A 576,716-nucleotide genomic window follows, 5' to 3' on the forward strand; every position below is an offset into this window, starting at 1 on the left:
GAGAATTATCTCAGGAAAAAAAATCACTAGAGAATACCCAAATACAAAAGAATACAAAATTGAATGCAAAATGGAAATAAAATATTCAGCAAGCATTAATGCCTTTAAGACAATGGTATCTGCAGCTTGGTGCTTTGTGTCCACCTAGAGGGGTGGGACAGGGAGGGTGGGAGGGAGATGCAAGAGGGAGGAGATATGGGGATATATGTATATGTATAGCTGATTCACTTTGTTATACAGCAGAAACTAACACACCATTGTAAAGCAATTATACTCCGATAAAGATGTTTAAAAAAAAAAAAGACAATGGTATCTGGAATTCCATGGGACTATAAACATAAGAAAATAGTTATGGTTTAATAACTCATCCAGATGCATCACTTCCAGACATGCACTCTCCACCTCATGTATGCATACAATGTAGCAGTTTGAGCAATTTATTCTTTAGGCCAACTTTCAAATAGGAATTCAATTTGTACTGTGAGTCTATGATTTCAAATAGGAGTCCTCTTAATCCCCAAAGGAAAGAATCATATGAAGGCACAAAGTAGCCTAAGAAACTTGATTGTACTTTCATATTTACTATGTCCTATAAAAATCATTAAGAGTATGACAAAATAAAATCATTATGGAGAAAATTTGGTAACAAACAGAAAAAATGCATATGTATATGAAATTTGACCCAGCAATTCCACTATTTCCATATTTTTGCATTGGAAAAAATATGGATGTATCCATGACCAGGCTCTTCATCTTAGCAGTATTTGTAAACATTTCTTTAAAAACAAGAAAGAAAAAAGAAACCCAAAGGTAGCTGCTAATATAAACTATGGAACATTCACACTATAGACTCTATTATGCTATAAACAATGAAGAAGATCTCTCTATGTCGCCATGGAGTGATCTCCAAAACATACTGTTCAGTGAAAATAGCAAAGTAGAGAAAAGTATATATACTTTTCCACTGCTTATCAAAGAAAGGGCCGGGGGGGGGGGTTGATTTGAATATATATATACATACATGCACACACATACACACACACGCACATATACACACATACACAATGAATATATCTATGAACATATTTTCTTATACGTAAAAGTGGAAGAAAAATATACATTTTAAAATATTTACCTACAGGAGAGAGAGGAAACCAGGTGTAGCGTGTTGGAATTGTTAGATTCCAATTAGATTATTAGGTTTCTCTGACTAGACCTTGTTTTATAACTATGATTTTAGAACCATGTAAATATTTTGCATGTTAAAAAATAAAATTTAATTTAGAAAAGGCAATTCTTAAAAACATTGGAAAGGAAAGGCCAATGTGAAATTTTACCTTCCTCTCTCGACCAGGCACCACAGTTAGAAATCGGGAAGAAATGACTTTGGTGAGAATTCTCACCTTTTGCCAACTTCTGCTACTTTTCTCAGGATCCAGTTTACAGGCGCTGGAGCGAGTGGGGTGTGCTAGCAGTTCTCATCCTGGTCACTAGAAACCAGAGAAGAGGAAAAATAGTTTTACCTTCACCCTTTATAGTGAGTGCTTGACTGAGACCCTTTTTGCTATAGGGCACCTCATAAATGGATAAGTTTATCTAGGTTAGAAGTTCTCCACCGTGGCCACTGTAGTCAAGATTATCTTTAGCAAGGTTAACCTACATGTTCAGCCTTAAAACAAAATGTTACACTTGAGGCCTCACCCTGGACCCAGTCCAGTTTAAGCTGAACCCAGTCAGATCCCAGACCAGCTCCGACTTCTGAGTCGGAAACGGTCCTTCCCTAGACCTGGTCCGGCTTCTGAGTCGGAACCGGTCCTTCCCCAGACCTGGTCCGGCTTCTGAGTCGGAAGCAGTCCATCCCCAGGCCCGGCCTGGCTTCCGGGTCAAAACCGATCCATCCCTGGACCCAGGCTGGGTTCTGAGTCTGTCCTAGTTCAACTCTGGCCAGTTTCTCAACCCATCCCGGAAAAAGAAGCGCTCGAAGAAAGTCTGAAGGCTCATAACACAAACGCTGCAGAGCTAAGATCCAGGGACTCGCCCACCACCTCCGGAGGCAGCGAGAAAGCAGCGAGCTCGCCGGACTCAGCAGGTACCTCTGTCTGGTTACTCAGTGCTCCTAGGGGCTGGGGCGTCAGTGGGCCGGGCGGCGGCGAGGGGTGGGGGAGGGGGGGCGTCTCCTGCTGTTCCCTCTTCTGACACCAGGGCTGTTCAAAGATAAACTGAGGCGTTTTAAGAGTTTCTATGTGTAAAACTGGATTCCAATTGGGCAATATCTAATCTAGCAGAAAGAAGGGAGTTCTGAGGACCTGTACAAAATGAAAAACTTTTACAGGCAGAAGGGAGAGGGAGCAAGAAAGTTCTATTAGGCAAAAAAAAGCAGTTGGTTATTGCAAGTTGACTTTCCGTTAGGGAACTGCGTGGATCTGTCAGGCAGATTGCTTAATTAGTGCTGATCAGGTGATTCCTGGTTGACTGGTTTAAGATTCATTTCGGGGGAAGATGAAACTAATTAAGTGTCAGTTTTGTGATGTGGCACTTAGCATAAGTGACTTCATTTGGGGCCTGCTGTCTTGTTTTTAACAGGAGATATTAATTGTATTCTGACTCAAACAAACTGAAAAGTAATGAGACATTCAGGAAAACCTTTTGGATATTTGGTGATATTGAAGAAATATTGATATTCTTATTTTGGGTCTGGTAACAGTACTGTGATTTTATCTTGGGAAAGAGTCTGTCTTTTCAGATATTAATTGAAATTCAAATAAATGATATTATGTCTGGAATTTGTGTTAATATAATGAACAGGGAGGAATAGGTAGGGATACATTTGAAATGATCTTGGTCATGAGTCGATAATTGAGTGATAAAATGTGTGATGGGTAAATGAGAGTTCATTATACTGTCTTCTCTAGTTTAACCTGCTTTTGAAATTTTCTATAATGAATAGTTTAAAATTTTTAAATTTAAAATAGTTTTTGAATTGTTGAATGGAATTTCAACATTGAATGAACTTCAGTGGAATGTAACTTACCCAAATTAGAATCAATTGATACATAAATAAACATTACAGAAATAAGTTGGAAGAAACATTCAACTCCCTGACAGCAGTTAGGAGAAAAAAATACAAAGGAAATCTTACTTTTTTATACTTAGCCTGAACTAATTTATCTCTAACTCAAATTTTTTATTCCCAAATAAATGTAAGAGATTTAATTCAAACAACAGGTGTTTTTTTTTTTTTATTAATTAATTAATTTATTTTGGCTGCGTTGGGTCTTCGTTGCTGCGCATGGGCTTTCTTTGGTTGTGGCGAGCAGGGGCTACTCTTCCTTGCGGTGCGCGGGCTTCTCGTTGTGGTGGCTTCTTTTGTTGTGGAGCACGGGCTCTAGGCGCACGGGCTTCAGTAGTTGCAGCACGTGGGCTCAGTAGTTGTGGCGCACGGGCGTAGTTGCTCCGCGGCATGTGGGATCTTCCGGGACCAGGGCTTGAACCCGTGTACCCTGTGTTGGCAGGCGGATTCTTAACCACTGCGCCACCAGGGAAGCCCAAACAACAGGTTTTTGATTGAATGTTTCTAAACTTTCCCTCAACTTAGCAAAAACAGTTCTTATTTAGATATGGTTTTAGTAATCTCAATCCAGCAATGGGGTAGAATGTGTCATTTTTTCAATTAATAAGGGAGTGTTATAATCCATGTGATTACTTTCAGTTAGTTTAAATTTTTTAAAAGTATATATTAAATGGGAAAATTTACATGTTGAGAAAAACAATACATCTTCTATGTTCCAAAATTTATGGTGTGTTTTGTGTATGTGTGTATTTCGAAGATTATAACTTAATTATAAATGATATTTATATTATGTGGAGGTTTTATATCTCAGTCTCTAGAATGGTAAAAACATTAATTTTTGCCAAATACAATATATGTAATTAAAAACGTATTTATGTATTTTATCATATAAGTTTTCAAAATAGTTACAGAAGACAGATGTTGCTTCAGGCTAACTAGAAAGCATAATATTGTCGTGATTACAAATAATGTTCTATATGAGTCTGTTTCTATAGCTAAACATAAGAGGTTTTGTTTTAATTATTAAAGTTATGGTTTTCTTTTTTTGGTAAAAAGTGGAGCAGTTCACTGCTTTCAGTTAGTAGGTAGAAAGCTGGTTAAAAAAACAAATATGACTGATACTTGCCTTTCTGAAAAATTACCTTACATTGCAGTTGAAGGGCTGAAAGTAACCAAACAGTGCCTTAAGAGAACCCAGAGTTACTGTCTTTGAAAAATGATGCCATACTCCTAGGAAATGTGTCACTCAAGATGGGATTTCCAAGTAGGGGAAACCAGTAATTTCTCTTACATTGAGACATAGAATCCCCCAACTTTTCTTTAAAAGGATGTAGAAGGCATTTAAGTAAATAAAGAAATAAAAAGTGGACACATTATTTAGTACCACTTTGAAACAAGTATGTTCCTGTAAACATTGGTCTCTACTAATATGGCTCAGTATAAGCTTCCCATTTATACACATGTATTCTATATCTTTCTACATCTACTGACAGATTTTCTAATCATTTCACATAAAGGTCTTGTCTTAACTAAATTTTTTTTAAATAAGCAAGTATTTCATATTAGATACTAATTTTCTAAACATTAATATTTAGCTGGGTATTGTACAAATGAATTCGCTGTTATCTATGAGCTTAAAAAAAATTATCTTGAGGAATTTGTTTGCAGTTACCAAAAGAGTGAATTTTCACTGCCTTACTTATTGTATTTTATTTAAATCACTGGTAGTTCTTATTTGCATTCCAAAGGCTACTGAACATTTCCCTAAAAATAGTATCTATCACTTGTTTGCATATAGTCTTCTATATGTAAACTATTAAAAACAAGAACTAAGAAATATGTCCCTCTCCCTTTGGGTTGCCGCTTCAAAAATAAAGGCTTAGAGTTCACACATAAGAAAGAAGTGTTTATTGATTACTTATGTGCCAGACATAGTTAAGGTTTTGTTATAAAAAGACGATGAAACAGAGTGTTCTCAAGGAGCATACTCTGGTTAGCAAGTAACAGACAAGTAAATATATCACTAAAATAGGCTATAATTAATGCCAAGAAAGCAGGAATCAAAGTCATAGGAGTATAGTTCAGGTGGGGCTTCATGGAAGAATAAATAACCAGCTTGAGGCTTAGATAATTAGCAGTAATTAACCCATCAAATGTGTGTGGGCTAAAGGGAGGCCTGGGGAAGTTGGTTTAGTTGGAACAGAGAGGTGGAGATGAGCCGAAAGAAAAGGCTGAGTGATAAGGACATAGACAAGAGGGGCTCTGGGTTCAGGGAAGCACAGATTGTACCTAAGGGTTTGAAATGTGAAGTTCAAGAGGGAAAGTGTAGCTTGCCTACACGGAGGGGAAGAAAGCTTCTACAACATGGTCTTGACTTTAGGTCTCTTCAAGACAATGAAGAATTACTGAGTGGTTTTTAAAGGAATGAAGTCATTTAGCTTGCATTGTTTATTTGTTAAAACCCGATCCAACTCTGTGAGGTTTTTCTTTAAAAAAAGAATGCACTATAATTTTAAGAGTAAAAATTGGGCTGCAGTATAACAGGAAGTTCAAGGGTTTCGAGTCCTATTAACCCATCCACACTCAGCTTAAAATCCTGTGATGTTTTTAGCACTTTAACTCTACAAAATAGAATGAGATATGGGAAACTTGGGGGCAAATAATCCTATATGCTAGAAACTTTATGAATACAATACCTGGGAAAGGAATAAATTACAAAAACAATCATTTAACTCACAAATCAATAAGGGTCTTTGAAGGGACCCTGTCTCTTTTTACTAGAAGTCTGTCTGAACTAGACATTCTCTACCTCATTTTCCAGCATGAGGTTCCCACCTATGTTCATGGTTGATTTCATCTTCATTCCTAATTTAACCTGTTCACAGTGTAGTATTTTCATACCTTTTTCTTATGCCATCCCATCAACAAACATTTCCCCATAAGTTACAAATAACAAAATGCATGTGCTCACATACATGCATACACACACACACACGTATGCAAATAAATAAAATCCCAAAACACTTACTTTTCACTTAGTGCCGAATTTCTCATAGTTATGCTTTATACTTCTTAATCTCTCACAGTCTGACTTTCACTGCCATTATTCATTACAGAAGACATAGAGAAAAATGATTTTGTAAGTGTATTCCTCCTTTACCTTTCTGTCACATGTGCTGCTCGTATTTGCACGCTTGAAATCATCTGTAACTTTTTCATTGACCTCTCATTTAATCAATCACATATGGAATATACCTTCAGAGCTAGTATGATAGAATCTCATAGCTTTTGTCAGGAACTCGTCAAGGTCACCCCTATAATTTGCTAGGATGTCAAAGAGGAATAGTTGGTTGAGAATAGTTGGTTCCAGAAGAAAGGAATTTTCTAAGTGATTACCTAAGGAAGAGATCAGTGAGGGCTACTTCTGGGCATTTTGGTCAGAACATTCAGTGATAGAATTACTTGCTGGATAGATGATCATTGAAATTACTTTCTGAAGAAATAATTGAATGTGATTGTATGGCACTTCCCCCTGGACCATAAAAGTATGTGCGTGCGTGTGTGTGTGTGTGTGTGTGTGTGTGTAGTTTCTGTTCACATTAAACATCTTTTCTCCCTCTTTTGTCTGCTCCTCATCACTCTTATGATACAGCCTCTGAATTCTCTGGAGGATCTTTGCCTTTGTAGTCAATCAATTCCCTTATATCATTATGTTTTCTTATTGATTAAATAAGATTTTCTTAGAGACTAGGGTAAAGATTTTGTAGCCATGATGATAAGATTTTATCCAGCTCCCCAAACTTCCTGAATCTTGCCCTGCAAATCATCCAAACTTCCCAAGGGAATAAACCATATGAATGCAGAGAACATTTGTAATCAAGGCACTTCTTCATTAATATAAGAGTCAGCATCTCCCACTCTGCAATGCAGTGTTCTCTGATAACAGACGAATTGCTGGTGCATTTCTTTTGGTTTAAGGCTTAGGTGGAAACTCCAACACTATCCCCTTCCCCCTCCAACCATCACCTACCCAAATCTCATATCAAGAGATTAACTGAAAAGATTAATTTTGCTTTTGTAACAAAACTCAAGATGTTCTTAGCCCTGTGCTACTGCTAATGTTGACCTTTCCCAAGTCTGTGTCTTCAGAAGATTCAGTAAGAACACACGACGTCTGCCATGTAGCTTCCTTCCTAAGTGTTGCTGATTATAATTTCTGATAAAACACCCTCCATTGTGGTTGTTTTATCAGAAATTATACCGAAGTCTCTGGGTGAAAACCAGGAACAGGCATGTGTGAAGAGGGAAGATCCTGTCCTAAATTATCCTTCCCAGCCGCGGCTTGGAAGAGACCGTAAATATGGGCAGAGGCCTTGGTTCTAAGTCCTGCTTTGCTTGCTTACTATAGACAGCGGGCAGTATACAGGTGTTAGCTTTGAGGCACAGTAAGATTGCTCATTAGAGAAGAGTCATCACTGTAATCAACAAATTCACCAACTCCTATTTGACTGAAGAATGATAGGGAAAAGTATAGAAGCATGGAGAGATGAGGAATGAGGTCTACTACCTCTAGATGTTTCACATGCTGTGTGTTACATGAGAAGGTGTATATAATCAGGTGGATAATGAAACTGGTATGTTTGAGATCAAATAATATTGAATACTGACATTTTCATGGGATTCAATCGCAAGTGATCACAAGTGGATTCTATTTATAGGAATGATTAATGCAATGTGAGAATTAGTAGGAAGCTCTCCGGAGAGACTCCAGCTGGTTGGGAGATGTAACCACCTAGTTTGCCTGGAAACCAGGAATTGGTCCTGTAATCTTGATAGGGACCAGAGAGTGATGTACTGGCTATGTGTCTTATAAAATTTGAAGATTGTTTTGTTGGAAGGACACAATACAGTGACACACAGAAGGCAGAACTCTTTGTTACTTGCAGCTCTGAAAGGCAGAACTCTTTGTTACTTGCAGCTCTGAAAGAGAGAAGGCTACAGTTGTGGATTCACAAAGGGGGTTGCACCCAGGACAGGAGAGCAGCAAGCTGGAGCTGTAGGGGCAGTTTATGTATGGCAAGTAAGGTGGGGTTAACTAGGTTTTGCGGGTTCTCTGTGGATTAGCTAACTTGAATAATTTTGCACATTCAAGGGGGTTGTCTGTAGTTTCTGCTACCTGTTCCTGAGATGATTAGGGCAGATGCATAGTGGCCCAAAGTGTGAGAGCCAGAAGGGGAAGGGTCTGGTGTGGACTTAATTGCTCAAGAAGGGAAACGGGCCTCTAGTCAGGGCCTTAAAACTGGATCAAGACAGCATTAAAACAAACAAACAAACTGTATTGCACTATGAAAGTAGGCAAACACTTAGGGACAGATAAGTCTAATACACAAGGTTAAATTATGCCAAAATATAACATGCTATTGGAAAGTAAAGGTGCAGCACCAATCAAAACAAGTTATGGGTAGAGATAAGTGAAGCCTTTTTGGAGAAGTTAATTCTATTCTTGAGTCTTGAAACATGAGAAATTGTTTGGACAGGAAAGAAAGGAGTGAGTGGGGAAACAGCACTCCTGTCAAAGGGAACAATACGAATTTAGACAGAAAGCTGGAAAGAACAATTTGGTATTTGGGAATTTTTATTACAAAATGTCCAATTCCAGTGGGATACATTTGAAACTCAACAACAACCTGTACCTTCGTTTCTGTCCTCCACCTTCCACAGTTCTTCCACAGAGGCCTGACTGGCTAATCTCTGTAACTTTAGACAGAACAGCAAGGTTTACTTTGGCATTTTCTAATGGGCTACATGCACCTATTGAGTTCACACAGGGCAGTGGCTAGAGCATCAGAAAATTCCATAAAGATGGTGAAAATAAGGGAAATGCCTTTTCTGATAGATTTTTAAGACTTAGAAGCCAGTTTGATTGAAGCTTAGCAGTTGGTCAACCATCATTTGTTCATCCTATGGATAGTTATGGTATTTTCCCACTTATCTCCATTATTCAGGTAAAACACCAACATAATAATAACAACAATAATAATAATAGCAATAGCATGTACACCTATGAAGTGTTTACTCTGAGCCAAGCCCTACGCTGTTTAATAATCCTTATCTCTTGTCCTCGTAAAGCGACCACTGCCCCCCACCACCACATCTAAGTTGACATAATTTTCAAATATGTCACTTAAAATTGGCATAACTCATACTAGATACGTATACATGCATGTTTCTAAGTTAGAGGACAGTGAGGCTGGGCCCCATATTCCCTTAAATTTTAGCACTCAAAGTCCATTTTTTCTTCAAAACTTCATTTAATGTTAGATTGCATTGTGGTCTGAAATCCCCAATAAAGTTTAGTAATGTAGTCAGGTTCAGACTTAAAGGTAAATCTTTTTGTAAAAAGCTTCAGTGTAGTTGGTCTGCCTCAATCTCAGACCCACTGCTGCCGATTATCCAGAAGAATAAAGTATATCTCTCCGACTTCTTTTTTTTTCCCATTTTTTTAATTTATTGAAGTATAGTTGATTTACAGTGTTATGCCAATCTCTGCTGTACAGCCAAGTGACTCAGTTATACACATATAGACATTCTTTTTTATATTCTTTTCCATTATGATGTATGACAGGATATTGAATATAGTTGAATATAGTTCCCTGTGCTATACATTAGGACCTTGTTTATCCATTCTAAATGTAATAGTTTGCATCTACCAACCCCAAACTCCCAGTCCATCCCTCTCCCTTTCTCTCTCCCGCATGGCAACCACAAGTCTGTTCTCTCTGTCTATGAGTCTGTTTCTATTTTGTAGATAGGTTCATATTTGTGGCATAGGTTTGTGCCATATTTCAGATTCCACATCTAAGTGATATCATATGGTATTTGTCTTTCTCTTTCTGACTTCACTTAGTATGATAATCTCTAGTTGCATCCATATTGCTACAAATGGCATTATTTCCTTCTTTTTATGGCTGAGTAGTATTCCACTGTATATATGTACCACATCTTCTTTATCCATTCATATGTCTATGGACATGTAGGTTGTTTCCATGTTTTGGCTATTGCGAATAGTGCTGCTATGAACATAGGGGTGCATGTATCTTTTTGAATTATAGTTTTGTCCAGGTATATTCCCAGGAGTGGGATTGCTGGATCATATGGTAATTCCATTTTTAGTTTTCTGAGGAACCTCCATATTGTTTTCCATAGTGGCTGTACCCTCTCTGACTTCTTTTACAGCCTTCCTTGAATGCCAGGGCTTCCCTCACAATTCTAGCTAAAATTGCACCTTCCCTCTCTCCCCAGCCATCTTTCACTCTTTACCATCTTGTCCTGCTCTATTTTTTCTTCAGAATGCCTATTGTTACTTGATATATTTTATAATTACTTGTTTATTATCTAACTCCCCTCTCAAAAATATCCCCAGTGCTTAGAACAGTGGTGTTATACAGTAGGTGCTCAGTAAATGTGTGTTGAATATATTAATCAAAATAATATATTGGCTATTTGTAAAATACACTGTTTTTAAATATACACAAAACACTGCTAATAAATGTACAAAACTTGAAGAAAATAAATTAGTTTTAGAACATTCCCTGTATTTACTTAGAAAAAAAGTTTATAAGCAAATTATTATAACGTGGTTTCTCCTTTAATTACTAACTAGCTTAGTAAAACTATTTCTGGTCATCTGATCTTCTTAAATGCAGAAATTATGGCAAGAGCTTTAAAGCCCTTCAGTAAATTGCCTGAATGCTCTCCCCATGCAGTAGATGGCATAAATGAAAAATACTGATAAGTAGAAATCTCTTTCTGAACTCAGCAATTATTGTCTGTATATTAATTTTTTTTCCATACCATTTGATACAAAATTCTAGAATGATAATAACTAACTAGACTGCAACTCCCCACCTGCCCTTAATTGATTTTATCTCAGCTGAGATACTCTGAAGGAAATTATTGATACGTAGTTTAGACTTTTAGGTTCCATTTTGCTTTGACAATATCAGATCTCCCAAACCAAAAAGTTAGTTATATGTCAACCAAGCATGCTTTTGTCAAAGGTATTGACCTTTTGAAATAGACTCACAGATAGAGAGAATAAACTAATGGTTACCAGTGGGGAGAGGGAAGGGAGGAGGGGCAAGATAGAGGTAAGGAGTTAACAGATACAAACTACTATGTATAAGATACTTTGTTTAATCTTTGATTAAATGTAAAAAAAAAGTTATTTTAAATCAACCCCTTAACTGCTACACAGAGTCACCTTATGTATCTGAGTATTTTTGTTAGATATGTAGTAACAGTTTAAATGTTATGTAAACCTCAAATAATCTAAAGATTTTTCCACATCTCCAAATAAATGACATTATTTGAAACAGATACTGGGAATATTTTTTTATCTCACTAATCATCATTGTTCTACAGAATTATGGTAGTAAAAATACAGTTTACAATAATATAAATGTGCAAAATGATTTTAATGAGAAGAGAGTATTGTGTGGTTCTGTAAATCTAGTTTTTTGCTCATTTTAGTCAGTGCATAGTAGGGCAAGAAAGCCCACCAAGAAGTAGGAAATAAGAGACAAAGGATTTCATTTGGAAAGTTAAACTCTAAATTCAACACATTATATGTAAGGCCAAGGATGACATTGTATGAAGACAGAATCACTTGCAAGAAAAACCTGACATCAAATGGATTAAAAAACTAACTTTGCTGGAAAAAAAAAATGTGCCAACTGAATTTTGTCAGAAATGTATACAGAAAAAAAAAAGGAGAGTTTTGGCAGCAGCCATCTATCATTATGCAAGAAAGAGATTGCCCTGAACCAAAAACTTAAACCCTCTTATAGAATGAGAAAGTGGAATCTACTGAGAAAATGGATACATCTGTCTATTTTAGCCTGTGGGCATTAAATATTCAAATCATATAACTATCCCTCCACCCTGTTCCCACCACTCAGACACCAGTTCTGATCCTATTGTCAACCAGCAATCTTCTGATAATGGTCTCCTCATGTAGCTTGCGTGAAGGAAATGTGCTATGACAGTTATATTTCTATCGTAAAAAAATAAATTGGCATTGTAGCTTATATATGTCCCTTTTGATTTTAATCAACATGAGTCAGCCTTTTCAGGTTTGATCAACTTGATACAATGAAGTGTACCAAGAATTTGTCCTTATAATGCAGAAGACCAGGTCACCATGTCACCATGTCCTACACTATTATTAACTAAGTATTGTAAATGTCCCTTAGCAAGCAATGTCTCTCTTTAACAAACTAGGGATCTCTTTTTCACATCATTAAGATCAAGTGTACAAATCCTACAGTACCATACTACAAATAATTGTAAACTTCCAAGGAAGTATGTTTTCTAACTTTGAAAAATCTTGATAAATTTCTAGGTCATTGCATTATAGACTATATTATGGACTCAAAATGTTTCTGTAGTATATCTTTTTTCCCTTACTAGAGAGTAAGCTTTTGCTTTCCCTTATTTAAAAATTGAATATTATACATAAAGGAGAAATTTTCAAGTCTGTATAGATGTAAAGAAATTTACACATTTTTCTAATTCCTTCTTTATAGAACTCTATTATGATTGTAAGGTATCTTTTGGGAATTCTATTTCTATTATTTCTTTCAAGATTTCGCTTCAAGCACCTGCATCCCAGGAGGACATACACATGAGAAATCTCAGGGCCTTAACATAATTGTCTCTGAATAACCCTTAAATTAGTTCTTAATCAAAAGCAGGAATCTTTCCATGTAAAAGGTCAACCCTGTTAAATAAAGACTGAATTTTGTAGTATCTTGATTCTAGTCATAGTGCTCATGGTAATGCCTAGTTCTGCTCTTCACTAGTAGTTTAAAATCCTTCAATCAACACATAGCAAGACAAATGTTTAAATAAGCCTTTAATGCATTTAGGCTTGTATCTATGCATTCATGTTTCCTACTCCTACTCTACCTCCAGCTAATCCAGTAATTAAATATGGAATGAGAAAAAAACAATTTAGTAATAAAATCAACACCTTACACATTTGGAGCATTATAAGTCACGTGTTTATATATATTTATTCTATAAGCACTATGTCTAACTGCTGGACACTGATAAATCAGATTGCAAACTGGTAACAGGTAGAATATATACACATAGAACAACAAGACACATAGAAATAGGTATTCGCCTACAGGGAATAGTTTGATTTAAATTCACTTGAAACAATATTTAATTGAATATTTCTTTCACACTAAAAATATGCTAGATTAAAAACTGCAGAGTACTAGGATAAAAAATTGAGGGTTATACAATTCAGTAGAGAACTGACCCATGCTACTACGAAAACATAACGGCGTTCTGATCACAATTCCAATTTGTGGGGGAGGGAGGTTTCCCCCACACCACCAAGCAATACTCTAATATCAGCTGAGTGTCCAAGAATTCAACTCACTTCTGACACTATCTACCCTGATATAGCATCCGATCCCACAGATAAGGGTTCAGTCATACAAGACTGTCCCCACCCCGCCCCCAATTCAGACACCATTAGAAAGCCCAGGTTGTCACTTGTACTTTTGATCAACTATTAGCTGTAAATCAGAGGTTCCCAAGACCCCCTCCCTAGGTTCAATTAGTTTGCTAGAGTGGCTCACAGAACTCAGAAAATGTTTTACTTACTAGATTGACCAGTTTCTTATGAAAAGATATCTCGGGAACAGCCAAATGGAAGAGGTGCATAGGACAAAGTATGGGGAAAGGATGAGGAGCTTCCATACCCTTCCAGGTGCCCCAGTCTCTCCAAATCCCCACAGGTTCACATCGTTCATTACATAGGCATGATTTTTTTATGTATGTATTTATTTTTAATCATTCACCATGTAAAATATATGGAAACTAGTTTGAACTGATAGGGAAAGAATTCGCTTTGAGTCATGATGATAAATTAATTAATCAATAATTACATTACATAGGCATGATTGCTTCAGCCTCTAGCTTCCCTGGAAATCAGATGTGGGACTGACAGTTCCAACCCTCTATTTATGATTGTTTCTCCTGACAACCAGCTCCCATCCTTAGGTGCTTTCCAAAAGTCACCTCATTAACATAAACCCATTCGTGGTGGGAAGGGACTTGTTATGAATAACAAGACACCCAGTTTACCTTTATGTCTCTGAAGCTATTTCTAGAACTGAGGACAAGAGGCTAAATATTATAACAAAAGGTACTCCCATTGCTCTTTTTGCTCAGGAAATTCCAAAAGTTTGGGGAACCATGGAGGAAGACCAAATATGGATAAGAAGTATATACTGGTTATATATCAAATGTATATTATAAATCACAGTATCATAAAATATAGCCCAACTTTGGTGATGGAACAAATTGGAAATAATAAGTCTATCTCCCCAGCAAGGATGGAAAAGGTGGTAGTGAAAGGAGATAGAATTTGGGAAAAACTTCCCAGAAATGAGTTGGATCTTCAATCATTAGATTGTCAACAAACAGTGCCATTCCAAGCCAAGGCAACAACATATACGAAGGCATTTGAAGTATACAAAGTGCAACCTTTGTATCCTGGGAAAACCATCCTGCTTAATGTCTTTGTGATGCTGTTTTAATCAAAGGTTGACTTTGAAGATATGAAAGTAAACATGGTTTAAGTAGGATCAAGAAAACTATTATTCTATTCAATTCAGAAATTATCAATTCACTATCACATGATGGTCACTCAGGCACGGGAAATACATTGTCCATTTATTAAAGTCAGAGATAGAGCATTAGTAACTGTCACTAGGTCTGACATATAGAGGATGCTTAAAGAATATATGTTTGATAAGTCATGGTCCCTGACTTCTAGAGTTTTATGGTCAGGCAGGGTAAATAGACATACAAAAGAACCACAGTGTTGTATCTCACACATAAAAATGAAATAAGTACAGGGTACATAAGAAAGTCAAATGTTTGTATGTCCTGCTAAGATACTTGGATTTTGTGCTGTGGGCATTGGGGTGCCTTGACAGGTTTTTAAAGCAGAGTATCAAGGTGATCATATTTGTGTCTTAAAAAGAAAAGCTTTGTTGGGGGACTTCCCTTGTGGTCCAGCGGTTAAGACTCCACACTCCCAATGCAGGGGGCCCGGGTTCAATCCCTGGTCAGGGAACTAGATCCCGCATGCTGCAACTAAGAGCCTATATGCCGCAACTAAAGATCCTGCACACAGCAACGAAGATCCCGCATGCTGCAACTAAGACCTGGCACAGCCAAATAAATAAATGAATATTAAAAAAAAAAAAAGAAAGAAAGTAAAGAAAAGCATTGTTGGTTATGAAGGATGGATTGTATATATGGGAATGAGAACCTGGAATGGGAAATTTATCAGATGGCTTTGGTAATAGTCTGGATCACCATTACTAAGGGCCTGATACAAGAGGGTGGCGGTCAAGACTAATGTGAAAAAACTGATAAGGAAACACATAGGAGAGATAATTGGTAAAATGGCCTTTAGTACAATGGTAAAGGGGAAATAAGGAGTTAGGGATGAATACTGGGCTTCCAATTTGGTGACTAGGCAGATGCCAACATCATAATATGGAAAAAAGCAACAGAAAAATGTTGAGTTCATTTTTCAGAAATCTGACCAATAAGGCAACTGGAAAATAGCACAGTGTTGAAAAACAGAGACTCTGGTTTGGCTTCTTACTAGCTTTGTGACTTAAGCAACCTTTATGTGTTAGTCAAGGTCTCCAGAAAAGGAGAACCACTAAGAAGAATGTCGAAGTCACAGAGCCAGTAAGAAGTAGAACTAGGATTTAAAGCCAAGCAGCCTAACCTCATAGGAGATTTATTATGAGGAAATGGCTCACAAAGTTATGGAAGCTGAGAAGTCCTGTGATCTGCTGTCTGTGAGCTGGAGACCCAGGAAAGCCAGTGGTATAATTCAGTCTGAGTTCAAACGCCTGAGAACCAGGAGAGCCAATGGTATAAATTCCTGTCCAGGGGCAGGAAAGACCCATGTCCCAGCTCAAGCAGGCAGGAAGGAGATGAATCTACTCTTTCTCCTCTTTTTGTTCTATTCAGGCTCCAGTGGATTGGATAATGCCCACTGACACTGGAAAGGACAGTCTGCATGATGCCCACCACACTGGGGAGGACAGTCTACCTTACTGAGTCCACCAATTCAAATGCTAATCTTGTCCAAAAACACACTCAGACACATCCAGAAAAAATGTGTGATCTGGGCACCTTGTGGTTCAGTCAAGTTAACATAAAAAATTAACCATCACACCTTCTGTACCTCAAATTCATCATCTATAAAACGGTGATAATAATCGTACCTACCTCAAAAGATCGCTGTGGGAATTTAGTGATTTAATATTCTTAGAGCACTTAGTTCAGTGTTTGGTCCATAATGGAAGCACTATGTAATCGTTAGCTTACCGTGAAACTCAAAAGTAAAGCTGAGGCTCAAAAATACAGATTTTTGAAGTCACCTGCATATGTATTGTGGTTAAAGCCATGGCAGTATGGAAGGGATGGCTCAAGATGAATGTCCAGCATGGGAATGCAAGCTGTCCACAGGTAATACCCTAAATGCAAAGAAAAGGAAGTAAAGAAGGTTGATTTGAAGAAGTATTCAAATGAATCAGAGTGAAAAAGGAGAGGCTGGAGTCTCATAGGCCACCGAAGACAGACAAGAGTTTCAAGAAGGAAGGTTTGACGACCCTTATTAAATACTCGAAGAGTATTTGGCAGATAACTGAACTGAAAAGAGGTCAATAAGGCTTTGGTTTCCAAAGATGAAAAACCATTTCAAAAAACAGGTGGGTGCTCTGGTTCCACCTCTCTCTTTGTCTAATGGTCCCACCTTCCTTCTCTTGGCTTCATTATCAGGCAAGTAACAAAGAAGCCAAGTCAGTGCTAAGAGTTCCATAAAGACACAGCAACATCCAGAGATAAGAAAGGGTGTTTTCTCTTTTTGAAATAAATAACTCCTTGCCCAGAAATGTTCCCTCCAGCAGATTTTCCTCCTGACTTGTTGCAAAATGATTTGCAAAGAGAATCAGGCACCCCAAGCTTAGATAAATGTGGCTTCTCGCCTGATGTCGAAGATGCTACTAGTTTTCCCTGAATCAAATGGCTGTGAGGCAAAGACTGCATGATTACAACTAGGGTTATTTAGCAAAAAATATGTAGAAAGGATGCACATTCAATAGACAAGTCTTCTGGATCACTGAATCTCACAAATTTAATACGCAAAAAAGCCACCTGGAGATCTTGATAAAGTGAAAATTTGGAATCAGTAAGGTCTGTAGGAGATCTTTGAACATAGACAGTTCTAACAGTCTCCTAGGTGGTGCCAATAATGCTGGCCCAGGGACAACAATTTGAGTAGGAAGGTGTGAGAGTGGTCATTATGCACTTACTTTGAATTTGGCCTTCATTGGTATCTGAAATACAAAGTATAATTAATCACAGTCTCTGTCCTCAATGGGATCAAGACTAATGAAGGATTTATAGTCTAATGATAGTCTAGATTTCTAGCATTAAAAAAACAAAAACATATAAAGATACCAAAACAATCCTGAAATTAGAAATATAATTATACATAAAAACCTCAATGTAAAGTAAGTTAATATTTTAACCTTATGGATTACATGCTAATTCCAATCGTTTTGCAAAGATCTTTTAAGGCGTTAACTCATTTATTCCTATCATTAATATATGTGATATGGAGGTGAGCAATATATTTTATCTCTATATCTTTAGGTATGGAAGTAGAGAAAGCACTTCTTTTTCGTTTATAATTTATATCCTGTCTATTCGCCAATCTATTGGAATTTACTTATGAAATTATTTCTGAATTCCTTGGATATTTTGTGGCAAGCATGGACCTCATTATAATAACAAAATAGTAGGTCTACATATTCACTTCTTTAAGACTTCACAATGTAAGAATAAGTTTTGTGTTAGTCCCGGTCCTCTGAGAAGCAGATGCCAAAACAGGATTAAATGAGAAAGAAGTCTCGTAAGCCTGTGAAAGAAAATGGGAGAAAGCTAAGGGAGATGTACAGTCATTAGACCATGATACAAATCTGACTGCAAGGAAAAGAAAGCAGAAAAAGAAGGAAAGGAGGCAGGTCATAGGTAGTGAATGAGTGAGTGCAGAGACATCTCAGACTGCCATGCAATCAATTCTAAGAAAAGTTAGGCAAGGCACCTAGTGAGTCCATAAGGCAAAATCTCTCATCAGAGGAGTTCTGGATCTCTGAGGAACATGCCTGCCTTGGTATCCCTGCCATGCTCAGTCATTGGCAAGGAAGAGCCTGAGGGCAGCCCATTGGCACAAGCAGCTGTATGAATTTCAAAGCTCATTCTGGGCCATCAGACTCTTAAACTCCCTGCAGCTGGAGATCTGAGAGGCAAGTGGGAGAATGCTAACAGCCATCCTAGTTATGTCAACTATACAGTGTCATTTGCAGATCTAGTCCAGCCAAGCCAAATTTTGTACCTTTAAATTTGTTCCATTCAACGATAAGCACAAAATGACAATTGATCTCCAGGTGCTGTCAGCATATGCTTCCTGTCATCTTAAAAGCAGTTCCAATTTGTCTTATTGCATAAGCTAAACAATTAGAATTAAGATCCCAGCATGTGTGAGCCTTCTGGAGGCCTTGCAGAATTCTTACAGTCCTGTGGATAGTAAGACTGGACATACGAAAGGACACATTTCAGCACATTCCAGGAAAGCCGTAACATGCAAACTTGTCACTACAGCTACTTACCACTGAATTCTGTTACTTAATGCAGCACATTAAGAAAAACATAGGAAAAAACTAAATGTTGAACATCACATCTAGAAGACTCTCAAGGTGTTGCATGGTGCACAGACCAAGTACTGGGGACAATATGAAAATTATAATATTCAATCTTCTTTTATAGATGAAATCTTGAAATTTAAACATACCACAGATATAGTCTATGATTTCATTGTCACTTTCTTTAGCAATACTTACTACTTTCCTTTTATAGGAATTTTTATATTAAAAAGCCAATACAGGATCACCAAAAATTTTGTAGTCTCTTGAATTTCAGTTCCTATTGTGATTTCAGTGGTGTGCTCATCCAACAAAAGCGAGAGCAAAATGCTTAAAAGTTATGAAACATCAATCTGTACATGGAAGAAGAGAATAATTTAGCAAAGCATCAAGACTTGGCTTTAAAGTACTGCAACTGTCAAGTGCTGAGGAAAAGATAATAGTGCCTGGTGCCCTACATTCAGGAATGGGGGTGTTCTGCAATCAAGACTTCTGGCCAACCACAAGTCAGAAACAATTTTTCAAATAATGATTAGTTTTGAAAATGTATTCTGCAGTAGCAAATCAAAGAATAAATCTTATTTGTGCATTAATGCAGAACAAACTTTTGGTTTGTCATCATGCAAGTTGTATTACAAAACTAATCATTTCCACAAAAAATGGGGTACACACTGATTTCGGTCAATTTCTTTCACAGCTGCATAGTATTTCTAGAAATGTAAAGTATGATGAATCTGGATAAATAAATAAAATTTCAATATTTTTTCTTGAAATAAATGCTTGTAATTCTATAAGAAAAGAATTACAAGCATTTTAACTGCTTGTAAAATGTTTACATAGTGCTTCCTGATGATTAATAGATTTAATAAAGAGCTTCTAGTTTCATAGCATAGTTGAATAAAGCCAACTAAAAAAGTTAATGGAAAAGATCCCCAGTCTTAATTAAATTGTTTTAAAAGCCTAGTTTAAAAATTGAATTTAGTTTGTTAAAATTTCACAAGCAAAACATTTTACAAATCTTTGCAAAAAGAAAAATATAGTTTAGAATTTAAAACAGTAAATTTATGCTTCAGAAATTGCAAGGTGCTGTAGAAATGTAAGTTACTATTAAAAACTACTGTATTCCCCAAATTATTAACACAAATATAGTATACCAGAACATTGGGGTATATTCAAAGATTGCTCTTAGGAACTTGAAAACCTCTCATAATTGTTATTAAAAGGAAAATTGACGTGCTATAGAACATAATACTTTAGAAAATTGCTTATAAATATTAAAAGAAGCCTGTGCAGTCAATTTCTTTGTCATAAATTGGAAGAGGCAGTCTCAGATGCTTTTGAGTTTACCTTATTGCTCCTTAAATTCAGAGCAATTTTTAGAAAAAAATTTAAAAGGAATGCTTAATGGTTGAAAACTATCTATGACAAACACAATTGAATTTTAGACTATTTCAGATAAAAGTGGCGGAAGGAATTATCTCTACTCTTTTAAATTAAAAACCTTTTGTTTAAGGTCTCTTAGACAAGAACTAACTTGAACCCTTTTTTTTTAACGTCTTTAAAAAGTTGGTAAGCAGAAGCAGTGCTAGTACAGAAGTATGAATGAGTGCTTATCCTTTCCCCCTCCCTTCTAAGGAAAATGTGAAACAGGTTTGCAGAAGAAAATAGTACACTGCTCCCTTGAAGGCAAATTTTCATTCCAGTTTTACTAGCTCTTAGCTACAGTCTGCAAAATCTACTGCTGATGTTTTATGCTAAGCACATCTTTTGTTAGTAGCTAGAAGACAAGCATGCTCATGTTTTTAGAAGTTATATAAATGGAAAAGAGTGGCATTATGCAAAGGCTTTTAGAAGTATCACTCAATAAAATCAGTGCTATTTAGTCCATGTAAGCATATTCAAGAAGAGTTTTTCTCTGATCCACAAAACAGATTTCTACAAATTATTTCACACTAAGGGATGTGAATCTCTCTTACAGATTAAAAACAGAACACAGAAGTTCAGTTTCCAAAAATCAGGTAGTTACACATTATAAAAAATATGTAAATTAGATCAACCAAAATAAAGAAAATTCCTGCTCCTAAATTTCATTATTTGTGATTGTGTTTAACAAAGAGAGATAATGAAATGTAATTCCAAAAAAGTGACATTACTTGCTCTAAATATTACATAGAACCAACTCAGAAAAGTTGGTTCTATGTAATAGAGTTGGCTAACTTTTCTTTGATAGTAAATTCAAATAAAATTAAGGTAGGGGTGTGTGTGCGTGTGTGTGTGTATTACCATTCAATGTATTTGTCGGCTCCAGAGCATTGAGGAGGGCTGGACAGGCCCTCCATACCCAACAGATGCCACTATTGTAAGCCTCTTTAGAAAGTGCCATTTAAATTTAGAACCAAAAGATAACAAATAGGTAGATACATGAGAGGAATAAGGTGTTGTGGAGAGAATTATTCTAGGCAGAGGAGAGAGAACTAGCAAAAGGCCCAGAAGCAGGAAAATCATTGCACTTTCAAGTTTGAGGAAATGAATGAATGGCAATGTGGCTAAGCAGTCACCTTCAAAATTCTTGACTCTGACCTACAGCAAAGTTAACTTTATATTGCCACTTAATACACACGCAAACACACACATCCATAAATATAACTTGAAAGAGTTTTATGAAACATTTTTTCTTACTACATGTTATAATACACTTTGATCTTTGCTTCAATTATTTCCTTTTTCTTCTCACTCTCTCAAATACAGATGAAGGCCGTAAGTTGACTTCACTCTCTACTAATTGGTCACCTTGCAGTTTGTAAAACAGGGTAGAAGAGAGTATGGTAGAGACTGGTTAGGATGGTAATGGCAGCCAAGGTAAGCAGGTCCCAGAAAGGGTGAGGTGTGTAGGCCACTAAAAAGGATTTGCTTTATGAGCTAGAGTGACAGATTTAGCAAATAAATAAGTACATTGGAATTTCAGATAAACAATGAATAGCTTTTATTATAAAACGTCTCATCAATATTTGTACTACAGTAATACAATACTTATACTTAACATGTAACACTTACCCTGCATTTTGTCTGGCAACTCTAATCTAAGGGTGATGGAAAACCATTAAAAGATAGTAATCCAGAGTGATAAATGGAGAGATAAATGATCTGACTTCCTTTAATATCCCTCCAGTTGCCACAGGAAGAGAGGCAGAGAGAGGACCCTAGGAATCATGAACCCTAGAATATTGGTTTAATGTAATTTAAGACAGGGAATTTCAGCCATATTCCAAGTCTCGGAGCAAAAAAAGGGTTAACTGAACTAAGTTAGCCTATCCTATGCTAACATTATACATGCTTTAAATTTTAGTTTTATTTCTCAAAATAACATCAGTTAAAATGTTATCCAGATAATAAGTGCAAACTTTTACAATTCTTCTACTGAAAGAACACTGTATTTTTTTTCTTTTTAAGAAAAATTTTTATCATGCTCCACTGATGGGAGCCTCAGCATGCTTCCAGGTCCCTGGGAACTGAGAGTTTAGAGGTTTGGATACGGTTTCAATTCCAAAGAGAGGAAAATGGACCCAGGCTGCTAATCCCCACAGGCCTCCATAGCACAGCCTGTGCTCTTGCCTCAGTGCATAGCCCTTGAGTTTTGGGGGGAAATTTTAGAATAGAATTTTTCATGCAGTGACATGTTTCCACAGATAAATCATATAGTGGTGTCCTGATTTAAGTGCCTTTCCTTAAATTTTGTTATAAAATATTCACAGAAACTTATTTAGTGTCATGGCTCCTTAGAAAATAGTCAGTCTAATATAGTTGTCTCTACCCCAGTAAGTCAAACAGTCACTTAAAAATTTGTTTCACTTTTTAATTTTCCATAATTATTTTAAAAATAATTTCTTAGAATCATATTCCTAGAGCAGTGATAGCCCATGTCTTTAATGACTTAACATTTTAGTTTAAAAATGTCATATTGTTTGAATACCCCTTCAACTAGATTCTGGAAATCTAACTCTCTAATTTAGAGAGACTTAGTTTCCCTGCATAATTGTCCATGAAATTACTAGGATTCCTCAGCATCCCTTAAAAGGAACAGGCTAAAGCACTTAAGCCCTATGAAATAAGTTAAGCAGAGAAAATCTTTTGTTCTTTAAAAGTTAACAAGCATCAGCGGAAATAGCACAGGACAATCTTTGGGGCCAGCAAAGAAGTATGTGGAGGACAGCTTATTCAAATATCAAACTTAATTCTAATATTAGCCACTCCGATTAAGTTGTAATTTGAAAAGATAATGCCCATTTGCATTGAATATAACAAAGGAGTCCCAAGTAACACAGTAAATGATAGATTTCTCCTCCTGTAACTATATTAGTCCATGGATTAGCCAATATCAAGTCTGCTTTTGATCTTGGCATTTTACAGGAACACAATAAATGCATTATATATAGAAGTTCATTTTCGTCACAAGCTATTTCCATATGTCTATTATGCTTTAACAGACAGTTACAATAGGATTTTTCCACATTAAATTGAAGCCACCTTTCATTTCACTAAGCATTTAGAAGAATTTAGATTTCTTTAGAATTAGAGCATTATAATCTACATGCCTACCCTCTCTCAGCAATTTTCTATTTAAAGTGAATCCAGTTATACCTTTTTCTTTTCCAAATATTAATAAAACCTCATGTTAAGCAATAAGAAGAGTTTTCATCATTATTTATAGCTGTAGGAAGTTGCCATAGCTTGTAGTGAAGATTATATTTCCAATTATTTAAACCAGTTCCTGGTTTTAAGTCAGTTCAGGGGTCTCTAAAATCATGTCAAATTAGATAACCTAAACTAAAAATACACAGGTCACACTCATCAAATATCATTAAGAATCCCATGCAGTATGATATAATTCAGTTTGCTCCAATATAAATGGTCATATTTTCAAAATCTGAAGGTACCAGAATTCTTTCTTTATTCAAGTATTGAGGTACTTTAAATTTGTTTTTAGATCTGAATCTTTTTAATCCAATCCATAATCAGCATATGATTTTAGTTTTTGATGTATAAAATAGCTATAATTACAACACTTAGGCCAACAGGAATACTTTAGTAATTCATGAAGGTCAAAAAAGTTTAAAAGATCTACTTTCAGTGGATCATGGATTAACACAACTATTTACCCACTCATTTACTAGGTTTTAATCCCTGTAGTCCATTTTGGAAAGATGTTTATTGTTAACGTACTACTTTTAAAAATCTAGCAACCTTGGTAATGTGGTGGAAAACTGACTTGTTCTTATATCCTTTCCATTTTGTTTTCTACAATATAAGAGAGAATATTTAGAGATCAGTAATTTCCCTCAAATTTTCTTCATATGCATATGAAAATTATGGCAAGTCTTCTTAGTTTTGTTGAGTAAAGTGCACTTCATGTAAACCTTCCGAATTATTTTTCATGTCAAATCATCTATGTGATACTTCCCCCACATATATGCCATCATGCATTACATGATATAATTCAATATGTGATGGCTTCCATTGATAGATTACATTTAGTAGATGAATACATTAATGGATTAATAGACTATCCAAACCTCCTAGTTAAGTATGCCAGATACTACCTCTTTGGAATACAAAGCTTTACCTCTTGGAATCTACCACCCATAGCAATACTATAAACCCTGTAGATATATTAGCAACCTTGGCAACTAAAATTACAACACAGTTGAGAGCGTTCATGTCAGTACTTATAATGTGAAACAATGGAATGGAAATCTAAATGGTCCACAATTAGAAGTCATGGCACAAATGAAGTATGACATGGAAAGAAGTTAAAAAGCAAGCTACAAAACAGTATTTGTAAAATGAAACTTTGTTGTGGGGAAGCCTATATGTCTTTGTCTAAAAATATAAACACAAAACTGTTTAAAACTGATGATCTCTAAGTAAATTATGAACCCCTTAATGTTTTTTTTATATTTCCTAGTTATATTTCTATGATGGTTATATATTATCTTAGTAAAGTTTTTAAAAAGTCAATACAAGGCACTTTTATAGAAAATTATTTTGTAGCTATAAAATGCTGTCTGTGCCAGTAAAATTTTACCAAGGAATATTAAATATCATGTCTTCATAATCCTAGCACCTTAACGTGTGTGTTCCTTTCTCTCCCTAAGGATAATATAAATTAATGCTCCTATACATATATTGCATCTTCTGCTTAGAACATCATATTCATTAATGAGTCCCAGCCATTCAGTGTTGTCAATTTGTCTACCTCATTTAATACAATGTGATGAATTTGTAAGGCAGCCCTTCCTCAAGTCCCAATTTCAAGAAAAAGAAAATTTATAACAATACTATATTAATCATGGTTGGCTTAAATAAAGACATTAAGCTTCTTTTAAAGGTACTAAATATGGTTTTTCCCATTAAAAACTATTATATAAGTAGTTACTTGTGCACAAATTCTCTCATGATATTTAGCACTATTAATATGCAACATATTTAAATCAGAAAGTGTGTTTTAGTAACAAATACTTTAGACTAATTTTCAGAAAACTTGAATTACAATTCTTACCTTGAAATAAGGAGATGGATTTTCTGAGTAAGTGGCCTTCACCTTTCCAAGAATTAGTTCTATACTTGGAAAGTGAGAAGTCTCACATATTTATAAAATTTTTGTTATAAGAGTATAGTTTTTCTTCATCCACTAATTACTTTAAATTTTTCATATTAGTTTTAATGTACTCTGCCATAATTGGTGGCCCAACTTTTGTAGTTGTTCTCAGGTAAGCCATATATTTTTTTCTGTTTTTTGGCAACTAGGTTATTTCACTATTTCACTTATAATCCTTTTTATTAATGAATATATTTTATTATTTTTCATTTGGCATTGGTTTATTTTTATTTTTTTTAACCAATCCTTTTAGAATAGCTTATTTTTACAGGACTCAGAAATATTATATCATATACATTGTTACAAAGAACTAGGAAATGTAGATAATTCATGAATTATATTAACTGTAAAGATAGGAGCACTGCCTCTGTCTACAGTTTGTTTCTGAACAATATTTTTCTTACATCACCTAAGAGGGATCAACAAATTAAAGTTAATTTTAATATTTGTACTTGTTTTCCTAAAAGCCATATAATAGAATTTAAATTTTACTAATATGCCCAGGAAAAGGTCAAACTTCAAAATTCAAAGCATTGTTCCTATTGAATATGTATTGTTTTCTCACCATTGTAAAGTCAAAAAAATCATTATTCGAGCCATCATAAGTAGGGGACCATCTGTAGTCTAATTCCTGCCACATAGATATGCTCAATAAATATTTTTATAAGTAAACAAAATTTAAAAATAATAAATTTTACTAATATGACCATATTTTTACTTTATAATACATTTGTTAATTTTTAGCAGTAGTACCGGATTCTCCAGTAACAACAGACAAAATAGGTGAGCATAGTTTACTTTCCACAACATATGTATTAACTTTTTAAAAGTACTATATGTAGGCTTAATAATATGTGGACATTTTTGTTTCAGAATAAAATCCATTCATACCTTTTTTAAGATACTAAATTCTCAAGTTAACCTGTGTCTTAAGAACACCAAAATGGAGTTTATATGACTTAAAACATGGCTCAGCCTCATTTTAAAATAAAGACATCTTTCAAAAAAAAAAAAGAAGAAACAAAGAGGGGAGGCAGCATAGGTAATGCTGAAAGGTCTCCCTTCAAACATACAATGAATTTAAAGCAAATGGCAATAATATGTTAGGACAAAAACATACATGAAAAAGAAAGGAAACAGCAGGAAATGAAGAATTTAAGACATTTCATAAAGTTATGCTAGCCCATCAGAAAGAGGAGGAAGTATTGTCAGGTTATATATATGTACATGCTTTCCACATTATAGGTTTGGGAGTAATAAAACATAAACATACATTAGTCCTTTTGAAAGGAATGGTTCTTGTATGAAGCAAACTTTAACACACTCCTGAAGGGCCCAAAAATAGACTTGGATATGAAGATTTGTCATGCCATTCAACTGGAAAAACCAAAATCATACAGATGTCAATTTTCTTTGATAATTTATGAATTCAAAATAGACTCCTACGAAATACAAACAGGTATTTTTATGGAAGTAGACAAATAGATTCTGATGCTCTTATACGAAAAACATACAAGCCAGAACAGCAGGGAGAAATCTGAAAAGAAATAAGATAGGACTAGTCTTACCAGATATTATAGTATATCATAAAGCCTAAAAAATTAGTAGTATTGGGATGTGAAAAGACAGACAGGAAATGAAACAAAAAAAGGCAGAAATACTACCATGCACATTTGGTAACTGAGTATATGTTAAAGGCAGCCCTTCAATTTACTGAGCTAACGATGGACATTTTAATAAATGGCGTTGGGTCAAATGAGTACAATTCGTAAAAAAAAAAAAAAAAAATCAGGTTAGACTCATGCCTCACACCATACACTAGCATAAACTACAAAAGGACTAGAGATCTAAATGCTTAAAAAATAACCTGTAAAGTCTCTATTAATTTTGAAGTAGGAGAGGCCTCTGTAAAACCAAAAACATCCAAGACAGAAAACAATATCATCAAGGTCAAAAGACAAATGACAGTTTAAAAACCATTAGGTGGACAGTAGATGAGCAACTGGACATTTATGTAGCACCAAAGTATCATTGCACATGTTACTTTCATGTTGTACAGGGAAGCACAAAACAGTGCTGTGGATCATTAGTCATTACTGCAACTTAGTGGTCAAACTCAGCATTCATAATGGTGGTTCACACATACATTATGAGCCTCCTGGGCTGATAAAATACGAAGTCCACAACGTCATCTTGAATGCATTCTGGAAAGAAAAAAATAACAAATCCAAGCTTTCAGATCCACATGCACATTTACAGAATGTATAGGGGATAGAGAAATAAGTTATAAGATACCTCAAAGAAACAATCAGACAAATCAAGACATCATTCATCAGGAAAGCCAGCCTAGTCTCTTTAAGGAGTCTTTGAAATGAAAACTAAACCAAACAATAACAACAACAAAAAAATCTGTTCTGGATTAAAAGAGACGTAAGGGACATAACAGGTAAATTCAGTAAATGAGTCTGGATTGAATCCTGGCTTAGCCAAACCAGCTACTAAGGATAGTTTAGGTAAATTTGGAGAAATCCACATCTACTGATAAGATGAATGTATATTAACATGAAAAAAGCAATTGTTAATGAAAATTAACACCTGGCAGTTTGATCTCATTTCATGCACATGTAGTATGTATGCACATAGGTAGAAGATCTAAATATGTTTAAAATTCTTTGAGGTTATCAGTAAGGTTTTAAAAGTCGAAATATCAGTGTGGTCATAATAACAGTTTACTTTTTTACTTTTGCTTGTTTTTTTCTATTTTTCTACAATAAATAAAGCTTTTATAATAATAAAAGGTTGTTTTTAATCTCTAAAAAATGATTGGTTCTGTAGCATTAATAACACTCCTTTTAAACACAGTGTTATCTTCCTTGGTCATCCACCTAAAGAAATATATGGGTATCTTCAACATGTGATTCTCCAAATTCTCCTTATTTCACAAGATATACTTATGTATTTTTTAAATTTAATTTTTATTTTATATTGGAGTATATTTGATTTACAATGTTGTGTTAGTTTCAGGTGTACAGCTAAGTAATTCAGTTATACATATATCCATTTTTATTCAGATTCTTTTCACATATAGGTTATTGCAGAATATTGAGTAGAGTTCCCTGTGCTATACAGTAGGTTCTTATTGATTATCTATTTTATATATAGTAGTGTGTATATGTTAATTCCAAACTCTTAGTTTATCCCTCCCCCCATGTTTCTCCTTTGGTAACCGTAAGTTTGTTTTTGTAGTCTGAGTCTGTTTTATAAATAAGTTAATTTGTATCATTTGTTTTAAGATTCCACATATAAGTAATATCATATGACATTTGTCTTTGTCTGACTTACTTTACTTAGTATGATAATCTCTAGGTCCATCCATGTTGCTGCAAATGGCATTATTTCATTCTTTTTTATGGCTGAATAATATTTCATTACACACACACACACACACACACACACACACACACACACACACACACACACACACACACACACACACACACACACACACACACACACACACACACACACCACCCCCCCCCCCCCCCATCTTCTTTATCCATTGCTCTGTCAATGGACATTTAGGTTGCTTTCATGTCTTGGCTATTGTAAATAGTGCTGCAATGAACATTGGGGTGTGTGTATTTTTTGAATTATGGTTTTCTCTGTATATATGCCCAGGTGTATGTTTTTTATAAGTTCTTGAAATCAGAAGAAGAGCAAATATAAAAGTAGATTCAAAACACTAAGCACATTTTATGGGAGAGTTGACTTTCCATCTGTGTAATGACAATTTCAGCAGAGCTGCTCAAGCTTTTTTGATTCTATTCTCCTATTGATTATTCTTCTTCTGGGTTGTCTCTCAGACTTTAATATTTTAGGGTGAAGAAATGATTATTTTAGACTCCTTTGAAGTACTTTGTCCTGCTTTCCTGGACTTCGTGATTTTGTGAGCAGTTTTATTTTCTTCCAGGACTTGGGTCATATAGTTTGCCCTCATAAATATTTAAATAGGCATTATCAGTATTATTCACATATATTTAATAACGGCCCTTCAGGAAAGTGGAGCTGCTGCCACCTATAAAAGCTAATTGACACCTTTTGATGGATACGGTTTGGAGAGGAGCTGTGAAGAGCAGAGTAGGAGGCTGACAGCTGCAGTAAAGCGAACATAACTCCATCCCAGGGAAGACCAGTGATTGCAACTGGAGTGACAGTCTCCAGGTGGTTTCATTTATCTCTCTGATACCTTTCAAATACTTCTCTAGCAAAATGCGTTGAGCAAAACACACACGTTTCCAGGTGTAGTGTTATCAAAAGAATACTGTAGAGGTGTGTAGAACTCTTTTCAGGAAACAGCTCCAAAAATTCATATTTGTAAGAAAGTAGTTTAATCATTTCCCTTCTAAAAGTTTACTTCCGACAACTTCAGCTAATCTTGTGTGGTCTTGACCACTCACTATCTGTCAAACATTCAGGATCAAAAGGAAATTCTCTTTAATCATGACTTCTGCTCCAAACTAAGAATAAACAGATTACAAGACTCAATTTTAAGCTTCGATCCTATTGGAAATAAAATTGATAGAACAGAATTACCAGGATTATTTTCATTTGTTAAATGTAATCTTATTGAAACAGAAATCTCCCTGTGAAAACATTGACGGGGCATAGTGGGTGTTTCCTCATGCCTCCTCAAAATGTACTCCAGTAGTAGCCAAGAATAAAAAATAAACTCACCAGAAAAAAAAAGAAAAGAAAGAAAAAATGCACTTTCTCTCTACTGAAATAAAAGGATTCACAATCAGATCACATGATAATTGTCCACAGATATTACAAAGAACAAACACTACAGACCACTCACTAAACCAAAGTCCCCTCTAACTTCTCTCTCCATTTTCCTATGGTTGTGCTCTATTCAGTGTGTGTTTTGCAGCTGTAGCTGCAACAATCTGGGGAAAGCTGGAAGGAGATATTAAAGAACCCAAAGAAGAAAAAAAGAAGGTGGATAGAGAAGGATTGTTTCTGTTTTGAATTAATAGAAAAACTAGCAGAGGACCATTTCCCCCACCTGTATCTATGTCAGTGCCACTTATTCCAATATGGAAATAATTTGAACCGATGTACACAGAGGGAAAGAAGGAGAAGAAAATAAACTAAGACCAGGCTATTAAAATAATCTATCCAAGTTTACTCACTTAAAAATGTGCAAAACAAAACCATGTAACTAGAGCATCACTGCCACCCTTTTCCCCCTTATCTCATACTTCATTTGCCATCTGTGCTATGTGTTTTGCCTCCTTTCCCCCCTCTTAATTCATTATCTTATCTTCTTTTTTCCGGTTCCCTGACCCTATGAATGGGTGGTCTGTTTCATGTTCCTAGACACAATATTCCTGCTCAAATTTGATGGGCAACATAAGGTTTCTGTATTCAAATACCATTTTATGCTCTGTTCCACACTTCTCATCCTTAGGATCATTAGTCACAGTATGTGTTCCATGCTGTGCCCAGAATGTCTCAGCTGATAATGACATACTCAAAGAGAATTTTGAATCTCTGTTTTACTAACAAAGTATCAGTATCCCACACAGTTTGTCCCTTGTGATTCTCCTCATTCTGAAACTTAAGTCTTAACATACAGACAACATTTACCTCTTTAGAATTCCCAAAATGTATTTTGGTCAACTGACAGTTTTGCAGCGTTAACAAATAGAAAAGGCCAGTTTTTTAAAGCTTGACGTTAACAATGAAACATCTTTAAATAAGCTAGAATTTTTTAATATATTATTTCAAGCTGATTCAGTTTTAATCATGAATGTCATCCATGGACTGACATAATATAAAAATTTGAAGAGAGAAGGAAATTATCATAATTAAGTCTTGGGATTGAATGAAAATTCTTTTAGTGGTACAAGTCATTAATTTTTGTAACAGCAATCAGAAAAGATTGTAAGACAGCCTCAGAAGGAAAAAAATCTAGCATTATCTGAGCTTGATATCTACTGAAGTGTATATAAGATTGCCATAGATTTTTATGAAGGCTTTACAAAAATCCCAATAGAATGAATGTTGGTATGTTGAAATCTGAAGGAAGGAATATGAAAATTACCAATAGTGGAAGTAAATTAAGATTCATAAATTCTACCACAATTTTAAATTCTAGCTTACCAGAAATGCTCTTTTCTTAACATTTTTATTTTATATTAGCTTACAGTTGATTTACAATGTTGTGTTAGTTTCAGATGTATTGCAAAGTGATTCAGTTATACATGTACATATATCTATTCTTTTTCAGATCCCTTTCCCATTTAGGTTATTACAGAATATTGAGTAGAGTTCCCTGTGCTATACAGTAAGTCCTTGTTGATTATCTATTTTATATATATAGTAGCGTGTATATGTTAGTCCCAAATTCCTAATTTATCCCTCCTCTCTGAGTTTGTTTTTGTAGTCTGTGAGTCTGTTTCTGTTTGGTAAATAAGTTCATTTATATCAATTTTTTAGATTCCACTTATAAGTGATATATGATATTTGTCTTTGTCCGACTTACTTCACTTAGTATGATAGTCTCTAGGACTGCTCTTTTAATTTTCTGTGCTCTGCTTGGCCTCCAGCCATTTCTTGTATGTAGACAATAGGCAATGTGTTAATTAAGTCTACAAAATATCCCCCTAATGAATCGTGCCTCCTGATATTCATACCGTTGGGTAGGCCCCTCCTACACTGAATCTGCTCTGACCCTATGTAACCAAAAGATTGTGGCATAAATAATGATGCATGAGTTCAAGACTAGCTTTCAAGCCCTGAAACTCTTAAATACCGGACTCTAGGAATACTCACTTATCACAATAGCTGTGTATAAAGTCTAACAAACTAAGACCACCGTGCTATGAGAATACTCAGGTTAGCCAGGTAAAGAGGCCATATGGAGATGGCCATAGCCACGTCAGCCCAGCTGTCAGACATGTGCGTAAAGGAATCATCTTGCATATCCCAGCTCTAGCAGGTCTCAAAGGGAAAAACAGCAACTAAAGCTGCAAATGTATGGCCCTACTTAAGCTGTCCCAGCCATCTCCAGCCATTTGACCTATCCTAGGTAGGGCCCCACGGATGAGCCACCCCTGCTATGGCGTACCTGAATTCCTAACCCACAGAATTTCAATCAAATTTAATGGTTGTCATTGTATACCATGAATTATTGGGGTAATTCATTATGCAGCAGTAAATAACTGGGATAGAGTTTGGTTCCTAGATTCAGGATAAATGCATGAAAAAAAAATAAAATATATGACATTAGCTTTCACACCAGGCAGTGGGAAGAAGCTAAAGGACATTAAGGAAATGGTTATTATAAGCTGGAAAGGACTCAAGGAGTGTGCTGACGTGAGCTTGAAGGACAGTGAAGAAAAGGCACCAATTATATGCTGACAGAAGAGTTGCAGAAATTGTTATCTGTGGTAATGTGAAAAATAGAAAGGGATTATAATGATCTTGTGGATAATTAAGGAGATTTCAACAGCAAATATTGAAAGTTCTACATTGCTTCTTTTAGTTGTATATCATATGGAAGAGAAAGATGCCTTAAAGAAAAAGTAGTTCTGTTTTTTAACATAATTTAGAGGACATATATAGGAACCAGGAATTGCTGGATTCAAAAATAAAAATCTTTCTTCTCCCCAGCAAAATATTCTCAAAGTAAGAAATGGGCAAAGATAAAATCCAAACTAAGGAGGTTAAGTTCTTTATTAAGATCAAAAATGATGCCCCGTAGAAAATTTCTGCTCTTCAAAAGACTTAAGGGTCTTAAAGACATACCTTATTGAATCTTTTGTTACATAACAGGGCTCCTAAGAATTTTAAGGGAGTTGTTCCTCAACAGGCTGACATAGGGCCCAAGATAGAGAATAACCTTTCTGAAGGACATTTGAGGCTGTGGCTTTTGTTTTTGTAGTAAATTATAATATTATTAATAGGAAGCTCAGAGTTTTTAATAGAATGATATTCAAACAGGCTATGCCTGTTTGACTAAAAGCCACAAAGCCAATACAAAATAAAAAGGTACTTCCTGGAGAGAGAGATGACCAACAAAGACCCCAGGAATTTCAGTCATCCCAGCCCAGGTACCACACAGGTGAGTGGAAAAAGTTTTCAGAAGTCACCAGCCGCAGTCTCCATCTAGCTGTAACCTAATTGTATGAGCGATTCAAAGTAGGAATCACCCAGCCTGTCATCACCAGAAATTATCTGCCTGACTCATACCTCTTGATGGCACTACGTGTGCTTTTCTAACTTGGCGGATATTGTGCAGTAGCATTTAAGATTATCTTGTCTTCCCTGTTTTTGATTCTCTGTTTAAAAAAAAAAAGTTACTTTATAACATAGCTGTAAGTAATTTACATCATTCCAAAAGATCATAGCTACTCATATCAAATGAGCTAATCCAAAATAATATCAGCCATATGATCTCTAAAGTTGGAGAGCATCAAAATCTCTCATTTTAGCACATATATTTCAAATTTTTCTTTTCATATAATCTATTTGAATTTCACCGTGAATTGAAGTTTTTGGAATTTGAGTTGAGAATTTTAGCTTGTATATTTTCTTGATCTAGTTATTAAATTTACCTTAAAAACTTGAGAAAAGAATAGGTAAAGGCAAAACTGCCAGTCTGTATACAAGTAGACGTTATGTGCTAACAGAATTAAAGTCATGTTAGCTTGATTATACATGAAATTTTAAGTGCAAAGACAATTGAATATTTTGGTAAATTTTTATACAGTAAATTTATTTTTCAAATGGAACCAATCTTAGAGCACAGTGTATTCTAACACAGATTAAAGGTATCCCTGGTATACATTATAAGATTTTATTTTCCTAGTCTTTAAAGTCCAGGCTCTTTCTTTTCTTCAAATCATGCTTATTTTGAAGATACTCATAAACAACTCTGAGAGTTTGTAAATACCTGAAATACATTTGATAGTTCAGTTTGCAAGCCAAGACTGTTGGTTTTATGAATAGAAAAACTTTATTATATGGCATTAGCTAGTTCTCCTTAAATATTTGTTGAGCATTTGGGGTTATAGACTTCATGATGAAAACCTTTGAGCTCTTTCTTGAAGTGGAAAAAGATTTGCATTATATAAAATGCAAAACGAATCAAGTTTCTCTTTAATACTGACCTATATCAGAACTAGTGACTTCCAATATCACTTTCCTGTGATCCAAGATTGAATTAGGAAGAGTAACAGTGTACTGATCATAGGTATGTTTGTTATAAAATGCTCAATTTAATTTATGTATGCTTTGAGTCCAAGTAAATGTTTTATATTCATTTTTCAGTTTTCTGTCCATTCCAGTACAAAGACTTTCATTGGAAATTACTAAATTGTCACAAAATCTGAGAGTTGGAAGAGGCAATACTGTTATATAAGCTTACACTCAGTGCAGGCTTGTAATTGCAATGCACCTGCATCCCATCATTCAGGGGTATCTTGCAAGCCCTGGCCGTCAGCATCAGCATCTCCTCCCTGTTCTACTCAAAGACTTCAAGCTAAATAGTTTCATACATGATGAGCAATAATCTACTTCATATAAATGATCTTCAAAAGGATCAAGTTTCCCTGATTTAAGATTATTTACCCTTCCCATTTTAAAACCAGAATGTTTGAGAGATTTGATAAAATTCACATTGTCTTCGTGTAGTGCCTAAAATTAGGAAGGTGGATTAGAAGTTGCTTTAAAGGTATAAAAATGTTATAATACTAAAATTGTAATTTAGAAATTCAAGCTGCTGTATGAATAATGAATGGAGGAAAAAGATAACTGACTCATCATATGTCTTCCCTTCTCTTTTATTCACTCTATTTTTCCCATAATTATGTTTTTATTCATTTCTCATTTTTTAATTCACCTCTTCCTTCTGCTACCTAACTTAATCTATTCTCATTCTATATCTCCTATACATATCAGACACCCGACTGTATCAGACACATGATGAAACAACTCAAGTCCAAGTTAATGAACTCTCAGAGAAGTTCCTGATCAATAAAGGATTGAAAGTAGCTAGGTAGTAATTGCATTTTCTACCCTCTCATTTATTTCAGAACACAACTTAAAAAGACAAAGGACAGAAGAATGTTCAAATATCACTTTGTTCTCCTAAGGAACTGTTTTTAATGACTGTAATATTATAATGCTTTTGGGACAATTGTCAGTGAATGTTCTACGGTAATTACATTTATTCTAACATAGAGAAAAGCAAGTGTGTCCAAAATATTAATTATTTCACAAAGTCAAGTCACAATCACAAAGTGACAATGATTCTGAATATTGTTTACACATTACCCTCCCCTTAAGAAAACTTCCACTTGAAGGTGAAATTAATCAACAGAAATTAAATAGTATCAGTCAGGATTAGTATTCTAATAATGTGTCCGCAAGAAAAGATATATTCAGAAAAATACTTATATATTTGAAGGGTTAAGAAAAATAACCCAAGCACATGTATTTAATTTTAAATCACCCACATTGCTTCTTTCTAATTGATTATGGCATCTTTCTGTAGCTCCAGAAACATCAAGTGTTAGTGTGATCATTTTCAAAATACCTTCAACAAGGAACTAGGGGTTTAGAATGAGCTCATATTTATCACTTCAAACTCTATCACACGTCAGTAGACATAGCAAATGCACAATATTAATTTCAATCTAACAGTTTACATAAAAATTAAGACAAAAATGCATCATCTGACCATAATTAGTTTATTATTTCTAACAATTTGCTCTTAGGCTAGCCAAGTAAATTCACTTCTTTACCAGTATTATGTCATTGATATTTGCATAGGCAGTTACATTGTTTACTTAATCTCTCCAAATTACATTGTGATATTTTATCATGAATTGAATCATCGGCCTCTTAATCATTTCCATGGCTCCTGTACATGTCCTTCACGATTTGTCAACACCAATAAGAATAGAACTCAGTAGTTTACACATGGCCTTACCCTGCTTTCATAAGTAGATTGTCACCCACCTCCCATGAATTCATAGACTGAATAAAAATGTCATCATATATGCGGAACTGATTTTTCTCTTCATATATAATCTACTAGCTATCATTGTCTTTTCACAATCAGACTTTGATCATCATCACATTTTTTCAGCATATAGTATTCAAACTATATGTGTTTTAGAAGCTCATTATATTATTTTTTTCCTGTTACTCCATATTTGTCAGTTTGATTCTCCTGATAATGTAAAAGAAAAAAAGTTGGTTTTTAGAAACTAGAAATGTTAATGTTAAATGAAATTCTGAAAGGCTCATAATAAAGATCAAATATAGTACAAAAAATGCTAACTCTTGCTTGTTAATATAATATTCACTAAATGTTGAGCATTCAAACTTTTCCAATATCATTTTTTAAAACAAAGAGTAAAACATTGCTACTCAAATAATAAAAGATAATGCATGACATTTATTTTAAACTAAAACTATCTTAATTTTCCCACTAGATCATTACTTTGTTGAAAAGGTAAACTAGTAAAATTTTACTTTTTGCTCCATAAAGATAAATTGTGACATATACCACAAGAAAAATATTACAGCAAAGCTCTGCTATAATATCAAATTCATACACATGGCAGGTTCACACTGATAAACCTCGTGGACTTTTCTTGCATTCTTTCCTTTTCTCAGAATGTTTTCCACCATTCGCCACCTACCATCATCTGTCAAACTCTATTGATTCTCCAAGGTTAGTTCAAATGTCACTTTCTCCGTGAAGTTTTCTCCAATTCTCATCAGAATGAATTACACTTATGACTTGATGGCACTTTGATATAATTACTTAGAAACATATTATTCTCCTCTATTAGAATATGAATTCTGTCAATATAGAGACTGTATCTTACTTGTTCTGTTGGCCCATAACAGTGAGCACAAATGTTTAGTCATCTGGTTTCTCCATACATTGCTCATATATTGCTGGAACAACAGCTTTGGGCAGAGTAATATGGATTTAAGTAACCAGCCTAAGAATCAAAAAGGTAAGAGTCCATTTAGAGGGCCAGTAGCTTTGGGGACTAAATGACCCCAAATCTCTCCTAAACCAATAGCTATGTTAGAATAAGAATTTGAAATATTAATATGCAATAATTAATGGATTTTTTTTGTTTGTCCCCAATAACTATTTCCATTTAAGCCATGAGATTTGGTATCACCTTTTCCCCTAAAGTAACATTTGGACCTGAATAAGTGGTTGGTGTTGGGAAAATGCCATTTTGTGGCCAAAGTAGAAAAAAGACAAATTATTGACTTTCTGTTTCAGAAACATTGCCCACAGGTACAATTGGTATACCAAAAAATATGTGTAGTTGTCCTTTTCGGCAAAAATAATATTCGTATGTAACAAAATTGTAGTGTTTAAATTTAGCATACAGTGGGTTTCTTTTTTTAAAAAAAAGAATCAAAATGATAATCTGCTTCAGATAAATGAAGGCTTTATATTTCACCAATTAATCTTTGCGTACATTAGACAGAATAGCCAAAAAATATCTTTTTTGAGCTGCCATGTCTTTCACAAAGTGACCATTGAACTGAATATAGTTACAGTAATTTCTTATATTTTATTTGAACACTACCCAAGGAATAGTATATTATTTAGTAATTACAGGTATTATTAGATAAAGAAAGAGACTCCCGAGAGTGTTAACACCAGATTTAGAGATATTATTTCAAATAATTACAGTTGAGTCTGTGTGATCAAGCTCACTGTACGGTCACATCATATTTAAAGGGATGCTACTCTCTACCCCAGTTATCTCTTTGCTTTTCTGGAAACTGAACATACATAGCCTCCTTAGTTTCTATGGAAAGTGTGTTTATTTGAACTATTTATTATGAATTTTTAGAAAATATGACCTTAAAAATATCTATAAGATGTATAAATATGTAAACCATACTTGACTTACATTATCTTCCTAATAGATTATCACAAAATTGTCAGGAAAAGAGAGAGTAACATAAATAAATTTTTGGCTTTTTTAAACTGTGATCAGATAAAATTCTAATCCCCAAATTATTTTACTATAATTTTTTCATTTAAAAATGATTATCAATACTAGTAAAGCAAATACAAATAATAAATTTTCTTAACTGTAACCCCTACTCATTTGGTACAAGACAATTCAAACAATTCAAAAATTGTGTGAAACGTTCACAATTTTTCAATAATAGTCTAATGGTATGGTTTCATAATAAATTCAGGGACTGTGCAGCAGGACTCATATCTAAATCTTGGAGGCCAGTAATATACTGCTTTGTGTATAAAATGTATTTATTCCATTTTAATTGGGGAAAGAGCAGCCCAATTTTATGAGGGTTATATCTGAATCAATGAGATGTTCAGTCATGTTAAGAAGTTAAAAAAAATAAAAGTTCTACTGTTTCTGAATTTGAAACCTACCATAACACTGTACTTTAGCTCTTAAATGTGTGGTAGCGTGAAAGTGTGATTTTTTTTTTTTCAATCCATGAGAAATTACCAGAATGTCAAAGGATTTGTTACAAAGAGATTTTTCCTTTTACTTTTTTTATCATCTTGTCACCTAAATAGCAACAACATGAACATACTGGATACAAGAAAAACTGACATTGTGTTTCTCAAAGGGCATGCAAATGATAGATAGGAAACCATAAGTGTGTTTAGAAATGTTTGGAAAGGGCAGAGAGGGATGGACTGGAAGTGATTTAATGATTTATAAGATTAAAGTGATCTGAAGAGTTTAATAATATGATTCAGGAGTGGAATTCAATAATAATATGCCTGATCTTGCTCAGATGTCCTGTCTTGCATTTCTTGACATTAAACAATCTTTAGCTTCTCCACTGTAAAATCATAAATGTTTGGTTACCCAAACGATTTTTCCAAATTCCCCAGGCTCTCTACTATCCAATTATTTTACAGTGCAGTGTCTTGAATATCTTAATGGCATAACTGGCACAGATTCTTTTCTACATTAACACTGAATCTTCAAACACCTTCATCACAACAGCAAGCCCAGGGAGAAAATTAAAGTAAATATTTTTCAAAAATGTTTGAAGTAGAATAACTTTGTGTTATTCTTTATTTATATAAACTGATCTATTTATGGCGTCCCAGTGAATAGAAGGAATGTGCATTGAATGTAGCAAAGCAAGCTACTGTCAAGAACAGAAATGTGCTTGTACAAGTGTTGTATTTTCAGCAAAAAACTTTAGATAAAAATGATGTATTTCTTCTTATTTAAATACATTAGGATCCCCTCTCCCCACGCATAAGTTCGTGCCTGCACGTGCACACACACACACACACACACACACTCACACTCAAACACTAATCAAAAGCAAACATTATCTGTCACTATAGAACACTGCAATGGTGACTGTTCATTTTGACTACCCACCCCTGGTGTCTTAGGTTGCCATTTACATGGACTCTACTCTTATATTTTGGCTAGAAACCACATTTTTGACTTCCACTAATCTTCTGGTTATCTTCAGCTTGTCAACTGCTTTATATTGTGCCTGATAAAGCTTGATGCCGTATCAGGCAAAGCTGTGATTACTGTAATAGATTCAGGCTTCAAAATTGCTTTACCATGGCAAATCATATTCAAGAAAAGGTTTTCTATATGTTCTGTGAAAGTAGATGACTATGTATCCCACTGTATTTATAAAAACCTAGTCTTTTTCACAATTGACAGTTAAAGAATAATCTGCTCACTTTGTAAAATTGTCTATGATTAAAAATTAAATGAGAAACATACTTCTGGCCTTACATTTCTATAGAATAGTGATGCTTCAGGTATAAAAGCAACTAATTATATTATAGTTTCCTGTTTACCTTATTTTTTTCTTCTTTGCTTCTATAAGTCACAAATTCTAAAGGGTATATTCGTTTCTGCTTTTGTTTGTTTTGTTTTATTTTGCTTTTATGGCATGAATGGTCATCTTCCTTACAGACTCATTAAATAATATATCCAAGATTTCCCATTAAGTTTTTTGGATGTATATTTATTCAGGTTCTCTCCTATGACTAAATTTCAGAATCCATAATTGATAAATCATGATTGATGAATCCAATTAAATATATATCAAACAATTAATAAATTCAACTATATGTAAATCAAACACACACCCAAGCAAACATATATGATAAACTAAGTGAAAAAGTTACTTGCAACACATCATAAACAAAGAGGTAATTTCTACTCTATATACAGAATCCCTAAAAATAAATAAATAAGGCCAAAAGAAAAATGGAAGATGATTATGAACCCCTAGTTACTATCACAGTGCCCAGCATATAGCAAGATCATTAAATGTTTTATGAAGAGATAGGTGAATAAATGACTATTCATGCAGTTGTCCAAAGATTTCAATTAAAAGCTTCACTTTTTCTGTAAATTACCAGTAAAGAGATTGCATAAAGATTATATATTTACATATGCTTATATATAATACGTAAAATCTGTATTTTTAAAGTTATTGAGTATAGTTCCTTGTGCTATACAGTAGGTCTTTGTTGTTTACCTACTTTACGTATAGTAGTATGTATATGTTAATTCCAAACTCCTAATTTATGTCTTCTCTCCCCCTCCCGCACTGTCCCTTTGGTAACCGTAAGTTTGTTTTCTATGTCTGTGAGTCTAATTTCTATTGGGTAAATAAGTTCATTTGTATAATTTTTAGATTCCATATATAAGTGATATCATATATTTGTCTTTCTCTGCCTGACTTACTTCACTTAGTATGATAATTTCTAGGTCCATCCATGTTGCTGCAAATGACATTATTTCATTCTTTTTTTATGGCTGAGTAATATTCCATAGTAAATACGTATACCACATCTTCTTTATACATTCATCTGTTGATGGACATTTAAGTTGCTTCCATGTCTTTGCTATTGTAAATAGTGCTGCTATGAATATTGGGGTGCATGTATCTTTTTGATTTGGTGCTTTCTCTGGATATATGCCCAGGAGTGGCATATGATGACTCTATTTGTAGTTTTTAAGTAACCTCCATACTGTTCTCCATAGTGGCTGTACTGATTTACATTCCCACTAACAGTGTAGGAGGGTTCCTTTTTCTTCACACACTCTCCAGCATTTATTATTTGTAGACTAGAGCTCATCAATGAATTCAGTAAAGTAGCTGGATACAAAATTAATACACAGAAGTCTGTTGCATTTCTATACACTAACAACGAAATAGCAGAGAAATTAAGAAAACAATACCAATTACCATCACATCAAAAAGAATAAAATACCTGGGAAAAAACCTATGTAGGGAGGCAAAAGACCTATACCCTGAAAACTATAAGATACTGATGCAAGAAATTGAAGACAACACAAACAGATGGAAAGGTATACCGTGTTCTTGGATCAGAAGAATCAGTCCTGTTAAGATGACCATACTACCCAAGGCAATCTACAGATTCAGTGCAATCCCTATCAAAATGCCAATAGCATTTTTCACAGAACTAGAACAAAACAATGTAAAATTTGTATGGAAACACAAAAGACCCAGAATAGCCAAAGCAATCTTGATAAAGAAGAATGGAGCTGGAGAAGTCAAGCTCCCTGACTTCAGACTATATTATAACTACAGTAATCAAAACAGTATGATACTGGCACAAAAACAGACACATAGATCAATGGAACAGAATAGAGAGCCCACAAGTAAACCCACACACTTATGGTCAATTAATCTACAACAAAGGAGACAAGAATATACAATGGAGAAAAGACAGTCACTTCAATAAGTGGTGCCAGGAAAACTGGACAGCTACATGTAAAAGAATGAAATTAGAACACTCCCTAACACCATACACAAAAATAAACTCAAAATGGATTAGAGACCTAAATGTAAGGCCAGATACTATAAATCTTTTAGAGGAAAACATAGGCAGAACACTCTTTGACATAAATTGCAGCAATGTTTTTTTGGATTCATCTCCTAGAGTAATGGAAATAAAAACAAAAATAAACAAATGGGACCTAATTAAACTTAAAACCTTTTGCAGAGCAAAGGGAACCATAAACAAAATGAAAAGACAACCTACGGACTGGAAGAAAATATTTGCAAACAATGCTACTGACAAGGGACTAGTTTCTAAAATATACAGACAGTTCATATAACTTAATATCAAGAAAACAAACAACCCAATCAAAAAATGGGCAGGAGACCTAAATAGACACTTCTCCAAAGAAGATATACATATGACCAACAGGCACGTGAAAAGGTGCTCAAGACTGCTAATTATTAGAGAAATGAAAATTAAATCCACAATAAGGTATCACCTCACACCAGTCAGAATGGCCATCATTAAAAAGTCTACAAATAAAATATGTATTTTATTTATATATAGAACAGGTATATATTTGTTATATATAAAATATATATTAAATTATAGATTAAAATAGATATTATATACTATATATAAAATATATGTGTTCATTTATATATATACATATATGTATGTATATATAGATATACATCTTTTCCCTTTATATTGTCATGTAAAGAGGAGGATAGAAGTTTACTAAAAAAGACGGATAGGGGCTTCCCTGGTGGCGCAGTGGTTGAGAATCTGCCTGCCAATGCAGGGGACACGGGTTCAAGCCCTGGTCTGGGAAGATCCCACATGCCACAGAGCAACTAGCCCCGTGAGCCACAACTACTGAGCCTGTGCGTCTGGAGCCTGTGCTCCGCAACAAGAGAGGCCGCAACAGTGAGAGGCCCGCACACCGCGACGAAGAGTGGCCCCCACTCGCCACAACTAGAGAAAGCCCTCGCGCAGAAACGAAGACCCAACACAGCCATAAATAAATAAATTTATTAAAAAAAAAAAAAAAGACCGATAGATTGGTGTTTAAGTTATAGATTACATTATCTCACTTTAGGTTAAGTTATAGTTCTACTTCTGCTTTTTACATAGGAAAAAAGATAAAAACATGATAGGTGGTAATAGATGATAGATATACAGATGTAGATTGAATTCTTTTTCTTCAGTCTTCACCTGCCTCATTCAGCCAGATGTCTTTGCAGTGCACTAAAATGAGTGGAGTATAATTTTCCATTTCATTGATGTTGGGCTTTGCCCATGGGACTTAATTTGATAAACAGAATATTAAGGGGCATGACTTAAACAGAGGTCTTAAACAAGCTTGAATGGTTTGGCTCAAGTGGCTTAGCCTGAGTAGCTGCTTGTCCAAAAATATGTAGAAACACATGAAGCATGCCTGAACCCAACCTGCAGCCTCAAGCTGGAACCTAGCCTGTAGCTGATCTGCAGAACCATGAGCAAAAATTAAAAGCTTGTTATTATAAGCCATCAAATTTTGGAGGGTTTTGCTGTGAAACATTATTTCTGTGTTAGCTGACCAATAAAAAATGGTATCAGAAGTAGAATGGTGCCATCAACAAAACCCCAAAATATGTGCCAATAGCAAACTTCACAATTGGGTAGTAAGTGTTGAAGAAACTGTTATAGGGGACTGAGAACATGATAACACACCTTTTATCATAGCAAAATATTTGGTAAATCTGTCATCTGTGATAACCTGATAACCTGGAAGTCAGAAAATGTACCCAAAGAACTTCTGGTACTGGGCAAGTTGTGAGGCAGAATGTTGATATCATGAGTGGGTTTTGCTAGCTGCATGTATATGATATGTTACCACAAAAGAGATGAGCTCAGAAAAAAACTGGCCAGTTTGCAAGCAGAATTTAAAGGTACTATGGGAATCCCCCTTTCCAAGGAGCCTACTTTTCCAGATAGCTATAGAGTAGACAGCATTAAGCTGAGAGAGTCATGGAAGAGAGGAAGCAAAGAAAGAGCTTATTCGTGAGAACTAGTTCTAAGGAAGAACTTCTGGAGTGGTTACTCATGAGAAACAGAACAGAAGCCTAAGGAATTTTTGAATAAAGGGTATTCCAAAGAAACCACAAGCTTGGATTTCAAAGTCGTTTGATTATTTGAAATTTAAAACAAACATTGGGTGCCCAAATTTAAGGAATCAGGATTCCTGCTGTGAAATTTTACAGTACCCAAGAAGGAATACTTTCCAAACCCACTTCAGGTGGTCCCATGAAGAACAGTAAGAAAGGAAGAATCTCCTAGAAAATGAACAGCAGTCATGGAAAACAATGGACAAATGGAATTAATCCCTGAGAGCAAAATCTGTATTTTATCCAAGTCCTTTTCCCCACTACCAACAAGAGCAAAATCACAGTGTAACTGATTATTTTCTATATTCTTCAACATCTGAGTAATAGTCACTTATATATGCCCTATCTTCAAAACTAATACTGTAAACTGTGGGTAAGATAAGGAGATAGGGACTTTCAAATGCTACAAAAAAAAATTTTTATTCATGTCAAGCTCTCTATGTTTAATTACATTTCTCACATATCTATAATTTTCAGTCTAATTTAAAGTAAGCATGTAAAGGAAAACAATGTTATTTACTAAGTAGAAAGTCTAAGTAAACCTTTATTACTGAGGAAGACACAAGATTTCTTTATCTAATAGCCTTCTAGAATCTACAGGTATTATCATTTGAACAGATTTTGTTATTGGAATAAATATATAAAATATTTATATTTCCTAGTTTCAGAATTAACTTGGGTTTGCTAGTAAGAAAGACTGACTCAAATATTCATAGATGGCTTTGAAATAAAAAGTTAATAGACTTCATTTATAATTCTTTTAAAAAAGTAGTTTAATTTATTGATTATTATACAGAGACTTAAAGACAAGGTATTCAACAGAATGTTAATTGTCTTTTTTTGATGTTTTCTTACATACTAATTTGTATCTCAATAGCTTTTTTCTTTTAGAATTTCTATGGCTTTTTTTGTTACACTAAATAGATTCAAATGATATTGTTTTTGTATCTACTTATGTCAAAAATAGTCTCACGACAGATATAAAAGTCAAAGAATTTTGCATAATAGTCCATAAGAGAAAAGGGTGTTTTCATGTTAGCCTGGAGAAAATTGATTTGAATGAAGTCCAGTTTTTTTCAAACTGTATTCAACTACATTGATTCCCTCTACCTTAAATAAAATCTTACCCTTTCTTTCTCAGTGTCCTAGACATTTACATAGACTGTTTTATAATGCTGATTAAATTCAGTGCTCGCTAAATACTGTGGGAATTAAAAGTCCATGAAAATCTCATTTTAACTTTTATTTGTTTTGTGTGGGGGGAGGAGTGGGGGTCTAAGTGTCCTATTCTGTGCCCATACACACGACTGGGTGACTGACATTTAAAAAAAAAGGAAAGTCATTTCTTTGGATAACTTTGAGATTCCTTCCTCTAATGTTTTCATATCAGGCAAAGGGGATGTGAATTGCTATGCTGATAATAAAGTGCTAAGTGTAAAGTACCTTTTGCTCCATAGAAGGACACTACATTTGGGTCTTACTTCACTAAGTAGAGAATACATATCAGTAATTAACAAAATGAGAATACTTCTATAAATATTGTTAATACTGAGTAGCTAGTGACATATTATTTTATCATTCTCTCCTTGTAATAAATATATTTGAACCTCAGGCAAGTAAGCTTCAATAAAGGTTGTTGAAATTTTGTGCTTAAAAGCTAAGTTACAGTAAAAAGAAATGGAAATCTTTTAAATGATTAGAGAGGAAATGGTATCAACAGAAGGGAAAAATATATATGGTCTTATAATTTCTTATTTTCAATGTAATCTTTTCTGATAAGTCATATGCTTTAAAAATTTTTTTAATAATGCTTTGAAATGTGTTGCAAGATGAAAAAAAATCTGCCATCTGTATTATTTCATTCAAATTCATACAGTTTTTTTCATTGGAATATGTAGAGAAATGTGCATCCCCTGTTAAACTATTTTATTGGTCCTGGGGTTGAAAACACACCATCTGCAATATCTTCCTTAAAAATGATTAGAGAGATGTTTTAGTCTCAATTTGGGAATGTTTAATGTTTACCCAACTATTGATGTGATTTATCTCCAATGGTTATCAATAGAGCCTGGACCAATTGACACTGCGTACATGCCAGTGAAAGAATAATTGACAACTATGATAACCCTTGAAAAGAACTATCTTCTCTGGTTGTGTGGTCCTGCATTTGTCATTTGGACTTGCTAACAATGTTTATAGTCTATAATTATGAATCTTCCACTGGTTTGAATTTTCAAATAGAAAATAGATGGGAAAACACCCCCTCCCCTTTTAAAGAAGTTACTTTTGTTTTCTTTCTGATTCGAATGTAATTCATATTCTCTGTTTATGTGAGTATATATAGAAAGAAATAATTTGTTGGTAAGACTTAATGTAATCACTTGCTCATTTACTGCATTTAATTGTCTATAAATTTAGAATTAAGCACGTTGAGTTATAAAATTTACTTTTCAAATTGTTTAGAATATCAAAGGAGACTGAATGGTCTGAAAAACTGTATTTCTATATGGCAATAATACACAACACTGACAAGTAATATTCTTAAATTTCAGAATTTGTACTTAAGTAAGATCTTTTAGTTTACAGTTTTTTCATTATGGTATAAAATGGCAAAGACAGTGCTATAAGGCAAAAATATAGCTGTTCGTCTGTAATACACCAGAATGAAGTAAGAATACTCCTGCACTAATGTGCTTGGGATTGTGGAGGAATACCAGCAATAATTCAACAACTGTACTAGAAAGAGTTACAAATCATCTTCCTATAGAGTAACACTGATATAATTTGAAGAAAAATAGCAAAATATTCCATTAGATAATTTTTTATGCATGAAAACCTTCTCATAGAAGGAGGTTTGTGTTAGTCAGCTCAAGCCATCATAACAAAATACCATAGATTGGGTGACTTAACAGAAATTTATTTCTCACCATTCTGGAGGCTGGGAAGTCCAAGATCAAGGTGCCTGCTAATTTGGTTCCTGGTGACAGCTTTGTCCCTGGCTTGCAGGCAGCTGTCTTCTCACTAAGTCCTCACATGAAAGAGAGCAACAGCTCTAGTCTCTCTTCCTCTTCTTTTTTTCTTTTTTCCAGATTTATTGAGATGTAATTGATATAAAACATTGTTTAAGTTTAACACATGTGTACAACATATTGCAAAATGATTACCACCATAGCTCTAGCTAATACCTACATCACATCACATAATTACCATTTCTTTTCTGGTAAAAAAAAATTTAAGACTTACTCTCTTAGCAACTTTCAAATATATAATATAGCATTATCAACTATAATTACTATGCTGTATATTAAACCCCTAAAACTTATTCATCTTATACTGGGAGTTTGTGTTCTTTGACCAACATATCCTCTACCCTCCTCCTCCCTATCTCCAGTCCCTGGTAACTACCATACTAGTCTCTCTTTCTCCGAGTTTGGCTTTTTTAGATTCCACATGTAAATAATATCATAGAGTACTTGTCTTTCTCTGTCTAAACTTATTTTACTTAGCATAATGCCCTCTAGGTCTATCCATGTTGTCACAAATGGCAGGATTTCCTTCTTTTGTAAGACTGATTAATATCCCATGATATATAATATTATTGACTTTATGTAGTCATATAATTATATGTATTAATCTCACACTTTTTAATCTGTTCATTCATTGACAGATGCCTTGGTTGTTTCCATATTTTGGCTATTATGAATACTGCTGCATTGAACATGGGAATATATCCTGTTTTCATTTCCTTTGGATATATAACCAGAATTGGGACTGCTGGAGCATATAATATTTCTAGTTTTAATTTCTTGAGGAACCTCTATACTGTTTTCCTTAGTGGCTATACCAGTTTACAGTCCCATCTCTTCCTCTTCTTATAAGGACGCTAATCTCATCATGGGGGCCTTACCCTCATAAGCAAATCTAAACTTAATTACCTCCAAAATGTTGTACCTACAAATACCATCACATTGGGAGTTAGGGCTTTAACATAAGAATTTTGGAGGACACAAATATTCAGTGCATAACAGAGTCAAAAGATATTACTTGATTTTAAATGTTCTCTTTTTCTAAATTATTTGTTATTGGAATATTGAAAAGTACCAACATAACAAGCTGATAAAAGTTAAAACATTTTGGAGATTTTGGGTTTGGGACAAAACAGCATGAATCCCAAGCTTGAAGATGCCATAGAGAGATTAGGAAGGTTAGTGGATCTCAGTGCCATGCTTAACAACACCCTTCAGCACTGGGGAAAACCATTAGGGTGACCAAAGGTACTTTGGATGTGGTATGGGAGGACCTTCAGCCAACAGTAAAGGGGAACAGGGTTTCAGACACAAGTGCTTTTTTATTTCCTTTTATCTATTCCTAATTTGCCCTGGGAAGAGTAGAAACATACTTTAAATCCAATATGAAAGAAAAAAGGAAAAGTGATATAAATTCAAAAGTAATCATATATGTGTAAGTTAAAATAACAAAGATATTACTGTAAACTCAGAGTAGAAAAATTTGCCAGGGCAGAAGCAAAAAGAACTACAATCCTGCAGCCTGTGGAACGAAAACCACATTCACAGAAATATAGACAAAATGAAAAGGCAGAGGACTATGTACCAGATGAAGGAACAAGATAAAACACCAGAACAACAACTAAATGAAGTGGAGATAGGCAACCTTCCAGAAAATGAATTCAGAATAATGATAGTGAAGATGATCCAGGACCTCGGAAAGAGAATGGAGGCAAAGATCGAGAAGATGCAAGAAATGTTTAACAAAGACTTAGAAGAATTAAAGAAGAAACAAACAGAGATGAACAATACAATAACTGAAATAAAAAATACACTAGAAGGAATCAATAGCAGAATAACTGAGGCAGAAGAATGGATAAGTGACCGGGAAGACAGAATGGTGGAAATCACTGCCGCAGAACAGAATAAAGAAAAAAGAATGGAAAGAAATGAAAACAGCCTAAGAGACCTCTGGGACCACATTAACGCATCAACATTTGCATTATAGGGGTTCCAGAAGGAGAAGAGAGAGAGAGAAAGGACCCGAGAAAATATTTGAAGAGATTATAGTCGAAAACTTCCCTAACATGGGAAAGGAAATAGCCATCCAAGTCCAGGAAGTGCAGAGAGTCCCATACAGGATAAACCCAAGGAGAAACACGTCGAGACACATAGTAATCATATTGACAACAATTAAAGATAAATTATTAAAAGCAACAAGGGGAAAACAACAAATAACATACAAGGGAAGTCCCATAAGGTTAACAGCTGATTTCTCAGCAGAAACTCTACAAGCCAGAAGGGAGTGGCATGATATATTTAAAGTGATGAAAGGAGAGAACCTACAACCAAGATTACTCTATCCAGCAAGGATCACATTCAGATTTGATGGAGAAATCAAAAGCTTTAGAGACAAGCAAAAGCTAAGAGAATTCAGCACCACCAAACCAGCTCTACAACAAATGCTAAAGGAACTTCTGTAAGTGGGAAACACAAGAGAAGAAAAGGACCTAAAAGACAAACTCAAAACAATTAAGAAAATGGTAATAGGGACATACATACTGATAATTACCTTAAATGTGAATGGATTAAATGCTCCAACCAAAAGAAACAGGCTCGCTGAATGGATACAAAAACAGGACCCATATATATGCTATCTACAAGAGACCCACTTCAGACCTAGGGACACATATAGACTAAAAGTGAGGGGATGGAAAAAGATATTCCATGCAAATGGAAATCAAAAGAAAGCTGGAGTAGCAATGCTCATATCAGATAAAATAGACTTTAAAATAAAGACTGTTGTAAGAGACAAGGAAGGACACTACATAATGATCAGGGGATCAATCCAAGAAGAAGATATAACAGTTATAAATATATATGCACCCAACATAGGAGCACCTCAATACATAAGGCAAATGCTAACAGCTATAAAAGAGGAAATCAACAGTAGCACAATAATAGTAGGGGACGTTAACACCACACTTACACCAATGGACAGATCATTCAGACAGAAAATTAATAAGGAAACAGAAGCTTTAAATGACACAATAGACCAGATAGATTTAATTGATATTTATAGGATATTCCATCCCAAAACAGCAGATTACACTTTCTTCTCAAGTGCGCATGGAACATTCTCCAGGATAGATCACATCTTGGGTCACAAACCAAGCCTCTGTAAATTTAAGAAAATTGAAATCATATCAAGCATCTTTTCTGACCACAACGCTATGAGGTTAGAAATAAGTTACAGGGAAAAAACGTAAAAAACACAAACACATGGGGGCTAAACAATACATTACTAAATAACCAAGAGATCCCTGAAAAAATCAAAGAGGAAATCAAAAAATACCTAGAGACAAATGACAACAAAAATACGACGATCCAAAATCTATGGGACGCAGCAAAAGCAGTTCTAAGAGGGACGTTTATAGCAATACAATGCTACCTCAAGAAACAAGAAAAATCTCAAATAAACAATCTAACCTTACACGTAAAGGAACTAGAGAAAGAAGAACAAACAAAACCCAAAGTTAGCAGAAGGAAAGAAATCATAAAGAACAGAGCAGAAATAAATAGAAACAAAGAAAATAGTAGCAAAGAGCAATAAAACTATAAGCTGGTTCTTTGAGAAGATAAACAAAATTGATAAACCTTTAGCCAGACCCATCAAGAAAAAGAGGGAGAGGACTCAAATCAATAAAATTAGAAATGAAAAAGGAGAAGTTACAACAGACACCGCAGAAATACAAAGTGTCCTAAGAGACTACTGAAAGCAACTCTATGCCAATAGATTGGACAACCTGGAAGAAATGGACAAATTCTTAGAAAGGGATAACCTTCCAAGACTGAACCAGGAAGAAATAGAAAATATGAACAGACCAATCACAAGTAATGAAATTGAAACTGTGATTAAAAATCTTCCAACAACCAAAAGTCCAGGAACAGATGCCTACACAGGTGAATTCTATCAAACATTTAGAGAAGAGCTAACACACATCCTTCTCAAACTCTTCCAAAAAATTGCAGAGGAAGGAACACTCCCAAACTCATTCTACGAGGCCACCATCACCCTGATACCAAAACCTGACAAAGATACTACAGAAAAAGAAAATTACAGACCAATATCACTGGTGAATATAGATGCAAAAATCCTCAATAAAATACTAGCAAACAGAATCCAACAACACGTTAAGGGGATCATACACCATGATCAAGTGGGATTTATCCCAGGGATGCAAGGATTCTTCAATATATGCAAATCAATCAATGTGATACACCATTTTAACAAATTGAAGAATAAAAACCATATGATAATCTCAATAGATGCAGAAAAAGCTTTTGACAAAATTCAATACCCATTTATGACAAAATCTCTCCAGAAAGTGGGCATAGAGGGAATCTACCTCAACATAATAAAGGCCATATACAACAAACCCACAGCAAACATCATTCTCAATGATGACTGAAAAAACAGAAAGCATTTCCTCTAAGATCAGGAAAAGGACAAAGATGTCCACTGTCACCACTGTTATTCAACATAGTTTTGGAAGTCCTAGCCACGGCAATCAGAGAAGAAAAAGAAATAAAAGGAATACAAATTGGAAAAGAAGAAGTAAAACAGTCACTGTTTGCAGATGACATGATGCTATACATAGAGAATCCTAAAGATGCCACCAAAAAACTACTAGAGCTAATTAATGAATTTGGTAAAGTTGCAGGATACAAAACTCATGCACAGAAATCTCTTGCATTCTTATACACTAACAATGAAAGATCAGAAAGAGAAATTAAGGAAACAATCCCATTCACCATTGCAACAAAAAGAATAAAATACCTAGGAATAAACCTACCTAAGGAGGTAAAAGAGCTGTACTCAGAAAACTATAACGTGCGCTGATGAAAGAAGTCAAAGATGACACAAACAGATGGAGAGATAGACCATGTTCTTGGATTGGAAGAATCAATATTGTAAAAATGACGATACTACCCAAAGCAATCTACAGATTCAATGCAATCCCTATCTAATTACCAATGGCATTTTTTACAGAACTAGAACAAAAAATCTTAAAATTTGTATGGAGACACAAAAGACCCCGAATAGCCAAAGCAATCTTGAAGGAAGAAAACAGAGCTGGAGGAATCAGACTCCCTGACTTCAGACAATACTAAAAAGCTACAGTAATGAAGACAATATGGTACTGGCACAAAAACAGAAATATAGATCAATGGAACAGGATAGAAAGCCCAGAGATATACCGATGCACTTATAGTCAACTAATCTATGACAAAGGAGGCAAGGATATACAATGGAGAAAAGACAGTCTCTTCAATAAGTGGTGCTGGGAAAACTAGACAGCTACATGTAAAAGAATGAAATGCGAACACTCCCCAACACCATACACACAAAAAAACTCAAAATGGGTTAAAGACCTAAGTGTAAGACCAGACACTATAAAACTCTTAGAGGAAAACATAAGAAGAACACTGTTTGACATAAAGCACAGCAAGATCTTTTTTGACCCACCTCCTAGAGTAATGGAAATAAAAGAAAAATAAACAAATGGACCTAATGAAACTTAAAAGCTTTTTCACAGCAAAGGAAACTATAAACAAGATGAAAAGACAACCCTCAGGATGGGAGAAAATATTTGCAAATGAATAAACAGACAAAGGATTAATCTCCAAAGTATATAAACAGCTCATGCAGCTCAATAGCAAAAAAACAAACGACCCAATCAAAAAATGGGCAGAAGACCTACAGAGACATTTCTCCAAAGAAGACATACAGATTGCCAAGAGGCACATGAAAAGCTGCTCAACATCACTAATTATTAGAGGAATGCAAATCAAAACTACAGTGAGGTATCACTTCACACTAGTTAGAATGGTCATCATCAGAAAATCTACAAACAACAAATGCTGGAGAGGGTGTGGAGAAAAGGGAATCCTCCTGCACTATTGGTGGGAATGTAAATTGATACAGCCACTATGGAGAACAGCATGGAGGTTCCTTAAAAAACTAAAAATAGAATTACCATATGACCCAGCAATCCCACTACTGGGCATATACCCAGAGAAAACCATAATTCAAAAAGACACATGCACCCCAGTGTTCATTGCAGCACTATTTACAATAGCCAGGTCATGGAAGACACCTAAATGCCCATTGACAGACGAATGGATAAAGAAGAGGTGGTACATATATACAATGGAATATTACTCAGCCATAAAAAGGAACGAGTAATTTGCAGAGATGTGGATGGACCTAGAGACTGTCATACAGAGTGAAGTAAGTCAGAAAGAGAAAAACAGATATCATATATTAACGCATATCTGCGGGATCTAGAAAAATGGTACACATGAACTGGTTTGCAGGGCAGAAATAGAGACACAGACGTAGAGAACGAACGTATGGACACCAAGGCGGGAAAACGGGTGGGCGGGGTGGTGGTGGTGGTGGGGGTGGGATGAATTGGGAGATTGTGATTGACATATATGTACCAATATGTATAAAATAGATAACTAATAAAAAAAAATGTAGTAGAAAAAAAAAAAAGAAAAATTTGCCAGAATTCAGAGTATCCAAGCATGTTCACCTTTAGATGTAACATAGAGAAACTTTCACGCAGGTCTGTACAGAAACATAGACAAGGATGCTTATCCTACTGGTGTTTGTAGAAGAAAAGGACCATCTGGGTTGCTATGACCAGGGGAATAGGAGAATCAAGATTGTTATATACATATGCCTGAATACCACTGCGAAATTCAGAGTCAAGGAATGTGACTTGTGTACATCAACATTGCAGATGTCAAAATATAATATTTTCCATGAAAAAAGTAAGAAACACATGTATAATTTATGCAAAGTAAACATACAATACAATACAGTTTATACGTTACAAAACTCTAAATAAACATGTAGAGAGCAGATCGCAAGAATGTTCATTTAATACATTAAAATAGGTGTCTGAAATGGGTGGAGAAGTGGAAAATTGTTTTTTAAGAAGAATATAACCAAGATACCAAAAGCAGTACAGTTAGATTGTCCTCAGTGATTTGCTCTTCATTATTAGTAATTTTGAGAGGAAATTGAAAAGGAGAAATCCCTTGCAGATTAGAAATTTATTTTAATTACCCCTTTATTAGTCAAGTGTCACCACAATAAGGATGTGAAACAAACCTCTGCAAAATCTCAGTAGCTTGCAGGAAGAGCATTTATTTTTCCCACTCACAGGTTTGCAATTTGAATAGGGTGGCCCTGCATCAAGTAATGTATCAGCTCAGGTTGAGTCCAGGCTTCACGCTAGTTTTCTTTCAGCCCACAGGTCTCTAGATGCTCCTTCCATGCAGTTCTCCAGGGCATGTTCATATCATGATATATCAATGGAAAACAAGAGGCAAAGCCATGCCACGCAAACACTTTAAAGATCCTTGCTTGCATCACATTCTAGTAAAATTTCTTTAGCCAAAGCTGGTTATGTGGCCATGTTCAATATTAGTGGTATGAGAACATATATCCCTTTATTCTAAAGACATGAAAGATCCTATGGCAGAAGGGGAGTGGAGAACTGGGGGGAGAATCCAATCTACCACTGCAAAATTCACTCTCCCTGTCCCAACTCCCAGATTCTCATCCAGTCAAAACATTGGGCTTGAAGTCCAGGATCTAATGATTTACCTCAGATCCAGATGAGGATCCTCTTGATCAGGAGACCTATGAACTAAAAAGACAACTAAACTGTCCTCTACACACCACTGGCACAAGAAAGTACTGTAATAAACGCTCCCATGTAAAAGGTGGGGGTGGGGGGCGGGTGTGGAATGAGAGCCATGTAGTAACTATCATTCCACAGCAGTTCTGAAATTCTGGAGGCCAAATGTTGCAAGGTTCACGTAACTTGTGGGTAGGGTATATCCCTTCATCAGGCCCTTATCTACCTCCTGTGGTAGTTCCTCAGTCCAGTTTTCGCCAGGATTGTTGCTTTACCACATGGCATGTCCTTTGATGTCATTCCCCTTGGTCATATCTGAAAAGGGCATTGAAGAACAAAATCTTGGTGGCTGAGTAGCTTCCTGAGTTCACTTCGTGCTTACATAAAGTTACGGTTCTAAAGGTATTCTTATATCTTGAATTTTAAAGTATTTTGTTGCCAATGGAGCTCACAAATTCTATAGGTATTCCGTATTTATGATTCATAACCAGTAAGTCTTTTTGATCAGTACGTTTTCCTCTAGACTTATTTACTAAGGCTTTGGACATATCTGGCTTCTGCACACCATGTGCTCAATCTTTTTAGGATTGATTGCTTTGTTCTAACTCATAGCATCTACAGGGTACTACCTTAATCCTTTCATAGTGCTAACAGAGGTTGTACCAGCCACATCCTTGAGTAGATCATGCCCTGGGGCTTTGTCTTAATGGTTACACACTTGATTTGGTCTTTGTTTTGAAGCTGTGTTTTAACAGCATTGGTTTCTTTTTTCAAAGAAAACAGTTTGAAAACAGAGGGTTATTCTCAGTGGGCTCAAAATCTGCTAGTTTCCTCGAGCTCTATGGAAAACTTTTTCCTTGCAAATGGTAGATCTTCAGTTTTCCAACCTAGGATAGGTTTCTTTTTTTGGTTTTTTTTTGACATTTGCAACTTGACCACTGAGCCCATTAGTTTTTGTTTAATTTGAGACCTTCTTCAAGGTACCAATTTCAGTATAAGTTAGGCATGAGGTACCTGAAAAGATTCCCTTAATTTGTTAGAAATGAATTTCAATTTAAGAACCAGGAACTTATCTTGGCCTTCAGTCCAGTGGCTAAATCTACTGCTTTCTTTACACGCTCTAACATAAGACAATTCTAAATTTAAATGTGGTAGAATGACCTTAAAATATCAGAAAGCCAAATAAGCACATGAAAAAAATGCTTATCACTAATCACTAGAGAAATGCAAATCAAAACCACAATGAGATGCCACTTCATACCTATTATCAAAAACCAGAAAATAACAGGAGTTGGTGAGGATGTGGATAAACTAGAACACTTGTTCTTTTATAGTGGGAATGTAACATGATACAGCCACTATGGAAAAGAGTATGGCAATTCCTCAAAAAGTTAAACTTTTTGCATGATCCAGCAATTCCACTACTGGGTATATACCCAGAAGAATAGAAAGTAGGGTCTTGAACAGATATTTGTGTACCAGTGTTCATAACAACAGAGTTATTCACAATAGCTGAAAGGTGGAAACAACCCAAATGTCCATTGACAGATGAATAAACCAAAGGTGGCATACACATACAATGGAATATTATTCACTGTTAAAAAGATATATGTAACAACATGGATGAACCTTGAAGACGTTATGCTAAGTGAAATAGCCAGACACACTAGGACAAATATTGTACGATTCTACTTTTATAAGATACCTAGAGTAGTCAGATTCCTAGAGACAGAAAGTAGAAGGGTGTTTTTCAGGGGCTGGGAGGCAGAGAGAATGGGGAGTTATGGTTTAATGGGTACAGAGTTGCACTTTGGGATGTTGAAAAAATTCTAAAAATGGATTGTAGTGATGACTGCACAACAATGTGAATGTAGTTAATACCATTGAACTGTACACTTAAAAATGGTTTAAATGGTAGGTTTTATGTACATTTTACCACAATAAAAAATATTTTTAAATATCAGGAGGCCTGCAATAGCAAATCTAAAGGGCCAGTAATGTGAACCAGCATATGTGGAACTGAGGGACTTTGAAAGAAGAACACCTTCCTGAGGAGGGAGAGAGAAAACATCTGTAAAGTGTGGAAGTGAGAGAGAAATATTAGCTCCTGAATACTGTGTCACTAAAATGATTCCTAAATTCAGCTCCCATTGACTTGTATCTGAGTCTTGGCAGAAGAGGAAGTGTAACTATACATTTTATAGAATCCAAGACAGTTATTCTTGGGAGCGTTATGAGACCCCCTTCCTAACAGGAAGTTGGGTAGGATCTGAAGGAATCTGTAATTCTCACAGTTCTGCAGTTGGTTGGGCTTGAACTTTTTTCATTATGATTGTGACACTGCTGAGTACTTAGCCTCGTGTGGTCTAAAGAAATACCAGTTACACAAGCTGTTCACATTCTAACTTGTATGAGAGTTGTCATCAGTCGTACAATACCTTCAAATTTCAAATGGAGGGGTAAACGAGAATGGAAATGAACCTTACTGAAACTGTTGGTAAGTGCAGAATTACCGGTTCCATTCTCTCATGACACCAGTAATTTCCACCTGGGATCCGTAAATTGATTCTTCTCTCCATCTGTAAATCTGGCAGAAAGTTATAATTGTAATGTTTTAACAGAGAGAACATAAAATGTTCCTCTCTGAATTACAAGTGCTTTTAGGCCGACTGCTGGAGGCAAATGCACTCCTTGCATCAACAAGTCAGTGAAAGTTGATTGAAAGATGAATAAAGCTGAGAGATTCTCTCAGTGATAACTGCAACACCTGTCTTAAAAGGCTAGCCGGTAAGAATTATGAGAAGTAATGAAGCAGTAGCAAATCTTATGTTTGGTGTTGAGTCCTTGACAACATAATTGTATCTTACTTGCTGATATTTTAATCACAGTACTGGAGAACACCCAGTGAAACCAAAAAGAAAGAATCATGAAGACATCTGTGTCTGTATGTGTCCATGTTTTTCACCTGTAATGGTATATATAATAATCTTTTTAGAGAAAGGTGTAGTAGCCAATGAAAATGTACAGTAGCTAATATATCTTTTGCCTCCATCTTCTTTTAAAACCATTTACTGTGTTACTATTTTCACTAGTATCATTATAAAAACAGTGAAATAAAATTTAAGCTGCCAAAGACTTAGGACATACAATGCAATAGAAATCATCTATTCTTTAGGTAACTTAGCCACAAATCTTATGTTATTTTTACTGTAAATACACACAATATGATGAATGTTAAATTGCTCATGACCAATAGATTTCACATGTATCCAACTTCTTCTCTTGAATTCATGGACAAATAGTTAGACCACAAAAGCCACTGTAAATTAAAAATATTAAAAATTGCCTATAATGTGTTCATTGAACAAATATTTTGCTGGTAACTGCAGCTATACTCAAAATCTGCTCAGATTCTGCAGGCACTTAATGATGGAGTCAGCTCCTAATAACGAATCTACTTTAGCAGATTTTTCTAATGGAATCCTTCCTCCAGGATGGAAAAAAAAAAAAAAAAAAAGAGGAATTGGAAAGGGCTCTCTATTTGCATAGGAATAACTAACAATGCATTTTCAAACCAAATTTCTATCATTTATTATTCAGGATAGCATGAAACTCCTGTAACTAAAATCAATGGTATTTTATGAAAACTTTTATTTTTCTAATTTCTAAACTTCAGGCCTACAAATAAAACTCCCCTAAGAATAACCTATTAAGATTTCAGCAAAAGAACATATTATAGTAGCAATGGACAGTGCTACTCCTATTTATATTTTTCTTTCCCTTATTCAAATTGAATCCCCAGTGTCTTTTTCTGTACCTCTTATAAGGTTGCCAAAACGTTAACAAAGGCTATCTGGACTACATTTTTCCCAAATGCAACACAATCTTAAGCTTAGCATATAGCTGTTTGGCCATATTTTCTTTAAGTAAAACCCAGTTCAGCTTCATGGTGTAATTTTTAATACTGTTTCTCTCCATTATATAATAATATGGTCTCATCAATTATATGATTAATATTATATTCTTGTTTACTACTGTTTCTAAATCCAGTAGCTTGCCATAGTAAAAAAAAAATAATTAATCTTAACTATAGCTTTATTTCTTATTTCCATGTACCATTTGATAGACATACTGAATTTTTCCAGTTAAGAGTGAACTTCTGTTACCTCTGCTGTCTTTAATTCAACCCAGACTTATTAATTATTGAGTGCATTCCTTATTTTTTAACATACATTAAAATCTGTTGGAGTATTTGAGGAAAAAACTAGAAAATTTTAATGAAAAAATACTTAAATGATAGAATATACAGCTTGTACTAATTAATCAACTTCTTTTAGATAAGACTGAAATAAATGGGACAAAATCAAGGTATTTTTAAATGCTTTAATATTGCTTTGAAAATCTTGAGATTCCTATAATATCATCTGGACCCAGAAAATTTCATTCAAATTCAATTTCCCATTGGGTACAACAATTTTTTAATGAATTTTTATTATATGGTCCCATGGTTGATTTGTACCCTCCTCCTGTTAAATGATGCAACATGCTTTGAACCTGAGACTTTATTCTTATTCCTGAGCTGTAGAACCAACTAGCCACAGGTGTCAACCATGTGAGTTGCTGAAAGCAAGGCCATGAGGATTGTGGCGCATAGAAAATATGTTCATCTTAAAGTGAAGCTGGGCACTATTTGTATGCTCAAGGTATTTTTACTAGTAGCCTTTGAACTACTTAGGCAGGTGCCTACGTAAAACTTTGGTCTGTGGAACAGATGTATATCTATCTATGCCTAACAGATCATAAAAACCTAAAGGTTTATAAAGGGATAAGAGGTGTGACCAAGAGTAAGGCTTGGTGTGAGTTCATAGGATAATTTAGCTATGAAGTTGACACATATAGAGAGGCACACTAAAGATAGCATTTCCTTCCCTCTAAAGAGATACTTAAATGTTTCCATCTCCTTTGGGCTTGGTGAGATGTATGTAGCCCTGTGCTAGATTGTTTTCAGGTGTTATGGAGTTTTTGTGAAATGAGTGGTGTGTAAGTGGAATTTAGAAGTCAACTGTTCTCTTGTTAGAAAAATAAAAATAAATAAAAATTAAAATCTGATAACACAGAGGATTCATTCCACATCATTCCACAGAATATAGTGTTTCAAATGAAATTCAGTATGAGGGACATTTAAGTTTGCTCTTGAAAATTATAGTTTCTTTTAAAAATAAAATTACTTCTATGAGATGAAATCCAATTTTAGAAGGCTATAGTTTTTGTACTAACATTATTGGCATGTGAAATGCATAATTATGAATTTGAATTGCTTCAGAATCATACTAAGTTACTAAAAATAATTTATGGAATGCAGTTTATTGAGTACATACTGTAAAAGAAGGTATATATATTAGAACACAGGAATTATTTGAAATTCTTTAAAGGGGAATAAACAGATGTTGTTGAAGCAAATATGATCTAAATACACAAAAAAGAGCCAATACAAGAAATAGTTTTTACTAAACTAATTGGTAATTAGCATAGGATAATGGGATCAATTCTAAAATTATAGGTTGAGGACAGGAAGTTAAAATGATAAATGTAATGTTCATGTACATAAGAGCACTTCTTTTCAAACCTGTGTGGAATAATTGAGATAAACTTACTAATATCCAGCACAAAAATATGAAGCACTCAGAGATTCATGAACATGTTACATGTGTGAAGATATTACACATTTTGATATTTTAGGAATTATTTATATTCAACAAAATATAAAGCAGGATTCTAGAAGTGTAACACTAGTTTGAATCTAGTTTGAGCCCACATAGTTTGTTGGTTTGCTTCTCTTATAAACATAAGATGTTTGAATTATGTGTAGAATTTGTATGAGCGTCTCTGTGTGCCAAGTGTAATATTGGACAATCTGCTAAATGATATAAGGATTTTTCAAAAGGTGAACTTAAGCTCACACTCAGTCTCAACAGTCAGTGAGGAAAATGCTTTCCACATGGCTTTCAACATGCCACAATCTAGTTCTCTGCTTTGAAGATCATTCTCAGTGGCAGAGAGGGAAGACACCAAGGGCAGAGTGATTTTAGGTCCACATCTGCCGGCAGCACTGTGGCTGCAGGAAAGGATATTCATACTCTGCACTTGTAGTCAACAAGATTCTGGATCCACAATTCAGTCTTTCTGATGCCTTAGGTACTGAATATTGTTTCTATTTTAGTCAATTTCAATCAAGTTTTAAAACATAGTTTTGCTAACATGCAATGTTTACCAAGAAACAGTTGGGGAAATTGTAATGCTAATTGATACAGCAAGGTTTATCTGGATATTTAATTCTCAGTCTCATATTGAAGGCAAGTGTTTAGTGCGCTAGCTATCTTTCACACAGGGTCAAACCTATAGAAAACTTACAAAGACAACCTCACCAAACTTCAGTTTCCCCAAATCTGAGAAATGGGATTGAGGTAAAGATTAAATCAGGTGATGCATGTAAAATACCTGGCACATGTGTGTGGTTAACAAATGTAAGGTTTTAAATATTTTTGTCATCATCATTTTTTTAAATTTGGAGCTCTACCTTCACTTCATAATTCAAAATTATAGTAGGCAACACATTTAAATGGTTTTAAAATGAAATTAACAAAGAATATACATTGGAGACTCTTCATTCCTCCCTCTTTCCAATCAATTGGTTCCCTGTCAGGAGAAACTCATATGATCATTTCCTTCTGTATCCTTCCAGAGGTGTTTTGCATATATGCAGGTAAATATAAAAGTATTATTTACTTTTATAGATGGTGCTGCATAGTATGCCTAACACATTTCTGCACCCACTTATTATTAGAATTATTATTCAGTATGTTTTCTCTCTCTTTATTCAACCTCCTTGGAACTGACCACTTGTTCATAGGATAGTTAGCCTTACGGGCTATCTCTGGGTCAGGCAAGCTCCTACCTTGCCTCCTCTTCTGATGTGCACATTAGGAGTTTTTCATTCCTATCCTAATATTTCCCACGATCTTCTTTCCCCTTCCCTGGAATAAAAAATCTATTCTAAGGAAAACTTTGGTAAATAAATCATTCCATCATATTTTTATACTCAACTAATAGTGAATATTCATTTCAACAAAATGAGTCTACTTTGGTTTTCTCTCTTCCCTGATATGTAAGGACTTAACAGATGATCAGAAAAGAAAAGCCCAATAAACAAACTTCTTCAGTCTAAGAATTAGGACTTCGTAAATATGTGAAAAGTACGTTAATGGGGGACTGGAACACAGTGGCTGTGAGTCCTAGTTTTTCTAAGTGTCTGCCAATTCAGTCAACTCATTTTCCTCCTTTGTGTGTCCACAATATTATCTCTAAAATAAGGGGGTTGAGCCAAGCGGTTTCTGAGTTCCTCAGCATTAACATGATGGGTCTAGTTTATATCTGCAAAGACCTTTTTGCTATCATCACACAATACAAATGTCAACAGAAACATGGAGAAATAATGAGAATTTTAATAAATCTAGCACATTTTGAAGCCAACTGGTATCAGTTACTCCCAATTTTCTGAAGAATGAGGCCTTTATGCGTTGGCTTGAATGGTTGGCATCCCCAGTTTTTACTGTAGGAATATGTTAAATAGGTGCTTTAAAACCATTGCTTTATTAACTTCTTAAGGGAAACTTCAAAAGTAGAATTTAATTTCTTTGAATTGTTTACAATTGGTATAAAATATCCTATGGAAATAAAATTCAAACACGAAAAGGAATGATAAGAGAATTTAAAGGGAATGCAATGAAAATAAAATGTAAGTGAAAATTTAAAATGTCAGGGTCTGTTCCCATACCCCTCATCCCAGAAGTATGTGCAGTGGTAGATGTTCTTGGTGTCCCTTGCAAATCCCCTTCACTGGCCAGAACACCCATCCCCCACCAGCCGTGAGTGTTGGCTGCTGAAGTCTGCCAACTTTCATCTAGTCCATGGGTCAAGGAACACATGTGAGGATTCTGCCAGTTGCTAAGTGTATTTATTCCAACAAAGAATTCCAGAACTGAATTAAAAAAAAAAAAAAAACCACCTGTGGTGGGTTTATGGACCCACTGGACCCACTCTGAGATGGACCTGAGGCAAACCTCCATTTATCATCTAAATTCCATAAAAGCCCTACTCACACCACTGGGCCAGAGTTGGTGTTTGGTGTCTCCAGGAATTAGGGTCAGTTCAGAGTCAGTGCTCAGTAATCCGTGAATAGTTTGTGTAGTCCCCCTTCCCAAATTCAGAGTCACTCTGAAAAGTGGCCACAAGTTCTTTGAAGAAGGAGGAAGATGTATGGTATATTTTTGGCAGTGTAGCAGGGTCCTTCCTCGGGGGGTCTTGCCCTCCCACATGCTCTAGGAGCTCTGAGTCTGTGAACTGGGTCAAGTATAGGAACTGGTGGAGGGATTAAAACTCTCTATTTTGGTAATTCGAGTCAGACCTCTATTAACATTAACCAGATTTAGAACTCTTTTAAATAGGTAAATCAAATAAGATTTTTGTAGAATGCCATCTATTTCAGTTTGAGGGAAACCAGGGCCAATTAGCCAAAGGCAAAAACCTTAGCTGGTAAAAGCATTTTAATGACTGCCTTGACTGTGATGCCCATTACAGGAACCACAGTCACCTTTTCTTGGTGATTAAGCACCACTAGTTGGCTTCTGCTATCCCAGGTACACATCGTCCGCATTGAATTCAAGGGGTCCAGTTCAATGGCATTCTGAATGTATTCCCAGCCAGTGGAGAACAACCTCCACAGAACTCTTCTAGTATGCCAGGACTCTCCTCAACAATGCATTCCTAAAAAGCTTTGTAGAGAGAGTGTCCTCTAGACTCTCCCAGGGGGTATATTAAGAGGATGGTTGAGCAGACCTTAAATGATAAATCTACTCTAGGATTCCAGTCTCTGTGAGCTTTTACATGCCTTCCTCTACAGTATACCAAGGTTGGTTGGTTGAGGAGCACATTTGACTTTCCCTGGGTGATCATGACTTGGAAGCAGGGGCATAAACTGGGAAGCTGGCAGTCATTGACCAAGTCCTGTCTGTTTGCCTTTCCTGCTGATCACTCAGATTATGAGAAAGGGTTCTGTTGTTATTTACGATCTGGCCACTATCCATTTGTATATCCACTTTCTCGATATAAAAATAGTTACAGGTTTGTTCAGTAACAATTTGGCCAAAATATTACTTTCCTCCATATCGTATACCACTAAGCAGGTGAATTATGCACACAAAACATTGCACATTGCAGAGGGATTACCACCTCCCACCTTTCCATAATGCAGTCTTATTAGAAAGTGGCTTCGTAAACTAAAATGCAAGGCTAATAACAATTCAAAAAATTTTTAAATCTTTTGTTGTATATTGGAGTATAGCAGATTAACAAATTTGTGATAGTTTCAGGTGCACAGCAAAGCGACTCAGCCATACACAATTCAAATATTATTGATTGTTAAAGCAAAGTTCCCAGTAAGTTACTGCATTAAGTGAAACATCCTTAGGGTTTTAAGTTGATAATTGATGGATGGTTTGATTTTGGAAATGTTTGATTGATAGAAGATTACTCCAACCCTTCAGGCCTGTGCAGGAGTTCAAATCACTGGCTTTCAAATTTTGTTGTGCTTTTTTTCATTATTCCTTGTCATTCCACCTGGCAAAAACCTGCATCATGCCTCTTCATTTTCTGCAGACTACATCAATAATGTGTTTATCATCAATGCAGAGATGCATAGGCTTATTACTTTGTCACTGAGGACGTTTTATTTTTTAATTGTTGATTTTTTGAAGTCAGGATAACTGTCAATGAATGTCGTACTTGGCATTGTGCCAAGATATATAATGAGAAATAAAATACTGTCAGTTTATGATAATCTCCTAAGTATGCTGAGTATATTAAATTAAATATAAATTAGTTTAACAGTTTGTCCTTAATCTAGCAAGAAGATTCATACACACTTTCAATAGTATAATGTGCAGAAAGAAATTTTTTAAATGACAGCTTTCTGATGGTTTATTGATTCTATTTATTAATTAATTAATTTATTTATTTTTGGCTGTGTTGGGTCTTCATTTCTGTGCGAGGGCTTTCTCTAGCTGCGGCAAGTGGGGGCCACTCTTCATCGTGGTGCGCGGGCCTCTCTTGTTGCGGAGCACAGGCTCCAGATGCACAGGCTCAGTAGTTGTGGCTCACGGGGCTAGTTGCTCTGTGGCATGTGGGATCTTCCCAGACCAGGGCTCGAACCCGTGTCCCCTGCATTGGCAGGCAGATTCTCAACCACTGCGCCACCAAGGAAGCCCTATTGATTCTATTTTTGGAGGGCTTTTTGTGACATAACAAACTAGTTGTGTGCTTTTGTGACTTATAAAAAACATTTAGTGAATGGTGATGACATTTTGCATGTATCTTTTATTAACTCAACAATTGCCTTTAGTTGGAGGAAAGACTACCAAATAAATATAGTAAAATTAAGATATCAAGAAAGAAGGCATATGAGAGGTAGCAATCGTCTTCTCATTACCCCCACCCCACGTATGCTATAACACATGCCCCATCTTGATCATAGATCTTTAGCCATAGCCTCTATTGAACGGGCAATGATCTACATGGACCTAACCTGTCTCCTCCCCTGGGTTATAATTGGCTGGACCCACATTCACTCCTGGCACTGGACCAATCAGATGCTCTCTCATGAGAATTTGGGGTCAGAAATTAGAATTTATAGTCAGTGTCTGATGTAGAATAAAAGAAAAAATTGTTTGCTCATTTAGTAGATGTAGAAAAAATTTACTTGACAATACTCAATTCTCCATTCCTGACAAAAGCTTTCAGTAAACCAGGAATTTAAGGGAGCTTTCTCACTCTGATAAAAAGGTATCAACAAAAAACTTAAAGATCACACTTAGTGGTAAAACACTGAAAGCAATAAGATAAGAACAAGGCAAGGATGAATACTGTCTTTTACTTATAGTCTCTTTTGTCGGGTATCTTAAGTAGGGAAATATGAGGGGGGTGTGTGTCACGGGGAGCCAAAAGAACAAAATGGGTTGAAAAAGACTAAAATTTATACCAGGGTTACAGAGGGGCTTATGTTATAGTCGAGTGTTCTATTTCTTAAATTGGTTGGTAAGTACATGAGGTTGCTTTTCTTATTACAGTTTAACATGTAGATGTAACTGTATAAACTCTTGTTCAAATCAGTGCATACTTTTGAGATAAAGTTTAATCCAGGAAAAACAACATAACAGTATTTAATTTGGGTAAAGATAAGGAAATAACCTTAGGTTATTTAAACCAATTACTTTTTTAGGCAGGTGATAATTAAGTCTCATTAAAATGACCACATGTGAAGCTACAACACCATACAGAATGTGAGGTTTCACTTCTCCTATATTGTCCTCAGACCGTAAAGTAGCTGGAAGAGCCCACACTCCCTTCTATTTAGTGAATTCCCAAATAAAAGATTTAATTCCAAATTTCTGTATTTTATGTCCCCTTCTACTCAACAGTTTCAGAGGAGGCAATTGTGAAAAGTCTTGGAGAGTTGCAAATATAAAGCGAAAACTGTTGAAGGAACTGGCGCCCCCATCACTATATCATTTAACGGTATACAAATGATTTAGCAGTAATACCACCAGGCTTCTCAGAGTTCACAGTCTCCATTCTCACGTCTGAAAATAGATCATAGCTCTGCTAACGGTTCATGCCATTTTTCTAAATAGGCCAGCAGAGCCTTTAATATCCAGTGTTTAAAAAGGCATTACCACAAATGCTGTTCCTACATACACTTAGGTAAAATGGTGCGATTTGTGGGTCACAAAGGAAATCCCCCCAAACAACATAATCACTTAAAAATAAACTTGGATTGCTCACTGGTCTTACAAGATGCTTAAAAACATCATCGTCCTATTTAATTGCAAGGAAAATAAGTCTAGAGAAATGCAAATTTAAGGAGAGATGGAGAGGAGGAAGCAGAGACAAAGGGAGAATTAGAGGGAGAAAGAGAGAGAAAATGAGAGAGAGAAAGGAAAAGAGTGCAAATGAAAAGGACAGAAAGCTAAAGACACAGAGGGAAAAAAAAGAGAAAGAGAGAGAGATTCAGAGACCAAGAGAGTTAGAGAAAGAGGAGGAGGGAGGAAGACCAAGAAAGTGCAATAGAACACTAGAAAAAGAGAATGATATGCAGCAGATAAGGGAAAAACTCTCCCTCTCCTCACCCCCACCCCCGCAAACACACACACAGTATGTATCAAATGATTAATTCAAATTCACATAATCACTGACATATGAATGATGATCCAGAACTGAGTAATGTGCTAGAATTTATAGCAGTGTTTTGGGGGTGGTTGCACAAGGGGCAAGATCTGCATGGTGAGAGTAAGAGGAGTAGGAAGAAGAACTGAGTTGACCAGACAAGATAACAGGAATGGAGGATGGTGAATAGTGAAATTTATGTTGGAACACATAGGTCAAGCATCCTAATTTTTCCAGAAGTGACTGCCAATTCAGATAAGTGTTTGTCTACTGCAAGCCCCTCCAGTTGTACATAGGAGAAAAGAAGACAATAAATATTTAGCATTCGGGGAAGGGAATCTGTCTCTTAACCTCCACTTTCTATGAAGCTGCCTCCGGGCCCCTGCTGACCCTTCCTGGACAGCTCAGTTACAATCACCCTTCTCCACATTGGAAAGCATCAAGACTCTGTTTATGGTTCTGACATGAAACTGAGCCCCTGCACTGACATGATTAACATGCAGCACAGTAGAAATTACTGGAACCATGCTCTGAAGTCATGCCAAACACATGCTCTGTAGACATGATAACCTTCAATAAAAATCACAAATAAGTGTTTTCATTTTCAAGTGAGAGGATTAACTACAGGATTACCACCCAGAGAGCTCTATTCACATAGCTGGGGCATGATTAATTTTGAATTATGAAAACAAAACTCCTTTCAGTCATGTCTGAAATTCCATTCAACCTGGTATGAAAGCAACTATAATACACAGAAATACTACGAAGGGTGCAAATTAAACCCACACAAAGAGGGATTTGGGCCAGATTTCTGGAAGGATATTCAACCTTAGCTCATGTCACTGTTGTGCAAACATAAATTAAAAAAGAGCAAGTGCCAATATCCTGACCGAGTAACAGCATGAATCTAGCCTCAGGCCTAAAGTCTAAATTATCCATTAATAATATTTTCAGTCTTATTCAAACCGGGCATGATCCTTGGAGCAATTCAGAAGAGTCTAATGCATGGTGAGCATTACTAGCCCACATAAGTGAGGGAATATCAATCTCTCGTGGTAGAAAGGAACAGAGGTAATTTACCAAATGGTACCCTACTGACCTGAAAAAACTGATTTACCTCATATGGAAGTTTCATTTTAGAGGAGATTTTGTTTACCAGGCCTCATTGTAAGACCGACATATTGTATGCTGATTAAGAGTGTGTTGGAATATTTTTCTTCCCTATGGTCCTTTTTTGAAGTAGGAAGTTTCATATTTAGTTGCAGATTACAAGGTGCTGAGTTAATATTCTAGAACTGGAAATCAGAGGTATGCTGAAGCATATTGGGCTGTGTTTTCATCTGCACTGAATCAGAATGATACCTATTACTGAATTATTAAAATGCAGACTGTTTAAAACCCTGAATCACAAAGGAAATTCTTTTCTCCTTGACATATTCAACATATGTTATTATTTCAAATTCTGAGTTTCTCTGTATTGTATATCCTATAGAAAATAAATGCAATTAAATGTGATATATTAAGGGCTTCCCAGTCTGTAGTTTAGGATCAAGTTACTAAAAATTAGACTGTTTCTTTTACTAAAGGAAAAGAGAAAGATCTTGGATAAGGATTTCAAATGAAGCATTAATGTTCCTGGATCTGTAGAAAGAAAGGTTATCACCTTGTAGTGCATTGTGTCACTATAATTTCTGTTTACAAGAATCATTTTCAGGATAATGTTGGGACTTCTCAAAATTTCCACCATCATAAAAAACAAATTGCTGGTCAAGCCCACAAAGTAGAAAACTCAATTGCCTTGGAGGAGTAAGAGGGAGAAATAATTATTGAAACACAATTCCAAACGCTCTGAGAACTGCATATCATATTTTGTCCTGTGGGTCTCTGAAGGACTCAACTGACAATAACACTGTTGCTGGCCCCTGTGATACTCCCATGGCACCGTTTAGAGCTCTCTCATCATTAAATAACAGAAATTTTGTGGAATTGATAAATATAGTCTTCAACATTAACTAAATAATCCTCCCAATAGTCTGGTAAAGCAGATGGAGAGAATAAAACAGAGAAGTTGTTAAGGGGCTTAACTCAGCCCATAGAGACAAGCCTGTGATTTAGTTAGTACTGGACCTCCCTGGTTTAACTTCATGACACCTTCTCTTCCATTCTTTACTTATAAATAGGAACCAAGTCTTCAAACCACAGCTACCCCAGCCCCCAATCCCTCATGCCTGTCTTTAATTCTTTCCATTTAATCAAGAACAGGACATAGTCCTGCTGCAAAGGGAATTACAACTTTTTCATGTATACATTCCTTATGTATACATTTAAGAGCATTAAAATTGCTTTTAATAAGATTTTTTCAAATGGATGAATATCTTTTATGTTTTCCTTTTTTTTAAAGGAGCAAATCAGTTTGAAGCACATTGTTTCTATCAACCTCTAAATTATTTCTATTCCTTGTTCTTTGACATAATCAACTCCTCTTTAATTAAGTGGAATAAGCTGATTATTTCATTTCTTCCTGGTGACAAGCACTTTGTTGGCCACTTGAGGGGCATAAATGAGTACGATATGGCTGCCATCTTGAAGGAAACTGGGATGGGGAAGGAAATTGATGACTAAACAAATAATAATGGTCATAGTAATGATAATAATTCCTGGGAGTTTATTACATTCCAGAGCCTTTGCTGAGCGTGCCTTACTTCATTTGATCCTTTCATGTAAGAACTATTTCTATTCTCATTTTTCACAGACCGTGCAACTGAAGCTTGCCAGGTTAATGCCTTTACACGTTGAACCTTTGTAAAAAACCAAATACCCCATTCTCCCATTCAGAGCTTATCAAGCAATGTTTTAATATTTCAATTTTTCATATAACTTTTCCATACAGAGCTTGTCTGACAGTTTTAGTTCTCAATATAATTAATACTTTTCATTCTGGTTTATATTTTTATGATTTTTCTTGGCTTGAATTCTATCCCCAAGTCTAATCAATTCTGGGTCAGTGACAAATAGCATTTCAGAAACTGCAAAGTTGAAAACTATTTTGACAATTATTTTTAGGTCATACTACCATGTCACTTTTTGTGGTTAGTGGTTTTTCTCTCAAATACCAGCTAATCTTTGGAAACTTTCCTGAGTTTCAGAGGGATGTGAATACTACTTTTCTACTGCCCTTTTAAAATATCCCTATATTGCTATATTTATTTTTATACCGCATTCACATGAAATCCTTCACTTTCAAGTGATAAATATCTTAAGACAGAAACTAAATGTGCTAGCTAAATTTGGATTCTTCAGGGTCCAATTTCAGTGTCTGATATATAGTAAGCCTCAGTGCCTGTTGAGTTGAATTTTACTTTCTTGAGAAGAGGGCTTTATCTATAAGGTCTTTAAATTTTCTTTGTATTACCTATTCAATATCTCTATCTCTTTACCTCTCTTTTATTTGTTCTTATTGTTTCAGAGGTGTAGAGGTCTCCCCTCCTTTTCAAATGTGGTCCCACCAGTTTTACACTGTGGTTATTATTGATCTATTTTTCCCCATGAGCAGTAGTCACTCAGTGTCTACTCCTCCCTATCAGAAGCTCTCATGGCTATCTCTTCCTTCCCGTTTGACTATAAGTTTTATTTGATTTGTCAAGATCCCTTCCAAAGAGTACAATATGGAAAAAAAGAGTAACTTAATAGTGGAGAAATACTACCTGAACCAGATGATCAAGGTCAACATCAATGGTGATAAATCATGTTGATAGTATGTGCATTTGATTCAATGTGTACTTTATCTCTGTGGTTTTCCTCCCAAGAATGCATATCCCCATTCTAACCATGGGAAAAACATCAGCCAAATTCCAATAGGGGGCATGTGAGAAAAATACCTGACCAGTACTGTCAACACTGTCAAAGTCATTGTTTTAATTTCTCAATGAGTTGGCAACACTGTGCCCACCCCTCCAACCAGAGGTTCTAGGAGAGATTCAGTCCCTTGACTCTTTCAGCTTCTGCATTCCTGTGCTGGTGGTTGAATCACTCTAATCTCTGCTTCTGTGATCACATTGCTTCTTCCTCTTCTCTCTCTATGTCTCTCCTTTGTTTGCCTCATATAAGGACACTCATAATTGGATTGAAGGCCCACTCAGATAATTCAGGAAGATCTCATCTGGAGACCTTTAACTTAATTACATACAAAAGATTACTTTTCCAGATAAAGTCACATTCACAGTTTTCAGGGATGAAAACATGGAAATATCTTTTTGAGGGCCACCATTCAACCCACTACAGTCATTTTAATGACAAAGAATGTCTGAAAAACTGTGACAGCCAAGAAGAGCCTAAGCAGACATGATGACTAAATGTAATATGGTATCCTGAATGGGATCCTGGAATAGACAAAGGACACTAGGCAATAACTAAGGAAATCTGAATAAAGAACGACTTTAGTTAATAATAATATATCAATATTGGTTTATCCATTGTAACAGATGAACCATACTGATGCAAGATGTTAATAATAGTGGAAATTGGCTGTGGGGCATATGGGATCTAAACTGTTCTAAAGCTCAAAGTCTACTTTAAAACAACTCTGTTTAATCCTTTATAACAGTTCTGTCAGATAGAAATATAATGCAAACTACATATGTGATTTTAAGTTTTCTAGAAGTCACATTTCAAAAAGTAAAAAGAAATAGGTGAAATTAATATTAATACATTTCACCTTATGTAGCCTGATATATCCAAAATAATATCATTTCAATAAGTAATTGATATAAAAATTATTAGCAACATATATCACAGTCTTTTCTTGGTAGTGTGTTATGTGTAATTCTAGAAATGGCACAGGTCCTGACAGAACTACAATCCAGTAACAACACTGCAAGTAATCAAAGAGTGAAACGTCATCCTAACAAAACAAAGTTGTGTTTAACGAAAAAAAAAATAAGTTTACGTTGCTTCAGCTTTTAAGTTCAAATTAATTAGATTACATAAAATTCAAAATTCAGTTTCTCAGGCATGGTAGCCACATTTCAAGTGCTCAGCCTCACTGAACTGCATAGCCCCAAATGTTTTCCTTGTTGCTGGTTTCCATTATCTACCCTATAACCAACTACCCTCTCCCCCCAAATTAGTGCCTTAAAATAACAATAATTTATTATATCTCATAATGCTTTGAGTTGACCTTGTAATTGTTTTCTGGTCTTGCTTTATGTCTCTCATGCTGATGGTGTTAGAGAATCACTGGGGCTGGAACTTCCAGAATGACCTTATCACAAGCCTGGCTCCTTGGCTAGGAGAGCTGGAAGGCTGGGCTGAGCTGGGCCTCTCTCTCCTGCCCTGTAGCCTCAGGGCCTCTCCCTTGACACATGCCCTCTCCTTGTGGTCTCTCCAGCTGGGTGGTCAGACTTAATCCATCTGTGGTTCAGGGCTCCCAAAGCTCAAAAGTAGAAACTTCCAGGACTTCTTAAGGATTAGATCTAAGACTCGGCACAGTGTCACTTCTGTGCTGTTTAAATATTGTTGTTTAAAGATTGCTATTGTTTAAAGTGAGTCATGGAGCCAGCGGATCCAAGATGGAAGGGAAATACACAAGGGCATAAATACAAAGAGACATGGAGATTAGTGTTCTTGAGTGTTGGTTCAGTTTTCAACAAGTATTTATTTCACGAGGATTGTCACTGTTAATTCTCATAATTGTGTACTGTTACTTCAAAGTAACAGAGATACAAAAGTTAAGAAACATGCTGAAGCAAGGATGCCTCAGTAAGTGGGGAACCTGGGATTCAAACCCAGGCAGTTCTGATTCCTGAGCCCCTGTCCTTTTTGTTAATTTTTTCCATGTTAAATTTGTTGATGTAAACAACTTCTAAGGACAAAAATTAAAAGAAGGAAACAGTCCTACTAAGCAATATTTTAAATCCCTGATGTTATGCTTGTTATGCTTAAAGAAGTTCTCATTTATTGAAACTTACAGTGAGCATTAATTACATTTGCTGTGAAAAGATCTGACACTTTCTCTTTCTCTCTCCTCTATCTCATACTTTCTCTCATTCTCTCTTTTTATGGATAAATGTGATGGTCGTGTGGAAATTTCTGCCAGCTTTATACAACCTTTTCACTTAAAAGTTTCAGTAAAATGCATTTTTATCTAATCATCCAGGGCTCTTTCTGCTGACCTTAACTGTTTCTTATCCTTTGTATTCACTGAAGACTCATCAGTGACATTAGTAGTTCCATGTAATATAATATGTTTGCATTCCATATTTTTCTTAGGCAAAGAAATCAACTCTGACAAAGTAATGACCTCAACATAATTGTCGTTAACAAAAAGGTTACAGTGTTCTCACCAGAATAATAGAGCCAGGAATCATTCTCTTTTGTGATTCTACGTCTTACTTTGCTCTGAGCTCTTTAAACATAACAAATAATCATGCCTTATTAAGCACCTGCTCAATGAAGTTGGGAAATCAGACTATGGCGACATTAAGTCCTGACCTTTGACTTCTTCTGTCAGATGTCAGAATGATTATTTCTACTGGATCTTGGTTTGACATTAGGGAGCAATTGGCTAATCCTCAGATTCTCCAAACATGCTCTCTGGTCTCTTGCTAATGCTCATCTTGTTCTGAGTCTTAGATTTATTACGATTTATTCACCATGTGGGGTAACAGTATCTTCTTTTATCTTAAAGGGAACAGTATCTATATGGTTTTAAGCTGTAGTTCTCAAGGGAACTTGGGGGAAAAGTTTAAAAGATTAGAAATGGGCTTTTTACCTCTTCCCTTTGTCTTCTTTCCTAATATAGAATTTGGACAAGTGGATAAGGGAAGAGACGTGTAAGAGGAAAACACTCTGGGTCTAATTAGTTGGCACATCTCCCATGAGGGGTGAATATTAGAGTAACATCATACCCAGAAAAAGAACTATGGATTTGATAGCTTTTCCAAACAATGGGCCTAACATATTTGTTTTGAAATGTAATCACTGGCCCTTAGTATTTTAAAAGCATAGTTGGAGTTTGGCATTGCTGTTAAATTACAAATATGATAAAGTCCAGAATTGTGAACAGTGTCAGCCCAGATTATATACAGAATGAAGTGTGAGAAACAGTATGGGAAAATTTTTGGTAGACTAGGTAGGAGAGAGAAACCTTGGGGAAAAGAGATGTACTCAAGCAGAAAATTTAAGAAAAGTGAAACTCACCTTAATTTATCATCTATTATGTGTCAAACACTGTGCTGGGCATATCATAAATGAACAGGAAAACTGAACAATAGCAGTAGCACCCCATGAAAAGGAGCTAGAACAGAAAGGAGAGAGCAGCATTGAAATAATGAATTTATATCTAGGATTTGCTAAAAACATCCGAACATAACTCTTATTTCAGAAAATCCCTAAATAGGGCACAGTAGAGCTCTACATCCAACTATAAAAATTTAAGTGGAGACAAACAGCCCTTTTCCTACTTCAAGGCAATTTACTAAGCTTTATCAATCCAAATGTGCTTACAATTCACTCACTCCCTTTTTGCTGAAGTTATCCACAGTGTTTCTCTTCTTTGCTGCCATGAGCTGATGCTGGTTTGCCAGTAACAATTTTAGAAATTTTGTGGGTTGTTGATCCATGTGTCTTAATACAGTCCTTTTAAGTATTCAAAGTGAAGGCTGCTAAATAAAGAGTCCAGGTTCAGTACCTAACAAGAGTCCTTAAGAGGAGGGAGAAAAAGATAAAAGACAAGAGTTGTATGGTAGTAGGAGAGACAGTAAAATTAGAAGGACATTGCAAAAGATACGGTAATGTAGAGAAATGTAGGAAGCTTGCAGAGTCCTTAGCACTTTGTTCAGATGTCCTCCAGAACTAAGCACACCTTGGTAAATACTGGTTGACTGGGTAAGTGAATTGTTCAAGGCCAATGCTTCCACATCTTTTTCATGTCGCAGCAGGCTTAGAAAATGTATGGTAAATAGGGGGTAAACAGGAGTGTTTTCTTGCAGCTGGAGAGGATTGACTTCCAGGGTTCCTGCCTACTCCAGGTCTTATGGGATGCCCCGAGGATGAGCAATTGAGTTTCTGAGCACCTGCATGTGTTGTGGTCCAATGCATGAGAAGCACTAACCTAGACTATGAAATATACTTGAAATATACGTTTCTTCAGGTCTGTTATTAGCATACTCTAACCTTTGTGTGTATTCTAGACAGATGGTGCTTTTGTGGGGTAAAAATGCTTCCTTTCCTTTAGGTGGATTCAGCTTCATAAAACCTACTGCTTGGCACAAGTTACATGGGCTGGATTCAACCCCTGCTCACTCATCCACTGTGTGTTTTATATCATTATGTCCACTCAACATTCTACTGTCCTCTTTCACTCAGCTAATTTTATGCAATCTCTAATCTAGTGGTCACTGACCACCTTATACTTTTAAATTTATCAGTTCTGCTTCTTGCCTTCGTGAAATCTTCCTTTCGCTCAAATTTCTCTTAACCTATCTGCTCAAGTTTCACAGTTCTATATTCTCTTGAATCTACTTGAAAAGGAGAAGAAAACAGAAATCTAAAATTTTCTCTCCCCATTATCTTTTGTGTTGTCGTTTTTATTTTGATTTGTTTTTTGCCAAACTAATTTATACTGAATCACAGCCTCTGATGATTCAAGCTGAGGTCGAGGCCCACCAGCCATGACTTCCAAAAGCACACTTGTTGGTTTATGTGCCTTGCTGTCAACATGTGGGTTTTCTGGAGAAGTTTTTGGGGGGTGTTTATTGAAGTATTTGGGTTTGGACTATGTGATTCCACAAAGGGATGGAGAAAATGAAGGTCCATTTTGGATTGAGTGCTGTCAGGAAGCAGGGGCAGTTCAGTGACTGGTTGTCTCAGTTATTTTTATCTGGAAAGAGAAAGGATTAAAGTCAAGCTAAAGTTGTCATTGATAAAGAAGCAGTTGTCCCTTGTGGTAATCAACAGAAGGGCTGTTATTTTTGTAGTTGTAGAGTATCTTTGTCTCTGTCTTGTTTCAGGCATAATCACAGTGTGGACTCATCTGTTTTGTCCACCGTCGTCACCAGATGGCCAGGTTTGGGTATTGCTTATACAGACATACCTGGGAGAGATATTTCAGGTTCCTTTCCAGACCACTGCAACAAAGGGAATACCGCAATAAAATGAGTCACATGCCTTTTTAAATTTCCCAGTGAATATAAAAGCTGTTTGCACAATACTGTAGTCTATGAAGTGTGCAATAACATTATGTCTAAAAAAACGATGTATGTACCTTAATTAAAAAATACTTTATTGCTAACCATCATCCAAGCCTTTAGCAAGTCACACTAGTAATGTCAAAGATCACTGATCACAGATCACCATAACAAATATAATAACATTGAAAAAGTCTGAAATATGGTGAAGATTACCAAAATGTGACACAGAGACACAAAGTGAGCAAATGTTGTTAGAAACGTGGCGCCAGTAGACTTGCTTCATTGTCACAAAACTTCAATTTGTAAAAAAACGCAATATCTGCTAAATGCAATAACGTGAAGCATGATAAAACGAGGTATGCCAGTATTCTGCAAGCATTTTTTATGTTCAGTTGGAAACATTAGGCCTAGCTACTAGCTCTGGACTGCCAGACCTCCAACTTTTTCAATGCAGAATCTTTTTATTCACGTAGTTATTGTTCTTTATTTGCTTGCACCCTCCCTTTAAATCTTTTCTACTTAGACTAAGGATTCACAATCAAGCTGGAAGATGGGAAAATCCTGTCAGATACTGATATGGGTCTCTTCCTGAAATCTTCAGGTCTATAAAAAGAGAGAAGGAAAACAGAGCTACTGTGAATTTACTTTGTAGTATCAAAGCTCTCAGCTGGAGAATAAAGACAGAGTCAAGAGTCAGAGAAGTCACAGCATGAAGTTTCACTCCTGTGAAGGCGTCCTGTGGCATACATGAGCCTTGTAGGTGTCTGCACTCTGCCTGGCCTGGCCACACAAGTCAAGGATATTCCCCAAGTATCTTATTTTTGGATTGATGATCCTACACACTTTAACTTGTCTTTGTCGTTTCCATTTTGTGTGTGGGATATTAGTGGGGTTTCGTCAGAATTACGTCCAAGATGCGGTAATATAGGGAAAATCCCAAGTGTTTTTTCCATGCTCTCCCTTAAACTTATGCCATCTGTCTAGATATAACAAACCTTCTGAAATTTCTGGGAGGTCTTCAGTAATAGATTTCTTTAGTTTTCTGTACTGATGTAGCTTTTCCTTATTTTTATATTCTGTTGGTAATTTCCATGGGAGCTAGTGGGAAGAGAGAAGAGTAATTGCTTTGTGAGGTAGTCATTTCGCTCTCCTATCTGGAGAAATGTATGTGATTTCTAAAGACTGAAAGCGAAAAGGTATGTTTTCCATGAATAATTTTTTTTTACTTGCAAATGGTTGTAGTTGCTGCAAAATTTCATCACCCAGACTTCTCAGGCAAAATGTCCCTTTCCACATGAGAGAGAAACCAATTGTAGTAAATAGACTTAAGGCTGCTCTCAGTTCCCTTAGGGAAGCCTCAGGTGTCCTTCTGCCATGTAGCCCAGCATTTCAGACATACACATAGCTAAGAGATGACCATTTAGCCGACTGACAAACCTGATGACCTGTTCTTAAGGAAGAATTTTATCAATAGAAATTAATCTAATGTTATACTTCAAACTGCCTCCCTCCTCTCACCCAGAAAATTCTAATCACTGATCCTTGATCCCAGTGGATGCATAGTACAGGAATGTAGGCATTTTGGTAATGTGCTCAGAAAAATATGGTTTACAAGTAAAATAGGGAGTCTGCAATTTCTGCATCCATCAGTGCCTGATAAAAGCAATATACCTTAAAATCATTTTTATTTCTGTCATTGCTCACGGATTTGGATACCATTGATAAAGATTGATTTCTTTTTAACTGGCATGTTATTTAAATGCTTTCAGAAATATAATCATGGACTTTGAAAACTGAGAAAAACTTTGGAAGTCATCTGGCTTATAAATGGGTCTAAAAATAGCATAAAAAATGTGTTCCATTTTCAACTAACCTCGTTAAACACATGTCCCCGTGAAAGTTAAATTGCAGCCTTTATTTAGAGTCTCATTTATAAATATACACTGTGAATTTTCAAGACAGGATATAAAATACAGTATTTCCCAAACTTACGTGATCAATCACCCTCTTTCAGTTTCATACCAGTTAATATTTTCTGGAAGAATATTTCAAAAAGCACTGTTTGGAAAGCTCACATTTATCCAAGCTTTCTCATTTTTATGAAAGAAACCTGGCAGAGTTCATCTATTAGTGTCAATTCCCAGAATAGCACCCAGGATCATGATTTCCAGACTCATTTCCCACTACATCACACACTTCAAAGATGTATGCATATCAACGCGGGATAATCATTGTTGAACACACTTATCTGTATACAATTATATTGTATCTTTGCTATTTTAGAATACATTAAAGAGTTGTTTCATTGTCTAATGAACTTCTAATCAAGTAAATAATCCAAAACTGCCAAAGCTGCTGTGTTTTATTCTTTGTTTGTATTTGACTCTCTTGCCAAATACATATACTTTTAGTATAAACCAAATGATACAGAGTGATAGGAATCAATATAAGTTGGATGATTTTGTTTAAATCTTTGACTACAGTCAGCAAAATAAAATAGCTCAAGTTAGCCTATAATATGTTTCTCTTCATTGCTGCAATTGCAAATTTAATCTGAATCCAATGTTTATATATCTACTGCATAGTCAGAATAAAGCATTGATTGAAGCCCCTTTTATAAATAAGCAGTTATGCTATTAATCAAGTTAAACATTTCAATAATATACAAAATATATTATTATCTTGGAGAAAAGTATTGGTGGTAAAACTATTATGGGAGCACTTAGCTCAGTAAACAAAACTAGGTGGAATTGTAACTGTTAAAGATTGAGTCAGGGGAAAAAATAATAGAGTTTTTATGCAAAGGTCTTTTGGAACTTTCCTCTGAGGTCTTTTAAACTATGTGGTACATTGAATCATAAGTACAATTTTACCAAACTCGAGATAACTCAGAAAGTAAAATATACCAGAAAAATCTGATTATTGCCATTAGTAAGAATTATTATTTTTAAACCAAGATAAAATTTGGATTAATTTAACCATCTAGTGCAATTGCATTGTTATAGTGCTTTCACAAGGAATGCATTCATGACTATTTATTACAAAAAAAAAAGAATTTTTGACTTTAGTATCACAAACACTTATTCTAGAAAAAAATGATCAAATTCTAGTGAATAGTTAGCTGTACATAAAAGAAACCTATTTACTTTTCTTGCTTGTGATTCACAAGCATGGATTTCTGGGTCCTCAAAAAACCTGATAACATTCAGTATAAAGAAACAGAAGCTTTCTTCCATCTTTCCCTATGTATGTTACTCTTTAGCATGTTTCTCCTTTTTATATTGTCAAGATCTTTCTTTCTTCAAGTTCCCACCTAAGTCCCACCTAAGTACAACATAAAACTAGCTCTAGCCTTTACATATTCCTCTTCTCTGGAATCAGTCTTTGGTTATTCAGCCCTGTGAAGAACCCAACAATGAGGTCACTACACACTGATTAGAATGGCCAAAATGTGGAACACAGACACCAAATGCTGCTAAAGATGTGAAGCAGCAGGAAATCTCATTCATTGCTGGTGGGAATACAAAATGGTGCAGACACTTTGGAAGACAGTTTGGCAATTTCTTACAAAACTAAACATACTTTTACTGTATGATCCAGCAATTACACTCCTTGGTATTCATGCAAAGGAGTTTAAAACTTAGGTCCACACAAAAACCTGCACACAGATATTTATAGCAGCTTTATTCATGATTGCTAAAATGTAGAAGCAACCAGGATGCCCTTCAGTAGGTGAATGGGTAAATAAACTAGAGAATAATACATCCAGGCAGTGGAATATTATTCAACACTAAAAGAAATGAGTTATGAAGCCATGAGAAAACATGGAGGAACCTTAAATGCATATTACTAAGTGAAAGAAAACCAGTCTGAGAAGGCTAAATACCGTATGATTCCAACTATATGACATTCTGGAAACAGCAAAACTCTGACGCCAATAAAATGGTCAACAGTTGCCAGTTGTGGGGAGGAGAAAAGAATAGGCAGAACACAGAACGTTTGGGCAGTGAAAATATTCTGTATAATACAGTAATATCTATGTCATTATATATTTGCCCAAACTCATAGAATGTGCAGCACCAAGAGTAAACCCTAAGGTACACTATGGACTTTGGGTGATTATAATGTGTTGATGTATTAAATAGCTTCATCCTTGGTGGAAAATGTGCCATTCCGGTGAGTGATGTTAATAACGGGGGAGGCTATGCATGTGTGGGGGCAGGAGGTATATGCGAAATCTCTATACCTTCCTTTCAATCTTACTATAAACCTAAATCTTCTCTAAAAAAATAAGAGACTTATGCAATAGAATTCAAAGATGAAATTAATTCGAGAGGAATTCACTGTTAATCATCAGCGTCAGAGTTGGTAGAGAGATCAAATAAGAAAAAAGAATAATAAGTGCATGTTGGAATTGTCACCTCCTAGATCACTGGTTATCTTAGCAAAACTCAGTGATTTGAGGATATGAGGAAAGAGAAGAAATATATGCAGTAATGGTAGCAACATCATCTTGAACCATGACTTAAAAGAAAGGAGAGTTGGGGCTTCCCTGGTGGCGCAGTGGTTGAGAATCTGCCTGCCAATACAGGGGACACGGGTTCGAGCCCTGGTCTGGGAAGATCCCACATGCCGCGGAGCAACTAGGCCCGTGAGCCACGACTACTGAGCCTGCGCGTCTGGAGCTTGTGCTCCGCAACAAGAGAGGCCGCGACAGTGAAAGGCCCGCGCACCGCGATGAAGAGTGGCCCCCACTTGCCGCAACTAGAGAAAGCCCTCGCACAGAAACGAAGACCCAACACAGCCAAAAATACATAAATAAATAAATAACTCTATCTAAAAGAAAAAAAAAAAAAAGAAAGGAGAGTAGAAGAGATGTAACCAGAGAGTATAGCCAAGGAAGAAGTAATGTTGAAAATAGAAAAAAATAATTGATGCAATAAATTCTTGGTGAAGACAGAAGTAGATGAGGTCAAGCGCATAAGTGGACAGGTGAGCTTCAAATTCTAAGATACAGTTTTAAGTGGCTAAGAATATGTACAGGTGTAATATAGATAAGGGGAAGTTGAAGAAATTTGCAACTGATGGAGTCTCTTTGCTTTGAGAAGTAAAAAATAAAATATATTTATTTAACAACTCCATATCACACTGTCAAGGAGACTGTCAACTGCACCTGGAAATGAGTAGAAACTTGACTACAGCTTAAGTTCTTTTGCAGAAAAAAAAAAAAAAAAATCTGTGGTAGGGAAGTTTCTAGGGTTGTTTCAATTGGTTTTCCTAGAAAAGCTGAGTCTTAATCTAACAGTGATGAAGGAGAGGAATGAGGGTCTCCGTCACCTACGTGGCTGTAGCCCCGTCCTTCCTTCCTTCTTGCCTTCAACACAATCACCCCAGCCCTGTTCCCTGGATGTAAGAAATACCATCATTTAATTTACATATTGTCTTTCATCCCTGGGATCCTTCCAGCTGAGGATTATTTTTTTCCCCCTGGAGTAGAAGGCTTTGCTCACTATAACTCCACTATAGTTCATGTAATTCTCCCTATTTTGCATCTAAAACCCCAGATTCTGATGTTTATATCACTTCCAAATCAATCTCAGAACTTGAGGGCCACCTTATGAGCCTCTTTTAGGCCTTACACTTGGCTTCTCATCCAGGTTTTATTCCCTGTTAATTTTCTACTACTATTTGTCTCACCATTTCCATCTTCCTTTTTTATCTTATCCCAATGCCCTTCTTCTGGTCACTAGCCTTCACTTCACTTCGTTTAATTCTTGTTGTATCAGAATCTCATAACATCTGTTAGATGTGGGCGTGTTGTATGTGTATATAAATGGGTGTAACGTGCAACTAAACATATACTGGATACCTCCTACTCAGTACATGTCTTTATGTCTACTTAAGAAGGGCGTGTATTAAGTCAAAGAAGTATGTGGTTGAACATGTGTGACTGGCTAAACTGTGGACAAATAGCCAGGAAGGATATTGTAGAGTTTTACTTGGCTAGAAAAGACTATGGAAATCATATGGGAGATGATTTCAGGAAGGGGAAGAGATAAGCCTCTGTAAACCTCCTAGCACACTAAGATCCTCTTAGAAAAACATTGACTTTTTCACGCACTTTTTGCTTTCTATTCCCTGGCCAGATTCATTTCTTACCTCACGTATCTTCAGAGCAAAAGAAGTCAGAATGATGAGCAAAGATTTCCTACACACACACACACACACACACACACACACACACTCACACACACATACACACACACCCCCCAAATCTGAAGAGCTTAGATTCTGCTTCTGAAGAGATTATTGTTCTGATGAAATATGCCTAATCCCATTGCTTTAGGGATATCTCCAGTTCAAAATGAGGTCCAAGGGGGAAGTAAAGATACAGTTTAATAAACCTGTGTTGCTTCACTCTCTCTGTAATATTGGATGATTATGTAGTACATATTAATTCACAGTGTGTTCACATAATAAACCCTCCTTAAATTAAAAAAAAATTGACAGGGGACAATTTGAAATAAAAAATAAAATATTGGTGGAAAATTGCCAGGCCTCCACCCACCAGAATCTTACAGTTTAGAACATTATTAATCACCTCTCCCTTATCTTTTATTTTTTTCTGTATTTTGTTCCTAGTCACTCAAAGTCTTAGGACAAGGTGTTCTCTCTAGCTCATTGTTTTTATAAATACCCATTATGGTAATTGCCTGCAACTTTCTTTTGGAATCCACTCCACTCTTCTGTGTGCAATCATTTGGGTGTAACCAGTCCTGCACCTTGGTTAGCACAGAATATATACAAATGCTGTTCTGCAGAAAAGCACAGCTTGCTCCTACTGATAGTATTACCTGACATATGTCCCGATTACAAACTTGGCTCCCTGGAGAAAAAGCAATCTGTGCCAAAAGGAAAAATGGAATTAAGTCCTCTGAGCTTCCAGAGGAGGTTTTCTGTCTAATATGCCTCCTAAAATGGAGCCATAATTCACTTAAGTTCTACAGACACTATCACCCTACTTCTAAGCAGAAGAGCAGTAACTTTTGACCAACAGACCCTCGCAGAGGTAACAAAGAGCCTTATTTGATACTCACCCTAGAAACCACAGTTGATCTTAGCTGAAAGGGTAATGTTAAAATACAAAGTAACTAAATGTTTATAAAAAGTCTTGAATTTTGCAAGTACGAATAAATAACTATAATGCTACTAACTGAATTTATGAGCATATATTTTAACCTCAACTACTACCCATTTAATTCAGTGCCATTTCCTAACTCTTTGATGGCATTTTCCAAATCTATGGGAATATATTAATTCAGAGAATGAGAAGGATGGACATCATCTCAGAAGAAAAAGAACAAATTCAGTTAATAAGAATTCTTATGTTGCAACATGGAAAATTAGTATGACTATACAATTTTTGTCACCTAAATTATCCTACATATAATTTCTTCACTCTAATAATGTAATATAGATGTTCATAGAGCAGAGTTTAAGGGTTGGGCTTGAGTGTCATTGCTTGCTTGCTTTTATCAATTTGCAGATGTAAGGCAACACAGAATGATTCAGACCCAACCCCTTTAGCTTTAAACCCTATCTCTGCCCCTCATGTGGCCTTGGGCAAGTTATTTCACCTCTCTGTGCCTTAAATTTCCTCATCTGTAAAATCTAGATGAAAATAGTCCTAGTTCACTCGAGGTTGTGGGAAACAAATCAGTATTTCTAAAGACCTTAGAACTGGCACCAACTATGTCTATATTAGTATGTATAAAATAAATATCATTGGAACATGTATTTAATCTCTGGAATATTGAGTTTTTTTGTTAATAAATATAAATTAAAATAGTATTTACTTTATTAGATTAAGATAATTTAATGCAGATTTCATTACATAAATATTAGTTTTTATAATTATTAGCTATTAATAAATAGAAACAAAATTAAATCTCCATATAGCAGTAATGAGAATACTTATTATAGACACTTTCAATTTAGAAATGGGCTGAGAGACAACACCGTTACTGTTAACACCTTGGAATTTAGGATCAGACAGACTGGATATAAATTTTTGTTCTTCCACTTAGCAGCTTTGTAATACCTGTAATGACATCAGGTCACAATTTTATTCTCTGCCAGTCTCAGCTTCTTCTTTTGAAAAACGTGGATAATAATCCCTACGTCTAAGTGTTGTTGTGAGCATTAATTGGGACCATGTCTGTAAAGTAGCTGGCACCTAGTATGCATTCAATAATTGGTGGGTGTTAGCAACTTTTGTGTTTGTTGGGTTCCACGGTTTGAAACTCAAATCACATTTTCCCCGAGAACCTATATTTCAGATTGTGGCCAGTATCTTGGAAAAGTCTAGGTAAAAATATTTCACTCAAAGATTAACTAAAATGAAAGCAATATTCCAATGAGACCATAGCAATCTTAAGTACCCACTGAGGAAATCTGGACCATGGCTACCTTCACAGGAGGGAGCCCTCTTCTTGCAGTCACATTCATGGTGGGATGTTTTTGTCCATGAAGTGGTAGATGTTCCATGGACCAGTAGTTAAGTAACCGTCCTCTCCTGTTGGTCTGCCCAAATTCAACACTCTTTCTCTCCCCTGGTAACCTCAGCGACAGAGGTTTGAGTAGATTATAGTCCACAGTTCATCACACATTGTTATCATCGGATCATGCAAATCCTTTTTCTTTGCTTATTTGCTTGTTTATTTTATCCCCATATCTAGGCTAGCCCATTATATTTGCAGGGCTGGGGCAAGAGTATAAACGGAGGCCTCAGGCCCATGACTCTCTCTGTTTCCTGAACTTCAAGGGGCCTCAAGCAGATGCATGTAAATACCCCAGGCTACACATGTGTATTCCAGCTTCCTCCACTACCACCCCCATCCTGGGCTTGGGGATGCCACACTGACAAAGACTCTTTCCTTGACCAAACCTTAGGCTTCTTTAAGGCCTCTTCTCAACTAATTTGATCTTGGACCTCAGTGTCCATCTTTGTTGGGCCTGCATCACCCAGTTTTAGCAAGAATCCTGTCAAGTCAGTTTAGGCAGAGACTCTCCTTACCACTGATGTTTTTGTCTTAGTATTTTCCATCCACTGACCTCAACTCTGTTTCTTAGCTATAAATCCCCACTTGTTTATGTTGACTTGGAATGGAGCCCCGTTCTTTTTTTTTTTTTTTTTTTTTAATATTTATGGAGGTTGTCCTTAAGCCATATACTCCAATTAATTCACTGTTACTGACTCCTTATATTTATCAAAATCTTTATTTCCTAGCAGTAATACAAGAATTGAGCACACTTTTATTTCCCTTTGGTCCCCATCATCCCTCACACCATAATATTGACATTGAGAAGCATGAATCGAACCTTATCCAATTTGCCATCTTTTCATGAGATGCAGCAAAACACTTCATATTAGTCACTCCCTTGGTGAGATAAAGTGGAAAACAAAGGAGAGTTTCTAAATGTGTTTGGTTTGGAGTTCCTACTGAGAGTCCCCAGATATACATCTGCATCATATAAATTTCAGACAACTCTCCATATACTCAAAAAGAATTATCATTTTTTGTTAATTAAATTTGTTCACTAGAAATGTAAAACACTGCTATATAAATGCATTTATGACTAGCTTTAATGAATATTAAGTGTCCAAAAGAAAGGATTGTTGTTTGTTATATAATAACAAAGAAAGCAGGTAGTTCTAAGCTTTGCCAATGGCTAGGAATGCTTGTTTTTCAGGAGCAGGACCTTGAAAAGCTGATTTCTGCTCTAGTTACATATATCATCCTGAGTTTAAGTAAAAATGGAAACTCTCATATGTCAATATTTCCCTTTTTAAAATATATGATGCATCTTAAGTAATACATCTTAATAGTTCTAAGTCAGTGAGAGAAATTAACTTTTGCTATTTGATTGATAAAATGTGTAAATGTAACCAATATGCCTAATTCAACTGCATTTTTGAGACAACATAAACAGGGTTGAAAATGGATAAACAGGGTTATAACTTTGGTTTACTCTCATTTAGCACTGGACTTTAAAGCTCTAGTAGAATGTTTTTCCAAGAAGATGCCATTTAAGAGTTATGTGCTCTTTAATGTAAATTGAACAGGGAAATGCTATGGCACAAATAAAATAATTTAAAATATTATTAACCAAAGAATATCTATTAGAGAAATCTATATTCTTGACTGTGCTATGAATTTAAATGTTTAAAGTTTTCTTCAAAGACCTCTTCAAAGTCCTTGTGTTTCAACAAACCATCCAGTACAAATGACATGGACCTTCTTTCTACCAGTTTAAACCTTGTAGATTACGGCACTGAGACCACCTGAATCAAAGGAAAAAAAAAAACAACACCAGTTTGTAATTGTTTTGTTTAAAACAGATGAACATTCAAAATGAAAATAGACCTTCATCAATTTACCAATTTGATTTAAAAAGCAGAACATGGGGTAGGAATTTTAGAAAATGCTTCCATTTCGGGGAATTTTTTCTTACTAGTTCCATAAGTAATGAATCATAACAGTTTCGAGGAAAACTTGTCATTTTACAACACAGGTTTAACTAACTGGTTTCTAGTTGCACTAGATATTAAGAATAGAGATTTTTTTTCCAGAAATTTAGTTTCTGGTGGAAGATATAAGAAAAATTCATAAATTTTTAAGTTGTTTGGTACCTTAGAGACATCTCATTGAGGTACAGAGAAATGAATGATAACCCACATCAGGAGACACACTAATTTAGGCTAAAATGACCACCCAACTTGCTTGTATTCACTGCATCCCCTACTACGTTACTTCTGTCATTTATACCAGTGACCACAAAATAATTCCAGCTTTCATTTCTCCTGCGCATCACACCCGTATATCAAACTGTCTACCAGACTCTCCTCAAATCATCCCAAAGAAACTATGATCTTCCCACCCTAACCTCCTTTTTTCCCCACTGTAATTCCTGTTTTTTTTTTTTTTAACTGTTATCCATCCAGTTGCAAAACATAGAAATTAAGGGGTCATTTTTTACTTTATGTTTATTTCTCAAATGCAAATTTGATGAAAATCTCATTATATCATGTCTCTGCTTAAAAATACCAAAATGTCTCCCCCTGTCTGCAGGATTAAATCTCTATCTAGTCTGAATCATAAAGTTCCTAACAATCAGACCCTTGCCTTCTTGGCCAGCTTTCTATGATTTCCACACCTGAGTAAGATATGGTTATTCTCACACTTAACTTTGCCTGTGCGTACTGAAACCTAAGACTACTTCCAAATGTCTATAAACACTAACTGTAACAACACAAATTACCACAGGAGATTTTAAGGTTTTATTTGTTTTTCAATAGTAAAAATGGCCTGTAGGAAAGGGCTGCAACTATAACACAATTCGATAATTGGAGATAATTACCTGATAGTAATTTGTTTCAATATATTAAAAGCTTAGAGGGCTATGGCCCATTAAACAACCCCTTTCCTGACTCTAAATGATAACTTCCTATCTGGTAAGTTGGTTTCATTTTCTTCTTATCCAAGTTTATGTACTTTAAGTTAATACTCTCTGAATATGCCCCCTTCTACTCATACAATGTGTATTTAAATGTACTAGCCCCTCATTAACAGGACCCAATAAAATTGAGAATTTGCAAAATGCAAAAATGTTGGGCTAAATTTTGACCCATCTCTACACATGAGCAAAACATCCACAGTAAATGAAAAATGTGAATTATATTTATATAAAATCTTTCCAATAGAAAATAATGATTCATGGGATCATTTAAAGACATTTTGCAAGATATAAATATTTCTCTTCCCTCTTCAGCTTACCTAAAGAGCATAAGTTGGCTTATCAATTTGATATGTAAGCCAGAAAGAAGAAACTCTCTATTTGAAATATCAATCTTGAACACTGCTCAATCCAAGAAAGGTCAACTCAGCTATTTGGAGCCCTTTGGCATGTTAAGCACATAGTTCCATATCCTAGATGCCTTAGGCATTTCCATAACAATAAGGCGTTGCTTTGAAAAATAGGCATCATTCCAGGGTCCCTGAGGCCAAACAAGGTCCTAGCTGTCACGTTTTTAAAATAATCAGGGTGTCCAAGAAAGTCCATAATGTAAGAGTCAGGGGAACTGGAAGGTTGCATCTGTTATGATGGCTGCATATCTAATATTTCTATATGTTATTCTTTTCTCTCTTTCCCTCTCTTTTTCTTTCTCTTTTTAGATTTTACTGCTAACTTGTTCTTTTATTGAAATTTAGAGCTTTCGTCTGCTTTTTTATTATGAAATATTTTAAGCACACAGAATTATGTTGAGAGTAATATATTTAAATTATAATCCAATGCCCAACTTTGTGAAATATTAACACTTAAATATACTAGTTCCTACAAATATATGTAATATAAATATAATACTGAGTTTAGATTAAAAAAAAAATTACTGAAACAGTCATAGCTCCCTGTGTCCTCATTCTCTTATTTCTTAGAGAAAAACATATTCTGAATATGGTGCTTAACTTTTCCAGAAATTTTTTTATATGTTTACTGCTTACATATGAATGTATGTATCCATAAGCAGTATCGTTTGCTTCTTTCAACTTGATATACCTAGTATAATTCCTTTTGCTTTCTTGTACTCCTTGGTTCTATTCCTTTAACATTGTTTCTGAGATTTTTCTATGTTGATACATGTAGCTCTTGTTTTTTCCCATTTAAACTTCTGTATCCATTTAGTGACTATACTTCAATTTATCCGTTCTCCTTTTGTAGAACATATAGATTGTTCTCTTTTTTCTATTATAATTAATCTTACAATAAATGTTTTTTAAAATGTCTATTACTGCACACGTGAAGAGGGTTCTCAAGGGTATATACTTAATTGCGAAAAGCTGGTTCTTGGAGTATGTGCATTTTATACTTCATTGGATATTGCCAAATCCCTCTCCAAGATGTGTTTGTACCAGTATATACACAAATGAAAAGTATATGAGCTTCTGAAACAAACAATAAAGTTATTCGCAGCTTCATCTTCCTAGGCAAGAGTTTCCTGGACTAGCAAATCATGTTAAAGCAGATAAGCTGTGTGGTTATAGATGCTTTTGATTCTCAAATGCTAAAATTTGTTTCTTTTGTCTTGAGAATCACTCACGTGTCTTTCTATATTCAAACAAATACAACTGGAATTTTTTCAATTATTAATCTTCTGTTGTATTTTATTTATAGTAACAGCTTGGACATGATCCACCTAAGAGTGCCCTATATACATTTTTTTCTTTTAAAAATGTTATGTATATACACTACTATAAATTCTCATGTTTGAAGCTTGTCACTCAGAAACCTTGACATTTCTCTATACAACATCCCTACAATTTATTTCATTACCAGGTTGGAGGGGATATCATAATATCTATTTGTAAACATAAAATATCCTTTATGTGTGTACCAAATTAACAAATATAATTTTCTCTAAAAGAAATTCAAGAAAGGTCTTTATAAAGCAAAAACAAAAACCTCAGCTTATGCCTTTAAAAAATTATGCTCATACAGTACTAAACATATAGACGAGTATTTTTAAATTTCACTTATAGAATGGTAATTGGAAATCTTAAAAGTAGTTACTTGGAGTAGTAATATTAATTCAGTCTACCAAAGTCTAAATTTAAATCACAGTAAAGCTTAACTGTAATACTTGTATTAACTGGGGAGAGAAACTTATTCTTTTCTTTCATAAGGGAAATTACTGCATACTTACAGTGCAAACGATATCTACTAAAAATTGTCAGGAAATATTTCCCTTGGTATTTGATTTAGTGCGATTCTATGTATAAAATCTGGTTACCATGTTTAGGGTTTGAAAACAAAATTGCACACAAACCAACATTCTGTTTAGAACCATAGAACACTAATGTTTGTATTTTATTATAATACAACCAAAATATACATTTAACAACTTTCCATTATTTTAGATTACAAGACTACATTTCTTTTAAAATAGCAAAACTACAAATTCAAAATAGATTGCTAACCACTTACAATTATTAAGAATTAAATTACACAATTAACTGACAGATTTTTGCCCTTCACCCCTAAATCACCTATATCAAACTTACCATAAATACTTTATAGGACTAAATATTTAAATGAGAGGTATAAGTCATGTGCATGTTCCTGTCTTTGCACTGTCAATGTGTACAATGTTGGAATTTTAGATCTCATTTTTTAATCTCACATGCAAATTAAATTATTTAAATATTGTGGTCATTTACTGTGAGAAAAAAATATTTCTTTCTATAAAAACATTTCAAATATCTCTTTTTTCTAAACTATCCATTCCCAATAAGGCTAATGAGTTCCAACATGTTGTCCAAGACAAATTCTACAGGGAAGCTATTTCAGTTTTGATTTCCACCTTCATTTATGATATATATGAAATATCATATTTAAATTTAAAATATCAGTGTTTAATTAATGCTCTTGTTCAATTTAGTATTTCGTAGACATGTGGATGCTACCAAACTGTCCTTGAAAATTTAATTTTCAATGTAATGTGGAAAAACAGGCACCGACAACTGTAAACTTATTTTTTAGTTGAGTCTACACAATTCAGCAGAAACAAAGATTAATAGCATATAAAGAACCGAAACATAGACCAAAGGAGAAATTCAAGAGTAAGACCATTTTGCAGGCAGCATGTTGTAAATAAGCGTTATTTAGTCAACGGATGGATGAGGTATTGTGTGAATTATAATTTTTTCACTACTGTTGTGGCTTTTGCAAATTTCTAAATTTCTCTGTGGCAGTTTTCCATTTCTTAAATAATTTGGTTGGTTTTCAAAAATGTTTATTCAATAATGTGAATGTACTGTTTTGAGCTCTTTGGGGAAGAAACAGTTTATATATAAATTAATTATTTAGACTATCTATTTCTAAACAAACTCTTAAAATTCCCAATACATCGAATGTAAATGAATGCAGACAGTCAGGATTCCATTTAGCAGCATAAATAGCTGGAATGAAATGCAGATGAGAATATGCAAGTCAGAGCCATATGTATTCAAAACAGGGGAAAAAATATAAAACCAAGAATAAACATAGACATTTTAAGACCTCTCCACAAAGAGCTGATTTCTTAGCAAATGTATTTGAAACTATTAACTATAATTTCATTTTTCATTATTTCAAAGAAAATTTGGTAAAAACTTTCAGTGGTGAGGAAGTATATATTGTATCTCATCTCTAGATTTAATATATTCACACTGTTCTTCTAAGCGTTCTAGGCAACTAAAAGATTCAAAAATTAAACATAGTAGCTTAGATGTCTTCTGTCTTTATAAATACACATAAATCTTTGCCCATATGGTTTATTTATTATATGACTTTTTATTTTACTAACAATATTTCAAATATATTTTAATTATCATAAATTAATAGTTTTAGATCCAAAGCAGCCAGAATATTAGCTGTAAATTAAAATGTCCCCCCCCAATTTTTTCTGAATAACTAAGATTAGACAGAATTAATTAAAAAATGGCTTGGACATTCATATTTTGATGAAAACCAAATTTATTTTCACAAGTCAATCCTAACATTTGAGCTTCATGGAATTTTCCCAAAGCCATCCATAATTTGATCATTACTGTCTGATATACAAATATTTGGAAATCTTTTAAAAAACATGCTCCTACTTATATGCTTTGAGCTTACTATGAGTTCCTGGAACATTTTGAGCCAGCAAATCAAGTTACAAACACTCTTGTTAGCAGTCTGATCTTGCTACAACTATTCTTATGAATTACTTTTTAATAGAGTGATTTGTTCTGGTTCACTTAAAAAAAAAAAAAAACAAACTATCTTCCTTAAGTTTTCCTTACAGTAAAACATCTACAAATATTTGAGTATCATATCAAAAGGCGACTTAACCTCATAGATCAGTGTGACTACTTTGAGTAGGTAAGCAATGCAAATACAATGAATGTAAGACAGAACGTTTTGAGCATAAAGCCAGTCACAGACATGATACTGAACTCTGTAATAAGTTGCCCTATAATCACAGGGTTCTCACAGGCTTTTATTTTCAAGACACATAGAATGCATGAGAAACGAGCTATGTCTGCTATTTAGTTTTCTGAAAAGCTGCCTTCCATATGAGGAAGTGACTAATTTTTCATTTCACACTAAAAACGGCGTGAAAAGGCAAAACAGAAGAAGGCTGAGGGTTTTGTGTTATACGAAGGAAAGGTGAGTCCTTCTTAAACAGGCAGGAAACATACCATACATATTCAGAGGAAAGAACAAATTGGAAACATTTGAAAGTGCTAACAAAATGTGAAAAAATGTTTATGTTAATGTTGTGAGTTTGTTTTCTTTACATGCAGTAGGCTTATTATTAAATTACTAAAACAATGCTACTTGAATTACAGCATATAATCTCAGAAATGCAAAAAGATTGTGTGAAGAAAAGATGTCAAAGAGTTAATTTAACCCTTTCCGTTGTCAAAATTTTTGCATTTGTTCTGTTATTCAACAAATATATAGTATTCCCGCTCCCCACCACTGTTGTCTACCTAATTCTCTCTATATATGTATATATTGCTTTTTCCTATTCACTCAAATAAAATCTAATAATTCAATATTTGGGAGAGCATAAAGGCAGTAAATAGAAATAATTTATAGAGCATGATGCATTTCTAGAAAAAAGAGAGGAAGTACATACTGAAATCCCATTGGTTGTAAATAAATTTGTATTCATTTTTCCCATGATTCTTTAGAAAATTTACTTTTCCTCAGACTTTTGCTAGCAGTTTGTTATAATCTAGAGTTTTTTTTTAACAGATGGATTACAAATTGGCAGCTACTTATATTCCAGTGAGTAAAGCTACAGTACATTTCACGCACTGTATTTGTGATTGTTCTTCCTTTTTATGGGGATGTGAGTTTTCCCCAAAGCCAGAATTTATGGCTGTCTTTCTTTCTTTCTCTTAACAAATCCCAGCTGCGTGCTTTCCCATTAGGATGCAGTATACATCATGATGTTTCCCTTATTTTATTAAAATGCTTTCCCATATCCTATTAAAATATTTATTAAGCATTCTGTCCCTGTAAAGCTCAGCATATATTCTAAAGACACATAACTGAGCACCAACTTCTCTCTGTGAACCTGTTATCCTGACAAGTCATAAGGAATCCTGGGAGGAACATTTATGCCCTTCAGTAAATCAATGCTCCAGGACACTAAATGTAACCCCTGGAGTCTGAAAGGAGTAATGCACCTCTCCAGATTCCTAAACCATGCACCAAGAGTGAATGGCTCACTGGGAAAGTTCCTGTTGATAATGTGAGCTGTATCTTATGTCTTCCCTCCAATCCTACCACCAGGTAGCCAGTTCTAGAGTGGAATGATGTATCTGTTCATAAGAACATATAGCACAACTGCATGGTAAACTCCATGCTTAAAGACCATGCAAGGGAAATAAAGCACCTTATTACAATGTCAAATTTGACGCTTTCTTAGCTCAGTTATTTACGTAACATAACAAATTAAAAAACTCAGAGTGTAAAACATTTACAAATGTAAAGCCCCTCTTTTGAGATAATTCTGATACTTTGCAGGTGTAAGTTTAGTTCTTGGAAAATTGGTTCAGATGAATGATTTGCCCTTACTAATGCCATATCCACCAGATACAGTCTTATTCAGATTACTGTTCTTGTGCTTTAGCAAAACTCCATGGAAAGCTCTTATGAGTTAATATAAGGATGGATAAAAAGAGAAGACAGTATTTTTGCAGGTGAAGAATTTTTTCTTTAAATTAAATAGAAAACTATGTAGCCACAGCTCTAGGAAGCTCTTCTAGGTCTCTGTGATGTCTTCGATTTCGTTTCTTCTTCATTTCCTGCATGTGCTTCCACTTTGGGCCGCCCTTGTTTCGCTGTCTCCGCTTCTCCCTGTGCCACATCTGTTCGCAGTACTGGTCGAGGCTGAAGTTTGGGCTGCTAAGGATTTGGATATAGTCTTTGTATCTCAACCGTGACTCAGCCAACAGATCCTTGACCCGCCCCTCTTCGTGCTCTGCCCTCTGGGTATTTTCCATCTGTTCATTCTCAATGACATTCAAAGTCAGCTTCACTATGGTGTGGATAAAAGTGTGCTCCTGTGCTTTGCAGTAATACATCCCAGAGTCCTTCTTCTGCAGACTTCGAATCAGTAGCCCGTATTCTGTTTTGATGATCCTTTCATCGGGTTTCAACTGCAGAATTGGAAAAATGTAGGCAATAAATGAGAAACAGAGAGGGCTATGAGCAAATGCAAAGAGGCTACATAGTTTTACTTAGATGAACCTAAGAGATACTATCCCTGTCTCTCTGTCATTAAGCATAGTATTGTCAGCCATAGTCGAAGAGAGTGACTAAACTCTCTTTCAACTAAAGTAACAGCCCCCAAAGATGTATGGTTGCATCTTATTACATCTAACTGAGCCTTTGGAATATAGTTAGTTTTTCTCCCAGTCTACAGATAGGAATAAAAAGCTGTGAAAATTAATGAAGTAAACCTGGAAACTATCAATTGACCATCTTTACAAAGATTTAGACACTAATTGCCGTACTAAGAACACCAATTTGTTTCTGAATTTCAGAGCTAGAATGTGACTCTGACAGTCATTGTGTAGAAAAAGAGCTTTAGTGCACACTACTACCAGTAATGTAGAAGAGAGCAATTATTCCAAAAGGAATTTAATGTTTGCTAGATATTGCCAAATAAATGATCTGAGTAGCTTATGGAAACTGTAAGTGGTGACTTGTTAAAAGTCAAGTGGAAAGGCATGGAAGATACAGCCTTTTGGATGTTAGAGCTGTACTGAATAGGACCATAGAGTCAGAAGTTTAGCAACATTTAAAGCTGAATTTCTCTTTTTACTATGGATTGAATTTTGATACTTTATGTCTATATGATACTTTAGACTATGTCATTTGTGGAGATATTTGCCATACCTCAGTATACTATAACATGGTAATGTGATTTCAAGTGTGAGAAAGCTCAATGAACAAAAAGAACCTCCACTGAAATGTGACGCTCTTTGCCCTTTGAAGCAATAGTACTGAAAGACAATTCAAACATTTAAGCTTGCCTGGCCTCCAATCTGGTGTGAATAGAGAACCTATCTTCAATAAACTACAGGCATGTTTACCGACACAAGAGCCCTGTTTAATGTGGAGTATTGTTGAGCGGCTCAGCATTAAGTAGAACAACAACAAAGAAGTCTGGAAGATTTCCCAGTTTACACATCTGCCCCTGTATTGTAGACTTAGAGTTGATGGAAATCAAGGAGGCATAAAGACGGCTAAATTAAATTTATTCACAGTGGGTGGACTATACTTTGCATCTTTATGTGAAAAATATGTAGGAAAAATCCCTCCAATTCTGGAAATATGAGAAAAGGCAAAGAAACATCTCTGGCTACCAGCCCAGTTAACTAACAGATATATGGCCCAACCACCTTCTATGCCAGAGAAGTGCAGCTGGCGGGGTACCACACAAGGCCAAAGGCAGGTCACAGCTCAGATCCCTGGTTAATGAGGCTGAAATGTCTCCAGCCCTGCCTTTGCTCTGCAATGAATCCACACCATCAGGGGTCTGTTTGTTTCCCTTACTTTGCCCATTTGGTGAATTGGTGTGTAGTAGGTTTTTTTTTTTTTTTCTAATGGATTTATCTAAAGGCCCAGATATTTTTAAATGCTACTGTAATACAAACTAATGTTGAAGTAACTTACATTCTCAGAAACTATAGGAATCTGCTGCCAAAAATAAAAGGGAATTTGAATTGGTAGAGCTCTAAAGGATCAGTCTTAAAAAATAATATCAATCTCAAATTTAACACATACTATATATCTTCCTTTAAATAATTTTATTGTAGGAATTATTGTTTTTTCATTTCAATATATCTTAGAACATGAAATTGAAACTCTGACTCCACAGCCTAGGTTCTGGTCCCTATCTGCTCTGCTTTCTATGACTACTCATTTATCTTCCCCGATTGGTATCCCATTTATCAAGTTGGTGACACAGCATACGGTGTATGTGGGGTGTTAAAAGTAAAGCTCTTTGAAGGTTAAGTGTGAAGTATTATTAGCAACATCATAGACTACTGCCTTATTGCTGGAGAGGTGATGTTCTGAAGCCTTTACTTCTGTAATTCTTTAATGGAAAATGGCCTGTGGTTACTAGCATGACGACCAAAGTGCGTGACTTCAGTTCCAGTTCATCTCTGGATATTCTTTCCCAGCTGGTATTCTTGCTAATGTTTAAACTGCATTTAATGTGGCTTTCAGAGACTGTCACAGCTCTGAGTCACTATTTTTTATTGTTCTTTTTAAGCTTCTGACAGGAAGGAATGATGACTTTGTGATTTCACACATATTATGCAACACTTCATCATTATTTTTGGTATTCTCTTTTTGTGTCCCATTTACGTTATTTTACTCTGAAGTCTGGCCCCCTTCCCTCCTTTCCAGCCTACTTCTGTCCCTACAGGACTCAGGGTTTCATAAACACCTGACATTTCATTACTCCATCGTGGTCCTTCACCTTTCCTTTCTTTGATGGAATGCTTACTTTTTCTTTTGGTTTTTGACCTACAGATAAAAAGTTTGCTTTAATGAATTTCTTTCTGGATTTATCTAATGTCTATTAGATCATTTAAGTGATTTTTTTTCTCTTCCTAAAATTTCAAAAATATGCCTTTCATGACATGGTATCTCTAATAAAATACATTTTGAATTGATGTATTTTCATAGGATTTTTGCCATCTAGAGATAGAAATCTGTGACCCAGAAATTAAGTGGTTGATTAACATTTGCCTACTTTACATTCCCATTCTCTGTAGTGCTTTCATTCCATGCTGGAATAGGATGCATTATGCAGACTGCATCTCGACAGTGAAATGTCAGCAGAGTCAGTCAATTTAGAAAATTCAGCTCCTCTACAGAGAGATAATGTAATCTCTGGCCAGTGATTTAAACTCATGGAATTTTCTTCACTTTAGAAGTGATAAGTAAAAACTGCTCAGCCTTACATATCAAAACCATGCTTGAACCACGGTCAACTATCCATTTGCTTCATGTGAACAAGGATAATATATTTGGCATTATTCAATGTAGATCTTCAGTGAAGGGCAATTCATTTAAAATGAAAAGAGAAACATGGTAAGTGACAAAGGACAGTTAGGTACTAAGCAGCAGGTAAAGGTCAGTGACTTCCTTCTCTGATAATAGCAGCCTAATGGTAATTCCTTTGCAGATAATTCACCTGTCAGGTCTTTCATAGCTAAAGCACTGCACGTGTCTTGGAAGTGACTAGGGATTCAAGAATATCTCCCTTCTTCAACAAACATAGGAGACGACTTATTTAAAAATAGTGCCGAGGGCTTCCCTGGTGGCGCAGTGGTTAAGAATCTGCCTGCCAATGCAGGGGACACGGGTTCGAGCCCTGGTCTGGGAAGATCCCACATGCCGCGGAGCAACTAAGCCCGTGAGCCACAACTACTGAGCCTGCGCGTCTGGAGCCTGTGCTCCGCAACGGGAGAGGCCGCGATAGTGAGAGGCCCGCGCACCGCAATGAAGAGTGGCCCCCGCTTGCCGCAACTAGAGAAAGCCCTCGCACAGAAACAGAGCCCCAACACAGCCAAAAATAAATAAATAAATTTATTAAAAAAAAAAAAATAGTGCCGAGGCAACTGGCTCATTATTTAAAAGAAAAAAAAAAAAATCGAATGAATACATAACTCACTCCTAGATTAATTTAATATCTTTAAGTAAGTGTAAATATAAAATGTAAACTGTAATTGTAAAAATAAAATCATAAAATGACTAGAATATATATATTTGCTGTTTCATTGGGGAAGGAACTTCTAAGCACAAGTGAGAAATCATATAGCTATAAATCAATAGATTTGTCTATATAAAACATAAAGCGTGTGTTTTAGGGACACACAAAATTTTTAGAGATAGAAAACAATAAAAAGTTACATATAATATGCATAACATTAAAATGTTAATATCTATAATATAAAAGGGTTTGTTAAAATAATTTTTAAATGAATATACCAACATAAACCAAGCAAATGATAGGTAAGGCAATTTACCAGTATGGTGATTTTGATGAGAAATTAGCAATATGCAGTTGTTTATCCAAAGCTGTAAGATAATTAAAGTCTTTAACTCACTTATTTTACATTTAAGAATTTGTCCTAAGAAAATAGACAAGTAGAGAAAGATTTAGCTAAAGGAAAGTTGATTACTTTTTTAAGAGGTTACGTGAACTTAATAAAACATGGAACATCTGTGGATGACTGTGTCATCAGGATGGCAGGGATGTGGGACAGGAAACATGGTATTAAAATTGAATGGCAGGGGAAAATGCTTATAGTGTAATGGGAAGTAGGAAAAAAAAAAGCTGGAATAGACATCAGAATAGTATTTGTGCTTATCTACACTTAGTGATCTCATAGTTGTTTATTTTCAAAACCATTTATATTGCTTTTATAATAAGAGCAACAAAAATAAAACGAAGGCCTACAGATAGAAAAATACAAATATTTGAAGATGTTTTAAAAATATTTTAAAAAGCCACAGAAAAATTACTATCACAAATGGTATAAGGTACTGCCTCTTTTATTTATTCAGATCTCAAAAGTTCAACAGAAGCTTGGGGACTGACGATTAACTTGCTAGTTACAGCACCGACATCATCAATTTCAAGAACAGCTTTATAAGAAAGTCAGTGAATAACTGACTCATGACCTCCCCAACAGCACCCAACTGTGAAACAACTCAGTAAGGAAATGTTCTCCTCCTGGCAGAGAATAACCTGGTGACAGGCTCTGTGCCACAGGAGATCCTGGGCCTTCCCTCAGGCTTTTTTTTTTTTTTCTTTTTTTGAGTGGAGGAAAGATTTCAAACTGTGACCTTCTTGGTAAAGAGCAGAGGGTATCCTGCTGGGAAAAATGCTTCAAATCTAGTCTGGATTTTGCCCCTTTCCTCAGTTCAGGAAGCAGTACTGCATATCCTGGACAATGTATAACTATTTACAAAGATAGAGGAAAATACCAGTTGAAACATTACAGCTAAAATATTTTAAAGTATAAATCAATAAATACACTGTTTCTGCTCCATTGAAATTTATGGAGCATGCTACCACCATGACTGTCTGATATACTTAAAACGTACATTAAAGTAATGCATAGCATTTTCAGGAAACATGAAAGATGTGAATGCAAACATGCATAGGCAAACGTACGTATCTGTAACTGGGAGAGTACCCCAAGCAGAGTTCCACATTTTTTGAAAGTCAGATTAAATTTGTCATGGAGAAAAAAAATCGTTAAAAAATGATATTTAAATGAAAAGAAATTATCAAACTTTATTAACTATAAAATTAAAAATAGTCATGTGGGGTATTCAAAAGTAAAATACTGCAATATATCTAAAAGAAATTCTGCATGTTACAAAAATTCAGATAATGTCCTTGCAGTATTTCATGGATAAATAATAAATGCTTTATATCTTGAAATTAAATCACCTCTATGTCAGATAAAACTTCAATATGTATTGGTAAACAGTGAGACTCTTAAACATTTAGTATAAATATGGATATGCCCTATTCTTAGAACTTACGGATGTCAGGAACAATGAAGAATCAAGTTTTACCAGAGAAATCTGACATAAAGGAGGAAGTTATTCCCTTAGTATTAAGTATGTGAAGGGTCAATATTTTGCTAAGAGAAATTATTCTCAGACGAAGAGAATGATAATTTCTTAATGTAACAGTGGAACATATCTTGACATTAATCACTTATTATAAAATTTGGTTCTTTGACTCCAAGGCTTCTCAGCCTTAGCACAACTGGCATTCGGGTGAGATGGATGGTTGTTTACTGTGAGGTACTGTGCACTGCAGGATGGTGAGCATCAGCCTTGACCTCGACCCACTGGATGCCAGGAGCATCCTCCATCCACCCAGTCGTGACAACCAAAAATGTCTCCAGGTATTGCTAAATGTGAAGACCTTGGGAGCAAAACTACCTGAAGTTGAGAACCACTATTACACTATTACAGTAATGTTTGACCGATTACATATACTATTTAAATGTTTATAGACTTCACAAGGAGGCTGATATTTTAGAGAACATCTGGTCCACCTGCTTATGTGGCAGAGAAACTGAGTGCTAGAGAAGTCACCACCTGCTCACGAACCCTCAGCAGTCAGGGTGAACACACATCATCAGTGCTGTTTCGTATTTCACACGTCCTCCCAGTAGAGTGTGTCTGCAATTTTATATGCATACTTTACACTTGTGAGTAATCCTCTGCTTTGAAATTCACATTCTCGTATGTGTTTTCTCATTTAATTTTGACAGTAACTTTTGCATTGATTTTATTTACCTTAGAAAATTCCAGCCCACAGTCCTCAGTAATATTACCAAAGAATCATTACTCAATGCATCTAATTCTGAGCCTGTGTTCACTCCATTACCATTACAGTGTCCTTAGTTTAATATTGGGACTTTTAGAACTCTAGATTGAGTATCACTGGTTTCTCATAGGCATTTTAGAATAGAAATATAAAAATTCTGTCATTTAACCTTTGTTACATGACATTTGAATAATAATAATACAGGATTTCTCAGACTACCCAAACTCATCTCATTAAATTCAGTAACATATATAACGTACATATCTCACAAAATCTTTGTGATATGTTTTAATCACATGTATGTGTTAGAAAAAAACTGAAACAGAAAAAAGTCAAAAGATGAGTAGAGCATCCATATTACTTATCCCTCTGTTGATTTAATTTTAATGCACTAGAGTGAAAAGGTACAGATGTCCAGATACTTATCCAACTTGCTCCTATGATATGATAAGATAGATATTTCCATTTCTGTACAAACTTGACATGTTTTATTTTATGATCTAAACTGAACCCAATGAGAGTTAGAATTTAGTCATTGTGCTATTGTGGGGGGAAAGTCTTGTTCTTGATCAGGGAATTATTCTAAAATATAGACCATCAATTAAAAATAAAAAGTAGAAGAAGAATCCTGTAAATTTTTTTAATTCAATATGCTTTTAAATGTATTTATTAACACATTTGCATAAAATTGGCCTATTCATATCTCAAAGGCATTGTTACCTTGGGTGCTAGAGATTATAAAATTTTATTTTCCTTGTTATCAAGTCGTGATAAGAGGTCCACTTGGCACTAAAAGTTGAACATCTCCTCTCACAACCTAAACTTGATTTAAGTTTTACACTGTTTCCCTCAAGGTGAGCATTCTTTGATGACTATAACTTACCTCCTCTCGATATTCATCTCCTGACCGCTGGATATACCACTTAATAGATGCTTGTTGGGATTTAGGTATACATTCCAGAAAGGTTGAATTAAATTCAATGCCAAAAATCACCTTTTCATCAGCAGCTTCATGACTAATGCCTGGAAAGCAAACATGGAATAGGAGATTAACCTTGACACGATTTTAAAAGCAATGGGAAAATAGACTGATTTAGAACAGATGCCATGGAGGAAAGATTCATACACATTATTACAGAGAAAGGAAATTCATGTTATAATGTTGTAACCTGAGAGTAAAATACTATCTAATAGATTGATTTTTAAAACTCTATCCCTGCACTGCAATTTTTACTGTTTCATCAATATAGTAACTTTTTGCAATTTATTTTTTTAAATAAGAATTCACAAGATCCAACTTTAAACACTGAGCCTCTCTGAGCTGAACTGAATAAACTTCAACATCTTTTAATGCTTTAACGCCTTTTAATTTATATAAAATATAACTAATTCTACAGATATTTCTGAAGAGAAATTTATCTTACCACTAAAGAGAAATTCTATTATGATTTGGTCCACAGAGCTGACCATATAACATATAACCATATGTTATGACCATATGACATTTTGATGTCAGAAAAGTAAGTGCAGTGCTCTATACTTAATGAAACTCTATGATGATGCTAATAAGTTAGATGCTCTAATACTCAGAAGCAGGACCTTATCTGTATTATCTACCAAAAAATGTTCTCTTTTATTCAAAGAGGGATATTTTAGCCCAACATGCATTTGCTATAAGATAGTTAATGGGAGGCTAAAGTATCAGTGTCTCAGACACCTTATTCTCATAAATCAACTGCACCATCTGAAATACATTCCTTCCAGAGTAGCCAAAGGCTGTGTCCCATGTGTGATCTAAGATCTGTAGCTCAGATTTGATCAAATAAAAAATGACGGCTTCTCAGCCTGGCCCAAACATGCACTTTTTCATCGTATATTCAGATGTCTCAATTCTGCAGATGGGCCTACTTAGCATTTTAGGCATAAACCAGAGTGAGGCTTAAGGGGCCTAAGTGAATCCTAAACCTAAGCACGGAGAATTATCAGCAAATGGCATGAATGCACGTGCATCCAATAGTTAGGCTTCTTTTCAAGAAACTTCTTTTGAACTTATTTGTGTCTTACCAGCAGTGATTAAGTCAAACATGCTGACCGCATTATGAATTAACCTTACCTAACCTTCAAAATGTGTGGATTCCACTTGAAATCTGTAATCTATCCACTCTCTTCTGGCAATTTAACAGATTATAGCCACGATTTTCACAGCTAATAAATTCCTAATGCACAGGAAGATCACCAGTGCCGATCACGGAAGAGAAAGACACACGTCACTTCGTAGTAACAGATACCATTTTCCTGAGCAAAGGGAGTTCATGCAGGGAGGATGCAGGCTGATTGTTTAGGTGATGGGGCAAGGGCTCGGGAGAAACTCAATTAGACGGATTCAACCAAAGAATTAGTCAATTCAGTGAAAGATAAATTAGTGAAATCAACTGGAAAAGTGAAATAGTGAGCTGATTATAAGAAATCCATCTTCAACTCAGTAGAAACAGTGACCCTTTGAAACAAAGTCATCCCTACATCAGTTTGACTGGAAATTAATTTATTGTTTCTTCCAATAATGTTTGTTTTATCTCTGAGTTTAAAATTTTCTATTTTTAAATTTAAACCTATATGTATGTATGTATATATATACACATACACACATATATACATACATACTATATATAATGTTCTGTTACTATCCATTTTTAAAAGTGCAAAAGCTGTATACAATAATGTTTTTAAATAGCAGAATATCTTCTCATTAAGTATAAAATAATTTTAAAGATAATATTTTAATCTTCCAGATTGCAGGCAAAAATTTTTTTTCATAGAGAAATATCTGGAATATTTCTTTAGAATACACATATGACATGTCACTGAAGTCACTGCAGCAAGACTATATGTGTTTAACATTGTTAAACACAGTTCATCTACATGAATTACTGACTTTATATCATTAATAATCATGCAGGATCACAGTATATAACAATTAATGAACAAAGGAAGGAAGGAAAAAACGAAACAGCTATTTGCCAGTTATTCAAGACTTGACCAAGTCAGTGCAACACATATTTATGGTGGGTTATAAGCAAGTCATCTCCTTTCTTCTTTACCAGAGACAGGTGTTCAGATGTGACCCTTTCTCTCCCCTAAGATCGAAAATGCTTAGTTTGTAAATACCCTCATAATCTCTACTTTAATTCTCACAATTGATTCTCTGTCTCTGGCTTCTCCTATTCCAGTCAGTCACCAAACAGGTATAAATTACTTTTATTTTTAAAAACAACTTTTCTTAGTAATATGAAATAGCTCCTTAGCACCTATAGAGTAAACTCTAGACAATAACAGAGGGATCATCACAAACTTAACAAAACCTATGTGAATTCTTTCTGATTTTAATAATTGTTACTTCGTCTACTTAGTAAAATTTGATTGTTTCCTTAAGGCACAGCTCAAGTGCTCTCCATCTGGGTATCCTTCCTTTTACCTATGCATTATGCAAACATTCTTGCATGACTACCATACTGGCATTGCTTTCAGTGCAGGAAATATACTGATGACTATGACAGGCAAATTCACCACCTTTATATTCCAGTGACAGAAACAAAATTATCAAGTGAATGAATAAATAAAGAATATAGTATCTGGCTGTGTTACGCATTACAAGTAAAAATAAAGCAGATTAGGGAATAATTAGGGTTAGAAGGAAAGAAAGGTATTTCAGGTAGGTTAGTCAGGAAGGGTGTCTCTGAGAAATTAACATTTCAATCATGGGATTAAATGATGTGAAGATGGAGCCACGTGGACACCTGAAGTGAAGAGTTCTTCAGGTACAGAGGAAACAAATGCCAACAGGGCTGAGGTAGGAACCAGACTGGTGCTTTTGAAAAAGAGAAAGCCTGTGAGCAAGCTATGCCACAGTGATGTGAGGATCAGACAAGGTGTTAGGAACCAGATCAGGTAGAATCTTGCAGGCCATGGTAAAGGCTGTGGAGTTTTTACTAATTGCTCTAAGATGCTAGTGAAAGATTCTGAGTAAGGGAGTGACAAGATCTGATTAAAGTGTGTTTTTTTTTTGACTGCGTTGGGTCTTCATTGCTGCGCACGGGCTTTCTCTAGTTGTGGCGAGCAGGGGCTACTCTGAGCTGTGGTGCGCGGGCTTCTCATTGCAGTGGCTTCTCTTGTTGCGGAGCACGGGCTCTAGGCACGCGGGCTTCAGTAGTTGTGGCACGTGGGCTCAAGAGTGCAGGCTCAGTAGTTGTGGTGCACGGGCTCAGTTGCTCCGTGGCATGTGGGATCTTCCTGGACCAGGGATCAAACCCGTGTCCCCTGCACTGGCAGGCAGATTCTTAAGCACTGCGCCACCAGGGAAGCCCCCTGACTGAAGTTTATAAAGAGGTTACTCTGGCTACTGAGTGCGATCTAGACTGAAGGGAGGCAAGCATGGAAGCAGGGAGACCAGTTTAGCAGCTACTGAAGAGTTCTGGTGGGTCTGGTTAGGATGGCATCTGTGGAGGTGATGAGAAGTAGCAGTTGTGACCACTGAGCCAAAGGGCTGTACTGAGAGGCTGGTGATAAGATGTAAAAGAAAGAGAAGCATAAAAAGATGACTCCTAGCTGCGTTTTGACAAAGCAGTTGGGTGAGTGGTGGTGCTATTTATTAATATGGGGAAGTCTGCAGAACAAATAAGTTTTAGAGAAAATGACAAGAATTCTTTCTCAGGTATAATTTGAGATTCTTATTAGGCATATGAGAGGGGTTCTTGAGCAGGCACAGAGCATACAAGTCTTGCACACAGGCGAGAGTTCAGAACTGGACAATGAATCTGGGAGTCAAATTGCCTCTGATAGAGAATACTGTGAACAATTATACGCCAACAAACTGGACAACCCAGAAGAAATGGACATGTTTCTAGAAACATACAGCCTACCAAAACTGAATCAAAAGGAAACAGGCAATTTGAACAGACCGATCACTAGAAGTGAAATAGAATCTGAAATAATATAACTCCCTGCAAACAGAAGTCCAGGACCAGAAGGCTTCACTGGGGAATTCTACCAAACAATAAGAGAAGAAACTATACCAATCCTTCTCAAACTCTTCCAAAAGATTGAGGAGGAGGGAACACTCCCAAAGTCATTCTATGAAGCCACCATTACCCTGACACCAAAACGAGACAAAGACACTACCAAAAGAGAAAATTACAGGCCAGTATCTTTGATGAATATAGATGCAAAAATTCCCAACAAAATATTAGCAAAGCAAATCCAACAACACGTGAAAAAGATCATACACCATGACCAAACTGGATTCATCCCAGGGTCACAAGGATGGTTCAACATATGCAAATCAATGTGACACACCCAATCCACAAAAGCAAGACAAAAACCACATGATCATCTCAGCAGATGCAGAAAAAGCATTTGATAAAATTCAACATCCATTCATGATAAAAACTCTTATCAAAGTGAGTTTAGAGGGAACATACCTCAACATAACAAAAGCTATTTATGACAAACCAACAGCCAACACAACACTCAACAGTGAAAAGCTGAAAGCCTTCCTGCTGAAATCCAGACCAGACAAGGATGCCCACTCTCACCACTGCCGTTCAACATAGCACTGGAAGTCCTAGCCACAGCAATCAGACAAGAAAAAGAAAGAAAAGGTATCCAAGTTGGAAGAGAAGAGGTACAATTGTCATTGTATGCAGATGACATGATACTATATATAGAAAACCCTAAAGACTTCACACAAAAACTACTAGAATTGATAAACACATTCAGCCAGGTAGCAGTATACAAGATCAACATACAGAAATTGGTTGCATCAGAAAGAGAAAGTTAAAAAAAAAAAAAGAAAAAGAAAAAAAAATCCCTTTTAAAATCTCATCAAAAAAAATAAAATACTTAGGAATAAACCTGACCGAGGAGGTGAAAGACATATACACTGAGAACTATAAAACACTGATAAAGGAAACTGAAGACGATTTAAAGAAATGGAAAAACATTCCATGCTCTTGGATTGGAAGAATTAATATTGTTAAAATGGCCATATTACACAAAGCAATCTACAGATTTAATGAGATCCCTTTTAAGTTACCCCTGACATTTTTCACAGAACTAGAACCAATAATCCTAAAATTTATATGGAACCTTAAAAGACCCAGAATTGCCAAAGCAATCCTGAGGAAAAAGAACAAAGCAGGAGGCATAACCCTCCCAGACTTCAGACAATACTGCAAAGCTACAGTAATCAAAACCTCATGGTATTGTCATAAAAGCAGACATATGGATCAATGGAACAGAATAGAGAGCCTAGAAATAAACCCACACAGGTATGGTCAATTAATCTTTGACAAAGGAGGCAAGAATATACACTGGAGAAAAGACAGTCTCTTCAGCAAGTGTTGTTGGGAATGTTGGACAGCCACTTGTAAATCAATGAAGTTAGAACACACCCTCACACCATACACAAAAATAAGCTCAAAATGGCTTAAAGACTTAAGTATAAGACATGAAACCATAAAACTCCTAGAAGAGAATGTAGGCAAAATATTTCTCTGATATAAATTGTACCAATATTTTCTTAGGTCAGTCTACCAAGCCAATAGGAATAAAAGCAAAAATAAACAAATGGGACCTAATCAAACTTACAAGCTTTTACACAGCAAAGAAAACCATAAACAAAACAAAAAGACAACCTACGGACTGGGAGAAGATATTTGCAAATGATGCGACCAACAAGAGCTTAATTTCCAAAATATACAAACAGCCCATACAACTCAATAACAAAAACAAACAAACCAAAAAAAAAAACCCAATCAAAAAATGTGCAGAAGATCTAAATAGACATTTCTCCAAAGAAGACGTACAGATGGCCAATAGGCACATGAAATGATGCTCAACATTGCTAATTGTTAGAGAAATTCAAATTGAAACTACAATGAGGTACCACCTAACAGTAACAGCTGTCATGATGGCCATCATTAAAAAGTCTACAAATAACAAATGAGGGAGAGGCTGTAGAAAAAGGGCACCCTCCTGCACTGTTGGTGGGAATGTAAATTGGTACAGCCTCTATGGAGAACAGAATGGAGGTTCCTCAAAAAACTAAAAATAGAGTTGGCATATGATCCTACAGTCCCACTCCTGGGCATATATCTGGATGAAACTATAATTTGAAAAGATACACGCACCCCAATGTTCACAGCAGCACTATTTACAATAGCCAAGACATGGAAGCAACCTAAATGTCCATCGACAGATGAATGGATAAAGAAGATGTGGTGTATATATATAATGGAATAGTACTCAGCCATAAAAAGGAATGAAATAATGCCATTGGCAGCTACATGGATGGACCTAGAGATTATCATACTAAGTGAAGTCAGACAGAGAAAGACAAATATCATATGATATCACTTATATGTAGAATTTAAAATATGACAGAAATGAACTTATCTATGAAACAGAAACAGACAGACACAGAGAACAGACTTGGGGTTGCTAAGGGGGAGGGGGACGGCAAAGGGATGGATCGAGAGTTTGGGATTAGCAGATGCAAATGATGATATATAGAATGGATAAACAGCAAGGTCCTATTGTATAGCACAGGGAACTATATTCAATATCCTGTAATAAACCATAATGGAAAAGAATATGAAAAAGAATAAATATGTATGTATAACTGAATCACTTTGCTGTACACCAGAAAGTAACACAACATTGTAAATCAACATTGTACTTCAATTAAAAAAAAAAACTAAAAAAGAAAAAATTGCCTCTGATAGTATTGAAATGGATGGCGTTAAGGAGTGAATATACAGAGACTGGATGTTTAGATGGTAGGATGAAAAGGAAAGTTAAGAACACTCAGAAGGGGCTTCCCTGGTGGTGCAGTGGTTGAGAATCTGCCTGCCAATGCAGGGGACACGGGTTCAAGCCCTGGTCTGGGAAGATCCCACATGCCACGGAGCAGCTGGGCCCGTGAGCCACAACTACTGAGCCTGCGCGTCTGGAGCCTGTGCTCCACAACAAGAGAGGCCGCGATAGAGGCCCGCGCACCGCAATGAAGAGTGGCCCCCGCTCGCTGCAACTAGAGAAAGCCCTCGCACAGAAACGAAGACCCAACACAGCCAAAATAAATAAATAAATACATAAATACATTTATAAAAAAAAAAAAAAAAAGAACACTCAGAAGGAGAAACCTGTAAGGTAAGAGAAAAACCAGAAGTTTTCCCTGTGGTGCCATGAAGCAGAGGGGTGCTGGGGAGACCATCTCTGAAAACAAAAAGCCCTTATTTGTAGTGCTTGCCGATTTTCCTGGTGTAAACACTCCTGCCATGGCTGATTCAAGCTACCAATGGTTTAAAACCCAGCTCACAAAATTCCTACGTAATACACAGTCAGCTCTCATGGGGCCATAAGAGCTGGCTCCAGCACATCACTGCATGGAGCCAAGGGAAGAAAGTGTTCCACGGAGGAGGGCGCTAGAGAGTAAGTAAAAATGGGAACGGAAAAGTGGCCATTGGATTTGGCAAGGAGGAAACTGCTGGTGATCTTGACAAAAAATATATTGGGTTAGAGTGGTGATGATGAAAAGGAGATGTGCAATGGGCTATAACAAGAATGGGCTGTGATGAAGTGGACACAGTAATTGTGAGTGCCTTAGTAAACAATGGTGTTTTATAAGTCCTTATAACATTTATCATTATATGACATGGCATATATTTTACTTGTTTTCATGTTTGTTGCCTGCTCCCTCCCCTAACACACATTTAAATGTAAGATCCATGAATGCACAGATTGTTTTCTTTTATGTTCATTAGTATATCCTCAATACCTAAAATAGTCCCTCCTAATCTCATGTGCACATGTGAAAAACTCTGTGCATAGCATACAGTAATGATTGCTAAATAAAACACCGTACATAACAGTGAGTCATCTACACATTAGAACAAGAAGACAAACGTACTATTCTGGACTAGAGCTTATTTTTCAGAAGAATGATATTATAAATTAGAAATAATTGTTTTGTTTTTAAAAAAGAAAACTCTGCCAGACCACCAGTTATAGACTATGAAATCTGGGTTGTTTATTCAATGGTAGGTGGTTACTAACAATATGATGATGGAAAGGCAGTTCATTTCTTCTTCTAGTTTGTGTGTGTGTGTGTGTGTGTGTGTGTGTGTGTGTATTTTCTATCCGAAGGCAGAGCTTGAGAGTGGAAAGTAACTAAAGCTCTGGAATATATACTTCTACAGATTTTTTTCTCTGTTATCAGAGTCACTCAACAGACTTCCTCTCAATTCTCCACTCTGCCCTTCTCACACTCAGACTTTCAAGATCTTCCATTCTATGACATTTTCTCTGAACAATACAGCCTCTGGTGACCTCTTTTTTTGCTAAACTCCCACATCACTAATTGTGCCTTATGACATTTCCCCAAAGAATTGTAAGTTCTCTAAGGAGCTCTTTCTCTCAAAGTAGACCCGGGACAATTACATGCACATGGAAGTCACTTAATAAATATTTACTGATTGAATGGATACACAAATTAATAAGTGAATACAAATAATGCACAGGCTACCTAAAATTTCTTTCTATTAAGTCCAACACTTTTATCAAACTTTTCTGGGAGGGTCTCTTTGAGTTTACTCTAAATATCCATATGGTTTGGACTATAGTCTGCTTTATCTCTAATAGCAGCTTCAGACTTTACAAGGATGGATAAGGCATTAAAAAAGGAAAAAAAAAAAGGTATAGGAATTTTAAAAGCCATATGAAGCAAATAACAATATAACAAAGAATTACCACTTAGGCACGTGAACAGGGGGTTGATTTATAAAACCTCCTATTGCTTTTCCAGAACACAAGCATTACACGAAATGAGTAGGTGTTTTAACTCGTATAATAAAAAAGACACACAAAGACCAGGCTTAAAATTTTCAGTGAGAGGAAAGCATATTAAACCTATACTTACTGTCTTCTATGTCCCAGCACTGGGTGATTGGGTCCCCATACTTCACATCTTGGCGTCTAGCTCGCCTGTGCAAAAGGGATTAAATAGAACTTCAAGCATGATATCTGAGATATACAAAGTCTACATCTAACACTCATAACAGTAGCAGAAGCAGAATTATGCTTTACTGCTCAACTTAAATGCAGGTCAATATTCCAATCACTCTAACATCAATTCAAATAATACTAGTGGTAGAGTCCTAACAGAATAAATCCTGTTTTGGTAATAAGATGATCTGAATTTTATTCTAGAATAAATCCTGTTTTGGTAATAAGATGATCTGAATTTTATTTAACTACCACAGTTTTCTTTTTCTCTGACTTTTGACAAATTATTCAACAGAATAGGTTGAATATAAATACAATCCAGTTATTATATACTTCCTATGGGGGTAACTATTTGTATCTTCTTTTTTTCAGTCAGCCAACGGAAAAGTAAGATATAAAAGAGCTTTAGCTAGTGGGTAAGAAAGTACACACGAATACAAAATGCCTTATCATATGAAGATTCATTATTATATTGATGTGATTAAACAACGAGATAAATATCATTTGAAACAGAAGTACAAGTTTGATATGGTTCTCTGAGAGTAGTGATAATGATAATAATAATAAAATAATGGCCTTGTACATTATTGTCACATATTTTCCTTAAGAGGAAATAGTAACTACTGCATAAAAAAAGAAAAAATCTGCCACATCTAAGTTAAATAAGTCTTACACTTGGAGTACAGTTTCATTTGCTTTGGCTATTTTATGTTGCCAATCAGAGATCCTAGATGTCACAGTAAACATTCTGTGATATGTAGGGTGTTCCTTGAGGGGAATGCTGACCAGATGACAGCCCTGTGGAAGATTCATTTATCATACACATTTTTTGGCTCCCATGGACAGTGTTAGATAAGGGAGAACATCACAGTGGCTTGTCTGCAAGATCAGAGATACAGTCTTGAGAAATACAAGAAGAAAAAGTTATGATGGTATAAGGTACATAAGGTCAAGCATGTTTTTAAATCTTGGCTTCTTAAGGAACAGGATCAATTCATCAAACTGAAGGTTCATTACCAACTAATGAGCATTCTTGTTTTTTAGGTTCTTGAAAAGAAAAGCACTCCCCAAAGACTAACTAGGATGAGTATATTCTTTGTCAAAAACTATAACAAAAATGTTGTGACTTTTTACTTTAAACTTGAAATAATGGTATCTCCCCACTTACATTTAATTCAGAGATTTCAGGGAATACAAAAAGGTCTAGGAATTGTATCTGTTTTTGTACTATACATTCACTCTGTGATCACTAGAATTTGCAATTTGACAAATCAGTAAACTTTCAAAAAAATAAAAGTGCGTTATGTAGTAGCGGGACTAACATATGCACACCTGTTATCTTATTTTGTTAAGACCTAAAGATGAAAAAAAAATACCATATACAATTTGCTGACATTTTACCTAGAATAAAATATACTTTGGGCAATACTTTAGAAAATAGTGTTACTATAAACCACACTTTAAAATAATAATATTTTAATATACTCAGCCACCATCAGTCATATTAATGAGCATTCAGGGTGTTTCCAATAATTATGCTATTGAAAACTGTGCTGAAATGAACATCAAACATATAATTTGTGGTACTTTTTTGCCCGTGTGTGTAAAATAAATTCCTAGCTGGGTACTGTTGGCCCAGAATAGCATTATTTTTAAGAGCACATAAAGCAATAAACTACAAACAGCAGGATGTAGTTGGATATTTAAGCATATCTGGGTGGCAGAAATTGGTCAAGTTGGAGTAAAAGCAAAATTATACAGAATCACTGGGATGTGCTGTGGGCTGTATATAATCTACACTGTTACAAAAACATGTATTTATACATTATTTGTAAAACAGTAATTACGAGTATATACATATTTATAAATAAGGGAAGAAGGGAAGAATGTACAAAGGGTAGAGTAGTTAAGAAAGCAAACTTTTCATGCTTTTTGACAAAGATGAAGAGAAAGGATATAAACAATTTATCAGAATTTTTTAAAGCTCTGAAACCGAGGGTTATCATCAGTTAAATCCATGAAACCTGTAACCTGCCTTCATTAATCAAGCTTGCTTTAATTGTTGCTATAAAAACGTGTGTGTCCTCCAAGCCTCCGGTAACCTAAACAGGATGTTTGCCCAAGTTGTTTAGGAACTTGGAGTCAGCTGTGTTCAGTTTGAGCTCTAGCCGGTTAAGACTGGTTAGGACCACTGACCCTCCCTCTGGGCATGTGGGAGTGTCCAGTGACCTTTTGACATCAGAGGCCAAAAACTCCACCCTCAGGGCAGGCATCCCAGGAAGAAGCTTGTAGCTTAGTTGCATCTGCGCAGAACGATGATTACCTCACCTTTTTCTTATCTCCAATTAACCTTCCCCAGGCTCCCCACGCCTCAGCTTTCTCCCATAAGTATCCTCAGTCCCTCGCCTGTGGGGAGGGGAATTTGAGACTTGTTTTCCCCATCTCCCCACTTGACTGCTTTGTGAATAAACCCATTCCCTGCTGCACATCTTGGCATCTCCACGTTTGGCTTGCTGTGCATCAAACAAAACTAGTTTGGTAAGACTCCACATTTCCGGATTTCATAACATTCTGTTTTATCCTCCTTCAAAATTTAGCTGTATGAAAAACTCTAAAACATTTAGATTGTAATATTCCTACCACAGACCATGTTCTCTATATGTTTTCTCTTTAAACTACAAGAGAAGGTATTCGTGTGAGATATTCATTGTGTGAAAAGCAAGGCTTCATCTTAATTTGATGTGCCTCTCACCTTTTTGAAGTGGGTGCATAGCGAGAGCATGCATTTCCATCCCAGGCACAGTAGGGGTCTCTGGCAAGACAACAGTCTGCACAAGCTTTCCCATAAGTGTCACATCTGTGCAAGGAGAGCTGAGCCAGTCCATCTCGGGAACCAATGTACAACTGTTGCTGCAAATCAGGCAAAACAAATGCATTAGAAGCATCTTTCAGACGAGTCTTAAGAACTTCCCTTTCTTGAATACCACACCACAGACCTAAATCTGTCTCCTCAGGTGCCCTGCCCGTTATAAACACTTGCACAGAAACATAAGGAAGAGTAAGATAAGTCAGTCTTGTGTCCCTGGTTGGATGGTGGTTTGAAGATGATGACACAGAATTGGACAGCATTCTAGAGAGCTAGAGTAACCTTGGCAGTAATTTAAGAAGGTCAAAAACCAGCTTCTAGACTGAGGAATTAAGATGTCAGATTCTTTGTTAGTAGTTGAAAATACACTCTGGTAGATTATATCAAGCACAGATGCTATAGGCAACACTGATGGTCTTCTCCTGCCATGGCTTCTTATATAAGAGTTGACTGAAAAGAGGTGTATAAAAAACTTTCCTGTGGTTTTAACTAACCATTTCATTTGTTAATGAAGTACGGATCCCTGAAGGAAGTTGAGTGATAAGTGAGAGAGAAAGTATTTGGTATCACTGTGAAGAAAGTATTTAGGAGGTTTGTGGGATGCTGTATCACACGTGGAAGCCTGCAGGATACTGACAAAGTCAGCAAATACAATCACATTTTGAAAGTAATGCCCTGCTCCCTACATGTATTCACTTGAGGGTATGTGGTGGAGGCAGAGGGAGCGATGATAACAAGTGAATAAGCCATAGTCTGTGCCTTCAAGTAACTTATGGTCAAGTCTAGTGGACATGCCAAACTTTAAATGGAGGAAAAAAAATCTGAGAAATAGATATTGGCACAAATAACATACATGAACTCCACCTATAGAAATCTGTCTTATACCCCTACCACCCACTTAAGACCTCCTGGAGGCTAAATGTGGACTTTGTTTACTATTTTACTATATAATTCTCCATAGCATTTGATACCAGTAAGACTAAAGCCTCCTTGGAAGTCTCTTCCCTTTCTCCTGTTCTCCCTCTTTATTTCTGCCTAAGACTTCTGTTTCCTTGGATGATTCCTTTCTTTGCATTGAACATTGGGTTTCCCTCTTTGCGATTCTCATCTTTACTCTTCTTCCTGTACAAAGACTCAGAGTGATTTTGAAAACAACATAAACACGCACACACTGATTCCCCTAAATCTAGTCTTCCTACCCTACCTTGACCAAGAGACACCATCCCAGTCACCCACATCACGAATCTGGGAGTTGTCTTTGAATCTTCTTTCACCCTCACTTGGTCTGCCACCTTATCTCTCCGTTCTCTTACACAGCACTCTCAAATCCATTTCCTCCTCCCTCTCCACTGCCCCTGCCTTTGTCTCAGTCCTTATCATCTCCTTCCTGGATGACCTGTAAGTGTCCTTACTGTTTCAGCTGGCTTCACCCTTGTTTTCCGGCAACCCTCACCTCCACCCCAGGACTCAATCCCTCTTCCACACTGCCACACCAGGCTGCTCTCTCTAAGAGGCAAATCTTATCATGACACCCTCCTGCTTAAAATCTTTAACGGTTTTCATTGTCTTGGATAAACTTGTTAAACTCCTCAGGAGGGCATCCATGCAAGGATGTGTCTACTCTTCTTCTGTCTTACCTCCCCAGATTCCTTTCTAGCCTCCTTGCCCCTTGAGTGCAGGTATGCTCTCTGCTCCAGTTGTACACAAACTTACTAGAGTAAGTTCTAGTCTTTCACTCTTCACGCCTTTTCAAATGGTCCCCTCTTCTACTCGGCATATGCTTCCCCATCCCACCCTTCTTTTTATTTATCTGGTTGCCTGCAGCATCCTTCATGGCTCGAGCTGCCTGTCTCTCCCTGCTCCCCTGGCTCCCTTTTACACCAGCTCCTCTCCTGTCCGTCTCCCTAGAACATGGCTCCATTATTGCTCTACTTTGTTAGCATGCTCCTTTGCCTTCCAGCTCCAGGTGACTGTTGGGCTGTTTGCCACTGCAGTCCATAGTCTAACTCCTAGACTCGCTGATTAAAAACCATCTTTAATGTTTAGGGCTAGGATTCTACATGAATTACTTTATAGCCTTGACAGAATGACATTCTCATGAGACTAGGAAAGTGAGCTCAATTTTCAAGAGCCAAAGGAAGGGGAGAATGTATTATTCAAATAATGAAATTGGGTCCCCTGTCTCCTAAGGCAAGGCTGAAACAATGCCCTATAATCAGTTATAAAAGAAACAAATAATCTAAAGCTTTTTACGCTATTTATAATTTAACTTCCAGTTCCAATGGATTTTCCCTAAAATAAACTTTGATTCAAATAATCTTTCTTTTGTGGCTAATTTTTTACACAAAAATTAGAAAGTACCTGCTTCAGAGACAACTCCATGTTCAAGATGATTGATGAATGCTGAAAATAGAATTTAACTATTAATAAAGATAATCATGAACAATCTTTTAGAGTAGCCAATATTTTGTTTTATCTTTTACCAAGGATAATTGGAGTAAACTTCAAGGCTCTGTTACATAGAAGAGAAAAAGATCTTAAGTTTGCTATTTCCTTCCCATGTGTAGTGATTCAACCTTAATAAAAATTATCAAAATAGTTATTTTTAAATCCTATTAAAGAAAAATTACCTAAATGTATGAGGAGACACTCTGCATTGAAAATTGGTCCCGGTTACCCACAAGGTTTCTCCCTCTTCTGACTCTGCTTATCTTAACTGCTTCCATATAATTCAAACTAGTGTTGACAAGAACATCTCCATAATTATTTATTGCCTCTTTCTGCTCTTACTTAGATCAGTAGTTCAAAAACTTGTTCAAGTAGTAAAATTCTAAAAAGTTATAGTGCTTCTTGTGGATGAGCATATTCTTTATAAAACACTGCAAGATACGATGCACATGGTTTCACGACATGAAAGTTTTATTTGTAGAAAACATGCCTCTATGCGTAAAATACAAAATTTAAAACATGAACACAAAAGCTACCAAACTAAAAAGGATGGAATGTTTAAACATTTTTTTATCTATCGTTTATGTCTCTCTCTATATATATGACTATTCTTTTCTCACCAGCCAATATTTACTAAGCAATAAACACAAGCAGATATTAAAACTTTAAGAAAATATATGAAAAAAATGAAAAGAAACGTTAAATGAGAAAGTTCTATCCAATAACTTTTTCTGTGAATTAAGCGAACAGGGTCATTATTTAATCTTAACAGTGGAATCCAAACAATTCCTCTTGGTCAGTAATAACCGCTGAGTAGACTTAGTCTAATGTGCCTCTGTGTATTATGGGGGCTTTATTTTTGCCCTCTGGGTTCACACTTATATTTGACATTGGCTTTTCCCTCAGGAACTACCCACGACTTTGTTTCTGGTAGATTCCAGAGAGCAGGTCTTGTTCTCCTTAACTCCTGGACCACTATTATCATCACAATGTAAACAGGATCCTGCGGAACCCAGCCTGTTAATTAACTTGAGCCCCTCAAAGCAGAGAGCTCTACTCTCTTTTAAGGCAATAGAAGTTTACATGGAAACAGTCTATTTTAATAAACTGTCTCAACAAAAATGGTATAAAAGACAGCATATTTTTTAAAAGCTCTTCTAAGAAATGCAATTTTATTTCTAATTTCATTTTAGAAAATAACTCTAAATTGAATTTCATTGAAGATCTACAAAGAATTCCACAATTCAAATTTACTACTGTTAAAAGTCTAAGGACATTCCCCAAATCCGGAGAACTCTTATTTTAGATCTACTAACTCTTTTGGTGGTTAAGGGGAATTTAGCACACATAAAGACTTACTATCAAGCAACTTTAAAAAAAAAATCCCTTACAGAAATGCAGGAACACATGATTTATACACTCTTCCAGTTTCCTTAAATTCAACTGAAGAAAAATTGAAAAGTAAAATTTATAAAGTAGAAAAGCATCTGGATAGTAAAAGAGACCCTAGGCTTTCATCTACCATGGCGATTTGTCTGAACATATGCTTAGAGAACTCAGTCATGAGGGGCAACCCAGGAGCCCCAAGTTCAGTGATATTTCTGCAGGGGAAAATGAGTCCCATTCTTAGTTGCTTTTAAAACTTTTTCCTTCACTTAAGGAAAAGAAAAATAAAGAAGCTAATTGCAAAGACTTCTTCAGAAAGAGTGGTGACGTACTGATACGAACATGTCCTATATAAGAACTGCTCAAGTTCGCCATCGCTTCTCCCGGAACTCTGGCCTAGGTCTTACCTTGAATATGTGTAACTCCTCCAGTACTACCTCTTCCATTTTCCACTTCTCCTTTGAAATGCTGACAACTTTTAGGACTGTTCCAATGTCTGAAAAAATACATTACCCATGATCCTGTTGTTTCTACTTCAATGTTTAGTTAAGCATTTTCCTAGCAACCTTCACATGGCTCCCCTCATTTTTTTTCAATGCCTTTCAAGCAATCAGGTTAAACAAACGATGCGAGAAGTGAAGCTTAATGTATATGATTCCCCCCTTTTGAAATACTATAGCTTTCGGCTCATAAAACACATTTATAAAGAAAATATTAAAAGACACACATTCAGAGTGTATTCCTAACACAAGGAATAGAGATGTCTCCTTTAAAAATTAGTTGAAAGGGTAACAAAAGAGGAACAACGTTTTTGGAACTTAATTTAAAAGGTTAAAATATATTAACAAATTTTCTCTCTCAATGTAAGAAATATTTATTCAGTACTTATCCAGTTCACCATGAAAGATAAATATATATATTTTTAATAATCTTAACAAATGGAAGAGAAATCATTGAATCTATCTACATGGGGGAAGTAGTAGCTCACTCATAAAATGTATTTTACTTACAGAAATATAATTAATGGGCTAGAAAATAAAATTTTGTCTAAAATTATTTGAGTTCAATTTAAAAGAACTAAACTATTATCACAAGATTAATCATATATTGCAGTCCACAAGGTGGCATGTTATTACAGAAAGATGATCAAAAGAACATTTTAGAAAAAAATCCCATTTGGAAATTAATGGAGAGACTGACTTACACATAAAAATAAATTTAAAATAGTTGGTTTTAAACTTCTGAGCACAGAGGTTGAAGTAGGTTAACATGTATGGTAATATCCTATTTGTACAAAATAGTCTGGATTATTTGTTTTTAAATGACTCTAGGATCTTTGAAAAATATTAAGTATATATTTTCTGAATGTCATAATTGAAAATCAGTCTATCTTAGTAGCCTCATAATTTTCTAAGTAAAAGTTAGGTAGTACCACCTAGTGGCTAAATGGCTTTTCTGACCCTGAAATGTTGAAGAACTAGAAATGAGCTTTGGGTGGGCAGTGCAATTAAGGGGCAAGCTCATTAGAATTAATGACAAACTAATTATTTCATGTTTTGACGCTTCAGTAGTAATCTCTGTAGTCTTGAAAGTATTACTTTTTTTCCCTGGGCCTTGGTACTGCCATCTGCAACATAATCAGGTTTGACAACTGGTGTTCGTGAAAGTCCTCTGAGTCTGTCACACAGACGCTTCCTAATAAACCTAACTTTTGTAAAACCAATATATTTTAAAAAATAAAATTATTCTAAAATTGTTTTATAGTCCTAAAAACATTTCAATAAAAATGTCCATTTCTTAATAACTCATCAAATTTCTGTTTCTTTATGCAATGCGTGATCCATCAAATTACATAACATTATCTAGGATGTAGTGCTTTTGTTTTAATGATACATGTTATCTTTACTGCCAATACAATTCACAGGACATTATTAGATATTACTTTTTTTTTTTTGAGATGCACCAAATAAGCAATATTTCTTTCCCTTGATAAAAAAGGTAATCATTTTATAATTACTGAGTTGGCAGTCAAAAAAATAAATAAAATGGGCTCTAATAATGAAAAGTGACACTTAATCCACAAAATTCAAGGACAGGAAAAATAATCACCAAGTAGTTTCTACTTTAAGTTCTTTACAAAGTAATGATTAACTTTTTTGAAACCACCATAAGCCAACTAAGTCAGTGATTCTCAAAACTGGGTGAAGGGATCCTTTGGGGTAAGATTATCAAATATCTCTGTAGAGAAAGGGAAATGAAGTTTGAAAATAGAGAAGCTTTGCTTTACCTACTTGTTTTAGTCCATAGTCATTCAACAAATATGTATTGAGCATCTCATCTGTAGCAGGCACATTGCAGTCGTAATATAGTAGTATATTTTGAAATCTCACATAACACTAATGGAGGCTGGGAGATATGTATGATCGTCGATCAAAAGCACATGTTATGCAAGTTAAAAAAAACACTGACTGGGTATTAGCTAGTAGTTACTCATTTTGATTTTGGCCGGTAAACTTTGCTGAAGTTTTTGTTTTGTTTGTCTAATAATGAAAAATTCATTTGAAAGAAGGCATAACCTGGCTCTAGCATACCTGTTCCAAGAAACATCACATCGTACTGGCCATCTTCTGCGACAACGTGATCCACCACAATCTGTGTCAGTCTGTAATCCACATTGATGCGCTTGAATGTTGGTCCTCCCACAACTGGATATACTGATTTATACATCACAGGGTGCCGCTTTATGAAACTGATGACATCGTCTGGAAAATCTCGGGTGGATTTAATCAGTGGGTCATAGGTTTTGCTTGGACACTGTAAAGAAATGAGGAGGGGAGTAAAGGCATTGTTCACACATCTGAGAAATTTTCACATCTAATAAAGTTTTTAAGGCTTATCATTGATAATATTAAAGGAGTGGTCAACAGGATCAATATGAAATCACATGTATTGACAGATGTAAATAAATGTGGCTTACCTGGAGTGTATATAAATCCAGTTTTTGCTTTCAAAAATATTCTTAATTATTACAATGAAATATTATTCAGCCACACAAAAAATGAAACCTTGCTATTTGCAACATGGATGGACCTTGAGGGCATTATGCTAAGTGAAGTAAGTCAGACAGAGAAAGACAAATACTGTATGATCTCACTTATGTGTGGAATCAAACAAAAGAGCTCAAAGATACAGAGAACAGATTGGTGGTTGCCAGATGTAGAGGGTGCAGGATGGGCAAAATGGGTCAGAGGGTACAAACTTCCAGTTATAAATCCTGAGGATGTAATGTACAGTATGGTGGCTATAGTTACTAACACTGTATTGCGTATTTGAAAGTTGCTAAGAGTAGATCTTAAAAGTTCTCATCACAAGAAAAAAAAATTGTAACTATGTATGGTGACTGATGTTAACTGGACTTAATGTGGTGGTCATTTTTCAATATATACAAATATCGAATTATGTTGTACACCTGAAACTAATGTTATATATCATTGATACCTCAATAAAACATTAATTGTGCACATATTTTAAATCTTTTATCAATGTCCAGTTGGGCTCTTGCTTTTGAAATACTTTTCAGTTGCATAAGTACAAGTAAAAATTGTTAATTCCAATCCATATCTTTTCTTCCAAGAAGTATGACTTCAGAAAACCAAATACAAAACCCCCATGCTAGATATTTCTATTGTCTTTTGAACTATTCTCTTCTTGAATTAGCCTCAGATCTCAAAAGACAACTGCCTTTGCTTGTTGGCAGATGGAATGGCTAATGATCATCAAAGAGAACCTTATGAAACAAATTATCATGCTTATTAAAGCTTCTCAATGTTTCTCCAAAAAGATTTCTAAATTATATCCATTTACCTGTATTTTCTAAAGTTTCCAAAGTGAGCTCTTTTCTTACAAAGGTACATGAAATTTGAGTTGAAATAATTAAGAAAGTGATCTATAAACATTATTATTTTCAATTTCCTTTAATTAATGTAAAATTTCAGTTTTAAATTAAAACCATGATTGTTAATAAAATGGAACAAATCAACATGTCATAAAGTTACTTGTAAAAGAGCTTTAATAGTTTGATATCATAATTATCTAGTTTTTCATAACTGGCGTGAAAATTTACTGTGAGCAAGTCAACAACTCTTCCCCTAAAGGATCTGTGGGGAAACCCTCAGGGAATTTTTCACTTCTGTCTTAAAATCGTTTCTTGTGCGCCTTTTGACATCCACTAATTCAATAGTTAGCATACCCTGCCCCCTGGTGGTAAAAGTAAAAAATTCACACTGGTATGAATTCAATGTGCCTCTATCCAAAAACATGAAAAAGGAATTACTTCATAAATCCCTTCAAAATATTACTTCAAATTTCTCCCCTCCCACATACTAAATCTATTTTATGATTTTATTATATTGTAATTTAGTAAGTTATCTCAGAGAGAACAATGCTGTTACCACATTTGAATTCTTAACTGGCTAATACATTCTTTTGGAATGGAAAAGTTTAGCTGTATGATGCAGGCATAGAAAAGAAAATGAGTAATATTAAGGAAAGTTTATAAGAAAGTGCTGCTTTCCCCCTGTTTTAGTTTTTAGACAAGTTGAAACATAATCTCCACTGAACTGAGCCACTTATACCCAACACTAATTAGAATCTTGTCAAGGCTCGAAATTGTACTTCTCAAAGCATTCACGAGTGTCATTCTTAAGGAACTAAAGATACTGGAGTTAGTCACAATAAATGACCCTGACCTCAAATTTACAGCAATAAAATCATAATAGCTCACTAAATTATAAGAAATAGCAAAGAAGTTATACTTTTAAAAAGAATCTGTTAATAATTTTCTATAAATAGCTTGAGAATATATTTATCTTTCATAAGAATCTTGCATGTGAAAAGAAACTGATCTTTTCTTGATCAGTTTTATTGACTTGTCCCAGGTCTGCACCAAAAAGGTTAGAAATGTCCTAGAATGTTAGCCGTTTGGTAGTTACTGATCATATTCCTAGCTGGATGTTGGTCTAAAGATCTAAGTCTGTATCTTCAGTCATTGTTTCTAGCACTTTGCTTTCAGCCAAGTGAAATCTGTCAACTCAGTAATGCAAGGAACCCTATATTAAGTAGATTAAGCTGTAACTCAAAATGGATACGGAGCTCAAATGATACAAAGCTCTTGCCCAATTATAGGCTGCGTGTTTGAGACTCAGTCAAAGGCCATTCATAGTGGGCTTATAGCTTATAATGCCTGTGGTACTATCTGGTGGGCCTATTATTAAAATCAAAGCAAATGCAAGATTTCTGCCTGCATTACATTTTTGAAACAGCCCTCGAACTTAAGAAAAACATCTCTTTTGACTTTGTAGCTATAATCATGCAGTAGCCAATATTTCAAAGGAAATAACATCGTGCCATTCAAGTCAGTTTTTTATATCAAATTTTCAAACCATAAGAAATTTTAATGTGAGAAAGGATAGATGAATGAAGCTAGGAACATTCATCAAAGAAACAAACATGATAATTTTCCTCATTGTTCACCTCTGACAAAGAAGTTTAAGTGTAATAAAATCTAACAAAAAAAGAAGAGAAGGGAAACCTGGCTTCCATTGACTATTATAAAATGATCTTTGAAAATGTTTTTTTTTTCATATGGCAGCTTTTCCTCATGGCATGCTGCCAGTGTTTGGATAAGATCTTTATCCTCTAGGTTGCTGTGTGTGATCTCTCTGGTCTGCGTCTCCACTCTGCTTTCACAAATGAAAGTGATTTGGTAGAGATACTCCCTGAGGTTTAAGATAGTACAGTTTGAACCAAATATTAAAAACTAGTGGAATTTTTCCTTTGATATCATAGCTGCATCTCACACAGATCTAAAAATAATTTGGGATGCCAAGTATCTTATGCAGGTAAATGGAAAGTAGGAGAGAAAAATTACATAAAGGAAAAAGAGAAAGCGTGGGGAAATGCTACATCTAAATAACCATATTCAATTATTTTCCTTACACAAATCCTAGAAAACTTTCCTATTGCAGCTATACATCACAGGTATTAAAAATCTAATGAATTTTTCTCTGTATGTATGTACTTTAAGTTCTACCTGCTGAGTCAGTCCATCTGAATATACTGTAGAGGGCAATTTATTTCTGCTTCCAGCTTTCTAACATTTGTCTGACTTCCATCACTTTAGCTCCTGTGACTGTAAGAAATAAATCAGGGAACTTACCTGTGTCTCCACCTACTGTTTCAAAAAACTCTAAGACAGTTTAAAATATGAAGGAGAAAAAAAAAAGAGCAAGCTATTACCAAAACTCTAAAATGTCCGTATCTTGCTGGAAACAATACCAGCACAAGAGCAGAAGAGAAAAGGACCTGCCTAGGCAGCTCTGAGATGAAACGGTAAACCCAGCGGCAATAAGCCCTGGTTGCATGCCTATCTCCCAGGGCTGGCTGCCACCCTGACTAGGTGTGATCATGTTATGCTTGGCACGTCTGCGTGTTTGCAGAGGGCCTTCAGTCGTGCAGTGGGAAGCAATGGATAAGAGGAGAAAAATGGGTTTTATCCAATGAGAGAACTTTGCCCCTTGGCAAGGTCCCAGACAGCTGTTACAAGTTTTCTCCCCCTGCTGCTTCGGGCTATTCTCTACAGGTTGCAGTTTCACTTTAAACAAATCAGAGGGATGATCAGTGCGAGGGAAGACATGGCATGAGGAACAACTGAACCGGGCTTTCATTTTTAGCAAAATGGGAAAAATAAGCTAAATGTGTAAAGTCTCATTTTTATTTATAAAGTAAAACATGCAAATTTAATAGGTGCCATCCTATCCCCCTACTTATTCCTCTAAGAGTCAGTTTATAACATATATGGGCAAAGAAAGGTGCTATATTCAATATGAGATAGAAGGGCCGGAGATATAATATACAGGTAAATCTATCTTTTTTTGAAGCTTCTCTTTTTTTTAGAAGAACTTCTATACCAGAAAAATGAAAACATGATTGAATTGGAGTACGTAGCCTGGGATTTGGAGAACCTCATTTTAAAAGCGAATGTTGGCCCTATGGAAAAGAAAGCTGAAAGCCAGTTGAAGAGATTGATTTGTTATTTGAATCAGCTGCCTTTCACCATTTCGGAGAAACACAGCCTATATACAGTTAAAGGAAAATGGTAGAGATGTTTTGTCATACACCCTTAGGAACTTGGAGTCAGGAGGCCCAGATTCTAGTCTTGCCTCTGCTTCTCCTTTCTAGAATGAAAAAGAAAAACCTAGAAGGGTTAGAATTAAAGATATCCTATCCAATAAGTGGAAAGCCATGCAGTGAACAAATGTTGGGGGAAAAAAAAACCCCGTGAATTTAATATGATAGAGAGGCATCTATGAGCTAGTAATATGTAAAATGAGATTTTCCCAAAGATTTCCATATCCTTTAAATTAATTAGGAACTTTAGTTGAAACAAAAGAAACACCAATGAAATTTTAGACATATTCTTCAGATGCATAAATAAGAAGACAGTGTGACACTGTGAGGGAATTCTTCCATTATTTTTTTCCATCCCATTTGGATCTCTCACAGTCTAACACTATACAAATCAAAAGGAAGTTTAGGATACGACTTTTGGACTCTCTTTCTTTTTGCACCCTTATCTTTGAATCAATCTTAAAACGTCTTTTTTTCTAGAAATATAATCAAGAAAATCCTTACTTAATGGGGCCAGTCTAGGTTACAACTCAGATCTAATTTAGGGGATTCATGAAGACATACAATTCTAAGAATCATCAGCTCTATAAAAAGTGTGTTACAGGAATATGTCATTGCTCAAGCCAAATATTTTACGTAGATCAGGAAGAGAAAACAGGGTGTCCGAAGAGTTTTGGAACTCATGAATTTCATGTTTTATTTCAAACCCCTGCTGTTGAGGACCTGGGCCAAGGTAAAAGTTGGAATTTCTCAGCAGTCATTCTAGTTTGAAGTGAAGTACCATTGCATATATCCAGTCTGCTATAAGAATTGAGTTATTGTCATTATGTATTATTATCCTATGATATGATACAATATCTCCAGGATTTGCTCTTTTTTTGTAGCAAAATCATAAGTCAATCGCAATGAAGGCTGTGATGCTTAGATATGTCAGAGGAAAAAACGCTTTTCTGGAACAGGTGGATATGCCAGGACCCACAGCTGGTCCATGACAGAATTTCTGGTAGGATGAAGTTTCCAGTGGCCCTGGAAAAGAATTTTGTCATTATTTTTAACTGTCTTTTACGTGTTAGAAAGTTTAATAATTTGGTGGGAAATAAATAAGGACTGTTAGACATAACCTCATCCACATCACAGTTTGGGAGATTTTATCTCAGAGCAGAGAAGGGACCGTAAAGCCTCTATTGCAAAGAGGGGAATCTATTTACCTTTATTTTTCATTTACTCTAGAGGAAAAACCCATGTGAGGAATTGTACATGGTGGGGCTTCTTGTTTAGACGAAGACTTGAAATGTTATAGAAAGGACGAGATTTCATTACTTTACATATAATGGTAGCTGAAAAATCACTTAACATTGTCTTTGTAGTGGGTCAGTTAAATCAAGGATCTGATTAATATATGAATGTGACTTCAGAAAAAGGATTTTAATTTTTTTCTAAAGATCTGAATTCCTAAAATAGAATTGGAGAGAGGAGATGTTTTTTCGGGGATTACTTGAGATTAAACAACTCTTAGTTTTCACAGGACATTTCAGTATTTTTCTCTTTTTCTCACTAAAAGGACAAGAGCATATTATCTATACTCAGATATACATCATAGAAGGTCAATAAACATGAAGAAGGAGGCTAGCTTAGTGGTTTTGGTAGTTTATGTGACTTAACAGGAAACAAAAGAAAAGCAACAACAACAAAAACAATTAGGAAGTTCTAGCTGAAAATGAGCATATATATTCAATGTGTCCAGTGTCAGACAGTGTAAGAGGCAGAGCTGGCGTAAGAGATCACGTCTTTAGTATACAGTCAAGGATGCTTTTCACCATATCATGGTGTTCCTTGTACTATTTGCTTTGGTTCAAATGTTTGAACCAAGGAATTCTCAGAGTCACCATTCTCAGGTATTCTCAGAGTCACCATTTGCATCACCTCTTTCTAAAACCTATACACACAAAAAGAATGTGTTTTGCTGTTGTTTAAGCTATTAATGGGAATTTTAATGTATTTATCATTCACCAGTATATACATAGTAAAAACAAGTTATGATATTAAAAAGCGGTACCGATAACTACCTCTTTTTGCTCCCTACCAAAAAATGAAGGCTTAGTTGAGAAATTCATGTGTAAGTTTGGATCTTTAAAAGTAAAGGTGACACATTTAACAGTAAAAGCAGTAACTATTTGGGAGGAAATGGAATTTAAAAATGAATTGTTATTTTTACAAAATTAGAGGTTTAGAAATTGTTTAAAAACTATGGGAAAATGATTCAGGAGCAGTGAAACATACATTTCTTTAATGTTTTAACTTCAAAAACTGCACATTTTGGCCATTGTGAATAGTGCTGCAAATGAACATGGGAGTGCTAATCTCTCTTCAAGATCCCAATTTCAGTCCATTTGGACGGATATCCAGAAGTAGGATTGCTGGATCATATGGTAATTCTACTTTTTAATTTTTTGACAACCCTTCATACCATATGTGGAAACAACCTAAATGTTCACTGACTGATGAATGGATTCTAAAAAGTGTCTATACATATAGTGGAATATTATTCAGTCTTGAAAGAAAGGAAACCCTACCACTTGTGACAACATAGTTAAACCCAGAGGACAATACACTAAGTAAAATAAGTCAGCCATGAAGGACAAAAACTGCTTAATTCCACTTATGTATATATATAAAACATAGTCAAACTCATAGAAGCAGAAAATAGAACTGTGGTTGCCAGGGGCTTGGGGGAGTGGAAAATGGGAAGTCATCAATCAGTGGGTATAAAATTTCAGTTACACTGGGTAAGTTCTAGAGAGCTGCTATACAACATTATAGCCTGTAGATAATAAGGGATAGACAGTAAATCTCACGATTAGTGTCCTTACCACAATAAATTTTTTTCAAAAAGTCCTTTCTTCTCACCTTTCTGATAAGAGAATAGTTTAAAAACTGAAGCTCACTTTCAAGTAAACATGTATTAATATTTACATTTATGCATAAATCATAAAAACTCCTTATCAACACAGAATGAAACTACAGAGTAAATTTTTAATAATAAATCAAATGTCAAAAATAAAATCTTCTGCCTTTACAAATCTTCCCTAGACTTTTTTGCCTGATCTCAGTTTGGTTTCTCTATCTGACCTGTTATCACTCATTGTATGGTAGATTCTTCCATACTGCATTTCACTTGGAACTTATTACCAAGACCCAGCAGTTCAGTAAGGCCCATCTGAACGAAATATAATTTGTTCAGAGACTCTGTTTGGACACCAGAGGGCAGAAGAATCACTTGAAGTGAAGGAATTCTGTAAGTGAATCTTGTGCATTCTTGAATTTCCAGGCTTATTAACATTGTAGAGTAGTGATATCATTGTAAGGCTACGAGTTTAGGTTTGACTTTTTATCACAGGAAGTACAGAAGTCTGTCAAACTAAAAAAATTAAGTAGCTATGGCACACAGAAAGTTCTAACGTTTATTTACTGGAGTGATAATGTCAACAGAAGGCACTGCTGGGAGAACAACTTAGAATTCAACCTTAATAGCAACATGGATGAGAAAATGTAAGTGCAAAGGTGGTTTTTAAAATAATCTATTTAAAATTTTTAACATAAGTGGAAAGTGACTTTTAGAGTAAAGATTCTGACATTTCATAGAAAGCAAATTATTCAGCAATGCTTTGATTAAAGTAAGATGTGTTCCCCTGAATTACAATAAAAGAAATGGCAAGTGCAATAAGGCTTCAACACTTCACTATTATTTTTGTAGAGAACAGACTGATCTCTGGAGAAACAATGTAAGGTTCTGTTTGGTTGTTTGATTTTATCACTTTGAAGGCAGAATAGCATGGGGGTTAATGGCATTTGATTTGGAGTTACATGGCTCTAAATTTAATCCTAGTCTCACCACTTTAAAAACTATGAGACCATGAGCATGTGCTTACCCTCATTGGCTTTTTCTATTTATTTTTTTAAATTGAAGAATAGTTAATTTACAATGTTGTGTTTGTTTCCAGTGTAGAGCAAAGAGATTCATTTATATTAATATATATATATATATATATATATATTCTTTTTTCAGAATCCATTATAGGTTATTACAAGATATTGAATATAGTTCCGTATGCTATATAATAGCACCTTATTGTTTATCTATTTTATATATAGTAGTGTGTTAAACCAAACTCCTAATTTATCCCTCTCCCCTCTTTCCCTTTTGGTAACTATAAATTTGTTTTCTATGCCTGTGAGTCTATTTCTGTTTTGTAAATAAGTTCATTTGTATCATTTTTTTAGATTCTACATGCAAGTGTTATCATATGATATTTGTCTTTCTCTGATTTACTTCACTTAGGATTATAATCTCTAGGTCCATCCATGTTGCTGCAAATTGGCATTATTTCATTTTTTATGGCTAAGTAATATTCCACTATACATATAACATAAATCCCACATCTTCTATATCCATTCATCTGTTGATGGACATTTAGGTTCATTGGGCTTTTTCTTATCCATAAAATTGGGATAATAATATCTACACCATTAAGTTGTCTGTAAGAATGTACGGATAACATGAGCCCTTATTACTGTGTCTGGATCATAAGATGGGTTCAATAATGGTTTTTGACTAAAATTTCTGAGCTGGAGGTTTGTAGAAAATAAGACTCATAGCTTCACTTAAACAAAAATTACTACAATTAGGCTGCTTAAAAAAAAAAAAAAACAAATGCGCAAGTATGTCAGGAGAATGTATAAAAATAAATGCAGTTAATTTTAGGTAGAGCATTCAGTAGCATATTAATCAGGTGAATTTAGGGGATAGGTGAGTATTAGAGAATATCAAAGAATAAAGGAAAAAAGACTGGTCAGAAAACTTCAACATCCCTATTCACTCTGCCGTGTTTGGTGATATGATATTGAGAAAATTATTATTCTGGGCATAAGTTTCCTCCTCTGTAAAGTGAGAGTGAATTATGCAGTGTCTCTCATCCATTCCGGTTCTTAGATTCTCAAACTTAACAAGAGTCGTTACGTGATACACTATGAAATATAATTTCAATGATTAAATGACAGAGTTATTTAAATGGTAACCTTAGTTTATGAAAAGCTTATTTGTGTAGCAGATTTTCATATCAGATAGATGATATTCCTAACTTCAGCACCAGCCCTCCAAATATAAAATATAAGGTGGAAAATCTGACTAATCATTGTATGCAACTAAAAGGTAAGATATCACTGAAAACATAAATAAAGAATTAAGGAAGCAAAAGGTTACAAATTTACATACGATTTTAGACATTTTCAAACGTGGTCACAGATTTCAAAGAGAGTACAAAAGTAGCTAGTTACTTCGAAATAACTGATACCCTTTAGTTACGGTAGCTTTCTTGATACTCTTGCAAACCTTTCAGGGGGAGTGGTTATCACTATTCTTACAGAGAATCAATTGGAAAAAGATGGTAAATAAAAAAAAATTTTTAATATCTCAGTAATATTATTTTACATAAATAAATTTTTTTAAACTGGCTTATCTGGTTGCTCCCCATCTAAAACCAGTGTAGACACAATCTGAGTTTAGTTCAGAACAAGAAAGAATGCCACTTTTAACTGAAACTATAAAGCAAGATAAATAATCCCTGACAGGGCTTCCCTGGTGGCGCAGTGGTTGAGAATCTGCCTGCCAATGCAGGGCACACGGGTTCGAGCCCTGGTCTGGGAAGATCCCACGTGCCGCGGAGCAACTGGGCCCGTGAGCCACAACTACTGAGCCTGCGCGTCTGGAGCCTGTGCTCCGCAACAAGAGAGTACGCGATAGTGAGAGGCCCGCGCACCGCGACGAAGAGTGGCCCCCGCTTGCCACAACTAGAGAAAGCCCTCGCACAGAAACGAAGACGCAACACAGCCATAAATAAATAAATAAACCCAAAGTTTAAAAAAAAAAAAATAATAATAATCCCTGACAGTAACTAGGATATATTTTTCTTTCCCTAAATTCTATAAAAGAACATAATGTACCTGATCAAAGAGAGTGTTCTAACAGAGTCCCCCTAAGGGAGACTTTGTCTTTCTGTCTCAGTTACCAACAGTGGCCCAAGTATGGGCTATGGATTAAAGATTAGTTACGAGGCATAATTCTCAAAGCTTAGCTTCAGATGCGAATGTGTTTACACATTTACAAAAGCATAGGAAAATAATGATGTTTAGAAGGGATAAAAGAATAATTTTGTTAAACAGCACTTCCTTATGCCTGATGATATTTTTCCTTTTATCTAAATTATTAAAAAGAAAAAAAGTATTTTTGGTAGTTTGGATACAACTTATTCCCTAGATAATTCTGAACTCTTCAAGAAAATATCTACAGTGTAAACACTTTGTATTTTGAGTACTCCAACAGCAAAGGCTGTTCTGTTTAACATAAGGAGGTGCTTCTTTCCTCAATGATGAAAACCCTCCTCACTGACATGTATGTTTTACTATTCGGGGGTCACATATCAGAGAAGTACCCGTGTGCTTCTGAGCAGAGTCATGTAAGGTGCGAGTTGCCTTTAGGCTCCCATGACATTCACAGGTCTCTCAGGGAGGAGCAGGGAAGTGGTGACAGCTGCCACCTCTGCAGCACCTCCAGCCTACACTGTCAGATGTGATCTGGATGTATCGGCAGGTGGTCATTTTGATAATCAACTTCCTAGTATTATAAGAATCAACTGCTGTATATAGGTAGGGAAATAATTTTCTGTAATGAATGTGGGTGATTTCAGTCCCAAATTCTTTCTCCTGTAACATCCAGATAATTAAAGATTTGTTTTTAATGGCCTGAATGGTCACAGTCTTTATTTTTGAGAATAAACATATGTAGAAACAACTCAGAGTATGACAGTCTCTGACATTTAACCCCAGAATCCTAGTATGGTAAAATTTCCCCAGCTAGAGAGCCCTCTGAAATTTTACCATCCTCCTCAAACAAAAAACAAACAAAAGAAAACTCAAACAACCTTCACATATATAATCATTATATATACTATGTATATTCAGTAAAAGATCTTCCATGGAAGGGAAAAATAGATATAATTCAACATAAAAAGTTTTTAATGTAGTGTCAAAGTACAAGGACTCAGAGCTTGGACTCTACCAACAAGATACCTGGGTTTAAAACTCAGTTGCATTACTCACTAGCTTTGTGACCATGGGCAAGTTACTGCACTTACCTGTGCCTGAGATAGCTCATCTGTAAAATGGCATTAATAATAATAGCATTTGCTTTATAGAGTCATTATAAAGATTACGTTAAGATTTATAAAGCCTTTAGAAGAGTACCTACACCCTATGTTACTGTTTAAAAAAATAACAGAACAAGCAAGTACAGCTTTGATGTTCAAAGAAAATTAAAAAGTGAATATTGAAAATCATAATATTACTTGCAGAAAGTTTTTTCCACCAAAGTTGAGATTATCCCATAATCAGTTCAGAAACATCCCTGAAACATATTGAGGAATTACAAAAGGGAAAATAGACATGGTTGTAAAGTGTGGTTCCCAAATTTAATTAGGTTACGTAACAGGAAGATGAAAAGAGAATTCAGAAAGCCTGGCTACCAGCTGTTTTCTCTTCAAGAACAAACATAAGATAAAACTCAGTAGAATTAGATGGGTTACATCAGTGATTTTTCTGGGATTTTGATGACTGTTTTGAGCTCTTGGTAGAAATATTCATAATGAATCCTAATTTTTTAAAAGAGGCATTTTACCTTTATATTAGGCCAATTAACTAATTCTAAAATATTTAAATAACAAACTGTTTTAATCACATCAACAGAACAAAAGCCTTCCATTTATAATGCACATACAGATTTTAAATTGCAAAGTTTTTTTCAAAACAGATGCAGAAACTCTAAAACACATTTCTTACCTGTTTCATTTCTGCTCTAAACATGATTTATGCTATCTGAATAGAATTTTGGACTCAGAGCTTTCTATGTCTTTCCCACATCTAAAATATGCATATAATTCCAAGGTGCAACATAATAAAGAAAAGATAAATGCAGAACAAGAGAACAGATCATTTAAATGAACAACTGATGTCGTCTTTTTAAGGTAGAAGTGGGGACTAGATGACTCTTAACTACATGCAGAGCTGTATGTGATGAATAAATACTTACTAGCATTTCCTTCTAACTTGGAATATTTGTCATTCTAGATACTAACTCATTTTGACGATTCTATAGACACGTTGAGGATAAACACTATATTCTCAGAATAGTCTGTCTGCTCCTTACGATATAGCCCATCGTTTCCTGTAGTATTTAAAATTCTTACTCAAACGGAAAATGTTAAGTTCCAGTGAAGGTCAGACATACTAACACATCACTGTAAATAAACAGTTATTTTAAAACCACAGTGCATGTTGCTGTGGTGAATAGCATAGTTTATTATACTAGGATTAGGAAGAGAATATGGACTTAAAATACTTGGATTATTAAGCATGGATACATACTGTACCAGGTCGGGGATAAGGAATTCTTCCATCATACTGCACCCAACGATGATCTGCACTTTCCTTATGCGCATATGGACCATTAAAAACTGCTCTGATGTCGGCCATGCTATACACACACACAGCAGAGCCTTTGAAGATGGAGCTGAAAGAAAGCAACATGATTCAGTCATTCACTGGTCCATTCAGTGGACATTCTCTGAGCACATGCTATAACCAGGTGCTGTGGACACATTTATTCGGGACATTCTATCTGACAGGTGCGGCAGACAAAATGTGTGTATGTCCTCAAGGAGCTTACAGCCAAGTAATCCTGAATAAGTTTTGATAACACTTATATGACAGGTAATTATAGTAAACTAAGCAAGCACACAGATGGGTACCCAATACAAGGCTGTCTGGTAAGTTTTCAGGGAGTAGGTAGCATCTAAATTGACACCTGATGGACAAATAGGAATTACCTGGAAAAACTGGAGGATAGACAGGAATATGCAGGAAAGAGTATTATATTTATTCACATGCTCTTGAATTTTATTTGAAGTTATTATAGCATAATGCCTTCTAAAGAACTTACAAAATCAGAAGTTACATTACCTACTTTTTAAAAAAAGGAATATTTAGATATGTAAATAATAAATATTTATCTGTTTTCTTAAAGTGAATGAATGTCCATAAATACTGGCTATTAATGATTTCCTCATATAATTTTTATTAATTTTAAAAACACTGAAATAATCTTTTTGCTCCTTTTTGAATTTCTGAGTTTATGTATATAACTTATCTGATGCTTAAAATTAATCATGATTACACAGGAAGGGGGCACATCCAATTAAGAGGCAGCAAAGCTCCATGGGAATTCAACAAATTTTTGCAAACTAATGATGAAAATTGTTAGCAGCAGCATCAGATATTTCATCTTGTTTTTTTTTTTTTTAATTTTATTTATTTATTTTTGGCTGTGTTGGGTCTTCGTTTCTGTGCGAGGGCTTTCTCTAGTTGCGGCAAGCGGGGGCCACTCTTCATCGCGGTGCGTGGGCCTCTCACTATCGCGGCCTCTCTTGTGGCGGAGCACAGGCTCCGGTCGCGCAGGCTCTGTAGTTGTGGCTCACGGGCCCAGTTGCTCCGCGGCATGTGGGATCTTCCCAGACCGGGGCTCGAACCCGTGTCCCCTGCATTGGCAGGCAGATTCTCAACCACTGTGCCACCAGGGAAGCCCTCATCTTGGTTTTATTTCCAGAAATTAAAAGGCATTTTCTCTGAATCTAAAATTTTCAGTGATTCCTGTTCTTAAAAACAAGATCACACTTTACACTCTAAGAGACTTAGCACTACACAAATGAGTTTAGGATTCACTAACATAAGTAACTCAATCATTAATCATTCTTGGAATGACATTAATGCGAAGCATCAGGAGCTGATGTTAAATAGGCAGCCGGGAGAAAACTGGCTGCTAGGTAGGGAAATGATGGCCCCATAAAAATCATATGACCTGCCTATGATACTTTAAAGGAACGATGCATCATGGTGTTATTGCAGATTAATTACATCTTCTCATTGGACCAAGGATGTGACTTGCATCCTGACATTACCACAGTCTTCAGGGCAGCATTAAAAATAAAATAACAAAGTGCACCAAGAACAAAGAGCTGACTTGTAACTTCACACTCTGGGTGGGCAAAAACTCAATAAGAGAAAAAGAGAACTATCTTGGGGCTACATTTCTCTGGCACACATCTATGTCTTGTGTGTGAAACACACAGTGACTTTAAAGAAAATTCTGTGAATGGAAAGATGCCAAGAGAACCAGGGCTGAGATACTTGACTTGAGTAACTACAGGCACGTGCTCTTCCTGCACCTTTTTAGTTCAGATATAAATTAGCAGAAACGTGGAGTTCAAAATAGCAGCTTCTTAGGATATTTTCTCTAGTCTCATATTTAAATATTTCCACTCTAATTTTATAATTAACCAAATAGTATTTTGTTTTTGATATATTCTGAACCAATAGTACATTTGACTTTATCCATAAGGTACTATGAACTAAATGACAGTAATATCTCAGAAAATAAATTATAATTTTCCCACAAAATATTTTAATAATTTATTCAAAAGGAGGCAGTAAGACCATTTGTCTAATACTAATGCCAATACTGCCAATTCCTCCAATACTGATAGCAGTATACATTGATAACGACCGACAGCAGTGCTATGGAAAAAGTGCAAAGTATTTCAAAGAATGTAACACAGGCAGTCGTAGGTAACAAGAATAAAAGTGCACTTGGAACAGAGTCAAATGTAAGTTAATGAATTCAGTAAAATTAATATTAAATAAGATTAAGTGGGGGTCCAAATATTCTTTGAGAAAGCTTCATGGCTGCTAGGACAACTTTTAAGGAAGTCACAGAGCCTCAGTGACAAGTACAGGACAGTATTACGCAGAAAGAAGACAAGAATACAGGCGTAGAAATTAGGAAGATACTTTTAGTCCTAATCCCAGTATTACCACTAATTGGCTACTCTTCTTTGGACAAGTACATGTAATGCAAACTTCCTTTGCCTAAGTCAGTAGAGCAGTGATGATATGGTGATAATAACAGTCACACTCCTATCTTTGCAGGGTAATGGGGAAGTGCAAATAAGAGCATGTGAAGACATTTTAAAAGTCAAGAGTGTCATCTCATGATTACAGCCTAGACAAAGACTAAGACATGTATTTTGTTGGTATTACTTCTCTGTCATGCAGCTCAACCTATTTATTATGATTAACATATGTATGTGCCCTTGTATCCAGTAATTGTAGTCTAGGAATTTAGCTCACAGATATACTTGCTCCTACAGGCAATAGTGTATGTACAAGGTTAGTCATTGAAGCATTATGTGTACTAGCAAAGGACTGGAAACGACGCAAATGCCTAGGTAGAGAGGACTAGTTAAATAAATTGTGTTAATCCATATAGGGGATACTTTGCTGGTGTAAAGAGAACAGAGACATTTTTATGTACTGATATTAAAAGATTTCTAGGAAACAATAAATGAAAAAGTAAAATGTTTTAAATGTGTGTTTCTTCACACAAAAGGAAGGGACAAAAAGAACATATAAGTATTTTCTTACATAGATACAACAATTCTCTAGAAGGATTACAGGCATTTTTTTTTTTAACTTACCTGGTTGTGGTAAAGACTCCATATACTACAGGATTTCTTTCATCTCTTGTGGGGAGTAAGTAAATGTCTTCTATTAATGGGAAAAAAATAATGATTCTACATTTGTATTTTTCAGTATCACGTTTGCTTTTTCTTTAGTAATGAAATATTCCTGAGACTCTAAACAGTATACAAAATTAAGATAACAGTGAAAGTCATTACACTATGACATAAGAAATTAAGGGGAAAAGACAAGTTCTCACTAGCTGTGTGACACTGAATTGAACATTCACTCTCAAAGGTGTTTACTTCAATCACCTATGAATGGGATGGTTCACTTGATAATCTCCATGACTGTTTCCAATTAGGAGTATGTGATTTCATATAGAACAGAAACTAAAAACAGGTTATTTTTACCCTCCAGTGTTAAAAAAGTGTTGTCCTGTAATTGTGTCAACTTGTTAATAATTCAATTACCTATTTGGTAATAATATGAATATAGCTAGACTACTTCATTCCTTGTGTGGTATTGTGTAATTACTTGTGCAACACTGATACTAAAGTATATGTAAATAATATTCTTTAAAATATCATTTAACAGGTGAGCATGCTTATATACAGCATGAGAAATCATCCATGAATACTGAATATATAATTTAATACTGTAAATACTGACACAAATCATTCAATGATATCATCATTTTTACACTGCATGGCAAAACCAAAAAAAAGTTCAAAAAGTAAAAGCTAATGATACTAACTTTATTTACAGCTGAAAAATTCCTTCTAGAATTAGCTTTGAGAGGAGTAAAAAGGGGAAACAAAAGAGAAGAATCTAACGCTTCTCAGAGTATCCTTTTTATTAACAAGTCAAAGCGACAGAGTTCACCAGATCTCCAGGGCTCTCCAGCAGAGGGCATCTACAGAATAAGGAACCCAAGTTCTTGCTACCTATAGCCAGTGGCTCCTTCCAAATAAAAGACCACATGAAGAATGGATGGGCTTTGTAGTCCCAGAGCTAGTATCTTTCTGTCTCTTGCTGCAGTTTTGTTCCCCTCGTAACTTTGAGGACACTCACAAAAGGGGAACTTCTTCGTTACGATGAACACCCAGACCTAGAGCACCTCCAAGTTCTTTGCCTGTGGGAACTTAGTAAGCACCACTCCTGCAAGCTGTCCTGGGCTTTATAATCAGGCATTTGGGGCTAAAATAAATTAAATGCTGAATTACTTAATTAGTAAGACTTTTTTAAGAAAAAAGAAACGTGACTTACGAAGCTCATCAAAATGAGTATCTGCCCCATCACTTCCAGGAATTGAGCAAATCAGTCTGGCCTTGAGAAAAGTGGTCCATTTGTTTATCAGGCTGCGTTGTCCTCCTACATCATTCTGGGAAAAAAAAAAGAAAACAAAATAAAGATACAGATTTACCAACATGATTCTATCACCAACTAAAACTGGTGGTTATCATAGGCAGTGTCTTATTAATGTCATTGCTTTTACAAAGACAGAGAGCTTGCATATTTAAGTCCTTGAATTTTCGAAGGAGGGAAAAGGCAGTTTTGTCCTTCAAAATTAAATGCTTTTCTCACAGTTAAATGTGCAATGTAAACACCATAGCTCTGCTGAATGAGCAGATGCGTGCAAGCCAACAGTAAATAAGGCAGGCCTGGAATCGACTCCCATTTCTGCCAAGTTTTGCTCTATGACTTACAAAAGATTATTTAATTCTTCAAGTCTCTGTTTTCTCATTGACAAAATATGATTAATGCCTTGAAATATGGCTATTTTGATTATTAAATGGAAAATTTTTGTCAAGTGCTTAGCAAAAGCCAGGCAACTTGTGTTAAAAAAATGTTACCACTGATTTGTACATTATGCATATGATTTAGATGAATTATTTGCATACTTTAGAAACATGCCTTGGTATAGACCTAAAAACAGTCTTTTCCAAATTTAGTACCCTACTAATTAAACACAAGGCAACATAAACATACACATAATAGCATACATATAAAAATAATCTTGTTTTAAATACTAATTGATGTTTTTCCACACTATTTTATTCTGAAATATTTCCTTAAACATGTTCTTTAGTGGGAGGTTAGTGAAATGGGGGAAGGGGGTCAAAAGGTACAAACTTCCAGTTATAAAGTAAATAAGTCATGCACATGCACGCCAGTGTTCATTGCAGCACTATTTACAATAGCCAGGTCATGGAAGCAACCTAAATGCCCATCGACAGACGAATGGATAAAGAAGGTGTGGTACGTATATACAATGGAATATTACTCAGCCATAAAAAGGAACGAAATTGGGTCATTTTTAGGGACATGGATGGATCTAGAGACTGTCATACAGAGTGAAGTAAGTCAGAAAGAGAAAAACAAATATCGTATATTAACGCATATATGTGGAACCTAGAAATATGGTACAGAGGAACCAGTTTGCAGGGCAGAAATAGAGACACAGATGTAGAGAAACAAACGTATGGACACCAGGGGGGGAAAGCGGCATGGGGTGGTGGTGGTATGAATTGGGAGATTGGGATTGACATGTATACACTGATGTGTATAAAATGGATGACTAATAAGAACCTGCTGTATAAAAAATAAATAAAATAAAATTCAAAAAAAAAAAAAATACATAAAATAAATAGTCATGGAGATGTAACATACAGCATGGTGACTATAGTAAATAATAGTGTATTGCATATTTGAAAGTTGCTAAGAGAGTAAAAAAATAAATTTGCAGCTATGTATGGTAATGGACATTAACTAGACTTATTGTGGTGACCCTTTTGCAATATATACAAATATAAAATCATTATGGTCTACACCTGTAACTAATGTTGTATGCCCATTATACCTCAATAAAAAAATGAAAAAAAGATATTCTTTAGACATTTAGCAAAACATAAGCATTTATACCAATTAGGTAGAATAAACAGGGTTATGCTGTTCAACAATTCACCATAAAGAGATATTTTTCTTATTTTTAATTTAATATGTCCCTGTGAACACTAAATTAATATGATTTTCTGTTTGACTCAACTAGATCTGCTATGCTTATGATAAATAAATAAGGATGTTTCATGGTATAAATACATTAAGTACTTAATTTTGACTTTCAAAAATTACTTATGAAGCCACTATTTCCATTAATATATTTCCATTTAAATCTAAATTCTATAAAAAGTTTTGTCTTTCATGCAGTCTGTGTTCCATAAAGTTAATAAACAGTTTGCTGTCAAATTTCAGGTCTGAATATCTAGGGACTAGCTTCCCTGTGATTCTTTTATCTCTGAAAATTAAATTAAAGAAAAGCATCTACCTGACCATTCTAGACAGGAGAATTCAAAGTCATATAAATAGTGGCTCTTCTTGAAGAAAGAAATGGGGAGGAGGAGAGAGAAGGGAGGGCAAGCAAGGTCATTGAGAATGGAGACCATAGCTGTCTTCATAGCCTTAACACCTCACACCAAGGGGGTACGGTGACACCCAGAGTGAACGGTGTTTAACATCCCTCTCTGCTAAACAACAGAAGTATTTTAAGTAATAGCTCTGTATAAATGAGTAATAATTATTGTTTGCTTGAGTTGTTCTTTAGGTTTATAACAAACAATTTAAAAAGAAGAATAATTAAAATTTTAAATACATTCAAATTCAATAATTAGCACGAACTCACATTTGCACTTAACGAACAAAATAATCACACCTCATAATTTGCACTATGTCTCAGTGTTGCAAGTATTAAATAACTCCAACTCAATGTGAACTTACCCTTGAAACATGTGTAGCTGAGTTCATGTGTGTTGAAGACTGACTATACATATACATGTACACATAAATATACATAATAGAAACACAATGGTAACCACAGCAATTGTTTAGAACTTGGATAAACAAAAGACTTTTCTGGCAGTAGTACTCTGTCACTGATACTGTTTAATTGCTAACACTTGGTGATAATAGAAAGCAAAGTAACATCTAGTTGGTTTCCTAATAGTTTTTAATTCTTAGCAGAAAATGCATTCTCTTATTCCTTTTATCCAGCATCTACTTCAGATATGCCACTAACATCCTGCTTGTCAGGTATTTATTAAGATCATATTTAATAATTAATGAATAGCTAAAAATGCAAAATAAAATTGACAGAAGTCTTTAGAAAAATATAGATAAACGTATAGATAAATGCCCAGTAAACTGAGTCTTCTCTGAAATTTCTTTGTTGGGAAAATGAGGACAGACCTCACAAGGTTTAATACTGTCTAAAATTACAGGTGGATTCACACATGCAGAAATTGGTTCAGGAAATATTCTAGATGCTGGACAAATGGGGGAAAGAACAACTGGTGAAACAATTCAGAACATGTATGGAGAACCAGGACAAATTTGGTTTAGATGAAGACTGGGATAAATTGAAATAGAGGAAAATGTTACAAAAGTAAACTGGGGTAAGATCAAGGAAGGGTTTGATACCAGGCCAAAGTGTCTGTATGTAATTTAGTACACAATGAAGAATTAATAAAAGATTTAGTAATTAGCAAAGAAGTGAAAGAAAATGAATATATAATATATTTTATATAATAACCCTTTAGAAACAAACATGTCTGTAACTGCTCTTAAATTTATATTTTGTATATGGTGCCTCTATAATTTATCATTGCTCAATAATAAAAATAATATTTCAGCTAGTTATTAAATGATTTCCTGTGTCTGCAAATGCAAAGGCAGACTTTTCTAAACATGACTTTTATTTCTACTGCTAATATCCTCAGATCAGTTAATAAATATAAATCCAGATGTTAATACTGATGCTTCCTCCTAATGTAATAATGAATTCTATGTTAATGTACAGTAAGATCCCAGTGACAAAATGTGTTATCTGGCATTATTCAGAAAGAAAGAGATTTTTAAATAAATTTAAAAATACAAGATAAGTTATCTCCTCATCTTTCCCTTGACCCTTGATTTATATCTTTTTAAATTCTCATACCTAGCCTCTATATGTTTTTATTTTAGCAGAGCCCTAGTTGTACTAAGCAGAACTCTAAAGTCTATTTTAAGGCATCTTCTTACATATTTATAATATTTATAAAATTTTCATTGCTTATATTTGTATATTTTGAGTCAGTAATAAATACTAAAAAATAGTGTTGATTCAATACGCATAAAGAAATATATCAACTATCATGAATATAATACCAGGGACCATGTTTGGTTTACTGCTTTACCCCTAGCACAGAGCAGTTATTCAAATTATTTTGCTAAGTGAATAAACAGATAATATCAAATATTTGCTCCATAATATCCCTTTGACGATTGTACATATTACTACTTCATCATAAAAATGAGCAATCACATTCTCTTTTCAACACATTATTAGATAAAAGTGACAAGAAATGGCTCATTTTCAAACACCGTCCCTCTTTCTATTTGCAATTATCACCATATTTAAGACAAACCATGAAAAAACTCTATTCTATTAGCTCCAAATTTGCTGAAAAGAGGTTTATACTGTACCTGCATATTATTTTCAACCTGACTAATGGAAATTGCAATCCTTTGAACAAAAGAATCTTTAAATGCTCTCACCTACCCATCTAGCTGCTGTGCATGGCCTCTCAAGGAATAAAAAGATAAAAACAAGCACAAAAATCCAGGTCAAAGATGAAAGCCACCTGCTGTCAACGGGAAAACAAGTATAGTTTCTGGGATAATAGCTCTCAGGAATGGATTATAAGCATTTAATGACTGGATAGTAACTCTTACAGACATCCAGAAGCATGACCTGGGATGGCAAAGTTCAATTCACAAGGAGTTGTATTTCTCCTGCAGGGAAGTGTCAGTTGACTGACTTTGTGGACCAGCTCTCAGTCCCTGGATTTGTTTGCAAATCCACAAAATCCCCCCTGAGAACTTTAAGCCCAGAAGAGGGCTGAAAGGGAAGTAACCACTTTTGTACTAAACTCTCACCTCCTTGCTTATTTTTGTGAAATTCTAAAGAACACAGCTGTCTCACTAACACTATAGATTTATTACTGAGATGTCAAAATCAGCAGCTTTTAGTCACTGGTCACTTCTGTGTGTCTCCACTCTGTTTATCACAGCTTCTTTGTGGTCAGATTGCCAAAAGCCTTTCCATCCTCTACACAAAGATGCAGATGAAAGTAGCAAAGGAATTAAATGTGAAAAAGCCCGACCACATGTGTGCAATCTGGGTGGTGAGTGCAGAGGGTGCCTGTTTTCCCATTCTTTATAGCTTTTTATATGTTTGCAATATTTCTTAATTTTTAAGTGATTAATGAAAACAGAAAATTTTAAAAATGAAAAACAAAACACAAGTTACAATCTTTGTGCAGCTTTAAAATATAGTTAACTCTGAATCATTGGATTGGGTGATGGCTGCATATTATGAAATACTGTGATCTTCTAATCCTGGTATCTCCTAATGGGGCGATCAGTCAGGAGGCAGGTTAATGGTGATTCCATTTTCCTTCTACTGTCATAGCAAACTCAAGTCCTTATAAATCTTACACAGACATGTAGAGTAGCTACAAGCTGTCACACGTGAACTTTTATTGAGTGTATCTTTTGACCTTCGGGTCACTATGCTGGGTTCATCTGTTAAATGTGATTTTATCTCTATATACCATCCTCTCCAAGGATCTCTCAGCACTTTATAAATATTGTCATTTTCACCTTTATATTGAGAAACAGAAGCTCTTGGAAAGTGTAATAATTGACATTTAGCTCCTATGCTCTTAAATCATGAACATTTTATAAATCAATGAAACCTCTAAGACATTTGTGAACACGGTATATTCTATTAAAATAGAGATGTGCATTCAGAAATTTGTAGCCATATTAATTAGTTTAAGTTGAAGGACACCAGGCTTTTCAAATAAATAAGTACACCTTAAGCATTTAAAAAAAGAAAAAAGGTTCGATGGTGAAGTCAGAGGTTACAAATTCTCTTTTGCTTAAAATTTAGTTATTTTGCCTAATGGAGCTCTTCTGCATCTTTGTGCAGACAAGAGAAGGGAATTCCCTGAAGCACTTTAGAAACCATATCTATGCCTGTTTGTGCACCCCTCTCCCACATTCTACCCATCAATAACATTTAATCTCAGAGATTTTATCTTGAACTAACGCTACCCACTTTCTTGTGAAGTGTGATCCAAATACCACAATACAAAAAACATTTGTTTTTCCATAACTGAAGCTATCACATTGAGACAAACACACAGGCTTTCTACTGATCTTTTTTACAAATTAAAAAAAAGATTAGGGCAATTAAATACTTTTCTGTCTTTGATTTAATGCCTGTTGTATTTCAATACATCATTCGTACTCTTTATCTGATTTGTTATTTAGAATAACTGCTGTACCTTGCAGGTTTTAAATAATCTTGTGTTGAGATATATCTTCAAATCACCTAAAGACCCATGTGCACCAGGAAGTTCTGAAGTAAGATCACAGCAACTGACATTTCAGAGCAATTGTTCAATGTACTTCTCTCTGGGCTGCCTCAATTTTCACTGAGTTATTTCTAGGGACAGAATTTAGAAACTCTGTAAACTTAATACAGATGGTCTATATGGGCTGTATAAGTCAATAATAATGATAAGGATAAACCAAATGCAGGATGGCCTATTTAGAAGCTTGAAACTATTATCATCATGTGGTAGAAACAAAAAGTCAAACCCAGAATAAGATTCCCAGGAGGCTCATTAGAAGGACATGTATATATATTAAAATAAAAGTCATATATGTATATATATATATATACACTGTTATACTGAGAGGAAGAGCTTAAGTGAGGATATTTTAATACATTAAATGAACTCATGAAAGATAGTGCAGTTAAAAACCCACTGAATCAAATGAGAGAACTATGTTGTACTTTCTTTTTCAGCCTACGAATCTTCTTCAGCAATACGTCATAACCATATTTCATTTAATTCTTTCATTGAGATGCAAAAAAAGTTATGATCACTAAAAATAAAAACATAAAAGGAAAATAATAACAAGTCTTCTACTTATCTATTAATAATCTGGAAATACCTTAGCAGTAGAAGAAACAAAACCAGGCAAACTCAGACATCTCAAAGGGGAGAAGAAAAAACAAACAAAAAACTTGTATGGCAAGTATTGCACACAGTGGTTTTTAAGGGATAACTTCTGAATAGACTTTCAAGGCAAAAAAAATTTTTTTTCCTAAAAAGAACTCTAGTGTTTAGACATGACTGTTTTTGATTTGCCACTGGAGAATCGAAATGGAGAACATGTTTTTCTAACTACTTCAAAAACTTGTAAAGATTATTAGAAATGCAGGACTTGGGTAATACACTGTGCTAAAGAATTCAGTGTCTAAGATTTAACAGATTAAATTTAGGCAAATCTAGGCATATTCAGCAGTCTTTTTCAGGTAGGATCAGAGTTCATTAAATTAAAAAAAAAGTTTTAAAAGCTACGGCCAACAGTATTAATCCTTGCCTAGGAATTTCTGACAGGAAAACAGATGGAAGTGAAGCAAAAGCACATCTGTAACTCGTGGGCTCTAAATCTCTCATTTAGGTTGTAAGCAACAAGCTGAAAGTAAGCAAAAAAAACACAACTCGGGGGAAATCAATAAATACGGAAAGTGTCATCAGCCTAAAAACACAAATCTTCAAAGGCAGTAATTGTCCAAATAGGATCATATATCAAAATAGACAGTGCAAGTAGAATCAAAGCAAAGGGCTATTAATTAGACCCCCAGGCAAGTTATGTGAAAGGTCCAACCAAACTGAATTCCTGGCATTGACAAAAGGAAATACTGCAGAACAAAAGGAGAACTGGTATAACCTGCAGCTGTAATCCAGAGCGGACTAGCCTAAGTAAGCGAATGGACAATGCTTCCAAAAATGAATAGAATCCCAAAATAATGCAAAACAAACTTGAGGCAGAAAGTTGCAAGCAAGCCCCATTGAAGTGACTGGTATTTATACACACTAACTTACAGGGTGGGTTTTGAAAGGAAATACACACAGACACACACACACACACACACACACACACACACACGGTAATGAACATCACACAATCATAAATAATAGTATCAGAAAGGACTAACTTGCAAAGTAAATAGACCCAAATCTTTTCAGAGGGTTTATTTCATGCTGTTTCACCTACCCTTTCAGTCAGCATTTATTACCTCTCAACGAAGGCCTGTGTAATTTACCATCTATGAGAGCAGTCCAGGGTGTAAGGTGCACCATTTAGTGCTTGAAAATATTGACTGTTCAAATCAAAGAATTATAGAGCCTGACAAAGACTTTAGAAAGCATTCTAGGCTAAGCACCTTATTTTAAAAATGAGAAAACTGAAGAAGTTGTTTGACAGGAAAGTAGTGACACTACTGAAAAATAATTCATTAGTAAATGTGTTCTCCCATTTGTAATGATAAACATACTGAGTTTGAAGGAGATTCTTTGGATGAAGGTACTTATTATCCTGAGGCTGTCAATTATCTTCTAGGTCAGTTTCTTTACTATTTAGTGAATCTCTCTGTTCCTATCTCTTGTCCAACATTTGCATTGTTCAAATTGTTCACATAATTTTCACCAGAGATGTCTCCAAATTCTTCTGACTCTATCCAGAAATAAGTTCTATCCTCAAAGTACAAATATTGCTAAAAATGAGGGCAAAGTAGTAATAATAATTTTAACCTTTAAAACTAATGAAATACCATCTCTTCTCAGTAAACTTTGGTAACTAACCTGCCTCTCACCACCCCCCAGCTCCCAAAATATACACATATTACCACTCTTTCACTCCTAAGCAGTTAATTGAGCTGACTCCAAAAGTGTGTACGTATGACGTGTATATGTGTGTACATGATTTTTGACCTGTAACTTAGGGTGGTATGATCATGTACTCACATTATTCACATGTCGATCTCTTAGATGGTTAACTGCTTGAAAACAGAAATCTATCTAAGTAGCCCTTGTTTTCCAGTACTTTCCTCTGTATCTGTCAACATCCAAATTCATATGATCTCATTTAAGCCTTTCATTTGCCTGGTAAAATAGTCATGGAAGAGATGGGTGTCCTCATTTTCTAGGTTAAGAAACTGAGCTAGAAAAAAGTAAAGCAGATACATGTCTCTTTTTGAATTATGGTTTTCTCAGGGTATATGCCCAGTAGTGGGATTGCTGGGTCGTATGGTAGTTGTATTTTTAGTTTTTTAAGGAACCTCCATACTGTTCTCCATAGTGGCTGTATCAATTTACATTCCCACCAACAGTGCAAGAGGGTTCCCTTTTGTCCACACCCTCTCCAGCATTTATTGTTTGTAGATTTTTTGATAATGGCCTTTCTGACCGGTGTGAGGTGATACCTCATTGTAGTTTTGATTTGCATTTCTCTAATGATTAGTGATGTTGAGCATTCTTTCACGTGTTGGTTGGCAATCTGTGTATCTTCTTTGGAGAAATGTCTATTTAGGTCTTCTGCCCATTTTTGGATTGGGTTGTTTGTTTTTTTGATATTGAGCTGCATGAGCTGCTTGTAGATTTTGGAGATTAATCCTAGTCATGTACCACAATGTTCACTGCAGCTCTATTTACAGTAGCCAGGACATGGAAGCAACCTCAGTGTCCATCGACAGATGAATGGATAATGAAGATGTGGCACATATATACAATGGAATATTACTCAGCCATAAAAAGAAACAAAATTGAGTTATTTGTAATGAGGTGGATGGACCTAGAGTCTGTCATACAGAATGAAGTAAGTCAGAAAGAGAAAAACAAATACTGTATGCTAGCACATATATATGGAATCTTAAAAAAAAAAAAAAAAAAAAAAAAAAGGTTATGAAGAGCCTAGGGGCAGGACGGGAATAAAGACGCAGACCTACTAGAGAATGGACTTGAGGACACGGGGAGGGGGAAGGGTAAGCTGGGACAAAGTGAGAGAGTGGCATGGACATATATACTACCAAATGTAAAATAGCTGGTGGGAAGCAGCCGCATAGCACAAGGAGATCAGCTCGGTGCTTTGTGACCACCTAGAGGGGTGGGATAGGGAGGCTGGGAGGGAGGGAGACGCAAGAGGGAAGAGATATGGGGATATATGTATACGTATAGCTGATTCACTTTGTTATAAAGCAGAAACTAACACACCATGGTAAAGCAGTTATACTCCCAATAAAGATGTTAGAAAAAAAAAAGTAAAGCAGAGATGTAAGTCTAGATTTGACTTCAAGTTAACATTCATATCATTTGGGCAAAAGTTATTGATTATATCCTTACTGCCAAAACTAATATGTGACTTTTAGTCATAATCTTACCTGACTTCCTTTTGGTGTGTGACATTACTGATAACTGCCTTCTTCTTGAAACCGTTTTTATCCCTGACTTGCGACAGTACTCTCATCCAGTTCTCTACCTGCTATCAAACTATTTCTTCTCAATTGCCTTTGTGGACATTTTCCTCTGCTTTTTCTTAAATGTCATTGTCCCTCAGGATTCTGTCCTTGCTGTTTGTTTGATCTTGTACTACAAATCTTCCTGGGCAATTTCAGACATTTCCATGACTTCAAGATCCACCAATACACTGGTGATTTCTACATTCATGAGTCTAGACCCTATTGAGTCTCAGGTTTATATTTTTAACTGGTTATTACGACAGCATAACCCAGAACTACATCAAGTTCAATATGTTCAAATATTAAATCTATGCCCATAAACTTTTTTTGGTGTTTCTTAAATATCAGAATGTATCTCTTTGTGCATTTTCCTTATTTCTGCCTTATCTTCCGGAAAGCACAGTTACTAAGAGTATAGGAGTCTTTTGTCTACAGGCATAGTATCAAGGTCTTTGGAATAGGAGTGAGGGAGAATTAAGATGCATGGAGGATCTAATAGGACAGGAAGTTGTTGCAGCCTTTTATGTACATCGTGGAATCAATACCTGAGGTTATCAATCAGTCCTAATTATGAACAGGAGAGATAAGACTTCTGAAGACTTCTGTTGAACTTTCGTGCATGTTTTAAAAGGAAACAACCACTATCCTGCTAATTTTCCAGTTGTTTGTTTTGCTCCAGTCACAGTAAACCTCTTTTTATTCCTTGAGTGCTTTTTCCCACCTCTGAGATTTCACATGTGCTTTTCCTTCTGCCTGGAATATTCTTCCCCATCCCTGTCAACTTTGCCCTGCAATTTCCTAATCATTTTTATCATCTGATTCAAAAGTCACTTTCTCAGAGAGACCTTCCATTTACAATCTAAAGCCCACCTATTCTTCCTAATTGACCCTGTGATTTTTCCATTATAGCAGTTATCACACCTTCCAGTTATACGTTAATCTGTGTGCTTTCTTGTTTAATGCATATATAATGCACTAGGTTATAAACTCAGTAAGTACAAGTATGATGTCCTACCCCTGTAGGACTCACTTTTTGAGCTTCACTGAATGCACAGAGTTCTCAGTCTGACCTCGATCACATTATATTGTGATTATCTGTTTATGTCTCTATTACCCTCACTGTACTCTAAGGTTTTAAAGAAAAGGGACAGTGGTTTACTTACCTCCCAGTGTCTAGTGTACTGCACTTTGCACAGAACTTATATTTTCTTGTTGTTGAAATAATGAAATGATAAAATAATGAAGGAATGGGTTACAAAATTGAAGAGATTCACCCTTATCCTGTAAACAATTCTTTGTTCATTTTGTGTAATTTTTGCTTATTTCCAAAAGCTCCTCCCCACCAATCACTATATACTACTCACTCTAACAGTAATGTCTTTGACAGGTCAATAAAACAACTTTTACTTTAGTTTAGTAGCTGAAGACATAGGGAGCTCTTAAACTGTCAGCAGCTTTTCATTGGCCTGAAGGTTATCAGGTAAAAATGAAAACAAACAATAATAACAAGAACAAAAAAACCTTAATATTTCCAAATAAATAGGTACTGTGGAAATATCCTGGTGGAACAAATAGTATAAAGGACTCATGTTACTGAAAAGCTCTGTAAATTCAGAACAGTGTACAGTTACTCTCAACTCTCTCTAGCATGCTCTCTTCCTTCTTAGCTTTGTTTATATCTACTGAACTTAATTTTGTTTCACAGCATAGATGTACATTACATTACTACCTGTTGAAAACAGAAAAACAATATTATAATAGCCTCATGGGATGAAAAAAATGAAACAGAGAGGAATAAATATGTTCCCCAAAATGTCACAAGAACATTTTTTATGTGAAAATAATGTGTAACAGCAACAATGATGCTGAAAAGCTCTTTTTTAATTTAAACTTGTTATTGTTTTGCAGGACATTTTTTTTTTAAAGACGTCAAGTCATTTTTAATCTCGACAGTGAAATCTCCACTTATGAGTGCTCACTTTTTACCGCACTTTAATCCTAAATTAATAAATAAAGTTAGTAACTTGGGCAGGGTGGGATGCAATTAAGAAATTACAAAGATGCATTTAGAACCAAATATTGTAAACATTGACCAGTGGATAATATGGGTAGTGGGAAATGCTGAAGAGGGTGCTAATTGAAGACAGGGATTGAGTAAAGAGATACATCAATTTAAGAAGAACCTCTATTATCTCTCTTTTTCTTTTAAGGAAATTCATCCATCACAAGTCCTTATTTGATATCACAATTTGTTAGCTTTTTATCCAAACACAATAGCATGACAAAATCTTGCTGTGTGGCCTCAGAGTTTTTTGTGGTGGGAAGACTTGTGTACTACAATTCTCTCTGTCTTTGCAGTTCTGTAGGAGTTTTTTCATAAATAAAATATCCCATGGCTGATACTTAAAGTCTAGATTATATTTTTATGATACAAATTTATAAACGGGGCAGCTAAATTTTTCCTTAATACGTTTCTCCACCTCTAAAATTAACTTTCAATATATTTAGTATGAGGGTAAAAACATTACTTTGTTATAAATGAATTTCTATCAAATGGATGTGACCTATCAAGAAATAAGTATTGAACTGCTTCACAAAACCCACACTTGTTATACATGTGCTCATCACAAAGTGACTCTTAAGATACATTTAATTGATTGTAAATCTCTTATGACATACTTAACGTGGCTCATTTATACAAATGCTGTCCATCCACAGCACAGCTTTCCGGCTGGGGTACTGTTGTTCTAAGGCATGCTTCAGTACACTCACACGCTACGACTACTCCAAGCAATGGCCATTCATCTCTCGGTGAGAGGCTTCAAGAGAAATGACTGTGAATTCTTAGACTCTGAAAGAATGAGGATGCTTTTTAGAGAATCTGTCCCCTGGGGGTGAAGGGATCAGTGGGAGACGGGCATTACTGGCTAGGACACTAGGTAAAGAATGATCTGCGCTCACAAGTTTGGTCTCATTCAAAAGCCATGTTATCATTAGCACTCTTAAGTGCAATGATGGTTTATATTTCTGTCCCTGGAAGTGTTCAAAAGCCTGAGGGCACAGATTGAGAAAAAAAAGTGGTAGGCTCCGATGGAAGAAAATGAAAAGTTTGTACAAGACCAAAGAAGGCTTCCCGCTGAGAGTATTTATTAAGTTAACAGCTTTTCCTCTTAATAACTGAGTTAATGCTGAAGGTGTCTGGTCATGTAAGAAAAGTGATTTCAGTGAAGATAAGTCCAACTAACAAAAGAATATACTGAAAAGTATGATTCCAGTAGCATTTTTATTCTATAAAGCTTGTATTCACTCAAATGAGAACTTTGATGGCACAAAATGGAAGTGTTTCATAGAGTTGCTGTTTTCCTGTAATTTACACAAAATGGCAATATTAAAAAGCAAATTTCAGTGTTCTTCAAGATAAATGTTTTGCCTTTTGGATAGTTTTTTTCCCTCCCTATCCCATTCTTCTCTCAGAACCTAATCTAGGTTAATGCTCTAGAAAGTATTTTAATAATAAGACTATATAACTGCATTTTCAACTTATTTGATTCACGTAAAGATACATAATTTTACATGTAATGTGTTATGATAAAAATATGGGATATGGGGCTTCCCTGGTGGCGCAGTGGTTGAGAGTCTGCCTGCCAATGCAGGGGACACGGGATCGCGTCCTGGTCTGGGAAGATCCCACATGCCGCGGAGCAACTAGGCCCGTGAGCCACAGCTACTGAGCCTGCGCGTCTGGAGCCTGTGTTCCGCAACAAGAGAGGCCGCGATAGTGAAGAGGCCCGCGCACCGCGATCAAGAGTGGCCCCCGCTTGCCGCAACTAGAGAAAGCCCTCGCACAGAAACGAAGACCCAACACAGCCATAAATAAATAAATCAATTAATTAAAAAAAAATATGGGATATGATTCTGTTAGTGTTTAAGGAACTCTAGTGAGTATGCTAAGTTACTTTCAATTTCAAAATAAAATTATTTAATGTACAAAACATTTTAACTTCCATGGATCAGGACAATGCAGTGGTCTTACTGGGAACAGTAATAACTGGCAAAGGGATAGCCCACCAATAAAGGGAGCAAGCTGCCCAAGAGATCTAACTCAAACCTGGGGAATAGCTCAGGGACTAGAAAAAATAATTTGTAATATTGGAAAATTTTGCATCCTTCTTTTTTCTTTTTACTTTTGGATCTCAAAAATTATACATGTAAGATAATATGAATTCTACCATTTATGAATAATGGAATTAACTTCAACATTACATGGTTAATTATTCGTACACATACACATATGCCTTAAGTGGAATAAATATATCTTGCCTTACAAACTCTTCCAACTCGAGAAAGGATGGTCTTATCAGAAGTACTCCCTTCTTGAGATGATTCACGAAAGAAGAAATATATTTTATCATCATCTGGATTATAGGTGTCTGGGATGGGGAAAGTTCCAATAAATTTTGCTCCTGTTTGGAAGAAAAGAAGCTATACATTAAAATACTGAAATAATTCAGCCACGATAGTACTGGTGTCTTTTGTATGTAAAACAATTAGCAGCAGAATTAAAAATAAAAACATGAATGAAATGTGGGAAATGAGACATATACACAAGTAAACATGACACAAAGCAGGAACATGTATTAGCACAAAGAGGTCCTGAACAAGTTCTTTAGGACTCTGGACATCAGGTGAGAACACGACTGGCTGAGATTCACAATTGTTTCAATTCAACTAAATTACATAGAAAAGTCCTTCTTTCAAACCTGGAGATTCTATGATTTTATATTTTCCTTTTTTATGATTGCAGTCACTGCTTCTAAACCAAAATGTCCATTATGAAGAGCTTAGGAAAAACTATAAACATATCCCAAATTTAGATATATTATGATGTTATTTGTTGCACTTTGTGTAACTGCCAAAATAATTGAAACAACCAGTAACGCTTGGGTCAAGTCCAGCGCTGGCTCTGAAGACACTCTTTCCAACTTGATATCCTGTTTCTGCCGCTTACTGGAAAGGTGACTTTGGGCAAATTGTTTATCTTCTCTATGCCTCAATTTTCTCATACCTAATATGAGGCTACCAATGTCATCTACCTAGTAGGGTAACTGATATGATAATCAAGTGAATTGATATATGTAATGTACTTACTATCTGGTAGTGCCTGACACATAATAAGGGTTTAATAAATGTTATTCATTATTAAAGGGATGTCTGGGATGATCATAATTATTATTAGGACCACAAACAAGAGAATGATGGAAAATTGAGCACATCCATACAATTGTTACAATAACATGTAGTTATTAAAAATGAAGTAATTCTAAATGTACTGTCATGGGAAGATGTCCACAATACAAATCAAGTGAAAAAATAATGGCAATACAGTTAACTCCTTTTTTGCATCAATTGCATCAATGACAAGTCAATTTGGGTTACTAATGCCTTGTTTAAAAAGTACTGGACCTTTTAAGTCTTGGTTTTATACAACTGGGAGTTAATCAATCAGGTAACAGATTTGTAATTGGGTGATACTAGTTCAGAAACAATCATTTTGATTAAAGCAAAGAAGACAAAGAGTGGTTATCGAGGAATGAAGGACTTCAATTAAGTAGAAAATACAAGATGCCTGAAAGAAGGCACAGAGCACTCTTTAGGAAGCAGAAGCAGGAAACAAGAGAAGACAAAAAGTTTCCCCCAAAATAAATAAATATAATAAGTAGGAGGTGAAAAAAAATTAACATTGCCTTCTCTAGAGTTTTGACCAAGGCCCCGATTGCCGGATACTCCAGGAGTACTGACTACTGTTCCCCTGCAAATGTAGAACAGTTGGTCAGTAGCCCAGTAAACAAGACTTCACAATAGACTCTTCGATAGAGAAAAGTTAATGTTTGATTCCAAGTGATGAGTAGTTCAGTCTTTATCAGCCCAGCCTCTCTGGGTCAACCCTGGGTCTCTCATCCAGTCTATTCTCTGCTTAAATGGGAAACCTTAAGAGGAAAAGAGAGGGGGGGGGGGGAAATATGTGCATGATCTTTTTCCTTTTTGTTCTTTATTATTTCCCTGTTCTTTCTCTGGAACTTAGAACTCCAGTGGATTTTTATGCCCTCAATAATCTCATTTTGATATGGTCCTAAATTACATAAAAATTAAATTTTAGAAAATCATACAGGATTTAAAAAAAATTTCTTTTCTAATTAATCTTAAATTAGCAAGGTCCATTAACAATTCCACTCAAGGCTTTTTGATTTTGTTTTCCCCTCCAGCCCCTCTTTTAAATTGTTTATACATCACAAACACTTAGTTTTGAATCCCTGAGCAAGGTTAAAATTCTTTTGTAGTCACAAATTAACACTTCTAATTTTTGACTTAAATATATGATGTTTTCTTAAAAAAAAAAAAAAAAACTCTCTGTGGAAATAAAATTTCCTACAAATGTAGCATTAGGATTTTAGCAAATTCATGAAAACAAAGAATATATTTAATTACTACTATATTCAAGGCACTTAGAACAAGAAAAACTGCTAGGATAAAGAATACAAAAGTGAATAAGAGCAGCCTCTTCGCTTCAAACCAGTTACAATCTGCATTAAGAAAATATTAACATATGGCCAAGATATGGCTAAGAAGAAGGCCCAGTCTTGATGTTTCCAATGACTTGACAGGAGATTGCCAACAATGAGTAGAGAAAAAGACAACTGTGGGTTCCCACCGACACAGACCAGGCATTAATAATAATCTATAGCACGTTTTTTGAATTTACAGATGCCTGAATTCAATGCCATTGACCTGGATGCAAATCTCCAGTGGCACTAGCATGTGAATTTTTAAAATACATAAATAAAAATAAAGAAATAACACCTTACAGGTGATTCTTACAAGAAGCTGAGTTTAAGAGTCACTGCCATAGATTACCATTTCGTATACGGGAAAAGGACATAGACAAGACTCATTAACGCTAGGTCCGTAATGCAGATGTGTGGATGGACAGGAGGAGTGAAGACTGATAATAAATACAAATTCTTCATAATTAGGGTGGGACAAAAAAGGGATAAAACTGAAACTATACAGAAATTACAGGAATATGATTGCCTTGTTTTATCTTAACAAATATATGAGCTTAAAATGGGGATGACACAAGTAGAATTTATCACAGCACTTAAATATAACTTAAGTAGAAGTTATCCACAGAGCACGATGACCCTTGTAATTGTAGTATCAGAACTACTTCGTGATTGAGTTGAATTTATACTTTTAAGAATAACATAGTGGTACAAAATTTGCAGTCTTCTCTCCCCAGAGAGAAAATAAGATCTCAGTTATTTGAAACAGAAAATCATTACAGGTAAAAAGGATTCCAGTGTGAGGGAGAGAGTTGCTTGTAAAGCTTTTCTCAGACACACAGATAGGAGAAGCAGTTACGTGAACTGATTGGTGGTCTCTCTTTTGCAGAGTTCGACAAGAGAAACATAGCTCTACAACACAGCAGAAGGTACTTGGCCTAAAAGTTCAACAAATAAGTACGGTAATACACAGTCTGTTGTAGAAATACACAGAACAGCCCCACTTTGGCTACGTGAAACATTATCCAGGTGTTGTTGCCAGCTACTGCCATTTGAAATGGTCAAAAGTTAGAGTATGACACCAGTCCCCATTCCAGGAATTTCATTATAATATCAGTGGGGCAAAATAGAATACTTTTCCAAGTTACATTTCTTTTAACTTTCAACTAATACACAACATAGATGGTCTTGTGTTTATTCAGTGACTGTTGGTTTTACTGGACTCTTTTTTAAATGGTGGTTCTTTTTCAAGTACTATAAGGAAATTATTCTGGAGTACTGTAAGAAAATTAAATGGTAGAAGTGTTTAAGCCAAATATTTATTATGTGAAGAAATCAAATTATGGAAAAAAGAGTATCCAATAGTACTCTATTCTGTGATTTAAATAATAAGTAATTTTGAGTTTAAAATAAATACTTGTTTCAAGAATAGAGAGTTTTCTTTCTTCCAGACTCAACTGTGGTCCTGTGTCTTAGAACACTGCTGTTAGTATTTTATGATAGAAACTCCTTTTTGACTTGCTGCCAAGTTTGTGTAAAAATAGATATCATTTCATCAGTATATGACATGCATAGTTGAATTAAGTAATTTAAAATCATACCAAGGGACACCTGGGCTTTATTTATAGCACATTTTTTCCCCTGTGGCATTTGAAACGCATGCCTTAATAGGGATGGAGTTTGAAATAGTGCATTTTCACAAATGAACTTTTAGCATGACACCAGGAGACGCTGCCAAGTGAAAATGGCATAAATCCTCATGGCCTGAAATGCACATCACTTTCATTTCTCCTTATGAACCTCTTTTCACCCAGATGAGCACACCTACACCATGACTTAATACATAGTGAGTTCCTTACTTTCCTTTATTTCTTCTTGTAATATGTTTTTCCTACCACTTTTGAAAAATGTTATCCTTCTGTGTGGAAGAAGAATTTATAGACAACAGTACTCCAAGAGAAACTTCAAATGAAAACTGCCTCCACATGTTAGAAATGAAAATTTGAAACAAAAGTTCTCATCTACTCCAGGAAAGAAAACAAAAACATATGCATCTGAGGCGTCATTGTTTGTTTTCATTTTCCAAATGGTCATACTTCTTAGTTTTATCCCCAAATTCTCATAAAAGCTCAACTGTGATTGAGTAACCACTCTGACGTGTATCTGTATTTCCATTTCCTGCTATGTTCTACGATTAAGCTGACAAAGAAAAGTGTGGAACTATCTAAGTCTTCATCTAAAACTGCCATCGGACTTCATCTTTGCAATTTTTGTCTCTCCCGGTGAGGTATTTAATAGGTGGGTTAATTTCTCAAAGAAGAAATCAAGATTCATACTTCTATGTCTTTTGGCAATGGATTAGACAAAGTCCCACAGAAACTCTGACAAGGATCCTAGGACTGGTAACTGAAGAGATTAGCTGATCTCACTGGTTAAATCCAGGCAGGGCAAAGAACAAAATAGGGCATACACACAAGCATCAAAGATTTTAAGCTGCCTAAGCGGTTCAGTGATGAAAATGATTCATGTAGAATCATATTTTTTAAAAGGTTAATTATTTAAAACCTGCATTTAAGAGTTAAATACTCAATTGAAAATTTAATTTAATTTTTGTATTCCACTTAATCTAAACATAATATCTGTTTACATTTACAAGAGTTTAGTTTATTACAGACATGTAAAAGTAGGGTTTTTAACTAAAAATCAAAGTACAGAAAGCAAAATTTAACAGAAAAAAATCCTCAAACTGTCTAACCAGAAATAAATAATACAATGATGGAATAATATGTATAGGAGAAACTAACTAGACATTGACCCTATTATTTGAAATATCAAGTATCTGTCAGTTGTTTCAACCTGGCAATAACTAACTGTACAAAACCCGGGAGTGAGCTTCACATCTACATGCTACAGTAAAGAAAATTTACATCTGTTGCATTATGTGATTGTGGATTGCACTGTGATATGTGGTATGTATTATACTGTGTGATTATGCTATTGTACATAATTAATAAAAAGTACACTTCAGACCAGTGCTGTCCAATAGAAATTTCTGTGAAGATGGAAATGTTTTATATCTGTGCTGTCCAATAAGGTAGCCTCTAGACCATGTGGCTATTGAGCACTTGAAATATAATTAGCGTGACTAAGAAACCAAATTTTAAGTTTATTTAATTTTACTTAATTTAAATTTAAATAGCCACATGTGGCTAGTGTCTACCATATCGGACAGTGCAGCTTTAGAGCAAGTAGCCTGTACCAGCTACTGTGCTGTGTCAGGTCCAGTTTAAGGAAGAAACAGAGCCTTTACCCCCATAATTGCCACTAAAATGGCAGTCAAGCTCCCAGATGCAGGAGACATGATATGATACTCTTGTCAGAAGTTTGGTATTGTAATGGAAGGATGGGTCTGGCAGTTAGGAGACCTGAACATGTCCCTTCTTCATACTGAGTCTCAATTTGTGAAATGTAAGGTCGAATAAGATAATGTCTAATATTCCCCAAATCACCACAGTTCCTTTAGCAATCACTGCTTTTTGTCTCCCCACATTCCTGACACTAGCCAGATGACCTATTTGACCTCTGTCTTTGGACCCTAGGCTGACTATATCTGGAAAATGGCCATTTCTCAGAATGGAGAACAGAAATGCTCCCCCCAAAAGCCAATCTTTTCCCTTAGCATGTTGGGTACTTCCTCATAACAATCTCATGTAGTTTCTATTATTTCTCCCTTGCTTTGCCCTAGTTTCCATGGACCAAGAAGCTCCTGACTGACTGGGTCTCCTGAAGCATCATGCTGTTCTGATTCTGGCCAGCCCATCACTCAGCAAATGTTCGCAATAATGACTACAGCTGACTGTCTACGTCTTCCACACTGCTTGCCTAACCACACTTTCTCTGTCTGCCACGGTCTCCATATCCAGACCCACATCCTCAGTTTGCTGTTGCCCAAAATGGCATCGCGATGTGGACCCTATTTGTAGTGAGGCTGCAAGAGCAGAGGATGGGTAATCACAATAACAGAATTTAGGCTGATGGACTGTATCATACAATGAGAAGAATAAAGTGTGTAGAGCTAGAGAGACATACCTGAGTTTCAATCTCACTTCCAATAACTGTTTAACCACGGACTATTTATCTGACTTCTAATCTATCCCCAACTATTAAATGGAAATAGTAATTCTCTCAAAATTATACCACTAAATAAGATAATACTTTAAAAGTGCCTAATACAGTGACTAGGAAGGATGCTATATAAAATAAATTTGAAGCAGAAGAGACCAGACATAGGGAAATGAGTTAACAAACAATAAAATAGTAGCAATAAGCCAGAGATAAGGTGATGGAGACCTAAAGAAAGATGGTGGCCATGGAAAGAACAAGGTCAACATATATTCTGAAGGAAATAAAGGCTCTTTGTGATAGATTAGATAAAGGGAGATAAAGGAGAGGAAGAAATTAAAGATAACTTCAAGGTAACTGAGTGGATGAAGTTAAGAAAGTTAAGATAGATAAAAACCAGGAAACAGGTATTGAAGGGCAGGTTAGAAAGGGGAAACAAGATAATTTTGAGTTACACTCACAGGATTTTAGATTTTAGATCCAATTAGTCTTTTATATATCTATTTGAAGAAACTAAAGCAAAAGATCACTAGACAACTTGTATAAATCTCAAAGCACTTTAGTAGTACAATCAAGGCCAAGGCTTAGATATCTTTACTCCCATATTAAGCAACTAGTTCCTTTTGTTTAATCTGAGATGAAAATGTAAGACATAGAAATAAATATTTTTAAGGTCACTTAGTTAAAGGAAAAGGTTGGAAATACAGTTTTAGGAAACAAGAACACAGAACACCACAGAAAACTATTAGAATGGATGAGCTCACAGAATTATGAAATGTAGAGAGAGAGAAGGAAAAGGCGGTCAATACTTAAAAATGCTAAGTAGATGTCAGAGAATCAGAGCATCCGGAGCTTTAGTCCCACCGTGCTACCTCTCTCATCTTCAGGAATAACGATAATGATGGTGATGATAATACTGACACTGAATTGCTTTTACAATTGACTTCCATCAGACTTCCCTATAAGATTTAATTTAATTCTTGTAACACCCTGGGAACAGATACTATTATTACGCCAAGTTTCTGGACAAAGAATTTAAATGCACAGAAAGGTTTGACCAAGGTCACAAATAAGTGAGAGTCAGGATTTAAACTTAGGTAATTAAGTTCCACAAAAAAGAGCTGTAATTTTTGTCTAAATTGGGACACTTCAGAGAATTAAAGAACAGCAAAGGTAAACTGGAAATGTCCAAGGCAGACCAGGTTATATGGTCCCTCTGGTTATTAACCACTAAGCAATCTGCCTTAAATGTCCTACAACCATAAATAGTAGGTCTCCTAGTTCTTAATCATTTGCCTGCATTCAATCCACTGAGACTTCTACTGTGTATCCTGCCTCCCTCCTTCAGTTTCTTCCTTTCTACTGACTTCTTTCATTGCAAAGTTTTCCCAGTACCCAAAATCTTCTCTTGAATTTTTCCTCATATCCTTGGATTCTTCTATTCCCAAACAGATATCTTCTATTTCAATTATTTGTTGCTGTATATTCTCATGTCCACCTCCACTGCCACTACCTTTGTTCCTGTCCCACCCTCATTTTCCTGTTTTTGGTGCAATGGCCCCTTCTCTCTCTGTCCTCCTCCTCCTTTAGTTTTCCCTTCCTGCTATTATCAGTTACCTCTATAAACAACAAAGATCTGATTTTCTGGTTAAAATTAGGGAATTGGTGAAGGGGCTCCAAAAGGTACAAATTTCAAGTTACAAAAGAAATAAGTCCTGGGGATGTAATGTACATCATGGTGACTATAATTAATAACAGTGTATTGAATATTTGAAAGTTGCTAAAAGAGTAGATCTTAAAAGTTCTCATCACAAGAAAAAAAGAATTATATGACTATATGTGGTGATGGAAGTTAACTGGACTTACTGTGGTGATCATTTTGCAATATATACAAGTATCAAATCATGGTGTACACCTGAAACTAATATAATGTTATATGTCAATTATCCCTTACAAAAAAAAGACACACAAAAAAGAATTAAATACATTAACAGATGAATGGCTAAAGAAGATGTGGTAAATATATACAATGGAATATTAGCCATAAAAAAGAATGAAATAATGTCATTTGCAGCAAGGTGGATGGACCTAGAGATTATCATACTAAGCGAAGTAAGTCAGAAGGAGAAAGACAAATACCATATGATATCACTTATATGTGGAATCTAAAATATGACACAAATGAACATATCCATGAAACAGAAACAGACTCCAAGACATAGAGAACAGACTCCTGGTTGCCAAGACGGAGGAGGGATGGGGGAGAAAAGGACTGGGAGTTTGGGATCAGCAGATGCAAACCAGTATATATAGGATGGATAAATGACAAGGTCCTACTATATAGCACAGGGAACTACATTCGATATCCTGTGATAAAGTGTAATGGAAAAGAATAGGAAAAAGAATATATATATATATATATATATATATATATATATATATATATATATATATATATATATATATATATATAATAACTGAGTCACTTTGCTATACAGCAGAAATTAACACAACACTGTAAATCAATTATACTTCAATAAAATAAAAGTAAAGAATTAAATAATAGATAACTTCACAGTAGTTTCAGGAAAATATTTACAGCTTTCTGGCTCCATCACCCACTCTCCTCCTATGCTCCAGGCATTTATCATCCATGAGGTCAGCGACCCTCCCCTATAATCTCAGCAGGCCCAGTGGACAGAAGAGCATTCAGTATGCCACAGGCCCTTAAAAGTTGTTTATTAAGAGAATGCTAAACCAACGCAAAGGTTTCTTACTTTGTAATTCTCTTCACACAGCACTAAGAACAGCATGTTAGGCAAATAATAGTGAATAAATATTTCCCACATTTACTGTTTTAGCAATACTGTTGACTTCTTCTGGACATGTCACAGGTAAGGAAAAAATAAGACTAATCTCTTAAATGAGTGGCAACATGATGATATTTGCCATCCCAAGACTGGGAAATGCAATCTATACTTCATTTTAAAGCCATAATATCGGGACTTCCCTGGTGGCACAGTGGCTAAAAATCTGCCTGCCAACGCAGGGGACACAGGTTCGAGCGCTGGTCCAGGAAGATCCCACATGCCGCAGAGCAACTAAGCCCGTGCGCCACAACTACTGAGCCTGCACTCTAGAGCCCGTGAGCCACAACTACTGCAGTTCGTGCACCTAGAGCCCATGCTTCGCAACAAAAGAAGCCATCACAGTGAGAAGCCCGTGCACCACGACGAAGAGTAGCCCCCGCTCACCGCAACGAGAGGACGCCCGCGCGCAGCAACGAAGACCCAATGCAGCCAAAATAAATAAATAAAAAATAAATTAATTAATAAAAAAGAGTGACCATTATTCAAAACAGCAAACTCTTTAAAAAATAAATAAATAAAATAAAGCCATAATATCTTGTTACCTAAACAGATAACTAAGCTTTTCTACTGGTAAAATCTATGGAGTCGCTGTCAAACCAAGTAACTCCCGTGAAACCTTCACAATATTCACAGGATCGGCCTGCCTTGCACAAGTGTTAAGAAATGAACAGTAATCACTTAGTTGGGGATATTCTAAATTTGTTTACTCTGTTAATAGGGTTCTCTTTTGGTCAATAGAGATCGCATTGTTGTGTAAACAAATGGATCTGGAGGTTTTGACTAAAGAAATGTTTTAAAAGTGTTTTTCCCTTTTGTTTATGTTGTCACTGCTTGAATGATACTGAGAGATACAGAGATAGCCCCTAGGAAATCTCTACCCAGGCCTCCTCCACTAAAACCCAGTATTTATGGTGGGAATGAGAAATGCTGTGTGCCATGCGGTGAAATAAAGTCCTATGTTAATCAGAAAACTTTAGAAAATCATGATAAAACCTGACCTGTTGTAAGGCAGTGGGGCAAAAGAAAAACAAAAGCCTTTCACTATTCCTTCCATTAAATAAATTCATTTAGGAAGTCTTTTTTGTTGTTGTTGAAAACTCGGAATACTGTATGACTGCTAAACACAAAAGTAATCAGACAAACTCATGTCAATATCAATATGCTTAAAATTTTGGAGGCACATGTTTTAACCAAAATAGAAATTATTTTTTAAATAAAAGAAGTTAGCATTACAATAACCCCTTTCTATTATGCTCACAGACAGTATTTGGCTTAGTCATTAAAAAACAGATTGCAGGAGAAAGATTGCCAGCTTGAATCCCAGCTCTGCAACTGACAAGTTGTAAGACCTTGACCAAATTACTCCACTTCTCTCTACCTCAGTTTATTCATCTTTAAAAAGCACATACTAATAATAACACATCTCTCATATTACATCATTGTGAATATTTTAAAAAATCAAGTAGAGCATGGAACAATGTCAAGGACAATAGCACACACACACAATAAATGCCAACTATTATTATTATATACACAGTAGGTTCTGGAGATTTGTCTAATGCACTGAGGAACTATTTCAAATGTATTTTATATGTTGAGCTAAATCACTTCCAAAACACATCTGAATGAATAATCATGAGTTTCTTATCTACCCAAAAGCAAAGGCAAAACGATCAAAAGTGTGAAAATCACTAACCATTGAGCCAGTGGTGCTCCGAAATATCAGTTCTGATGTAATGGTGGTCGTGAGTAGGCCCAAGGGACCGCGTGAATGCAGTATCCTTGCCAAGGAAATCAGAAGCTGTTCCAGAGTAGAGGTACTCATCTGCAAGGGAGAAACGAATACACAGGACTTCTAAGAGTTTACCAGCAGACACTACTGACAATAGACTAATTTCACAGCATGAAACCAATGATGTTTATTGCTTAACTTCAGAATATATTGCTTCATAAATTTCCCCTTCAGATTTTGAAAAATCTGCTTAGTTGAAGAAAAGATAACTCAGTGAACTTTGGTAAGCCGAGGCTAACTACTTGAATATAAAAAGGCCAATGTCTTCCGAATTAATAATTGCACATGCATTTAGCTTCTGTTATGAATAAGCTCCTCTTCTTTCCCTTCTCCCCACAAATAATTCAAGGACATATCATAATTAGGAGTCTCTCTTTGTAATAACACAAAAAATATTTAGAAAGTAAACGCCATAATGAGGAATGAATTGTGTAATTAGTATTTACTTAACCGACACAACCTCAGTGACCACAACTTTTCTTTGCCTAACCTCTGCTGAAAGGGAGCTTTCAGCACTGAAGTCATACTTTGTAATTATAACATGTTGCATTCCTTGTAGCTAATCATGTCTCTAATAGTTCTGATAAACAGGCATTTCTGAAAAAGGAAAGATGTTGCCATTACTGCATACCAAACTTCTCTGTCCTGTTATTTATGTAAAGTGAATATCCATGTTTACCAGAGAGAGAAGGAGAGAGAGAGAAGAGGAGAAAAGAGGAGAAAGGGGGTGAGAGAGGTAGAAAGAGGTGGAGAAGGGGAAGGAGGGTGGAAAGAAATGAGGAAGAAGGGAAAGGAGAGGAGTGGAAGATGAGGGAGAGGAGAGGAAGAAAGGATAGAAGGGAGAGGAGTGGGAGGAGGGGGGAGAAAAGCATGGGGGTTGGAAAAGAGGGGAATGGTGGTCCATGTTCCCTAATGCTGGTTAGCATGTAGTGGGAGAGCGGGGTGAGGCAGGAAGAATACGGTCCCTACAGTTGCATGCATTACCCCTTTGAGAGCTAAGCCTCTGTTTCAAGAAATCTTTATATTCAACTACTTGGGGTCACACTTAATAGACTAAAATTTTAAAAATAGCTAATCTCTACAGAGCATTTAGATTTTTTAAATGCCTAAATAGAAGAACAACTACAGACACTGTTTTATCACTATAATTCAATTTTCCTCAGAAACATATCTTGAAAATTCTGCCTTTGCATAAGTGATTCAGATACTTTCAAAATCCTCCAATTACATCCACTGAAATAAGACTTTTCCTGAACTATTTGAGACAACCAACCTAAATACTCATGACAATAGTCGACTTCCAAAAGGGGGAAAAACACACACATACATATAAAAGAGAGAAATCCAGTTATGTAAAGTAAATGTAGACATGGTACTGATTCCATCTCTTAAATACATATGGTGGAAGGCAGTATTTCATTGTGGGGCAAGTTTTAAAAAGTAGAAGAATAACAATAACAACATCAATAAAGACATTATGAAAAAAGTTTGGTAAGAGTAAAGGAAACACACCATCAATTTGAAACATAAAATTACAAATATTCAAACATTTTGCCAGAAAAAATGGTGTATTTCAACATAAAAGTTGGATCTGTATATCCAGGCTTTAAAACTGGCTTCTTTGTATTTAAATTACTCAGGGGTTCCTACGAGGGGTCACCAACACCTACAATCTATTGTTTTTTATTAAGGTTGTGTCAACCCGACTTGACAGATCAGAATCACAAATCATCAATCTCATTTTCTGAGGATAATGACTGAACATTAGTCACATAGTTTTCAAAAAACACACACACTTTCACTTCAGAGGAAGAGCACTAGTTCTCACTAAGTGAAAATTAAAATGTCATGGTGCGTCACTCTGATAGTCTATTCAAACATCTGATGGACAAGTTAAATAAAAAGAGACTGAAGTCATGAACGAAACCAAGACAAAAGGAGTCCTTATAATGGTTGAAATTCAGAGGTCGTGCCGACATTCCTCAGAAAAGACTTCAGACCACACAGTACTGCCTTCTTTAAACAGGACGGTCCTCCCGTAAGAGAATTTTAGATGTATACAAAGCAAGAGAAAACTGAATGTGCTAGCAAAAATTTCACATTGCCATTAATATAATCAGGTTATGGTGAAACTGGGGTGAGAGGTGTTATACCATTCTTTTATCTGTATTCTATAGTTTGATTTGTTTTATTAATTTATCCACTTACGTCTTACTATTAATCCCCCCACTCAAATCTTCAACATATTTTGTAACATATTATGTTCAAGGAATTGCTAAATTTAACTGCCACAGTGAACCAAATGGGGCATAGGTAAATATAAGAAAATCTGGGACAGCTACATGTAGAATTATAGCACAATTGCGTGTGTGTCATTTGTATTAAAAAGAATTCAACCTGAAGTTCATTTAAAATGTAACTGTGCTGACGTTAAGGATTACTGGAGCCTCACTTTATGGATAAGGAGCTAAGTATAGAGAGACATGACACTGAAAAACTACAACCAAACAGCCAGTGGACGATTAATCCGAAATAATCTTTAACTCATTAAGAAAATGTGGTTGAATCTACACACACCTTTTTAGAAAAACACCTAAAAGCTAGAACTATCCATCACTGATCTTACCTGTCATTACTGAAGCAAAAGGCTGCTGAGGATCAAAAGGACATTTCAGTCTGCCAGACTCCAAATGATGTGCGTCTAGTTTGAACATAACTTCCTGTTATGAGAAATATTAACACAAGTGAGATTTTTTAAAAAATATCCGAATCAGCAAGAACGTAGGAGATAAGAACGAAATTCTAACTCATTAATTCAACAAAAACTGAGCATATAGCATGCACATCATGCTGTGCTTCTTAACTCTTCCACAAATATTATTTCTGGCAAGACTCAATTCCCATGTTTTGGTCTCCATTTGCCCAAAGTAGTGATGATAATAATGAATGAATTTTTCAGCCGGAAGTAGCAATATCCTTATCGATTCATTTAGCCTGGACCACTATCATAATCGAAATCACCATCAAGCACTCCTATTTCGTAAGCCTAATAACTAATTTACTGAGCCTAATAAGCCAAGTTCCTCCTCTAAGGAATAAATTTACTATAATAATTATACTTTCATAACTATTATGGTCTACCTACCTAAGCATCTACAACTATACCAAATTACTTAAGCTTCGTGATATTTTGTAATATTAGTGACTTAAAAGCGTTGTAAGGCAGGCAGTTCATTTTCAGAGCTGTTGATACATGTGGGCAAAAAAAATCCTGTTGTAGTATTTTCACTATTACGAAAACACTATGCACATTAAAGCCACATAGTTATTTTGGCTGAAACATCTATTTTTATAATAGTGGCCACAGACAGAATGGCATTGGCAGACTTTTAACATTCAGGGAAAAAAAACATCTTAAGTTGAACTTTCCAAGAAAAATATGAATGTATAATGAATATGGCCCCATGAGCTTGAGTGTTTCATAACAATAACACTACCATCCAGCAAAAGACTGATGACTCAGGCTGCAAATGCACTAGTTAGAGAAATTCAGCATTTCAGATATTCTCTCTAGATGGCATATCTACAAAGTTATATCAGAGCACACATGCAATTAAAAGGGATCATTCAGTGCCACTTATCTAGAAAGCAAGTAAAGAAGCAAAAGGGATAGAGGAAATTGGATTATTTGGATTATTATTATTGTATGATGTGTCATTTCAGGTCTTTTTCTAATTAACAGGATCAACAGTAATTACCGCCTTATTAAAAAATAGTAATACCAATTTAAATAGCATGATTAACATTTGCCATTTTATAGTTTTAAGTAAATGCACTTTAATACTGACAGTAATGGTACTTAACAGTTAATACATACTAACCATGGGCCAGGAACTTCATGTACATTGTCTCATTGAATCTTCACCACTAACCTAAAGATGTAGCTACTTTAATTCCAGCTTTACAAGAGGAATATTGAGAATAAAAGGGGGTAAGTGTCTTGTTCAGCATCACATAGTGAATAAGAGGCAAAGCAGTATCTTGAACTCAGGGCTGTCTCCAAAGTTCATGTTCTTAACTAATCTAGTCTCAGGATTTCAAACGCATGGATTTAAAAATGTGTTGAAATTAATTTATAGACTCACCATGACCATGTAACATGATCAAGCCCAAGTATGTTTAGTTAGAACAGTTCAGCTAATGACAAGTTGTGATAGTGGCGCCTAGGCATGAAAAAAGTCCAGTGAGAACACATTTAGGGCATGTTTCCCAACTGTGGATGGGGCTAGAGATATGTCAGGAAAAAACACCTACAGATCACGGCTCTTAAGAATGTTTAAATGTTAAGGGCACATTATTCTCCACAGGTCAAACAGAACTGTTGACTCTAAAGCCTATAATGGGACGTTGTAAAGGGAAAAAGTAAACTGAATCCTGGTGTGCCAGAAGATTATAGTGAAAAGCTAAAAAAGAAAAACCAAGAAAACATCTGGGAGAATGTCATAGTTGATGCAAAGTCCTAGATAAACCCTTATAATTGTACAGACTTCTGTTGTCAAAACGCAGCATTTCATTAAATTCTCAAGATAAGCCCATAGAATTGGTATTTGCGGAGGCTAAGGACAAGGTCTCCCTTATAATCTCCTGGAGAAAGGAGACAGCAGGAAAGCAAGTTTCCTTGAGCCAGAGTCAAGGATACCAACAGGAAAATGATGTAAAAAAATAATGGCTGATTAAATGGACTTCCTGAGATAAACTGAATGACATGACACTTTAACTTTTGAGACAGCTTCAATTTTATAAGATTTTTCCCATTAAATTCCTTAAGCCTAATTAATCATGCAAAAAAGTACCTGTCTAAACTGCACACAGAGAAATACTGTTGAAGTAAAGACATAAGAAGATAAGAATAGGAAATGTTTAACTATCACATTAGGAAAAATTATTGTTATTATATTAATATTATTAATACTACTAACATTTAAATATGAGATTTGCAGCAGAAGGGAGATTCCAGAGGAAAGAACATACTTCCAATCTAATTATTAAACAACTATCAGGCACCCCCAGTATTGCAGAGTAGATACACAGGTAGATAGATAAATAGATAGATAGATAGATAGAGACTGCAGACATTATTTTGAAATAAAGTTTATATGCATACTTTTGAAATACTTGCCTCTGCCTTTCTGTGTTCTTGTTGCCTAATACGGCTGCAAATTAAGTGACCGGAATAGAGCAAGGGCTATACCAAAGCCTATGCACAATCATTTTCTCATTTTATTCTTAAAATAACTCTGAGTTACTATTATTATTATCATCATTTTGCTGAATAAACAGAAGCTTAGAAAGTTTATGCAGAAGACCGTGGAGCCATGGTAAATGATCCAGGCCATAATTCAAACTCTGGCTCCCCATGTTTAGCTCTTAGTTGTTGTCAACAGCCCTGACTTCTATCCTGAAATCCGGATCCAACTGCCCACTTGGTATGACCTACGGAACATTTCTCAAATGCAGAATGTACAAAACTAACTCACCATTTTCCCCACAAGTCTGTTACTCTTCTCATCTCAATAAATAACACCCCTCTCCAACTCACTGCCAAAGATAGAAATCTGGGATTCATTTTAGCTGTTTCCTCTTTCTTCCCGTTGCCCCAGGCACACAACAGTGGTCCCCAGGAAGAGGGCTTCGCACACTGCTCTCCTCCATCCCTGTTATCTGTTGCTCTTCCCTCTTCCCAGCCACCTGAGAAGCAATCTTATCTATCTGAAGACGGAAGTGCCTTCCCTCTGAATGGACAGTGAATCCTGGGACTAATAATTCGTTTTAGAAGAGAACGATCTTCAAGCAGGGCTGCCATACAATTACCTGTACTCCTGACTAGTGGAAAACTCACAAGGCTCAATATCCCTGTTCACTCATAATTCTCTTATTCACAGAACTTGTAAATTTGACGGCCCCGGGGCTTTTTGACAGTCTCAAGCTAAGTAATTAGCTCCTTCTAAACTCCCTTTCAGCACTTGTGACTTTTAGGAGTTAATGAACACTATTTGCATCCCTCAGCAGGTTGTGAGTTTGGCCTTTAGCCCCAGGCCTCAAAACACATCCAAGATGTGGGGCTATCTCATGTAATTGCAGCCTATGCTATAAGCCACTGTTATATATTACCCTTCATCAAAGCTAGGCAAGAGAACATTACACCAGCAACAAAGTATGATGGATTCAAGTTGCCAAGTCTCCTAGTGGTTCAGAGATTTAACTATCAGGGTTGCTTTACTTTCAAACCATTGAGTCTGGGGCTGGTTAGACAAGTTGGTTAGAGAGAAAAATTTATCCAGCAAACAGTTGTGGGTTTGAGCTCTGCTTGAATCAGTTAAATCAGTGTAAAGAAACCTGTACCACGAGCCCAGACTTTACCTTCAAACACGCTGCCAATTACCCTGCAAATATGTGTGGTTATTCACAAGAAGTATATACATAAACATAAGGATGACAGTGTAACCCATCAGCCCACACAAAGGAATGATTTAGAGTACATATTCTGAAGCTCAGTTGGGCATGCTTGCTCTAGAGTTAGACTACTTTGGTTCAATTCCTTGCTAGACCATTTATTAGTTGGGTGACTTAGGCATGTTATTTCATTCTGCTGAGACTCAGTTTTTACTAACTTGCAAACTGGAAGTTATTAAGGTACCAACTTCATAACAGTGTTGTGAAATTCCAAAAACAATCCATGTTAAGTGCCTGGCACAGTCCATGACACAAAGAAAGCACTCTAACGTGTTAGTTGTTGATTAAATTACTGTAATCTGCATGTTTCTCATTTATTGAAATGCTCATTGATTGCTGGAATACATTACTCCTAATTAATACATCCCACATTTCCACTATGTCACTTTGGTCTGGCAGAAATAATAAGTCCAGTGTGATAACAACTATCCATACAATTTTAAGAAAAATCATCAAAATTATCTGTATTTAGTGTCCACTATTGTAAACATAAGTAACAGGTCAAATGTGTTGGATGGGAAAAATTAAATTATTTATAAGATATCATTCCGTTGCAAGGTCTTATGGGAAATGAATTTTTACCAACAGCAACATACTAAATAGATTTAGTTATAAAGGAAACTCAAGAGAAAATAAAGCTGTACATAGAGCCTAGAAAACAAGCACTTTCAACATTGGATACCGTTTAATTTAATCATATCACTAAAAAGCTTTTAATAGAAGAAATGTTTATTAGGTGGATAAAGTGTACAATCAAAATGGCAATCCATAAAGTGGTTGGGAATATAAGTTCTTATTCGGTTCATACAGCATACAATTCAATCTTTATATTCAAATCTAACTATTTTATGTCATAGGCATTAAGTAACAAGTTATTATAATAAATTGTTTTTGTGCTATTTCATTATATTACCTCCTTGTAGATTCCAAGATCAATATATCCACATATTGGATGAAATGCTCCCGTTCCACACACATAAACATGAGTTTTGTTATAGGGTTGAAGTACCCGGATGAAATTTGCACATTCTGTCTATTGGGCATAAAAAAATAAAAGCATTAGCATACAATTCAGGTATTTGAAAGATTTTCATACCACCTGTTTCCCAAGTAGATTATCAAAAATAAGAAGTAAAATAAAAAAGACTTATGAGAGATGTTTAACACCTGACTTAGCAAAGGAGGCAAAACAAATTAGAAACTAAGGCTTTAATGAGTGACTGAAGCTTTTTGAAGGTTTAAGGTTTTGAACTAATCACAGTGCTAGAATGCACATCTCTATAGTGGGACACAATGGGGCCTAGAGAATGAACATAATGTGAATGAGGTCTCCATACTTTCTTTCAAGGATTTCCTACAGAACCAAACCCATCATGCTCTGATGTTCCCACATTGTCTATCCCATATAGAACCTACTGTGTGCAACTTCAACTGTCTCAGCTACGCTAAACAAAACACTCAACACAGATGTGTCTTCCTATATATTATCCCGTTCTTATTTTCCAGAATGGCCTACTACTTTATTTCCATTTATTTTCAATGTTACAGAGCCTTTAAGACTTAGCTTAATTCCTGCTTATTTCAAGAATCTCTTCTGTTTTTTCCATAAATATTTTTTTACACCAAGTCAAAATTTTAAGAGACATATTTCTGCCTCTTTTGCAAATGCTTAGGCCTAAAAATGTTTCTTTCCAATGTATATCTTTATAACTTAATTATTTTCTATCCCCCAATTACTTGTAAATAGTGACTCAGTTTTTCAGAGTAGTCTTTCTTGTTATTATATATTATTTTCAATTCATCTCCTGTAAGTCATCCCTTATCTTTACATAATTATTGGCAACAATTTGTTAACCATGGCTTCATGATTCCTGGACCCAAAGACTCCTGAGAAAACACTGGGCAGTAGTCTACTTTTATTCTAGATCAACTCTACCCAGGAGGTAGGCAAGTGTTTACTAAGGAGGTTGGAAATCTATGAAACGAATGAGATTCAGAGAAAAAGTCCATTTTCTCTCTGCCTGAGTGGCCACGGGTCCTTCACCTGTCAGGTCACTGTTGTTGTTAGGGTTGTTAGGAGGAGAATATTAAAAAATAAAAATAAAAAAGATAATGACCTAACTGGTAGGATGATTTTTTAAATTAAGTAAAATTTTTAAAAGGCAGACAACAATTTAGCTGATAGGATTATGATTGTTATGTGGATTAAATTAAAGAATATAACATTTAACAATTGTTTATCACTTACCCTGATTTTGATCTATACAAAATAATCAATATCCCAGTGGCTGTTCTGATTTTAGAATGAATAGCTATGTCTCCATATCTGTGGTACAGAGTTCCTAGTACCTAGTTCTTCCTCTGTCCAGCTAGCCTGGCAATCTTATGTCTCAAGAATTTGTAGATCCCAGTGAATCAAATCTGCACATTCTACTACAGAAAAATGTTATAAAGAACTAACTTATTGAGTTTTCTGCTCTCTGCTTCCTTATAAACAAAGCAGTTGCTTAAGACTATATGAAAGGACAGTTCCAATCCCTCAGTTAACCACGCAAGGGAAGGATGTTTCTTTATCAGGTAGGAAGAGTCGGCACTTTCTAACAGCAGAGGGTCCACTGCATATGGTTACACAGGTTGTATGCTGTGAAAAAATAAAAGTCATATCTGAGGAAGTGCAAATCACACTGCAGACATCTTTGTTACCTTGAATATTTTCATATGTTTAGTATATGTTCTCATATAATTATTATACGTAGCCTCCTAAGAAAGGAAAATTTTATATTCATTAAGACAATTTTCTGTCAGATAATCTTGCTTAACAAAATCATATGTGTTTTCCACCCTCCCATCAAGGTGTTTGATGAAGAGAATTTATTTTCTATTGACACAAAGGCACCATAGAGAACTAGCTTCATGCTCTTTTACATCATGCTAGACAATTGCAAATGAAAACCTAATTCAGAGAGTAAATATGCCCTACTAATAGTTTTGACCAAATGACACAGTAATATGAGATAAGCCAAGGCAAAAAAAGAGGAAAAATATATGCAATCAGCAGATAAATTGTAATGATGGCTTCACTGCTAGGGTAAGAGATTTTAATATTCTCTAGCTTTCATTTCGCTCGCTCATGCTCACTGAAGGGACTTTTATTTATTGGTCTTTTCCCCATGAAGAGATTTATGCAGGGTGAAATCTACACATGGAACAGTACACAGGGAGGGCAAGAGTAGAGTTATATGCCTGGAGTAAGGTGGGATTCACTCACTGCCAGTGATTTCACCATTTTTTCAAAAGCTCAGTGTTACCAAAGAATCATAGAATTTAGAGAGTAATTGTTATGGAGTGAATATCTGTGTCCTCCCAAAATTCACGGGTTGAAACCCTAAACCTCCCAGGGTGATGGTATTAGGAGGTAATTAGCTTTAGAAGAGGTTTGGAGAGTGAGAGCCTCATGATAGGATTAGTGCCTTTTTAAGAAGAGACCAGGGCACTTGCTCTCACTCTCTCTGCCCTGTGCAGATATCACAGGAAGATAGCCACCTGCAAGCCAAGAAGAGAATTTTCACCAGAAACCAAGTCGGCCTGCACTTTGACCTTGGATTTCCCAGCCTCCAGAACTGTGAGAAATAAATATCTGTTGTTTAAGCAGCCTAGTTTATGGTATTTTGTTATGGTAGCCCAAGCCGAGTAACACAGTAATTTTACAAGATTCTGAAATCAATATTTGTATAAAGAAATAAAACAACTGCCTTTCCAGATTATAAATTATAAAGTCAGAAAGACTAGGGACTGTGAGAGACACAGCACTGTTTAAAAAGGCAAATAAGGCCCAGAGTGAAGTTTTACACACATAGGAGATATAATTTGAGTGATGATAAAGAAAAAGCGCTGAATCACACCTAAAACATTTCCCAGCCTTTAACTTTCCTGGGAGTTACTTTATTAAAATGCAGCCAGCCCTGGAAAGTAACCTATTATGCTAGTTTTTACTTTGGTGAGATGTCACCAAGGATTTATTTCTGAAATTCCTCTCTTCTCTCAGATTGGGCTGCCATGGAATAGAACCATGTATCCCGAGTTATCTGACACAGTTTACAAAAAAAGTCAGTTCTGCTCAAAGTTTTCTGTGGTGAAGTTGATGGAGGGCAGTTCTCTGGGAAGCCTGGAGGCAATGACAGGGCAGTGAGGGGACGAAACCGGGGACAGAGATTCTAAAAGAGACGGTCTCATTTTAAATTTTGCCTGGGGTGGACATTTCAGCCAAACACTGGAAGCAAAGCAAAAGACTTTACAATGATTTCTCTTTTAATTTATAAAGGTTCCAAGATTTGCTTCAACAGCATGAGCAATAATTAACTTGATTTAATTCACTTAGTGACCGGCATGGCTATTAATGGTGGTGTAATTCTGTGAGGCATAAAGAAAGATAAATTCGAGAAGCAGCTGTTTTAACTTTCCCTGAAAGCTGGCTAATTTATCAGCTATTGCCCACAATGGCAAGGGTTGGGGCATGACACCAAACAATTCAATTCAGCCAGTAACGTACTCAACCTGGGAAAAGAACTGAATTTCTCCTTCCTTCCCCATGCTTCCTAGCTACTCTCCTTCCCACCTCCCCAACTCTCCACTGGAAGAAAGAGAGAGAGACAGAACTAAAAACAAGTATCAACTTTCTAATTCTCTCAAGTAAGATTATTTGTTTCAATTTTTACCTTTCGTACACATCCTTACATATATATAAATAGATATACAATTAAATAAAACAAATATGAAACAATTAATACTTAGAGAAAAGACAAGTAAATATTAGTTTATATATTAACACTTAGAATTTTTGTTTCCCCCTAATACCTAGAAAAATATTAGCAAAACAGAACTACTTGTAATTCTCTAACCTTACATACAGTCCAGTTAAATCCAATACAGCTTTATATGTATTTCTGACTTATAACTGACTTATAATCACTAATTTTAATTTATTTAGGTTATATATGAAAAGACACTTATGGTTAACAATGTGGTCTGTTTTTGTGTTTAGCATATTTTGCAGAATATTGTGATCCTCAAATATTTTGTGATCATTCGCCACATGCCTATCATTGTGCTACATCTTACGTTTGTCTAGCAGACTTCTGATAGAGTTCAGTCTGCAAAGATATCTGTTTAGGTCTTACAATGTTGAAAATATTTTAATAAGTTGTCAATGCTTCAAAATAAGTATAGAAAATCCAAATATCCCATTCCTCTCTTAAAAATGAAACATCTAACAGGGGAGGATTTCTACAGAGCAAAACCAGTTGTGGTAGAAGGGCAAAGAAAAACATTTTAAAGGAAAAAAATTGAGAGATATGCCTATAAAAATCTATATATCAAGTAGGATAACTAGGAAAGAATATTTTTTACGTGAGTGGATCAGAAAGTAATAATATACGAATATAAATCCTAATTTTACAACTATATAAAATATTTAGCATTTATAGTAATGAAAGAATGTCAAGCTAAAACAACAAAAATAATTTTCTTTTTGTTGGCAAAAATTAAATTTATTTATTTCATTCATTAATGTATTAGTATTAAACACTAACTATATGTTGTATCCAACATTAGCAAGGGTATGGAGAAATATAGCCTCTTAAGAGCATGCGCTGCTGGATAAAGCATAAGAAGCATAAACTTTCTGGAGGGCCATTTTACAATGTATATAAAAGATGTTATATCCTTTGACCAGTAATTGTACTCAATAACCTAAGATGTTCACAATATTTATATATAAGGCTTTTCATGTGCAGCATCATTCACAATAGTAAAAACTGGATATCTACCAAAACTCTAACAATAGGGGATTGATGAAATAATATATAAAGGAATGCAGTGCAGCTATTAAAAGTAGTGTTATAAAAAAGGAATTTAATGACATGGGAAAATGCTCATGGCAGTCTGCGAAGTGAAAAAAAAAAATGTTTTAAGGGACTATGTATACAATGATTTCATTCTGAAAAATAGTAAATAGATAAGATAGAAGAATAAACATCAAAATGTCACCAGCTATCTCTGGGTAATGTTCATGGGGGAAGAACTATTTACAGATGAATTCTATATAATTTGCAAACTTTCTACAATGAACACTTTGTTTTACTTTAGATGTTCTTAAAAAAAAAAAAAAAGAATTTAATCAGAAAACTTTAGAGATGGAAGACCCTTTAACCCTATGTAATGTCTCCATTGACAAGGTTGTGCGCCCCTACAGTTAAGCCTGCCCACACCCCATGCATTCTTTTGCCTGGACTGAGCAGTTTACCGCACTCTTTTATAGCAGGACCAGACATTTCTTTAGTGACTTTCTTTTGAATAATATTCGAAGCAGACACAAAATGCAACCAAATAGCTTCCTGTCACCTCTTCCCTTCCTTGGATTAAACTGGGGACTGTGCTCAAGAAAGTGGAATAGCTCTCTTTTGTTTCCTCTCCTTCTACTCCCTCCCCACGCCAATTAGCTTACTTTCATTATGGTAAATAATTCACTATTTTTCAGTTATATAGTACCTTTGTGTAAAGGGACACTCTTTCCAAACACTTGTTAATTCTAAACACACTCTTGGGAAGTAGGTAAAAATTACCGGAGAGAAGGGAGGAGAGAGGGTAATGCCAAAGGCAATAAAAGATGTTAATAAAACCACACACTTGCCTCAGTTTTCTGTTGGCCAAAATCTATGTAATGCTGTAAAATGAGGATCTGCATTATGGTTATCGTGAAGAGAGAAATGATTTGAGGGATACAGTTTGCAGACCTTACACATAGAACTCAGACCTTGATGTGTAGATTATAGTGTATTATAAGAGTATAGATCGTGGGGCAAGCCTTCTGGATTCAATTCCTGGCTTCAGTATTTACTAGGTATGTAATATTGGGCAAGTCATTTAATCGTTCTGGTCTCAGTCTTCTCATCTGGAAAATGAGGAATAAAAATAAAATCTAACATACCGTATTGTTGTAAGGATTAAACGAGATTATAGGTATAAAGCTTTGAAAGCAGTTCCTGGAACATGGTAAGTGCTATAAAAATGTTAGCTATTCTTAGTAACTCTAAAATACAGTATTATTTTAAAGGGGCAAATTGAAAAGAAGGAAACAAAGACTTGCATTATACCTACATAATTCAACAGCAAACTTTACAGACTTCAGTAAAAAGAGAGAAACTTCCTAAATCTCTAATCCTAGGTTAACAGTGTACTTAAAGTACACAGTGTACTTTAAAGTGTACTTAAAGTTAGAGGTGACTACAAGCTCTCAAATACAATTGAATTGGAAGAATAGGTTCCATATACTGGGTCTTATGTACTCTCTAGGATACCACCTTCAAGAAAGTTTATCACCCTTTGTTTTAGCTTGATAAGAGGGGCAACTGAGTTACTCTATAACTGGAATTAGTGAACATACTGCAATGAGAACACTTTCACAATGAAAACTTCACTGATTGACCTTGAGTGCTTATCCCTCACCTATTCCATGGGAAAACTGACACTACTCTATTAGAGTAAATTTAAAACACCCTTTTCCTACTTGCCTCCTTATCATACACTCAATACCGATGAAACACAAAAGTGTTCACACTGTTTATGACATGCTTCTGTTACGCAACAAAGTAATTTTGAAAAATCACAACCAAAGCATCTTTCTTTCCCATGAGTTCAAAAAAGTACTGTTGCTTTTGCAGACTGGGGCACCTGCTCACAGGGCATCTGACATTGAACAGGGTGGAGAGATTATGGACATGAAAGGAAGAATATATTCTACATTAGTTTATACTCTTTCATTTCTAGCAAAATAAATGTAAAAACTTTTTCCTGTTGCATTTGAAGCACACACTCTCTGATATATTTCTGCTAACATAAATGTACCCCAAAAGTCACATTTAACACTAACTGAATACAGAATGAGGCATAAGCAAAAGTTTCTTTCTTTTACTTTGTTTTGATTATTTTGTTTTGCAGGACCGGCATCGTTCAGTATCCTCGGGGGATTGGTTCCAGGACCTTGACATATATCAAAATCTGAGGATGCTCAAGTCCCTTATATAAAATGGCAAACACACAGCCTCCCATATATACTTTATCTCTAGATTACTTATAATACTTAATACAATGTAAATGCTATGTAAACAATTGTAAATACAATGTAAACACTATGTAAATAGTTGCCAGTAAGCAATAAATTCAAGTTTGCTTTTTGAACTTTCTGGAATTTTTTTTTTTGGAATATTTTTGATGCACGGTTGGTTGAATTTATAGACGTAGAACCTGTGGCCAACTGTACAGTGGCTACATATAAGTAATCATTTGTGTAATATCTGTATCCCTCATTAGATTAAAAGATCCATGAGAGCTTTCATACACTATTAATGCACATATTTAGGCTCTTAATCAATATTTGTTGGATAAATGAATGAACAAATGAGTGAATAAAGTCTTCTAAGCTTCCCCTTAAATTCATTAGGCAACATACGTCGTGTTGCTTTACCTTTATCACAATAATAAAGTGAGAATTGTTAAATCTAATTATGCTTTCATATAACACATACTATTTGCTGTTATTAAATATGAGGGCACTGCTCAGTTTAATACTCCTGGGTTATAGTGGTTAGAGGAAGCATTCCAGGATACTGCAAAGGAAGCCTCATGATGTCCATGCTTTTGCCCAAAGTTAGAACTTTTTCATCTTGAGTTACATTCAGGAAGTGATTTCTTTTGCCAAAGAAGAGCAATTCTCCCTATCATTACAGGGCAAGAAGTCAGGGCAGAACACAGAGCATCTGGCCTGAATCAGAACATTCAGATGAGAAGAGGCAGTTAGAGCCACAGCATTGCTGGAGATAAAAAAGGCAACACAATTTGGGGAAGCATGTAAGACAGCTTGGACAGTACAAAAGCAATCCAGACAAGACACCCCAAAGATGATGAGGGCAGTTATACCTGTCAAAGGGGTTTCTCTGGTCCTTAAGGGAGCTTAAACTAGAAGTTTATACTAGGACCCCACTATTTATCCTTTATAAGTTATTTCCTATAGTTACACTTACATAAATTTTGGAGTAAATTATTTCTAGTTCTTATTCCAGAATGTTGTATTATTCATTTTCAACCAATCCTTCTTAATAGCTCTATAATGTCTATTTTGCAAGAATTCTTGTAGATGTTGTAAGTTTAATTTCACCCCAAATTAAATAAAATGTCAAGTGTGTGTTTGTAATGCTAAAACCACTGATGATTTTGTGTACATTCACAAAATACATGCATTAGATGAAAAACACACAACCCCAGAAATACAGTATTTTCTGATGGTTTATTTTTAAATATTTTAAATGTATTACTGAGATTTTTTTGTGAAGAAAATACAGTCAGAATTAACACTTTAGAAAGGGTAGTATTTCTAAATTTCTGAGAATAATGTCAATCCTTTTGGCAAGGTAGAAACATTTTATACCATATTAATCTTTACACAGAATATTAGTGTAGTCTTAAAAATAATATACTAATGCCATTAATTCAATAAAACCCAATATAAATATTTGCTATCATATCAGCACCAGTTTAACAAAGATGTTTTTTAAAGGCTCATACTTACATTGGCATCTTTCCCAGCTAATTTACACAATTCCACCCGTTCCTTTGCAGCAGGCCAATAAATCTGTAAAACATTTCAAGGTGTGTTAGAATCTGAATATCTAAAACACCACATAATTCTAATTAGGAAAGTGAGTGTGTGAAATTAAAGAGTGGCTATCAAGACAAAAGCATGCTGTTAGATAGGATGTAGGAATTTTGAGATTTAAATATTTTCCAAAGCCACCCTAAAAAGATTATAAGAAAACACTGGGCAGAATCATCCACTTGTTAATCTTCTAATTTCTTTTTAAATGTATTTAATAATAGATAAATCATGTTGAGTAGGCCATAACTTCTTATTGTGATGTCAACGGAATTTCAGGTTAGCATTTGCTTAGGTAAGAGATTCTTTTTACCCTGTTTTTCTGTGTTTTCTCGGAGTGGTAGTGCATTATAAACACGTGCAATGAGGTGTGAGAAACAGCTCTTTGTCACAAGCATAAGTTATCACTTCAAGTCAAAGACCAGTGTGGACTTGTTGACAATATTTAACACAGATAGAGCTGAGATGCACCTGTCATTTAGTTAAACGTTAAGTAAGACAATAAGCATTATCTTATTTCAATCTCACAATGACCCTATGAGATAGCTGTACTTACTCTCCCCATTTTCAGGTCAGAAAATTTCTTCATACAGTCATTAAACAAATCAAGGGCCATGAAGCTGGTTTGCAACAGAGCCAAAATATGACCCAAAGTCTGCCCCTTGAACTGGGGGGTCTCAACCACTACATAATAAATATCATTTGGGCAAATGCATAAGGAAGGACAAAGGCAGAAGGCTCCTTGATTGGTCACTTTTAATCATGCTTTATCAGTCTTGAACTTATCACAAATAGTTTGTTTTGTTTTTTAACAAACTTTAGAAATTCTTCCAGGAAGTTTTTCAAAATAAGGCCCCAAACAGTTGCATTACTCCATTAGCTTACAGAAAGAAATGCTCTTTGTTAAGCTATAGACAAGAAGAAACAAGAAAGTCAAGCTCTGAGTAGCTTATATGTTCCAAGAGTTCCTGACAAACCTTTATTATGTTTCTCACCAATGTTAGCAGAAAATATTTTAATAGGTGGGGAAAAAGGAAAATATCCTGAGGGAATACACTGAAAGAGACTTGTTAAACCTGGAATGAACAAATGATTTAGAAGTCACTAATGTTTATATGATATTATCCTCATAGTGAAATTTTAGGGTTTTATGCCTCTGAATAAAGAAGAACATAGACTAGCACTTACAGTCTCTGAACAGACAAATACGATTAAATTACTGAGATTTTTAAATGAAGTAAGGTTGTTCATTTAGAGCACATTTTAACAACTACAAATTACAATCAAAGGGTGTACATAGATAGGGTCGTTGAGCGCCAACAGCAGGCTCAGGTGACCAGCTAACCTGGATGTGGTTCACAATGAAGACCCAAAAATGCTATTTATTCAGAATGGTTTAAATCACTGCAATTATACTTTCACATAATTTTGAAAAGTAGCCAGCAATAAAACATGAATGGGCTACAGCAATGAAGAGCAATATGAATGGACCTTAGCAATTCATCATTAGGTGAAAAAAGTATATTCCCCAAAATGACAGACAGCATGATCTCCGTAGAACAATGTTTAAAACAACTAAGATAAAAGGCACTTTTTAGGTATATCTGTAGATACAATAAATATGTAAAAAGAAAAGCAACAGAGTGATGAATACAGGACTCAGAAAGATGGTTACCCAAGACTGATAAGAAGATTATACTGGCGGTAATAAACAGGTTATTTAACAGATTTTAGCTTTTGTTCTGGATGGTGCATTTTCAAGTGTTTACTACATAATTAAGAACAACTAAGTAATGTAAGTTAGTAAATAAATCAAAATGGGCCATGCATAGGCCAACTGACATTAGTCAGTCATCAACCTGGAATCATGAAGTCCTAAATAAATGAATATATGAATAGCAAAAATAAAACACTGTAGCTGTCAGGAAATTTGACAGTTTCTTCACATTGTTTTTTATTGTTTGTTTTTGTTTTTAATCACTGGTAGCAAAAGTACTGAATTGAGTGTTCTTTTTTGCCCCTTTAAAAATAACAACCTGAATTTATGAAAACTTTGCTTCATATTTGAACTTATGAACTCAAGGTATCCTCTCACTTTTTTCTTGCTGATTCTTTTTTTTATTATTTTTAATTGTGATAAAATATCCATAACATAAAATGTACCATCTTAGCCATTACAGTATTATTAAGTATATTCATTTTGTGCAACCAATCTCAAGAATTCTTTCATCTTGCAAAACTGCAACTCTATACTTGCTGATTCTTGAATATTACAGTGATTTTACAAAGGATAACTTTGTATCATTGGAATGAAAATAAATGGTACACAGAAAGCATGTCCATGATGTGTCAACTGGTTTAATCACTAGTTCATTTTATTTGGTCTCTAGTCTAGATTAATATTTCTTTGAATCCTTTCAATATGTCAGATCTTGTTCTTTTCTGTTTTATACGATGGTCAGATTTAGTCACATTTCAGAAATAAATTTAGAATAAATATTTGTAGATTTGTTCAGACCTGAATATTTTATTGGTATTAGTACTATACAAAAAAAGAAAGAAAAGGAAATACAGGACTCTTTCACATGAAGTGTGACTTAAAAAGGAAAAAGAACATCACTGGGTTCTATTCTTTTACCTCTAACCAGTGTATTGGGTGATTGAGTTGAAGTAAATTATGAGACAAATGATGTTTCTAAAATTAATTTTGAATGTATTTATAGGAGCTTCAAAACGGAGGGAGTTATTTAAAGATTGACAAAATGTGGAAGCAACCTTCTTTATCATTTTTGAAACCTAAATGGAAGTTCCAAGGTTAGCACAGAGTAGTTTCTGTTCATTAACCATTTGTTCATTAGACACATAATTATGAAAGGGCTTCTGTATACCTGGCAAGGTGTGGCACTGAGGTGCGAAGACGTGAGTCAGGAAGACAGTTCTGTAAACAGATAGGGTAAGTGCATTTCCATAGGAGATATAAACACTATAAGAAGAGAGCAAAGAGGATGGAGCCACTATGCTCAGGGAGCCCTAAGGAGCACTGAGTGGGAAATGAAGTCCCTACCAGTCCTGACTTCTGAGCCATTGTTTTAAATTACTTGCTTTTAATAGTTTCAACTCTAATGTAACAGTTTAGCTTAGTTTAATAGTTTCAACTCTAGTTTTGTCTTAAAGACTTGATACTAAAATAGTAATTGCAGATTCTTTTTTCTCTTTGCAAAGGGATACAAATTTCTAAAAGATGTTTTAATGGTTTTGTTGTACATTTTCAGTTATTAATTTTAAGTCATACAACTGTAAATTGAATTGTGTCATCCTAGTAAATGAAGCCATAAAACTGAAAGGACAAGCTTCCAACAATTGGGTTTTTGATTAGTGGGTAAATGTTATACAAAGATATTCAAGCACTGAGAATTTGTTGGACTCCAAAAACCAATTTAAATATATCTTCTAATGTCTGTTTACAAAGCAGATTTTTTCCCCCAAAATGTTATCTCACTTTTCATCATTCACCTTCAATCCCATAAAGTCTAAAACCTGTTAAAAACAGAAATTATCCTTGGATCATTATTGTTATAGCATAGGAATCCTAAGATAGTATCACAACAACAATTTTACTTCTTAAGGAAACATTTAAGCCTTAAAAATAAAGTTATTGAGGTCATATACTGGCTTATTTTGACACAGTGCTGTCAAGAATTTAGGAATCACAAATAGAATTATAATAATAACAATGTGGGAGATATCTGATTGTCTTCCAGACTGTAAACATTTACTTAAAAGGAAAAAAAAAAAATCATTGTAGTTGTGCCAATATTTAAAAGCTATCATTTTAATTATGATTTATGGTGAGATTTTCTTTTACTTGCCCATTCTAGTCATTAGAATAAGGGTTTTTTAAAAAAAATATTCCTTTTGATCCCTTTTGGTAAACAATATAAAGAGATAAAATTTCACATAACTCAATCTAAAAATAAAGCAAAACAAAAAAAGACCAAGATTTCCACACACTCTTATACTTACATAGGATTGGCAGAAATATGTTCATCAAGTAACATATTTGTTTTTCAATAATCTTTTGAAGTGACATACATAATGTGACATATATATCTCTATCTCTATCTATCTGTATAAAAGCATTCCACCACTTCCATATATTTCTAGTCAAACCGTGTGTACGTGTGTAGATGGATACAGAGAGGGAAAAGAGTAAGAAACAAAGAGAGATAGACAGATACATAGAGGGAGAGAGAGATGTCAACTCTGATTGGGTATAGAGTACTTCATATATAGTATCAAGTTTCAGCATCATTTACACAAAAGCCCAAGAGGTACTTGAGATCTTGAAATTATTTCAGTAGCCCAGGTAGTACACTTTGAGATTGGCTCACTCTCAGACAGAAATCACACCCCACACTTAAAAATACAAAGTCCACAATATCTATAAAAGGCCCTCTTGATCATTAATTAGGTAATGGGAAAGTTTTGAGGTAGTGATTATTACTACTCTCTTTGCTTGTTGAATTTGTTAAAAGTAAGATGACATACACATTTTCTTGCACTTTGGTGCTTTGAACACACAGCATCATGCCATATTAAAAGTTCCATTAAGCAAGACAAGCAAAACACATACCACTATTTCTAAAAGTTGATGCAGCTGTATTACTCCTTTAGAAAGTTACCCACAGACATTTTTCTTTCACTTATCAAAGAGAGGCATACCAGAATAGAGGTGCTACTTGCATAATTGCCATATTTTAATTGTCCTGAAATATTCCCACAGAATGCTAGTTCTTAACATTGTATGATGTACCAGATACAGCTTTTAAGCTATCATTTTGGTGGGAGTAGTCTTCAGGACCTTGGAGCCTAGACATCAAGGATCTCAAATATGTACAAAGCTGCTCTCTCCACCCACATGTAGCACAGACATCAGAAATCAAAAAGATCCTTTCTGTGGATCCTGATAAGCCCAAGAATTTCTCTCAACATAGTTATCTACTGTGTAACCACTAATTGATCCACTACAAAATAATTAGGGGCTGCAAATTGGTTTTAATTTGAGTGCTAATCTTAGAGATCAAGTTGGTAACAGAAAACTACATGGGAAAGAAGAGAAGTAAATAAGTTTACAAAATGTCTCCACTTGAAGATGATAATTTATGGGTTAAAGTTTTAAAACAAGTATGTCTGATAAGTCAGTTTCCATATTCAGTAATTTACTGACCTAACCACGTTACTATGTTTATGTTGTTTTCACAGTATTTCATAATTGAAATTGATCATTTCCAAAAAATTAATTTTTGCCTGTTACACTTGGAAGGATCAAATACTAACCTCTAATAATATATATGTAGTGCTCACTTTGGCAGCACCTATACTAAAATTGGAATGACATAGAGAAGATTAGCCTGGCCCCTGCACAAGGATGACATGCAAATTCATGAAGGGTTACATATTTTAAAAAAAAGAATGAGTAAAAATATGTACATATCTGTTTCCTTCAGTTATAGAATGTAGATTACTAGTATGAAAAGAGATCATTCTGATGAAATAAACATTGTCTTCACTGTCACTTTGCATATGCTTATATGCTATAAAGTTAAATTTTAAGCACATTTTTCAAAAGAGATTTAATATTAATTTCCTTATGAAACGATAGCAGGAGCTGTATGCATTTAAAAATACAACCTATGATCTAGTTATCTTATGTCGATTTTATTTGCTTATCTCTATTTTGCTTATCCAAAATCCAAAATGGTTTGTTTTTTGAAGCCTATTTACTTCACTTTGAAGACAAATAGGCAGGAGGAGCTCACAGTAAAATGCTGCAATGTCTCTAACAATTACTGTTTCATTTATAAGTTATATAATTCATTAACAGTTATCATTTCATAACGTGAAATGTAAGGCACTTTATTTTTAATTATTTAATCTTAGGCAAGTTACAGAAACATTCAAATAATGATAAGGCCTTATAACAACATCCTAAGGAAATTCTAATTATATCTGCTCTTTGTTTCATCTTTGGAAAAGCAATTTAATTGACTCAAGTTAGCAAGTGCAAGGTCAGTCAAATGCCCTTTGGCCTAATTCAGAGATGCCAAGACAACTGAATGGAATACACAAGAGGAAGTTACAACTTGTTCATAAAACCTAAGTAAAGACAAAAAACTCACAGCCTTAAAAATGCAAGTGGCTATCTCTGTCAACAAACAGGATTCAAGTTTTTGACTGGTTGTAAAAAGGTTGGGAAAATGCTGCTCTAAATGCCATATGATACAAGGATTTGAACAACAAAGGGAAGAGTGACTACTCCAGAGTGTCAGTTCCAAGGACAGAGAGAGGTAGGAGATCTGAGCTCAAAGACCGAAGTACTGGGAAAAAAGGACAGGAGAGCCAGCGGTAAAGCGCGTAAAACCGAAAGCGGCTGGGGTAGAGAGTGTTACAGAAGGGAAGTTTCAATTCTCAAGGTTTGCATCTAATCGCCCACATAGCTTCGTTCATGAAGTCTTGGATGAGAACTGTCTCTCCCTTTCCTGTTTTAGGACTCAGCCCAAAGCCTCTTTGACATTTAGCTTTCTTCCGTCAACCAGCTCCGAATTCCAATACACTCGCGTCTACCACATCCATCTGCCCCCTTCTTTTTGCAAGTAGATTTAGTTTGGGACCTTTTCCTGGCATAAAGAGCAATGAACTGCAGTGGGATTGGAAGACGTGGGTTGAAGTCTCTACTGCACCACTTGTTAGCAGCGAATGCTGCACTGCCAAATATCATCTTAGCATTATCCGCAGAATGAGCTTGTTCTACCTGGAATGGCAGGAGCTCAATAAATATACTGCATGAAAATGAGATAAATGCTACTGTATCATACAAATTAAAAGGAAATTTAAGAAATCCACAAATGGGTTGGTGATTTGGAACTGGTGGTGCAATTACACTTGTGGATAGATTTCAAAATTTTGTGAGGAATACAAGTCACAGTCTCCCCTCTCTTCTTACAGGAAGTATATGACTCATTAAAGTTGAGTGGCCACTGATACTAACTGACAAGGGACATTGTGTTTTCTTCCTACCCTCTTTAGCACCTGGCACAGCCCACATACATAAAAAGTACTCGGAAATTATTGAAAAGTGATCTGCAAAGTTTCCTTTAAAACTGGAGACAGAGAGAGTCCTTGTCGAGTTCCGGCAGAAGTCTGAGCAGACTGACAACATCCTGACAGCCCATTACAGTGACCAGATGGGACCTGCACATCAGCACCCGGGCGGGGGAGCCCGCCCATCCATGAACGAGGCAATTGTTTCACCTCTGTGATTACCAGACAGCATGTGCTCCGCAGGCAATAGGAGCAGATTAATCACCGTGAAACTAAGCAGGGTGCCTTATACCAAAACTTAATTTACTGGGGAGTCCACAGGGTTTCCAAGGGTTTATATTTTCTTTATTTCAAGTATTAACTAAGAATAAAGAGTGGCAATTTTCTTTTATCAATAACTTGATTTCAAATGAGAAGTTATTTATTTTCAGTCTTTTCGCCTAAATAATAGACTTCCAGGGTCACACGTTAGATGAGAACGTCTTATGCAGCCATGAAATGAGTTAATGAACTAGAGTCAGAAGGTCATTCTGATTTATAAAAGCATTTCTGCTTATACTCAATATAAAGCAAGCAAGTACAGGATCCCTGTGTATGAAAACCCTCTTGTTTTAGACTTCCTTAAGGAAAGGGAAATAACAAAGTCCTTTTCATGCTACACAAAAAAAGGGTGTTTAAATATGCCACTGAAAATTATTATAGTTAAAATTATAAACTCATTTCGATTAGTGATTTTTCTAATAACAATGATTAAAATAGGAGAATATTTTGATGAATTTCAAGTAAACTGACTAATTTTTATAATTACGTACCTCATTTTCATGTTAAATAAGGAGAAAAATAATACGAAATTACATTACAATTGCTGGGAAGAAGAAAAAAAAACATTAATAGAGTCATTCCATGTTTATAAATGTGACAATGTGCTCAAAAAGAAAGTTAATCTTCTTAAGAGTGTCTGAGTTCTAGCTTTTAAGTGTTTTAAGTTTACCAATGTTTCCTTTTAAATAGTTCTGATTGTTGTTTGGTTAATAAACAAAATAAAGTTCTTAAATGTGGGGACCTAAATTTTATTAGCAAGGTGAAATGAAATTGTCTCAAGTTATTCCATAAAAATATGGAGTTCTCTTTTAGGTAGGTTATAAATTTATATTGCTTTGATACATTGCTTTCTCATTTTAAAACCCATAGGAAAACTTCCTTGTTTTCTGCCAGAAACATATTTAGTGCTTTTTACCTTAAAAACAAATGTCAATTACATTAAACATAAAAATTTTAAGTATGAAACTGCTTTTGCCTTCAACACTGTAAATTTAGCTAATAGGTTTTTGTTGGGGCCCGGTTAATGATCTTCACCTTTGTTTAGCTAACATGGCAATTCTTTGAACATTTTATGTAAAACATTTAATTTTGACACATATCAGTTTCAAGAGAAAATATTTTTAATTAAAAAGAAAAACGATAATTAAGCATTGTCTCAAAATGAAAGTAAACTATTTGAAGACTAATTGTTAGATTATTTTTAAATGGATCATTGCATGTCTTACACTCTCGTTTATTAGATTCTCGGTTATGGCTTAGCTTTGCTAGAACCCAACAGAAATACTATTGAAAAACATGGGAAACAAGATGTAAAACAGCACATGTTTTGAATAAGGCTATTAATATCCAAAATGCAAATAATACTAATAAGGATACTGACATTCCCCATTTGGTTACTCCTATGATTCTAGAGTGTATACATCAGGAATGATATACAATGAGCTTGCCTGTTATATTTGGAGGTAAAGCAACATTCTTTTGAGAGCTCATTTTATGGCTTAGATATTAGAGCAAGATGTTAAAAAAAGAAATTTTAGCTGAGAAAAAATTTAAAATGAGATGCTAGCTGAGGATGCAAAAATCTTCAAAGTTGGTGGCCAAGAATCATTTAGATGATTTCACCTATGTTCAAGCTATACAATAGTTGGACACTGGAACTTACAAAGTTTTTTCCTTTCCCTTGAAAAGGATATTTTGTCTGAGACAGTTGTGTCATGTGCCTTACAAGCCCCAGGGTAAGAAGCAGGTGCCAGGGAAGGGGCTTTGCTGGGACCTCAAGAAGCACTTACTGTTGAACATGCCATTTGTGGGACATTGTGGACAAATGTCTAAAGTGTGAGAGACTGACAGGTTTCAGTGGACACAGAGGCCAGGCTCAGTGGCTATACTGATATCACCCTGAACTTCTAGAGTGTGTCCAGGAAAATACAGAAGACAGCTTCCTATGGAACAGATGGGAGACATGGTCACGCAAAAATGCGATGGCATGAGGTCACCTGAGGTCCTGTTCAAGAAGGCTGAGTGAAAAGACTTCAGAAGTTAACACCTGGTGGAACTGCAACCTGTCTCAGATAAAGAATGAGGACACACCAGTCAGAGGAGAAATGCAGCCACGCTTATCCAGAAAATTGCAAGGGAAAGAACTCCAGAAAGAGGAAATTCCAGAAACTCACAGAGGGGCCAATGAAAGAAAAGTCACCCTTCTTTAAACGTCGGACAAGACCAGAAAGTTGAGAAGTGAGGTCCCTCTGACAATGGCAAAAGACATTTTCCTGAACCCCTCTCCTCTTCTCTTCTCCTGATACGACACCATAGGGTCAGACTCTGACTGTAACAGCTTAGAGAAGAAGAGGAGTGCAGTCAGGGTCAGGAGAGAAGAAGCCTCTGAACGTCTCCCTACTCAGGAACCCGCCCTCCCTCCCATGGTGTGCCCAAATGGGGACAGGTAGAGCGAGGGAAGGTTCAATTTTAAATGAGGTTGGACACTCTGTTACATTAGACTGGACCTTTTAATTGCTGGAAAACAACTGTCTGTACTCTCTAAGAGTGACCTTGAAAGCCATGGGGTCTGCTGGAGTCATCAAACAGGTCCAGGGAGAAGACCCAGTCCCACAGAGCAGATTGAAAGGGACTGTGGGAGGTAAAATAAAGTTGTTTATTATTATACTCCATGGGTTGACATAACGGTTGCTGCTGGATTAGTAGGTAAAATAAATAACAACTGTAGTCTCAGAATAAGTTTATTTCTCATTGGTCTACTCATCTGCCTCTATAACCCACCTGAAAAACGAGAGAAGACAAAAGAAAGAAAACCAAGAAACAAATGCTTCATTAATAGTTACAAAAGCAGTACTTAGCTTAATACATCATTCCCTTTGTGACCTGTTTGCTTACATCCTGGTTTAGAGACTCACTCCACCTAAGCATGGTTTGAACTGCTTCCAAAATGAGTAACATTTTCAGATGGAAGGATCCCAACAATTCATTAACTCAAGAAGCCAACTAAGTAGCATAACCAGAGAGGACTGGACATTTTTTTTTTTTCACTGTCAATCATGACTCCATTAAAAAAAAGAGAGAGGAGGAGAGAGGGAGAGATTTTCAGCTTGTATATATTACTCCTAAAGTTTACACAGAGAGGGCTCTGGATTTTACATGAATTATTGCTAGGACTACTTAAGGCCAGCTGAGGTGGAGAATGTTCACTTGTAGTCAGTGACAGATGCCATGTAGTTCAGGATAATTTGTTTAGAAACCATAGGTCCTTAAACCATATTGTACAAGTGTCAAACACTTTCATTATTATGATGTCTACACTGAACAGGTTTCTCATGCATCACTTATAAATTAATGATAAATGGATATAAATGTCTACAGTTGACCACATTTTTCAAGAACTATTAAAATTCCTCTGACTCTAGAGATGGGGTAGGTTAAGGGCAGGGAAACCTAGTTTCTTTAACTTGAACTAGGAGAAATTTACACATGGAGGGGAGAAATGACTCTCTTCTACTCTGTTTCTCCAACATGTTTTCCCCCATCCTAGCTGGACAAGGAAATAATAAACCTTATGGTCCAAATCCAAATACAAACTATTTAATTAAATTGTTAACAATAATTTACATTTACTCATCCATTTTGGACTAATTCAAATCCCATGCACAACATGTGATCTTTTTTCCCCCTCCCTGAATTCCTACTATGTGATCTGTCTCATTATTTTGGACATTTAAAAATTTTCTGACTTGTCTTATTTTAACTGTGTTATGTCTTATCTTCCTAAGTAGGGCATGAGCAATGACAAGACCTGAGTTTTATATTCTGTTAGACGTTCTTAGCACCAAGAGTAGATACTCAAATTTTTCTATGAAAAAAATAAACAAACAAAAAACCCTGACTAAAGTAGGACAAAATAAAGAAAATTATTCAAAGTTCAGTTACTAAAAAGTATTCCAAGTTTTACTTCTACAAACACATACAATAAGTTTCAATCCCAGAGACTGACAAAACCAAATCAAAGCAGCATTATTTTAGACATAATTCTGCTAGAAAATACTTTCAACGATGCTTAAGTCATATTTAGTTATTTGATTTTTTAAAAATATGTTCTCTGTACATTAAATATTTAGTGGATAATGCTAAAAACTAGTACTACAGAATAATGATGTAGTCTTTAATTCTCTGAGTTAAGTTGTAATGTATTCCCTCCTGACGATGTCACCCTCAACAACAGTTAACAATACTGAAGGGAGAAAACTGACAGAGTATCAGCAAATGTGAAGAAATCTGCAGCAGATTAGATTTTACAAAGCTTAAATACAAAGATTAAATAAAGAATCATAGAGAAGTTTTATAGAGGCAAATGAACTCTTACATAAGCAAGAGAAGTATTTGTACATGTTAGCAGATTTTTCAATCTTTACAATGCAGTGTGGAGAAAAATTATTTCAAGGATTTTTACTTGCAATGAATACTTTCCAAGATATCTCCTGAAAGAAAAATAAATCCTTCCAGATAATTTCCTTGTAGAACTAGCTAATCTTTATAATTTTCTCTGAAGAGAAAATATACACTCTTCTTTTTGATTGTCTGAGAAAACTTTTATGTTTGCCTCAGGAAATCTACGTTAATTAGAAAAAAAAGTCCCCTAAGCAAATTATTTTTTTCAGAGAACTTGTTTTCTACTCCCTCTCTTTAAGTGTAGTGATCAACGTGATTGATTCCTGAACACTTCTTCCACCTAAAGCAGTTGATTGATATAAGCAAATCACAGCTTCCCCAGCACTCTTTCGAGTAAGTATCAGAATTGGAATTGACATGTTTCTGGCCAATGAGATGCGAGGGAGAGTTCTTTAAAAGGTTTCCTTGCTCCTAAGGATAAGACATAGTGAGTAATGGTCTTTTATTACTTTACATTTCCTTGTCTGGATGTGACCCATGAAACTGTTATAGCCACTTTGCTACCAACCTAAGGATAATGCCAACACCAACAATGGCAGACAGAAGAGACAGAAAGAACTGGATCATTTACAACATTGTTAAGTAGATGATATTACCATTTACATAGCCACTCAAACTCTGTACATTATTCTTATTCTATAATATAACAAATTTCCTTATTTTTTACCAGCCCAAGTAAGATGTCTTTTAAGCTGACAGCACACTAATTGATTAAAGAGTAGTATATTGGTCGCACACTCAAGAGAGGAAAAGATAACAAAATTACCAACTCCAAAAACAAAATCAACATTATTTAGTATCCTTTATGTGTAAGACACTGTACTATGTACTAAAGGAGAATCAGAAGTGCAGAAAAAATAGTTCCCCTATTCAAGGAGTATATAATTAAGAGGGTCATATATTTACACAAATGGATAATAATAGTTCTATCAGATAGGACATCTAACACTGGTATAAATATATAAAATGCTCTAGTAAACACAAAGAAGAGTTATGTCTCCTGAGGATAAGGAAGCCTTGGGGAGCAAGAGGCGGTAAAAGAGCAGTATTAGGTAAGTGCCTTCAAAAACAAAGAGTGAGATGAGCAAGAAAGTGAATGTCCATTTCAAAGAGTTGTAGCAAAAGCACAAAACTTGAAAGTTATTCATTTTGTAACATGGCAGTTAGAGTAAAAGAAAGAGAGAAAGAGGAAAGCAGAAAGTAAAGTACTAGTGAGGGAACGAGGAAGAGTGGATAAAAATGAGACTGGAAACAGAGCAGAAATGGGTGGGAAGGGCCTTAGAAGTCAATAGACTGGAAACAGAGCAGAAATGGGTGGGAAGGGCCTTGAAGTTTATTCAAGTTCCTTGGAAATCAAGAACTCCCAGAAGCATGTAAACAGGGAAGAAAATATGATCAGATTTTTGTTTTTTAAGAGATAATACGATGGTCATGGTGAATGGATGAGATGGGGAGAAAATGGAGATTCTCTTTCACAAGATAAACCCAGATGAATAACGGTATTATCACTTATACTAGAGAAAAATATTGAAGCGCTTGCCACCTTCTCAGCGTGGCCTATCGGCTGAGGCTTTTGTTGGTACTGCGTCACAGCTTGGTTCTCCCCTTGTCTAATGCTACTTCCTTAGTGATGCCCTCACAAGTGTTGATCCCAAGAACACTCCCTTACAAATATCCTATAAGCTAATCTTCATATCATAGTTGGCCTCTGGGGGAACTCAACCTACAACAAAACTGTTGGGAGTGGTTACGTACAGTTCCAGATCTTTGTCCTTGGAATGGGATCACTTATGTCTGGATCTGATTACTCCATTTTGATCTAGTGTTGGGGGAAGGGAATGTTGAATCAATGTGCATTATCTGTCCCAAACCTGTCCCAGAGAGGAATCCACAGGGTACCTGAACTAAAGAGAGGCCTTAGGGAGCAACTCTAGAAAAAGCCTACTTAAATACTGAGGCATCACATCCCTGGTGATGCTTATACTTGCCCTTAGGTCTATTAAGTCCCTGTAGAAATAATTTTTTTTAAAAAGATCAGAATCTTATCTCTCTTACCAAAATGTCAGGGAGTTAAAAAAGAAATTCAGTCTACTTAATTTTTACTTTCTAGATGGAAGAAATGCCCTGAAAGGTCTAATTTTGACTTTCTCCCTCTACAGCCATTTACTCATCAAAGTTTATTGATCATATACCTGCCCCATTCATTGCAGAAGACACAAAATCTAGTCTGAAAAGAGTAAAGATAATAACAAGGATATTATTAAATATTTATTATGAAATTACTTTTGTAAACGATTTTGCTATTACTTCTGGTGATTCCACTCTAAAGGCTTGTAACAATTATGAAATGACAATGGCTATTTTTCAATAGGCACTTCAAATAAACATATATCCTAAATTTTGATACTTCAAATACTCTCTACAGAATTTTTTTTTAATTTCCCAGAGGAAAAAATTCCCAACCAGTCACTCATAACTCAATTATGTGTTGTAGATTGCTTTAACTCTAAAGAATACAACGGACATCCTTCAGCCCCAGAGTCCCAACATGTGTGGTTTCTTCCACAGAGGAGTCTGGATTTTTGCGGAGGGGCACTGAGCCAAGGCAAACCACGTAGGTCTAAACACTGCTAAACTACTACATCTTGACACTTACTTGCTACTGTGGAGTAAGTACCTTTTAGCACTGGTGTGATTTATATCAATTTTAAAGGTGGATACCTACATAAACATAAATTCTTACCTTTACATGCATAATCCCTTTATGAATGGTTCATTTTACAAAGATAAAGAAAAATCAGTTAGGCAGAAAATCTCTAGTACAGACCCTAATTTTATAATGTGTTCAAATGACCATTTATTTCAATAACATCATATGGGAAAGCAATATTTCACAAACATTTATTTTATTAAATATTAGCACATTTCAAGCATGGAATATGGCCAAAGAGAGATTTGCTTAAAATAGCCACAGAAGGAAGTTAGCTATCAGAATTTATTTTAAGCAATGATCTAATACACTCAGTTCAGATAAATGGACTTTTTCTTCCAATCCCTGAAGGCAGAGAACAGCACAAGAACAAATTCCCTTAAAAGTATGAATTGATTTTTGCTATTTTCTAAGACTGAGACATATTTGGAAAAATGCTTTGTTAGCTATGTAGTGTCTTTTAAAGCAAAACTTCAAAGTTGAATAGGATTTTTTTGGCCTCTTTCATAAAAAGAGTCATCCCCTACTAAGTCATCCCCTACTAAGTCATCCCCTACTATTTACTGATGATTAAGATATTAGTTGATACCATCTATAGGCTCTACTAGGAGTATGAGTACTTAAAAAAAAATTCCTAAGGAAAAAATACACCCTTAAGAATAAATGGGGAGGAGCTTCAAGATGGCAGAAGAGTAAGACACGGAGATCACCTTCCTCCCCACAGATACATCAGAAATACATCTACACGTGGAACTGCTCCTATAGAACACCCACTGAACGCCAGCAGAAGACCTCAGACCTCCCAAAAGGCAAGAAACTCCCCACGTACCCGGGTAGGGCAAAAGAAAAAAGAAAAAACAGCGACAAAAGAATAGGGACGGGACCTGCACCTCTGGGACGGAGCTGTGAAGGAGGAAAGGTTTCCACACACTAGGAAGCCCCTTCACTGGGGAGACGGGGGGGTGGCGGGAGGGGAGCTTCGGAGCCACGGAGGAGAGCGCAGCGACAGGGGTGTGGAGGGCAAAGCGGAGAGATTCCCGCACGGAGGATCAGTGCCGACCAGCACTCACCAGCCCGAGAGGCTTGTCTGCTCACCCGACGGGGCGGGCAGGGGCTGGGAGCTGAGGCTTGGGCTTTGGAGGTCGGATCCCAGGGAGAGGACTGGGGTTGGCTGCGTGAACACAGCCTGAAGGGGCTAGTGCGCCATGGCTAGCCAGGAGGGAGTCCAGGAAAAAGTCTGGACCTGCCAAAGAGGCAAGAGACTTTTTCTTGCCTCTTTGTTTCCTGGTGCGCGAGGAGAGGGGATTAAGAGCGCCGCTTAAAGGAGCTCCAGAGACGGGCATGAGCCACGGTTATCAGCGCGGACCCCAGAGATGCGCATGAGACGCTAAGGCTGCTGCTGCAGCCACCAAGAAGCCTGTGTGCAAGCACAGGTCACTATCCACCCCTCCCCTCCTGGGAGCCTGTGCAGCCCGCCACTGCCAGGGTCCCGTGATCCAGGGAAAACTTCCCCGGGAGAACGCACGTTGCGCCTCAGGCTGGTGCAACGTCACGCTGGCCTCTGCCGCCGCAGGCTCGCCCCGCATCCGTACCCCTCCCTCCCCCCGGCCTGAGTGAGCCAGAGCCCCCGAATCAGCTGCTCCTTTAACCCCGTCCTGTCTGAGCGAAGAACAGATGCCCACAGGCAACCTACACGCAGAGGCGGGTCCAAATCCAAAGATGAACCCCAGCAGCTGTGGGAACAAAGAAGAGAAAGAGAAATCTCTCCCAGCAGCCTCAGGAGCAGTGGATTAAATCTCCACAATCAACTTGATGTACCCTGCATCTGTGGAAGAGACGACGAATCATCCCAAATTGAGGAGGTGGACTTTGGGAGCAAAGATATATATATATTTTTTCCCCTTTTTCTCTTTTTGTGTGTATGTGTATGCTTCTGTGTGTGATTTTGTCTGTATAGCTTTGCTTTTACCATTAGTCCTAAGATTCTGTCCATCCATTCCTTTTTTTGTTTTTCGTTTTTTTTTACTTTTTAAAATTTTTTTCTTAATAATTATTTTTTATTTTAATAACTTTATTTTATTTTATCTTCTTTCTTTCTTTCTATTTTTTCTCCCTTTTATTCTGCACCGTGTGGAAGAAAGGCTCTTGGTGCTGCAGACAGGAGTCAGTGCTGTGCCTCTGAGGTGGGAGAGCCAACTTCAGGACACTGGTCCACAAGAGACCTCCCAGCTCCACATAATATCAAATGGTGAAAATCTCCCAGAGATCTCCATCTCAACACCAAGACCCAGCTTCACTCAATGACCAGCAAGCTACAGTGCTGGACCCCCTATGCCAAACAACTAGCAAGACAGGAACACAACCCCATCCATTAGCACAGAGGCTGCCTAAAATCATAATATGGCCACAGACACCCCAAAACACACCACCAGACGTGGACCTGCCCACCAGAAAGACAATATCCAGCTTCATCCACCAGAACACAGGCACTAGTCCCCTCCGCCAGGAAGCCTACACAACCCACTGAACCAACCATAGCCACTGGGGACAGACACCAAAAACAACGGGAACTATGAACCTGCAGCCTGCGAAAAGGAGACCCCAAACACAGTAAGTTAAGCAAAATGAGAAGACAGAAAAACACACAGCAGATGAAGGAGCAAGGTAAAAACCCACCAGACCTAACAAATGAAGAGGAAATAGGCAGTCTACCTGCAAAAGAATTCAGAATAATGATAGTAAAGATGACCCAAAATCTTGGAAATAGAATAGAGAAAATAAAAGAAACGTTTAACAAGGACCTAGAAGAACTAAAGAGCAAACAAACAATGATGAACAACACAATAAATGAAATTTAAAATTCTCTAGAAGGGATCAATAGCAGAATAACTGAGGCAGAAGAAAGGATAAGTGACCTGGAAGACAAAATAATGGAAATAACTACTGCAGAGTAGAATAAAGAAAAAAGAATGAAAAGAACTGAGAACAGTCTCAGAGACCTCTGGGACAACATTAAACGCACCAACATTCGAATTATAGGGGTCCCAGAAGAAGAAGAGAAAAAGAAAGGGACTGAGAAAATATTTGAAGAGATTAGAGTTGAAAACTTCCCTAATATGGGAAAGGAAATAGTTAATCAAGTCCTGGAAGAACAGAGAGTCCCATACAGGATAAATCCAAGAAGAAACACGCCACGACACATGTTAATCAAACTGTCAAAAACTAAATACAAAGAAAACATATTAAAAGCAGCAAGGGAAAAACAACAAATAACACACAAGGGAATCCGCATAAGGTTAACAGCTGATCTTTCAGCAGAAACTCTGCAAGCCAGAGAGAGTGGCAGGACATATTTAAAGTGATGAAGGAGAAAAACTTACAACCAAGATTACTCTACCCAGCAAGGATCTCATTCAGATTTGATGGAGAAATTAAAACCTTTACAGACAAGCAAAAGCTGAGAGAATTCAGCACCACCAAACCAGCTTTACAACAAATGCTAAAGGAACTTCTCTAGGCTAGAAACACAAGAGAAGGACAAGACCTACAATAACAAACCCGAAACAATTAAGAAAATGGGAATAGGAACATACATATCGATAATTACCTTAAATGTAAATGGATTAAATGCTCCAACCAAAAGACATAGACTGGCTGAATGGATACAAAAACGAGACCCGTATATATGCTGTCTACAAGAGACCCACTTCAGACCTAGGGACACATACAGACTGAAAGTGAGGGGATGGAAAAAGATATTCCATGCAAATGGAAATGAAAAGAAAGCTGGAGTAGCAATTCTCATATCAGACAAAATAGACTTTAAAATAAAGACTATTACAAGAGACACAGAAGGACACTACATAATGATCAAGGGATCAATCCAAGAAGAAGATATAACAATTGTAAATATTTATGCACCCAACACAGGAGAACTTCAATATATAAGGCAAATACTAACAGCCATAAAAGGGGAAATCGACAGTAGCACAATCATAGTAGGGGACTTTAACACCCCACTTTCACCAATGCACAGATCATCCAAAATGAAAATAAATAAGGAAACACAAGTTTTAAATGATACATTAAACAAGATGGACATAATTGATATTTATAGGACATTCCATCCCAAAACAACAGAATACCCATTCTTCTCAAGTGCTCATGGAACATTCTCCAGGATAGATCATATCTTGGGTCACAAATCAAGCCTTGGAAAATTTAAGAAAATTGAAATAGTATCAAGTATCTTTTCTGACCACAACACTATGAGACTAGATATCTATTACAGGAAAAAATCTGTAAGAAATACAAACACATGGAGGCTAAACAATACACTACTTAATAACCAAGAGCTCACTGAAGAAATCAAAGAGGAAATAAAAAAATACCTAGAAACAGATGACAATGAAAACAGGACGACCCAAAACCTATGGGATGCAGCAAAAGCAGTTCTAAGAGGGAATTTTATAGCAATACAATCCTACTTTAAGAAACAAGAAATATCTCAAATAAACAACCTAACCTTACACCTAAAGCAATTAGAGAAAGAAGAACAAAAAAACCCCCAAAGTTAGCAGAAGGAAAGAAATCATAAAGATCAGATCAGAAATAAATGAATAAGAAATGAAGGAAACGATAGCAAAGATCAATCAAACTAAAACCTGGTTCTATGAGAAGATAAACAAAATTGATAAACCATTAGCCAGACTCACCAAGAAAAAAAAAGAAGACTCAAATCAATAGAATTAGAAATGAAAAAGGAGAAGTAACAACTGACAGTGCAGAAATACAAAGGATCATGAGAGATTACTACAAGCAACTCTATGCCAATAAAATGGACAACCTGGAAGAAATGGACAAATTCTTAGAAATGCACAACCTTCCGAGACTGAACCAGAAAGAAATAGAAAATATGAACAGACCAATCACAAGCACTGAAATTGAAACTGTGATTAAAAATCTTCCAACAAACAAAAGCCCAGGACCAGATGGCTTCACAGGCGAATTCTATCAAACATTTAGAGAAGAGCTAACACCTATCCTTCTCAAACTTTTCCAAAATATAGCAGAGGGAGGAACACTCCCAAACTCATTCTACGAGGCCACCATTACCCTGACACCAAAACCAGACAAAGATGTCACAAAGAAAGAAAAGTACAGGCCAATATCACTGATGTATATAGATACAAAAATCCTCAACAAAATACTAGCAAACAGAATCCAACAGCACATTAAAAGGATCATACACCATGATCAAGTGGGGTTTATCCCAGGAAAGCAAGGATTCTTCCATATATGCAAATCAATCAATGTGATACACCATATTAACAAATTGAAGGAGAAAAACCATATGATCATCTCAATCAATGCAGAGAAAGCTTGCGACAAAATTCAACACCCATTTATGATAAAATCCCTGCAGAAAGTAGGCATAGAGGGAACTTTCCTCAACATGATAAAGGCCATATATGACAAACCCACAGCCAACATCGTCCTCAATGGTGAAAAACTGAAACCATTTCCTCTAAGATCAGGAACAAGACAAGGTTGCCCACTCTCACCACTATTATTCAACATAGTTTTGGAAGTTTTAGCCACAGCAATCAGAGAAGAAAAAGAAATAAAAGGAATCCAAATCGGAAAAGAAGAAGTAAAGCGCTGTCACTGTTTGCAGATGCCATGACACTATATATAGAGAATCCTAAAGATGCTACCAGAAAACTACTAGAGCTAATCAATGAATTTGGTAAAGTAGCAGGATACAAAATTAATGCACAGAAATCTCTGGCATTCCTATACAGTAATGATGAAAAATCTGAAAGAGAAATTACAGAAACACTCCCATTTACCATTGCAACAAACAGAATAAAATACCTAGGAATAAACCTACCTCGGGAGACAAAAGACCTGTATGCAGAAAATTATAAGACAATGATGAAAGAAATTAAAAATGGTACAAATAGATGGAGAGATATACCATGTTCTTGGATTGGAAGAATCAACATTGTGAAAATGACTGTACTACCCAAAGCAATCTACAGATTCAATGCAATCCCTATCAAACTACCACTGGCATTTTTCACAGAACTAGAACAAAAAATTTCACAATTTGTATGGAAACACAAAAGACCCCGAATAGCCAAAGCAATCTTGAGAATGAAAAACGGAGCTGGAGGAATCAGGCTCCCTGACTTCAGACTATACTACAAAGCTACAGTAACCAAGACAGTATGGTACTGGCACAAAAACAGAAATATAGATCAATGGAACAGGATAGAAAGCCCAGAGATAAACCCATGCACATATGGTCACCTTATCTTTGATAAAGGAGGCAAGAATATACAGTGGAGAAAAGACAGCCTCTTCAATAAGTGGTGCTGGGAAAACTGGACAGCTGCATGTAAAAGACTGAAATTAGAACACTCCCTAACACCATACACAAAAATAAACTCAAAATGGATTAAAGACCTAAATGTAAGGCCAGACACTATCAAACTCTTAGAGGAAAACATAGGCAGAACACTCTATGACATGAATCACAGCAAGATCCTTTTTGACCCACCTCCTAGAGGAATGGAAATAAAATCAAAAATAAACAAATGGGACCTAATGAAACTTAAAAGCTTTTGCACAGCAAAGGAAACAATAAACAAGACCAAAAGACACCCCTCAGAATGGGAGAAAATATTTGCAAATGAAGCAACTGACAAAGGATTAATCTCCAAAATTTACAAGCAGCACATGCAGCTCAATATCTAAAAAATAAACAACCCAATCCAAAAATGGGCAGAAGACCTAAATAGAGTTTTCTCCAAAGAAGATATACAGATTGCCAAGAAACACATGAAAGAATGCTCAACATCATTAATCATTAGAGAAATGCAAATCAAAACTACAATGAGATATCTCACACCGGTCAGAATGGCCATCATCAAAAAATCTACAAACAATAAATGCTGGAGAGGGTGTGGAGAAAAGGGATCCCTCTTGCACTGTTGGTGGGAATGTAAATTGATACAGCCACTATGGAGAACAGTATGGAGGTTCCTTAAAAACCTGAAAATAGAACTACCATATGACCCAGCAATCCCACTACTGGGCATATACCCTGAGAAAACCATAATTCAAAAACAGTCATGTACCAAAATGTTCATTGCAGCTCTATTTACAATAGCCAGGACATGGAAGCAACCTAAATGTCCATCAACAGATGAATGGATAAAGAAGATGTGGCACATATGTACAATGGAATATTACTCAGCCATAAAAAGAAACGAAATTGAGTTATTTGTAGTGATGTGGATCGACCTAGAGTCTGTCATATAGAGTGAAGTAAGTCAGAAAGAGAAAAACAAATACCATATGCTAACACATATATATGGAATCTAAAAAAAAAAAAAAAAAAAAGGTTATGAAGAACCTAGGGGCAAGACGGGAATGAAGACACAGACCTACTAGAGAATGGACTTGAGGATATGGGGAGGGGGAAGGGTAAGCTGGGACAAAGTGAGACAGTGGCATGGACATATATACACTACCAAACGTAAAATAGATAGCTAGTGGGAAGCAGCCGCATAGCACAGGGAGATCAGCTCGGTGCTTTGTGACCACCTAGAGGGGTGGGATAGGGAGGGTGGGAGGGAGGGAGACGCAAGAGGAAAGAGATATGGGAACATATGTATAGGTATAACTGATTCACTTTGTTATAAAGCAGAAACTAACACACCATTGTAAAGCAATCATACTCCAATAAAGATGTTAAAAAAAAAAAAAGAATAAATGGAATGGAGCTATAATGGCAGAATGAAAGGACAAGTGTTTCAAATTCTAGCACATAATCAGCTATTTATTCCACCTTACTGTAAACAATATCTAGGCTGCAGAATAATAATAATTCCAAAAAAAATAAGATAACCTTATGAGTTTGTGTGTTTGGACTAACACAAGTCAAGAACAACTACTGGAAATATTTTAGCCCTCATTCTTCTTCTAGAAACCCAGATTACATGGAATGCATGCGTATACATTTGCATTCAAAGATTATTTCTTTATCATACCTGAGCATTCATAAAAATTATTCCTTTTCCTTTGGTGGACCTGAAAAATGTGTGGAACAACTACTTAAAAATTAAATGATTAGAGGAGCAAAAACATTGTTTCTAATGCATGTGTTCATTAAGTGATAGTAACACATATGGTGACAAATATTTTGCCTATGTAGACTGAAGCCCTGAGCGCTGATAATACTCAAATAACTGAACCGATATTTAGTTATTTTAATAACTCAAAATTAGAGGATTAAGTTAAAGTGGTCATTGTAGGTGAAAGCCATATGAAGCTTCAAAGTCCAAGAAGGACCTACAAAAAACTCTGAATGGGAAGAAGTCTCTATTAACTCAGTGTTGGGAACTATTGACCTGAAAGCTTGAAATGGCTCCTAGTATTTCTTTTGCAGTAGTATTTCTTCTGGCAAAGAAGAGAAAGAAAAAACAAAGTTACCTCATAGATGCAGAATAGGTCATATATTATGTCTTCTCATCAGTCATTCAACTCTTGTAGTCTTGGTATCCATTTTTGTTTGCATAGATATTGATATTTACTAAATTACTGGCTAACAATAATCGATAAAACAGTGTGACAGTCTTTTCTTTGGGTATCACAGTGCTAGTTGAAAATGTAGGATACAACAGCAATTGCTTTATGGGTTTTGAATAACTAGTATATATTTCTTTTAAGTGCTAAGATTGTTCTTAATGAGCCCACAAGTGAGGCATTATTCATCTTCACTATCTGAATGTGACTGGGCCATAGAAGAAACTTGCTCAGATATAAAAGGAGAGTGTGGAGAAACCAGCGTAGTGCTAAAATGCTACCAGAGTCACACTATCATTAAGTATGCTTATTTGTTCATTGAAAATTAATAAAAATTTAATTTTACAATAATTGCTACAGATATAAATATTAATATTTCATGAATAACTCATTTTCCAGCTTTTAAATCCAAAACTTTGCAGTAGTATCCATTTACTAACTTTTCATGCCTTTCATTCAGATTTTCACAGGTTTTAGTATTACACTCACTCTTGTACTTAAATCCATAAAAATCCAAAAACATGTATCAGAGGCAATAAGTGCTTTTAACATGTTCTTTTTTGACATGTAAATGACCTACTGCATTTGACACTGAATCACTTAAAACAAAACAAAAGAGAAGGAAAAGGGCATAGATGAAAATAAATGCATCCAGTCAACTATATAGAAATAAACTGACCTTCTTAAAATTTTTGTTTAAGTCAACCAGACTGAGCAGGAAGATGTGGTCCTTGGCTCCCAGCAGCAGCCTGCCCCTCTCCTCATCTAACAGAATGGTTTGGAAATCCAGTCCTTCTGATGAGCCCAAAAAGGGAATACAGCTATTTGAAAGCAGCAAGTCTACGGGCAAGTAAAAGAAGGATAAAAAGAAAGAAAAAATTCTGAATAAGCAAAATCTTTATTTGCCTCCATACACACACTGTTCCACTTTGTAAATGCAGATACACAGCATGAAAGCTCCAATTTAGATATATGAAAACAATATACAGTTTTTAGCGCATACTCATTTAGCAATAGATGCAACTTATTATATTTGATTTTATTGACACAATGTTTATCTTATTATCAAAAATGAATATAAAACATGTTAACACAAAAGCAGTAAATGCAAAATTTCTCACAACGCTGTTTACCTTTTTTTTTAATACCTTTTTAAAAAATAAATCTATTTATCTATTTTTGGCTGCATTGGGTCTTTGTTGCTGCACATGGGCTTTCTCTAGTTGCGGCGGGCGAGCGGGGGCTACTCTTCATTGTGGTGTCCAGGTAGTTGTGGCTCACGGGCTTAGTTGCTCCACGGAACGTGGGATCTTCCCGGACCAGGGCTCGAACCTGTGTCCCCTGCATTGGCAGGTGGAGTCTTAACCACTGCGCCAACAGGGAAGTCCCTGCCTTCTTAAGTTATAAATTAAAGCATCTACCTACAGTAAGATTTGCAAACTGATCAAATTACCAATATATGCAAAGTAAGCAGCAAACTAAGTGTGTGATAAATCTCAGGCATTTTTTTCCCCTTCTACTTTTGATAGTGTTCAGATTGACCCCATGTCTGGAAGATTACACAGTGCCCTATTTCACATATACAGCAAGATGTAAACAAAGAAGCAATGGATTCTGAAGGAGGTGTGATCCTGAACCAGTGATGGAATTAGAATTATAAAGCAAGAAGGGACCTTAAAAATCAATGAATGCAAATTCATGATTTTATAAATGGAGGTGTTTAATTCCATCAAGATGAAGCCACATGCCCTAAAGTCACAAAACTAGGGTGGCAAAGCTGATAATATAACCTCAGTCCCAGTCTCCATTTATCTTTGGTTTGTTACCGGGCCTAGTTCTTTGTTTCAGTTATAATTGTGATATGAACAGATTCCTATTTAAATTTAGGTCTGAGGGTTAGTGGTTAGGACTCCATGCTCTCACTGCTGAGGGCCCAGGTTCAATCTCTGGTCAAGGAACTAAGATCCTGCAAGCCATGTGGCATGGCCAAAAAAACCAAAAACCAAAGAAAAACCAAACTAACTAAATAAATAAATTTAGGTCTGAGTTTACAGGAGCCCAAATCTTTTCAATATGTTTCACCCCAAGTACAAAACATACCCACTCATTTTGTACAACCCTAGACTATTAATTACCAATAAGATAATAATATCACTCATCACTTTTATTAAAGCCCATTGTATGTTACTGCACTTTAAAACTAAATCATTATGTTCAAGCAATTCATTATCAATTGATGAGAAAAGTAAAAAGAGACGATGTCTTAGAAACAGGCATCAAGATGCTTCTAAAATGTGTAAGGGCAGTTTTCAATCTCTGTAAAATGGATATTTGAGTCCCTTAAATTTAAAACCTATACATTCCGTCCATAAACTGTGGACTTTATTACTATTTCATGTTTTTGAGAATTCCTGTCACTCTACTTTTCTAATTTACAATGGTTAAATGTTACTTCTTTTAGTCACTAAGATAGATTTTTTGTCTTAGTTTTGACAAACTAAAAGGTCATATGCTGAAGAAGATACGATACTATTTGAATTCTCAAGTTAGTGTGGCTTTACCAAACATAAATGTCTTATTAATATTTATGAATCATGCTTTGTGCACCCTGGATCGAAGTCTTAACTCTACACGAATTATTTTTCTACTAAAGTTAAATAAAACATTAATCGTTTTTCAGACCAGAGACAAAATGGGATAATATATTTTAGCATCTTCAAATGTAGTAATAAGCCTATTTTTGCAGGGCTGATATCCAGTAAATTTTCCATATTGATTGCAAAGTAGAACAGAAGGGAAAGAATGGAACCAAGAGAACAGACAAGACAGATAACGATCTAAAGCCTTAACAAGAGAAAACATTTCACACAAACCTTCATTCAATCAGGCAATTCTGTATCTTCCATGGGATTTCCCCTTGTTTAACTAAGAATGAAATGGGCAAAATGGAAAGTATGTAAGGGGATTTCCAAGACGATATCTTGACCCAACTAATAGAGGAACATAGGTTTTAGGTTATAAATCCATACTATTTCAAGTGTCCATAGATTATAATCAACTATTTTGAACTATGCATTGCAATGTTAATTACAAAATGAAACATGGCTTAGCCTAATAAGCAAGAGTGTGAGCTTTAGGCCCAGATCAGCTGCATCATATCCTAGTTTTGCAACTCTGGCTTTGTGATCGAGGACAACAAATTTAAACTCTCTGTGCCTTCTCATCTATAAAATGGGGATAATAATTAATAGAAACTATGTAATAAATCACATAGATGGGAGGAATAATGAGTAAACATAGGCATTAGAATAGTGCCTAGCACACAGTAAGTGCTATGTAACTATCAGCTATTATAATAATGATGTATTTTTAAAACTCTATATAAAATCTATAAAAAGAAGTCATATTTTCCAACTCATAATCCTCATGATGATTAAAGGAGGTAATTTATATAAAGTTCTTAGAACAATGCCTTGAAAATAGGAAAAGTTCAAAAAACATTAACTGTTACTTTGAATATTAAACTCTGGTTTGGGCCAAATGAGTTCTATTAAAGAGTATTATCTCACCTTCCATTAAATCTGACTTATGAAGATTAGAACAGCTCTATGTTTTTTAAAATAATATTGGAATAACATTAAAAAGCTACTCTGTCCACAAATATTTATAAGCTTCTAGTACGTGTTAAGCATTGAACATGCTGCTTAAGGTTGTGGAATGGCTGAGTCCTACCGTCAAGGAGCTCACAGATCCCTGTGCAAATAGATATGCATAGACAATACAACATAAGCACAATAAATTATAATACAAGTGTATACAAAATGCTAACAAATCTTTCAAGTAATTAATTGTGCATCACCTTACAAAAGGAGGTGATACTTGTGAACAGTCTTGAAGGACAGACAGAAGCTTTACAGGAAAAACATAAAGAAAAGTTTATTCCAAGCAGAACAGTACTAGAATGTACAAGGGTATACACCATCGTATATTACACTTACGTACTGCATGTTTAATGCTATCTCCTACTATGGGGTATGAGTTCCTTCAGGGCCAAGACCAGGCCTTACTTATCTTGGAAACCCCAGCACGTATCTCAGAGTCTGAGACAAATTAAGCACTTTAATAAGTTTGGGGAATTGTAGTAGTTCAGTAGGCTGCAACAGAGAGAAGAGGCAGGGGCAGTGAGAAGTGAGGATGCCTCCAGGTAATTAGGGCATAAGACGGCAGGCTGCCGAGGTCGGGCACTATGTAAGTAACTGAAAGCCACTAAAGTATTTTGTGCAGGAAAAGTGACAGAGACTATAGCTGAGTATTACAAAAATAAGTCTGGCTGCAGTGTTCAGGATGGATGAGAGTCAGGAAAGATGGGGGCAGAGAGGCTCCCCAGAAGTTTCTGAAACGTGGTGAGTCCCTGAATTATGGCAGTGCTAATGGGAAGAGGAAGACGAGTCTCATTTTCCGTCTCTACGCAAACAGTGAGAAAAATAAAGTTGAGGTCATCATTTGCTTTATTTTCTTTTACCATAACTAATTCTATTGGTTTTAGTTTCAAACAAATTTGACAAGGAAAAACAGCTGCAAAAATAGTGACTAACCTGAAGCATTAACACTTTAAAATGGTTTAACGTTGCCTTGTAACAATGTTAGCATCAAAACGATTAAAGCATGCTTCCCCGATGCTTTGTAGCCAAACTAAATAACTGGACTTAGGCATTACATATGAAAATTTCTCAGGCTGATGCACACATTTTGAAAAGACCTTGGGACAGGGATTGGAACAGGTTCCCTCTTCCCCAAACAGTTTATCTTTCTTGCATTTCTGCCAAACCAAGCAAAGTCATTTTTGTTTCCACGGGATCATCAACAAAAGCCTAGAAAAAAAAAGTTAAATCCAGAGTCTGAATCTTAACACCTAAAGCTGATACACTCCCAGGGTTTCAGGAATCAGATATGGATGCGAGCTGTGCAGGCTGCAAACTCATGCAAGTTAAAGACTAATAATTTGGCAATATATTGCAAAGCTTTATTTTTTCTTTTCTTAAACTGGCAAGTCTCAGGCACGTGATTTTTAAGACTGTCCACAGTTTATAATCCTTTTGAACAGAAACTCTGTCTTGTTTTTTTTCCCCCTTTGGTGGTGGGGTGAATGGCTTCACAAATGCCATTCAGATAGGGCCTGCTCTGTACTTACTTAACCAATATAACCTTTCCTCAGACTTCTAGGTCCTAAATGCATTCTTTGTTCCATCTACCTAAACCTTTGACCGAAACTACCATAATCACTCCTTCTAGCCGTTCTTTTAGCAATTCATTGTCCTATCACCTTGTTCTCAGTTTGTAATCTCACTCAATCACCCAGGCCCTCAAATTCCCACTCTTGTTCTCAATACATTCTTGAAAAATCTACAGCTGATTATTTCTGAAATAAACGCAGCAAAGTTATGATTCATCGTTTACTCCACTAGTTTAACTATGGAAATCATGCACATGATGGATTTTAATTGAATGATGACACAGAGCAGATGTTCATAATCCATGATCAATAAACCACTGCAGAGCAACAGGATTGGTTCTGAGGTTCAAAACTCCTATAAACAGCATGGTATTTTCCTGTATTTGTATGTATGTGTGCATTGCTGAAGAGTATGTCCAGAGTTCATCAACATCTGCTGATATCTTACCAGAAGTCACAGGTAAATTGTATGTCTCCCACATACAGTTAATAACATATTTAGAATAATTTCTCATTTCTAACACAACAAAGTAAGTCTCTACCCTCATAAAACTAGATTTTTGAAAGCAAACAACTGACTCATCTAAGATCGCACAGGTACTGTGCACATGCTCCAACGACTGATAACAAGTTCCACTCTTATGGACCTCACAGCCTAGTGGAGAGAAAATGCTCATCCACAACAAAAATGAGAATATACATTTTTTTTTCCAGTGTCTGGAGACTTTATTTATCTAGTTATTTATTCATTTAGGCCACACCTGGTGGCATGTGGGATGCAGGACCTTAGTTCCCCGACCAGGGATCAAACCCATGCCCTGGGGTTAACTCCGTGCATTGGGAGCACGGAGTCTTAACCACTGGACCACCAGGGAAGTCCCAAGAATATACTTGTGACAAAGGACAACGGTACTTAAAGTAGTAGACTGTTAAATATTTTTAATAGTAAAATAGAAAGAACTTCCTCTCTGTGTCTCCATTAGCAAAAGCCAAATAACACAATTCTCGCCAATACAGTGGGTAGAGAAACTAAACGGTCTCTGATCACCTTCCAACCCTGGAGTTCTAGGGCATTAGAACCTAACATTGAACTTTGTTAAAACGGACAACGTATCAAGTAACAAACTGTCATTCATCTATTTAACTCCAGGCCATTGCTCTGTTCTTTGGAGCAGGTAGCCTCTAACCTTTGGGAAGAACAGAAATACGGTATATGGCAATTAGAGCTAAAGGGAGATCTTCTCAATAAACCTGTTGGACTCCTCTGTTACCAATTCAGTGAGGTCCAGAATGGTTAAGTGGGCTTCACAAAACCAGTTTTCTCTTCGTGGCAAAATACAGCAGCACTGAATCCCCTCACCTACAGCCACATGCCCCTCCATGTGAGGGCAAGGCCGAAGATCCCACAGTCCCTGCTCCTATTTGAAATAAATCCTTGTTCTGAAAAGAATTCTTTGTATCTCGCTTTTAGTGTCCCTTCATATAATTGTTCATTCAGCCTGAAGAAACATTTGACCTGATGCTCTACAGTCTTCCTCGCTACCCCAGAGAGGAAAGGAGTGGTCAGTCACGCTGAATCTAATAAATTTAGGATTAAGCAGCACAGACTTCCTCAATGATTCACTGTGAAATGAATAAAATCCCAAACCCTTGAATTCCTGCATTTATTGCCAGAAATTCTATACTGGGTGGAGTTGACAATCTCTCTCACGAGAAGACTACATAGCTAAAAAACGGCTTCCCATATCCTTTAAAGAACACTTCACAGGAAGATCTTTTTTTAAAGAAGAAAATCAAAGTTATTAAAGGCAGAATTTCATGGGGTAAAAGTAAAATCACCTTTGAGAAAAGTCAATTTCCAGTAGAATTTCTCAGCAGAGAAAGCTTACAGCCAACAATGAATCCAGATCAAAACCCTGTCAACTTGGGGATTCCCTGGTGGTCCAGTGGTTAGGACTCGGCACTTGCCAAAAAAAAAAAAACAAAGCAAAAGAAACAAACAAACAAAAAACAACCCCCCAAAAAATACCCTGTCACCTTTCCCTACCATCTCAGGATATTCAGCACAAGAGCACAAATTCTTGCCACACCTACTCCCTCTTTTTCCTCAAGGAAATAGCCATTATATCAGTAGGGCTGTTCTGAGGGTTCTTGAATACAGTCACATCTCCAGTGTGTTCTCTGCAAAACTGTCTAAATAAAGAAGGAAAGGCGTTTTTTTTTCCTGCCTTCCCCATAAATTCAGCTTCTCCCCCTTGATCTCTGAATTCCCTGGGCTTCCATGCCAACCGTTAGTCTCCCAAGATTCTTTCTATGGAACTCCTTCGTCCCATAGTTCCCATAAATGTTTTGGCTACCAAAACACCCTTACCATCCCCCAACCCCCAAAGCCTGTTCTCAGTTTGGGTCCGGAATTGAGTAAAGGGAGCAAACTGCTCATCCCAAAATGAAAATTAGTCTCTAATGTTGCGGCTCACTGAGTCCCTTTGGCTCTCTGTGAACCTGTATTTGTCTCTCCCGCTTTTGGTCTGAGGCAAGGGAAGAATTCTTTCTTGGATTTAACCTTTGGAAAGTGAACCCATCTTAAATTGGCCCTACCTGACTTTCAATTGGTTTTCTGAGGTTTGAGATCATATGAAAAGACCTTGGTCACCAAGATGGCTCACTTCCACCTATCAAACATACCACTTATTCTCTATTTAAGTACCTTTAGTCTCCATAGCTAACTGCTCAAACAATATCAAATGTATAAAGAATGTTATTCAAAGCTAAAACCCCGACAAAAGACTAAATTATAGGCGTATGTTATATTATCGTTATATTTTCCTAGGTGAAAAGTCTAACCCTACCTTGCAAATGCAAGTTAAAATCAGAAAGAAAAAAAAAAAGAAATTCTCATTTGCTCATCTGCAATGGCATGTTGGAAATCACTCTGTTCATTAGGTCTTAGACAGAACATTGTCTATATCAATAATAAATCAGATGATGCCACATAGGGAAACATAAATTAGGAACAAACAAAGCCTATTAATCATCAAGCTACATTCTTGCCAGGACAGGATGTGGAATAGGAGTGTGGTAATTCTACACCATCACATTTTCATCTACATCCATGCATTTAAATCACAGGTTTCTTCTTCTTTGGCTAGTTTTCAACAGTAGACACTTTATATAATCCATCACATGTGAGATTCATAATTTACGATTATGGGTCCCTTTTAAATTCTTACTTTGAGTAAGAATGAATTGTTTCAAATTCTCAGAAGCTGGGCCACGATAAATTTTCCTACTGACCTATAAAATGGCTAACATTATAAATAACTGATGCATTTCCAGAAGAACAATTCAATAATAGAATAAACTGCCTCAGAAATAGTTGAGAGGATAATTCCGGGAAAGACAGATTCTACTTTGACAATTATTTTCTCAATTCCCTTCAAAGTATTGAGAATTTCTCCCTTTTCAAATTTCAAGGTATATTTAAAATCAAAACACCACGTCACAAGTGAATATGAGTTTGTTTTCAATCTAGTATGTGTATTTAATTTTTAAAAAACTTAGAAAAGTCATACCTTAATACACCATCTATTACTGATTCTAAATAGCAAGACAAATATCACAAGAGCAAATAATTCCTCAAGCTAAGATCACCACAAGTTAATGTACAGAGCAAAGAGTTGTGAGAATAACTTAAAATATCACAATATTTTATAACAATATTACTTTTTAAATTAATTATATTAATCGAAGTTAAGTATACACATATCAAAAAGTAAAGTAAAAAGGCGTATATAAGCCCATCTGTCTCTTCTCCCACCTCTGTCCACCTCTAATCTAGAACCCATATTAACACATTTAGTAGTTTATTTTCTATTTATTTTCATATACACAAATAATATGTATGTACTACTACCTTTTAAAACATCATTTTCAGACATTTCCACTGAATTCCTGTTTATAGAAGTTGAGAGTTCTAGCTTTCTTATGCCAACTCATTCCCTCCAACCAAGCTCCTAACATTACGGTATGTCCATTCTTATAAAAGCTATATTTAATCATTCCATTACTATCGCAAGGTAAATATTCTTCCCTACTTTGAAAAGTAGTGTTCTCTAAAGAAGACTATTACAAGAAACAAAGAAGGACATTACATAATGATCAAGGGATCAATCCAAGAAGAAGTTATAACCATTGTAAATATTTATGCATCCAATATAGGAGCACCTCAATACATAAAGCAAATACTAACAGCCACAAAAGGGGAAATCGACGATAACACAATCATAGTAGGGGACTTTAACACCCCACTTTCAGCAATGGACAGATCATCCAAAATGAAAATAAATAAGGAAACAAAAGCTTTAAATGATACATTAAACAAGATGGATTTAATTGATATTTACAGGACATTCCATCCAAAAACAGCAGAATACAATTTCTTCTCAAGTGCTCATGGAACATTCTCCAGGATAGATCATATCTTGGGTCACAAATCAAGCCTTGGTAAATTTAAGAAAATTGAAATCGTATCCAGTATCTTTTCCGACCACAACGCTATGAGATTAGACATCGATTACAGGAAAACATCTGTAAAAACTACAAACACAGGAAGGCTAAACAATAAACTACTTAATAGGGCTTCCCTGGTGGCGCAGTGGTTAAGAATCCACCTGCCAATGCAGGGGACACGGGTTCGAGCCCTGGTCCAGGAAGATCCCACATGCCACAGAGCAACTAAGTCCGTGCACCACAACTGCTGAGCCTGTGCTCTAGAGCCCGCGAGCCACAACTACTGAGCCTGTGTGCCACAACTACTGAAGCCCGCCTGCCTAGAGCCCCTGCTTCGTAACAAGTGAAGCCACCGCAATGAGAAGCCTGCGCACCGCAACGAAGAGTAGCCCCCTCTCGCCACAACTAGAGAAAGCCCGCGCACAGCAACAAAGACCCAACGCAGACAAAAATTAAAAAATAAATAAATAAATAAAAATAAACTACTTAATTACCAAGAGATCACTGAAGAAATCAAAGAGGAAATCAAAAAATACCTAGAAACAAATGACAATGAAAACACGACAACCCAAAACCTATGGGAGGCAGCAAAAGCAGTTCTAAGAGGGAAGTTTATAGCAATAAAATCCTACCTTAAGAAACAAGAAACATCTCAAATAAACCACCTAGCCTTACACCTAAAGCAATTAGAGAAAGAAGAACAAAAAAACCCCAAAGTTAGCAGAAGGAAAGAAATCATAAAGATCAGATCAGAAATAAATGAAAAAGAAATGAAGGAAATGAGAGCAAAGATCAATCAAACTAAAACCTGGTTCTATGAGAAGATAAACAAAATTGATAAACCATTAGCCAGACTCATCAAGAAAAAAAAAGAAGACTCAAATCAATAGAATTAGAAATGAAAAAGGAGAAGTAACAACTGACACTGCAGAAATACAAAGGATCATGAGAGATTACTATAAGCAACTCTATGCCAATAAAATGGACAACCTGGAAGAAATGGACAAATTCTTAGAAAAGCACAACCTTCTGAACCGGGAAGAAATAGAAAATATAAACAGACCAATCACAAGCACTGAAATTGAAACTGTGATTAAAAATCTTCCAACAAACAAAAGCCCAGGATCAGATGGCTTCACAGGCGAATTCTATCAAACATTTAAAGAAGAGCTAACACCTATCCTTCTCAAACTCTTCCAAAATATAGCAGAGGGAGGAACACTCCCAAACTCATTCTACGAAGCCACCATCACCCTGATACCAAAACCAGACAAAGATGTCACAAAGAAAGAAAACTACAGGCCAATATCAGTGATGAATATAAATTCAAAAATCCTCAACAAAATACTAGCAAATAGAACCCAACAGCATATTAAAAGTATTATACACCATGATCAAGTGGGGTTTATCCCAGGAAAGCAAGGATTCTTCAATATATGCAAATCAATCAATGTGATACACCATATTAACAAATTGAAGGAGAAAAACCATATGATCATCTCAATAGATGCAGAAAAAGCTTTTGACAAAATTCAACACCCATTTATGATAAAAACCCTCCAGAAAGTAGGCATAGAGGGAACCTACCTCAACACAATAAAGGCCATATATGACAAACCCACAGCCAACATCATTCTCAATGGTGAAAAACTGAAACCATTTCCACTAAGATCAGGAACAAGACAAGGTTGCCCACTCTCACCACTATTATTCAACATTGTTTTGGAAGTTTTAGCCACAGGAATCAGAGAAGAAAAAGAAATAAAAGGAATCCAAACAGGAAAACAAGTAAAACTGTCACTGTTTGCAGATGACATGACACTATACATAGAGAATCCTAAAGATGCTACCAGAAAGCTGCTACAGCTAATCAATGAATTTGGTAAATAGCAGGATACAAAATTAATGCACAGAAATCTCTTGCATTCCTATACACTAATGATGAAAAATCTGAAAATGAAATTAAGGAAACACTCTCATTTACAATTGCAACAAAAAGAACAAAATACTTAGGAATAAACCTACCTAAGGAGACAAAAGACCTGTATGCAGAAAACTATAAGACACCGATGAAAGAAATTAAAGATGATACAAATAGATGGAGAGATATACCATGTTCTTGGATTGGAAGAATCAACATTGTGAAAATGACTGTACTGCCCAAAGCAATCTATAGATTCAATGCAATCCCTATCAAACTACCACTGGCATTTTTCACAGAACTAGAACAAAATTTTCACAATTTGTGTGGAAACACAGAAGACCCCGAATAGCCAAAGCAATCCTGAGAAAGAAAAACGGAGCTGGAGGAATCAGGCTCCCTGACTTCAGACTATACTACAAAGCTACAGTAATCAAGACAGTATGGTACTGGCACAAAAACAGAAATATAGATCAATGGAACAGGATAGAAAGCCCAGAGATAAACCCATGCACATATGGTCAGCTTACCTTTGATAAAGGAGGCAAGAATATACAATGGAGAAAAGACAGCCTTTTCGATAAGTGGTGCTGGGAAAACTGTACAGCTACATGCGAAAGAATGAAATTAGAACACTCCCTAACACCATACACAAAAATAAACTCAAAATGGATTAAAGATCTAAATGTAAGGCTAGACACTATCAAACTCTTAGAGGAAAATACAGGCAGAACACTCCATGGCACAAATCACAGCAAGATCCTTTTTTACCCACCTCCTAGAGGAATGGAAATAAAAACAAAAATAAACAAATGGGTCCTAATGAAACTTAAAAGCTTTTGCACAGCAAAGGAAACAATAAACAAGACGAAAAGACAACCCTCAGAATGGGAGAAAATATTTGCAAATGAAGCAACTGACAAAGGATTAATCTTCAAAATTTACAATCAGCTCATGCAGCTCAGTATCAAAAAAACAAACAACCTAATCCAAAACTGGGCAGAAGACCTAAATAGACATTTCTCCAAAGAAGATACACACATTGCCAACAAACACATGAAAGAATGCTCAACATCATTAATCATTAGAGAAATGCAAATCAAAACTACAATGAGATATCATCTCACACCAGTCAGAATAGCCATCATTAGAAAATTTACAAACAATAAATGCTGGAGAGGGTGTGGAGAAAAGGGAACCCTCTTGCACTGTTGGTGGGAATGTAAATTGATACAGCCACTATGGAGAATAGTATGGAGGTTCCTGAAAAAACTAAAAATAGAACTACCATATGACCCAGCAATCCCACCTCTGGGCATATACCCTGAGAAAACCATAAGTCAAAAAGAGACATGTACCACAATGTTCATTGCAGCTCTATTTACAATAGCCAGGACATGGAAGCAACCTAAGTGTCCATCGACAGATGAATGGATAAAGAAGATGTGGCACATATATACAATGGAATATTACTCAGCCATAAAAAGAAACAAAATTGAGTTATTTGTAGTGAGGTGGATGGACCTAGAATCTGTCATACAGAGTGAAGTAAGCCAGAAAGAGAAAAACAAATACCGTATGCTAACACATATATATGGAATCTAAAAAAAAAAAAAAAAAAAAAAAAAAAAAGTGGTTCTTAAGAACCTAGGGGCAGGACAGGAATAAAGAGGCAGACTTAGAGAATGGACTTGAGGACACGGGGAGGGGGAAGGGTAAGCTGGGATGAAGTGAGAGAGTGGCATGGATTTATATACACTACCAAACGTAAAATAGATAGCTAGTGGGAAGCAGCCACATAGCACAGGGAGATCAGCTCGGTGCTTTGTGACCACCTAGGGGTGTGGGATACGGAGGGTTGGAGGGAGGGAGATGCAAGAGGGAAGAGATATGGGGATATATGTATATGTATAGCTGATTCACTTTGCTATAAAGCAGAAACTAACACACCACGGTAAAGCAATTATACTCCAATAAAGATGTTAAAAAAAAAAAATAGTGTTCTCTGATTATACTTTCTTTCTTGAAAAAAAAAAAATGTTGCTTTTGTTAATAATTTCCCAATTGTGACATTTGCTTAGACATCCTTAATATCATGATCAAAACTTTCCACACCTTCTGAAAAATGCCTCCATAAAATTTTCAAATGAAACTCTGTCAGATTGTTTTTTGTTTTCCTCCAGGAAACATCCCCTTTTGGCCCTTTCTTCCTCCTGCTCCAACCTGGACTGTCTATTCTCTGGCCTCAGGAATAACTTCCTCAAACTTCCTTCTACCACTCTCCTAGTATGAAACTCATTTTTCCTGGATCCCTTGTCTTTCCTCTTTGATTTATTTTCTTAATTTGGTGAGCACATCTCCAGAAGTTTCCTAAAAAAGAGTGACTGTGACTTATATTTTTGGAATTTTCCATGTGTGAAAATGTCTTTAATTTACCTTTGTTGATAATTGGGCTAACTATAGAATTCTGGGCTGAATAGCTTTCACCCTGAGAGAGCTGAGGCATTTATATACTATCCTCTGGCTTCCAAAGTTATGGTTTAGAAGTCTCATGCCATCAGTGTCCCAAGCTTTTGAATGTCTTGTGTCTTTCCTTTCACCTCCTCACTCTTGCTATTATAAAACTTAAAATAATTGGCCTGAATATGTCTTGTTTTGTTTTTCACTTATCATGCTGGGCATTCAGTGTGACATCTGATCTGAAAATTAATTTCCACTGATTCAGGAAAATTTCCTTTTGGCTTTTCATTCAGAACAAACAGATGTCAGTTATCTGTGCAACTTTTCTCTAGGTTTTCTCCAGAAAGGGTCCTCTAGCTTACCCAAGGAAGATAATTCTGTACAGGTGTGCACAGAATTTGCATCAGAATATGCTTATGGACTTCCAAGAGGGAGATTCAAGATACAGTCACAGAATAATGTCTTCCCTAATTTCAGGCAGTATTACAGGGCATAAACAATGAGATCATGTTTTCCATTTATAGTTTCCCATAAATTGTTAGTTCTCTGCTGATGACTTCAAAATAGACACCTAAAACCCCACTGCCTCTCCTAAGTCACAGATCAGAATTTCCAGTAGCCTGCTTGGTACTGTCATTTCTCCCCCAACCACCTGGTCCTACTGACTATAATGACTTTAATGACATGACCTAGTTCCCAGGCTCAAGATAACAGAATCGTTTTTAGTTACTCTTCCTTATTCCCTTACTCTTTTATTCCCCTATTTAAATAATTGCTACCTGTAAGTATATTGCATTTCCCTCACATCAACTTCCAGGTAAATTTAAAGCCTTACAGATTTCCTCATGCAAATGATCTATTCTTCTTCCTAAACATTTATTCTTATCATCAGCCAGGCTAAGAGCCATATTACTGCTTCTCAAAATTACTATAACAGGCTCCTAAACAACCATGTTCCTTGCCCCCCTCCCTCTCCAATCTCTCCCACATGATGCTGTCTATTGTTTTTTTCCCTTAAATTAGAATTAAGTTAGAATTTCATGATCAAAATCCTCCAGTGCCAACATATACTTCATTCAATAAACTCTAAATTTCTTCCAATGTTCAAAGTTCAATTTCTCACCCAACCTCCTCCGAAATTCTTTGAAATATTTGGTTTTATTTACCCTAATCCTATGGCATCAATCTTTTTGCAGTTATTTTGTCCCTTAAAAAGACTAGAAGCCCTAGCAGATAAGAATAATGTCTAAATTACTGCTGCAATTCATCACCTCTTCTTTCACATAAGAAGTCTAACAAACATTTAACTGATGATTTTTCAAACTAGTGATTCTTGTTTATGTTGGTTTATCTACCTTCCATCTAAACCAGGATTTATTACAGGATTATTAATAATTCAGAGAGGTTAGTAGACCATTTGGAGACCCAATTGTGGCTCTAATGCTTTGCAATCATAAGAGATTCCTGTTGTGATATCCAAATGCTCCTGTGTGTGTTGGGGGTGGGAGGATGGAGGAGAGGGAGGTGGGAAGAGGAGGGAGTTGGAAATAAAACACTCTAAAAGCAGTGCTTCTCAGGATTAACATGCATTCAGATCAGCTGGGATTCTTGCTAAAAAATGGACTCTCACTGAGAAGTCTGGGAGGGGGCCTGAGATTCTGCATTTCTAACAAGCTCTAAAATTATGCTGGCGCTACTGGTCCTTGAACCACAGCTGGAGTAGAAAAGCTAAAGAACACTGTGGCCCCAATTGCCGTGAAGTGCTGGACTCTCTTTCTTCTCCACACTACAGTTTCTCTCAAACCCTTATATGATGATGTGTTTATTTATGCAAAATAGCCAAATTATTATTATTTTTCCTCTACAATACTACATTGTTAGAATAAGGGATGTACAGATGTGACCAATGTGATTAACTTATAACTAACTTAATTGCTATACGTGATAAATAACCTACTTAGTTTCAACCAATGACATATAAAACTTTTTCCCCTCCATTTTCTCATACAAAGAAGAGAAGTACATTCATTTAATATGCATTAACCTGGAAGGAAAATGTAAAGATGACAAGTTATGATTTATTTATTGACTTTCAAGTAAATGTCCTATTATGTGTGGCAGGAGAAATTGTATCTAAGATGCCTAAATATATTTTTAAAGACCTTGAATTTTCTTCACATTTTACTTCAATTAATTCAGTAATATATTATGTCTGGTCTCTCTTTGAAGCCTATCATAATATCCATTTGTGCTTTATAACTTCCAAGGAGCTTTTCCTCTATTATTTCATTTGATCCTTAACCAAAGGATGATCACTAATTTCCAGATGAGAAAACGTAGATTCAGAAAGAGCAAACAACTGTTCTAATGGTACAAGAACAGTACATGGCAGAGAAAGCTAAAACCTAGAAATTTTCTCTTTTTTCTTAGAGAAAGCTAAGACCTATCGAGGTCTTCTAACTCTAAGCCCTATCACCCATTACAGCTATATTTTATATTTTAAGATTTACCATTACTTAGAAAAGCAAGGTTCTTTTTAAAAACAATTCTACTTACTGTTTTTATGGAACATACCCACAGACAAGTTCACTTCTATTGCTTCCTCCACTTTACCATTCCATTGGGATTACTGAAATATTTATCTTATTTTCTAGACTGTGTCTGGCTCACTTTGGCTTTAGTGAAATAAACCTCTTTATGAGTATCTTTCTTTCTAAGTAAAAAGCACTTTAGCTTTAATTTATGCCTCTTTTGTATTAATAGGGTTAAAACAGCATGTTGAAAGGACTCAGAAAAATGCAAAATGTATATTACAAGTTCTTAAGAAAGAGAGAGGCATTTGCCAAATTTTCTGTTAAAAAGACCCAATGACATTCATTTAAAAAATACCTGTAAACTTATATTTTTACATTTATACTGAAAGAATCTCACTGTAAAAATTCCTTTAATAAGACCCAAGAAATTAGAGCCAAATTTTAGGTAAGTGAAGTCATATATCAAGAAATCGTATATAAAAAATTTTATCTCCTCAGTAATTTACAGAATAGTAAACCAACTATATACAGTATACGATCTATTCAAAGAAACCTATTTTAACCAAAAAATAGTGGACTGGGTTTAATCCCAGAAAAATTTGCCTTTACTTAAATTATGCCCTTATAAGTTCCTTCCATATTTATGCATAACAAGGATGCAATTCAAGCGTCTCATGATGTAGCTCTCCTTTACCCTGCCAGGAGGACACTGCTGACCACATAGGCCTCAGTGATTTTTATGTATGCTCCTAATTCCAGGAACACTTTTTCTATGATACTTTTGTATGGCAATATTACATCATATGTTACCGTATATTATTAGGTAACTCCTACCACTCGGTGAACCTCTACAGATCAATCATGTTTAGAAGAATGCTCTACATAGTGTTAAATAGATTTTAATCATTACTAAATCACAGTGTTGGATACAGGCAAGTTGTAGTACAAACACTATTGAACTGAAATGCAGAAGGCTTGGATCAGCTTTTTAATTATCTACTTATGTGACTCTGAGGTTATTATTTAATCTTTCTGAAGTTTTATTTCTAAATCCTTACATAACAATTTTCTAAACATATGTAGTACTTACAACCTATATCAATATATCAAACTGAATATATTTTTATATCTGTTTAACCTCTCTTTCCACCTACACAACAGTTGACACTGATAATGAACCAGACAATAGCTTACTATGCAAAATAAGCCAGTTTTATTAACATATGTTCTAAAAGTAGCCTGATTTTAGAGGAAAAAAAATCATTATTTTCTTCAATAGGGTATGAATTATCCCACATTTCTCCTGAATCATTAATTATTCCTCTCCTAGATTATTTCAATTAACAAATAAATATGCTGTTGTTTAGCTCATGAAAAAAACAAGTCTCTTGATCTCATTGTCCTTCCAGCTACTACTGCCCATGTCTCTATTATGGGAAAACTCCTTGAAAGAATCATCTACACTTGCCTCCAGTTCCCGAGCCCATGCTCTTCAGAATCCATCCGAGTTGTGCACTGGCTCCCACACTTAAAGACACTGCTCTTATCAAGGTAGACAACAGACTTCTGTTGTTAAATTTAATGTTAATTTTTACTTATCTTTCGTGACACATTAGCTGAATGTGACACTGCTGATAATCCCTTTTCTTACTTTCTTCATTTAACTTTCTCTACACCACAACTTCTGGTTTTTCTCCTACATACCTGGGCACTTCTTTTAGTTCACTTAGATGCTCAGTCTTCCTTTCACTAATTTCCTGACTTAAGAGTATCCCAGAACTCAATCCTCTAAATTTTCTATATCCCTTAGTCATCTCACAGAGTTTCATGGATTTAAAATTTTCTCTATGCTAACTGCCAAATCTCCAATTGACATCACCTATAAACTCCAAAAATGATATACTCAAGTGCTTTCTAGGCATCTTACTTAGATATCTAATAGCCTTCTCAAACGAATATGTCCACTTGATCTTCCCACACAACATTCTTTCACAGTCTCTGCCATCTCAGTTAATAGTAACCCCATCCTTAGATCAAAAACAAACAAACAAAAAAACCACGGAGTCAGATTTGACTTCTCTCTTACTTCATATCCAATCCATCAACAAATCCTGTTGGCTCTACCTTCATATCTTCTTCTCCTACCTCCACTGCAACTAGTCTGGCTCATAGACCATCATTTCTCACCTGGATTATTACAGTCCTCTCAGACTTGGCTCCCTATTTCCCTGATCTCTCCCTTTCAGTGCACACACAGTACAGAAACCAGAGTGATCCTATAATAATGAAAGTCAGACCATGTCACCTCTGTGCTCAAAATTCTCCAATGGATTCCCGTAACACTCAGACTAAAAACCAACGTTTTAACAATGGCAGCAGTGAAAGGATCTCATCCTTCTTCCTTCCTATTAACTCTCTGATTTAATCAATTTTCTTCTTTCTCCCATTCCACTGGTTTTTTTGCCATACTGTCTTCTTTAAGATCCTTGAACATGCCAGACACCTTTTCACCTCAGGACTTTTGCACTTGCTGTTCCTTTTGCCAAAAATATTCCTTTCCTGAGTATCTGCATGACTTGCAACAATAATTTCTTGAAGTATCTGTGAAAACATCACTCTCTGGGTGAGCTCTTTCTTGAGCACCATATTTGACTACTACACCCCCACCAATCAACTTTCCTGATTCATTTTTCTCCATAGCACTTATCATCTTCCATCTTGCTGTGTAATGTACTTATGTATGGTCTACCTTTCTGTATCAGAATATAAACTACATGATGCCAGGGAGTTTTGCCTCTTCTACTTGCTAATAGATCCCCTTGTTGCCAGCATGGGGCTGGAAACAGTGGGCATCAGAAACTATTGTTATTAACCACTGAGAGCTGAATATCAAATACACAATAATATTATCCTTGATCTCTTAAACCTACGAAAGCCCAGTCCCACACAGAGCCTCAGTTTAGAGAAAATACATCTGGGAAAACAAGTGAGTCCATTAAAAATTAAACCATCAATGACTTGCTCTATAGAAGAAAATATATGGGAATTCTTACTATAAGATTGATAATGTTTCTTTCCTATGTACTTAAGGAGAGATATTCAGAGCAAGTCATCTTCCTTTCTCATTGATTTGACAACAAAAATGTCCACTTTAGAAAGGAACTCCTGAATGATTTTATGATTCCTTTTAACCCACCCTGAAGGCTACCAACCACTCAAAGACACTACTCTTATCAAAGTCAATAATGACCTAACTGCTTGTTAACTACTAGAAGACCATGAAGATAAAAATACTGGAAAGTACCTTCAATAAATTCACCATCTGTGGGTGGTACTGGACTGAGGGAAACTAACCCTAGTAGAAAATGTTTGAGAGTAAACAGAAGCAATTTTAATATATGCTGTAAATCCCCAGGAGGAAACTATGTAATATTTTTCAAACTTGTTTATATAGGGAAAACTCTGGTCTGGGAACAACCATTAATATCTAGCAAGATAATAGTGTTTCACAAAAATTAATAATTGACAGCATTTATTAAATGTTTACTATGCCAAACACTGTTTTACGTGCTTTACATGGATCAAGACACCTTCACACTACCTCATTAGAATTAAATAAATTAATGCACTTGGAAAACTGCAGTACATAAAATAAACATCCATATATCCCACAACTAGTAACAGCAGTTAAGACCTAATAAGCAGTTTGGCTTCAGAACCCGCCTTCTTCACTGCTATACTCAATCGAGATAACAGAACTGATACAAAACTAGTCAAATCAAACAAGTTAGATGAGTCAAATAGCCATGAATCTCTACTTGAGGCACACCACATTTCACAGCTAAATAGAGTCATTTGTAAATAATGAAAAATATATAGACTTATCCACTCATTCCTCAGAAGACTCAAACAAGATAAAGAACTATTCTATCAAATGCACTAATGTTTAGTTATACAATAGCAGATAAAAATTTTAAAGATGATTTCCAGTTTTCTTTTCTATGAAAAGACATAAGTTTTGGAGGAGCAAAAAATAATTAGTACTATTGGTAGTTACTGAGAAGAGCATACTGCCGAAGATGTAATAATGAAACCTTGTACTTTTTTTTTTTTATATCTTGATATTCGTGTTCCTGAACATGCAATGTCTCCCTCAAGGGCACAAGGTGGCAAGAACATGGGCCTGGAACTAGAGAGATGAAAACACACAAGTTAGTTCTGCCACTTAACAGCTTCTTGCTTTGGGGCAAGGCCTTCAGGTTCTGACCTCATGTTTCTTATCTATAAAATGGGTATAAAAATGATGGTTCTTCATAGTGTCCTAAAGTCTAAGTAGGGTCCTGGATGCAGTCTCCTGTTTGATGTTCCTGATAGAACTTCCCACTATTTGAAATAACCTTCATCTGTTTGTTCACCTGTTTATTGTTTGCCTCCCTATCTGGTAAAGAAATTCAAGAGGGACAGTGACTTTTCTCTTCCTTTTTCAAAGTTTTTGCCCATTCCCTCTTTAGCTATATTACCTATCTCATCTTTAGGAGTTTTCCAAACAAATACCATTGCAGATACTAATGATTCCTGGGTATAAACTTAACCCGTATGAGTTCCTTCATGATGATTTATAATACAAAAAATGTTTACAGTAATTGCAAGACTGAAGTTGGTCATTTTTCAAAAATTATATTTACTACATCTGCAGTATAAAGTATACAAGTCACTGTGAGAAGCTCACCTTGTAAGGCCATATATATATGTATTACCCTTATAACACAAAACCCAGAAATACAGAACATCCTGACCTCTAAGTTTCCTTACTTGTTACTCAAGAAGCTGATTTAGTATGCATAAATGTGCAAGAATTCAAAATATGCAACTGAGGGGAAATCCCTTTACACAACAATAGAACCAAACAAGCTCCTGTGGATTCAGAGGTTCAAAGCTAAGTCTTTATCAAAGAGCATTCTTTGGATAAAATGGTTATTTTATTTCTGTTGGCCTTTAAGAAATCCCTCAAAATAATCTTGCAGCTGTTTAAAGTAGCTAACTCTACTGATACTGGCTGCGTCTCTGGTCTGCACCTAAGGAAGCTTGAGTTATGGAAAGCAAAGCTGATTTTGTGCTCATAAAAATGAATTATTTTTGAAAATACAGTTAATTTTTCATTTTGACTGATTTTTCTAACCCCACATTCTGGCAGTATTTTAATGCCAAGCACGAAGTTTTAGACTCCCTCAAAACTAAGCAATGGGTGATACTAGCTGATCTTCACTCATTAGTCAGTCATAAGAGAAAGAGAAAATGCCAAAGGAGAGTTGTGATTATTATCTCAGAGGCAGGAATTTTCCTCATCATAACCCCAAGTTAGCAGTGATTTTTATGTCATAACTTTGTTTATTCAGGAATAGGCTACTTTTAAAAACTATTATATCAGGATTTGAACTACTTTCCTTTTACACTCTCAGATAGGCAGAGAAGAGGTGGCTAGGGAAACTGTTGAAATTCTCCCAAGCGTATGGTTAATGCATACTTACTTCATAGTGCTGAACTGATGATTTCCGAAGAAAAGTCCCTAAATTCTTACAGGTGGAAAGAGGCATATTCTGTAAGCATTGTCAGTAATTCTCCTAGCCAAGATCACTACTCTATTATTAGCATACAATCTGGCAATGAATGGTTAACAGCAGCCACAGGGCGCTATAGGAAAGAGGGAGGGGGAGGGGGGAGAGGAGAAAGGGGGAACAAGGGGAGAGGGGGTGAGGGGGTAGTGAGTGTGTGTGTGTGTGTGTGTGTGTGTGTGTGTGTGTGTGTGTGTACTGAGGGTGAGTTGAGAGATTTTTTAAATTCCTTCCCTGCATTCAGTCTTTGCTATTGCTTTTGACATGTATCAATAGATAATCTACATGTAGATAAATATCTAAAAAATATAACATTTGGAAAGTATACTAAATATAAGAACCATCCAACGAATAGTTCTTATTGCATTTAATCCAACATTTATACCAGTTCTCCTTTTATATAAGTACTAGGTGCTAGAAAGAGTGAAAATCTATAGAGAGATAAATAAAACAGGATTTTGAACTCTTATATGGTTGATTCCAAGCATTAATACAAAAACATAGATTCATACCAAAAAAAAAACCCCTCTAACTAGGGATAAACTAATTAGCAGCAGCTACATAAAATTAATGTTTTTTAATTTTTTTATTTTTAGGAACTGATTTGTTATTTTCTAATGATCAAGTTACCACATTTGAGTTAATATTTTACAGTCACTCGTATAAAATTTTGATTATGAACACAAATTAGCACAATGACCATCTCCCTTTTTCCCATAAGATTATCAAAGTCTGTAAATCTCTTTTGGCTACCAAGAGCGTGTGGTCTTCTTCAACTCCATTTAATTTTGACAACTGAAATCATATAATCAGTTAGTCAAATATCAGCATGATGCTTCTGTGAACTTTAAAGTTCACTTCGGTAGGTAAGTGCCTCAGGGAAGAACTGCTGCTCTTGTCTAGGGTGTGAGAAATATGATCAGGCACCCAGGCTCTCCAAAGCATGGGGCTGACTCAGGAGCGGAGCCACCAACTAATTTGAGACCTTAATTTCTTAATTTCTCAGTACCTCAGTAACCTCATTTATAGGCAGATGATAATAATCCCCACCTCACAGGGTGGTGATGAGGATAAAATGACATAATTCACACAAATTCCTTATACCAATGCTTTGCTCATGATGAATCCTCAGTGAGTATTAACTATTATTAAAGTTTCTTTCCAAGTCTAATTTATTTTGCATTGTCCACTCTCATCAATGCAACGCTCTTGTGTTATTCACTATATCACAGAAACCAGGTAGTATTTCTTTTTTTTTTCCGTTCAATCTATTTTCACACTTTCTCTTTTTTTTTTTTTTTATTGTTTGGCTTTTCATACTTGTTTTCTGTTCTGTTCTTAAGATAAATTTTGAAAACAGGCAAACAAATCTGACACGTGTAATATGATGGGTTGTGAAAAGTCGATATTATATACTTGGGTGATCCATATCTCTATCAGGATAGAGAACATTTCCATAAGCCCAGAAAGTTTCCTCTCATATCCCTTTCCATTCAATCCTTCCCTCAACTGCACAAAGGCAATGTCCTGAATTTTTTTAACCATAGATTAGCTGTCTCTGTTCTAGAAATTCGAGAATATAAAAACTCAAAAATAATGTTACCTTAACTCTTTAATTCATGAGGTATAAATTCCAAAGAAATACCAACATATGAAATGTGTAATGAGTATAATAAGGTAATTCCACTTAAGCTTACATTAGACATCAAATTTGCTTTTATTATTGATATTTAATTTGAGCTGAAAATAAGTTGTCTTAAAGATTAAAACTGCCAGCATAATTTTTACCTGCCAAGTTCAGAATAAAGGAGTTTGAGTCCCCTACATTCCTCTTGTTACTTAGGTATTAAAGAAGCCAAGGGGATATTACAGAAAAAAAAAAAAAAAAATCTTTGAGCATGAAACTTGGCTCGTTCTCTCTCTCTCGATATATATATTGATATATTACACTTACATATAAACACATATTAGCATATAAACTTTGCTTTCATACTAATTTAAACATTTGAAAACAATTAGCTTAGTAGATTTCATTTCTTAAATGTTTTCTCATCTCTGTATTTTAAGCTTTTCACACAGACTATTTTTTAAACAATAAAATATGTATATGCGTGAGATATTCAAGGTATTTTAGTTTGTTAATATTTTTGAAGATATCTTACTGTTTTAAAAAATACTAAGGATCAACGAATTAGTAGCAGCTGTGTAGAATTAATGATTTTTTTTTTTTTTTTTTTTTTTCTGTTTTTAGGTTGTTGAGCTGCACCCCACAGGCCTACAAGGCTTGTGTTTGCCCAGCTTCAAGACCAAAGAGCCCGGAGCCAGCGACAGAGACATCAGTGGTTTAATGGATGGGAGATCTTACATGTCTGAAGCAAGGTTCTGGAGCAACACCCCACCATGTATGCGGCGGCTCATGGCCAAGCGACAAAGCGGGCAAGCTTCACTCCCACGGGCAGGGGGAGGTTACCACTTATAAGGGAAATTGACGGCAGTTTGGCTCATCAGTTACCAGGGAAACCAGCAGAGGGGCCCGCCCCTAACTGCCCCTTTGATAGGCTATCACGGTGGCTAAAATTAGAACAATCATTAGCTGGGGCATGGGGCAATCATGTGGGAAGGTCTGTCAGGTGAGTAGGGTATAGGTGAAGCAGGCACTGGTTGAACAGGGGACTTACAGAGAGCAAGAGAACGGCTATCTTGAGTGGCCTGACCATACATAGGTATTGATTTATTTTAATATAAAACTGACTACAGGGACTTCCCTGGCGGTCCAGTGGTTAAGACTCTATGCTTCCAGTGCAGGGGGCGCGGGTTCCATCTGTGGTAGAGGAGCTAAGATCCCACATGCCGCAAAGCATAACCAAAAAAAAAACAAAAACTGACTACAACTTGCTGACCAAAATTTCCTAATTATGCTAATCAGTAGTTAAAAATTGTAAATAATGAACTGAAAAGCGTACATGAACAGTTTTGGCATCTATTTTCTTCACCAAGAATAATGAATCAGTGGGCTTTGCGTTCTATAATAATCTTATTATTAACTGATGCCAATACTACAAACATTTCACTGAAGTCAGTATGCATTTCTAAATAAACGAAGGCAACCCGAAAAACACGGACACATTTACCTTTGTAGGTTAGCTTGAGTCGTGGAATATTTTGCTTAGACGTTCCAATGACTGGAAGAAACAGCATGGTCATGCTTAGCATCATCAGGGCATGAAAAAGGTACAAATCATGGTTTCTGGACTTTGGTCTCTCATCTTTGGTAACAATCATGATGAAAACAGTGTTCTGTTTCAAACAGCGTTAATTTAATCTAAAAAGAAGAAAAGAACTATTAATATAGCAGTTTGCAGATTTTCCTACACTTACTAAACTATAATTTTCTGAATGTATGTAGATTTAAAAAAATGCTTGCTCCTTCTCTCTTGTTCTGCTCTTAGAAATTGTTGCAAGGGAAACGAATCAGAACTGAGTAATAAAATACAGGTCTGGCTTTACTCAGAGGACATGAGTACAGAACTAAAAATTCAACTACTTATGTTAATTAGCAACTACTTTTCTACTAAAGTTTTTGTTTCGTTTTGTTTCATGCAAATATAGGAGTGACCAATTCTTTCTGTTACTTGATGAATTCTTGATCAGATAAGAATACTGGTAGAAGCCTACACTTTCCCCATACCATCCTCAAAGGAAAAGACCCTCAAGCAAAATTTAATAAAAGCTGTCATTTTGAGAGAGTTCTTTTGTTTCTGACAAAAAATATTTTAACAGTTCACCTAAAATTGGGACAACTGGACATGATCAGGTCAGGGCCACCAGTATAGATTTTAGGCCTGGGACAAGGCAATCTTACCTGCACCCTATACTACTCCACACAGGGCAGCACTGAATATAAAAACAAACTGTAAAATAAAAGGGTTTATAAGAGGTGGTGGTTATTAACTAGGTTGCCATAAACAAGCTGCCTTGGTTGTCTTTGTTAAGACATGGAGTAAATCAAAACACACGTATTTCAAACTAAGCCTGGTAATAATAATTACAAATAATATTCGTTGAGTATTTACATGAACCAGATACTTTTTAAGAAGTGTGTTACATAAATTAAATCACTTAATGCTGTTAAATTAATTAAATAAGTAGGTCATTAGACTGAGGTGGCTCTAATGCCATGATAGCCTACCTAATCAAACAAAATCTAAGCCTGTAAATGCCTCAAAGCTATGAACTCAGAACGCTAAGAACAACCAAACAGTTAACTAGGCTTTAAGCTATAGCCAATAAAATAATTTCCTTTCTTTGTTTCCGAAATTTTCTTTGTGTAAGTCTTCCCCCTAATATCCTATCAGTGGAGTGCTCCTAACCACTTCCAGTTTGGTGCTGTGCAATTCAAATTGATTTTTGCTCAAATAAATTCTTAAAAATTTTAATATGCCTCCGTTTATTTTTTAATCAATGCTAATGACAGTCAAGAAAGATAGGTAATTATTTTCCTCATTTTACAGATGAGGAAACTGAGGTACAGGGTTTGATAACTCTCTCAAGGTCATGTGGCAAATAAGAGATGGATTAAAACATTTGTTCTGGACTTCAGCTAGAATCAGCCTCCTTAGCCCCTAAGTCTTTAGGTGCTTTTCATTATGGCAGAATCAAGTGACCTTCAACTCTTGATGCAGTCTTCAACTTCTCTTCCTTCTCCTCGACATCTTCTAATAAATAGCCCACAGAAAGGATCTTGCTATGCGTACTTGCTGGGAGGATTCCAGATGTGGTACCTGCTTCAAGTACCAATAATTTCTTGGTAACAGCTTTAGCCATAATAAAAAAGTATTATACTTTAGTATTTTTGTAATTATTTAATAACAAAATAAATACTTTATGTCTATATGGCTTAGTTTTAAGAGAATGTCTAAATAAGAGTATTTTTCTTATGGTAGATCAACTCTTTACTAAAATGCCTCAATGACTTTGAATCAAGGTTCCTTAAACTTACCTTAAATCTCAGAAGTTAAGATCAATCTGGGAATGTGAAATAAAATAAAATATAGGATGTATTAATTTTTTATACAAGACAAACATTCTAAGAATAGACTACAAATTGTGTGTTGTTTCTTCATGAAACGTTGAATGTGAATGCTTAATAAAGTATATTTTCTCAGTTATTTTAATTACCCGTAGGAAGTACCAAACTATTCTGTCTTTGTGTGTAATCCATGCATATTTAATTCTTTGATTTAGAAGATTACTACAAATGAAAAGAATCAAGTTGATTTAGATACTCATTTAAGAATATTGTATGCCACACATAACATATTTTATTCACATTTACTTGACATTTCTTGATGATTTCACCTAATGACATAATTTAAGAGAAAACAGGAATGTCTGTCTGACCAAAAAGATCTACACTATCAGCAGTCCTTAATGAAAATTCTAGTTATAAAAATTTCAGTAATATATATTTTAAAATAAAACACTAGGGCTTCCCTGGTGGCGCAGTGGTTGAGAATCTGCCTGCCAATGCAGGGGACACGGGTTCGAGCCCTGGTCTGGGAAGATCCCACATGCCACGGAGCAACTGGGCCCGTGAGCCACAGTTACTGAGCCTGCGCGTCTGGAGCCTGTGCTCCGCAACAAGAGAGGCCGCGATGGTGAGAGGCCCGCGCACCGCGATGAAGAGTGGTCCCCACTTGCCGCAACTAGAGAAAGCCCTCGCACAGGAACGAAGACTCAACACAGTCATAAATAAATAAATAAATAAATAAATAAATAAAAGAACGTGAATTTCTTTAAAAATAAAATAAAATAAAATAAAACACTAATAAAGCCCTTCTGTAAATAACATATTTAAAACAAACTCAAAAAATAAAGAGTTGTATTATTTCAAAACTAGTAGGAAAACGCATATGCTATTGGCAAAAAACAGAGTCACTTAACTGGTCTACAGAAAAATTTATCAGGATTAGTTTTAAATTATGTGAGTTTTAATTTACTCACTGTCTTAAGAAATGCATGTTTGCAACTTTTCAATTTTACATTTACACCAGTAAAACACAGATGCATTCTCTGAGTTACAGATTCTCCTTAAAAACTTACTGTTTTTTTGCAAGTAAGAATCTGCATTTAAGAATATATAATACACATATACTTATGGTCATTAACACCATAACTCATCTCCAATGATTTATTAAAGTGAGAAGAAAGATAAGATTCTTATTTGAAAGGAGCAGTTGATTATACACAAAGTATCATGAAATAATTGCTAAAATCGAGATACTTATAAGATGCTATGGAAGGCAGCTCAAAGGAGTATCATATAGGTTTAAGTAAGACAAAGGTAGTTTCATAGAGGACAGAGAAAGGAGAATAGAAAGCAAAAAGAGACATTTCCAGGTAACAATGATACCTAGTTAAGGGTTCCTGAAAAGCTGGAAGCATGATAGGCGTGAGAAGGGCGAGACAATGTAGCATAATCCAGTGGAGTGAAAGAGAGAGGAAACCAAAGAGGGATTCGGCCTAATGCTTAAATGTGCCTCATGCCTGTTCTGGTACCTAATATACAATATTAGGACTCAAACGATGCTGTTATTCCACACTGCCTTTGGTCTTAGATCATATGTGCTGGTTTCATCCATATTCATCAGTGCTTCTCTAATCCCACTTGACTGTTTCTTTTACTTTTCCCTATGTCCACATGTTAGCAGAAAATGGGTATCTGATCACAGCAGCTCCACAGCTTTGCCACACAAACATGTATCCTTCCACCTACCCATACCCTCCAAAAAGAGTGAAAGGTTAGTTGAATATAGAGATTAAGTATATTAACTTTCTCATTAGGTTTAGTTTTTCTGAGCTTCTGGACACATGTAATACTACTTTTTTTTATGACATGTAACAATGCATGTAACGTGAATGTATGTTTATGTACACACGCGAAAGAGAGGAAACTTGCCGTGTGTGCATTTTATTAGCAATAATGACCTCAGTACAGGACGTTTCCTGTGAATTAATGACCAGTTGAGGTTAATGGCCCTTAGCTATGTATTGAGATATCTACTCCTCCAACTGGTCATTAATCGCTAAGACATGCCCTGTGGTCCAACACTATAAGTTAAGAAGATTGATGTTTTGGTTTCCAATGAACAGTAGTCACACTGTTCCTTGTTACCTAACTCATTAATATTGTTAAATAACTTAAAAATCAAAGCACTGCTTTCCTTGCTAGTATGACATTCCGATAAGTGCCCACACGTGCTGAACCATTTGTTAAGGGTGAGGGACAAAATAAAACAAAAATTCTGAAACTCCTGGAACGTTTTTTTTAAACTTTATATATTTTTCTCTTATAAAACAATCACTCTATAACCTGCTGCTCCTGATTCTTTGTATTTCCTCCCAACAATCCTTTGAATTCAATAGTTAATCTTTTAATTGAGATAATTTATGGGTTAAATGCATTGCCAACAACCTCTCCAATAATCTATTGATATTTTGCTATCTTCCAGTGCATGTCAGCGTGTGTGTCTGTGTGTGTTTTTTGTACCTACACGTGTGTGTGTGCCGCATCTGGGAGGAATTATAGAGAGAAGTAGGTGTGATTTAACCTAAAGTGGGTGGATTTGGTGAATTGCATAGGTTATACTGCATGCTACTGTCTGTAACAAGCTCGACCTGGAGCCAATTAACTGCACATAATCTGTTCCAGATGCTCACTGGGACAAACAGCACTCTTGGGGATCTTCAGATGTGGAGCCAATAGGGAGTGTTGTGATTATGAGAGATTTTTACACACTGTTCCACTAAATCAGAGCTCCAAATGCATAGTCTCACACTCAAGAAGGCCTTATGCCATTTCCCAAAGGAATACAAAGAGTCCAGAACTTATTAGATGGATGGTAAATCGTCAAAAATATTATTTGAGGAGCAAGGAATATAAAATTTTGCATGTGAACTTCATTGATTTCTCTTATTTATTTATATCTATTTGTTGCAAGAACGTATAATTATGGTGAAAAAATAGACTATATGCATAGGAAAGGAAAATACATGATAAGTCTTCACACCTGAAAACCTTGAACTTAGACGTAGGATCATTTCTCAGGTATGTGTGTGCTTGTGTGTGTAGGCTGGAGAAGGGAGAAAAAGAATCCTTGATTTCTTAATTTATAAAGAGCTATTTGTTCTTCATACCTTTGTGGTGCACATGAGGTCACTTGAGAATTTTTTATCTAACTCACGAGACACAAAGAGCTATGACCATCCCCAAATTAGAGGTACTACCAGTATAAACTCACTTTAGCCTAACTGTAACTCATATTTTTGAGTTATTGTTTGATCAGATGGTTTTCCTATAGAGTACATAGACTGATCAATTTAGTAACATTACTTCCTGGCAGGGACATGGAACATAGTGGCAAAGAACCAAACAGAAATTATAGAATAAACTTGAACAACAAAGAGACAACATAGGCAAACAAGGAGAAACTTTATGTTTGCAGAGAGATATCTTATATTCCATTGATCAAGTGCAGTGACATCAAAGCAGAATGCAAGTGGGATGAATGAAGGCTCACTGGAATGGTGCTTGGAATGCTAAAATTGTCATTTACATTTATTTTATGTCATCCTTTTCCAATTTCTCTTTCTGTGTTTTCTAATATACATGATATTCTACTACTTTAGTACCATCGAGGGTATGCAATCACTGCTCAAGTGTACAGTATTATTACCAATGGATGGAATTTATAGTGTAGGAACTTTTGGTTGATGAATTTTAACTGTCCATTAATAGACTTCATTGCCTTCAGATGTCATGAATTCTTCATCAATTGATATATTCCATAGTAGTCTGTCAGACCATCTGATTTTTCAGAGATCATGAAAAAAGAGACTTACATGCTACACTCTATGTCAGTAAGAATAAATTACAGTAATTCCATTTTTATTTTGCAGTGGTTTAAACACAATGTTTGTATTTCTAAAATACAATGAAAGTATATTGTTGTATAAATCCCTGCTCACCAAAGCACCACTGTTACATGTTACTTGAGTTTGGAAGACTTATAGCCTTGTACTTAGAGCCAGATCAAATTCTCCATGATCTTACCTCTAATGAATCCAGCTCAATAAAAAATAATAGAATAATGAGATTTCAGAACATACATGTGTAACATGTTAGATTTAATATTATGGGTTACATTTTTTTCCTGAACATGACAGTAACAGCAAAACCATGCTTACATTGTAAAGAAGTCCTAAAGAAATCAAGTGCCTCCGAAGCCCAAACTGCTCAAATAATTAATACAGTTAGAAAAAATTAATAAGACATGACTATAAATGACTTTGCTAGCCATCTTCTTTAGCCTATATCTCATATTAATTGGCTACTCAGAGCAGATCACTAATGGTTATCAATTTGTTGGGTCAGAGAAAGCAACAACAGCATAATCATAGTTTGTTTCTCTTTAAATTTGATTAATCCACAGTTCAAAGGTTTAAGATTTTTCTTTCCAAATTCTCATTTTCTAGAGAGCATTTTGATCCATGCATCTTTTCATGACCAAGATAACCTTATCCCTCACGCTTTGGAATTCTGATATACTTTTTGAGAATTATAGGATATCTTGTCAAATTTTAATGTCTGCCTTTTGTGTTCAAAATATAAATGTATATATTTAAACTGATTGTTTTTTAAAACTTAACATCCTACACCTCAAATATTCTGATACGTGCCCTCTGCAGTTTAAAAAGAGATTTTTAAGTAAATGAAATATTGAATAAAGCAGATTAGGAATTACTGTAATTAAGAAGGCAAAACGATCATAGTTTCTTGAAATAAAAAGAGTTAACCATGTGTCTGTTATTGAGAAGTGTCTCTATTTTATTCCTTTTATCTTTTAGGAATATCATTAGCATCAAAACAGAATCATGTTCTGGTAAATATCCAAAAGTTTTAACTTTCTTTCCTAAAGCACACGTTTAGCTATTAATTTAGACATTGAGTTATATGCCCAATAAAAATTTTCCCAGACTTTATAATACTGATCTACTATTTCTGCTATGTGGGCAATAAATGGATTTAAATCTTTTAAAGAATTGACTCTTCAATGATCGAATACACAAATTTTCTATATACAAATTAATTTATTGGCCCCATGGTCTCCTGTATCAGCAGAAATAATTGTGCACCTCATGTAGCTTGTCTTTCAAAGCAACGTAGGTATCTTATCACACTTAAAAATATTCTCATGGTGCTTTTACTTCAGCAGCGCTTACAACTAGGAAGGAGCAGTGCAAAGACACGCAAAGAGAGGAGCACAGCACCAGCACAGGAATGACAGACAAACATGTACAGTTAAGAATTTCTTTTTATTTCCTGACCTGTGTGGTGGTGCTGTTTTTTACAATTTTCACGTGTATGTTATATTTTCCAATTAAAAATATTTATTGAAAAGATTAGTTACGCTACAAGAAGGAGACAAAGTTTTTTTTTTATTGCTTAGTGGATACTTTACAGGACTGTGAGACAAGAGATTCATCATATCCTCAAAAACAATATACAGAGGTTATTAGTTGCCAAGCTGTAAAAATATCAACCTATTATATAAAACTACTTATGTATAGGAAATAGTAAAGTAAGTTCCTATAGTAAAACTAAATTATAACATGGGTTCACACTATATTTAATTTAGGATCTAAAGGTTGTAACTACAGGAAACTAGTAAATAATAATGAACTAATTAAATTACGTTTTTAAGGCATGTGATATAGAACAATTATAAGGATTCTCTTTAAAACTCCTAACACTTTTAAATAAACAGACCAAGAAATCCAGTCAAATTACCAGCAACTCCAGTATCTAAAAGCAAACTTCTTAATCTGAAAAACAGCACAGAGCAGAAAAAATGTGACCCTGAACTTCATATTCCCATAAATTCTCCAGGAATGCAGGTACTTCTGAGACCAAAACACTTATGATAAGTTAAATGACTATTTTTAAAAAGCAAAAGGATGTGCTAAACACATGAACACAATTTATTTCTTTCTTCACTATTTAATGAAATGCCTAAGGGAAATAAACATTTCTAGCAATGTAAGGATTCCATATGCACAGCAAGAAGAGTTTAAATAATTCACTTCATAAACATAAAACTATCTGGGAATAAAAATAGGCAGCTTGTGAAGGGAACTAAGTGTCATATGCAGAATTTAGAAACTCAGTCTTCACATCAGATTTGAATTTCATGATAATCGACCCTACTCTGCTATAAATAAATTAAATAGATAAGTAAATAGATAAATAAATATAATAACAATTTTAATGTAATTAAATGTGAAAGTCATTAATATTTTAAAATTTATCGTTAGCAAACTGAATTCAACAACTGATGACTATTGTGTCTTTCTTAGGCAAATATTACAGGATAAGTTTGCACGTGCTCTTTGTAGGGGCTGCTAGCCCAGAAAAGGGCTGGGTCTCTGAAGACAGTTATCTGTAATAGAACTCTGAATTTTGTCACAGATGATCTACCAGCTATTACCAGAAATTCAAAAGTTCCCAAGACTATGACCCAGTCCATACTCTCACATTTGGTTTAGTTCTGCTATTAAAACACTAAAAATAATTTGAAAATAAAGTTGTAACTATTATACATAAACTAATACTATAATTTTCATTTTTGTACACTTATATGATTGCATTGTTAAATTTCTTCTACCTATAGTTCTAAACATGCCCAGTTATACCTTCCATAACTCCTCCAGGACATGTCAGAAGTAGAGTGGCATGGTGCTTGAGCACGCAAAGCCCAGGTCTGCCGCTGGCCTCCTGTTTATTCATGGGAAAGTTACTTAACTGTGTCTGACTTATCACATCTGAAATAGTAGATTATACCAGTATTTAACTCATTTGTTGTAAGGATTATAAACCATTATGTAAAGCACTACACCATGCCCAGTACATAGTAAGTGATCAATGTGTATTAGCCATTTTTAAATTACTGCATTTGATTTAATTTCTACTAAGATTCTCTTTAAGTACAAAAGCAAATTATGGTTTTAAAGACATTTAATAATGACCTGAACTTATACCTAGAGTTTATAAGGGCCATAAAATAAAGAGTTCTCAGGGAACTATTATATAATTTCCAAAAGTATAAAGATAAATGAAGAAAATAATCACAGGTTACCACCAAGACAAACAAATGACCATGCAAGTAAATAAACAAACTCCATTTCTATGGCTTGAGCGGGGACAATCAGTGATGGTCTGAATTTTGTCATGAAGGATAAGATACAATTGTATCTGGAGTGCTTCCAGTGCCACTCATTTAAATTAAATGATGTACAAAACTACAATGAGGTGCCACCTCACACCAGTCAGAATGGCCATCATTAAAAAGTCTACAAATAACAAATGCTGGAGAGGGTGTGGAGAAAAGCAAACCCTCCTACACTGTTGGTAGGAATGTAAGTTGGTGCAGCCACTATGGAAAACAGTATGGAGGTTCCTCACAAAACTAAAAATAGAATTACCATATGATCCAACAATCCCACTCCTGGGCATATAACTGGACAAAACTGTAATTCAAAAAGATACATGTGCCCCTATGTTCATAGCAGCACTATTCACAATAGCCAAGACATGGAAACAACCTAAATGTCCATCAACAGATGAACGGATGAAGAAGATGTGGTGTATATATATACAATGGAATACTACTCAGCCATAAGAAAAAGAATGAAATAATGCCATTTGCAGCAACATGGATGCAACTAGAGATTATCATACTAAGTGAAGTAAGTCTGAAATAGAAAGATAAATACCATATTATATCATTTATATGTGGAATCTAAAATATGACACAAATGAATCTATCTATGAAACAGAAACAGAATCACGGACATAGAGAATAGACTGGTGGTTGCCAAGGGGGAGGGGATTTGGGAGGGATGGAGTGGGAGGTTGGGGTCAGCAGATGTAAGCTATTATATATAGACTGGATAAACAACAAGATCCTACTGTAGAGCACAGATAATTATATTCAATATCCTATGATAAATCATAATGGATAAGAATATTTTTTTAAATGTATGTATATATATATATATGTATAACTGAATCACTTTGCTGTACAGCAGTAATTAACACAACATTGTAAATCAACTATACTTCAATGAAAAAATAAATTAAATGATGTAGTTCTTTAAGAAAGAGAAAATAACTAAATATCCAATCAAATAATAACTTCATATAACAAATAGAATCAAAATAGAATAAACACTGGTGAATATGTATAATGCTTGACTTTAAGATTTTCACTTGTATTAAAAGATTAAAAGGATTAGGCTTCTTTTGGTGTCTTTTCCAGAAAGGATACTAGCTTCAAAGGGGAAAACAGGGAATTTTAAATAACCTTGCGGGCTATGTAGAATTGAAGGATATACTATACTCAATGGTGTATTCAAAATATAGTAATGACATATGCTACAATTCAATATATCCTTTATATTGGATTGTAGTACATTACATACACATTTTAATTTTTTTGCATCTATCCTATTTAATTCAGTGTACTGTTTTCCATTCCTACCCCTCACCTTTATTTTTAAAATGGGTAAAAAGACCTTTCACAAACTCTTATCAGTGTTCTTTACGTTTCACTTTCTTTAAAAAATTACCCTTTCCAGTTATGACGCTACTTAAGAAGTTTACATACTTTATATTTTATAAGTTGCTGACATCCTTTGACATATGTAAAGTATTAAATAGTTAATTAAAAGAATTTTCTTGCATGAAAAAATAATGTTTAAAAAGTTATATTTTATCCAAGATCAATTTTTTACAGTTTTTTACTAACCTTAAAATTGTTATTTATTATAAAGTATATTTTGAAATTCATAACAGCTTACAAAATGTGGTTGATCTAACTTCATTATTAACATCCTATGATTATCATAACACAGTAAAACATTGATATATAGCAGGAGCTCAAAAATAATTTTTAGTTTATTGACTATAATAACCCAGAAAATAGGAAAGCAATATCTCCTGACTGAAAGCAGAACAAAATTAGACCTTATGTTAATACTGAATTAGGTTTAGGTAAGTTAAAAAGTTAAAAAATCAATTACATTTAAACCATTCCAGATCTGCAAACATGCCAAGTATTATTTATAACAGCTTACAAAATTGCTGTATTTACAGCATACCAGATTTGAGGTTGTCTCTCCCACATATTCAAAGAGCTATCGTGCATGTTAGAACATCTTCATATATCTACTAGCCCTAAGATGGAATATTAAAAGCATATATTAAAAAATTCCTTCCATATTCAATTATTATTCAAATACATATTTGCATAAGCATTTAATGTTTGTATAACATAAGCTTTACTGTCTTCAAAATGCATATTTCAATTCATGTGGATCAGACAGTAATAAAACTAAAAATAAGTATAATGTATAGACCAAATAGCATTATTGTAAAATGATAGAGTATTGTTTTATAATTAACACAAGTTTTAAACTTTATATATACCTTCATATGAAGATATCATATTTTCGAGTATGACTCTATAACACTTTCTTTCAGAAACACTATTAGTTATACCAGATATGCAATATGGAAGCATAGCGTGGACCTTGTTAACAAGCTCATGGGTAAAGGTGAATTCATCCCTTTTACCTACATTCTCTTAATACATATAAGAGAGTAGGTCCTAGACTAACACATTTGTATTTTAAAAGTAACTTGCAATTGCCCAGGGCATGAGCCATATGGCTGTGTGAAGAATGGATCTGGCTGCTGTCTTATGAAGTGAGACTGATAAGGTACCAGAAATTTCAACTTCTATATCAGGTAGCCTGTTATTTCTAAACACCTTTCTTGTCTTTCTTATATAAATATATTTTGCTTTTTTTTTTTTTTTTTTGGATGATTGTTCTGTTAAAGTCGTGTGCTGAATATTTGGCTATCCAATTTTCCCTTCCACCCTCCTTGCCATCCTTATCTAGTTCCCTATCTACCAGTATCAGTTTCATTTTTCTTTTTCTTTTTTATTGAGATATAATTGACGTAAAACATTGTGTAAATTTAATATCAGTTTCTGGGCTGTGTTTAATCCCATCCTTACCAGCTGTACCTGAAAAAGTGGATTTAAATGACCATCCCAAAAAATTAAACGCGATATCATACTGTCAACTGATTTATAGACCTTATTTAAATTTTGCCAATTGATCCACTCATGTCTTTTTCCTGGTTTAGGATCCAATCCAGGATCACACCTTTAGTCTCCTTGTTTCTTAAACCTTCTTTAATTGGGGGCAGTTCCTCAGTTTCTTTGTCCTTCACGATGCTGATATTTTTTAATTGTACTGATTCCTTATTTTGTAGAATGTTCCTCATTTGCAACCCATTCATTTTTAAGCTTAAGCAACCAAGTGTGGCGATTCCCTGAGATCTCACAGAAATTAGTGGCAGAGCACCTTGTACACAAATAAAAGACTGCTGACTGTAAATAAATAAATAAGTAAAGAGATAAAAAATAAATGACCATCCCAAATCTTTCTGCCTCAATTAGAATAAGCAGGAGATTCCTGAGTTGAGCACACAGCTACAGATGTGTGCTCATTTTTATTTTTTACATATTTCTCTCTTAGAGAAAATATCATATCACCTCCTATGATATAACCTCTGAAGTTAACTCATAAGTGAAACTAGCACTGTGGTCTGGATTTTAAAATACAGAATTCACTTTAGGTAATCTCTCAAAATCCTCAATAATTAACCTCATTTATTTTTACCATGTGTTATAGCAACTATAATAAAATTCTTGAATCTCCCAGGGGTAACACAGCCTTAAGGGCTTAGGCCCTGGCTCTGCGATGGTTTGGCCTGTAATCCCCGTTTTGCTACTTATCAGCTTTACATCCTGAAAGAATTCACTTAATTTCTCTAAGTCCAGTTTCCTCATCTGTAAAACAGGATTCTCAGTTCTTATTAAATATGGTTGTTACAAGAATAAAATGAGATAATGCATGGAAAGCACTTACGACCTTGTGTGGCATATAGGTAGCTCTCAAAAAATGTTAACTTAAAGTTCCACCATTTTTCCATGAACTATGATAGCAACTATTTTTCCAAAGATATTAAGTGGGTATGAAACTTAAAAGGAAACCTGGAAACTCCCATGTTCTCCTATCATGCTTGCAAATGTGTTTGTGTAATTTGGCATTAAAGTTCCCAACTTTCATCCCACAATGTAAGTTTTTTCCATGCACAAGTAGATAAGATAAGATCTCATGCTGCAGGAATAATAATACGTTATTTTCTCTGAATTTCCAGTTTGTTGAGCACTGGCGACATGAGCTGCCAAAATGAAATCCTAACCAAAAGAACACACTTGCTTTACTGGACATGGAAATTGTTAGAAAATAATAATAAAGGCCAAGTGAAAAATAAATGTTTTTTATATTAGAATATTCAATTTGGGGTTACTAAATGTGTTTGACAAAAGTCTTGGAACTGAGATTAATATTTAGAAACAGTTTTGAGGGTAAGCCAACCTAAAGTTACTTCTGAAAGCTTATTTGGATATTGTAAGACCCAAAAGAGTTTATACACATAAAGAACTGTAGCTTTAAATTATAACTGCTGTACTTTTTCAAAGTATTCAAAAGAGTAAATTGTTATAGTATGGTAAAATCACAGTTTAAAAAATGTTTCCAAATAATATTTAGGCCATTCCCTACATCTCATAAGATTTGCATTTGTACCTTCCAGAACAAGTGTAATCTCCATCTGCAGACACATGTACTTCTTTTAAACCACATGAAAGCAAAGACATGAATCACATTCACCACTGTATCCCCAAAGTCTAGCACAGTGTCTGGCATGGAGTAGGAGATGAGCATATATGTGTTAAATAAATGAAAGAAGCAGTTGATCTCTTCCTTTTTCCTTCACCAGCCCACTTATATGATGTATGGTGATGAAGCAGCCAAAAATCTCCATATGTCACCTCTGTGTGCTATCATGAAGACTTTAAAAGCCTGTGTAGCCTTAAGAGTACCAGACAACACAGCCAAAATGAATAAATAAATAAATAGCGTTCCCTTTAAAAAAAAAAAAAGAGTACCAGAAACATAGGGAAACTTTGGATCAAAATAGAATGACCCATGTCTGCTACAAAGATTCATATCCACAGAAAATAGGAGGAATGACTGAGTGGGTCAGGAACATTCTTGGTATTTCTGGGTATCTTTTTCCAAGAGTTTTCAGAATCACATTTTTCTCACCTCACTTGAGAATGTTGCAGAAAACCCCTGTATGTAGAGGGGCCATGATATCGTAAAAAGTTTGAAATCTGGAGTCAGGTGGGCTTGGGCATGAGTTCTAGTTTTACCACTTTCTAGACAAGAATTTCTTCAAAATTTAGGAAAAATGGCAACTTTGATATGTTATTTGATTTGAAATAGTACACATTAAATTCCCTCTCCACATAGTATGTGTAAAATAAACATTAGCCATTACGATGATTATTCCTTAATACAGATTAAGATAGTTCCGTTCCCCCAACTGGGTGCCGTCTGCCAACGAATCCTGTTGGTACCTATTGGGAACTGAGCGAATGCCCATCAGTAATTTGGGAAATTCTGTTAAGTTTCACTCTCCCTATATCCCCGTTGGTCTCAGTGGAGAAAGTTTTATAATAAGAAAATATTTTAATGTGATTCTTTCTTTACTATCACCTTTATACTTCCCCTTTGTCTCCTTCTGTTAATTGTTGACTTTTATCTAGAAGACAAAGGACAAAATTGAACTTAGCAGAAATTAAGCACATATTTAAATACTCATCCTGTCTTTACAACCACCATAGTCCTAAAACATTCACAGCACAAATGTTTTCCTAAGTAAATACACACCCAGATTCAAACGGGGTAGGAGAGCAGTGTCTAAGTGGTAAAATATGCAAGCCACTTAGAGAAAAGTAGAAATGTAGAGGTTATTGCTGTCTTGGCCAAGAAAGAATGTGAAGTTCAATTGTAATAGTGCATGCATGCATCTTTTGGAATGTCAAAGAACAGGAAAAAATTCTTGATTATAAAATGATGAGAGAAAAAGATATCTTCCTTCCTTGGCACTTCAAAAAAATCAGTTTTTCAGGCACTCTTCAATAAAATTCTTGTATTGCATTAACTCTAATAAAGAGTTCTCTTTTTGAACGTTACTATGTAACTTACTATTTTAAGTTTAAGTGAGTAAGTACTATTTTACTTACTCACTCAAAAAGGGATGACTGCCAGGAACTGTGATAAGCATCAGTGTGAATTAGGCATGCAACTGTGATTTCTCAAATACTGCATTTGAACCATTTGAAACAGGCACATGTATCATCCACCCACCTAGGGAAAATTTGTAAGTTCATCTATTTTAAGAAAAATTATTATATTCTATAAATGGTATTTTATGATAAGGTTTAAAGCAATTAAATTATACAACTGTCTATAATCATGTTTTTAACTTCAAATCTGTAAAAAGGATTAAAATAATTACCATTGGAAGATAAATTATGCCTTGTTGCTAAAAATGAATGTGCATCAACTGGGAGAAGATTTTCAACTGGGGGAAACATTTTTGATATTTTGCTATTTGTAGATTTCTGTCATATAACTTCTACTATTAAAATCTGACTTTTTAATATATGTCAACTTCTCCAGCGATTATTTTATAAAGGACACAGAGAAATATGAACAGGGAAGAATCATGTTGTAGCGGAAAGAGCAATAAAGCCCTAAGGCCTGATGGAAGTCCTGGCTTTGCCTCCTACAGGACATCTTATCTTCAGGAATTTAATTAACCACTCAGAGTGTTAGAGTTCTTTTATGTAAATTTAGTATGTTAATATGTCATCAACCTAACAGGGATATTATGTAGTTCTAGTAAAGTGCACATAAATATTCTGAAAATAATTAACAGGCAACATACATAAACCTATTTCTTAAAAGAGGTTAATTTTTTCAACTTACTTCAATCTTGCTTTCTAAAGGATCAGTGTTATTGGATCGTATCTAGTGTAGAGTCAGTTATCAGAAAGCCTGCTTTCAGATCTATTCTTACTTCTCTTTATCAAATAGAGAAGTAACATATGTATGGGAAGAAAAGGCGGTATCTATTCTTTAACTACTAAACAAGGTTGTCATCTGTGTCAGTCATGTCATTTAGTAACATACATGTTACTTTATGTCTAGGATTAATTTTTTTACTCCATTTTCAAGGTCACTAAGGGAGCCTTGGTTGGCTGTTACTATATGCCTGGGTTAGTACAATTGGTATTCTGGACTCCAGCTGTAGACTACAATCTTGGGAATGCCTGATGTTTCCAGATGTGTTTGTTTTCATAAAGTGTTTGCTTTCATAATGCCATCTCTAATTTAAAATATAAACTCCCTTGCTTGGTATGCCAGTTCCTTCCTCACACAAATTACTTTCTCTCTCTATTCCTCAATGTGTACTCCCTGTTCCAGTCAAGATGGTCAACTAACACATGCCATCCAAATCATGTTCATTTCCTTCTCCCTGTGCATGATATCCTGCTCTCCCAGATCCAATCGCATCCAAAAAGCATTTATGGATAAATTCCAAGTCAAAATACTCACTCTCTATCACGATCACGTTTTTTTTCTACCACACTAACTTACAGTCAAATTATCTTGTATACTGCCTGAACTGTACACACCTCCTGTCTCTCCAAAAATATTGGAAGGTGATTAAACACAGAAAACGTATATTCTTTTAAATCTCCCTTAAATAGCCCATAGAAGCTGACTAGGCTCAAAGTAGAAGTCTAATAAATGTTTTTTAGATAGGTAAGAAATGAACAAATGAAAGGGAAAACATAAAAAAAAAAAATCTGTTCTTCTGACTTATTAAACACTAAATGAATTTGGGCAATACAACGTTCTATAAATTTTCTAAGAGAAATAAATGAGATTCTTTAATAACCTGAAAATCACATGTAAATTTGTGATAGAGAACCTAAGTATTGGGCTGGCCAAAAAGTTCGTTCGGGTTTTCCCATAACATCTTACCAAAAACCCGAACGAACTTTTTGGTCAGCCCAGTATTATAAGGAATTAGAAAGGTAGATAGGTTATGCTTTATGAATAAAAGAAAATATTGAGGTGTAGATGAAGAAACATAATGCCACTCCTTAAGTACTAGTTAATAAGCTGTTAACAAAGGTGGATCAAAAGTCTGATAATGATAATCAACATGGAATTGATTAGAAGTTAAAAAAGAAAGAATGGGCCAACATAAAACATGATTGCATTTCATGGCTGACAGACAACGTATCTGTAAACACGACAAATGCAGTGTAACTCTACTCAGGCACAAGAAAAGTACATCATGGAGTTATTTTATGAGTTAACCTGAGATAACAATACTCATGTTCTTAAAAATACAGGATATCACAGCAGTTATAGTATTTTCATTTTGTGTTCACTTATTTATACAGATGATATCAGGTTAGAAGACCTATGTAATATGTAAAGCATATGGAGTAAATACATAAACTGATGTATAAAGCATTTAACACTGAAATATATGGGAAGTTAATATCAAACTATATGGTAACACATTCTTTGAATGACTCCATTACTTTAAATTATACTTAGTGTAATCAACACAGTCCTCATACAAAGGGCAAAACCAAGATACTTCATTTTCACCCTCCTAGAATTTTTCATTCTTTTTAACAGCAACCATAACTGAGCAACATCTTCTTGTAATAATGGATTGGTCTTTAATGGAAAACATCATGATATAAACAAATATTTAACTACCATTTGGAAGAAAGCAGTATCATCATGGATTCCCGATAATAATTTGAGGCCAGGTTCTGCCACCAACAAGCTTTTTTGCCTCAGATAATTTATGTGGCTTTGCTATGGTCTGAATGTTTCCGCCCCCCCCCCCCCCCCCCACCTAAAATTCATATGTTGAAATCTTAACGTCCAAAGATGATGGCATTCATAGATGGAGCCTTTGATAGATGGTTAAGTCATGAGCGTGAACCATCATGAATGGGATTAGCGCCTTATAAAAAGAGGCTCCAGAGAGACCCCCTAGCTCTTTCCGCCATGTAAGGACACAAGAAGAAGGCACTAGCTACGAACCAGGAAGAAGGCTCTCACCAGAAGACAACCATGCTGACGCCTTGATACTGGACTTCAACCCTTCAAAATGGCGAGCAATAAATTTCTGTTATTTATAGTTACCCAGTTGGTAGCATTTTGTTATAGCAGTTCAAGACCTCTCTAGGTTTTACTGTCCTTTCCTTTAAAACACGAAAGCTGGAACTATTGCAAGTTTAAGGTCTTTTCTAAGTATAATATTAGCAATAAGAGTGCTAACCTTTATTTTTAGATTTTACTCCCATATCCATAACATATACTAAGTATAGTACTGAGTTTGATTTTGCAAAAATGATTCAGAGTGATTTAAACAATCAGGTTTACTCAAGACAAACCAAGAGTATCACAGACATAATCATTCCAGAACTCCAAGACAGGTAGGAACAAAGCCCCATGAAAAGTTTCAATACAGATGTATAAAATACGAAAAACTGCTATTCAAGTTAACTGCTTTTCTTTAAAATTTTAAAAAATGAAAACATTTTACTTCACCAAATGCTTGAAACTTAAAGCTACAGCAACATGACACTGATATAACAAGATATCTATACTACATGCATTTTGAAAATATTTTTGTTTTTCTCGCAAGAAAAGACTATAGGATGCAAAGTCAAAATATAGTGATTCATTTTTATAATTACTACTGTCAGCATAATCTCTAATCATATGAAATGGTTGGACATTTGTAGAAAAGAAGATGAAGGGGCATCTTGAAATAGCTAGGCTGCTTTGGTTGAAATGTACCATAAATATAAACAAGAATGTTAGAGAAATTTGTAATAAATTTATTTATGGCAAGGGAATATATTTATTTGTTTGATATTATTAAATGTCACAACATAAACTTGTAAGTGAAATGAACAATAGAATTTAGTAATACATCAGTGTCAGTTATTAGAAAATCTAGTTACCAGAAAATGATATGCTCAAACGTGGTATATTTCTGTTAGAGGACATTAAGCAATTGTGAAATGAATAAGAGAAAGAAAATTATTAATCTAAGTAATTGGAGTTTCATTCCTTAAAAAGTTAGACATAATATCTAACACTAGATTTATCATTTTTGTCAATCTGAGAAACCATTAGCAAAATGATCAAGACTATATTTTAAAAATGGATTATATTTGTTCACAGTATTTATCAATTATACTGTTATAAGTAAATAATATTCTGAAATTATCATAAATAGCAATATAGTAATAACATTATACACATTAATGTTTTCACCATAGCTTATTCGGCAAAACATAAGGAAGAGGAAAATCAAGAAGGGCTTAGACAATGCAAAATATGTATAAAAATTTCAACATTAATTAAATGTACTTAAGTTCAGATGAGCAACTATTTTACAAGCTTTTTGTTAATAGTAATAATTAATAGTAATTAATAGTTATTGCAAATCTCCACTTTCTCTGAAAGTGCAGAATTTCTTTGGAAGCTTTAGAATTTCAAGAATGAAAGGAAATTTAGGTTTAAATATTTTTTCTTAAGGGGATATTTTTACATTATTAAAGAACTACTTTGTAGCCATTGCCATTTAATTGATTTGTATAAACAACATATTAAATTATTTTAAAAAGTATTCAACATAATATACTATAATTTTCTATATAATAATTCATACTGGTGGAAAAACTGCTGAATTATAATATGAGCAAAGAGAATTCAAAAATTGTTTTTTATAAAGAGTTGTCCTAAGTTTGGATGCACAGCTAACTAAAGTATATGCTCTATGAGTCATAGGTATGAAACACAGGTCAAGTGATATGTTTTCCTGGAAGGGAGAGAGGGAGGGAGGGAGGGAGGGAGGGAAGGAGAGCCAGAATGAAGGAGTATTTCCTATGGTGGTAATGCTGATAGTTTTAAATTCATTCAGTTACTACTTATAGAGCATCTGCAATGTGACAGATGCTCTTCTAGGTGTTGGGGATAAAACATAGAAACAAATAGATATGCTCCTGCTCCCAATGGAGCTTACATTCTATTAAGGATGGGTACAGAGAGACAGAGAGTAGTCAATACACATATCACACAGGCCATGACAAGGGCTACAGAAAAAAAAAATATGAAAAAGAGAAGAATGGAGAATGCCCCTGGTTGAGGTTTGCAGTTTTAAAGAGGATGCTTACAGAAGGCCTCAAAGAAAAGTTAAACTGAAGCAAAGATCTGGAAAAGGTCAAAATTCGGTGAATGAAACACGCAAAATTTTAGCTGTGGAGGTGGCAAAAAGTGATGGTCGGATTCTGCATGCGACCTGAAAACGGAGCTAACACCATTTACTGAGAGACTAGATACGGAATGTGAGAGAGGGTGCTCAAGAGGAGGTTTGCTGGGAGACCCAGATTTGGGTGTTGAATACGTTAAATTTGCCTACTGGACATCCACCTGGCAACACTGAGAAGACAAGAGCGAATTAAAGTCAGAAGTAGAAGGGAGCAGTCAGGGGTAGAAGTACACCTTTGATAGTCTCCAGCATGTAGATGGCATTTATGAGAGGTGAGATTGCCAAGGGGGGGAGTGCAGGTAGAGGAAAGAAAAGGTGCACGCACTGATCCCAGGCATGTTCCATGTTCCAAAGTCAGGGAGATGAGGCAGAATCAGCAACTAAGACTAGGAAAAAGCTGCTAGTGAGAGGGGAGGAAAAGCAAAGTGTGTGGGGCTCTGGATCCGCGTGTGATCCTTAGAGGAAGATGAAGTGATCAAGAGAGCCACTGTGTTAAATATGTCAACAAGTGAGATCTGAGAATTAACTATTAGATGTAAATGGTACTAAGAGTTAGGCAACACATAAAAATATCAACTGTAATCCGAACAGATATCTATTTATATGCTTTTAACAATGAAAATATCATTTTTACTTCAGCAAAGGCTTTAAATCTACGGCTTAAAGCAACCTGAAATCAATGTAACAAGACAATATTTCTGCCGAAATTTCTCACAGAGTCTATAGATGAATGCTGTTTTTTAAGAATAAAGCTTTTAAGTATATTGTGAAAACATTTCTAAGAAAGTGAGTTAATATTATTTATTATACCTTATTTAATCTAACCTAAGATGTTAATATATTATCCTGTACATCCTCATGTTAGGTCTCACCAAGAAAAAAATGTTGCCAAACTATGATATACCATTGTTTGTAAGATCCATCTTACTTTCACAGATGTTAAAACAGGAAAAAAATACTCATCTTTGAATTCATGAAATGCTCCAGAATCATCCCCTTTTTGTGGCTAGACTAAGACACACATTCTATTTCTTTATCAAAAAATAAGGCAGTAAACACTGTAACTTATAGTACTTTTGCAGAATAAGCAATTATTCCCACAACGGAATAATAACAACAAACACACTTAATCACTACCTTTTTTTCCTCCCAGGGTAAAGGTCAAAGCCACAGAGTTAAACTCTCTGTGCATGCTGAAATTATTGAGCAGTTAAAATATTACTACATGCTACTATTAATGTGTCCTATAATTTTTAATGTATATATATGAAAAATATTTACTGATATATTAGTAAAATTAAATTTGTAAGATGATTTATGAGATATTTCTAAAATATAATATTTGTTAACATAAGGAGACAAATATTCTATTTTATCTGATTTAAGATAATAACTGAACCACAACTGTGGATAACTATTAATTTATTCATTCAAGAGAATATTTACTGAGCACCTTCTAAGTGTCAAAGTGTCAAGCACCTTTCCAGGCACTGCACATACTGAGTGAACACAGAAAAAAGAATCTTTTCAAGCAGCTTGTATTTTAGAAAAAGGAACAGAAACCAAACACAAAGGAAATATAATGTGTCAGAATGTGGAAACTGCTATGGAATAAAACGGACAAGATTAAAAGGTGGAATGGGGAAGTTGCCATCTAAATAGGACAACTTACGTAAGTGACATTAAGTATGCTTACTGTGAACATTTAAAACATTTCTACTCTTTAAACAGTTACTGCATTCAAAGCAATGACAATTCTCATTTGGAGCTTGGTACTTACTGGGCATAGAGGGTTAGAAAAACGTCTTGTTTCCTCCACCTTAACTAGAAGGAGAATGATTTTCTTTATGAAGTGTAAAGAAATAGCCTCTGACCCCTCTTTTTTACCTGGTATTCTTCCTGTCTAGATATACCAGGTACGAAGGTAAAAATGTCCAAATGTATTTTCATGATGTGGTTACAAACTGTTAACATCTCAGTTGACATGAAAACTGAAAAGAGATGCTCAAAACAAGTTTTTGAAGAACATAACAGAATTGCTTCTTTTTGAAATCCAAATCAGAGTAAAAATATAATCAGCCTACTCATATTCAATCAATCTTGAGACGAGTAATACGTGACTTCTTGGACTTGTAATTCTTACCATAGTTACATGTTCTCTGAACATAAGAACTAATTAAATTGAATGATATTATATGATACTATATATTATATATTGGGCTGAAATAAACACATAGTATCAATGGAAATGAACCAATGTGTTTAAGATTACTGTTCTTAAATTTTAGAGGGAGATATTTGGTCATCTAAGAGAAATCAGCTTAACATCAAGCTTTCATTTTTAAGTTCAATATGATTTTCTATAGTGCATATTAATTTATTAAATAAGACTTCTGCATTTTCTCCCCTTCCTCAAGTAGGGAAAACTTTTTAATATGACAGAGTAAAAATGCACAATATTAGAAATCACATAAGTTAAGTTCTGGTTTCAGCTCTGCCAATAAATCTCAGTGTGACTGTTGGCAAATTATTCTATCTGTGAATTGCGGTTTCCTCATCTTTAAACGAAGGGATTAGTGAAGATGGTCTTTAAGGTGTCTTACTGTTCTAATGTGTACAAGATCACTTACATTATAAGAAAAAAGTTGAGACATTCTTCATCATGATGTTATTCCAAACATCAGCACACACAATTCGGTCCTACCTGTTACAACAGAGTTCTTCTTATTTATTATTTCCTGACTCTGTCATATGTCATTTACTCGGTATAATCTATAGTCTGCAACTTGCAAGACATGAACACATTATTAACAGTTTCTGATTACCACAGAGTCCTTACTAAGAGCCAGATCTACTTAATCCAAGTTTCCAGAAGTTTTTGTGAGGGAATGGCCTCATGCTGAATGAATGAATGCATAACATGACAAGTGATGGGAGTGAAAGGAGTTGGAAAAACTCTTTTATTAGAGCAATATTCTCTGTTTTGTTACCCTAAAACTTCAAAATGCATTTAGAATTCTCAAAAGAAGAAAAATCTGCTTTAATCTTCTTATTGTAGAGAGACTTGATATTTCTTAGCAAAGTTCCAGTGCTGTTTTTGTACCAACTAGTTTATTATCAATAAAAACAAATTTAATATCATTAAAACAACCTATGGGATTCTACACCACAAAACAAAGACATAACCCAATGCACTGACTAAAGTCTAGGGGTTCTTTACATTCTTTCACAATACACAATATTTTAGTGTAAACGTCAATGTAAATTTTACCGCTGGTTAATTATTTTATTAATAATAGATTGTAATTATTACAGAAGTAGTATATTTGCACTCTACACAGTTAAACCACAGACAAGCAAAAAGAAGAAAATAAAGACATCATATTTCTATTCACACTCCACTCAGAGATTACCACTGTTAAAATCTTGCTTATCTTTCCATATTCTTCCATATATATTTTCTTATCACAAGATCATATCAAATACTCTATTTTGTATATTTATAAGTTAATTACCTCTATTTTGCCTGTCAATAAATTTTCATTTTATTTAATATCCAGTCCATATTAAATTTTTCATGATTGTCCCCAAGTTGTTCTTTACAATTGGTTTGTCCAACTCAGGATCCAATTCAGTGTGACACACTGTACCTAGCTGTGTTGCTCTCATTTTTAATCTAGCATACAAATCGTCCCTTTTTTTCATGACATTAACTTATTGACAAGAGATAGAGATAGGTTCAAGTTATCCTTTTAAAAATGCTTTACCCTCTTCAAAAACTTCAGTGTTTTCAAGAGTTATTATTTGAAAACCATGTGTTAACTAACTGCACAGGATGCCTACTTCCCAAAGCTTTTGTTGGAATTCAGAGAAAATTAATCATTGTACTATCAGGGATTCTGAGCTAATTTTAAAAAGACTGAGTGTTCTCCTGACCCTTCTCCAGTGGGAGCAGGGCATGATGCATGCCTCCCGGACAGAGGAGCACTGGCCCTCATGAATGAGCATGAAGGTGTTCTAAGAACAAAGTCTTAGCTATCACTTAAATAAATGTCCCTTCTTTGCCATCTCTATAGAGCAATTTCCCCTCTTGTATACTTTCACCCATCACAATGAAATCCAACTAAGACTGTATTCCTGTTGGACTGAGTAGTACCAGTTTACCTAAATTAATGTTTATTTAGTATCTAATAATGTTTTCTATTGAGAGAAGCAGGGCTCTGTTTTCTCAAGGTTTTTGCCAAGTCTCATAAATCTGCAAAAAGGCAGTCAGTGTAACTCCTACTAATAACCAAAGTGGCCACACACAGAATAAACAAGGGCCTAGTTTATAAAGTCGTCACTGAGAGACCCTATTGGGGTAAATCTGGGTTTCTCAGTATTAATTTATGATGTGTGCAATGCACTTTGCGCTCAAAAACAGAGACTAGGAAAAGAGTTTAAAAATGCATTTAAACAGAGCTTTAATACATTAATGTACTATTTAAATTTAACACCCACTCCCCCAAAAGAAAGAAAAGAAAAACAATGCGTTTCTGTGAATTATATGGAAGCTGGCAATGAATTTTAGTTGGTTTGGGTGTATAAGAATTTCTAAGCAATGAGATATCAACATCACTAAAAAACACAATTTGCTGGGTGTTTCTCCCCCAATTTTTAAATTATTCAATGGTTTACTTAAAGCTTAAGGAGTCATTTCTTTACCAACATAACAGATTTCTGAGCCAAAAATGCCTAGTAAAATGTTGAGAAAGTGGTTAGTTTCATCTACAACTTCAGTATCAGCTAGAGTTACTTCCATATGAATTTTATTACTTTAAAAGTCAAAATTTATTTCAAGACATGAAATTACAACCTTATTTAAAACTCCACAATAAAAACTTTCTGAAGATGTCGTAATTTATTTATAAAAGACACAGACTACATCAGGGAAATAAGGAATCTAACTGTCTCATGGTGGTCCTATTTTTATTTAATCGTTCTCCATGGTAATACAGCATTTTCCCAATTTGCATTCGTCATGGACCTCAGAGAACAGGATGTAGACAACTTTTAGAAAGAAGAATAAAGCCCTTTGATATTTGTTTGGTTTCAGAGATCCCAGAAAGAGATGTTTCATAAGAAAGGAAAGAGGGGCTGCCATTTCCTAGTGTCTGAAAACCCTGTCAATATTTTCTTTAATTTTATGGCTCCGTTCATTTTCTCACTAGAAGGATTCCCAGACAAGCAATATGATGTGAATGTAATAACCTTTTCTTTTTTTGGCTGAGTGATAGTTTCTCAAAATAAATATAACCCATCTTATACATTTTTTTCCTGAATATCTCTCTCTTGAGCCATGAAGTGAAAAGATCTCTGGGAATTCCAGATGCTAAGACATTGCCACCTTAATTAGGAAAAGTAACATTAAGAGGAAGTCTACCTCAAACAGTTTGCTAAAACTTTTCTTCTCTCTTCAATAACCCTGCCTCTCATACCTTTAGCCATGAGGCAAAAATTACTTCCAAGAAGAGCATCTTAAATCTTACTCACAAGAATGATAATGGATACGCACTACATACCAATCATGATGCTACATGTAATTAGATATGGAAATGAGATGACATGGCACACTCATATACAGTTAGCTAGAGAAGTAAAATGATTACCAGAGTACCTGACATATAAGGTCTAAGGTAAATGTTCATAATTTTATTATCACAGTAATTTCAAGATGATCAGAGATAAAAATAACATAAAAGTATGTTATTATATGTAATATTATATTTAATACCACTTCTAAAATATATACTAGTTCTGTCCAATAGAAATATAATACAAGACACACACTTTAAAAAATTTTTGTAGCCACGTAAGTAGAAAGTAACAGGTGAAACCAATTTTTATAATCTATTTAATCCAATATATTAAAATATCATCATTTTAACATTTAATCAATAGATAAAGTACTAATCAGACGCTTTATGTTTTTCATTCTGTCTTCCAAATCAGCTGCGCAATTTACACTTTCAGCATTTCTCTATTTGAACGTTAGATTTTCATTCAAAATACTTGGTCTGTATTCAGATTTCATAAAATTTACAATTGCAAAAGGAGATTGAATGTACCATAGATGTTTCAGACAAACTTAAAAGTTTTCCAATAACTGTATCGAGTACCACTTTTAAAATTTAGATTAATTAAAATTAAACAAAATAAAAGGTGAAATTAAAACTAGCTTTGAAACTTCTGTAAGATGCAGAAATCTGAACCTTTTATTCTTGTCCCCAGAGGTAGAAAACATCATACTTTGCTGTGAGACAGAGGGGAAGGGATTCCCGGCGTGGAGATAATATTTTTCGACTCAGACTTGACGTGACAGAAAAATGAACACAATTTACAGAAACACCAGAATTTCTGTGAGGATCTTTAGCAAGATTTCCAAGCAGTTATACAGAGACTTTTTTTTTAAGAGCTAGTCTGCAATATCCAACACTTTAAAGTGAGTCTAAAGCCCAAAATAAGCTTGTTCTTATCTTCCTCATGCCCTTCACCACTACTTTGAAACATCTGATTAATATAAAGCAGATATTAATACCTCACAGAATTTGCTTAGGATTTACCATGGATTCTTACTTTAATGCCAATCCGTTGATTAACATCCCAAAGATGGCAAAATTGTCATTACAAATCAATCTGGCTTTGGTGGCCACTGTACTTAACTAAGGAGAACAAATCAGTTTTGGAGGGAAATCCTGGAGCAGCTGGATAATATACACAGTTCTAGCTTGGCTTTTATTAGTGTTTAGTTTGGTTTATTTGTTTATAAGGCAAGGAGGAAAAATATAATCCTTGAAACCTCATTAGGAGTCTTCAAGACTCTGAATTGTTGAATATAAATGACAGCATCGCTCTAATCTATCTTCTGAATTTTTAACCTCTTCCTGGAATGGTTCCATTCAAGTATAGGAATTATGAGGATAGAGACTTCTACTTTTTATCCTTTATTTTATTCTGGCATAATGCTTTGTATATAACACATGTTCAACTTATTATGGAGAATGAAAGAAACCATGAGTAAGTGAATGATGAAACCAAATATAAATTGTGAAGTATTGACATAGATGTGATGATCTGAACAACATATTATTGCTTTTGGAGGGGATAGACAAAAGTACATTTCTTAAATCAAACAATAATATAATCAGAAGATATTGATATATTTTATGCTATTGTTGTTATTTAATTTTTAGTTCTAAAGGTATTTAAGAACTGAATGACAAATTAAGAAACTGCATTTCTCCCCCACCATTTTACAGACACTTTTAAACTCAATCTATCCAAAATATCAGAGAAACTTGGCATTGCAAAAACTACCTTGGCTACCTTGCTGGACACTTGGAGTACTGAAAATACAACTCATAGGAAAGAACTTGAATAAAAGGAACAGGAAATTATCATGACTCAACCTTCTCACTAAGCAAGATAATACAGTGTGCTTAATAACAAAAAACCATAAAATATCTGGTAGAGAGAAGGACCTATACTGGGGAGACTATACTACAAAGCTACATTAATCAAGACAGTATGGTACTGGCACAAAAACAGAATATAGATCAATGGTACAGGATAGAAAGCCCAGAGATAAACCCATGTACCTATGGTCACCTAATATATGACAAAGGAGCTAAGAATATACAGTGGAGAAAAGATAGTCTCTTCAATAAGTGGTACTGGGAAAAGTGGACAGCTACATGTAAAAGAGTGAAATTAGAACACTCCCTAACACCATACACAAAAATAAACTCAAAATGGTTTAAAGACCAAAATGTAAGGGCAGACACTATCAAACTCTTAGAGGAAAACACAGGAAAAACACTCTTTGACATAAACCACAGCAAGATCTTTTTTTGACCCACCTCCTAGAGTAATGAAAATAAAAACAAAAATAAACAAATGTGACCTAATGAAACTTAAAAGCTTTTGCATGGCAAAGGAACACCATAAATAAGAGGAAAAGACAACCCTCAGAATGGGAGAAAATATTTGCAAATGAAGCAACAGACAAAGGATTAATCTCCAAAATATACAGACAGCTCATGGAGCTAAATATCAAAAAAACAAACAACCCAATAAAAAAATAGGTGGAAGACTTTAATAGACATTTCTCCAAAGGAGACATACAGATGGCCAAGAGGCACAAGAAAAGATGCTCAACATCACTAATTATTAGAGAAATGCAAATCATAACTACAATGAGGTATCACCTCACACCAGTCAGAATGGCCACCATTAAAAAATCTACAATAAATGCTGGAGAGGGTGTGGAGAAAAGGGAACCCTCTTGTACTGTTGGTGAGAATGTAAATTGATACAGCCACTGTGGAGATCAGTATGGAGGTTCCTTAAAAAACTAAAAATAGAACTACCATATGACCCAGCAATCCCACTACTGGGCATATACACTGAGAAAACCATAATTCAAAATAACATATGTACCCCAATGTTCATTGCAGCAGTATTTACAATAGCCAGGACATGGAAACAACCTAAATATTCAACGACAGATGAATGGATAAAGAAGATGTGGTACATATGTACAATGGAATATTACTGAGCCATAAAAAGGAATGAAATTGGGTCATTTGTAGAGATGTGGATGGACCTAGAGTCTGTCATACAGAGTGAAGTAAGTCAGAAAGAGAAAAACAAATATCATATATTAACGCATATATGTGGAATCTAGAAAAATGGTACAGATGAATCTGTCTCCAGGGCAGGAATAGAAACGTAGACATAGAGAATGGACATGTGGACACGGTGGGGGGATGGGGGGGATGGGGAGGGTGGGACGAATTGAGAGATTAGGATTGACATATATACACTGCCATGAGTAAAATAGATAGTGGGAACCTGCCATATAGCACAGGGAGCTCAGCTCGGTGCTCTGTGATGACCTAGATGGGTGGGATGGGGAGGGGTGGGAGGGAGGTCCTAGAGGGAGGGGATATATGTATACATATAGCTGATTCACTTCGTTGTACAGCAGAAACTAACACAACATTGTGAAGCAACTATACTCCAATTAAAAAAACTTACTTTCGATGACTCAAATACAAAACTTAAAGAGAGACTCAAAACATATACACATAAAGAAAAACTAGTTGGTATAAAAGGATAATTCAATACACCTTATATTTGTATAGTATTTTATCATTTTGCAATATATATATGTACACACACAAGACATCCCATTTCACACATACTATTTTTAAATCCTTTACTTAATTTTGCATTTAAGATAGCATGTCATTGTATTTATAAAAAGAAATTAGTCATATTTTCAAAAGAAAAAATAGCATAGTGGCAGATTTCATAGATAAAAGAAATGGAGGAGTGGCAAGAACCAGTCTCTTCACATGTTGTATGTTTGTGTACGTGTATATATAAATATATATAATATATATGTGTGTATATACATATATATATGCAGAGCAAAATCTCCAGATACTTTTGGTAACATGGCAGCAGACTTTTGAAGCAGGCTAAAAAAGTATGCTGCAAATCAGTGTGGGTGCTCAGAGGAGTAGCAAATTTAACATGCACGTTGCAAGGAAAGAGCCTCAGGAATGGAAAGTCCAGAAGAAGGCACTCTGGTATAGCAATTAGGATGAAGTGAGTGAACCAGGCAAACATTTTCATTCCTTCAGGGAAGGGGTTTATTATGTTGCGTGCCACAATTTTAACATTATTCACTCACAGTAGTAGGCACAGGGGTAGAGTTTCTGTCCATCTTTCTAATCATCCTTATTTCTAACTACCTGTAAATATGCCTCTATCTACAGACCTGCGACTAGCTACCTAGCTAGAAAGCAATTCAATACCAATCATGAAAAATATAACACCACAATCCATTTACATGCAACATCCAGAAACACACATGCGCACACACACACACACACATGTATGTGTATGTACGTATACATATACACACTTATATTTCTAACATTTAGGTGATAGGATTTTATGAAGTTAAAAATATCAAATAATCTTTCTTGTAGTACCATATTATTTACATATTATTATTTTCTCCTAATGTTTCACTTACTAGATATTGCACATTACAACATAGGCTAAGTTATTGCTTTCTGCTCTTGTAGTTGGATATGAAACAACCAGAGTCAATCTTGCACATACAACATAGGTGAAATGCCCTTCCCGTTACCTCTGTACAGCCTTCATTCATAGGACCAACTCCCTGCTACTTCTCCCTTTAGATTTTTAAGAGTTTTTTAGCTGAGAGAATTCACAAGATCCCAGACCAACCAGCCTGCCCAGCACCAGTTCTGGGTTTCATTCCTTCAAAAACCGGTTGTCTAGTAGATGAGAAATGATTTCAATCAGTGAGTAAAATTTAAACCAGTTATCCCTGTTATGAAAGTCAGCTAATTTGTTACCACAGCCAGAGATTATGATGACTTTATCTATTTAAAGGTACGGAAACTTTATTAACAAAGTAGGTGGTAGGGAAATTAGGATTAAAAATGAACAGATGGGAAAAAAATAAATGACTCAAAATTTTAATTCAAAATCATAAGAATGTCAGTGACAGGAATGAGGTATCCCCACGAATGATCAATATTACTTAGCCCTGCCTGAGATATGTAAGAAGAGCTCTACATTATTATATTTTCTGTTTTACTTTTCACTTAAAAATTGATTTATATTCTTAATGATTCACTTTAACATAACTTGCTTTAGTTTTTGGTTCTGAGCCTTCAGTTGCGGACACTGATGGTTCTCATAGTTTATTGTTCAGGAAATGAATAACATCATCTAGTTTAAAAATTCTCATATTTGGTTTCTTCTAATAATCCAGATAAGATCCACTGAGTTCCTTAGCTGAGAGTAAATACACATTTCTATAATATATTTGTTTTTAAAAGGAAACAATGTTTATAGAGTTAACTGGGTTACTGAAATGCAAAAATTAGATAAAATGGAAAATTAGTTCAAATCCCCTGACTTACAGCACCCCAGGGTTTATTTGCAGTTAGGATATACACATGAGAAGATAGAAAGTCTCCTCTCGTACATCTCATGGACTGTTGAGAAAAGGTAGTTGGAAAAACGTATAGTTGGAAACTTTGAAAAACAGTCCAACTCTTAAAATGCCATGTCAAAATTGAAAATGTCCTAATAGACACTGATAATATTATTTTCTTAAAATATACAAGTAACATTTGCGTCAAACAACCACCGCGTATGCTAACATCAAATTTCCAAAGCCACAGAAAATTATACTATGAATCCTGATAAATATTTGCAATAACTAGACTGAGAAAACTAGAAAACACTGAGATTAAAGAATAAGACATGTTAAAGAATAAAGAATACTTGCTTTACAGTGCTTTCCATTTACTTTCACTCTGGCAGAGGCTTTTTGACTTCTCAGTTTTAAGATTCAGGGCCTATGATTCACTTTAGCATCTAATAGTTTACATGTTTCCGAGACCGTGTGCCAAGGCACCCTGGAGTGCTAAGTGAACTCACAGGGCACGCTGTGGGATATTTTAAAATGTCAAGGTAAACACAACTGTATTCAACATCTGTCAGACACAGATGTTGTATCATTACAAATTACTAGTCAAGGTTTTTCACAGTTTCAACATTAGAGAGTGCAACATTCCTTTCAATGGCATCATAGCTGTGCAAAGCTGGGTTTTCAGCAGGTCAAGAGATAAAAAGCAAGTACCTCCTGAAAATCCATGTGGAACATGGATAATAAAGTAATAAAGATGACTGTTCAATCTGTTGCCAAGGTTTGAGAAGTTGTGCAGTGCCCAACGTACACTCACACACCCATCAAGAAGTAATTGCGGTTATTTAAGAATAAAATAAAAATATTAATTTTATTTTTTCTTTCAATTTAGATTGTCAGGACATAAATACTTATTAAGTTGTTTGGCTGGAACTAATAAGCTGTTTGGCTACAACTATTTATTAAACAGAATTCTTGGTTTTCGTTTATTTGTTGGCCTAGTGGTAGCATGGAAGTATTACTGAGCTAAGGTACTGAAAAGCTTTGGAAATTTCCATTCTAAGTGCTTTTCTAGGAAATTTAAAAATGTATCACTGCAAGTAGTATCACCCACCACATCACATCTGCAGGAGAATTTGCTAATGCAACATACTAATCAATTTACTGCTTGACTCTTCAAGCTTCATTTTAATATCTCCTTCACTCTTCTGTCTTTTCCAGCTCTTCCGGATTTACAGCCAGAAGATTACAGTCACTGAAGCTTTTCTATGTTTCTGTTTTCCGAGTTTATGTCTAAGTTCACCAAGTAGGTAGAAGCCTGGTATAACAACATCTTCATTGTGATACCAAAATCAAGCCCCGCTGGAGACAGTCCAAAGCTGACTTTCTTCACACTGACTTCCCTATGTGGTGATGGTGTTATTTTTTTGTTTCCTGTGAGTTTCTTTCATTGTGAATGTGGGAAAAACAAAATAATATTTCAAAACAGTGTTTCTAGAGTTTTGTGTTTTTTTCTTAAACACCTTTATCGGAGTATAATTGCTTTGCAAGCCTCTAGAGTTTTAAAAATAATTTAACCCAGTTATAATATTTAAATGCTTAATATCACCTTGAACTTTCTTCAAATGCTAAGCAATATAAATGTTTAAATAGCACTGTTGGGACTTGGCTGGTGGTCCAGTGGTTAAGACTCCATGCTCCCAATGCAGGGGGCCTGGGTTCGATCCCTGGTCTGGGAACTAGATCCCGCATGCTGCAACTAAAGGAGCCCACATGCCACAACGAAGATCCCGCACGCGGCAACAAAGATCCCTCATGCCACAACTAAGACCAGGTGCAGCCAAAAAAATAAATAAATATTTAAAAAAATAAAAAATAAATAGCACTGCTGCAATGAACATTGGGGTGCACGTATCCTTTCGAACCATGTTTTTCTCCAGATACATGCCAAGGAGTGGGATTGCTGGATCATATGGTATCTCTATTTTTAGTTTTTTAAGAAACCTCCATTGCAGCGCTGTTTACAATAGCCAAGACGTGGAAGCAACCTAAATGTCCATCGACAGATGAATGGATAAAGAAGATGTGGTACATGTATACAATGCAATATTACTAGCCATTAAAAAGAATGAAATAACGCCACTTGCAGCAACATGGATGGACCTGGAGATTATCATACAAGTGAAGTCAGACAGAGAAAGGCAAATACCATATGATATCGCTTACATGTGGAATCTAAAAAGAAATGATACAAATGAACTGATTTACGAAACAGAAACAGATTCACAGACTTAGAGAACAAATTTATGGTTACCAGGGGGATAGACTGGGAGTCTGGAATTGACATGTACACACTGCTATATTTAAAATAGATATAGGACCTACCGTATAGCACAGGGAACTCTGCTTAATATTCTGTAATAACCTAAACAGGAAAAGAATTTGAAAAGGAATATATATATTCTTTATATATGTACATAACTGAATCACTTTGCTCTACACCTGAAACTAATACATTATTAACCAACTACACTCCAATATAAAATAAAAATTAAAAAAATAAATAAATAGCACTGTTACCTGCACACAAAGAAATATACACACACACCCCCCCCAGGAAATTAGAAGTTATCTGATATTACTGAGACTAAAAGGCAAGTAAAGCAACATAAGGGATTTGCCACAGAAAACCTATGCAAAAACTGAATACAGAAAATAAATTATTATTTATGAAGTTTGTTCATTTTCTCCTTCCCTCTCTTAGTTCTGAACAGTCTGTCTTCTTTCCTTCCTTCATTCTTCACTTCAGAAATCTTCAATAAAACTAGGTAAACTTCTCTACGTTTACACACATATAAACAATTTCTGGAAATGTTCCAATCCCAAACGAAAGCAAAACTGAACAAAGCAAACATACAAGCAAGCAAAACAGTGTGATGTTCTTAAAAAACAGTAATAGATTATTTTCAAAATCAACTCCAGAAAGTATGTAGTTCATCAGAAGATTTAATAATCAGACTAGAATATATTTCAATATTGGTTAAAATTGAGCTTTACTATGGATTTGTGTGTATGTGTGATGATCATTCAAACATGCAGTTTTTAATTATTATAGTTTATTGGAATACCATTCTTTCTACATCCTCAAAGCATCTCACATGCCTTTTTGCATTAGTATTTCATATTCGCTTATATTGAACTGAAGGTTCTAGGCCATCTTGAGGTTTTATGTTAGCCTTTTCCTAAAAGATATTAAATAACTTGTAATTCATATTATAAATTCACAAATTATAGATCCTCTCTAAAAAGAATCAAGTTTTCTAAGCCCACTTGGATTAAAACAACGAAAACGTCCAGAAAACTAATTTGCAAAGAGAATCTGTTACAGATGTGTTATATGTCCAGAATGGTTTTATTTACTTTCTACTTATATCAAATGTTCATTATTGTATGTTTGCTATGGCCTGATAATAAAATATAGGAAAATATCATCACTGTAAAATTTCCTGCTTCTCTCACCTTGAACTCTTCCTTGTTACAATTTAATGTTTTATTTTACACCTACACTTACTTGCAGAAAAGTATTTGTTTACACAGAGAGGATGCTTTTTGACCATAGGTTTTGATTATTTCAAACACCTGCTGGACAAACTTCACTGAAATGTGCAAGTAAGTAATGACTGGATCGACCTCTTGCTGATTATTAAGCTAAGCCAAAGCTGCATATGGAAGGATCATTGTTAATCATAAGCAAGTGAAAGAGCTATCAACATTTACAACTAAATTTGATCTCAGATGAACAAATTAAATGATTTGGTAGCCCAAAGACATCTGTATTCTTACCTAAACAGGAGTAGTATCGCAATAAGAGGACAACATAAACTACGGTGGGTTGTGGAGAAGAGAAGTTGGTAAGGATGAAAACGACCTCAAGACTGAACAAGGGTGTAAAAGGTTAGTAACATCTTATAGTAAAAGAAAACAGAGGTATTGATAATGCTTGGAAAACAGTGGAACAATAAGAGCATTAACAGAGTTAGTAATAATTTAATAACAAAAGAGCATTGCTAAGATTACGTACTAGTGATATGCCTTCAAATACATATTGATAACCTCATTATCAAAATAATTTCTATAAAAAGTATATTTTAGAAAACAAATACAAATATTGATCCAGATGAGAAATTGAACAACTGCTTGTCACCCATATGGTAAATTTTGTTATTCTGTAAATCTAATAAGATAGTTGAAAGCCCTAGCATAGTTGTCACTTTTTTGCTCTTGGCACCCATGAATATCAAATGCAAGTAGCCTAGAAACTGGGACACTTGCACTTGTTCATACTGGCAATTAACAGAAACCTGTGACCCTGATTCTGAGAGAGATAAATAACTATTGACAGGTAATTTCTAATCTTGACGACATTCAAAAGTAAATGACTAGTAGGACCGGAGGCATCATAATGACTTTACACTGTATTTGTTTCAATGAAAAATATCAGTAAAATTATATGCCAGAGATTCAATCATCATTAGTAATCCATGGTCTTTTTGTACTGATCATATCTATAAAGAACATTGCATGTGGTATGGACATAGATTATCCAAAGACTGCTAGCCCTGGCAAACCATCACGCAGACTGTCTCCTCTCCCTCCTTCAGCTCAGCCCAAAGAGGCCCTATCTTGCCCCTCTTCTCTAGCACACAGAGCCTTAGCTTGCTCCTGCCTGCCTGGCCTCCTATCCCCGTGCCTGCTAAACTGAGAAACGTTCAGATGTTACTGACATCAGAGAACGTCTAAGTTCCAAACTCTCCCTATGCCCCATTTTCTTAGGACTGTCTAGGACACACAGCAATTAAAGCTCAGATATCAGTAACTCATAGGGGCTGATAACACGTACCTTTTAATAGACTGCTTAAATATTTTATTTTAAAAAAAGATGGAACAAAACCCAGAAGGACTAATAGATGTGAGGGGAATGGACAGAGAAGTACACAAATCCCACCATGTGGGGCGGGGGGGTGTGCCACTTCCTCTGTGCAAAGGCTGACAGGCATTTACTTATTAACACTTTAGAAAAAATGAACATGTATGAAATGTACTTGCCCAGTTTATTTGTGCTTTTCACTGCAAATGAAGTAATGGCTGGGATGGCAATGATTTGAAATACAGTAGTACAGATTGTTTCCTTGTTTATAGGAAAGTAGAAGTGCAGTATAAAGTGCACTTTGTAAATGTACCAGAGAGAACCATAAAACTGAATAAGCCCATTGATGAAAATACAACACAAGGTGATAACTTTAGGTTATCCCTGAATAATAAACAACCATAAAAAATAATTAGGTTTAAACACATAATCTAAAGAGAAAAGAGTAAAATCTGTTTTCAAAAAATACATACATCTGAAAGGAATTTAGCTAAAGTTCAAATTTACTTTAAAAATATACTTCATATTTTAAAATATAGCATAGCTTGTCTTTCTACTTATAAGGAATTATATCATGTTATTATTGGCAGCTCCCTTCATATTTTATCACATTGATTGCTTTCAAAAATGATGTAATAGTCTATGTTGCAAATGTTTTTCCAAACTTTTATTACAAATTTTTTAAATATTTTAATATTTTTAATATTTATAAAACATAAAGTATACAGCAAACATCCATATACTCACACCCGATTCAATGATTAACAGTTTTCTAAATTCGCTTTATCTATACATCCTGCCAATCTATCTGATTTCTTTAAAAAATATTTTTTTTTTAAATATTTTTCAATGTGAGATGAAGCTATCAATACACTTCACCTCTAAACACTTAAGCATGATATAAATATTTTTATTTTCTCTTGTAATTTAAAAAATGTTGCTAAGAGATAGTAATACTTAATACAATACAATACATTACATTACAATACAATACAATACAATACATTAATACATTTCTTACTGTGCACTAAATCACTAGGAGGCTAGTTAACTTGTCCATTAGAGCTTAGTACTCATGAGGCAATGGCGTTAGTTTTAATCTCCCTGATGGGTCAACTAGTTATTTCTTTTCCATGGGTACATATTAAATCTCTGGTAACACCTGGTCATACCGAAACTTAATGTGTTTTCAACAAGGAGGTAATATGCAAGAGTACATGAATCCTTAATAATAGACAAATCAGTGAGCAGCCCCTAGTGATGGTGTTTATTAAAGACACTTTGTAAATGATTCATTTATATATTTAGTGACTGTGAAACATTTATTATTTGAAAAAGCATAATCATATAATTATAGCTTTTTTTACCTTCTAGGTGTATCACATTTACAGATATGAATGCCTTATTTTATTTTAGATATTTATTTCTAATGAAGGTTAGCTCTTTAATAGAATGCAAATTATTAAAGCATCTTATATTACCATAGTGGACTTTGCACCTATCATAGAACAACAAGTAAACAGTCTTTGATTTCTCATTAAAAAACTGAGGTATCTTAATCAACAACAATTTAACACTGAGCTGTTGAAATCATGAATAAACAATATGACTCATCACATGTATACAATTTCCTTTATTTTACCTGATATGCTTTTAAGTCCAAATTTATCTGGATTTATTCAATTATGTTGATTTTTCTTCTGAAGATTGGTAGTTTTTAATCACCAACTTCTGACTTGTATATTTTATATATATTAGCTTAGAAGTGCTACATGTAGACAAAATAAGGTGTTACTATATTTATATCTTATATTATGCCATAAGATAAGTAATTCTTAATATAACAAAGCAGTCTTCAACTTTTATGTATTTCATAGAATGCTAGAGCTTGATTCTACCAACCTGAAAGAACAAGTGTACTTTCAAGAGTTAACAAAGTTCCAAAATTCTCTCTTGAGAAAAACAAGTCTCTCTTTAATTCTTATGGTCTTGATGACATTTTAACTCAATACTGAAAATTTTTAAGATGCTTACCAACTTATGGGCAAACTCCATCCCCTCATGTGTTGTTTACATTTCCCTCCAAAGATATCACCAATATATCACCCATATTCAATTGGTATAAGGGATACATTCAGAAAGACAGCTAGCAAAGGTTAAGAAATTGACTTTTTTTTAAATAAAAGGACCAATCTGTCTACCCAGAAAATCATTAGCATAATAGAGAGTAAGAAGAAAATAGTTATGCCATGTGAATGTCTTATAGACTACAAACTCTTCATGAAAATTCCCACATGAAACCTATGACAAAAAGTAATGGTTCTAACAGATTTTGTTTGAAATAATGATGCCATTAACACTTGGCACTACAGTTTCCAAATGGAAGTGAGTTTGCATAATAGTTCACTTATCTCTTTATAGATAAACACAGTAAGTCACTGTGCAGGGAGGCTGACATGCTTCAGAAATAAATGCCACTTTGAGATACAGAAAGTCTTACTATCCCCAACACAAGCCTACTTTTTTAAGTCAGATTTTTTTTTTTAAAGATCTGTGTTTTGATTCTCTTTCTTCATTTCATGAAATAAAGATTCATTCTTATTTGCTTCGATGGCTAAAGAAAGTCAATACTAAAAACGTGGCAGTAAATAAAGAACACTAATCTCAAACAAGGTAATAATTTTGATGTTAATGTTGAAATACTGGTGTAGTATACTAAATGAAAATAACTTGAATAAAAGACTGGTTATTTTCAAAATATTAACAGAAAGATTTTTTTATTCATTTTCCCAAGTGAGAGTAAGTTCCTAAAAAATGCTTCTACAAAGAAGTTAACAATTTGGTATCCCTAAACAGGCCCTCACTGTACAATTTATGCATCTTTTCTCCACTATTTGACCCTTTCCTAAACCCTATATGTTTCATCTTAAGTGCTCACACTAACACTCTGATGTCTGGGTCCTATGCACTGCGCCCGAAGTTGATCAGCCATTTACTTTTTTATTTTGCTTTCCCAATACATATAAGTAAATGAAAAGCATTAATTTATAGCTTCACATGCATCACCTCTATTTGGGGAAAACAAAAGAGAACAAAACAACCAAATCTCTGCTGGCCAGAGGTGTAGTTCTGTTCCCCAACAATATTCTGTTCTCAACTTTTCACTTTAGTTACCTAAAGCACACTGATTTGCAATACCATTCAGAAGCTTTTCTATTCTACTAAGAACAAAAGCTCAGAATTCCTAGGTGTCTCACAAATTCCTCACTTGAACTTCTTCACCCATTCCCACCAACCGTGCCTATTGTGTCTACCTGCTTGGTTAACCACACCATTCCCTCATCGCAGGCCCAGGTTTTTCCCTCCATGATCCTAGTCTCTTGGTCCATTAACCCCCTTTAGTTACTCCTTCTTTTCCTCATCACACTAGACCCTAAAATTAACTTATTGTGACAATGACAACTCTTTCCCCTGAAAATTCTGTAACCAGTTATGAGCATATGAAGTAACTGAGGGGCTTGTAACAATTACAGTTTCCATGCCGCCATCTCCAAATACTCCATTTCAGCAAGTCACAGAGGTGTATTCCGGAGTCTGGATTAGCCATGAATACACTCCAGGTGATGGAACAGGATAGAAAGCTCAGAGATAAACCCACACACATATGGTCACCTTATCTTTGATAAAGGAGGCAAGAATATACAATGGAGAAAAGACAGCCTCTTCAATGAGCGGTGCTGGGAAAACTGGACAGCTACATGTAAAAGAATGAAATTAGAACACTCCCTAACACCATACACAAAAATAAACTCAAAATGGATTAAAGACCTAAATGTAAGACCAGCCACTATAAAACTCTTAGAGGAAAACATAAGCAGAACAGTCTATGACATAAATCACAGCAAGATCCTTTTTGACCCACCTCCTAGAGAAATGGAAATAAAAACAAAAATAAAAAAATGGGACCTAATGAAACTTAAAAGCTTTTGCACAGCAAACGGAACCATAAACAAGACGAAAAGACAACCCTCAGAATGGGAGAAAATATTTGCCAATGAAGCAACTGACAAAGGATTAATCTCCAAAATTTACAAGCAGCTCATGCAGCTCAATATCAAAAAAACAAACAACCCAATCCGAAAATGGGCAGAAGACCTAAATAGACATTTCTCCAAAGAAGATATACAGATTGCCAACAAACACATGAAAGAATGCTCAACATCATTAATCATTAGAGAAATGCAAATCAAAACTACAATGATATATCATTCACACCAGTCAGAAGGCCATTATCAAAAAATCTACAAACAATAAATGCTGGAGAGGGTGTGGAGAAAAGGGATCCCTCTTGCACTGTTGGTGGGAATGTAAATTGATACAGCCACTATGGAGAACAGTATGGAGGTTCCTTAAAAAACTAAAAATAGAACTACCATACGACCCAGCAATCCCACTACCGGGCATATACCCTGAGAAAACCATAGTTCAAAAAGAGTCATGTACCAAAATGTTCATTGCAGCTCTATTTACAATAGCCAGGACATGGAAGCAACCTAAGTGTCCAACATCGGATGAATGGATAAAGAAGATGTGGCACATATATACAATGGAATATTACTCAGCCATAAAAAGAAATGAAATGGAGGTATTCGTAATGAGGTGGATGGAGTTAGAGTCTGTCATACAGAGTGAAGTAAGTCAGAAAGAGAAAAACAAATACAGTATGCTAACACATATATATGGAATCTAAGGGAAAAAAAAAAAAAGAAGGCTATGAAGAACCTAGTGGCAAGACGGGAATAAAGACACAGACCTACTAGAGGATGGACTTGAGGATATGGGGAGGGGGAGGGTTGAGATGTGACAGGGTGAGAGAGTGTCATGGACTTATATACACTACCAAATGTAAAATAGATAGCTAGTGGGAAGCAGCCGCATAGCACAGGGAGATCAGCTCAGTGCTTTGTGACCACCTAGAGGGGTGGGATGGGGAGGGTGGGAGGGAGAGAGATGCAAGAGGGAAGAGAAATGGGAACATATTGTATATGTATAACTGATTCACTTTGTTATAAAGCAGAAACTAACACACCACTGTAAAGCAATTATACTTCAATAAAGATGTTTAAAAAAAAAAAAAAGAGACATGTACCACAATGTTCATTGCAGCTCTATTTACAATAGCCAGGACGTGGAAGCAACCTAAGTGTCCATCAACAGATGAATGGATAAAGAAGATGTGGCACACATATACAATGGAATATTACTCAGCCACAAAAAGAAATGAAATTGAGTTATTTGTAGTGAGGTGGATCGACCTAGAGTCTGTCCTGCAGAGTGAAGTAAATCAGAAAGAGAAAAACAAATACCGTATGCTAACACATATATATGGTATCGGAAAAAAAAAAAAAAAAAATGGTCACGAAGAACCTAGGGGCAAGACGGGAATAAAGACGCAGACCTACTAGAGAATGGACTTGAGGACACCGGGAGGGGGAAGGGTAAGCTGGGACAAAGTGAGAGAGTGGCATGGACATATATACACTACCAAATGTAAAATAGATAGCTGGTGGGAAGCAGCCGCATAGCACAGGGAGATCAGTTCGGTGCTTTGTGACCACCTAGAGGAGTGGGATAGGGAGGCTGGGAGGGAGGGAGACACAGAGGGAAGAGATACGGTGATATATGTATATGTATAGCAGATACACTTTGTTATAAAGCAGAAACTAACATACCATTGTAAAGCAATTATACTCCAATAAAGATGTTAAAAAACAAAAAACAAAAAAAACTACAATGAGGTATCACCTCACACCAGTCAGAATGGCCATCATCAAAAAACCTACAAACAGTAAGTGCTGGAGAGGGTGTGGAGAAAAGGGAACCCTCTTGCACTGTTGGTGGGAATGTAAATTGATACAGCCACTATGGAGAACAGTATGGAGGTTCCTTAAAAAACTACAAATAGAACTACTATACGACCCAGCAATCCCACTACTGGGCATATACCCTGAGAAAACCATAAGTCAAAAAGAGTCATGTACCACGGTGTTCACTGCAGCTCTATTTACAATAGCCAGGACATGGAAGCAACCTAAGTGTCCATCGACAGATGAATGGATAAAGAAGATGTGGCACATATATACAATGGAATATTACTCAGCCATAAAAAGAAACGAAATTGAGTTATTTGTAGTGAGGTGGATGGACCTAGAGTCTGTCATACAGAGTGAAGAAAGTCAGAAAGAAAAAAACGAATACCGTATGCTAACACATATATATGGAATCTAAAAAAAAAAAAAAAAAAAAAAAAAAAATGGTTCTTAAGAACCTAGGGGCAGGACAGGAATAAAGAGGCAGACTTAGAGAATGGACTTGAGGACACGGGGAGGGGGAAGGGTAAGCTGGGATGAAGTGAGAGAGTGGCATGGACATATCTACACTACCAAATGTAAAATAGATAGCTAGTGGGAAGCAGCCGCATAGCACAGGGAGATCAGCTCGGTGCTTTGTGACCACCTAGAGGGGTGGGATAGGGAGGGTAGGAGGGAGAAGCAAGAGGGAGGAGATATGGGGATATATGTATATGTATAGCTGATTCACTTTGTTATAAAGCAGAAACTAACACACCATTGTTAATCAATTATACTCCAATAAAGATGTTAAAAATAATAAGAAGAAGAAGAAATAAATAAATAAATAAAAAACACTCCAGGTGGTAAGACTCAATCCAACCACTTTTGACCAGCCACTGATTTTAAAGTTGGTTCCCAAATCCATAATACTAGATCCAACTTTTCCTCCAAGCTCTAATCTTTATCTGTCTTTACTACCTAATTCCTGAACTGTTATAACATTTTCCTAGCAACTTTTCCAGCCTCCCTCACTTCAATTCTCCATTTTTACCCAAACCACATTCATACTCTTGAAGGTTTTGATAAAATTCATTTGACAAGCAATGGGAAGCCTTCTGTTGTTTCACATAAAACTTTTCCAGTTGTCAAGGTCCTCCTTAATTTGACCCAAAACTTATTTAGGAGTTATCGCTCATATTCCTATAAATTGTGAATAAAATGCTGTCTTATTCTCACTTAATCATCACTTTTTTGAAGCCAGCTCTTGTTATGTATGAGAACACAAGTGACGATATAAGTGATTCATTTGGCTGCACAGTTCATCACTTTTAGAGCAGGGTCTAGAATCACAGATGCTGCATTCTCTCCCTCACACTATCCTGCAGATGCCAGGATTTCAGGACCATTATGCGATGGGAGGAAGGAAGCAGGAAAGACAGGGAAGAATGGAGTGAAGGAAGAAAGGATTAACAAGTATTTAAGAAACACAAACCATGATTTACATTGTAACTATTTCAGAGACATTATACCTATCATATCTTTCCCCAAAATATATAATTTATGGATTAAAAACTGAACTAAATGTCATTTTATTAAGTTGCAAACAGTAGTATTAAACATAATGTATAGCTCAATTCTCTGAGGAACTGCGATAAAACTAAATTTTCAAGCCTAACAGAATAATGCCAAACTACTTATTGTTTCGTTAAAAAATGACAAGGTAAGATATTAGATAAACGTAAGGGAATAAGAGTATCTTTTCCCATGGAGGAGTGAAAGAAGTCGATTTGGTTAAGAGATAGATGCGTGTACAATCAGAGTGGCAGAGATTGTTATCAGCACCAAGTAGAAAACGGTGGAACTGGGAAGATGTTGCGTTAGAACAAGAAAAAGAGAGAAATGGGGAGATAAACAGATGAATTAGATCATGAGTCAGGCAGGATAAGTAAAATAAAAGCAGTAAAGGGCAACAGGGACAAACTTACAGTGAGAGCTAGAGAGCAAGAAAATGAGGGGAGAGGAGAGAAATTGGAATTGCCACTCTGGAAAAAGGATTAGCCAGAAGGGAGCTACAGGAGAACGGGGGCGATGAAGCCATGCTTGACTCTGCCTGTAGAGACAGGCATCATCTCTCTAATGAGCACCTCAGGGAACAAGAAGGCATCACAGCAGCCTGGAGGCAATGGGACCCTCCTAGACAGGACTGATGAGACCGTACCTGGTGCTCAGATCCAGGCACCTCATTATCCAAAAGGTGCAGAGAAGCCGGAAGGAGTTCAGGGACACGAAGGAACAATGATTAAGATGCAGAGAAAAATGACTGATGATAAAAGATTAAAGCACTAAACGAGCACATCTTGGCAGAGCAACAAGTGGATGGGCAAAGTAGCTATCTACAAACAGGCAAAGGACATAAGTAATCTAGAGGAAAAACATTATTTAACCCGGTACCAAGGGGAGAGGTTTATAGAGAATAATTGCAATAAGGCAGAAAAGAAGGCAGCCCTAGAATTAGGAAGGGAAGTATAAACATACAAGTGAAAAATCTGTTCACCTGGTATGGAGCGAGGCACGTCCTGGGAAACAGCTGATATCAGTCTGTATGCATAAGATACAAGCAACTTGACCACTCAGATGGTTACCACGATTCTAGAGGACAAAGCAATCAACAGAATAAAAAAAAATTGGAATCATGTTAACAGTTCAAGCTCAATTTTCAAAAGAACTGAAAAATTTAGCTTTATCCTCCATATTCTGTTCATACAAAGGTCTTCATTAATTAATGGCTTGAAATGGTATAGTAATTCAGCAGTTTTCAGAAGGGAATAAAATGGGATAGTAAATCCTTTTCATGTGGCTTCCAGTGAATCTATGTGTTCACTTGCAATATGGTATTTTTAAAGATTAAAATGTAAATGAATTACTTATATAATTAGACATGCAGGGAGATAGAAAACCTTGAAATCACCATTCCTGTGGGAGGGACATGACTCGTCACAGAAGGAAGCAAAGGATTCCCAGGTGGAACTTCATCCATAATAACACATGCTACTCCATGTCTTTGTAGGCCATCTGTGTTCTCCCTATGAATCACACTGGAATAGCCACCCTATCATGTGAAGAAACTGTGAACTACCCACATAGTATTATTTTTGGATTACGATATTTGGGTCAGCAAAACATGTCACCATCACCCTCACACACTCAAATATTTATAGGGCTATGTTGAAGTTTTCTTCCATTAAATAAAACCCAAAGAGCAGATGTCAGTATTTTAAGAAAACTCCTGATACTCGATAGAAAACTAAATAAATGAAATTCTTATGCAGTTCTGGTCATATTTTCCACTCGTTTTCATTTACATTTTTATGTGCTTGACAAACTTTCATCTCTGTGCTTTGAGAGGCAATCTAATAATAATCTGTACCTGTTGTATAGCTATTTCCAAACTGTAAAACACGTGTGCTTTTTGTCTCATTTGACCCTCACCTTTGGAGTTAGGTATTATTAATCCTCCATTTTACAAATAACAAAGCTGAGAATAAGAGGAAATACTGTAGAAGCTAAAATAAAGTTGACATTAAGAACCACCAACAGCAAGGGCTGGAATCTTCTGACTGCATGCCTGGTGATCTTTCCACTGCCCTGGATTTCTTGCATGATTTGTGTCCTCAATCACAGCACCAATAAGCACTCATAGTTCACATACAGTGATTACTGTGTAAAGCCACATCCTCATTATGAGTTTCTTGGAAATCATTAAAGCACAATTCTTATAAGAGAAATGAAAGAAGCAGATGGAGTAGATCAGGTAAAAAAATAATAACAAAACTTAGTTGCTGAAGTTTCCAGAATGTATAGCCATTTGTTTTTACAAAATGACATATTGTAGTTAATTAAAATACAACTCCTGCCACAATAAAAAAGACAGTGGAAGGTTCTGGTAGATTGAAGCATTCAGGACAAGGGATTCTGAAGGGAACTGGGGTGGAGAGAGAAAACAATATGGCAGAGGTATACTAGCAGAGTGAAGAGAGAACAATGTAGAAAAAGAGTGGAAACTCTGTCAAGGTTCCAGGAACTGAAAAGCGAGCATAAGCACAAAAAGAAACTTGGCAACTTCATTCCAAATGCACCAAAAAGCAATCTGCAGAACAGAAGTTCCCAGTAGCTTAGAGGAAATACACTTAGCAGAGGCAAACATCATCTTGGAACTGACTGAGGGGAAAGTAACATTTAAAATGCTCAGACTCCTTGGAAGACAGAAGTAAAGGAACTGAGTCAGCAAATGAATGTCACAGGGCAAAGGTTCAGAGGCCAAGGACATCCCCAGCAGTGAGCTAGTGACCTGGAAGGACAAAGATGCGGTAAGAAAGGCAGGAACAGGAGAGGGAAAGCAGTATATTCTAAAATGTTAATCTACATTTTGAAGGGAAGGGGGAAATTCCTAAAAGAAATTAGTAGGAATGTAAAACATAGAGAGAGTAAAGGAAAGGAAAAAAAAAAAGGCAGTCTTTGAAAGTGCCTCTCCAAGAAAATGAGGTAATATTTGTGTAGCACTGGAGAGCCTTAGCCTTGGAATCAAACCTCCTGGGTCCACATCCCATTCTTCACACTTAGTAGGCGGGAACTTGGGCAAGTTATGTAATCTCTCTGTGCCTCAGTTTCCTCATCTGTGTAAAGTAGAAAATAATATCACTCACCACACAACAGAATCATAATTTAGTAAGAAAATTCTTGCAAAGCAAAGAACATAGTGCTTGTGAGAAAGTGAACAGTAAAATAAAGCTAAATTTCTAAAAATTCATGAGAGTATATTTATCACACTTGAAAAATAAGAACTGGAATCTGAAAAAAACAAAGGCTATATAAAGAGAGTACACATGATAGGAAAATAAATAAGGAAAGAAAGAGTCCAGTGTCCAACAGAAAGGATGTAAGGAGAGTGAGAACGATTAAGATTAAGGCTGCATTTTTTAAAGTAATGAAAAAAATGAGAGATGTTACTTAAATTTTATCTGATCCAAAGCAATGTTCTATGAAAAATGTAAATTCATGGAAAATGGGCAAAGGACCCTATTATTTTTGAAAGACCCAATTCAGAAATCCAGCTTCAGTCATTCAGAGAGGGGCCCTTTTTCTAATTCCCAGAATTGCCTTCAACTGGCCAAGTGTTTCAATCCTGATTCAAGTAAATAATCACGCATTTCATGTCTGAATGCCCTTTCAAAACAGTAGGAAAAAAAAAGTAAGTCCTGCCTATCTTCCAAATATAAATTGAAATGAGTAAAGTCACAGATGCCTGTTCTAACAAAGAAGGCTTGAACTTACACCGTAAGTTATAAACGTTTTTTAAATGGAACCATCAATAATAATGATAATAAACAACCTTTTTTGAATGCTTACTATGTGCTAAACTCAATGATTTTCATTTCAAGCTGCTGCAGGTAGATATTTTTAATCCAAATTAGCTTGTGATGAAACTGAAGCTCAGAGAAGTTAAACTAGTGTTTCAGGTCATATAGTCAGTCAGTAGCAGAGCATGGATTTGAACGAAGGTCTGAGTAAAAGTTTGCTCTTTTAACAATGTTTCTATTGCAAAGCCGTTCTTGAATAATAATTTGAACTGAGCAACTACATCGTATAATGCCATGCATCCTAGATTTAAACTAGTTATTTAAACTAGTATTCTTTTTTTTCTTTTTAATTTATTTAATTTATTTATTTTTGGCTGTGTTGGGTCTTCATTGCTGCACGCGGGCTTTCTCTAGTTGCGGCAAGCGGGGGCTACTCTTCCTTGAGGTGCTCGTGCTTCTCACTGCTGTGGCTTCTCTTGCTGCGGAGCACGGGCTGTAGGTGCACGGGCTTCAGCAGTTGTGGCACATGACCTCAGTAGTTGTGGCGCGCGGGCTTAGTTGCTCCGCGGCATGTGGGATCTTCCCAGACCAGGGCTCAAACCCATGTCCCCTGCATTGGCAGGCGGATTCTTAACCACTGCACCACCAGGGAAGCCCTCAACCAGTGTTCTTAAATCATTTTTAATTTTGGTAAACAAAAACCCATGTAACATGAAATTTATCATCTTAACCATTTTTAAGTGTGCAACTTTGTATTGTTGTGTATATTCAGATTGTTGTGCAACAGATCTCCAGAACTGTTTCATCTTACAAAACTGAAACTCTACACTCATTGAATAATCCCCCATTTCTCCCTCCCCTCAGTCCCTGAAACCACCATTCTAATTTCTTATTTCTATGAGTTTGGCTACTTAAACACTTCACAGAAGTGGAATCATACACCATGTGTTTTTTTGTGACTGGATTATTTCACTTAACATAATGTCTTCAAGGTTTATCCATGTTGTGGCATGTGACAGGATTTCTTTCTTTTTTAAGGCTGAATCACTTTCCACTGTATATACACACCATATTTTGTCCATTTTCCACCATATTTTGTTTGTCCATCCACTGATGGACATCTTGGTTGTTTCCGCCTCGTGGCTATTATGAATAATGCCACAATAAATTTGGGTGTGCAAATATTTCTTTGATACCCTGCTTTCAAGTCTTTGGGATATATACCCAGAAGTGGCATTGCTGGATCATGTGGTAATTATATTTTCAATTTTTTAATGGAAACTCTGGACTGTTTTCCTAAGCGGGTGGACCGTTCTACATTCCCACTAACAGTGCACAAGGATTCCAATTTCTCTATATCCTCGCCAACCCTTGTTATTTTCTGTTGTTTGGACAGTAGCCATCTTAATAGATGTGAAGTGATAACTCATGGTGGTTTTGATTTGCATTTCTCTAATGATTAGTGATATTGAGCATCTTTTCATATGCTTATTGGCTATTTCTAAATGTTCTTTGAATAAATATCTATTTAATCCTTTGCTCATTTTTCAATCAGTTTTTTGTTGTTGTTGCCGTTATTGAGTTGTAGGAGTCCTTTATATATTCTGGATATTAACCCTTTTCAGATATATGATTTGCAATTATTTCTTCTATGTCATAGGTTGCCTTTTCACTCTGTTGTTTGTTCTGATGCACAGAAGTTTTAAAATCTGATATAGTCCTCCAAACTAGTATACGTTTATCCAAACCTTTACCTCTCTATCCGTCTATCTGTCGATCTATCTACCTACTTACCTATCCAAACCCTTGTGAAAGTAGGCAACCAAATTTCATGAAAACCAAGAAGATAGAAAGAATTTTTAGACCACTTAGCTATTTAAAAATAATTTTGAGGGGAAAAAAAAAGAAATCCCTTTAGTCATTCTCAGTTCTCATAGTCTAAACATCTCCTCAAGCTGTATTTGATTTTCATGTTTAAAGAGGCATGGATTTTTTTTCATACAACACAGCCTCTAAATACAAGCCAATTACTTCATCTGTGCTGAACTAAAAGGACAGTGACTTGATTCAGTGTAGAAGGAAAATTTTCAGTGTTATGTATTTTTGAGAGACTGAATGTCAGCTCCTAACCTGGCACACAAATGCTGTATAATACATTTTATGTATTACTTTAGTGACTTTTCAGGATAATATTGAAAAGACAAAATTTTAACTTTAAATATTGAACTTAGAACCTGTATAAGATTCAACTCCACTGTACTCTGTTTGTAGTTGGTCAACAAAATGTGGTCCTTTACTAAAGGAGATAACAGTGTACTTAAAAAAAAATGTATACAAACAGCTATAATTTAGACAGAATGTAAGTGCTATAAAAGAGGTATAAAATATGAACTAAATTGTTAAAAATTATTTCTTGACTGAGATGGGAGGGGAATGGAGTGGAAATTTCATAGTCAGGATAGCATTTAAGCTGGAATTTGAGAGTGGGAAATATTTCAAGAGACACATAAGATATGGTATGAGAAAAGTGATGTTATAATTTCGTGTGGGTAAAATAAGTGTGATCTAAGCTGCAAAGTTAGATTAAACCCAGGTCATACCAATTTAAAGCAGTTAAACTGGATTCTGCCATCACTCTGGACAGGGAATGGATGACAACAGTGGCATTAGAGTACAGTTGATGATGAAGATTACGATTACCAGGAGAAAATTGTGCCTTACCCACAATGGTTTCATTACTTGTGATTTTTCAGTAACTTGATGCATATGTACAACAATTTTTTAAAATTCACATTTAAGTCCACTTCTGGTCATTCCCTTTAAACAAAAGAGCATCAACTATTCCTGATCTCTCTCATATAAAACAGGAATAAGTGTATTATAAGGAGTCCCATTTTATGGAGAGAAGATGTGGTAGAGAAAATAGATATATAAATCAAGGGAAAATGCAAACTGCTTCACAAATTTTAAAAGGTATATGGTCTCCCTAACAGAAAATTATATAAATATATACCCAAGCATATCACATGCTTTAGTAGTTTTTTAATCAACAAGGAAGGTACCAACACGATGATTAGCAACACAAGGAGGTTTAATAACCATGAGTATCTAATTTGGTTAGAATGAGGTTGCTTTCACTTTTATTTAGTACAAGGTTTCTTACACATACACACACATGTATATACACACTCATGATACTTAATGCCATTTTTAGTTTTGCTTAGATTATGTGTTTTTCTATAAAACCTTTATCTTGCCAAATACAATGTTCCTAACCAAGATAAAGGTTTCGGAATGCAACATTCTAAGTTAGAGCTTATGATAAAATGAGAACAGGAATATGAATTAGGAGACTATTAAAATAATACAGGCAAAAGACCATGAAAGTTTGAATCATGGTGTAGGCAGTGAGAATAAAAAGAAGGGAAATTTTAAGAAAACTTGCTGAACTAACTGGAAATAAAGAGCAAAGGAAAGTGATAATAACAGCAGCTAACATTTATGCAGGGATAACTAAAGAACAGACACTATTCTAAGTTGAGAACTCATCGATTTATTTAATCCCCACATTAACCTGTTAAATATTCTTATTACTCCATTTTACAGTTCTGGAAACTAAAACAGAAAGATAAAATTAGATGTCCAAAGCTACAATTCAATAAGTGACAGAGTCAGGATGGGAACCCAGGTAGACTAAGCCCAAAACACATGCTCCACACTGCATTAGGGATGATTGTTAATTAAATTCAGATTACTAGTTGAATCATGACAAAAGAAATAAAGAGGTTAAGAAAATAAAATCCTGTTTTATTTTACACATTTTATGTTTGAAGGCCAGGAAGATATAAAGAAACATGAGTTGGAGGTTTTGTACACGAGGGTGTAACATGTAAGAGACTGTGGCCAAAACAAGTGATCATACCATAGTCTGAATGATGGTGTATAGGTGTTGCGAAGGTGAGTATAGATTATCAAATTTGTCAAAAGTTGTCTGAACATTGTTCTGAGATCAACACAAATTATTTGGTCCAGAGTAATATCCACCAGTAAGGATGGGCTGGTGAACCAGCAGGTAATTCATTAGACCCAGACGAATAGAAACCCATGTGAAGATCAAAGAGCTCAGACAAGTATATGCATCATTATGTAGGAAACTACATCAACTACATCAGCATATGAGACGTTACAGTAGGCTGAAAATTTTTGTTTGAAATATCTGATCTGGAGATCTAGGCTGGATACATAGATAAGTGAAACCAAGAGATTCTGGAAAGATGGAGGACAGCCAAGGCTGGGATGTTCTGATGGAGACAAATCATTTCAGCAGGAGTGAAGAAAAGAAATGAAAAAGCTAGAATGACAGGAGGTTGAGTTACTATAAATTTTGACCTTTAGATGTTACTAAAATTTTCCATGAAACTGCTTCTATTGTTGGAGATCCATTTGTTTGAATTTTTGTAGAAATATGATTACTTTCCCCTAAAATTCCCTGAATTTTTTTTTTTTTGATACAACAGAAATATCCTCAGGAAGAGATATAAGCACTCAAGCTCTCCCTATATAGAGATATGATCAAAAGACAAATACATTTAAGAAGGGAGACTGTATTTTCACATCGACTCATGAGTTGAAAAAAATACATATAAAACTTGGGGAATTATTATTCCAGGAAGGATGGAATTTCCCTCTACAGGAAAATATCCACAACTGAAAGATGTAATGCAATAAATAAATACATGATTAAGAGAAAAATAAGACTGCACATCTGCTTCCTGGTAGAACTTTGATGAATACATTGGGAAATGTTTCTTTTGGTTTCTATTATTAAAGGTGACCACATCCAGAAAGCATGATATTGTGTAAAAATGTTATCTCTTTTTCTTCCTTCACACCCAAATGATGATTGGAAAGTGGCAACATTTTACATAAGGCTACCTCCTACAGACAAAGAACTATAAACAACAAACCAGTAACTGCAGAGGATACTATTAACATGAATACTTTTGATAAGGACATTTATTTTGGATTAAAGTCTACACTACAGTTGAATGGCTTGACAGAATTTTGTACCAGAGTTTCATATTTTAAAAATGTGGAAAAGACCCATCTCTGCCAGCATAATCTACCTATTACTTAGCATTTTGGTGGGGGGGATATGTGCAGTTAGACACCAGTCCTTAACAAACAAGGGCGTGGTTGTTATGCAGATGTAAGTCTGTGGCCTTCTCCAGCAAAAAGAGTTTAAGATTCGGTTATCCTTCTCTTCCTGATAGGGAGTGGAAGACACCCTTACAAATGGATATTTCCTTTATAAATGTAAATTCCTCTTACAAAAGGGTAACTTCTACTAGATTTTCAGAGCTTCTCCTACACCTGTTGTCTCTTGAAAAGAACCAGGGCAAGATAAGCCTTATGCCAAAGAGGCAGTTTCAGAGGGCGACATATTTGCTCCCCTTCAGATATATGCATATATATGTATATATAAGAGTGTGTATACATGAATATATAGATTAAAAATTCTATAGTGCTAATATAAGGTATACATTGATAAATGTACCCTTTTTTAAATAATGAAAGTAGATAGAGATCAGGTCAAGAGCAGCTCTATAGCATTGGTGATCATAACCAGAACAGAGCTTTTGATTATCAGATAAGAAAATCAATATATTCTTTCAGAAATGGTCATCATTATGTGACTAGCAGTCATCACCTTGCCTGGATCTAAGTGTCGACTATTCTCGCAGAACGCATTAAATTTATTTTCTAAATTATCTGTCGACATCCGTAAAAAGTAGGATGTCTGCCCCTCTAGGAGTGAAGAGACGTCAGCTATAAACTCAGCTTTGTGATGACTCAGTTGTGTGCCTATGAACACACTACAACCAGTGTCTTATAGATGTGGATCATGAATTACTCAAGCCTGGGGCCATTCCTCTCCAAACATTCAGCACCAATTTTGAATATACAAGTTGTTCTTTCATGTTTAAGGAAGGAAGTAAGGGAGAGAGGGAGGGAAGGAAGAACTCACATTACTTCATCCTCAGTCCTCTCTGTAAAATTAAACAGTTGGACTAGACATTCTCTCCAGTTGTTTTTTTAATTCTGAAATATCACAAGTCTATGAGACAAAAAATCATTTTACTATTTATCATTTTTTTAATTACAGGCATTTCAAAATAGGTATCCTGAGACTGACAATTTATCAGGCTTACCCTCTATTCCCCAGGCTGGAATTAAAACAAACAAACACACAAGCAAACAAAAGCCCTCAGGTACTAGTTCTCTTAAATAAGTTTTAACAAAATACACCCATGTTGCAGAAATTCCAAAATTCCGTATTGGATATGCACAAATTCAATATACTTAGAGTGTAAAACTGAACTTTAGGAGTACTATTTCCTAAACTAACAGGTTGTCTGCTACTTTCACATAGTAATTTTTGTTCTTAACAGTCTTTCAAATGCAGGTAATCTAAAGCCAAAATAAACTGATAGTAAGGAGGCAAAATAGAGTACTTAAACCATTTCCATAGCTTATTAACTAAATGGTACACAAAGTTCAACTTCTACCTAACATATTTTTTTTAATTAAATAACTACTGCTATCTACGAGACTTATTTTAGATGCCTTTGATTAAGAGAAGAATAATCATTCTATGATTTTCAGATTCTTTCTAAAAATAAAAAGAATAGCTGAAGTATCTATTTCATTATTTATTTATACAAAATAATAGTTTGCTGATGCTACATCTGACTTAGGATCTTACTTTTGACTCTCACAGGTCTACTTTGATTTTATTTTTTTTTCACTTGTAATTACAAATAAACAAAGACTGATTGCTATGCTAGGTGTCAAGGAGAATGAACCAGATGTGGACATACATCTCCACCCTAGGAGTGGATGGTTTGCTAGAGGTATAAAATGTATTTTAAATTAAAATAACTTATTATAAAATGTGAATATGTGTGACAGGGAAAATAAGTTACCGAACTGATTTATGTTTCATGAATTGTTATTCTGATGAAGAACGTGAGATTTGCATTAGCTTTTGAAAAATAGACAGGATACCAAAAGATTTAAAAAAAAAAGACAAAAGGATGAACAGCATGAGAAATACCGGATGCTAAATGTTAAATATACATGACAACAAAATAAGGATTCACTATTTTATTTCACAAGCTAAATATTTAGTTAAGATAGTCATTGGCTTATATTTCCAGTTCCGTGATATCTGCCTGAAAGTTGCTGTCTGCAACCTGAAATATTTAAAACTTCCTTTAGCAGGAAAAAATTCATGAGATATTTTATATCCTGCTGAGATCAAGCGTGACCTCAGACCTTATACGTGGGAAGATATTGTGAATTCTGGAAACAATATACATTGGTTTCAAAAAGCATAACATCAATGAGAAAGTTTTAATGCTAATACATCTATGCTCTGAGAGGAATATAAAACAGTTCTGAGTCAGGCTGAGAGCAAAGTTCCCATCATAATAATAATGCTTTGACTATACAGGGCAAAATCGTGAAATACATAAATAACAGACAGTAAAAGTCTGATATGATAGCCTTGTATTTCTCTAGTACCCTTATTTTCTATTCTCATCACCAGCGTGTTAGTCCAGACCTTATTTTATCTATAAAGAGTCTCTTAGCTGGTCTTCCTGAAAATTATTCCTAGGTTCATCTTCCTAAAATACTAATTCTTGGGTTGTTTCGTGGTTCAAAAACTTTTAGTGGCTCCCAATTGCCTGCAGAATAAAATCCAAAGTCTGTATCTTGGCATTTCAAGGCTTTTGTAAACAGTAAAACACGCTCAATGAATATTGGTGAGAAGAAATAAAACTATTAGTGTTGATTTATTAAATAACAATGGTGTCAGGCACTGGGAGAGATTCTTTATTTACATTTTCTCATTTAGTACTCACATGTGTTTTGAATACACAGCTGTCATTTACCCCACTTCAATATATGAGTATACCAAAGCTGATAGAGTTAAATAACAGTGAATTTTCCCAAATAATAAATTGCGACTCCAAAGTGTGCTCCCTTCCCACCACGAGATAGTGTAAACACTTGTGTGTACAATATCACAACCATAATAGAAGAAAGTACATGATGAGATCATAATAAGAATTTAAACTGCTTGTGAAGTGGATGATCAATTGCCTTAGACTGGGGTTTACTGGAAAAAGCACTGGCAGAGGGACCAAGACCATGAGAGAGGTCAGGATTAATAATTTATGTGTCTTTCTCATCTAAATAGTAACGAAAATGAGGACAGGGAATGGATCAGGGAGGAAAGTCTGTAGACAGAAAAGAACAGAACTGTGGGCAAACTGCAATTAGTGGGAGGAAGAGAAAGGGGAACCAGTGACGGAGCTAGAGAAGAAGCAAGCCATCAGATACAACCCAGGAATTATAGGGGCCCCCAAAGAAGAACATGCATGAGAACCTCAGGACTGTTCCACCTTCCCTGTCTTCAGTCCTGAGCTACGGACCTGGAACAGGAGGTGCTACCTTGGCCCAGGTCACACTTTTTTAATGACCTTGGATCTACCCAGAAAACCACTATTAGCCTGGCTGGTCCCCATAAATGACACTTAAAAGTAATCATTTGTAAAAAAGAACACTCCCCTGCCCCAGCAAAATACTTATTTAGAAAAGTAATATAAATAATCTCCCTTACTTAAAATCTCATCAAGAGACAAGCCAGGAGATTTATAAATACTCAGGAAAGAAATAAAAAACCGACAGGAGTAAGAGTGAATTGACAAAAGCAAAACAAACAAACTAAATTGACTCTGGGTTCTTGTTTTTAAAATTGTTTCCTTCTCTTAATTTGCTCTAATAAAATAATCCTTAAGAACTCATGGAATAGAAAATGCCACATACTAAAGATATATCTATCTATCTATATAGACAGATAGGTAGAGATGAAACATTTTACATCCATTTACATCAATCTATTTGCAACCATAGGAAAATATTTAATATTCCTGGGATGAGCACTGTGAGAGGCTTTATAATTATTTAGAAAATATTTAGAAATTATTTCAAGTAAATCTTATTTATCCTGTCTCTGAAACATTTCACTTTCTGTGAAATAGACATAGGGTCTTACATATTGTTATTAATATGATATATATAACATACATAATTAACTTAAGATATATAAAACAATTTATAAATTATTATTCATATAAAGTATATTGATGAACATTCATAAGCAAAAGTGGCGATTACGGGAACAGACTAATCTGAAACAATACCAAGAAGGGCATTAGAAAAGTATTTTCCCATAAAATAACTAGAACATTATTCAGTTTCACTTCCACTTGCTCAGAAGCTGAAGTGACCTTTAAGTTCAATTTCTGGAAAATATCACTGATTAACATACTTTCTGCTGCCACTAGTTATATTGCAGAGAACTGCCGAGAAGGTGAGGCAGCATGGGACAAAGGTGTTCTTTGTGTATTAGATTGCTTATATCTAGATGCAGGAGCTACCCATTTATCTCTGGGCTCTTCCGAAACTTCCTCCTTGAGAGATGCCTCACTTAGGGAACTTGATTCCATAAGTGCTGTACTGCAGGTATCCTGCAAGGTCCCCTGAAGCCCAACATTTAGGGAGCAAAAATCCAGGGACCTCTTAGTAGCTGGATGAGGGCACCAAGTTCAGCACTGGTATAGAGTCTAGAAAAAGTCTAGTCCCTGGGCATGAGACTGCACTACAAGAGACTGTCACGGGGCCAATTTCCACATCCTCTAGTGGATGGATAGCAAATCAGGTCACTGTGTTTCCCTTCACCCCTTATAAATGGGACCAACATAGAATATTCTGAAACCACACAATAGTGAGAGCATTTAATAAGAGGTTTCAAGAGCAATAACTGGTTAGCAGAGGTACAGGGACAAGGTGGTGATCAAAGAGTGGAAGTAATCTGCTGGCAAGGGGATTAGAATGACAGTGGGCCCACAGTGGAGGGCTAGAGAAGTATCTGTGCATTGGGTGAAAAAAGTCAGGGGCAGGGGGATGTGCAAGCTGTTGAACATATCTGTATTGTTTATTTGGGGACGGAGCACTTCATTAAGGAAATATGCAATGTTATAAATCCAGTAGTAGATAGCTAAGGAACGGTGGGATACTACAAAATAAACCTGGAAACTTAGATGGGGCCTCAAAGGATTTTATTACTTGCTGTTTAGCCTCTACAAGTAGCTGTTGCTTCTGAGACAGCTGGTACTGAAGGGTTCCTTTGCCCTGGATTCTCCCTCACATCCCTATAGCAGGGTCTGTTGCACTGCGCCCCCAAATGATGTCCCTCTAAAAGGTGGTAAGAGCCAATCCTAAAATGTCATTCTCTTATCCAGGAATATACCTGAAGGAGGTCACCAAAGGACTTTTTTTGAATGAGGTGAATGTAACTCAGCAGATAGAGAACAAGAAGGCAGTAGAACAGTGGGTAGGTGGTGTGAGAATCTGACCTATGTGTAATTTGCATCATCTGTGTAAGGATAACAGAAAGATAACACATAGATAGTGTAATGCGCCACACAGATTTTGATTGTTAACCTATAATAACCTATTTATTTCTCACAATAACCCTATGAGGTTAGTGCCTTCATGAACCCCCAGTTAAAAGACGGGAGACAGATATAGAAAGGTCAAGTAACTTGTCTAAACCACACAGCTCAGAGGTGACAGAGCTAGGATCTGAATCCAAGCTGTCTGCTTTCATAGGGCATAGTCTTTTTTTTTTTTTTTCATTAATTTTGATTTGAGTATACTTGATTTACAATGTTGTTAGTTTCAGGTGTACAGCAAAGTGAATCAGTTACACATATACATATATCCACTCTTTTTTAGATTCTTTTCCTATATAGGTCATTACAGAGTATTGAGTAGAGTTCCTGTGCTATACAGTAGGTCCTTATTAGTTATCTATTTTATATATAGTAGTGTGTGTATGTCATAGTCTTAACCATTGCACCACATTTCCCCCCACACTTGAAAGCCTCAGTTTAAAGTTACAGTAATCAAAGATTCTTTGTTACCAGAGTGACCTCCTTTATAAGTATACAGTGTTGAGCAATGAACACTAGCCCACAGGTGTTGTAGTGGTGTGGTGACACACCTGGGACCCAAGAGAGTCAGGGCTGGAGACAATACTCTAAGCATAATCTCCACATAGATAAAAGTAGAGGTTAGGGAAGAAGATGACATAACGAAAAGGCTGCAGAGAGAAAAGGCCAAGTCTATGAATAGGACCCTTTGTTTTTGGTTTTTAGTATCATAAAGAGATTTGATTTGACCCAGGATGATAATGAGTTCCTTTACAATCATCTACTTCATGATTGCAGCCAAGGTTTCTCATCTGTATTTCGTCAGTGACTCTTAGAGTGCCCAGTACATGGAAGGCACTCAACAAATACTTCGTGAATTAAAGAAAAGATGAAAAGGGAATTCAAGATAGGAAGGCATCAAGAATGAGATGAATATGTGTGAAATAACCTTTACAAAAAAGGAATGCACATGCGAAATAAACTTTATGATGAATTACACATCTAAAGTAGTTACAAGAGGAAAAAACAGGTAAGGGATACTGAATAGATTAATTTATATTCATGTATTAGAGACGGTGTACTTATTATATACAAGATTAGGTGGTATGCATGGAAGTATGAAGAAAGCTGTCAAGGTAACAACCATTTGATCCTTATTCTTGAGAAACTTAGTCCAACTAAGAGAGAGAGAGTAAATAGTTATTGAAACTGAAGAAGATCTTACAAAGAGGAGGGCAGAATTTGAGTGAAAAACACTTTTGCAAGCAAGATTTAGTGGACATATGTGAGGGTGGCTAGGGGAGTGGGCATTGGTTGGGGGCCAGGAGAAGTGATGGCAGTAAAAGACAAAATTATCCAAGTGAAAGGAGAGATCACTGCAAAGCCCCATGAGGAACGAGTACAGAAATGGTAGGCCCATGTGGTTGATGCCAGTTTGTCCTGTTCTTAATTTGGGGAATTTACGAGACTTAGCTTTGGCTCATCCTAATACATTATCCACTTAAAGCACACTTTTTAACACCACTTGTACACAATAAAGGAAAAAAGGGAAAGTCTAAATTGTCATTTCTGATTAACAGAAATAACCAAGGGTTACAAATATATAAAAGAATGATTGGTGGCTATCATGAAGGTGATGGTTATGTGTTCGATAAATACTAGGGGAAAGCAGATCTGAATGCAGTTCTTGTTCTTAATAAGTCTCAAGTGAAAGTGCACAGGATATGAATGACTATTCACTGTACTCTAATAACTTTTTTTTTTTAAATAAATTTATTTTACTTATTTATTTTTCGCTGCGTTGGGTCTTCGTTGCTGCACGCGGGCTCTCTAGTTGCGGTGAGCAGGGGCTACTCTTCGTTGCGGTGTGCGGGCTTCTCCGTGCGGTGCCTTCTCTTGTTGCGGAGCACGGGCTCTAGGCCCACGGGCTTCAGTAGCTGTGGCTCGCGGACTCTAGAGCGCAGGCTCAGTAGTTATGGCGCACGGGCTTAGTTGCTCCGCGGCATGTGGGATCTTCCCAGACCAGGGCTCGAACCCGTGTCCCCTGTGTTGGCAGGCGGATTCTTAACCACTGCGCCACCAGGGAAGCCCAATAACTTTTGATATATGGATCAAAAGTACCATTTTCTGGAATATGAAAAGGTCTATGTGATAATGACACAACAAAAGAAGGGCTCCAAACAATCAACACCCAGAGACTGGGGGTAAGGTCAAGTGAGGAATCCTAGTATCTCAGCCCAAGCTCTTTGAAGGGTTTATTGAGTGCACATGTGTAAGCATAGCATTCCTCTTCTATGTAAGTTACTTCTGCCAAAAACTTGCCCTTTTTAAAACCTGAACAATGAACACTCTCTGCCAAACCTCATTACAGTGTAGTCTCAGACAACAATCCCCAGGGCTCTGTGAAATGTGAATCAAGCCAAAGAAAGGGAAATGTTATTCTCTCATCTGTATATCCAGCACAAATGCTTTTGAACAGCTACTTTACAGGTGATAAAAGTCTTCATAAGTTGATACAATAATTTCTTGATTTATATCAATTTTCCATTTTAAAATTATACATAACTCATCTTACACTATTTCATCATGCAAATACTTTTGCAGACAGAATAGCCTGGCTACTTTAAACTTCTACCAACCTGCTCGGAAAGCAACTTGTAACACCCTAATTTGATTTTGATATGGAAATATCTGAAGCTACAAGACAGAAGCTAGTGTGGCCAAAAGAATGAATTTTGAATCAGAACATATGTCAAGGGTAAAGTTAATAGGTATACAATTTCACTACTATTTAAAAAACTTGTCTTCTAATAAGGAGAGTCAAACATCAAAATTGATGAGATTTGAGATGATTATTTTCATTTGAAACGATTTTTTAAAAATAATACTCTAGTTATAATTATGTATTCATACGTCATCAATTACTTGAAAATATGTTGATATGAAGTGAAAAAGGAGACAATGGTACTCCATGCAAAAATGTAAATCACACATAGCTCTACTATACAAATTAGGTATGTGCATTTCTAAAGGTTTTGGTCAGAATTTTATTTCTTCATTCCTTTTTTTGAATGAGTTAAATTATCACAGGCAGGATCTCTCTTTTCAAAATTGTACTCAATTCTCCTGTGTAATGAAAATGAAAACCTTGTATCTAAGATTCCAATGACAGCCCAGAGCATATTAGTTGTATTGATCTGAGTCTTTTTCAGATACTTATTATTATTATTATTATTATACTTATTATTTCAGGAAGTTCAATGGGGTATCACCAAAAAAGAGGCCCTTTAGTCACATATTCTGGGATTGAATTCCATGACTTTTCCCGAACAAGTTGTTGAAATGTGTTTTTTGTGTGCTATGATTCACAAACTAAAAACAGGGGGGAAGAAAAAAGCAAGTTTAAACTTTTCAACAACTGCCACAGTAGAGCACAAATTCAACAAAAAGCAGTTAAGTGTAAAGCACAGAGTCAGGTAATTGTTAAATAATTATAAATATGAGATAACAGTATGAGATAACAGTAAAAAAAAATGACATCAGCATGTATAAAAGCTTCAATAAGAAAGGTGAAATGACAGGACTTTTGGTCCAACTTTAAGCAAGGGAGCTTATTACTAAAAGAGAATAAAACTCAGATTAAAAAAAAATATGCAACGATTTGTAACAGAGGGAATAGAAGGAATAATATGTGATTTTTATATATAGAGAGAAAGTATATACATAAAGTGAGGGAAAGCGTTGAAAACACACACACACACACGCACACGCACACACACACACACACACGTAGAAAGGGAAATGGCAGCCCATATCTACATTTCTAGAACACATCTAAGTCTCAACTTCTAGGAATTTGAGGGGATGTAGAAGCTTCCTAGGTATATTTTTAATTTTCAAAATAGCAATGATAAGTGTATTATACATATAACATTTGATAGGGAATAATCTTTAACATACTTAATGTAGTAGATGTCCTTGGGATTCAAAGAGGAGAAACAAGAATACATAGTCATTGAGCCATTTTGGCAAGAATTTTGAAAGCACAGTCATCATGTAGAACTGAAGACATCTGGCACAGAGGATGGATCTTGTCAATATCAATAAAATAGCAAAGACTGAAGTAGAAAAAAAGTGTGCCTTCTCTTTTAATATTTAAGATTGATTTATAAGACATGACTGATACATAGCTTTCTTTGCATGAGAACCTACCACAATGGTGATCTAAAAATTTTTATTAATCCAAGTAATACATTTTATTTTGAAAAATAAGTAATTATGAGAACTAATTCAAAATATGTGTTTATTATAATGAGAACTATTATATTTAGTATCAACAGAAAAAAAAAAAAGTAAAATAGTTGCACCTTGAACTAGGAGAATAAATTGAATGACATTAACCTTTCTGACCAGAGAATGGTTCACCTTTTATATAGTTTCTCACCATGGTTAATCTATATGCTTTCAAATATAATTTTTAAAAATAGACTTTATTTTTCAGAACAGTTTTAGATTTACAAAAACATTGAGAAGATAGTACAAAGAGTTCCCCGAGAACCCACACCAGTTTCCCCTATTATTTTTACATCTTACATTAGTATGGGCATTTGTTACAATGAATAAACCAATATTGACATTTTATTATTAACTAAACTCCATCCATAATTTATTCTGATTTCCTTAGTGTTTATCGAATGTTCTTTTTCTTTTCACGGATCCCATCCAGGACACCACATTACATTTAGTTCGTGTCTCTCTGGCTTCTTCTTGCTTCCAACAGTTTCTCAGACTCACTTTGGTTTTGATGATCTTGATAGGTTTGAGGAGTACTGGTCAAGCATATTGTAGACTGTCCCTCTACTGGAATTTGTCTGATGTTTTTCACATGGTTTTATTGGGGTTATAGGTTTTTGGGAGAGAGATTGAGAGGGAGAGTGTTCTTTTCATCCCTCATATCAAGGGCACATATTATCAACATGCTTTAGGACTACTGAGGTTGACCCTGATCACCTGGCTGAGACAGTCTCTGCTAGGTTTATTCACTGTAAAGAAGTCTCTCCCTCCTTACCATACTGAGTACTCTTTGGAGGAAGTGACCATGCTCAACTCATTTCAGAAGTAAGGAGTTTTATGTTCCCCTTCCTTCAGGGCAGAGTATCTACATAAATTGTTTGAAATTCTACTGGATGGGAGACTTGTCTCTTCTCCTTCGTTTATTAATTTATTCATCATTTATTTATATCAGCATGGTCTCGTGGATATTTATTTTATACCTTGGGTTATAATCAATATACTTTATTTTTTTTGCTCAAATTATTCCAGTTTTGGCCATTGGGAGCTTTTTCAATTGGCTCCTATGTCCCTTTGACATACCTCTGTCATTGTGCGTATGTGGTGTGGTGACTGTATGTGGGTGTTTGGAACACTTGTTTATTTTTTGGCACAAGATGATCCAGGCTCACATACATTTCCTGCCCCAGTCCTAGAATCAGCCATTTCTCTGAGGACCCCTGGTTCCTTTCACTGGAGAATCATGTTAGAAAATGAGATCTAGGCACTAGCTGTCACATACAAAATTTATTTTTAAAATAAATTTCATGTTTAATATAAATATATATAAACTATATAAAAATTATATATAATTATATATATAATTATATATATTATGTTATATATAAAATATATTTATATATATTATTATATATAAAAAATATATTTATATAAATATATAAAAAAATATATATTTGTGTGTAGTACATTTATGGATAAATTCTTATTAAGCCTTACTCTATGCTTATCTGTGTTTACTAGTTTTTCAGCAATGATCACGAATTACATCTGTAATGAAAATCATTACTATAAAAATAAAAGCTCTAAAAGAATGTACACCCCATTTCAACAAGAAAATGCACATTATTGGGTCGGCCAAAAAGTGCTTTCGGTTTTTTAAGTAAAAATGAAAGACACATTTTTCATTTTCACCAAGAACTTTATTGAACAACGTATTCACCCTTTTGTTCCACTACCTTCTGCCATTTTTCAGGCAACTTCATAATTCCATCTTCCCAAAACTTTTTATCTTTTTGAGCAAAGAACTGTTTCAGGTCCCTTTTACAGTCTTCCAGGGAATTGACATTTTTTCCATTAAGAAAATTTTGTAAAGACCTAAATAAATGGAAATCTGAAGGTGCAACGTCTGGTGAATATGGCGGATGAATCAGAACTTCCCAGCCAAGCTGTAACAGTTTTTGTCTGGTCATAAAAAAAACATGCGATCTTGCATTCTCCTGATGCAAGATTATGCGTTTTCTCTTGGCTAATTCTGGATGCTTTCCGTCGAGTGCCGCTTTCAGTTGGTCTAATTGGGAGCAGTACTTGTTGGAATTAATCATTTGGTTTTCCGGAAGGAGCTCACAATAGAGGACTCCCTTCCAATCCTACCATATACACAACGTTGCCTTCTTTGGATGAAGACCAGCCTTTGGTGTAGTTGGTGGTGGTTCATTTCTCTTGCCCCATGATCTCTTCCATTCCACATTGTTGTACAGTATCTACCTTCCATCACCCGTCACAATTTGTTTTAAAAATGGAATGTTTTCATTACGTTTCAGTAGAGAATCGCATGCAAAAATATGGTCAAGAAGGTTTTTTTTGCTCAACTTACGTGGAACCCAGACATCGAAGAGATTCACATAACCAATCTGGTGCAAATGATTTTCAGTGCTTGATTTGGATATTTTGAGCATGTCGGCTATCTCCAGCGTGGTATAACGTTGATTGTTCTCAATTATTGTTTCGATTTGATCACTACTAACTTCAACTGGGCTACCCGACCACGGAGCATTGTCCAGCAAGAAATCTCCAGCACGCAACTTCGCAAGCCACTTTTGACACGATCAGTCACAGCACCTTCCCCATACACTGCACAAATCTTTTTGTGTGTTTCAGTTGCATTTTTACCTTTCTTGAAATGGTAAAGAATAATATGCCAAAAATGTTGCTTTTCTTCTTCCGTCTTCAATATTAAAATGGCCTACACAAAATTGGCCAATTTTGGTAAGTCTTTTTCTAAATGCAAGCTGATATGACAGCTGTCACACACAATCTAACGAAATTGTTTTGAATGAAGTTAAAGACAACTAAGTGCTACTAGAGCCACCTTATGGAAAAAGAACGAACAAACCTTTTGGCCCACCCAACGGTATCAACTTCTACTGACCTCGTATTTAGTATTACAAGTAAACTGAGAATTCTGAGAGTTCCAAATAGTTATCTTTGAAATGAAGTGTTATGTTTCACAATTGAAAGTGTTCCTCCAAGTAAAAGTGGTATTCATTTTTTACCTTAGAAAACACTTCTTTCTTTCATAGAACAACCATTTCAGATGTAAAAACCAAAGATCTATCTGAAAGCAACAACAGCAAATACCAAAACACAAGAAACGCCTGAATGGCAGATGTATGGACTGCTCTTTATGAGAAGGATAAAAAACAAAAAAAGGAGGAGTAAAAGCCTATCACTGATTTTATACATTCTATCAAAAAAAAAAAAGCCAACAGATTATTTAGACATAACTTGAGATTATGACATCATTAGGCATGGCTTCAGCAGTCAATATAACATGTTTTTAAAAAGGCTTCTATGGGACTATGTAAGCAACTTAAGAGGGTACTTTGTGGACATTGTTTTTAAGCAGTTCATACATGCTGACATTAAATGCATAGACTATACTACTTCTCTGTCTCTTCACTAACATAAATCCAGACAAAATCTTTACTGAGCAATTTTATTAGTCTAATTTCTGCTAATATAGTGTGCTTGAAACTCTGTATATTTAACTCAGCTATTAGGTACCAGCTATATAGGCTCATTTCAGGACCAAATATAACAATAAATCCTTAAAAGCAGTTTAAGATATACAAAAGGCCAAGTAAAATGCATAATTAGTATAGGAAAAATAAATTGGACATTTACCTGATGGTAGATTAATAATGTCACATCTATATATCTATCCAATTTTATTTATTTTCCATGAAAGTAATAATACTGTATTTCTTTTAAGATGCTCAATAATCTAGACTTTTTTGCTTTTTTTATTCGACTTTGTTCTTTGTAGTTATAGTCCCATTTAATAATGCTTGATTCTATTTAATTAGAAAAATACAGCAAATGTTCCCATTTTTCCTGTGATTTTCTAGTAGAACATACTTAAAAACATGAAATGTTTAAGTTATATTGTTAAATGCCCTATAGAAGAAACAAGGGACATCAAGTATGTCATTTCTAATTTCTGAAGCAGAAGACACAATATATTTAAAAGGATAACAGATTCAGAGAGACACAAACTCTTCTGTGAACACTTGGCAACTTAATTCTATTTATTTTATACATTTTTATGGGAGGGTAATATTTGTGGCTTACGGAGTATGGCAAAAGAATGAGCAAACTGTCGAAATTTACCAGCAAAAGGTTAGCAGGCTAGTTAAAGATATCCTGGTTCATGACTATTAGAAATTATTAAATATCATCATTAACATGGAAATAAATGATCAAATGTTAATGATGATAGATTAAAAGTCACCAAAATCATTTAAAATCTAAACAGTATATCTTATTACATATTGCAACTTTTTCAAGCACTTAACTATTTGTCTTTAATAATTTATATTTGTAAATGTCTAATAATTTAAGTACACCTCATTATTATTACTTAAATTTCAAAATAATTTCAAGGTGTTGCAGTTTCTTCTCAGTGTATTTCTTGTTTGCAGTGAATTTAATTTAGCTTTACGCTTCTTTCTAATTATTATTTAGGTACTTAAAGTTAAGGTGAAATAATGCAGACAAGATGATGCAGATTCTCATTTCTTAATTTAGATCCTTCTAAAAAATACAAGAAATTCAAAAATAAAATGTAACTTTTTATAATATGCCTCTTTTTACTATGTATTCTTATAAACCCTATTTCGCATGATCATTACATTGCTCTATGTTATGCATCATGATAAACCAGTCAGTTTCTCAACATTTTTTTCTATGAAAGGGTAAAACTCATATAAAAGAAAAAACTCTCCTTTCTAAAATCTCAGAGAAAGTAAAGTATAAAACCAAAGGTCTTTAAGCTGATCTTTGAGAGGCAACAAAGAGATTCAAAATCACTCCCTTAACTGCTTGGTAAGTAATTAGACCTCAATATTTGTTAGGCATCTAAATATGTTTAGCACTGTACTAACCTGAAGGTGTCAAAAGTTAGAGAAGACAAGTCCTTCCTTCAAGGTTCTTACGATCTAGTTAGGAATCATAAACAACAACATAAGAAAGCAAATGACTGAAAACTTAGAATATTAGCTTGAAAGGCAGGATGAAGATATAAAAATAGAAAGGAATTTTGGTCAAGATTTCCTAGAGTAAGAAAGTATTTTTTAACTAAGTTTTGAGGTAGCAAGTTATGTGATTAACAAATGTTGCCCATGGTCAGTCACTGTTATTGTTGTTATTACTACTTATTTCACAAACGCGAATGTTTCTTTTTCCTTTAAGGACTATGTTATTGAGTCGAAATATTTACTACTTTACCTAGGTTATCTATATAGCTCCAGGCATATACAGAAAGAATAACTTTTCAAACAGAGCTATGGTTACTCATGTTTATTAAATAAATCATTTATTAATTGATAAGAATGTTCCCCAAAGAACATATGTCATCAAAGCATTACATCTCCCAGACAGAACAGTAAAGTTCAGTCACGTTTTTTTTTTTCTAAAATAATGAAGCTATAACAAACAATCTGAAGACATACTAATATTCATTAAATCAGCACCAACTGGAATGTTTTCCCCTTGAGACTGAGAAGTTGATATTCCAAATACCTAATAAAAATGGGGATGACTTCACCCAGTACTCTGTCTAAGCAGAAAACAAACACTGGGCCACAGAGACACCTACCAATTCCACAGGACACCTTCAGAGACACTTTCAGGTCTGTGATAAACCTTCTGATAGTTAACAAATACCCATCCAATGGAACGAGAACACAGTATGAGGAATAAGAACTAAGCACCACGAAACATCCTGTCTTAATTTAACTCCAACCCCAAACAATATATTTCCTAGCTTTGGAAAAGAAAAGATGTGAGAGTAATTCAGCTTGGTGACTCAAGTTCAAACCTATATTTGATCTGTTACCCTGTCACTGGAAACAGTACATGTGCTTCCTCTGCCTTTGTAATTGTTTATATTCCTGACCTTCCCTGACACCAAAAATAATTCACACTCCCACCCTTACCAGCCCTTCCCCACACACACACAAAAGAGATTAAAAATACAGTTTATCTTTGTGCATTTTTCCCATGCAAAATTATAAAGCAAATTCATTAACTAAGATGTAACTATAAAGGCAAATTCTGCAAAAAGGCAAAAGAAAAGATACATAATTATTTCTTTACCTTTTCCCTTAGTTTCTGTTAGTGTTGGTTATAGTTTCCTGATAATTCCAAAACACTTTGCACTGCCAGACATTTTTTCCTTGACCTCCCCTCTCAGAGAGTCAGCAGGAGGGTAACAGGAGTCAAATTATTACTCCTCCCAAGTGAATGGGCCACAGACTCTTACAAAGATGAAATAGTGGTGCCAAAATATGAAGTAACTTTGTAGATATTCAGGTCATGAAGGCAATAAGTAGACTAAGGAAAACTTCATTAATCTCAGGAAATTTTCTCAATGCAGCCATGGAGTTACTATTTGAAAAATGTTCCTTTTGTTTTCATTTTTCCTTTATAAACATTATTAAAGCCACTAATAATTCCTATAGGTACAATAAGACCTTTATAAATATAGATTACTAATATCATGTACATAAGATCCTTGACCTACAGACTTGATGTGACCCATACCCATCTTCAACCCTGGATCCCACTGAAATTCTCGGGGTTCTTACCCTATAAATTATAATATACAGATAATGCATCAACTGACCTTAGAAAGGTCCTCCCTTTAAGTGGGGTCATGGAAAGCTGCCTGAAGTCCTTAAAAGGTGACCTGAATCCAGGTAAAACAGTTCCAGTCTCAGCTCTGCCCCTTACTAGCTTATATTTGAACACATCAGCTAACACCTTTACATCTCATTATTCTCACCTCTAAAATGAGAATAATTGCTCTGTCTACTCCCGTAACCACCGATACCACTTTTAAGAACTATGATTTTTCTTAAAATTGCAAAAGCCAAAATGGGACAACACACATTTCTAACTCTCTGTGTGTCTCTGCTTATTGTTTTCAATCTAAAAAACAAAAAAAAATAATGAAACTTCATATAGTGTTGTTGAGAATATTAATCGTGATAATGTACAAAGTACCTAGGATGCAATAAGTATTTGATAAATGTCCCTTCCCTTCACCAATTTTTCATTTCATAATGGGCAAATTCCATTTGAAATGTTGGCAGTCCAGATCAGTACCATTTTACTGTCTCTCAGCTACCTCTTGACGCTATTCATATCTCTTCCCACATCACCTTCCTGTATTTCCTGGCCTTTTCTCTTTCAAAGGCCAAGGCCTTTTCCCATCTTCCTGACCTGAACCATCACTTTGTAGCCTATCAACGATGTCCCTCTGGCCAGCTTTAGCTACTCGGTTGAGCCTCAGTGACTCTGAGGCGGGACAGAGTTAAAGCAACTGCTGTCTGGGGCTGCTCACATCCAACCCAGACCCTTCCTGCTCATCCTCTTGGCTCTCTGGCCTCAGAACAGGGGGAGAAGCGACGGCAACACTGGAGTGATGACATGTGAGTCTCTCCCTTCCCCACCCTTCACATTTTTCTTTCCACGTGCAGAACCCGGAAGGCTCTGACCGCTCTTGCCCTGGCGGTTGCCATGGTTACACAACAGCAGCACCAGACCCAGGAGGGGTCTCATCCCGTCTCCTCTACCTCCCCCTCAACCCTTTCCATCCTTTAGTGAGCACGCCCCCCCCCCGCCCGCCCCCGCAGGGGAGGAGAACCTTTTCGGCTAAATGTGAGACTTTCAGTTCCCGCCCCCTCTTCTTCTCTTGCAGACGGCACTGACAAGCTAAGGGAGGATGGGAGGGGCTTTGGTGGGGAAAGAAGAGCTGTCGGTTTGCCTTTCATTACGGCTTCGCTCGGGGCTAAACGGCAAAAAGTTCGCCTATTTAACTTCCATCTCCGTAACTCGGAACTGGGGACCTCAGCGGCCCCAGCTGCTGGCTGCGCAGCTCCCGTCCAGTCCCCTCGAGTCCAGCCTGGTGGCGGGAGCGCGGCGCCTCCTCCTCCTGTCAAGTACCCACCGCGCGCTGGGACGGAAGCAAAGCAACTCAGTCCACGAGGTTGAACTCAAGTCGTGAGGGAAGGAAAATGAGCCGGTGCCGAAAACGGCCCGGGCGCTGCCAGGGCGGCCCATTAACGCGTCAACTCCAGGCGCGTGATGAGGGAGCAGGGGGGGAAAAGACCGGCGGGGTTAAACCCACCCGGTTAAATTCCCAGCAGGAGTCAAATCCGGCCCTTTTCGGAGCGAGCCAAGCCGAGGCTACCGAGGGATGCCCGGCTCCCACAAGAGTACGTTTTGCAGGAGCCGCCTTTCCCAGTCAGCCAGCTCTGAGGCTGGTGTCAGCTTCCAACTTTGCCCTCAGAGTCTGGGAGGATGCACGCTCCCGTCAGACGGAGCGTCGCGGTTCCCTCACAGGGAAAAAGGCGTTGCCCATCCCTCCCCAAAGCACCACAACACAAACAGCCGCCACGGTCTCCCCGTCCCCTCCCCCCAGCCCGTCGGGAAAAGCAGCGAGTGAGGGCGCAGACGCCTTTGGTCAAATCCTCGTCAGACTGTCCCCACCGCCGCGTCTGCGAATGAACCTGCAGCCAGAGGAGCCACGGGGCACGTTCAGACGCGCTCGCTGCCGCCGGGGCCCTGGAGGGGGCGAGAGAGAGAGCGAAGTTCCCGGGCGCGTCTCGGGAGGAAAACTTTGCGCGGTGAGGAAAGCTCGGGCTGAGGAAGCGGCGGCGGCGAGCGGAGACTGCGCACGCCGCCACGCTGTCCCCGCGCCGCGCGCCCTGACCGTCAGCGCCTCGGCGCCCCGTTCCCCGTCTGCGCCACCCCCCCCCCCCGCAACCGCGCGCCCACTCCCGTCAGCTCCGGAGCGCTCTTTCCGCCCCAGAACGTTGCCTTATCTCGCGGCCGCTCGGCATCCTCACTTCGGACCCACGACCACCCCCAAATCCAGTCACCCCTACTGGCCACCGCGGTCCTCCCACCGGAGCAGCAGGTGACCCGAAACCAGCCTTACCTGCCGCGAACTCTTCTCGCCCTCTCTCTTGTGCCCGCTGTCTTTTCCGGGAGAGAGGAAGGGGGTGCAGGCGGTGGGCGTGCGAGGCGGCGACCCGGGACACCGGCGCGACCTCCTCTGAGCGGCAGCCCTGGCTGAGCCGCGGAGCCGCCGGCGGCCCTGGCGGAGCGTGGAGGCTGCGGCCGCAGAGGCCAGGCCGGGAGGCAGGGGGCGCTGCTGCCCCCCGAGCGCCCTGCCGGGAGCGGCGCGGAGCCAGGCACCAGCTGGAGCTGTGGGGAGGCGAGGGTGGCGAGGAAAGGCACGCTCGGAGCGGGAGGGCGGCTTTTAAGTTTGTGGTGTGACCGCAGCAGCTGTCCCGGGAGAGACTCAGTCTTTCTAAAAAGGGGATGCTCAGAACGCCGGGGATTACCTCTCCCCTTCCGATCTCCTCCCCCAGCCCTCGGCCCCCCTTCCTTGTGCGCACGCCAGCCCTCCCCAGCGTGCAAAAGTCCATCCCAGTCGGCGCGCAGGCTGTCAGCGGCGTGGATTAAGTGTAGCTCCGGCCGCGCTGGGGGATGTTTTTCCGGACAGGGCACTCTGTATGTAAAGGAATTTCTGACGTTTGAGCCCGCGCCCGGGTGGCTTTTGGGCGTGTTTATTCTATACCATAACGTCTCCAAGGACTCCCTGCCGAAGAAACAGGACACTGTCTCAAAAACTCTAAGCCTCAAAAAGAGGAGCTGTGTTCCAGTATGTAAAACCCCGCCCGATCCACTGTTACTGGCCTCGAAAGAGCAGGTGTGGAGGATGAGCGACCCAGATCAGCCCTCCGCTATGGGGCTGGCACCGAGGAAGGACCAAGCAGGAGGCAGACAAAAAACAAACACACACACACACAAAGATGTAAGTCTTTTTTCCTCTCTACCTCATACCAGGCCAGCAGGGTTATGTCACTTACTCCTGTGTTAGATTTCCTTGTAGATTTGTACACACCTTGGTCACACAATAGAAAACTTGGAAGTGTATGGGGACCAGGGTGGATCCACATTTTGTGGAGCCTGGAACTCACACTATTTGGAGGTGGGATCCTCTTGAAGAAAACTAATACAGAAATAGCTTAATTCTACAGATTTTAGAAAAACATATGACATATGAACTCATGGTCTGGCTGACCACAGGGACATGGAAAGGGCCTCTGCAAGGGATGAGTCCTGAACTGGGGCCTTATTGGCTACATGGTAAATCCTTCTATGATTGGAACTCTAGGTCTGTGGTCACACACCTTGCACCTATTAGTCCCAAACATAAAACTAACTTGGGGTGGAGCCATAGAAAAAAGCAGCCACGGGGTCCTGCATTTGTCAGGTTGACTTAAGAACACAGCTCGTAAGGTCCCAGAGTTCCCTTGGCAAATGACAAGGGGGGTTTTGGTTTGGGGGCAGTGAGCAGACAATGGCAACAATGGAAGAACTGGTCTGGGGGAGGAGACTCTTCATTCAGCCTTCCCTCTGCAGCAGAGAGCTGAGGGCCACCAAAGCTACATGAGTCATTTTAAGTTACAGATGGTTGGTGGCAGAGCCAGCTCAGGAGGGACTCAAGTTTCCTAACTCTGACCAAGTTTCTTTCCTGTGTCTCATACTGCCCCATCACTGTAACCTTGGTTTTGACTGTCAACCAACCAACCCCGTAATTTTCCTCTTTGGTACAGGACAATTTAAAGCCCTACAGACTCTTCCAACCTATAGCCACATTTTTTCTGAATGCTTTATATTCAGTGTTATACCACTCATTTTATAATTAACCACACACTTGATGTGTTTGTTGCATTTTAAAATATTTTTATATTACTTTTATTTGTTTATGCCATTGCCCCCAGTCCAAATTGCAAGCTCATTGTGAGGACAAAATACCTCTTTTGTCTCCCAGAGCATAGCTTAGGGTTTTGCACATGGTGGGTTCATGATAAGTACTTTTAGATTTTTACTCTATTTATTAATTTTCTAATAATTTTGTCAGTTTATTGGCCAGAATATTGTATTTAATTAGAGTTGTGGTTAACTCTGGATTTCCTCTTTTTCCCTCCTGTCTAAAATCCTAGCTTAATATACTCAAGGCAAATGACATCTCCCTTTTGCTACTGTCTCAGCCTTTTCCACAAAGCCCCTGCAGGATTAATCACTCCCTCCCGTTTTTCCAAAGCACTTTGATTTCACTACTAAATAAGTCCCTTTCATGTTATATCATAATAAATTACACGTTTGTCTGCATCCCATACAGGCGTATTGCCTGTTTTGTGTTCTTGTTTCCCCAGCTCCTAAAACAGTGCCTATGAATTTGTATTGAACTGATTTGGTTTGAAGTACCCTGACTTCAAATTTAGACTGGATTTACTAGGGCATCCTGACCATACCATGAGAAGAACATCTGGAAACTGGGTTCTGTGCTTTCTTTCCTTTTAATTACTCTGAGCACGCAGCAGGCAGAGTCAGCCACACAGCTCAGTGGTGATGAATGGCCTCAGCTGTGTCCAGGGCTTTGCAATCCTCACGATCCTTCTCTGAGTGTCTTGCATATGGTGGGTGTTTAACAAATATTTGGGGGTTAAATGAGTTAATGAGAACAGTGGATGTGATGACAATAATTAGTCACTGAATTTATTTCTGAAATTTCTACTAACTCTACAGGATCCCACCAGGCTGGTTTTAGAACCCTTTTTAAGAGTTTGAAATTTACTGTTACCAAAAGCAATTTGGTAATGTGTCCTATAGTGTTGCTTAATACCCTATCTGAATCCTTGAAATAACACCCAGTAGGAAAAGTCTATTTTACTTTAAGTTTTGTTAAAGTGTAATGTGTATTATACAAGATTAGCTTATCTTCAGGGGTGACTATTCAAGATTCAGTAAACGATCCTTAATTACACTGAAAGAGATGTGTGTATCGTCAGTTAGAACTACCTTAATTGTTGCTGCTATGCCTGTTCTAGTCTGAGGGGTAAAAAAGAAAGAAAAAAAAAGGAAACACAAAATACTTTCCAGGTGCTTGGAAACATTGTTGAATAAGTAAACTTGTCTTGAGGGTCCAGGTTCTTCCTCTGTGGCATACCACCCCTCACTCATCTTCATTAGGGCTCACAGGTTGAATGTAAGTCATTCTTACTGTACGGTAGTAGATTTATGTTAGATAACATGAAATACACTGTTTCTCAAAGGATTACATTGTTATACTGAGTGAAGCCAAGGAATAAAGTTCTAACTGTAGAATTTCAAGAATCATCAATCTATGTTGGGAGCCATAAAGGAAGGTAGCAGGGATGGGAAAGAGTAGAATAGTTATATTCTAGGCTTTTCCAACTCCACATATAGCTACCTCTGCCCAGAAGACAGGAGAAAGATAATTACTGGGTCCAGAATTTAAATCTAGCAGGATCTCAGAGGATTTGACTACACTTTCAGCAAAAGGTGCTTTTCTGTGCAGTCTTCCATTCACAAAGCATATGGAAATTTGGTGAATTTAAAAGGAAAAAAAAAAAAAAAGACATAAAAGAGATCGCAAAGTTCTGTGCAGAGACAAGAAAATGGAGATGAAACCCAAGCTGTTCAGTGTTCACTTCTATAAAACTAATCATACCTTGGTCAGACATAAAACCTCTCTGCCTTATAATAAATACTACCTTATGAATGTTTTCCCACATATCAGTACCAACAAAAGTGTTGTTATACTCATATGAGAAAACTGGGATATATGTCAGTTTATGTCTGATTGAAACAAGTGATGGCGTGAGTTGAAAGCAGCTCACCCACCTCCTACTCTTCTATCAGATACTTTCCCCTTATAAACTGCAGATTTTTTCTCCCATCTGATTCATTTGATCATGACAATTCACTCATCACTTGATCACTAGCTAGTTACATATTAAGATCATTATATCATGTTTAGTAGTGGAAAAGAACATGCCTGACTTTTATCTTTAATGCAGTATTAATTATACATGCATAGAACTCTCAGAAGTAAATGGATCCCTGTTTCTCATCATCAAATAAAGACAGGAGATAGTTTATGGTTAGTTAATCGGAATGTGAAATTGTAATGCCTTTGTGTTTTAAACTCTTATAACATCATAAATAATCATAAACTTTCAGAGTTAGGAGAGACCTCAAAGCCCTTCTAGCCCTCATGTTATACATGAGGAAAAGAAGGCCACAAAGGTGGAGTGATCACCTAGCTCCTTCTGACTCCTGCCTCAATGCCCTCTGCAAAATACCACCCTGCTATAGAGCCTTTTTTTGAAAAAAAAAAAAAATCACCTATTTTTCAAAACCTTTCCAAGCCAGAATCTTAAGGTTATATTTACTTAGCTGGGTTGGGGTGTGGTGAATAATTAAATTCAACAGGAATGCACTTCAAAATAAAAATAAAAACATAGCCCAACCCCTTTGGCCCAAGTCCTGAGACCTCAGAAGAGAACACCTCCTTGACTATGAACATTCACTAGAGGCTGGAAAGGCTTTCTGTGTCTGATACAGGACTCCACATGTGGAGTTATTGCAGAATGGGGGAGTTTAAAATCAAATAGATGACTCTTTGTTTTTTATTTTTAACAATGTTCTTATAGCAACAAACCATCCCCAAGGAAAGATTTTTAAGGAAAAATAAACAACTTTTCTATACATCATATAAGAGAAAAAATCTTTAAATTTGCTTTTCTTAATACCTCGCACCACCACGCCACCCTTAGAACATGCTTTAGACACAGTGTATTCTTCTAAGAAAATGGGAGAGGGGGCGGGATTCCTATGGTACCTAATTGAGGCAAGCCTTATTTATTTAAGGGTGATGAAACCAAGAAAAATATGCCCTCTTGTGGCTTATTTGTTCTAGTTCACAACTAATCAACAGTGCTCCATTATTTCCTGAAACTCAAACATACCTATATTCCAAGTGGAATTAAACTATTCCTTTGTGCAGTAACTAGAGAGAACAGGTCTGTGCAGACAGCAGGAAGGCATTCCAAGACTTCTGCTTTGTTCAAGGTCATAAGCAACAGCTTAGCCACAACGAAATCAGTATCCCTAAAAACGGGGGAAGATTTTCCAAAATAACCCACAGATTCTTACAGATATTATAAAAATACCTTCCAAATAAATGCATTAGATAGAATTTCTTTCCTAAATAGTGAGGTTTATGTTGGACAAACTTAAACCATCAGTTTCCACAAATAGGAGAAAATTCATGATTTCCTTTCCTACTGTATTTATGCCTCTAAGATTTCTTTAGCTGTGGGATGATGCTTATTTTTCCATTAAAAAAGTAAAATGTATAATAAAGCAGTTAAGAGAACCCTGATTTTCATTCTCTGCATATTTTTTCTCTGCTTTTGTTTCTTCAGAAATAAAAATATAACAAATGTGTTACATCCTATGATTTACAGATATAATTAATTTCACTACCAAAAAAAATGCCCACCACATTGTCCTAAAACAACAGAGTGGAGATGGGCTTAGTGGGAAATGACCTCTGCTGATCATGAGAGTTTCATGTAACTGTCATTTAAATAACTTAGTAACTAAGTGAATGTCAAAGGTTTAAAACAGGCCAGAATGCTAAATCCTTAGTCCAACCCTATAATAATAATAATATTAATAATTATGATTTAACACTGTTATTATTTTATATACAAAAAATGACTTAAATCACACATTTTCCACTTGACTGGATCTGCTTGTGTATTGAGTGGGCCGGTGGGCTCTTTCCTAATCTGCACCCTTACTTTAGCAAGTTGCTGCTGAAATAGACTGAATTGTATCTCACTTACCAGAACGAATAAATACAGCTTTCCACAATGCCCAGTTTAACATGGAGCTATTTTTTTTCTAAATTACAAGCTTAAAACAGAATCCTGTAGCTTTAAGTTTATCTAGTTCAATGATCATTCTGACCCTTGAAGCACAGATATACTTTATTGGAAGTGTCAGTTGCAAGGACCATTCATAAAATAGTTGAAGGTTTTAAATTTTGTCTATTTAGTGAATAATAATGAACCACTATAATATTATTAACAAATCGCATTCTCTTTATACTTGACATTTCAGTAAAATTATCTTTCCCTATGTCAAGCAAAGTTTTACTTTCCAAAGTTTATTCATGTGTTTGCCAAGAGTCTATCAATACATTAAAAGTCTATGATAATATGTGTATTTTAAAAATTATCTCTAATTTTACTATATTTAAAATGTCCAGTTCTAAGAATGGAGCTAATTTTAAAAGACAAAAACATGACCATTTAAAAATGTATCAAGAAATTAGTATTTCACTAGTTAAGAATAAAAGACAAGTGGTCCACAATAATGAAAGTCATTATTGTAAGTATGATATGATTGATAGCATATCTAACATTAAAAATGGTGACCTGCAAATATTAGCTATTAAAACATTGTAAACTTATGATATTAAAATAGTGAGGTATTAGTTAGAGAACAGATAAACAAATAAATAAAACAAATTAGAAGTCCAGAAAATAGACTTAGTTACATAATTATGTATATAATGAGAATTTTGTTTGCTGGCTCCAAACTTGAGTGGACAATAAATGCCTTCTTTTCTAAAAATTACTTTTGTTTTGTGGCACTTGAAATACAAAACAAATAGCATACACACGGAGACACAATAAAAGGGAACTCACATTGAAGAATATGCCACCCGACCTAAGAATTAGAAAATTACAGCTCTCTTTGAAGTTTTCTTTGTGTTCCTCCCTGATTCCATCCCCTTGCCTACCATGAAGAAATGAACAATATTCTAAATTTAGAGCTTATTTTCTCTGTCTTTTTGCTGCACTTATGTATGTGGCTCTAAACAACATATAATATGATGTATTGTTCTTAATAACTTTATATAAATAGTAACAGCTTCCTAAAAATAGTAATTTTCTGTGACTTTCTTTACTTAGCAGTATCTAAGATTCATCTTCCCTATTATGTATGCTGTTGCTTTGTTCATTTTCGTTGCTTTGAATTATATTGTGTGAATACATCATGAGTTATCCATTCTCATATTGATAGCCAGTTGAGTTTCTTCTAGTATTTTACTATTACAAACAATGCTTCATGAACATGCTTGAATATGTCACTTTATTTTTCTGTTTCTCAGGCCCTTTATGAGCCAGTTATGAACACAGAAACCAATCTAAGCATTTAATTGTCAAGCCAAAGGCATTTAAGATAGGGAACTGGAATATAGGGAAATGGATGAAAAATGTTGGAAGGAGCAACAAAAGAGAGAAGGAGAGGGTCTGGAAGAGTAAAAGGAAAAGAAGAATGATAATCAGAGATTAGATACTAATGCTCCAAAGCTGCAATCTCTTTTGGGCGTGATCTTCTGGTACATATTAGATCTGCTAAGATGTGCTGCCTTGACCAGGACCCGGCTGCTGAAAGGTGTTATCTCTGCAGAGCTGGAGTTAGAAACACTTTGATCCTGTTATTTTTTCACCTGCAACTACCAGAAACTACCAGGACTTGCTTCCTTTTGAGACGCAGAAGCATAAAGCACTTCTGTTTCTCGGCTATTGATCTTCTGCAAATTTTTCTCTTGACTAAATCTAACCAAGGGCCAGATGGCAAAGTAGTATAAAATGGTCTAACGACTTGAGCAGACTTTTCATAAAAGAGGACCAATAACTTCTGTAGCTACAAGGGAAATGCAAATTAAAACCACAAGGTGATTCCACTGCGTACCTACCAGAATGACCAAAATGAAAGGACAAAATGCCAATAGTTGCTAAGGATGGAAGGGTCAGAACTCTCATACACTGTGGGTGGAAGTGTAAATTTTTACCACCACATTGGAAAACTCTTTAGCATTATCTACCAAACACTAAATGTATGCATACTCTATGACCGGCAATTCTGTGCATAGACTGAGCCCAAGAAAAATGTATAAATATGTTAATCAAAGTAAATGTACAATAATGTTCATGGCAAAACTATTTGAATTAATGTCTTACATTGGAAACCATGCAAACTATCCTCAACAATAGAATGGATAATATCCTGTGGACAGTTCACACAAAGGAAGGCTATACAGCAATAAGAATAAACTACAACTATAGCAGCAATGTACATTAACTTCAGAAAACCAATAATAAGTGAAAGAAGACAGACACACATAGTATGATTCATAGTTAATCTTTTTTTCATGGAGTTAAACAAGTTGATTTTAAGATTCATATAGAAAATAATCATGCAAGATGAGGAGAATTGACTATTTATGATCTTGACTCCTGCAAACCAATAACAAACAACATCATTTTATCGGTTCAGGTTTACTTCTTTGTCTTTCCATAATGTTTTACAGCTTTTCTCATAATGTTTTTGTACATTTGTTTCTTTTTCTTTTTCTTTTTTTTTTTTTTTGGCCTCACGCGCGGCTTGCAGGATCTTACTTCTCCAACCAGGGATTGAACCCGGGGCAGTCAAAGTGCCAAGTCCTAACCAATGGACTGCCAGGGAACTGCCAAGTACATTCCTTAATGTTACTCCTAAATATTTTATATTATTGCTGATGTTGTAAATTAGGTTTCCCTTTCATTATATCTTTTAACTGGGTATTGTTAATATATGTAGAAACTGTTGCTCTCTATATATTAATTTTATATTTTGCTAATTTTCTGAATTTTTTATTGTTTCCTTAATTTTCATCAGGGGTTATCTCAGATTATTCATGAATACTATCATATAATTCTTAATATCTGGTCTATGAAGGTTTGGTGGATATCTGTAATGACATTTTTCTTCTATAGAAATTTAACCTTTCTATCTCTACTGGGTTAAATATAGGTAAATTGTATTTTCCTAGAATGTTATCTATTTCATTTAAGTTTACAAATTTATCTGCATAGAGTTAGGCAAATAGTCACTTAGTTTTTAATTTTTTTTGTTTCAATGATTTTTACCAGTTATAATTTATTGTTGTGTTTATGCTTTCTTTCTTTTATGTTTTGATTAGGTGGGCTAGTAATTATCTTCATTTTTGTCAAAAAACAACTTTTTTCCTTTATTAATTGGTTGTACTGTTTTCTATTTTTAAATTCATTATCTTTTGCCATGCATTAATTATTTACTTCCTGCTGTATTTTTTAGCGTTTCCTTTTTTAAACTTTTGCTTTGAGAATTTAATTAAATTATTTTCACTCTTTGATTTTTATTAATATAAATACATAAAGCTATATATTTTCGTTTGATTATCACTTTAATTAGAGCCAAGAGTGTCTGATATGCAGTGTTGAATTATCATTATTTTTCAGAAATTCTTCAATTTAATTTCCTATTTCCGCTTTCTCCAATGAATTAATAGAGTTTGTTTTTTTTAATTCTAGGATAAAGAGATATTGTTATTGTTGTTCTTGCTTAGTTTTAAATTGTGTTATTTTCTAAAACTATCATATCCGTGTTAAGGTAATGTTGTTTATAATATTTATACTTTACAGAAATTTGGGGCATTTGAGGGACTAAATATATGGTCAGTTTTCGTGACTGTTTTTTGTGCACTTGAGTTGAAGTCACTTTCTCTGTTATTCTCTATATTTTCATATGGTCTATCCTATACATGATGTTGCTTAATTCTTCTTTAGCCTTAATTTTTTTTTCATCCAGTTGATTTCTGTTGCACTGAGAGTGGTAATCGCTTACTTTTAGTGGTTTTCTGTCTATTTCTTCTGCTTCACCTGTAGTTTCTACTTTATAAAGTTAGTTCCTCTGATATTTGGTCCATAGATAACCATAACATCTCCATCGTGTATTGTGGTCTTTAGTATTATACACTGTCTCCTTTAATGCTTTTTTACCTATTCTACCTTGTTTACCAGGATTACAACCCACGCTTTCTTATTATTTATATTTCCTGATACATCTTTGTGCATCCTTTCACTTTTAGCTTTCTGAATAACATCATTTTAGGTTTATTTCATTAATTCAGCATATAGTTGACTTTTACTTTGTAAGTCAGTTTGAAAATGTTTATCTTTTAATAGGTGGATTAAGTTCATTATATTTAATATGATTAATTTATTTTGACAAAACTCATATTATTTTGTGTGTCATGTGCTATATATATATATATATATATATATATATATATATATATAAAATGTTACATATTTGTAGTTTTTTTTCTTTATATTGTCTAGCTTTGTTTTGCCCTTCGTTTTGTTTTTCTTTTTGATGTTTTTATTTTAAATGAGAGTAATTTTCATCAGCTGAAATGTTTCTGATTCTCATTTTCTGCTTTTTTTTTCACTAAGTTATATATGGATGTTTTTTGCTAATGTCTGTTCCTTCTGAAAGAACAAATTTTCCTAGACCAACAAAAAACAGGTAATTCTCTATGAGGAGTTTGGGTGTGGATTCTTAAGTTTCTTAGTTTCTAAATTCTTTTGGTACAATTAAAGGCAGTTTTATTCGTAGATGGCTCCTTTCAATTCAGAGGAAGAGAAGGGTTGATAAGTCTTCTGATTTTTAATTCTCTTTCCATAGAATGCTTAGTTTCCACCACTTGTTTGTTCTTTCCCACCAGCACCAATGCCCCTAGGAATGCCTCCCTTTCTCCCAGAAGCTATGCCTTGCCTTTCTAAAATTGCTAGTTTTGATCCTGCATTTTTAAGTCCTTTCTTTATAATTCCCCAGCAGTCCATGCTGTGACCTCTCCTCAGTATGTAAGTGTAGAACTCTCTCTCTCAGGGGTCCTGTTATGTCCATGCTGTGACCTCTTCTCAGTATCTAAGTGTAGAACTCTCTCTCTCAGGGGTCCTTTTATGTTTTCTGCCATTGCTTGGCCCCCACCACCTTCTCCTTGTTTCTGTTCAGTCTCCTCCTCACTCTTGGCTTCCAGATCTGGCCCTACTCATTTTTGGATGTTTGTTTCCCTACTTCTATGTAAATTAAGGATTGTGGTATTTTCTGTCTCTTAGTTAACATCTAGGAATGCGTTAAGGGTGGTTTCATGTGCGTTCCTTCTTGTTCTACATGGGTTTTTTAGAGACTGTGAGGAAAGATTCCAGTGTAGGTAGTTGTCATTATTCTACAGAAACCCAGAAGGTTTTCCTTTCTTTCATAAAAACAATTACATTATGGTTTTATACCAATTGAAATTATATAATACAGATAGAAAGAATTAGGAGAGACCTTTGGAATGATATCCTGGCATGAGATCCTGGCAGAGAATGAGGTCTAGTACCCACGGTAAAAAGTTACTGTTAATAAGAGCAAGGAGAATTTGTGGTGAAATGAGACAGGGCAGAGTTATGTATACTGAGAAGCAGGTTAATGGGCAGAAGATTTGTTGTGAGCTTGTGGAAGTTCTCTTCTTATTTTCATTGAAGTTTAGTTGATTTACAGTATTGTGTTAGTTTCTGATGTACAGCAGAGCGATTCAGTTATATACATATATAAAGAATATATATATTCTTTTTCAGATTCTTTTCCATTATAGGTTATTACAAGGTATTGAATATGGTTACCTGTGCTATACGGTAGGACCTTGTTGTTTCTCTATTTTACGTATGGTAGTGTATATCTGTTTTTTAAATTAATTTATTAATTTATTAGCTGCGTTGGGTCTTCGTTGCTGCACTCGGGCTTTCTCTAGTTGCAACAAGCGGGGGCTACTCTTTGTTTCGGTGCGCGGGCTTCTCATTGCGGTGGCTTCTCTTGTTGCGGAGCACGGGCTCTCGGCGTGCGGGCTTCAGTAGTTGTGGCTCGCCAGCTCAGTAGTTGTGGCGCACGGGCTTAGTTTCTCCACGGCATGTGGGCTCTTCCCAGACCAGGGCTCGAACCCGTGTCCCCTGCAATTGCAGGTGGATTCCTAACCACTGCACCATCAGGGAAGCCCTGGTAGTGTATATTAATCCCAAATTCCTAATTTATCCCTCCCTCCTTTCCCCTTTGGTAACCATAAATTTGTTTTCCATGTCTGTAAGTCTGTTCCTGTTTTGTAAATAAGTTTATTTGTACAATTTTTTTTAGATTCCACATATAAGCTATATCATATGATATTTGTCTTTCACTTACTTCACTTAGTGTGATAATCTCTAGGTCTATCTATGTTGCTGGAAGGAAGTTTTCTTATTGCCTGCCTCTCTTCTTAGTAATGTAGGACTAAGACCAGTAGCTGAAGTGAAGATTAGAGTGGGTATAATGAGGAGAGAGTGGAAGTATGCAATAGATACCCAGAAGAGTGGGAGTGTGCTAGTAAGAAAAACAGCATGGTGTATGTTTTAGCCTAATTTATTTTGGAAATATGAATAGGTTCATATAACATTTGTTTTCATGGGCTGATTAAATGAACCAAAACTGTAGTTTTGCCTAACACTTTGAAGACAGAAAGGGTTGTTTCAAAAAAGACTAAAAGAGTTCTAGGGGACTTCCCCGGTGGCGCAGTGGTTAAGACTCTGCGCTCCCAGTGCAGGGGGCCTGGGTTCGATCCCTGGTCAGGGAACTAGATCCCACAAGCATGCCGCAATTGAGGAGCCCACAAGCCGCAACTAAGACCCAGCGCAACTAAATAAATAAAACAAATTTAAAAAAAAAAAAAAAAAAGACTAAAAAAGTTCTATTGGAGTTCAGAGAAAAGATACAGCCTAAAATTATGCAGAAGAGATTACAAATTAAGCGTATGGATAGACTGTAGTTAAGATAGCTTTTGAGAAATGTCCTTCCAGGTGGAGCAGAACATAAGCCCATGGAAAGTGTGGGGGTGTAAGTGGGAGAGGCTGCAAAGTGAGGCTGTTTCATGGGGAAACCATGTGAACAAAGTCCTGATGTGGGAATGTGGGCAGTGTGTTAAGGAGAATATGAAAATGTCCAACTTTCCTGAAATAAGTATCTATAAAACTGGAAAGTAAGAAACGAGAATGAAAAAGTAGATAGGCAAGATATCAAAGCAGGTTTTGGATGCCCGACTAAGAAAGTTAGGACTTCACAAATTGAACAGGAAAGGTACTGGAAAAAACCAAAACAAATCAAACAAACAAATAAAAATCTTTGAACACAGTAGTGATATCAGTGCTCCTTACATTGAGAAAACTATTCTGCCAATAGCATGTGTTAGAAGTGGGGAAAATTAGAAGCCAAAAGTCCTTCTGAAAGAAAATTACAATATTCCAGGATAATAAGGATCTGAACTCAAGGAATGACCCATAGAATCAAGGGAAGACGGTTCAGGTGTGAGAAATAGTTGAAAATTATATGCCTTATGTAATCTAGATTAAACAGAAAAAATAGCTTTAAAAATATAACTAATTCATAATACAGAACACTTCTTAAAACCTTTGAGCTCTTGAAAAATAAATTTATATTTTGGCATTGGCGGGGAAGAAGCTTGGTAAAATAGAAGAGACTATTACTTAATTGACCTTTCCTGTGTTAGTCATCTGAGGGCAGTGACTTTTCCAACTTGCTAAAGGCATTTGAAACTATTACTCCAAAGCACTTGAATGAACAGCCCTTTCAAATGACAGCTATAGATCTAATATGGTAAAAAACAGACTGTCAGCCACTTCAAAATAGCCTTCTAAAGTCATTTATTGATTTTAGTCATTTTTAGATTTAGAAGTTAATTTTTCCTAGAAGTAGCCCCCAGACCTAAGCCAGTGCAATGTAACCTAAACCCACTGTGTAGTATATAACATTTCTATGGAGAAGACATATTTAGTTCTCTCACTATGGTATAAGGAGAGGACTCCTAGCAGTGATGGGTTCCGGTCCTTTCTCCCTTCCATATGGTTGATTGTTAATATGATCTGGAAGAAGAGGCTTTGTGCACAGGGGTGAGGCTAAGAGGAGGCTGTTTCCTGAATAGAGGCTTTTGGAAGTAAGGAGATCATTGGAACCAGGTTCAGCCCCCCAGTCTCACCCAGTATTTTCTTCCTTTAACCATCTTTTTCACATTCTTTATATGTTTAGAAAGTGGTTAAAGTGACGTGACATAATTACTGGTCATAAGCAGAAAGATAATGGCATGTTTTTATCATTCTCCTTCACCCAAATTCCATAAAAGAGGAGAGGTTCTATAACTTCCTTGGCATTTATTTATGCAAGATGTTCCAACAAGGTAGAATAGCAGCTCTCATGCTGAAAAGGATGCTGCAATGAATGTTTTAATGCAGTACTTTTCAGATAACATGTACTTAATAACATCCAATGATTGCTTGCAGAGAAAATAGTTTGCTGAAACCAGCTGTAGAAGAAATCCAAATGGTATTCTTTCAGAATGCAAATGTTTCTTGTGTTACCTGCTGTGAAGACTCTACTAAACATTCTGTTCCAAGAAAGGTCTTGAACAAAGTGTATATTCAGTGAAAGTAGAGATCCAGGTGGAAATTCAGAAATGTTATTTTTATTTTGCCTACCAATTACGTTAATTTTTTGCCCAAATGTAGATCCAAGGATTAAGGAATTTTTTTCAGGTGACTTTGTGAAGCAGCAGGCACGTGCATTTATAAATAAAAACACAAGTTAGGGCAATCATGTTAATTTTGTGAAAACATTCAGTAAGTATTTTCTTTAAGCATGAAAAAATTATTTAAGTTGTGGATTGCCTCAATGAAATTCATCTTTACCAGTCTTCGAGTTCTGGAACTAACGTGGAGATAGGTCTTTATCTCGGTCATTCACTACAGGAAGGAAAATAATAAGTTAGTCATAGCATCACATCTGAGTTAGATGAAAATATCTTTGCATCTTTCACCGACCTCAGAATAGAATGAGCATTTTGTCTTTCAAAATTGCAGTTTCATTTATTTAAGTAATATGCTAAATGAATACTAATTTACTCAGATTCAATTTTCAAACTTGCACACACTAATTTATAAAAGAAAGTTTGGTAACTATTAATTACAAAACATCATAAACGTTTAATTCACATAATTACATTTACCAAGTAACTACAGCAACTGTAAAACATCACTTGATTTAAAAAATTTAACGTATAGATGTGTCAAAACAAGCTGAGACCCTCCTTGCTTTAATCATTGTATTACGATCATCATAGCAACCAAACGAGTATCATATTTGAGCATCCATATGATATTGCAAACTTATGATAGAATATTGGCACAAAGAAGTTATAGACCATGCTAAAAAAGTAGTACATTATAATGCCAAACTTTAAAAAAAAATTAAACATGTTTTGGGGGTAAATAATTAATTTTTAAATGTTTCAGTTTTTCTTGTTTTCTAGTTCATTCTATGATGGTGAGATTTGGATTTGCCTTAGGTTAGGCCTAATTTTGGTTTTGCTACTTGCTAATTTGGCACTTTCCAAAATATAAATTCAGCATATCCTCTGTACAGGATCAAAAACATTGGAAATCTGAGCCTGGAGAAACAACAGTGGTGACTTTGAGAAGGTGATAACCTCCCCTTATTCTCACCTATTCCATCACGTCTCACCCTACACTGCCACTGGCAAATGTGAGAAGAGAAGGGTGGCCAAGAAAGTAAGTAAGCCAAGGCACTTATAAACTATATCCTTCTCTCTCTCTCTCTCTCTCACACACACACACACACACACACACACACACACAGCTTTAACTAGCAAAGAAAATCCACACATCATTACAAACACCTAGATACGTTACTTGGAAGAGGGAAATTTTGTTTTGGACTTTGGGAGATCAGTACATCTGAGGAAAGACAAGTATAAGTTATGTGAACATACTAATCGAATATAGTCAAGGGCAATTGGCTCTTTTACACCCCTACCAGTCTATTTCTCTCCATCAGACTTCTTTATACTCTGTTAGTCTTATTTAACCCCAGATCAACACTATATGTGGTCCACTTTTCAATTTAATATGTAGTAACAACAAAATATATCAATCAATGTGTGTATGGAGTAGTCTGAGCATGAACTTTCTTTAACAGAACAAACTCAAAATATATCTGCTGATATGATTGATGGCAAACTGAGCCTGTGAGAATACCACTTATTTTTTGTACTGTGTAAAAGTATACTGTATAAAAGTAGATTTTAAGTATAATACACACACACGTAAGTACACACATACATACAACTGGTGTGATGGTACTAAAGCTTTGGGCAAATTACAGTCATCATAGTTTACATACACATTCTGTCTCCTGGGTAGGTGCTAGTTAGGCATTTGTCAATCGGGAGGAGGAGAAGGCCTCTGAAAGGAGGAGGGAGAGGAAGCGGGAGCGGAGAACACAGAATGCGTCACCGCTGAGTATATGCTCTGTTTCTCATCAACCAATTATCTAAAAGATTTTATGAGCAAAAAGAGTTCTCATTCTTTATTGATCGTCTCTCTATCTTATTTTCCTTATCCCACCTCTCCTTTGACATTTTCTAATGACTTATTCCTTTTTCCCCCAAAATAAAAATTTAATATCAAATTACCAACCAATACACACTCTAAAACTCTCTGTTCAATTCCATACATTAAGATTTTTTTCAATAATAAATGCTCAACTACTTTTTGAGCTCTAAGGCTCTAAACATTTTACATGCAGTGTCTACGTACTTAATCCTCATCAAGGTCAACTAAAATATGTTTTCTTTAAAACAACAAAAAACTACTCTTTGCTGAGTTTCTCAATCTTTGTCTTAGTTATTAAACCTGTCAAACTATTTACAATGTATTCAAATTCTCCATTCAAAAATTTGCAAGAATATCAGAACTAGAATGATAACTCTTGAGGTTGCTACAGAAAATTGTGGAACTTTAGGTTTGGCATTTATTGATCCAACCTGCTTATGTACAGACAATAAACTGAGGGTCAGAATGGTTTGCCCAAGGTTGCACCATTAGCTAATTGGATGGTCTTGAAATAGAATCCATTTTGTACTAATTCTATTACATACCACAACCTCTCTTAGCAAATGCTGATTAATATCTTCATAAACCTTTCTTTTGACAATAAAACATACATTTCTACACACAGGAAAATAATCTATTGATTATTTTTGCCTTTATTTCACCTATCAAAACATTGGTTAGTAATTATGTGGTCATAGCATATATGATTTCTAAAACGAAAAGTGATTTTTAAACTACCTTAATTATACAAGATAGGCTTACTCCTCTTTTATTCAGTTTATGCTTTTAGTAAATTCCTCAAATCACTGTCATTTGACACTCCAGAGTTAATTGGAAATCATCCATATGTGCATAAATATTTTAGGATCATTAGGAGTTCACATAGGAAAGGTACAGTGATGAAAGATTCCAGGTAACTAGATGCAAAGCATAAGTATGAAATGAATAAAATTATATCATTGACTATACCTTCTTTTACATTAGTAACCAGTTTGAGGAGTTAATTAGAACATCTACAATAGATACAAAAATAAACATTCAGTAGGATTAAAGATTATTTTGAAAGAAACCGTATTTAGAGATGGAAAATTTTTCTAAAGTAACAGAGGGCAAAAAATATTTTTAAAAAGCTGCTCATTTAACTTATGCCTAGCGTTACTCCATCTGATTTGTTTGATCTGTCAATACTGTAAGTTATGCATCAACATATGATCCGCAGAGCTATTAGGCTTACTGCTTACCGTGGTCTTCAGTAGGATTAGGCCAAAGGATTTTATGAGAGTCACCTCCACTTTTATTTACTTATTCATTCATCAAATGTTATGTTGAATGCCTACTATGACTCAGATAGTACTGCATATGCTAGAGACAAATGGTGAGTTAAAACAATTTCTCAACAGTTGGTTTAGTTGAGAGACAGATACTATCAAATTAACTCTCAAATAAATGTAAAATTAGAATTGTGGTAAGTGTTGGGAAGCAAGGTTTATGATGCTAAGACAAATTAAGTACGGGATTCCATGATTCTCTACTGTCCCCTCTCAGAATCTCACGCACAGCAATCATCAGTGCTGTTCAACCAAGGAGGATGAATAGGCTTAAAGCAAGTTTAAGGAATTTCTGAAAAACTGAGCCACTAAGATGAGTTTCTAAAAATGGATGAAAATATAGAGAAATGGGACCCAATTCTAAACATTTGTTAGACTGTTTCTATTATCTAATTCTCCGCCGCTGCTTGCTAATCTCTTTTGAAGGCCTTTTCGGATTGAATTCACAATTTTCCCTCTGTCTTTCTTTGGTGATATCTTTATAGAGGGGATTTATGTAGCCCACACCTTTAGGTGAAGATAGAAAGCCTGAGCATTTACTTTCATATGATAGATGGATTCTTAACATCAAAACACTTCAAACGAGCAAAAATGGTGTTTGCTGGAAAACCCCCAGCCTCAGACCAGCAGTGTGTACCTATTAAACTAGTACTTTTCCTGAAGCAGACTTCAGAGCTAATTGTTTCTTCTTCTGAGAAATATGGTACCTGTGTGGTCTCTTCCACATTTCAGCTTTGTTATGGGCTAAGCTTTAAAAAACAAAGAAAAGTCTGTGAATTGTACGTATGTGCATGTGTGAGTGTGTTTGTGTAATTAGACATTTGAAAAATATCCCTCCTTTTAATATCAAAAATTTGTACAGTTGGAGTAAATTAACCTTTGTTCGATGATTTATCAAAGATAACATTTTTGATTTTAAAACTTCAGCTTTGTTAACAAGATTTTCTTCCAAAATCTAATTTATAAATTTGTATTATTACTTTCAAAACATTCACTATTTATTATTCGTTCTGAGGTATTTTTCATTACCACTCAATTTATATCAAATTTATACCATGTGATTGCATTTCAGGCAAAATATCTGTTAAATGAAACTTCATGAAGTAATGGTTTGTACAGTGTATTAGGCAGAATCATGACTTGCCTAAATTTTGCCCATAAGAAGGCTTATTTTGTGAACTATTAAAAGAACTGTTTTCTATTCTGGCAAATTTATCCTAGAAGTTATAAATTATCAGTTTATAGCAAAACATATTAGAATACATTTAGAATACATTTACATAGTGTGCTTAATTTATAAACACACATATAAAAAATTAAAAAGTGTTTCTGTTAGCAATAGTAGCATGGGAAAAGACTTTACCAAACTTCTGAATAATTTCTACAAATGCTGAAAGTAACCAAAGAGATACTAAGCTTTAACAGTTGAAATTCCTTTGAAAGTATAGTCTGCTAAATTCCAGTATGACATTTTTCACTTCACTTATATGCTATCAGCTGACCTAAATATTAATTGCAAGAAAAAAATTACTTTCCAATAAGTTTCAGGTAAGGATTTTTATTTTTATTTTAATTCCAGAGCATGTGTTTGTTTTCTAAACAGTAACCCTTTAAATTCTGTATCTCTAGGGAACTATTTTCTAATTATTCAATGTATTCAGGCTCCCCTGCATCCGCCACAGTCTGTATTTCTTCACAGATGCATAAAGAATGTTCTTCCCTTTAGTGCTGTGTAATCTTTTAAGAAGGCCAGAGAGGACAGGATTCTGGGGCATTAAACAGAAGATGTTCTCCCTTTAATCATTTAATATAAGCACATGATGTCTATCACCTTTGTGACCCATAGTACTTGATTAGTACTAAAACTGCATCCGATACATTTGTTTTATTTTTAATTTTCATTTTGTTTTGCACAACATTACGCTCAGCTTAATTTAGTTTACATCAGCAACATTTCTAGATGTGGCTCTCTTTGGCTGCCTTTCAGTCTCATAGGCTATATAAAAAAATACATAAATTATTAAGTTTAGCATCATTGAAAACATGTGCATCCATGTAAAAATGTCATACATTCAGTGGCTACCATCTGTGGCTGTGGTAATATAAACCCATAAACGTGCATAATCCCTTATATTGATTCAAATAAACAAAACTCCGTTGGATACATAACCCTGATATTGTGGTTTGGGTAGGTACCATTTTATTTTGTCAAACATCAAATGGGAAGAGTAATAGAATACACATATTGTTTTGGTTAGTTGGCACTTTCTTCCTCTAACAAACATGATCAGCTCTTTACAGTAAAATCACTGATTCAGCATTGTAGATCGATAGCAAGAGGACATTTTTCACCTTCCAACATTGGTCATCATTGGAAAATATGCTTTAGTTGTATACATTTTATAATAAAATGTTTGCACTGTTTTGTTAATTGTACCTAGGGTGACTTCTCTAGTATCATTTCTTAGGGATGGGAAGAAACAAATGGCAAATAAAAAGAAAGATGTTATTTAATTTTAGTCTGGTGAGAATAAGATGATTGTTCCTCTGTTAAATTCTTTCAATTTAACATCTATTTTTTAATAATCATGATTTAAATAGTTATTTCTGCACATAACCCCAAATACAACATTCTAAGAACTGGTCAGACAATGCACATATACACATTTTCCTATGATTCTTTTTTTTATATATATTTATTTATTTTGGCTGCACCGGGTCTTAGCTGTGGCATGCGGGCTTCTTAGTTTTGGCATGTGGAGTCGTGGTTGCAGCATGCTTGTGGGATCTAGTCCCCTGACCAGGGATTGAACCCGGGCCCCCTGCATTATGAGCGTGGAGTCTTACCCACTGGACCACCAGGGAAGTCCCTTCCTATGATTCTTTTTTGGCCTGTTCATAGGACAATAATTTTGTAATTTTTTCCATGGAAAGAATTAAAAAAATCAGTCTTTTCTCTATCAAGGTTATTAAAATTTGTATGTTATTGGTAATTTAGGAAAGATCCTTTTAGCTTTCTAACTTGTTATAGCCAAGGTCATATAAACATTTCGGATTATTGCAGGAAATTCTACTAACTTTTTTTTCATATAAAAGCTGTAAGGTTTTAGGACATTTTAGGTTTTCTTTAACAGTGAATAGTAACTATTCTCAATTGTCCTACACTCATTAACTAGAGCTTGAAAGGTACATGTGCAAATCATAGGCCTTGAAGCATAAGCTTCATTAATTTCATATTACATCTACCTCTGTGAAGACCCCATGAAAGAGATGTTATTGTTATTCACATATTAGAAATAAAGACACTGAGGTTTAGAAGCATCAAGAAATTGCCTGCTACTATCACAGATCAAGTAATACGGAGCATCTTGGATTCAGGGCCAATTTGTTTAATCTGATATGTATCTTTTTATTCTCCCCCAGTTATCTATACTCTTTAGCCATAGTGCTGTGACTTCTATTTACTTAGAGGCCTTTAAAACTTAGACCAAACTAGTATTTATTTTTACTCTGTCTAGATACCACTAGGTGATAGTTGCATATGACTGTTATCAAGCGAGACTAATATATTCAGTCATTCACATTCATCAAATATATTTGATACTTACTATATGTTTACATACTCCTAGGCTCTGGAAAGATAAAAATGAGTGAGAGAGATATGGTCCTTGTTCTCACAGATCTTATAGCCTAGTGAAAATAATGTTTGGAGATTACAGACAAATAATTAAATGAGAAATTAAGATATGTGTTCTGGGACACTGAATTCAACAGAAAATTCAGTAGGCAAGGAAGTCTGATAAGTGGAGAAAAGTTAATATCATAAAGAAGAGTAAGACCTAGCCAGTAAAACAGAGGATGGGTGAATGAGAGTGTTCTAACTCCCAGGAACTAATATGTGAGGACTCTTTTGTTGTGGTGGTACTTTGCCCAGAAATGTCCTTTGCCAAGAGGTGCCTAAGCAAATACCCATTTATTTGCCAAGGACCAGTAAAAATATTATCTCTTACGAAGTTTTTATAACTCTGCCAAGCAATTAGTTTCCTTGATATAGGTGTTTCCTCATTTATACATAGAGGAAATGACTGCCTTTGATGAACTTTTAGCACAATGCTTGCCATAAAGCTGTCATTAATTATTATTGTTATCATTTACTACTACTAATCTGTACTCTCACCATTTTCAGCAATCAGCGGTATCATTCGTGGCATTGTATGCTTTAATAATAATCGTTAGTTAGCTAATTATTTTGCCATTTACAGATTTGTCCACGAAAAAAGAAGCCATTCCTGGGCATGGCTGAGTGCCCAAATAGTGCCACCTGGGTAGGAGTCCCAAAGAAACACAAATTTTTCACCTATGGTGAAAGGGCATTCCGAGATTCTCCTTTGATTGACTTTCCTGATGAAAAGTGGAGACTTCGTGAAAAAAGAAAATCCTCTAATTGGATAAAAGAAGAGGTCTGTAGATTTGGTCTCTAGACTTTTCTGACTGCAAACTTTTTTTTTTTTAATTGAAATGTAAGGTATTTATTTTTAATTTTTATTGGAGTATAGTTTATTTACAATGTAGTGTTAGTTTCTGCTGTACAGCAAAGTGAATCAGTTATACATATACATATACATATATCCACTTTTTTAGATTCTTTTCCCATATAGATCATTACAGAGTATTGAATAGAATTCCCTGTGCTATACAGTATGTCCCTATTAGTTATCTATTTTATATATAGTAGTGTGTATATGTCAATCTCAGTCTCCCAGTTTACCCCTCCTCCCTTTGTCCCCCGCCAATAACCACAAGTTTGCTTTCTACATCTGTGACTCTACTTCTGTTTTGTAAATAAGTACATTGTACCATTTTTTTTAGATTCTATAAGTGATATCATATGATATTTGCCTTTCTCTACCTTACTTCACTTCACTTAGTATGATAATCCCTAGGTACATCCATGTTGCTGCAAATGTCATTATTTCATTTTTTTATGGCTGAGTAATATTCCATTGTGTTTATGTATGTCCCACATCTTCTTTATCCATTCCTCTGTCAATGGACATTTAGGTGGCTTCCATGTCGTGGCTGTTGTAAACAGTGCTGCAATGAACATTGGGGTGCATGTATCCTTTTGGATTATGGTTTTTCAGATTATATACCCAGGAGTGAGATTGCTGGATCATATAGTAGTTCTATTTTTAGTTTTTTAAGGACCCTCCATACTGTTCTCCATACCGGTTGTACCAATTTACATTCCCACCAACAGTGTAGAAGTGTTACCTTTTCTCCACACCCTCTCCAGCATCTATTGTTTGCAGACGTTTTGATGATGTGACTGCATACTTCTGAGTAAAAACAATCTGAAAATATCCCAACACATATATATTAATAAATGATATACATTTACTACTGTATTAATGCACTATGCAGTATGAATAAAACATTCATAAAATAGGAATTAGGAATAAAATAATTATTAAACAACATTTTAATGTACTTTTTACTTTTTCATTGGAAGTATACCATTAACTGTCTTTGATTTGACTCCATATTTCACATAGTCTTGAAAATTTTGGTTACTTTTATATGATTCCTTGACATATCTGATGAGATCATCATTGATTTTACTTCATGATTTGCAGTTCAAAGGGTTTACACCTGGGGAAGTTATGTCAGCTCTGCTACATTTTTTGTATTTCATTTGTGTTTGTATTAGTGCTATAATCTTCAAAATCAGCTTTAAGGAAATAATTTAATGGTCAATTTACTTTAGATATATATAAAAGTCGGAATACTGTATTCCTGTCATGAGCAAGTAGGGTTTAAGGACCCTACTTTAAAGACCAATGTCCTAGAATTTTATTTACCATCTGCAGTTAGGGACTATATTATGAGATTTTAAAGATTTTCTCCCTCAGGAGACTTGTTTAGAATATGGGAATTCCCAGGTCCTCACTACCATAGATTTGATTCAATAGGTCCTGGGTGGACTCCATGATGTGCATTTTTAAAATACTCATGAAGTGATTCTGAAATACACTTGAAATTGAGAAGTAGAATATATGGATTCTAGAACTGTCTATGCACTTATTTTGGAAATTCTCCTCACTTCTTAATCATGATTAATTGTACAACTGTAAGTAATTCTGTGTCCACGTTCACATCTCAAGGGGTATACAGCTTAGAAGGACACATCCTCTGTAGATCCAGGCTTTCGTGGTGAAGAGCCCTAGGGGAAAGAGGATGTAGTAGTAGCTGCCAGAGGAAAAGAAGGTAGCTTGCTCTATAGAGCCCAGAGAGAAAAAGAAAAGGAGCACTTTGGGGCATGAAGAGGTTTCTACTACTGAATAGCAGAATGGGTCATGAGGGATTCTTGGCCAATGACCTCAATGACTTAGAGCTCAGAATGGACACTGGTCATATTTTATTCATGTTTGTATTTCAAGTACTTTACCCATACCTAGTACACGTTGGTTCATGAATACAGGATGAAGGATATTCTTACTTGCTCAGCAATATATTACCAATTCTATAGTTATTCTCTATCATATAATAATTATATGGAAGTTCAGTTAATTTCATAGATCCAATATATCTAGTAAAAGTAATTAGATAGTTAGATGAAAATATCTATTTTTAAATAAGATTCCTAATAGAAGTATACAGAGTCATAATACATGCATCCACACAAAGGTATGTACTCACAAGAAAGCTATTCCAGATGGTAGAAGTCTTTCAATGATGTGAGTAGGATAAAAATATATCCATATCATTGGAGAGATAGTAATACTGGTGGAATATTTGCATAATTCTGTAATTAGGCATGCAAAGTATTTCCTATTACACCTAGCGTGTGGTTTAACCGTCTCAAAGGAAATTTGTAAAAGAAAAGTAATTACTGTAAAATACTTTAAATTATATATTATTAATACAGAAATAAAAAACACACTTAAAGTCTCCCACAACTGGCTCATAGGATTTTTTCATCCATATTATCTCAATTTTGTCAATAGGAAATTTCAAGTCATCAAGGCTTAAATATGTTATCTGCTATGTCATTAGCAAATTATCAGTAATCTCCCTCTCAAATATATTTGTTTGCTTCCAAATTTAAAGATAAAAACAGTACTTGTAAAAGAAAATTACTTAATGTCATCTTATTCTTTCAGGTGCTATATTCTTTACATTAACAACTAGTCATATACCCTAGATGTTCTGAGTCAGATCTGGACACCATGTGTTGTGGCCATGTACCTAAACAATTCACTCTTTTAGTGACACTTAGCTTTCTTGGCTATATCAACAAGTCAGCTTAGAAACATTTCAATAAAAATTACATGTGGGTGGCAGAGTTTCAGGGTCAATTTTTTTTTCTCTCCGGTCAAAGTTCTATTCATAAATTTACATTCAGTTTATCATTATGTTATTTCTGGCCACACGTCTCCCAAAGAGAAACAAAAAAAATGTTTATCGGCACCTAGTCTTTCCTCATTTTGATTCACGCTTGTTGAATGGCTCAAGTCAGTCATATATTATCGGAAGAAAAAAATGGTTTCTGATTCAAAAAGCCTGAGATTTTATCTCAGTTCTGCACACTGGTTACTGTGTAACTTGGAGCAACTCATTTAACCTCTCTGGGTTTTAGCTTTCTTGTGTGTAAAATTAAGATAACAATAATACCTGCCTTATCTGCATTGTCTTATACTTAGAAGGAATTAAAAAGATAGTGGAGATATATATGGGCTTTGTAGCATTTAAAGGAGACTACAAATTTAAAATTAATGTTTTACTTTTGCCTGATAAAGAGACAGTGCAGTTTGAAAGACAACTATTGAGATGGTGTTGACACAGAATGAAAGGAGCTCTTTCCTTCTTTGATCCAAGTAGAGTGATCACTTAAACTCAGGGTACAATCAGTTGGTTCAGGTCAGAGGGGCCAAGACCCGATTATGGAGAATCATGTTGCACAAACTGTGGGACAAAGATTTCAACAGAAAACTGGGTCAAAGTGCTGAATAAGTCAGAGCAGCAAACTACACTTCTTTTTTAAATAAAGGTCAGGGTCAGGCAGAAAAGTGATGGGAGAGTCCAGAGGGCCTTTGGCCTCAGATCTTTTCAAGAAGACCTACACTTCAATATCATGACCCCAGCAGGGAAATAGTCAAAACTAGCATGGATTCCATTTAACCATCATTTAGAAGAAATGATGAGTCCTTGTCTAAACTGTCCATTAATTAACCAGGCAGTTTCATCTTGGACAAAAGATGCCCATGTTAGGAAGAGAAGAAAATATTAGTAAAAAGCAACACAATAAAGAATATGAATAAAATGCAAATTAAATGAAAAAGGAGGTAAAATAGAAATGCAGATAACACTCTGTTGCTTGAAGTAGAAAGTGCATCATTTTAATGGTTAAGATGCCAACGTACCCTCACATTACAGCTGAGAAAAACAAGACTTGAGAGGAATAGATCATGTGCCAAAGGCCACATACTGACCAGGATTTGAAAACTTCTGTCTGTTGTCAGACCTTGTGTTCTTGAATTCTACATCATACTATCCAAGATGGTTGTCAAGATGGTCTCATTCGGTGATCACCAATGATAGTTTATGATGTTTGGTGTTCTCAAAATATAAGTAAATATAAAACAGATAGTGCTCGCTTCGGCAGCACATATACTAAAATTGGAACGATACAGAGAAGATTAGCATGGCCCCTGCGCAAGGAAGACACGCAAATTCGTGAAGCGTTCCATATTTTTTTCGCTAATAATTAGTGACGAAAAACAAAAAACCACAAAAAACAGATAGTTAAGCGTGTAACAGCTCAATTCCTCATATTATGTCACATGAAACATATACACAACACATACAAATGTCTCATGTAAAATGTCAAATAATGCTATCGGTATCTTAGGAAAAAGCAGGAGGGAAAATCTATATTAAAATAAACTTAGAAATCAGTGTTATGAATAACACAAAAAAAGTAAAGAAATAATAGCGCTGACTTAAATGTCAAATTCCCTTTTTACAAAAGCCACATTCTATAAAGTTTCAACCTGGATTTTTTTTTTATGCCCCTCAAATTCATCACATGTAGGTTAATAGCCATCAAGCAAGTCTTTCCTGAAGGCATGAAACAGAGGCAAACAAATATAATCATTGCAGATAATAAAACTGCTAAGGTTGCAGTGAGGTTTAGAAATCCCCAGTCAAATTTAGCTGTCCATTCTCAAGATGTGTACATTTCTAGTCCAATTATCCTAACGTGTGTTCTCATTTATAGGCTACACACCCTTAAAACTAAAAAGAAACTGAAAGTCGTTATCTCTCAAATTTATTTTGCTACCACTTTCACCCCCTGAGAAGCTAAACATTTTCTTGTGTTTATCCTTTCCACAGTGAGTTGACCTTTCATTTAAACTAAGCTCTTTTCTAAGTAGCTAGAGATAAAATTGGAATTTTGTATTTAAATTTCAAATTACTTTAATGGAGAAAAATTACCTAAGGTGGGTGTTTGGAGATAGGTAGAAATTAACCATTCCAACGCAATGCCTGTATTAATAAATAGTCTCTCCTCGCCCCCCTTTCTCCTTCCCCCCCCCACACAGACACATGCACACGCACACACACAGGCTGACTAATAACTAAAAGTTAAATTGACCTGTCATTTTCCCTTCTTTTCTTTTCCACTGACTTCTTTTGAAAGATAAATTCAGTTGATTCACTTTTCTGTGTGTGGAGCATCTGACCTGTTGTAAAGACATGGGTAGAATTAATTGATGCTTTCAAGGCTGAATTTGAGAAAATGTTTATCTTCCCACCCTTGAGTAGTCGTGACATAAGTAGCCCTCCTCTCTGCTTCACGGAAGGGAAGGACTTGCCTTGCACTGCATTTTGGTCTCCAGAGGAGCTCCTGCACTAGGAGAACATCATCAGTGAGGAATGTGACCCTAGCCTAGGGGCTGGGAGCTAACTATAAATTTGTACTTCTGCTGCCTCTGCCATGCTGTTCAGGGAAAATTTCCTAATAACTACAGTGATAAGTGAGAAAAGGGCTGGTGCCAATGTCATGGCCTCTTAAAAATTATTTATGGGTCAATAGATTTTGGCCTAACTTCTTGATAGCACTTGATAGGGGAAGCTATGCCCTTTACTTCAGAAGCACACTAATGGCCTGGCTTTTCATTTCCATAAAAACCACACAAATTGGACTGTTTAAAAATTGCTGAATATTAGAGCTTAAAGGGATAACGTTACCTTTATTTTTACTTTATAGGTGAAGGAACTGAAGTCCAGAAAATTTAAGTAACTTGTCTAAATACCTGCAGTCATCCAGAGGTAGAGGAAACCCTGGAATCCTGGTAGGTGAGTGGTGCTGTGTTCTTTACTCTATAGCACAATTCTTCTTCTCAGAGAAATGCTAGGTCACTTTGTAACTTAGAGTACATGGCTTCATGTTTTAGTGGAAATAGGGAGTGGGAATGTTATAGCTGAAAGAATCAATAAGTATACAGTTCATCTAGTGGAATTTCTTCTTTTGAGGTTAAGAAAACTGAGGCCCAGAAAACTTGCATAAAGCAGCAGCAAAGTTGCCTAAAGTGATGGATGTAGAAGGAGAATATGCACATTTTAACTAATCCCCTATTAGCTATATCATTGTTTAGTAGATTATTTTGTTCACACATGAACAAAAACTCAGTCATATACCTGTGCTCATCCCTTCTCCTCTTTGTTCCAGTACTCTACCTTTTTCCCTGCCTCAAATCATTATTTGAGTATTATGGAGAACTGTATTTGTTAGTGTAATGATGATTTCTTAAATAACCCCCAAATCCCCATGTCTTAACACAATTAATTGCGGCTCACATATCAACCAGCTGGATACAGTTGTTCCCAGTCAGTGGGCAATTTTATTCTGTGTGGATATTTAGGGAGTCAGGCTTCTTCTCTCTTGTGGCTCCTTCATCCCCTAAAGTCTGGAATCCTGTGCATCCAGCTGGTAGAAAAGAAAGGGAAAGTGGAGATGACACACCTCTTTTAAATGCTTTGGTCCATAATAAGCACACCTCAATTCTTTTGTGTTTCATTAGGACAAACTAACTTACATCCCGTTCCATGTGCAAGGAGGATGGGACTGAAATTTTCAGTGATAACTCTGCATGGTTAGTGGAAGGACACAGATTTCTATAGACAGCTATCCATTTCTAGTGAAATAGTACATAAGTAAAGTGCTTCAATATTCTTGAGTTTTAGCTTTGCCTACTAATGAGTCATTCCAAATATCGCTTCCTAAAGAACACATAGTAGACTTTGGGCTCATATTCAGGCTTTGGACCTTATAATATAAATTTTCTAAAACAGTTCTGCTGGCTATGGTTTTTGTTTCAGTATAACAGGAACATGAATGAAATGAAATTCATTATTTTATGTTAAAACTAATCAATCTCTACCTATAACTAGCAATTCACATGATGGACCTCTCATTATACCACAGACAACTGTTATATTTGACTAGTTTCCATACAGACTCAGTCATGTCTTACTAAATACACAAATTCACATTTTCACTAGAGCATAATAAAAAGGACCCCTCCAACTAATAAATGTAGAACATGAGTTTCTATATTTCCCCAACCTGAAGAGCAGATGACCTTTATGCAAGGCATCTGTCTCTTTTTTAAACATCATAGAAATGATGGAGGGACTGAGTGAACTGATGAGGATGAGTATAATTTTTGTGACTTTCTGTTTGAATTAAAAAAAAAAAAAATCCCACAAGGACTCAGAGGCAAAGAATATACAAATCAATTTTCACGGCAAAGTAAAGGAGCTGTTACAATGGAGGATTACTGGACTGAATGTCAGTATTATGACATAGTATGAGTGTGCTTCGTGTTTGGTAATTGCAATCATTGTTGCTTTTGTTGTGGTCATCCATGTACAATGCTTGGTGTCAGTCTACTTATCTCTTGTAAAAATAAAATACAGTGTGTGTGTGTGAAAGGAAAAAAAAAAAGAAACCAGAACACAGAGCTATAGAAACTGCCCAGAATGCAGCATATAGAGATAGAATGAATAAGCAAAGATAAGAAATGCAGAGAGCAGAAAGATACGATCCATCATATGTCTGTTATGAATTTTAGAAGGAAAAAAGGAGAGAGCAATATCCAATATATAATGGCTACAAAATTTCCAAAATCTATAGAGGACAGTAACTCTGTTTCAAAATAAATAAAAAAAAAAAGAAATGATGGAAATGGGCTGATTTAATTTATTGCCACTTTCATACGTAATGCTGCACCAGGGGTAGGTTGCAATACCTGCATTTGTGTCTGAATCTGCATAAATCAAACTACTGTCGGTAATAGAGAAGGGAAGTGGAAAAAGCCTCTTGTAACCTTTGCAGATGGGGGTGGGGTAGGTCGTAAAAGCTTGCAGTAGTTGAACTGTAGCATCACAGATAGTGGAGCAATCTCATCCTCACATTACGGTAGGGGTAAGGGTAACACTTCACAAGTAGACCTCATGGTTCTGTGCTAGAGAGCTGCACGGCGTCCTACCAGAAAATTTTGTGAGTGTAGCCCATGATAGGAAGAAGTGTTTGCAAAACTGATCTTATCATAATCCAAAAGTAGTAATTCAGGAGAATGTTTATTTCCGTAAAAATTCAAAGAGATACAGTATACTTTAGAGAAAATAACTCTTTAAATCTCAGCTGATGTTTATTGACTGTTTTCCAAATTTAGAGCAAAAGAAGAATGTAAACAGTACTGATATTGCCTTCATCTGTTTAGGCAGCTTAGTACTCTGGATCAACATAAGGAGGATATAGCTGCCTCTCGTGAAGTCACACTCCTTGGTTTGTAAGCGACTGCAGCATCCTTAACTCCTCTTAATAATATGTTACTGTTTATAACACAAACACCTACACCAGTTTATAGAAATGAAATGGTATAGTAGCTACTAGTCTTGAAATTCTCTGTGCTTACGAGGAACATTAAAGTAAAAGACTATTTTCCTGTAGTTTGTAATCACCTTCCTACTTAGTAATCATTACATTAATTTTTCAAATTAATCTACTTGATCACACAACGTAAATTTAGAAATAAAGGTAGTTAGTCTAATTAACTGTGTTTCAAATTGAACTACCTAGGTAGAATAACATTTTTCTAGCAATCAGAATTTTTTTTTTTTAATTTATTTTATTTATTTATTTATGGCTGTGTTGGGTCCTCGTCTCTGCGCGAGGGCTCTCTCCAGTTGCGGCAAGCGGGGGCCACTCTTCATCGCGGTGCGTGGGCCTCTCACCACCGCGGCCTCACTTTGTTGCGGACCGCAGGCTCCAGGCGCGCAGGCTCAGCAACTGTGGCTCACGGGCCCAGCTGCTCTGCGGCATGTGGGATCTTCCCAGACCAGGTCTCGAACCCGTGTCCCCTGCACTGGCAGGCAGACTCTCAACCACTACGCCACCAGGGAAGCCCAATCAGAATTTTTTATGCTAGAAATCAGGACATAATTTTATTTCCTTGGTTTTAATACAGTGGCTAAAGAGAGATACTGATTTTCTAAATCATCCACTGTGTCAAGCTAATACACTCCACAGTTTCTGGGGCAGAGAATTTTCATATGTGCTCAGAGATAAAGTTTCTCCCTTTATTAACTGAATTTTCTTATTTTTAAAGGTCAAATTCAAAGATTTGCTTTGTGCAAAGTTTAATTTTAATGTTTTCCAAGGCTTAAATCACTCAGGTTTTAACTTGAGGTGTTCCAGGATGTTTTTTCAGGTGCCTTTTGGATAATTATAAATAAGAAGAGATGGGACATATGTGCTCAGCTAGAAAGGATATTAAGGTATTGATATACTATCTTTATTTCAAGGGAAGAAATGAAATTTTCTCTTTGAGCCTGGAACAAGATAGAGTTAATAAATATTTGTTGAAGGAATGGAGAAAAAAATGGACAAAAGAATAATTTTGGGGAAAACAATAAAAGTAAAACCAGTTGAAACTCCAGTACATAATGGTATTTTAATCTATAACCAATCAGGCCTTTCTCTTTGTGCAAATGCACATAAATATATTAATTTTTTAATATAAAAATGAATACTGCTGTATACTAGGTTTTCACTCAAAAACATATAAAACAATTATTTCCTAATATCTACTTCAAATTGTTTTAAAAACTATATAATATTCCACTTTATGACTGTAAAATCATTATTCTTCCAATTCTGTATTGTAGGACATCAGGTGGTTTCCATTTTTAAATTCATATATAGCATAGTTATCTTTATTACCACAGTTAAAAATTGTATGTGTTCTGATTTTTTTAGGAAATTTTCCTTAAGGTAAATTCTTGAAATTGATGATTCAGAAGACATCTTGTAGCTCTCAAAGGCTTTTTCAATTATTTCTTAATTGAAGAAGAACATTATGATGTGGCACTCTGTTATAGTTTTTTATATGTGGAAATAGCCATGTTCAAGTGGCCCAAAAGGAAGAATGACGTCACTAACTAATATATGGAATTAATCCCCCATCAGGTTACTCCATCAATAATATCCAATTTACTAATGGGGACACTGTAGTTTCCCACTCTGTTAATTTCTGATTTGTTTGAATATTTAATATTCATTAAAAAAATAAGGGCTTCCCTGGTGGTACAGTGGTTAAGAATCCTCCTGCCTATGCAGGAGACACAGGTTTGAGCCCTGGTTGGGGAAGAGCCCACATGCCTCAGAGCAACTAAGCTCATGCGCCACAACTACTGAGCCTGTGCTCTAGAGCCTGTGAGCCACAACTACTGAAGCCCGCGTGCCTTGAGCCCGTGCTCTGCAACAAGAGAAGCCACCACAATGGGAAGCATGAGCACCACAAAGAAGAGTAACCCTTGCTCGCTGCAACTATAGAAAGCCCGCGCACAGCAGCGAAGACTCAACGCAGCCAAAAATTAAAAAAACAAAGTAAATAAATTAAAAAAAAAAAAACAGTAACAAGAAAATGATTTTCTAATTAGCAAATCATAGATTTTCATGCAAGTGCCCTAATACTACTTCATTGTAAAGGAAGTTTTATAATATTAAACATTCTATATATAATGATATTAACCACTATATATAATGATATTAAACATCATATATAAAGATATTAAATATCATGTATAATGATATTAAATATTATATATAACAATATTAAACAGTATATATATATTTTGAGTTAGAATTTAAGGGAATTGAGGATTTCCTGGTGTTGAATTATTTAAGGGTCCTCTAACTGTCTTTCACCCTGCAATGCTAATAAATATTGACTGGAATAAAGCCAGCGAAACCAGTATTTCCTAAACACCAAGATGCCTGTCCTCTATGGCAATATTTTTAAACCCATGCTTCATTTTGATAAGTATGAAATCTTACTCCTTTCTCCCTCACCACAAGATCCTATCCTTATCCACAAACATTTTGTCCAGCTTCATTTTGAGTAGTTCATATCGTGAAACAATATATTTGTTTCCTATTCCAAATAACAAAATTATATATTGGCTATGCATTTCAAACCACAGAATCTGTAGTGTTTCCTTTTTGAGAATCACTGCTCTTGATTTTCCAGTGGAAAAAGAGCAAGCTGTGTTCTTATGATTTGTGACTCTTCCTCTTTCCTTTTCTCCTTTCCCTTCCCCTTCCTCTTCCTCTTCCTGAATGGTTCATTCCTATAGCCTTTGGGGAAAGGTGGGGCAGGAGGGTAGTACAGTGAACAAGGTATGAGCTCACCTGGAGGTGCAGCCTGGTGAGGGATGTTGAGAGCCAAAGCAGAATGAGGCAGTCAACCTGCGAAGGGGTAGGGTGGCCTGGTGTGGGACATCCCCTGTGTAAGGATGGCTTGCTGTGGGGTTTCAGAGCCCAAGTAGGCTGAGATGTTTATACATGGGGTGAATTAGTATGGGATATTAAAACCCGAATAAGGTGAAGATAGTATTTATCCTAGTGCAAGAGTTGATAAACAAGGTGTCAACATAGGGGCTGGGTAGCTATGGTAATGAGAGGTCGGTTAGTATGCAGGATGAGTCGAATATGTTAATCAATTAAGAATAATGAGACCTCAGTTTCCCACTGTCAGAGAAGGAAGTTACAAATACGGAAAGAGAGAAAACTAGAATAAACCCTGTGATGTGATTGTAAGTGGGGAGTGAACTCATGGACCTCAATAACTGTGGATTTAGAAATGATTTCAAATGTAAATATATAATATGTGTATGTATAAATATAGTTATAGATATGGAAATTTATATAAGTGTAAGTATCTCAATATTAATGTAGTCAATATGTGGGCGCAAGTATTTATCTATATACATAAATTCTCATGGGGAGGGCCTTGGAGAAGTAAGCTGTCCAACATTTTCATATCATTGGAAATTGAAGTCTGATAAGGACTGTTTTAGATTTCTCATTTTCTTGTTTATCTGGGTAATTCTCATGGCTCCTTTAATAGCAGTCCAAGCATCACCCTTTCTGGAAGACTTCTTTGATATTCTCCAGACTGTCAGCTGTCTATTACCACGCTCCCTGGGCCTACTTCTATCAGAGCATTTCCTGCCCTGCCTACTGCATCCATGTACTCCTCTGATTCCACACCACTGTGTTCCTCCCTCAGTTACTTGCTCACACAGTGCTAACGTAGAACGGAGAAGCATTAGTGTTTGTTCAACACATATATGAAGTTGTATAGAAGAAAGAATAGAGTGCATTGCAGGGGAAAGAACACAAGCTTAGACACTCATGAAATCTTGGTTCACATCTTTATGCTAATTTCCCTGAGCTTGAGTTTCCTCATCTGTTTCCTCATTTCAATAATAATACTTCTCTCATCTTACTCCCAGTATGTGATTTTTATTGGGGGAATGATGTGGAAGTGTAGGGATATAATGAATAAATACATGAAATTTACTTCTAAAATGCTAAGTGTTGTATGAGTAATGTGTTCTATTCTATATGGATGCTGGAATAATAGCTTTCTTATCAAGAGACAGTCAATGAAATAGTGATCATTTGACTATAGATACATATTCATTTGAGGATTCTTCCTTTACACTACAGCTTTATTTTCATTTATTATTTCTCATATCTAGAAAAATCTCCCATTTCTTAGTTTTTAATAAATACTTTTTAAAAAAATTTTATTTATTTTATTTATTTGTTTTGGCTGCGTTGGGTCTTTGTTGCTACGTGCGGGCTTTCTCTAGTTGCGGTGAGCGGGGGTTACTCTTCCTTGTGGTGTGCGGGCTTCTCACTGCAGTGGCTTCTCTTGTTGCAGAGCACGGGCTCTAGGCGCGCGGGCTTCAGTAGTTGTGGCACGTGGGCTCAGTAGTGGTGGCTCGTGGGCTCTGGAGTGCAGGCTCAGGAGTTGTGGTGCACAGGCTTAGTTGCTCTGCGGCACGTGGGATCTTCCCAGACCAGGGCTCGAACCCGTGTCCCCTGCATTGGCAGGTGGATTCTTTACCACTGCACCACCAGAGAAGCCCTAAACACTTTTGAGTATGAAGATTTTTATAAAAAGACAAACGTCTTCTGAGAAAGAAAATTAAACATATGTAGTGAATTACATTTCCTGAAACATGGATTTGTTTTTCTACCATTTATATTATCCTTATGTGTGTGTGTATATATATATAGATATATATATATATATATATATATCTATATATATATGTACATATATATACATATTATATCTCCTTCTATATATGTATATCATTTATATAGTTTTTACTGAATTTGGCTATTAACAAATCATATCTAGCCAGACTGAAAGCTTAAAAGTTTTTCTGGATAACCATGAGCAAGTTTGATTTAGGTAATTATTCAATCTAATTGACAGAATAATTGTGACTACAACTTTAATTGTGTTCATCTCCTTGGGCTGCCATAGCAAAATACCACAGACTGGGTGGCTTAAACAAGAGAAAGATATTTTCTCACAGTCCTGGAGGCTAGAAGTCTGAGATCAAGGTGTTAGCTAGTTGGTGTCTGGTGTAGGCACTCTTTCTGACTTGTAGACAGCCACCTTCTTACTATGTCCTTACGTGCCCTTTCCTTGCTGTGCGCGTGAGGAGAGAGAGCAAGTGAGCTCTCTGGTGTCTCTTCTTAGAAGGATGCTAATCCTACTGGAACAGGGCCACACCCTTATGACCTCATTTAACCTTAATTACTTCCTTAGCAGCCCATCTCCAAATATAGCCACACTGTTGTTTGGATTTTTGATATACAAGTTTTGGTGGGGGACACAAACATTCAGTCCATAACAACAATATTAATAGGAATGCATTTCTTCTTTAGTTGTGTTTATTTTGTTAAATCTATCAGTTGCATAAATTTGCAGATATTGGATTGAGGAAATCTGATTTGCTGACACCTTTAATGAAATGTATTCTTTACAATCAATATTTATTAACAATTTTATTTCTAAAAAATTATCTTACAAAAAAAAATTATCTTACTAATATACTCCAATAAGTTGCAATGATATATATATTCAAGGCTTTTCATTTCATCATTAAAATAATAAGAAAACACTAGAAGCAAATGAAAGGCCCATTTCAATGTGAATAATTATGTACATTTTAACATATGAATATAGTGGAAAAATACATAGCTGTTTCAAGGAATGTAGGAGATCTACATTACTGATATGGACATATGGTTAATCTATATTTTTATAGCAAACAATATGGTTGAGGAGAGTTATTTGTATAAAGAAAAGGATTATGTATATATAGTGGCAATACTAAATATATACAAGGAAATGTATGTAAATATAATATATGTCTTAGACAGAGACTCTAGAATAAAGGAGGAGTTCAGTGGGAGACATTTTGCACTTTAGGCTATACTCTTCTTTAATTTTTAAATTATGTTTACCATGAGTATACATCATCTTTTGAATAATTTTTCAAAATATTTTCTATAACTGGTTAGGATCATTTTGTAGAAGGAGGTGGAAGCCAATGGGTCCCACAAAGCTTACTGTATTCAGCAGCTTATTTAGCTCTAACACAGAGACCTTGTATTAAACACATGTTTAATAGCTACAGTTTTTTTCAGGATTTTATGCTGACTTTGTCTGAAAGATATAACTGTGAAGTTATCCTAAGCATTGTGAACTAAAAAATTGTAAAAAAAAAAAAAAAAAAAAGAGTGCTATTAAAGACAAAGAAAAACATCAGCAATTAATACATTTATGCTGCATCAACATTTATTTTGCAGCCAGGTATATCTTGAATTTTACTAGAGCATGGTGCATCTGCATATTTTAAGCTTTTGATGCTAGTATGCATTTCTAAACAAGCAAAAGTGGATTTATGATTTTATCTAGGACACATAATCTCTTAAGATATTAACTATATTGCCTGGAAAGTTTCACTTGCTATACTCTATAAACACAATACAAATTCAAAAGTATACAAATAAGACTATAAAACTTCCACATTGTCCTAATTTTGATTTAAAAGCAGTAGAAATTTTTCTTGAATTACACTTATGGTTTCTCTTTCACCAATTTATCATTAAATTGTCAGAATCTTTGTTTAGCTCCTCCCAATCAAATTTCCATATTTTTCTACAAGTGCATAATTAATACATTTCTCTACAGTATTAAGTCTGTTTAAAATTTCATGGCTTTCATAGGCTTTATTCATTCTCTCTGCAGTAAATATTCTTTACCAGCTTGGATTTATATGACAGTCTATTAAACATAATTTTTGTAAGAGGTGGGATCAAGAGTTCAGTTTCAAAAAATCCTAAGATATGGGCATTCCATCCTTTTTTTTTTTAGGTTTGACAAATTAAAATGGCAACTTCATATTGCACATCAAATGGTAATAACTTGGAGTTTTTTCAGCTTCAATCCAGAGATAATTCAGTATCCTTATTTTTATAAAACTAGTTCACATTCTTATTAAATGACAAACATTTTATACTTGGTGACCTCTTTCTTTACTTAAATATAGAGTTAAACTATAAATGATATCAAATATTCTTTCAGTTTCTGTGGTTGTGGAAGGACCCCAGATAGCATATTTGCAGGTTTTGTGGTAGTTGTGATAGTGAAAATGATTCTGAACTCCTAGTTTGCTTTGATGAAACGGTTACATGAAGGGAAAGGCAGTTTTCCAGTTTCAACACTGAAAGCCTAAGATACTGATTTTTTTTCCCTGTTCATATCCAAGAAAAGTCCTTGTATCATAAGCCAAAGATTTGCATCAAAGTAATTGCATTGTTTAAAGTGAAGGTTAAACATGGTCTCCTTTGTGGTATAGAAATTCTATAGATGGCAAGGGCAGATGTTTTCAAAGTACATGCCATGTGGCCTTTTATTGAGTTTATATTGTGGAAATTTATGGTACTGTAAAGATTTATCTAGACATCAGTGGATAAATGATGGCAAATGAAAAAACCCTGTGGTTCCTTGTAAGGCATGTGCATTAAGCACAATGACCTTTGTGCTCTTTCAAATTATAATAAAATATAATCGTAAAAACAGTAATTGAGATACTTTTCTACAGCTTAGTTTTTGGAAAATTATATTGAGTTAATTGACTCTTTTTATCCTTTGTATTTCACTTTTTACTGCAAAGCATTTATCCTCTTGGAAAATATTTTAAAATTGTAAATGTTCTGTCTAGAAAGTATAGGAATTAGGGCTGAAACTGTTTGAACACAGTAAAAATATCCACATCATTATTGTTTGAAACACTGTCAATTTGTATGACATTTAATTTGAAATGTATGTAATATATGGAATGAATATATATAATGTAAAGCCTACAGATAAAAACTTGGTATTCTTTTAGTAGAAAACAAATATATGATGAATTTCATAAATCAGGGTTCTATTTACCACCTTGCTGTGAAGAAGTTTTTAAAGTAAGACCTCATTATTTATAAGTGCAATTTCTCTCAGGTTCTTTGTGCAATAATACAAAAGTCTTTTATTTGCTTGTGATCAACAATATATTTTTCCAAGGCAAATTACATTAAAAACAAATATTAGCATTGGCAATAGATATATGAATCAAATAATTTATAAATTAAGATATTGTTCTTGCCTTCCTTTTCATACTAATCAAGTTGCCATAGAGACATAGGAAAACATGCATTTCTAATATTTGTTATTATAATATATGTAATTGGTCATAGACACAATGTTGTACTATACTTTTTATAAATTCTATACAGGAAAGCAACACGGATTTTCACTTAAAACTGTGACTTTTTTCTATGTACCTTTGAGTTTTTCTGTTCAAACATTTATCATGAAAAGTTAGTATGTATCCTGCATATTATAAACTTGTGTCTAATTAATTTCAGTATGTCCAGGGAAAACGAAGAAACACAATTATCCAGATATTTTTCTACACTAAATGTCAATTTTCTGAATGATGACTTTATTTTCATTTTTTAATCATATGATTGTCATCAACTAAGCAGTGCATATATTCAAAAATGGAACAAACCAGAGATATCTATATCCATATCTATATCTATATATACATATACATGTATAGACAGAGAGCAATTGAGAGAGAAGTTGGGGAGAGGGAGAAGAAGGGAGAGAAAGAGAAAAAGAGAGAGCCAGAGACAGACAGACATGTAAGATTTAACAAAAACCTACTGGTACACATCAGTATTTGCTTCCAGTGTAGGATCTGGAAATCTCATCAGATAACTGGTGTTGATGCCTTCCAGGGTGCAGAGTTGAAATTCTGTTCTTTCTTCATGAAATCTTTGGATTCTGTTATTTGCTTTGACCACCCACATGTCTTGGAAAATTGTTTTTCAAAAGGCCCTAGTGATAATTTATTCTTCTGATCTTTAATTTTACCTCCTCTATTCTCCTTATTGGTTTTTTGTTTTTTTGTTTCTACCATTTTTGTGATTCCATTGTTTATGAGAGTGGAGATGAGAGAATTATGAGAAGGGTGAAGAGAGAGGAAGTCATATACCTACTTTGCAACTCATTGCTCTAGGTTAAGAGGCAAACGACAACAAACTAAACCTAGTAAGTGCCTTGTGATATATTTGTTTACAATGCTGTTAATTCTAGAGGACAACTGAGTTGTCCACTTTATACAAAGCCTTGCCTGGCACAGCGCATTGGCCCCAATATACTCTGTAGGTATTCCATAAAGTTAAAAAAAAGGAACCACAGGAATCCCTGGAGGTTTCAATGTTTTTTCATTCAGTTTACTTCCTAAATAAAATAAAATCACAATTTATCAACTTTTCTCTGAAAACTGCATTTCCTATTTCCATTATATTTATTTCTTTTTGAATCTAAGCATTATTCACTATAAGAAAGAGGAGAGTTCAGTTATAAAATTGAGCCCTTCCATGTTTAACAAAAAGAAAATATGTGTCACCATAGTTTAGAAATCTTAAAATCAGATATAATCGGAAGCCTTCAGAAGATAAACATCTTTTAAAAAATATTGGTTTATGAGATAATCCTTTTGTCTTAGAATGATTTTGCCAACTATCATTTCACTGTCAGAGCACATGAAATACTTTAAAAAATATACCTAAAATGCTGCATTTTTAAATAAGTGTCTTGATTCATTGCTAATTTTTAAAATGTCCTCCAGTAACTATTTGACTCAATAAAATCATATAAAAATATTTTCCATATTCAAGAACATTCAATGCGAGTAGGATTTCTACCCCATTGGACCTTATACACAGTAAGTTATTTTTAATAAAATATTATTTTTAATTAAAGCATTATTGCTAAACTCTAAATAGCACAGTTATTGTTTGGTAACATGTGTCCAACTTTAATGTGAGTATATCTTTAAGTGTCTTTGATGAAAAATCAATATAAAGTGAGAAAAATTTTATAGTCCTATTTTATCATGCTAGCATTCCAAATGGAACACTGGAAATGATTAAATATAAAAACTCCTCCAATAACCGATTACATATTTATCATATTTAGAATTTTCCCCTCTCCTTAACCAGCATTTCTGATCTAACCTAATTCTACATCCTTTGCTTCCTTTATTCCTGCCGATCATTCTTTTCCAACTACCCACTTTGCCAGCATACTTCTTACTTTCTACCCCATCCTTTGGAACCTGGTTTTAAACATAAGCAATCTTCAGTGTGCATTTGCTTTTCAAGAAAAATCTCATCTTAACTGTTTTAAGTAAAACCTAGTTATCTTGAATGGCAAAACTCAAGACACCTTCTGTTTCTGTGGTTCATTTATTGACATACAATCAGTATACTTTGCTCTTCCCACTAGTACTTCCAGATCACTGCACAACAAAACAGCTTTGACCATCCATCTGTATCTCTGCCTGTTAATCGATGGCCTCCTTTTCCTGCTCACTCTCTCCAATTCTTCAGTCTGTTTTTTGCTACCATAAGGCTCCACTGTGTCTCATTCTGCCTTTCTTCACTAAGCTTTTTAGAGCCTTTCCAGAATCACATGCCTCTATGATGAGCCATTTTAGAGTCATTCCAGAATCACATGTCTCTATGATGATCAGCCATTTCAGCAATGGCATTGCGTGAACCCTAAGAATCTCTTATTTCCTTCACTTACTTTACCAAAATCAGAACCTTGGGCATCTCTGCACTATATTTTCTGTGTTGTTAATTTTGGGCTGCTCTTTGGATTCAGTACATATGCATGGAGTCAGTCCTCCACGGATCCTCAATGTTGACGATCTATTGAATTACCAACAGTGTTTCAGATCACTTTTATCTTCTATCATTATGCCCTACCCTTACTAAAGCAATCAACATATCATTTTTCTACACTGTAGAAACTGAGGTCATCTAATGTGAGATGTTTTAATATCTCTCTTCTTCTCTCGGTATCCATCTTCTAGTTTTTCTTTGAAGATTAAAGCTCCTATGAATGTGCTGAGTCTCTTCGCTCTTTTAATTCGAATTTGAATTTGGCAGGTCTCCTCTCTTCCTTGGCTGTTTGCTCACCAATGCATGCTTAATTCACCTCTACATCAAAATGCCTTCCCTCAAACCTTCTACTTTCTCATGTAGTTGTTAAAGGACTCTCCTTCCTCTCAATGACAAAGGGCACAAAGGAGTAATCTCTACTTGCCTCTTGAATTTTCTTATCCCCACTCGGCTTTCCTTTCATGTCCTGTTGCAACAAACTCGACAAGAACAACTTCCTCCTAATAGTGTGCTTTGGTTCCAGCCCTTGAACACTTTGAGCTCAGTTCCTGTGATATTTTACACCTTTTCTTTCCTCTTTGAGGAGTGCTCCTTCCTTGATATATTGGTAGTTGTTCTTATAAATCTTTTTCTAGTTCTCTCATTGTGCCTTTTCTTCATTTGTGGCTTCAGAGGTTTTTTCCCCCCTTTCTCTGCCCTAACTGTAGACATTCTCAGAATTCTACTTTTTCTTCTTTTCTCTCCAACTCCTTTATTATGTTGTAATATTTACTCCATTTTCTATATCCATCACTTTTGTGTAGATTTGTTCCAAAAACATTTCCAGGCCAACAGCTCTCCTAAACTCCAGAAACTTATTTCAAAGGGCTGCTAGATTTATCCATCCTGGTGTGTTTTGAGCATTCAGAGCTCAACCCCAGCAATTCCAAATAAATCATTAATTTCTATGAAGTGGACACTCCATTTTTGTTTTTAAAAGGTACTATAAGCTTCTTACATCCCCTTGTGCAAACTTCACCCTCACCAACTTTTTTCAGGTATTGATACTGACGTGTAGAGAGAAGAAGGGAAAGATTGTCTGTAATCATCTTGGATGGGGCCTGGTGGGGGAGGCTAGTTTTACCAGTGCGGACGGCTGATATAGAGGAAGAGATAAAACAACAACAAGAATGAAGATAACAATAAAAGCTCTTACTTCTACAAAACAGCAGGCCTGTACTTCAAAAATATCATGGTTGTGAAAAGACAAGAGACGTTGCAGAACTCTTCCAGACTAAAGGAGACTGAAATGACGTGCAAACGAAGGCAATGCAAGAGTCTGAATGGGATCCAAATCAGGAGAAAATGCTATAAATGACATTATTGGGACATCTGTGGAAAAAAAAACTGAATGAAGAAAGTATATTAGATAATAGTATTTCATCAGTTTCTTTAATTTGAGAATTGTATATTGGTAAATGTTAGAGAATGTTGTTCTTAGTTATAACAAGCTGAAGTTTCTAGAGGTAAAAAGGAGTGCTGTCTACAACTTTTCTCTTCAATGTTTCAGGAAAAAAGTAAAAGCTTCAGCTGACACTTTTCAGACTTCTGGAAGTAGAGAGGATGTGGTTACTGAGAGAGCCCAGTAGGGCCACCTGCCAAGATGAAGGACTTAGTATCTAACACTTATCTGTTATCTTTGTAATGATCCTGGACATGCCCTGTAGATTGTGATAAAGATGACAAAGCTGGAAGCTTTAGTAAAGTGTTGGAAAAGGGCAAGGAAATATAAGCCCAAACCTTCCCTGGGAGGAGCCAGAGTAGATTCATATCATGCTATCACCGGAGTATTCTCCTTCAGCTCTGCTGAGGAAGCAACTGTGAAGCAGAAACTGGAAGATAAGTAAAAGATTGTGCAGAGATGAGTGGTCCTCTTGCAAAGGACCACAGCACTGGAATTGATCACTGGCAAACATCTGAGCTATCTCAAATGACAGTTGCTTGAAGGCTGCATCTATGTGACTTAAGCACAGAAAAACCCAGAAAAAGTCTCGAAAGGCTTATAAAGTTAAAACTTCTTCCTCTTAATCATGGATAGAGAGAAATAACTATTGAGCATAAAATTTATTTTCAGAGAAATCGTGTTAAAAGATCATAAAATAGTTCTTTTTAAAAAAAACTAAAATTATTAGTAGTTTGTAATTAACATATACACACTACTATATATAAAATTGATAACCAACAAGTACCTACCATATAGCACAGGGAACTATACTCAATATTTTGTAATAACCTATAAGGGAAAAGAATCTGAAAAAGAATATATGTGTGTGTGTGTGTGTGTATATATATGAATCACTGTGGTGTACACCTGAAACTAATACAACACTGTAAATCAATATTGCCAGTTAAAAAATTAATAAATAACTAAAATGATTTTGACAGTTCTAAGAAATAATGAGGTAAATAGATTTTTACTTTAATTTTTCCTCTAGAATTTGTAGCTCGGCAAAACAAAATAAGGAGTCTGGAAAATAAGGAGTTGGGGGAGAGTCCCTTTGTACCACTGCCCAGTGGTTCTCTATCATAGATCTGATCTAGCAGAGACGCCCTCTGTTCGAGCAGCCCTCAGGGGCTCAGATAAACACTGATGCCTAAGGAATTTCTCAGCTGCTTAGGGAGTGAGCTAAGCTTAATAGGCACTGGCACAGGTGTGTATGTCATTAACTTCAGCAAGGTCTTTAGACAGACAGCCCATAACTGCCCCAGGACGGCTCAGCAGCACCTTTGGGCATAGTAAGGAAGAGGAAAATAATAGTGGTGGTCAACGGTGTTATTTTCCCTTCTCTAGAAAAATTCCCTGTCTGGGATCATTGCAATTCTCTTACTATTGGGATAAAATATATATATATATATTTTTATAATAACATATATATATATATGTTATTTCTCTTCCAAATGTGTTTATTACTGTGAGTTCTTTGGTATGTATGAAAATCTTTCTTGTCTAGCAGAATTTGAGTGTCCTACTAAATGTGTTAGAATTGAGGTATTTTATAAACCAAAGACTGAGCGCTCCTATCTTATTCATCACTTAAAAATTCATTTTTTCCTGAAAACAAATCTAAGTAATAATGAGTGGATATTATTTTTAAAAGATGATTAAGTCTGCTCATTTTGCCATATACCTATGACATCTTAATTTTATGGCTATTTCTCAGAGAAGGAAGGTAATGTTTAGAAGAGGATGTATATTCAAAGGAAGGATTTGTTTTGTTTTGTTTTTCTGATGGAAGCCATCTGAGCAGCTATCAGCTGAGGATGAGGAATCAATTGAAAGGCTTACATGCATGATATGGGTGAAAGAGAAAATAATTTATACTGACAGAAAATTTTTCAGAAGAAAGCGAGCCCATGAATTTGAAGCACAATTGGAGGAGTTAGCCCAGAATCAGGAAAGACACTTAATAGTGTTCCAGAAGGTGGAAATGGTGACTATGTAGGCACAATTCTATGTGAGACATCTGTTTTCTCTGTGAGTAGCAGGGAGTGCTGTCAGGAACAGTGCAGTCAGTAATGAGGAGCCGGGCAGAGAGCAGGTGAGGGAAATGGGAGAGGTGGCTGGTCAATTTCTCCTTATTAAAGACATCTTAGATTATGAGTTTCTTTTGTACAACTAAGATTTTGTAAGGTTGCCCCACTCCTTTAGACTTCATGTCATTCCACAATGCTTACCCCAGATTTTCATACATGGCTTCTGACATCCCAGTTTTTTTTTTGCAGTCGCCCGTCGACACCTCTAATTGGCTTTTACATATCAAATTCAAACTACTACTACCGGATTCACTCATAACATTTCACAAGCTATTTCCTGCTGACACTGTCTGCAATTCAAGAACTCCTTTTTACGGTGTCATCAACTCTATCAGAACACTGTGCTTTTGTTGGTTTAATGATTTAAATATTTTACGTTTTTAATGCTTTGTTTTGAGTTTTTGTAAAAGAAATGTGATGTCACTGGTGTTAAACACAGTAAGTCTCATTAAATGAATACAATTAAATAAAGTGTAAATAATTAGGTATTTTAAAAGGAGTGAACCTTTGACTGTCAATTGCATTCTAATTTGACTTAAGCCTATCAACTTACCAGTTGTGTGTAAAGTACCCCAGATAAAGAGCAGGCACAAAGTACATGAGGTATATGATTAAAAATTGTCTGAAGAAAGAGGTAGGGTTAATGGATTTTTATTTTTGAGATAATTTTATATTAACATGCAGTTGCAAAAAATAGCACATAGAAATCCAATGTATTCTTCACCCAGTTTCCCAGAGGTAACATTTTGCAATACTCTACTTCAAAATTAAACCAAGAAATGGACATTGGTTTAGTCCACTGGCAAAATTCAAATTTCACCAGTGTTACCTGCACTTATAGTTAGTGGATTTTATAATCCTTTTCTGTAACTAACTAAAAATGGAATCTTCCAAATGAAACACGTCTATAGAAAGTTTTAAATATTTGACTTGTAGCTCTTTTCAGGAATGCATTATGCATAAAAGAGCATGAAATGGCTGTATTTTGAATTTATTCTAACATCCTCCCACTGGAGACTTTGCCTTTTCTGAATTTCTTATTTTGTAAATCATATCTGAGCAATCTGCTATTGGCAATAATAGTCAGCAACATTAATGTTCTGTATAGATATTGCTTTCAAGAAAATAATGTACTAATAAGCTATGGGGATATGATAAGCTTAGAGTATATATCTTATTTTATTATTGAATGTAATACTTGATGTATATTTTCTCCATTTTTATGATAATTTTATGCTTATATATTTATGTTTATAAAACATTCTTTATTTTGATGCAAGCCATCTGTAAGTAATAAAATAAACTGCAAAACTCTAGGTTGGAATAGTCCAGGGAGCTATCTGCCAGTCTGAAATAGGAAGTAACAAATGGTGGAGGGTGGAGGGATACAGTTCAGGTGACATTCAAACCTAAATTATTCTTTTTCCAGGCAAAAGCCTGGGTGATCTATACTATCTCTTACATTACTGAAGTGAAGCACTGAGAGGCAAGCCTTCCTTTTTAAGGAATGTAGCAGCAATTTACAGAGTACGTTGAAAATGCTTTTATGGCACATGGAGACACTGAACCAAGAGTGTGAACTTTGGAAAATGTAAAACCCTGATACAAAAGCATTATGATGCAAAAGCACAAGGTTGGAATATGGAATGGTATAAAGTTATAAAGAGTGTATCATTGGCCAATGTAGAACCAGAATGACAAGAACAAGCAGATCTGTTGAGACAGAATAGAGATTCAGTGCCTACATTGTGACATACAAAAAAAGAAAAATCCCGTAAAGAATCGTGCCCTAAATAAGGACTGGTGGAAATTTAAATATAGCTTTCCAAGCATAGCATTAAGTTGTCCATTCAGATATCTATACGCCTATTTTCAAGAAATAGCATCAAGAAAGAAAATATCCTAAAAGCTTTAATACTTATAATGCTTGTCTTTCTCCAAAAAAGTCTTTTCTCAATACTAGTAGAATACCTTCTTTACTTGTGTTTACTTCGCATTAAGCAAATTGAAATTAATGTAACCTTTGGTTTCGCATCTTCAGTACACAGATGAAACTTAAACATTTGTCTTACTTAGGGCACAGTTAAGCCTTAAATAAACTAGAACTGAAAAAGATGGACTGATTAAATAGGTGAGTAATTATCTTTCTTTTATATAACATGTTTTTCTTTTATAAGAGATAAATGAGCAAAACAAAAATACTATTTTAAAAGCTATAGATTATTTCTCATTATGTCTTCTCTTAGATTTCTTTACTAAAGTTATAATTAAAATATTTCTCACAGAATAACAAAACATGTATATGCTGCCTAGACTTGTTAACTTGCCTTTGGCTATGTCATAATTTGAAACAACCAGGTGAAATTAGAAGAATAAAAGATAAACCAGTAAATCTGCTGGAAACTGGGGTTTGGTAACATAATAGAAAAATGACATAAAAATCTAAGATGAGAACATATGGATAAAAAAAACAGTAAAACTGGAGTGTTAATAAATATATCCATTATTTGTCTCCATAACAATATGCAAGATTCAGTGTCAACTTTATCTATGTCATAAATACATTTATTTTTGCTATACCATTTTTATTTTGGTCATCAAAACTTTATGTATGAGCCTTCTTCACTTTTACAATTTGTGGTATCTGGTTGGGGAAAGCTTTGCCAATACCATATTTTTAAACACAACAAAGGTAAGATTATTCATGGCAGATTGAATTACACTTCATTCAGATGAGATATCATGTTCAACAAGTGAGAGCAGGAGTGCATTTGGAAATATTTCACACATCAGAGCTGCTCATAAATGTACAGAAGTTTAAAGAGGCCTCCGGGCACTTCATCCTCCTTCAGTTTTTCTCACCGGAGAATGTGAACCATTTTCGTCAAATGATTATGTACAGATACCACTGTAATAAGTGCTCTCCTCATTGTTGAAAAATAAATGGCACACAAATACAGGAAAATATATTAAACCTCATTAGTAACTAGGGAAATAAAAATTAAAACTACAAGGAGATATATCTTAGTAGATACATATGTGCCAGTTGGTAAAACTTAAAGTCTGAAAATACCAAGTGTGGTGATGATATGTAATAACGGGAATACTTATAAAATGAAGATGGGCAAGTATGTTGTTACAAGCACTAGAGAAAACAGATAATGCCTAGTATATTTGAAGATAAGCGTTCCCTATGGTCTGAAATTCTACTCCTAGGTAGACACCCTAGACAGACTTGTATCTAGGAACCAGGAAACATCTATAAGGATGCTCATAAACATTGTTTATATGAAACCCAATATATAAATATCTCAATTCTCTGTCTACACAAAATGTGTAAATGAAACATAATGTAACAGTAAAAGTAAAAGAACTACAGCTACCTGCAACAAAATATATGAATCTAAAAAACAAACGATATTGAAAGTAGGGGAAATAATTGAAGGACACATTTAAAGTAATATCATTCACTTAAAAGTTAAAATATAAATCAAGATAGTGATTACCCCTGGGGATAGATGTAAGAAGAATGAGATCAGGAATGGTCATATACAAGACTTCAAACTTACTGAAAATATTCTATTTCTTTTTTTCTCCTTTTTTTTTTCCAGCTGAGAGACATTTATTCAGCTGCTGGCACCCCCAGCCCCCACAGTGTGATTCTGGATTAGCTCTAGGGTGAAAATTTTCTATTTCTTAAATAACCTTCTGGCTATATTGGTTAGTCTTTAAACTGTAATAAAGACTTTATGCTCTTTTGTAGGCATGATATATTTCACATAATAAAAGAGATTTAAATAAAGGCCATATGGAATTTCCAGAATTATAAAATATTAATTGAAATTTAAAACTTAATATATGTTTCAAAAATCAAATTAAATACAGTGAAGAAGACATTAGTGAACTGGAAGATTGACCTGAGGAAATTATTCAGGATAGGCATGAAAAGATAAAAGAAAGTATGAGAGAAAATAAAAGATTGGAAGACAGAAGGAAAAAGCCCTATATATAACTAAAAACAGTTCCAGATGGAGAAAATAGAGTGAACGGAATAAAGGTAATATTCGGGTTGATAATAGTTGAGAATGTAATCAATGAAAGATACGTATCTTCAGAGTTTGAAGACACACAGAGTAATGAAAAAGATAAGTAAAAAAAAACCTGAACAGTTATGTCTAGACATTTCATAATAAAATGTTAAAAATCAAAGATAGAAGAAAGATTTTAATAACAAATCACAAGGGATATCTAAAAAGAAAAGGAAACATAGATTTGATTGAGATTAAATTTCTTAAAAGGAAAGATAGAAGCCAAACAAACACTTTTAGAGAGTTGAGAGGAAATCAATGACAAACTAGAATAGTACTCCAACTATGATTCCATTAGAAAATTAGAGTGAAATAAATTATCAGATAAAAAAACACTGGTTTAACCACCAACAGATCCTCATGGAAAACTGCTAAATAAAATTAATCTCAGAAGAAAAGAAATAAATGTGAGAAACTATGGTGAACTAAGAAACTAACAAAATGGAGACTATCTAAACAACAATGAGTGGGTCAAACAATAATAATAATAATGACAAAATACCATTGAACTAAAACAACAGACATGCGAGTTGACAAGAGCAATTGGAGTTAAGGCTTTCAACAGTCATTATATTGTTTGGAAAAAGGAGAGATACTGATTAGTGTCTTTTTTTTTTTTAAGACAAGTATGAAGATTAAAAATATAAGGATAACCTTTATAAGTATAGACATCTTGGGTTCAGTTCCCACAATCGTGACAATGATATAGCTGGTATCAGATTAGCCCCCACCCCTATCATAAACTCTATAACAACAGACAAAATATATGACAAGCATTTGACAGCCTACAGCACAGGGTCCAATCACTGACAGAGGTGATGCACACAAGCTGAGCTCCAGATTCCCCCATGCACTCCCAAAAGTAGACCTCTACATATAGACATTTGAAACTTGAGAAAATTATAAAAAAATAGATTGCTGTCTCATCATATAGAAAAATAAATTTCAGGGTAAATAAAACATAAATGTTAAAAGCAAAACTTTAAGTGTTATAGAAGAAAAATAAAGGGTAATTTTATGATCTTAAGCTAAGGGGATTTCTTAAATAAGACGCAAAGTACACAAACTAAAAAAAAACAACGAAGTACATTAATAAAAGATATATATGCATCTCAAGAAATCATAATAAAAAAGAAAGGACCAGCCATAGATTGGGAGAGGGTATTTGCTACATACGTAAACAAAGTGTTATTACTTAGCCTATGTAAAAGGTTAAGTAGAGCCTCACAAAGTAGGTTCTTTAACAAACATTTAAAATAATAATGAAAAAGAAGATATAATAAAAAAAGAATAAAGACAATCAACAAAACTGAAAGATGGTCAAAGGCTTAAACAAAAATATAAGATAATCAATGAAAGAGAAAATGCAATTAAATAAAAGAATAAAAACCATTATCACAATAGAAAAATGGTCAAAGGCTTTAAACAGTTGATTAAAAAGACAGGATAACCAACTAGTGTACTTACAAATATATTCACTAATGATCATGGAAATGCAAATTAAAACAATCACATCCATAATGTATCAATAATTTTAAAACCTTACAAAACCAAATGATGGCAAGTATGGAGAGCAAGTATGTCCTTATATACTGTTGTTTTTATAAAGTATAAATTTATACAACCACTCTGAAAGGAAAAGGTAGCAAAGATAAAAAGGCACATACTCTATTTTTACCTATATTTGCTGGAGAATCTCACACACATATACAAAGAGATATTGAAGCTTTGTTTGCAGTTTTGAAATATTGGAAGTAGTCTCGCTCTCCTTTAATGATAGAATAACTAAATATATTTTGGAATGTTGATATACAAATATAATAAAAGTTAATATATATGAACTAAAGAGCTGCACATTTTCAATGTGGATAAATCTTTAAAACCTACTGATGATGTGATGAGAATGGCACTTCACCTCTGTGTTCTTTTTCCCCAAAACACATAACCTCAGCCTAATCATGAGAAAAATATCAGGCACGTATCAACAGAGGGACATTCTATAAAATATCTGACCAGTAACTCTGAAAACTGTCAAGATCATTAAAAAACGAGGAAAGGATGAGAGACTACTATAGCCAAGAGAACCCAAGGAGAAGTGATGACTAAACGTAATGTGGTATCATAGATGGGTCCTGGAATTGAAAAGAACATTAGGTTAAAACTAAGGAAATCTGAATAAAGTATGGCCTTTAGTTAATAACAATGTATTATATAGGCTCATTCATTATTCATTATATAGACTCATTCATTTGAAACAAATTGAACAAATGAACATAGGTCAGACGTTAATAGTAGGCTTCTTCTAAATCCCTGCTCCAACCCACTTTCAACCTTGTCTCTTGAAAACATCACACCTTCTTTAACTGGCGATTTTGAAGAGCAATTGTGGATTTACCAATTTTCCATTTAAAATGATCCCATGTACTCAATGAGTGAAAAATATGTTAGTATGGGGGTTTAGGGAGAACCCAGAAATAACTTCATAACTGAAAGAAACCAAAGTCAAAAATATAATTTTCGTTATTAGGTTCTTAAGATTCAAGACTCACTTCTAGTCCGCAGAAAAATTCTCTGAAATAACACCCAGAAGAAATTATGGCTTTAGTAAGTTAAATAAAAATTGAATTATCCAAGGGATTGTGTAAAGAAAAAAAAAAGATTAATTCAGTTGGGTTGAAGGCCTAGTGAACTTGGTTAACTCTCTCAGAGTTATAACTGTTTAACATAATTTTTATAATTGAATATAAAGCCAGAGGCGAAAGTAATTTCGAAGGATTATTAACTTGTGATTTAATGACTTAATGCTGTCATGTGTACCTGTTTCTTATAGGCAACGCAGAGGCCCACGTGGGCTTTCATATCAGGGAAGTGGTAAGCTCCTTTAGCTTAGGTTTAAGAGTAGAGTAGGAATGGAACTAGTTTTGATTTGAGGCTGCTTAGCTTTAGGTAGTATTGTGTTGTGGCTGAGATTACAGGAGTTTTAGATTAGTAGTTGGAGTCAAAATCAATTTACATTACCTTGTCTCTCCTGCTTTGTGGTTATATCTTTAATATGTAAAAAGCTAAGAGGTAGCTAGGAAAACCAGGTGTCAGATATTGCTGAGTGTCTCACCAAACCACCTCACCTTTTAATAAAATATCCATAACTTCTAAGAAATGTATAATCCAATTGAAACTTGAGTAGGCCAAGTATTAATTTTTAAAAATTAATAAACTCTATTTTCTGAGGAGTTTTAGGTTCACAGCAAAATTAAGCAGAAAGTACAGAGAATTCCCCTATACCCCCTGTCCCCAACACATGCACACGCAGTCTTTACCACTCACTATCAACCTCCCCAATGAGAGCGGTACATTTGTTACAAATGATGAATCTACACTGACACATCATTATCAACCAAAGTCTATAATTTCCACTGGTGGTTCATAGAGGCAGGATGATCCGATTTATATGTTAGTGGATATTCTAATGGCTGTGTGCGGAATGAATGGGAGGAGAGAAAACAGAAATGAGAAATCAGTTTGAAAGTGATTAAAAGTAGTCCAAGCAATACTATATGTAGAATGGATAAACAACAAGGTCCTACTGTTTAGCACTATATTCAATGTCCTGTGATAAACCATAATGGAAAATAATATAAAAAAGAATGTATATATGTATAACTGAATCAGTTTGCTGTACAGTAGAAATTAACACAGTGTAAATTAAGTCTACGTCAATAAAATAAATTTAAAAATAAATAAAAGCAGTCCAAGCAAGAGGTGGAAATAGCTGGAGCTGAGCTATTAGCAGCAAAGATAGAAATGTATAGATACAAAATATATTACAAAGAAAGGTAGATGTTAAAACTCCTTAAGGTGCTATAAATGTAGGAAATAAAGGAAGAAGTGTGAGGTGGTAAAAGAGGAAATAAATCAAAAATCACTCTCAGTTGGGGGATTCTGTAAATATGTGAACTATAACAGCATTTACTAAGATGAGGAGGAACAGAGAAGAATCAGATTGAAGCCTAAGCAAGAGTTTTGTTTTGGATGATTTAACTGAGTTTCCCTTAAGGTATCCCACTCAGCGTATCAAAGGGACAGTTAGTTATATAAATTTTGCTCTCTCAAGTGAGGTCTTCATCAAAGAAGTAAAATTGTAAGTTACCAGCATGTAGCTACTATTTAAAGCTATGGGAATAGAATCATTGCCCAGGTAGAGAATTGTAAATAGACATGAGAGGAGGTCAAGACTGTACTTTGAGGAACTCCAACATGTATAATTTGAGAAAAAGAGATTGAGACAGCAAACGAACATCCTGGAAAGTTGGAGGCAAATTCAAAGAGCTTGATATGAGAGAGAAGAGAATTTCAAGAAGGAGCAATAGGTCAAACTGTTACATATATTCCCAAGAGTCAAGTATGATGATAATCAAATAATGTCCTTTGAATCTGGCAATCTGGTATAGAAATCACTGGAGACTGTGACCCCAGTAGAGTTATAAAGACTGACGCTAGACAGGATTGTGTTAAAGAACAAATGAGAGAAGTTGTTAAATGTGTTAAAGAATGAATGAGAAGTTGTTAGAGTCAAGATGTACAGTGGTTTTTTTTTTTGTTTTTTTTTGTTTTTTTTAAAGACCTCTTGGGCCAGTATTTTTTTTTTTTAATTAATTAATTTATGGCTGTGTTGGGTCTTCGTTGCTGCACGCAGGCTTTCTCTAGTTGCGGTGAGCGGGGGCTACTCTTTGTTGTGGTGCGCGGGCTTCTCATTGTCGTGGCTTTTCTTGTTGTGGAGCACGGGCTCTAGGCGCACAGGCTTCAGTAGTTGTGGCACGTGGGCTAAGTAGTTGTGGCTTGCGGGCTCTAGAGCGCAGGCTCAGTAGTTGTGGCACACGGGCTTAGTTGCTCCGCGGCATGTGGGATCTTCCCAGGCCAGGGCTCGAACCTGTGTCCCTTGCACTGGCAGACAGATTCTTAACCACTGCGCCACCAGGGAAGCCCTGTACAGTGTTTTTTTAACTATAGTCACCATGCTGTACATTATATCCCCTTGACTTATTTACTTTATACCTGGAAATTTGTAACCTTTGAACCCAATTTTTAAGAGTCTTCTGAGGAAGAGAGCAGAAAAATTGAGCAGTATCTGGAGGATGATACAGATGGAAAGGAAGACTTAAAGTTTGTACTAGAGCTGATAGAGTATGCTGATGGGAGTACACCATTAGAAAGGATGAATTTGAAGATTCTGGGAAATGTCTGAACATATCTCCTGAGAAGTTTGCAGTGGGTGGAGTTTAGAGTAAAAGTGCGTGGTCTGGACTTTCCTTTGATAGATGGAGGGCTGCTTTCTCTTTGGAAAAACTTGGTACCTGTAGATTGACTTCTAAATTTCGTTTAGGACTTCCCTGGCAGTGCAGTGGTTAAGACTCCGCGCTTCCAATGCAGGGTCATGGGTTCGATCCCTGGTTGGGAAACTAAGACCCCACATGCTGTGTGGTGTGGGGAAATTAAAAAAATAAAAAATAAAACCCATTAAAAAAAATAAATTTTTTTTAGAATAAAATCACGGAATTCATGTTTGAAATATGAGGCCGTTCAGCACAAGGTTGGGTAAGGAAAGGGAGTGTTCAAGGTTGAACATCATTTTCATTGTGAATTAAGCCCTTGGAATTGTTCAGGGTGGTGCCCCTGAGGGTGCAAGAGGCTTACGGGGAGAGGAAGTATCACCTATTTACCTTAGAGCATGGGAATGTACAAGTTTACAAAGAGAATATAGTAGGATATCTGGCTGGTATTGTTTGTGTACATGAAATTTATGATAATGAATATAAAGTGAAGTCGATCATCTATGTTTCTTAATTTTTCTCTAGAAATGTTTAAAGGCTAAGATGTGGGCCCAGAGAAGATGGATAAATGGGTTCAATCGCAGTTGGACTTATGTAATTATGATACAATTAGAAGAAGACAAGGGAACTAAGATTATTTTCAATGTTGTGATTACATTAACAGATCATAGAATTCTAAGCTGGCCAAAGAAAAGAGAAGAGGAAGCCGCTGGTAGTGAAAAAAAATAATGGAGCTCAAGGTCACAGATAATCTGAAGAATTGTAGTAGCGAGGAATACTAGAGCAAGTGAACTGCAAGAATAAAATTACTGGGTCAGAGAATAGGATGAACAATCTGAGTTCACAGATGTGATATAATTTCTGATAATCATGGTTCTGTTGGGTATGATGATAATGGGATTAAGTGATTAGGGCAGAGAAGGTGATATAACCCTCTATTATCTATTCTTCCTTCATTCCTTTTGACAATATAACTCACATGATTCTTCAGAACACATGGCAGCCCAGCTAGAAACCTGTTTCGCGTCCTCCCTTTTATCTTATTTTTGTCTTGAGAATAAATTTGTGCAAAGGACTCTGAGTAGAATTTATGCAGACAACTTCAGGGTAATATCTTTTAGAAAGAAAATTGCCCTCTACTTTCTATCTTCCCCCTCTCTGTGGATTAGTATGGGGACCAAGTGCTAGTGTGTATGCTTTGACCACGCTGAGTAGGGCAAGACCTAGGGGAAGAGAGAACAAAGCTGAGCAGAATTGAAGTCCACATCTGATACTGTGGAACTGAGCCATTGTGTCAACTGTAACTGATAATGTAAGAAAAAAATAGGCTTATGTCTTCTTTCAGCAGCTATGTGTTATGGAGGAATGAGGTAGCTTACTCATTTAGGCTTTGCATTTTATAGCCAAAGTAAAATCCTGAAAGCAGCAGCCATATGCGGCTTTGCACAGTAAACTCATCTCAAAAAATCCCTACCCACTCCTTCTTTCTGCAAGATCCATTCAATAGCTACTTCCTTTCTTTTTGTAGCCCTTTCAATATTACAGGTATCAAGAGGCAATTATGTGTTTGTCTGCTCGCACAGTGATGCAGTGTGCCATTTGAGGGTAGGGACTACGCCTGTTTTTCATCTTTGTAACCTCAATGTCTCACAAACGGAAGGAGTGATTTAATATATTTTGAGTGCCAAAAAGAACATGAAATTGTGCTAATTATTAGAAGAAACATGAATAAGACACTGTTTCTATCCTCAGAGACTTTACAGTACAACCACAAAACCATAAGGAGAAGGGCAGCCAGGAAAATAGTGACAAGGACCAGCTCAGAAAAAAAGGTTTATATTTCTGCAGTATGGAAGAAAGAAGCAGATATTAATAGTAAGGAATCCTGAGATCCAGATTCACAAAACCCATTGCCTAATGTTATCTGTACTTGGAGTTCCCGTGACATCTCACATGCAACATGTCACTTCTAGTCTAGTATCCCCTGTTTTGGGTGGTGTTTTCACCATTCAATTGGCAATCACCTGAATTCCTCCAACTCTCTCAACTGTTGTCACCCAGCTGGTTACAGAGTGAATCATACCTTACACACATTTTGTACATCTGTCCCTTCACTCTCTGTACCCAAAAGCACATGTTTAGTTCAGGCCCCTGATCTTTCTCCTGTGGATTTTTTTCACACCTTTATTTTCCCAGCCTCTGTTCTTTCCCCTCCAAGGACCTCCCCAAATTAATTTCTCACACTATCCCAGGGTATCATATCTAAAATGTAAATAAGACCATGTTGTTCCTTTGCTACATAACTATTACTAGTACGTGGTCAGGGTGGCATAATGACATTTAACACCTGAATTCAGCTTCATCTACCCCAAGTATCCCTGTTCAATTTTTACATTTCAACAATACTGAACACCCTCTAATTACCCATCATTATGTCCGTGCGATTGTTCCTTTTGTTCTATCTCTACCTGAAACTCCTTACAGTCCGCAACTGGCTTCCTCATCACTCCCATTCTTGGCTCGCCTTAATTCTAACTAAGTATCTCATCTTCTTAGAAGACTTCTATGTGCTTCACAATATTCTATGCATCTCAGTACTTATGAAAATGTACCTGAAGTTATTTGATTACCTGCATGTCTTCTCTTCTGGGTAAGCTCTTCAAAGCATGTGCCAAGCCTATTCATTGTTTAAATATACCAAATAAGAATAACCGTGAGTGTTCAAATATTTGCCAAATTGCCTCAAAATCGTACAAAGGGTCATCAGTGAGAAAGAGAAGAAGAGATCTGATAATCAAAAATTTCCTTTCAGGAATCTTGATGAAATTTAATATTGATTAATAGTGAGGTATTTACTTGTTATATAAAATACTTAATGTTTACATTTAAAAAATGTATACCTTAGTCACAACTGTTAAATCTAGTTGGTTATTGGTAATATATGGCATTAGGCACAAGGACAATACAATTCTACCTACAAATTCAAATTCAAATGTTATTTTCTGTAGACTTACTGGTGCCCTCTTTATTCATGAAGAATAGCATTTTACATTTACTACATGAAGATACCTCTTCAGATTACCTGCAGGATTATTGTAGAATTGAAGAGAAGAGCATAGAGTTATCTATATGCATAGATAACTTTGGAAAAATATGAAATAAGCAGACTTTTCTTGGTCCCATTTTATCTTTGCATCACCCCTCTCCTCTTCACCACAGTGATCAATGACCTTGTGCTACCTTTAGCTCTCCGGTTATCCTTAGCTCATGAATGTCTCTTAGCATGATATGGGCTCCCATGATTCTTTCGTCATGTCTTCCCAATTAAAAGTATTTTCCCCAATTCCCCAGGGTTTTGGGAACTAAGTTGCAGAGTTAGTCTTTGATAAACTACTCTCTTGATGCCTTAAAAAACGTAAAGCTTAAAGGTATTACATTTTAAAAGTAGGCCTTTAATTGTAAAACTATCTCGATAAATAGTGGAAGTTTTATTTTCAGGGTGTGAGGCTAGATGCAGGGAAATTTGGAAGAGTATTCAAATCAAATCACTTAGTTGATACTTTTCTATACTTCTAATACTTATAAAAAACTTATAGCTTATAATGGATGATTAAATCAATTATCTGCTTAATTTTTAAAAACCAGAAAAGAAAAACAGGGTCAAAATATTCAACCATAAAATAAAATATGGAGAAAAAAGAGTATTAAGAGGGTAAAATAGGAAAAGCTGTAATTCTTATGTTTAAAAATTATTTCTACTTTCCAGGAATTGAATGAAAGTATTTTAAAGGTCTTCATATGAAAATGTAAGCTTCTGCAATTGTTAATTGTTAACAACATTAGGTGTGAATCTGTGAGGCTAATTAAATCTCAATGAAAATTTCTTTATAAAGCATTATCTAATTAGACATTAGAATATCCTGTTAGGGATGTTCCTAGACATGTTTTTTTAAGTTCAATATTAGGTCAGAATTTGTTTAGATTGATTAAATCGTATAATTCTCTAGTACTAGAAGGAAAGAATATTAAACTGATTAGTAACATGAAAACCGCCAAAGAACTTCTGTTACTATTCTAGGAAATTTTGTTGAAAATATTTGTGTCTGGTATCCTGGATGGATAAAGTAGCCAATGCAATTACTGAGCACAGGTAAAAGTATTTATCAGAATATTAAATAAAGCAAGACAATCCATACGTAAGAGAGCAGAAACAGATTTCCCCCCATGCATATCATTGGGGCAGGTGTAGATAAAGGCTTGCAGGATATGGGATCAGCTCAGGGCCACACCTTGCATACCGTAAATTTTTTACAACTCACTATTCATGCTTCATCCTTAACAATATAAAAGCCTTCTGCACTTGTATGACACCGTTAAGCCTTCTCAGAGCCAGTATGACACCATTAAAAACACATTAGTGAAACAAGTTGTTGCCTGTTACGCTGATAAAATAACAACTTAGAGTGATGACTAAATGTTTCATTTTTCAGATACCTTGCCACCTAACACACCCTTTTCTGAACAATGTCACAACATAACCAGCACTCCCTAGTTACAACCACACACTTATGTCTCTTAAAGGGGAGTGTAAGCCCTCATCCTCAACTGCAGAGAATCAACAGTGTATCTCTTCCTTATCGTGGCAGACCCACGTTTCCTCTTACTAACCTATCTCCTTTGAAATCAACTATAACAATAGATACACACTCTTCTGCCTATCTCACGTTCCTGTTGTGTGACATTTTCTTCATTTGAAACATTACAATATGAGACCAAATGTAAAGAACTAATACTCACATGTGCGATCCATATTTTTGTATATATTTATGAATTCCCAGTGATTAAAATTGAAATGGAATTATTATTTATATCCCACACTGCATATTTAGGACAAGGTAAACCTATATAAATTTTTATGGAGACTGATGATATCATTGGGATTGTCATATAATGATCTGAGACCATTGTTTTACCTCATGGATCTTTAAGTGCTCCCAACTTAGCAAAAAGGCTCCTTAGATAAATGGGGAGTGGTAATAAGGCAGTAATAAATCACAAAATAGAACAGTTAGTAACGAATAGTGAAAATATGTGGGACAAAGGGTTTCACAGAAATAGCCAAAACACTGCTAATGAAGTACCAATGTTTTCATCAGTTACATTGTCAGAGGAAAATGAAGTTCCATATTGTTGGTGGGAGTGTAATCAGACAGCCTTTTTAGAAAGCACTTTGCTAATGGAAACAAGAGATATAAAAATATTTGTATTCTTTACCAAATGAATCCAAAAGTGTTATAACTATCCTAAGGAAACACGGAAGAAAATATACTGAGGTAATTTTCATTGCAATATTAATTCTTATACAAAGAAAATGGAAATTGGCTTTGAAGTCCAAGATTGGTGGTGGTTTAATAAATTTTGGGAGATCTGATACATGACAGAATATTATATTGGCACTATATATTATGGGTATGCTTTCTATTCTTATCATTTGAAAATGTTTATTTATGTGTTAAGTGAGAGTAATAGCATTCCAAAAATTCACATGCCAAATTATGAGCTACATACACATACTAAGGACAAGCCAGAGGAAAGTAAACTAATACAGAATTAAAGGATAATATAGTGATGGATTTCAATTTATTTTCCTTCTCTATTTTCCCAAAGTTATGACAGGTGGTTATGGTACCTATATAATAATAAAAAATAATTAAATACCAGAAAATACAAGTATAGTAAGTAGACTCCACATTTAAGAGAGAGTTCACTAATGCAGTGTTGAATAACAGTGTCAAATTGAATTTACCCAATAATAAATGAATAATGACTGATGGGTTAAAACATCTCCATGCTGACTTGACAGCATTTAATCATCAGTTATTTGGTTTAACACATTCTACTTTCTTTCATCACATACTGTAAATAGCTTATTTAAAAATGCATTCATTTTCTTTGGATTGAATTGAGAGACTAGAGTTAAGTAAACGTAGCCACTGACTCAAATGATATGCTTTTATTTTTTTCGTCACTGTACTCTACCTTTCAATTTCCCTCTTCTCCTCCTCCACCCTTTCCTTCTCTGAAGTCCTTACCATGCTTTTGAAAGTCTGTAAACTTCAAACTACACAGGCCAAAGAAATTGGTAGTAGACTTCTGGTAAGAATGCCACCAAATATCGCCAATAAAATATTACTTAAAATTTTATTATAAAGTGTATTTCTATTTTTGTTGTTGTTTTAAAACAGTTTCTTTGTCTTGGAGGTTAGCCAGAAATTTTGGCTTCCTTACAAGTGTTGGAATAATAGAAACCAAAGACATCCTCTATTAAAATATGTATTCTAAACCATGCTAAATTCTCTGCATGCATTAAATTCTCTATTATATTTTTATTTATAGGACCTGACATCATACAAACACGCATGAGGAACTGTTCCCATCAAAAATGTTTGTTTGTTTAATATCTGCTGACAAATATAGTAAGGGACTATCTCTGTTGTTAATGCCTATATTTTATGTCAATCAGATTCATTTTTTTTTGTTCATACTTTAAAGTAAGGAATAGGGAACTCTAGGAAGAGGGAAAATAGCAGCTAAAATCAGATAATATCAATTGTTGGTTTTCTATTCACTAATTTCAAGATATGTAAGAGTACTTACTCCAGTAAGTTCACAACTTTGCTCTTATATGAACTGTAGCAGGCTGTTCAGTTAATAAGGACCCAGGATAGACATCAGAGGTTTACTCCTAATTTCAGGGAAAACAGTTCATATCATGACCTATTTCCCTAAACCCAGCCACTTTGAGTCATAGGCCAAAATATCAAAGGGTGAGTTTTAATTTCTACACATCTCTTAAAAATATTTTAATCGAGACTGGCTTGCAGTGGGTCATTACCTTCATAGATTTAAAGAATGAAGGAGTTGGAGATTATCTAGCCCCAATCTCTCATTTCACAGACAAGGAAATTAAAACTCAGAAGGAGTGACGCTTGCTGTTTTGTTCTGTTTTGTTTTAATAAATTTATTTATTTTTATTCTTGGCTGCATTGGGTCTTCGTTGCTGTGCGCGGGCTTTCTCTAGTTGCAGCGAGCGGGAGCTACTCTTTGTTGCGGTGCACAGGCTTCTCATTGTGGTGGCTCCTCTTGTCGCGGAGCACGGGCTCTAGGCACGCGGGCTTCAGTAGTTGTGGCTCACGGGCTCAGTAGTTGTGGCTCGTGGGCTCTAGAGCGCAGGCTCAGTAGTTGTAGTGCACCGGTTTAGTTGCTCCACGGTACGTGAGATCTTCCTGGACCAGGGCTCGAACCCGTGTGTGCTGCTTTGGCAGGCGGATTCTTAACCACGGCGCCACCAGGGAAGCCCAAAGCTTGCTGTTTTTTATTAAAAGCTATAAATTTGTATTTGAAAGTGGACAACTTTTTATTATACCAATGAGTGCATCAATATTGTTCTTTGAATACTTTCCCCCCCCCAAAATATATATATGTATCTAAAGAAATGGTAAAATCAGCTTGAGAGATTAAAGTTTTCCACATAAAAAAAATTTTAAATGTAGCACTAGGGTCAATTATCTATTTTCTGTGTTCTCTAGGTAAATGACTTACGCATTTACGGCTGCCCTCAGTATTTTTTTTTTTTTTTTTTTTTGGTCTATTCATTATCTATGCCCAAACTCTTTCATCGTAGTTAGATTTAGTCTTGGGACTATGAACCAAAGCACCCCTGTTTTTCCTGGCCAAGGGTTTGTCATTTGTCAAAAGCTAAGTCAATTAGACTCTGGAATTTGATTCTTGAGCAGAATGGCTCAAGGAAAGAAAATACTTGGGGAGGATTTATTCAGAGGGTGGTGGCCTGATGACATTGCCTTTTAAATCACAGGATTTTCCCTGGTTTTGGTGTTTAGGAAGCTTGTTGTTCAACCTGTTTACAACCTGGTAAATTCTTGTGTTGCTTAAGTTAGCAGGAATTAGTTTCTGTTACTTGCAACCGAAGAACTTTTTTTTTTTTAACATCTTTATTGGAGTATAATTGCTTTACAATGGTGTGTTAGTTTCTGCTTTATAACAAAGTGAATCAGTTATACATATACATATGTTCCCATATCTCTTCCCTCTTGCATCTCCCTCCCTCCCACCCTCCCTATCCCACCCCTCTAGGTGGTCACAAAGCACAGAGCTGATCTCCCTGTGCTATGCAGTTGCTTCCCACTAGCTATCTATTTTACATTTGGTAGTGTATATATGTCCATGCCACTCTCTCACTTTGTCATATCTTACCCTTCCCCCCCCCATATCCTCAAGTCCATTCTCTAGTAGGTCTGTGTCTTTATTCCCGTCTTGCCCCTAGGTTCTTCATGACCTTTTTTTTTTTTTTTTTCCCTTAGATTCCATATATATGTGTTAGCATACTGTAATTGTTTTTCTCTTTCTGGCTTACTTCACTCTGTATGACAGACTCTAACTCCATCCACCTCACTACAAATAACTCCATTTCGTTTCTTTTTATGGCTGAGTAATATTCCATTGTATATATGTGCCACATCTTCTTTATCCATTCATCTGTCGATGGACATTTAGGTTGCTTCCATGTCCTGGCTATTGTAAATAGAGCTGCAATGAACATTTTGGTACATGACTCTTTTTGAATTATGGTTTTCTCAGGGTATCTGAAGAATTTTTTATGTCATTTTCATTCACCCTTCTCAGTTTCTCAGGACTATTTGAAATATGGGACAGGCATGGCTGTCAAAACTCTCTTGCTCTTATCCGAGATAATCAGAAAAGAAGTATAAATAAAGGAAAATATATAGCAACCATAATGTAAGTGCTACAGACTGAATGTTTGTGTCCCCTGTCTCCCCTAAATTCATATGTTAAAGCCTAACTCCCAAAATGATGGTATTTGGAGGTGGAGGTTTTGGGTATTGATTAGGTCAGGAGGGTAGAGTCCTCATAGATGGGATTAGTGCCCTAATAAAGGAGGGTCCAGAGAGATCCCTCAGTTCTTCTGCCATGTGAGGACACAGATGAAAGATGACCAGCTATGAACCAGGAAGGGGTCCTCACCAGATGTTGAACTGCTGGTGTCTTGATCTTGGACTTCCCAGCCTCCAGAACTGTTAGAAATAAATGTTTGTTGTTTACTAGCAACCCACTGTATGGTATTTTGTTATAGTAGCCCAAATGGATCAAAACAGTAAGTATTAAGTGGTATATGATAAGTAAAATTTCACAGACACCCCAAATTCCACATTTTCTAATGTCCTTTGTCTAACTCATGGTGACTGAAGAGGTGTGAAGATTTTGCTCACTGACTCTGTTGCCTACTATTTACTATCATCTTCTTTAGGTCTTAGTTGTGAATACTCTTTTGTTGGACAAAACAGGAATCCTTTGCTTCATACATGGTGTGTGAATTATTTGAAACTGCTTTTCACAAAGGAAAATTTCTTTAATTATCTTGGTAAAATACCATCATTTTTTCCTCCTCAAGCACCAATTTCTTTCCCTGCCCACGGCCTTTTATTGAGTAATGCTACTGCTTACTTCCTGTGTGGTGTCACATTCCAATTCATCAGCATGTCTTTCTTCTCTATGGTACTTTCAACATCACACATCATCCCCAGCTATTGACGGTAACTGCTAAGCTGTAATCATTGTAATGCTGATTTCTTTATATTTCCACTTGAGTCAATGCAAATTTTCACTCAATAATAGCAGTACATTTATGCTAATACATCTTAATGCATAGGTTATTTCCATTTGCAAAATTGCTTTCTCCAGGACTTCCCTGGTGGTCCAGTGGGTAAGACTCTGTGCTCCCAATGCAGGGGGCCCGGGTTCAATCCCTGGTTGGGAGACTAGATCCCGCAAGCTGCAACATACATGCCACAACTAAGAGTCTGCATGCTGCAACTAAGACCTGGCACAGCCAAAATAAATAAATAAATAATAATTTTTTTTTTTAAAAAGTGCTTTCTCCAATTTGAGGCTTAAATATTAACTTCAGGTGTGAATTTACTAACAAACACTTATGGTGTTTACTTTGAGTTAATGTAGAAAATATGAACAATTCAGAAGATAGAATAGTTTAAAATTATTATAAAGTATTGATTCAAATATTCTTAAGTATCTGAATCTTTATCCCCTCCAAAAAACAAAAAAATCTTGGTCCACTTAGAGAATTTTTAATATAGGGACACAATAAAGGAATTCCTGATAATAAAAATAGTTATAAAAGTATTTAGCTTTTTTAAAATGGTTTACTGTACTTCAGATTCTTTGAAAACCATTTTACATATGTGTGTGTTTATCTTCATGCCCTTAAAAAAAGAGGGATTGAACAAACTAATCTCTATAAATTCCTATCAAGGTAATTGCGATGTCAGGATTTGCATGAATGTATTTAGTTAATCCTAAAGATTCTTTTTTTTTAAGACAATGTGAGGAAAGAAAAACAGATAGTTAGCCATAGGTAAGAAAAAGAAATCCTGAGGGGACAGAAACTAGCAATGTCTAAAGGTTGTAGGGTGTCCAGGTCAAGGATATAACTCTAGAGAGGAGTATCAAGACACTTTTTACTTTAGTTTGACTTTCCATGTAGCGTGACGAAAAAATACAATGGTCAGATAAGGCAAGCATTCTGGACTGCTAGCTAGGACTCCTTCTGTTACAGATGACTGAAATGTCATTGAAATTGGCTAAGGGAAAAAAGGAATTGATGGATTCTTGGAACCAAAAACATCTAGGCAGGTAGAACCGCTGTAAATCAGTACTTACAGTGAATGCATCACTCAGAAGTCATCAGGACTCATCCCTCTCCCCCAGGCTCTGCTTTTATCTATATTGGCCTCATCTCAGGCAACTTTCCCCTTGTGGTGGCGGAAATTGTCATTTCGGCTTAATTTAGACTCTGCTGATCAGGGTGTGGATTTGAACCCAAACAGTCTGAATCTACAAATTATCCTTTTAGGTAATTCCCTGGCAGTCCAGTGATTAGGACTCAGAGCTTTCACTGCCGGGTCCAGGTTCAATCCCTGGTCAGGGAACTAAGATCACGCAAGATGCATGGCGTGGCCAAAAAATTATTTTAATTAAAAATTTTTTTTAAAATTTTAATTAAAAAGTAAAAATTATCCTTTTAATATAATTCTCATAGGCCTTGGAATGGACACTGTAATGTAGGTCAATTTTAAGTAGTTGAAAAGAGCTGAAATCTTCCCAAAACAAGAGTATAGCACTATACCAAAATCAGGAATGTGGTTGCCAAGGTTAGAGTTCAGAAGGTTGATTATACAGGTGGAGCCAAAGGTCTGTTTAAAGGAGTAACCTAAGTTATGCTGGGTGAGAGAAGACTGGAGCCAAAATAGGGAGGATACTGGATGCCAGTCAAAAAATTTTAGTTAGGTGTTAATGTGAAGCTATTAAAGTTGTTTGTTCAAGCAAAGGAAAAGTAGGTATTATGAAATTATTGAACCTATTTTTGTGTGAGACAGGATTCTAGAGTGTCTGGGGAAGACTCATTAGGCTTTAGTGTATACTAGCCCAAAGAAGGTGCGAGTGGAGGCCAGGGGGTCAATGAGGGAGTCTACGAATGAAGTCTGAAATACGGTCCCAGTAATGGAAATAGAACTATTTCGAGAGGAAAAAGATATCACTTTTCTGCTAAGTAACTATGGGAGAAGATAGGAAGCCAGGAATTATAGATGACTCAGGAGTTACATCTTAGAAGTAAGTGAAGGGTAGTATCATTACAAAAATCAGAGACCCAGAAGGAAGATAATATGGTATTAAAAAGGAAATGTCTTGAACTTTTTCAGTTGGCCTTCAGGACAAAAGTCAAGACTAGAAATACAGAATTGTTATTCTTTTGACAGAGTGCCTGGCTTTTGTGAGTCATGTATAAATGTTATTTTAATGAGTGTACAAAGAATAAATCAAATCAAGTATGTAACTTCTTCAAGGGGAGAACAATTTTCTCCCCATAAACTCTAAAGGTATGAAATGTAGTGTATTGTTAATTGTTAATCAGAAATGATTAAGTGTACATAACCTGCTCATGTCTGTCTAATTCCTAATTTCAGGCTACCAGGTAGCATAGGTCTAAATCATTGAAAATGAGGGACTTGCCTGGCAGTCCAGTGGTTAAACCTTTGCCTTCCAATGCAGGGGGTGTGGGCTCGATCCCTCGTCAGGGAACTAAGATTCCCACATTCCTCACAGCCAAAACACCAAAACATAAAACAGAAGCAATATTGTAACAAATTCAATAAAGACTTTAAAAATGGTCCACATCAAAAAAAAAAAAAAAAATCTTAAGAAAAAATAATTGAAAATAAGAAATTAATACCACCTAAAAATGTAAGAATACTTTGTATTAATAACTGTGTCTTAATTATATAAATGTCACAGCTATATTCTGTTTATTTTGCATTGAAACGCCATTTGCCTCTTCAGATAGTATGAAAGGAAAGAATTCTGTTTACACTTAACTCCTTTTGTAGTTGGAGTCAGTCTTAAAAGGCCGAAAGTTATAATAGTGAAAAGGGAAAGGATGGCTCAGAATGTCAGTGTCATTGTACCAGAAGTAGGGGAGTGTCATTAAAACAAGAACTCTTGTTGGCAACCATCAACTGAGGCTCAACCTATGCTCCTTTGTTTTCCCATTGTTCTACCAGTGGCTGGAGACCTTACCTCATTAATCAAATGCGTTACACAAGTCTGGAGACAGCCTTCATAGATCTCTCCAGGCACCTTTCACATTGGTCCTCAAAGCAAAAAATAATAATAATTATGCTTTGCTCCTGTCCAAACAGGTACCCATTAACCTTTGCTGGAAAACAACAATTTGCAATCAGATGCATACAGAGATCTTAGATAAGCATCTTTAAACAAGATTTCTGGCATCCTTGGTAAAAACATCATCTACTGGCTATGCTATACTCTAAACAGGTGTTTACTTCAGTAGTCATTTTAAAAAGGTTAGGGACAGAGGAAGTGAAATGAAGTTGCATTTTTTTTTTTTTTTACTCAAAATAATAAATGTTTATTTCTCTCTCATAACATTTGAAGACAATTCCAGGGTAGGATCATGAGTAATGCACAGGGGTACCTGTCATTAAAACTTCCTAATTAAATTCTATTCATCCTTCAGAGCTTAGCTCAGGTTATACTATTTCATGAAAGTCCTTTCTGAACTCAAGTCCCCCTATTATAGGTGTGTCTCTCCGTGTACATTTCCTTCGTAGATCTTGTGATGACTGTAAATTTAAATTTGTTTTTTTGTTGTTGTTGTTTTGTTTTTTTAATAGATCTTTATTGGAGTATAATTGCTTCACAATACTGTGTTAGTTTCTGTTGCACAACAAAGCGAATCAGCCATATGCATACATATGTTCCCATATCCCCTCCCTCTTGAGCCTCCCTCCCATCTTCCCTATCCCACCCCTTTAGGTCATCAGAAAGCACTGAGCCGATCTCCCTGTGCTATGCTGCTGCTTCCCACCAGCCAACTATTTTACATTCGCTAGTGTATATATGTCGATGCTACTCTCACTTCACCCCTGCTTCGCCCTCCCACCCCATGTCCTCAAGTCCATTTTCTACGTCTACCTCTTTATTCCTGCCCTGCAACTAGGTTCATCAGTACCATTTTTATTTTAAATTTTAGATTCCATATATATATACGTTAGCATCCACAGATGAATGGATAAAGATGTGGCACATATATACAATGGAATATTACTCAGCCATAAAAAGAAACGAAATTGAGTTATTTGTAAAGAGAAGTTGCATTTTACAAAAATGAAACAGTTGCAATGTTGTGAAATTATCCAGTTGTATCTGAGAGGGTACCTCCTGCTATATCTCACTGACACCTTAACCAAGCCGTTTAAAATCATGTCATCTCTCTGAGAGACAATTTCTTCACTTGAAAACTCAGAGGTTTATATTCAGTGATCACAGATATTTCTTCCTATTTTAAGGGCCAAAGATTATTTTAGATTATTGTTTTTTGTCAATTTTTAAAATTTGGGATGCATTTTGAGTCCTAGTTCAAGGTGCAAATTCTTAAATAAAGGATATAAAATGGAAAAAATAAAACTAGCAAATTCTAGAGTTACAAAAGGGAACTATTTTCTTATATAGCTATGTGAAGAAAAAGATGATTTCAGTAGGTCTTACTAAACATTTCACAAATAAGGTAATATTTACATGCAACAGAGAAACCACAAATAAAATCAGGGAAATTATCTGAAGTTCTCTTGCACTAGTGATGATAAAAGTGACCCATTAGCAAGCACAAAATTAGTCTTTTGTAGGAAAAAAGGAGAGATGTTTGTCAGACCTAGTTGCCTCTGTGATATTTGATGGGTTTTTTACTAAGCTAAACCGCAGGCAGAAAAAAGAAAGTATGAAAGAAATGAATTCACTACCCACTCTATCCACCTAGTGTTTCCATTTATGTAGACAAATCTACTGTGAAATGTAGAACAGAATGTATTTCCAAGTTTAATGTAGAATTTTAGATAGAAATACAAAATTTGATAACAATGAAAAGTTAATGTAAACATTTTCAGAAGAGTCTGATTTGCTATGATAGTCAGGGTACCACTCAGTGAGGTTTACCTTATTAAAATTCTGCATTTGCCATTTGAATTTTGACATGTTCCTAAAAATATCATGATTCTATTATGATTACAATTCTCATCACTTCTGGGTATTTTAACCTTGTATTTCACTGTTTCTAATGACATGGGTGGTTATGTAAACCAGAAACATATGAGAGCTGTGAGCTCCAAAAGAAACTACAAACCTTAACAGAGTTAATGTAATTCTATTGGGACTAAGTTGTAGGCAAATTCTAGCTTGGTGGTCTCCAAAAGAAGGGTCTTAGAGCCATGCATTTCTTTTGTAGAGCTCATATAGAACGTCAGCCAAAATTACCAAACTGAAATCTTAAAATCTCTAAGCAGAATTTAGAGTTCCAGAAGGCTAATTTGGAAATTAGGGTCTAATGGGACTGATTATATAGTGAGGTCTTTTTTCCCCTAGTTACTAAGGCTCAGAGGAAAGGTACTCACCAGTGTATCTAAGCGCAGAGATCAATCAAGCTACAATAAAATGTTCTTTCTTGGATGGTACATTACAACTTAAACATTGCAAAATAAAATATCTAGGGAAAGACCTTTATCCAATAAATATACAGAGATTGTAGGCTTACTAGAAGAAGTTTCTTCAGTGGGTCACCCTAATAAAAATGACATATTAACTAACATTGTACACTATTTAACATTGTAGAACTACTCATAAGATGGAACTCAGTTAAAAAGCAGTTATAGTTCAGTTATGGTTCAATTTTAAAAAGTAAATTAATGCTAGAATACCATCCACATACTATGGTAAAATTGTACAGGAAAAATTGTTCAAATTATAGAGCAGGAACTCAAAAGTAACAGTATGACCACCCATATAATTTTACCATGACTTTCAACAGCACTGATATCTGAATTTTTTAATTCCAGTCAAATTTTTTTAACTTGGCTGAACAATGGATAGAAATATGCCACTATTTTCTAGATGGTTACACTACTATTAATGTTATCATAACTTCAACGATAAAATGCCTATCATAACTATGATATTTATAGACAAAGGCAAGTACAATGAAACGAAGCATGACTACTTCGTCATGCCAGTGGATTTTTTAATCTTCATGCATTATTATTCATTCAATAAATATTCATTGAATACCTCCTATGTGTCAGCCACTGTACCAGGCTCTGAGGATATGCTGGTGAACAAAATAGAATGGCCTTTATTTGCCCATTTTGAATTTACAATTTATGTGGATAACTGGTTCTTTCAGAAAAGCACCAGCATTTATAAGAAGATCCTAATCTCTCTACACATGTAGAAGGAGTGGTCTGACATAAAGGCACTAGTCATAAGGTAGAGCACAGTTCTACCGTAAGGCAGCAGCATATCCTATAAAGTGTCAGATCATATTCCCCAAATAGTAACACTACTAGGTGGTTCTCCTACCTATGAACACTGACACTACATAATTTTTAAGTTCCAGTCCTGTAACAAGTTGGAAAGTAATACAACAATGGCTCTGGGTGAACGAATATTGCAGACAAGCATTGTGTTATTGATCTCAGTGATGTACAGCCATTGTCAGTCTAAATTTGCTTTTCTTTTTCTCAATGAAAATGAGAATGAACAGGAGGAGAGGGATAGACAGTGAAAGAAAACAGAAGAATATAAGAAAGCTTATCCCAGCTCTACAACAAAAGTGAAATACTTGGTTCTAAATTAATTTTAAATACATTATATGCATATCATTGCATTATATATAGACACACATGTGTGTATGCTATGTATATATATACGTTTGTATGTATTTTTTCAACTTGTGAAATTGATATTAATTTTATTTTCAAAACACTGAAAAAATTACATTACTCTTTCTTTTCCATGTAAAGACTCCAAACTGATGGTTTATTTATTTTTATTTATTTTTTGAACTTTATTTTTTATACAGCAGGTTCTTATCAGTTATTTTATTATATTTTATACATATTAGTCTATATATGTCAATCCCAATCTCCCAGTTCATCCCACTAACACCCGCCCCCTCCCCCCCCCACTTTCCCCCCTTGGTATCCATACGTTTGTTCTCTACATCTGTGTCTCTATTTCTGCCTTGCAAACCGGTTCATCTGTACCATTTTTCTAGATTCCACATATATGCATTAAAATACGATATTTGTTTTTCTCTTTCTGACTTACTTCACTCTGTATGACAGTCTCTAGGTCCACCCACGTCTCTACAAATGACCCAATTTCGTTCCTTTTCATGGCTGAGTAATATTCCATTGCATATATGTACCACATCTTTTTTATCCATTCATCTGTCGATGGAAAGCTGATGGTTTATTGACATGATTTTATCAGGTCTACTTTCTTTCTAGATTTCTATGGATGTATAAAGAAGACGTAAGTAGAAAAAGTCCTGAACCAAATAAAACAGTAAGTAGGAAACCTTTCCTGCAGGAAGTCACAACTATGGTTTGTTTCCCTGAAACCCTTACTACGCAGAGTATATTTTCTTTAAATCAAAATTCTTGGCTTACTGATAACAATGTCTTTTTATATCTATTTTTTTCCTTGCTATGTCAATTCTAATGCTTTGTTATGGTCATGGGCCATTCAAGTACGTGCTGGGTTGTGAAATATACTGAATAACATGTTTTTTGGTTGTTTTTTTTTTTTTTTAAATGTTGAAGACTCTTGTGTTGTTATAAAGAAAACTGATCCCTTTCAAAGGTCAATTCTATACCCCATCTCCTGTCACGGCAATACTCTAAAGAACTGAATGGAAATAGTTTTAAAAGCACTGGAAATTTTTTCTTTTTTCTTTTTTTTTTTTTTTTTTAAGTAGAAATTTGGTCTTTGGTGGGTAGAACAAATATTCACTGAAAGTCAAATATTTTTATAATGGAGGAATGAAAAAGTGATTATTTTACTGGGTGTTTTATTTGATTGCCAGAAAGACACCCTTGATATTTATTTTATTCTAGTAGCCAAATTCACTGAAGTTGAGGTTCTTATTTAAAAGCTCACTGCTATTACTGAGACCAAAACATAAATAATGAGGAGAAAGTATAGCCTATCAGAAATTTCATGTTCTGTTCTTGCAATATACTCCTTTGTCACTATTTCTGTATGTAGGAAATGAAATAAATACTTAATGGTAAAAAATTTTATAGCCTAAATGATAGGGACCGAAATGCAGAGGAACTTATTGTAGAGCCCAGATTTCTAAATGCATTATTTCTCTTGGTCAGTTATGCTGTGCTGATCTATCTAAGGTTAAAGAATAATCTGGCTCTCCAAAGAAACACATTATCTAATACAAGTGATAGGAAATGAACATTGGCAAAATCTACTCTTCCTCCAACTCTCCCAAGAAACCACCATAAAGTCTTACTCTTCTGTCTTATAAATTCAGAAAGATTCATGTTGAAAAGAAAAACTTTATAAAGAAGATTTGTCACATGTTTCATGTGGAAAACCCTGTAATATGTCCTGGGGAAAGGCTGGAGCTGAAGTTTAGTGTCTGGATGGGATATTTATACAGGACTGAAATTCTAAGTCTGAATTTCTAAGAAAACATTCTAGATAAGTTGACTCCTTCCTTAAAAAACTTTTTAAACAATATTCTCTTTTGCCTCTGGTCAAGCGTATCAAAGAGAATGGAAAATTTGACCTTCTCTCTTGTTCCTTCCTCTGAATACTAACGGTAAAATGAAAGAGGAATACATATCTTTTAGTAGGGTGGAGGAAATATACAATTTTGTTAATGGTATCCAAAGGACCTGATTTACTGCAAACATACAAAAATTACCTTATTTCAGAGTAGGAAAAAAGAAAAGCTAAGTCTGTCATACTATAAGGGTAAACAACTTGAATAGGACATGGTACCAAGAGCAATGGTTTAAATTGGTGTGATTAAATTCACTTATAAAGACATTGGTGTTTAAAGCTTATTTGTGAACCTAAAATATACTAATTGATTTATAAACCCAGTTTTGACACTGATATATATATTAGTGTTATTAGAATGTATTGTCTATTCTGTGTATAATACATATGATACTGTGCATAATATATATTTATAATATGTATTATGTGTATTAGTGTTATTAGAATATATAATGGTGTTATATATATACATATATCAAACAGTTTTCATGAAAATTAAATCCTTACACTAGTAATAACTTACAATGCCTTAAAAAAGGCAAAAAAGATAATTAAATGATCCTTTTTAATGAACATAGGGAAAATCTCATGATTTTTTTAAATTAATTAATTAGTTTATTTTTGGCCGTGTTGGGTCTTTGTTGCTGCGCGCGGGCTTTCTCTAGTTGCGCGAGCGGGGGCTACTCTTCATCGTGCTGCGTGGGCTTCTCATTGCGGTGGCTTCTCTTGTTGCAGGGCACAGGCTCTAGGCGCACAGTCTTCAGTAGTTGCAGCCCGCGGGCTCAGTAGTTGTGGCTCACGGGCTGTAGAGTTCAGGCTCAGTAGTTGTGGCGCACAGACTTAGTTGCTCCGCGACATGTGGGATCTTCCCGGACAAGGGCTTGAACCCGTGTCCGGTGCATTGGCAAGCGGACTCCCAACCACTGCACCACCAAGGAAGCCCCAGGATTTTTTGCCCATTCTTTGCAGGAAAGGTGAACATACTTTAAAATAACATCTTTAAATTTCTGTATATTATAATATTACACAAGGAAGCCTAATACACACTTTAAAATTTTAATTCAATATCAGATATATTAATTATAGCTAAACATGAATTAGCTATTGTATAATTACAGAAAAATTCCCGATGAATTATGACAGTAAGCCTAATCCAATATTGTTTGAAAGAGAAAGCTAAATGCTTAGTATCTGACTGTTTTAAATTTTATTATAGTCCAAAACTGTCTTTTTCAGGAAGATTCCATCATGTAAAATCATTGAGAAAATTGCACTACTCATCCAAAAGAAATTAAGATAAATTTCTTCAAGTACAACTTTTAAAAATAAGAAAATTTAATGTAAACTTTTTTTGACATGTAAATTCAGTAAAAAATAATTTTTATATACTAATAAAAATTTTATATGTGGATGACAAACTTCTAGTTCTTGGTAACTGCCTTTATAAGATTTGTGAAAGCAGTTATTCATAGATGAAAATCTTAATATATAAGTGATATGGGAAATACTTCTTCTATCATGGAAATCCTTTCCTATCTCCACAGTCCTCTCATTAAAAAAAAAAGACAAATAAACAATTCCATCAGATATAAAAACTGTTGTTGCTGATAAATTTCAGGCAGAAGGAGAGCCTAATCTTCTGTGTTAATTGGATACTGTTAGTTGCTTTAGGCTCTTATCTTCAGGTCCGTCTATCTGAGCATATGATACATGAGGTAACTAGTCAATTAGTCTTTCCTCTCTAGAGAACTGGCTTTGGCCATGCACACAATAAAAGGACTTTATTAACTTAATTCTATCTGCAATTTGTGTACATGACCCAAATCACCTCAAAGTAAATTATGATTAGCTGTCGGAACCCATGAAGAGCTAGGACTAGAATCCGACTTAAGGCCCACAGGGGAATGCTAGAACTGTGGGGGAATTGTGTGCAGCACCTGCCCACACTGTGCCCTGCTTAATCAACTGCATCTCCATGGGGCATTGGAAAGAAGACTGGAAGACCAGCAAGAGCTGTTTACACAACTGGAACCATTCCATCTCAACTCAAGTGAAGCAAACAACAATGAAAGGGTCCTCTATTCCAATCATTCAGCAAAAACAATATGAAGTGGACATCTTGGGAAGTAAATCACCAGGAACATTAAGACATCAGGGGCAGAAGAAAAAAAAAAAATTAAGTAGTTTGATTAAATAGATTTTACTAAGTTTATCTGTAGTGTTCGCTGTGGGTTCCATTGCTTTCCCTGACTATGTTAGAGCAAGGCAAGTAAGGGATGTTAATGTGCTATGAACAAGAAAATGAGAAAAAAGTCATCCATGAGTTTTAACAAAGTAAAATCTTTTCCTTCTCCCATTACATGCTTCACTGAGCAGATTCTTCTTTAATTATTCTCAAAGCTTTTTTCAGCCCTGTGTGTCTAAAATTTTCAAGCACATAAGCTCCTTAACCTATTTCCTCCAAAACTTCACATAAAACCTGGCATGAATATCTTTTCTAATAAAAGTTTAGTTAAAATGAAGATATTGGATTTTTTTCCAACTCTACTCATAACTTTAAAATGCATGATATTTTTCTCCTTTGCATCTTTATAATTCTTACTATAAGCACACATTTTGTTATTAATGGTATTTTTTATGCTGTGCTGAGAATAAGTGAAAGATTTTACGCTCAAGGTAATCTAATTGGCAGACCTATAGACTCACAAACAGAAAACAAAGGCAAATAAATTCTGTATTTAACATCAAACTTTATATCCTTCACTCAAAAGTGGAAGTAGATGCAGTTCACTTTCTCTGTGCCAGGTGCTGAGCCAAGTTGTTCTATATGCATTATCTCATTTAAATCTCATATCATCATGAGGGAAAAATGCAAATATTAATATTAATAATGTACTATTCATAGTTCTGATTTGGCAGGTGAAGAGTAAGGGCTTAGAAATGAAGTAATAGCAACAACTTTGCCTGAGGTTCTACTACCACTGGGTATTGGACTGGAGATTTGAAAATGGTGTTTTGAAATTCCAAATTCAGTCTCTAACCATGACTCCATATTGCCAATTCTACAAAATTTTGGATATGCTTTCTAATTTAGAGAACAAGTGTGATTAAACTGTAACAGGAAAAAATCTAGGGGAAAAAAATCGTCATAGAAGAAGGCACTGTGGAAGTTAAGGAAATATAAGGCCAATGTATTTTTGTTTACATTTATTTACCTGATAAATGTAAAATGATAGTATAAAATCTTCTCATGATGAAAAGGTGACTTTTTTCCAAATGAGAACTTTTCCAGAATTCTTATTTAAAAAGATGTAAATCAATATTTATGTGAGCGCATCAGCTATTATTATATTTTCAGATCATATCGGAAAGGCAATATAACTTAGTGGTGAAGATTTTAGGTTCTGAAGTCAGACTGCCTGGGTTCAAAATCCATCTCTCGTACCTATTAGTGTTGTCATCTTTGAGTAATTAAGTAACCCCTCTAGGCCTCAATTTCTTCATTAGTTAAGTGAGGGAAATAATTGCAACCTACTTCTTGGGTTGTAATGAGAATTAAATGAGTCAATTCATATAAAGCACATAGAACATTTCTGGCATATATTAAACACTAAATGAATGTTAACCATTTACTTATTTAGCTTTCGGAAAAGTCTTTTCTTTTCTTTCTATTTTTTTCTTTTTGTTTCTTTTCCTTTTTTTCTAGTTCATGTAGCACACAGTGTGGGTAGAGCAATGAAGTGGTCTGAATGAATGCAACCTGATTAATATGGGGTTCTTGATCTTCTTGGGATATCTGCATACTGTTGTGTCCCTTAAGTGTTTGGAGAGTTCCTCGCTGCTTTGAATACTCTGATTTCAATATTAATGATGCACTAATAACTGTTGATTAGAATGAAACTCAGCTATGATAATGATGTAAACTCATGACCTAGACAGAAGAATAAACTAATTCTGACAGTAAAAAATAGCTGAAATGAGCAAGCTTGGGGTACCAATTTGTGAGCCTTGGGATAAAATTTGTTCACAACTATCAGTGCCATATTCTTTTTTTTTTTTCCACACTAATATTTATGTGACATGAATTGAGTTCTTAAAATATTATAGTGATACTTTTTGGGTGTATTGAAAGAGGGCAGTTGAATAAACACTAGGCAGATTAGCCAAGGATGAAGGAATCACAGTTGGAAACAGTGAAACATTGAAACACTGGTATGATTAGCAAGAAAACATGGTAACAAAATGCTCACATCAGCGTTCAATAATCAGTGACTCAGAAAAAACACATGATGTTGACAGTCAGATTAACATATTTCCACAGGCAGATCCAGTAAAGAGAAAAGACTGAAACTATGCAAAGACAGACTATAAATTGCTGCATATGGCATCAAGTTATTTAATTCTCTGTGCTTATTAGACTGCTCCAGATTTTTCTTTCCTTATTAGGAGAAGCTGTAAATGATACATTTCTGAAATATACATCAGTTGTTTGAAAATGTGCAAAGGTAATCTGTGATACCCTTTCACCAGGAGAAAAAGCATATGTTTTAAACAGATGGAAACAAAGATTTTCAGTTGTCTATGAAATTTTTACCCAAGCATTGACTTTTTTTCTCCCATATTCCTCTATATACACACAGAAATAACAGCGTCAAGATTCTTTTTTAGTGATAGACATATACCCTATGTTTGTTTTAATAACTTATTCTGCAAAGCATGCTTTTCACTATCATGGGATTCCTCAAGCAGCCTCCTATGAAACAATACAAGGAGGGATATTGGGAGATCTTAGCATAACATAGATTGCTGCCAAATTGTCAGCTGTTGCTGGATGAATAGTGAGACCAAGATACATTTTTACCCTCCTGGGCTAACTATTTTAGATGACACATCTGTATACAGTTGGCCAGTTAAGATTAGTATAGGTCTTCACTGTGGACACAAATAATATAACTTTCTAAACTAAGGGTTCAGTGATGACTTCCCTCTGGAATGTAATGTGAGGTTTATAACCAAGACAGTTACCCCTGTTGATCAGTCACAAAGGCCTAAGCTAGTCCATGGGGACTGTTGAAAGCATTGCTAATGCTTCATGCCTTAAGTATGTAATCACATCCTAGAGGCTTGAGTTACATACTGATAACAATTGCTTCTCTTCTAGAAGACAAACCATGTCAAACATAGAAGAAGAGAATTAAAATATCTCTCCGTAAGTTTCACATGGACACACACAACAACGTCTGTATTGAGGGTTGTCATCTGCTGGCATTGTCAATGGTCTCCTCATCCAGAGACAACTGCTAGCTCTTGCACCCCAGAGGCCTTTTAACTTTTAAATTTATGATTTCGCACTTGAGACAAGTCTGTGGTCATTTACAGAGACAAGTCTGTTGCCATTTTCAAAGACAAATGCAGATTCCAGAGAATTAATTTCCCTTTAAATACAGCTCAAATGCACCTCATTATACTTTGTAGTCTTTTAAAGAGGCTCTCCCAAGATTAGCAGAAAACTGCAAGTAAATGTGACAATAGAACACATTAAAAATTCTACTCTTTTGTGAAATAAATTAAATGCAGAACATATGGTTTTATATATTTTGTAATGCCTATTTGCAAATGCCACTGTGTGATATTTTCGTTCATGTACTTTCTTTTTAAACAAAGTTGAGAGTCTAGCCCTTAGTACCCAATTAAAGTGAAAATTTAAGTCTATTATCAGGATAGCTGGTTAGCTAAGTAGTTTAGGTAATTGTGGTTTGATTCTGGATGATTTCTATAATTGTCTCGGTTTGTTTTTTAAATTAAAAATTCTAGGATAACCAGTTACTATAAAAAAACAGCTGTTTGGGGTAACAAAATTTATAATAAAAACAAATTACCATATTTTCCAGTGAAGTGCATATGACTTTGTAAACTTATTTAAACTACTGGAGACAAAACAAAACAATCTATAAGTGTTTCTGAATAGTTTACTATATTTAAGGGGACATCATTAAATTATTCTATCATTTTTATTATATTTGAACATGGCTTTTAGAGATCCATAAGCTTTTTTAAGCTTATATGTAAAGAAGACAAAATGTTTTTGTGTAACAGTCATATTTTGAAAACACAGGGAGTAGAAATCTTAATCACATCCCTCAGTTTCTACATCAGTATTAAAGAGACGAATAATTTAACTCACTATTTTTAAGTATTCTCTTACATGAGAGAAACGTTTTAAATATAGAATTTCCCTATAATAACCTACTCACTATAAATACAACAGCACAAAAAAATTGGTGAGATCCATGGAGAACACTTTCTATTTGAAGCATCATGATGCAGAAATGCAATAACAATCTTAAATGTCCTTGACCTAAATACAGTACATGCAGATACATCAGCACTTTAAAAAGCTAAGCGGGGACTGAAACTCTAATTCCAGATTGACAGACATTTGTTTATATTTATTTCTTTTTTCTTCTCTTCAGTTCCTCTTACCTATCACCCCTTTAAGCTCATCGATGCCATCAGACCTACGGCCCTACTTCTTACTTTGCTCTAAGCTTGATGGGAGAGTTTTTCTGTAGCCAAAGTTATAGGAAGAGTAAGCCGGGGGCATCCTCAGGTGCACATCATTTTCCCTGTGTCAAGTGTATCCTTAGCTCCCAGCCTCTCCTCTCCTCACTGCGTATCTCACAAGCTCTCCTGACTTTTCATAACAAGACCTCTGATAAAGTTAATTGTTATATCAGGACCCACAAAAATGGAGGCTATCCCAGTGGCAAGAACCACATCACAAATCTAAACCTAAGTCAGCCTGCACTTATGAGAATTACCTCACTGTCAAGGAAACCTAACACCAATCATAAGCCTCTAACTCAGCTTTAGCTAGTTTACCTAACCTAGAAACTAGGCCCTCCTAGCCTAGCCGATCATTCCCTGTGTTGGGCATCAAGACCGAATAAAGAGCCTGGAGTCAGAAACAAAGACATCAATGGTTTTAATGGATGGGGGAGCTTACACTTCTGAAGCAGGGTGCTGGAGCAACACCCCACCATGTGCAGTGACAGCGGGCAGGACAATCTTCCCTGGGAGGAGAGGGGTAGAGGGCAGTTGATGTCAGGTGGGCTCATTAGTTACCAGGGAAACCAGTAGAGGGACATGCCCCTCACCGTCCCTTTGATAAGAACAATCGCCAGCCGGGGCCTGGGGTAAGTACTAGGAAGGTCAATCATGTGCTTAGGGTTTAGGTGAAGCCAGCACTGGCCGGGCAGAGGATGTACAGAGAGCAAGAGAAAAGCCATCTTGAGTGACCTGACCATACATCCTGTTTTGCCTCTAATGCTCTGTAAAACTCATTCTTGCCCAGCAGCCCTTGGGAGAACTCTCCACTGCTTGTGATACTCTGCACTTCCTTTGAATCGAGGACAGCAAACTTGTTACTAAATTGTTTTAGTTTAGTCATTTGAAAGTTTTGGCAATGAGACGGGGCCTGAAGACAGCTTCTGAAACTTCTGGGACTGCTCCTAGACACAAGTGGCGGAATCCACGAAATCCTTCTGTTTCACTGCGTCTTTGGCCACTCGCTGGGATCTCTGGTAAGCTTATCTCAGATTGAGCTCCACTTATTTTGTGTTCTGAGCTCTTTGAGTTTGTCCTGATCACTTCGGGTGGAAAAGTAAGGTGTGAGAGACTCCAGTTTTTTTACAGTTTGAAAAATTGGAGTGTGAGAGACTCCAGGTGTTTCATGGTTTGGGAAAAGGGTGTAAGAAACTCCAGTTTTTTCATGGTTTGGAAAATTGGGGTATGAGAGACTCCAGGTTTTGATGGTGAGACTTAGTGGGCCACAATATTTGGGTTTGTGGCCAAACTCATCTATAAGGGAAATGCCTTTGGGCAGTCCTGACAGGTCTCTGGAACTATGCACAGGCAGCCAGAAGCAATAAGTCTGGTTAAATTAGGGGGGTTTATTTCAACAAGGAAAACAACTGGATACACCTCAGTCTAAAGAAAATAAGATGGCAGCCATTATGAGATTCACAAAAACCTTGAGGTAAGTCCATAGCATAAACTGCTGGGGGACTTGGGGAAATTCACTAAGATAAGAAATTCAGTTTTGATCAATGGTACATCATACTCTAAGTAGACAAAAGTTGGACTATTAAAAGCCCTTAGGTGATATACAGATGGCCAACAGGTACATGAAAATGTGCTCCACATCACTAATCATCAAGGAAATACAAATGAAAATCACAATGAGATAACACCTCACACCTGTCAGAATGGTTATCAAAAAAACAAGTGATAACAAGTGTTGGTAAGGATGTGGAGAAAAGAGTTCTCATGCACTGTTGGTGGGAATGTAAATTGGTGCAGTCACTATGGAAAACAATATGGAGATTCCTCAAAAAATTAAAAATAGAACTACAGTATAATCCAGTAATTCCATTTCTAGGCATTTATCTGAAGAGAATGAAAACACTAACTCAAAAAGATGTATGTACTCCCATGTTTACTGCAGCATTATTTATAGTAGCCAAGACGTGGAAACAACCTAAGTGTCCGTCTATGGAAGAATGGATAAAAAAGATGGGGTGTGTGTGACAAGCTCTTTATTTTTTTATTTTATTTTATTGGCTACGTCGAGGCATGTGGGATCTTAGTTCCCAGACCAGGGACCGAACCTGGGCCCCCTGCATGGAAGCATTGAGTATTAACCACTGGTCTGCCATGGAATTCCCAAGATGGGGTGTGTGTGTGTGCAAAATGGGTGAAGAGGGTCAAAAGGTACAAATTCCCAGTTATAAAATAAGTAAGTCCTAGAGATGTAATGTATAGCATGGTGACCACAGTTAATAGTACTCCATTGCATTTTTGAAAGTTGCTAAGAGTATATCTTAAATATTCTCATTACAAGAAAAAAATAATGATGTATGTGATGGATATTAATTAGACTTACTGTGGTGATCATTTTTCAATATGAACAAATACTGAAACATTGTTGTACAACTTTAATATAATGTTGCCTGTCAATTTTATCTCAATAAAAAAGCAAATCTTCTCGTGAAAAGAATAATAGATCTGTTGCTAATGGGACTCTCCAAAGCCATAAAATTGATGGGCACAGATCAAACACTTAAAAGCTATTAGAGCACTGGACACCTGTTTCTAAGACTCCAGTGCTAGGATAAGTTGGTCACAGAATGAGTTAAATAGACGCTAGTTTCCCCGCCAACCTCAAGAAAATTTTCATGCAACAAGGCACACTGTAAAACACCACAAAATCCCCAACCCAGTGGCACATCCCTCTTATGTATTAATTTGGCTCTGGGAGACCAAATTCTTAAGGAAATGGTACCCTCAATTTTCAAAGAATTGAGCACGCCATCTTCTGGCACACCTGCTTAGTCTTAGCTTACGGCTAAATACTGTGGTCCTGGAAGGTTTAGATACCTACATAAATGGCAGTATCTCAAGACAGCCTAGAATTACAATGGCCCTTATGGTGAATGTTCCAATTAGACCAGATTATTTATTGAGGAAGTACATTTGAAAGCAAGAGCTCCCAAGTCAAGAATGGGGTACCTATTTTAATTGGCATGCAGAGGCCTCCAGAAGTCTTCAAGATTGCAAAATAGCTTCTTGAAAGATTCATTGCAAAGGGCTAATACAAATTAAAGACACAAGAGGTACTGAAAACAAAAGACTGATGTGACTCCTACTACTCCCCTCTATCCTCCTTTACCTGAGTGCTAACAGACTACAAATCCTCTATCTGAATTGCCTTTCACGCTGAAAGACCACAAGACTGTAAACAAAAGTCCACCAAGTTAGTGGCCTTCCAGACTCCTCCAGATCTACTCTCCCAAGGTTGACAGGACTTTGAGGGATTCTCTGGTAAACTGCTACTAGTTATTCCCTTAAACAGCCCAGGAGAAACTAAAATTAAAATAAATAAAAAACCGTGATGAGTTCTGGTAGATACTAGAGCTATACTCTCGACTTTAAATCTCAGGCTTCTGCAGATGGAATCTTGGGAAAACTGGCAGAAGCCAGTGAAGGATGAGAATTCTAAGTTTAGAGTCTGAATTCTAGAGTCTGCTCTCTGGGATCTCAGTCTATAGTGCCCAGTCAAGAGGTGATGGTAAAATTTCATGTTGTCCCTTTGTTTCTAAATCCAGACCCATTGGTTATTGATCCTCTCTCTCCCAGGGACAGTTATTGTCTCCTTGTTTGTCTCCTTTTGTGTCCTGAGTACTTGGTTTGGCAACCATCAGGTTGGGGGCCCCCCAGATATGGCCAGACAGAAATGTGGGTTGCACCCCATTTGCAGCTGGGGTCCTACCTACTGTTGCTAGCTCTCAGGGGAATCGTCTAAATCTTTCTTTGGCTATCTTTGGGTGTGGCTCTGGATCTTGGGAGGGTGGTATCTTTTGCACCTTCTTTGGGGATACTTCTTGCAGCCAAGGGGTTGTTCGGTGCTGCCAGTAATATTTACTGTATGTACCAGCTGAAACCTGACAAGATATTTGAAAGTGTTTGTTTTTATTGTTTTTATTAGTGTTAGAGCACTGTGGTCAGAAGCTGATATTCAGAGCCTGATAGGAACTTTGTTTTAGGCCTTCTAGCTTAAACTAGATGAAACTATGTACCCAGAAAAACATTCCAAAGACAAACAGCTCTAAATCTAGAACAGAGAAATCTTTTGATTTCCATCTTAGTTGAAGCTTTTCTCCCTGATCTAAAACAGCAAATTGAAGATAATTTAGATGAATGGGTGGATCAGACCTTTGATGTCATTCAGGTTGCAACCCAATTACTTGAGAAATTAAAAACAACTGTACTTGTCTTGTAAATTGAGTCTTTACAAGCACAGAAGTTCCTCTCTAGAAGCAATTCAAAGCCCACCTTTTTAACCAATCCCAAAGCCTCTACCATTTTTCTATAAAGACTTTCAGGTATTGCAAAATTATGGATTTGGGAAACAAAAGTCCTTGGAAGAACTTAACATTTTTTCCCTGTGCCTTTGAGATGTAAATGTTCTACCCAGTCTTCTCTAGGAACTGAGGAACTTGTACATCTTTGAAATGCAAATTTAAGGAGGTAATTCTTATCAGAAGAAAGAAAAAAAAAAAAAAGGAAGGCTATTTGGAAACTGGATGAATGAAAAATCTTAAAAGACTTCAAAAACATTAGTAAAAATTTTAAGCTATCTGAGCCGGTAATCTTAATTTATGACATCCGCCAGAAACATGATTTGGATTCAGCTTTTCTTTTATTAACTAGTGAGTTTTCTACTATCTTACCTGTCTCATGATTAAAATTTTAAAACAAAAGCTGTAAGATCTCTGTTAGCATCTGTCTGTATATATATGTATGACTATGTATGTTTGACATGTGTGGTTTTTTTCACCTCCGAGTGTCTTATTTGTAAAGAGGTCTATTCAGGTTGATATAATCTAGGATGAACTTTAGAAATAAAAGCTAGTGTGAATTCGTTGGTTCAATTAGAACAGTCTTGTCTTTACAGGAATCAGCATTAAATAGAATGCAGATGTGCAACTTTTATTCTACCTAGGTTTACTAAAAGTCAGATAAGCTCACATTATCTCTGTTGAACAATTTGTCAGCAGGAAAGATAACAGAGGATAGTTAGGTGTTTAATCTCTTAACGAAATTTTTATGAGTAATCTAAACATAATTAAGAACAAGTCAAATAGATATAACTAAGATAAACAAGTCAAATAGCTATAACTAAGAACTTTTCAACAATAATTATACTTTATAGTATGTCTACTTAAAAGTAGTTTCCAAAAGTTTTTTGACAATTTGATGCCTTAGAGTTATACTGAAATAAGTTAAATGATGAGCATTCATTGAATATCTAGATCATTTCCAAATAAGAAACTGAAACATTAATTACTGAACATAGGTTTATCCATTATTGGCTTCCTTTTACAGAGGGACTAAATATATTTAGGCCTACTAATAAACATGTTTTGTGCCTCAGTGAAAAGCTTATTATGAGGTAGAATATATTTCTAGAAATTATGAAATGTATTTATAAATTTTGTCAATCCACAGAATGCTAGTGTAACAGTCCACAATTGTTTACATCTTAGTTTTTACTAGGAACTAGGGATTCTAAGGGATAACGATTCTAATTAATGTATGTAGTTAAAATTACTAGAAGTAGGGGTGGTCCAGTGGTTAAGACTCCGTGCTCCCAGTGAAGGGGCCTGGATTCAATCCCTGGTCAGGGAACTAGATCCCCACATGCCACAACTAAAGATCTCGCGTGCCACAACTAAGACCCGGCACAGCCAAATAAATTTTAAAAACAAACAAAAAAACTACTAGAAATAATACGAGAAGCATCTCTATGCAAGGAAAATAGGATGTGTTTTTGGTAAGAAAAAGTATGAGCTATCAAGATACATTTTTGTTAAAGAAAAAAGAGTGATTTTCTCTTAAAGTGAAATGATTGTTTCATATGGAACAAATTCATTGTTCCATAATGAGAAAGAGGACAAAAAAATAGGACGAAAATTGAATGGACACAAAAAAGTTTTAGAACTTTTGTGGAAAAGGAATCTTGGGGAAGGAATTTTATGTGTGGTAAAGCTTGCTAAGATTGGAATGGATTAATTTAAGTTTTTTAAAAAGTCAGCTTTAATATCAAAAGTACACTGTTGCAAAATTAGGGTTTGGTTTTCTCTCTATTAAAAGAACAAAGTTTTATTAGGTTATTGGTCTGCTCTTAATAAATTATAAACAAAGGTTTTTCTTTACCTTGTAAGTAATCTGCCTGGACAGCAAAGATTTTGTGTCTTACCAATTAATTTACTGTGCTTCAAGGTTTTTTTTTTTTTTAAATCAGGTTTTTGATTACGTATGGAAACCCAGTCTTCTCAACACTGTAAGAGCTAAGTTTTGTTCACAACTATGTAACCTTCTGTATTTATCTATAAAATCTTCTATTGTCATTTTGGTTAAATAGTTAAATGTTATTTCATAATAATTGGTGATCCTATTTAGTCAAATGTTCACACCTTTTGATGTTTTTGACAACTTTGAAGAATCACCTTCTAAATGGTGTCTTTTTGACCTCAGGGTAACTTTGAGATTTTCAAGAGGGCCCCTGGAAAATCTCAAAGGATTTATGTTTCACCTTGTAAAAGAGAGATGTTAAACTAATTAGGTTTATTTGGTATGTTAAATTACGTGGGAAGCACTGTCAAATAAGAAGTGATGATAGACCTTCTTAGGTTATATTTGTATGGATATATGTTACTAATATAGGTATTGCAGAAATTGTTTAAAGTTTCTAAAAAGTTGTCAATACTCATGGTCCAATTATTATCCTAAATTATTGTATGCCACAGAAATAACTCAGTATAAGGTAACAGTTGGAATGAGAAATAGGAATCCTGTTGTTTTTCTTTTTTTCACCTGGGCTTTCAAGGCTGAGGGATCATTCAAACAGAGGAAGCACTTCTTAATGCATCCTATGTCTTGTGATCTAAGATTTCTCTATGTAAGAAAGCAAAGGAAGAAATGGAGAAGTTTTTCCCAGAGATCATGGATGTTTTTCTTTAATATTGCATTACATTTAGACAGGTTCTCTGGTGCCTGAGGACCGCACAGCTGTGTGCATTTGTGTTCAAGATTAGGTTTATTGCATTTAGCTTGCCTCTTCTTTTATGGTTACTCTTCTTCAGCTGTCTGTCTTCCCATCTCACTTTCACATTTAAGCCCTCAAAGAAATGCAGAAGGTAATTAAATGTCCCTGGAATTCCCTTAGTGTAGAGATACTAAGTAATAGATGGAATAGATGTACTCGCATAGATGTTCTCTTTCATAAAATTATCCAAGCCTGAAAAAAGACATTGGGTTAACTGCTAAGAATACTTTGTTTAAAAACGCTTCATGCAAAGTCAAAGAATAAGGAGCGTAGGTGTGATGAAAATGCAAAACATTTCAATGAGGCTAACTGGCTTTTACTATTAACATGAACTATTCTTATAAAAAAAACTAATGTTTCCCCCTGCCTCCACCAATTTTCAAGTTTTCTGAAATCAATGTATGTAACAAAATGCACAATCTTCTCATTCTTACCTTTGGTGTACTATTCCTGATTATATGATTAAGTTGAATTAAGTTTTCGTTGACTTTTAATTTTATTTATATATAATATATAAATCATATAGATACATTTACACAAATGTGCACATTAAAATATGTATTTAATACCTGTCATAAATTTTGAAGTGACTAAAAAAAAGCACATCCTTGGGATTTCACGTTGTTCTTTTGAGATTTTAGCCCCTTTTTTGGCCTTTCGTTCTTGGTGTTACTTCTGCCTTGGTGTTACTCCAGAGGAGGTAGTGGTATGGCCCTAAGCATAACGGATAAGTTCGTGTAAAAGAATGAAGTTGCAGATTGGTCATGTTCCAAAATCAACTCCAAACTGACAGTTACACCTCTGGATCTGTAGTTGCCTTGGCTGATGTTGGCTGTTTCACTGCAGTAAAAAACAGTTCAGGTTTGCTTTTAAGACCAAACTTTTAGGTTCTCTTCAACTTAATTTGCTCATCTCAAAGGATGAAAACCCAGATGTAATTAGTGTGAAAATTAACACTTTATAGACACTGCTTACTGTGTGCTTTGTTAGCATATCTATTTTCCTAAAATAATAACAAGATTTTGAAAATACAGTTCTTAGTTTTCATTACTCCGTAACAATGAACTTAGTTCAGGAGAAAAAAGAAATCAAATAGTTAAATGTTCAAAGTTAATAAAACTGCCACTGTACATCAAGCGTAAAGAGATTATCTATTGCTTTTTTTTTTTTGAATTCAAAGGACTTATAGCTACTTAAAGTCTTGTAAATACTGTATTGTGAGTTATGCATGTGTTATGAGCTGAACTATGCCCCTACCCCCCACCCCCAAAAAATTATGTTGAAGTCCTAATCCTCAGTACCTCAGAATGTGACCATATTTGGAGATAGTTCATTGCAAAGGTGATTAAGTCACAGTGAGGTCATTTAGGATGGTTCTGATTCAATTTAACTGATATTGTTATAGGAAGAGGAAATATGGACATAGACATGTACATAGGGAAGATGGTTTGAGGCATGGGGAGAGGATGGCCATCTATAAGCCAAGCAAGGAGGCCGAAAGCAGTTCCTTCCCTCAAAGCTCTCAGGAGGAACCGACCCCACTGACACCTTGATCTCGGACATCTAGCATCCAGAACTGTGAGGAAATGAATTCCTTTTGTGTAATCTACGCAGTCTGTGGTATTGTTATGGCAGCCCTAGCACACTAATACAGTATGGAAATGATCCTTTTCTTACTGGGAAAGTAAACATAATTTGAAAGTAAACTAAAATTAGGTAATAAATGTGAGTTGAAAATTTGTTGAAGTTTTTGGTTGAATTCTTATGAAAAATTTCAGGAAAGAATCCAGTTTTAAGAAACAATCAGTAAAAAAAAACATTGAAAATACCGATTTTAAGGATAGTTTCAAGGAACCATATGTTTGGATATATTTGAAAGACATCTTGATCCCATCTATCCTTTTTTTTTTAATTTACCTTGTCATGCAATTAATGTCAGTTTAGGTGTGGTATCGTAGTTTAAATCTTGGCAAATGTACATTAAAAACACATTATGATGTTCAAACAAATATGGTAGGATAGAAAATAATCATTAACAAAGCTTGATTAATCTATGTATTTAAGCCAATTTTACCAAGGAAGTTAGTGCCATTTCATTACTTCAGCTAGGGCTTTCATCTATTATGATCCATCAGCATTTCCTAATAAACTCAAATTTTTTTGGAAAGCATTTGGCCAGGAGTTTCTTAAAAGGACTATTTCCAGCAAAAGAGCTTAGTCTACTTATAAAACTAAGCAAAGCAAAATTGCTTCTCTAAGTTTGATTTTTATATACTAAATAAAAACAACTAAGTTTATTGCTCTCATTTTTATAAATAGTTGCACTTTTCCTTTGACATTTTTTTCAAAACATTTTAATGTCACTGTGAAAAGAGAATGATTTCATAAAGAGCTTTAGTCATCCATGTGTGAGTACCTGTGTATAGAGATTAACAGAGATTGCAGGAATCACTCACTGCCTTCATGATGCCTCTGACTTAGACAGGGACACATGGATTTTCACAATATGAAAAACAAGAGCTCAGTACAGGAGATTTAACAAAGCAGTTCATGATTAATCACTAAGTAAGAAGTATAAAATAAATGCTGCTGCAATTTAGAAGGAATGAACACTGGGGATACAGTGGTTTGGAGATAAGCTTGTTGTATTACCGATATTATTATTTAATCAATTTTAAATTAAACAGTAACATTCAGGAATACTTACAAAACCAATTGTTCTTTTTTTTTGGTCCAAAAGAAGGTTTGAAGAAATTTGGAGTTTAAGACAAGACAATTATTTTGAGGTTAAGCCATCAGACAATGTTAATTCCAACCTTGATGAAATGCATCAATGCCTCCACTTTATCTCCAAAACAAGACTTAACGGTTTTGTTCACTAAAACAAAACTCATGAGTGTTAAAACAGAATTTTTGACCTGTCTTCTTTCAGTTGGGTTCCTTCCGAGGCTGCATTGTGGGGCTTATAGCAGACAGTTCACGGACACTTGAGTTGAGTCAGCTGTTTGAGCCCAATTGTTCACTCCTTGACTCCTGCAAGCTCAACATTTTGGGTGTCAAATCTGTTCTGCGCTAAATGTAGCAATTGCTGCAACAACCTGAAGAATACATTGAATTGGATTTTCGAAAGTGATCATGAGAGATCTTTAAAGAGAAGTTTGGTGAATATGCAACACTCTGAAATTAGAATTCAGGCATGAGGGGGCCTGAATTAGTATTAGTGTTGGTTCCCCTGGGGCTGCCATAACAAACCAAAAACTGAGTGGCTTAAAAAACCAGAAAAGTATTATCTCACAATTCTGGAGGCTCAAAGTCTGACAGTAAGATTTCGTCTGGGCTGTATTCCATCTGATGCCTGTAGAGGAAAATTTTTCCTTGCCTCTTCCGGATTTTGGTGTTTGCCAGCAATTCTTGGAGTTCTTTGGCTTAGAGATGCATAATTTCAATCTCTGCCTCTGTTGTCGCATGGCGGTCTTCTCTTTTTTGTCTCTTTCCCCTCCTTAAAAGGACTTGCGTCATATTAAAGTAAAAACCCACCCTCATCCAATATGACCTCATCTTCACTAACTACATCTACAACAACACTATTTCCAGCTAAGGTCACATTTTGAATTCTGGGTTTTAGGACTTCAACATATCTCTTGGGAGGACACAATTCAACTGGTAACAAGGCTGTTTTAATTCTAGGAAGTAGAAAGCCCAGGTATTAGTTTGTTTTTGCTACTGTAACAAATTAGCACAAATTGAGTGGAGCAGTCGGGGAGTCAGAAGTCTGAATGGGTATCACTGGGCTAAAACCAAGGGGTATATAGTGCTATGTCCTGCTTTGGAGGCTCTGGGAGAATATCTGTTTTCTTGCCCTTTTCAACTTCTAGAGGCTGCACTTACTCCTTGGTTTGTGACACGTTTCTCCATCTTCAAGGCTAGCGATGGCCAGTCAGGCTTTCCCCACAATGTCATCTCTGTGGTTCTGACTCTTCTGTCTCCCTCTTCTCAATTTAAGACCCATCTGAAGATAATGGACCTACCTAGATAAGCCAGGATAATCTCCCTTTTGTAAGGTCAAGCAATTAGAAACCTTAATTTCATCTATAACTTAATTTCCCCCATGCCATTTAACAGAATGTATTCACAGGTTCCAGAAATTAAGGTATGGTCCTCTTCGGGAGGCCATTATTCTGTATACTACAGCACAACACAATTTTTCTTTGCTCTTGAAACAAATTTATTCCTTCATAAAGTGACAGAAAAAATAATTTGACCCAGAAAGCCTCTGAGTTCATGTGTGTATCAATTCATGCACTGATTCATTTTAAAATGTTTCTGAGTGCCTACTATCTGGCTGGAAACTAAACACGCCTGAGTTCTTCCTCTCCCTGAGCTCCCAGTCTAGATTAGGAAAACTTTTATGAACAAGAATTGCAGTAAATGAGAAGTTTTAGAACTCAGGTCCATTGATAGTCTACTCACAACACAATAGAGGAACACAAAGGACTTCTACTGATAGGATCATGCAAACTTCTTAGAGAAAGAGGCAATTGAAAATGGCCTCAAGAGTGTGTAAATGTTTACCAGGTAAAGTGGGGTCCAGGAAGGCAGAAAGAGAAGAATCTGTATAAATGCAGAGAGGCAAATAATACAGCATTATTTTCAGGGCATTACAAGTGGTGCCTATCTCTACAGCATATGAAGCAAAAAAAAAGGGAGATAAATTGGTGCTGGAAGGAGGCTGCGTTCAGGTTACAGGTGGCCTTGTATGTCAGTAAAGGGAACTGAAGCTTCATACAGAAGGACCAGGTTTCTTACCCTTTTCAGCCCCTTTTAGAATCTGACGAAACCCTTGAATTTCTCTCCTCAAATATGTACAAATCTGCCTATAGAAATCTTTTACATACAATTTCAGGGGTTATAAAACCCTAATTTAATCTATAAAGCTGTTTGGAGTCTGTGGACTCCAGGTTAAAAGATTGAAGGAAGTGAGGAGGGAGAGGGAGAGAAAATACTTGTGGAATTATTAGCAAACTGAAAAAATTTGTAATATAAGTGGATTTATGTTCATAAAAATTACTCTGGTGTGTGAATGGAAGTGAGGAGGATGCATCACGAGACAGGAATAGAGGACTAATTCTCAGATGTCCAGATGAGAAATCAAGAGCAGTAAATTAGGGGCTTCCCTGGTGGCCCAGTGGTTAAGAATCCGCCTGCCAATGCAGGGGACATGGGTTTGAGCCCTGGTCTGGGAATATCCCACATGCAGCGGAGCAACTAAGCCCGTGTGCCACAACTACTGAAGCCCGCTCGCCTAGAACCCGTGCTCCGCAACAAGAGAAGCCACCGCAATGAGAAGCTCTCGCACCGCAACGAAGAGTAGCCCCCGCTCGCCGCAACTGGAGAAAGCCCACGCGCGGCAAAGAAGACCCAATGAAGCCAATAAATAAATAAATTAATTAATTTAAAAAAAGAAAAATAAATTCTTTAAAAAAAAAAGAGCGGTAAATTAGCAGCATTCTGGCTGTTTTGCCATAGTCCTAAGATAAACATTTAAAAAAAGGGTCTTAGTTATTTGTTACACCTTTTAAGAAATTGGACTATATGGAAAAAATGATAACTTGTAAAGAGGAATAATACCAGTAAGTATTGAAATTCTTGAGTACTTTAATGATGTTAAGGTGGGTTCAGTATTTACAATAAATTCTAATAGGTAAAATATAGAGAGAAAAACTGAGGGGTCAAGAAATATCGAAGTGTGCACACATTTTTGAGAGAGTTTTACTGAGGTATAAACTACATACCATAAAATTCACCTATTGTAAATGGTTAATTTAATGATTTTTAGCAAATTTATAGAGTTCAACAAGCATCACAACAATCCAGGTTTGGAATCTTTCTATCATCCTCCTAAATTTATGCTAAACTCTGCTCCTCCCTCAAAGTTACTTTGTGCTCCTACACCTAACCCTAAGTAACCACTAATGTACTTTGTCTCCATGTATTTGCCTTTATTTTTTCATTTATTGTTGTCATACCTTCCTTTAATTCTTTGAACATGTTTTTTTTACGTCACTGAACATATTTGTAATAGCTGCTTTGAAATCTTTGTCTGCTAAGTCCAACAACTGGGGACTCTCAGAGACAGTCTGTTCTTGGCTTATTTTTTCCATAATATAGGTGATACACTTCTATTTCTTTGCAAATCTCATTATATTTTTGCTGTTGTTGTTGAAAACTGGAGTTGTTAAATAATATTTTGTAGCAACTCTAAGTTCAGATCCCACCCCCCATCCCCGAAGGTTGTTGTTGCTGTTTTGTTTGTTACTTGTTTGGCTAAGTCTGTCTCTCCCGTGCATAACTTTGTTGTCAGCCAATGGTTAGAAAAAGGTTGTGCTCAAGTATGTGAAGCCAGTAATGGTATATGTGTGAATGAATGGTATATGTGTGGGTAGGGGAGTGTTATTCTGTCTTTGCTTCTACTCCACTGGAATCTTTCATGTTTTCTCTGCACATGTGTGCAGCCTCAGTTTTAACCAAGAGTGTGTGGCTAGTTTGAGTCCTCTTAGGTCTCTGCTTTGTGTGTGTGCAGACTGAAGCCAGAATATGCTTCCTTCAGTCATAACCGCAAGACGGTTACTTCTACCAATAATATTATTGAATGTGGTCATTGCTTACTCTTCCCATTTGAATGGGTTCCCTTTGACCACAGAAGCAAAGCAGCCAGTTCTCATGGACTGCCTAATCCTATCAGAACTTCCATGCCCATTGAGCTGGGAATGGGGATGGGAGAAGCCCTAGGCAGAAAAAGCCATGGACTCCTACTGTCCTTACTTGAATTTAGCAGTTCTTCAAGCATAAACGCTTCTCTGATGGTTGCATGCTTTTGTTTGATATCCAGAGCATGGAAATATTTGTTATATTCTTTCTGTCCAGCTTTACAGCTGATTTTGGGGAAGGGTTTCCATCTATCATCTCACTTGGCCATAGCTGGGAATCCCTTACCCATAAGTTTAGGCATTTTATCCACTACTCTACTTATTCATGCATGTGTAAAACCATTAGTATTTTATTTTATCTAAGAAAGCAATATTAATTTTGGATGAATTATACATATAATCCCTCTTATCTCTGCAAAATAATGTTATGCAGAGTTATGATTGCAAAATAGGCTGGTTTTCCTGTTTAGGTTGTAGCTTACTTTTTAAAGACTGTGCATTCATAGACTTTAACTTATTTTGTGTTAGCACAAATTAAATGGAAGTTTAAAAAATCTTTCTCTGAAACAAGCAAAATTATATAACATGTATATTTCAAAATACAATTTTCTCATTAATTGATTCACTCATTTGATTACTTAGCAATTAAAAAAAATCTGCTCTGTAGAGTCAACTATTACATTAGTGATGTGGGGATAGATGCAAAGAGAAATCATATATGGTCTCTGTCTTTCACCCGTGCTGTCTATTAGAGAGTTAAGAATTTTATTAAATAATATGCCACAAATATTTATTGAGTACTGACTATGTGCCAAGAATTGTGCTCAGAATTAAGAAATCATAATACAAAGAGGAACTATAATAATTCTCCAAATTCCAGATACAGTCTCAATTTAATATTTTTAGAATATAAAAAATCACTTGAGCTATTCTAATTTTTGGTTCACCAGTGCTATTCTGCACAAAGTTAAAAATACCTATTGTTTACTGAAAGCTTACTGTTTATCAAAAACAATGCCAAAAGCTTTACTTGCATTAGGTCATAACAAATATATAGGTGTTAGTATTTTTATCTCCACTTTTCAGACAAGATATTGTGGCAGTACCTTGCCTACGATTACAGGTCTAGCAAATGGTTAGGTGACTCAGTTAAATTCAAAAAGATAATAAGTGGCTGAACTCAAAATTGTACAGAAGACCTAATTATAAGTCTCTGCTTTCCCTCCTTCTTTAATTAGATCCAATGGACATGATTTTGTGTAATACATAAACTTCAATAAACAATGAATATTAACCCAGTATCTCTTAAAATAGAACAGCAATCATCTAGTGGATGATATACCTCAATGTAAATTTCATTGAAAAATACTGTCTTTGGATCAATGTACAGATCCAAAGTCAATGGTGCCTACATCTCAGTGTAGTAACTTGCATGGCTTCTGGTCCTTTTCAGATAAGGCACACCATTTCTTATGCGGAGAGTATGATAAAATACTAATTTTGTGTTTACTCAATATAAATTATTTTAGAAGCTATTATTGTTAGCAATTTCTCCTTCGCCTACCAGCCCCCACAAATCACCCATTAAGATCTCCGATAATACCCTTTTGGAAAAGTGGAATTAACATTAATATGAAAAACAAGAAAAAGATCAGATTTGAAAAAATGAGTTAAATTATGGAATACTAGAGCATTAAGTAGGATAGCTAAAGTGTAGAAGAGAAACATAGTCTTAGGTAAAAGAAGCTTTTAGAATCACTGAGGGTCCTACACCTGAGAAGAATATTGGGAAATTAGAGACTACAGCCTCTGGGTGATGATGTGTCTGGGTCAGTTCATTAATTGCATGTAGGATTCTAGTGGGGAATGTTGATAATAGGGAGGTTGTGTACATGTGGGAACAGAGGATATATGGGAAATCTCTGTACCTTCTGCTCCATTTTGCTGTGAATCTGAAATTACTCTAAAAAATAGAGTCTATTTTTTAAAAAGTTGAAGGTATTGAGAACTGTGCCTGGATGAGCAACGTGAACAATAGTCCTTTTTTTTTTTTTAATTTTTATTTATTTATTTATTTATGGCTGTGTTGGGTCTTCGTTTCTGTGCGAGGGCTTTCTCTAGTTGTGGCGAGCGGGGGCCACTCACTATCGCGGCCTCTCTTGTCCCGGAGCACAGGCTCCAGACACGCAGGCTCAGTAGTTGTGGCTCACTGGCCTAGTCGCTCTGCGGCATGTGGGATCTTCTCAGACCAGGGCTCGAACCCGTGTCCCCTGCATTGGCAGGCAGATTCTCAACCACTGCGCCACCAGGGAAGCCCAACAATAGTCTTTTAACTTGCTGTTTGAGCAACAGAAACTAGCATTTGATACACGAGAGGACAGGCTAAGACCAGAATCAGGGAGCTAAATCCGAACACTAGCTAGATCAAAGCAGACATTTATTACAAATCAGCAGAAGTTAATTTGTGCCTCCCTGCTTCCAAACACGCATACTTTAAGATTTTTAATTCTAGTCCGTTTCTGTATAGTTACTAGGGAGAAGAAACTTAAAGGAAACCAAACTAAAATGTGTTTGCGTTTTTCATAGAGATAACAGCTTAAGTAAGAAATTGGGAACAGTATTCTGATCTGTATTCATTTAAGCACAAGGATGATATAGGTGAGACAAAGGAATTTGGGGAGTCAGAAAAGAAAATATGTGCCTTAAATAACAGGGTCTTTTGGAGAAAATAGGAAGGAATTTGGAACAGGCTTGTAGGTATTGCTGCATTGAGTTGGAAAAAGTCCCTGAAAATGTCCTGTTCTTTGTAGGAAAGTCCTAATTTATCAGATACTATCTCAATTCAAGACTTCTCACTTCCACATCTTCTCTAAATGTTCCCAATATATCATTTTTCAGAAAGGAAAGAATTCTTTTGTTTAGTCTCATGGAGTTTTTCCTTTGAATCTTTTGGTTTCAGAAAATTAGGAATTCTAAACAGAAATTGCTGATGAAATCTACAACAGATGTGAAGAGGCTATAAAATTTGTGAACAAGGAACACCTCTTCTATGAACTTGAGTTGAGTTGCATACTAAATACCCTCTACCCCAAAGGCTAGATTCATTTTGTTTTCTGAATTTTTAAACCTGGGAAGAAGAAAGAACATGTCCGTTTCTTCTTTAGCCACAATAAAATTAATAATGCTTTGTTAGTTCAGCTTTCCAAGCCAGATACAAAGGAAGCTGAATGTAAAGAATTGTGGAGACATTGACAAGATGAAAGGAATTCCTGCCACTTTCATCAAATCTTAAAGCAGAAGCACAGAGTAGTAGCCAGGGGCAATCCTCACGTCTAAATAATAACATGTCAAGCTGCAGGTGTCCCTGGGGATTGAGGAATGTCTATGGTTTATGTGCCTTTTTCTGTCTAGGGTTCCTCAACACATCTGTATATATTTTTGGAACAAATCAGTGTTAGTTCCATTTTTAGTTTATATTATATGATAATTTGTAATAGTAACTTTTCTCCACACATTCTACTCAACACTTAGGACTCCTGGGCTTGGTATAGTCACTTTTTTTTGGAGTCATTTTTTGAATTGTGCCTCGCCTTTCTGCCTCTGAGAGTCCATGAACAGAATCTAACGAAAGTCCGATCTCTGTGTGTCATCTCTCTGAGGACCTATTTGTGATTGTAAAGGAATGTTTTCCTACACTAATTCTTAGGTTCTCTCCATCAACTAATTGGGCTGACTTTGGACTGATATATATTTTTGATAAGAATGTCCCTGGTGAATGGGGAAGGTTCTGTTAAAAAGCTTTTACATACTGATGTTTGCTTGAATCAGGCTTTGGTTTTGTGTTTTTCAAACATGCTATGGAAATACTCTTTTTTTTTTTTTTTGTCCAACATATTTTGCTAGTTTTACTACTCTACTGTGTAAATAAAATTGAAACCATTGAGGAGGGAGGGAGAAACCAATATGTCAAAGAATCACACCTATTAACAAGAAGTTACTGACATAGGAATTAAATTGGCAGGAGTGAAAACCTCATTACATATTATGTGTTCCATTTGATTTCATTTTAGTACCAATACCAACATTTTCAGATGTTAAAATATTTGGCAAGGATAAAGCTTCATTTCTTTCTATGAAACTAATACTAATATATTTTTTGTTGTTAACTGTATTTCCTTTGGAGAACAAAAGTATTCTCTAGAAAATTATAAAAGGCTAAATTAGCCTGTAACAATTGCTTCTCTACTGTATAATTTTTCTTTTGAGAGTCTCTTGTGAAATATAAATAAAATCAATTTACTGAATAGAAAGTGTTGGGTCAAATGGCATTAAAACTTTGATTGGCCTCTTTATGAAATAGCAGATCTAATGTCAAGTTTTACTAAACTTCATGGGTTTACTCTGGAACAAATGGAGAACCAGAAACCACACAGGATAAATATCTATTCATTTATTTATTTGGTTGTGCTGGGTCTTAGTTGCTGCAGGTGGGCTCCTTCATTGCAGCACATGGGCTCCTTTGTTACGGCACCTGGGCTCCTTAGTTGAAGCAGGCAGCATCCTTAGTTGTGGCATGCGAACTCTTAGCTGCAGCATGCATGTAGATCTAGTTCCCTGACCAGGGATCGAACCTGGGCCCCCTGCATTGGGAGCATGGAGTCTTAACCACTGCAACACCAAGGAAGTCCTCACACAGGATTCTTAAGTATCCATCTACTTCTCTGTCTTCTCATGAAAATTAAACATCAATTTTAAGTCATACGCCTTTTTTAAAGGGTATTTTTATTTATTTATCAATTGTATGGCATATGTAAAACAAAAAAAAAAATTAAAAAAACCCCTAGTTTTGTATTTTTCTTTATTTGAAAAAGAAACTGGAAATTCCCTGGCGGCCCAGTGGTTAGGGCTCCACGCTCTTACTGCCGAGGGCCCGGGTTCCATCCCTGGCGGGGAACTAAGATTCCCCCAAGCCACGCAGTGCGTCCCCGCACCAAGAAAGAAACTCCTTCAAGTTTTGTGGAATTGACAAGAAAATGTATCCCAACTCAAAGCATAACTGTTTTACTACCTATTCCTTACAGTTCCCCCAAGCTCTAACACTTTCAACATATTCAATATTTCCTTATTTATGCTGTTGAACCAGTGAGTGGAATGAAGAACTGCATATCTTTCAAAAGTATCCCAGGGTAACATATTTGTCTCTTTATGTGGGGAATGTAATTTTGCTTTTGCCCGTATCCCTTTATCCTAGCTATAAAACAGTATGAGGTATCTTCTCATTTCTGCTACTTGTGAAATGTGTGATTGGGGACTGATTATTTATCTTTTCTAAGTGTCACGTTCCTCTCTGTAAAGTGTGTATGTGTGTGCTGAAGAAAGGGCAAGGTATTAATTTTGGTACCAACTTTACATGGTCATTTAAAGAATTAAATGAGACAATTTTGTAGAGAGAACTTATAACACAGTGCCTAGCACATACTTTTAAAAGCCCTCAGGGGGCTTCCCTGGTGGCGCAGTGGTTGAGAATCTGCCTGCCAATGCAGGGGACACGGATTCGAGCCCTGGTCTGGGAAGATCCCACATGCCGCGGAGCAGCTGGGCCCGTGAGCCACAATCACTGAGCCTGCGCGTCTGGAGCCTGTGCTCCGCAACAAGAGAGGCCGCGATAGTGAAAGGCCCGCGCACCGCGATCAAGAGTGGCCCCCGCTTGCCACAACTAGAGAAAGCCCTCGCGCAGAAACGAAGACCCAACACAGCCATAAATAAATAAATAAATATTTTTAAAAAAAATGTTTAAAAAAAAACAGATCTGAGTCACATGGCTGTATCTAAATACAGGATAGGAAGAGACTTTAAAAAAAAAAAAAGCCCTCAGAAAAGGTTAGCTAGCCACCAAATAACACCAAACTAATTTAAATCAAAGTTTATTTGAAGGATTTATCAAATACTTGAAAATTATAAAAAGTTCATAGAAACTTTGTTCTTTGAAAACCTAAATTTCCTAACACAATGTTATGAACCTTGGGAAGGAAAACTCAACTATCAATAGTGTTATATGTTAAGATGATTGTATCTAGTCCAGCATTAAATCACACTCTCTAGCAACATTTTATGACATATATGTGTGGACTGTATACATTTACTGTTATATAGATATTTACAGTTTCTACTGCATTCTGTGTGAGCTATGTGGGTTAGTAGTAAAGTTAACAACCTACCATCTGTTGCTGCTGTTAGAACCTAATGTAACAGTTCCTTGATATCATAAAAATTTGTAGTCCTACCATATGCCAGATGCTGTATTAATTACCATTTTCTCAAATTCTCACTATGTAAACGTATAATTACCTTATAAGTTTGGTAGTATAATTCACATTTTGCAGTAGAATAAATGGAGGCTCATAGATAGTAATTGATGTGCTCAGGGTTATAAAGTTACTCAGTAGCAGAACTAGGATTCATATGGTCATATTTGCCATTGTCCCGCCATCTGAGTGAACCTTGGGCATAAGATAGGGGTAGGGAAACTAAGAAGAAACTCTGTGGTTTTATAATGGCAGTCTAATATGTTGAAATTACCTTTTTATAGTTAGGGATCAATGAGGCTCCTGGTATGATTGTTCAACTTCCATCTATTTCTGGTCCTTCTTTCCCAGTCTTATCAGCCCTTAGCCTTTGAAGGTGTAGTCCATCCTTACCCCTCCTTCTCATAACCAGGCTTATCTGAGGCATAATTCTACTTCTTGAACTCTCATTCATTTTAATTATTTTATTTCTGCTTGTATTATTCTTTGAAATGACTCTTGTTAATACCCTTTACTTCAAATTATTATCTCACATTCAAAAGAACATATCTGAGTTTAAATGAGGTGACGTTATCATAGGAAAACTTTAAATTCATTTTACTTTATGTATAAAAGAAGAATAAGCCAGTAATAAACTTGGAAAATTAAGTGTTAGTAACATTATTTCAGTCAATATAATCCAATGAATGATATTCAATTCAACATATTAGCTGCTGGATTTATAAGAAAAAAAACCTATTTTAGCTCTTAAAGAAGATACAATCATATAGAGAGACTCACATTTTCAATCATGTGAGAGTACAATAATGGAAGTTTGATTTTGGGGCAACAGATGTCAAATGCTATGGAATATAACTGATTCTCAATAAATATGGATTGAACCAAAATAAAAGTTTTAATGAATAAATAAATGAAATGATAATATGTGGTATGAAAATACATTAAGTGCTAATCATTAATGCTTGACTGAATAATAAACAGCAATGAATAAATTTCTTTATTGTTTACGAATATTACTTATTGGTTTAAATATACCTTTCTTTTATCCTTCCTTGGCCAGATCTCAAAAGATATAGAAGTTCTAATCCAAAATGATAGATGTGATCGGGCTGATACATGACCAGAAGAGAGAGGTAAAGCTTAACTAGTTACCTAGACCACCCACAACCCAGAAACTAAAGGAAAAAGGCCTGGTAGGGTAGGCAGTCTTCACAACTTTGCTGTAATGGTATGAACCATGTCGATTGTAACTCCTTTGTGGCATGCTATGGCAGTTGCTAAATTTTTTTTTTTTTTTTTAAATAAATTTATTTATTTATTTATTTATTTTTGGCTGTGTTGGGTCTTCGTTGCTGCATGTGGGCTTTCTGTAGTTGCGGCGAGCGGGGGGCTACTCTTCATTGCGGTGCGCAGGCCTCTCATTGCGGTGGCTTCTCTTGCTGTGGAGCACGGGCTCTAGGGGCACAGGCTTCAGTAGCTGTGGCTCGCAGGCTCTAGAGTGCAGGCTCAGTAGTTGTGGCTCACGGGCTTAGTTGCTCCGTGACATGTGGGATCTTCCCGGACCAGGGCTTGAACCCGTGTCCCCTGCATTGGCAGGTGGATTCTTAAACACTGTGCCACCAGGGAAGTCCCCAGTTACTAAATTTTTGAAAGTTATATCTATTTTATTTTCTTGGCTAGCTAAACATTTATAATTGTGTGTTTCTATTTACTCTGTTGTCAACCTTTTGCTTATAATTTAGTATTTCTCCATCCAAGTATTCAGTGTGTTAAGGGTCATTTTCCATCCCCTCCACTCTAGTAGGATTTAAGAGGAGGGGAGAGCCGTGTCTTATTCACCTTTCTAACTGGCCTGACATTCAGCACAGTCCTTTAACATGTGGAATTAGGTCAACAAAGCCTGTCGAATTAAAGAATAAATAAGGACATCACTCACCTCTTGGTCTTTGCCTACTTAGTTGTTCAGAGATTTCACTACTTCCTCCTTTTGCATCTTGCCCATTATTGGCAGGTAATCTTTCTTGCTTAAATATTGGGAAGATTATTGGGCTTAGTACTTTTTTTTTAAAGGTGGGTCATAGGCAATACCTTTGGGAATTACATTACAACCTAATTACATTAGGTTGTCTTCCCTCCCACATGGCAACACTGCCTTACACCCTGGGAAGCAGCAGATAACGTATGACTGAAATAGTTAAGAACGTTCAGAAGAAGTTTAATGTAATTCTCCCTTGTCCTGTTCCTTCTTCCAAACAGATTTGAAAGTTTTAAATTTTGAAGAAAGATTATGGACAGGTGAAAATTTTGCATAGCTTTGTTCTCCAAAAGCCACTGTTAACAGAATTAAAAATACGTCGTATAAAATAGGCCTTAAAGAACTACTTGTAGTATCAGTTTGATGAAGCAAATCCATTCCACGCTTTAAACTTTAGTAAATGGCTCTAAGATCAGTATGTAACCTGATATGAAGCCAACTGAATGTCTTTAAATTAGGTGTCATATTTTATCCTGAATTACTTTAAAAAAATATGGGTTCTTTGAAATTATAGTTCAAATTTGAGCTTCTAAGGAAACTTGCCAAAAGAGAAAAGTTTATTCCCTTGATTTTCTTTAAAAAAAAAAAAAAAAGTAAAAATAATGGAGTTTATTAAATCTGAAACCTAGATTTTAACAAGTTGCTACCAACCTTCAAAGCTTTCTTTGAAACATACAGTTTCTTTGTGGGAGGGAATCATTATTGACTCTAAAGTAGTGTTTGCTTAATCCACCATCCATCATTACCTTCTTCTTGACACTTATGTTAGTGTACCCTAATATTCCTTTGAGATCTAGCAAGGGATTAAAAGTGTATGCTTGACACGGACATATATTTTTTCTTCTTCTTTAGGGAATAGAGATAGTAGACTTGGAAATATATGTGACACACTCTTAAAGTTTAAAAAATATATTGCTGTCATTAAATACTAATATCAATTAAACCATACTTTAACACACAAATTTATTTTTGCTAAAAATTGACACTGTAGAATTATGTAGATTAATGTAAATAAGAGAATTACTTAGGTAAAACTGCAACAGCTTGCACATGAACTGTACTTAATGAAGCATTGATTTAAAAGAAAAATCACTGAGGGAAATTAAAGGGAGTCATTTCCTTAATTCATGTGTATAATGTTTCCGTGATTGAAATAAAGGTACAAATTACTGAGGAACTATTCAAAAGTAAAATAAGCAAAACCATTACCATTTTATTCCAAACATTTGAGTAACCCTCGTGATGGGTCATTTCCCAGCTCACTGCTCAGATATCAGTTGGTGCCATGCTCCACTGGGGTTGTGCATAGTTTTCTTCTCAAAGTGTTTTTTAGGAGTTGGTGTTCATTACAAAGTTTATATATAGTAGAATCAGTCTCCCAAGTGCCTTATAATTACTTTTTAACGCAATATGCTACTTAAGAGAGGATTATTTTCCAACTTTAGTAACTTTTTCCCCATTAAGCATATTTATCTTTCAGCACACTAGCTATGGAGTGTTGGCTCTGGTGGTATTGCAGAAAGGACCAAACTGCTTCCTGCCAGCTAGGCAGCCATCCTAAAGTAACAGTGTGGATCAACCTGACCCAGGCAGCATTAGTATTTCATTTAGTGTTATGAGTTCTTTTGTTTTAAGTGTGTTCCAGGAAAGTTAGTTGTTTACTTCTACATTTGTATTTTTCTTTAACCATTTATATTACAAGTCATACTTTATAGATTTTTAGCATTGGGAGGGACCATGAAGGTCTCTTTGTTCATCTCCTTATTTTTTATTTCTTACTAATAAAATCATAATGCATGATTTCCTAGAAGTGCAATCATGTAGTAATACGATCCTTTGCAAACAGAATAATTTGTCCTGGCTAATTCTAAATTGACTTTTTATTCATTAGCTTTTCATTTGTGTTTTATTATTTTTAATCAAGAATGTGTTCTGCAATATTGTCTAATAGTCACCATTAGACTGCTGCCCTGGACAACCACTGCAGCGGTTTTGAAATTCATATTAATGATATTCCAATAATGATAATAGTAATGATATGCAAATAATGGTGATCAGTGAGTAGACAGTTATGTCAAATGATCTTCTTTGTATATAATTTTCTATCTTTTTTTCACAGTTTTTGAGGACAGGGATTTTGGACTCTTATTTTTCTATCTTAAGCACAGTGTCTATAACAATGCCTGTCATACAGTGGGTGCTCATTATGTAATGTTAAATGAATGTTATTTTTATTTTCAGTTCCTTTAACTTGCTTTTAATGGGCTGGAGTGATATATGGAAAATGTTAAGCATCTCCAGATAAGAGTAATCTTTAAATAAGAAAGGGAGGTGGAGGGAAGAGAATGAATATTTATTGAAAATCCACTCTGGGCTAAGCATCACACTAGGAACATACTCCCCTCACTCAATATGCTCATCTTTACTCTATGAAAGCTAATATTATCCCATTACACAGATAAAGTCATTTAAGCTTAGAAAAGTGATATGCCCAGGAAAATGCCAGGATTAAAAATACCAAGTCTCCCAATTCTAAATGTATACTTGTTTCTATTGTTGTTCAAATTCTGCTGTGGTCAGAACTACATTTGCACCAAATGTTGTAACCTATTTCCATTTACTATCGACTTGTTGTCAATCTATGTAGAAGCTGACAGTTCCCACAATTTTTGGATGTAGAAAATTTTGTTTGACCTTAATAGGTATGGCAGACACTGCTGGTGTCCCACCCATTTTCCTCTGTGCTTACTATTCCTGAGAGCTTCCATTGTCAGCTCTGTGACTCTTTGCCTGAAGGTTTCTTTGGCCATCAGAACTCCCTAAGGGTTACATAGGGCAGGCGGGCAGTGGTAGGCAAGTAATGACCCTGGAAATAGCTCTCCATGACTGATAGGAATTAGTGGGTAAATAGCCACTAATAGCCCCTCCCCCTTCAACGGTGCAACAACTCTGCAGCATATTCCATATGATTTCCTAGAGCTCCCCAGACGCCCACAGCAGTCATCTGCTCTATAATACAGACTTTATTGGCTATTTCCTTTTCTTTCTCATCTCCACAATTTCTGGCCCGTTCTTCTTGGGATCACCTCTGAAATGAGCTGCATTCATTCAAATGCTTGTCTCGCATTCAGATTCTGGTGGAATACAATGTAAGATACAAAGATGAATTTTATTATCCCTCTCCAGAAGTAAGGAGAGACTGAGATTTAGAAGAAATTGATACCCATTCATAGGGAATAAATGATCAAGTTTAACCGGAGTTTTCTGTCTCCCCGTGCATCTTACTTTCTGTGGAGAGTCTCCAGTTTCTTTTCATGGCCTGCCTAATATGGTGGGTGCGGCTGTCTGTTATCACAGCTTTGTAGTATTTCCTTCCTCTCCACGTGTACAAAAGCAGGGAGGCCAAATCAGTGTGCCAGTTTCTGCTTGGGATAAATGTAGTTTTTGGTTTGGGATGGCTTGGGACTTTACTTTCTACCTGAATTGAAATATTATACCTATAGCTAATACCAATTTGGGGATCTTAAATTTAGACTTTAAACAAAACAGGATTTTTCTGAGATTAGCATGCTAAAACTATGCTCAACTCTTAATAGACATTTCTTCTATCTGCTTTCACCAAGGGTAAAATACACATATACACAGCTGAGTTGAATTGTAGGCAAAACTTTTCCTATATTAAATACTGCATTGCAAGTCTGAAGGTACTAGGTTTATGCTAGTCATTGTTTTGTCCCAGTTTGTGTCTTCTGACACCCTGTTTATACTGGCTGCAGTGCCCGGACTATTTCTGTCTGCATTGTCAGGCCTGACAGAGGAGGCCTTTTGACTCTCCCTGCATGTAACACAATACCCCACAATTACTACTATTACTAGATACGATGCTTTCGTTACCCTGTTTCCTTTCAAGGTTAGTCTTCTGTCTCTCTTTTCTTCTTGAATTTTCTCTCTCCTGCTTCTGAAAGCCTTGTGTGTTCTGTGTATTCCATGAGGTGTGCTACCTTGGCTGTCACTCTTCTGTGGCATGTCACCTTGAACCCTGTGGTCACTCACTCAAAATGCCACCAACATCCACAATTAGGCTGCACTCCTTCTGGTTTTTCACTTGTAGGTTTTTTTCTGTCTCGGCAGTTTATTTCCTTATGCAACTTGCTCTCGAATCAAGTCATTCAAAATTTATTTGGATTTTTACACGGAACATTAGTTGATGCTGTTCATCAATTTGTTTTCTTTCTCATGTATGAGATTATAAATTCCAGGAAAGCAGAGACAAGATGCTGTGTTTCTTGTTTCCTAGTATATCCCCAGGTCTCAGCACATATCCTACCATAAGGTAGTTATTTGAATATTGGTTGAATAAAAAGGCCTCTTGCTCAGGGAAGGTATTGGAGATCTCCCTTTTAGGAACTAATGCCTTTGGTATTTGAACATAAGAGATCTGGCTGCCGGGAAGACAGGTGACGAAGAGGACAAAGCAAGATCTGCTCCAGTGCAGTTCACTGCAGAAAACTTTTATCATTTACTTTTTATAATATGAAATTATTTTTGCAAAGAATAAAAAATACTGCCTACTCTACAAGGTGGTTGTCTAGTTTCATTGAGAAAACAAGAATTTATGAAGGCATTCCACAGGAAAAGAGCTATTTTTTTCCAGTGCATTTTTCTCTGAAGTTAATGTAACTAGCAAGTTGAACAAACATAATTTGTGCTGTGTGATTGTAAAATGATTTGTTGTCTTTAAAGTGGACATGGTTCAATGGGCTAGTTTATCCCTTTTATCAGTAAACCATCCTGGACTTTTTAAAGGAAGCTCGTTTCTCATGGTAAAATCGTATTAAAACATAAAGGCTGCCTCACAAGCCAATTGTTGGCTAAAATTTATCTGGTGGATTTAACTAAAGCAAGAGATCAGACCAATTCTGTTTCCATAATAAACGATAATACTAGCTAACACGTTTGGGTGCTTTCTAAGTGCCTAGTACTATGCTGTTTTATATAAATTATTATATGAGAAGAACATTATTGAGTGATGTTATATACCAAGGGCCATTCTGTACTTTACACGTATTAACCAGTTCAATCTTCACAACAACGCTATGAGGTAGATATTATTATTATTATTATTATTTTTAACTTTTTTGGGGTTTATTTTATTTATTTATTTATTTATGGCTGTGTTGGGTCTTCCTTTCTGTGCAAGGGCTTTCTCTAGTTGCGGCAAGCGGGGGCTGCTCTTCATCGCGGTGCGCGGGCCTCTCACTATCGCGGCCTCTCGTTGCGAAGCACAGGCTCCAGACGCGCAGGCTCAGCAGTTGTGGCTCACGGGCCTAGTTGCTCCGCGGCATGTGGGAGCTTCCCAGACCAGGGCTCGAACCCGTGTCCCCTGCATTGGCAGGCAGATTCTCAACCACTGTGCCACCAGGGAAGCCCCTGAGGTAGATATTATTATTATCATCCTGATTTTAGAGACAAGGGAACTGATGAACAGAGATTAAGCAACTTACGTGCCAGTCACATAGCTATGAAAGTCCAAGCAAGGATCTTTCCTGTATCTCATGATCCAACTTAGGACTCAAAATATCTTGTTGAAATATCTGTTTCTGTCAGTTCTACTCTCAAGATTATCAAGTTCTCAAGGGAATTGACTAAGTATTATTTAATTTTCAATTCCAAGTACTTAGTGCCTGGTAGATTGAGATTGAATTGAACTTTCAACCTTGGACTTTGAAATTCTAATATTAAAAGAATTCCTATTTACATAAAATTTTTAAAAAACTGATTATTAAATATCCTTCCAAAATGCTGGTTGAATAAATTATTCAGCAAAAATATAAGCATCAGTGAGAATATTAGCTGGTTTGTATTTTAAAACCCTAAAAAATGTTAAGAATTTGCTCTTCCTTAAACAATTATCAGTGATTAATATTTTGTTAGATCACTACAAAGATCCATTTTAGGCAAAATAATGGAGCTTCCATTTCTACTGTTGTTGTTTCGTCTTTACTTTTGACCAAAATTGGTCCATATCTTTCCTAAGATTTGTACATGATCCAGAGCCCTTGGCTTCTTGGTATTCTTCCTAAAACTACAAACTTTTCAAGAATAACTTGAACACTACAACTTTTTCTGATACTAATGATAACTGCAGCAGGAAACAAAAATTTTAGTTTGTGCTTGGTCAATTATTCATCTACTCCCAAATCAAAAGTGTTATGTTTATATAAGAAATTCAGCCTTTATTAAAAGTCATTAGTATAGAAAGAAGGTTTACATTTCAGAACCCAACCTTGGACTTACTAAATTCTTTCATATGGTAAGTCTTCTAATTATAGCAGAATGCCTTAATAAATACTTTGGCTTTGAGAATATAAGTGGATTGTAAAGTAAAATACACTAATTCTACTTTGAACATTAATTGGATTTTGGACTCTAGCTTTAACATATTATTTGGGAGTTAATATTTATAAACATTTCTCACCCACCTCTTCATTCTGCCCTTACCTCCAAGCAAGAAAACATAGTGGTCATGGTTATATATTTATACAGATATCTACTTATATGATAAATAACTGATGTTACATAATCAATTCTACTGTTATATATTCTGAAGCTTTAATTGTAAGAATCTCTTGGCTAAAGAGAGCCCATCCCACATCAGAGACAAATACAAAGGAGGGCTGTTTCCTTTTCTTGTAAGCCACAACTAAACTTCACATTTATAAATGTTCTAGATTCCCTAAATAATCCCTAAATGTGCTAAGCTTAGTTATAATTGTCACAAAAACTGCATTCTATTTTTAAGCTTATATATACAGAAATTTATACATTGTCTTATAATAAACAGAAGCTCAGAGTAAGAGCAACTTCTAATGTGTCTTAGAATAAATCAAAAGTGACTATAGAGATTGTTAGTGAAATAGCCCCATGTTTCAAATGAGAACTAAAATCCAGAACAATATATCTTCACAAGGTGTCAGATCCCACTCATAACAAAGCTGACCCTGATTCATAAGCATCACGGTTTAGAATATAAATTAGAATGGATAAGCAGGGGCTCGGATGGATCAATGTTCTTTGAGTCAACTAATCTATCAGGTTCCCGTACTCATCTTGTAAACGCTAAAATTGCAAATCACCATGAAGACAGAAAAACATTTTTCTCCAAGAAGAAAAACTACACATAAATGTTCTGCTGAAATGGGATCTCCTTTGGTTTAAATGGAAAAAATGCCTGACAAAAGTGATAATAGCCCAAAGAAAATGGAGCGAGTTTTTCAGTGGAGTAATGCTAAAATTACACAGAAAAGAGCAATTCATTAGCTTAGGGTTGGCTGCAGTTGGGACCAGAATTGGCAACTTCCTTTGCACTGTTATTTGAGGGGAACATCAAGATCCTATTTCGCTAGAAATATGCTCAACCAGCCTCTGTGTTTCCTGAAGTTACTTTTGTCCTTCTTTGTAAGAATCAGGACATTGCTAACAAGTAGTTAGCAAATACATCACATTCATGGCTAAAACTCTTGCTACCAAGAGTAGCAAAATGCGACCTCAGTTAACTGAGAAAGAAAGGAGTATGGGCTCATATCCAGGTCCCATGACACTGGGATGGGAGGATGTAGTAGCAGAGACATTGATCACTAGAGGAAGCTGCAAGAAACCACCTAAAAGAGATATGTGCACAACACAAAAAGTTGCACAACACAAAAGTTGCCTATGTCAAATTGCATTGAGTCAATTCAAGACAACACTGATTGCAGTTAATTTGGAATTCCACATATTTAAATCAGGCCTTGTGTTACAAACTTTCATTGAAGGTTCTACTTTTCATTCACAACACTTACCATGGCTTCTAATGATGTATCTGTAGGTGTAATTTTTAAAAAATTGTTGCCCCCCAAAATAACACACACACACACACACACACCCCACATACCAATATCTGCACATACATGAGCTCTTTGGGTCTTGAGGACGAAAGATCTGATTACTTCTTTACGACTTTATCACCAGACTCTAACTTGGGGGTTGACACATCAAAGTTGCTCAGTGAATATTTATTAAATGAATGAATGAATAAAGGTAATCCTAAATTGTATTTAAGAAATTTGGCTAGTCTGTGCGGCCTTTGTTTGATGTTATCTACCATCACTTAAATGATTTAATCCTGACAGGTAAAATGCAGCATCCACTGTGGAAGAAAGAGAGTAATAGCCAAGCTGTAGTAAACTTTAGGCCCACTTTTAAATGCCATGGGCTTAAATGTAAACAATTGCTAAGGGCTAAAGTATCAATAGCGGGTCATGTGTTGGATAAGTTTAACTATGTAAATCATAAATAATTATTGCTTGTGAGATACCATGGCTTTTATGAAAACAAGATTCTCTAAGTCAAAGGAATCATTTTTAAATCACTTTAAATAAATATGCTTGTGTGAGCCATCCACAGTGGCCACTGGGTCAGAATCCAGAACCACTGTGGTGTTGGCTTGAGCTCTAAGGGCTACTTCAAACTCTCTCACGTGCTCTTGATTAAAAGTGTATGTATATGTTGAAAGCCAGCAACATGTGGAAAAGAAACTTCTGCTCAACGATTATTTGCTTTGGGCAGAAAATGAACACCGCAGCTGGATTCTTGCTACATCTTTTTTTTCTCATTTTGACCACTGCTTTTGAGAATGAAGACACTGGATTGTTAAAGAGTGTTGTGGAAATTTAAATTTGACTTCTCTCTACTTTAAAATTCCAGGGGCTCTCCATAGTTCCTTTGCTTTCCTCCCATGTTAGGAACCCTTTGACCTATGAGAGGATCGCATTTTATTTTGGAGAAGGGACATCCTTAGGTCTCACTCCACCTACGACGAGAAACATTCTCTCCTGTCTCCTGCCACTAGAGCAATGAAAACATAATTTACTTTTGCAATCCAAGTTAGAATTCCACAAAAGTGAGCACAGCAATGGCTGATAACAATGAATGAACGTGAGTCAAATTTAAGCTTTGACTTCTGGGCTGCAGGATCTGAACTTGCCATCCTCATTATTGAAGATGATTTTTTTTTTTTTTTCACCAAAACTCATGTTTTATATCCATCCATATACATTGTTTTTCCTCAGGAAGCTTAGAAAGCCAGCCTGGTTGAATCTGTACTAAATGACCTTGGCTGACAAATGTTTTGCAACTTCAAGGTCACTGTCATTTCTGCACAGGAATTTTAGCACATCACTATGATATTGGGTTGAATTTTAAAAAGCAAGCAAGCAACCACCACCGCCACCACAGACCAACTGTGGGTGCATTTAAACTTCAGTTCCTTAAGTTAACTTTTGAAAGCCTTTAAACCTTTTTATATGGACAAAACAAGCAGTAATGGGAGTATTTAAATAAGCAGTTAATTTGATAGTGAACAAAAACACGCAGCATAATGTTAACCAAATGTCTTGCTGCTTGACATACAAACCAAACCTCACCACATTCCACCCTAGGGATGTCAGATGGTGCCTTGTTATACCATAGTGATAAATGGCCTTGAAAACTAGCAAAACGTCCTTCAGTTGCAAAAAAGTACCACAGTAGTTAGTGGATGAGCAACTCTGAGATAAGGGCCATCAAGGTGGTCAACACTGGGCCGATGTTTGTATCTAGATAGAATTTCCTAACTGCATTTAAGTATTTATTTTCTTTTATTTGTTCTCGGTATATTTTTGGTGTCTCTAAGACTAAAAGTCCTCAGTAAGTTATAGACTGATTCCTAAATTTGTGTTAATATCAGGAATAAAGGTGATATTAATTTTAATATAATTATAAATTAAAATTTTTATTTTAATTCTATCTTCTATTATGTGTAAAGAAGCCTGGTTTTTTTTTTTTTTCAGACTGTTCAAGGAAAGAACAAGAAATAGGGTTTGCAACGGAAGCCACAATTACTCGTAAATAAATATCTAAGCAGCTGGTAGCTGTATTTTATTTTCAGTCTAAAGAGGAGCCAGGTGGTGTTTTAGGATTTGTCACTTTTAATGTCCTTTAAAAAAATAGACAGTGAGTTGTTCCAGCCATCCTCTTAATATATTCCAGTGCTATAAATCGTCTTCTAGCATATAAAACTATTCACTTAGCTTAATTCAATTATGCTTCTGTAGTTGAAGATTTTTGAATCCTTCTGCATAAGTAAATGTTTTGCCACTGATATGGTTCCATTTGTTTTCATAACCACTCACTGATACCAGATACTTTCCATCATAAAATGCTTAGGTTATAATTAAATTTCCCAATGGTTATCAAATAATCATGATGTGACAGTCTTGAAATAGAAGTTTAAGACATTTCTGAAGGGTACATATATATGAAGGAATAAGATTGATGTGCCATACTGGCTTTTATCTGACTATATACTGCCTCTCAATCTCTTAGTAGCTTTCAATGTGGGAGTAAGTAAAATAACTGCAAAATAATTCAATGTCAGTCACTACAGATTTAGTTTGGGGACTTAGCTATGTATTTATAGATAGCAATGTGGACCAGGTAATGTGTACATAAGTGTGTTAGACTTGCCTAGCCAATTTTTTAGATCAGAATAGGATTTGTCAATCATTTGTCACCCACAAACACTGAGGAATGTTGATAGAACCCCCAAGAGAAAATTTTTACATGGTCTTTTAGATGTTTTATAGAAAAAAGGCAGTGCTGTACATAGTTGGGTTCCTAATACTATTTGCCATTGATAAATGTCTGGAAGGCTCACAGGAAAATAAATAAAATAAAAATGTATCTAATAATCTATGTATGTTATTATTACCAAAGAAGGTAAGATAATTTTTCTTCAAATGTGGTTCCTCTTTTGTGAATTATTATGTATAAGAGTTTACTTCTTTATAGTTATTTGGCAAATGGAAGAATCCTGGCTCTTGTATTTGCATATTGTATGAATTGTGAATCACTATAAATAGACATAATTTAAAAAAGAGGAAATCAGGGATCACAAAAAGAAAGCATCTGGAAAATTGACAGCATGAAAAGCTAGAGTTTTATATAACAAAGGTTTATACAAAGACTGAAGGAAGATAACAGAAAGTAAATCTGGCTTAGAATTGTAGCTTGTGATATTTGGGAGAATGAAACAGAAATGTAGACGGAGTTGGTGGAAGATGCAAAGTGGGGGAAGCAAGGATCTGTGTATTTGAATCATAACAATCAGTAAAGCCATTAAACTTCTTGGCAGACATGGTAGACATCAGTCATGGAATACAATTTGTATTATCTATTAAAAAAACAAAACTATATGTAGCTTATTAAAATTACATACAAGGGGAATCTTGAAATTTTGTTTTAAGTAAGATGTGGTAAAATGTGAGGAAATAAATTGGAATTGAATATATTAATTTAAGATAAGTAAAATGTTATTGATCTTGACCTTAATTAGGTATGCCAGTATTTTTGTTTTGTCTTAAAGAATAAATAACTTTTGTGGTGGGTATAATGATGACTGGCCACTTATCATACTGCCACACATTTATAAAGTATATAAAGAAGCAGATTTAGTAATTGAGGATTTACTCTCTTGAAGAGTGATTTTTTTGGACTTCTGAGTTTTGCATGAATTCTCTGCAACTGGGAGATACTTGTTTAATTATTCTTGCACCTGACCTCTAGCAGTTTATGTTCCAAGAGTAAGTTAATTTGGACACAATATATGCTCTCAGTTTTTGTGGTAGGCATCGTGTATTTGATGGAGTCTCAGGTAGCTCCAGGCTTAAAGAATTTGCATAATGAGAAAGACCAGGAGTCTTAAACCTGGTCTATGAATGCACAGTTCCACTACGTATAGCCTACCAAATTAAATTTTCCCAAAAATCAACAAAATACCACAGTGAATGGGAAATATGGCACTCATTCTGACAATACTACGAAAATGTTTTATATGAAAGCCAATCCATCCTATATGTAAAAGAAATAGATTAATGTTATAAATGTGGCAAACATAAGAAACTCTCTGGAATTCCAAGGAGCTTTTTAGGAGTTTCAGTGAACCAGATTTTAAGAAGCATTTTCTTCTGTCTTACTGTCTACATAAGTGTTACAATCATTATACTACAGAGACTTAGAAACAAACCTAAAGAATATGTGATCCACTTTTTTCAGTTTTTCATATTTAGAAACTGAAGAAGCAATATAATTTACAGTATGTTTAAGTTAGATTTTAATTTCTCCCTGAAAATATCGAAGAAATATTTCCCTTACATGTGAGTCCTGTGGGTATAACTTGACACTTGCATTATCACAGTCTCAGTTGAAACTTAGATTTTGTGGGTAACTCAAGCAAGACTGTGCCTCTCTAATGAACTGTGGAGCAGGTAGTTTGCTTTTTTAAAAAATGTACAAACTATTATGGACTTGTACTTTTTTAAAACACAATAAAATTAATTACTAGATAAATGATCAAGTACATAGATTGAAGGGCAATGTTACATTCTTATTTATAAATGTGTCTAAAATCTTGCTCTCAGTGTGACTTATGTTGTCACAGATCGGAAAACGTTTGTGGACCACATACTCTAATTTGAACGCCATTGAGTTAAGAAAATGGAATACCAAGAAATGTCTTGTAAAAGAATTTTTTTTTAATCTTCTCCTGAAGATAACCAATACACAAGAAAACTTCTGTCAAATACTCTACACAGGCATAATACCTGTGTAGTTTTATATACTCATACAAATATAACTGATAATTAGTACTATTATGCCATTCTAAGCCTCAGTTTGTCATTGTTAAATGGCCACAATGATTTTACTGAGCCTAAAAAGATTTTATGAGGATTGAATGAGGTAATCCATGCACAGAGTTTAGTGCAGTGAATAGTAAATGGTAGCTATTACTATTATTGTTGAATATGTTGCTTGTGGTTTCTATCTCTTCCTGTCTCATCCTCAGTTACTTGCTTAGTACTTCTAAGAATATCTGACAGTAAGCATTACTCTTGCCATGTATTTATTTGAAGAGTAGCATTTTAACAAAAGTCTGGTCAGTATTTGTTTCCATAGAGAATTCCAAATTCTCCATGCAATCCAAATCTCTGTCTACCAGAGATTTACACAATTGTTAAAGGATCTTTGAATTCTTTTGGGTTCAGCTTTTTGAATGACTCAGTTGTGGGTATCAGATTTAGCAGCATTCCTTCCAGAACATAGAGATGGGTGACACTCTCTGTGATCTATTTCTTCAACCAAGCGTATGCTGCAACACAATTATAAAAATTTCTTTGGAACTATGAGAATTCACACTACATCAAAGGCATAATGAGGGGCATTTAAGGCCAATTGTTCAGCTATGACCGTGTAGTTTCATAGTGATATGCTTCTCTAATGCTATGCTAAACTGTGTTGAGTTAACGCTTAAGATAACGCTTCTTTAAAAGAGCCAGTTAAGACCCTGGCTGCCACTTAAAGGATCAGCAAGAATGCTGCCATAGGCTCTCCTACAGTAGATTATTTCAGATCAGTCCAGTGAGAAAGGTTAGCAAGTCATGGGAGACCCTTCAGTGAGCATCAAAAGTACTTGTAAACCTACTGCTGAGAAAACTGAATCCCACAAGTAACCATCACCACTGATGGAGCCGTCACCACTGACTTCTGATGAATCCTATCAGAAAGCTGCCAATGCTAAGTGAAACTGGAAGCAGGACCACTAAAGATTCTCCTCCCCTGTGCTCTCATATGACTGTCCCTGTCAACACTTACCCCATAGCCTTGTGATCCCTGCAGAACTTCTCAGATCTGGGGCTTCAGGTGCTTCATTTCTATATCACCAGCACTTAGCCTAGAGGCTAAAACATAGTAGAAGACAAATGAACATTTAATTAGGGAGAGAAGGAAGGAAGAAAGGAGGGAAGGAAGGGAGAAAGGAATTGAAAGAAAGAAGTAAATTAGTACATTGGGAGACATCACTGAGATTAAGAAATAGTCTCCAGGTTGGAAGAATTTGAAGGTCAAAGAATACTTGTCCTGTCATTGTGGGTTACTCTCAAGGGTATTGTGTGTGGAGTGTGGGCTGGGCTACAGGTTGCTGAAGATGATTGGTTGAAATGGAGAAAAAAATAGTACATCTTGACTTTTCAAATAAGTATCTCAATGTGAAGAAGAAATATTACTAGTGAATCTCATTGTGTTGGAAATCCAGAAATTTTTGGAAAAATATAGAAAATATAAACTGTATTTTTTCTCATATTCTTGGTAAATGGCTTGACTTGGGAAGTTTTAAAGAAACATTTTGAAAATTTTGAAAGAACAAACCAGGATCAGATATCAAAAACGAGTTGTCTTTTGTTCTTGTAGAAGAGAAGTATTGTGGCACTAAGTTGTCAAGGCTGTCTTATAGGAAAAAAAGATTGAGGCTCATACTCTATAAATTTCTGTGTGGCTACAAAGTATGGGAAGATCAAAGAGAATTCATGCTTGTAAGAGAAACCAACAAAAATAAAAGGATGCAGTAAAACAGTGATAAACATAGAATTTATTTTAAAGTTCAGCCAAGGTACATGTCACTCTTAGAGCCTAAAGGAACTGAATTCTTCAACAATATTTCCAAGATACTTCAGAGCATTACAAAGTACGGACTTCACTAAAACAAACATATCTTGAATTCACGATACTGATAGTGTTGTGATAACACACAAAAGGCTCTTTAGAGCATGTAGGATGCAAAGGAAACTTTTAGGGCTCTCAGCAATCCCAGGCAGAGTCACTGGAAAAGTTGTAATATTGTGTTGAGTAGTGCCTTAACTCACATCCCAGTTGACTTGATGGCTGATTGTGACCAGGAGCCATTTATCAGGAGAAAGCAAGACAGATAATGAGTAATGTATCTAAGGAAAGGATGGAGCTTGTAAAATGTTGGTTTTGCAGGATAGTAAAGTCTGTTGGTGTCAAATGTTGGCTGAGAAAGCATGTAATTCTGATTTTTACCCTGTAAGAGAGAGCCTTGAGAAAGACTATGACATATATACCTTTTTCAAATTATAAGACAATGTTAACTGCTCATTAATCAAAGTATTATACTTAATCGAAAGAGATACACGCCACATTTTAATTCTTTTGAATCGAATGTAGAAGGGGTTGATGCGAAGAACTAACCACGGTTCCCTAACACTCCTTTTTTTCTTTTTTTAATATTTATTTATTTTTTGCTGCACTGGGTCTTCATTGCTGTGCTCGGGCTTTCTCCAGTTGCGGTGAGCGGGGGCTACTCCTCCTTGCGGTGCACAGTCTTCTCATTGGGGTTGCTTCTTTTGTTGCAGAGCACAGGCTCTAGGGGAGCGGGCTTCAGTAGTTGTGGCTCGTGGGCGCTAGAGCACAGGCTCAGTAGTTGTGGCACACGGGCTCAGTTGCTCCACGGCATGTGGGATCTTCCCAGACCAGGGCTCGAACCTGTGTCCCCTGCATTGGCAGGTGGATTCTTAACCACTGCGCCACCAGGGAAGCCCCCCTAACACTCCTTTTAAAAATAAATTTGCTGATTGCAGAGGGAGGACACATGAACAAAATAGCTGAATACGTTTCTCAGGATGTACTTTTTATAAGACTATTTTTACAATTAAATTTCATACATTCAAGCAATATTTTTAAAAACAGATGGTTTAAGGCCATAGTTATATATATATATAAATAATTGGGTTTTAATCCTTCATTCCACTTACTCCTCTTTAGAGCTCCTTTTCTCTTCCATTCTCTACACATAAGCTCTTTCCTTATACAATCGTACTACCGACATCTGTTTTCCAAAATATTTCTCTTCATTCTCTTTGCTCTCAGCCAATTCGTCTTAGGGGACTCTAGCATCTTGGCCCTGTGTCTCATAGGACCTAGTGTGGCAGAGAACTTTGACGTCCACTCAGTTCCATTTCTGAGTCTGATAGTTAAAGAAGAGACATTTATTTTTTTTTTGCTCTCAACAATTCTGACAAAGGTAAAATGTATCCTTGTTATCTACTCTTCCTACTCTCTACTTATACTACCATGGTTTGCACATGGTAAATGTTAGATACATTTTGCTGAATGTTAACAGGATTGGCTGTTTTTTCGTTTTGTTTTGTTTTTGTTTGTTTGTTTTAGCTCTCTATCAGACAATATCTTCCTTCCTGAGAGCTCCATGAGTGTAAGTGGAAATTGGGGCTATCTTTCTATATTTTTTAATTAGGCGATCTAGCCACAGTCCATACCTCTCTCTTTAAACCCCACTTTTCAGGCATTTTAGCCCTTCTTTATTCACCTCTACTCTCGGGAGTCATGTATCTTATGTTCTTCATTATTACACTGCATGTGCTATACCATCAGAATTTATCTCTTGGTTGAAGAGGAAGTAATAAATTGCTTCATTGAAAGTAACTAATGACAAATAATTATCAGCCCACTCTGAAGTCTCTTGCTTTTGCTTCCCCTGGGTTCTCCCAACTAGATAGATCCATTGATATGTCTCCTATCAATAAGCTGGAGCTTAATCACGTTCCATCTCCCAGACTGTCCCGTTTAAGTCAGGAATTGTTTTCAATTGTCTGTGTCCAGCAACTGAAAGCTAACATTTGTTGAGTACCATCAAAAACTCCTCACTGAGGCTTAAAAGGTAGGTTTTACTATTTTGTGTAGACAGATGGAGACTTAGATTTTTTAACTTGCCATGATATAGATAACATTTATATGTTGGCTTAGAAATAATCCATCACAACACATGGGCTCTGGTGCCCCAGTTGTAGTAGATGAGTTGCCTTATGACACATAAGAACTGAGGAACAAGCTTCCATGCTGTCCCAAATTGTATTTCTTTTACACTACATCTGACCACCGTGTTTGCCCAAGTAATAAAATTGAGCTGCTGATTTAAACTAAATTCTACAGAATTTAAAATTAAAATTTTGGCTAGCTACTTAGCTTTCTCTAGTTCAGCTTTAGAGCTGAAGGCCAAACTCAGTAGCTGGGCAGTTTCTATCTTAAAAAAATTATTTTATTGAAGTATAGTTGATTTATGATGTTGTGTTGATTTCCACTATACAGCAAGGTGATTCATTTATATTATACATACATATATATATATACATTCTTTTCATGTTGCTTTCTATTTCTGGTTTATCACAGGATATTGAATATAGTTCCCTGTGCTATACAGTAGGACATTGTTGTTTATCCATTCTATATATAATAGTTTGCATCTGCTAATTCCAAACTCTCAATCCATCCCTCCCCCATTCCCTCTCCCCCTTGGCAACCACAAGTCTGTTCTCTATGTCTGTGAGGGTGTTTCTGTTTTGTAAATAAGTTCATTTGTATCATTTTTTTCAGATTCCGTATGCAAGTGATATATGATATTTGTCGTCTTTCTGACTTACTTCACTTACTGTGATAATCTCTAGAGTCATCCATGTTGCTACAGTTGGCAATAGTTCATTCTTCCTTTATGGCTGAATAATATTCCATTGTGTATATATACACTACATCTTCTTTATCCATTCATCTGTTGATGGACATTTAGGTTGTCTTGGCTACTGTGAATAGTGGGCAGCTTATTTCTTATTCTTGGTCCTGCTAGTCATCTCTCAAACTCTATTCCACAACTCACCCCTTAACTTATAGCTCAGGCTGGTGACTGAGGTCCTGTTGCCTATGGATAGATAACAACAATGACATACCAGCCTACAAATGCCTGAGTATTAATTGCTGGAATGCTCCTCTTCTTCTGCCCCTCACTCATCTAATTAGACTTTCATTAGCAGGCACTTTCCTTTTACAATGGGCTCCCTGATTGCCATTCTAGAGGGTCTTTCTTTGGCAAGGGGGGCCAACTGGTCTCTGGCATGGGGCACAAACCTTGAACCAGGACCTTGTTCCCTTCTTGTCTTTTCATGAAAATCCTTGACTTCCTCTCAATCAGCTTAAGTTATAGGTTTTTTTTTTTTATAAATTTAAAAAAAAAATTATTTATTTATTTATTTATTTATGGCAGTGTTGGGTCTTCGTTTTTGTGCGAGGGCTTTCTCTAGTTGTGGCAAGCGGGGGCCACTCTTCATCGCGGTGCGCGGGCCTCTCGCTATCGCGGCCTCTCTTGTTGCGGAGCACAAGCTCCAGACGCGCAGGCTCAGTAATTGTGGCTCAAGGGCCCAGTTGCTCCGCGGCATGTGGGATCTTCCCAGACCAGGGCTTGAACCCGTGTCCCCTGCATTGACAGGCAGATTCTCAACCACTGAGCCACCAGGGAAGCCCTAAGTTATAGTTTTAATGGTTTTGTATAGTACCTGTTAAGGCATTTTACCAAGGCCTTGTCTCAAAGGAATACAGTTCTATCAGGGAGATTTTTCAGTAACAACAATGGTCCATTGAGAAAGTCAGTTTGAAACTGATTCAGTTACTGTTAGTTAGTTACTATTAGATACGTATTAAAATGGTCCTAATTTGGGTGCTGCTCTGTGTGACCTTTTCTTATTTCTTTTCTCCTTTGCCCTTGTAAATTTGGAGGTTTCACTGATGTTACATGGTAAGTAAGAAAGCTAGAGGCAAGTTGATATGGAATTCTTTTTCTTGGACTTTTTATTTTCTTGGGGGTTTTCTAAATTGGTTTTATAATATCTGCAGTGTATGATGAAATGGCAATTTTCTAGGCAAATTATCTTGTGATTTTATGCAGAAAATAATTCATATTTATATACTATTATTTAGAATCCTGTTAAGTTCATATAAAAATATAATTCACATTTATTATATTGTTATTTAGAATTCTGTTAAAGAATCATAGTTCATTTTTTATGTAGTAAATAAAGTATATGATGGGTTTTATAAAGAAAAACTTGTAGAATAAAAATTAACTTGAAAAATATTATTCTTTGTGCAGAGGAAAAATATTGGTGGGCTTTTTGTTGGTCTTTTCTATATGGATATATGAGGGCTAAATAGCCCATGGAAATTGTTTTACTAAATCTCAAACTGGGTTGTCTTTTTCCTTTGAATACGCACAGCATGTTAAACATGATATCTCTTACGTGAGACGGTTAAAGGGATTCATCCACAAGTGCGGCTCTGACTTGCTTAACTGGATTTTCAACATATTTTTGGAACCCCAGTGGCTCTCTTGCATGGTGCTTATAAATTAAGTTGTTTTTCTGCTGAAATACATATTTCAGTTATGTGTTCTTTAAAAGATAAAAAAAAACCTTGCTTTTTTATTCCTACATTTAAAAAAAATTAAAAATGTATGGACCATGCAATAAGAAACTTATGGGTTATGAGACAGCATTTCAAATTACAATGCCTTTTCCCAGGGCAAATGCATGGAATGCTTCCCAGGACTTTTTGTACCCCTTGAGATTCAAATGCAAGATGGTTTCCCTGCCCCTACCATCTTATTTTGTTTGCTGTACTTATTTGTGTGTGATAAAGGTACCAGTTCATGAAGTACACTCATTTTTTAAAGTATATAAACAAGTATCTATTTACTCCAGAATATGCCCTAAGCAAAATTAAGTGAGAACATTTCCAAAGATGATTGAATCCAAAATTAAATATAAGTCTTGGAAAGGAAAACTTTAAATAAATGATAAAGTATTTCAAATCCTCAGGGAATATTTTTTAATATTTGCATATTGAAAATGGAGAATTGGCTGCATAGTCTTTAAAAATAAAATTTTGGTTTCATTCAGTCCTTATATCACCATGAAAATACAGCATCTTAAAAAAGTATTACAACTATAGTTAGTGTATATTAATGATGTTAAGAAATGCTGAATAGTAAGATTTTATTATATCTAATATCTTTCACACTCATAGGAATTTGAAAAATACTGTTTTCTCCAAGGGGAAAAAATTTTATGTATCCATGCAAATGTAATATTATACAACGATATCTCAACGAAAAGTTGTATTTTAAAGTTTTCAGTAGTCAACTTCTATGGCACAAATCATACCCTTTAAATGATATGTATTTTCTATGACAGAAGCTTATCATATATGTCATCTGTGCTCAGTCACGGAACATAATAAGGAAAGTACATTTTATAAAAATTGTAACATGTCTCATTGGGGAAAAACCAAAGAATTTCTCTTGATAAAAGTAGTGATAGGTAAGACATGAACAGATGGACACTCCATCCAGAGGATGTAGTAACTATTTCCATGATACCATAGAAGGCATCTCCAAAGAATTAATGTCTAGGAAAATACATCTCTCTGGGAGAACATTCACAATTCACTCCTCTTACTTAGCAATTAATTCCTAAGTGCTGAATTTATATCCTGTTATCTTTGAAATCGACTTTTGTTTTTGCCATTCAGGCTGCTTACTCCAAAAGAGCCCCCAATGTTGTCCTTGTCTTCACGCCCACATGCTAGTTATTCCTTTAATCTTGGATTTCCAGGCCACAGCTCTCTCTTTTGGCAAAGATCCTGCTCAAATTAGCCTACTTTAACTGTAATATGCACAGCATCCATGCCACTGTTTACCCCACCTCAGTCTACTCTGACCTGGGCTTAGTGAAACAGTTATTAGAAACACAAACAAACAAACTCAGAGGAACTTGTGTGTCAGAAGCAATGTGCTAGAGGAATAGTCATGATGAATTTGAGGTTTCAAGACTGGATTGTATCTAGACTATGATTCAAATGTTCATTCATTTTTCTCAATGTTCTGGTGTGGAGTATACATAGTGGTAAAGTAAATATAAGCACACATTTTACACTCAACAAGCTTATAAGATAGTGAGAAGGACCTAAATAGGCAACTGATGAATACTGGAACACAGATTTCAAGAGAGAGAAGGGAAATTTTGAGTTTAATTTAAAGTCTGTTGATGTAAGAGTATCTGGGAGACCTTGCATAAGGTATTGTGATGCATAGGTATTGAAGATCATGGAGTAATTGGATCAGAAATTTGGATAGTGATTCACACATATATATAGTAGTTAAAATCATTGGAATTACAAAAAAAAAACTCAGTGATGATTTTTAGTGAAAAAAAAAAAAGACTGTCAGATGCTAGAAAAAACTGATTTTATTGAATTGAGCTATCAGTAGATACCTTGGCCAATTCATTTTTTTTTTTTTTTTTTTGTTAAAATGTATTTATTTATTTATTTTTGGCTGCTTTGGGTCTTTGTTGCTGTGCGCAGGCTTTCTCTAGTTGCGGCAAGCGGGCTTCTCGTTGCGGTGGCTTCTCGTGTTGCCGAGCACGGACCTAGGTGCGTGGGCTTCAGTAGTTGTGGCACGCAGGCTCAGTAGTTGTGGCTCACAGGCTTAGTCACTCCACGGCATGTGGGATCTTCCTGGGCCAGGGATCGAACCCGTGTCCCCTGCATTGGCAGGCGGATTCTCAACCACTGTGCCACCAGGAAAGCCCCCAATTCATTTTTTTAATAAAATATGGTTGTTGTCCAGTTGTGTTCTGTCCAAGTTCTTTATCTTATTGATAACAGTGTAGAGTTTTTGCAGAACAGCAGTATGTTTGCTTTTCTCATATTCTGGTTACATTTAACCTTTCCAGTCGACAGGACTAAGGAAATCTAGAAGCAGGAGAATATGTCAGAACTCACTGTCAGAATAAAGGTTAATTGAACTAAAATTCACCAATGACTCATTATGTATTATTATTTCCAGGCTCCTTAATCCTCTGTTAGTTGAAAAGACTTAGTGTTTGATTGACAAACTTATGAATGTAGAAAAAAAATCGACATGATATTTTACTGGCTAATATTTTTCAGATAGTCCTTATCAAAATTAAATTACTAAAAGATGATAAAATAGGCTTCATAACATAATTTGCTTATTAGAACTGTTCTACATGAGGACACCTAATGCCTTAAGTTAGGATGGCATTACTCACCACTTTTCTTGTTAGATTTATGAAAAATCTGTTTCTGAAGAAAACCAGAGAAGTTATCTTGTTTGAGTGTAAAGCAATGTTATTTCAGGTGCTTTCTTCAAGGAACTACATATTTGCTAACAAACAATTTCCCCAATATGATTTATTATACTTGGACTAAATAGTACATCTCTGTAGAGCTTTCACAAAAGAAAATAACATTATTCTCTACCTGATGGTGAACTGATCTCCTTTACAGGATGATGGTGACCGAAGGAACCACTATCAACCGTTTCATATGTGGCATTTGCCTTATAGAATCGCAGAGAGAATATTCCCAAAATATACCATTAGGTTTTTATTTCAAATACTTCTAAACTTAGATGCAAAGTTTGCAACTTTGCAAAACAAACAAAAAACCATTTTTTTCTTTGAATACTTTTAGAATATGCTTGGCTAGAGTAATTTAATGGCTAACAGAAACAAAAGGCAATGGAAAAGAAACACATAGTTCTGAGAAGTTAGCCACTGAGTGGGTCAGGCTAAAAAGAAAGGAATGAATTATATAAAGTGACAACAATATAAGAAATTCTATAATAGGGTAAATACAGCCGGCATGCATCACTTGTTCAACTGGGGTAGTCTGAATTCAGATTGCGCTATGTGAAAGCAACCATTTTCTATTTGTTTAAAAGGACTGTGGACTCAGCATCCATGATCACATCTACAGTGATTAAACTTGCTATGATTTTTCACATAAATCTTTTTTATACAAAAATGCTTTTGTTTAGATAGCATGATAGCATGTGGTTGACTCAAATGTCTATATTCCATGTATTTTTTTCATAAATCATGACCTCAGGAATGCTGCAAATAGGTCCAAGTGATACATACTCTGATAGAGAATATAGAGCAATCATGATCTATATAAGAAGTTTCTGAATTTCGTTACATTTATTGGGTAGTTGATTTTGCATTCTTCTCATTTAAATCTATGCTCAAGTCTCAACGAGTATTTTCTCTCTAAAAAAAATTCAGAGATTTTTGCTGTAATAAAATCAATTTTCCATGCCAACTCTTATCCAACTTCCCATAGCTGTTGTGGACTCTATCCTATCACTAGCATCAAACATATTCAGTATGCTTATTTGACAGATATGGAAATTAAGACCCAAGTTAATGACTTTTCCAGTATCCTATAGTTGGTGATTATATAATACCTTCGTTAAAAGTTAAAATGCTGGACTTCCCTGGTGGTCCAGTGGTTAAGACTCTGCGCTTCCAATGCAGTGGGCGTGGGTTTGATCCCTGGTTGGTGAACTAAGATCCTATATGCTGCACAGCGTGGCCAAAAAAAGAAAAAAAAGAAGTTAAAATGCCAAGTCCATATTTACAAAATGAGGAAACACTGTGAAGAAGGTGCTGATTGTCCATACAACTGAGTGTGAGGTGATCCCTTTCCTCATGGGTCTTCTGTCTGAGAGCTGACTTAATCACATATGTAAAAATCTTTTATTTGGAAATTTTAATTTGTATATTTATTCTTTATTGTCTCCAACATCCTCCACTCTAGATCCCCACACATAACAATCTACCTCATGAAAAGTAAGTATAATTAGCCTTAGGTGTTACCTGCCATTTTACTTTTTTGATAGTTCAGAATAAGGCGTCTCAAGTATCTGAAGACAGTTTGCCAAGTTCAAGTATGAAGACTGGGTCATTGAGTCCTATTCCTGGCATTCTCATTTTGTCGAGAAAAACCAGTCCTAAAACTTTTAGTGACCCTGTGCATGATATGATTCTCTGGATTCTTTGCTTAGAACATGACAAATTATCCATCACAAACTCAAGGAAGTTATACAGCTGCTTCTCTTTTCTATTCCAAACCATTAGCCTAATACTGAAGCATTATGCTCAGAGATGTTTCTTTTTCATTGTTTGCTAGCTGTGATAAGAGGATAATCCTATGTGAGCAACAAACTGTAAAGAATACTAAACTGAACAGTAAAGTTGAAAGAGAAATATAGGACAAAGTGATTTTGATACATATACTTAATGTTGTTGTCCATGCAATGTTAAGAACAAATACATTGTAAGCTGTTCAAAATGTGAAAAATGATTTTACATATCTAAGCCAAGATTTCTGTTATAAATTTATAAAGGAAGTGATTCTGGGAAGAGTGAATTGGAGTGCATGTCCCCAACTTTCCTCCCAGTCGAATTAGCTACTGCTTCACAAGTTCCCTCCAGACCAAATATTATTTTGGGGAATGTGTCATCCCACATTAAGCCTTACTGAACCATGTTGCAAAACTCTTGCCAGTTCAATACTTAAGGGTCAATAAACCACTTGGCAAGAGTGGATGAGGGTAGGGGAAGGGTCACATGATATCCAGGGAATGAATAGTTTTCAGTCAGTCCTCTAAAAAAGCAAAATGAGACAAATGGTCTTCTTTTATATTATAAATATCCCACTCAAAACACAGCAAGGCTGCCCTTGTCCTTTTGATTGTTGATGACTCCCTTTCTTCATAAAGCTAACTTACACTCTACATGGTGATAGGTAAAAGCTAGTAGGGAGAGAAGGAGAAGAGGAGGAGAGAAAACCTTTCAAGGAGTGATAGAAATGCCTATGTAAAAGATACCTTCTTTAATGAAGAAGATGGCTATTGAAAAGAGTGTTGTATAAGTCTGAATTACTAGGTGTAGTGGAACGAGGCCTTCCATGGCTTCTTTTGTTTTATGCAACACCTCTTCCAGAATGATATCATCTCCACCCATGGATTTTACTTTGCCTCTGTATATTATTTTCTCAAACTCCAAAATTCAAACTTCAAAGTCTTCTGCCCAGACAAGTCTCCATAGCTCTAGAACTCAACTTCTTATCACAGGAATATGTTAGTCAATAGATATCAAAAAATCAGCATATCTGAAACCGTAGTAGATTTTCCAAGTTACAAATTTGCACTTCTTCCTATATGCCAAGGTGACTGTATAATTTATCATTCAATCTGGGACACTTTTGAGAATTAAAGAGCATTCTGTTAATAATGATAAGGCCAGCAGGCCTAGAGAGGGGCTGTCTTGGGCAAGTGGCATGTGTGATCTTCCTGTTTCTACTGCATCTTGTTAAATTCTCCATCCAGTCTGAAAACTTTGGAAATAGTAATCAACTTTTTTCCGGTACCTCACTGCTCATTAGGTCTTATCAATATTACCACTATTTTCTTTTTTTAAGTTGGATCTTTCAGATCCACCAGAGAGCAGACAGCAGAAGCAAGAAGAACTATAATCCTGCAGCCTGTGAAACGAAAACCACATTCACAGAAAGGTAGAAAAAATGAAAAGGCAGAGGACTATGTACCAGATGAAGGAACAAGATAAAACCCTGGAAAAGCAACTAAATGAAGTGGAGATAGGCAGCGTTCCAGAAAAAGAATTCAGAATAATGATAGTGAAGATGATCCAGGACCTCGGAAAAAGAATGGAGGCAGAGATCGAGAAGATGCAAGAAATGTTTAACAAAGACCTAGAAGAATTAAAGATCAAACACCTAGAAGAATTAAAGAACAAACAAACAGAAATGAACAATACAATAACTGAAATGAAAAATACACTAGAAGGAATCAATAGCAGAATATCTGAGGCAGAAGAATGGATAAGTGACCTGGAAGACAGAATGGTGGAATTCACTGCTGTGGAACAGGATAAAGAAAAAAGAATGAAAAGAAATGAAGACAGCCTAAGAGACCTCTGGGACAACATTAAATGCACCAACATTCACATTATAGGGGTCCCAGAAGGAGAAGAGAGAAAGGACCTGAGAAAATATTTGAAGAGATTATAGTCAAAAACTTCCCTAACATGGGATAGGAAATAGCCACCCAAGTCCAGGAAACGGAGAGAGTCCCAGGCAGGATAAACCTAAGGAGAAACAGGCCGAGATACATAGCAATCAAATTGACAAAACTTAAAGACAAAGAAAAATTATTGAAAGCAACAAGGGAAAAATGACAAATAACATACAAGGAAACTCCCATAAGGTTAACAACTGATTTCTCAGCAGAAACTCTACAAACCAGAAGGGAGTGGCATGATATATTTAAAGTGATGAAAGGGAAGAACCTACAACCAAGATTACTCTTCCCGGCAAGGATCTCATTCAGATTCAATGGAGAAATCAAAAGCTTTACAGACAAGCAAAAGCGAAGAAAATTCAGCACCACCAAATCAGCTCTACAACCAATGCTAAAGGAACTTCTCTAAGTGGGAAACAGAAGAGAAGAAAAGGACCTACAAAAACAAACCCAAAACAATTAAGAAAATGGTAATTAGGATCATACATATCGATAATTACCTTAAATGTGAATGGATTAAATGCTCTAACCAAAAGACACAGGCTCACTGAATGGATACAAAAACAAGACCCATATATATGCTGTCTACAAGAGACCCACTTTAGACTAGGGACACATAGAGACTGAAAGTGAGGGGATGGAAAAAGATATTCCATGCAAATGGAAATCAAAAGAAAGCTGGAATAGCAATACTCATATCAGATAAAATAGACTTAAAGAATGTTACAAGAGACAAGGAAGGACACTACATAATGATCAAGGGATCAATCCAAGAAGAAGATATAACAATTATAAATATATATGCACCCCATATAGGAACACCTCAATACTTAAGGCAAATGCTAACAGCTATAAAAGAGGAACTTGACAGTAACACAATGATACTAGGGGACTTTAACAGCGCACTTACACCAGTGGATATATCATCCAGACAGAAAATTAATAAGGAAACACAAGCTTTAAATGGCACAATAGACCAGATAGATTTAATTGATATTTATAGGACATTCCATCCAAAAACAGCAGAATACACTTTCTTCTCAAGTGCACATGGAACATTCTTCAGGATAGATCACATCTTGGGTCACAAATCAAGCCTCAGTAAATTTAAGAAAATTAAAATCATATCAAGCATCTTTTCTGACCACAACGCTATGAGATTAGAAATCAATTACAGGGAAAAAAATGTAAAAAACACAAACACATGGAGGCTAAACAATATGTTACTAAATAACCAAGAGATCACTGAAGAAATCAAAGAGGAAATCAAAAAATACCTAGAGACAAGTTATAATGAAAACACGACAATCCAAAACGTATGAGATGCAGCAAAAGCACTTCTAAGAGGGAAGTTTATAGCAATACAATCCTACCTCAAGCAACAAGAAAAATCTCAAATAAACAATCTTACACCTAAAGGAACTAGAGAAAGAACAAACAAAACCCAAAGTTAGTAGAAGGAAAGAAATCATAAAAATCAGAGCAGAAATAAATGAAATAGAAACAAAGAAAACAATAGCAAAGACAATAAAACTAAAAGCTGCTGGTTCTTTGAGAAGATAAACAAAATTGATAAACCTTTAGCCAGACCCATCAAGAAAAAGAGGGACAGGACTCAAATCAATAAAATCTGAAATGAAAAAGGAGAAGTGACAATGGACACCTCAGAAATACAAAGCATCATAAGAGACTACTACAAGCAGCTCTATGCCAATAAAATGGACAACCTAGAAGAAATGGACAAATTCTTGGAAAGGTATAACCTTCCAAGAGTGAACCAGGAAGAAACAGAAAATATGAACAGACCAATCACAGGTAATGAAATTGATAGTATGATTAAAAATCTTCCAACAACCAAATGTCCAGGACCAGATGGCTTCACAGGTGAATTCTATCAAACATTTAGAGAAGAGCTAACACCCATCCTTCTCAAATTCTTCCAAAAAATTGCAGAGGAAGGAACACTCCCAAACTCATTCTACGAGGCCACCATCACCCTGATACCAAAACCAGACAAAGATACTACAAAAAAAGAAAATTACAGACCAATATCACTGATGAACATAGATGCAAAAATCCTCAACAAAATACTGGCAAACAGAATCCAACAACACATTAAAAGGATCATACGGCATGATCAAGTGGGATTTATCCCAGGGATGCAAGGATTCTTCAATATATGCAAATCAATCAATGTGATACACCATATTAACAAATTGAAGAATAAAAACCACATGATCGTCTCAATAAATGCAGAAAAAGCTTTTGACAATATTCAACACCCATTTACGATAAAAACTCTCCAGAAGTGGGCATAGAGGGAACCTCCCTCAGCATAATAAAGGCCATATATGACAAACCCACAGCCAACATGGTCCTCAATGGTGAAAAACTGAAAGCATTTCCTCTAAGATCAGGAACAAGACAAGGATGTCCACTCTCGCCACTCTTTTTCAGCATAGTTTTGGAAGTCCTAGCCATGGCAATCAGAGAAGAAAAAGAAATAAAAGGAATACAAACTGGAAAAGAAGAAGTAAAGCTGTCACTGTTTGCAGATGACATGATACTATACATAGAGAATCCTAAAGATGCCATGAGAAAACTACTAGAGCTAATCAATGAATTTGGTAAAGTTGCAGGATACAAAATTAATGCACAGAAATCTCTTGCATTCCTATACACTAACAATGAAAGATCAGAAAGAGAAATTAAGAAAACAATCCCATTCACCAATGCAACAAAATACCTAGGAAGAAACCTACCTAATGAGGTAAAATACCTGTACTCAGAAATCTGTAAGACACTGATGAAAGAAATCAAAGATGACACAAACAGATGGACAGATATACCATGTTCTTGGATTGGAAGAATGAATATTGTGAAAATGACTATAGTACCCAAAGCAATCTATAGATTTAATGCAATACCTATCAAATTACCAATGGCATTTTTTACAGAACTAGAAGAAAAAATGTTAAAATTTGTATGGAGACACAAAAGACCCCAAATAGCCAAAGCTATCTTGAGGGAAAAAAACCAAGCTGGCGCAATCAGACTCCCTGACTTCAGACTATACTACAAATCTACAGTAATCAGGACAATATGGTACTGGCACAGAATCAGAAATATAGATCAGTGGAACAGGATAGCCCAGAGATAAACCCATGCACCTATGGTCAACTAATGTATGACAATGGAGGCAAGTATATACAATGGAGAAAAGAGAGTCTCTTCAGTAAGTTGTGCTGGGAAAACTAGGCAGCTACATGTAAAAGAATGAAATTACAACACTCCCTAACACCATACACAAAAATAAACTCAAAATGGATTAAAGACCTAAATGTTAGACCAGACACTATAAAACTCTTAGAGGAAAACATCGGAAGTACACTCTTTGACATAAATCACAGCAAGATCTTTTTTGACCCACATACTAGAGTAATGGCAATAAAAAGAAAAATAAACAAATGGACCTAGTGAAACTTAAAAGCTTTTGCACAGCAAAGGAAACCATAAACAAGACGAAAAGACAACCCTCAGAATGGGAGAAAATATTTGCAAACGAATCAATGGACAAAGGATTAATCTCCAAAATATATAAACAACTCATGGAGCTCGGTATTAAAAAAAACAAACAACCCAATCAAAAAATGGGCAGAAGACCTAAATAGACATTTCTCCAGCAAAGACATACAGATGACCAAGAGACGCATGAAAGCTGCTCAACATCACTAATTATTAGAGAAATGCAAATCAAAACTACAATGAGGTATTACCTCACACCGGTTAGCATGGGCATCATCAGAAAATCTACAAACAACAAATGCTGGAGAGGGTGTGGAGAAAAGGAAACCCTCTTGCACTGTTGGTGGGAATGTAAATTGATACAACTACTATGGAGAACAGTGTGGAGGTTCCTTAAAAAACTAAAAATAGAATTACCATATGACCCAGCAATTCCACTACTGGGCATATACCCAGAGAAAACCATAATTCAAAAAGACACATGCACCCCAACGTTCGTTGCAGCAGTATTTACAATAGCCAGGTTATGGTAGCAACCTAAATGCCCATTGACAGACAAATGGACAAAGAATTGTGGTACATGTATACAGTGGAATATTACTCAGCCAAGAAAGGAATGAAATTGGGTCATTTGTAGAGACGTGGATGCATCTAGAGACTGTCATACAGAGTGAAGTAGGTCAGAAAGAGAAAAACAAATATCGTATATTAACGCATATATGTGGAATCCAGAAAATTGGTACAGTGAACTGGTTTGCAAGGCAAAAATAGAGACACAAATGTAGAGAACAAACATATGGACACCAAGGAGGGAAAGCGGGGAGGGGGGGCGTGGTGCTGGTGGGATGAATTGGGAGATTGGGATTGACATATATATACTAATATGTGTAAAATGGATAACTAATAAGAACCTGCTGTATAAAAAATAAATAAAATTAAATTAAAAAAATATAAATTGGATCTTTCATGTCTAGTCATATAGTTGCTCCTTAGTTAAGATACTCACCATTTCTTTCCTGGACTTGAAAAGGTCCTAATTGGTCCCTGGGATTTCAATATTCCCTTTTTCCAATATTCACCTATGAGGAGGATTTTCCTAAGGGAAATATCTAGTCTAATCATTTTCTTCTCAGAATCTTTTAAATATTCTTATGTCACTTAAATACTTCTTATAGTCTAGAGCCAGTTTTAGGTTTTTGCTTTAACTGCTCTAGCTCCCTGACCTGTAACTGTGACTGTAGCCTCATGCAGCCTCTTCTAGTTTCCTGAACTCAACCATACTTCTGACATCGTGATGCCTTTATCAAAGTTGGGCCTTATTTCTGGGAAGTCCCTCCTCTATCTTATGAATAAGATACAGTTAAAGTCCCTCAATTACCTTTTAATATTACATTTTTAGAACACTCTAAAATCACAGAATATTTTCCTTTTTTTATTTTTGAAATTCTAGAAAGACTGGCTGTGAGTTAAATGTTGTCTTTATCACCAAGAACCTCTTCATTTTAAAGGCAGATAATAGGGTCAAAAAATCAAGGACAAAAAAATACCACATGATGTTTAAGTGTTAAAAAAAAAATGTCTTCTTCTAGAGTCTTACTGATTTCATTTTACCTTCAAAATCCCAATCTGCTGTTAATGAGTATAAATCTTAAAATAACCAGTTAATTATAGTTTATTTACCTCCCATTGATGTAAGTTTTTAAAATTGTTTTCTGGCCTTTCTTGTTGCTGTAACGAAGTCTGTTGTCATTTTAATTAACAGCTACATTTTCTGTCTAGTAGTTTTTTATAATTTTGATTTTAAATCTTTTATTTATTGCAAAATATAGTGTACATTAGGAAAAGAGGCAGAACTTACACAGCTCAGTAAAATTATTGCAAATCAAAAACATATAAGCACCACTTGGTCACAGCTCCAAAAACCACTCTCTTGCCTCCAGCTATCTTCACCAAGGGAACAGCTTTCTGAATTTGACTGTAATAGTATCATTGTTTTTCTTGAATTGTACCATCTAAGGATGTGTCCCCCCCAAAAAAAATTAAAGTTTAATTTTGTCTTGTTTTTGAAATTATATAAATGGAACTGTGTAGTTAATATATTCATTTTGTCTGACTTCTTTCACTTAACACTCTGTGAGATTTGTCTATGCGACAGTAGATATTTACTTCCTTGCCCTACTGTCTGTAGTATTCCACTGTATGAATATTACCATTTTTTTAATCCATTTGGCTGTGATAAATATTTAGATTGCCTAAATTTTTGACTATTAAAAATAATACTGCATGAACATTCTTGCCCATGCCTGTTAACGCACATGGGCTTGTCTCTTTGTTGAATATAATTCTAGCAATGATGTTGCTATATCATAGGGGTTATCTATCTTCATTATTGACAGATAATTTTAAACTAGCTTTCATAGTGGTTGTATCAATTGACATTCCCAGCTGTAGTGTTGGAGTGTTCCTTGGGCTCCACGTCTACACCAATACTTGATGTTATGAGTTTGTTTTTCTTATAAATGTTCTAATTGGTGAGGATTAATATTTCACTGTGATTATAAATTTTATTTCCTTGATTACTAACGAGTTTGAGTGTCCTCTTAACATGTTTATTAGCTATTTAGGAATCCTGTGTTTTTTTTTTTGAAGTGAATATTCAAACATTTGCTCATTTTTTCCCTCCCTTTTCTTGTTGGTTATTAGGGTTTATCTGTATACATTTGTGCCCCCCTTATCCGTGGTTTCGCTGTCTGTGGTTTCAGCTATCTGTGGTCCAAAAATACTAAATGGAAAATTCCAGATATTAACAATTCTGGGGTGTTACACTGCCCACTGTTCTGAGTAGTTTGATGAAATATCACGATGTCCTGCTTTATTCCCCACCTCCCCCGGGACGTGAATCATCACTTTGTCCAGCATATCATTCCTGTTTGTCTCTTAGTAGCCATCTCCGTTCTCACTGTTGAGATAACGTAGCCCTTGTGTCAAGTAACCCTATATAATGGCCCCATAGTGCAAAAGTAGTGATGCTGACAATTCAGATATGCCAAAGAGAAGCCAGAAAGTGCTTCTTTTAAGTAAAAAGGTTAAAGTTCTTGACCTAATAAGGAAAGAAAAAAAAATTGTATGTGAGGTTGCTAAGATCTATGGTAAGAACAAATCTTCTATTCCTAAAATTGTGAAAAAGGAAAAAAAAAATTCATGCTAGTTTTGCTGTCACACCTCAGGCTGCAAAAGTTATGGCCACAGTGCATGAAAAGTGCTTAAAGATAGACAAGGTATTAAATTTGTACAATAAGATATTTTGAGAGAGAGAGCCCACATTCACATGACTTTTATTACAGTATATTGTTATAATTATTCTATTTTATTATTAGTTATGGTTGATAATCTCTTACTGTGCCTAATATATAAATTAAACTTTATCACAGGTATGTAAATATATGTAGGAAAATACATTGTATTAATATATATAGGGTTTGGTACTATCTGTGGTTTCAGGCATTCACTGGGGGTCTTAGAAGGAACTTATCCCCTGTGAATAGGGGAGAACTACTGTATTCTGCCTTTTGTCAGTTACACACAGAGCAAATATCTTCTACCATTTTGTGGCTTGTATTTTCATTCTCTTAATAGCTTTTTGGTAAACAGTAATGTTTAATTTTAATACACTCCAGTGTAATTTTGTTTCTTACTTACCCAAACTTGCTGTATCCCAATACTATAAAAATGATGTTTTATATTAACTTCTATAACATGTATTGTTTTAGCTTTTACATTTAAATCTGTGGACCACTTACAAATGATATTTATACATGGTATGAGAAAGGGTTCAAGTATATTGTTTTCCATATGAATATCACATTTTCCCATCTTTTGTTGAAAATACTATCTTTTTCCCATTACTCTGTAGTGGTACCTTCTCATAGAGGTTTTTTTTGTTGTCGTCATTTTTGTTTTTTTACACCTTTATTGGAGTATAATTGCTTTACAATGGTGTGTTCGTTTCTGCTTTATAACAAAGTGAATCAGCGATACGTATACATATATCCCCATATCTCTTCCCTCTTGCATCTCCCTCCCTCCCACCCTCCCTATCCCACCCCTCTAGGTGGTCACAAAGCACCGAGCTGATCTCCCTGTGCTATGCGGCTGCTTCCCACTAGCTATCTATTTTACATTTGGTAGTGTATATATGTCCATGCCACTCTCTCACTTCGTCCCAGCTTACCCTTCCCCCTCCCCGTGTCCTCAAGTCCATTCTCTACGTCTGTGTCTTTATTCCTGTTCTGTCCCTAGATTCTTCAGAACCTTTTTTTTTAGATTTCATAGAGTTTTTATATATGTCTGAATTTGTTTCTGTGTGATCCTTTCTATTTCATTGACTTATCTGTCCTTAAGCCAATATTATTTTGTCTTAACTATTATAATGTTATAAGTTGTTAATTATGATGTTATGACTTTTGATGATATTGTGATAACATGATATGTCCTACCTTTTGCTTCTTCATGAGTGTCAATTATTCTTTCTTGACTCTTTGCCTTTCAATATAAATTTTGCTTATTTTTTTATATTTTATTTTTATTTGCTATTAATCAAGTTCAAATCTGTAGTGACTAAACATTAAGTTGGCAAATGTTTTATTAAGTATAATTTGATACCTTCACTTTTTTAAAGACCCCACAAAATACCTATTTTTTTCTCCTGCAATTCTAATGTCAATTAACCTATTTTTTAAATGTTTCATTTACTGTGTTTTTTATTAAATAAACTTATACCCCCTTCATGCATTTCTCATTTCTCATACACATATGCACACACAAACCTGATAGGATTTTGATCCATTGTGAGAGGAATGAGATGTTTATGGTTTCATGTTTCAAATCCATGAACATGCTCTATTCATTTAAGTCTTTAATTTCTCTCAGTGATATTTTATACTTTTATGCAAGTGACCTTATATATTTTTTGCTGGATTAATTCTAGATATTTACTGTTTGTAATGTTGTTGTAAATGGTATATTTTTACATTTTTTCTGTTGTTTGCCAGTGTAAGAAATATAAATGATTCTTGTACATTAACCGCTGCTAAATTTTACTGATTATCATTCTTTTTTTAATCAGTTATTTTTTAGTAGTTTAATAGAAGAAAAATACCCATTACTTAATTTTTAGGAAGTATAGATTTCAAACTTCAAAAATAGCACAGAAGGTACTATTATTATATAATCAAGAGTTATTTTTTTAATGCATACTTAAGTGTCTTTTTTTAAATTGAAGTATGGTTGACTTAGACTATTGTGTTAGTTTCAGGTGTACAGCATAGTGATACAGTATTTTTGCAGATTATATTCCATTATAGGCTATGGGTATATTCTCCTGTGCTATACAGTAAATCTTTGTTGCTTTTCTGTTTTATATACGGTAATTTGTATCTGTTAATCTCATACCCCTAATTTGTCCCTCCCCTCTTCTTTCTCCTCTTTGGTAACCACAAGTTTGTTTTCTATGTCTGTGAGTCTGTTTCTGTTTTGTATATATATTCATTTGTATTATTCTTTAGATTCCATATCTAAGTGATATCATATAGTACTTGTCATCCTCTGTCTGACTTACTTCACTAAGCATAATATTCTCCAGGTCCATACACGTTGTTGAAAATGGCAATATTTTATTATTTTTTATTGCTGAGTAATAGTCCATTGTATATATACCACATACTCTGAATCTAGTCATCTTTTCATGGGCATTAGAGTGGCTTCCATGTCTTGACTATTGTAAATAGTACTCCTATGAACATTAGGGTGCATCTATCATTTCAAATTTGTATTTTATTTTTTTCAAAAAATATTCCCAGGAATGGAATTGCTGGATCATATGGTAGGTCTATTTTTAGTTTTTAAGGGACCTCCATACTGTTTTCCATAGTGGCTACACTAACTTACTTTCCCACCTCAGTGTATGAGGGTTCCCTTTTCTCTACATCATTTATAACATTTGTTATTTGTAGATTTTTTGAGGATAGTCATTCTGACAGGTGTAAGGTGATACCTCATTGTGGTTTTGATTTGCATTTCTGTAATAATTAATGATGTTGAGCAGCTTTTCATGCACTTAGCCATCTGTATGTGTTCTTTGGAAAAATGCCTATTCAAGTCTTCTGCCCATTTTTAGATTAGATTTTTTTTTGATATTGAGTTGTAGGAGTTGTTTGTATATTTTGGATATTAACCCCTTGTTGGTTGCATCATTTGCAAATATTTTCTCCCGTTCCATATGTTGTTTTTCTTTTTGTTGATGATATCCTTTGCTGTGCAAAAGCTTTTAAGTTTGATAAGGTCCCATTTGTTTCTTTTTTGTTTTTAGTTCTTTTGCCTTGGGAGACTGATTTAAGAAAATATTGCTACAATTTAAGTCAGAATGTTTTGTCTATGCATGCTTCCAGTTTTATGGTTTGATGTCTTACATTTGGTCTTTAAACGATTTTGAGTTTACTTTTATATATGGTGTGAAGGAATGTTCTAATTTCCTTGTTTTACATGTGGCTACCCAGCTTTCCCAGCACAACTTGTTGAAGAGACTGTGTTTTCTCCATTGTATATTCTTGCCTACTTTGTTGTAGATTAATTGACTGTAGGTCCCTAGGTTTTTTTGTTTGTTTGTTTGTTTGATGTGATTTTAAATGGGATTGTTTTTTTACTTTCTCTTTCTGATAGTTCGTTATTAGTGTATAGAAATGCAACAGATTTCTGTGTATTAACCTTGCTGAATTCATTTATTCTAATAGTTTCTGGGTGGAGAATTTTGGATTCTCTATATAGAGTATCATGTCTTCTGCAAATAGTGACAGTTTTACCTCTTCCCTTCCAAGTTGGATAACTTTTATTTATTTTTCTTGTCTGATTGCTGTGGCTAGGACTTCCAATACTATGTTAAATAGAAGTGGTGAGAGTATGCATTCTTGTCCCTGAATTTAGGCGTTCTTCCAGCAGCCAAGGGGGCTTATCTTCTCCACATACAAACCCAGGACTGGGATGCACAGTCTGTGGCTTGACCCACTTGTGTCCCAGGGCAATAGTCTGTCCATGTGGTCTTTGCTTTTTTCTTAGGCCCTTCCCAGGAGCACAGGTCTCAACCTGATGCTTTTTTTCGCCCGTCCTATCCAGTTATTTGGGAATCTTTCTTGCAGCCTGGATTGTATAGTTCTTCTGCCTTTTTCCAGTTAGTTTTCCATGAGAATTTTTCCACATGTAGATGTACTTTGATGTGTTTGTGGGGTAAGGTGACCTCCATGTCCTCTTACTCCACCATCTTGATCCCCTCCTACTGATTCTAATTCTATATTTGTTTCTTATTTTACATTTTCTACAAATTCCATTATCTGTGAACAAATTTAAAGATTTAAAATGTCTCCTTTTCAAAATCTTATGTCTTTCTTTCTCTCTCTCTTTTTTTTTAACGTACAGCTTAGAACCACCAGTACTAAATTGAATTAAAATGATGTTAGTGGACATTCTTGTCTCATTCCTGATCTTAAAAGGAAAGCTTTCAACACTTCACCATTATGTGTGATGTTTGCTATGGGTCTCTTATGGTTCCTCTTTATCAGGTTAATATTTCCTTCTAATCTTAGTTCGTTAAAATTTACTACAGGAATTAGTATCGAATTATTTCACTTTTTTTGCATCTATTGAGATGATTGTAATATTTTATTACTTTTTATTTCTCTGTGATCAGCAGGAAAGAAGTTGTACAAAGACATAGATAGGGTTAAGAATACCCAATAGGAATTGGTAAAGCACCTCAAAACAATTTATAGTGGGGAAGCTTTTTAAAAAAATATTTATTTTATTTATTTAGTCTCCTTATTTTCTTTGACTGTGTTGGGTCTTAGTTGCAGCACACAGGATCTTTGTTGAGTCATGCAGGATCTTTTTCGTTATGGCGTGTGGTCCGCTTGGGTTTCTCTCTAGTTGCAGTGCACAGGCTTCTCTCTAGTTGTGGTGTGCGGGTTTTTTTCCTCTGGCTGTGGCGCGTGGGCTCTGTAGTTTGTGGCACACGGGCTCTCTAGTTGAGGAGTGCAAGCTCAGTAGTTGTGGCGTGTGGGCTTAGTTGCCCCGCGGCATGTGGGATCTTAGTTCCCCCACCAGGGATTGAACCCTCATCCCCTGCATTGGAAGGTGGATTCTTTACCACTGGACCACCAGGGGTGTCCCTGGGGAAGCTTTATTATATCAAAGCCAAAAGGATAGGAAGGCAGTGGTTACCTAACTTTTGTGAAATACAAAGCTGTAAGAGAGGACCACCTAATCGAAGCTTTAATTTGGGGTTGATAAATGCAACAGTCCAAATGGACAGCATGATGGAGAGAAAACTGCACGAATAGATATCTGATATCACTTTTCTATTGTCTTCTTTTGCCAGTGTCTTCCACCGACATATCAGACTAGGAAGCAGTTGAAGCTTATCAGCATGCCAGGGCACAGCTTAGGGCGGAGATGAGTAAAGAATGGTCGTAGAGATGCTAATGGGAATAATGAGAAGAGATCTATTAATGTGGTGAGTTACATGGATTGATTTTGAAACCATATTGCATTCCCAGTATAAATCCAACTTGGGTGTGACTTATTATCCTTTTAGTGCATTGCTAAATTTGGTTTGTGAACATTTTATTTAGGATTTTTACATATGTGATCATAAGAGTGATTTTTACTCATGATGAACTTGTCAAATTTTGGAGTCAAGGTTACTCTGGTCATATAAAGTAAGGTGTGTACTACCTCTTTTTCAACTTTCTGGAAAATTTTGTAAATTATTAGTGTTATTTCTTCTTAAACAGTTTGGTGTAATTCTCTGCTTATGTCATCTAGGCTAGAGATTTTGTTCTTTTAAAGTTTTCTGATTAGAAATTTAATGAGCTATTAGTAAAGATCTATTCAGGTTTTCTATTTCTTCTTGTATCAGATTGCTAAGTTATCTTTCTCTAGATATTAGTCTATTTCATGTAATTTTTCCTTTGTTCTTGGTAATTAAGTTCATGATTTCTTGTTATTCCTTTTTAATGTCTGTAGAATATGGCATAAAGACCCCTTTTTCATTCCTGATGTTGGTTATCTAAGCTTTCTTTTTTTCTTGATTATGGGCTTATAAGTTTTATTGTATTTTTTGTACAACCAAATTTTGGTTTTATGGATCCACTTTTCTATTTCATAAATATTTGCTCTTAAATAGTTTCCTTTCCTACTTTTTCTTTGTATTTTTAAAATTCTTTTGCTAACTTCTAGATATAGATTCTTAGCTCAATGATTTTCAGCATTTCTTTTGTTACAAATATACATTTATATCATAAATCCTCTCAGCATGATTTTAGGTACATCCTAGAAAATCTATGTTGGTATTCTCATTTTCATTCACTTCAAAATATTTTCCAGTTTCTATGATTTTTCCTTTATGTGTGGGTTATTTTGAATTCAATTTCTTAATTTCTAAATACATGAGGATTCCCTTGTTACCTTTATTTCTTGCCTAAATCATATTCTGCATAAAATGCAGTGCTGTGAAATTTGTTGAAACTTTGTTATGCTCTGAATGTTTGTGTCCCCTCAAAATTCATATGTTGAAATCCTACTGCTCAATGTGATGATATTAGGAGGTGGGGCCTTTGGGAAGTACTTAGGTCATGAGGGTGGAGCCCTTAAGCATGAGGTTAGCACCCTTATAAAAGAGGTCCCAGGGAGCTTGCTAACCCCCTTATATCATATGAAGATACAATGAGAAGTTTGTGATCTGTAAGAAGGCCCTCATGAGACCATGCTGGCACCCTGATTTTTGAACTTGCAGCCTCCAGAACTGTGAGAAAAAACTTTCTGTTGTTTACAAACCACCCAGTCTGTGATATTTTGTTATAGCAACCTTAATGGACCAAGACAGACTTGCTTTAAATCCAGCATATGGTCATTTTTGTAAATTCCTCTTGTGCATTTGAAAAAAATTTGTCTGTGTTTCTGGGTGGTTGTATTTATGCATATGTTCCTTATGTCAAAATTGGCTAACCATGGAATTAAAATTTTTAATCTTACTGATTTCTACCTGATTGCTCTCTCAGTTATTGAAAAAATTGTGTTATGATTTCCCATAATGATCATTATTTCCTCTATTTTTTCCTGTAATTTGGTCAACTTTTGCTTTAGAAAATTTTGGAATATGTTATTAGGTACATAAAAATTTGAAATTATTATATCTTCTTGGTGAATTGAACCTTTTTATGATGGTGAAGTGTGCCACTTTATCACTAGCAATGCTTTCTTCCTTAAGTCTTTCTCTAGAATCAATGAACATGTGTTAGATTGCCTTTAATTAACATTTGCCTAAGTTTTTAATCATCTTCCTCTTAGTCTTTCATATTGTTGTTTTAGCCGTTTCTTTGTATGCATGCAGCATTTAGGGGTGTGTGTGTGTGTGTGTGTGTGTGCATGTGTTTATTTAGTCTGACAATTTTGTATTTATTTGCATTATGAAATTCATTGACGTTAAATGTTATTACTGATATATTTGGTTTTAAGTAATAGCTTTTTTGGTTCTTTCTATTTGTCTCATCTGTTTTAAATTCTTTTCATGCCACTTTTTGGGTTAACAGACTAACAATTTTATTTACTCCATTTTCTCTCTCTATTAACACCCCTTTTATTATTTCCACTCTATCAGCATTTTAAATGATTACCCTATAATTTACAGTATGTTATCCTGATTTTCAAAGTCAAATACTGACATTTCCCTCATCTTGAAGAATAAAAGGACTTTGATCACTTTAATTCTTTGAACCTTACCTTCTTCCCCATGCCATTAGTTTCTTGAGCTTTCATTTTATATGTATTTTGAACCCCATGGGATATTATAATAATCAGAGAACCAATATTTAATTATATTCACTCACAAATCTACCTTAACACATTTTTGAGAATCAAGCTATTTCAAAACTGACCCACAATATCTGCAAGGCCATGTGTGCATTCCATCCTTAGTTGTGAGGTACACAATATTTGGGTGTCCTAACTCAAAACAGGGGGTTCACTGTGGCTCCTCACTTTTCAGACATTGAATGCTAATTCCTAGTCGTCTTAGCCCTGTGATGGTGTTGAAAGTGTGGCTTACCCCAATGGAAAAAGAGATGCCAGGTACCAAATTAAGTCTCCCTGGTATATCAGCCGGTATCCTCTGTATCTTGACCCTGTCTCTAACACTTCTTTGTGGGTCTCCAGATTTTCTATTCCTCTCAGTGAGATGAAAAAAAAATTAATCAGTCATTATCAGAAGTCCCATTTCTTGATGTTTTGAATAGCTTGTAATATTTTATCTTTATGTTATTATTTTGACTCAATTTGCTGGGTGGTAGTGTTGTTTAATCTTATTTCTCTCAGTATGAGGTGTGTTATTAAGTATGATGACTCAAGTTTTTTCTGTGTTAAAGTTGTTGGGAGTCACCTCTCAAATGGTTTCTCTTTCCAATTCTCTATATCTTCTCCTTCTGGAACTCATAGTAGACAGTTTTGGAGCTGTGTAGTCTTGCTTCTTTATCTGTTAACCTTTAAAAAATATCTGTGTAATTTTGTATGATTTCTGATAACTATAGTCTAATATACCCTCTCTAGTTTTGTCTTAGAAACTGTTCCATCTGTCTGCTGATATTTTAATTTCAGCAACACAGTTTTCATTTCTGTAAGTTTTATGTATTTTGCAAATGTAACTGTCTGTTTTGAAATCTCCTGTATTTACTTTATAGCATATATCTCTTCCTTCATCTATTTGAACTTTTTGACAAACATATTTTATTCTCTTTCAGATTGCTCTAATTTCTTAAATTGTATGATTCCAATTTTTCTGTTTTTTTCACTTGCACATTTTCCTCCCATTTTGTTTTTTCCTTTCATGCTTTGTACGGTTGGACAGTGACCTTATCAAAATGAGCTGTTTTCCACATGAACCACACGTGTACCCTAAGTTATGCATGTCCTTAATGTGGCTGCTTTACATCTGACCTATGGGTTTTCTAATTTGAGGCCAGTTTCATGGTAATTTCTGGGCTTATGATTTCTAACCCCTATGTTTACAGGCGTGGGCTTCAAAATTGTACACGTGACTATCTTTACGTTTGGTCAGTGCCCACTTCTGTTCTACGTAGGCTAATGGAAAGAATTTTATTAGTTTCCTGTTTTATAGGTGGTTCCCAGCTTTATGCTGAGAAATTCGTTCCAGATTCACAGCTTACTAGGACCTGTGACCTCAACTTCAGTTCCTGCATGGGTGTTAACACCCTAGTCCCTTAGGTACATCTCATCCTGATAGTCCATGGGCCATTTGCCTTACTTCCCATTCATGCTATGGCTTATTTCTTTCTTCAAGTTCGGCTACCACTTTTTTTTTTAAACCTTTCTTGCTTTCAAGTTTAGCCATGTAAAAAAATTGCAAAAACCAAACACACACACACAGACACACACACACACACACACACACACATTGATTTGATTCTGGCACTCTGTTTGGTGTGGGTTGAGAGAAGAGTTCCCTATGTTTTCTGCTTGCAAATTTTCAATCTCTTACCATTTTTTTCTTAACCAAGATGACATCTTGATCTTGTCTTTGACTCAGACCTTATCTCAACCATTTCTGATATTCCACCTGGTGAAGTTAGATGCAGTACTTCACTAAGGGTACTTGCATTTTTTCACCTTGAAACCTGGAAAGTAAGAAAGAAACCCCACTTCTCCAAGATTCCCCAACATATCTGGGTATTTGTTAAAACACTCTTCCTTCAGGAACTTGCCTCTGAATATAGAGACTTTACATTTGATGCTGTAACCATAGAACCTAGAATAATAACTGATACCTTGTAGGCACCAAAAACAAAAATGTTATTAAATAAATAATCAGTAAATGGAAAAAGTAAACTGGGCAACGGTATCCAATTCTGGTCTATATTTCTTTTTTTCTATATTTCTTTTTTTTCCTCGCTTCCCTCTTTGCCATTAGGAAGGGATTTCCTCTTACACTTCCTGTTACTTGATTATGTTCCTCATATCATACATATCCTGAGTTCTCTCTACCCATGGTTTACATTAAGACTTTATTTTGTGTAAACTAGGCTTGCTTTTAACATATGCGTTGTTCCCTAACAGAAGTTGGGTTCACTCACCCACGTGCAGTCGAGTTGGTCTGTTTATTGACACTGGGTGTGGGGCAGGAAAGTGCAGCATTTATTGTAAGGCCCCATACAAGCAGTCCAGGACAAGCTAGTATTCAAAAAGTCCAAACTCCTCAATGGGTTTCAGGAAAACATTTTAAAAAACCAGGTAAGGGGTGGGGTGTGTTGCAGGGAACGTGATCAGCTCATGCCGGATTCTCTGATTGGTGAAGTAACAGGGCGGTGTCACAGGGATTAACCTTATCTATTCTCAGGCTCCAGCAGGCCTGGGGACTATGTGCTCATGGTCATCAAGTAGTTAACTTCTTCCATTTGGTGGGGATTTTCACATATGTAAGACAACTCAGGAGATGTGCATTGGCTACTATTATCTAGGTACTTCAGAGAGGAGCTAAAGCAGAGAATATGGGGGAGGGGTCTATTCCAGGAAGTCTCCGTAGGGTCCTGCACTGCTATAAAAGGAGCGGTTTTGGAGTATGTAAAATACTTGACAAGGCCTGATAACTGTAGTCTGCAATTTAAATCTGTTCAGTGACTTCTCTGTTCTAGGTAGTTGATACTACTTAGGCTCTTAAGAATTAAACTTTCTTTACTTATTTGAATACTAGAAAGACTTCTAGGATTGGAGAAAGAGATATGATTCACTAAATGATGAAAGGTTCACAGTTGAATATTTTCAAAATATTACACCTATTTCAGTAGGAAAGCTACAAATATATGGAGGCTCCCTATTTCACAAATACTGACAACTTTGAAGAGGTTAAAAACTGTAAATTGGAGTTTAAAATTTTGAGGGTGGAGTTCACCTTGTGTTCTAAAAAAAGACAAAAAGAAGTCCCCCTGGGCTCAAGTGGATCGTTGCATCTCTGTGGACTCTCATACTGGCTGTACTGGCTATACGTATTTGCTTCTGTCTCTCATGTATGTGAGCCCCTTTGCTTATTCTTCACAATTCAACCTTTTTTTCAAGATGTATCGAATTTTTACCTCCAATCCATGGCCATTCTTTACAACTTCCTCCTTCTAGTAAGATCTGACCGATCCTCTTTCACTTTTTCTTCCCTTAGTACTTTCTGCGTACTTCTCTTCGAGCACTCATGACAAGGTATTATAGTTATTTGCTTAAGTGCCTTTCTCCTCTTTTAGACTTGAATTCCTTGACAATCTTTTTCTTCTGAATTTTGTGCAGCGTCTGCAACACAGCACTACTTAATTGTATTTGAATGGATGAATCAAGATATGTTTTCATGTTTTTTCCTTCTTTCCTCCTCCTCCTGTACCATCTTCACAACCCTGACTTCTTGCTTCTCTTTTCCACTGTATTAAGCGATGAACACTAAAGTGAATGACAGGGAATTCCCTGGTGGTCCAGTGGTTAGGACTCATGCTTTCACTGCTGAAGGCCTGGGTTCAATCCCTGGTCAGCGAACAAAGATCCCATAAGCCATGTGGTGTGGTCAAAAATAAATAAAATACAAATAAAAATAAGTGAATGACACTAGGGTTTACATCTACTTAAAGAAACCTCTGGCTTCTAGTAGATCTCCATTGGGTTGAATGAGTGGAACAGACTGCTTGGTGGATGGGTAGATCTTCACATGGGTGCTCTCCAATGCCTCCTGCCCATGTCTTGCATTGCTCCTGAGTGCCCATGTACAGACTCTTCTGACCAGCAGTAGGAATATAGAACAAATATTTTTTAAAAAAAATGCAATTGTTCCTAACCAACCAATCCTCTTCTTTGTTACAAGACACATTGCTTTCTTTGGGGCTGAATAAAAACAAAAATTCATTCTTTTTGCTGGAAAGGGAGTATGTTTTGGCAAGTCGAGAATGTACATACAATGAAGGACCATCAGAATCATCAAAGTTCAAATTTTGGTAAATCCAAGTTTTAGGGCTGAATGTATTTTATCACATTGCACTTTGAAAATCAGTAGTCCATGTATGGCATGTGTATCCTTGAATTACCTACAGTTTTCAATTAAGCAAACCATGGCATTCCCTAGACATTATAAATAAACATAGGTTATTGTATTTTTAAATTATGCCACTTTCAAACATTTTTCTGCTGTAGTCCTTGTAGCATCAAATCTCTTTCATTTTCAATTTGCCTCTTTCAAATGAGTGCCCCATAGGATGTGCCGTCTAAGAGTGGAAAGTCTCTCTTTATTTCTGCCAAGTCTAATTTAGATACCACTAAAGCTTCCAACAACCATACGTGGGAGAATGAATTTGGGAGGAATTGTTAAAGCAGAATGGTTTATGTCTGCAGCAGTTGGAAGAAAGGGTAAGCGCTATTGAGAAATGAACTTTCACTAACCAAAAATAAAAATAAAAATGCCAGAAGTATGCAATTATCTTGAATGGTAATGAGTTTTGGAAAGTTATCTAAAATCTATAGGTTAATTGAAGAACTATGTTTCTTTTCGAGTATGATATGGCCTTGAGTTAATGAACCACAGCATCCGTGATATGGCATTTTGTACTGTAGGGTATATTTTAAATGAAGCTTAAACAAATAAGGACTCGCCATTCTGCCCCAAGCAAAACTAAATTGTTATTAGTTTTTGCACAGCAGGAGGCAAACATTCTTGAAATAATTGGACACGATAGGATATTCTTCTTTTTTTTTTTAAGTCTTACATAAAACATATCTTATTTCTTCTGAATTGGTTCTGTAGATTTGAAAAAGGATCATGGTCAGAGTTGTGGCATGGAACAGAGCCATTCTTTACAAAGAATATTAATTGTCGTTGTAAAGTACAATTGATGTAGAAGCCAAGGAAATTACACAGGATTTCTAACTTGATAACAGTACAAACTTACTTTTGAATTAATTCCCAATATTGACTAATCAGTAGGTATATTCATGCACATAAAAATTATGAAAAACATTAAAAAAAATACACTACTAAACCAAAGCACAATTTCTATGAATTTTTTTTTTTTTTTTAATTGAGAGAAACTGGTGTGGAAGTGGAGGTGAGGCCAGGGGAATAATGTAATCCTTTATAAGATAAGAGTAAATTGTTTTCCTACTACTGATTGCGTTCTAAAACAATTTGGGTCTGTAAAGTCTGTTTTGTTCCATTTCTCATACTACGAATAAGAAAATGAGACCCAGATAATCAGAATAATTAGACTAAGTTTTAAACACCATTATATACTTATCTTTTGTGATTTAGAGCCAGGAGTCACAAGTCAATTTTAACTTTCAGAAAAAATTCATATAGAAACCTTAATGAAAGAAAAACTAATCTATATTTCAAAAGAGTTATAACAACAACCTTGAATCTTGCATGATACAAAATATAGTTTGCTGTTACACTGATCCAGCTACTCTGGTGCTTAGAGCAATATTTCTCCAGAGCAAATCTTTTAAGAGAAAGCAAAGATATAAGAACAGGTTGCATATGGCCTATTTCTGAAACCTTGGGATAAGGTGACTGATAACTTATCAAACTCAAGCAACATGTTACTTCCCAGTAACCTTCCTCCTGTTTCACTATGATGTCTGTTGGCATCAGCATTATTGTTAGAAAGATGGTGATAATAACCCAGCACTTTGTGTCCTGACTGCAAGGAAAACAGGCTAGGTGTGAAAGGGGGTCTGTGCAGAGTTAAGGACGTGCAAGTGACAGAAAACCAGCAAAATTGTGGAGCCCCATCAGGAAAAAAAAAAGACCCACTCCGGAGTGATAATAGGGATCAAATCCAAAGAAGGTTGTGGGGAATTCAGTTTGGTCCTAGGCAGCTCAGTCGTCAGTATGGAGAACCAATGTGTCCCAACTTAAGAATATTGCAAATGGCTTCAAAGGCTCACGATGGTGAAAATTGGACCAGGATTGTTAAATGAAACCTGTAAAAACATAAAAGCCAGGGTACAAAAACAGTGCTGGAAGGAAGGGATACAGGATGCAGCCCTTGGGAAACAGAAACAACAGGAATGAAACAGGGAACCAGGCTAAGAGGAGGTAGTGGTAGTTAGCTATTCTGTGGAAAGGAAAACACATATTCCATTCCATTAATACAAAAGCCACAGACAAAACATGACAGAGTAGGAAGCCTAGCCTTTTCCCAGAATTACTCATAGTACCTGTCCTTCCATTATATGACGTTTTTCACTTCTGGTACTTAGGAGATCTGAATATGCTTTTGAAACTTGGTTCTCAGGGAGACAGTTATTGCTCTGTTATACTTCTGGTCCATTGTGTTTCCCAGGAGAGATGGTGAATGAGGGAAAGCTTTTAGAATTACCCCAATAGTTATTTCTGAATTCTTAGTCTACTTGCTTGTCAAATTCTGTTGATGCTACATCAATAATATTTTTCCCCATTTCCACTTTGGTCTCTTAATTCCTTCTCTTTTCTTCCAAACGGATCTCTGTTTCTCTAGTATTGTTCATTGTAATCCAGTCTGCATGATATCAGAATTATCTTTCTGAAGCACAGATCAAGCCGAATCATTTCCCTGGTCAGACTCACCTGATGAATATCTACTGTAGAGAAAAAATAAAGACAAGTCCTTTAATATGGAGACCTAAATATCTCACAAAAGTATATTTACTTATATTTTACAATCCATCTATTAAGCAGTGTGCCTTGTTCTTAGATTATACTCTTCCTTTATCGTCCCTCCATTGTTTTCTTTCAAAATCTTATCTATTCTCTTGGGAGCCTGTATTAAATACTTGCCATCTCTAATCAGCACTCTCAGATCACCTAGTTACAATATTCTCTTCTCTGGCTCCCATAGCACACTGCTTAGATATCTATCATACATTGCATTACAACAACTTATTATAAATTAATATCATCTGTCTTCCTTTCTAAATGAAGAACTAATTGGAAAAAGAGAAGCCTCGGATCCTGGGCAAAAGGCTAATGATCTGGGATGGGTGGGAACTTTGAAGGAGCAAGAATAAAATAAGATGATGTAATTTGGAGAGAGATGTATATGAGCTTCTTAAAGTGGGTCAAGATCAAGAAAATAGTTGTGTTTCACTTAAATACTTATAAAAAAAATTAAAAACGTCCGATGTAGAAAATGCTTTTCATATACTGGATATGATAACCCACTCCACAGATGTTGATCAGTCCCTGCCTCTAGGTTGCTTATTTTTTTTAAAATGGTTCTTGAAGAAAGGGATCCCAGTGGTAAGGATGGAGGTTGTATACATGTTCTCAGCTGTTTGGACTGTCCCTCATAAAGACAGACAGGGCTTTCACCATGGCTGGGTGACCAGTTTTTCATCCACAAAAACCAATTCTTGACTTCTAGTATGGTTTCATAGCTCAAATAGACAAGAAAGTTAGGTGGTATCCAACTCACTCAAATGAATTCCTTACATTATTAAGAAAAATATACTGGAAGACAACCTATTCTGAAATTGGTTTTCATTTCCCTGTCTTTCATGCCCCTGCTAGTATCACAGACTTAGTAGTGCTGCCTTTTATATAGCTTTGGTTATACTAACTAAAGAACTCAATTCACATCAAAACGGAAGGTTAGCGTAAAATTCACTGCTCTTAATCATAAACCCAGAAGCAATTAACTGACCGTCTAGAACAGCGAAGTGCCCATTTGAGGCTCATGTTCTAACAGGGAGAAAATAATTTCAAGGGTAAGTGTACTCTTACAATATCCAGTATGTGTTCTGAAATAACTGTGCTGCTTCACTTTAACCTCATAGTCAAAATTCACTGGTCCATCCAAAAGTTAAGAAGTAGAAACTGTCCTTATGTCTTGGGAGGCAGTGAGGGAGTGGATATCACAGCTCTCATGATCACACCTAACGTCTTAAAATGTTGACTTCTCATCTTCATGTCTCTGCTTTCTGATAATTTGAAGGTTTTATTATACATAATCATGGATTCATTGAAGTGGAATCTGAGAATGCCTTCTAACGATTATGAGCTTCTCATGCCACTGGAAAAATTGTAAAATAAATAAAGGTGGAGAGATGACAGTATGGTTGGGCTGTTGGGTAGGATGATGTCTGGAGACACAAAATAGGAAAAGGAAGAAGTAAGGTTGGAATTACATCGAAGGAAAGAAGGGAAGTATTTTATTAACTATTTGAGGGATGCAGTGTAATGGACATCTATTTTATCTTCAACTTATCTTTTTACTTCACTTTAAAAAATTATGGATTATGTATATATATTTTCTTTGAGGTAAAATTTACATACAATAAAGTTCATGTATTTAAAATTGTACAGTTAGATCAGTTTTGACAATTGTACAAACTCATGTAGCCACCACCCAAATCAAGATATGGAGTAGTTCCGTCATATCAGAAGTTTCCTTCAAGTCCCCTTTGAGTAAATCTCGCCACCTCCCACCACTGCTAAGCAATTACTATCTGATTTCTATCACTGTAGTTAACTTTTCAGTATTCTTGGACTTCATGTAAATGGAATCATGCAGCATATATTCTTTTGTATTTTGCTTCTTTTGTTTAACATTAGGTATTTAAGATCGGTTCATTTATCAGTGTTTATTTTGTTTTGCTGAGTATTAGTTCATTGTGTACATATACTACAATTTGTTTATCAGTTATCCTGTTGATGGACAACCAGGTTGTTTTCAGTTTTAGGCTATCACGGATAAAGCTGCTATAAAGCTGCTATACACAACGTCCATTTTCTTTTATCTTAGGGAAATACATAGGAATGGAACTGATCTTAATACCTGATTCTTCTTTGAGTGCTTAGTCATCTTCCAAATCATGTAGTCTTAGTTCCAAGATGTACCTACCAGCGGGTTAGCATTTGAATCTCTCCTAGAAGAACTGAACACTTCAATGAAGTATCTTAAAGATAGAAAGTAGTTGGCAGTGAGTCATTGTAATGACATGTAATAAAAAGACAGTATTCTAAGTACTATAACTTCTTAATATGTTTTACTATCTAGCAGTGTTAGTTCCATGTCAGTGCTCTTTTTTGGGGCAGCATTTGTAAAAGAATTATTTTTTTTTAAATTAATTTTTATTGGAGTACAGTTGATTTACAATGTTGTGTTAGTTTCTGCTGTACAGTAAAGTGAATCAGTTATACATATACATATATCCACTCTTTTTTAGATTCTATTCCCCTATAGGTCATTACAGAATATTGAACAGAGTTCCCTGTGCTATACAGTAGCTTCTCATTAGTTATCTATTTTAAATATAGCAGTGTGTAAATGTTAAAGAATTATTTTTCCTGCTTTTTTAAAAATATGAACTTAATAATCAGTTAAAAGAGAAATCTTAATAGTATATTATAAAGTTTGCATTAAATTTTTAGATTGAATTTGAGAGAATTGACATACCGCTGGATCGTCCTATCTAAAAACAGGCAAGTTCTGTTTTCTGGCTTTCATTAGCAATTGAAAATTATCTTAATGTAGATAATGCCCATTGCTTCTTAAATTTAAATTTCGCTATTTTTAAGTTCCTTTTTTGGTGTAAGTTATCCAGAGCTGGTCTCTGTTACTTGTAGTCAAATCTTAATTGAAACAATAAATAAGGTGAGGAGGTTTCTATTAATCTGGGTAGAGTCTCTAATATGATTCTTTGCCGATGGATAAAAGCAGTGCTCCCTAAATTTAGAATTGAAAAGTTGTTGGTTAGAGGATAGAAAATTTGCATTGCAGACAAGGAGTTTTCTTTGGGAAATATGATCAAGAACTAGGCTGTTTTCTTTTTGATGCTCAATATTAGACAATTTAGATGAATTCGCAAGTCCCCGACTTAGGTCAAATGGCAGGAAAAAGACCCAGGTGTTCAGAGAAGAAATTCATCAAAAAGAAATGAGACGTTTTGACTAGTGATCCAGGATCAGCGCCAAGACTGGGATTATTTTAGGGACAGGCTGGTGCCAGACAAGTGGATGGTGGTGGAATTCTTTTTCAACTAGCCCATTAACGTGGTATGTATGCCCTTGGAGGAAAATTGGGTATATGGTGTCTGTGAATATCAGAGAAAGAGAGATAGAAAGAGAGGAAAAGAAAAGGCAGAAAGAAACTAATTCACAAAATTATAACACTGAGAGCACAGGGAAATTTTGGCATATAGCCAGTAGTAACTGGAGAATGTTTCCAGCTTCAGGGGACATATGTAAATTCAAGCTCAAAAACTGAGAGAAGAGCAAACAAGACTGAATTGAATAATAGTGATTTGTAAGATTAAAAAAAAATATGATCTTTTATATCTGAAGATGGAGTTGTGAGATATACTGATAGAAATTACAATGGAAGTGTTTTTATTTTTGTTAATATTTAAGAATTTGTTAAGGAATATATTTTGCTTTTATAAAAATCAAAAATACTTTATTATTAAAAAGTAATTTTTAATTACTTTTTAATCCATCACTAAATGAAATTCAATATAAGTGATTCCTGGTCATCTGTGAGAGTTCTGTATCAGTAGCTGTAATATGTTGTATCTATAATCTCTATAATTAGAAATTGTAAGGGTCTCCTTAAATTGGCATGCTTGCTTAATATATACAGTTGGACTTAAAATTAGAAAATATTTCAAGATGAGATTCTATTTTTCTCCCAAAGGCAGAAGATTAATAAACACTTAAAAAATATTTCCCCAAACCAACTAAATTCATTTGGCTTAAATGAAATAAAATGCTGGTTTCTATCCAAACAAGTCTCTGATTTCTTTTCAAGATTCAATACTAGACTTGACATTCTACCTATAGATGCCAAAGATTGAGGGGAATATGTATGCTATATGATCCTTTACTTTTTTTCTAAAAGTCTGTTCCAGATTTTTTTCCTTTATTGTCAAAAGAAGACCAAAGGGAATTTGTACTGCTTTTATGGATAATGATATGTCTTATGTACCCCGCACTTTCTATTTATGCAACATTTTTTTGTTATAAGCATGTAGGTTATCAAGTCTTCAATATCTCCGTCATGAGTAAATAGATTATTTAAAACACCAGCTTGGACTTTTTTTTTCCAAGTGCATAAACATTTTTAAAGTGAAGGTGAACATTATTCAAGGAAAAGCAGATTTACAGACAGGCAATATGATCTCTGACCTGTTCTGACATACTATATTCATGAATAATCTCTTGAAACTAGATCTGAATTTGGCTGATTCTTCAGAACTTGCCCATCTTCGTTAAGCATCCACACGCTCTCTGGATGATCTTTTTAGCAGAATGCTCCCAAATCAAATGATCTAGTCAAGGAATATAAGAACTCAGCATTGAAGAAGTTCTTTTTTTTCTTTCTTTTTTTTTTTTTTTTAACAACTATATCATACCATAGATCTGACCCCAATTACCAACTTCAATTCTTAAAATAAAAACTTTGAGCCCAAGCAGTTTTGAAAAACTCACTGCCAATGTTGCTGATAAGGTGCATAGTTAACTATAGATACTTTCCTGAAAGACTTGGAGTCAGAGCAAAAAACCCACATTTACAATTTTTAATAGGTTCAGAAATAATAGATTCTAAATTTGCACTGAAAATTAGTCTGTTTCCAACTCTTTGATCTATTAGTGATTCAAAGCAAATTGGACTAGTATTTCCTTTGTGAAATACAGATGATGGTTAATGGTTATCTATATATATGGTAAAAGTTTGCATCTGTATAAATAGATCCATATACAAACATTTTCTAAAATCAAATGACTACTCTCCACATTTTATGCCCTCAACATTTTATCATTGCATAAATACAGAAGAGCTCTCTTAATATCTCTTCACTGAAGTGCTGTCCAAGATTAACCAGTACGGTTCATATGGACTGATGTCTTTTATGTATGCTCAGGGTTAGTTAGCAAAACTTGAGCACAGCACTCACTTTTTCTCTTAACAGTTAGACTGTATCAAGAGGGGACTGGTTTTATTATTATGCTTATATAGAAGGTATTATGTTTATTTTAAAACTGATTATGCCAGTTATACTTATTATTCTAACAAGTTATTGTAATTAATCAAATATTACATAACTGGTGGAGTAGCGGTATGAGAAGAAAGAAAGCTGTTTTTATAAAAACCAGGTTAAATACTGTGGAAAAATACTATTAATTGTCTGCTGTCAAAAAGGTGTTAATGAGACAAATGTAAAAGATTAGGAGATACATTTTAAAAATCTAGGGTGGTTTTTGCATATTGCTTTGTGAATCTTTAAGGACTTACTTCAACTTCAACTAAAACTGGATATTTCAGGCTATAAACCATAACAGTGGTTTATGAATGAAAGACTGCCTGTTACTTCAACTCAACACACATAAGTTTTGATTGCTAATTAGTCTAGATCTTATTAGATAAGAGGAAGCATCTATAGTATGTCAGATTTCTTTTTTCTTTTAATCGAAGAAATGAGATAACAGTGTAAGAGACTCAAGCTACTGTTTTTAATTTATAGAAAGGCATTCAAAATAAACCTATGTAAAACAACACTGTAGCCATGCACTGCCTTTCATTTTATAATTCTTTCTTTCCTTCCTTCCTCCCCCTCCTTCTCCCTCTCTCTCTTTCTTTTTTTCTATATAATTTCATTCTCTGTCCAGTTTCTCAAAGTTCTTATTTCGAGCATTTCTATTTGCACCATGTATTTAGATGTTAGGTAAATTTAAATTGTTATTCAAAATATGAAACTCCCCATTCTTTGTGATATTTTAAGAACAGTCCTTGGCACATACAAATATTCCTGTTAGAAATGAAGTATAATAGAGAAGTAAATATCTAATATTGTTTATATAGACTTATTTGCAAAAAACTTAGAAGATTTCCATTCTAGAACTTAAAGAGATTGATTTATTGAAAATGGCTGAGAAAAATAGACAGAAAATGAGATTTTCTTGCATGTTAGATAACTGCTATTCCTCCTTCCTTACTAAAACATTTGTGAGATACAAATCAAGTGTCTCCAAAATAGAAAGGTCACATAAGTGGGAAATCTCCAGGATCAGAAATGATGGTATGTTTTAATTTTCCCCATTTTTCACAAAATTTGATTACATATTTGTTTCACAGGTACAATAACTTTTTCTCCCTTTGGAATTAGCTATTTGTAGCTTTTCACCATTTGGGCAGAGTATTTTTACAATCCTTACTCATTATAGTTTTACCATTTGGGTTTTGGCTTTACTGCTTTAACTGCATTGCTTGATGTGTTATGAAACGAAGTTCTGGCACCAAAGTAAGTAAGGTAATGTTTGTAAATGCCAAGTTTATTTACTATGGTCAATACTGCCAGCATAAATTATCTTTCAGGGAAGTATAAATATAAGATCCTTTGTTAGGAGTTTTTCAAGACTCTGAATTTTATACTTTTTGTAACATTTCCACGTGAGGACAATCCACTTTATAGTGTTAATAAATGTACTATGAGGAAAAAGTGATAGATTTCAGACATGCTTTCAAGAAAAATGCCTTGTATGGGTAAAATTTAATCTTTTACTAAACTTGATTTATACTCTAAAATTTCAAAAGATAAAATTCAGATAAATAAGACGTACACTTAAAACATTCTTTTAAAAATAATGTAATTTATTAAAATAATAAAGGAAGTAATTGCAGCGCTAAATTTCACTTGTAACATTAATAAATACGAGATGGAGAGGGTAATGTAAATGTACAAACAATACAGTCAGAAAATACTGCCATTGAGAAAATATACAGATCAACTATCTGCATTTAATCAACCACATGAGACAACTGCTTGGATGCAGCTTGCATTGTCCATTCAAAGTATGAGCACAACAGAATTTTAGAATTGGAGAGGGACTAAGAGTTTTACCAAGACAACATCTTTCCACCCAATATAGGAATCGCCCATTGCAGAAATAAACTCAATAATATACTTAAGTAATGCCATCCTCATCTCTGCTTGAAGACCCCAATGACTGCAAGATTTCTACCTAAAAAATAATTAATTGCGTGTCTCATTATTACTTTTATAACCTTCTTCCTTCCATTGAAAATTTCTTGGATGCACCCTTCACTCACTGATTATAGGTTAGTTCCTAGTTATTTTATTCAACAAACATTTGAGTACCTAATTTAAGTTCGGCAGCATATTTCTTCTTATATGCGTTTCATACAAAGAACGGCAGATAGTCCAGCAGACCTGATGAAATGGCACTCTTAGGAAAGAGGCAGTGCAGACGGGGTCAGGAGGTGTGTAAACTCTACATTGCCTTTCATGCTCTAGGGCAGCACGAGCACCCAGCAGGTTGGATGTCAGATTCTAGGATGATGACTTTGACAAGTCTTCATTCCTTCCCTGGTGTGATGAGGGCCTGGGGTATAATAATCATTAGTCTTATCCTGTCAGTTCAGGAGGGACAACAGATACTACCCTTCCCCTGGAGGGATGGGAATTGGGCTTAGGGCCCAGGGTTACAGTAGGCTTTGCCACAATCCGTGTTCAGCGGTAGGGTACTGGGAGTACTTGACTAAGAGAGATGATTATCTTAAGTACTGGGAACATAACCATTTCCCATCCAGCTTTGCAGGCCAGCTTTTTTTTCTGAGATCAACCTAAATGAAATCAAGTTTGGAAAAAGTAAACCTTCCCTATTAAAATATCTTTAAATATCTGAAGGCAGCTTGCGTTTTCCTCTAAGTCTTCTTTTAGGCTAAATATTCAGATCATCAGCTCTAGGCTTTGAATTCCTTGAGAGCAAGGATTACTTTTTCATCCCCTTTATCAAGCACACTTCTGTTTTATAGTGTGCACTTAAGCATTTCTTAAAGGAATGCATGAGTAAACCCTCATCCAGGACATTGTTTCGGCGTGCTTTCCATAATACTGGAGGTTATGGAGTCTCCTCCTAAAGTCGATGCCCAGATGCAGGGACTATCCTCCTGGTCTGTGTGTTTACTGTCTTTGATAATGCCATATGTAAATTAGTATACTCCAAAAGTAGATTTTCTTTTTTAGCCACAGAGTAACGCTGTTGGCTCATATCGAGTTGTGGTCATACAAAACGTTGGACCTTTACATGAACTCTTGTCATTCCAGAAGTCCAACCCATGTATTACATTCAGAAGAAAAATGGTCTCATCTTTGAGCAGTTACATCTTGTACTTACAAAATTGTCTTTTGAACTTAAAATGAGGGCCACATGTTTTCTCTGTTAAGCTTCCTCTTGCTGCTTTTAGTTCATTTCATTTTATCAAGTTCAGTTTGCATTCTAAATGTATCACCCTACACATCAGCAACCCTGTGTTGTATTCTGCAGATTTGACAAACGTGTGTTTTTTACGTTATTTTTAAAATTCTGCCATTTAGAACCGAACGAGTTTCTGGCATGCTACAATCAACTAGGTTTTGCATGGAAGCACTCACTACAATTAATTTGATATGTTTTTGGTAAACAGCTATGAATTAGGGCAACCCATAGGAAAATAAGAACAATATGAAAAGTGTGGCAGCTATTGTATTCCCTTGATTTTGTAACCTAGCACCATATCAAATGTAGTAGGCAGTGAAGGACAAAGGACAGGTTTGCAGTTTAGATTCCCATTTCCCGTCCACCATTCTGCACCTGTTCAGTGGCAGCCTCTCTGAGTTTCAGTTTTCCTTATCTGCTAAAAACATGCAGGTATGAGCATTAACTGAGATGATGTATTTACTGTGCCAAGGAGAGCTTGGGACTTGAGGTAAGAATGAATTAAGTGTTGAATTCTTCCTCTGTAGAGAGAGGACATGAAGAAACTTTGAACTGTGAACATCATAAACCCTTTTGCTATTTGTTGATCACTCCATCTTTTTATTTGATTTGATCTCAATACATCTGAAGTTTATGGTTCTTTGGATTCTCCATTTTAGATTTTAAATATTGGGATATTCGTGTATCTCTAGCCTTTGAGGCCTGTGTTTGTCTGGGGCCTCTGCAAAGCAGATGGCAAAATGGGATTAAATGTGCAGGGATATTATTAGGGAACTGGGAGAAAATGGAAAGGCGGTGGAGAATGTCTGGGGTAGCTCTAAGACCATAATGTCAGTCTAACTGTAAATGAAGAGAAAAAGGAGTAAAGGTTGCTAGGAAGCCTACTAAACAGCAGTATAGTTTCAGGAAGTTTCAGTAGGACACTTGGGGGTCCTCCAGCCAGAGTCTGCAGGGGAGTCTGTGTCTCCCAGGGACAGTCCTGCCTTTGAATGCTTTCCGGGTTCAGCCATCGACTGGGAGCGTCCAGTGGGAAGTGTGGCCTCAAAGCAAAGGCCAAGGTGGAATTCAGAGCACCACAGCTGCAGTCTTAATTAATTAAGCTTCCTGAGGTTAGAAGTCTGTGAACCAGGGCCTCTTTGAAAAGTTTGGATCTTTATTGAAGAAAGTGGAAATAATGTGTATATCATTGTCAGGTGTACTCTACTAACGCTTTTTGAAATGACATTAGAGACATAACTTTTTCTTTGTTATAAGGACTCATTATAAATGAACATCTTCAAATGCAAAGATAATAATCCAAATTAGTGTTAATGCTGCCAAGTCATATAAATATGCATAAACACTATTAAAGGGAATAAGAGGAGAAGGTGGAAAGGAAGGAGGAAGAGGAAGATCTTTGACTCTGTTCTCTTTACTGCATCTCTTCAGTAGCATGCTTACCAGATGGAAGATTATAGAAAGGTCTAAAAATAGTAGGCAAGATGACCTGGCAATGCAGGACCCCACCACATGGTCACACATAGAGAATTTGCTTAGTGCCATATGTAATACTCATATTCTAAAAGAGCAAACATTGTTGCCCTTTACTCTTAGGTGAAGTAGAATCTCAAGTATAGGTCAGCAAAGATTGACAAGCAGTGTTGTGGGATAAACGTAGGGCATGATATGAAAAACAGAACTCTTTAATTACCAAAGGACTTCATTGTTAAAGCAAAGAGATGGCTGTGAGAATGCAAATAGAATTCTCCAAACAGACCAGATGAATGGAAGAACTGCACAGTTGACATGGACATACGGGAGAACTAGTACCCTTCCTGACAGATATACAGGAGGACTACTTACGTGCCTAGAGAAAACAAGGTTAGTTTACACACCAGGACCAGTTTGGGAAGGTAGAAGACTTCACAAAGGTCTACTTTCAAACTCTCAACATATTAAATCTAAATATGCTTCCAAGGAAAGAATTTTTCATTGTTCCCAGTGTTGTTCTTGTTTAGACATGCAGTAAGCAAAATAATAAGAAAAATAGTAATTTACACTTTGGAAATGCACCAAATATATGAGCCATCTTTAAAAAAATGTTTTTAAACAGGGAATAATGAAAATCATTTAGATACTTAAAGATTAGGGTATTTATTTTGTTTATCTTTACAAAAAACACTATATCTATACTTCTATAGTTTCAAATTTCTAATGTCTACAAGTAGAGTTTTTTTTTTTAGTTCCTGAGAATGAGAAAAAGTAAATTATGCTGATTATAATTAAGGGGAGTAAGTTTAATATAAAGATGATATTATTATGCAGAAGGTACAGGTGGAAGGCATAAAATAAAGACAGAGAAAGGTCAAACTACAAATTGTCCTTGACAAAGTTGTTCTAGATTGTTGCTGTAGGGATTGCACGCCCTCAGCCCCCTACTTAACATTCCCACCTCTCCCTACCACTCCATTTCCATGTCCCACTGCAAATCATTTCAGCTTTCAGGGATACACACAGTCTATAGCCATACCACCCTGAACATGCCCAATCTCATCGCGGTCAGGGATATATGCTCTGAGGTTCTTGACAACTGGAGGTAAATCCTGTAACGGTATTAATCCCTACTGCATTGTTGAAATTATGGTCACTTGACTCTTAATGTAAAGACTAAGTAACAAAAATATTTTTAGCGAATATAGCCAGAAAATTATTTCAGTGAAACTCTTAACAGTGGTTTTGATTATTAAAAAAAAAAAAAAAAGTAAAACCACAACAGCACAACAGCCTCCATAAACTAATACTCAATTACTGTTTAACTACAAAACCAGAAGATATTATGAATTTTGGTATAAGTTGGGAGGGAAAGGGGCTTAAATTATTTTTTTGTTTTCCAGTGAGAATTTTAGCTTCAAACTAAACATTCCATTACAGTCTTAGGCAGTGAATTTTATAATGTTTACTTGTCACTCACAAGTGAGGAGTAATGAGATCACATATTACATACTGAAAGGCTCTTATTCCAACTCAAAAGGAAGGAAAGGTCTGTCAACAAACCCAGCTTTTAGGACTATCAGGTATTAAGAATAAGCAATTTTTATCATTGACACAGTTTGTAACACCTTCAATTATTAATTTAATCGCTTAGTGTTAGAGAAATTTAGCAACTTGCCTAAGGCCATGTGACTAATCTATGGAAGGACAAAGAACAAATTCTTGATTTTTACTTTGAAATCCAGAATAATAGGCCACCCAGGGTCTGAAAGTTTACAAACTTTAAGAGAAGCAAGTAAAGCATCAGAAACCAAAAGAAAATAATAAATAAAATCAGTATGGGTTCATGAAGGTGACAGTCTTCTGTTTCCGAATGCCATTATTTATTTATAACTCAATTTCCTTTTAGTTGACTTAGCAGTGCCTTTACATTTAAAATCTGAAGACTAAAAGTAACTGTGGAGGTCACTTACTCTATTCCCCAACTCCATAAGCTGGCTCTGTTTGACTGATGTCTGCAGTTTGAGTGACTGCCAGAAAAGGATGCCTAACCTCTCAGTTGGATGTTCAGACTTGTCTTGTAAACAAGGAGTTCTTATCTATAACCTATATTGTTCTTAAGTCTTCAGAATTAGAGAAGAACTGGCCATGACCCAGCTCTTTTCACAATGGCATTAATATTTTCAAAGTGAATTTTCATCTTTGATCTTCCATACTTTAAGAAACTTGGCAGTGTTTCTTCAGTACTAGCCTTCCCACTTGTCTATCCAGTTTCTATTTGAATTTTTAGGATTAATGTTGGTGACTTTCACTGTACATTTCTTTTTCTAGCCTTTTCTTAGCATTATGACTTAGTAAAGCATCACTTAGTGTAGGATTAAGTTACAGATCTGGGCACTGGTGGGTACTGCCACCCCTATCTGCCAGGCACCAGCTATCTGTAATGTCTACATGTCACTGCCTTAGAAACAGGACACCCAGAATTAACCTGTTATCAGATTGATGGCTGTGAGATATAAATACGCATGAGGACAGATAAACAGTTCTGTGTTTTCTGCTTGTCTTGTGGCTTTAAACCTGTAAAAAGAGTTTTATTTTTTTCCTTATCTAGCAAAGTAAAACTTTAGCTCTTAGACAAATTTGCCCCAGGACAGAAAGGCTGGCTCACTTTCTTATAATTTCTTTCAGTGGAGGAAGCCAGAAAATGTGTTAGTTTGGTTCAGGTTGTTGGATTTGTTACAGGAAAAATCAGACCACACTACAAAGATTTATCAGATGATTGTGTTGTATTTAACCACAAACTAATAACTGAGGACTTATAAAGGATTTAAGACATTTGAAGAGGAAAAAAAATTCTAAATCTGTTCCTTTTCTGTAGAATCATATTCACATTTCCGACTAAATAAATAATTATCTTCTCCATTCTGGAATCTGCAAGGCTCAGTAGAATGTGCAGTAGACCAGGGAAGAGGCATTGCTTCAAGGAAGGGGTTATAATTACAGTCCTGCTACAAATTTACTCAGACAAATCACTTACATTTGACTTGCCTCATTTTATTTAGATTTAAATTGTGATACCTGGTCTCTTCGCTTAATACTTAAACATAACTTTTCCTATAAATGGTGAAAAATTATTTATAAAAAAGAATGAAGACAGATATTTTAATCAACTGATATATATATATATATATATATTTTTTTTTTTAAGAAAATTAAATGTTTTGCCAAAAGAACATTTGGGCAAAATAGAGGTAACTTAGCATGGTTAAATATTTTCTCATTGGGAAATGTACCATTTGGTTTCATATATATGTTTGATGTTTATCAGAGCTCGTATTTATGTATCTAGTTACACGTCAAATTTGAGTATTTTTCATGTCATTCCTTTATTAACTGGGGATAGGGCTCATGAAAGGTATATAGGTAAAGATATGTGTCTATGTATCTATCTATCTTCCTGCTCCTTGAACAATAATTTCTTAGACTTGGGGGAAATATCCTTGAAAATATTTGGGGTGTGTGTGTGTGTGTGTGTGTGTGTGTGTGTGTGTGATTTCAGAACATAAAAGAATTCTGCAGACAGGATAATATTTAACACTAATCTAATACACAATGACAATCTTTGCCAGTTAACTATAAATGATTCATCTTTACATGTGACCCATACTTGGCATTATAAAATACTCTTTATATGGTCCCTGAAGTCAAAAGGCTGACAGTTTTGAATAGAAAACATTTTTTACATTATTAGATTAATGCTGCCGTATATATTGAGAATAAATTTTTTTACCTTATTACTTTCTTCCATATTTTGTTCTGTGATTAGACTTAAAAAATATCACAAAGCCACGTCAGTGGGTTATGTATACTACTTTGATCACACTACTACTTTGGTGCATGCTTTTGTTGGCAAGATTTGGGGCCATTCATTCTCATTTCTGGATGATCTACCTATCTATCTGTTTATCTATCCATCTCAAATCATTGTTTATCAAAGCCTTCTCTCTAAAACTAATTCTCTGTCAGCCTCTGTGAACTCTACAAATAGACATACTCTAAACTACCCAGATAAAGTTACTTATGCTATAAATATTACTTGCAGATTAGTGAATGTAGTGATTTTTTGCATTAAAAAATAAAACATGAAATATTAGTGTAAGATTTGAATAGTCAAGAATTATACTCAACTTAGAATCTTTACTTAATAGGAGTGTTTTTTTTTAAAGTGTATTCCGAAAGTAAGGTGTCTCTCCTGGAAGGAAATGTTGCATCTTGAAGCAGGTAGAAATTTCTAGTATTTATGCTCTGTACCTCCTTTTGGATTAGAGAGCTGTTTGCTGTTGATGTGAAAGACGAGGGAGATGAATGGCATTCTTACAAGGAAGAAAAACATCTGGAATGAAAGAGTAGACTCCACAAGTCACTAAAGCCTTGCTCTAAGTAAAAGGCAGAACTCATCAAATGTCTTGAAAACATTAGGGTGAGGCTGCTTGTCCTTGGTCTGTGTGGGCTCTGCTCTTGACTTACTGTTCACTGGCTCATGGTCACGTCTGTTTTTCTGCTCTCCTGATCGACTTTCTGCTCTACATTGCTACATAAACCACCAGACTACACCCTCAATCACATTTGGAAATGTTTCCTGAGGTGTGGTTTTTGCAGTAACATTTTCCCCCAGTTCTGGCAAGCAGTTCAATCCCAGCTAATCTTATCCCCTCTTTTTTATTATTATTTTTTATTTTTGTGCTGGAAGGGATTTCTTGGATTCAGCTCTCCCCTTTGCTCCTGGTTTATTTAAATTTAAATATAGCTGACATTTATCAAGGAGGAAGTACTAAACAAACCTTTGTTTAAGTTTCCAACAACATACTAAAGATTCTCTTATGTTGACCTAACTATAATACAGATGAAAGTAGGTTATGCATGATATTTTGGTTAGATAATTTTCTCATCATTCATTGCTATTGTAATTGTTTTTTCTTCTTTAGAAGGTATAAGAGATTTGAACTTTGCTTGCCATTGCTTTCTATGAGGGCATAGTTTTTATAAAAGATAGTGTTTAAAGTTAACACATTCACATTTTATACAATGTCATCTCTTGCCAACATTTCTATAAAAGAGAAAGAACAATTATACTACAAATAATATATATGTCAGGAAAAGTACTGGATCTTTGATAGAGATGAATTTCACCATTCCTTTATTAAGGCAACAAATATTTATTGAGTGATCACTAGTTGCTAGGCATTATACAAGGCCCATGGATTACATCAGTGAAAAAAAGAAAAAAAAGAAAACCAAAATCTGCCTTGATGAAATTTCTAGTCTACCCAGAGTTGGGGTTGGGAAGATAAATATGAAGTAATGTACATAATAAAAGTATTTGGTATGTTTGGAGGTAACAAACATGTCGAAAAGCGTAGAGCAGCCTTGAGGAATCCTGATGGTGGCGTGAGTGGTAATTTTAATCAGTGCAGTCAAAATGGGCTTCACTGAGCAGGTGACATATGATCAGAGAGAAGAACAGCTATCAAGGCCTGAACGTGGGAGCACACTTGGTATGTTTGAGAACCACCAACAAGGCCAGAGTGGCTGGAGTGGATTGAGCAGGGGAAAGAGTAGAGGATGGGACCAGAAATGTAATAGAAGCCCTGATCTCATAGGGTCTCAGAGGGGCCTTAGCCATTGTGAGGATGTTGGCTGTAGTTGTAAATAAAATGGCGTGATATTGCAGGGATTTGAGGGATAGAATAAAATGATGTAACATATGATCTGTAACAATTACTCTGAATTCTTTGTTGGAAACCTCTAGGGTGTCAAGAGTTGAGCAAAAGAAGACATTTAAGATAATGATAGTTCAGATAACTGAGACGGGCATACGTGATTGAATTTTGGTGAATTCTGAATATCTTCTGAAAATAAAGCCATGAATATTTTCTGATAGATTAGATCTTGATATGGAAGAAAAAGATTAATCAAATATATTAAACTGCAAGGCTACCTAAGATCACCAAAGGACTGATTGTAGCTTGAGAAGGAGGACCAAGATTGAGCTCTGAAATATTTGTTATTAAGGGGTAAGGGAAAAGGAAAGGATAACATACAAGAAGACTCAAGTAAGTAAGAGGACAAGAAAGAGGAAGTGGTGACCTAGAAACCAAGAGAAGAAAAAAAACATCAAAACAGCAATAAATATCAACTGTTTTAAAAACAATTATTAATCAACCAGAGGTCAATCAGGGAAATAGAACCACTATAAGTGTTGCAGAAAAATAAATTTATTACTTATGCAATTGCAGGAGGAGCTAAGGAAGTAAGAAAAAGGAATCTCCAAAAAAGAGATATAGGTGATCAGGGAAAAGTTACTAACCAGCCCTGCTGAAGCACTGGTATGGATGAGCAATTTGGAGTTTGCAGGGATAGATCTAGGAAGCCAGGTAATTCCAGGTGCCATACTGAAACTGAAAGGACAGTTGGCAGAGAAGACTATGGAAGGCTATTTATTGCCTTTGCATTTGGTCATGGCTTGGCTTGTTATTGATGAGCAGAGCTGGTAGTTAGGAAGAAAAGTTGTAAGCAGGGAGGCGTTAGAGGAAAGACAAGTTGAAAGCCACTAGCACTTTGTGTCTATTTCTTAGCACACAGAACCACTACAATCTCCAGGAAGTAATCAATGATTCTTCAATTCTGTCTTCCCAGTCTTATGAATATTTCCCTCTTGACCAACTCCAACTCAAAACTATAAAGGGAAAGAGATTCCAGGAAATGTAGTTGCAGCTTGGCCATGTTGACATAGTATGAAACTACTACGGTCCACCACTTTTCAAATCGAAAGCCATATACACCAGTTTAAATCATATTTAATTTTCATCTAAAGACAATAGCAAAAGCTTATGTTAGCTTTACCTGGTATAACTATCCCTCTTGCCACTGAAAACATACTAACCCACTCTCCAAAAGAGGATACAAAGTCAATGCAACACATTATCTACATTTGGGTAATGTTTAGTCATTTTTTTAACTGAGATATATCCCCCCTTAATATTTTATAACTTATTTACTGAAGAGATATAAGTTTACCCATTCTATTATATCACATATCTTAAATATTAGGATAATGGGAGATGGGGAAAAAGAAAACGAAATGAATTATACAAAAATATATTCATACGTATGTAAACAAGAGCTGAAAACTACTTCAGTCCTCATTTCTATATATGGGCACATGGTCATAGCTGTGATTTATATTTTCTATCTTACCCTACTCATTCCACATTTCCTTTGCCCTAAGCAAGAATCTCAGCGAGTTGTATTTCCTTTTCTAATGGGGTGACCCACGCCTTTATTCCTGACAAGTCTGTCCATTGACAATCCTGCGTGTATTGGGCTATTGGAATTTTTTTCCTTAAATTTTACCACAGAATGTGGGAGAATGGAGGAATATCTCAGAGGATCATCTGCATTCCAGCTATACTGTTTCTTACCTCTTTATTTCAATCCAATTTCCATTTAATAGTCAGAATGTGTTCTCTAATCTGTACAGTAACCCTCTTCTCTTCCTGTTGGTATACTAGAATGAGAAACCCAGAATGACCAGGTGGCAGACTCAATTTCCAGTGTTCTGTAACCACTGCTACACCTCCTGGTGGTACATTCCACCAGGAATGGGAGCTTACACTTCTAGCCCAGCAAAGCCCAATGTTGCAGGGAAAAGAAGCACAAATTGTGTAGTGGATGATAAAAAGTAAAAGTGAAAGGATCCGCTCTCATTCCCATCCCTTGATTCCCAGACCCAAGAGTCATGGGTATGGGAGAACCAGTGCCATATATTGATTGCTGATTCTGAAGATATTCCACATTCTAGAGAAGATGACTCTGTCTTGCAATGGTGATGCATTGTCACCCAACAGCCTCCATTTCCAAGTCTTCAAAAGGTCATTCTGCTTCAGGCAAATTTGGCAAAATCTTGTGATTCTTTTGGTGTCTCTGATGATTTCTCATAGTTCACACTTCGAATCTGATGTACTGGGGCTTTCTGGGACTTGAATCTGGTTATAGGTCTAGGAACAATGAGAAGGGCTGGGAACAGGTCCTCGGGAGGATCAGCGACCCCCTGTAAGGAAACTGTCTTAAGAGAGGGCCATTAAAGATTCTTCAGGCAAGGAGAGGATGGTTTACTTCTGCTGGCAAAGGAAGCTCAACAGAATTTAGAGGTTGAAGATCTTCAGCTTCCTTTAAATCTGCACACGTGTCATCCAAAATTTTAGGATCCCATTGCTTCCCAATAAATGATTTAACTTTAAAAAACAGTGTAAGATTGAGAATTCACTATACAGTGTGATTTTACTACCCACAGAATTAGACTGTGGGTTTGGTTTTCAGAAATTTCAACTCTATGACTATAGCAGATAAGACTTTTTTTTTTTTTTTTTTTTTTAGGAAGTCTTAGAATCTTTCTATTTTCTTACTTATTGTTTAACTGGGAATTTAAAGACCTAAGTTTATAATTTTCTTTCTCCAAGTCTTCTAAAAAGCAAGTGACCAGCCAAGCCCATTATAATCCTATTTTCTTTAAAGATTTAGTGGCAGCAACGTTTTGGTTACCCAAACCTTGATTCTATAGGCACTCAATTACAGATGTTTACAAATGATAATTGAAGTAATTGTTTGCCATCACGAGCTATGAACTCTTCCACTGTTCTCTCACCCACTATCAAAAATGTCATTTATACTTTTAAGACTAATCAGATCACATAACTAATTCCACACTTCTGTCTTTAAGGTTGTATTGACTAATAGACTGGTATGCCATGAAATAATTAATATTTCCATGATATTTTGATAGAGGATTTCAGATAGACAATACTTACCTCTTTTCAAATGATTCATCTAGGCATTACATCAAATTTATCTTGAGGCAAAGAAAATTAACTACTAAATATATATATATAGAACTTATATGTGTTTATAGTTATATATTATATTTTATAATTATAGAAACATATATTAACATTTTGTGTAGCTTCATACTATTGCATCAAATAGATGTACTGTAACTTATTTAACCATTCCCCTACTATTAGTTAATTTCACAATACAAAAGCCGGTGGTCTTTCCATTGCAACCATCAGAAAATAATTCAAATTCACTTAAGCCAAAGAGAGAAAAATAATGTCTTGATTGAAAAACTGTCATGTAGTTACTCATGATCTAGTAACTTCAAGTTAAATGTCACATTTAATCATTTTCAACACACTTAAAATCCAATAGGCTAAATGGGCAAAACTCCCATTTTGTTAAAGAGAAATAGAGAGATAGACTGGTCCAAATCTCAAAACATAGCTTGTAGAGCAGTAAATAGCAGCAACACTCCCTTCCCTGGCAGTGCAATGACTTCCATGTCCAGCCAATCTTGTTCTGCTTTCTAGGAAGATCTCCTGTTGTTCTTACTCTATGGTCACATTTGAAGGGCCTTAAGGAGGAGAGTTGTCTTACTGGAAGATGCTCCTCTTTATTGCTTATGTCCTCAGGGTATGGGTTTGGGAGCCCGAAGGCTGAGGATACCTCCTTCAAAAGATTAGCAAGGTGTCACTTTTCTTGTCTATGGTCAAATTCCAAAGGCAAAGATCAGTGAGGAATCATAGATCATTTATCAGGACTTTGGTCTGGGAATTCCTTCTCTAACAGAAAAATTTTTGTATCTGTACCTCCCTCTCTCTCAGCTAATGACTTAGGTCTCTTTCTCAACAAGTTTTGAATTAATAGCCAGAGATAAAGGTGAAAAACTAATCAGCCCTTAACCAAAAGTTAAGAAAGAGCTCTTCTGAACAAAATAGATTTCTTTCCTTTATCCTTCTAGACAAGCCTGTTTCAACTGCAGTGGAAATGAGACTATAATGAAGGCCATAGGAATAAGCTTATAAAAAAGCTAATATTGTTCTCTATTTCCAGACTTTGTAATTCATAGTTTCATTCTTGTATAGTAGGATATATTTCAAACAGCTGTTTTGTATTTGTAAAAAAAAAAAAAAAAAAAGATAGTCACTTTCTTAGCTGAGGAAGAAGGACCCTCATTTTCCTCTATCCAATTCTATATTTTAGGGTTTGAGGTTTAACATTACTCCTCTTTTACCTTGTTTCCTATGCTCTTGGCTTATCTTTTACTCCAGTCGTATCTTGGCGAGCACTTTGTGCAAGTGCAAGGTGATAGTACCTCATACACAACATATCTCATGTTTCTAACTTTTGGCATGGGTTGTCCCTGGCAAAAACCATCTTGCAATCATGCTTGTGAAGCCTAGAGAAATCTCCTGACCAGCGGGGAGAAAGTTGGTGGATAAATGCACTATTCTTTTCTTCTTTGAGCAGACAATTCTGGGCATATACTTCAGTGTTACTCAGAAGGTCCTGGTGGGAGCTAGCCCACATTGACCACCATGATGACCGACTCTAGAAAGCATCTTTGTGTTGGTTTTCCCTCTTTCTCAGTTCGCTCTTCCCAGTCCCCCAACCTGATTCTGGAGATCATTCTAAAAATATGCTTGCTAGCTCTCCTCAAATATTTGTTCCAGGCTAGTCTTTCTGAAGGAGAACTCAGGATAAAGCAAGTCCAATTTTATATAAAAAAATCATTGTTTTATTTGAAATTTCACTAGTAATTGAATAACCCCAGGATGCATCAGGTATAGTTGAATTTCCAGGCTTAAATGATTCATTGAGGATTCTGGCTCCTTGTCTCTTCTCTGCTTTCCTCTTACGTCCTTTCATTCAAGTAGACAATTAATTCCACACAGTGGCAAGATTACCACCAGCAACTCCTGGTTCATATCTTCTACTCTAAGGGAGACCCATCAGAAAGAGAATACATGCTTCTTTTCCAAGAGTTTCACCAAAAATCCCAGTTGTGTCTAGTTGGCCTGGCTTACATCACATCACAGACTCAGTCAGTCACTGGTCAGGGTATGGGAGGCTTTGATCCCTGAAATGATTGAGGGAGGAGAGGCGAGAGGTGTGGTTTCCCAAAGAAAGATCAGTTTACCATTCCAAAATAACAAAAGAGATGTAATAGACATCGTTTCTTTTTATCCTCCTCCTCTTCTTGTTCTCTCTGCTATTTTAGCAATATGTATCTTTGTAAATGATTTTATTACTGTACTGTAAATTGACTTCTTTGTTTATTATGCTTTGCCTTGTAAAGGGCAAAGGAGTATTTTTTAAAGCAATAAAATCTGTTAAAATTATTAAAATACATGAGACAAATATAAATAAGGTAGAAAATTATGATGAAACCAGGAGTTAGAATAGAAACCCTAACTCATATTAGAGGGCATACGTAAATTTGACTCGAAGCTTTCTAGTGGTTACTATGATCAAGCAAATGCAATTAGTGAGGAAAATTTGTGGTTTTCACAAAAGCAAACAAAACAAATATTCAGAAAAAGGAAGATATTTCTCTTACCGACACCAGGAATTACTCCAGTGGGCCTCACCAAGAAAACCCTGTACCATTAACGATGTGCACTTTCGTTTACTTCTTTATAGTAAAAATATTGAAGTGTTTTATAGAACTGGTCCTTCTAAAGCCCTTCAGTGTAAACTGAGAGCATTATACTGAAATGTAATGTAGCATAAACAGTTAGATGGATGCCAATACACTAAAATCTGGGTATTTGGTTCTCTAATAGCCTGACTTAACTCAGGAATAAAATGCCAAATACGGTGAGCAGGTTTTCACTAGTTGTGGTGCAAATGTGTATTGGTCCTTAGTGGCTCTCCATTGAAATAGGTCAAAACAAAATGTCTATGGTCATATAAACTTAGGAAACTTTAAATATTCTCTTAGAATTTAAAAATCTCATTAGTATATTAAATATTTTGAGAAATTTTATAGTAAATAAACATTTTTATTCATTCTTTATTTCATTCACTCATTTATTTATTCAGCATATAATATCTACTCTGTTCCAGAATATGTGCTAAATACTAGGAATGTGATGGCGAACCAGTCCAAATAAAGTGGATGCTCTCATGGAGCCCACAGTCTAGTAGAAGAGACTGATATCCATGATCACATTTAAGGAGATAAAATTGCAAACTAATGTAAAGGCTCCAAAGAGAAGAACCTGTCACTGACCTCTGCCAGGATTCGTCTAAAAGTTTTATATATAGTAATCCATTTAATCCTCCCAGAAACACCATGAACTGGGTACCAGTATGATACCCAATTTACAGATGAGAAAACTAAGGTACAGAAAACAGAGTCATAGAGATGCTAAATGATTGAGCTGGAAGTCAAACATAAGGAAGTCTAGTTCCAGAGTCTGCTATTTGGCCCCTCTAACATGGAAAATGGTTTTATAGGACAATCCAAAAAAGAGGGGGGCCGATTATGAAGAGATTGAATTATCCTTGTTTGCAGGTGATGTAATGTGGGAAAATAGAGTTGGGTATAATTAATAAGTCTTTCTCAGCAAAATGACATTTGGTCCAAACGTTGACACCAGCCAGGGCATCAGCCCCAGTCACTTCTGCTAAGTCCTGTGGATAAGTTCTCCTGCAGGGCAGCCTGCCCTGCTCTACCACTCTGCCCACAGCATCATTCAGAAATCATACAGCTACCCAGGAATAGGTTTTTTCTCCCTGCCCTGAAGTCAATGAGTCCTCTTGCTGGTGGTCCCTCTGCCAGCAATTTGTTTGTTCCCAAGTGAGGAATAAACCTTGGAATTGTTTATTTTTGGGTTGATGATGTGTTTTGACATCCTGATACCATAAATGGGGGAAACAATAAACCAAGGTAACACTGTAAGATATGATTAACAAATTACTTAGTGGCTCCAATAAAAAAAATCAGAAATATCTCACATAATACCAACATAAAATAGTAAATGGTGTTTCATTCTACAATCTACAACCAATAAGAAAGTAAGCTACGATTGATAGTAAAATACCATTCAAAATAGCAAAACAAAACACCCCTCCTCAAACAAAACAAAGTAAAATGCTATAGACTATCTAGGAATTACCTGTAAGCAATTCAAAAGACTGTTACAAGATAGGTCATAACACAAGGCTTAAACAAATGGAGAGAGATAACATATTCCTGAATGAGATGACTTACTATAAAGGTGTTAATTCTCAAATTTATCTCTAACTTCAAAATAATTCTAATAAAACTCAAGCAAGATTTTGTAGAAACATGTGAAAACTATTCTTAAAAAATTGTATAAAGGAATAGAAGTCCATGACTAACTAAAACTATTTTTAAAGGAGAAAAAGAGGGAGGAGGCCTCATGCTACTAGATGTTAAACTGTGTCACAGAGCCATCATCATGGAAACACTGCAGTACTGATACAGGAACAGAAAGATATACCAGCAGTGTCCTGTGCACATAGACACTAAGCATAGGATAAAGGAGGCACCAAATTTCAGGGGAGAAAAGATGAATTATGTAGTAGATGGCATTGGGAAGACTTGGCTCATGTTTGTGGAGAAAAATAAAGTTGTATCACTACCTACATTGTATAAAAAGGTAAACTGTGGATGGAATAAAGACATGAGTAGGAAAAGTAAAATATATACCCAAGCAGAAAAACTAAGGAAAAAATAATAATACTAAAGGTAGATTTGAAACTATCAAATTTTAGGGTTCTTTGGTTAAAATATGTTAGCGACTAGGAGAAAATATTTGTAATGCTTCAAACAAAGAACGTCTACAAAATACAAGAAATTCTGCAAATCAAAAGGAAAACTAAGGAAACCCAAGTGAAAATGGGCAAAATGTATAAGTAGACAGTGCACAGCAAGGCTGAAAATGTGCTATGTTATATTATTAACGTACAAATCTAAACTAAAGCAATACCAGGATTCCATAAGATTAGAGCTTAGAAAAATGCCAAGTATTTGTAAATATGTAGAAAATGGAAATTCTTGTGTTCCTGTGCACTGCCGTTAGACGTTGAGACTGCTATAGATATCTGATGGTATTTAGGGGAATTACATATGCCTGTCTTTTTATGAATATACCTCTGAACCAATTATTTCACTCTTTGTTGTATATACCTTGTTATATATTCTCTAGTCCATACTGAGGTGTTTTTTGTTTTGCTGGCTTGTTTTTCACAAAGAAGGGAGTTGGAGGCAACCAAAGAGTTCAGCCCAAGACAACTAGATAATAAGAAATGTGATGGGGACTTCCCTGGCGGTACAGTGGTTAAGACTCCATGCTTCTACTACAGGGGGCATGGGTTCGATCCCTGGTTGGGGAACTAAGATCCCACATGCTACATGGTGCCCCCACCCGCCACCACCAAAAGCCAAAGCCAGTGACAAAGGAAAGGATGAACATGTTAAAAAAAAAAAAAAAAGAAATGTGATGAATGCACACAGTAGAATAGTGTGGAACATTTAGGAGCAGTGAACTTGAAAGGCAATTACCAACCCAGGTGGATTGTGAAACACTGCTGACTGGGAAAAGTTAGGAGGAGATATCTGAGCACAAGATCATTTACTTCAATGAAAATAGATACATAGAAAAACCAACTGTTAACATTCCTCATAGATATGTACTTATCCAAGTACTTATCCAAACAGAGTAGTGCAGCAGCCAGTGGAAGGAGAGAGAAATAGAAGTGGGAATTTTGGCTCAAAGTGTAAAAATAATGAATAAAAAAACCCCATAAAACAAAAATGGGTATCTGTCCTGGTTATTATTGCTATGTAACAAATCATCCCAAAATGTAGTGATATAAAACAACAGCATTTATTATACTCACAAATCTGTGAGAAAAGCTACAGTATGTCTGAAGATTCAGCCTAGAAGATTATAATGGCTGGGGAAACAAAAATCTGGGACTGGATGATTTGTTTTCAAGATGATGTCTTTACTCACATTTGGAATCAAAGATGAGATGATTTAAAGTTTGAAGCAACTGAAACTCATCATGAGAACACTTACACATGGCCTCTCTGTGTGGCTGAGGCTTCTCTCAGCCAGGTGGGTGGGATCTGAGAGAATCTTAAGAGGGACTCCAGTGAATGGGTGTTCCAAGAGAACCAAGTGGTGGGTGCACGGTCTTTAATGACCTAATCTCAGAAGTCACATAGTATGAATTCTACCATACTTTATGCTCAAAGAAGTCACAACCACATTCTGATATAAGAAGTCACAACCACATTCTGATATAAGAAGTATCATAGACTCCACTTCTCAATAGGAGTAGTGTCAAGAAAAACATGGGGGATTGGAGAAATTGTTGAGGTCATCTTTGAAAAATACAATCTGTCACATTTATGCCCACATAGATGATGGTAATGTTCCATGAACTAATGTGTTTAATCAATTCTGCCCCTCAAGTCCATGGCCTTGGGGAAAAAAAACAAAAGAGAGAGAGAGGAAGGAAGGAAGGAAAAGAGGAAGGAAGAAAGGAAGAGTCTCATCTAAATGGCTAAATGACAGGGTAGGATATGGTTAGAGAAAGCTTCAGCCCTTGAGCCAAGATCTAAATTTTGAGTAGAAATTAGTTGGAAAAGAGGAAAGAGCATTGCAAAGTAGGAAGAACAACATGTGTCAAGGTCTTGAAGTAAGAGGGAGCCATGGTCATGGCACATACTATAAGGGGAACAAAGTCACTATGATTGGGGCAGAGAGAGATTGAGAAAGAGGGGAGGAAGAGAGTCCAAAAAATTAGTCATATGAAGAATGTTGCTCCTAAGAGGAAAAGAAAGCAATGGGAGAGTTTTAAAAATAACATGACTAAGTATGTTTTGACAAGATTTCTCTTTCTGTAGTGTGGCAAATGAAGAAGAAGAAGTAGGTATAGGAAGACCAATTACTAGAATATTAACCTAATCAGAGGGAGAGAAAAAGGTTTCTTGAAATGGAAACAGTGAAAGTGGAAAGATGTGTACCTGTTCCGGGCAGTAATATCAATGTGAATACTAAAAAGATGGATATGGGGGGAGGAGGAAGTAAGAATTATCAAGGATAACTTCTAAACTGAGCAACTAGAAAGACTCAACTTTTTCTGGGGGAGAGGAAGTTGGTCAGAGGCAGTTAATAAATTCAGACTTGATTGTGGATTTTGAATATCTAGGGTTCAGAGTAGAGGTCTCAGATGAAGTAAAATTTTGGAGACCTTTGTGTAAGTGTAGCTTGCTATGAGTATGGACAAAAATTACCTATGAAGATTATAAAGTTGAATTTACCAGTGTTTTTAAAAATACGTGACCATACAGTCTCCCTTTTTGTATGACCTAAAAAAATCATATGGAATAATTGAAATGAACAAATATTATAAAACACTGTCCTAAAGAAATGAACGGATACATGTTCTTCAGGAAACTCACTATAAATAGTTTCTTTTGGTCCATCTTTTAAATGTTTTCGAAAGGCAGTTTATCTGAGATTGAAAAACATGACAATTACTTGGAATACAATTAATCTACAGTGGTTAGTAAATTTGGGGTCACATTTTAAGAAACCAGTCAAGCTGGGAAAAAGTGTGACATCTTGAAAAAACTGAGTTACCTGATATTAATAAGATTTATAGCTAAAAATTAGAGACTTTCAAGGTGCTAAGCACTTCATGTGGATTAACTCATGTATTCATAACAATCCTGAGCTAAGTAACAGTATTATTTTCACTTCAAAAGATTAGGAAGCATTCTCAGAGAAGTTATATTCCTTACAAAAGATTACCTGTAAATGAAAAAGCCAGGATATAAATTTAGGTGATTCCTATCTTAGATAACAAAGACAACTCAACATCTTCATGAAAGGAAGACATGAAAGTATTCATGAGAAACACTATGTAGTATTTTATGTTGATTTCCTTAAAAAAATGAGACATATATAATAAATTTAATAAAATTGGAAAGATTAGAAAACCGCAGTCTAATTGTTTTGGATTAGCCTTCTGAAGGTAATCAAGTAGGGTATTTCAGATGACTTTCCTCTACCTCATGTAGAGTGAGGTGTGGAGGGTTGGCAAATTGTGAATTATTTGGCTAGGACATTATGAGTAATATCTGAGTGGAAAATATCTAGACATGAGACTTGGAATGCACTTCTTAATCAGTTTTTGGCAGAATTGGAGTTTCTCATCCCTCTTCTAGCCAGGAGTGTAAGATTGGGTAGGTCATCATTATGTATTAGAATGCCTTATTTTTAGCATGTTTCTTGGAAGAGATTTTTGGGAGGCCTGACATATTAGTAAATGGGAGTGTAGAACCCTTATGGTTATGTTCAGAAAAGAATTCAGTGTAATTTTTCATTATTTTTATAGATGTTATTTAAGGAGAAAATATGTTGTATTCTTTGCAAACATTAAAAAATGGCATTCTATAATTTTTACAGATTTTGGCTGTATGTATCAAAAAGTAAAATTAAAATGCTAAATGTTAGATATTAATTGGGCATAAAATAATGCATAGGTTCACATGTATGAGTATGTTTTGATCTCATAAAAAATACAGTTAAATGCTTTGATTACTGATACAATTAAGAAAAAGCTCAATTTTAATTTTCTGATTGGGAATGATCTGGTAGAATGTAAACCTATGATTACTTGTATCTTATTTGCCTCTAGCACTTTTTTTTTTTCCAACTTTGACTTGTACACTATGAATCATTTTCTTGAACCTTCAGGGAGCTCAAACCATGCAACACACTACCTGTAACGAAAAAAAAAAAAAATCTCTGTCTTGATATTCAAAGGACTGATAAATGTATATATCCCATTAAATGACTAGTCCACAGACTTGAGCTTCTAGTGAGACTAATAGTAGAATTATAAATAAAAATGGACTCCAAAGACACTTTCTTCCCTTGGCTCTCTTTTCTATGCTACATATTTTGCATCCCTTTGGCCAATGTGGCTTATATGGGAAAATAAAGTCTGAGTGCTTTTTGTTTTGTTTTGTTTTTCTTTTTTAAATGACTTAAGCCCTCAGCAGTTATCACCCATTTTTCTTCTTGTTTGCTCCACTCTGTTCTTGATTGATCATTCAAGAGGAGAGTTGAATGATTATCTGCCTCTTCCTACCCTATGTGCTGTTAGTTTACTCCTCATTTCTCCATAGAATTTGTCTGTTTTAAAAGGAAAGGATCATAGTGTGGTCCTATGGAAAACATACTTAAAAACAATCCATTGTCTCCAGCTAGCATCTTAAGGTAAAGTTTCAGGAAGGGCCCTTGAAGATAATCTGTGATTTGCACCAGGTCACCAAGGTAGAACCCAAGTAGAATTTGGAATCAAATACTGAATAAACAGTATATTTGCCTTGAGCATTTTCTTCGACAAAAATACAAATAAAATTTTGACTTTCATACTTTTGGCTAGTAGAAGAAATCAAAAACATTGGATAACATAAAATGTTGGATTAGAGATCTGAGAATCACATTTCCTGAATATATTTTCCTCCCCAAACAAAATTTGATCTATATTAAACATTAAGATTCAGACGGTTTTGAAAATTGGCAAGTAAAGAGAACCATAACCATAGTGTTTTGTTTGACTCCTAGTCCCCATATTTCTTAAATTATACCATGAACAAACTTTTCAACTCACATTTATCTATCTTAACTTTTTTCCTCTATCTATAAAATGGAAATAATTCTTCTTCAGTAGCTGAACTGACTCAGTATCAAGTCACTTTGTAAATAATCTTACTATGTCAATTTCTCTGAATATCTGGGTCCTACCTTGCTCCTATGATCAAATCCCTTCCTTAAACCTCCCTTTCCTGGGCTTCAGGCTAGTTGTATTATGTCAGTCCTTGCATCGATAATCTACTTTACTTGGTATACTGGTTCCTCTGAGACTTGAGTCTTATCTTTTCCTTATTAGTACTCTTTGGAAACTTAGCAATGTGTCTCAAAATCTTGCCACATCACTGAGATCTTGTTACCTGCTTCTGGGCCTCCTGATACTATTTATTTGCCTGTCTGGATCTCCAAATCTTGCTGGTACCATGTCATGTTTCCCAGATCACCTAGTTATCTCGGGATGAATTTCTACCTAATACTGTCAGTGATTATTCAGTCCAAATCCAGGCTCTGTATCAGGCTCTGTATGCCCGGCTGGATTGTGTACAGTGTAATAAAGTCACAGATATGGGTTCAGTGTTCGGTCTGGATACTTATCAGGCGTTTGACTTAGCCAAATTACTTCATTGAACTTTATTTTCTTCATTTTCAAAATGATGCTTTATATCTATGCTTTATATCAATCTATGCTTTAACAGGCTATGATTTATACCTAATTAATATAGAGACAGTTGGTTATAGAAATATGGAAATTATGTAGATAAGTATATTAAATTAATTGAGCACTGTACTAAGGCACTGTACTAAGCTCTTTAGAGGAATAATAATGATCATTTAATGATTGCCATGATTTCCACTGAAATGACTTGCTAAGCTCTGAGAGTTTATTCTGACTCCAGAGATGTAATAACTACTATGATCTACTTTATACTAATATTGTAAGAAATAGAGATAAAGCACTTGGCGTAAGCCCTGGTATCTAAGTGTCAACTCCACCTTTACTTGTAGTTGAGTTTAAGGCAGGCAAGATTCCCATTATGCTGTGAGTATCTTATATGTAAGTGTACTGTCTCTTTGGCTTGTCCAAGTTAACAAAGCACATGCTGTAGTACTAACATTAGCTAATGTTGCTTTTCTTGTGCTGCATCTGTGCCTTCCTTATACTCTACTTATATTGCAGATGATTCCTTTCTATTTCCTACTCCAAAATTTGCATATTTACCAAAACACTACAATAAATATATTGCAAATTCAGTTCTATTTTGGGACTATTGAAATTAACATGATTTTAAGCTGAGGTAAAATTAATGTGAACTGTACAGTTGACATGAATTATGTGAATTAACTGTGCATGGGTACATGGCTTTCCACGGGGACTGATCTTTGTTGCTTGCAATTAATACAAAGAAAGTCTCTTAAATTGCTTTTCAAAAGCAATTTATTTATCTCTTGGCCCTGGAATAAAATGAAATACTATTGACTGACTACCCAAGTCAGTGCTTTTAGACCTTAATTCTACTACTACTAGATACGAAGAAAGTAATTTGCTTAAATTCTTCAAAAATGAATATTGGTGGCAAGAACTGTGAAGCGTCTGAGCATTTACTTGACTTGAAATCTATCAAGTAAGTAGGTCCTAGTTTCACGGATGCTGGCAGAAGACACGAGACTCCTGGGTCAGAGACAAAGACCTTTATTAGTCATGGCAGGGCAGGCAGTGTGAGCTTCATGTTTGTGTTGGTTCCCCTTGCTCCCAGGTCCTTCAGGGGTGACATAGATAGGCACATGCAGTAGCTTGTGTCACAGCTGAGGAATCCCAAGATTAGGGAACCTGAATCTTTTATAAACCTGCCTGGCCTTAGCTCTGGAGAAGGTCATTGTCTTTATTGTGCTGGAAAATACGAAAGAAAGAAAGAAAGAAACTTGTTCTTTGCTCAAGAGAGAGACACTATAGGGCTGTCTCTTTCAGGGACCTTCACAGTACAAACATCCTTGGAAAGACAGTCTGGAACATAGATCAGCAAAATGTACAGAAATATAGACCTATATAGAATTGTTTCCCCACAGTTGGTCACTGGAACATTCTTTGATTTGATTTTAAGTTATACTTTGATTACAATTTAATCGTCCCAGTTGGTCACATCCAAAGTGAAGCAATTTATTTATCTTGGTTTTGGGGGATAATCCACATGGCTACTCTTCTCATCGCCAATAATTTTCTCTAGTGTTCTGAACAAATAATTCCAGAAAATATGATTCTACTTTGAGGATCCTTTCCAGATAGTGGTGGCTATGCTCCATAATAAAATCTGTGGTGAGGTATACACCAGGAACACTTAAAGGTAGCATCTGTAGGACAAGATAAATGTCAGTTTTTGTGGTTCGCATCCTTGGCGCTGGTTTGCTCGTTCAACCTATACGTCTATTATATAGTTGAAATATGTCCAGCACAATTGTATATAGGCTAAGAATACTACGATGAATGAAACAGGAAAAAAGTTTCTATCTTATGGAATTTATAATCTAGTGGCACAAAAGTGAATAGTACCGTCTCTGGCATCCAAAGAAATGAAAATGATGCATTTCCCTTCTATATTCGCCCACTCTCCTTTTCTGCTTTACTTTTCTTCATACTCGCTAACTCTGTGTGTGTGTGTGTGTGTGTGTATCTAATATATAAAACTTATTTACTTGGCATGAGGGCAGGGATTTCCATCTGTTTTATTCTATGCTGAATCCATAGGGTATAAGAAGGTTCTGACACACAGTAAAGACGCAATAAATATTTGTGGAATACATACTTAAGTGGATAAATGAAATAGATTTTCAGGGAGTAAAGACCTCCAGAGGAGAACTTCCTAAAGATCACTGGAATGGGGAAAGAAGAAAATGATAGTGGCCATTTGATGTCAGATGTGACATATCCATATATTACCAGAAAAAATTCCTATTTTTGGAAACTTTATTGGGAGCTATAATTCCTCTAACACTGGATATATAAGAAAATAGGGAAGTTAGTTTATTACTTTCAATGGAGCCACATTTATATCTTCCAGACTGGTGTAGCAAAAAATGGTTTCGCATATAAAAGTGTTCATGGAACTTCTTCAGACAGAAAACAGATCTAAAATTCAGCCAGGTGTATAGAAACAAGACACTGTCTTAAAATATGTCTTGGTATGCATAGACCAGGGTAATCCCTCCATATTTAGTTTTAAATCTCAATGGAAGGCAATTAACTTAAAGATGTATGAGAGGCTCATCTGTAAACATATTTAATTAAGACTTTTCTATACCAAGAAGGTTATTATGCCAACTCTAAATAATAGATTCATGTTTTTAGCTTTTCCCTCACATATGCCATTTGGCCTTGAGTAGAAGAATTTGAGTTAAAATACACTTTGCCGTGGTACCAAAAAAACTGGTTTTACCTGGGCTTTTAGGATTGAAAAAGGCTAAGAAAACAGTCTCACTTATAATGCATACTTTTAGAAATAATATTCTAGAGGAAGTCAAAAGAGGACAGAAGTGACCCTTTACAAGCCAACCATCTAAAGAACTTTTTGAAATTTCTGTAACTTGGTTAGATTCAGTAAAAAGAAAAGGTTTCAGAAAGCTGGATGTTGTATATATTTTCATTTTATAAATGAGAATATGTGTGCCTTTTTAGTTTAAAAATCACCATCTGCCATGAATACCTTTGCTACTACTTTTTTCTAGGGAGGAAAGCAAATTCTTATTCTGTTTCATCTTTGATTTCAAGAATTTAAGATCCAGAATATCTATTTCTAAGAAAACTTTGTTCATGTCTTGTGAATATCCTAAAGAATTCATTAGGCAGCAGCTGTGATGAAGTAAAAAAAAAAAGAAAAGGGAATAAGCTAAAGAAAGATCTTTATTCATAACCAGTGAGAGTCTTTACATGATGATGTTAAGACTTTCTCAAACTCTAGGGAATAAATGGACCAAACCGTTTCAGGGTGGAATAGGTTTTAGACTTAGAAATAACATCATCCATTACAGAAATATTAGACAATCAATAAGAAATACCATTTTTAAATACCTAAGACCTCTAAAGGTTTTTATCTAATATTTTCATTTCAATCTACAAAAAGAAGGGGCCATGTACTAATACTAGAAATGCACAGGAGCTCATGACTGATAGGACTTCTTTTCCCTATAATTTTAATGACTTTAATTCATAATGGAAACAGTTGTGATTCTAACATAGTTCCGTTTATAAACGAATGATGTGTAACAGCCTACATTACTTTTACTAAGTTATACAAAAAACATTGGTAGAGCAAAAAATGCATGAGTTAGTGTATCTTGCAATCTAGGTATAATGAAAGGAAGATTAAAATATCTAAATAAAAATGTCTTTTAGACTCCTCTTTTATTCATTAGGAGAAGATTATGCCCATTAATAGTCATCATGGTTTTCTTGTCTAGTCACTGATACCTCTTTCTAGAATTCTAGTTACTTAGGAGTATTGGGTTGGCCCAAAAGTTCATTCGGGTGTTGCCATAGCATCTTATGGGAAAACCCGAACGAAATTTTTGGCCAACCCAATATTTATCTGATGGTCAATAAAATTATTGTATCCTTTAATTTGGTGAGAGTTTCATAAAAGCACGCACATGCTACTGAAGAAGGTAGAGTCTTTCTAAGAGGATGCTTCTTGGTTGAATCCATGTTTACCAGGTAATCGGAACTCCCCAAGAGAGTCACAATGAGCAACTACCTGGAAACTACAACTAACATCACTTTGCAAGTTTGGTGATGTAATTACTACCTTCCAACCAATGAATACAGTTCTCCTCTTTAACTTGGGTTGATATTGAGAAGTGGCGATGGGGCAGGAAGAAGAAAGAAGTATAGGCTTTGGAAAGATTTGATCCTGAAACTATGCTTATGTGTAACAGAACTTAACGAAATAAGTCCTCCAGTGATGGAAGACCAAAGAGCCGTCTCACCGCAGCAACGATCAGAATAAGCACTACAATTCTGGTAAACCCTTAGAACACCTCTTGTATAAATGCTATTATTTAATTCATATAGAGCTCCTTGAGGCAGGTACTTGTCACCATTTTCTAGATGAAAAATATACAAGAGGAGGTTTATTTAACTTGCCTTTGTTTCACATATTTTAAGCCAAAACGTGCTGACTCAAGATCACAGAGTTCAGTTATTCTCAGTTTGGGGAACAGTGGGAAGGACACTTCACCCCCGATCCTTCAGAGGTCTTGGCCAAATTGCACTTGGGCTGCTTGAAAGCTACCTATACCACAAGTCTGCCCAAAGTTTAACAGAGGCAAATGCATTAATTTAATATTATTTTATATTTATATCCCCATCCCCTTTCAGTAAAGTTATGTTATATACTTGTAATACAGTTAGATTTTTTTTTGCCATAGCCTGCATTCTTTTCTAGGATCTCCTGAATAATTTTTTGTTAATTTGCATATGTTTAGGTTCACTCTTTGTCTTATGAAGTGCTATGACTTTGGATATGCATGGTGCCAGGTATCTACCATTATCACAGGGAAGAATTTCACAACCTAAACCTCTCCTGTGCTTCACCTTTTTGTCTCTCTCCCCATGAACACCTGCAACTGCTGATTTTTTTAATAGCATCTATAGCTTTGCCTTTTCCAGAATGTCCTACAAATGGAATCACATAGTATGTAGCCTTTTCAGACTGGCTTCTTTCTCTTAGCAGTATGCATTTAAGGTTCCTCCATGTCTTTTCATGGTTTGATAGCTCATTTCTTTTTATCATTTTAAATTTTCTTTTATAAATGGAATAATATTCCATTGTATGATGTACCACAGTTTATCTATTCACAATTAATGACACCTTGGTTGCTTCCAGTTTGGGGTGATTATGAAGAAAGCTGCTATAAACATCCCTGTGCAGGTTGTTGCATAGATATAAGTTTTCAACTCAATTGGATAAATATGTAGGAGCACAATTGAGGCATCATATAGTAAGGCTGGCCAAATTCTCTTCCAAAATGGCTGTACCATTTTGCATTCCCACTAGCAACGAATGAGAGGTTACTGTTGCTTCATATCTTCCCTAGCATTTGGTACTTTCAGTGTTTGGGGTTTTGGCTATTCTAGCACATATATATATTTGTCTCTCAGTGTTGTTTTCATTTGCAATTCCCTAACGACAAATGACGTTGAGTATTTTTCACATACTTCTTTGCTATCGGCCTATCTTCTTTTGTAAGGTTCTGTTCTGACCTTTTACCCACTTTTCAACTGGGTTGTTTTCTTATTGTTGAGTTTTAAGATTTATACAATTCAGTGCTCTAAATATCCCCCGAGTACTGCTTTCACTATATCCCACAGATTTTGATAAGTTCTATTTTCATTTACGTTTAGGTCAAAATATTTGCTAATGTCTCTTGAGATGTCTTCCTTGGCCCATATCTCATTTAGAATCATGTTGTTTAATCTCTAATTTTTTTTGGATTTTCCAGCTATATTTCCATTACTGATTTCTGGTTTAATTCCTTGTGGTCAGATTTATTTTAAGTTTATGAAGGTGTGTCTGATGGCCCAGAATGTGATTTATCTTGGTGAATGTTCCATGTGAACTTGAGAAGAAAGTATTCTGCTGTATTAGTTGAAATATTCTGTAAATGTCAATTAGATCTACTTGATTGATGGTTCTGTTGAGGTGAACTCTTTCCCACTACCTTACTGCCTCCTTGATCTGTCAATTAGCAAAACAGGGGTGTTAGGGTTTTTTTTTTTTTTTTTCATACTAAAGGAGTTGTAAGTACTAACATAGTTATATAACAGCAGAGAGTGAGAGTTAAATTCCCAAGAATTTACAAAGCTGGATCTCTGCTCGTGAAATCTACTTGACACAGCAATCACTACTCTGTTAGTGGTGCTTAAGTTTGAGTCCTCGTGACCCTCTTAGGAGGGCTTGATACTGCTGCTGCTGCAAATACTTGGCAAACAGTGTCACCGTCCTCTTCAAGAAGAGGCAGTAGAACATGGTAATAAAGGATATAGAGACTGAAGGCAGACTAACCTGATTTGAACCCCACCATAGACAAGGCATGTGAACCTCATTTAACCTCTCCATGCTGTGGTTCCTTCATGTATAAAATGAAAATTGCGATAGTGTCTAACACATTGGTATCAAATTGGGTGGCTGAGGGGATTAAATAAGTTAATACAAGTAAAGTCCTTAAAACAACACTTGGAACTAAAGAAACACTATATGTCTAGGTAGCTAGAAGACATTCGCAATCTCTTTCCCACTTGCTAATTTTACCACAGAGCTTGGCAATCCAAAACTTCATTCTCAGCCCTCCTTATATTTAGAGAGATCCATTGATCTACAGGGAGCTCAAAAGAAAATCACTTGCTCTCCTGATTACACAGATAGTTGAGATTAATACTGCCCTTCTCCATCCCCTTCTACCAACTTAGAAAGCCGACATGTTGGCTGGAGCCACAGCAGGGCAAGGTCAAGACAGTAACTCAGTCCTCAGCATGAACATCATTAAGAGCCAACAATGGCAAATTCTTGCTTCTTCAATAAGAAAAATAAGTCCCAATTTGTCAGAGATATGGCCAGTTCAATGCCAACACATACACTAGTATAACTGCCGCAAAAATGCTACCTTCTAAAATGGTTCTCTAGGGCTTTCTAACACCAAGCGCTGTGCCACATATTTTATATGTGTTATATTTAATGCTCACAAAACCCTTTGGGATAGGTACCATTATGTCATTTTAAAGACGAAGACACTGAGGCTTAGGGAAACTACATAAAATTGCCAAACTTGTACCGTTAGTAAGCAGAGGAGTAGAGATTTGAACAAAAGTTTGACTGCTTTTTACCAAGTTGTTGACAATTTTGATATTCAACTGCCCTGTAGATACAGGAAGCAACTTAGATGCAGGGAAGGAAAGCATTTGAAATTACTTTCATAAACTTAAATAGAAAAGTTTAGCAATTAAAGGAAAGAGAACTTTTGCTCTCATAAATTACTTACATGGCTATCTAAACTGATCAAATTGATTGACCTTTGTTCAGTTTTCAAATTCTCTTTGCCCAGAGTAAAATAGAAAAATGCTGCTTAACTTCTAAGTTCAGTCTTTGATGGGAGAAACCAATGGTTTGTGTCTGAAGGCATTTTCTGTAGCATTTGTGAATGGGTTAGTGGTTGAAATCCACTTCCTAATTGTCATGTGTCCACCCACTGCTATTGTTATAAACTTTGTGGTAATTCCAAGGTCTGGTATGCTAGGAAGAGGAACTTTTTTTCTTTCTTTTTCTCAATTGGTATTTATACTTTCAGCAAAAACAGGATTGACACAGATTTATTCCATTGCAACAGAATCTATTCCCATCACTTTCTCATGTCAAACGTGTGACTCTGTTTTGTGCATAAGATCACAGGACTAAACATTCTTACCTTTATAGGCTATAGCCTTTCCAAAAGTAGTCTGAAGCTTGAAGAGATCTGTAAACATTTATGTAGGAATCATAACCACAACCCAAAATAAACAAACATAAGAAACCATTGGGGTGGCTCGTGAAGTTTAAAACAATAATAAATGTGCTCACATTGCTACTGGGAGATAAAATAATAACAAAAGCAACTACAAAATTAAATATGATGTTTCTCCACATGGTTGTTTATGTTTCCTTCAGAAGTAAATTTAACTCTTTTGTTGTTGAAATAGTTGTGTATTTCTGAATCAAAAACCAAAAGATAAAGTGAGAATAATAATTTGTACAGCTGTTATGCATATACTGTGATCTTAGGTAATATAGATCATAATGATTTCTGTCAGTACAGTTTTGTTCCTTTCGAAGGTTTAAGTGTTGATGTATTCTAAATACATAGAACTAAATACAAATGAAGAAGAAATGCAAACTTCCGCTCATTTGTCCTAACTTTTTCTCATTTCTTTCACTCGTTCATCCTACAATTACTTCTATGGCCTCTGCTCTTACAAGGAAGTGAGGGAACTGCAAAGCCACCGTCACAACTCATTCTTTTCAGGTAAAGGTTTGCCATCTAGGATGAAGAATGAGTTATGATGACTGGGAAAAATAACATGTGCTAATGTGTAATCTATCATAAGAAAGAAAAAATAATAGTTGTAAGCTTTCAGGGGATGGAGAGTTCAATGAAAGAATGGAGGCAGAGAATGAAGGATGATGAGGCAGAGGAGGTAGACTGTGAAATGGGTTTAATTCTGACAAGATTTTTATAGGAAAAGATGCAGCACTTCCAGTTTTGGGGAATCAGCTTCAGAATTTCTGAATGGCATTCCCTCTGAGGCTTTGGACCCATCTCTCTCTCAGCAGCTGTAGCCATACAGAAAAGACTTATCATAGCAGGCCTGAGGCAGTTGTCTACAGAAGGCCTGCTTGTAGGGTTGGCCCTGGGCTGGCGTCTGGAAATTCCGCCTTTGAAATATTTGATACACCGATAAGATTGTTTTGCCTGCCAAGGGCATGGAACACCTGCTTTCCTTCTGGGAGTCTGAAATTTCACTGGTTATGGCTCCCTATTTGTACCTTTGTGACCACTGTCCAAGAAAAACCTTGGACCCTGAATCTCAAACAAGTTTCCCAACACAGACACATTGCTCAGTAAAAAGACAAATGCTTTTCACTGCTGAAGGTAGGGCTCCCTTAGAGCAGCCTCTCTCCAGGGGGAGAGCTTAGGAAGAAAGCTTATGCTTGGATGCTTCCAGACTCTGCCTGTGCCCTTTTCCCTTACTATAGTCCTGCTCTGCATGCTTGCTCTGTTGTACTGAGTACAAGTTCTGTGAGTCCTTCTAGGGAATCAGTGAAGGTTTGGATGGTCCCTGTGTCCTCAAAATATCAGTCTGCCAGCCCCCTTCATTTTTCACATTTTTTCTTCTCCCTACAATCGACAACATATTGAATCATTTCAGTACAACTCAAGCATCACTCTAAAGTGGAAAGAACGTGAGGGGTTATATCACTGCCCTACTTCAAGTCCTCCAGTGGGTTCCCATGACAACTGTTGTCTGCTGACTTTACCAATAATTCTCCAAGTCATATACATGTCTCCATCTTTCCTTTGATTCTCATGCCCCAGCCACAGTCACCATCACCTCCCAGTATCTCAGAACACCAAGTTTTTATTTTTATCCTTTATCTGGGATCTCTGCTCATACAATTAACTCTTTTTTTTTTTTTAATATTTATTTATTTATGGCTGTGTTGGGTCCTCGTTTCTGTGTGAGGGCTTTCTCTAGTTGCGGCAAGCGGGGGCCACTCTTCATCACGGTGCACGGGCCTCTCATTATCGCGGCCTCTCTTGTTGCGGAGCACAGGCTCCAGACGCGCAGGCTCAGTAATTGCGGCTCACGGGCCCAGCTGCTCCGCGGCATGTGGGATCTTCCCAGACCAGGGCTCGAACCCGCATCCCCTGCACTGGCAGGCAGATTCTCAACCACTGCGCCACCAGGGAAGCCCCAATTAACTCTTTCTGAGAGATTCTCCACCAACCTCTTCTCCCCAGCTATCCACCATGTACACATTTAAAGGTGTGGATTGTTTTCTCCCTGAGGTCTTAGTTTAAATATCATTCTCTCAGAGAGGGCTTTTTTGACTACCCAGTCTTAATTAGTACTTTCTCTTCTCCGTTATTTGCTTTCATAGCACTCTAATTGTTTCTCTTGTCCTTTATCACTGTTTCTAATTATATATACATTTTTTTTCCTTTTTAGTTTTGTGCCTTTGCCATTAGTCTATAAATTCCATGAAGACAAGGATGAGTCCAGTTTGTTAATCCTGTAGACTTAGTCCCTAATCCGGTAGCCTAGCACAGAGAAGACACGAAATAGATAGTTATTAAACAAAAATTTTAATTGAAATATAGGAAGTAGATATGGCAATATTATTCAGAGCAAAAAGACAACAGGGAGGAGAATGAACTGTAAAAACCTTTAGACAGAAGAAAGTGTATCCGATTATTCATTTAAATTCTTATCATTCTGGCACTTAAGGGATTATACCAGTTTTACTCTCGTAAGTAGAATAAAGTGTGTGCAATTTGCTGGGTACTCTTGAACCAAAGCAATGATACTTAAGGATTCTTTGTAGTATTAGATAAAATACAGAAAAGCTAAGTGTAAGCTGAAAGAATAACATCTCTTCCCTAGAGCAAACTGTGTGAGAATGTATAGGGGGAATTGTAAGGACCCTTATCTAGTGAGCTTAGATATGTTCAAGAGACTGGGGGTTTCATCCAAATGCAAATTTCTCTCTAGGCTCAGTTTAAAGTTTCCACTAAGAAAAACATCTAAATGATCTAATTCAAGAATTGATTCAAGTTTATCATGACCTAAAAAAGATTGAAAATCAATTGATCGTACTTATTTATGGACTTGTATAAAAGTCTATCCGGTGCCACGGGTTTTGATTTTAACAGTCGGCCCCAAACTGATTACGGGTAGCTTTCCATGTAGGTCATTTCCCTAAAAGGCAAGTTTCAGAAAAACTTGTCAGTAAAAAAGCTGATTCAGGGTAATATTTTGAATTTTAAAAACTTTAATATTTGTACCCCAGATTATGAAGTTTTTGAAAAAGAGTTTTCGGGGTTGTTTTTCATTGGTAGTGATTGTTATCAAAATCTTTCCAAATACATAAATATATATAAACTGCTCATGCACATGTTAATACAATGTATCCGTAGAACAGCCTTATATAGCTCCGAAGTTTAGGTATAAGTATGGCCAAATCTAGCAACTTTGACTCATTGTGCTGATTTTTAGCCAAGGTAAGATAAGAAACTACATCAAGCCAGTATTCAGGAAACTGTTTAAATATTTTGTTTAAAATAGTTGGTTTTGCAAGGCATACCAACTGTATCAGAGGATCTGTCTTAAAAATGGTTTAAAAAGTTGGAAGCATGCAGTTGCCCTTGCTAAAGAAATGCTTTGAAAAGAATAATATTTATGTAGTATGCACCATACATACATTATATGATTCACTAGACACAAAGTGGGCACTCAGATACTTGCTGATTATTTAATTTATCCAACATAACCAAAAATATATTTTGGGAGGATAAAGAATTCTTTTTTTTTTTTTTTTTTAAAGGAGGAATGGCAAATTGCCCCACTTTGTTTGACATTAAGGAATATCAAGTCAGAACTCCAGGATATCATACATTTATACTCAAAACTGGTTCTAATATGTTCATTAGAATGCCTTCTGATGAATTCAGTGCTGGTTCTTTTTTCTTTTTTTTCTCCTTTTTTTAAGTAAAAATATCCCCTCTACTCATAAGCTAATTGCACATTCAATGAAAGAAAATTATATGAAGCAAATTGTTGTTTCTTCCTTCTTTGAGTGAAAGCAAAAGGGGAAGCAAATAACACAGAATCACAAATTGCTTTTTCAAGGAGTCTCAGGAAGGGAAGACTGAATCAAAATTGTGGCCAGCTGGTATGAAGAAGCTAGCAGACAGGATTCTGGGATGGAGTAGGGAGAGGCTCTGGGGCCAAGCTCCAGGCATTCCAAATCCAACTCCATCCATTCCTAGCTGGGTGTCTTCAACAAAGTTCCCAACCTCACTGAGCCTAGTTTCCTCCTCCACATATTTGGAAAACCACACACAGGTTGAAAAACTTACCTGAAGACTTAATGAGATAAAGAAGACTATTTTCTGGTACATATCAGCATTTTAGGCATCAAACAAAAGTCAGCTCCTTGCCTTCAGCCCCAGACAAGTCACTGGGCTGGAGAGATTTGCACCAACTCATCAGTTTTTATTCTAAAATGAGTGGCATCAATCAGAGTTAAGTTTTACCTATTTCCCTCTTTTCTCCCTTCTTTCCTTCCCTTTTATAAATAGAGTTAGAAAGGCAGTTAAAATAGGATGAGAAATAAACATAACTGTTTTTAAAATTTATATGTATTATTTTAACATGGTGTTTAGTTCATTTAAATCCACTTATTTAAATAGTGAACCTTAGACTAATTTCTCTTAAATACAGAATTGTATATCTACTTTCTCAGTAACTAAAGAGCATCTCTAGGTTAATATGGCTAAAACCGAATCCCCAAACCTGGTCACTCCCAGTGCATCTCAATATATATCAACATCATCTACATACTTGCTCAGCCAAAATCTAGGAATTATCCTTCTTTTTCTTTTTTTCCTTATGTCTTCTCAACCTCAACATCCAAACAAGTATCATCAAACTAACCTTCAAAACATATCCCAAATCTTTTCTCTTCTCTTCAGCTCCATTACCAATCTCCAAAGCCATCATCATTTCATTCTTGTTTCGTCATCATTATTTTATCATTTCATCATCATTTCTTCCTAGTTTACCAAAGAAACCTCCTGGTAGGACTCCTCCCTGTCAGTACATTCTCCACAGGAAAACCTGAGTGATATTTTGAATGTGTAAATGCTGGCGCCCACCTACTTTAATATCTCCAGTGGCTTTGCCTACTGTTTAAAATACAATGCACATACTTTACGGATATGAATTCTTAACTAATCTGTCCCCGCCTACCTTCTTAACCTCAACTCACATCACTAGAACAGTGATTATCTAAGTGTTCCTCAGACACATTAGGCAATTTCAAAAATTTTAATTATTTGATAGACATTTGTTTCTCCCTCAAATGCTCCTTTTCTCGATCTTCAAAAAGCTATTTCTTTTCTCTTTCTGACTTACTTCTATCTGTATGACAGACTCTAGGTCCATCCACCTCACTACAAATAGCTCAATTTCGTTTCTTTTTATGGCTGAGTAATATTCCATTGTATATATGTGTATGCTAACACATATATATGGAATCTAAGAAAACAAAAGGTCGTGAAGAACCTAGGGGCAAGACGGGAATAAAGACACAGACCTACTAGAGAATGGACTTGAGGATATGGGGAGGGGGAAGGGTAAGCTGGGACAAAGTGAGAGAGTGGCATGGACATATATACACTACCAAATGTAAAATAGATAGCTAGTGGGAAGCAGCCACATAGCACAGGGAGATCAGCTCGGTGCTTTGTGACCACCTAGAGGGGTGGGATAGGGAGGGTGGGAAGGAGACGCAAGAGGGAGGAGATATGGGGATATATGTATATGTATAGCTGATTCACTTTGTTATAAAGCAGAAACTAACACACCATTGTAAAGCAATTATACTCCAATAAAGATGTTAAAAAAATAAATAAAGAAAAATTTTAAAAAAGCTATTTCTTTTTGACATTCAATTTGAGCTTAAATGATACCTCTTCAGAAGGGCCTTGCTTCTAAAGAAACTCCCTTGAAACTGTTGATGGCATTACTGATTTTGGGTTGTCTGCCTGACATTTGTGAGCCTTGGTTAATTGTCTGTGGTTCTTTTGTTTTTTGCATACCCCCGACCAGAATGCAAGCTCCATGGACAATAATAAATAATAAAGAATTAACAAAGGTTGAATGAATGAAGGAAGAAATGAATAGATGAATGCATTATTCCTTCTATTAATTTTTAAATCCTTTGAAGCCTAGATGGTGTATTTGCTGTAGTACCTGGCAAAATATTTTGCACATATTTGGCAATCAATGGATTTTTTTTTAAATTAATTTATTTATTTTTAGCTGTGTTGGGTCTTCGTTTCTGTGCGAGGGCTTTCTCTAGTTGCGGCGAGTGGGGGCCACTCTTCATTGCGATGTGCGGGCCTCTCACTATCGTGGCCTCTCTTGTTGCGGAGCACAGGCTCCAGACGCGGAGGCTCAGTAGTTGTGGCTCACGGGCCTAGTTGCTCCGTGGCATGTGGGATCTTCCCAGACCAGGGCTCGAACCCGTGTCCCCTGCATTGGCAGGCAGATTCTCAACCACTGCGCCACCAGGGAAGCCCCTAATAGATATTTTTGATTGGAATAAAATGTTCCATGTCTCTTTTATTTCTGAGGAAGAAATTTCAGTGGAACCCTGTTTTCTTACACAACGTACATTATTTCCGATTTTAGCATGTATGCTGCTGGGCTGAGAACAGGTGTAGCATTTCAGACAACTCTACAATTGTATATTTTATAGTAACATAAATACAATGAGTATTTTATAGTAAAGTAAAAAGTAGTTTTTATGTTCAATGACATGTGAATATATCCGCAGGGATTTAGAGACATTGTGAGTTATTTCACTGTACTTTCCTGTTCTGAATGAAGTCCTACAGTTTACAGGTATTACTTCAAGACTATTTAAGAGATGTAGAGGGAATTCGGATTACACGTTTAGCAAAAAAGTCAGAATTTTACAGCTAGAAGAGATCTTAGAGATCATTAAGTTTCATCATTTATTTCTTATGTCAAGAAATTGAGGATGAGAAAAGTTACTGGTTTGCCTAATAAATGCTGTGTAACTTAGCAAATTATCAAGTTAGCAAAGTAGTAATTAGAAAAATAGTTAATTAAAAAAGGAAGAGCTGGATAAATAGTAACAATGCACAGTTCACAGCAGTTTATATCTTCATTTAAAAATTAATCAGATTTGTGTTGCAAAAAGCCATTCCAGTAGTTACTCCTTCTCAAACATTACCAACTTTAACTGTTCATAAACAGAGGGCTATCATCTTCCGAGTCAGATTCCAGCACAGGTCTTCAGGTTGCACCTGAAGTTTCTAAAATTGCACCAGTTTCTAAAGTTTGCAAACCAGACCTGATTGGCTTGAAATTAATGACTTTTGGATTTGTATGCCCTGTGCTGTTGTTGCTGTTTTATGTTTGCTTTCTTCTCCTGATCAGGACAAATTACATGTATAGTCCAGTAACCTTTAGGAAATAGTGATATATAATATTGATATATTTTAAGGATGTACTCTTCCTGGGCCTCAATTTCTATCCTATAAAGGGAGAATCTCAAAGATATAGCAACATGATCAAAAAAGCAATAATTTTCACTGTGATTCCCTTGTAAGGCAACTGGAAAAAATCATTGTAAAAGGACCATATGTTTTAGCATTCTGATAATCAGGTATAAAACCAAGTTTTCTCAAAACTTTTATTGAGGAGAAATAACATTACACGGACAAGTAGTTTATAGCATATAATTTTTCAGACACGTAGTCCAGTATTCTTCCCAGCTTGTGCCTTTCCATTCTAGTTCATCAAAGTGTTTATAATAGTTACTAGGGTCTCAGTTCAGAGGAGATCAGCTCTGCCTGGTCCTCTCTCTCTTTCTCCCTCTCCCTTACTCTCTCTCTCTTTCCTCCCTGAATCTTTTTGGGTTTTTTGGGGGTTTTTTTGTAGTTGTTGGGAACAACAAAAGGATTTTCTAAGACATTTATTTTTGTGGAGTGTTATTTAACTCAAAATAGGGCTCTCTTGGAGTCTGTGTTGGAAAAAAATGGTTATTTAAGTGAATGTATGCTAAATAAATCAATTAACTTGAAAAGAGGAGAAAGAAGTAATAGGAATTGGTTGACGCCTAAATAATTATTGGAAAGCATCATCAGAAAATAGCATTAAACTAGGAAAGTGACAAACATCCTTTGATCTCAGCTTTCATTCAAGGCGAATCAGGACCAGTGTAATAAATCACCCTAAATACCTCTTGTGAGTGGCCACTGCTAGAGGGCAGGCTCTGTCTCTCATCACATGCTGCCTTAGGTAAAAATGCACAATCACGGTGGAGTCCAAAGTGTGGTAAGAAGGTTCTACTTCTTCCCATGCCTGTAGAAAATACAGTTAACTTATAAGTAGTGGTAAAGTATGGAGAATCGAACCGTGTTAAACTAGATGTTCTCTCCAATTTAATACAAGTAACCTAATTGCAGCAACTATTTTAGAAATTCTAACTCTGTGTTAAAAATTATTAAAGGGGCTTCCCTGGTGGCGCAGTGGTTGAGCATCTGCCTGCCAATGCAGGGGACACGGGTTCGAGCCCTGGTCTGGGAAGATCCCACATGCCGCGGAGCAACTAGGCCCGTGAGCCACAATTACTGAGCCTGCGCGTCTGGAGTCTGTGCTCTGCAACAAGAGAGGCCACGATTATGAGAGGCCCGCGCACCGCGATGAAGAGCGGCCCCCACTTGCCGCAACTAGAGAAAGCCCTCGCACAGAAACGAAGACCCAACACAGCCATAAATAAATAAATAAATAAATAATTTAAAAAAAAATTATTAAAATAAATTGTAAGATATTCTTTCTTGCTTGAATGGAAGCTATTCAGGGCCTTATCTCATATCTAGTATAATCTTGTCATTCTTGTGGCGCCACTTATTCTACAAGATGGTTTTTAAAAAAATTCCATTAAAAAAGAAAAAAACCTGTTTTTCAAGAGTAGGAGTACCTTTTCATTTCTCCGTGAGCCACAGCCAACTTCCAAAGTGGTTATTTATGTTCAATTAAAAAAAGTTATATTGCACTAACTTGGGGAAAAACAAACTTTGATATTTGGTTTGAAATAGCTTTCTTTTCCATAATTTAAACTCTCTCACACACACATATACTTTTTCTTTTTAAAATTTATTTAGTTATCTTTAACATCTTTATTGGAGTATTATTGCTTTACAATGGTGTGTTAGTTTCTGCTTTATAACAAACTGAATCAGCTATACATATACATATATCCCCATATCTCCTCCCTCTTGCGTCTCCTTCCCACCCTCCCTGTCCCACCCCTCTAGGTGGTCACAAAGCAACGAGCTGATCTCCCTGTGCTATGCGGCTGCTTCCCACTAGCTATCTATTTTACATTTGGTAGTGTATATATGGCCATGCCACTCTCTCACTTTGTCCCATCTTACCCTTGCCCTCCCCGTGTCCTCAAGTCCATTCTCTACGTCTGCATTTTTATTCCTGTCCTGCCCCTAGGTTCATCAGAACCTTTTTTTTTTAGATTCCATATATATGTGTTAGCATACAGTATTTGTTTTTCTCTTTCTGACTTACTTCACTCTGTATGACAGTCTCTAGGTCCATCCACCTCACTACAAAGAACTCAATTTTGTTTCTTTTTATGACTGAGTAATATTCCATTGTATATATACATGCCACATCTTCTTTATCCGTTCATCTGTCAGTGGACACTTAGGTTGCTTCCATGTCCTGGCTATTGTAAATAGAGCTGCAATGAACATTGTGGTACATGACTCTTTTTGAATTATGGTTTTCTCAGGGTGTATGCCTAGTAGTGGGATTGCTGGGTCGTATGGTAGTTCTACTATTAGTTTTTTGAGGGACCTCCATACTGTTCTCCATAGTGGCTGTATCAATTTACATTCCCACCAACAGTGCAAGAGGGTTCCCTTTTCTCCACACCCTCTCCAGCATTTATTGTTTCTGGATTTTTTGGTGATGGCCATTCTGACTGGTGTGGGGTGACACATCATTGTAGTTTTGATTTGCATTTCTCTAATGATTAGTGATGTTGAATATCCTTTCATGTGTTTGTTGGCAATCTGTGTATCTTCTTTGGAGAAATGTCTATTTAGGTCTTCTGCCCACTTTTGGATTGGGTTGTTTGTTTTTTTGATATTGAGCTTCATGAGCTGCTTGTAAATTTTGGAGATTAATCCTTTGTCAGTTGCTTCATTTGCAAATATTTTCTCCCATTCTGAGGGTTGCCTTTTGGTCTTGTTTATGGTTTCCTTTGCTGTGCAAAAGCTTTTAAGTTTCATTAGGTCCCATTTGTTTATTTTTGTTTTTATTTCCATTTCTCTAGGAGGTGGGTCAAAAAGGATCTTGCTGTGATTTATGTTGTAGAGTGTTCTGCCTATGTTTTCCTCTAAGAGTTTGATAGTGTCTGGCCTTACATTTAGGTCTTTAATCCATTTTGAGTTTATTTTTGTGTATGGTGTTAGGGAGTGTTCTAATTTCATTCTTTTACATGTAGCTGTCTAGTTTTCCCAGCACCAGTTATTGAAGAGGCTGTCTTTTCTCCATTGTATACTCTTGCCTCCTTTATCAAAAATAAGGTGACCATATGTGCATGGGTTTATTTCTGGGCTTTCTATCGTGTTCCATTGATCTGTATTTCTGTTTTTCTGCCAGAACCATACTGTCTTGATTACTGTAGCTTTACAGTATTGTCTGAAGTCCAGGAGCCTGATTCCTCCAGCTCTGTTTTTCTTTCTCAAGATTGCTTTGGCTATTCGGGGTCTTTTGTGTTTCCATACAAATTGTGAAATTTTTTGTTCTAGTTCTGTGAAAAATGCCATTGGTAGTTTGATAGGGATTGCATTGAACCTGTAGGTTGCTTTGGATAGTATAGTCATTTTCACAATGTTGATTCTTCCAATCCAAGAACATGGTATATCTCTCCATCTGTTGGTATCATCTTTAATTTCTTTCATCAGTGTCTTATAGTTTTCTGCATACAGGTCTTTTGTCACCTTAGGTAGTTTTCTACCTAGGTATTTTATTTTTTTGTTGCAATGGTAAATGAGAGAGTTTCCTTAATTTCTCTTTCAGATTTTTCATCATTAGTGTATAGGAGTGCAAGAGACTTCTGTGCATTAATTTTGCATCCTGCTACTTTACCAAATTCATTGATTAGCTCTAGTAGTTTTGTGGTAGCATCTTTAGGATTCTCCATGTATAGTATCATGTCATCTGCAAATAGTGACAGCTTTACTTCTTCTTTTCTGATTTGGTTTCCTTTTATTTCTTTTTCTTCTCTGATTGCTGTGGCTATAACTACCAAAATTATGTTGAATAATAATGGTGAGAGTGGACAACCTTGTCTTGTTCCTGATCTTAGAGGAACTGGTTTAAATTTTTCACCATTGAGGACGATGCTGGCAGTAGGTTTGTCATATATGGCCTTTATTGTGTTGAGGTAGGTTCCCTCTATGCCTACTTTCTGGAGCGTTTTTATCATAAGTGGGTGTTGAACTTTGTCAAAAGCTTTTTCTGCATCTATTGAGATGATCATATGGTGTTTCTCCTTCAGTTTGTTAATATGGTTTATCACATTGAGTTGCGTATACTGAAGAATCCTTGCATTTCTGAGAAAAACCCCACTTGATCATGGTGTATGATCCTTTTAATGTGCTGTTGGATTCTGTATGCTAGTATTTTGTTGAGAATTTTTGCATCTGTGTTCATCAGTGATATTGGCCTGTAGTTTTCTTTCTTTGTGACACCTTTGTCTGGTTTTGATATCAGGGTGATGGTGGCCTTGTAGAATGAGTTTGGGAGTGTTCTCCCTCTGCTATATTTTGGAAGAGTTTGAGAAAGATAGGTGTTAGCTCTTCTCTAAATATTTGATAGAATTCGCCTGTGAAGCCATCTGGTCCTGGAGTTTTGTTTGTTGGGAGACTTTTAATCACAGTCTCAATATCAGTGCTTGTGATTGGTCTGTTTATATTTTCTATTTCTTCCTGGTTCAATCTCAGAAGGTTGTGCTTTTCTAAGAATTTGTCCATTTCTTCCAGGTTGTCCATTTTATTGGCATAGAGTTGCTTGTAGTAATCTCTCATGATCCTTTGTATTTCTGCAGTGTCAGTGGTTACTTCTCCTTTTTCATTTCTAATTCTATTGACTTGAGTCTTCTCCCCTTTTTTCTTGATGAGTCTGGCTAATGGTTTATAAATTTTGTTTATCTTCTCAAAGAACCAGCTTTTAGGTTTATTGATCTTTGCTATTGTTTCCTTCATTTCTTTTTCATTTATTTCTGATCTGATCTTTATGATTTCTTTCCTTCTGCTAACTTTGGGTTTTTATGTTCTTCTTTCTCGAATTGCTTTAGGTGTAAGTTTAGGGTTGTTTATTTGAGGTGTTTCTTGTTTCTTGAGGTACAATTGTATTGCTCTAAACTTCCCTCTTAGAAGTGCTTTTGCTGCCTCCCATAGGTTTTCGGTTGTCGTGTTTTCATTGTCATTTGTTTCTAGTTAGTTTTTGATTTCTTCTTTGATTTCTTCAGTGATCTCTTGGTTATTTAGTAGTGTATTGTTTAGCCTCCATGTGTTTGTATTTTTTATAGATTTTTTCCTGTAATTGATATCTAGTCTCATAGTGTTGTGGTCAGAAAAGATACTTGATACTATTTCAATTTTCTTAAATTTTCCAAGGCTTGATTTGTGACCCAAGATATGATCTATCCTGGAGAATGTTCCATGAGCACTTGAGAAGAATGTGTATTCTGTTGTTTTTGGATGGAATGTCCTATAAATATCAATTAAGTCCGTCTTGTTTAATGTATCATTTAAAGCTTGTGTTTCCTTATTTATTTTCATCTTGGATGATCTATCCATTGGTGAAAGTGGGTGTTAAGATCCCCTACTATGATTGTGTTACTGTCGATTTCCCCTTTTATGGCTGTTAGCATTTGACTTATATATTGAGGTGCTCCTATGTTGGGTGCATACATATTTACAATTGTTATATCTTCTTCTTGGATTGATCTCTTGATCATTATGTAGTGTCCTTCTTTGTCTCTTGTAATAGTCTTTATTTTAAAGTCTATTTTGTCTGATATGAGAATTGCTACTCCAGCTTTCTTTTGATTTCCATTTGCATGGAATATCTTTTTCCATCCCCTCACTTTCAGTCTGTATGTGTCTCTAGGTCTGAAGTGGGTCTCTTGTAGACAGCATATATACGGGTCTTGTTTTTGTATCCATTCAGCCAGTCTATGTCTTTTGGTTGGAGCATTTAATCCATTTACAGTTAAGGTAGTTATCGATACGTGTGTTGCTATTACCATTTTCTTAAATGTTTTGGGTTTGTTATTGCAGGTCTTTTCCTTCTCTTTTGTTTCCTGCCTAGAGAAGTTCCTTTAGCATTTGTTGTAAAGCTGGTTTGGTGGTGCTGAACTCTCTCAGCTTTTGCTTGTCTGTAAAGTTTTTAATTTCTCCATCAAATCTGAATGAGATCCTTGCTGGGTAGAGTAATCTTGGTGGTAGGTTTTTCCCTTTCATCACTTTAAATATGTCCTGTCACTCCCTCTGGCTTGCAGATTTTCTGCTGAAATATCAGCTGTTAACCTTATGGGGATTCCCTTGTATGTTATTTGTTGTTTTTCCCTTGTTACTTTTAAAATTATTTCTTTGTATTTAATTTTTGATAGTTTGATTAATATGTGTCTTGGCCTGTTTCTCCTTGCATTATCCTGTATGGGACTCTCTGTACTTCCTGGACTTGATTAACTATTTCCTTTCCCATATTAGGGAAGTTTTCAACTATCATCTCTTCAAATATTTTCTCAGACTCTTTCTTTTTATCATCTTCTGCTGGGACCCCTATAATTCGAATGTTGGCGTGTTTAATGTTGTCCCAGAGGTCTCTGAGAGTGTCCTTAATTCTTTTCTTTCTTTTGTCTTTATTCTGCTCTGTGGTAGTTATTTCCACTATTTTATCTTCCAGGTCACTTATCCATTCTTCTGTCTCAGTTATTCTGCTATTGATTCCTTCTGGAGAATTTTTAGTTTCATTTATTTTGTTGTTCATCATTGTTTGTTTGCTCTTTAGTTCTTCTAGGTCCTTGTTAAACGTTTCCTGTATTTTCTCCATTCTATTTCCAAGATTTTGAATCATCTTTACTCTTATTACTCTGAATTCTTTTTCAGGTAGACTGCCTATTTCCTCTTCATTTGTTTGGTCTGGTGGGCTCTCTACCTTGCTCTTTCATCTGCTGTGTGTTTCTCTGTCTTTTCATTTTGCTTAACTTACTGTGTTTGGGGTCTCCTTTTCGCAGGCTGCAGGTTCATTGTTCCCTCTGTTTTTGGTGTCTGCCCCCAGTGGCTACGGTTGGTTCAGTGGGTTGTGTAGGCTTCCTGGTGGAGGGGACTGGTGCCTGTGTTCTGGTGGATGAGGCTGGATCTTGTCTTTCTGGTGGGCAGGACCACATCAAGTGTGTGTTTTGGGGTGTCTGTGACGTTATTATGATTTTAGGCAGCGTTTTTGCTAATGGGTGGGGTTGTGTTCCTGTCTTGCTAGTTGTTTGGCATAGGGTGTCCTTCACTGTAGCTTTCTGGTTGTTGAGTGGAGCTGGGTCTTAGCCTTGAGATGGAGATCTCTGGGCGAGCTTTTGCTGTTTGATATTATGTGGAGCTGGGAGGTCTCTGGTGCACCAATGTCCTGAACTCGGCTTTCACACCTCAGAGACAGAGATCTGACACCCGGCTGGAGCACGAAGATCCTGTCAGTCACATGGCTCAGAAGAAAAGGGAGAAAAAAAGAGAGAAAGAAAGAAAATAATAAAACAAAATAAAGTTATTAAAACAAAAAATTTTTTTAAATTTTTAAAAATTAAAAAATTAAAAAGTAATAAAATAAAGAGAAAAAAAAGAAAGAAAGAAGAGAGCAACCAAACCAAAAAATAAATCCACCAATGATAACAAGTGCTAAAAACTATAGTAAAAGACAAAAACAAAAAAAATGGACAGACAGAACCCTAGGGCAAATGGTAAAAGCAACGCTATACAGACAAAATCACACAAAGAAGCATACACATACACACTCACAAAAAGAGAAAAAGGAAAAAAAAAAAAATATATATATATATATATATAAAGGTAGAGAGCAACCAAATCAATAAACAAATCTACTGATGATAATAAGCTCTAAATATTGAAATAAAATAAACATAAAATCAGAAACAAATTAGATGCAGAAAGCAAACCCCAACTCTACAGTTGCTCCCAAAGTCCACCGCCTCAATTCTGGGATGATTTGTTGTCTCTTCAGGTATTCCAGAGATGCAGGGTACATCAAGTTGATTGTGGAGATTTAATCCGCTGCTCCTGAGGCTGCTGGGAGAGATTTCCCTTTCTCTTCTTTGTTCGCACAGCTCCTGGGGTTCAGCTTTGGATTTGGCCTTGCCTCTGTGTGTAGGTCACCTGAGGGCCTACAGTAGGGGGTTAAAGTAGCAGCTGATTAGGGGGCTCTGGCTCACTCAGGCTGGGGGACAGAGGGGTACTGAATGTGGGGCGAGCCTGTGGCGGCAGAGGCCGGCGTGACGTTGCAACAGCCTGAGGTGTGCCATGTGTTCTCCCGGGGAAGTTGTCCCTGGATCACGGGACCCTGGCAGTGGCGGGCTGCACAGGCTCCTGGGAGGGGAGGTGTGGATAGTGACGTGTGCTTGCACACAGGCTTCTTGGTGGCTGCAGCAGCAGCCTTAGCATTCCATGCCGCTCTCTGGGGTCCGCGCTGTTAGCTGCAGCTTGCGCCCATCTCTGGAGCTCATTTAGGTGGTGCTCTGAATCCCGTCTCCTCATGCACCCCGAAACAATGGTCTCTTGCCTCTTAGGCAGTTCCAGACTTTTTCCTGGACTCCCTCCTGGCTAGCTATGGCTCACTAACCCCCTTCAGGCTGTGTTCACGCAGCCAACCCCAGTCCTCTCCCTGGGATCCGACCTCCGAAGCCCGAGCCTCAGCTCCCAGCCCCCACCCGCCCTGGCGGGTGAGCAGACAAGCCTCTCAGGCTGGTGAGTGCTGGTCAGCACCGATCCTCTGTGTGGGAGTCTCTCTGCTTTGCCCTCCGCACCCCTGTTGCTGCACTCTCCTCCATGGCTCCATAGCTTCCCCCCACCATCCCCCATCTCCACCAGTGAAGGGACTTCCTAGTGTGTGGAAACTTTTCCTCGTTAACTGCTCCCTCCCAGTGGTGCAGGTCCCATCCCTATTCTTTTGTCTCTGTTTTTCGCTTTTTCTTTTGCCCTACCCAGGTACGTGGGGAATTTCTTGCTTTTTGGTAAGTCTGAGCTCTTCTGCCAGTGTTCAGTAGGTGTTCTGTAGGAGTTGTTCCACAGGTAGTTGTATTTCTGGTGTATTCGTGGGGAGGAAGGTGATCTCCACGTCTTACTCCTCCGCCATCTTGAAGGTCTCCCACACATATAGTTTTTCAGATTGAGAATAAAAAGTGCTGTAAAGAGGAGTCATATGTCACTACTATGTGTACTATTTTTTTTTAGATTTGAAAATGTAGAACCAGAAAAGCCCAAAAAGGAAGTTTAGAGTTCATGTAATTAACTCCTTCATTTCACAAGTGAGGTAACATGTTACAAGCCACGTTGTTGATCCCACAGAGGAACCAGTGGCTAGCTAGATATTCTGACCTCCAGATTTATATTTTCATGGCACACTTTCCTTCTCTACTGATATATTAGGGAATAAAAGACACAGAACCACTGTCATCAACTGTATTGTGCATATCATTATGGCATCTTGAGTCAGTCGGGCCAGAATTAAATAATAGCCATGTTATCTTTTCTATAGTTTTGATATACAAAAAAAATTAAACTCAAAATAACTCATTAATTGGCAGAAAATGTTCTTACATGATGTACTTTGAGAATACTTAAATATAACAATAAAAATTTGAAGTGGCTTGGTCCTACTTGATACTGTCACTGTTTACATTTAGAAATTGCATTTTAATCTTAAGTGTCAAGTTTTTAAGTACTAATTACCTATGTTAATTTAAGCACACATTTACAGATTAGTAACTTATTGGCAATAAGTTTCAGAGAAAGAAAGAAATTAGAATCGACTGCCAATTGTTGTCTAAAAGAAATCAGGTAAAATCTAAAATTATGTGTCAGTGTGAGAATACGATTGTATTTAAATAAAAATTTAAGCAACACATCTATTAAAGAATGTATAATATAACTGATTGCACTTACTATTAATTCTCTTGTGTGACTCATGAATTGTGTTTAAAATAATGTTATGTTTCAACTATATTTTTAGAAAAAAATTGTTTATATCTTTAAAAAGGACTATAGTAAAATCTCTTCCCAGGTGCATGATGCCCTGATTATGAAAATTAAGGAAATAAATAGAGAATATTTTACTGAAGTAAAATTTTTAATTAGAAACTAGAATGGGATGAGAATTTTAATAGAGTGGTAGAAAGCATATACAGCATTTTATTTTATTTAATTAATTAATTAAATTTTGGGGTTGCACCAGGTCTTAGTTGTTGCAGGCAGGCTCCTTAGTTGTGGCATGTGAACTCTTAGTTGTGGCATGCATGTGGGATCTAGTTCCCTGACCAGGGATTGAACCAGCATCCCCTGCATTGGAAAGCGGATTCTTAGCCACTGTGCCACCAAGGAAGTCCCAGCGTTGCATTTTAGACTTATCTTTTTTCTTTTGGTATCTTTTAGAAGTGGGTCTAGAGAATTGTTAAGAGGTATTAGCCCTGTATGAAAAAGTAATGTTCTAGATAGTAACGATTAAGTCAGTCTCTTGTTAAAACAGGAAAAGAACTTTATTCTGTCCATAGCATTTCATAAAACTACTCATAATTTAGGAGCTCAAAATTTTTAACATCATTCAACACTATCTATAAAAGAATGTAAGTTATATTCTGACAGTAGAAGCATAAACTTAAAATAAATGATAATAGAGGATGTTAGTGTCATTGAGTTTTTTGCATTTCCTGAGATCTTCAACTATAATTCATATCGAAAGATTGAAGTATAAATTATGAATTAATAATTTGCTCTTTTATTGAAAAATAGGATGTATTTTATAGGAAATAAATAAGATAGTGTACTATGAGTTTTAGTCAGGGTTATGTTGTTGAGTGTTTAACAACTGATTTTTTGGGGTAAAAACTTTCCCGATCATTTGCTGATTTCTATGTAAATACTCCCAACACTGCCGGTTTTAGACTATGGACATGGCAGCCCTGATTTCAGAGTTGGGAAGAAAAGGACAGAGCACCAGAGGCTCTCAAGAACAGATGAGTGTCTCTTCCAGCAGCCACTGATTTTTAGCTCACCCTTCATGCTTTTCCATATACTTGGAATATCTTTCCATTAGGTCTAGGCACAAAAACCTAATGCACCAATATGATTTTTGCATTATTGTGTAAATTATATTTTGCTTAGGATGAAATAATCTTTATCTATCGCACTAGTTTTCCCTTCACGAAGTTGAGAGCAGGTTTCATACATGATTGAGTTGCAGAGTATCTTCTTGACACTAATATAATGTGTTCATTGATAACATATTAGGATATAATGTATTCATTTGCTGGAGAAAACTTTGTAGTAAGACTTTATCTTGCATAGGGCAAAAACGTGGCACCTAGTAAGGAAGTGAAAACCTCATTTTTACTGCCGTGGGCTTCATATGGATGATTTCTTTTTATCTGTCCCTTCAATGTGAGCATTTCCCAGACTACATTTGACCCTTACATCATCTAATTTTACCCACCCAGAAACTCAGTGCCAAATGTGAGACCTGGTTGAAATAACACTGTGGAATCTTGTGGTGTGAATATGTTCTGTTTTGTTCTTAACCTTATTTCTTTTGCCTACTACATTGTTAAATATTTTCTAACTTATCGTTTTATATATTCTATCAAAGGCCCCTAAAATCACTTTGTGTATAATAAGATAATAAGAAGAGGTATAAGTTAAAAACCTCCCACATAGAGTTGTACTTCATTATTTGTGGACTTCTTGTTTGCAAATTCACTTACTTACTAAAAGATATCTGTGACCCCCAAATCCATCCTTGCTGCCTTCACCATCATTCATACCATTCAGAGTGTGGAAAATGAGAGTCCTCTGACATGTACGTTCCTAAATGAGGTAGAAAAAGGTGATGCTCTGCCTTCTTGTTTCAGTTCTCATGATGTAAATAGGTGGCCATTTAGTGGTCTGTTTAATGCCACACTTTTTCACACTTGTGTGCTTTTTGTTGGCGATTTTGCTGTTTGAAATGGCCAACAAGAGTAGTGTTGAAGTGCTGTCTAGTGTTCCTAAGCGTGAGAAGTCTGTGATGTGCCTTATGGAGAAAATATGAGCATCAGATAAGCTTTGTTCAGGTGTGAGTTGTGCTGTTGGCCGTGAGTTCAGTGTTCATGAATCAATAATATGGTACATCCAGACCAAGTAAGAGATAAATGACCAATCTGTATGTAAGGCAGCTCTGAAAAGTGAGTGCTAAGGTAACATCTATCATGTGTGAGGAAGCCGTGGAAATGATGGAAAACATCTACATCTGTGGATCCATAAGACAAAAATGGTATTATCGTGGTTCTTCAGAGAAACGGAACCAATAGGATGTGTATATATACAGACAGAGAGATTAGCTTTAAGGAATTGGCTCATGTGATTGTGGAGGCTTCTGCTAAACCCAAAATGTGATGGGATGGGAGGCAGGCTGGAGACAGGGTTTGTGGTCCAGTAGCAGTCTGCTGGCAGAATACCCTTTACTGGGGAGAGGACAAGATTATTCTATTAACAAGGTTCTTCAGTTGACTGAATGAGGCCCTTCCACATTATGGTGGGTAATTTGTTTTACACAAAATTCAATTTAAGTGTTAATCTCATCTAAAAATCACCTTCACAGAAACATCCGGAATAATATTTGACCAAATATCTCGGGACCGGACACCATGGCCCATCCAAGTTGACACACAAAATTAACCATCACAAAACCAAAAAAAAAAAAGTATAGTGGACAGAGTTATTGTAAGACTGAAAGCTGAAAACACTTATGGTGACGTTACCCAGGGTCAGGAAACTGTTAGACCTTTCTTGGTTAGTATTTTATATAATTAATTGTTTATAAGAAATACATATTGAATGAGGTGTCTTTAAACAAAAACACACAGAACAAAGTTATGTATTAAGGAGTTGAAAAACACACTGTGACGAGATGGCTCTCAGGAACTAGGAGCAAGGGCTCAGTATTTGCTAATTCAGTGTTTGTGGCAACATTCTAGAACATAACTACCCTAAATGACCAGAATCAACAGTATGTGCAAATGGTACACATATCTATCTCACTAGATCTTATTCCTATGGTGATTCCCAGATCACACATCCTAGGGCCTAATGGTCTCTCTTTTGGGATGTCTAAAAGGAAAATTAACCCCCAAATGTCAAAAATTATATTATCTTTGCCACCACTACTGTCCTTTCTTTTTCCCCCTGAAATCCTATCCTTCCTCTACATTCCCTAACTCAGTGAAAGGGCTCATCATCCAATCAACCAACCAGGCTAAAACTGGGACACTCCCCATTACTTTTTCTTTTCCCTTAACACCATCCCCATGACTACTTGATCAACACATTCTGGTTTTTTTTATTTGCTTATATTTTTACCTTTTACTATTTCTCAATTCAGCTAATTCCTCTGTATCTCACTATCTCTGTAGTATAGATGGGTAGCTAAGAACACTTGGTTTATAGTCAGATGGAATTGATTTTGATATTCAGTAAAGGAAATAGAATTGACTCTGCAACTGGATAGATGGGAAATATTGGGTAAATTAACTTATACAAACTTCAGGTTCCTCATCTGCACAATGTGGATAATGAAAGTACCTATATCATGATATAATTTTGAGGATTACTTGTGAACAGACTTACACATAAGCATAGTACAACTGTGGCTGACACAGTTACTCAAAGAAGTGATTGTTCTTGTTAGTTTATAAGTCAGTGACTGTGCTAAGTGCTAGAAACATAAGATTGAATAACACAGTCCTTGGCTTCTGTACTCACAAAGTTTATAGCCTATTTGTTGAAATTTAAATAGAATTTAAATATGATACTTAGGGTCATCTTAGGTTATGCTCTCTTTTTTGCTTAAATTACTCTTTTTTCAATGGTAATCTTCCCATTTGGGAAAATTGAAATTAGAGCAAGAGTTGATATGAAACGATAGAAAATGTTTTTATTTCATTTCTGCAACATTATCCCACAAGAGTTGGTCCAATTCATTTCTAGCAAAGGCAGTTATCAACCGGTTAGGTTTCTTCCTTCATTGAAATATATATTCTCCACAAGACTGAAACCATTCCATTTGTTTCTTATTTTTGTCAACACACTGTAACTATCCTGAAGAACTGTGTCTTTAATTACTGTGCTTTGTACCGGGGACAGACTACAAGGACCAGGACAAAGTAAAGCAGGGAAGAATGTTTTGAATTCACATTTCAATCACATTGTTGTTTTAATCATGAGATTAAAGATGTGGACAAATAAGCGCTAACATAGGGCCTGGAGACAGTGACAAGGTAGTATTTTGCAGATGTTTAAAAGTTACTGGGAATTCCTGGGATATACCAAGAAACTATGCCTATTATCTCTATGTGAATGCCTCTAAAGCAGCACTACACAGACATATGGAAAAGGTTTTTCTCTACCCAGAAAGAAATTAAAATTTACGGAAAGGAAGTAGAATGAGTAGACAGAGAATTCATTTATTATGTGGCTCCTCTGGACCATATTATCCAGGGAACAACATTGAGCAGGCCCCCATGCAGAAGTGGCTTTTATAACTAACCGACTCTACCATATGTTTAGAGCATTTCAAATCTCCCTAGAGTTGAACTCTCTGAAATGCAACTGAGATCTCTTCAGTTAGTTCAGAGAGGTTTACTACCACTTTGAACAAACTTCCTACAGTCCGACATTTTTAAAGGGCCCACCTAGGCACTAAAGGGTTCAGATTACTCTGTAAATCCCAAATCAGCAGAGATTATTATTACGGTTTAACTTTTTTCATACCACCTAGCACTCTAGAGGATAATTCTCGCTTCATTTTGTCGGTTAGAAGGTGAGGATCAGAAAGCCTTTTTCATGGAGCATCTTTTGTTTCTAAACAGAAAGCAAATTTCACATCATTGTTTTCACCATGAGATGAAAGATTGTGTAAAGTAATAGCTGGTGGTGGGCCTGGAGACAGGGAGAGTGGGGTGTTTTACAGATGTTCAAAAATTACTAAGAATTACAAGTGAGTACACCAAGAGGCTGGGGCTATTATCTCTAATAGAACAGGAACAGAATAGAAAAGTAACCTACTGGTGACCATATTTTTTACAGAGGAATTGGACTTGTAGTATAATTTTTTGTAGATATGAAATAAAGACAATGTTTAACTTTTTACATCAACTATTGTCCAGATTTTTATTTTCCCAAAAAGGAAGATAATCCCCATGGGAGAGGGGGAGAGATGAAAATATTATTTGAAATAAAGCTGCCTGTAGATGTTTTTGCCTTCAAAAGGGGGAATATAGTTTATATTCATAAGAACTAACATCTGTACCCTTTCTTTACACCTATAAAAACTAGCGAAGGAGAAAAAAAAGACAAAAATTTTGAAGTCTTTACTATTTTTTTTATGCTGCAAAAACAAAGAGGTCATCTAGTATACTGAGATATCTCTTTGGGAATTTTCCTCATGACTAATGAAGTTGATTATCTTTTTATGTACTTTGTGTACTTATGTAGTTTCTTCTGTGAAGTGTCTGCTCAAATATTTTGCCCATTTTATTGGGTTTTTTGTCTTATTATTTAGTTGGAAGTATTCTTCATATATTTTGGAAACAAGTGTTTTGTTTAATACATGTGCTTCAAATACTTTCTCTCAGTCTGATTTAGCTTTTTCATTTTTTCATTTTTCATTTTTCTTAATGGTGTCTTTTGAAGAGCAAATGTATTTAATTTTGACGAAATCTAATTTATCATTTTTTTCTTCTACGTTCCAGCTCTTTTGGCTTTTTGTATACTATCTAATAAAATTTTGCCCAACACCCCCAAAATAATCAACAAAAACAAAAACCAAAGGGTCATCTAGGCTCTACCTTTAGAAGGAAAGAAAATCTGGAGTGGAAAGTCTTATGTTAGTAAGACTATTAATAAATCTTTAAATATGCAAAGGCTGAAGCAGAGAAGGAGTGGAATGTATAGAGAGCCATATGTGAAAATGTGATGGCAAATGTGTTTTCACTGGCATCTGAGAATAAAGTTGTCTGTAAAACAGAAAATCAGAGAGATAAGAGGAGAATCTTTTTAAATGTGGTTGAAACAGAGAGAGAGGCTAGACTCAGCAAAGGAAGGTGGAAGGAGAGATTCCAAGAGACACAGTGGTCAACCGACTTAGAACACCCAAAATCTTAAGAAAATGATACATGCAAAAAATGTTTTAGTGGTTTCTCCAAGGAATTAAGGAAAAAGGGTTAGGTTCCAAGTTTGAATTATTATAAAAATCAGAGAAAAGAATGGCTACAGGTGGTGAAGTACAAGTGAGATAGTCTTAATCTACTAGAAAATGAATGAGGGACTTGAAGTTAGTCTTACTGTTGTATTTGATGAAAAAAATCAGACTTGGGTTAGTAGATTTGAAGGAAGGTTGGCTCATATCATGGGCTTAGCAGAGGCCTGTGTGCATGAAGATCTAAGACATCTTTTGTTGAAGAAGTGATCCTTAAGAAGGGAACTAAAGCAACCAGATAAACTCAAGAGGTCAATGAGAGGAGAAATTTTTGAGTGAAGCAGGGTTTAGTAATGGAGGCTTAGATTGTTTTTTGATGCTAAACTTGGTATAGAAACCCAGGGGGAAAAGGTGAAGGAAAAAAAGAGTTGGAACACATACACACACACACACACAGAGAAAGACACAAAGGGCATGGACAGTACTGCCTTAGAATCTATAAACAGAATGCAGGGTAAAAGAGATGACAGTATGTCTTCTCTTAATAAACACCTGTACTGGAGTTCATAGTTTATCACAAAGTGGTGGACTGGTTGAGAATTTGACCTGGGAAAGAATGATGATGCCTTGATCATTTAGTGAGCTAACCTAATTCAGATTAGAGAACAGAGAACATCATGTATCAGGGGCACTTTGAGTCATCAAAGCAGCAGCAGGAACAGGAAGTGAAGGAACTTAAACCTCCCAAGAGAGGACTGTATTCCTGAACACTTACAAAGATAACTCTTCGATATATCTGGAGGACATTTGAGATAGACTGATTTCTAGAAATCTCCAGGTGGAGGCTGAGTTGGAAAATAGCATTTTATTATGGCTAGCATAATTGTATTTCATTTCCATTCTGGTGTGGCTTGAGTCAATGAAGTCACCTAATTTTAAATTTGCCTCAGTGTGTATTACTCTGAAGCAAATTTTTCTTGACTTTTGCTTCTTCTGTTGATCTAATCAATCAACAGCAGGCTTGCTGCTATTAATAATTATTGAAGCTCACCAGTTTGGGGTCACAGCCAGGATTCACCATTTTACACGATTATGTAATTTGGGGTACATATGATACAAATAGTATCATATGTAGAACACTTACTCTGCAGAATACAGACACACACTATTTGCTTTTCTCTTATTTGGAATGTAGAAACTATGAGCAGATATGATGCTTTTACATTTATATAAAATGTGCAATATTTCCTTTTAGGGAAAAAAGTTTATAGAGAATGTTCTACTCTTACTTGTTGAATGTTTTATGGGAGAAATATAGGAAAAAAACAAACCATTGTATTTACCTAGTTTTATCCCCAAAAAAGTTTTTGATACTTTTACCCAAGGTATATTTTAATATTGGAATAATATGGCAAATGGGGGAAACTTTTAGTTATGAGAAATAATAAAAGTAATCAAATAATAAAAGTCAGGGAGGACAATTCTGTGGCTGTGTACTCTTGGGCAAATTATTAACAATTACCTTGTTCTCTCTTTTGAAGGCAGTAATAATAATGATAATAATAAATTTTTAAGTCATGCAAACTTTGTGATTTTGTGATATTGTGATAAATAAATAATGTGATGAGCATTTTGTATAAATTATACAAATTACATAATTGCTTGCTATCAGTAGAAATTGAACTAATCATAGTAGAGCCCCGGAGAATTGCTGCCCGACTGACAATTATCCACAATTTCCATAAATAATCTATTAAAGAGTTATTCAGTGATGCTTTTTAGGTTTAAGGATGACACAATTTCTTTTGGGTTATAAATGGGTCACAAAGTTACGAGAAGAAAGAAGAAAAATGTTTATATAGACCAAGGTCCTATATATATTGATATATATATAGAGAGAGAGAGAGAGAGAAATTTGTTGTTGAACTCATAAATGATAAACTCTAGATATCATTTCTGCTATAGATCTTGGATTGGTAAACATTTTCTGAAAAGAGTCGGATAGTAAATATTTCAAGCTCTGTGGGCCATATGGTCTCTGTTGAAACTGCTCAACTCTGTCATTATGGTGAGAAGGTAACCATTGAGAAAATATGAAATGAGTGTGGCAGTTTTTCTTTATTTTTTTCCTCTCTCTCTGTTTTTTGTTAAATTGAAGTATAGTTGATTTACGATGTCGTTAGTTTCAGGTGTACAGCAAAATGATTCAGATATATATATATGTTCTTTTTCAAATTATTTTCTATTATAGGTTATTACAAGATACTGAATATAGTTCCCTGCGCTACACAGAAGGACCTTGTTTTTCTATTTTATGTATAGTAGTGTGTATCTTTTAATCCCAAACTCCTAATTTATCCCTCCCCCCATTTTCCCCTTTGGTAATCATAAGTTTGTTTTCTATGTCTATGTGTCTATTTCTGTTTTGTAAATAAGTTCATTTGTAGCATTTTTTTTAGATTCCACATATAAATGATAATTATATGATATTTGTCTTTGTCTGACTTCACTTCCTATGATAATCTCTAGGTCCATCCATGTTGCTGCAAATGGCATTATTTCATTTTTTTATGGTTGAGTAATATTCCACTGTATGTATGTATGTGTGTGTGTGTGTATATGTATGGCACATCTTATTAAGCCAGTCATCTATTGATGGGCACTTGGGTTGCTTCCATGTCTTGGGTATTGTAAATAGCTGTTTCTATGAACATTGGGGTGAATGTATCTTTTTGAATTAGAGTTTTTGTCTTTTCTGGTTATGTGCCCAGGAGTAGGATTGCAGGATCATAAGGTAGCTCTATTTTTAGGTTTTTAAGGAACCTCCACTCCGTTTTCCATAGTAGCTGCTCCAATTTACATTCCCACCAACAGTGTAGGAGGGTTCCTTTTTCTCCATACTCTCTCCAGCAGTTTTTGTTTGTAGACTTTTTGATAATAGTCATTCTGACTGGTGTGATATGATACCTCATTGTAGTTTTGATTTGCATTCCTCTGGTGATTAGTGATGTTAAACATCTTTTCATGTGCCCATTGGCCATCTGTATGTCTTCTTTGGAGAAATGTCTATTTGGGACAGTTTATCAATAAAACTTTAGTAACAAAAACAGGCAACTGGCCAGACTTGGCTCATGGGCTATAGTTTGCCAACCTCGGTATATAGTAAAAACAATGACATAATTCTGGATAGTTTCCTGACAACGTTAGCTCAGTATAAGACAGTGAGATTCAAAAGGCCATCCTGGGCTGGCATAATCAGGCATACTATTTGAAATTAAACACTTATTTATTTATTGAACCAACAGTTACTGAATGGTTAGTGGCAGGCGCTCTGCTATTTCCTATAGGTAAAAGTGACTTCCAGGACATGGGCTTTGCCTTCTGAGGGGCAAACATGTGTTGCAGGATGACTGGTTGTTACACTTCAGCAAAGCTATAATGGAGAAGAAAGTTATTAAAGGCCCAATTAGAATGATCAAAGGATTGGAAAGTTTTCTTCATAAAGATAAACCTAAATCATTAGGACTCCACAATCTGGAAAGAATCACTAAGACATAATGTGTCTGAATTTAATAGAAGTAACTTCATAGATGCTAACAGGTTACATGTGGTTATTTACATGGTAAAGATAGCTTGGGGAGTCACTTCTATTAAATGTTTTGTTTATGCTACTTTAAGAAAAAGACAAATAATAATAAAATAGTAGAAAAAGAAGCAAAAATTCAAAAAATGGAGACTTTGATACTCAACAATTCACATTTTCTTTTTTATGTATTCGTTCAGACTTTTCTATACGTATATACTTTTTACATTTTTATTATTTTAGCTGAGATGTAATCCTTTTCTCACTTAATGTTGTAGCATGTATTTTTATGTCATCCATCACTATAATTTCATTGAATTTTGGTGTTCTCTTCTGATGTCTTTGACTTTTCACTGTGCAGTGTATATCAACTCTGGATGTCTCCTTAACCTGTTTTCTTTTTTCTTTAGCAGCCTTTTCTCTCGTGAGCTCCAGATATTTATCTCAACTGTCTATTTCATTTTCCTTGACTAGTCCATGGATACCTCAAACTCAACATGTCCTGAAAATAAATTATCATTAGCCCTGTTCAAAGCTATTATGCTTACTTCTCATCTCCTCAAATGGCATTATCCTAAACCACACTCTCAAGGCAAGATTCTGGGGGTTACTTTTGATTTCTTCTTCTCCCTCTCTTCTAAGTCCCCAAACAATTACGTATTAGGTATTGTCACTTTTATCTGCTTGGAACCAATGCCTTAGTCTAGCCAGTAACATTGCTCACTGTGATTTTTGCAAAAAACTCCTTCCTGCCTTCAGTCCATTGTCCTCCCTGCTGCATAATTGGTTGTTCTAAATATACATCTGATTTTTTAATTCCTGGTTAACATCCCTCAGTGATTCTCAAGAGTAAACCAGACTCTTAAACACAAGTACTAGAAATCTAACGTAAGCTGACTTATGATAACTGAGACTTGACTGGTTCACCGATTTAGAAGGGAGCAGAGGGGCTGACAAGATCCCTGACAAGGGGCTCAAATGATGTTTTAGGTCTCATATCTCTGTTTCTGTTTTTGTGTCTCTGTCACCACTCTCTCTCTCTTTTTCTCTGCTTTGCTCTTTCTCATTCTCCCTTTCTCCCTCCCTCCCTCCATTTCTTACTTCCTATCTCTTTCTCCTACCCTCTATTTTTAATGCATCTCAACCAAATCAATAAAAGAATATTTATAAAAAGCTAGATATGCATCTAAGTGTCTTGGAACAAAAGTGAATACAAGAAAGAAGAAAAATATATTTAATGTTAGGAAAAGAAGGCTAATGGTCTGAACATGACCCAAGCTAAGTTCACAGATTTGTCTGGGCTGACCTAAGTCCCACTTGAGCCTCAGGCAAATCATTAGACACACAAATGATTTTTATTATTTTGAATTATAATTTATGTGAATTAATGCATATAATTTATTTCACTCTTTGATTTATTCTGGTTCATTTTTGTTGTTTCTTATTTTTTATCGAGCAAGTTAACGAAACAATATGTACCAGCATTTTCTTCAGTCATATCCTATTAAGTAAGAGTATTAATAGCAACACCTGAAAAGTGCTTTGGATATCTAAAATGTATAGGCCAACATAAAAATTCAGAAATTGGAAGTTGCATATGTACATGCAGACACACATATGCACACAAACACATACATACAGCAAACTTTTTATTATTTCATCTATCTCAAGCTATGTATTAGTGTTCAGTTCATCATTTCTAAGTTAATATTCTTGAAACAGTATAGTTTTGAGTGCTAATGATTATGGGAATTCAGTGCATCGATAATAAGGAGGAAAATAACATTTTTAATTCAAAACTTCAATCCCAAAATGTTATTTGTTTGCTAATTTTTAGTACAGGGATATCTGCAGACCTTTCTTATATATGTATACTAATACATGTCACTATGGAAACCAAGATAAGGAGGGGATTAGCTCCAGCTCTGGGGCAGTCCTATGGGGAAGGACAAGGAAGTATCAACTTGCATACACAGAAGGATGTTTCAGGGCCTTTTGTGAAGTTTCCATCTGCCACCTGATATAAGGTGTTTAGCTACATCTAAATACAGGAAAAAGGGCCTGCACACATCTCTGCGGTGGATCTCCATCCTGACTGACCTTCTAGGCCAAGAAAGAATACTGTGTTAGCAGATAGGGTATATTGGTTCCCATGGTGATTTACGTGTTTATAGACATGTTTTTTTTCATTTTTCTTTTTACCGAATCTGGAACCACTTAAATCCAGACTATACCAGTTGTCAGTTACAGCTGTCTGAAATTCTGTATTCTTTGACAAATTTTTAAGGTTTTATTTAATTAATTAATTAATTAATTAATTAATTTTTAAAGATGAGAGATTACATCTATTTATTTATTTTTGGCTCCATTGGGTCTTCGTTCCTGAGCGTGGGCTTTCTCTCGTTGCAGCGAGCGGGGGCTACTCTTCATTGTGGTGCGTGGGCTTCTCATGGCGGTGACTTCTTTTGTTGCGGAGGACGGGCTCTAGGCGTGTGGGCTTCAGTAGTTGTGGCTCACGGGCTCTAGAGCGCAGGCTCAGTAGATGTGGCGCACGGGCTTAGTTGCTCTGTGGCATGTGGGTCTTCCTGGACCAGGGCTTAAACCCATGACCCCTGCATTGGCAGGCGGATTCTTAACCACTGCGTCACTAGGAAAGCCCTAAGGTTTTATTTTAAATTATCATGTGCATACATGCTCAAAGACACAGAACTTAAATTCTCCCATTTAAAATTTATATGAAAGACCACATTAATAGTCTAAATCTTTGCATGTATGGTTAAATTATTATTTTTACAAGGAAGGATATGATCTGTTATTTAAAGCTTATTGTCTCTTTTTCAGATGTTTATTTTCAAATAGGATTCAGGCTAAATCACTAATAACTATCTAATGCTACATAAAGAGATTACTACATTAAGCATTATGAGTATTTACCTTCGATTCTTATGTTAGTATTTTGTTATCCCTTAACTGAAAATATTGAGTAAAGATAAGGAAACATACATTTATTTAATATCTTAGTCATCATATTTGTCTGATTATGTGTATTTTTAATACTATAATGTGTGGGAGGTCATTGTAGAAATAATACACTATTGTTTGCTAAGGTTGGGTATGACATGTTTAAACTGGACAATATTGTTAGAAATAGAAAGATATGGTCATGTGATCATCAGATTACTTGATATAGAATTGATTAACACAATAATTATTACATTTATTTTAAAGTACCTATGTCATAAGAAATCATGGGGAATAAAAAAAAAATGTAGTTCTGAAATACCCTGAACTTGAGAGATTAAAAATTAATAACAATTGGGAAGGAAATCCAAAAAGGGGGGGATATATGTATACATATAGCTGATTCACTTTGTTGTACAGCAGAAACTAACACAACCTCATAAAGCAAGTATACTCCAAAAAAAATTAATAAAAAAATGAATAGCAATAGGATTTGCAGAAACTTTGATAATGGTAGTAAATGTAACACTACATTAGGGAAGCAAATTGTTTCAAACCAAATTACTAAGATAACTGTGGTTCCCAGGAGCAATTCAAAGATTTGACGTCTTTTTTTTTTTTTTTTACATTGGAGTATAACTGCTTTACAATGTTGTGTTCATTTCTCCTGTACAGTGAAGCGAATCAGCTATATATATATACCTATATCCTCTCCCTCTGGGACTCCCTCCCACCCCCCTCATCCCACCCATCTAGGTCATCACAGAGCACTGAGCTGAGCTCCCTGTGCTATATAGCAGGTTTCCACTAGCTATCTATTTTACACATGGTAGTGTATTTATGTCAAACCTAATCTCCCAAAAAGATTTTGAAGTCTTTAGCTTTGAATTTTATTAACAACCCATATATTTTAAATAGTTAAAATTGTCTTAAAAACACTCAAGTAATTGGTTTATTCAATTTAAGTACATTAGAGAACACCAGTAGATTGACTTTTGCTACAGAATTACTGGCATAAGCACTTGAACTCATTTTTCTGCATACCTTTTAATATATCTCCTCTACTAAAACCACATGAAAAAACATTTGAACTTCTTATACTGCATTATGGGTTTTCACTTGAATTCACATCTATACACAGGCACCCATGTAAAATGTTATGTCTGAGTACACAACCAAAACACACATACACCATCTTCCATTAATGAACTCCCAGCAAGTTGCAGCTGTTTTTGCTGTGAGCACACTCGCATCATGGGGTAATAGTTTTTCAGTAAAAAGTAAACATATAACACACTGAATTGTGATACTATTGCATCATTTTACCATGTAGTAATTCTAAATATTGTGTATTTCTTATCTTTATATTTATTTTAAGGATGGAGAGTATTTGATTAAATTTGCACATAGAATTTATTATTTAACTTTAAAGTTTCTAGATAATGATATCTGATACTGCAAAGAGATCTCAAACCAGATTTGATTACGGTGCTTTAAATACACAGACTATTTTTGGATGATACGCAAGAAACTATTAACAGGGTTATTCTATGTAAGAGGTCCTCAATTCTGGGTAGGAGGGAAGCTTAATTTGCTTTTAGTTGTATTCTGTTCTATACTCTCTTATAACGTGTTTATTGCTTAAAATTTTTACTATGTTCCATCTGTAAGCTTTTAAATTAATTGTACAGTGAAATGTGGTAAATGTTTTAATTAGGAATTTTTCTGAAATGTCTTTTGCAACTACTTCACTGTGGGAATCCAAATGTTCTTGATTCCATGCAATCAATATAAAGTAAATTGCAAGCTGAAATATAGACGTTTTTGTCAAGAAACTTTTAATAAGTGAATGTTATATATTTTAACTCAGGTAATAATTTATAAAATCTATTTGAATATTATTATTTTTGTTATTGGGGGTTCTACTAGCAATTTCATCTGGGGAAAATTTTCCAATTGCCCTTTTTTATTAAAACCTCTGATACAAGGTTTAAATTTCTGATATATTAATATTTACACTTGTATTGGATCATTCTATGCTTTCATAACACATAGGAGGTGGAAATTATTATAATCACTTTAGGGCGAAAAAAATTGAGGCTCAGAGAAGTTTAGGGCCTTCTCTAAGACCAAAGAGCTAGTAAATGACAGAGCTGTGGCTTGATCCAGGTGTTTTTAACTCTGTATCCAGCATTTGTTCTATGGTCTCACAATATTTCCAGGGAGATAAGATGTACCTATGAGAAAGAAATGGTTGAAAGTATAAAACACATGGTTTTATACTAACACATGGTTGAAAGTATAAAACAGCATGTACAATTGTTCTTAGTACTTTCTCCATGAGAAATTGAGAATTCAAAAAATGATAAAGGGATGGGAATTATAGTCCAAGAGCATGGCAAGCAGGCCATGTGGCCTCATGCTCTGAACATCAGCACTGATACCCGTGGGAACCTCTGCCTTGGTGTTGATTACGAGGCACAATTTGGGTTCATCATGCCCAAGTCCATGTCTTAAGCCTCTTTCTATTCTCACTGTTCCTTTATGATTGAAGCATTAACTGTTCTTGCTAATGCTACTGCCTGCAACATAGTATGTGTTCATTCACAAAGATCCGATGAATAAATTCTCCCTCTTTCCTGTCATCCACCCAGAGAGTGGTTTCATTTCCTTGAAACCAAAGCTGATGATTGTAGTTACCTGATGCCGTAATTGTTCTCATTGTTCTAATGCCCATAACTTACTTGCTTTCTTACATTACGAATTATGATCTATTTGTTGGTCCCCATTCTCATGTTCAACTTACTTATCGGAATATAACCTATTATTTTGTATATATACAGCCTCTTTCTGTCCCTCCAACCCCCATATCACTGATGTATACTAATTTTTACTTGCTTTACCATATACTGTCAAGATACTATGTTCTCTCTTCTGCTCTAGCTACCTGAAGAGCTTGCAGCTTACTTCATCAATCAACTGTCCATCCCACTCAGTTTAGAAGTCTAATTCCAAACCAGGTCTATCCCATATGCCCCTTCTCTATATATTTAAATAGACTATGTCCTGGCCTGAATGATCATACAGAATATTATTTACCATATTGATCTGTGCAAAGGTACCTCTCCAAGAGACATTTGACATAATGGGGAAATTGAAACGTCTCACGATGCCTTTATGGTGCTGTCGTTAGAAGTAAATCCAAGCTCTTGAAACTGTCTTTTTCTTCATTCTTACTGCCATGACTTGTAGTAGGTTTCCCCTCTCACATGGCCCACTATGCTTCAGACATGCTTCAGGTGTACAGCTAACTTAACTACTGTACAATATATAAAGCCAATATAAGTCACTGAATTCTAGTTTAAATATATGAATTTTCCTTTCAGTAATTTGTAGTTACTTTTTTTTTTTTTTAATCTACCATTTCTTCCCAAGTTCTTGTCAACTAAGGCCATGATTATTCTGACTGGTGTATCTCATTTTATTATTTTTTCTGTTTAGTTAAACAAGTTACTTTAGCTCTACTGTTTCATTAGTCTCTGGAAGACTAATGTCTTTTTTTTCCTTAGTGTTTTCTATCTTCTTCCAAGTCTTTGCAGCATGTTGTAGTGGGTGGACCTGGACACTGAGTCCAGAGTTTTGAGTTCTATGGTTGGTTTCATATACTCCACATACTGACTGTACTTATAACCTTACATAATTTATTTCACATCAGGAGTATAAGTAAATCCACAAATTTTCTGGAAGTAAACTCATAATTCCCTATCGCTTTTAAGGAGGGATGATATTTTGTCACAATTAGATGGGAGATAGTTTAGGGTTCAAAGGATTTTTGAGTATGAACTTGAGAAGAATTCATATTGAACATGAGGAATTGTTTATTTTTTGAGTGCACTTCAACTTGAATTCAGATCTTCCATAATGTCTAGCAAAAGGACAATTGCTATCTGAAAAACATGCTAAGAAAACACCCCACATTTTTTTGCTCATTGACAGATGGTTCGCAGTCATAGATTCTTTTTCATGACATTTCTTCTTTTATTATTTCACTGGGGGCAACTTAAACATGTTAAAATAGTGAACCTTTTTTTTTTTCCCTTGACCTTGTGGTTTTAGATGTTTATGAACAGTATCACCTTAACTCCCATGAAAAAATGTAAAACATTAAGGCCAACAGTCCCCTGGATGAAGTGAACATATTTATCCACATCTCTCAGCTCCTCACTCCTTCCTGCCAGCAGTTATATTTCCAGAACAGAAGTATCCATGGTCCTCATGTATTATTTCTCTGCCCTGGTCTCTCCCTCCTTTCTCCAAGAATCTTACAGCTGTTTCTGCCTTCCTATAATACCTGTGTCCTACAGTTTTATAATTCCCTGTTATGTTTCTCCTTTAACATAAGACTTGCCTTATTTTTAATTCAATAAATACTTATCGAGTAGGTAGGTATACAGTACAAATATTCAAAGATGACTTAGATATAACCCCTACACTCTAGGAGTTATTGGTAACTAAGAGAGAATGTACGAACAAATATGATAGAAGGATTAGCAGGACAGTGGCGATCTAAAGAAAAAATTAACTTGGGCTGTGTTGTTTCTTGTTAGCTATGGTTTAATCAATTAATTTATTTTCAGGTGTGGAAGACTAGAAACAGATACATACATAGATTTTAACAGTGGATTTATGCAGGTTACACTGCTTTCCCTAAGGGTCATGCCTCTGATTTTAAAAAAAATGTTTAATACTGTAAAAGTGGAGAAATGTTTTGGTGGTAAAGTAGCCTTTCACATTAGCCCCTTACTTTACGCTAAGTAGATAAGAGACAAGCATATCTGCATACGAAGTCAGCAGTGGTTAAAAGATAAGCAAGGGAAATGTTTCATATCAATGACAAATGTATGGAACACATACTACAGCCAGGCACTATTCTTAATTCACTTATGTAATTCTCCCAACAACCCCTATTATAATACACATCTTACAGGTGAAGAAACAATACAGAAGCATACACAGAAAAGTGAAGTGAGTCACCCAGCTACAAGTAATTACACAAGGTGGTTTTGCTCAAGAGTTCATGCTCTTAATCTCTACCTGTACGCCTTCCAGAGTAAGAATGCTGCATGATGCCAAATCCACTTCCAGGAGAACGATTCAGAGTTGGAAGTCTCAGATCAGAGTTTCTAGGTGGCAAGTGTGGCCTCTAGGGTGGAAGAGAGGAGCAAATGGCTATGTAGTCACAGGGCTTGGAGCCAGGCTGTTCCTGAGACTTTGTATGAACTATACCACTGGTTTTAGATGCTTTAGAAATGTAAGCTATTCTGTATGAGATGCATAATCCACTTCCTGAATGAAGACACTTGCATGGTGTTCGGTTTCCTCTCCGTGGATAGGAAGTACCAATAATTGCATTCGTGTACTTATATCTTTTGAAGAGCACATGCATTCTATTGGCATCTTTACAGTGTGTACATATGGGGTACATCACTTTGAAAGATAAATGCATACCACAATAGCAGAAACAAGTTAGCAAAATAGTTGTACTGAGAGTTTGTTCTGCCTTTTACCATCACCTAGCCATCAGAAATTGCTGTCCTGATAACCATATCAGAACAGCTGTACTTTTTTAAAGTGTTTTGATTCCTAAACAACTCCTACTATTACTCCCTTTTTAGACTTGCTATTTTTATCCATTTGTGCTGGTGAATTATTATTTGAGCATGAAATAGAGCAGGAGAGAACATGAAAGAAATAAGCTAATGTAGACATATTTCCCGACCCAGTAGTCATGGATGCAACTGATTTGCCAACTACATTCAGTTTATACATTTTAAAAAAATGAATCTGCTACCAGGAAGCCAGAGTTGAGAAAGTCCAGATTGGTTTGTGACAATTTCCTGCTGTTTTTTTTTTGACATCATTTAACTCTGAGTCAACAAAATGTTTTTTCTATATCATGTAGCTTGACAATATTAATTGAATGCTTCCCCTCAGAATTTGAAACATTGACAAAGAAGCCAAAATTATGTGATGGTTCCAGAGGTCACATGTTAATCAGCAGTCAGTAGTTTTCTGTGCAGGTACAGTTGTGTGTAAGAGAGACCTTAATAAAATATACTGTGGTTCTGTTTAACGCTCAACTTGCTGCGTGTAAAGGAAAACAGGTCCACTGGAGGGTGAACGTAGTGTCATGATAACTAAGGTCAAATTTGTTTGCTCAAGAATTTGCTTTGAATTTTAGTTATTCAGCTGTGTTTACTAATAAACCATGCAAGCATATTAAAAGCAGTCTTAGAGACACAATGGCTAGACTTTTTGTTTCCAAAATATTGGCTCAAATTGCAAAGTCCATTCACAAAAATACACTTCCATTGGTTAAGCAAAGGATTGCTAAGCAAAAGAAATGCAGTTATTCTAAATTTGTGATATTTTGGACTGTACATTATAAATATTCAATGTATATATACTAGATAATACTACCAAAGAATAAAAATAGAATGAGCAGATGTACCATAAATACATACATGTAACTGTTACACACAGCTTTTAAAAGCAAAAACAAAAACAACAACAACAAAAAGGAAAAGTAGATGAAGATATTGAGATACTGAGATTTTTTGGCTTCTAAGGGAGGATATACTAAATGACCATGACCAAATAAATCTACCATTGTAGGTAGTTCCTGCCATTCTCCACAGCCCAGATTCCCCAAGTAGTCTCTAAGATTCTTTTTTTTTTTTTTTGTCATATATCAATTAGATCTGTCAAATTAAATACTTGACTTATAACTAGTGTTCTAGACCTGGTAAAAAAAAATTGAAATTTAACATGCTATAAGCAACTCAAGTCAGTGACTTAACTATTAATGTTTTATGAGATATAAACATGATTTATGTATATTTCCCTTTAAATAGTGATTTGTTTTAGAACAAATTTAGTTTTTAGTTTTCTACTTAAGACTTTTTTTTTAACATTGCTGAAACATCTTAGATCTCATAGTAATTTATAATTCAGAGTCGTTGAAACTCAGAATTTCAATTAAAGATATTTTTAAAGACCTACCAAATGTCCTCATTTAGTTTGTAAATGAAAGAAAGAAAAGGGGAGTTTGAAAGATTAAGACTGACTACATTCATGGGAACTAAAATGGATTGTTGAGAAACATTGAGAAAAATACCATTTTTGCAGGAATTTTTTTCCAGCAGATTCATACTCAGTATTATCTAAAATTTCATGTACTCTATGTTTTGATCCAAACATAAATATATATATTTTTTAACAAACCAAGTCATTTTATTGTGCAGTTTCCTTCTACCAGAAAATTACTAAAAATATAAATATAAAATCTCTAGAAAATACTCAGAATAGCTCTGTAATCTTCTTCCTCCCCCAAACTGGGGCCAACAATTTTTATATTTAAAAGTCAATTGGGGGGCTTCCCTGGTGGCGCAGTGGTTGAGAATCTGCCTGCCAATGCAGGGGACACGGGTTCGAGCCCTGGTCTGGGAAGATCCCACATGCCACGGAGCAACTAGGCCCGTGAGCCACAACTAATGAGCCTGCGCGTCTGGAGCCTGTGCGCCGCAACAAGAGAGGCCACGATAGTGAGAGGCCTGCGCACCGCGATGAAGAGTGGCCCCCACTTGCCGCAACTAGAGAAAGCTCTCGCACAGAAACGAAGACCCAACACAGCCAAAAATAAATAAATAAATAAAAATAAATTAAAAAAAAAAAGTCAATTGGGGCCTTACCTGGTGGCGCAGTGGTTGAGAATCTGACTGCCAATGCAGGGGACACAGGTTCGAGCCCTGGTCTGGGAAGATCCCACATGTCGCGGAGCAACTAGGCCCGTGAGCCACGATTGCTGAGGCTGCGCATCTGGAGCCTGTGCTCCGCAACAAGAGAGGCCACGATAGTGAGAGGCCCGCGCACCGCGATGAAGAGTGGCCCCCACTTGCCGCAACTAGAGAAAGCCCTCGCACAGAAACGAAGACCCAACACAGCCATAAATAAATAAATAAATAAATGCAGCCTTTCCAATTAAAAAAAAAAAAAGTCAATTGGATGTTTGCTAAACATGTGTTTGTCTTCATATCATCCACATACATAACAGGATCAAATTTGGAGCCAAATCTTTGGAGAAGATTCTTGAATCTCTCCTCCATATTCCTTTGTAGCTCAGGTAAACAATTTTCAGCCTTGGGACACAACCCCATTGCAAATACCTGCATCTGTCTGTGTCTGTCTTTGAGGGTTTCTCCAGCTCTAAAACAGTGAAGTGTACTAGACTTCACATTCCCAGGGTTAACCCTTAACTAGTAGAAGATTTAGTGCATTAAAATTGGTGGATGACAGGGACTTCCCTGGTCTGGGAAGATCCCACATGCTGCGGAGCAACTAAGCCTGTGCACCACAACTATTGAGCCTGTGCTCTAGAGCCCGCGAGCCACAACTACTGAGCCCGCGTGCCACAACTACTGAAGCCCGCGTGCCTAGAACCTGTGCTCCGCAACAAGAGAAGCCACCACAAGGAGAAGCCCGCACACCACAATGAAGAGTAGCCCCCGCTCGCCACAACTAGAAAAAGTCCGCACGCAGCAACAAAGACCCAGTGCAGCAAAAAATAAATAAAATTCAATCTTTAAAAAAAAAATTGGTGGATGATGATTCCAAGGCACGTACCACACCGTTCCTCAGCAGGGAGCCGATGGAGGGAAGCATCAGTTGTCCAAAGCAGAAGCCCTCTCATGGCTTTCCTCCCTTTTCTCTCTCACTTATCTCGCCTCTCCCTCACTCCTGTTTCCTAAGATCAGCTCCCACATAAACTACATTCACCTGAGTCTTTGTCTCAGCATCCGCTTTAGGGTTCACAAACTAAAACAGCTTGACTTCCAATTCTTTGCAGAGATACTTAAACATTTTCGAATACCCATGACCAAAGATCCCTTCACTTTTTGAACATCAAAAACTCAAAAAAATTTTTTGATAAGTTAACGTATACGATTCAAAAATGTGTCCTTTATTGCCCTGGCTACAAGGAGACTCTAAGTATAAAAATGAAACCAAAGTTGTCCCCAATTTTTGGTTTTGGTGGTACTTGAAACTTAGATGTTGCTACATTGTTGAGTATTTGATTTAAAAAAAAAAAGAACCTTAGAAAAACCTTGGCCTATTCTCTTATTATTAACCACAACCTACATGACTGTTGCCAAGAATGTGAAGATGAACTCTCCCCTGGAACACCCTCCAGACCAATTATGTCCTGTGTGTCTAACATGATTTTTTTTAAGTGAATAATTTGTTCTAGTTATATTAGTTTTTAAACAGATCATAACTTCGGCTGAACTATTTGCTTGCTGATTTTCTCCTTTCTATTTTTTTTCTTTAAAGTACTTCCCATTTACTTTAAAATATGAACAAAGTAAGGCTATTAGGCTATAGCTGGTAAGAAGGTAAATGAAACTGCATTACATCTAAGTGTTTTTAAGAAATGTTAGCACTCAAGAAATTAGAAAATTCTCAGATACTGGATTTTACATTTTTTTTGTTTGTTTTTAGTTTGTTTTCTTGTTGTTTTTGTACAAATATATCTAATATAATGCATAGGGAATTTTTTTTCTAGTAAGATCCTGTGGAGACAAAAAAACAAACAATCTTAAATTAGATTTTTAAGACATATAAAATAAATATAATAAATAATAATGGTAAAAACATAATAAATAATTGCTAAATTATTTTAATTAGATTTTGTATAGTTAAATAACAAAAGAAAATGAGAGGGAGAGGAAGAAAGGAGAGGTGTGAAATAAATAGTCAGAAAGTTGATTTATTTTTTAAAACCCTTAATAGACGTAGCTCTAATTTAATAAAATTTCACTTAAAATAGTCATGCATGGTGAAAATTTGCTATAATTTTAACTACTATCTCATGGACAAATGAAATGGATATTCTAGAATACCTCTTTTTTTTAATTTGCAGTGGGAAAACCTATCTTCCTGTTTACATGTTACTTTATAAAGTCAAAGTGTCTCTGAAAAAACTTTGCCTTTTAAAATTTCTCTCCCTTTTCTTAAAAACAGCAGATATTATACATTTTTTTGAGAAGCATCTCATTGAACCTTAAATGGCACTGTAAGCTTTATGGAACTTTTCCTTTCTCTGTATTGACATAAATATAATCCACTCTGCCCACTTGACAAGACAGAAGTGAATCCTATACCATATTTAGCCTCGAGGTAAGAGTCCTTATCCTCTTAGTTTGTAAATACATTTCCTGTTAGGCAATACATTAATTAAAAATTATTACTGGTGGATAATTTCCAGCAATCAATAACATTACAAATAACACATTTTTAATTTTTATAGCAATGGTAAAGGTGTTCATCTATAAACATTTCATTCTAAGTGATAAAGCTGCGGAATGACTCCAGACTCAGTTGAAACTGGAGCTGGAGCTGTCGAGCTTCCCCACTATACTTTTCTGTCCAAATCCTATCCTGCCTTCCCCTCCATGATGAAAAGGGAGAGCATTAACTCTTGATCAGAAGCCAAGGATATGACTAAACTTAATAAAAGTCGTCCACTTTTCTTCCAAACCTTCTGCATTTTTGGCTAAAACATTCCCTAGAGACAGGAAGCTATTAATTGCATGTTTTGATTTTTTAGCGTCTGCCTTTCCATCTGGTACTTGACTGTACATTATATATAGGAGGGTGTGAACAGGAGATGGTGACAAAGTCAACAAGAACTAACATTTTTGCAGTGTGTAAGTAAAGAAGCTGATAACATAATTTTGAAGTTGAAAGACAAATTGTGGAAACGCCCAACCGTGAATAATTGGGAAATTGGCTCTATAAGTTTTAGTATATCCTTAGTTCAAAGACTTGAAAGAAAACCCATGCACAATGAATTTCTCTTCATCAAATAAAATCAGGTAGATTATAGTTTTCTCAAGAATACTAAAACTAACACGTAAGTTGAATATTACTAAACAAGCAGTAGCTGTTAAAATATATTAAGCATTAATTATTAAAATATTAAAAGAATTGATTATTTCTGTTATAATAATATTAATTCCATTTTAAAGAGGAGGGATCTGTTAAATAAAAATCAAATATTAGAGAAGAAAGTTGTAGTGTGTTGAATGGTATCCTCCAAAATGACATGTCCATGTCCTAACTTTTGAAACCTGTGAATGTGACCTCATTTGTAAAAAAGGGTCTTTCACAGATGTAATTAAGTATCTCAAGATGACATTATCCTGGACTATCCAGATAGACCCTGGGCCCATGACAATTGTCCTTGCAAAAGACAGAAGAGGAAAAGAAGCAGAAGTCCACGAGAAGAGAGAGGCAGAGACTGGAGTCATGTAGCCAAGAAATACCTAGAAACACCAGAAACCAGAAAGAAACAAAAAAGATTTTTTTAAAGTTATACATATTTTATTGTATTATGTGTTGTCACACACTGAAAAGAGTGACATGAGTTTTCAACAAGGTATTTTAGATAACTGTCCATTTTTTACGAATATTTATCTGAATATAAGACCTAAGAAACAAGACAGTGAAGCATTGAGCACTGAATCTTTTCATGCTCAGTATCCAAAAGTCAGGCCTTTTTTTTCCCTCTCCCATTCATAATGGTTAGTAACAGAAAACTGGCTTTTTAGATGATGTCAACAATGTGGTGAGGCAGGTGAAGAGTTTGAAGGTTAAGGCATATGAAATACGGAGCTGGAAGGAAGCATGCTGCTATTCCATTGGAAGCAAAACGGAGTGTAGACTCCTAGGGTACTTCTTGGCCTTTTCTCCTTACATTCAGTACCTGGATACAAGCCAGAGGCTCATTTGTCCAAATCGGATACCACCCACAAAATATATTCTCTCATTATGGACAGCAACTCCGGATTCATTTTGGCCAGTGAGTAGGTTGAAATTAACAAAGTGTCCATTGGTTAGTGTCTATGTTCTAAGAATCTGTATGAACCGCAAGAATCTGTTTGTTATTGTAGTCTAGGCCATGGCCTCCAAGATCATAGAGCTTTCAAAGAGAACACTGCCCTGACCACATCTTGATGTTGCACTTGTGGACTCCAGAACTGTGAGAAAATAATTTCTATTGTTTTAAGTCCCACCCAGTTTTCGGTAATTTGTTATAACAGCCCTAGGGAACTAACACAGCAGGTAGCTACATATTTTATATAATTTAAATACTTTAAATTATATAAAAATTGTCATTCATATGTGTTCAGTACTATGTATTAGAAGTGAAAGCTTCTATTCTTCATGAGGCATTTACACATTAGGTAAATAATAACAATAGCAGTTAATGTTCATTCTATATTATCCACGTAGCAGACATTCAAATGTTCCAAGTGCATTCAAATATTAATTTAATTCTCACAGCAACCCCCCAAAAATATAGTACTAGGAGAGTAGAGGTAACCGTAGCACAGAGTAGCTGAGGCTCCCATGAGAAGCAGCTAGAATTCGTGACTCAGGCAGCTGGGCTCCAGAGCTTATGTTCTAAATTGCTATATTAGATGAATTGAGGAAAAACAGGTAATGGAATTCAAATTATCCACAAAAATGCTTTCATTTTGTTTTGAATAAGAATGCTAAGACAGGGAACTTGAGTCTTCGAAAATCAAATGGGCCACACGGGAGGATAAACAAATATATCAGTAATTAATATAGTGCTGATTCTGCAGGTCTGTTTTCTTCTTCCTAACACCTAGACTATCTGACTTATGCTAAAAAAAATAAAAAATAAAAAACTAAAAGAAAGTAAAATTAAAAAAAAAGAAAAAAATTCCAGTTATACATTTCTATCTTTCAAGTTTAAATAGAATTAGAATGATGCAGTGAAACTTCTCAACTAAAATGGCATGAAAAATTAAATGCTTTCAGTTACTTGACTGTGCCATTACCTTAGCAGATTAATTCAGTAGGTGTTAAGAAAAAAAAAAGAGGTATATCTGTGAATGTAAACTAAACTGAATAAAAATTTCAGTTGATTATAGGTTGTTATGTTGATTAAGTTTTTCCTAAAAACCCATAAATTTAAACCAATGTTAAAACTTTTCTCTTGACAACAGCAATCTATAATTTCAAGCCTGGCCTAATATGTCCCTATACTCAAAATTTACTTTTTTCTTTTTAAAAATTTTCTAACCATACTCTTCCTTTTAGTTGATAATATTTTGATATGGTTCTTTGGCCTAAATACAATAAAGTAGTCAATACACATGGTTAGCTCACTGATATAGAAACTCAGAACATGAGAAGCTTTCTAAGAGGAATGTCGGTGGATTATCTAAATGGGTCCTAAATCCAGTAACATTGTCCTTTTATGAGACAAAAGGGGCCTTTACCATCATTGAGGCATTTTCAAAAAGTAGGCATTGTTTAAAACAAAACTTGCATGGACATGAGCTCATTTATTTCAAATCCATTTATTTAAGTCAATATTAATATATATAATGTATACTTCTGAAATAAGTTTATTTTTATATAGCCTATTTAGCTCTGGCATATGAATTTTTCATCTTTCAAATTTTTCTAGTCAATCCTTATATTACCAGTGTGACTTTTTAAAAAAAGTATATACAAAGGCAGGGACTGATTTATAAAATGTTCTCAGATCATTATATTTTTGTGGCTTCTATCCATGTATTGACAATGCATTTAAATGCTTGCTACCAAGGAATATCAGCGTTAAGTTGTTACAGTGTAGTGTAGGTAAATGGTGGAGAAGGACTCAATAGGAAAATATTCGATTTGTTGCTGTTTTTTAAAAATACCAACTGAAGTATTTTGACTGTCACAAACACATATGTATGTTTTTCCAAGTTTCTATATGAAGTTTTACTTCTGCATTTTTTAAAGAAAGAAGTAAAAGTGTGATTTTTTTTTCCCTTTTACTTGTCTCCTTTCTCAATACAAACCTACAATATTGGTATATCAAAAACATACAGCAAGTGCTATGGAAAACAGTATGGCGGCTCCTCAAAAAATTAAAAATTAAAAAGTGAGCTGTCATATGATGTAGTAATCTCACTTCTGGGTATACATCCAAAAAATTGAAAGCAGAATGTCGAAGTGATGTTTTGACAGCCATGTTCACTGTGTCACTATTTACAATAGCCAAGCTATAGCAACAACCTAAATAACAATTGAGGGATGAATGGATAAACAAAATGTGATACTACATACAATGGAATATTAGTCAGCCTTAAAAAGGGAGGAAATCACATTCTGAAACACTGACGAACCATAAGGACATTACACTAAAAGAAATAAGCCAGCCACAAAAGACACTGTATTTTCCATTTATGTGCAGTATGTAAAGTAGTCAAATTCATAGAAAGTGTAATTGCAGTTACTAGGGACTGTGGAGGAGAGAAAGAAGAGTTGTTTTTTAATGGATCTAGGGTTTCAAATTTGCAAGATGAAATAGTTCTGGAGATCTGTTTCACAACACTGTGAATATACATAACACTATTGAACTTTACACTTTAAAATGGTTAAAAAGTAAATTCTATGTTATGTGCTCTTCTCCAGAGTAAAAAAAAAAAAACAACAAAAATCAGAAAACATCTGAAGCATAAAAATTGTTTCCTAAAGTTGAGTATTCTTCTAATATAATTCAAATTGCAAACTAATAAGGTGAAGGTAGAGTTTTAGAAATCTGTCAAAGGGATTTTCTTTTGGTTCCCTAAACAGTGGTTTCTTAAGTGGAGATTACTCTAGAGAATAAAGTCTAACTAGAAAGCTTTTGATCTTGTACTTCAAGAGGATGGCAAAAATCCTTCAGCTTATGAAAAAGAAACTTTACAAAAGGTGAGAAATAAGAATGAGTGAAAAAAATGTGATTTGATTGCATGGTATTGAGTAGCTATCAATATAGCATTTGTGGGTTAGCTTACTTGTTTGAGTAGAATGAAAAATATTTAATTGGTAAAGTCTGTTCCTGAGGAAAATTTATGCAAAATTTACTTTCTCAGAAATTTTTACTTTCAGCTTATTTCAGAGAAGTGATTCAGATAATCTCTTCAGGTGTTTTTCTATTTAGTTAACATTTAAGTTGTCCTAAATGCTTCCCCTGATCATTTAAGAATCTGTAGGTATCCCCGAGGAAGTAAATATTTGTCTGCAGAAGTCAATTGAAAATCATTAAATGTGAACATGGGTTAGTGTTGTTCATTGTCACTCATAGCCTGTCTTTTATGTTATTAATTATCTTTGTTTTTCAAATAACTTTTTCATTGTAGAAAAAGGTTAATCCAAGAGGCAAAGAGAAAAAAAATTAATGCCTCCACACTGAGCCCTGTTAAAACATCGGTGTATACATCCAAGTGTTTTCTTTATTCATCTACATTACATATTATATATCTATATACACATACACACACACACACACACACACACACACACACACAGCTTCTGTGAACCCAGGCTGTTTTGCAGTTTACTCATTTGCTTAATTTGTCATGAAGTTACTCTATCATCTTTTTTTCTGACCTTTTATTGATAGAGTTGGTCTTTGGTATGTTGTTGCTTTTGCTCTGCTTTCATATTGCAGTGGTACCATCATCCTTAACTGTAAAGAGAAAAAGTTGAAATTGAGGTCCCTAGAGTTCTCTGCAGACAGGGCCCATGATTCTAAGTCCTATCCCCAGCCAAGTCCAGATGGCCATCTTTGGTTTCAGAGTCCACGTTATTGTGATAGGATGACTTCTCCACGTTCTGGGGCCAAGCTTACTTGCAGAACCAGTGTGGTATCCAAAGGGTGGCTGATCTCTATGAAATTATGACATCCTTGAGGATAAGCTTTTGTGTTATTCTTCTCTGTGCTCACCACGGGAGCAGACGTTCAATAAATACTTATGTTTATCACCATCACAAAAAGCTCTTATGTGCTGGATGGTATTGTATCAACAAGAAAAAGGAAGTACCTGTGATTTAATTTTCTTTTTCTTTGGTAATATTTTTTATTACAATTTTCACTCAAGAGACTGATTTAAATGTAAAGAGAGCCAGTAAGTATCATTTCTTTTGTTTGATCACCTCCCCCTGCACATCCTGGTTTAGAAATATTCTTTCCTCACCAGAGAAGTAGCGTTGAATTAGTAGATGTTTAATTATGGTCTGGTGGAGGATTTGCTTACACATAGTTAAAATATATAGCGGCGGGAGTCATTGAAAAATATTTCTCAGTATCTGTCAAGATGTCAGATATGCATCGAGGACCGGCTTTGATATTCCCTGTTTGACTGTAGGTGAATGGATGGTCATTATGTCTAGACATGTGTTTGAAATATAGCTTTATTATTTATTATGTGAATTTAGAGAAATAAACTAACCATTCTGCATCTACCAACCACAACTTCCAATCCATCCCTCCCCCTGCCCCTTTCCCCTTGGCAACCACAAGTCTGTTCTTTTGTCGGTGTCTTCTGTTGCGTAACTAAGTTCATTTTTGTCACGTTTTAGGTTACACATATAAGTGATATCACATGATATTTGTCTTCCTCCATCTGGCTTACTTCACTTAGTGTGATAATCTCTAGTTCCATCCATGTTGCTGCAAATGGCATTATTTTGTTCTTTTTTTTTTTTTTAACATCTCTACTGGAGTATAATTGCTTTACAATGGTGTGTTAGTTTCTGCTTTATAACAAAGTGAATCAGCTATACATATACATATATCCCCATATCCTCTCCCTCTTGTGTCTCCCTCCCACCTTCCCTATCCCACCCCTCTAGGTGGTCACAAAGCACTGAGCTGATCTCCCTGTGCTATGCGGCTGCTTCCCACTAGCTATCTATTTTACGTTTGGTAGTGTATATATGTCCATGCCACTCTCCCACTTCATCCCAGCTTACCCTTCCCCCTCCCCATGTCCTCAAGTCCATTCTCTACGTCTGCGTCTTTATTCCTGTCCTGCCCCTAGGTTCTTCAGAACCTTTTTTTTTTTTTTTTAGATTCCATATATATGTGTTAGCATGGCTGAGTAGTATTCTGTTGTGTATACGTAGTGCATCTTCTTTATCCATTCATCTGTCAATAGTCACTTAGGTTGTTTACATGTCTTGGCTATTGTAAATAGCGCTGCTATGAACATTACGGTGCATGTATATTTTAGAATCAGAGTTTTCTCCGGATATATGCCCAGGAGTGGTATTGCTGGATCATATGGCAACTCTATTTTTTAGTTTTTTAAGGAAGCTCCATACTGTGGCTGCACCAACTTACATTCCCACCAACAGTGTAGGAGGGTTCCTTTTTCTCCACACCCTCTCCAGCATTTGTTATTTGTAGACTTTTTTTTTTTTTTTTTGGCCACACCACACTGCATGTGGGATCTTAGTTCCCTGACCAGGGATCGAACCCACACCCACTGTATTGGAAGCACGGAGTCTTAACCACTGGACTGCCAGGGAAGTTCCTGTAGACTTTTTAATGATGGCCTTTCTGACAGATATGAGGTGTAGTTTTGATTTGCATTTCTCTAATAACATTGTTAGTCACCTTTAAAAACAGCTTGCTTTTGTCTATCAGATTAATTTGTGAGAGCGTGAATGGAAGGGTAGTGTGAGAAATATATAACTTTTTGAGCAAAAGATCACAGAACCACAGAATATCAGAGCAGCAGTAGACCCCTGAGGAATCAAACATTTCTTCATACACTCATCGCAAACAACACATGACATATATACCTCATACAAATGGAAAAATGGAGGCCCTGCCTGTTGGAATAGAATTTCTTTGATCAGACAGATAGGAGACCTGGGGGCTAGTTCTTACTGTGTTTACCCAGTACTGCTTTTTTCCCCACATAATTCAGTCTTCTCAGATTGAGCTATTGATACAACAATGCTGCGTGACAACCAAGATGCTCAGGAACATAGAGCAAAAAAACCTTATTTCTGTGGCAAAACTATTTATGCTGGCTCAGCTCGTCAGTGTTTCTGATCTGGCTGGACCCCTTCATGCATCGGTGTTCCGCTTGGGTCAGTTAGGCAGCTTTGTTTCTGGGGATGGCTGTCTCTTAGTTGAGGAATCTTAGCCCTTCTCCACAAGGTTTTTCATCCTCTAACAAGGTAGCTTGTGCTTGGTTGCATGGAATTGGCAACAATCCAAGAGAAAGCAGAGGTATACAAATCTCTGAATCTTATAACTGCCACACAGCTACTTCTGCCACATTCTACTGATCAAAGCAAGTCACAAGACCAACCCAGAACCAAGGAGTGGGGACACAGACTACATTTCATGATGGAAAAAGCTGCAAAGCTGTATTGCTAAGGGATAAATACAGAGCAGGGTGAAGAATTGGGGCCACTTTCTAAATCAATCAATCACAAGAAACCCCTCAATTTTGTTGAAATGAAATTAACAACATTCTCTTCCTCTGTTTTAGGATATTTCTCCCACATAATTGCTACATTGATGTTTAGTTGTCGTCCAATTGATACTATAAGAAAACTTCAATATACAACAAGGGGAAAAAAAGCCAAAACAAAATCTCTTAAACGTTAATGAATTCAGTTGAATTGCAAAAATATAAATATCACTCTGTTATCTTTTCTTACCACATACAACTATATGCCTTAGTCAGAGAGGGTATGAGCTAATTCTTTAAGTAAAGGCCAGCATTTGAAATCTCTTTGCCAATTTCTGAAGCCAGAATTAGAAAGATACAGTGTCTTTTTGATTATTAAGCACCAGTGCTACTAACTATATCCAATCATGTGAGCACAGTTGTTTAGGCACTAGTTAAGAAGACTTATTATAACCCTATAACAACACAATATATCAGAAGATGTTGAAAATTATCTTTCTGATATATACTTATACATATTTTATAAATTGTATTTATATTTTATATATGGATAAGAGTAACAACTACTAAAATAATCACTTTTTTCAGTCTTTCTCATGACATAATCAAGTAGATTATAGTTGAAAAGATTAATATGGTAGAAATCCTGTGACTATCTTATGTATGAAGTGAAATTTCTGCCATTTTTCTGAAATTTTTATCCTGTTTATTATAAGCCAATCTGAGAGGCTTCTATAAAACCATATATAATTACCTCTTTAAATGTTATTTTTCTGTAAAGATATAATTTAAAATATCAAAACACAGTAAGAGGATGAATTTTTGAAATTTACCTTCTATCATATAAAAAAGATAAGCTTTTTTTAAAGAAAGGTTAGTTCTTTATAATTTTCTAGGTAATTTTACGTTAAAAGAATGAGCTTACCTCATAGTGTTATTGAAATAAACCTGCCCCCTCACTTAAAAAGGTTGTAGTTTTTACTTAAATAAATTACATTCATAACAAAATATACTGTGGGAGAGGTGTTTAATTTTTTTTATTCCATTGTAAATAAAGATAAACTTTAGGGTAATTCTTTTGTAAATCTCAAGACAATTCTACCTTAATAAAAAAAGAATTAATCTTATTCTGATGGTGTTAAAATCACCTTACCATCAAAGCTAACTCCTTAGAAGCAATGAAAGAAATTAGATTAGGAGTAAATGAAATACAGGTCAGTAAGCTTTAATAGGGGTAATGATCTCAACAGAGTTTTTTGAGGACTTAATGATCTCTTTATACATCAATTGACATTATTAGAGATACTGCTAAAATTGCTAACTACCGTTGAACACTTTGACTTGAAGAACTATAAGTGCAAGGCTGTAGTTAAACATGAATGCTTCTGTATATCAAATTTACTTTTCCTTTGTCCATTTACAAAAATTAGCATTTGTAAACACAGTATAAAATTTTCCATCTTTATTTCTTCAACTTTGAATCACTTCATTAGCATAGGATTAACACTATTTCAAAATGTTTCTTCCTGACCATGTATATTAGCAATGTGATGTGCTAGGTGAACTTCTAACACTTGACCGATTTCAAGCCTTGGCTAATGTGCTGTTTCTGAAAATGCAATACTGCAAAATTTTGATTTTTGTTGATTTACCTAGTTAGAATAGGTAGCTAATCTAAAAAAGGTGTCTCTTGTTTACCCTGATTTTTATATTCATGTGAGATGTTCAGTATTACATTACAGTCTCCTTAAATACAATCAGATAAACTCCAACAACACCAAAAAAAAACTTCTGAGGTATTTACTCAGACTAGGGTGCAATAATCTTGGCTCTTTTCCCAATAATGCGTTTGGCACTTACTGCTTATAATAAACAGCTCTCTTCCTGTGCTCTGAGGGAATTTGATCTTTCAGCAAGGTAAGTATCGCCCCAAGGGTTTAGAGAGGATGGAAAGAATTTAGAAACCGCAAAGTTGGCTTCCATGAACACCTGGTCAATTATTTGAGACAATAAACGGGAAGTGTGGCGACTTATAAAATACTTAATTCATTTCCAGACTACCAGTGTATATGTGGTTTTGCTTGTTTTCCTGCTTTAATACTTGGAATGACTTTATGGAAGATGATCCTCCAGACTCTGGCTTGATTATCTAATTTTACCTTAGAAAGAATAGGCTTATTCACCAATCTTTAGACCAAATACCTGAAAAACTACCAGATAATTATGACTGGAAGTCAAAGCCCATGAATACTTAGGGAGAATTTAGAGAATTCTGCTCTTTGAAATTAGTCTTATGCATTCTTTTAAACTTTAGGTATATTTGTGACTTTTTTAGTGCAGTGGAAATATATTTGGCATTGAGACTCATCTCAGTCTCTGTATTTTAGCTGTTATTGTGGTTGTTTACGTTCAGTGAGAGATAAGGGTAACTGTCCCATTGTCTTTCAGAGTAAAATTAATACTCACAAATAATAGCTGAAAAAATATGCTAATATTTATATGACATTAATCTTCCCCAAACCATACTGATTTTACTGTTGTTATTATTATTATTATTATCACAATTTTACTGAGTAGAAAGTTTAGGCTTACAGTAGTTAAACAATTGGTTGCTCAGTAGCAAAACTAGATTTCAAAGTCAGGTGTGATGACTCCGGATTTTGAGTTCTATATACCGAATCATTTTGCTGTATTAGGAGATCCAATCTCACAGTTATATCTGTCACTGTGCACAGTCAAGAGCACTCCATTAGAAAGAAATATGAGACCTCTTTTTCTTTCTTATGGTCTCTTTCTTTTATGCTTATTAGAACTTTCCTAAAAAGTAGAAGTTTCATTTTATGAGGATATTTCTGATAAATTGGGGGAGATTTGCATATGTAATGTCATTACCAACAGAGAACTCAGCAATGAGCATGGCTTTACACATTGGTATGTTTATTTTCCATTTGGTAAATAGCTCATAGTTTGTTTCCAAATACTCATGAGACAGTTTAAGATGGGTCTTATCCACGGGAAAAATAAGTAACTTCCTATATATATATATATAATTGATTTCAGAGGTCCCAGCAGAGAGATTCTGTATCACCCTTCCTTCTTCACTCCCCCTCCAACCCACAATCAAACACCATACCTTCTCATCACTAAAATCTGAACTACCAGGATACGCTAAACATGGAAAAATCCCCAGTGGGGAAAAAGTTGATACGTGGAGGAGACTGCAGGTTTGGAACTTGAACTGATGCTCTCTTCACCCCTATCCACAGAGTTTGGGAGAAGACTACACTCACTGAAGAAAATTTATAACAAAAGGGAAAATAAAACTGCTATGTTCCTTTAAAATTCTAAATGAAAACTGCTATGTTCCTTTAAAATTCTAAATGAAATTCCTTTAAAATTCTAAATGTTCCTTTAAAATTCTAGAAAATGATATTCTTTCATCAATATCAGTATAGAATCTCATAATGAGCTCTCTGAACATTAAAAACCTAATCTGATCCTCTAGATACTATTTTAGGAGTCATGTTCAACTTCCTACCTAAGATTTTGGTTTGAATTCAAAAGAAAAGCCAGAAAATATATTTTTTAATGCTGTTGTTATAAACTCTCTCCTTTTATTTTGCCTTTTTTCCAAAAATCATATACAAGTAATTCCTATGGTAAGTTACAAATATGGCCACACATTTCACTCTCTTTATACACTTACCTTTGCGATATAACTTTTTATTAAATTGTGATAAGAACATTTAACATAATATATACCTTTCAACAAAAGTTTAAGTGTACAATATAGTGTTGTTAACTATAGGCACTATGCTTGTACATCAGGTTTCTAGAACTTATTTGTCTTGCAAAACTGAAACATTATACAAATTGAACAGTAGTATCTCATTTCCCCCTCCTCCCAGACCCTGGCAAGTACCACTAATCCCTGCTTCTATGAGTTTCACTCTTTTAAATACCTCATGTAAATGCAATCATGCAGTACTCGTCCTTCTGTGACTGGCTTTTTTCACTTAGTATAATGTCCTCCAGGTTCATCCATGTTGTTGCATATGGTAGGATTTCCTTTGTTTTAAGGCTAAAAGATATTCTATTGTATGTATATACCAAATTCTCTTTATCTATTCATCTGTCATTGGACATTTAGGTTGTTTCCATATCTTGTATATTGTGAATAATGCTGCAATAAACATGGTAGTGGAAATAGGTCTTTTTGGTCTTCATTTCAATTCTTTTGGATATATACTCAAAAGTAGGATTGCTGGGTCCATATATTAGCTCTATTTTAATTTTTTGAGGACACTCCATACTGTTTTATATAATGACTGTACCAATTTACATTCTCACCAACAGTATACAAGCGTTTAATTTCTCCACACACTTCACCAGCACTTGTTATCTGTTATATGTTTTTTTGATAATAGCCATCCTAACAAGTATGAGGTGATATTTGATACTGAGCACCTTTTCATATACCTGTTGGCTATTTGTATGTCATCTTTGGAGAAATGTCTATTCAATTCCTTTGCCCATTTTAATATCTTGTTGCTGTTGTTATTATTATTTGCTATTGAGTTGCAGATGTTCTTTATATATTTTGGAGATTAACCTCTTATCAAATATAGGATTTGCAAATATTTTCTCCCATTCCCGGTAGTTTTTTCATTCTGTGGTTTCCTTTGCTCTGTGGAGGTATTTTTGTTAGATGTAGTCCCAGTTGTCTATTTTAGGGTTTGATGCCTGTGCTTTTGTGTGATAGCCAAGACATCATTGCCAAGACCAATGTCAAAAAGCTTTTCCCTTACATTTTCTTCTAGGACTTTTACAGTATCAGGTTTTAACCAAAGGAGTAAAAGACTTGTATACTTAAAACTATAAAACATTGATTAAAGAAAGTAAAGAAGACAAATAAATAGAAAAATATCCCATATAGATTATAAGACTTAATATTATTAAAATGTGTATACTAGCCAAAGTGATCTACAGATTGAATGCTATCCCTATCAAAACTCCAATGGCAGTTTTTACAGAAACAGGAAAAGTAATCCTAAAATTCATATAAAACCACAAAAGACTCTGAATAGCTAAAACATTCTTGAGAAATAAGAATGAATCTGGAGACATGACAATGATTTCAAAATATGTTACAAAGCTACCTTAATCAAAGCAGCATGGTACAGGCATAAAGATAGACATATAGAAAAATGGAACAAAGTAGAAAGTCCAGGAATAAATCCACACATATTCCATCAACTGATCTCCAAAAAGGATGCCAAGAAAACACATTGAGAAAAGGATAGTCTGTTCATCAAAGGGTATTGGAAAAACTGGATATCCACCTGCAAATAAATGAAATTGGACACTTATACCATACGTAAAAATCAACTCAAAGTGCAATGTAATGTTATATCTCTCCTAACTTGCAACTCTTCCATTAAGGGGGTAAATTTTGCTTCCCTTGATTCTTGCCTTGTCCATATGATTTGCTTTGAGCAATGGAAAATTAGCAAGTATGATACAAACAAAGACTTGAAAACTATTTAGACATTGGATCTTGCTCTCTTGTTGCTCTTTGGAGTCCTGACACTACCACATGCAGAGGCCCAGGGTAGCCCTGAAGAATTAGAGACCTTTCTGAATGAGGACTCTGTAGACCAATCAACTGGGTAACTGTCAGATATGTGAGTGAGACCATTCTAGATCATCAAACTTTGGTCAAATCTGTCTAGAGAGGAAGAACTACCTAAGCAATACAAAGAACTGTGAGAAGTAATAAATGCTTGTTGTCTTAAGCCAAAAATTTTAGGGTAGCTTGTTATACCACAAAAACTCATTGATATATTCCCTAGTATTTTTTGTTGTTTTTGTAGATATAGATCTTAAAGAAAATCTGGCTAGTACTTCCTGCCATAAAGAAAATATCCAGGAATGTAAAAATATGAACATTCACACTATTCAGTAATTCAGGTAAAGAATCTAATGGCTCTGTTCAGAAATACAATGAATACCACTGCTGCATTCACAGTGCAAAGCTAGTTCTCGTTGTGTTGCCAATAGTATATTTGAGGAAAATGAGAAGTACGGTTATGTTTATGTTGACATGTCTTCATTGCAAGGTTAAGCATTTGATTTGTTTATACTTTCCCCCATTTCCCTGGTTCAGCTGCACTGTCTGTGTTTTAACAGGCTTCAGTATTCCCTCATTTGGTGAGACAGTGTCTGATTTAAAGATTAACATTTATATAGTGAAACATAAATGCTCATGAATTGTATATAATATTTTAGCAAAAGCTTTAGTTTTACCACTTTCACAAAATTTTTGTTTAGCAAGCAGCCTTTTCTTACTCCCTTACAAGTCCTATTTGATGGATGCTGGAAATGCAATAAGAAAAGTATAATTTTTGTATTCCCTGGTGAGTAAGTATAATAGGTAGCTGCTCTGTGCTATAACTGAAGAAAATAACTTTCAAATTTTACTTTGTCTTTTCCTACTTCCCTCTATCCTCCATTCCAACTGCCTGTCTTAACAAATGAATCTAAAAAGGTTTTCCATTTTTAATTATGTTGAAATAAGTGTATAACTTGACCAGATTAAGTAAAAACAATGCTTGAAAAGTATGTAAAAAATACACATAAAATTCTATGTGACTATAACACAGTTTTGATACCTTGTGTATGTAAGTTTGGTTTTGAAATCATGTGTTTTTCTATGTTTTCCCTTCTCCTAGTCTCCTGAAATAAGCTCTCCCCATCCCCAGGAATCCAATGATCTTGAAGATATTTATATCTCAAATATATACATTAACTATATTAATATATTTAAGATATTTATCTTAGAGCTGGAAGAAAACTTAGAAGTAATCTAGAGTCTATATTTTAAATATATTTTACTCCTATTCAGAGTTAGAAGTCCATCTATAGACAGACAGGTAAAATGAAAGCAAGTTTCATAAATTATTTATTCTTAATGTCAGTACATACCTAAACTTTCAATTCTGTTTTATTACATTTCCATTCTCCTCTATTATGGTTTCTTCATTCTTTGTTTTCCATTTTATTTTTAATGTTGGTCGCTACTTACTAAACTGATTTCACATTTTACAATTGGATTTTGACCTACTGACGGGAAGACTCTTCCTTCTAAACTAGAAGGAAGAAAATATTTTACAGCTTACAATGCCCATTATCGTTGTAATTCTTTTTTCTCATTTCTCTCTGCTCTTCTTCTTGCAAAGCAGGTATCTCTATTTTAATCTCTCCTTGAAGCAGAGGAGATTTTGTCTCTGCAGACATCAGGCCCATGACTAGAGCCATCCCAGGAGTCTTCTACTCTGGATCTTCTTTTCTTTGATTTCATGTTTATCACTTATGACTCCTGAATTGATTTACAATTTATTTCATCTTTTTTGAAGTACTGTCTCTTGTCATTCTTTCTCCCTTATCTCCCCTACGAACATATACCCTACTTCCAGCTACTTTTCAGTTCTCTTTTCCAGCTTCATTTTTCTATCGCAGATGACCCTGCCTTACTTACTTGCTGTTGGTCACCACTACTTATGATCAAAGATCTTATCATTGTCATTTTGTGGGGCTCCAAACACTAAAAGCAATGATTAGAATGCCTGGCATCATGTATGAATAGCAAAAATGAGTTACAAAGAGGAAGAAGTAAAAAAAAAAAAAATTACCATGAGAAATGGGTCCCTCTGCTGGTCTAAGAAAATAATGAAGATTTTTTTAACTAACTTCTGCCCTTGAATGCCTTTTTGTCACTTTTAGATAAATATCAGACAATTAAGTAAATAACGTTTGAGGACATTTCCTCATTGAGAAGCAAGTCATTATTTCTCATATTGTAACCTGAAGACCACTTACCCATGCTTCCCAGAGCCATGGCTCAGTAAAGGGCAGCTCTTGCCTTTCTGCTTCCAGTGTCTGCTCAAACTTCGACACCCTCATGGTAATGAACTTCCCTAGCTTCTACTCTCTGTTGTGTTTCCCACACCAGGATTTTCGATTTATCATTCCCCTCACTTATCTACTTCCACCTTTAGGAGAACTGAAGTATTGATGCTTTCTAACCAAAAAGTAACCATCCTTGCCAGACGTATTCAGTTAAAGAGGGGTAGGTGCTGTTAAGATGGGGATGCATTCGTACTGCACAAAGAATCTCACTGTGGTATCTGAGCTGGCTATTTCCTTCTCTGGGGATCCAGATCACCTCCCCTTACTTTCTCCTTTCCTCCTCACCTACCTGAATTCCCAGTTACTCAGTGTCTATTGATCTCAAGTATGTGTAGGTAGGAAGCAAAGTACAGGGTCATAGGTCTCTGTTGGAGGACATTTGTTGTTTAGAGGAGTATACAATTAATTATGTTTCTAATTGGTGGATTTCAATGGGGAGGCAAGAAATTCAGCCTGAGCTGAAAAAATACCTGAGTGACAATAATTTTATTTGACATTTGATAGTCACCACATGTTCTCTCTATATCACCTTTTTGTTAGGCTGATTGAGTTTTGATTGTTTTTCTCACCTTGTTTTGTAGCCGAATAAATCACATGGTAATCTGTTATCTTTCACTAAAGCCAACATGTGAGCTGTTTTTTGATCCTTTTATCTGGAGAAGCAGCTGAAAATTTTAATGTCAGAGGGGAAAAGCACAAAGTAGAATCTATTCTTGAATAGAAGAGCAGTTGAATATTCTTAAATCTGTAAGACCTCAACCAATGGAAACAGACATAGAAAATGACAAAAGCAGTCTAAAGGCAAATGTTGCCAGATAATATTCCCTAGACATAATTTGTAGGGCTCAGTACACCCAGTACAAAATTAAAAAGAGGGGCTCCATGTTCAAAAATTATTAGAAATTTCAATATGGCAACAGCAGAGCATTAAATTAAATTCACGCCCTTCTATTATATACATATTGCATATTTTATATATGTGTATGTATGTATGTATACCACATCTTCTCTATCCGTTCATCTGTTGATGAACACTTAGATTGTTTCCATACCTTGGCTATAGTAAATAATGCTGCTATGAACACGGGGTGTATAAATCTTTGAATTAGTGTTTTCATAGTCTTTGGGTAAACACCCAGAAGTGGGATAACTTGATTGTATGGTAGTTCTGCTCTTAATTTTTTGAGGAATCTTTGTACTGTTTTCCATAGTGGCTGCACCAATTTACATTCCCACCAACAGTGTACTAGTGTTCTCTTTTTTCTCCATCTTCACCAACACTTGTTATTTCTTGTCTTTTTGATAATAGCCATTCTAACAGATGTGAGGTGATGTCTCCTTGTAGTTTTGATTTGCATTTCCCTAATAATTAGTGATGTTGAACTTCTTTTCATGTGCCTGTTGGCCATCTGCTTGTCTTCTTTGGAAAAATGTCTATTCTGGTCCTCTGTCCATTTTTTATTGAAATATAGTTGATGTACAATACTATATAAGTTACAGGTGTACAATATAGTGATTCACAATTTTTAAAGGTTATAGTTTATAATTATTTACAATTATTATAAAATATTGGCTATATTCCCCATATTGTACAAGATATCCTTGTAGCTTATTTTATACCTAATAGTTTGTACCTCTTAATCTCCTATCCCTATCTTGCCCCTCCCCTCTGGTAACCAGTAGTTTGTTCTCTATATCTGTGAGTCTGCTTCTTTTATGTTATATTCACCAGTCTGTTGTATTTCTTAGATTCCTCATATAAGGGATATAATAGAGTATTTGTCTTTCTCTGTCTGACTTATTTCACTTAGCATAGTGTCCTCCAAGTCCATCCATGTTACTGCATAACTAAATTTCATTCTTTTTTATGACTGTGTAGTATTCCATTGTGTATATATATGTCACAGCTTCTTAATCCATTCATCTGTTGATGAACACTTAGGTTGCTTCCATATCTTTGCAATTGTAAATAATGCTGCTATGAACATTGGGGTGCCTGTATCTTTTCACCTCAGTGCTTTTGTTTTTTTCAGATATATGCCCAGGGGTGAAATTGCTTGCCATTTGCAACAATATGGATGGACCTTGAGTGTATTATGCTAAGTGAAATAAGTCAGATGGAGAAAGACAAATACTGTATGATACCACTCATACGTGGAATACAAAAAACCAACAAACAAGTAAACAAAAAACCCCAGAATAAATGAACAAGCCAAATGAAACAGAAATAAACATGTAGAAAAAGATAACAGAGGAGTGGTTACCTGGGGGGAAGGGGTAGGGAGGAGAGAGAAATGAGTAAAAGGGACCAACTCTATGGTGACAGACGGAAATTAAATTTTGGATATACAGAAGCAGAAATATAATATTGTACACATGAAACTTATAGTGTTATAAACCAATGTTACTTTAATAAAAATATAAATTAAAAACAATTCAGGCCCTTCTAGGCCTGAAGCTTTGCAACTATACAGGTCATAAAGCCATCCCTGTCCATAGGACTTTCCTGTAAATGTCTACTGAAAGCTTTCAATCCCTTCCCTGCCTGCCTCCATTGCATTAACTAGTGTCACTTCTTTGCTTCCCAGCCAGACTTGTGAAATAGTGGGCTGACTGTTAACAAATAGCACTGGAAAAACTGTGTGTGTGTGTGTGTGTGTATATACATACACATGCATAAAATAGAAAAGTGAGGTTTCTACTTCATACTATCAAACATTTCGCACTGTTAAAAACTTCACAGTATTAAACAAATAGTTCTAAGTGGATTCAAGAGTGAAATGTGAGAGGTAAACTATAGAAGTTTAAAAAACTTTTAGAAAACAATAGAGACTATGACTTCAGATCAGGAAAATATGGTTTGAAGAAGATATTTAAAACAAACAAACAAAAAAGTAAAGATTCATACATTATATTTAATTTTTAAAATACTATTTTAAGTTCAAAGCTGCCTTAAACAAAATGCGAAGATAATCTGTAACCTGAGAAAGTTATGTCATATATATAGCTGACAAAGGATTATTATCAGAATATACAAAGAATCCTTTAAAAAAGGCAATCATAAATTTAAAAAATGCAATTAAAAAATGAATAAGCTAAAAAGAAAAAAATGAATAAGCTTAAAAGGTCAGTAAACTTATATGAAAGATGTTCATTATCAGAACATGTAGAGGTCTCATCTCTCACCTCATACTCAATATCCCTGTCTTTCCACAAGTGCATCTATGTCAGCAGCCTTGGATGCAGTCACAGAGCTTCTGATTCACTAGGCTTGGGGTGGGGCCTTGGAAAATTACCTTTGGAAAAGCTCTCTGAGGGCTTCTGATGTGTACCATGGTTGAGACATAATTTCCTGTATTTTTATAAATCTTTGTCCAAAGCAATCAATCATCATATCCCAAAAGTGTAACTTTTAAACAGTTTTTCAGCCTGTCATTTCCTCTCTGTTACCATATTTCAGCCAGGTTTAGAAAGGGACTTTGGTATGTGCAAAGAAGGTGGTCTTGATAGCCACTCAGTGATGTACTCCAGTTGTACGGGAGATGCAAAGGCCATCAGCCAGACTCTGTAATGATGTGGGAAACGAGCAGGATGGTGTTGATGAGTCTTCATCCATGTTTTCTTTCTTGGATGCCACTCATTTCCTCCACAACGTTTCTCTATAACTGTACATTTTATCAAAGAGATTTGCATCTCCAAATCACCCCCAAGAACTCTGTCTCACTTCCTCTTCTTTTGTTCCCAATTGATGGAGCAAAGGAAATACTGTTCACTTCTCAGGGGAAAAGCAGGAAGGAAGAACACCAGAAAGGCTCCATCTAGGACACTGATCTTATGTTGAACCTGAAAAGATGACTACTTGCTCTGTAATGGGACCAATAAAAAATATGCTCTGGTAACAAGAACTTCTTTATCACTTGGGCCAGAAACAACAAAAACTTTACATTAGTATCTCACAGAGGTACACTTTAGCCTATCTCTCTAATATATAAAAGACGTTAAATATTAAGAAATAAAAGATTAAAAGCATATAGAAAATGGGCAAAACACATGTTTAGAGTTTACACAGAAAAATATTCATAGAACATATGAAAATATGCACTATTTTACTCAATAAAAATGCAAAGTAAAACTATACTGAGATTACTATTTCTCACTTTTCAGACTGGAAAACTTCAAAAGCTTGATAAACATATTCTGTAGCTGGAGCTTTTGGGAATGAGAGACTCTGACTTGTTGCAAAATGGCCAAGCTCTTGGGAGGGAAATTTGGCAATATTCAACAAAACCCATATATGCATTTTCCCTTTGACCTAAAAATCTCACTTCTGGGAAACTGCCCTGAAGATAAGCCTTCCAAAATACAAAACAATATATGCAAAAGATTACTTGTTATGACCTTATTTGTAATAGCAAAATTTGGAAACCTAAATGCCCGTCCATAAGAGACTGGTTAAATAAACTATAGTATAATCTACAAGAAGAAGTACTAAATAGTCATTAGAAAGAATGAGAAAATTTTGTATAAATTGAGGGAGAGGTGATATCTAGAACATATTTTTATAGGTAAAAGCAAGGTACAAAAAGTGTGTTTAATAACTTAATATGCTATCATTTGTGCAAAAAAAATTTTTTTTTTCTTAAAAAGAACCAGGAGATGGATAAATCAGAAACTAATGAAGATATTTATAGTGGACAGAAAAGAAAAGGGGGAAGCTAGATATGGTAAGAGCAAGATTTCCTTTAGTAATCTTTTTAGCACAGTTAAATATTTACATATTAAGAAAAATATCAAAAATGAAAGAAAGGAAACTGCAAAATTAGGAAAATGAACTAACTATATATTTAATAAGATAACTGTGCAATAAAAAATAATTCAGTTTTGAACACAGTGCTCTGACTGTCCAATCTTCATAAGATCTATTCTATGCTTAAAAAATATTAGGAAATAAAAATCTAAAGCTATTTATTAAGTAGGTTTATTACTAGTAGTAGTAATAGTATTGACACATTTCTGATATTTTATGTGTATTGTAGAAGAGTGTAAATAAACAAATAGGTTAATGTTATTAAAAGAAAGATTTTCACTGAGAGAAGTGAGTTACCAATATAAAATAAAATAAGGTAAGAAAAGCTCTGTTAATGTTAAATTTTTATTAAAATATTAGCTTGAACTCCTGCTTGAACACGCAAAGGAGAGTTCCTATGTCCAACCACTGTAAAGGTCTAGAATCAATGATAACCTAGTAGCAATGAAACACCTAGTGCCCAATCTTGGTTTCTAAAGGTCATTATTGATTAAAAGAGATGAATATATATTGTGCCAGAAGCAAAAAAAAAAGTTAAAACACTAAAATAATCATGAAAAAACAAGACTCAGCACTGATCTAAAGAGACTTTCACTCTTTGGTTAATTTGAGAATCTAATAGAATAATGACAGACTTAGTTTACAATCCGTTAAAAAATGTATGAATACAAAAACAAAAACAACAAAAAAAGGAAAGTTCTCCTTTTATAGAAGAATGTCAAATAATACTTGTAGAAGAAATGATGAAATTAGACAACAAATCAGTTTGTAGTTTTCAATGTAATAACTGATTTAGGCTATTACTTTAAATGGAGGCTAAAACCATTAGCTTAAAGTTTGCTGGGGAAGAGAAATTTTTGCATGGTTGTACGTTATCACTCCACAGGTTACTAACTATTTACAGGGAAAAATTATAATGAAGAGAGATGATGACCACTACCCTTAACCATATGATCAAGATGTCTCACCAATACTGGGATAACCTGATATTATGTACCTCCTGATGTTATCCTGTGAGAAGTACACAGCATAACCTGTGTGCTATTATTGCTAAACACATTTTACCTGAATGTAATTAGGAAACAAAATAAGGCAAATATAGACAGTGAAACATTCTACAAGACAAATGGCCAGGACTCTTCGAAACAAAATGTAGACAAACAAAAAAGGTCTTGAAAAATAAGACAAAACAACAACAGGGGTGTCTAGATTAAAATAGACTAAATGGCCAAAACAGTCTAATGCAATGCATGGAATTTGGAGTCCATATCAGGGGGAAAAAAGCTATAAAAGACTTCTGGGACAATTGGGAATATATGATTGTGGACAATTATTACAATTATTTTATGGAATAATATTTTTAGATCTGATAATATTGTGGTTATGTAGAATGACTTTATTTTTAGAAAGTGTATGCTGACATATTAATGAAGAATCATTATTCTTGCAATCTACTTTTCAAATGATTAAAAGATGTATGCAAACATAGAGAGAGATAAAGGAATGATGGAAGATATAAACACTTGGTGACTCTAGGTGAAGGGTTTACAGTTATTCATTGTAGTACTTTTTTTCGGTTCTCTATAGAATAGAACTTTTAAAAAATGTAAAGTTGGTAGTGGTGGGGGAAGCAATTTCTTCTATTTTTAATTTTTTCAAGTCGTATTCTGCAAGCAATATTCCTGTTCTCCACAAAGTGCACCACAACTCCCTCACTAAGCAATCAAGCTAGAGCAACAAGGGCCACACCACCACACCCTAAGAGCAGCTGAGTTTTGCATGTTGTCCTCTCCCTTGAGAGGGCCAAGAGCTATTTCTCTCTCTTCCCATCTTTCCCTACACTATCTCTAGAAGGAAGAAGCCCAGCTAAACTAATGCACAAAATTTACATTAACATACCACAATACTTAATATCTGGCTTTAGGATAAGACAATTTCGTTATTGCTGTTGCTGGTCTTTCTGCCCATTCATGTGATTTTTCCAAGAACAAAGGAAACCTATAACAACTGAGATTATATTTTCCAGACTTAGGAAAATTACGGTTACCTAAAATCCTTAAGCGACTCCCATATGTGAACGTGCTAAATTATATGAGGCTGTGGGATAGCCTCACAAAAATTTCTAATAAGTAGATATTCACTTCTGAAATAGTCATCACACTTGTAATTCTTTCTTCAATGTCAGTCTTCTCTCTTACATTATGTCTGATAGTGCCTAGAACCCACTAATTGCTTATTAAATATATGATGAATAAATCACTGCATGTATATATAGGTGACCTGGAAACTTGGAGATCAACAGCAATAAGCAGTAGATTGATCTTTGAATATAAGGGAGATCTTCTAAGGAGGTGAACTGAGAGAACAGAAAATAGGTCAAAGAGGAAAACAGGAAAAGACAAGGAGAAAGAGTAAAGGAATAGATAAAAGAGATAATGGTGATATAGGGTAGCATATTTAGAGAGGCATATTTCTTTCATACTCTTTAATATTCTCTTGGCCACATTTCAATTGACTGCTCACTAGTTTCATGTGGCACGTGGGCAGTGCAGCTTAGAGAAAATTTCCATTATTACAGAAAATTCTGTGGGACATTACTGGAGAGAAAGTATTGAAAAGGGCCAAGAAGTACAATCTGAAGAAATCCAGTATTTATTGGTTAGAAAAAATGTGTAAGTGTAAATGAAAATAAACAGCTAGCAAAGGAGTCCAGGAAGATACGTGTAACAAGGGAATCTAGGAAAGGAATATAATCAAGAGTGTTCTTGAGTTGACAGCCTCCTTGATCACTTTTTACTTGCTGCTCTAAGAGATAAGTGAGTAGATCACAGAAGTCTATCACAAAAGTAACACTTCCAATAAATATTCACATATTTGAAAGTCCCGAAAATATTTACGCTTCTGATTTTATATTCTATTAACACACTATTAGGTTTGGTTTCTAATAGATCCTTACTTTAACATTTCCAATTGTTGTTACAGTAAATAATTTACATTGACTTTAAAATATTAAAGGCCCCTAAAGCCAGACCTTCCAAAATAGTGTGTGCTGCATATAAAATCATCATTTTTGTAGCAAATGTTTCAGAAGCTAAACTCAAGGCAATGCAAAGATGTGTGATGGAAAAGTGAGGGGGAGTTAAGTCAAGAAGCAACAATTAAGGAAATGTCCTAAACACCAACTCTATTTTGGTTTTCTCAAGCCTTTCCACCCTTCCCACTTGTGTTAGTCACCATCCCACAGCTTCCCTTCATGTCACTGAAAGTTAACTCAGAAAATAAAGAGTCATCTGTCTCCATGCTTTCACTGCTCTAAAAACAACTTCATTGCCCACTACTGAAGCATTTAAGTCTAGTCAGTCTTACTTTATTCAAGTACCTTCCACTGTCTGCTCAGAATAAACACTATTGGAAAAATTTACTATAGTAATCTTATGTGAGTTGTTTCCCCCTCCCTGAAATCAAAACATTCCTTAAATATGTAAGATGGGCAAACCCAGTCATTACGCTCAACAGGACTTCACTGAATCCTCTGACAGTTCAGATAAACTACTAAATGAATGTTTATTATAAGCATGTGTGCAAACGGTACATTGTAGGAAGGAAACTACTTGAAGCAGTTATGCTACCTGTAAACAAAGTTTGCCTAGATGGATTTTATTGTATTCCTAGAAAAATGCCATGGGTTAGATGGAAGATTAAAGGATATGGCATCATAATTTGGCTTGGCTGACTCTACATCTTGTGTAACCAGGAATGCCTATTCCCATAGATTTTGATTTTGGTCTAAGTGAAAATTTGACAACAGACTATGCATTCTGCTGTTTCTAAACGTCACAATCCACGAAAAACCCACCCCATCAGCTGCAGTGGTTACAGGAGATGAGGGAATGATATATTATATTATATTATATTTGGCAGTCCTAAAGGCTCCCATGAATACTGTGCCTCTCATTAATAGGTCTCAAGGTTTATTAATGTCATTGTTGTTAAACCGAAGGATAGCTGTAACTTACATATATTTTCAACAATAGCTTTAGTGTAACGTATAACACTATCTCAATCTATATGATACCTTTAACTACTTTGAGATTTATTATCTTTTTTATTGTCAATATTCTACTCAATAGAACAGTGGGGTAAGATGTTAAAAATCTGAATGATTCAAAATCTTATTTTCTAATCATCTGAAAAATAACATAGCTAAGTTGAAAACCATGGCCATAGAATCACATGGAGTCAGAGTAAAAGTGGAATTTATAAGATGTTATACTGAACTTTGGACATTCTCAGATGATTCAAGACCCAAATAGTTCATCATAATATTATACCAGTGTCATACATATGTTTGAAATCATTTAAATTTGTGACCTCTTTTGTTAAACTTTTATCTCTAAAAAATGCACAAAAATAGTGCATTTTTTTCAGGTAGCATGAAGTATTTGGACTACACAAAAATTTCCTTCATATCAATATCCAAAAGAAAAAATTCAAAGTGACTCATGTCACCAAAATCAACAGGAAAGAAATATTCTTTAAACTCCTACTCAAAGCTGTTACCATAAATTGTTGTAGCCTTATGATCACATAAGATGGAAAAACAACCATCAAATATGTTAATTGCCTTGATTTTCATTTCCTTTCCCCTGGGAATGTAAGTGACCCTTGCCACTGAGGTTTATTATTTTTTTTCTTTTTTAATGCAGGTGATAAGAAAAGTAGGTTTTGGTGTTTTAGTTGAGTTACTGTCATTCTATAAAGGTACCCTAAAATGTATGATATTTTCATATATTAATTTCAGAAACTCTAAATCATAATATTTTCAATAAAGATAAAATGCAATAATTTTGAAGCCATAAAGAATAAAATAAACTTTTATGTTTAGATTATATATATGTACAGATCCAATCCCTATTGGTCTATTTCTCTGGAGAAACCTGATTAACATAGTACTCAGTCACGCATTACATATAGGACTTTGGTACTGAATAACAATTAGATGAATAAATGAGCAAACATCAACCTTCTAAATCTTGTTAAGTTTTGTGTAGAACAATGCTGCAGAAGAGTGCAAGGGTTTGATTAAGATCATAAAGTTATCAACACAGAATTTGATCCCCTTGAATCTGAATAGTTTGCTTGCTATTAACTTATTAAGCAGAACTGATGATAAAATATTCAAAAATTAAATGGTGATATTATCCATTTTCCTAATACAATAGCCCAGCAGCTTGTACATATTATACAAAATAAATATTTGGTTTAAATTGATGCACTTTGAGTAAAAATGCCTCAGTTAATTCCATTTAAGTTAAAAAGTTCTATTTTGGAAAGGGTTATTTAATTTTTCCAGCTAAGGTGCATCAGTGACAGCTTAATGCTACCACATCTTGTCATAAGAAGGCCATGTTTTCACAGGGGCCTCAGTCAGAGTGCTATTCCTATTCTGAAAGCTGCAGCACGGAACTCTACTACACTTCCCCAACGGGGTGCTCTGCTCTGATTGGCAAGGGTGAGTTTGAAGGTGGGCCTGCTTAGACTGTCACCATGCTGACTGCATTCTCCAGACTTGTGGTCATGAAATTGGAAGCCACTTTTTGTGAAGCAAAAAGCCTCAACGTAATTGCTACGTGCTGTAACCTTCCCTCTCGTTTGGAAAACAGAAATAAACGGTACATTTTCCTCATGAACCTACTGTATTTACCAATATCATTCATGGGGTATATTTTGCCAGTTGACATTCTTTAGTAAACTTATTATTATATGGTCAACACCTGCCCCATAAATATAGAATAGAGAAGTTATATTATATTTGTGTTTGGTGAAATGAAGTGTTACCCAAACTCTGATGTGGTGAAGACCTTTCATGCTCTCTATATTTATGGGAACTACATGGCACTTAACATATACCAAATTGGGTAAGCAAACATGCTTGACTCAAAGTTCAACTTTAAGTGATCTCTGTGACCGGAGATTGGGTCATTTGGTTTCTAATGTATAGTTTCAACTAAGTTAGAATTCTAAATATGTTTTAAATTTTTAAATTAGCATTTTAGATTTCTTATTAAATAGCTGCACATTGAATAAAAGGAAGACTTGTCCACTATGTTGATGGATTTTTCTCTTATTAGCATACAAAACCATCAGAAGTTTACTTCAAGATTAGATATTACTTAAGAACATATAATTAGTAAGTATAAAGCCTCATCTTTTTCTAAAGCAGCATGATGTAATGACATAGTGGTGAGAGAAACCAAAGCCAGAGGAATCTGGACTTGTATCTCAGCTACTCTCTATAGCTGTGTGTTCTTAGATAACTCACTTTAACTCTCTGAATCCTAATTTCATTATTTAAAAATATGGACCCTATCCTATGAGGTCGATTTAAGTGTTTAGAGATAATTTATGTGAAAGGCCAAACCGTCTCTGGTGTAGGAAATAAAAAAAAAAAAAAAATTGTTGTTGTGATTGCTTTTAGTACTAATACTCTTGCACTTGTGGTAAAATATTTTTAAAATCGAGTTATTCTGATACTAAAGTCATTTTCTACTTGTCTTATTGTGAGGACAGCAGTAAAACTATTATCGTCACCACCAACAACAGACATTATTAGATGTCTGCTGTGTCTACTTGTTCAACAACAGAGCTATAAGAAATGCACGATAAACACAACTTCCCAATCTCTTCCTTCATGTCAGTTTTCATTGCTGTTGAAAAGGAGTTTGGTCAGGACCTTCTAGGAGAAGTTATGGCCCTAGAACTGGTGGGCAAATCTCTTGAATTAGTTAACAGTAATTTCCTCATTTTTCAGATGAACATTTGAGACCTAAGGAAATGAAGTGAACTAGGAAATAACTTGATACATTTTTTTTAAATGTATACCCCATCTACTTTTACGCTGTGTGGCCTGGTTCCAAAACACAATGCAAATTTTCAACTTAGAGCTCCCATAAGTAAAGCATAGCCATCATTCTCTTCTCTTCTTAGATAAGAGGAAACAATGTTACCAGATGAAAATGTAGAGAATGCTTATCCCGCCAAGGAGACTGAAGACTGTGGGCTGGAAGATAAAACAGGATAATACCCTCCAAGGAACTCATTCTACAATGAAAAATATGGGCAGGTTACTAGTTTCTGCTGTTGAATTCAGTGTTAGGGGTCCTCCTACTACTTTTATGTCGGCACAAAACTTGCCGTTATAAATATACTGCAGTGAATTTCCTTGAACATAAACCTTGACACATGCATGCAGATGTGTTGTAGCGTACATTCATGGAAGAGGAATAACTCAGTCTGAGAAAATACGTATTTTAAAAATTTTGATAGAGAGTAAAAAAAATGTTTTCTTTTGGGCTTTGTCCCCAATTACATGGCTACTAATCATGTCTGAGAGTCTGTTCATCAGTAGAAGAGCTGACACACTACAATTAGTCATACTTCTATGCAATGGAATATGCTACGATCATTTAAAAAAAAAGTGAGGCAACTCTATATAAACTAAAGTGAATAAATCTTAAGACATGTTGTTAAGGTATTAGAGCAAAGTTTAGAATGAATATGTAATTTCATTGTTGTCTTATTCTGGGACTTAGTTTATTTAATCTCCTTTTTTTATTGTGGTAAAAAACACATATCATGAAATTTACCACATCAACCATTTTAAAGTGTACAGTTTGAAAGTGTTAAGTATATTCGCATTGTTGTGAAACAGATCTCCAGAACTTTTAATCTTGAAAATCTGAAAGTCTATACCCATTAAACAACTCCCTTTTCAACCCTTCCCTACTCTAGCCCCTGGAAGCCATGATTCTACTTTCTGTTTCTATAAATTTGACTACTTTAGATACCTCAGATAAGTGGAATCCTCTAGTATTTATCTTTTTCGGGGACTAATTTCACTTAGCATAATGTCCTCAAGATTCATCAATGTTATATCATATGACAGAATTTTCTTCCTTTTTAAGGCTGAATAATATTCCATTGTATGTATTTACCATATTTTATTTATCCATTCGTCCATTAAGAGACATTGAGTTGCTTCCACTCCTTGGCTAATTTATTTTTTACTTGGAGATATATATATATATATATATATATATATATATATACATATATATACATATATGTATATATGTATATATGTGATATATAATGATGCATAAATATGTAGTTGAGTAGTTATAATATTACATTATAATACATAGAGGAGAATATTATTTCTCCCCAAATGTAACCTCTCATCAGTTCAGTATATATCCCAATGATATTTTAAATAAACTTACAAATGTATATGTATATATAAAGGTAGAGCCATGTGTTCTATGATATTGTATTTATTATTCTGGTATTTTCTTTTTAAGCGTAACCCTATTTTGGCATTATATTTGTGTCAGTAAGTAGAACTCTACCTCATTCATTTTAATTTTGGATTAAATATATGATTATTCATGATTATATAGAATACTTCCACTATCAACATGTCTTTTAGCAATTTTTGAGTTTTAATATACATACCAGTCAGCCTTTCCAGTCAACCCTCAGGAGTAACCACTTTTTTGGCTTCTAAGAGCATAGATTAGTTTTGCTTCTTTTTGTACTTTATGTAAATAGAATCATACAGGACATTCTTTTTTTGTGTCTGGTTTCTTTCATTCAATGTAATGTTTGTAATCTTTATCCATACTGCTGTCAATAGTGGCAGTTTTTTCATTCCATTGCCGTACATGACATTGTAAGAATATAACACAATTTATTCTACTTTTGATAGGCATTTAGGTTTTTTGAAGTTGAGGCTACTACAAATAGTGCTGATATGAGCAATCTTATTTGTGTCTTTCGGTGTACATGTGTATGCCTTTCTGTTGGCTCTATACTTGAGAGTGGAATTGTTGATTCATAGAGCATACATAGATTTACTTTAGCAGATCCTGACAAGTCATTTTTCAGAGCACCTATACTAATTTACATTCCACTCAGTAGTGTATAATAAACTGTTTCTTCACATTATTGTCACATTTGGCATTTTCGATCATTTTCATTACGGTTCCTCTGGTGGGTGTGCAGTGGTATCACGTTGTGACACACATATATGTGCTATTATATGCATACAACATTCCTGGAAATACATGTAGGACTTCACTGTTTGCCCCTGGTCAGGGAACTAGAATTTGAGTGTCAAGAATATAGGGAGAATTACCTCTCACTGTATTGTTTGAAATTTTTTTACCATATGCCTGTATTACCTCTTTAAAGCACTATTTTCTTTCATTTCTTTTTTCATTTTTAAGAGAAAACTCATTTAAGCCTAGAGTCTTATAGCTTATAGTTAATCTGAAAAACATTTCAGCTTTGATCCCAAGGCCACCAGGAGTAGGACAATCATGTCCCTCATGGATATGTAAAGCACTAAAATTTTTGTCCACCCTTAAGTTGTGGACAGATCAGGGAGATGGGATACAGATCAGAAAGTAAGTTTGAAACCCTGAAGGAACATGAACAGCCAAATATTCAGGGTCCTCTGCAATATTACTTGCTAGTCACACACACACACACACACACACACACACACACACACACACACACACACACACACACACACACACACACCCCATCCCCAGGAATTCAGCCTAGAGGTATGGAGGTGAATGTACGTCTCTGCTCCCGCGTCCTGGCCTATAGATTAATACTGACCTGAGAGGGATGCCAACAGAAAAACCATTAAACTGGAATATAGGGACTTGCCTAGAACCCCCAGGGTTGTTGAGAGACAGAAAATGCAAGGACATGCCATAGACTTAAGAAGCATAACATGGCAAGATTTTATTTTTGATTACTAGTGAATAGAATTACCCTGAATGACTCAACTGATAGATGACTGGGATTTTTTTTTAAATTTTTATTGGAATGTGGTTGCTTTACAATGTTGTGTTAGTTTCTACTGTACAGCAAAGTGAATCAGCTATGTGTATACATGTATTCCCTCTTTTTCAGATTTCCTTCCCATTTAGGTCACTGCAGAGCATTGAGTAGAGTTCCCTGTGCTATACAGTAGGTTCTCATTAGTTATCTATTTTATACATACTAGGATTTTAAGATAATTGTATTGTTAGGAAAATCCATGCTTGGAAATTAGCCACCTGTGATTGCCCCCAAAGCCTGCAGGACCAAGGCTAGTACCATTCTTAAGTACTGTTTATATTGCAGAGCCTGAGTGAAGGCACAGTGTGTTCCCCAGTGCCCTCATGAGCGTGGTAATGGAGATCAGTGGGAAGGGGGAGCCTCACAGTGGGTCAAATCAATTAATTTATGCCAATAGCAGACAAGTATGAGCTTGTGATTGTTCCTTTCTGCTTTTCAAATTGTACTGTTTCTCTTTTTCCTAGCATTGTCTGTTGGGTAAGATGGGAATGGTTACATTTATAATTAGAATTTTGTTGTGGTATCGTGAGGACTCACATCTGGACTTGATTTAGAGGAATGCATTTTACCCAAAAAGGCCAGCCTTGGAACAGGATGACTTAATGTATCTGGGTTGTGCCCTTTGGGGAGCGGATAAGTACATTTTTATTGTTAAGTGAAATAATTATACTATGTTAGGTGAAGTTATTCATTGAATTGTGTATAGTTGTGCTAACTGAGCAGCTAAGGGGTGAAATAATGAGGTGGACAGAACTGTAACACCCTTGTTCACCCACATTTCATATATTAACAGCCAACTCCATCCTTTTGGGGGAACCAAGTCTCATCTACCGCACGTTGTTCTGGTGGGACCGTGTCATGCCTGCCCTCCCATCTTCCTTCTCTCTCTGTAGCCAGAGAAGTGCCTGACCTAGGTGTGACTTATATTACCCATCACTTCAATGACAATCATTGGCCCATTGATGGCAACAGAACAAACTATTCTGGAATTTAACACGTAGATGCTAGAGTGGAGAACTGCATAGTCCTTCAAGATCACTAAGCTTTGCTAATAGTCTAGGGCCTTGTGTGGACATAGTATTACTGTTTTCTCTCACATGGAGAAATTTTACCTGTGGCAAAACTGAAGGACCAACACAGAGAAAAGAGTAGAGCTGAGAAAGACAGGGAACAGAGTGACTCCCAATATTACTAAAGCTATGTAGCTTCTAAGTACCCTCTGAGTTAGAACCTTCTACAATTCTACAGCGAAGGAAGAACTAATCGAACAAAGAAATCATGGATGAGAGGCAAGGTAATTAAGTGATGAGAAACTAACTCTGAATCAACTTGAGTCGCGTGCATTTTGGCAGTTTGTCATGGGTCTTTAGAAAATCATGCGTACAATAGATCTGCAAATTTATTGAGTAAAGAAAAATGTTTTAGCTTGACACTCTGAAATTCACATCTCCCTTATATGAAGCTTAATATTTATATAGACAGATATGCAACTTTATATATTGCTTGATATATGGTTTTCTACCCAGTTTGTCTTTGGCCTATGAATCAAATGTAATTTGAGAGGATTTTGAATAATTAATAAATATTAAAATTAATAAGAAAAATGTATTAAGTATATTATTGCTTCTTCATCAAAAGAGATATTTACATTAAGAGAATAGAATATCCATAATATGCAAAACATGTAGTTTTGACTGTTACAGGTAGGGCAGAAATATGCTCTCTTGTGAGGCACTTAACACTACCTAATAACATATTTTGAAAGATAAATACCCAGGAGGAAAGAGAGATTTATGTTCTGTGGCTATAAAACCATAATTTTGTATTTTATTTAAGACTGACACTTACACTGATATTAAAAAATGTGCTTAATGGTAGGAATACGAATTGAATTCTTACTGTATTAAGCCAATTGAGCGAGTAAAAATAATTCAGTACATTATGTGTTAATGTTACATTATATCACATTGTTCAAATGATATATTGAGGAAATAGGTATCAGACTGCTTTAATAATGGTGTGTAAGATGAAGCACACTAAAAGTCTCATACCTTCATTCTATTGCTTTTTCCATTTCTCAGCTGAAATGACAAAATGAGTCTTTGTGGTCTAGGTTTTGAGTGAGTTACAATCAGCAGCAATCTGTGCTCAGCTAACATACTGCACCCAGAGCAAACAGGTGTGGGAGGAACCCGAATGGGATTCAATATTTACCTGGACTTCAAAAGACTGTCTTTTCTCTTACATGCCTTCAGAATCGGGTGTGTTATTTCATAAAGCTGTACTTTCTCATACCACTGTGTTTTAAAGTTGACCTGTGATATAGTAGCAGAAAGGAAGGGCTATGCCTTATTTTTTGTACACCACTGATGGGAAGGAAGAAACTGCTTGCTTAAGCAGTGTCGTTTGCAAGTTTTAGGATTATTTGCTAAATGATAAATCACAATGGGCTTCAAAAAATTGTAAGTTTCTTTATTAACTGTTCAAATCTGACTTGAGATTATTTTCAATACAATACATGTCTTTTCATTGCTTGATTCATAAACTCCTTGAGGTTATTTACCCAATTCCTCACTAAACTGTCCATGATGAGGGGCCTACTACATTTATTGTAATATACATTTTTGAAAAATAGATATTCTTTAAGAAATATGATATTAATGTTCTTTAGTTCCATTCTTTCTAATGCTGAGTGGTTAAATAATTGACTCTTAATTGTAAATTGCTCAAACATAGTAAAAATATATGTTAACCAAACATGGGATTTATAAAATTTTTTGAGTGTTACTTGTACTTTTATCAAGAACTTAAGTCTCTTATGTTTTCTTATCATGAAGAGTGCATAGTTTGGGCTCTCTGTGTATTGAAAATAATGTAGGGTGGGGTATTATTCAGTTAAAACTATTGTTGTTCTATCTCAGAGAGGCCAAAAATTAATAGGCCAAGATTGTACGGAGGGAATTTTAGTGAAATAGAATAATGAAGGTTTTTTTGTTGTTTTTCACTCACTAAGAAATTATACAAATTAATGATGCAAGTCTTCTCAGAATATTCTTGCATGTGAATCTGTAATGAGATATTAGATAGCCTCTCCCCAAGACATTTAAAATAAAACCCTACTTGGAAAGAGGTTAGATAAACTTTGGAGGACCCTTTAGGTTCTTGAGTCAGTGATCCTGTGATGTAAGCAAATAAGACAGTATGGATTTGAAGTGGATATGTTCTAGCCAAGTCTTTCTAGAAGCCAAACTAGTCATCTGGTTTTAATGAGGCCCTTTGGAATGCAAAAATTTTGATGTTTTGCTTGGGGGCACTACAGTTTTAATTACTTGTATCTGACATGTGCGGAGCAGCAACTTGCAATTATCCAAACACAGCATTTGGTGCAGTGCTAGCTTCATTTAGCTTGAAGTGTGTAACAGCTGCATCTTTCAAGTAGAATAGGATAAAGAATTAAAATGATAGGGTATTGGTAGTCCCAATAAAGCTTGAAAACATTCAAAATAACCTAGGGTTAGCATGACCTTCTGTCTACTTTTTTGGTACGTATTTAGCTCTTTCCAAATATGAAAAAAAAAGTCTGGGTTATATAACTTTACATGAGAGGATTATGAATATTTGATCCAAACCAGATGTCTCTAATCTCCGCTAACTACAGACAAAAGGATGGAAGATTAGATTGCATCATTTAAGGACAGTTACTTCATTAAGGTGGAGTAATAGTACCTAAACTTTTTCAAGTCTGAAGAGCTGGTTTTTAATGTCAACATGTTTTGTAGATATCCACAAGGTAGTAGTGATACTGTTAGTAACCTCTGATCAGGAAAATGTGTAACAACCAAAAACTATCATGAGGTCAGTGATATTTTAAGATAAATTTATATTTTATAAAAACATCTACAGGCATTTGAAAAATAAGTATGAATATGAGAAATACTGTTTACTGACTCTACAAAAATGTCCATTAAGGATTTTGAGATCCATTATTATTACTCTAAAAGTTCCTTGAAGCTTCCTTTGTCTTAATAGTCCCAGTCTAATGACTATAGAAACTAATCTAATACCAGTTTATTATTTAAATAAAGAAGTCCTCAGCATCCAAACTTATTTTAAGAACACACATACAACTATATAAATATAAACAAGTAAATTGATAAGTCAAAAACAATGAATATATTTAAAAATATATTGGGTATATATCATTGAAATGGTTTATCCTTTATCTGTTACAATAAGCCAGCATATGCACTGCTAACCTATGCTAGAAGAAAATGTAGACTCTGTTGTATTTCATGTAGAGAGAGTTCTAAAGCTTGATTTCTTAGATGAGAAAATGTCCTTCACAGTTCTTATTAGGTGTAAAGTCTCTCTTTTTTTAAATGTTAATTTCACTTCTCTCCCATGTATAGCACTAATCAGAAATGCCTAGACCAAGTAACTATGCTCTTAAGAGACTGAGCTTGATTTCCTTATGCATGCTTTATTTTTCAGTGAGAATAATGTTTTAAACATATGAACTGTACTGCTTACTGGTTTTACTCATAAGTGTAAGCACAAAAGAATGAACAGAATTATCAAGTGTAAATCTATCACTACTGCTGTAAAACTTAATTGCTTCTTGCACGGAGGTTATGTTCTGATATTAACATCCAAAACAGACAGGAAAATAGTCACAGGAAGTATAGTACCATTCTTCAAAACCAAGAGGAACAGTGTTCAGATTTCTTGTATTCTATGAACCTGTGCCAGTATTCACAGCATTCTCACCTATGGCCAGCAGTATTCTAAGTTCTATTATGGGGGCTACTAGAGAAAATGTGAAAGGTTGTTGAATGCACATAAGTTAAAGTCTATGTAGTGAGACTGCATCTGTGTCAGTTTCATCTCTGTCCTGTAGCAAGGAAGGAACAATTTTGCTATACTATTTGGCCACTGCTACAGCCTTTACATATTCAACTGTATTACTGTCACAAACTAGGTCATACTTCATACATCACATATGAGATCATACATCACTATATGAATAGGGGCTGGCAAGTTTTACACTGACCATTTTCTTTTTCTATTATAGTCCAACCAACTCTCTACCAAAAGTTTGACAATATCTCTGACAGCAGTTGACCTCTTACACCGTACATCAAATTCATCAGGAAATTCTGTTACATCTAGATTCAAAATGTGCACAAAATCTACATCTTCTCACAATCTCTACATTTACAATCTTGTCAATGTGCCACAGTCTTTCACTGGAAATACAGCAGTCACCTCCTAACTGATGGATGAAATGCTGAATGCAGTATATTCCCAGCCTGTAAGAGAATTACAGTTTAGTGTTTGAGACCGAAGAAAAATGATTAAGGTGGTGTAAGACTATATAAGTGTGTGTATAAATATATAAATTTATATATTTATAGATATGCATGTGTATCAGGTATGCATTTATTTTAAATAAATCTAACTGTATAAAATATAGAATAAAACAAAAACTTTAATGCCATGCAAATAATACATGTAATTGAATTGCTCTAAAAATATGTATATGTATATGTGTATAAATCTATCTGTCTGTCTATCATCTATCTATCTGTCTCCATCAGTGATCCACAGTGCTGCTATATCTCTCAGGAACTGCAGTGATTTGGTGTGTTCCTCCAAATCCACAAAATGTGATTATCAGGGCTTCTTAAGTCCAAGTACTTAGCTGGCTTAGGTATCAATCTCTAATCCTATCTATGGTGAATCATAAATGCTGCTTCTCATTCTTTAGAGCAGAGTGTATTGTTTAATCTCACTGAGGTAAAACCATTATTCTTATCAAAAGGATGAATACACCAAAGAATTTTAGGTTTTGATTTTGTAATTTATAAAATTTAAAAAAACTGAAGAAAATTGTCTTATAGGACTAATAATTACAGCCAACTAAGAAATCCTTCAGAATTGTTACACATTCAAATCTGGTAGATGTACTTTGCATTTAACTGTTAGGAATCTCTTAGTTTCCAGGCACTGTGCTCAGTCCAGAAATTCAATGATGAAGAAGATAAACTCCAGACTCACAGTTCACACACCACTGTCCATGTTGTAATAAGAAAAATGGTCCTTTCTGTGGATCTGTGATTTTTTTTGGTCTATTTGCAAGAATGTAAGTAACATCTGCCTTATTAACATCTTCACGTAAGATGATGTAAAACTTTAATATGCTTTACGTAGTTTCTTTGCAAACTATTTATAAATATAAAACAAGCTATTTGATAAAATTAGCTTATGGAAATTGTTAATTGTGTGCTACATGTTACAATTTGTATCAATAATTTCTACCAGATGTTTATGTTTCTATTAGTGTTACTAAGCATAATCAATGTTTGTTTTACTTAACATAGTTCAATAGAATCCTTGATATATTTTATAATAACCTAATTTTGGCTTACCATAGATTTTTCCCTTCATATATTCAATATTATTTAAAATAAGTTTTCGTAAAATAAGGCAAATGGTATTTATTGTAATGTATGTATTATTAGTAAATTGCTTATTGTCATTTTATATGCAATTTGTTAAGTACTAAGTTTATATTTACCAGGAAAATACCTAGTTTGGTGACTTAAGTCATATCTTCTTCATCCTCTTCTTATAGTTGGCAGTAAGTGTGGGTGTCTGTCTGGGCCACTTGCCCAACTGGACCAGTGGTTCCCTTTCACTTCCCTTCCCTGATTCAGCAGCAGGCATGAGTGACAGGATGGTCACCAGTCATCTAGACAAAAAAATAGCTTGACAAGAGTAAATGTTTCCACTACTTGAGTCATCTGGGACTCCTCTCTGTGGTCAGTACCTGAATGGAAAAAGAATGGAAGTTGTGTTTTCACTGATAACATCCCTTCAAATATATTTTGTTTCAGAGAACACCAAACCACAAAGATGGTTTCAGTCAGACATCCAAATGTTTACTCTGAGTCATAGAGTAGTTACTACACTGGGGTGAGGGATTCCCTGAGTAGTTATCTGGGTTTTCTCTAGTTACTAAAGGCTCTTAGATATGGATTGAAGTGGCTGAGTTGTATTTAGCTTTCTGACTTTTAAATTTTATTCAGTGACTTCTTTTGTCTCCTCTGTGTAAGGCCCAGAGAAATGTCCAATAATAGACAGAAGGTGGACTAGAAAAGAATTCCCAACACAAAGTGGTGTATCAGCTGAGTGTAAGAAAATGCAAAAATAGCATCACTAGACAGATGATGATTAGCATCTCAAAGAGTGCTGGGGGATTTAGAAGAAAAGGGGATCACATCTGTTTGGAAATATCAAGGCTTCACGTTGATAGTAACATTGATTCTATGCTTTGTGAAATTGCAGAAGTTCAATGCTCAGGAAGAAGGTGACATTTTAGGGAGAAGGAACATGATGACCACATGTTTCGGAAGAAGAATGATCCAGTTGGATTGGCCTATTGGATCCATGTAGGGAATTATTAGGATTAATGGCTGAAAACTAAGTCGGGCTTTGATTTTGAATGACACTTTGAGCAAATTGTATTTAGTTCAGTAGCAATTTTTTTCAGTGTAATAACATGATCTAAGTGTGATTTAGAAAATTAATCTGGAGTGTCTTAATCATGATAAAATGGTGTCAGGAAAGACTGAAGAAGTGAGATCAGTGAAGAAATAGGAGAAAAGGGGACAACTATAAGGTAGAGAAAAAAGAACCGAGAAAGGAAGGGAGAAATGTGTTGAGAAAGTAGAAATTATATGATTTAGCTAATTGTATAAAAGATTTGATACAGGGCACTAAAAACTTCTATTATTTTGACATTGGCCTAGTGTAACCCCAGTGTTTTTCACAGGTAGAGGGATTTGTAAATGGATTTGGTTTTCACCCTACTGATTTTGAATTCCCAGGTATCTCTCTAGTAGCAATTTGAAAGTAGGGAGCAGGAAGTCCAGAGAAGATTAGAAATCATTCAGTTGGAGGTAATTATGAAGGTTGTTAAATGCCAGGTGAGAGATCTTTATTTTCTTGGTCATGCAGTGGTGTATTTAATGTGTAGTATTATTAGCTTTGTATCACAATCATTTCCAATGACTTCATCCTGAATTTGTTCCATGCATTGACTCTAGTTTGGGTGTGCATTGGCTGGGAGAGATGGTCACATGGTCCATGCCTGTTTATTCTTTCTTTCCTTCCTTCATTACTCAATGAATAGTAATAGACTATTATGTGCTTAACCACATACTAATTACAGTGTGACACAAAGATGAACAATAAAGAGTTCTTGCCCTCAAGAGACTATCTTTGGTTGAGGAGTAGGAAGTCATTGCTGGCAAGTCTGGTTTTAGAACCATCAGTTCAAAACCATTTGTGTTGATAAATTTGTGGTCAAGACTCACTTAGAAATCAGAAGTAATCAGCAAAAATATTTACTAAAAAAGATGTGCGAACCATTTGGTAAGTGGGCGTTACAAAAGAAAATTATTTAGGAGTCTGTATTCACAAGAAATAAAATCATACTTTGGCAATAATTGCCCTTCTTGAAAAAAGTCATCTTCCTTTTCAGTTTGGCACGCAAAAATATTTGGACAGTGTTACTTGTTTATAATAAAAGTGAAGTTTTATACTATTTAAATAGTATTTCTGATTCTTGAACTTAATGTGCTACTGTCTAAATTTGTTTTAATATGTCACATTAGATTTATTTCATTTGGAAGGTGGAAGCTGACTGTCATGTTGCCAGGTATTTATTTGTACGCCTTTCCTTTTCCTTTTCCTTTTGCTTCTGTTCTGTTCTTTTCTTTTCTCTTTGCATTTCTTTTCTTTGCACTGTCTTTTCTTTTCGTTTCTTCGGTTTGCTTTGCTTTTGTTCTTTTTGCCTTTTTCCCACTTTTCTTTTTAAAAAATTGTGAGTTAGGAGGCTGAGACTCAGTCTGCATGTATACACAGGCATATAGTCCGTATGACCCTTACAATACAATTAATGTTTCATTTAATTCAGCATAGTCTTGACAGACAACAATAATTTGATGAACTATAGAATTGTGGACTTCTTGGCTATTTAATTACACTTTGCCAAGTAAGGCTAGTTCTATCAAGTTTTGTTACCTGCAATGCTGACACCCAAGCAACACGAGCAGTATTGCAAGCCACCAGAAATAAGGTATGCTTTCTGCAGTCTTAAGAATACAGAAACTTTTAGAAATATTTTTGAGCTTTTGAAAAACTTTTCCCTAATTCCAGAATTCCATTTCAACTTATACAATGTTTTCCTGAGTATGTTATTCTTTACTGTTAAAATTAATTTCCTCTCCATTATAGTTAAGAAAACATGAAAAGTCACCAGATAATACAATAAATTAGTTTTTGAGCATGCCATCTTTACCTGGAAAATAATAGATTAGGCGTAAGACGTGACATTAAGTTTTACTTTGTACTTGGTCAATTTTACCTTTCTGGATTACCTATGATTGTGTGCATGTAAGAAAAACTTTGCAATTCTAAGAAAGAGCACTACTAACAGCATTAAGAAAGAAAAAAATATATAGATCCTGCCATTACAGGACTTTTAAGAAAGGGTTATTTGGGGGTTAGGACATCTCAGTATCTCTCTATCTCCATCATAATCCTCACTAATGAGATTGTTTAGGAGCCGTCACTAAATTGGTGGTATTTTTATTAGTTTTAGTGTCTAAACAAAAAACCTCTGAGGGATCACATCACAGAAATTGAAATAACAGAGAAAATTTCCATCAAATTTGACTATTTGGAGTAATTTGGAGTAGGTGCAGAGTATCATTTCCCTGTAAATGTCTTGAGTAGTATCTGTAGTTAAGCATCTCCAAGTATTTTGTGTACAAATAGCATTACATAATTCCATGCTCTAACTACTTCCTTATATAAAGATCAAAGTTTTCAAAAATATAATGGTTTCTTTTTACTGGACTTAACTTTTATCCTCTTCTTTTCCCATATTGTCCACTGGGGATACACTCTCCAAAGTTGTTTAGAAAGAAAAAAAAACACCTTTAGATCTTTGGGTTTCATTATTTGGCCAAGGAAAACATTGAATGTGAATATCAAATGCTCCAGTAACACTTCCAGGATCTGTCATTAAACTATTTTCCTTCCTTTGAATTTCCTTTTAAAAATTGTTAAAGCCTACGTAAGACCATGGTGCCCCAAAGGTTAGCAATTTGCTTTAAACTAAAGTTTTTTGTTTTTGTTGTTTAACTTTGGGTTTATTTATTTATTTATGGCTGTGTTGGGTCTTCGTTTCTGTGCGAGGGCTTTCTCTAGTTGCGGATAGTGGGGGCCACTCTTCATCACGGTGCGCGGGCCTCTCACTGTCGCGGCCTCTCTCGTTGCGGAGCACAGGCTCCAGACGCGCAGGCTCAGTAGTTGTGGCTCACGGGCCTAGTTGCTCCGCGGCATGTGGGATCTTCGGAGACCAGGGCTCGAACCCGTGTCCCCAGCACTGGCAGGCAGATTCTCAACCACTGCACCACGAGGGAAGCCCTAAACTAAAGTTTTGATTAATTGAATTCAAATATTTTTTTTCAAAATTGGTATATAAACTTTGATGATTACTTTTCCAATACAATACTAGTGTTCATGTGTTATTAAAGTGTCAAAAGTTATGAAGGAAAATGGTAATACAGTTTTTGATAGAAATTTCAAATGTATATCAACAAAAACAAGTATAATGGGATAAACGTATGGCTGAAAATAGCAGTCATACCTTATTAAAACAATTTCTATGGCAGTGAATATTTTATACCCTTCTTTTAGAAATAAGATATTAAGATAAAAATGCTACATTATCATACTCTCTGTGTACTCTATTTTAAAATTAACTACAGGTTAAGAATTGAAGACCTGTTCATTATATATAAACCCAAAAGGATAAAATCTTTTGGAAGCTAGGGACTTTCCTGGCAGTCCAGTGGTTAAGACTTCACCTTCTAATGCAGGGGGTGCGGGTTCGATCCCTGGTTGGGGAGCTAAGATCCCATATGCCTCGTGGCCAAAAAACCAAAACATAAAACACAAACAATATTGTAAGAAATTCAATGAAGACTTTAAAAGTGGTCCAAAAAAAAAAAAAAAAAAGTGGTCCACATCAAAAAAAATCTTAAAAAAGAAAGTCTTTTAGAAACTAAATCTATTTTCTTCTTTAATTGATATATTTAGGATTTTAAGTAGGAACACTTTATTTAACTAGTATATTCAGCATCTAATGTGCTAAATCTATTGGTAGGTTTGAGGAAGACAAAGGTGAATAAGATAATTGGTTCTGTCTTGGAAAGTTTCACTTAAGTTTTGGGGGGAAAATTATATTATTTCGACAATGAAATTGCAATTTTTCCCTGAGCAAATGTTCATGGACATAAAAGTGTTCGTGGACATAACAGTAATTTTCTACTCTTAGTAATCTATTTTTATCATTATGATTTCACTAGCTCTATCAAACTGAGTTAATGCTTTAATTATAGATAAACTAAATACTTATTATTTTAAAGTATTTTTTCTAAATATTTGTTCAGATTCAGTTCTGCAGCACCTCACTAGTCAGCAGTAAGGGGAAGAAAATTCACCTCCATGGTCCTGAATAGCAACTACATTGAAAATAATCTAATTTAAAATTCTTAGATTAAGTCAAAAGAAAGACTGCACAATTCATTTTTTATTTTCATCTTTCGTGTAGACACTTTTCACACTACCAATGGGTAAATCTGGAGTTCATTTATCCAACTTTCTGTTAAAATGTTTTATATATAAAGGTTAGAATTAGGCTCATTAGAAGAGATGTTCAAAAATATTGAACAAAATATTTTTCAATATTTTGAAAATATTTTGAGTGAAAAAAATATTCAATATAATGGATAAGTAGTATATTTTGAGCTTTGTCCAAAAGCAGTAATTTCTTTTAGAAAATGATCTTCAACTGTCATTTAATTTTGAATCCCTTTGGATGTTTTCTAACACAAGGTTTTGCTAATCTGCATGGTAAAAATCAAAGTAATTGGTAGAAGGTATTCCAACAAAATCCATGCTCCCTTCCTCCTGCAAATTACAGATTTTAATTACAGCCATTATATCTCTCTGAGGCGGCTGAGGCAGATTAAAGGCAGATTAAAGGTTAAAAAGAAAGAAATGCTCAGCAAGGGTAGAAGATGTTTTACTTTTCTTGTATGGGACCCTGTGTCTTTTACTGGTAACCATGTGTCAAATTCTGTGACTTTTATACTTGAGTATTAAACTAAAAGTTATATAACAACATATGCTCTGTATTTATCCTTAAACGATATTTCAGCATAATGTATCAGAATTTACTCAGCTGAATGTACTTACTGGAAAGAGTAAATGTTTAATTTACTGTGAAAGAACAATTGTCCCCCTCCACTGACGGTTAAAAAGATTCAAAAGAGTGAATTGCCTAGTCTATTCTTTTGGTGGCTTTTACTTAATAAACACAAATTTGACATCATTTTGCCTTTATTCTTGCCATAGAATAACATGAAGATTAAAGATGATTTTCCTTTTTTTTTTTTACATTTAGCAGTTCTTCAGCTACAGTTGTCTCTCTTTTTTTTTTTTTTTTTTGAGAACTGATCATGTTAGGACATTACATAAATTATCTCATATTTCTCAACTCTAAAATTTCCATTTGGTTCTTTCTAAATGTTCCCCTTTCTGTTTTGAGATTTCTTATGTTTTTATTATAAGCATATTTTTCTTTGTTTCCACAAACATACGAGCTGTTTTCCAGTCCTTGTCTACTGATTCTAACATCTGGGTCATCTCAATTGGTTTCTTGAATATGGGTCAAATTATCAATTATGGCCTGGTCATTGTGAACGAGGGTATTATAGAGATTTCAGTTTTGATTCTATTCCTCAAAAGATTATTGTTTTTTGTTTGTGTTAGTACACAGCTAACCAGGCTAAACTCAAACTCAAAACTACCTTTGCTGAGGTGGGCAGAAGCAGAAAGCTGTTTAATTCTTTTAGCCTTGCCTGGGCTGTTTGGAGTTTACCATATGCATGCATAATTTATGCGTTAGCCAGAGATTTGGGCAGAGTTCATATGCAGAATTGAGGCTTTTTAAACACGGATCTCTCCTTTCTTGTATTTCCTCTTACCTTTCCACTGGCTGTAATAGCTCCAAACTCTTTTCTGTGGTTCTTCAAGCCAGTAAGGTTCTAAGTTTCCATCTGAGTTTTTGCCACTTCACATGTCACAGACTGGGGCCTGCTATCAGGTAAAAACCATTTAAAAAATAAAATAGGAACTTCATCCAGTGCCATTTCTTCCAAATGGTGAAGAAGAATAGTCTGCCTTCTCAGTATAGTCTGCCTGCTTTCAGTGATTCTCCATAGCCTCCAGATAATTGCTCAATTTATTTATCGATCCCCCAGAAATTATAATTGTTGTCTGTGGAGAGGTCTGATAGGAGATCCTCGGTCATTACTGGAAGCAGAACTTTCTCCAGAAATGTTCATACCTAACTTTCCAACAAATTTATCTCTAGCAGAGAATAGTTGTTTCATTACTTTTCATGACATGTATGTATCTCTTTTAAGAATAGTTCTATTCAAAATATACTCAACTTACTGCCCAGTACTATGAAGAGGAAACATATTTCGTTAATTAGAATTACTGTTAAAATATGTCTGCATCCTACAACCATATACAATTGCTAGTAATATTTGCTGGATTTCATGCAATCGCTTCCACATAAAACAGTGCAGATATGTCCATTTTAACACTAAAATCTAAAGTACACATATCATATCAAAATATGTATAATCTATTAGCACATAGTTAAAAATCACTTAGAAGATAGACCATATGTTACATTTTAACATCATGATGTGTCTTTTGCCTTACAATTCATGCTGTTTTACAATGAATGCCGGGGCAGCATTTTTGGATATTTCAGTGGCACGTACAATAATGGGACCTATATCTGATGATATTTTGATTTGGAGAAATCATGTAAAATACGTTTCCACATATTGAGGAAATTAAAATCTGATGTTGTAGAAAATTTACCTTTTGTATTTTTTAGACTTAAAATATATACTTTAATAAGAATGAACCATAGTATACCCTTATTTTATTCACTGTACTGCAACCTTTTTAAAATATGTTATGTAATGAAAATTACAGATAAAAAGTAAGTGTTGTTTTCCCTCAGTAAGACATGAGTATGTCTCTGTGTGTGAAAGCAGAACAACAAATTTAAGATTAACTAGTAAAGTAGCGTCTTCTACAATGGCAGAAATTAACACTATGCTATAAAATCAAGGTCTCAACACATTAGGGGTAAAAACCCAAGAAAAAGATATGATTTTCATGTAGGTTCTAAAATAAGAGATAAATATCACCATTTTTCCTAATATCAAAACTTTCAGTTGTAAAAATTAATAACAAAGCAAAAAGCTTTCTAAAATAGATTTTTAAAAATGTGTTTTAAAACTAGACATTTGGCCACTTGTGATTATTGTCTAATTCCACAAATATGTTTTAAAGCCAAGCCTGTCAAATGAACTTGAACAAAATTACCAGAATTATGAAATCGTCTGTAGAGACACCCATCCTTGGATCTCTGGAGAGTCTCTTGTGTTAAGTCTTGTATGGTGGCCAAAGAAAGTGGAAACATTCTCTGTTCAGATTTCCTTCACTTGGTCTTCTCATCATAATTTTCACATTAGAAAGCTGTTAACTCTGCCTGCTACAGATCCTAAGCAATTAACTTATTTCTTTCCATTTTCCGGGTGTGTGGTGGAGGAGATTGAACTATTGACATGCTTTTGAAAGAATAGGTAGGCCTACAAAACATGGCTTTTGGAAAAAGAAGAAATATATGAGATTAAGGAGTAAAACTAAAGAAGCTTATAGATACTTCAATAAAAATTAGAGTTGGATACCAAGGAATTATCAGCATCGCAAAATAACTAATTGGTAAATTCTAGTTCGGAGCCCCATGTTTTAGCAGATTATTTCCTCTCAAAAGAAATATTTGAATCCTTTTATACTTCTAGAATCTGAATAGTGTTTTTCTAAGTTTGAGATAGATATCCACCTACGTGCTTTAAAACACTTGGTATGCTCTTGTTTTCCAATATAACGTTTTGCTTTTATTAAGAAAAAATACATTTTAATCACTAAAGTTAGATAAATGACTACTTGTTTTGATTTACATAAATATTTTTTCTGGTAATGATTTGTCTCACACTAGGTCGTAAATTCCTAGCAATGTGGCACTTTGATGTGTTCATCTCTATATGGCCTGGAGTGTGCATTCAAAAGTGAGTTAGCTTCATCTAGAAGTCCTCAGGTATCAGATGACAACACATTGTGTCTCACACTGGATATATATATATATATATATATATATATACACACACACACACACACACATACATATATGTATACACACACACATATCAGCTTTACTAACCGATTTCCAACATTTTTTCCTCCTTGTAATTTCTCAAAATTGAATTCCTGTGGGAAAATTTTTGCCTTGATCTTTCCACCCTCTCTACTTGGCTTAGCCTTGCCCATCACAGCCCAATTCCTGGTCTTTTCATTCAATCAACAAATATTTATTGAATGTATTTTATGTGCCACACACTGTTCTAAGTGCTTGGTACATATTCCTGAAGGAAATACTGATCACTTCCTTTGTACAATTGACATTCAAGCAGTGGGTGGGGAAGCAGAACATTAATAGTAAATGGCAAAAAAAAAAAAAAAGGGAACATTAAATAATACGCTAGAAGAAGATAGGTGTAAGGAAAAGAAAAAAAAAAAAAGTAGCAAACAAAAAGCCAGGGTAAGGAATAGCTGGAGTAGGGAGAGTGGGGAGGGTTGTGCATTGCATTTTAAAGAGGGTGGTCATTGAGAAGGTGATGTCTGGGCAAAGAAAGGAAGTAATCTCCAGGAAGGTCATTTTTCAGAGAGAGAGCAGCTGTTGTGGTAGCATGCCTTGCATTTTCAGAGTGACGAGGCCAGGAACTGGAACAACCTGAATGAGGGGGGCTGGTCATATGAAATGAGGTCAGAAAAGATGTAGAGGGGTGATTTCAACCACGGTCTGGGCCGTTACAAAGATATGTTTTCATTCTGAATGAAAATGGGAGCCAAGCAAGGGTTCTCTTCAAATTTTCCATTTATTTACTAGTCTCTTATCTTTACTTCCCCTATTCATAATAGAGAAGAGTGTGTTGAAATATCCCATTATAACAGCAGATTTGTCTGTTTTTCCTGTAGTCTTATAAGTTTTGCTTTAAATGTTTTATTAGGTGAATACAAGTTAAAAACTGTCATGTCTCTCTGGTGAATTCAACATTAAAAATTATTATATGGAGCTATTTATAATAAAGCTATTTTGTGTTCTAAAATCTATTTTGTCTGAAAGTAATATATAGCTACTATAGTTTCTTTTGGCTACTATTTTCTGGTGTTCTTCTTTTTTTCTTTCTTTTTCATTTTATTACTTTCAACTTTTTCCTTGCAATTTATGGATGTATCTCTTAGAAGAAACATAGCTGAATGTTGATTTTTTTTCTTTTGCTTGTTTGCTTGTTTTCTTTATGCCTTTTACAACCCATCCTGATAACCTCTGTCTTCACACTGACATATTTTTTTTCTTTTTACATTTTTAGTTATTGTGCTTTTTATATCTTCCATATTTTGATGCTCTTTCATTATGTTTTTTCTCTTATTTTATGAGTTGATTAGAGTTTTTGTCATTTTTAGTTTTATTCTGTTTACTACATATGCTGATTTGAGAATTACAAATGTAATTTCAATGTTTAAAGTTTATGCTTCGTTAGTTTGTATATTAATCAATAATGTTAAGTTAATTAAAGCCTTAGTTCCCAAGAGGAAACATCAGGACTTTAGGAAATTGGACTTTGATCTCTTTACTGATAATATTGTACAGTAGTCTAGTTTTGGCCTTTTTACTAAAGTAAAACCAAATTAATACATTATTATTACAAATATTATTCTTGTTTCATCATAGCTTACTGTTTTATACAGAAACTATTTTTAGAATTTTGTCCACTTGTTTAATAATTACTTTGCTCATCATTTCATGTTTCAATGCATACTTTTTTGTTGTAAAGTTATTTTGCTTCATCCTGCAGTGTATCTTTTGGAAATTTCTTTCGTGACAGACTTGAAGTGCTAAACTTCTTTTTCCTCTTAAATGGTTTTTATTGCTCTCTCATTCTTGGTAGTTCAGCTGGGAATATAATTCTAGTTTGTTAGTTATCATTAATTTTTCTGAAACTTTTGAAGGCATTATTCCATTTATTTTTTACTTTCATTATTGTTTTGAGAAGTGGCTGTCAGTCTTTTACAGTTTCTCTGTAGGTGATCTCTATTTTTTCCTGGCCAGATAGCAAGGTCCTCCCAATATCTTTGCTTACCTACTGCTTAATTACACTATGTCAGTGGATGTCATTTTACTTATACCAGTTGGTATATGTTATACTTTCTTTATCTATAAATTTGTGAGGTTTTTAATCAGTTCTTAAAAATTTCAGTCATTTTTTTCTCTGATATTGCTTCACCTTCATTTTGCTCTATTCTCTTCATGTTTAGATGTAAGCAGGTCCTTGTTTAGGTTTAGCTCATGATATGCACAAGGTAAATATACACACACATAGCCTTGTGCCTGTGTGTGTGTATAAATTTTCTTCTTATAATTATTGGAAAATTAATTTAGCCTTTTACCTTGGTTACAGTTGGCCATAACATTTAGCATCGGAAAAAGAGATTATTTACTGGCATAGTTTTGACATTACCTATGACTGACTCTAACATATTGACCAGATGCTAATCTAAATGCAACAAAATTACCATATTGGGGCTTCCCTGGGGGTGCAGTGGTTAAGAATCCACCTGCCAATGCAGGGGACACGGGTTCGAACCCTGGTCTGGGAAGATCCCACATGCTGCGGAGCAACTAAGCCCCTGCGCCACAACTACTGAGCCTGAGCTCTAGCGCCTGTGAGCCACAACTACTGCGTTGGCAAGCCACAACTACTGAGCCCTCACACCTAGAGCCCATGCTCCGCAACAAGAGAAGCCACCACAATGAGAAGCCTGCGCACCGCAATGAAGAGTAGCCCCTGCTCGCCACAACTAGAGAAAGCCCGCGTGCAGCAATGAAGACACAACACAGCCAAAAGTAAAAATAAATAAACTAAATAATTTTTTAAAATTACCATATTATTAAAAACAAAAAGCATTTAAATTATGTTTTAAAAATACAACTTGGGTGGTTTTGTTAATTTATTAAACTTCTCTCTAGAATTATTTAGAACAAGTGATACTTATTTTGCATTTTTTAAATGATCCAACATGATGTGGGAAAATTAACAATTCTTTGTTACTATTTTTTAGATCTATTTCATTGTGAGGATTCCTAGGTTGAGACAGCAAAATTAAATAATGGTTTCAGAGAACAGCATTCATACAAATGTGCCAGATTATCTTTTCCTTGTAACTTCTATTAAGTTTTGTTTTATTAACTTTTTGAAGCTTATGGCCTAAATTTTTCAGTCTTTCAAGTCAGCTATTTCTCATAATGTTGTGCATCTTTTTGTATCATTTACTGGTTTGGGCTTTTAGATTCTAAGATAATGTGGGCTTGTCTATCAATTTTTGCACCAGCTATTTTGACACTCTGTTTTAGGTGCCTACATGTTCAGATTTGTTGTGTCTTCTTGAAGAATTCACCACTTTATTATTATGCAAGACTCCTCTTCATGGCTCATAATCTTTCTCGTTCTGAATTATGTTTTTTCTGAAATTAGTATAGATACTCCAGCTTTCTTTTGATTTGTGTTAACATGGTATACCTTTCTCCATTCCTTACCTTTTAACCTATCCTTGTCTTTATATTTAAAATTAATTTCTTGAATACAATAGGGTTGGGCACTGTTTTTCTTATCTGACAATCTCTGTGTTTTAATTGGTGTTATTTAGATCATTCACATTTAGAGTAATTATTGATACAGTTGAATTAATATTTACCATGTTTGAAACTGTTCCTGTTCATTCCATTTCTCTCTGTTTCCTTTTTCCCTCTTTTCTGCCTTCTCTAGTTTTGAGTATTTTATATGATTCCATTCTATCTCCCCTCTTAGTGTATCAATTATACTTCTTTAAAAATTTTTTGTAGTAGATGCCCTAGAGTTTACCATATCCTGTACATTTTAAACTAATCTTGGTTCAACTTCAAATGACATTATACCATTTCATGTGTAGTACAGATACCAAATAAGAGAGTATTCTCAATTCCTTCCTCCCATCCCCTGTGGCATTGGTGTCATTTCACTTACCATATGCTGTAACCACCCAATACATTTGTTAAAATTATTGCTTTGAACAGTTATTTTTTAGATCAGTTAATAATAAGAAAAAAATGAAGGATTTAATCTTCATTTTTTTCCTTCACCAACACTTTTTTTGGCATAGATCCAAGTTTCTGACCCACATTGTTTTTCTTTTGCCTGAAGAATTTCTTTTAATTTTTTTTTGTGTGTGCGTGCAGGTGCAGGTCTGCTGGAAATGAATTCCTTCAGTTTTAATTTGCTGAGAAAGTCTTCATTTCTCTTTTAATTTTGAAGGAGCATTTCTCTGAATATAGAATTCTAGGCAAAGCTCTCTCAAAACTTTAAATATTTCACTCCACTTTCTTCTTGATTGTATGGCCTCTGATAATATCCCAATGTTATTCCTGTCACTGTTCCTCTATAGATAAAGTGTTTTTATTCTTCTGGATTCTTTCAAGATTTTCTCTTTGTCTTTGGTTTTTTTTTTATTTTAAATATTACATGTGAAGTTTGTGTTTCTTTTTTTATATTCTTCCTGCTTCATGTTCTTCAAGCTGGTTTGTGGATCTGTGGTTTTGTATTTGTAATAATTTTGGAAAATTCTTGGCCATTATTTCTGCAAATATCTCTTTTGTTTTTTTCTCTCTTCTTATGGTACTCCAATTACACACATATTACACCTTTTGAAATTTTCCCACAGATCTCCAATGTTACATTCAGTTTTGGTGGGTTTTTTTCATACTTTTTTTCTCCTTGCATTTCAGTTTGGGAAGTTTCTATTGATATTTCTTTATGGTCACTGAATTCAGCTGTGTCACATTTACTGATGAGCCCATCAAAGACATTCTTCCTTTCTGTTATTGTGTTTTTTCACTTCTAGAAATTCCTTTTGATTTTTTCATAGTTTCCATCTTTCTGCTTACATTACCCTTATGTACTTTCATTGTATCTATTCATCCCCTTAGAATCCATAATATATGAATCACAGTTAGTTTAAATTCTCTGATTAATCCAACATCTGTGTCACATGTGAGTCTGGTTCTTATGATTGCTTTTCCTCCTCAGACTGTGTTTTTTCTTGGCTCTTGGTGTATTTTGTTTATATCTGTTGAAAGCTGGAACATGATTTGTCAGGTAATAGGACCTGAGGTAAACAGGCTCTTAATGTGAAGATTTATGTTAATCAGGCTAGGAGCTGGGATATGTCCACTGTTCGCTGTAGCTGTAGGTACCATCAACTTCTAATTTTTCTAGTGTCCTTATTTTTTCTCCTCTCTTGACCTTAGGCTTCCCTAAGTATGCTTCCTCAAAATAAGTCTATGTCTTACAGCTCTTTACAGAATAATCTACTGTTATTATACTGGAGCCTTCATGGTAATATGTGGGGAAATGTGACTGTTCTATAATCTTATGATTAAACTTCAGCCTT

General features: G+C 35.5%; 1 protein-coding gene, 1 long non-coding RNA gene and 2 other non-coding genes across 5 annotated transcripts; 3 read left to right on the plus strand and 1 right to left on the minus strand.

The window, feature by feature from the left end:
* Positions 1-1,901: 1,901 nt before the first annotated feature.
* LOC137768837 (uncharacterized) lies at positions 1,902-158,853 on the plus strand. Its single transcript, XR_011074819.1, has 3 exons — positions 1,902-2,089; positions 155,621-155,660; positions 158,477-158,853. It is a non-coding gene; the product is annotated as an uncharacterized lncRNA (long non-coding RNA).
* Positions 92,247-300,045, minus strand: SEMA3D (semaphorin 3D). 2 transcript variants are annotated; one of them, XM_068550465.1, is made up of 19 exons: positions 299,635-300,045; positions 272,973-273,067; positions 228,323-228,513; positions 203,602-203,762; positions 179,651-179,713; positions 170,942-171,061; positions 166,142-166,235; positions 163,420-163,548; positions 152,492-152,634; positions 138,028-138,142; positions 136,776-136,845; positions 133,612-133,756; positions 120,540-120,762; positions 118,356-118,444; positions 116,476-116,517; positions 114,001-114,158; positions 111,163-111,227; positions 102,076-102,215; positions 92,247-94,971 (listed from the first exon to the last, which is right to left on the minus strand). In XM_068550465.1, exons 3-19 carry the CDS (start codon positions 228,471-228,473, stop codon positions 94,546-94,548), a joined length of 2,334 nt encoding a protein of 777 aa, XP_068406566.1. In that variant the 5' UTR covers positions 228,474-228,513; positions 272,973-273,067; positions 299,635-300,045; the 3' UTR covers positions 92,247-94,545. The 2 variants fall into 2 exon arrangements, with proteins under 2 accessions (XP_068406566.1, XP_068406567.1); XM_068550466.1 differs by lacking the exon at positions 272,973-273,067.
* LOC137768977 (U6 spliceosomal RNA) lies at positions 185,091-185,197 on the plus strand. Its single transcript, XR_011074896.1, has one exon. It is a non-coding gene; the product is annotated as a U6 spliceosomal RNA (small nuclear RNA).
* A 25,881-nt stretch (positions 300,046-325,926) lies between the features above and the next one.
* LOC137768953 (U6 spliceosomal RNA) lies at positions 325,927-326,033 on the plus strand. Its single transcript, XR_011074873.1, has one exon. It is a non-coding gene; the product is annotated as a U6 spliceosomal RNA (small nuclear RNA).
* Positions 326,034-576,716: the final 250,683 nt, after the last annotated feature.

Source organism: Eschrichtius robustus, chromosome 8 (assembly GCF_028021215.1).
Source record: "Eschrichtius robustus isolate mEscRob2 chromosome 8, mEscRob2.pri, whole genome shotgun sequence".
Lineage (NCBI taxonomy): Eukaryota > Metazoa > Chordata > Mammalia > Artiodactyla > Eschrichtiidae > Eschrichtius > Eschrichtius robustus.

Coding starts and splice junctions, on each gene's coding strand:
- SEMA3D (XM_068550466.1), bottom strand. CDS start 228,473: ATGATTGTTACCAAAGATGAGAGACCAAAGTCCAGAAACCATGATTTG. Junction 138,143..152,491: donor GAGTTGGAAGAGTTTGTAAG/GCAAGATATATT, acceptor TTTTTTTCCCAG/AATGATGTAGGAGGACAACG. Junction 133,757..136,775: donor GGAGTCTTTACCACAACCAG/GTAAGTTAAAAA, acceptor GCTTTCTTTCAG/CTCCATCTTCAAAGGCTCTG.